General features: G+C 47.0%; 25 protein-coding genes across 34 annotated transcripts; 12 read left to right on the top strand and 13 right to left on the bottom strand.

The window, feature by feature from the left end:
* Positions 1–25,294: 25,294 nt before the first annotated feature.
* Positions 25,295–33,507, top strand: Slc25a42 (solute carrier family 25 member 42). Its single transcript, XM_051178061.1, has 7 exons — positions 25,295–25,417; positions 27,540–27,645; positions 28,741–28,766; positions 29,218–29,384; positions 29,782–29,898; positions 31,072–31,223; positions 32,742–33,507. Exons 1-7 carry the CDS (start codon positions 25,337–25,339, stop codon positions 33,047–33,049), a joined length of 957 nt encoding a protein of 318 aa, XP_051034018.1. The 5' UTR covers positions 25,295–25,336; the 3' UTR covers positions 33,050–33,507.
* A 2,427-nt stretch (positions 33,508–35,934) lies between these two features.
* Positions 35,935–43,229, bottom strand: Tmem161a (transmembrane protein 161A). The gene is made up of 12 exons (XM_051178060.1): positions 43,188–43,229; positions 42,241–42,344; positions 41,544–41,624; positions 41,192–41,289; positions 40,920–41,076; positions 39,534–39,685; positions 38,275–38,335; positions 38,016–38,159; positions 37,812–37,925; positions 37,516–37,690; positions 37,309–37,405; positions 35,935–36,945 (listed from the first exon to the last, which is right to left on the bottom strand). The coding sequence occupies exons 1-12, from the start codon at positions 43,188–43,190 to the stop codon at positions 36,686–36,688; spliced, it is 1,446 nt and encodes a 481-aa protein (XP_051034017.1). The 5' UTR covers positions 43,191–43,229; the 3' UTR covers positions 35,935–36,685.
* A 12,727-nt stretch (positions 43,230–55,956) lies between these two features.
* Mef2b (myocyte enhancer factor 2B) lies at positions 55,957–71,342 on the bottom strand. Its single transcript, XM_051178219.1, has 9 exons — positions 71,291–71,342; positions 58,528–58,608; positions 58,036–58,239; positions 57,621–57,755; positions 57,096–57,225; positions 56,857–56,990; positions 56,656–56,743; positions 56,450–56,537; positions 55,957–56,323 (listed from the first exon to the last, which is right to left on the bottom strand). Exons 2-9 carry the CDS (start codon positions 58,579–58,581, stop codon positions 56,101–56,103), a joined length of 1,056 nt encoding a protein of 351 aa, XP_051034176.1. The 5' UTR covers positions 58,582–58,608; positions 71,291–71,342; the 3' UTR covers positions 55,957–56,100.
* A 6,790-nt stretch (positions 71,343–78,132) lies between these two features.
* Positions 78,133–83,818, bottom strand: Borcs8 (BLOC-1 related complex subunit 8). Its single transcript, XM_051178059.1, has 4 exons — positions 83,667–83,818; positions 81,661–81,773; positions 81,158–81,222; positions 78,133–78,671 (listed from the first exon to the last, which is right to left on the bottom strand). The coding sequence occupies exons 1-4, from the start codon at positions 83,701–83,703 to the stop codon at positions 78,557–78,559; spliced, it is 330 nt and encodes a 109-aa protein (XP_051034016.1). The 5' UTR covers positions 83,704–83,818; the 3' UTR covers positions 78,133–78,556.
* Positions 83,819–84,379: 561 nt separating this feature from the next.
* Positions 84,380–91,191, top strand: Rfxank (regulatory factor X associated ankyrin containing protein). Its single transcript, XM_051178057.1, has 9 exons — positions 84,380–84,550; positions 85,270–85,464; positions 88,402–88,482; positions 88,921–88,986; positions 89,174–89,274; positions 89,403–89,528; positions 89,911–89,977; positions 90,305–90,385; positions 91,049–91,191. The coding sequence occupies exons 2-9, from the start codon at positions 85,278–85,280 to the stop codon at positions 91,117–91,119; spliced, it is 780 nt and encodes a 259-aa protein (XP_051034014.1). The 5' UTR covers positions 84,380–84,550; positions 85,270–85,277; the 3' UTR covers positions 91,120–91,191.
* Nr2c2ap (nuclear receptor 2C2 associated protein) lies at positions 91,165–93,169 on the bottom strand. Its single transcript, XM_051178058.1, has 5 exons — positions 92,960–93,169; positions 92,634–92,724; positions 92,324–92,429; positions 92,185–92,252; positions 91,165–91,422 (listed from the first exon to the last, which is right to left on the bottom strand). The coding sequence occupies exons 1-5, from the start codon at positions 92,995–92,997 to the stop codon at positions 91,303–91,305; spliced, it is 423 nt and encodes a 140-aa protein (XP_051034015.1). The 5' UTR covers positions 92,998–93,169; the 3' UTR covers positions 91,165–91,302.
* Positions 93,170–104,979: 11,810 nt separating this feature from the next.
* Ncan (neurocan) lies at positions 104,980–127,244 on the top strand. Its single transcript, XM_051178056.1, has 14 exons — positions 104,980–105,103; positions 106,318–106,719; positions 108,160–108,334; positions 108,433–108,560; positions 108,857–109,150; positions 110,518–111,093; positions 111,953–113,182; positions 116,384–116,500; positions 117,696–117,809; positions 118,351–118,509; positions 123,274–123,356; positions 125,022–125,166; positions 125,741–125,923; positions 126,974–127,244. Exons 1-14 carry the CDS (start codon positions 104,989–104,991, stop codon positions 127,102–127,104), a joined length of 3,852 nt encoding a protein of 1,283 aa, XP_051034013.1. The 5' UTR covers positions 104,980–104,988; the 3' UTR covers positions 127,105–127,244.
* A 9,401-nt stretch (positions 127,245–136,645) lies between these two features.
* On the bottom strand, positions 136,646–140,110 carry Hapln4 (hyaluronan and proteoglycan link protein 4). Its single transcript, XM_051178055.1, has 4 exons — positions 139,652–140,110; positions 139,093–139,455; positions 138,169–138,492; positions 136,646–137,145 (listed from the first exon to the last, which is right to left on the bottom strand). Exons 1-4 carry the CDS (start codon positions 139,839–139,841, stop codon positions 136,754–136,756), a joined length of 1,269 nt encoding a protein of 422 aa, XP_051034012.1. The 5' UTR covers positions 139,842–140,110; the 3' UTR covers positions 136,646–136,753.
* A 3,217-nt stretch (positions 140,111–143,327) lies between these two features.
* On the bottom strand, positions 143,328–149,789 carry Tm6sf2 (transmembrane 6 superfamily member 2). Its single transcript, XM_051178218.1, has 10 exons — positions 149,652–149,789; positions 148,330–148,433; positions 147,361–147,458; positions 147,165–147,268; positions 146,711–146,793; positions 146,056–146,180; positions 145,612–145,713; positions 145,161–145,253; positions 144,622–144,741; positions 143,328–143,794 (listed from the first exon to the last, which is right to left on the bottom strand). The coding sequence occupies exons 1-10, from the start codon at positions 149,744–149,746 to the stop codon at positions 143,585–143,587; spliced, it is 1,134 nt and encodes a 377-aa protein (XP_051034175.1). The 5' UTR covers positions 149,747–149,789; the 3' UTR covers positions 143,328–143,584.
* A 2,180-nt stretch (positions 149,790–151,969) lies between these two features.
* Positions 151,970–178,742, bottom strand: Sugp1 (SURP and G-patch domain containing 1). Its single transcript, XM_051178053.1, has 14 exons — positions 178,544–178,742; positions 173,109–173,280; positions 171,755–171,855; positions 169,416–169,634; positions 165,795–165,918; positions 165,368–165,468; positions 164,578–164,701; positions 159,114–159,481; positions 154,451–154,557; positions 153,946–154,123; positions 153,620–153,726; positions 152,647–152,792; positions 152,267–152,396; positions 151,970–152,122 (listed from the first exon to the last, which is right to left on the bottom strand). The coding sequence occupies exons 1-14, from the start codon at positions 178,575–178,577 to the stop codon at positions 152,096–152,098; spliced, it is 1,938 nt and encodes a 645-aa protein (XP_051034010.1). The 5' UTR covers positions 178,578–178,742; the 3' UTR covers positions 151,970–152,095.
* A 183-nt stretch (positions 178,743–178,925) lies between these two features.
* On the top strand, positions 178,926–202,332 carry Mau2 (MAU2 sister chromatid cohesion factor). Of its 2 annotated transcripts, none has more exons than XM_051178052.1 (19): positions 178,926–179,222; positions 189,215–189,232; positions 189,735–189,800; positions 191,235–191,330; positions 192,095–192,189; positions 193,742–193,769; positions 194,156–194,311; positions 195,187–195,333; positions 195,401–195,491; positions 196,131–196,234; positions 196,642–196,719; positions 197,004–197,069; positions 199,112–199,195; positions 199,773–199,822; positions 200,356–200,433; positions 200,544–200,655; positions 201,466–201,556; positions 201,954–202,081; positions 202,208–202,332. In XM_051178052.1, the coding sequence occupies exons 1-19, from the start codon at positions 178,941–178,943 to the stop codon at positions 202,280–202,282; spliced, it is 1,845 nt and encodes a 614-aa protein (XP_051034009.1). In that variant the 5' UTR covers positions 178,926–178,940; the 3' UTR covers positions 202,283–202,332. The 2 variants fall into 2 exon arrangements, with proteins under 2 accessions (XP_051034009.1, XP_051034008.1); XM_051178051.1 differs by having other exon boundaries at positions 199,112–199,198.
* A 16,514-nt stretch (positions 202,333–218,846) lies between these two features.
* Positions 218,847–308,648, top strand: Gatad2a (GATA zinc finger domain containing 2A). Of its 9 annotated transcripts, XM_051178042.1 has the most exons (12): positions 218,847–219,199; positions 280,495–280,752; positions 299,996–300,119; positions 300,229–300,360; positions 300,543–300,632; positions 301,451–301,582; positions 301,659–301,853; positions 303,366–303,645; positions 305,039–305,340; positions 305,924–305,998; positions 306,308–306,500; positions 307,788–308,648. In XM_051178042.1, the coding sequence occupies exons 2-12, from the start codon at positions 280,496–280,498 to the stop codon at positions 307,916–307,918; spliced, it is 1,911 nt and encodes a 636-aa protein (XP_051033999.1). In that variant the 5' UTR covers positions 218,847–219,199; position 280,495; the 3' UTR covers positions 307,919–308,648. The 9 variants fall into 9 exon arrangements, with proteins under 9 accessions (XP_051033999.1, XP_051034002.1, XP_051034003.1 ...); XM_051178045.1 differs by lacking the exon at positions 218,847–219,199 and having other exon boundaries at positions 301,689–301,853; XM_051178046.1 differs by lacking the exon at positions 218,847–219,199 and having other exon boundaries at positions 301,686–301,853; positions 305,042–305,340.
* Positions 308,649–312,969: 4,321 nt separating this feature from the next.
* Positions 312,970–314,482, bottom strand: Tssk6 (testis specific serine kinase 6). Its single transcript, XM_051178039.1, has one exon. The coding sequence runs from the start codon at positions 314,181–314,183 to the stop codon at positions 313,362–313,364; it is 822 nt and encodes a 273-aa protein (XP_051033996.1). The 5' UTR covers positions 314,184–314,482; the 3' UTR covers positions 312,970–313,361.
* Positions 314,483–314,849: 367 nt separating this feature from the next.
* On the top strand, positions 314,850–322,285 carry Ndufa13 (NADH:ubiquinone oxidoreductase subunit A13). The gene is made up of 5 exons (XM_051178041.1): positions 314,850–314,993; positions 320,901–320,979; positions 321,809–321,880; positions 321,964–322,033; positions 322,121–322,285. Exons 1-5 carry the CDS (start codon positions 314,900–314,902, stop codon positions 322,238–322,240), a joined length of 435 nt encoding a protein of 144 aa, XP_051033998.1. The 5' UTR covers positions 314,850–314,899; the 3' UTR covers positions 322,241–322,285.
* A 197-nt stretch (positions 322,286–322,482) lies between these two features.
* Yjefn3 (YjeF N-terminal domain containing 3) lies at positions 322,483–328,092 on the top strand. Its single transcript, XM_051178211.1, has 6 exons — positions 322,483–322,547; positions 325,487–325,595; positions 326,615–326,725; positions 326,838–326,951; positions 327,024–327,171; positions 327,887–328,092. Exons 1-6 carry the CDS (start codon positions 322,483–322,485, stop codon positions 328,090–328,092), a joined length of 753 nt encoding a protein of 250 aa, XP_051034168.1.
* Positions 328,093–328,451: 359 nt separating this feature from the next.
* Positions 328,452–334,787, top strand: Cilp2 (cartilage intermediate layer protein 2). Its single transcript, XM_051178038.1, has 8 exons — positions 328,452–328,626; positions 329,212–329,310; positions 329,485–329,757; positions 330,151–330,306; positions 331,106–331,384; positions 331,574–331,682; positions 332,112–332,269; positions 332,359–334,787. Exons 1-8 carry the CDS (start codon positions 328,563–328,565, stop codon positions 334,719–334,721), a joined length of 3,501 nt encoding a protein of 1,166 aa, XP_051033995.1. The 5' UTR covers positions 328,452–328,562; the 3' UTR covers positions 334,722–334,787.
* A 6,147-nt stretch (positions 334,788–340,934) lies between these two features.
* On the bottom strand, positions 340,935–377,806 carry Pbx4 (PBX homeobox 4). Its single transcript, XM_051178037.1, has 8 exons — positions 377,624–377,806; positions 355,942–356,015; positions 348,276–348,517; positions 347,830–348,020; positions 346,085–346,220; positions 343,014–343,167; positions 342,604–342,710; positions 340,935–341,204 (listed from the first exon to the last, which is right to left on the bottom strand). Exons 1-8 carry the CDS (start codon positions 377,764–377,766, stop codon positions 341,127–341,129), a joined length of 1,125 nt encoding a protein of 374 aa, XP_051033994.1. The 5' UTR covers positions 377,767–377,806; the 3' UTR covers positions 340,935–341,126.
* A 4,212-nt stretch (positions 377,807–382,018) lies between these two features.
* On the bottom strand, positions 382,019–386,491 carry Lpar2 (lysophosphatidic acid receptor 2). The gene is made up of 3 exons (XM_051178036.1): positions 386,409–386,491; positions 384,873–385,614; positions 382,019–382,690 (listed from the first exon to the last, which is right to left on the bottom strand). The coding sequence occupies exons 2-3, from the start codon at positions 385,603–385,605 to the stop codon at positions 382,377–382,379; spliced, it is 1,047 nt and encodes a 348-aa protein (XP_051033993.1). The 5' UTR covers positions 385,606–385,614; positions 386,409–386,491; the 3' UTR covers positions 382,019–382,376.
* A 745-nt stretch (positions 386,492–387,236) lies between these two features.
* On the bottom strand, positions 387,237–399,848 carry Gmip (GEM interacting protein). Its single transcript, XM_051178035.1, has 21 exons — positions 399,767–399,848; positions 398,809–398,893; positions 397,960–398,047; positions 397,821–397,878; positions 397,402–397,527; positions 397,244–397,308; positions 397,040–397,147; positions 395,504–395,584; positions 395,241–395,411; positions 395,022–395,159; positions 394,547–394,743; positions 393,427–393,533; positions 393,266–393,355; positions 392,902–392,979; positions 392,667–392,821; positions 392,137–392,319; positions 391,905–392,048; positions 391,611–391,807; positions 390,978–391,353; positions 388,653–388,719; positions 387,237–388,543 (listed from the first exon to the last, which is right to left on the bottom strand). The coding sequence occupies exons 1-21, from the start codon at positions 399,783–399,785 to the stop codon at positions 388,176–388,178; spliced, it is 2,901 nt and encodes a 966-aa protein (XP_051033992.1). The 5' UTR covers positions 399,786–399,848; the 3' UTR covers positions 387,237–388,175.
* Positions 399,849–400,787: 939 nt separating this feature from the next.
* Atp13a1 (ATPase 13A1) lies at positions 400,788–417,938 on the bottom strand. Its single transcript, XM_051178034.1, has 26 exons — positions 417,455–417,938; positions 415,018–415,107; positions 414,740–414,930; positions 412,173–412,245; positions 411,843–411,998; positions 411,675–411,744; positions 411,490–411,596; positions 411,005–411,134; positions 410,850–410,905; positions 410,310–410,436; positions 410,098–410,235; positions 409,886–410,006; positions 409,365–409,522; positions 408,921–409,096; positions 408,737–408,847; positions 407,824–407,949; positions 406,753–406,861; positions 405,119–405,318; positions 404,942–405,038; positions 403,130–403,290; positions 402,945–403,059; positions 402,670–402,866; positions 401,636–401,778; positions 401,411–401,522; positions 401,186–401,329; positions 400,788–401,109 (listed from the first exon to the last, which is right to left on the bottom strand). Exons 1-26 carry the CDS (start codon positions 417,839–417,841, stop codon positions 400,999–401,001), a joined length of 3,606 nt encoding a protein of 1,201 aa, XP_051033991.1. The 5' UTR covers positions 417,842–417,938; the 3' UTR covers positions 400,788–400,998.
* Positions 417,939–430,751: 12,813 nt separating this feature from the next.
* Positions 430,752–445,489, top strand: LOC127217163 (zinc finger protein 709). The gene is made up of 4 exons (XM_051178033.1): positions 430,752–430,809; positions 437,904–438,030; positions 439,135–439,195; positions 439,953–445,489. Exons 1-4 carry the CDS (start codon positions 430,807–430,809, stop codon positions 441,322–441,324), a joined length of 1,563 nt encoding a protein of 520 aa, XP_051033990.1. The 5' UTR covers positions 430,752–430,806; the 3' UTR covers positions 441,325–445,489.
* Positions 442,986–460,502, top strand: LOC127217162 (zinc finger protein 709). The gene is made up of 4 exons (XM_051178031.1): positions 442,986–443,112; positions 458,115–458,241; positions 458,429–458,489; positions 458,878–460,502. The coding sequence occupies exons 1-4, from the start codon at positions 443,053–443,055 to the stop codon at positions 459,836–459,838; spliced, it is 1,209 nt and encodes a 402-aa protein (XP_051033988.1). The 5' UTR covers positions 442,986–443,052; the 3' UTR covers positions 459,839–460,502.
* A 3,116-nt stretch (positions 460,503–463,618) lies between these two features.
* Positions 463,619–476,240, top strand: LOC127217160 (zinc finger protein 14). The gene is made up of 5 exons (XM_051178029.1): positions 463,619–463,688; positions 470,279–470,611; positions 473,227–473,353; positions 473,523–473,583; positions 474,076–476,240. Exons 2-5 carry the CDS (start codon positions 470,573–470,575, stop codon positions 475,445–475,447), a joined length of 1,599 nt encoding a protein of 532 aa, XP_051033986.1. The 5' UTR covers positions 463,619–463,688; positions 470,279–470,572; the 3' UTR covers positions 475,448–476,240.
* LOC127217161 (zinc finger protein 14) lies at positions 463,977–549,441 on the top strand. The gene is made up of 5 exons (XM_051178030.1): positions 463,977–464,196; positions 543,273–543,592; positions 546,490–546,616; positions 546,786–546,846; positions 547,887–549,441. Exons 2-5 carry the CDS (start codon positions 543,554–543,556, stop codon positions 548,926–548,928), a joined length of 1,269 nt encoding a protein of 422 aa, XP_051033987.1. The 5' UTR covers positions 463,977–464,196; positions 543,273–543,553; the 3' UTR covers positions 548,929–549,441.
* On the bottom strand, positions 510,566–514,111 carry LOC127217273 (zinc finger protein 709). Its single transcript, XM_051178210.1, has 4 exons — positions 514,053–514,111; positions 513,175–513,301; positions 512,917–512,977; positions 510,566–511,685 (listed from the first exon to the last, which is right to left on the bottom strand). Exons 2-4 carry the CDS (start codon positions 513,206–513,208, stop codon positions 510,566–510,568), a joined length of 1,215 nt encoding a protein of 404 aa, XP_051034167.1. The 5' UTR covers positions 513,209–513,301; positions 514,053–514,111.
* Positions 549,442–561,438: the final 11,997 nt, after the last annotated feature.

Genomic DNA, 561,438 nt, shown 5'->3' with positions numbered 1-561,438 from the left:
GGTGAGGAGGGAGCCAGGCATCATTGGCTCCAGTACCTGTCACCCCAAGAAGGGTAACATACCAGCCTCACCCTGTCATCCCTCACTGAGTATTAGGCAACCCATTTCTCTCTAAGCCTCAATTTCCCCATGCATGAAATGCATGCTGTTTTCACCATCTCAAATGCCCACACGACTTCCCCAATATTCTGCAGGTCTCTAAGCAGGTGAGATCACAAGTGGAAGTCACAGCATGGTCACCAAATTGCTCCTGAACTTATGTGGCCTATAGGGTTCAGAGTGGCCTCAGAATCTCCTACTCATACCTCATAGACTTCCCTTCCCCCTCATAGCTCTGGACCTAGTGTGCTTTTTCCAGAAGGCTCTTGGTTTCCATGGGAACCAGTCTTTGCTGCTGGCTGCTTTGATGTTGGGGAGAGGGTTATTCTTACTCAGTCACTCAGATGTCCAAGGCTCCCCGACTGGACAGGGAGAGGCCCTGCCAGCACAGACATGAACCTTGGACCAGGTCACCCCGCCCTTCTCCACACTCAGAGGACCTGTCAGGATGTAGGTGAAGGGCCTTAATCCCATTCTGGCTAGATTGGATGATTTAGTGTCTGGGCCGGTGATTTGTGTGGCCTTAGGCAGGCTTTAAACCCAGGGACACTCAAGGACTGGCCCTGTGATGTTCATTCCATCACACTCCCAGTCTAGCCCCTGGCTTCCCTTTGTTGTCCATTCAAAGGGATTTTGCAACCCACAGACCCTCCCCCCCCCACCTCCCACCATTTTCCCCTCAACTTTTTGCTTATTTTCCAGCCACCCCAGGCTCCTTTTGTTGCTTGTGTTTGTTTTGATATTTATGTGTATGTGTCAGGAGGCATGGAGGCCAGAAAAGGGCATTGAATCTCATGTAGCAGGAGGTCAGCTACAAGGAGCAGAGGTCACCTTGCTTGTGACTTCACACATTTGTCTCTCCCACCATCTGTGCATTCCTTGTGGGTGGCTCCTGTCCCCTAAGGAGCTCCAGCCTCCACTGAATGTCACCTAAATTACTTCAGCCTCACACATTCAGCATAGCAGAAAGCAGGAATCCACCCTCAGCTCCATCACTCTCTGGATTGCTAGCTGCACAGAACACTCTCCCTGGAGTGGAGCCGGGAGCTAAGTAACTCTTAGGCCTGGTGGAACCCCACTAAGGGTTGAAGACACCCCCTCCCCATCTCATTGTTCCTGTCTACAGAGGGCCACCTCAGGCCAGTCACTTCCCCTGCCTCAGCTAGATGTGTCACAGTCTCAACTCCCAGTGAATCTAGGAGAATGCCCCACAAGATGTCCCCTCCTTTGAGGTGGGTTCCTTCTGTTCCTTTGCCCTTGATGTCCTTTGTAATAGCATTGGAGAAGTGGGCTGAGGGAATCTACTGCAAGAATCTGTGTGTGTGTGTCTGGCCTGTCTTCTACTGCTATGTGTTTCTGGGTAAGTGAGCTGACTTCTCTGAGACTCATAGAATGAGTGAAATCACCATTATACCAGTCTCAACTCAAAGTCACCTTGACTGTGTTCAGGATGCCTGCAAACAGGGATCCACCTAGGATCCAGGGAATAGAATAGCATCACCAAGTTTGTATGGTTTTATTTCTTTGTATATTGAGACAGTCTCACCATGTAGCCCTGACAGGCTTGAGATTGCTATGTTGACCAGGATAACCCAAAGTCATAGATGTCCACCTACCTCTGAGTCCGCGGTGTGCCATCATGTCCAGCTATTTTTGTTTTGATTTTAAAGCACTTATTATCTTAATTATGTAATATGTGAGCTATGTACATGTGTGTGCAGATGGCTGTGGAGGCCAAGGCATCAGAGCCTCTGTAGCTGGAGATAGTTGGATGTGAGCCAGCTGATGTGGGTCCTTTGGAAGAGTTATATGTGCTCTCAACTACTTAGCCTTTTGTTTTTTTAAGACAGTCTCTCACATAGCAGAGAATAGCCTTGGACTATTAATCCTTCTGCCTCTGCCTCCCCAGTGCTGGAATCCCAGGCATTCTCCACTATGTCCTGCCATTCATACTTTCTCATTGTTTTTAAATCTTTGAGATACCAGAACCCTGAACCCCATTTCCCAGATGATATATATATATATATAGACTTGCGTCCATTCCAGAGGCTACATTGCACTGGGACCCTAGGTCCCTCTCTTGCCCCACCCCTCCTCTTCTTCTTTTATTAATTTTAAATAATTCATTTAGTATAACAACCACAGTTTCCCCTCTACTCTCCTCCTGTTCCCTCTCCCCACCTCCTTCCTACATCCCCATCCAATCCTCAGAAAGGATAAGGCCTCCTGTAGGGTGTCAACAAAGTCTGGAATATCAAGTTGAGGCAGAACTAAGCTACTCTGTCAGTCTAGAGCCCCTCCAGGAGCTCCCACAAGTTTGGGTCAACGGACCCCTCTTCTTTAGTCAACCTTGCCTTCCTTAATTTTGGGCAGATGATTTTTGGCTTTAGTTGACCCTGGGCCCTGGCCAATAGTAGATTAAAGACATGTCCTTGGGATTCCCAGAGGGAGAGGAAACAGGGAAAAGTAAAAACAGTGTCTTGCCTGAGGCCAAGCATTCAGAGAGGCTGCAGTCTCTGCCAAGTGCTCTCCACTTGGAGCCACAATGGAGTGTCAGCTGCTGCTGCCAAACCCAGATTCAGCCTAGTACCTCTGGCACCATTGGCAGAGGCAGTTCAATGCTGAACCACTGCCTGACCCTTGCCTCAGTTGGCATTGTCGGTAGGGAGCTATGAGGCCTTCCAGGAGCTTGCCTGCCTCCCTCCACCCATCCATCCATCCATACTTCCATCCATCTCTCCTTCTGTCCCTCTCTCCCTCTCAAAGCCCTGGTAGGACCAAAGTAAGGCTCTCTATTCTCTGGATGGGAACACCATTCTCTTTGCTTGGCTATTAGAAGGTGTTAGGGTTAAAGCCTGGGCTCTGGTGGCCCTAACAATTCAGGCTCAGTCATTCATCCTCAATGGTCCAATTAAATAGCCAAGTAGGTCTTGGGCTGGGGCTCTGTTGGATAGTGCTCACCTAGCCAGCCTGAGGTCCTGGTTTCCATCCTCAGCACCACATAAGTAGGCATGGTGGTACACACTTGTCATCCCAGCACTGAGGATGTTGAGGCAGGAGAATCAGGAGTTCAAGGTCATCCTTGGCTACAAGTCTGAGTACAGTGTATGCTATATGAGACCCTGTGTCAAAAATTAAACATGGAAGGCATGGCATAGTAGTGCAGGCCTTTAAATCTCAGCACTGGGGAAGCAAAGGCAGGTGGATCTCGAATTTCTGACAACCTGGTCTACATGGTGAGCTCTAGGCCAGCCAGGCCTACATAATGACACCCTGTTACATCAAAGGTACTGAGACAGATGGTTTTGTGGCTAACATAAAATTGTTGGGCATGGCCACAAGTGTTTGTCAGCCCAAGGATGAGCCAAGTGGGCAGAAGTAGGAGGATGTATGGGGCTTGCTGGCTATCAGCCCAGTCTGGAGATCCAGGTTCAGAGAGAGGTGGAGAACAAGTGTACAACCAGTGTACAACAAGACACTGGTTTTCTGCACAAGACTGCACACACTCACAAACAGGCAGTGAATGGCCACACTGCAAAGAGAGGAGCATGTGAAAAGTTCTGCTGATCCCCAAGTCCAGTTTTACCTTCAGAATTAATTTTTATTAATTTGTTTATTTTAATGTATTGTGAGTGTGAATCTCACATGACAGCTCATGTGTAGAGGTCAGAGGACAACTTTCAGGAGTCAGTTCTCTCCTTCCACTGTGTGGGGCCTGGGAACTGAACGCAGGTTGTCAGTCAGTCTTCAAAGACCCTCCACTGGTTGAGCTATCTTCTCAGAAGCCCAAGGTTCATGTTTAAATAGAAGGCAAGAGGTATATGCATAGTTAAATGGTCCTGTTCAGACAACAGTCCTGTGATTGACTCGTGGCTGTCTGAGCTCCATTGGCTCCTGCAAGGTGGTTGGTCTGACAGGAAGTTGGAACTGTGGAGTCTTTTCCAGAGGCAAGTTAACTTCCAGTTTGGCTACACCCCTAATTCAGCCTTCTTCTTGCAGAATGAGAGTCCTGGGGAAGTTTAATGTCTTGGAGTCCCTTGCTTAAATATTCTGATAGACAAGGAAAGGCACAAGTGTCTCTCGTGTGTGTGTGTGTGTGTGTGTGTGTGTGTGTGTTTGTGCGCGTGTGCACACACATGCCTACATGAGTTTACATGTGCTGTGTGTGTACGTATCTCTGGAATCCAGAAGAGGGCATCAGATCCCCTGGAACTGGAGCTACAGGTAGTTGTGCAGTGCCACATGAGTGCTGGGAACTCAGCCCACATCCTCTGCTAGAGCAGACAGTGCTCTTGACTTCTGAACCATCTCTCTGGCTCCCCAAGTGTATCTTTAGAATATCTTCATTCCTAACAGGAAGGCTGCAGTGAATTAATCTGTGGGATGTCCCACGGTGGCAGGCAGACAGTGGCTTCCAAAATGAGAGTCTGCATATTTGAACTTTAGGGATGAAGATTTGGGGAATTTACATAGCTCTGAAACCTGAGCCCTAAGTATTAAGCCTGCTTTATCCCAAAATCCACTGGTGCTGAACTTGATTCCCACTGGCCCTGCCCAAATCTATGGGAAATAAAAATTAATTTCTGGAGCTGGGCAGTGGTGCCACTGCCTTTAATCCCAGTATTTGGGAGGCAGAGGCAGGCAGATCTCTATGAGTTCAAAACCAGACTGGTCTATAGAGTGAGTTCCATGACAACCAGGGCTACACAGAGAAACCCTGTCTCAAGAAAAAGGAAAAGGAAGAAAAGAAAAAAGAAATGCTCCCAGGATGTCAGAGAACAGAGTGGGCTTGCAGATGATCCTGGGGAAAAGGAGAATAGGTTGGTGTATGTCTCTCAGCTGTAAGCACTGTCAAAGCCTGCCTATGACCCTCCACAGAGTCAGGGCCTTGGGCATGTTATGTGCCATGGCACAGGTGTGTGGAGTTCAAAAAACAACTTTTGAGAGTCTGTTCTCTTCACCATGTGGGTCAGGATATTAAATTCAGGTCATTAGGCCTAGTGGCCAGGACAGTGCCTTTACAAAGAACCAGCCTGCTTCCATCTTAGGTTTGAAAGTCATCTAATAGTTAAGATAGACTAGGCTCATTCCTGTTTATGAATAAACTGTTCTCAAGGATTGCCCTATGCCCCACCTGTAACCTTAACTACAAATGGTTCAGTACTGCCTGTTCCAGGAAATGGCAACCAAGTCTTCATTTCAAGTTATGTCCATCTTGTTATGACCACCTTTGCTGTGGGCATCTTGTTAGGACCAGCTTGCTGTGGCCAACTTGCCACCTCAGAACCATGTCTTTGTTTTAGGGGTCATTATAACTAACTTGTTATGCTTATGTTCTGCCAAATCCCCTATTTGGAAATCTCCTACTGAGCTATAAAAACCTTACCTTTCCCATGCCCAATGTTGATTTCTTTTTTTTTTTAAAGTATTATTTATATATATATATATATATATATATATATATATATATATATATATATATAGTATTCTGTTTGCATGTATGCCTGCAAGCCAGAAGAGGGCATCAGATCTCATTATAGATGGTTGTGAGCCACCATGTGGTTGCTGGGAATTGAACTCAGGACCTCTGGAAGAGCAGTCAGTGCTCTTAACCTCTCAGCCATCTCTCCAGCCCTGAACAATGATTTCTTGAAGCCCACTTTAAGGAGAGACAGCCCACACACACACACACACACACACACACACACACACACACACACACACACACACACACACACACGAAGCTTCCTTTAGTTAATTGCTTGCTTTAATTTGGCCATGGTTTGGGTTGGTGATCTTTCTCCTCAGATCTGTGGGATTAACATTTATCCACTGATGGCTTCCTTACACTGTTTTCATATCGGGTGGTCAGGGACAGGATTGAACATCAAGATTGCTCTGCCTAAGGCTTGAACAGAGTTGCTCGGATCACTCTGTTCCCTACTGCCTTACTCCCTTTCCAAGGGGCTGTTTCACATATAAATTGAACAACTAAAGTGCTGTTTAACCTCGGGCAAAGAGCATAACCTCTCTGTTAGTTTCTGTGCTCCCTTTGACCTGTGATTGTGTTTATTGTTCGGTTAATTCACTTAAAGCTTAGCGGGTATAGATCCCACAGGGATGTCATAAGAGCTTGTGACCCAGAGATGTCACTTTCAGAAAGTCAGACAGATTACGTCAGCAGGATTTCAGTCCAGTTTTGATTTTCACATTTGCACAGGAGTTGGAGTTGCAGAGGGAGGCTGAATGATCTGGAGTTTCTGTCCTTTGTGTCATCTGTAGGGGAAGGAGGGGCTGAGAATTAGCAAAACGTCCTTCAACTGTCAAGGTCTAAGTTCAGGAATGAGTAAGACTTCTGCACTGTATGGGAACCTGAGGAGTCAGCGGCCCCGGGTATAGCAGGCCAACCCAGGGCGGAGAGGATCACTACAATCACCGTCTACACAGGCGCGCCCTGTCCCAAGGAGGATGCACTGCCCACGACGGCTGTGATTGGTCAAGGGATGTGTACGTCTTTTGAGTGACGTCCAATCATCGTCGTCCTCCAGGCTACACCCTCCATACAGCCCCGCCCTCGCCCTCGCCCGGGGCCCCAGCTTACTCAAGTCCCAACCTTGCTCTTCAGAGATTGGCCAAAATCGCTGCCCGTTTGATGCTAGGCTTTCACCCTCGCATGCCTATAGGCCCCACCTCTTCCCTTCAGTTATTGGTCAAAAGCGCTGCCCATTTTCTGTAGGCTCCAATCCTTGCTTCTGTCGAACTCAGTAAACAAGAGCCGCCTCTCCACGTAGCCTCGCCCCTTCCGTCGGCGATTGGTTAAAAAGAATGTCCGTTTGCGTCATGCGTCCCAAGTCTCGCCGTCTGCGACGTTGATTGGTTAGAGTCTGGCCAAGGACGGCACAGCCTGGGACCCGCCCGGGCGGCCAGCTGCGGAGAGCGAGAGGCGGGGCTGCGGCGGCTGAGGCGGCTGTGGCAGTGGCAGTGGCGGTGGCGGCGACGCGTCCCAGCAGGTGAGCGCGACCCGAGGAGCGCAGGCGTCACGGGGCGATGAAGGGTGGTGGGGTCCACGCGGCCCGGGCCGGGAGGAAGCGCGGCGCGGGGCGTTTCGTTGTGACAGCAGTGTCGCGAGCGCGGAACATGATAGATTCATTCACGCACACTGTGTGTCGCGCGTCTTCGGGGTCCCTACGGCCAGGCCGAACCCTGATCTCACACCGAGCTGCCCTGTGGGTGACAACCCCGCAGAGACCTTGGAGGCAGCTCACTCACCCCACACCCGTGCTTCAGTGACCCATCCCCTCACCGATCTTCCCCAACCCCGCTGTCGGTCTTCGGAACCTGGGCGCCACCAGGCTGAGGCTGCCCTCTGCTGCACGCGTGCACTTGCTTGCCTTTCCCGGTCCCTGTTGTTCAACCATTGCTTCACTCCCTAAGCGAAGCCCACCTAACTTTTCCCTTGTAGTTAAAAAAAAAAAAAAAAAAAAAAAAAAAAAAGATTTTTCTTTTTTCCTGTGCAATTGTGTGTGGGGTGCTTCGTTTTTGGAGGCAGGATTTCACTGTGTAGAACCTATTGGTCTCCATCCAACTCAGAGACCTCCCTGCCTCCCAAATGCTTTTTGTTTACTTTATTAATTTATTTTTAACAGTGCTTTTTATTTATTTCTACTTTTTCATTTTATTGTATTTATTTATTGACTACTTTCAGGGTCAAGGTCTTGCTCTGTAGCTTGAACTATTATGAAGAGTGCTTGAGGGCAGGCGAGATGGCTCAGCAAGCTCTATCCTCAGTATTCAACCAATGAAAGCAGAGAACTGACTCCCTAAAGTTGTCTACATGGGCTGTATGGCCAGAAACACTCATACACACACCACTTAATAACATTTTTTTTTAAAAAAAAAGACTGTTTGACACACTGTGATGGCACTTATCTGTCATTCCAGCACTAGACAGGTAGATGTAGAGGGATCAGGAGTTCTTGCATAGTGAATTTGAGCCAGCCTGGGATTTTTGAGACTTTGTATCAAAAAAGAAAGAAAAGGAGAAAGAGAGCCATGTACAGACTGGAGCTGAGTCGGTAGAGTGTTAGTCTGAACCCCTGAACTCTATCCCTAGCAACATATAAGCCATAGCAAGCATACACTTGTCATCTCAGCACTTGGCAGCGAAAGCAGGGATATTGAGAGTTCATGTCTAGCCTGTGCTACACAGAGACCCTGTCTCAAAAACAGAAGAGCCAGGGCTTGACAGCTTTCAAGTCATTTCTGGCCTTAGAGTAATGCCATTAGCCTAATACCCAGAATGATCCCCATTTTACCAGGCTCTGCCTGTCCCCCTTGAGCCCTGAACCTACTCTTTGAGCCCACTCCCTGGCAGTGGCTTGTTGCTTGTGTTTATCTCTCTGCAGCTGGTGGAGGAGGGGAACCCCCTTCACACCATTCCCAGGCATTTCTCCCAAGTCGTGACTGATTGGATCCAGAAATGTGCCTTCACTGGAAGGCACAGCCCCTAGGTGGCTGCCTGAGCTTGTGTTTCCAGGCCTTGGCGGGTGTGGAGGTGTGTGTGTGTGTGTGTGTGTGTGTGTGTGTGTGTGTGTGTGTGTGTGTGTAACATCTGGGGTGCTGTTGGCTGTGATCAGACCAGGCCCTCTCTGAAACTTGCCCAAGCTCCTTGACTGCTCAACAGTAAGGAAACACTTCTTAGAGTTGGGAGGCTTTAGTGTTTCAACTGCTTACAGCTTCTCATGAAAAGGTGGGGGCTTGGATCAGAGAAGAAAGATTTTTCTGGAAGTTTTGTAGTTCTTCCAAGTCCAGTCTACATGTGTACAGCAGAGAAGGAGGATGGTGGAAAATCAATAAAGGTCCTATTTCCTGTAAAGGCTGGCCCTGTGCTGTCACTCTCAATGATCTTCCCCTTCACTAAGGACAGTGCCAGGACATTCTTCCTGGTCACATCACCTTCAGATTCTCCTGTGGAAACTGTAGCCTTTGGGACTTTCCATTTGATTTCAGACAAGGCCATCAGGTACAGCTAGTAGTAGAATACTTCTTTGATATTTTCAAAGCCTTTGGGTTTCACCCTCAACCTTAAAAAAAAAGATTATAATAATATGTGTGTGTGTGTGTGTGGTGTATGTACTTATATATAAGGTTGTGTTTGTATTTGTTGTGTACATATGCATGTATACAGATGTTCTTTTGTGTGTGAGTATGGGATATGTGAGATGTTTGCAGGTGTGCATAAACACACAGAGACCAGAGGAGGATGTCTGGTTTTGCTTCAGCAACCATGTCTGGCTTTTTACATGGGTGCTGGGGATTTGGTCTTTCTTTTCTTTTCTTTCTCTGTATTACTTTGGAGCCTGTCCTGGAACTAGCTCTGTAGGCCAGGCTGGCCTCAAACTCACAGAGATTCCTCTGCCTCTGCCTTCCAAGTGCTGGGATTAAAGGTGTGCACCACCCCCACATAGCTCATTCTTTTATACATGTTTATACACAGATATGTAGAATGTACATATAAAATAAAATTTTGATAATGTAAGTGATATATGTAGTTAAAAAATCAGTACATGCTATCAATGGTGTACTTAATTCTAGCCTCTGGAAGGAAACAGAGGCAGGTGGATCTTTGTGAGTTTGAGGCCAGCCTGGTCTACATAGTGAGTTTCAGAGTAGCCAGGGCGACATAGTGAGACTCTGTTTCCAATAAATCAGTATCATCAGGCATGCACAGCATGCCTGTGATCCTAGTTCTAGGGAGGCTGAGGCTAGAGGCTAGTGAGTCCAGCCTAAGATACTTAGCAAGACCCTGTCAGAACAAAAAGCAATTAACAAAGTGATGCTAACCACCTGAGTATAATGGTGAAGGTCTGTAATTCCAGCATGAGGGAACCTGAGACAATATGAAGGCCAGCTTGGACTACTTAGTTAAGACCTTGTTTCAACAAAACCAAACAACTGAAAACCCCAGTAGTGCCATAACCACTACCTCAGCATATTTAGGAGGCAGAGACAGGAGTAGTAGCAGTTCAAGGTCATCTTCAACTACACAGTAAGTTCAAGATCCACTCGGGATACTTGAGACCCTGTGTCAAGTAAAGCATAAAACAGATATCAAATAGCAAGATTATAGCCGACTGTGGGGTCTGCACAGGCTCTTGTTGCACAGGGACCAGTGGGGAATGAGCATGGGTGGGGTCAGCACCCCACTCTCCGTGTATAACCCCTCAGAGTGCCCCATGTTGTGTTTAGGTGCAGCTGTGGGGTGCCAGGTCAAGGGGAATTATTGGGCAATTGTTTTCTGGTGAGAAGGTAGAAGGGCTGACAGCCAGTTCAGACAGAATCGCTTTAAGGGCTCAGGCCTGCCCCTGTGGCAGGTTAGCAGCATTGTAAGAGAGCCTTTGATGTCTTGGCCCAGGAAGCAGGCCTCAAAATGAACTTGGCTCCTCCTCCACACTGAGGTGAAAGGTCAAGTTATATCCCAGTCCCCTCTCTGCAAAAAGCACTAGGAGAAATCTTGCAGGGGAGACAAAATGAGACTTGCCATCCTGGAGTGGGTGTTCGAGATTAACATGGAGGATGGACCCTCTGACCCTGAACAGCTCTCCAACTTGGGTCTTGATGATAGCTTAGGATAAGGCACCCCAAGAAAAACAGTTTTGAGGCAGGGGAGATGGCTGAGTAGTCTTGTACAGCCATGAGGATCTGAGTCCTAGAACCTATCTAAGAAAAGTATGAAATTCCAGAGCAGGAAGATGGAGACCAATGGATCCCTGGGGCCTGCAATCATAACTTGACATGTCAATTCCTAAGCCAATAAGAGGAATAAGTCTCAAGATAAGGTTAGAACAGTGGTTTTCAACCTTCCTGGGGCCCTTTAATACAGTTCCTCATGTTGTGGTGACCCCCCCAACCATAAAATTATGTCATTGCTACTTCATGAATATAATTTTGCTAATGTTATGAATCATAATGTAAAGATCTGACATGGAGCCCCCCAAGGTGTCAAGACCCACAGGTTGAGAACCACTGGGCTAAAGTTCAGCTGTGAAAAGGAACCTGATAAGGACACACATATCTAAGTGCATGCATGTATAGACACAGGCACATTTACACACATGTATGCACACATAGCCCATACATGCATGCATTCTCCTACACATACACACACACACACACACACACACACACACACACACACACACACACACACGAAGAACTAGTCACCTGTTGTTTTGGTGTTGAAATGAAGGCCAAGGGTTCATGGCTGCTAGGCAAGTATTTTACCAGAGAGCTTGGCTCAGACTCATTTGTTGTCTGTCTGTCTATTTATCTATTTGTCTATCTATTATCTATCTATCTATCTATCTATCTATCTATCTATCTATCATTTGTGAAACAGGGTTTCTCTATGGGGCCCTGCCTATCTGGAACTCATTCTGTAGCTCCGGCTGTTATAGAGTTCATAGAGATTTGACTGCCTATGCCTCCCAAGTGCTGAGTTAAAGGCCTGCACTACCATGCCCAGCTATAAAATTTATTTCTTTGAAAGCTGGTGAAGTGAATCAGCAAATGGAGGCGCCTGCAGCGAAATCTGGTGACTTAAGTGTCATTTCAGGACAGGTGTGGAACCACAAGTTGTCCTCTGACCCCCTCCTCCCTAAATACATGGCTTTTTTTTTTTTTTTTTTTTTTTTTTTTGAAACAGTGTTTCTCTATGTATCCCTGGTTGACCTGGAACTAGGTCTGTGGACCAGGCTGGCCTTGAACACACAGAGATCTGCCTGCCTCTGCCTCCCAAGTGCTGGGATTAAAGGTATGTGCCACCATGCCTGGCTATAAATTGCATTAAAAAAAATTTAATGTTTTGGTTTTTCAAGACAGGGTTTCTCTGTAGCTTTGGAGCCTCTCCTGGCACTCACTCTGGAGAATGTCCCTGAACTCACAGAGATCTGCCTGCCTCTGCCTCCCAAGTACTGGGATTAAAGGCGTGCACCACCACTGCCCAGCTATAAACAGCATTTTTAAAAAATGTGTTCAAAGGACTGGAGAGCTGGCTAGGTAGTTAAGAAACCTGACAGCTCTTGGCAAATAACCCAAATTTAGCTCCCAACACCTGAATGGAAGCTCACAGCCATCTGTGACTCCAGTTCCAGAGGATCTGATGTCTTCTTCTGGCCTCCTCCCGTACCTGTACACATGCATGTATATAAAATTTTTAAAAGATAAAAATGAATATTAAAAAGGGAGGTTATTTTAAGAACTGTGTCTCTGGCCAGGTGTGGACCTGGCAGGAATGTAATTGAGTGTGGTCAGGGTATATTGTATGAGATTCCCAATAACTAATAGAAATATTATGTTGGGAAAAAAGAAGAACAAAGGGAAAAATAATCATTTTGCTTTTGGCAAGGTGCATGGTACAGATGTAGGACACTTGCCTGACCCTAGGAAGTCATGGTTTCATTCTCAGCATTTTATTTACTTGTTTGCTTCTTTATCCTTTCTGTATGTGAGTGCATGGATACAGATCATAGTGTATGTCTGGAGATCAGAGGACAATCTTGGGTGTTCCTCCACAGACAGGGTCCCTTGTTCTCAGCTGTATAGGCCAGGCTAACTGGCCTTTGATTTCCAGGGAGTCTTTTGTCTCTACCTCCCATCTCACTGCTGGGATTACAGATGCACCTACCACTATACCTGGCTCCAAGGGGTCCTCAGTGTTCTGTGGCAGATTCTCAGGTTGACAGACTTGTGTGGCAAGCATTTTTTTCTGCTGAACCATCTCTCCAGTACCAGAACTGTGTTTGTGTTTGTATGGTGGTGGCGGATGTCCATGTATGTCTGTATATATCTGTGCCTGTATATGGAGCAGATGTTTGGTGGTGTCTTCTTCAGTCATGATTCCCCTATTCCCTTGAGACAAGGTCTCTTACTAAACCTGAAGCCAGCCATTTTGACTTGGCCAGTTAGGTGGCCAGCAAGCTCCTGGGATTTTCCTGTCTTTACAACCCAGTATTGGAATTATATACATACAATGCCATGCCTGGATTTTCTGTGGGTGCTTGGGATTTGAACTCAGATACTCTTTGAAAAGTTTTAACGTACAAAGTTTTAACATTAAATGTGGGAGAATTGGGGTAGAAGTGATTGGGATGCATGGAACAAGGAGATCAGAGGACTTGTGGAAGTTGGTTGGAAGTGAGCCCCAGAGGTAGAACTTGGGATCAAGATTGGCAACAAACCCCCTTTATCCTATGAGTCCTCTCACACACCTAAAACTCTGCTCCTATTGATTTTACAATAAGTACCCACCAAACCATCTCCCAGAGTCAGAAATGCAGCTCGGAGGGGTTTTTAAACATATTTTTATTTTATGTGTATGAGTTCTTTACCTACATGTATGTCTATGCACCCACATGCATGCCTAGTGCCAGCAAAGGCCAGAAGAGGGTATCATATTTCTTGGAACTGGAGTTACAGGTGGTTGTGAGCAACATGTGGGTGCTGGGAACTGAACTTGGGTCCTCTAAAAAAACAGCCAGTGCTCTTAAACACTGAGGTAGTTCTCCAGCCCCAGAAAGGTATTTTTAATTTTAAATATTAAATGCCTAAAAAGATTCTCTGGCAGTGGTGATGGGTGGTGCATGCCTGTAATTAATTCCAGGCTGTGGTGCAAGAGAATAGAGCATTCCTGGCTTCCTGGGCTAATAGTAAGATCCTGCCAACAAAACAAAACAAAACACTTTAATCCCAGCACTCATGAAACAGGTGGATCTCCATGAGTTTGAGGCCAGCATGGTCTACAGAGTGAGTTCCAGGACAACTAGGGATACACAGAGAAACCCTGTCTTGAAAAAAAAAAAAGAAGAAGAAGAAGAAAGAAAAAATATACCATCTCAAAAGCAGATAGGTGGGAAGATAGATAAAAAGTGTTGTGTGGTGTGAAAAGAAGGTATATATAAAACAGGACTACAGAAATAGAATGCTGTCCCATGTTGACCCTCTGGGTCATTGTGCTTTTTTTATTTTAATGTGTATTGGTGTTTTGCTTGTACATGTGTCTATGGGAGTTACAGACAGTTATGCGCTGCCATGTGGGTCCTGGGTTTTGAACCTGGGTCCTCTGGAAGAGCAGTCAAAGCTCTTGACGGCTGAGCCATCTCTCCAGTTTCATTGTGCTATTTTTAAATGTGCCTGTTGGACATGTGTTTTCTTACTGGGGAACCTTTTTCTGTGACCATCTTGCAGCATGCTCACATCCCAGGGGCTTTTGTTTTGTGAAGGGAGCACCGCCGACGAACGAACACACAGCTTTTACTAAGTCCATTGTTCTGTTTCATTATCGGCTACCAATCTTTCACTGTGAGCCCAGTAAGGTGACACAAGCTAGCACTTGGGAGGCTGAGGCTAGAGTATGCCTGAGTTCAAGGCCAGCCTGGGCTACTATATATTGAGACCTTGTCTCAAATGTAATTCTGCTTGGCGTTAGTAGGCACACCCTTAATCCCAGCTCTTGGGAGGCAGAAGCAGGCAGATCTTTGTGAGTTTGAGGCCAGCCTGGTTTACAGAGCAAGTGCCAGAACAGGCTTCAAAGCCACAGAGAAACCCTGATTTGAAAAACAAACAAAAAAATAATTCCAGGGATGTCCAGAAACTGACACCTGGAGTCCTCTTGAGCAGGGGAGATGACATAGAGACACCTGTTGGGGGAGGACCAGCAGGATATGAGGGGGCCCCTGTAGTGATGGGACCACAAGCCAAAACCCTCCAGGGCAGCCACCAGACCTGAGGCAGATTATTCCCAGAGCCTCCAGAGGAACCTGGCCTTACCAATAACTCCACCAGGCCTCCCACAAAACAGAGGACTCTCTCTGCAGTTCCATATCACCTGAGTCATGGCCATTTGTGACAGCAGCTACAGGGAATGAATCAGGAGGTGTGTGGTGGCTGTTCTGCTGACAGAAGGCCTAGGCTTAGCCAGGCAAGGGGGACAAACATCTGTGACTCCAGCACTGGGGAAGGTAAGCAAGAAGAGGCCAGAGATTCAAGGTCAGCTTGGCCTAATCTGTTTCAAAACATTATGGAAAGCAGCTGGGAATGGTGCTGCCTGCCTATGGCCCAGCACTTAGCATCTCAGCATTGGGAGCAAAGCAGGACAATCAGGAACTCCTTCTTTTCTTTTTTTTTTTTTTTTTTTTTTTTTTTTTTTTTTTTTTTGGTTTTTCAAGACAAGGTTTCTCTGTGTAGCTTTGGAGCCTGTCCTGGAACTTGCTCTGTAAACCAAGCTGACCTCGAACTCACAGAGATCCACCTACCTCTACCTCCCGAGTGCCAGGATTAAAGGTGTGTGCCACCAACGCCCAGCTCGAGGGTCAGGAATTTAAGGTCAGCCTCTACTATGTACCTGGCTGGAGGCCAGCCTGGGCTACTTGATACCCTGTCTCAAACACACACTTAACAAACACACAGAGGTGAATCCAGTCAGATAATGAGCTAGTCATGTCATGCTGACTCCTAAATCCTTGTGTTTAAGTCCCTCACCTCTCTGTCTCTCTTTCTCCTTCCCTCCCTTGTTACTTTCCCCCTTCCTCCCTCCCTTTCTTCTTTCCTTTCTGACAAGGTTCCCACCACATTGGCCAGGCTAGCCTTGAACTTGTCCTCCTGTCTCAATTACAAATGTGTGTTGCCATGACTGGCTTCTTCCATAAACACCTTCCATTTGTTTTGTGGTTCTTGGGGAGGCCCAGGGGCATTGGGCATGTTAAGCAAGTTCTCTCCCATTGAGCTATGTGCTATATTCCCTAGCCATTTTTATCTTTAATTTTCATACAGGGCCTCACAGTCTGACCTTGAACTCTTTGTTTTGTGTGTGTGTGTGTGTGTGTGTGTGTGTGTGTGTGTGTGTATGAATGTTTTGCTTACATGTATGTTTGTGCACTAGCCATATGCCTGGTAACAGCAGAGATCAGAACATGGCATCAGCTCTCCTGGAACTGCAGTTACAGATTGTTGTGAAGCACCATGTGGGTGCTGGGAGCCAAGCCTATGACAACAAGGACAACTAGTGCTCTTAACTTCAGAGCTGTCCCTCCAGTCCCTGGCCTTGATCCTCCTCCCTTAGCCTTCTGAGTAGCTGCACTGCCAGGCCTGAGATCACTAGGTCCTGAGACTTCAGGTCATCTTAGGTCATTTAAAAGCTAAAACAGTATGAGTGCTGTGCAACAGTTGTAACAAGGTATTGTTTAAGGACCTAGGACAAGAAAAACAGCACAGATGACAGCTCACAGTTTGCTCGAGTGTGGCTTTCTTTTCTGTAGAATGGGTGGGCTCAGCAAGCTTAAGGCAGCTCTCAGTAGGAATCCTGCAGCCACCTCATCCTCCTCTGCAATGTGTGGTCCCTCATCCTGTCCTGGGGAAAACAGTCCTGGTGCCCAATTCCCAGCATGGCAGGAGGATGATTTGCTGCCTCTCAAGCCTTTCCCTAGAGAAATGGCACTTAAACATGACAGAGAGCAGCTGAAAGTGTCCTCCTAGCACTCAGGACTTGGAGGCAGAAGGATCTGAGTTCAGGGTCATTCTTGGTTATATAGTTGAGTTCAAGGCCATACATCAGACCCTTTCTCAAACAAGAGTTCAGGTGTGATGGCTCACTCCCATAGTTCCAGCACTGGAGAGACAGAGGAAGGAGGATTTTTGAGTTCAAGGCTAGTCTGGGCTACACAGTATGACCCATCTCACAAACTAACAGAAAGATGGTAGGGGATGCTGAGCTGGGGAATTGATGGTCTATCAGGGACAGGTATATAGAGGTCACATGTCTTGTTATAGCAGCAGTATGATCTGCCCCCATTCAGGGAAGCATCAGCATAATAAAGAGCTGCAATGGGTAGAAGTAGAGATATGCACAGGAGCAGGAACAGTTGGGAAGGCTAAAACATCATGCAGGTGTTGTACATCTGGGCCCTTGCTAGGCCCTGGCCTTCCATGACCCCCAGCTTAGGTGGGAGTCAAGTGGAAAGGGGTAGGGAACTACTTCTTGAATACTCAGGGCACAGGGAGGATGGGATTTTTAGGATGGGTTTCAAAGAAAGCAGAAATTCTTTCTAGCAGAGCAAAGCATAAAAACGTGGAGTGTCCAGGTAATTTATCCACCTGTCCATCAATTAATCGTGATGACTAGCATAGCACTATACTGCACCCCATGTTGAGAACCTGGGCTTTTGGAGGCGAGAAGCAATGACTGAAGGGGCTTGATTGCACATCCAAGGGGCCTGGTGGTAGTGTGGGGTCAGTAAGAACAGAGGACAGTGACTTTTTGAGGCCACTAGCAGGAGTTGGTTCTCACGGTTCACCAAGCAGGTTCTAGAGATGGAACCCTGACCATCAAGTTCAACAGCGAGTCTCTACCTGCTGGAACATCTCACTGGCCCTTTTCTTTCTCTTCTTCCTTCTTTCTCCTTCCTCCTTCTTCTTGTTTTCAGCTCTAGGGATGGAACCCAGAGATAATCAATCTCCCACTGAGCAATATTTATCCCCACTCATCTATGTACCTTGTCATCTTTGAGACAGAGTCTGCTAGGTTGCCTAAGCTGGCCTGGGACTTCCCATGTATCCCATCCAGGCTGGCCTTGTACCTCAGATCCCATGTGCTAGGTTAGCAGGTGTGCCCTATGGCCAGATTTGTCTGGGTCTTTTGAGATATGAATGACTGTGAGGCATGCATAGAGCTCCCTTGCCAGGGTGACAGTCATAGTCCCCAGAACACAGAGTGAGGAGCTTCTGTCTCTCTTTGAGGCTGGCAGGCAGTCAGGGTTAGCAGTCAACAACCACTGTGACAGACACACCAAACTTTATGAACTAAAAAAGAAAACAGCCTTGATCTTTGGCAGACAGATGGTAATTGGCTTCTGATAGCTGTCATAGGATCCACTATAGGCTTGGAAACCCTGTCACTGAACAGTAGCTCCTTCCAGGTATAGGATGGGGCTGGCTGCAACACTGAGGCAGTGGTGCAGGTGGTGGGCCTCCCTGGCCTCAGCCAGAGGTCTGATATTCAAGGATGCTGAGGATGGAACCCAAGTCTCCCACATGCTAAGTGTGTGCTACTCACCTGACCTACCTCACTTGCTGCCTTGGGAGTTGTTACTGCATCATTCCCCATCTACCTCGCTTGTTTGGGCAATAGAGTGATGGCTAGAATAGCTCAATGGCAGAATGTTTGCTGACACCCGTGAGGTCCTAAATTCCATCCCTCTTACTGAAGAGAAGTTAGTTTGAGCCATGTGTGGTAATCACACTTGTCATCGGGAGGTAGAGGCAGAAAAGGGTCAGGACTTTACAGTTGTTTTTAGCTACAGGGCATGTTTTTGCCCAGCCTCAAGGGATAGCACAAGACCTTGTTTGAAAGAGAAAAAGAAATGAGAAAAGGACTATGGATACAGCTCAGTGCTTTAGTGGTTTCTCAGCACCCAGGAAGCCTTGGTTCAACCGCCAGCATGGACAAACAAAATTGACTTTGAACCAGGCATGGTGTACCACATCCAGCACTTCAGAGGATGAGGCAGGAAGACCAGGACTTCAAGCCAGCCTAAGTTACATGAGACCCTGGCTCAAAAACAAAAACAAATCCTAGCACTCAGGAGGTAGGCAGATCTCTGAGTTCCAGAATAGCCTGCTCTACAGAACAAGTGCCAGGACAGCACTTGAGAAACCCTGTCTCAAAAAACAAAACAAAACAAAAACCCAAAACAAACAAGAAAAGCAGGATAGAAAACATATCTATGCCTGTAAACTGGTCTGGGTTGTACAGATCAATATTTCCTCCTGCTCCATAGTTGACACTTCATCTGGCCTAACACATACACCCCACCCCAGAGTAGAGTGATAACAGAAAGCAAAGCACAGAGGTGGTAAAATGGCCACTTGACCAGGAGACACTTAGCTCACCTTACCTTACCTAGGAGGTCCAGGCCTGAGCACTGAGAGAAACCCTGTGCTTTGTCTCACTGTGAGAACACAGCTGACCTGTCCCCATGGCTGTCCCATGGACAGAGGAGACAGGAGGAACATAGATCAGAAAGACAGGATGGGTATTGTTGGGAGCAGTGTGTAACTGTAAATGCTTAACACTGGGGAAGGGCACGAAGGGATAGACCCCAGACAAAACCTGGCACCTGCAGCTGTAGTGACAGGATAACAACACCGCCATCTGCTGTTAGAGGCTTGGTTCTAGTGTTGTCATCTGTGTCCTTCCTCATTGTGTGTTCCTACCCCCAACCCCCTCAGCTGTGGTCCCTCTGTACAGTGGTGCATTGCTTGCTCTGAGTGTGTCCTATCTAGATGACAGAATACAAAATAGAGTACAAATACTGAACAAATAGTTGGCTCACTATATTGTTTAGGAAATAGTGAGCATGCTCAATGCCGATGCTTTGTGTTTGACCTGGTGCCTGCTCAGCAAGCTGCCTACACCTCAGCTTGTGCAGACAATTTCCATGTTTGTTTTTCAAGTCACCATGGGTCACTGTCCACTTGACCTAACTGGCTGCCTCTGGGCAGCAGAGCCTCACAGATGGCCAGGCACATTCTGCAGAGTCCTCACATTCCCACTGTGGTTGCAGGAACCACATCATGTTCTCTTGACCTTACATCTCTAGCCAAACCCCACCTAGCTTTGTCTGGGGACAGGCACACCAGAGCATCAGCTGGCTCATCTACTTCTCTTCGCCTCACTGAAGCCAGAGTAATCATTATTACCTGAGAAAAGTCTTGGTATATAGGACCCTGACCTTGAATTTGACCCTCCTGCAAGAACCTCGCAGTGCAGAGTAACAGGCTGTTTGGCAGCACAGGAAATGGAGGCCAGCATATTGCACCAGCCAGGAAGCCACTAAGCACCATTACCTGCCCCAAGATTTTAAAAGTTACACAGGCCTAATCTCTCAGCCTCTCTCAGACATGTTTTCCTCTGGCTTTTGCCAGGCTTACGAAAGGCTGGGGTAGCCTCATGCCAAGGTTAGGTATCCTGGCTGCCTCAAGTGTGCTTTCCCCTATCCCCTCTTTTATCAGGCTGCCTGTAACATTCACCCACAGCCTGGTAGTCCAGACACTGACTGCTGTCCTCATCCTGGGACATGAGCTCAGAGAGGGGTTCACCGAGTGCTGGAGCCAGCTTCTTGGGCACTGAGCTACTCAGGACACTGCCTGTGACAGGGTTATGTTATGTCTTGGGAATGATGCTTAACCCCACCCTGAGCCTATTCCTCTGGGATACGTGAAGGCTTAATTAAGGAACACATGGTTTTCTAGGACAGCTTTGAGATCTGGGCTCCCTAGGGAAAGGATCTTCTGCAGCTTGGGAGTCCTGTGCTAGGCTTGACTGAGCATCTCCAAAAGATAAGGGAGATTCCTCAATAGAGTGCAAGTGAGCAACCATGTATACGTACGAGTAAACACCTGGAGTTATTGTCACTGTCATCTTTGTGGGCCAACAGGTCACAGCCTCCCCACCTACAGGAAATGGTTTTTTTTGTTTGTTTGTTTGTTTTTGTTTTTTGTAGATTTTAGAGTGCTGGCAGTGGGGTGTTGAGATCAGAGGGCACCCATACATGGTTTAGGATATTACCCCATCACTCCCTTCATTGGAGAATTCTGGGTAGATGCTCTACCATCAAGCCACACCTCCAGCTCCTCACTGGGGGATTTTAGGCATATGCTCTATCAGAGTTTTCTCCCCAACTCCCCACCTGTAAAGCAGACCTAGCCACCTTCAGATCAGACAGATTAGATAGAGCAGGTCAGGCATGTAACATGCAGTAGCTGCTCCTGTGCCATGTTTGAAATATGTGTCTCATATCACCCCTTCCCACCCCTCCACACAGAGGGCAACCTTGGGTAAAGAGTTTCACCAAAGGCCTCAGAAACCCAGTTTGAGGAGAGGGGTTGATGAGGATAAGTGTGCACTCTGCCAGGTCTCCTAGGAAACTGCTAGCACAAAGCCCTGCGGAAGGAAGGATGCATCCCTTAGTGCTCTGCATGTGCCCTGCTGTGACCATACTACCTCAAAGGCACCACTGTCAAGGTGCTGCAAGTGCAGCCAGGTCACCAGACCAGTCACTCGATATCGATAGCCACAAACATCGGAAACTTAGCCCACAGCATTCTTGGCCTGACTCAGAGACTGTCCGTCTTCATTTGCCATTGTTTTTTAGCCTTTATTTCACACATTCATTTTCATTTTATTTATTTATTCATATGAGGCAGCCCAGACTGTCCTTGAACCTGTGATGAACCCCTTGTCTGAGCCTACTGAGTGCTGAGGTGACAGGTATGTATGTCTCACGGCACCTGTTTTTATGTGGCGTTGGGTTTGGAAACCATGGCTTCCTGGCTTCTCTGGGCAAGCACTTTACCAGCAGAGGTATAGCCTAGACCCTAGTTTTAGTCTCTTTTTGATTTTTTAAGACAAGATTTCTCTGTGTAACATCTCTGGCTATCCTGGAATTTGCTTTGTAGATCAGGCTCACCTCAAACTCGGAAATTCACCTGCCTCTGCCACCTGAGTGCTGGGATTAAAGGCATGGACCATCACTTCCCTGCTAGTTTTAGTTTCTTTACTCATGGTAATTTTATTTGCTTTTATTTTTATTTGTATGAGTGTTCTTCTGTGCATCACATGTGTGCAGTGCCTACCAGGACCAGAAATGGGTGTCCAGTCCCCTCAAACAGATGTTTGTGAGCCAACATGTGGCTGCTTGGAAATCGAACTGGGGTCCTCTGCAAGAGCAGTCAGCTAGCACTCTTAGCCACTGAGCCATCTCTCCAGCCCCTTGGTAATTTTGTTTGTTTGGTTTTTTTTGTTTTGTTTTGTTTTGAGACAGGGTTTCTCTACATTGTTTTGGAGCCTGTCCTGGAACAAGCCCTGTAGACCAGGTTGGACTTAAGAACTCACAGACATCTGCCTGCCTCTGCCTCCCAGTGCTGGGATTAAAGGCATGTGCCACCAATGTCCAGTTCCCTGGTAATTTTTTTGAAGGCGCTATAGGTGGAGCTCAGCAAACATTGTCCACTGATCTGCAGTGGCTCCCATCAGTGCCCTGCCCTCCCTAGCCCCTCATATAAGCCCACTTTGCATGTTGGCTGGCTGGTTTATGAGCACAGCATTCTGACAAATCACAGATCCCTGAGAGGTAGCTCAGTTCCATACTGACTTGGAGGAATACTCAACTGAATTTGCAAGTCAACTGTTCTGGAATGAGCCCTGGGTTGCTGGGCTATGTGCTGAGCTTTGGCCTGGCCATTGTCAGGGTAAATATTGACAGAAATAGCTTTCTTTCACTTGTTTTGTTTTTCTGTTTTTGAGACAAGGTCTCACTATGCAGCACAGACTTTTCTGGAGCTTGTGTGATTCTCCTGCCTCGTCCTCTGGAGTACATCAGAAGTAACCCTGGGCTGCTGCCGTTACTCCTGGGAAACTCATGAGCTGAAGAAAGAGGTTGGGCCCTGAGAGGGAGTGCTAATGTCCTGAGGGGCTGTGACTCCAGGATGTGCAAACAGATAGGTGCCCAGGCTAGGTACCACAGACCTGCAGAGTGGGTGATATCACCACCTCATGGGGCTGGTAGTATCATTGGAGTTGGAGACTGGGCTGAGTTTTTAGGATTCTCCTGGCTTTATAAGCAGCATAACTTTCTAACTCATCAACTATGTCTGCCAGGAGCCATCCCCAGTGGTGGACAGGTCCTAGAAGAGGATGTAAGGAGTTGGTGAGGGAAAGAAGTGAGCCAGGCCATGGTAGTCAGGAGAATCTTGCTGCTTGACTGACTAGCAGCCTGAGTGCTTCTTTATTTATACAGAATTCAATAAGCAGGGACACATTCATGTTGTTCCAAAACATAGGTCATATCATTTTTGTTTTTGGACATGTGTTTAACATTTTATCTTATTCATCTTTTAGTCATCATTAATAAACTGTGACAGAACAGAAATGTTATATTCAATCATTTTCCTTCAAGTTTTGATGTCATTGATAAACAGTTATCTTTCATAACCATTTTTACTCAACCCCATAACCCAATTTTTAAGAATCTAGAGACATATGACAGCCTGTTTTCAGGCTGGTAGCTTTTGTGGGTACAAGGACACTAGACCAAAACAATCTTCAAGTCATACTGGGCATACTGCCATGTCCCAAGCAGTGTATTATTAACTCTTAATGGTCAGAGTGCCCAAGAAATATCCGCAGGCAAAAGGTGCTGTAGTTGTTATTCAAATTCTGGCACAATACAATGTTTGCATTTTATATCCTTATAGAATACTTTTATCATCTTTCCACATCATTCTTTGGCCATCTATATAAATTTCTGTGGAGGACACAGCTAATCTAACTTAGTTACTATCTATGCTGCATCATCGCCTAAGTGTATAGGGAAGAGGCTTGCAATCTGAACTGTGGCCAACTTCTTTAGCCCACCGAATCTTGTTGACCTTTTTCAGTTTACTTTGTTTTGATTATCTTGTTCCTGTGTAAGTACAGGGGCACATGATTCAAGAATATCTCATACTTGAAGGAAGACCTTTAAGTAGATGAGCATGTCTCCCTAAAAGTGGGAGGGTGGTGTGTTCAGGACTTTCCTGGGGAAACTTAGAAGCAGTGCTCTTTAGAGAAGGCATAAATGATTCATAAGAAAATTTCCATTAACCCAATATTCCCAAATTGTACAAATACTAAAAGTCTCCCAAGTATGCAGCAGGTGGAGATGAAAACCAAAGATGGTACAGCAGCTACCATGTGTCTGAGCTTTGCTGGGTTTTGTCTAACAGCTGTGCTGACCTCATGACTTTTTCTGTTTTCATCAGATATACCTGTGTCATCAAGTAGAGCTCTGTAGTGGGCTCATCTGGACTCAGGCCAGACTCAACGTTCAGAGTCCTCACTGGGATTCAAAGATAGTGCCTGATCTATTCCCTACCTCCTGACCCCATCCATCTATCCATCCATCCTTCCTTCATTCCTTCCCTTCTCCCTCCTTTCCTTCCTCCCTTCCCCGCCCTCCCTCCTTCCTTCCTTCCTTCTTTCTTCCTCTCTCAGTCTATCACTACATGAAAAGCTCTACCACGGAGGTATACCCCTAAACTCCTGTCTTTTTGTTTTCTTTTTTTAGTTTGTTCAAGACAGGGTGTCACTATGTAGTCGTGGCTGTCCTGGAACTCACTGTGTACACCAGACTGGCATCAAATTCACAGAGATCTGTCTGCCTCTGCCTTTGAGTGCTGGGATTAAAGGAATGCTCTGCTCAGCTTGCTTTCTTATAGCACTCAGGACCATCTGCCTAGGGGCGGTCCCACCCACAGTGGGCTGGCCCTGTTTCTCCTGGACTAAGGCCCACATTGAGGGCAGTGTGGTTTAACAGCCAGTGCTGTTTCCTTACTGCTATGAATTCTGAGACATCAAAAAACAATGGTACATAGCAGCATCTCTATCGTTCCTTCATCCCTGCTTCCCCTTAAGGACCAATGACCTGAGAAGGTAGGGCCTGAGCACAGGTGGTTGCACTGGGCTAGTTCTTCAGGGGAGAATGCAGGGAGCAAGGCCTTCCTTCACCTAACTTCTTTGTGCAGAGAACAGGCAGCTGATGTTGAAGAGAGCCCTTGGCTAGTGATGGGGCTGATACTAGGTGGCTCTGGGCATATAGGTCCCCTGACCTCCATTCCCTGCCATGCTAGTAATGGTCAAAAAGTCCTACTTTTTCCCTCCCCACTGTGTGACCTAAGCCAGCCTCTTACCCTTTTTGATCTGCTAGCACTACTTCAGAAAAACAGGCTGTTTGTGGTAGTCATGTACAAGTAAGTTTGTTATGATGCGTTGGTGGTGCATGCCTTAAGTTCCAGCGCTCAAGAGGCAGAGGCAGGTGGATGTCTGTGAATTTGAGACCAGCCTGGAGCTAGTTCCAGGACAGGCTCTAAAGCTACAGAGAAACTTTGTCTTGAAAAACAACAAACAAACAAACAAAAAATGGAGCCAGGGCACAGTGACCTTAGAATTTGACCAAAGGCATCTTCTTCCTCTTGGGAATAGAAAGTCAAATAAAGTAAAGGCCATTGGAGTTGACCTAGGTGAGCCTCGGAAGTCAACAGCAAGGTACCCTTGATTGGACAGTCACCATCCCACTGAGTCTAGCTCATCTCATCCAGCCCTTCTCATTCCTCAGGACTGAGTCTCCCACTAGCCAGCACACCTGGGATGGGTAATGGTGTGCAGGAAGGCTCTGTGCGCCTGCGTGAAGATGCTGAAACTGTTCTGTCTGGGGCTGTCTCCTCAAAGGCAAGTACTGCATTTACCTCCCTGTGGGACATTGTTTTTCAATCTTTCTATTGCTGCAGTCCTTAAATACAGTTCCTCATGTTGTGGTGAACCCCAACCATAAAATTGTTTTCATTGCACTACTGTTATGAATTATAAATATCTGTGGTTTTTGATGGTCCTAGGTGACCCTTGTGAGAACCATTGCTATAGGACAATCTCTGGGGTCCTCACTGGGTCAGGAGAGCACAGTACGGTCCTTACCATCCTCACACCCCCTGCATAGCATGTATCATTTCTATCTGTGCTTACTGTGAGCAAGGGCCATGAGGTATCACAAGAAGATGCCTGCTGCCTGATGCATCATCAAAGCCTAGTTGATGTATGGATCCAACCAGGCCCAACATCTGGCAAGAGGCCAAAGCCTCATGCATAACTGTGGGAGGCACTGGAGAGTAGGAACAGCAGAACAGTTGAAGTGAGTGCAGCTAGGCATGCTAGAGTGCATCTGTCATCCCAATACTCAGGAGTCTAAGGCCAGAGAATTATTAGTTCCCAGCTCACCTGGGCTGAAAAGCAAAAACCCATCTCAAAAACTTTGACAACAGCAAAACAGTCAGCTTGGGCCACCCTTGTTCCCTGTGGACATTTGCTGCCAGTGGATGTCATACTGAACCCAAAACACAGACTGACACAGCCAGTGGGCATCACTAGGCCTGGCAGGCACTACACCAAGAATCACAAAATCCATGGGGTCTGTATCTGATCTGGCAGTGCCCTGTGGTCCTCCTGACCTTTCCCTGGGTTGTAGGAGGCACTTGGGAAGGGCCAGCTTGGAAGTCACTAATGGGGTACTGAGTCATGGTTCTTAAGAGGCTAGCTGACTGCCTGATAGAATGTAAAGCATTCCAGAAACCCTCGGGGAAGCTTCTGCTCCCCTACCAGGGGCCTACTGAAGGTACCTTTACCAGTAAACTCCCTCAGTCACCACTCACCACCTCCAACATTGCCCCCTGCTGGTCATTGGACCCCCAACATTGTCTTCTGCTGACCCCCAACATTGACCCCTGCTGACCACTGGACTCCCAGTATTACCCTCCCCCCCATCACCTCTGAAGTCTCAACATCACCCCCTGATGGCCACTGAACTCTCAACATCTCTCCCTGTTGGCCACTGAATCCCCAGCATTGCCTGCTAGCCATTGCTTGGTACTGTTCTGCTCTTATGGAGGGGCTAATTACTGGCTGGGCATAGTGTGCACCCTGTGATCTCAGCTCCAAATTTTGTTTCCAGTGCTGGGCAGTGGTGGCATATACATTTAATTCCAGCAGAGGCAGGGAGGCAGGCAGATTGCTTGAGTTCAAGGCCATCCTGGTCTACAGAACTAGTTCCAGGATAGCCAGGGCCACATAGAGAAACCCTATCTCAAAAAAGAAAAGAAAAAAGGGTGTGCTTCAAAATGCCACGCTGCAGTTATACAAACAAGGGTGGAAATGAGGGGCCAGAGATTGCACATGAGAGTTGTGAAAACCAGCAAGTTGGAAGGACAGCTCAGGACAACTTACAGGGGTTAGTTAGCCCCAAGAGGGTAACTACACAAGGCCAAGCAGGGTTTCAAGTGACACTGAGGTGAATGGGGAAAGTAAGAGAGGGGGCAGGGATGGTGATGCACACTTGGGTGGCTGAGGCAGAGGATCGCAAGCTTTAGAACAGTCTGGGCTATGGGGCAAGATCCTGTCTCAAAATGGGGAGGACATGATCACATGCCCTTAATGCTCAGGAGGCAGAAACAGGAGGATCTCTGTCAGTTTGAAGCCAGCCTGGTCTACATAAGCAGGTTCCAGGACAGCCATGATTGCACAGAGGGACTCTGTCTCAAAATAAAACAAAACAAAAAAGGAGGAAGAAAAAAAGGCTGGGGGAGATCGCTCAGTCAGTAAAGAAGTGTTTGTCAAGCATGAAGAACTGACTTCAGACCCCCAGAAACCACATGGAACTGTGATGGCATGTGTCTGTGAGCCTAGGCTAAGGCAGGGAGTTGGTACTTCTTGGGGTCTTGGTCCTCCAGTGAGCAGCCCCTCTAGCCCTGTGAGGCCTTGACCACTTTGCTTTCTGAGCCCATGACCTGATGCTCTGTTTTAGAGAGACCACAGACAAGTGCTCAGCTCCCTGCTGTCCGGAGCCCTGGCTGGTGCACTTGCCAAGACAGCAGTAGCCCCCCTGGACCGAACCAAGATCATCTTCCAAGGTGAGTGTGTCTGTCTTTGTGCAATATGGAAGCAGCCAAGTGGTCTCCTCCCCCCTTCTCCCCACAGCCCCAAGTAACATACTTAGTCTCATACTATAGCCCAGACTGGCTTCAGATTCACTTTGTAGTCCAGGTCAGCCTTGAACTTGTAGCAATTCTTCTGCCTCAGCCTCCTAAGTGCTGGGATCTCATGTGTTTGTTACCACACACAGCCCGCCCCCCCCCCACTCCATCCCCTAGTCACTGTTCAGGGCTAGCTTCCTACACCTTGAGTCTGCCACAGCCACAAAACTTTGTTTCCAAAGCAGTCACCTTCCCAGGGACCTGGCTGAGGATGTCGTTGTAACTTTTGGGGACACAGTCATCCCTGAGTCCATGTCCCTCCCTGGGTACTAAACTGGCTAAGCCTCCTGCTGATAGTCAAGATGGCAGCCTCCCCCAGCTGTTGAGAGAGGGGGTTGTCTGCTACTCACTTAGCTGTGCTAATACTCCCTGAGTCCTCCGGCTGATCAGTAGATGGAAAGGGTGGCTAGAGAAAGGGCAAGCCCTCTGCTGTGACTGTGGTCCCTGTCACCTGCTGTCTGAGCATGGCTGTGGCCCCAGGCAGGGATTTCCTGCTGAGGATGGGAGATATTCTCGGGCTTTACACAGAGGCCTATACTTCTGGACCTTTCCCACAAGTCCTTCTGGCCTACATAGCTTAGCCTCCTGCCCCACATGGTGACTAAAGACATGTAGTGTGGATGAAGGCAGGCCTATGGGGCTATGGAGAGGCAAGGTTGCGCTGCTTTACTGGGGTGGGGCACTTGTTCTGAGGAGACCCAGGTTCAAGGCTGGTGTCAGGGACATGGATTGGGGCCCCTCTCCAGTGTACATCCCCCAGCATAGCCTCACAGCCCCAAGCATTGCCATTCTTAAGCACCCTGCACTGACTCCACTACCCTTCCTGGGGCCTAGGCAGAGCCCCAACCCTAGTCCATTCCTGTCCACCACCCACATCAAGTGAAGGTCAGTGTCAGGGCTGTAGACACAGGGGCCTGACCGAGGAGCTGGACCGTTACATCTCATGGTCTCTTATGCTTTTGTTTGTTCCAGTGTCTTCAAAAAGATTTTCTGCCAAGGTGAGCTACTAGAGGGACTAGGTGGAATGGGTGGTCTGGGAGGGCAGGTTTCCAAGGAGCCCAGTGTACACAGGTCTCCTGGGAAGAGTGGAGGCTGCTGTACTGCCACCTTAACACACCTGTGGGGTGGGACTTGAAGTTTAAAGGTTGACTTACCTTTAAACTAGAACGTTTTTAAAAGCATCACTGTAAGACCAGCTACCATGTGGTGTGTGCTGGGCTCCCAGCCAGCCTTGCAACCCCCAGTTATGTCAATCACCAACATCCAGCATTTGAGGAGGCCTGAAAGTAGGGTGCTGGGAGCCCAGGTGATCACAGCTTAGGCTGCTACTAACTGGGCAGGCCTGGCAAGGGGTGCCATCACCCACCCTTTGCATTTGATGGTGCTGCCTGCAATGTGCCCAGGGCTGGTGATGGCAAAGGAGTGCCAACCCCTCATCTGTCTTCCTAGGAGGCCTTCCGGCTCCTCTACTTCACCTACCTCAATGAGGGCTTCCTCAGCCTATGGCGTGGCAACTCAGCCACTATGGTGCGAGTGATTCCATATGCTGCCATCCAGTTCAGTGCTCACGAGGAGTACAAGCGCATCCTGGGCCGATACTATGGCTTCTGTGGAGAGTAAGGCCCCTCCTCACCTGGCCCCACTCATTACTCCACTTAGGCTCCTCTTTGCCACACCCCTCACTAACCCTTCCTATAGGGCCCCAGCCCTACCCCCACCTTTCACCCCACACTCCATTCCTTTCCCTGTGCTATCTTCTCAACTCTCACTCAAATCTGATTTCCAAAGGTGCAAGGCAGCATGTAGCTCGTAGCTCGTAGCTCCCGTAGCTCCTGCCTTGGGGAAGACACTCCTACAGACAGGGAGACCAGAGGATGCCTTTGACATTGGCCTAAGTGAACCCATAAACTCAACCACTTGGAATCCTCCTGGGTCTCCCCTTCCTCCCTGAAGGCTGAGGTGTGGGCAACTCCTGATGCTACCCAAGTTTCAACTTATTCTGCTTGTCCACAGAGCCCTGCCCCCGTGGCCCCGTCTCCTGGCTGGGGCCCTGGCTGGAACCACAGCTGCCTCCCTCACTTACCCTCTGGACCTGGTCAGAGCGAGGATGGCTGTGACGCCCAAGGAAATGTGAGCTCTGCCATAGGATCTATACTGGTGTTGCTGCTACCAGTAGAGGCTTATGTGGGGTGCTCACTGAGGGTCCCATCAATGAGTGACACTCTGCAGGGTTCTAGAAATCATTATTTATTAACAAAAAATACCTAAGGGTAGCCAATGTGGTGGTGCACTCCTTTAATCCCAGCACTCAGGAGGCAGAGGCGGGTGGATCTCTGTGAGTGTGAGGACAGCCTGGTCTACAGAGTGAGTTCCAGGACAGCCAGGGTTACACAGAGAAACCCTGTCTCTAAAAAAACAAACACAAGGGCCAGCAACCCTTGAAGATGGAGAGAACAGACTCCCAAAAGCTGCCCACTGATTCATTTGTACACAATGCCACTTGTACCCCTTGCTCCACAGTAAATAATTAAATGTTAAAAAAAAAACATCAACCAAAACCATGTTAAGAAACTGGGCACAGAGGGGCACCCCTGTGACCCAGACACTAGGGAGGCTGAGGTAGTAGTATCAGGGTTCCCAATTCAGCCTGGGATACAGATCCAGACCCCTCTCAAGAAACAAGGCAATAAACAAGTACCATAGGAACAATGAAGAGCACTGGCTGCTTACAAAGACCTGGGTCCAATTCCCACCACCCATGTGGTGGCTCACAGCTATCTATAACTTTCTAGCTCCAGGAGATCAGATGCCCCCTTCTGTTATTTTCCAGCACACACACACACACACACACACACACACACACACACACACACACTCATACATGCAGGCAAGACACCCATACACATTAAGAGAGAGAGCCAGTTGTGTATGTGTATGGTGGTGCCACCTATAATTCCAGAAGTATAGGCAGAGTTCTATCAGTTAGAGGCCAGTCTAGTCTACATAGATAAGTCTAGGCCAACCAAGCATGTATAGTGAGGCCCTGTCTCAAAATGAAACAAAAAACCAGAGCTGGAGGGCTGAGTACCAAAGCAGAGAAATGAGAGTCTCTGTGAGTTTGAGGCCAGCCTGGTCTACTTAGCAGCTCAGGGGCAAGGACACTTGCCTGGCACATGCTCGGCATTGGTACCAGCCCCGTATTTGGCAGAGCAGGTAGTACTGTCTCCATGGAGTGCCCTCACTCTCCTAGACAGGGGGAGTGAGTGGGGTGAAGGCACTAACCCTATCACATGGTCCCGGCAGGTACAGCAACATCTTTCACGTCTTCATCCGCATCTCGAGAGAAGAAGGGCTGAAGACCCTCTACTTCGGGTTCACACCCACTGTGCTGGGTGTCATTCCCTATGCAGGACTCAGCTTCTTTACTTACGAGTCACTGAAGAGCCTGCATCGAGGTAAGGAGAGATGGAGAGAAGAGGTGGGATTTCAGGGAGCTGTCCCTGTGGACCCACCTCACCCAGGGCCACACAGGAGGCTAGGCAGGGACCCAGAGCACAATTTAAAGACACCTTGTGTCTGGAATGCAGGAGCTGGATTGTAACCTTTAATGTGTCTGTTCATTCGTATTCAGTTATTTACAAAGGGTCTCACTATGTAACCCAAGCTGGCGTCAAGTTTGCTTTACAGCCAAGAAAGACCTTAAATTCTGCCTCATTCTCCTTCCTCACATCTCTAGCACTGGGGTCACAGGCTGTCTCCCCACACTTATCTTGTGAGGTGCTAGGGATAAAACCAAAACCCCGGGCCTCTTGCATTGAAGGAAACACCCTGCAAATAGGCAGCAGCCCAGTTCCCTGGGTGTTTTTGTTAACTTTTGAGTAATCTGAGTAAGTTGATGCCTCTCATTGGGACTGGGTGACACTCTTAGAATGGCTTCAGAGTCCAGGAGGGTGGGTGCACATGTGATTTGAGCATTCAGGAGAATGAGACATCATTGATGCAAGCTCAGGGCCAGCCTGTGCTACATAACAAGACCCTGTGTTAAAAACTCAATTGGTTGGAAAGATAGCGGCCTATCTGTGGGGTGGTTCTTGGCCCCTCAAGGTTCCCAGTCCATGGTCCCTGTGCCTTTCTGTGCATTGGTGTGGTATTTGTGTAGAGCCTGCACCTCCTCCCACAGCTCACCCATGGCAGCAAGGCAGGCCGCCTGGATGTGGAGATGCTATGTGCACAGCTGTCACACTGCGTTCAGCTGGCAACAATGACAAGAAGAAAGTCTGCACACAGCACAAATACAGGATGTTAAAACCTTTTCAGTCTAGCTGGGTGTGGTGTCTCATGCCTGCCCTCCATTCAGGAGGCTAAGGCAGGAGGATGGCATGAACTACCCAGTGAGACTGTCACAGAACACCATCTGATAATAGAACCTGTCCATTCCACGTTAATTGAGCCTATGCCTACCTGCTGCAGGTGCTTGCTGCCCCTTGGCCCCCATGACCTGATAATCCACAGCAGCACACTTTTATCTTCCTTTCTGTCTTTGTGTGGGCTATGCTAGGCACTTGCTTTATGGAGTGGTCCAGCAGGACACTAGGATGGAGACCACCTTCTCACAGCTGTCCCTGTACATCACTACAGTCCTCATTAGTTCATTAAGTCAGGCAGAGGTATGTCCTCCATTTAGGAGGATGATGTTTGTGCAGCCCTACACTCTTAAGGAAGTCATGGGATGCACCTCCACAGAAGAGAGGGCACTGAAAACTGCAGGATGGGGACCTGTGCCTCATAGATGAGGGGGAACTACATGTAGCCTGGGTGACCACTGTTGAAAACTATGGCTTATGTTAGGCTGGAGTGTGACTCATTGGCAGAACACTGATGCCATTCCCCCACACCAAAACTGAGAAAAGGTGGCCAGGAAGTGGGGCCTTAGGCTCTGCAAGTGTGGCACTCATGTGCCCTCTGCCCTGCAGAGTACAGTGGCCGCCCGCAGCCCTACCCCTTTGAGCGTATGGTCTTCGGGGCCTGTGCCGGCCTTATCGGGCAGTCGGCCTCCTACCCTCTGGACGTGGTGCGGCGGCGCATGCAGACGGCAGGTGTCACAGGCCACCATCATGGCTCCATCCTGAGCACATTGTGCTCCATCGTGCGTGAGGAGGGTGCAGTGCGGGGCCTCTACAAGGGCTTGAGCATGAACTGGCTGAAGGGCCCGATTGCCGTGGGCATCAGCTTTACCACTTTCGACCTCATGCAGATCCTGCTGCACCGGCTGCAGAGCTAGGCCCACACAACAGTGGATGGTGAGCTTGTGGATGGAGGGCATGCAGCTGTATGCTGGTAGCCCTGATGGTACCTTAAGGATGGGCAGGAGGGTGGGACCTGGCTTGGGGCTGCGGGGCCCATAGCAAAGTGCTGGCCCTCATGGTATGACATTGTAATGATGGATCTTGGTTGTGCCCTCCCTTCAGCTCCTTGAGTGGCTGGTGAGTCTCCCAGAGGAGTTACCCAAAGGCCTCTAAGGGGTCAACTGCACTTCCTGGCCCTGCCTCTTCTGACCTGCTACTGATTCTAGTGCCCACTGGCACACTGGGCTCAGAGCCCATCCCTTCTTGCTAAGACTGTGCCTGGCCTGCAGATATGACAGGCCTTCCCTCAAAACCACACCCTGGAGGGTTGCAGCTTGCTCAGTGGTGGCTGTACCTGTGTCCCTCAGTCCTTCACCATGCCTGCCCATCCTCTCCTAGGTGAAAGATGGCTGCTGTTGCCCACATAGCTTTCTCCCCAGAGCACTACACCCATCCCATTCCTAAGGGCTGCTCCTAACCTTTGCCAACTACCTGGCTTGTAACCTTCCCAGGAGGTACCACAACAGGAGGGGCAGGAACAGACCCCCCTGGAAATACCCATGTGGGTCTCCCTCACCTGGGATGTCTTCCAAAGCATGTCACCTGGGCCACTATGCAGGCCCAAAGGCTCTTGTTTGCATAGCACTCTTGGAGATGGGGTGCAAATTCCTGAAACTGCCCAACCCTGAACTCTGGGCCTTCTGTAGGTCCCTGGTTCCCTCTAAGGCTGTCAGTCAGCCCGGCCAAATGAAGGCCCAAAATTGGCCTGTGTGAATGAGCACAATGGTATCTTGGGCACCTGGGTCCACCAGCCAGCTGATCTCAAAGACTCCCCAAGATGTCAGAGCCTTCATGCTTTCCTGAGGTGTGGAGTTCTTGATTTGGGGTCTTTGAGGCAGGCCCCCCACCCTCCAAGTCCTGGCTAGCATGTCCCTCAGTGTGTCGCCTGGGCTAGCTTCCAACTTGCAGCAATCCTCCTGTACCTAGTTTCTAGTTCTCACCTTATCCTGGCCCAGGTTACACACAAAACCTCTGGCTCTGAGGTGAGCTAGGTGTTGCTTCCCACAGCTGGATGGCAGCCATTTCATGTGGAGCCTAAGCAGGGTGACTTGACTCCAGGATTGCAGTCCTTCTCATTATTGTATTTCTTTTTTTTTTTTTTTTTTTTTTTTTTTTTTTTTCCCCTTCCTCTTGACACAGGGTTTCTCTGTGGCTTTTGGAGGCTGTCCTGGAACTCACTTTGTAGACCAGGCCTGCCTCTGCCTCCCAAGTGCTGGGATTAAAGGCGTGTGACAACCCACCCCCACCTCCCGTTATTGTATTTCTTACTTACCTTGTACCTGTGATGCTCGGCCATCTCCCTGCCTCCACAGATGGAAACAGGCCATCCTCAACATGTCCCCAGGCACCCCAACAGCCTGTGGTGGCTGTGAGGGACCATCCCCATCTTGTGAGTATACTGCCTACTCTGTTCCTTGCCTGGCCTGCATACTGGAGGGGAGAAGCTGGGCACCCCACACCAGGAAGTCAAGAGGACAGGAGACACCATGCAGATGGCTGGTCAGAGCCCTGCATTGGGCAGCCAGCTGGGTACGAGAGTATTGGAGTCCCAGATCTGCTTCCCCATGTGCCTCCCAGTAGTCTGGCCTGGGGGCTCTCAACCTCTGTGGCTGTCCTTTCCCATGGTCACTGTCCAGTCTGGAGTTCTATTTTGATGCCATGAAAAATTTTGTTTATATATAATGTTTATATATTTTAAACATTTGTGCCAAGAGAGTATATTTAATAAAAATTTAAATAACTTCTGTTTTTCATCCTCTTCAACTCTGGCCCCTTCCCCCTACTGTGAATTTCAGCCCTGAGACAGGGGTGGGGCTATTTGACACTCTTAAATATTTTGTGTATCGGGGCTTTACCTGCATGTATGTCTACCTGTACATGCCTGGTATCTAAGGAGGCCAGAAGAGGACATCAGATTTCCTGAGACTAGAATCAGATGATCGTGAGCCACCATGTGGTGCTTAGAATTGAACCTGGGTCCTCTGCAAAAGCAGCCAGTGCTGACTGAGTCCATCCCCCTGGTTATCCTTAAGAAAGTTTCCAAGTGTGCATCTTTCTGCTCATAGATGCTTATGTGACACAGGCTGTGTCCCACAGCTCAGCCCCCAGTCAGCCATGTGTCTGGGGTGTGTGCCCTCCACTCTGAAATCACTCTCAAGTCCTACAGAGCAGGGCCCCGGTTTCCCAGCATTGCCTGCTTTCTGCACCCCTGCAGGGCAGACCACCTTGATTTGCCCATTCTTGATTCCCATGGAACTTCACAAGCTCCCACAGTTCCTTGTCAGGGTCAGTTTGAGAATCTGTCCCAAGAGGCAGGAAAACTCCAGAGAGATCAAGGACACCCCATAGTTTCATCCCACCCACACCTCAGCCATGCTTGCTGCAGTTATGAAGACCTGCGTTCATAAGGGGGACAGAGCAGCACAAGCATAATGCCAGCACCCCTATGGCAGGGTGAGAAGTGGACACCAGAGTCCCTGAAGCTTGTTTAACAGCTAACCTGAGGGATTGGGGTGATCTAAAGACCCTGATTCAAGGTAGATTGACAAGGCCTACATACTAAGCCATTCTCTGATCCTATCATCATGGCAACTGTGCGCCTGTGTGCACACAATCACATTCCTAAACCCCTTCCAACAGACACAAGGTGCCTTCTTGCCAGAGGGAGACCTCGGGGCTATGCCTGAGCACTGGCTCCTGAACATGACCATTCTCCAGACCACTGGCAGTATCAGGCAGTACTACAGGAGCCCTCCATTTTTTATTCTCAATATACATTTTGCATATGTAAGAGGGTCAATGACAACCTTGCATGTCTCACAAACACACACATGCACAAACATAGCAATAGGACAACTCTGGAGTTGGTGGTAACCCTCAGTCATCAAGGCCTTGAAATGCATCACAGCAATCATCACAGCTTCCAGGGTGGCAACAATCTCCCCTCCTCTCACTCTCTTTCCAGTTGACATTCCTCTCCCTACCTTTTATTTATTTGTTTGTTTGTTTTAGAGACATGGTGTTGTTACTAGTTTAAGCTAATCCTCCTGCCTCAGTCTCCCCAGTGTCCTGGGAAAATGGACATGGTGACTCTTGTCTCTTTCCCTCCTGGTGGATAGTGACAGACCCCAGGGATATGTGGGTGCTGGGCCTGAGCCCCACCCCTTGCTTTCTCCTAGCCATCTACAACTAACTCCATCTTTCTATTCTTGCCTAGTACCACTTTCTCCTAAAGCCCCTCTTACTGCACAGGTCTTCCCTGCTCATCTCCCCAGCCTTTGGGTATATTCTGTAAAAGTGGCCCACCCCCTTTTTTGAGAGCAGCCTCCCACTGAAACCCTGTTCACACATGCACACATTTGAGGACCATGGCCTCCAGGCCCAGGGGAGCCTGACTCAACAGGTCCATATCTAGGCACTGAGGTGAGAGATAATGGGAGTCCCCACCCTTATCCCTAGGTCATCTAGGGACAGAGGCACACAGGGACAGTCCCAGTCCTGGTGGACAGGGATCAAATGCCAGCTGCCAGGTGCTGGTGGAAATAGAGACCAAAGAGGCTGGAGAGCAGCTGGCAGGCAGCAGTCCACCAGATGAGGTAGGCAAGCACGCCACGGAGGAAGAGGGGTGTGAGGAGGCCACCCAGGACCCCTGCTACCTGGGCCACAGTCTGCTGAGCTTCATCCTCTACAGGGTTCACAGAGATCAAAGTGTCTGAGGACTTGGGTGGAGCCAGTGGGGTTGGAGCAGGGCCCAGGACCCAAGAGTAGCCACCTGCAAGAGGGAAGAAGGGAATTAAGAGCAGAGACAAAATAGTGGGAGCCTAGAGGCTCTGACAACTCTGCTCCCGACTAGGTTATACCCCCGACCTTAGGGGGGCTTCCATCCTCTCCAGTCTGCTAGCCCCACTCACACTACTACCTGCTGGTCCCACCCCCAACCTTGTCTTGTCCCCACAGGACAATAGTCTGTGGTCTTGCCCAAATGCTGCCTTCACTTCTACAGCTGGTCCCATCCTTATCAAGTTATGTCCTTACTCAGAAGCTACTTGAAGCTTTTATCTGAAGACCCCACCTTACCAGGCCTGTCCCCACCCTCCAACTACTGGCCCCCGCCGTCTTCCACCAGCCCCCGTACCCAAGGTCTTGAGCAGAAGTGTGCAGTGCAGAGTGAGGATGAGTGGCGTCAGGTACTGCAGGCTCACCACGGTCACGTAGCAGTAGACCCGGACCACCTGGCAGGGAGGCAGTAGAGGCTGCAGAGGGGGTGGTCTTCCCAGGATAGGGACCCCATGACCAGGCCAGGCCCCCTTAGCCCAGGGACTGTCCTGCCTCTGGTGCATACCCGCTGCTGAATCTCTCTGGCCTCAATGCGGCCGGCCTCCTTGCGAAGCTTCTCCACTTGAGCCTTAGCCAGGCACAGGTAGGCCTGCAGGTGTGGCCGGGTCACAACTAGCCGCAGCAGGCATAGCACCACCAGCACCCAAAGGCGCAGGGAGTCGAAGGCCCCTTCTGATGGCCTGCAACAAGAGCCAAGCAGACAGGGAGTTTGGGTGAGCCCTCCCTCCAGGCTACTACTATCTTTCCAGTTCATTCCCGGTCTCAGATAGCCCAAATCCCTTAGCACCCTGACACACGCACAAAGAAGAGGTCATGTTCTTCCTGGGTGCCTGGCATAGTAAGTCACGGGCGACAGGCTTTGTCCAGAGCCACAGGGTGCACAGGGGCGACAGGAAGCTGGTGTGCAGGAGCAGCCTGGGGAGGGGGGAGCACCACAGTGGGGCCAGGCTCCTGATCCCCAGCCTTTGCCCCAACCCCCACCTTACCCTGGGAGCCCCGCTTAACTGTAGCAGGGGCCGGTCTGCATTTAAGGTCAGCGCATCCTGGTGGGTCTGAGCCAGCCTCAGGCCCGGGAAAATGAGGAAGGCGCCCAACAAGGAGCCTAGCACCACCAGCCCAAGGCGGATGGCCAGCTCGGTCACAGGGAGCCTGGAGAAGAGAGAAGGCCTCAGGGAAGTCATGGCTGCTCAGACCTCAGCCTGGAGGGGGCTCTGGTGCTCCCTCTACCTGTACCTTCCCCCAAGATACAGGTCCCAGGACTCACGCCCAGTCCCACCCCTGCTTCTTCAGAACAGGCTCCAGGTTCTGGATCACGCTGGCCAGACCTAGAGGAAGATCAAGAGTGTGTATTGTTACGATTTCCAAGGTTGGCTGGTCTTCCAGCTCCCAGAATCCACCTGTCTCAGGCCGCCAATTGACATGGTCCAAACTCAGGTCCTTGGGCTTGCAGAGGACCAAGCCCCACTCAGCACTCAACCTATTTTATTTTATCTAATTTCTTTTTGTATATGAATGCTTTGTCTGTATGTATATCTGTTTGCCACATGTGTGCCTGGTGCCAGTTGCAGGTCAGAAGAGGGCATCAGATCCCCTGGAGCTGGAGTTACATTTAGATGCTAGGAATTGAACCTTTCTCTTCTTTGAGAGCAGCCCGTGCTCTTACCACTAAGCCATCTCTCCAGCCCCGCAATCTATTTTAACTGTATTTTCCTGTGCTAGAGTGTAATCCAGATCCTCCACGTGCTGTGCCCTGTCACTGAGCCATACAGAGAACTGCCAGGCCCAGACTGTGTGGGACTCCTCAAGAAATAGAACCTAGGGCAGGAGAGTTGACTCAAAGAAGGCACTGGCTGCTCTTCCAGAGTCCTGAGTTCAACTCCCAGTACCCATTGGTGGCTCATAACCATCTATAATGATATCTGATTCCTTCTGGTATGCTCTCATATACAGAAATAAGTAAACCTTAGAAATAAACAAAAACAGGGAACAGGTAGATGGCTCAGAAGTTACCGGTGCTTGCTACTCTTTCATGGGACCCAGGTTCTCATCCCAAGACCCACACAGTGGCTCACAGCCTAAGTAACTCCAGTTCTGTGGGTCTAGTGCCCTCTTCTGGCCTTTGCAGGTACTTCACAATCCTGATAACACATAGGATGGCAAAGCACCCATACATATGGAATAAAAATAAATCTTTAAAAACAGTAATAACATAAATCTTTTTTAAACTTATGTGCATTGGTGTTTTATCTACATGAAGGTGTTGGGTGTTCTGGAACTGGAGTTACAGACAGCTGTGAGCTGCCATGTGGATGCTAGGAATTGAACACAAGTCCTCAGGATGAACAGCCAGTGCTATTAATTGCTGAGCCATCTTTCCAGCCCCTGTAACAACATATATCTTAATCCCAGTATGCAGGTGGCAGAGGCCGAAGGATCTCTGTAAGTCCAAAGCCAGTCTCAAAAGAGAAGGGAAAAAGACAAACCAGAAAGTGCTCTTTGTCTCAAGCAGGGAAGTACACCTACCTGGCTCCAGACCCAGCTCCAGGGTCTCCTCCCGCACCACCTGCACCATCATGGCCAGGAGGAGGACGAGGAAGGCAAAAGTGAGACACACTGAGCGTTCGCCACCCTCCTTGGCACTGAAGTACAGTCGGGTCACCATGAGGAACACCTTGCTGGGGTTGGGGTTAAGAAAGCAGGGACAGCACTTGGGAGGCAGAGACAGATGGTTCTTTAAGTTTGAGACCAGTCTGGTCTACAAAGCTAGCTCCAGGACAGCCCAGGGCTACACAGAGAAGCCCTGTCTTGAAATGAAAAATGAATCCTGCACTCCAGAGCACACACAAACCTGTAGAAACTGGCCTTGGGTGCTTGGATTTTAAACTTGGTGTGAAGGATCAGGTGAGCTGGGGTGCTGGTGTTTGGTTGGTTGGAGGTGGCCTAATGACTTGTGCCTGATCAGGGATTATTATGTGGGCTGTGCCTAGGGGAGGAGGGGCAGTGAGAAGCCCACACACACAGTGAGAAGCATTTGATGCTATGGAAAACTCAGAAACCATCTCTTAGGAGGACTGTGCTGGGTATGGAAGCCCAGGCTCTCATGGGTGGACCCAGGGGCCTGTTTGTGCATGCTCAGCCAAACCCACCATTCCTTCCTTACCTAGCTCCCCCATACATGTTTTTAGGCAACAGTGTTTAAGAACAAGACACTCATTGCTTTTATTAGTTACCTTGAAACTCTCCTAAGATGCAGCCTCACGTTAGGGGTCAGTTGTGAAATTTCCCCGCAGACCTACACCCTGAGTACTTGGTGGCCAGGTGATCCCCATGGTTCCCCAGCATCCCTGGGCCTCTACTCTCAATGCAGAACAGGTCTTTCCCAGCACCAAGCTGTCCTGGTGACAATTTTTTTAATGCAAAGAATATGCTAGAAGGTTCAGATAAAAAGATAGACCTGGCAGTGGTGATTCACATCTTTAATCCCATAACTTGAGAGGCAGAGGCTGGTAGGTCTGAGTTTGAGGCCAGCCTGGTCTACAGAATAAGTTCCAGGGCAGCCAGGGCTACACAGAAAAACCCTGTCTCAAAAAACCAAACCAAACAAACAAAAGAGATGGGTCAACTGCCAACAAGCTGGTTTTCCCAATTCTATAGACCAAGAGGGACAGGAATCCCCCCAGTGGGGCCAATCCAAGAAAAGCAGACTATATGTAGAGTATGGTGACACACACCTGTAACTCCAGCACTCAGAGGGTGAGCCAGGAGTTTGAGACCGTGCTGGCCTACATACGTCTAACTCTGCGGCAGGTTTGTGGTGTAGTGGGTGACCCAATAGACAACAAATTAGAGGGACAGGGAAGCTCAGCCTGAGTCCCACGCCTCACATGCTGAAACCCAGAGGAAGGATACAGAGAGAAGGCCAATGTGAGCAGGCACCAGAACACAGCGATGTTGGCCTCCTGGACCTGGCCCAGCACCAAATAGTAGGCCTCAGAGAAGAGGTACACACCAACAGAGTACACAGCGAAATCCACGAACCACTGGTATTCCAGAAAGAAGCGCAGGCCTGCGGGACAGGAGCTCAGCCACGCTCCAGGTTTGCCTGTCCCAACTCCACCCCACCCTCCACCCCTGGGCAGGGTGGCCTCAGCAGCCGGGGAGGGGAGTGGGCTGCTCATTACCTAGGGCATCCACAGCAGTGAGGGGACAAGTCGCCATCTGCAAAGGGGCATCTCGAGGCAATGACAATGGCTTCTCATCATGAAGGCCATTTGCCCACCTGAGCATGGGGGACAGTGAAAGGTGAGGTGTAGCTATCTCCTCTGAGCCCACCAGAGAACTCGGTGGTGCTGCCTAGGAAAGACCTTCAGCCACATCAGGTGTAGGGCAGCCTAGGCACAGGGCCAACCCAGAAGAAACAGCCAGGAATACATAATGCTCACTGCAGCTACCTGCATCCAGCACTGCACCTTGGGCAGGTGTGAGGCCTGTTACCCTACCTGGGCCTCGTGGAGTCAAATGGGGACCACTCACCGTTCCTTCCTGCCTCTGGGCCTTGGTTTCCCTGCTAGCACCCTTAGTTCATCCTCAGACGGGCGTATGTATCGGAACAGACTGAGGAGGAAAAAAAGTCAGAAAAGCTTGGCCTGGGGACGAAGAACCCAAATCTGGTCTTGAGGACAGAGCACTGGGCAGCTTTGCCACAGCGGTGGCCCTGTGGGAAGGTGGCCCAGGGTGCTGGGGAACAGCCAGGGGAATTCTGGGGACAAGAGATGGGGGAACTGATCCAGCCTCAGGATACCCTTTAACATGTGATCTGACTCTCCTGGGGCCCATGCATTCTTCTAAGAGCAGAATCCTCAGAAGGGGCCAGACACCAAGCAGTGCAAACAGGAGAGAGCTGCGTTACAAAAAGCCAGGAGGGGAGAGGGGAGATGTGTGGCCCTTTTGTCAAGACAGATCCAAGTTGTACTTTAAAGGGCATGGTGGTACAGACTTTATATCCCAGCACCCGGGAGAAAGAGGCAGGCTCTCAACTGCCTGTCCTTCTAACTCCAATGCCATTGGCCTCCCCAAGCACCTGCACTCAGGTGCACAACCCCACATGTGGAGACATACTCCTACATATAGTTAAAAGTAACAAAAGTCTTAAAAAAAAAAAAAAAAAGGTGGAGGAGGAAGCATACACCAGGAGGGCCTGGGCACCCACAGTCAGTGGGACAGGGCTTACCTGCCATTGCAGAGCAGCCAGCGGGCAAAGGAGAAGTGTGGGGCCAGCCTGTGCATGAGGGTAGCTGTGAACAGGGTCACCACCAGCTGCACTCCCAGGACAGCCTGAGGAAAGTCGAAAGCTCTCAAGCTATTTGTAGGGAAGTAGGTGGACAGAGAGGGGTCCCCCTGGCTCTGGTGGCATCTCTCAGAAGACACCTGGGATGATGCCAGAGTTCATCTTGGAGTCCCACCCACCCTGAGATGACTAGACTTCATCTCTGAGTTTGAGGCCAACCTGGTCTACAGAGTGAGTTTCAGGCCAGCCAAGGCTACATCGTAAGATCCTTCCTAAATAACAATTTTGGGGTTTGTTTGTTTGTTTGTTTGTTTTTTGAGACAGGGTTTCTCTGTGTAGCTCTGGAACTCACTTTGTAGACCAAGTTGGCCTCTACCTCATATATTTGCCTGCCCCTGCCTTCTGAATGCTGGAATTAAAGGCACCACCTTTAATTAAAGGTGCCACCATCACCCATCTAAGAAAGCTTTTTAAACAGGGCCTAAAAAAGGGGGGGGGGACTGGAGAGATGACTCAGTGGTTAAGATCACTGGCTGCTCTTCCAGAGGACAGGGGTTCAATTCCCAGTACCCATTGGGCAGCTAACTCCAGTCCCAGGAAATCCTACAACCTTCTCTGACCTCTAAGGACAGCAGATACTCAAGTGGTGCACAGACATACGTACAAAACATCCACACTTAATAAACAAATATAATAAAATAATGAAAAGAATCTTTTAAAAATAAAAAAACGGAAAACCGTGCATGGTGGCACTCGCCTGTCCTCCCAGCACTCCTTGCTTCACCTCGACATGTCCTCCACCACCGACTACACCCCACTTCCACCCGCCCTCCACCTCCACACCGCAGGACCCCACGCGTCCGGGGTGGGACCCCTCAGGGCCTGCTCACCATGTCAGCTCCCCGAGCGCACCCATGTACAAGGCTGGAGGCGGGGAAGCATCGGGGATCTTGACCAATAGAGACGGAACCCTGTTGATGAGCAGCTTGAGAAGCCAGTCATAGGACTAGGAACGGGGTTCGCTGGGAATTGTAGTTCTAGTTGGAGCAGGCGCTTTTCTGTGCGCTGTCTCGCCTTTCCTTCTTTTTTCTTTCTTATCAACTAAGCAGAAAACCAACCAATCCCTGAGCAGGAAAACGAACCAATCTCAGACAGTCTGAGCTCAAGGGACTGAAATCTGACCAATCTCCACCCTGAAAACTTTCTCCCTGGAAAAAAAAATACAGCCCCTAAGAAACCCTGCTGCACCTGTTCCGTTTGCAGCTGTCTTCTTGTCACAGGCAGCCACTGTCCTAGACTCTTAACTCCCTCCCAATAGATTTCTTTTTTTCTTTCCTTTTTTTTTTTTTTTTTTTTTTTTTTGTTTTTCTCTGTAGCTTTGGAGCCTGTCCTGGCTCTGTTGACCAGGCTGGCCTCGAACTCAGAGATCCACCTGCCTCTGCCCTCCCTAGTGCTAGGACTAAAGGCATGTGCCACCATCGCCTGGCCCCAATAAATCCCTTGAATGAGGTTTGGGTGAGACCTTCCTTTGCCTGAGCAGAGAAGGAGCCTGGGCAGAGTAAAACAGGGAGATAAAGCTTTCACCAGGAAAACCTTTTCTTAGAGGAGTTGTTACACTCCAGGGGACCTGAGAACAACTTCGCTGGAACAGAGCTGATACACGAGGGAAGCCTTTCCCAGGAGCCGTGCTGTAAGCTGCTACACTTACCGTGACTGTGGATTTCCTGGGCTCCTGAGTGCCAGAATACCTTTCCATCCGAGCTTATATGTGTGTAAGATAGAGTCCCTGTGTAACTTTGGCAGTCCTAAAACTCCCTATGTAGACCAGGCTGGCCTTAACTCACACAAGTATGTGGCCTCTGCTTCCCTAGTGTGGAGATTTAAGGTGCACAACACAACGTTGGACACCCCCCCCCTTTTTTTTTTTAATTGTTTTTTAAAAAGCTTCATAGCTGTGGATGGTGGCTGGTTACCCAATAAACCTCGATATTCTGGTGTCCAAACAAGGACAGAAAGGTAATTTTCAAAAACTGTCCTAGCAGAGACAGCCCTTTCTGGGAGAAATTTGAGGTCTCCCTGTTAGGAACTGGCAGCCAGCTGACCCCCACCCTGACGATGGGCGGGATGGGCAGGCCCGTCATGGCGTGTCATCGCTATGGTGTGTCATCGCTACTTCAGCCTTACCTGGCTGCCAGAGGACTCAATTAAGCATAGGCAAGCCCCTTTTTAAAGCAAGCGTGCCAAGTGCCAAGTGTGTCGCTCTTTCTGGTCTCTCTCTGGTTTCTCTCTTGCCCCCTCCTGCTCTCTCTCTCCTGCTTTCCGTTGGCCACCAGCTATCCCCTTTCTCTCCCTTCTCTCAATAAACTCCATGTGGGCGCTGAGTCTCGTGTTTGTGTTTCTTAGGCATTAGCTGCAGCAAAAGAACAACACTCCCTAATCAGTCAGCTACAGCAAGATCTCACCAAGAAGGTTGCTACAGAACCCAAGGAGCCAGAGCCTCACAGGGTGGTGAGTTAAAAAAAAAAAAAAAAAAAAATCCCTAACCTCCACTCAGGGCACTCCAAAAGGTCCCTTCTGCAAGTGTTCCAGAGACACTGCTAAATTGGTGGCTTCTCAGAGTCCTCACCAGCAGAATGCTACTGGTTTACTGGTTCTAAGGACATGAATGTTTTGTTAAGGATGAGTGATTTTTCCTCCCAACCCTTCTTGTATGCTCTCTTTATGTAATTTTTTCTCTTACTAGAAGCCTAACAAAATCTACAATACAACAGGAAGTTGTTCAGACCAATAGCTCAAAAGATGATAGTGACAAATCAGACATAAAAAAAACTTAACCTCAGAAAATAAACCTGTGAGTCAGACTCAAAGACTGACAAAGACAGACTTTGGAGTCTGCTCCCACCCTTAAAAGGTCAGCTCTGCTGCTATTTCACTTGGGGTCTAATAAAGAAACATCAAAACACTACAATCCTAATTCTTTGTTATGTCTAACTAATAATTCAACAAGACCACATGAGAAAGTAAACAAGGGTCAATGAAGTTTGCACACTCTCACAGTTTTACTGACTGGCAGTTCAGGTACTTGCCTGTTCCGAAAGGTTTTCTTGCTGTGACTCACTGGGAACCAAATAGTTAACTTGTTCTAAAGCTCAGAGCATTATTTAAATATGCTGACAAGACTACCTGCGGGCTGTCAAACTCTTTCCTCTGATTTGCAAATTCAAATAGTGATTCCCCAACATTCACACACTACTTCTTTACCTGCTTCTCCTATTTTATACTAAAAATCTGTGTCTCCCTTTACCTTTCTGAATGAGGCTGCCTGAACTTCTGGCTTGTTTACAAAAATTCAAGATCACATAATTAAACTGGGAAGTTCTAGTTATCCCATCTAAAACTTGTCACTGGAGACAAGGCATCCTCTGCATGGTTTGTTAAATATCCCACACTATTTTCCGGTTTGATTGGAAACATCCAAGGCAAGTAGATACGTCTTGTTTTATAACTCTCTATAACTCTCTACATCTCAGTCTGTATGATTCTCTGCACTCTTCCATACCCTCTGTCTGTGTCTCTGCCCCAACCCCCTGCTCCTTAAAAAAAAAAAAAAAAATCCTTAGATTTCATCGACTCCTCCTGAGGCTAACTAACCTGTCCAATTAAAATTAAACATCCTAACATGGGGCTTCACCTTATCTTCATAAACCACCATTTGCCTGTGTGCCTCTGTAAGACCCTCAGAATGAAGAGTCTTCCAGGTTCGGTCGATACCCCAAGAACTCAATGTCCAGTCCAGTTGCTGCAAAACGCAAGAGGCTTTAATGAACAGGAAACGTTTGCGCAAACGGGCTCCTCCAGCACGCAGGCTAGGGAGAAGCCCCCTCCCCCGGCACAGGTGTTTTTAAAGGCAACCCCACAAGCTTAGGGAGGGGGGTGGGACCCTCTGTCCATTGAGTACGTGACCCTTGGAGGCCGGATGGTCTGCTATTAGGGTCAGCAGACCTTAGGGCCTCAGGGTGTGCTAATTAATCTTGTCTGGGCAAACCAGAGTTACAGCTATCTCTTGACCCTGTTTACCACCTGTTGACTCACAGGAAAGGAGGGGCAGTGTGAATTCTTCTTATCTCAGGGCCTTGTGAGAGGAAGCTAGCATATTCCAAGGAACAGATATTGGTTTCTAGGTTAGTCCATCATTAACATTACTTTTTAGGTCTTTCATTCCCCCCTTTTTCTCTTGTCAATAGTTCTAATCTTATAACTATGGAAATTAAGAAGCAGCCTCCTCTTGGCTCCGGAGGCTCCTGTACTGCTATCTAAGCACCATAATCTGGACAGCACTGGTAACAAAAGTCATAACAAAAGTAACAATTTTTCCAATAGTAAGCAACAAGAGAGAAATAAAAATGGGCAGTTGTAAGAGGCTGTCCCTGGATCCTATAACCTGGAGTGGCGTGGGGGTGGGTCCAGAGGAGGAGGACCCAGTCTCAAGGTTTCCTTGTGGTGACATCTAATGTAATCTGGATCACCAACTTGGAAGTGATATGAAACTTCCAAGTCTCCCACCACGTAGGTCTCTCAGAGTTGCTTCCACGCTCACTGTCTCACCCACTCGAGCACCTTAAGCCTAGCAAACAGAGGCTTAAAACAGCACATCAGCACTATGTACAGAGGTAATTTCCACAAGTGGAGGGCCCCCACAGAGCCATTTACAGGGGCTCAGCCCAAACAGTCCAGGGGTGTTTCTAACCCTGAAAAGCATAAAGGGTAGGAGAGCTATCTGATCATTAACGCCAGTCTCCGAGGTCAATTTAGTGAAGGTCTCCTCAATGGTTTTATTTATGCTTTCTACCTGAGCTTTGGGGTCTGTATGCACAATGCAATTTTAATCAATCCCCAATATCTTGGCCAGTGACTGACCTACCTGGGCAACAAAAACTGGACCATTGTCTGATTTTACTACTTTAGGTATTTTAAATCTTCGGAAAATTTTTTTTCAGTCATTTTTTAGCCACACGGTTGAGACAGGCCCATGCACATGAACAGATGAAAAAGCGTAAGTGCTGCCTGTTAATGTTTATGGACTTCTCTTTGTCTAGCAGTACCACCGCCCCAGCCCTTTTTTTTTTTCTTTTTTACCTTTTACAATGTAACAGCTCCCAGCAGTGAACTAACTGGTCAACAGCTCCCCAGCCAGCAGGATGTCCTTAAGAACTTTGCAAACTCCAGTCTCTTTAACCAACAAAAATTGATGGCAGTCAGGAGTCCTTGGTTCACCAGTTTCCTCAGGCAGAAGAGTGGCAGGATGAGGCTGGCTGGTGGAGCGAACACAATCCGCTCAGTCTCTCAGTGAGAAGCAGGCTTTGGTGGTGAGTCACACGGGCGTTGGTCATCATCAGTCGGCGGCTGCCGGACAATGCTCTCCAATGCATGGGGGCTATTATAGTTGCTTTATGCCCCAAAGTCAACTTGTCAGCAGCGATAGCTTTTAGACAGCCAGGCCCTCCCCTGGCTACAGGATCAAGCTTCTTTGGCAGATAAGCCACTGGTCTGTTCCACGGCCCTTAGGGATTTGGTCAAAACTCCCCAGGCAACCCCCTTATGCTTGTCCACATAAAGGGTAAAAAGTTAGTTACATCAAAAGGCTTAGAGCGGGTGCTTTCAACTGGGCCTTCTTAATGGCATCAAATGTCTCCTGATGCTCTGGGGTCCAGGAGAATTTTTCCTTAGTCAGCCTGTAAAACCCAGATGTCCCCCAGAAATTCTCTTACTTCCCTGGCCATTGTTGGGGAATTTTAAACCCTTGGGACAGTCGGATCCAGATGAGCTGCCCAGTTCTGCACGTGTCAGAGTCCTTCCATTCAAAGGCAAAAAGCAGTTGGCTGGTGGGATGTAACCTCGAACAAGTGGGGTACCCGGCCCACGCCAAGGTCCACTGTTCTTCCGGCAGTCCATGAATTACCTTGGGCTCGGGGAGGAGGTCCAAACCCCGTCTCCCTTTAATTTTATCCTTTCTTAGGGATAGGACCTTCGATACCTTGTCTTCTTGGGACAGTCATTTGCCAAGTGTCCTTTTGCTTTACAATATGCACATTGGTCCTCCTTGTCAAGTGGGGTCCTGTTGCCCAGGTTCCCTAGCCTGTTTTAAATTTCCTAACTTTTTGTCTCTCTTTCTCTATTTTTTTCTTTAACCACTGTGGCCAAGATATTTTAGTCAAATTCTTTTCCTGTCTTCTGTCATGCTTTTTCTGCTCTCTGTCTCTCTACTGTCTTTCTTTTCTCTCCTTCTCTTCTCTGTCCCTTTTATACACTTTCTCTATCTCTTAACCCTTCCAGTCTCTGGAGTTTCTTTCTAATATCTGTGGCCCAATTTCCCCATGAAGACCAGAGCCATCGAAGCTCTCTGGGCTTCTGAAGTAGAGTCAAAAAGTGCTCTCTTTACCTTAGCCAAATTGGTGGGCCATCTCGTGGCACCTCGGAGACCTGCCACCAGAGCCTGGCGATAGATTTTTAAGCTCTCCCTACCTTTAGCAGTGTTGAAGTTTCAACTGGGGCGAGTCAAAAGGAATCCCAAGTCAATCTTGTTTTTTTTTTTTCAGCTGCGCTGGCCGCCCATCAGCTCCAGGAATATTTTTCTAGCCTCGAGCAGAAACTGTTGATAATCATCTCAAATAGCCTAGAGAGAGAACATAAGGAACTCCAAAAAGGGGGTGGTTAGTTTTCCAATTACAAAGATCTGGGGAGAAGGGTCAGCCCTGGAGGCTGATGTTGGGAACCAAACATGTGCGGTGGCAGGGTCAGAAGTCATAACCCTGTCCCTCCATTCCGGCATGGCTCTGCCCATGCCGCGCCCGGCCCATGGCTGTCCAACCATTCTGCTGAAGCTCAGCCCCAGCGGCTCTGGCTGCCCTGCCACATTCCTGAGAGCGGGGGACCCAGCTCATAGCTGGGTCTCCGGGCCTGCTCTCCTGTGGATCTAAAGTCAAACTTAGGTGGGGTAGTTAGTTGTTCACGCATGGGGAGAGTGGAAATGGACACAAACAGTAGGAACAGAGGGACACAAAAACACAGAACAATCCGACAAAGAGGGCAAATCCGCACGGTAGACAAACGGCACCCAAACCAAAGTTACAAAGCAGCAGGGAAGCAAGTCCAGAGGCCAGCCGGCCCCTGGAGAAGAGAAACTTCGTCTCCTTCCCTCCTCCAAACAACCCCGGACTTTCGTCCAGGGCGGGACCAAGGGTCTCAGGACACATCTGTCTCCCCCTGTGGTCCTATACAAGTCCTGTGCAGGCCAGGCACAGGCACAGATTCAAATACTCGAGTCAAAAACACATAACATACAAGTTCTGTGCAGGCCAAGCACAGATTTAAGTACTCGAGTCAAAAACACATAACATCAGACGCATCAGACATACATCAAACATATAGGTTGCGAGCTCTTTCTTACCTCCAACTGGCAATGGAATTGAGTCGGGGGGGGGGGGGGTCGACCAAATCCCGGACGAGCCCCCAAAATGTAAGACCCTCAGAATGAAGAGTCTTCCAGGTTCCAGAGTTACAGCTATCTCTTGACCCTGTTTACCACCTGTTGACTCACAGGAAAGGAGGGGCAGTGTGAATTCTTCTTATCTCAGGGCCTTGTGAGAGGAAGCTAGCAAATTCCAAGGAACAGATATTGGTTTCTAGGTTAGTCCATCATTAACACTACTTTTTAGGTCTTTCACCTCATCCGTCTCCTCCCTATCCAGAGGACAAATGCCCCTTCCCACTATCCCTTGTCCGGTCCATTCCCACCCACCCCCACCCGTGCCCCTCCATCTCCTTTACCACAGCATCCCAAGCCCATTCTAACACAGACCTCCCCTTCTCCATCATCCTCTATTGAAAGACAAAAAAGTAAAATTAAGGACAGACTAACCTGGAAAGCTGACCCAGACCAATATCTGTTTCTTAGAATTTGCTAACTTCCCCTCACAAGGTCCTGAGATAACAAGATACCAAGAATTCACACTGCCCCTCCTTTCTTGTGACTAGGGTCCTTAGGAAACAAAGAGATAACTGTACCTCCGGTTTGCCCAGACAAGATTAATTAGCACACCCTGAGGCCCTAAGGTCTGTTGACCCTAATAGGGAGACCATCCAGCCTCAAAGGGTCATGTACTCAATGGACAGAGGGTCCCACCCCCTCCCTAAGCTTGTGGGTTTGCCTTTAAAAACACCTGTGCTGGGAGGGGGGGGGATGGGGCTTCTCTCTAGCGTGCGTGCTGAGGGAGCCCATTTGCGCAAATGTTTCCTGTTCATTAAAGCATCTTGCGTGTTGCAGCAACTGGACTGGACATTGAGTTCTTGGGAGACTCCTCATTCTGAGGGTCTTACACTATCTCCTTTGCCATAGCATCCCAGCCCATTCTAACACAGACCTCTCTTTCTCTGCCTCTTTAAAATCACACCTGTAAAGTCATTTGCTGCTGTTTTCACCTGAGTCAGGAAGCAGCCACTTTAACTTTTCTTCCCCACTTCATAAAGGACCTGTCTGTGGAAACAGGTGTTTGGATGTGGTTTGTGTCTAATTCAGGGTCTGGGAGGAAGCCCTCACTGTGTGTGTATGTGGTAGGAGAGACTGGCCTCAAACTCAAAGATATCTGCCTGCCTCTGCCTCCTGAGTGCTGAGATTAAAGGTATGTGCCAATGTGCCTGGCCTGGTTTTTTTTTTTTATTACATTTATTTATGTGTGTGTGGAGGGCAGAGGACTGAATGACACTCAGAGCATGGACCTTCAGGCTCTGATTCAGGAAAGGCGACACCCCAAATCACTCACGAGAAGCAGTCTTGATGCAAACTGCAAGAGGACTTTTTATCCCAAGTGCACTGGGGTCCACAGTCATGCGCCACACAAGGGTAGAGGACTGAGAACCCTGAGTGCAGAATTGAGACAGATTTTATAGGGTTTACAACAAAGCCTGAGCATCACAAACTAATCATCTCAATGCATCAAGAGGCCACGCAGTGCGGGCCAATCAAATTAAACCATTTTATAGTTTTTAGACCAATCATTTTAAATCATCCAAGCCTGTGCTTTATAGACCAATCAGTTTTCTATAGCCCTGGAGATCTGCATTTGTGTGGGCTCCTACATGGGGTGACAAATGGCAGTTAGGATAGGTCACTGGGGCCAGGGTTTCACAAGCAGTCTACAAAGTCAGGTAAGCGGAAAGGAGTATGACCTTTCACCTATTTACTGGCAGAGGACAGTGTCTGGAGTTTGAGGTTTTTAGGGCTTTTTAGGTAGTATTTCTAAATGTTTAGCTTCCTGGGGTCATTGGAGAGTTAGGCAGTATTTTCCATCCTTTCAGTACAACTTGGTGGAGTTTGATCTCTCCTTCTATTATGTGGGCCCCAGGGATCTAACTCAAGTTGTCTGGCTTCACAGAAAAGGACTTAACCTGCTCAGTGGTCTTGCTGGCTTGTTTGTTTGTAGATGGGGTCTGAACTTCATTATGCATTATGTGGGCAAGGATAACCTTGAAGTTCTGATCCTGCTGCCTCAAGTAACAAGCTTATGCCCAGTCAGTTTTCTCGGTACTGGGGGTGGAGCCCAGATATGTGCGTGACCATCCCAGCTCACTCCAGCACTGCTCCAATTCAGAATGAAGCCTGGATGTCTTCCTGCTGTGGCTTCTCTGAGGCACTATTTCATTAGCCATCCATGTGCGGTGGATCACATGAAGGTATTAGGTTCAAACTGGCTGTGTAGCCAGTTTGAAGCTGCTATAGCCAGTTTGAACCTGCTAGAGCTTCATATAAAGAGACTGTCCCAAGAGACAAAATTTTAAAACCAGGAAGGGATAGCTGGTCAAAGGGGCTTCTCACCCAGCTGAGCACCTGGGTTCCAAGTCCAACACAAACATGCTGGAAGAGACAACCAACTCCTACAAATTGACCTCTGATCTCTACACCACTCAACATACATTACACACTTGTACACAGACATGATACTAGTCATAAATTTTTAAAAGGGGCTACTGCCTGGGCTAGATGGCTCACATCTTCAATTTCTACACTAGCAAGACAGAGCAGGCCCATTTTTAGAGCTAGCCTGGTCTTCATAATGATATCCAGGCCAGTCAGGGAGTTGTGTGGCTCTGGCTCACAAAATAAATCTTCAGACACATGTAATACAAAAAGCAAATGACCCAGAGACTGCTACTCAGGTTCAAACTACAAGCTGAATACCAGAAAAGCAAAGCAGCCAGGCACTAGCTCTTACCTCTAGCTCAGGCTGAAAGGGATGATAAAGGCATACAAGCTCTTCACCAAGTCTCAAACTGCTGCCTCTCCTCAGTGTGTCTGGAGAACAAATGCCCCTCTGATACCTTGCTTCTGCCTTATATACTTCCCTAATGTTGGGATTAGAGGTGTGAGCTGTCATTCTCTTTGACTGATTCACTCTTGTGTAGACCTGGATGGCCTTGCACTCACAGAGATCCCTCTACTCTTACTCCTGAGTCCTAGGATTAAAGGTGTGTGTCACCACCTCCTACCTTGTGGCTGCTGGGATTAAAAGTGTGAGCCTGACTTCTGTGGCTTGTAGTTAACTTTGCTTTCTGAATCTTCAGGCAAGCTTTAATAAATCACAAATAGTTTATCACCACCAACACAAATTCCAAAAGGCTCAAACAACAAAGGGGAAATTTTGGCTCATGTAACAGAAAATGCTAGATGTGGTGGAGCAGACCTGTAATCCAGTTCTTGGGAGGCTGAGGCTGGAGGGTTGTGAATTTGAGACCAGTGAGAGCTGGTGGTCCCAGGCTCTGTAAGAAGACCCTGTTTCACAAACAAAAGCCATAACATACAACAACCTTGGATTCAGACATGGCTTCATCAAGAACTGTGTGGACCTCAGAATCCTATGGCATTTCCCAGGTGGCTTGGAGGGAGGGCTTCTGGCTGAGTGTGAAATCCTGGGCATGACTGGGGGTACATGTCCATAGGCAAGATGTCCACATAGCTGACTGTGTTGTCTCTGTGACCCTGTCATTATTTAAGAGTCTATGTGGATATTTGTGTGAGGCAATTCACAGTGACTTTGGTGCTTTGGGTGGCTGTCCCTGCTTCCTACCACTGATGTACAAACATGAAACACCTGGTCTTTTTGTGAATGTGGGATTCAAACTCACATCATTGTGTTCTAGGAGCAACTACTTTGTTGTCTGAGCCATCTTGGTCTCACTTGTGGTCTGGTCCAGTTTGTTCCAGTGTGCTGGAGTTTTATGTCAGCATTGACACAAGCTAAAATAATCTGAGAGGAGGGAACTTCAACTGAGAAAATGCCTCCATAAAATCAGATTGTAGGCAAGAATGTAGGGCATTTCTTAATTAGTTATTGATGAGAGAGGGCCCAGCACATGGTAGGTGTTGCCATCCCTGGGCTGGTGGTCCTGGGTTCTAGAAGAAAGAAGGCTGAGCAAACTGCTTCTGCATTAGCTTTGGCCTCCAGGTCCTGGTCTGGTTTTGTTCAGACCAGTTTGGTTGTGTTGTCTTTTTCAGATATGGTCTCACTATGTAGTCTGGCTAGCCTGGAAATTTCAATGAACACAAGGCTGCCCTCTAACTCCCAAGTGCTGGAATTAAATAAAGGCTTAAGATTTCACTCCCAGCCTCTCAGGCCTATTTATTTTTCAAAGTCTGCTTATCACCTCCTGACTCAAGGCCTGGGCTGTAGAATCTATCTAGAACCTAGTGGCCTCTCCTTTGGGCTTCAGTCTTGCTCATGTACAGGCCATGCTCATGGATTCTGTTTCATGGTGTGTAGACCTAAGTGACCTAGGCCAATAAGCCAACCCCCTGCCTCCTGCCCTGCATATCCCAGGAGCTAAGCTGGAGGGCAGAGCCAAGAAGGGCAGGTCAGAAGGTCACAGAGGGCCCAGGAGATCCTTCCAGTACCATCCTGCTCCAGGACAAGGTGTCATTACTGAACTGCGGAACTTGAGTGGAAGGGGAGGGCTGAGCTTAGGAACCCATTTTTTAAAACTTTGTTTTTACATTGACTTGTTAGAGGTTCTTAATCTTCCTAATGCTGCAACCCTTATGGCAACCTCCACTATAAAATTTGTTGTTACTTCATATCTGTAATTTTGCTGTTATGAATCATAATATAAATGTCTGTTTTCGGGTAATCTCAGGTGACCCCTGTGATAGGACCCTTTGGCCCCCAAAGGGGTCACCACAGGTTTAAAATTACTGGCTTATGTATGGGGGAGGGAACATGGTGATGGTACCTATGGAAGACAAGTTGTGGGGTCAGTTTTCTCTTCCCACCATGTGAGTTACCTCAGAGTAGCAAGCACCTTTACCCACTGGCTGAGCCATCTTGCCTGCCCTAGGGGACCCCCCCCCTTAATAACTAAAAATGCACGCCTTTAGTCCCAGCACTCAGGAAGTAGAGGCAGCTGGATCTCTGTGAGTTTGAGGCCAGCCTGGTCTACAGAGTGAGTTCCAGGACAGCCAGGACTACACAGAGAAACCCTGCCTCAGAAATAAAACAAAAATACACACAACTAAAAGTTGTGTGTATATAATATTCATATAGGTGCACATGTGTGAGTTCCAGGGTATACTTGCCTGTCCCCTTAAAAAGCCATGAGGACATTAGGTGTCCCCTTTGAGGCCTGAACCCAGGACTGGACTTCTAGGCTGGACTGACTGCCAGGGACCCTCTACCAGAGCTGGATTAATGGGGTGTGCAGGACACATGCTTGCTGCCAGGGTGCTGGAGGCTGAACTCTAGAGTCACAGGACCCATGACCATCATCATGCCCTCTGAGCCATCTCTTCAGCCCAGGTCACATGTGCAGGAGGAGGGTGCAGCCCCGGAGCTCTGCCTTCCCAACTTCTACTTTCTCCCCCTTAATTGTTTTTACATATTTTATGACTGTCTACTTGTGGGATGGTGCCAACCCAACACTGCCAAAGAAGCCAGAGAGAATGGGGGAAGGGGGCGAGTCGTGTGTCTTGCTTTGCCACTGTCCATCTTCTGCTACTAAGCCCCAGCAATCCTGTCTCCATCTTGCTGGAACCCAGACCAACCACATCGGGTCTTTTTTATTCGGGTGCTGAAGATTCGAACTCAGAGCCTAGTACTTACACAGCAGGCTCTCATACCGCTGAACCTTTTCCATCCCTCTCCCCATTTATATATTTTTTCGTTCATCTTGTGAGTGCCTTGTGAATATGTGTGGGTGCCAATGAACAACTTGCAGGCAGTTGGTTCTTTCCTTCCACCAATAGAACTAAGGTCGAAAAGATTGGCAGTAAGTGTCTTTACCTCCTGAGCCATTTTGGGGAGGCCTCCTGCTTACTTTTTAAGCATGCTAGCCTAGAAATCCTGATTACCACAGGCAATGCACTCTCACCAGCATGTGACGCGCTGTGAATTCATTTCAGACCAGAGCAGCTCAGGCCTTCTGGCATGCCCTTGGTGGTGTCCCCCTGTAGCTCCTTCCCCGGTCACATCCTCACCCTACACCTGGCCTTGCTCCTCTCTGGAAGCTGTTTCTACAACGTGCACCCCAAAAACAGTGTGCATAAAGGAGGCCTTTGGAGAGACTGGGTGTGGATACCTCAGGCTGGGGAGTCTGGGGGTGGGGAGGCTTCCCAGCGCCCTGCCCTGCCCTGCCGAGCAAGGGGCTTTATTGATGCAGCAGCCAGCTGCAGGAAGGAACAGTGCCTCACGGGTGATGGGCTGTGCAGGGAACTCGAGACTGTGGGATCTCTGTGGAGGCTGGAGAGGAGTCTTCTGTATTCTACCGTGGCCAGCTGTCGGGGGTCAAGCGGCGGCACAAGGAAGCCGCGGGCCGCAGTGGCTCCGACAAGGGCCTGGCGAGGAGCAGAGGATAGGGAAAGGACCTGGGGAAGTCGCCAGAGGCCCCAGTGGCGGGAGACAGACGCTCAGATTTGATGCTGATCGGGAGCGTCGGAGGGGATGCCACTCGGCTGGGGGGACCCTCCTCACACAGGCTGCGGGCGCTGCTGGAAGGCAGGAAGATGAGAACTTACTGACCACGGGGTTCTGTGGGTCCCCTCTAAATCTCACAGCCCACCCACAACCCGGTCCAGACAAGTATCCCGACCACCAGGGGGCGCCCAACTCACCCTGGCCGGCCCGCGTCCAAGGCGTCCCTCGTCTGGGGCCAGGGCAAAGACTGTAGGGGGAGCGGAGCGGTGTCTCCGGGGGTGCAATCTGCCAAGAGAGGCTGGCTGAGTGGAGCTCCTGTCAGAACCCCGGCCCTCCCCGTGCCGGGACTCAGGGCTGGGGAGAGGGACCCAACGGGCAGGCAAGTCAGACGGGATGGGCGCACCTGCGGAACCTGTTGGCAGGAAGGCAAAGCTCCCCAGAGCCGGGCCCGGGGCAGTGCTGGAGCCCTGCAGGCCGCTGTACAGGTTCCTCTGCCGGGACAGCAAGGACAGAAAACTGAGGCCGGGGTGTGACCACCTACCTCCTCCTTTCCTCTCTCCCTCCTCTTCTTTCCTTCCTTCTCCACCCCCTCTCTCCCTCTCACCGAGGTGCCCAGTCCCCCTCGGGCCCCAACTAGGCCCGCGGGCAGATCTGTCCTCCGCCCATCAGTCGCCAGGTACAGGGGTGGGGGAGTCTTGCCGGCGAGGTGGCTCGGAGAGAAGATGGGGTGTCCCAGGCCTGGGGGAGGGGAGACCCAGGAAAAGAGGGGCGGTAGTGTCACCAGTAAGACTAGAGCCCGGGATCCTTCACCCTCCCCACCATGCTCATGCCCCTAGCGCTCACCCGGGGGTCGAAAGTGGGGAGGGCGGCTATGGACAGATGGTGCCTCCCCCAGCCCGCTGGGGTCGCAGCCAGGAGGGGTATGTGGGACCCGGTATGACAACTCTGAGACCGACATCGCAGGGGCCACCGGCTGTGAACAGAGATGTGGGAGAATGAGGCGGAGGGGCTGTGTGCCCCAGACGTCTTTGAGGATCGCTCTCCATTCAGGCCTAGACTCAAGGCTGGGGTTGCCAGGTTGCTGGTTCAGGGTCCAGGCCTCTCTCTGCGGATGTCGGATCATCCGAGGAATTGTGGCAGTTAGACTTGTTTGTTGAACTCCTACATGTCTTTCAAAGCCCGGGTCATAACGCACATTCCGCAGGGACTGACTTTTCACCCACCCAGTACCCAGACCGGCTACCACACAGGTGGCTTTCCCGCCTGGCCCTTCATACTACTCTCCGGGTTTCAATCTCAGACTCTGAATTGGAAGTGTGTTTGGGGTCGGAGGAATTCAGGGAAGGAACAAGGAAGCTCTCCTCTTACGTAGAGCAGAGGCAGGGGCGAAGCCGAGCTTCTGTCGCCTCCCAGCGTCCTCAGTAGCTTCTCTCTAGGCCCTTCTGGCCCCTCCTCCACCTCCAGCTCAGGCCCATCCAGGCCCATGCCCCTTCTCTTCAGTGTCTGTGGGAACAGCAGATGACAGGATGGGCCTTGCGGTCTTAGGTCTTACCCGACTCCTGGAACTTGGTTCTGGGGTACCTGAGAGAGGAGACCTTCCCCGGGCCAGTCTGCCTGGAGGGATAAACGATAGGTGTGTTCTGCTCCAAGGGGACCCCAGGGACTACAACCACAATAAATTCTCTGAGGTTGGAGTCCCCAGGTGTTTGAGAAAAGGTTTAGGAGATACCGAGGTCCTGTAGCCCGGCTGGACATTCCAGGGCCTGCAGGTGGCTTCAGGTACCTGCAGAATATCCGCGTTGGTGCGACTCTCATGCGGCTCGCTGTACTCAGTGTATTTGAGCAGCACCCGATCCATGTCGCTGCTCGCATACTGGAAGAGGCGCTGTGCGCTGTTGAAGATGATCAGCGCGATGTCGCAGTCACACAACACACTCAGCTCATAAGCCTTCTTCATCAGCCCGAACTTGCGCTTGGTGAATGTCACCTGCACCACAGAGGCAAGACAGGGTGTGGAGGGATAGGGGCATTAAAGGAGGGTGTCCCTAAGGGACTGCAGAGTGAGCTGCTTTCTGGCTTCTCTGCTTCAGTTTCCATATGAATCTGGAAAACCTCTCTGCGTGTTTGCAACTCCACCCAAGTGTCCAGTTCTTTTCTGAGAACACTGGGCCCCAGAAGCATAACCCATGCTTTCTGTCTCAGACTCCCCAAAGTGGCCTTGGTCTGGCTGTGCCCCTGCCACTTCTCCCAGTGGCAATGGGACCCGGGAACTCACCTGCCTGTTCCTTTGGTCTAGAATGCGGGAGATCTGGATTTTTTTCCTCCCCATTGTGCCTGGTTGTTCTGAGTGACTATTCTGTGAGAGAGATGAGTGAATGGAACACAGCCAACAGTACCCAGCTTCTGTCTTTCCCACTTGAAGTCCCTAAACCACAAAGAGGAGAGATGACAAGAAGTAAGGCAGGGCACTTAACCCAGATAGCCCCTACTGGGCATCAGCTGGATATGCTACATGCTCAATAAATGTAGTTACAACTTGGAAATCCATGCACCTCCACAACCCTGCACCCAGGAAGCCTAAGCAGGAGGAAGCTGGGTTCCAGGCCAACCTCAGCTTCACCTGGGAGATGGAGGAGTCCTGGATACACCACATACTCAAATGGAAAGGTCACCAGGATGTGCTTTGAGCAGTGGGCACAGATATGGAGGCTACTCACCGTCTACTGTGTGTTTTCCTCTGTGTGTGTGAGTGTGTGTGTAGGTACAGCCATGAGCATGAGTGAAGGCAGACTCTGTCCACCACATTGACCCTGCAGATGGAAGGCACTTGGGTAGGCAGCAGGTGTCTGCCAGCTGAGCTACCACAGCCACCTTCCTTCTTTAAATTTGTTTGTTGAGACAGGATCTCTCCATGTAGCCCTGGCTGTTCTGGAACTTGCAATGTAGGCCAGGCTGGCCCCAAACTCACAGAGACTCCCCCTACTTCTAACTTCAGAGCACTAGGTTTAAAGGTGTGTGCCACCATACCCAGCTCTTTTCTTTAAGTTAGTGAACTTTGCATAAAACTCGTTATTTTGAAGTACATGATTAAATGACATTTAGTGTGTTTTCCTATACTGTGCAATCATTACCTTAGTTTAATTCCAGAACATTCTATGATCATCAAGGCAGCAGTGTAGCTTCTGCTCCCTTCCCCCTATTCCTTCTGCTTCCTGGCTCTGTGGGATTCCCACATCTCCACACATAGGGTCACACACCATCTGGGCCTGGGGGCTGCCCACATTTTCCATTTTCATTGTGGAACCTGGAGGGAGCGTGTTCTGGGACATGGTTTTGCTAAGTAGTCCAGGCTGCCCCAGAACTCAAAATCCCTGTCTCAGCCTGCAGGGTGCCTGTAGAACAGGTGTGGTCACTATATCCCCCTCAGGAAAAGTGCGTGGCTGTGTTTTTTTCTGCAGAGGCTTGAGGAAAAGTCCCCTGGCAGACCTGGGGACTCCACCAAAGGGTCCACATGGGGACTTGGGAAGCCCTGGCCCCCATGATAGAGACCCTGGGTCTCCCAGGCTTCCAGGGGTTCTAGATAAGTCTGGGTTATGGTGAGAACTTATCTCAAATAAAGAAAACAAGACAGTTTCTAAGCTGGGTGTGGATGGCCAGCCCTCGGGGGTTGAGGCAGGAGCATTGCTGGAGTCTAGGAGTCTCAAAAGCAGGAGGCTCGATAGAAGGCTCAGCTGTGAAAAGCTTGCTGTGTGAATGTGAGGACCTGAGTTCCATCCCCAGCATCACTGGAGAAGACCACAGGTCTGTGGCCCTTGAACTTACTGGAAGGCAGAGGCGGGCAGATGCCAGCTGCAGTCCACCAGTCTGGCCAAAGGAACAAGCTCTGGGGTTAGTGCAGACAATGTCTCAAGGGTATAAAGTGGCTTCTAGGGAGAAGGTCCCAGGGGTAAGAGCTCTGGCTTCACAAGAGTGAGAAATGAGTTTGAATCTCAGACTCATGTGAGTTCTGGGTGCTTAGAATGGGGGCACAGGAGGAGCACTGTGGGTGGGGCTTGGTAGCCATGAGCCTAGATCCAGGTTCAGCTAGAGACCCTGTCTAAAGAGAATAATGTGGGAAGTGATAGAGCGGGACACCCAGTGTCCTCTGCACAACTGCACACACACAGATACACACACACTCAGAACACAGATAGATATACTCACACAGACATGCTTACACACACAAGCACAGAAAGCAATCGACCATGATATTCCGCATCAGCCTCTAGTTTCCAGACGCACACAAAGAGGAAAGAGAAGAGAGCTGGGGGTCCCCACAGGCCTAGGGTGCTACAACCTGCATACACGTCTGGACTCCCAGAGATCCAGACCAGCAGAGAGACTGGAGGGTAGGCCTGGAACGTGTGACTTAGAGACACCGAAGTAACTGGCCATTCTCAGGTAATCTGAGGTTTTTTTGTTTTGTTTTTCTTTTTTAATTTTTTAGGAGACAGGGTCTTTGTAGCCCAGGCTGGCCTCAAACACATTCAAACTGTGTAGCAAAAGTATGCCACTGTTTTGGGGATCAGGTAGCTCTATAGCCCTTTCATAATACAAAGTTATCTGTTGCCCACAGGGAGGATGAGACAGACACTGGGGCCCTTACCCCCTTGGGGACAGTCCCATCTACAACTCTGAAACCATACAACCTCTCTTGCCTCAGGGTCACATGGGCCTGAATTTATCTTCTAGTAGGGATTCGCCTCCCTCAGTCCCCACATTCTGTCCTGAGAGTTGGTGGGTGACAGGTGCCCAGGCACACCAAGCATGTCCAGTGCCACCCTGGGAAGGTAATGAGCTCCTAAGAACATGAGACTGGAGGCTGGAGGTTCTTCACACCTGTGATCCTAGCACTTGGGAGGCTGAGGTAGCAGGATTTCTGAGAGTTCTGGGCCAGCCTGGGCTACAGCGTGAGTTGCTGCCTCAATGAAACAAAGACAAGTGAGGTATTGTGTTTTTGGGCTGGGATTGCTCCCGTGGGTGATACTAGCCCTCCAAAGGCTGAGGCAAGGAATGTCTTTAGCTTTGGAGCTCCCAGCCAGTCAGACCTACATGACCAACATAGAGGAACTCTGTCTTAAAACAAACAAACAAAAAACCCCAGATATGGTGGCACATACCTATCATCTCAGCACTAAGCCTCCATTGAGGCAGAGGATTAGGAGTTCAAGGCCAGGCTCAGCCAAATAGTGAATCTGAAGCTAGCCTGGGCTCCCATAAAAAGAAAAAGTAAGGGTCCATTGAGCTAGCCATGGCTACTCCCTAGTCCCTAATCCAAGTGCCCTGGCTATGGCTCCCATCTTCCTAGGAGTCCTGCATATCTACCAGTGTGGAATACTTTAGTTGGCATAGGTGAGATGCTGTAGGCAAGCCTCCACCTTCTCTGAGCTGGGTTGGGTCTTCCAGTCAAGTCCAAGAAGCAGATCCAGGAACAGCAGGACCTACTCTAGCTTTTCTTGCTAAATTTAACCCCCTCGCTAATTTTACCCTTACCTGGAGTTGGGCCTTTCCCAGGGCTGGAATAGTGGTCAGAACCCAGGCAGGTCCCTGGAGGCTGAAGGAGGGCACTGGACCGGAGGTTTACCAAGATGACTCTGGAAATGTCCCCCCACCCCCTGGGTCCTGTGAGAACTAGGCCAGGCTTCTACCGAGACACGAGGTCTTAGAAAATCTGAGGGCAGCTCCCTCCACCCTTGAGATGTGAGGCAGGGATAATGGTGAGGGGGGACTGCAGGGAGGGGTACAGAAGAAAGGGGCTTTTTTATTTTCATTTCTTAAGACAGGGTCTCACAGCCCAGGCTGGCCTCAAATTCACAGAGACCTGCTTGCCCTGCCTCCTCAGTGCTTGGATTAAAGGCATGTGCTGCCACACCCAGCTATTCTGGGTCTGCTATTCTGTAGCTGAGGATGCCCTTGAATCCTTTGTCTTCCTGCCTCCATTTCCTTGAGTGTTTTGTGTGCTGCTAGGGTTGGAACCCAAGTGTTTACCCAGGTTCTGGGAATTGAACCTGAGTCCTCTAGAATTGCTCTTAACTGAAAAATCTCTTCAACCCCCTAATTTAAATTTTTAAATGTATATTAGTAATTTGGGTTTTAGTGTCAGACGGTGTCACATGCTGACCTTGAACTCACATACAGGTATCCACCTGCCTCTGTCTTCCCAGAGTGGAATTAAAGGCATATGCCACCACCCCTGGTCTGTGCATCAGTACATTTGTCTTCATGTATGTATTCAAAGCACATATGTGCCTGGTACCCTCTGGAGGCAGAGATGGGTGTGGGGTTTCCTTGCATGGCTGTTACAGATGATTGTGAAAGCCAAGTGAGTGCTGGGAATCAAATCAGAGCCTCTGCTAGAGCAGCCAGGGCTTTTAATGTTTGTGCTCTCTCTCCAGCCTCTAAATTTCAAAAGTTACTTATTTTGTGGGGACATGCCTGTCACAGAATGTGGGAGCTCAGAGGACAGCTTGTAGCAGTCAAGTCTCTCCACCACGTGGATCCCAGGGGTTGGACTGAGATCATCAGGATGATGACAAGCATTTTTACCCACTGAATTATCTCTCCAACCCCAATATTAATTGATTAATTAATTCTTTAGTTTTAAGACAAGGTCTCATTTTGTAGCCCTGGCTGGCCTGAAAAAAAAAATTTGCTATGTAGATCAGAATAGCCTGCAATTCAAAGAGATCAGCCTGCCTTTGTCTCCCCAGTGCTGGGGTTAAGGGCACAACTACCATCTCTGCTATTTATTAATTTTTATTTTTTATTTTTTGAGAAAAGGTCCAAGTTGGCTGATCCTCCTGCCTCGGGCTTCAAATGCTGGGATGACATTCAAACTCTCATGGGAAGCAGGAGGCTAGGTATGAGGGCCCAAGGGCTGGAGTTGAAATTCCAGCACCATGTAAAGAATCAAGCCTACACCTTATCTCCCATCTTCCCTGGGGAGGTGGGGGTAAGGCTTACTGCCCTGTAAGGCAGGCTGAATTGATGAGCTCCAGGTTTAGTGAAAGACCTTGTCTCAAATAAGGTGGCACATGCCTTTAATACCAGCACTTGGGAAGCAGTAGCAGGTGGATCTCTAAGTTTGAGAGTGAGTTCCAAGGACAGCCAGGGCTACAGAAAGAAACCCCGTCTCTGAAAAAAAGGAAATGTATGTAGAGTGAGGGAGGGAGGTACCCCATGTTGACCTCTGACCTTCAAACAACACACAAGAAAGAGACTGAGTCCCCAACCCCAGCTTCCCTGCACACTTCCTCTTAGACTTCCCCATTCGACACCCTGCCCAGAAATACATGAGAGAATGCAAATCTCCATTCACTCAGCACGGGCTGGAGACCTGTGTGGCCCAGGTGTGAAGGACCAAGAGGAGTGTGCGGAGGCGGCCACCCCGGCTGGGCAGATCTATTTGTGATCTATTTGTATTTCCATGCAAATTGCCCAGCCACAGACTGACCCCAAAGTCTCTGCTCCAGATGTTGGCATGATCGGAATGTGGGGAGGTGGGGCAGCCCGTTATGAACATGTCCGTTATGAGCATATGGGGAAGAAGCTGAGAACTGGGGAGATGACTTCACACTCAAGTACCTCCTGGTGATGTCTGGCCAGGAAGAAGCTCTTCAGCTGGGCGAGGGATGCACACTGTGTCACCCTAGCACTGACAAGATAGAGTGCAGATGATCAGGAGGCCAAGGTCATCCAAGGCTACATAGGCACTTGTAGGCCAGCCTGGGCTACATTAGACCCTGCCTCAAAGATAAACAAATAATCAATTAATTGATATGAAAAAATAAACTGAAATGCCTGTACTGGCTCATGGCCATCACAGGGACTATGTCCCTCCAGGGCAGAGTGGTATGACAGGGAGAGGTGGGGCCTGGGGGAAATAGCACTGTGCAGTTGTTTGGAGTAGGACTGATGGGGACACCAGGGGCTGGTATATGGTGACACACATGACCTGGGTGGGCCAAGAGCCATAGTCTCAGATCTGACCACTAAGGGGGTGTTGCTGGGGAAATTACAGAGTCTATAACATGCAGGAGGTGAGGCAGGAGGATTGCATTCAGTAGAGCCAGTGCGAAGATCCTGAGGAGGGAAAGCAAGGGGGTACACAGTTGCTGTCCCTGCAGAGTCAGGAGGACACAGTGGCCCAGTGGATGAGAGCATCCAGTGCTGAACCTGAGCAGCTGAGGGTGGACCATGGGATCCACACAGTGCAAGGACTCACTCATGGAGACTGTCCTCTGAGCTCCACACACTGGTTGTTGCATACACACACACACACACACACACACACACATATAAATTAATGATTGTTATTTTTTTTGTTTTAAAGGCAGGGTCTCACTATGTAGCCCTGACTCTTCTGGAACTCATTACATGAACCAGGCTGACCTGAACTCAGAGGTCCACCTTCCTCTACCTCCTTCATGCTGGGATTGAAGGGCTGTGACACCATACCTGGCTACGGAAGTCATTTTTAAAAAAGACATATTTATCTATTGTGTATACAGGGTTCTGCCTGCAGACCAGAAGTGGGTACTAGATGGTTGTGAGCCACCATGTGGCTGCTGGGAATTGAACTCAAACCCTCTAGAAGAGCACCTCTGAGCCATCTCTCCAGCCCCCTATAATTTTTTTTTAATTAAAATAAAATAAAAACATGGCCACAAACACACACAACCTTCTGTCAGATGGGATTTGTGGTTGGAAAGTCAATCAAAAAACTCTCCTGAAGGTCTTACAAATCACAAACTATCACCTCCCTAGCTTGGTGAAGCCTCTGGGTCCCTAGGTGATGGAAATGAGGATGACTAGGAAGGATCCCACCTTCCAGGAATCTTTAAAATGAAGCCTCTCTCAGTCCCCACCCCGCAAATAAAAACAGGTTAGAAACACCGTCTCCTCTCACCGGAGGGCTTTCGATTTGTCTTTCCTTCCCAGAAGCCAAATTTGGACCTCGGGATGTTGTGTGCCAGGCCACGTCCAGCCTCCCACTTGTTCGCCCCGCAATGGGCCAGAGGGCTGCACAGGGCCTCACAGCCCAGCACCAGCAGAGAAAGCAGAAGTGAGTGAGAGGCAGGTGGGAGCCAGGCCCACGGGACAAGCGGCCTCACGCAACCTGGGCTGCGGTTTCATCACCTGCTCCCAGGACTCCTCATTACGAGGACAGGAAGCGCCCCCTGGAAAACCGGGACCCCTCCCCGCCCTCTCCTGGGGGCCGAGCCGCAGAGAGCGACCCCAGCTGCCCTTCTCCCCTCAGCTGCAGCCAGCGACACGCCCCTCCGCACTGGGCGGGGCCTAAAAGTCAGGGGGTGGGGACTCGCCCACCCCGGCTCTGGGAGGAGCACCTGCCTGTCGGAACAGGTGTGTGTGACCAGCACACCACCTCCCACCCCCACCCCCGCCCCCGCAGTAGCCGCAGCTTCATTACCAAAATAGGGTCAATCTGAGCCTCCCGAGGGTGCCTGGTTGTCTAGTTCTTTCAGATGACTTTGAAGTCACCTCTCCTCAGCTTCTGGGCAGGGGACAGACCAGTATAAGGGCCCCAAGTAGTCCCATGCTGAGTGCTGGGCCGCTGGGGGAGCTGGAGAAACACATGTTCATGAGATGGGCAGAATGGGAAGAGACCTCACTCTCACTTGGAGAATACCTCAGACCATGGGCATATAACAATGGAACCCCCAAATACTCCTGATCCCTGCCCACAGTCTTCAAAGGGTGCTGCCTAGTGTGACACCCGTTATCCTGGAGCTCAGGAGGTGAGGCAGGAGGATTACTTTCAGTTTGAAGCCAATTTGGCTAAATAGTGAGTTTCTGGGTAGCCTGGGCTACAGTGAAATACCATCTCACAAAACAAAAACACAGAGATATCCCTAAATCCACACAGCTCTCTAAACATTAACTCCAACGTGAGACTTGCTATGGAACATCCAAGAAGTGTCAATCCTCACATGCATCCACCCTCCACCATCCAGACTGCCGCACACCGAGCCAGTCCCCTCAGACACACAGGGGGACCCCTAAACACTCACATATCCTCCATCAATAGCTGTCACCACCCCTCACATGCAGACCTCTAAGCCCATGCTGGTCCCCATGACATGCATGCACCCCTAGATACAGGTGGTCCTGTCCCTGTGGGGCTCCAGCTCTGCTCCAGCTTCTTTGCTGAGATGGGTACTTAGCATTTAGCATGAGGTGCTAAGAGATCTGAGGGGGTGGGAGAAATATCATTTTCAGAATTCTAGGGAGCATCGCCCCTCCAGGGTCCCTGTGTCCATGGTTCCTCTGGTCTCTGAGGCTCAGCTGGAAACCTCTAGTCTGCTCGAGGAGAGGGCACAGATGGTGAACTCAGTGGGTTCTGGAGCCATGGTGGCCACTAGCTGGATGTCCAGAGCTGGGTCAAGGGCTAACAAATGCTATTCCAAGTTGCTTTTTCCTTTTGGACTGTTGACATGCAGGGTGTGGTATGTGCTAGGCAAGTCCCATGCTGCTGGTCCCATTCCTTGTCCTCAGTCTTCTTTGAAGGACCTCATAGCACACAACACAAACCTGAGACCATAGATGGCCTGTGGTCAACATGAGACCCTGTTCTGCAAGAAATTTTCATCCAGTTTGAGTGTTTTCCCAGCATGCATGAAGCCTGAATTTCATCCCTCTAACCCCAGGGAAGCAGGCATCGTGGTACACACCTGTAATCCCAGCACTAAGAAGTTCAAAGACATCAACTACACAATGAGTTCAAGGCCAGCCTGATCTACATAGTGAATCCAGGCCAGCCAAGGCTACAAAGTAAGACCCTGTCTCAAAACAACAGCAACAACAACAAAAATGAAAAATTGAAAAAAAAAAACCCTACACAAAATAAACAGAGAGAGACACAAGAGGTGTTGGAGGAGAGAGGTGGCTGAGGAGAAGGTTCACTAGGGAAGGTGTTTACTTATGTGGGCCTGAGTTTGATCCCCAGACCCCACACACCAGCCAGGCCAATCCTGAGGACTTGATGGTTAGGTTAGGCAGCCTTGCCAAATGGGAAGTTCCAGGTTCAGGGAGAGACTGTGTCAAAAGGCAAGCAGGCACCCATAGGTGTGATCATCCACCTGATAAGGCCACTGCTCTGAGCCTGATCCTGCTTCCCTATGGCAGGAGCACTCTAGGCCCTCAGATATGTCCCTCGAGCCTCCACAGTGGCTGTAGAGACAGCTCAAGATTTCCTTCTTTGGTCCACAGAAAGGTCTTCCCTCAGGGAATTGGTCCCCAGAGGCCCAGGCCTCCCTGCTTGGGAAATTAATACATCCATCAGCACTGGGTAGAAGGGACTCAAAAGCCCCAAGACTTTCTAGCTGGAAACCTGATATGAGGTGTGGGGACATCCTGTGTCCTGCTCTGTATGGCTAGAATTGTCAGGGACATCCAGGGGAGGAGTGGATAAACAATGGTTCCCCTTTGGCCGTCAATAACAGATACATAACTGTCTCTGAGAGGTCTGTGTGGAAGGAATGGAAATAACAGCTTGGTCTGGTGGCTTGCTCCTGTCATCCAGCAATTTGAGGATGGCCTGGGCTGCCTAAGAGCCTATCTAAAAACGAAAGAAAAATGGGAGACAGAGGCAAGTGACTGTGAGAGTGGCTTTGACAGAGGGTCCAGGAAAGCCATCTGAGGAGGGGCCTTGAGGACAGGCGGATGCCATCCAGGTAAGGACAAAGGTCCTGAAGAGGGAGGCTGATACTGAAGCCTGCTCCTCACTAGGACACCTGGGTGCCTTGCCATGTGCCCTGGGGGAAAGCCCATTCTGTCAGGCTTGGACAGGTGAATGAGGGTTGCAGACAATGAAGAGCAGAGAGCAGAGCACTATGGGATGGGTTAGGTTGATTCAGAGTTCTTGGACTTTAGTGGCTGTGGTGGGAAGAAGGATTTTGGGGCAGGAACCCTGGATGGCACACAACACAAAGCCTAAACCACCAGGGTATCGGGTTGGGAAAGATAAGACAAACTTGAGTCCGCAGCTGAGTCCACACCAGGTCTTAACCACCACTTTTGCCTCCTTCTCATCTCTCACCTTGACCTGGAGTCAACTAAGATCTAAAAGAGGGTGAGTCAGAGGTGAGTGGCCTCTTCCCCACCCTTCTTCTTAGAAACAGTTTACAAGCCGGGCATTGGTGGTGCACAACTTTAATCCCAGCACTTAGGCAGCAGAGGCAGGCAGATCTTTGTGAGTTCGAGGCCAGCCTGGTCTATAGAGCTAGTTCCAGGACAGGCTCCAAAGCAATACAGAGAAACCCTGTCTTGAAAAACAAAAACAAAACAAACAAACAAACAAAACAACAACAAAAAACAGCTTACAATATCTATTGATTGAGCACCTAACATTTACCCAAGCCACTGACACAGGACCCACCTCACACAAACAGCCCAGCTACTGAGAGACAAGGGTCCTCCTAATCAGAGGAAGTGGGCTTCCCCAGGGCTGGATGGCAAGACTCCCAGATTCCCAATTAAGAACAGGCTTGGGTTGAAGCATCAGGTGGCCACACTCCAAACTGGAAAGTGGGCTTGCTATTGTCATCCTGAAACCAAAATCCAGGTCTCAGGACAGATACACATGTTCCTGGCAAAGCCGGGTATGGTGGTATATACCTGTCATCCTAGCTCTGAAATGCAGAAAGATCGAGAGTTTAAGGTCATCCTTAACTAAGCACCAACTTTGAGGCCAGCCTGAGAAACAGGAAGATTGTCTCAAACAAACAAAACAACAAGCCAGGAAGCCAGCCAGGCATTGGTGGCCAATGCCTTTAATTCCAACACTCAGGAGGCAGAAACTGGTAGATTTCTGTGAGCTTGAAGCCAGCCTGGTCTACAGAGTGAGTTCCAGGACAGGCAGGACTGCACAGACAAACCCTGTCTCAGAAAACCAACAAAACCAAACCAAACCCCAAAAAGCCAAGTTTGGGTTTAACTTGCCTTGCTGTGGTCAAATAGGTAGACAGAGCTCAGAGAAGAGCAGCTCCTTACAAGGGTGGGTGACAAAGGCTAGGTCCCCCTGCTATAACTTCTGTTCTCTCAAGGGCCTGGGGATGGCCTTGTGCCCCATCTTTCTCCAGGGGCTTTGAGTGTCCCCACCTGGCCTTAGGATCCTCTCCTCTGAAATCCAGCACCATAAGGTGCCTGGTGTGCACCTGTCACTGAGGAGGTGGGAGCAGAAACATCAGGGGTTCAAGGCTGGCCTGGGCAGGCCATACCATGGCTCAAAGGACAAATTCTTGTGATGAAGAGATACTCTGCAGTTCAGAGTGTTTGCTGCTCTAGCAGAGGGACCAAATTTGGTTCCCAGCACCCACAGCAAGTGGCTCACTCCAGCTTCTGGGGACCCAATCCAGCTGTTCAGAGATATCCTCTCCCTGCCCTATACATAGTAATTAAAAAAGTATAAAAGTAAACCCTTAAAACAACAAAAAGAGAGGAATCCAAACCAGCTTTCAGATGGCCCCCAGCCTTAGGTGTCCCCAAATTCTGTCCCCTTCAGGACAGGTTTTGTTCATCTCTTCAGGGATGTGGGTGAGAGAGCCAGTCTGGAGGGAGCAAGTCCACCTTTTCAGAAGCCCTGCAACCTTCGCAAGCAAACCAATAACACTGATCCTTCTAAATTGAAGTGGGTGCCCTATCCCCATCTCCAATACCTGGGATTGATCTTGCACACGTTCCTGGGTGATCTCAGATCCTCACTGGTGGATTTTAGTCAAGTGTTCTCCCTAGCCCCTGTTCATTGGGGCTCTTTTGAACCTGGGTTTGTTTATATCAACAGTCAGAGTTCCTGACCCCAGTCCCATAGGGTCACAGTCCTCAACTTTCCCAGTAAGGACTCCCAGGCAGGTGGAGGGCCTGTCTGACCTGTCTGCACCTAAGGCTAGGGATGGGGTCACCTAGGGCTAGGGCTAGGAATGGAGACTGAGAAACAGGGAACTGTCTCAGAGGTCTGTGAGTTGTTCCTAATGCAGTTTCCAAGGAAGACACAGGCATGGGTCAGGGGGTGACCCCTTCATCTTGTTTTCTGCGCCCATGTACACTTCTGAAGGAAAAGATGGGCAATGGATGTGTACACCATAGGTCCTGCCGCAGACCTCACCTTCTGTGCCTTTGAGTCCAAGCCTTTACTGCTGCAGCAGCTCTAATCTGTGTTCCCGCCCGGCCTCAGCTCAGAGATAACTCCATCACAGAACCAACCTGAACCAAACTTCAAATACAGCCTCATGTAGGGACACCTCTATGACCTCACATTTTGGAAACTGAAGTAGGAGGACTGATGATAGCTCGAGGCTAGCCTGGGCTACCTCAACCTCTCAATCCCCCTCTACCCAAAACAAAGAAAGTCACAAACACAGCCATCAGTGGGGACACATGTGTGACCGTGGCTCTTGGGAGACCAAAGATGGATTGCAATGACTTCTAGGTCAGCCTGAGATACGGGGTGTTTGTTTGTTTTTTGCCAAGGTCTCACTATATAGCTTTGTCTGGTTTAGGGATTACTATGTAGACCAAGCTGGCCTGGAAAGGTCTGCCTGTTTCTGCCTTACTGGGATTAAATCATGCACCACCAAGCATGGCTACATAGACTTCTAGACCAACCTGGGCTATCGAATGAGTTAATCTCCTAAACACTCAAAGAAATCCTCAAAACAATGGAGTGTGGTCACACTTGAGATTCCAGCATTTGAACACCCAAGGAAGGAAGGTTTCAGGCTGGCCTGAGCTACATTGTGAATTCCAGACTAGCCTGGACTGTAGAGTAAGACCCTGTTTCAAACTCCCTCTCCCTCCAACGCTTGTGATCCCAGCACTCTGGAGACTGAGGCTGGCCCTGGCTAATAATTTTCAGACTAGCTTGGACTAGACCACCGAGACCCTCCTCAACAAACACTCCTGAAGCCCAGGCCCCCTACCCCCTTAGGCAACGCATTCACACACCGCCTTCTGCATCCACCCGCGCTCAGAGTCGTGCACACCTGGGCAGTCCCGGGGTCCGTCCTGCCGCAGACCTCACCTTCTGTGCCTGCGAGTTCAAGCGTGTACTGCTGCAGCAGCTCTGATCTGTGTTCCCGCCCGGCCTCAGACACCTTCCCGCGCAGCCCCGCCCCCGAGAGGTGATTGGATGGAGGTGGGACTCATTTGCATAAAGGCAGATGTTTAGGCGTGTCCTGTCTCCCAAGCCCTCAGAACTCAGTCCAGAGATGAAGTTGGGATCTAAAGTCAGAAAGAATAGGAAAACAGGGCTTGGAGGTGCATGCCTAATATCCCAGTATTCGGGAGGCTAAGGCAGGAGGATTGAAGTCTACAGAGAGTTCCAGGACACCTAGGGCTTTATAGAGAATCCCTGTCTGGAATTAAAACAAACAAACAAAAAACCCCCCAAAAAATCAGAAACAAACAAACAAAAAAACAACAAAAGAAAGAGGAGGTTGGAGAGAAAACTCAGTGGTTGAAAGCAGTTAGTGCTCAATTCCCAGCAACCACATGGCAGCTCACAACTGCTGGCAAAACACAAATGCACATAAAATAAAAATAAAAAAATAATTAAAAATAAAGAAAATGAGGTCGGGGCCCAGTCAAAACCAGTAAACATAATGCAGAGTTGACTCTCCAGTGCTTGAAGGGCGGAAGGGAGGAGTTCCAGTTGTTGTCTGATGTCCCTAGGCCATGGCACACACCCTGCTCCCTACATTCATACAAAAGTAAATATGAGTTTTAAAAATTCAGGCAAGGCTGCATGCAAACAACTGGGTTTCTCCTTGAGGATTCAGTGCTCCTGGACCTCAATGCCACCCTGACATTAATTCGGACATATTACACCTTAATAGGGGTGAAGTAGAGCTACCAGCTGGTTTGGTGACAGCCTGTCCTGCCAGCTACTGCAGCTGGCTGGAATATGATAAGTGTTTGGCCAGTGTGGGATACATACACAGAAATCAAGGACATCCTGGGCAATTCGGAGGATCTACCTCTAAATAAAGAAATAAGTTGGCCTGGGATGGGGTGGGGTGGGGGGCTCAAGTCTGTTACCCCAGGTACTCAGGAGTCTGAGACAGGAGGATGGTGGGTATGGCCAACCTGGATGACTTAACACCCTAGCTCAAAATGAATCTATAAATAAATAAGAGATGAGAATGTGGTAGAGTTCCTGCCTAACATGCAGAAAGTTACCTTTCATTTCCAACCCTGAAAGGAAAAATGCTAATGCAACATTAGGATTAAGGAGAGGCAAGAGGGTTGCTTCAAGTTCCAGAGCAGTCTAGGCTGCTGATTGAGACTGTCCAATATATAAATAAAAGAATTCTTAGAGCCTGATTCTGCTGGCAAACTAGACCAAATCAGCCTTTAATGTTGGCTCAGAGCCTTCTGAAACTGGAACCACTTCTTGGGGGGCTGGGATCCCCAGTGTAGTCCTACCCAGCTGTGCCTCCTGCCAGTATCCTCATATACTTCACTGGGCCCTGCTGACCTTACTCTTTGGTCCTACACCACCATGCCCATCTCAACTCACCTCTGGCTTTGCAGAGGGAAGGTCACAGTGTGGGGCCTTCTAGGACTCCCACCCACCGTCATCATCATCCTGCACAAGGTCAGGGCCAGAAGAAGATCCAAGCCAGGAGCACTTGAGGTGAACATCAAAGGGAAAAGAATTACAGGATCAGAGGTCAGAGGCAAAGCTGGCTGTGGAGAGCCCCCTATATGAAGAATCCCCACTTCCTTCAGCTCTTAGGAGGAAGGGCTGCACCATGGGGGCAATGAGAGGTCAGACCAGAATTGTGGAGGAGGGCAATACCAGTAGGATGAGGGAGTGCTTCCTGGAAACTGGGACATTTGCAGTGGGTTTTCCAGTATGAGGAGTTTGGGGTGTGGAGCAGGAGCACAGCTGACTGGGTGGCCTCTGCCTTCTTCCTCACCTGTGTAATTGGAACCCTGTAGTTTTAGCACAACTCTGCCTACCCCTCAACAGTGTTTCACTCTTGTAACCCAGACTCAGGACATTTCCCTTGCCTCATCCCCTGAGCATTTGGATGATAGCAGTAAACCACTTCCCACAGCTAAAAACTTTCTCTTCAGACTCAAAATTCTAAAGGTTCATGCTGTGCTTAAAGTGGGTCCCCGGCCCTCTCCCGGTTGCTCACTCCACACCCACAGGTGTTCCCAGGACACACCAAGATCCGGGCCCAGCCTGGGGGCTTCTGTCTGGGCTCTGAGACAAGAACATGGCTCTAGTCACAGGAGCCTGGGGAGCCCCGGCCCCCAAGGGACCCGCTGTTTACCTGGCCACCTCCCCCTGGCTCTGATGCAACCCGCAGGCTCTGGTTACGTGAGGGCGAGGGCGTGAGGGCGGCAGCTGCAGCAGGGCCGCTCAGGGGGCACAACCCGCCCACACAAAGCCATATCCCTACACCCACTGAGGCTTGCCCCGCTGCCCTGGATCCTTTCAAATCCCATACTTTCAATGTCCCTGGAGGGACGGACAGTCAAGTCACCACCTCTGCTATTCAGGTGAGGGGATACATGAGTGGCTGAAGCAAGGGATACGGAGGTCTTAAAACCAAGGCTTTTTGCTTCTTGGGTTTTTTTTTTTTTTTTTTTTTTTTTTTTTTTTTTTTTTGAGACAGGGTTTCTCTGTGTAGCTTTGGAACCTTTCCTGGAACTTGCTCTGTAGACCAGGCTGACCTCGAACTCACAGAGATCCACCTGTGTCTGCATCCTGATGGAGGGCTGGGATTAAGGGCGTACACTGTCACTGCCTGGCTGCTTCTTGGGTTTTTTGTTCTTGCTTCCCTCTCCCCCTCTCTCTCCCTCTTCCTTTTTCTCTCCCTCTCCCTCTGTGTGTGTGTCTTTCTGTCTCTGTGACAATACCCTGTAAGGAGCCAAAATTGGCTTCAAACTACTTATATAATAATAACAACCCTGAGCTTGATGTGGTGACAGATGCTTTTAATCCCAGCACTCGGGAGGCAGAGGCAGGTGAATCTCTGAGTTCTAAGGCTGCCTGGTCTACAGAGGAGTTCCAGGACAGCCAGGGCTACACAGAGACCTTGTGTTGGAAACAAAACAAATAACCGAAAGAGGTAATCCTAAACTTCAGATCCTCCTGCCTCAACTGCTAGGATGTCAGGTATGTGCCAGTCTGCCTGGCTGTTTGAGAAGACCCAGCTCTGCAAGTTTGGTTGACTTCACTGAAGCAGTGCTGTGATGACAGGCATCAAGCAGGGCAGGTCTGGAAGCTTTCCAGGGTCCACTTATCCTGTAGTTAGGAAGCTCCACTCCTTGCAGGACTTGCTGTGTGACTGCTGGTCACTTCGCCTCTGTGTCTCTCTGCTAGTAAAAAGTCACAGGTTCTGGGGGAACCATTTCTGGTGTTCTTCCCATCCTCTCTGTTTGAAAACCTCCTCCCCAACTCCATCTACTCAATGCTGGTGGACCAGATTCTACATCCCCCACTGGGGACCCTTTGGAACCAGGTCCAGCATGCTGACACCAAAGACAGTCTGCACAGTCTCTTCAGGACCTACGGACTCCTGAGACAGTCTGTGAAGAGGAGGGGGACAAAGCCACATCTGTTTGTGAATAGAGAAGGTTTCCAAGATGTTAGGGGCTAAAGACAGGGAAAGCAGGAAAGAAAGACTAACTTCAAGCAGGGAGCAGACAGAAAGCCAAAGAGGCTGCAGAATGGACCGGTTTAAGTGTACACTCTATTCCTGCAGAGGGCTGACTTGAGTTCCCTGAACCAACATGGAGGCTCACAACCAACCTTAACCTAACTCTAGTTCCAGGGGATTTCGGCCTCAGTGGATGAATACCCACTAAACTAAAACTAAAAATAAAGTAAATCTCTAAAAAGTATAAAAAGCCTCATTTGTACTTTACAGTGTAATACTAAAAAGCTAGCACAGCTGGGCCTGACAATGCTGGGCTGTAACCTCAGCACTAAGGAGGTACAGGGTCTTAAGCTCATGGCCAGCCTGGGTTACATAGCAAGAACCTGTCTAAAAGGAAATACATTCAAGATCTGTGAGCTGTTCAGTGGGTAAAGGTGATAGCTGCCCAACCACGTGACCTGAGTTTGATCCCCACAGTGGAAGGGCGCCCTGAGCTGTCCTCCTACCTTCTCCACAACTGTGCTACTAATGTACCCCTCCCCAATAAAATAAATATAAAAGAAGTTTTAAAAGTCAGAAGTTCCCTTTTGGCCCTGACAGACCTGGAGCCTATTCCTCACTCAAGGTCAGCCCCTTCCAGGTCACTCCTAGTCCTGTGGCTTCCTTCTTGGATGCCCCATGGCACAGGAAGGGCACCACCTGTCTCCAAGTGACTGAGTAAGGTGAGGAGACCATGAGCTTTGGTTGGAGCAGTGTGGGGACAGAGGTAAGACTTGCTGAGTGCCCTTGTCCCTTGAAGACTCAACTCACTTTCAAAGGAGCAGGAGCCTTTGCCAGGTTTGGGTAGCCAGGACTATGCACATGGACCAATGTTCTGCTCTTGGAGGGAAGGCAAATTAGATGTAAATTAACCATGTCCCTGGGAGGCCTGGGTAACAGGTACTGAGGTGGGGGATAGACCAGTCTTGCTCTGGAACCTCTGAAAGGTGACAGTTGCCAGGTAAGGGGGCACCCAAGGCTGGGGATGTTAAGGAGCCCCGGAAGCACCTTAGGTGCCCAGAGCACCCACTTGTTTCAGTGGCTAAATCCTGGGGTTACCCTATATATTTACCATTTATATGCATATTTCTATGGAAGCAGGTTTGTTGTTGGGGTTACAAGCTTTGTCCGTATGTCTGGCTTTAATAATGTGGGTTCTGGTGGCTGAACTTGGGTCCTCAGAGTTGTGAGGCAAATTCTTAGGTGACTAAGCTGCCCCTAGGCCCTAACATGTCTGACTGTCACATAGCTGGGTTTGGTGACCGCTCCTGTACATGGCTTACCTGGGGTCTTAGGCAGGCTGTGATATACTGTTCTTGCTCCAACAGCTCCAACTGTGGCAATTGTTTTGGTTGGAGTTTGTGGGTTTTGGTTTTGTTTGGTGTATGTGTGAATCTGGGGATGGAACCCAGGGACAATTGTAGGCCAGACATGCACCCTCCCATCATGACCAGGAGATGGGAGCTAGTGGCCAAGCCAGGGTCTCAGGTCCTGCCCTGGATGGAGGTGGGAGACAATTATCTATTGGCTCCTAAGAAATCAGACAGGGAGATAAACAGCACCAAGTCCTGCAACACACCAAGTCCTGTTAGAGGTAGTGTCAGGGTCTAGTCTTCAGCATGAAAGAACAACTTCTGGATATTAAATACATATTTACCAAGATTTTCCTAGGGTGCTACTGGAACAATGATCCTGGTAATGGCCAGGGTGGGGCAATTATGGCTGAGCCAGGATGCACCAGACATTGGCCACCTTGCTAGCTGTTCAGTTCCTGCTGAGTTCTCAGTGTGGTGTCCAAGGGCCTGCTTCTGCAAGGACTGGAGGATGGAGGTGGGGGCAGGGAACTAAGGGTCAGAAGGTCAGGATCCAATCCTGGCAGCTGCAGGCAGGGCAGCAGTTGGGGCAGGCTGTCTCACCACCAAGCTAGTTTCCTCTTCTAGACTGTTGAGAGTCTTGGGTCTAGACAGGCAGTGAGGGTCTAACCCCATGAAGGCCACTGGTGATCTGAGGAGAGTGGCTTTGGGGGACACAAGGGTAGCAATCCCAGGGCACCACAAGATAAACAGAGCAGGAGACACATGAGTGGTACCCAGTAAGTTCTTGCTACACAAGGAGCTTGAGTAATGCTGACTATACAAGTTAGGTGCCTAATTAATACCCGATGACCTCACCACCCAATCAGTGCTCTCTTAATGTACTGTCCAGGAAGTTGCTGCCTCTGGGTTCTGGGGCTGTGAGCCAGTCTCTTTACACCCCCCTCTCCACAGCAGAGGATGGTCAGTACCAGTGGGGTCCATGGATGAGTCCCTTTGCTTGAGGTAGTGAGGGGACCCCAGACACCCCTGTTCTGTAACACAGGAACAGGCCAAGGCCAGAAGAAGCATCCAACTGTGTAAAGCCTAAAGCAGCATCAGGGGCTGGTCAGTTTATAGTATTGTAAAGGGTTAAGGTTTTGGATGTTTCTCTCTTGTATGGACACAGCTGTCACAATGTATAGCTGTCACTGACCACTTGGCCTCAGCTAGATGAGCCATGTTTACATGAGGGAAAAGCTGAAGACCAGAGAAGTGAGGGTGTAGGCTCAAGGTCACACGCAGCTGAGTAGTTAGGGGCATAGGAGGCAGGCCTCCACCTAAGGAGGAAGAGGAGGCAACAAGAGGCCTGAGCAGGAGACATTCAGAGTGGAACCCTCCAAGACAATCCCCCAAGTGACTATCCCAGAAGGGCAGCCAGGAAACCCAACAGTTAATACAGCAGGTCCCTGCAGGGACACAATGAAATGGCTTAGTTCAGCAGAGTGGCAACCTCTGCACTGACCTGGGTGGGGAAGCTGGTGACCCTGAGAGTCTTCTGGGGTCAGGGTCAGGCCACAGGAATGGACAGTTTCTCCTGGCTGGAACAAAACATTTGGAATGTATGAGACTGACACCACAGGTCAGCAGACAACTCAGTTGATATGGTTAGTGGCTGGAGTCACACCCTGATCCCCCTGAGTTCTTGATCTACTCTAAGGGTGGGTTAGCACCTACTCCAGAGGCCAGGCCAGGGTGCCTGGACAGATGGGGTGCTGCAGATGCAGGAGTGGTCTGCAGTGCTTTCTGCTGCTGCTCCTCTCATTCCAGCAACAGACCAGAGTTGGTGGACCCCAGCTAAAGACTGGCTGACGCTGATGCAGGGCAGCTATGTGTTTATTGAGTTATAACCAACACAAAACTTCCGAGGACAGTGGTGCTTTCATTTCACTCCATCAGCTGGAGAAACCACGGCAGGGCAGGGTGGAGAGTACAGTTCCCAGCCAATCTCAACTTCCCACTAAATCATTCCTTTTGCTCCTTTTATGGACGGAGTGCCAACTTGGGGCCTTGCTCTGGTCACATTCCCTAGGGATGCCAGAAGGCTGTTCCTTGCCCATACACGTCCTCTGACCTGTGTTTCTCAGTCACTGTCTCTGTGAGCCTGTCAATCAGGCACCACTGTGTTCCTCACAGGTCACTGAATTATAGGATACTTGTGCCATAGATGCCAAGGAACATCTGGACAGCCCACTGGTTAGGGTAGTGAGACTGGGGTTGGGGTGGGAGCAGGTGGCTGGTGCTACCTGTGGCTCTGGGCGCTGGTGTTCATGTGGTCCCGGATATTGATGGCCTGTTTGAGCAGGCCTTCCACACTATGGAAGTACACACTGCTATCCACCAGGCTCTTCACAGCACTGAAACAGAAGGCAGTGAGGATCAGCAGCAAGGCTGCCAGGAACGTCCCTACTCTGGCCACACCAGCAGCCTGGGATCCCTCAATGAGGAGCTGCAGAGGTGGGCTCAGCCTTTAACATTGTTAACTATTAACAATTAAAAAGGTTTCATGTCACCAGGCAGTGATGGCACTTGAGAGGCAGAGGTAGGCAGATGTCTGTGAGTTCGAGGCCAGCCTGGTCTACAGAGGGAGTTCTAAGACAGCCAAGACTACACAAAGAAACCCTGTCTTGAAACCTCCTCCCCTTCCCCCCAAAAAGAGGAGGTTTCATGTCTGTAAAGGTAGCACTCAGCCTGTCAGCCTGCGAATCCCTCATCCTGAGGGAAAGGACACCTCTCAGCCCAGTGACTGCAGTGGGTGCTGCTTCACAGGGATGGAACTGATCTTTATCCAGTGTTGAAAAGGTGGCTGGATGCATGACTCTGCTTTGAAGATTTGAAGTGTATAGACCAGGCATAGTTGTACATGCCTATCTTCCTAGGACCCAAGGAGGCTGAGGCAGGAGGATCCTGAGTTTGAAGCCAGCCTGGGCTGTAGAGTGAGACTCCGTCTCAAAAATCACACCAATCTTTTTATTTGTTTGGTTTTTTGAGACAGGGTTTCTTTGTGTAGCTTTGAAGCCTATCCTGGAACTAGCTCTTGTAGACCAGGTTAAACTGGAACTCACAGAGATCTGCCTGCCTCTGCCTCCCAAGACTGGGATTAAAGGCACATGCCACCACTGCCTGGCATATTATATGAATCTTAAAAAAACAAACAAACAAAAACATTTATTTGGGGGAGGGGATGCATCTGCAGTGGTGCCCTGTGGAGGTCAGAGGACAACCTGCCAAAGTCAGTTCTCTCTGTCCTTGGCGTAGGCACCTTCACCCAGAGGCCTCTCAGTAGCCCTATATCCTTCCTATGAGCAGAGAGTGAGGGGTTTATTACTCTCATGTAATTAAGCAATTAAGAGGATCAAATCCTCATTAAGAGCTCATGAAAAGCCCAAGCAATTGAGGGTGTGCATATCAAAAACACTGGCTATCTGAATCTGCACTTTATAAAAAAAGTGAGATGGTGGAGTGGTGAATATGCTCAGGGTACACAGTAGGCTGGACACAGGGACAGTGAGGGATGGTGGCTCAAAAGGAGAGCCGACCTGCTACCCAGGAGGCCTAAGAATGAAGAGAAAAGCCAGGTGTGGTGGTGCACACCTTTAATTTCAGCACTTGTGAGTCAAAGGCAGGATGATCTCTGTGAGTTCAAGACCAGCATAGTCTACAGAATGAATTCCAAGACAGCCAGAGTGAGACCAAGACTATAAAATGAGACCCTGTTTCAAAAGGAAGAAAGAGAGAAGGAGAGAGAGGAAGAAAAAAGAATAGAAAAAAAAAGTAGAGTCCTATAGATTCCATAGCCCAGTAGGCACAACAGAGACTCAAGGCCACACTTAGAGTCAAATATGGGCTCCCCAGAACCTGGAGAAGGACCTGAACAAAAAGAACATGAGGGAGCCAGAGATATGGTCAAGGTCCTTGCACCAACACTGATGACCTGAGCTCTATGCCTGGGATCCACACAGTGGAAGGAGAACAGATTCTTGTGAGCTGTCCTCTGATCTCTATATGTGTGCCATGGCACATGTGTGCCTACATACACACACATGCACATTGAATAAAATCTTGTATGTGAGCAGAAGTCATTAGCAGAATGATCTCAGCTCCTAGGAAGGCAGAGGCAGGAGTGCTTAAGCCTGGGTATTCAAGGTTATCCTGGAGATACAACCAAGGCTCAACTCAAAAACAACATGACAAGTAGAAGTGGTAGACTTGTCAGTATCTGCTCTGCACTGGAGGGCACAGCACAGGGTAGAAGGCAACCCTGTCTCCCCTTAACTGTGGTCCAGCCTCAGGCTCTGTGCTACCGCTTAGCTTGGAGGAAGTTGATTTTTGTGTCTGTGTGGTTTATGTGTGAGTATGTGTTTGTGGGTGTTTGCATGTGTGTGTGCACCTGCAAGTGCATGTGTGTGGAGAACAGAGGTCAACACTGGGCATGTTCATCAACTTCTCTCCACCTTATTTTTGAGGCAAGCATTTATGAACTGAGCCCTAGTCCCTAAACTGAGACAGGAATCTCTCACTGAACTAGGAACTCGCTGATGGGACTAGCTGCCTAGGGGAGCTCTAGACATGCTCCTGCCTCCAACCTCAAGGTTGAGCTGGGCTTGTTGGTGCACAGCAACTGTCAATAAGGGTGCTTTGGGGCTTGTGCAGCAAGCACTTTATTCAGTGAGCCACACACTGCCCACCCCAAGTCAAAGGCAAACAGTCGAGTCCCCAACTCCCCAAGAACAACTATAAGGGACCCAACTGAGGTGTCAAGGCTGCACCTCAAGGTGAGGGGACATGGAGATTGGGAATCTGTGCCACTCTGCCCTGTAACAGGTATAGTAGGGTGTCTCACCTGCAAGCGTACTCCACGGTGTATATGGCGCCCTGGCTCTGCTCCTCCCACCTCTGCATGTCAGCCTGCAGAATTGTGGAGCATTAGAAGGGAAGGCTCTATGGAAACCAGTGTTATATGACATAACCCCTCTGAGCTTATCCTCCAAGTTCTACCTGAATCCTCCATTCCCCACAGACGTCTTAGTAGCGCCTCCCTACTCTTTGCTTAAGAGCACAAAGACTTCCTCCTGCAGTCCTCTTCCTGCTTAGGGCTCAAGCCCTTGGCACTGTCTATTTCTTCTACCTGGCATACCCTTCCTTCACCTTGCTGGTCACTAACATAGACATGCTTCAAAAGCCACACAAGGACTGTCCCCACATCGTCCAACCTGATTCAGCTGCCACAGGCCACCTCACCAGCACCTCTGCTTTGCCTTCAGCCCCTCCACACAGCACCCCACATCTGCTCAGGGGCTGTGATTGGACTTGGGGGAGATCTTCTGCATGGTTGGCAGAACTCACCTTGTGCTGGGCCAGCTCCGGCAGTGAGCGGCGCACATGTTCTTGTAGCCGGTACAGGGCCACTGATGGCTCATTGGCCAGGACATAGACACTCTCAGTGAACTTGTCTGTGACTGGGTTTGACATGGTGGGGATGGGAATAAGGGACAAGTATTAGACCCTTGTATTTATTTTGAATCATGTGTGTGTGTATCTATATGTATAAGTACATCTATAAGTGCAATGCCATGGAGGCCAGAAGAGCTGGAGTTACAGGGGGTTGTGAGCTGTACAATGTGAATGCAGGGAACCAAACCTGTCATTCGTACTCCTAACTACCAAGACATCTCTCTAGCTTCTTTAAAAAAAAATTTTTTTTTTTTTTTTTTAGCTAGGGGATCTTGTGTAGCCCAGGTCAGACTTTAGTTTTCTATAACCAAGGATGACTTTGAACTCCCAATCCTCCCAATCCTCCTGCCTCCACCCCCTTTGTGCTGGGATTGTAGATGTGCAACACCACACTTAGTTTATGTGATGCTAGGCATGTAGCTCAGTTTCATGCATGCGAGGCAGGGACTCTACCAGATGAGTACCAGCTCACATTGGACTCTTGATTGTTCAGTCTTTGAGCCCAATCAGGAGAGGAGCTGCCAGGGTACACTCCTGTAACTGTCATCCTCAGGCCCGGGGACAGCTACAGACAGTAACAGCAGGGCCTAAGTCAAGGGCGCATGAGCACATAAGGAACTCACAGGCTCCTCCCACCTTCCCACAACACCCCTTTCAGGGGTTACTGGTGAACAGTACTAATGCCACTAAGACCCCTTACCTCATTCATAATATCATACTAGAAACCAGTAGAGGAACATCCAATAGCTCTGGATTCCCTGTAACTCACTATGTAGAGCAGGCTGTCCTGAAACTCACAGCAATCCTCCTACCTCTGCCTCCCATGTTCTGGGAGAAGTATGTTACCACCATGCCCAGCTGACCAGAGGACGACCACAGAACCCAAAGGTGCCTAAAGTTCACATCCTTGTTTTGCCTCTACTTTGACCAAGACGGGAATGATGTGGAAGCCCACATTCTCTGCTATGTTGGAAAAACTCTAAGATATACCCCATCACAAGCCCTGCCATAGCAGGATGCCTACTGAGGCTACCCTTTACTCAACCCATCCAAGTTCCTGTAAAGCCCACCTGCTTCCTTTTTCCTGGAACTCATGTTTCTTCCACAAGTCCGCTGCACATAAACCATCATCCCAGAGTAGACTTCTAGCAAGGGCTTTCCAATAAGCCAAGTCTCCAACCTTCCTGCTCCATCCATCAAAGATTCTGTTGCTTCCAACTGCACATTTGATCCCTCTCCTGCCTGTACCACACCAACTCTGACAACAGTCCCAATTACAGGCTGCAGATGGCGCCAACTCCCAAGACAAACATGCCATAAATCCTGCTTTCTTATCACCCAGGGCTCCCACCAGCCAAAGAAAATTACCTACTTCTCCGGTCTTTATTTATTTTGCAATGCTGGGGATCAAACCCAGAGCCTTGAACATTCTGGGCAGAGTGCTCACGACTGAGCAACAGCCCCAGCTCGTCTCTCATGTCTCACCAGGATTAAACTGGCCTTCAATCAGTAATCTCGATTCTTGCCTCCCGAGTAAAGATTAGAGTATTACGCCACCAAGCCCGTACACTCGTTTACATGTTCACAGGATAAAAGAACAAATTAAACTGAGTATGGGGTGCACGCTTTTAATTCCAGCTCTCGGGAGGCAGAGGCCAGCCTGGTCTACATAGCGAGTTCCAAGACAGAACTACACACTGAACCCTTGTCTCGAAAAAAAAAAAAAAAAAAAAAAACCAGAAAGAGAGCCTTCCCTTGGCTCGGTTCACTATGGCTGTCACGTCACCTCCCGCCGGGAGACACCGGCCTTCCTTTTCCGCCGAGCCCTGCACTGCCCTCTGCAGGCCGCGACCGGGCGACTCCCCGACCCCTCCAATCTGCCCGGGGTCCCGCAACACCTTTCTTGCCCTTCAGCTGCATCTCTGGTTCTTCCATAGCGAAGGCGGACAGGCAGCAACCCAAAACCGGAACCGGAAGTCGTGAATCTGGGGCGTCTACTTAAACTTTCCGGGTCGAAGCAGGTCGCTGTAAGCCTGCATCCAGTTCAGGTGTCGGGTTCGCTGAGCCTCTTCGCGCCAGCTTCTATTCAGACAAGAGGGAATGAAGGCAACTCGGGCATGCGTGTGATAGCATGGGGATTTCCTGGTGCTCTAGAATACCTAGTCCAGGACGCCCTGCTGCCACCATAACCCTGCACATACTGATAATCCCCTTGGAATTATCAGGGAAAGGAAATGTTAAGGACAAGCGCCAATGATATTCGGTCCCTTTAAATTCGCTAAGTCCCGCCCACGTGTCTCCGCCCCCGTCTGGAGAATGCTCCGCCCTCCCACCCACTAGTGACTCCGATTGGGGAAGACTGTGGTAGCGGGTGGTGGGGAAAACGCAGGAGAGGCCGCACAGGCGCAGTGAAATCCTCAGCCCGTCTGAGTCTCCTTCAGTGCTTTACAAGGAGAACGCACGCACGCGCCGCTGTACTTACGTGCCTCAGCGGAAGCCATGCCCCTCCTTCAGATCTTAAAGGGCTAGAAGCAGCTTCGGTTCTTGGCACTTTTGCTGGGGAGGGGTGCGCAGGCGCACTAGGGGAGTTCTCTAGTCGGAGTAGTCGTCGCGTGTAAGTTGCTGCTCTCAGTCCCGACAGAGGAAGCTAGAGTGCTGAGCGTCCGGTCACCAATTTGCACCTCACTAGATCCACTGGACCAGGAAAGTTTGTGAATAGAGGTTCCCGAGTTTTGGGAGACCCAGGCTTGCAGCGTAGGGGGACGGAGGAGGCTGGAGGGAGGTGAGTGTACCTCCTGAGTCGCATCTATTACTGAGCTCTAAGTCGTTTTGGAGGATCCCGACCCAAATAACCACAGAAGGCCACTAATAAGTTTGGTGCTAGTATCTCTGTGCTGTTTTCTGACACGACCTCTCTGAGGCCTCGTTTTTTCACCTTATTGAGGAGAAAATTAAGGCTCAGCTTAATCATAGCCCAGGTTTTCACAGCTTGTAAGTGAGGGGATTTGAACCCAAACTGTTGTCCGAACTCCAATTTTATTGCCTAGTGCAAGTGCCTAGGATTCTGATGTTATTTGTTGGCAATAGCAGTTATCCAAAGCTTTAAGTTTCCTACCCTCAACAGGCAAGGCTGAGTATGCAGACCATGCCTAGTGTGTGTGTGGATGTATACATATAAATATATGTACACACACTATACATCTATCTATGTTTATCTATTTATATTGAGATAGGGTCTCTCTAACATAACTCTGGCTGTCCTAGAACTTACTATGTAGACTAGACTGGCCTCAAACGGACCTAACCAATATTCTTTTATTTTGGGGGTGGGATGTGGTTTGGAGCTGATGTGGAGGCCAGAGGACAACTTCCTGGAATCAGTTATTTCCCTCTACCATGTGGGTTCCTGGGATCAAACTTAAGTCATCTGGCTTGGTGTCAAGCTGAGCCATCATGGGAGCCCAAGAGCTTCTTATAATTATTGTTCTGTCTTCCCTCCAGCTCCCCCCATGGAACCCACTCAGCTTGCAGGGAACCTTATCCCAAACCAGCAGTCCTCTGTGCCTGACTTTGAGGATCCTGAGGACCCCAGAGAGGAATCCCTGGACAGCTCAGACACTGTGGTCCTCAGTCTGTTCCCCTGCACCCCAGAGGCTGTGAATCCTGAAGCAGATGCTAGTGCATCCTCATTACAGGGTGAGGGAGACTATCATGTTCCACATCAAATCTGTCCTCATGGCTTGGAGACTGGGGCCCACTTTTCCCTGTCTACCCTCCTAGATTATTTTTATTTTAGTGTGTGTGTGTGTGTGTGTGTGTGTGCTTATGTTGCACGTTCCTCAGGATGTGTGCATGTGTTCACAGTACTGCATGTGTGTTGGTGTGCACATGCATGGAGGCAAGGTGTTGACACATCCTATTCTTCAATGACATGTCCACATTATTATTTCTTTAAGCTTTGCTAGGCATGCTTGGCACACATCAGAAACAGGCAGATATTTGTGAGTTCAAGGTCAACCTGGTCTACATAGGGAGTTCCAGGATAGAAAAGGTCATTTAGAGAGACCCTGCCTTAAATCGGTATAGAGAGGATAGGTAGAGAGATAGCTGAATTGTTTGGGCCACTTGGTTTTTCAGAGGATCTGGGTTCAATTCTCAGCACCCACAGAGTGGCTTATAGCCACCTTAACTCCAGCTTCAATTCAAGTTCCCCCAGAACTTCCTCTGGCCTCTGAGGACATCAGACACACACACATCATACACATACATTCATGTAGGCAAAACATACACATAAAATAAGTACATCTAAATTAAGAAGTTTTAAAGGATTTTTAAATGTTTTATGTACTTGAATGTTTTGCCTGCACACATGTGTACCATGAGCATGCAGTGCCTGAGGAAGCCAGAAAAGGGCATCTGAGTCCCTGGAACTGGGATCTGCAGATGCTGCAGGTCAGACCTGGACCTCTTGAAACCCAGAGAGCCATCTCTACAGCCCCTAATTTCTACATTACATTTATTTATTCCATGTATGTATGCGCATGTGAATGAACATGTCATGGCTCACATGAAGAGGGCAGGAGACAATTTTCAGGATAAGTTCTCTCTTTCTGCTGTGGATCCTAGTAATGAAACTCAGGTCCTGAAGCCAAGAACAGGCGCCTTTACCAGCTGAGCCATCTCTCTGGCCTCTATCTTATGTTCAAGACAGAGTCTCAGACCAAACCTGAAGCTCACTGATTAAGCTAGTCAATGAGCTCTGAGGTACTGCCTGTCTTTACCTTGCAGTGCTAGCAAGCAGCCATGACACACGCCTTTGATCCCAGCACCATAGAGGCAGAAGCAAGCAGATCTCTAGTTTGAGGCCAACCTAGTTTACATAGTAAGTTCTAGGCCAGTCAGAGTTACATAGTGAATATCTCAAAAAAAAAAAAAAAAAAAAAAGTGTGTGTGTGTGTGTGTGTGTGTAGAGAGAGAGAGAGAGAGAAGGTCTCTCTATTTGGAGTCCTGGCTCTAATCTGGAACTTGTTATATAGTCCAGGCTGGCCTCAAACATAGAGATGCACCTGCTGCTTCTGCCTCCTGAGTGCTGGAGTCAAATCTGTGCCCCACCACAACTGGCCATTTTGTATATTTTTTTAGTGTGGGAAAATATATACAACATTTACTATTTGGATACAATTGAAGTACAATTTAGTGAACTTTGGCACATTCATTGGTTTGTGCCACCATCATGTTATCTAGTTCCAGAATATTGCCATCACTGCAGTAGAAGACTCCCAGACCCCAGAAGCACTTACTCCTGCTCCCCTCCCTCAGGCCACAGCAACACCGATCTGTCTCCTCCTCTGGTAATTGTTCAAATTGTTCTGGTTGATATATATCCCTGGGATGGCCCAACTCTCATGACTGACCAGAGTCATGGTCATGGTGTGGGTCAGGTCTTCATCGCTCTTTATGATCGCATAATATCCCAGCAAGTGGGTGGACCACAGTCTGTTCATCCGTTTATCTATTGACAAATATTGGGTGGTTTCCTTTTTAAAGTGTGTGTGTGTGTGTGTGTGTGTGTGTGTGTGTGTGTGTGTGTGTTCTCACATGTATGCATTCACTGATGCCCACAGAAACCAGAAGACATTGGCTTTTGTTGGAGCTGGAGTGCCAGTAGCTTTGAGCTGCCAATGTGGATGAACTGAACCCCAGTCCTCTGTAATAAGAATTAGTATTCTTAACTGCCCAGCCAGCTCTCTGCCCCCCCCCCCCAGTTTCTTTTGTGCTGTTGGGAATAGTATTGCTCTGAGTACCAAATTTTCATTTGAACTTGGCTAAGTTGGTGGAAATAGAGAAGATTGGAAATTCAGGGTTATCCTCAGCTACAGAGAGAACCTGGGCTACACAAGACCTTTTCTCAAAAGCCAGGAGGGCTCCCATGGAGATGACTGGGTCGGGTAATGCTGCCCTGGGAACACAGGGACCTGAGTTCAATCCTAAGCATCCAGAAAAAAAGCCAGTGTGGTAAAACACACCTGCAGTGTTCCATTACTGAGGTAGTGGAGACAGGAGGGTCTCAGGACCTGACTGACAGCCAGCCTAGTTCAAATGGTGAGCCCCAAGCATGTCTCAAAAGGCAAGGTAGACAGATCCTGAAGGGTATACTTAAGGTTAACCTTTGCACGCGCACACACACAAGTTGGTCTCTCCTTTCCTCTTCCTCTGTTTCCTTACTTGGAACACTCTAAGCCCAGGCTTCCTTGTAGTCTTCCTGCCTCTGCCTCCTGAGTGCTGGAATCAAAAGTGTGTGCCTCCACCACCCAGCCTCCTTCTATTTCTTTAACATAAGGTTTCATTCTGTAGTCCCAGCTGACCTGTAAATAACTGTATATCCCAGGCTGGCTGCCTTGTGATGCCTGCCCCAGCTTCCTGAGTAGTTGAGAATGTGGGCCTGTACCACTAGACCTTACTCCTTTGTCATTCATTTAAAAAGGTTGTTTTATTTACTATTAGCATCTGTGTGGGTGTTGGCATGCACATGGAGATCATAGGGATGGCCTTTTAAAGATTGGAGCCTGCAGCATATGTCTGGACACTCTGAGACAAACACACCAGGGAAACAGCCCCTTCATCTCCCTGCAGGCAGCTTCTTGAAGCACTCAACAACCCTCACAAACCGGCAACGTGGGAATGAGGTCTCGGCTCTGCCAGCTACCCTTGATTGTGAGTAGGACTCATGGAGGTGGGGGTGGCACTAGAGGATTCCTTACAAGCCTGGCATGGTGCCCCATGGCCCAGCAATTGGGGGTGGAGGTAGAGGGGCTGGTCAGAAGTTCAAGGTCATCCCTGGCTACTACAAGCCAACTGAGACAAAAAAAAAAAAGCTACAAGGAATTGAGGAACTTGGCTCAGATGGTAGACTGTTCACCAACATCCACAGACTTCTGAGTTGATCTCAGGCTCCTCGTAAACTGTCACTCTAGCATTCAAGAGGATCAGCAATTCCAGGTTATCCTTGGCTACATAGCAAGTTGCAGGCCAGCCTGGGCTTCACAATGCCCTCTCAAAAAACAAAAAAATAGAGGATCAATTTTGAACAGGGTAAACAGAGCCCTGGGGAGGGGATGGAAGGGTGAATACTGTGCCTGTCTCTGGCCGCAGCCCTGTCTATCCACCAGCTTGCAGCCCAAGGGGAGCTGAGCCAACTGAAGGGCCATCTGCGGAAGGGTGCGTGTCCTTTGTGTGCTGGCATGCACATGCCCGTCTGGTAGGGAAAAGTGTGTGGGAGTGGCCTGTGTGTGTGTGCTTGTATGCTTTGTGTATGTTCCCCTTCATGTCATTGAATCCTGCCTACCCCACTCACAAGAGCCAGCAATCTTGCTGTCCTCCACCCCATGTCCCTCCCACTTGTCAGGTGACAACCTGATCAACAAGCCAGATGAGCGTGGCTTCACTCCCCTCATCTGGGCCTCAGCCTTTGGAGAGATTGAGACAGTTCGCTTCCTGCTAGACTGGGTATGTCCCGGGGATGCAAGGACAGGCTGGGGTCTCAGCTTCTGCAGCTGCTGCCTTTGAGTTGGGCTGCCCCACCTGGGGACCCTGAGATTTCAAGTATCCCATCACTACCTTTTCTGCTTTCCTAGGGTGCTGACCCCCACATCCTGGCCAAGGAGAGGGAGAGCGCCCTATCACTTGCCAGCATGGGCGGCTACACGGACATTGTGAGGTTGTTGCTTGAACGGGATGTGGACATCAACATCTATGACTGGGTGAGGCACTGCCACCCTCATCTGTCATAGACTCCTGACTTCCATCTCTGCTCTACATGGATGGAGTCCCGTGAGGTGCCAGGCCTGTCCTGGGCTCTGGGAATGCAGGACAACTGTCATCACACCTGATAAGAGTTCCCATTGTCTGGGAGACAGATGCACAAAAAGACATGAGTAGAGGTGTAATGGCAGGCTCACCAGCAGCTGCAAAAGCCCCAAAGAAGCTGAGAAAAGTCAGGGAGGGCTTCTTGGAGGAATGGGTGTCTAAGAAACTTAGAATGGAGAGAGCCATGCAGTAGGCAGGAAGTGGATTGAATTGGCAGCCAGAGGGCAAGGGCAGAGCAGAGACCTAGCACTGGTTTTCACCTAGTCTTATCCACAGAACGGGGGGACACCACTACTCTACGCTGTGCGTGGGAACCACGTCAAGTGTGTGGAAGCCTTACTGGGTGAGTAGGAGCCCATGGGGCCCTGGACTCCAAGGGCAGACAAGAAGAGGCAGGGTAGTGTGTGGGCTTTTGTGCTTGACTGAGTCAGCCATATTGGACTGCCCCCAACCCCCTTACCGCCCACCCCTCCTCCCCCAGAGACTCTAAATCCTGTTCTTGGGGTGGGGGCACTGACATCTTGCCACTGCCCAAGCTCACATGGACAAAGGGCGGCCTGCAGACCTGTAGCTGTCCCATGGTGGGGGTAGCCACTTCCCCAAACCCTGCCATCCATGGGCTCCCAACTCTCAGATGCAGCCCTGTGCCTCTGCTTGTTTTGCTTTGCAGCCCGGGGCGCTGACCTCACCACAGAAGCTGACTCTGGCTATACCCCAATGGACCTCGCCGTGGCCCTGGGATACCGCAAAGGTGGGCTGAGGGGCTGTGTGTGGAGTGGCCACAGAGGGATACACAGGATGTCCCCTCCTTAGCACAGGGAGGCCAGGCACCTCCCCATCCTGGCTCTTGGCACTCTTGGGCTGAGGTAGGGACACCAGTACATGACAAGGACTCTGGGGTACACAAAGACACTCAGAGATACTAATAGCCCCAGCTTATCCCCAGAGTAGGTGTAGATCTTAGTCCCTCTGCCCCAGACACACACCCTGCCTTGTAGTGTTGGGTGAATCACATCGTTGAGGCCACCCCAAACTCTTGACTTCTGTTGCTATAGCAGAATACAGGAGATAGGGTGTTTTTTGGTTTAAAAAAAAGTTTTATTTGGATTTACGGTTCTGGAGGCTGGGAGAGCTACAATTGTGTGGCCATAATGGCTGAGGGTCTGGAATTGCTTTGACTCAGTGGATAGTAAGAGCAGGACAGTGGAGGGGAGCTAGGCAGGCCTTGTCTTAAAACACCCTATTCTCAAGGAAGTCCTGCCCCCCCACACACACACACTGTGAAGGGTCCCAGCCTCCAGACTAGACTGCACGACCTTCTGGGTCTCCCTTCACTCCTGCTCATGGCCTCCTTTTCACATTTGAGGTTGAGCATCATTCCAGTCCCCTCACCTACTCACACCTCCTCCCACAGTGCAACAGGCAATGGAGAGCCACATCCTGAAACTGTTCCAGAGCACTCTGGGGCCTGTGGACCCTGAGTGAAGACAGCCTGGCGGAAACCCAGGCACTCAGGGAACAAACTGGCTTGAGGCAGCCCTTGGACAGTGGTGGGAAAGGGCCCTCCCCACAACAGGAACTAATAAATCTGTGAACGTGAAGGGTTTGTGGGTGTGGGTGTTCGGGGGGGGGGGGGGTCTTCCTGGAAGAGGTGGCCGTCGATAGCTCTCACACTGCTTTCTCACCCAGCACCCGCAGGTGGTAGATGACCACACGGCCAAAAAAGTCGGTGGTGTCCTCAAAGGTCAACTTCACTCGGTCCACCTCCACAGTGGGGAGGGAGAAGGTGTGGCCTTGTGCAGTCAAGGAGGACATGGTGGCTTTGTTTCTGACCCATCAGGCCCACCTTCCCAGTTCAGACACCACCCAAATGGACCAGGTGATTACAGACTCTTGGTGCCTCTCATACCCAGCAAAAAATCAACAGCATTTTCTCTTACCCCTGCCCCCACACCCCAGACCTGTGTAGCCCTGGCTGTCCTAGAACTCACTTTATAGAGCAGACTGGCTGCAAGAGATACACCTGCTTCCCCAGTGCTGGGATCAAAAGCATATACCACAATCGCCAGGCACCTTCTTTTTTTTTTTTTTTTTTTTTTTTTTTTTTTTTTTTTTTTGATACAAGGTCCCAGGTAGCCTGGACTAACCTCAAACTTGTAGCTGAGGATGACCTTGAACCCCTGGCTCTCCTGCTGAAGCCCCATACAATGGCTCCTACTCAGGTGGAGAAGGCCACAGCTTTAATACTTTCTCTCTCTCTCTCTTTTTTTTTTTTTTTTTTTTTTTTTTTTGAGATAGGGTTTCTCTGTATTGCTTTGGCAGTTGTCCTGGAACTCGCTCTATATACCAGTCTGGCCTGGAACTCACAGAGACCCACCTGCCTCTGCCTCCCAAGTGCTGGGATTAAAGGCATGAGCCATGGGACGCCCAGAGCTTTAATTCTCAAAACAGTATGGGTATGTGGCTAGGCTGGCCTGACATTCTAGACTCTTCACCTCAGCCTTCCCAGTGCCTGTACCACACCCTCATACCCCAGGCCAAGCAAGATATTTGAAGGGCGTTTGTGTCCTCAGGGTAAAAGTCCACAATCTTCCTGAGTGTGTTCCCAGACTGTGAACCTGTAGCAGAAAAACACAGGCTGAGAATCAGGGAACTCCTTTGACACCCACCTCTTACAACCTTCCAGTACCTTCCAGGTAGCTGTGGCGACTAGAGAATCCGCCCTGGAACTGCACCTGCAGCTGTGTGATGTGAACACGCTTGGGAAACTCGAGTGTCACCCACTGGGAGGGGCCCTGGAAGCAGATGGGTAAACTGAGGAACTTGGTAATGTCAGGGTAACAGCCCATTATGCTCTGCTCATCTTTCAAGTTCCACTGCCGGAGAAAGTCCAGAAAGTGTGAGCAGGCTGTCCTTTTTAGTCTTCCCAAAGTTCTCAAGGCACCCTGCACCTTGAATCTCTTTCACACTCAGGTTGGAGGGGCGTGGAAGCACCTCACCTGGTCAGAGTTCCAGCATGTCTCCTCATCCTGGTCAAAAAGATGTTTCTTCCCAAATTGCCGGCTGTTTCTATTAAGCACAGAACTCACCCTGCAGGACAGGGGCAGGGCTAGGAGCTTCCCCTTGCAGTGAGCCACACTCCCCAGGCCAACTTGCCCCACCACCAAGAACTCTGCAACAGTCAAGAACAAGGTGGCCCCAGGCAGGAACACAACCGCCTGGCCCCGCCCCCAGTCTTCCCTTAGCCCGCACCCGGCCTCGCCACCGTTGCTCAGATCCCAGTTCATCTGTCCCCACCCCATGTCCCACAGTCCTCGAATCTCACCTGCTCACGGTCTCGGGGCAAACCAAAGACTGGCTCATCTCGGCTCTGCTACGCCTCGCCTAGCGCTCAGTCATTCGAGTTCGAACCTCGGCGCTGCCACTCCCCACTTGACCCAGCTGCGGGCTCCCCGGTTGCCTCTGAGTGACAAAGCGAGCGATTCGGGGACCGGAAAGAGACAGAAGCAGCTTCCTAAACTACAGCCTAGCTCCAGCCGTGCAGTTGTGCGAACCCGACCAAGACCCGGAACCGCGTGCGGATGGCGCACGCTCTGTGCAACACAGACCCAGCCCTATCCGCGGTGCCGGCCTCTTAAAGAGCCCGCACCCTCAGATTCCTGATTCCGTGGAGCTGGAGGGTAAACGCACACCCTACCGCTCGCGAACGTTCTCACAGCCTTCCTGTGATCGTGTCCTCTGTGGAGAATCTCCCTCGCTGTGAATGCAATCCAACCTACCCTATCCGGGTTTGCTTGTTGGGCGCCTACGGTCCCTCAGGAGGCTAGGCAGGAGGACTGCATATTTCACGCCAACATGGACAATTTAGCAAGACCTGTTTTTAAATATATATTCTAGCCGGGCGGTGGTGGCACATGCCTTTAATCCCAGCACTTGGGGGGCAGAGGCAGGTGGATCTGTGATTTCGAGGCCAGCCTGGTTTACAGAGCTAGTTCCAGGACTGCTAAGACTATACAAAGAAACCCTGCCTTTTTTTTTTTTTTTTTTTTTTTTTCTTCTTCTTCTTCTTCTTCTTCGAGACAGGGTTTGTCTGTATTGCTTTGGAGGTTGTCCTGGAACTCGCTCTGGCCTGGAACTCACACAGACGCACCTGCCTCTGCCTCCTGGATGCTGGGATTAAAGGCGTGTGAGCCACCAGGGCCGAGCTCAAAAAAAAAAAAAAACCTTTTTAAAAATGTATAATGAGTGTTTTTCTTGAATGCTTATATACTGTGCGTGTCTGGTACCTGTCCATCCAGAGGACATCCAATCTTCCAGTGTGGGTGCCAGGACTGGACATAGGTCCAGTCTCAGCTCCTAAATATTTAATACATTTATTTGTATAAGTCACAGCATGATGTGTCAGGAGTTGGTTTTCTTCTTACACCATGTAGTTCCTGCGGCAGACTGAGATGAGCAGTCAGGCTCAGCCATCTCCTCAGCCATGGATGTAGTTCAGAGATAGACCGCTGCAAGGTGCTGAGTTCCATTGCCAGCACCAAACCAAGGGATAAGTCTCTTAGCAAATGCTGTCCTAGCAGGTTATGGAAGGCTGTCCAAAGAGTCAGCATGAGGTGGCTTTTGCAGGATGAACAGGAGTCCCAGTGGGAATAAAACAAAACCAAACACCCCAAACTTCATGGGTTCAGGTGTGAACCTCATGGACAAACAGGCTTCCTCAAGGAAGGGCTTTCTGGGAGGGAACATGTCCTGGAAAAGAGCTCCAGGCTGGGGATTAGAAAGTAGAGTAGGTGACAGACCTGTGGAGTCACTTCCCACTGGGCTGGAGCAGTTTTGGGGAGAGGGTGGAACTCCCACCTCTCTGAATGCAAGCTCCCAAGCTAGAGCAGCCCCTTGGGATGAATGGTCTCTGATCTGTCCTATTTCTACTATGGCCAGGACTGCCTGGCATCCATTAACTTCTTCCAAGCCTACCCCAGGAAACGGGCTGGCAGGGCAAGTGGGTCACCATCAGAAGGGCTCCCCTGCTAGCCTGTAAATGCCAGAACTTCCTTGCCAGGACTTCAGTTATGGGTCCCTGCCATCCAGATCCATCTTAGCTGTCCTCCAAGGGCTATGGAGGAATTGTGTGTAGTTAAAAGCTTGGCTGTGTGATGTCAGACATTTGACCTCTGAGCTCAGCTTCCTGCCTGTGAAAAAGCAGGCTGTTAGGGTTGACGCCTGGTAACAATAACTGAGACATTGGGACTCATAGACAAGGTCTGTCTCCAGGCACAGGCTCATCATTATCCTGCCCACGGCTGTCTGGTGTCACCTCTATGGCACTGAATACAAAAATGTGGCCTTGATGCCTGAAGAGGCTGCCTACAATCCCAGCCACTTCCTTCCTATATCAGTCCTGGACCTGGCATGAGGCTGCCTGGCACCCTGGGATATGGCCAGCTCTCTTCCCCCTTCCCGCCCCTCACCCCACTGGTGTCTGGGCATGAAAGAGCCTCCTGTTTCACCAGGGAATTAGTAGTTCTGAGATCCCAGTGCTACAGCCAATAGCCAATGTGGTCTATTCATCCACCTAAATCAGAGAGCCTGTGTATTGCTTCCTTCCCATCACTCACCTGGCCCTGAGTCAGGGAGGGTGCCATAGGGACCAGATTTGTCTGTTCCTTTGCTCTATCCCCCTCTCTCCATTTTTTTTTTTTTTTTTTTTTCCTGCTTGTTTGCTAGTTTGATTCTTTTGAGACATGGTCTCACTATATAGCTCTGGCTGTCCTGTAACTCCCTCTGTAGACCAGGCTGCCTTAGAACTCTGCCTCTGCCTTCCAAGTGCTTATATGCCCCTTTTTTCCTTTCCTTTTTTTTTTTTTTTTTTTTTTTTTTTTTTGTTATTTCTTTTTTGTGTGTGACAGGGTTGTTAGCCTCAAATGTATTATGCAGTAAAATGGCCTTAAACTCCCAGTCCTCCTCAGGTGTTTGGTGGCATTGTGTATGACTGTTCACATATGACCTTGGCCAACAAGAGAGATTCTACCCCAAGACTTGGCTGTCCAGGAGTTTTCTGCACCCATGTGGCCTCTAGGCCACTCATCCCTCCTTCACCCCATCCCCTGATGGCAGCCCCAGGGTACCTGAGACAGAAAAGGCCTTCCAGGCTGGAGGTAGGGACTTTCTAGATCCCATGGGGGGGGTGGCTATAAATAGCTCTTTGAGCCTTATAGATTCCCAGGCAAGGTTCCCTCACTAAAGACCCTGGCAACAGCAGGTCTGGGCCTTGAGCCAGTTCCTCCCTTTTCAGCTCTGGCACCAACTCAGGAATGGGGTTGGTGAGGAGCTGGAGGGCCAGCTTGGCTCTGGGGCTACGGACTAGGTCTGTGCAACTTCAGGCAGAGCATCCCATCTTCTTGAGCCTTAGTCTCCCCTAGCAAACTCCAAAATGAGCAACAAGGAGATGGTAGCCCTGCTGGGTGTGGTAAGTGTGCCTCATCCCAGCCCTCAGAGGCTGGAGGCAGGCAAATCAGGGAACCAAGTTCATCCTCAGCAAACTAAGGTCATCCTCAGGGGACCAAGGTCATTCTCAGCTGACCAAGGTCATCTTCAGCACTTGATGAGATGAAGGCAAGTCTGGGCAGACACCTAGTCTTAAAACTACAAAACAGTAAACATATACACACACTTCCTGTTTCGTTCTCCTAACAATCCATAGAGACTACTCATATTCTCCACTGAGGGGTAAACTGAGGCACGGGAGCATGGCTCAGAGTTGCACCATTATGAATGGTAAAGAAAGCACATCTTTTCCCCCCTCAATCATCTATTCAGCATATCTTTTTGTTTGTTTGTTTTGTTTTCTGAGACAGGGTTTCTCTATGTAGCCCTGGCTGTCCTTGCACTCACTCGGTAGGCCAGGTTGGCCTTGAATTCTCAGAGATCCTCCTGCCTCCCAAGTACTGGGATTAAAGGTGTGCACCACCACACCTTGCCAGTACATCTTTTTTTTTTTTTAAATAATTTAACTTTATTATATTTGCATTGGTATGGAAGTGTCAGACTCCCTGAAACCAGAATTACAGGCAGTTGTGAGCTGCCATGTGGATGCTGGGAATTGAACCTGTATCTTCTGGAAGAGCAGCCAATGCTCTTAACCTCTGAGCCATCTCTCCAGCCTGCCAGTACATCTTTTTAAAGATTTTTTTTTTAATTTTTCTGTTTTATTTTATGTGTGTGTTTTGCCTACAGGTGTGTATATGCCATGTGTATGCTTGGTGCCTTCGGAGGCCAGAGTCCTATGGAACTGGAGTTGTGAGACACCATGTTGATTGCTTGGAACCAAGCTTGGATCTTCTGCAAGGACAGCCAGTGCTCTTAACTGCTGAGATACTTCTCCAACCCAGATCAGCAGGACAGAAATTTTTTGTTTGCTTGTTTGTTTTGTTTTTGTTTTTTGAGACCGGGTTTCTCTATGTAACCTTGGCTGTCCTGGCACTCACCAGGTTGGCCTTAAACTCTCAGAGATTCTCCTGCCTCTGCCTCCCTAGTGCTGGGATCAAAGGTGTGTGCCACCACATCCAACATAAGATGGCAGTTCTTAAACTTTGCTCTAGTACTAAAGATGGAATATAGCCCTTTCCCATGCCATAAAGGCACTCTGCCCCTGAGCTGTGCCTCCAGCCCTTTACTTTTTTTTTTTTTTTTTTTTTTTTTTTTTTTTGCCATGAAGGCTGGACATTAGGTGTGACAGCTCAAGACTGCCATCCTACACTTGACAAGCTAAGGGAGGAGAATTGTCATTGGTTTTAGGACAACCTGGGCTATACAGTAATTTCCAGGCTAGACTCATCTAAAGTCAGACGCAGTCTTAAACAAACAACAGCAAGAAGAAAAAGTTATGTTGGGTGGTGGTGGCAGTGGCACATGCCTTTAATTCCAGCCTTCATGATGATAAAATCAGAAGATATGTAATTTGCTCTGATGGGGATGGCACTGTTGGGGGTGGGGGATGAAAGGGAGAGACAGAATAGTTCATCTTGATTTGATTTCTAGACTCACTAAGAAAATGTTTCCCTAAGAAAACAAACTTTTGGACATGTGGGAATATCTAGATTACTTAATTGGCTGGGAAGACTCACCCTGGATCTGGTTTTATCAGGTATTTTGCCAGAGCTGCCAGACAAGCAGCTAGTGCATTGTGTGGGAGTGTTCAGTGGGCATTGACCACCTCACAGAGCATGCAAAGCACACACTGTATCCAGGGCTGCGTTCATTGGTTAGTCAGTATTGTTATTTATTAGAGGAGGTGTATGTGTGCCTTGATGAGAGTATGGGGGTCAGAGGGCAACCTAAAGGCCATCAGGCTTGGTGCCTTTTCCTTCTTGGTCACCATCTTGGTTTTTAATTTTATTTCATTATTTAAAAAAATCGCTGGGTGGTGGTGGGACATGACTTTAATTCCAGCACTTAGGAGGCAGAGGCAGGTAGATCTATGAGTTAAAGGCCAGCCTGGTCTACAGAGAAAGTTCCAGAAGAGCCAGGGCTACACAAAGAAATTGTATTTTGAAAAACCAAAAATCAATAAATAAGCAATTGTGTGTGTGTGTGTGTGTGCTTGCTCTACATATTCAACCCTGTCTCAAGAGCAAACCAAGTGCTCAACAGGGCTTGCCTGTTCCATCCCCAGCGCTGGAGTGTGTACCTGCAATTCCAGCACTTGGGAACTGAAACAGGAGTTTAAAGTCATCCTGGGAGTTAGAGGCCAGCCTCATTACATGCAAATTCCCGGACTAGGCTGGGGTGTGTGAGACTCTACTTTGTTTTTTAGAGGTGGCAGATGTTGAGACATAGGTAGTCCAAAGCACTTGCTCTTCTTGCAGAGGACTCCAGTCCAGTTACCAGTGTTCTTTCAGCAGCTCAAAACTGTAGGTTCTGCCATGCCAGGGTACTCTGACTCCTGACCTCTGCACTTAAATAGAAATAGATCTGATGACCAACAACAAAACAATAACAAGGCTGGGTATGGTGGTAACATTGTAACCCCATTGCTCTGGAAGCAGACAGAGGATCATTTGAAATTCAAGTCTAGCCTACATCATAACCAGTCCATACCAGCCAGGGTTACAGAGAAAGTCCCTGTCGCAAAGCAAGCAAAGCAAGCAATCAACAAGCAAATGTAGTCTGCAGTGCTTAAGGACAGCTATATTATTGAAGATAGCTGCCTCTTCTCATTCTAACACAGTTTCACTCCTTGAAAGAAAATCACTTCCCCACAAGCAATCATCACAGGCCTGTCTTTGTGGACTGTCCTAGGACCAAATATGATGTGCCCTTTAGAGCCTGCCTGTCCCTGACAACCCAGTATCATTGTTTCCAGATTTATCCCTGTTGTGAAGAATTTTTCACGGCTACATAATATTCTACCACAGAGATCTAGATTTGTTCTAGTTTCTTTGGATAGACAGTATTGTGGGCCAGGCTAAACGTGAACTCAGGATCTCCTGCCTTAGTCTATTGAGTGCTGGTACCACTTGTGTGTACCACCTTGTCTGAGTGAGATCTAAAATTTGTGGGGTAGAGCAAATATCTGTGTGTGCGCCCACATGCACATGTGTGCACAAAGGTACATGTGCATGTGGAGGTCACAGGTTGATATGGACTGTCATCTTCTATCTCTCCAACTTATTTGTTTATTCATTCATTTGTTTTTGAGACATGCTTATCATTTTGGCTAGATCAGTTGGCCAGTAAGACACAGGACTGAGCAGTGATGGCACATGACTTTGGTTCCAGCACTCAGGAAACAGAGGCAGATGGAACTCTGAATTTGAGGCCAGTCTGGTATACAGAGTAAGTTTCAGGACAACCAGGGCTATATAGAGAAACCCTGTCCAAACAAACAAACTAACTAACAAATGGAGCTGGAGAGGTGGCTCAGCAGTTAAGAGCTCTGGCTGTTCAATTCCCAGCACCCACATGGTGGCTCACAAACATCTGTAATGAGATCTGGTGTCCTCTTCTGGTAGGCAGGCATACATACATGCAGGCAGAATATTGTATAAATAAATAAAAAGAATTTAACAATCAAACAAAAACACCTCCCCCCAACAGACAGACAGACAGACACAGGACAGGCACCACCTGCCTTTGTCCTCTGCACTGGGGTTATAGGAATGCCACTGCACATGGGTGCCAGGAGACGCAGGTCCTCATTCGAGCACTTCATCCACTGAGCTATCTCTTTCCTCCAGCCCTAAACCTGTTTTTTAAGGCTAGAATCTCATGTAGCCAGGGTGGTCTCCAACCTGGGATGAACCTTGAACTCCTGACCCTCTTGCCTCTCCTGCCTTTGCCTCTCCTGCCTAAGTGCTTGGTTTAGGGGTGTGCTCCACCATCCCATGCCTGGTTTATGAGCTGCTGGGGATCAAACCAAATCCTACCTACCAACTCAGCCACATTCCCAGCCCCTAAAATCAAATGTTCCAGTCAAGGCTGCACAGATACTTTTGCCCAAAGTAGGAGTGTCCTAAACCCATGGTCCTGGTGTGCACTGTTAAATGACAGGACCAAGTGAGTGAATGATGAGTGAGTGATGATGGTGAGGGAGTGAATGGTGTGGACATGGCTGGGTTGTTGGAGCATTTCTGCAGCTAACAGGCCCAGCCTGTGTGTCTGATGATTTAACATTTATTTTTGTGTGGAGTATGTATCAGAGGCCAAGCTGCAGGGGTCACTCTTCTCCTTCCACTCTATAGGTCTGAAGGACTGAACTCAGGTACTCAGGTTTGGTAGCAAAAACTTTTACTGAGGAAAGATATTGCCTTTATCTCACAGCTGTGTGACCCAGCGGCTCCTCCGGACCCATTTTTGTTGTAGGAATAGTTAATAGTTCTTGGAGCCTTGGACAGTCGGTTGGAACCTCTGCTCTGCCCTTTCTCTCTGCGTGACGTGACATTGGCAAACACTTCTACCTCCCTGAGGCTCAGTTCCTCCACCTATAAATTGGAGTAGGTGGCCTTATGAGGTATACTGGGGCCATTTAATGGGGTTCCTAAGGGGGACAAGAAGAATGGGGGCAGAGTCTGTTGTAGCCAGCCCTTGGACTGTGTTGGAGACGAGAAGGGAATCTCAGGCTGGCAGCCCGTCCCCCTCCCCTCTCGCCCCCACCTCGCAAACCCTCCTGGGGCTGCGCATGCGCACTGCATCCCTGTAGTCCTTTATAAGCGAGGCTGAGCCTGGCGTGCTGAGCACCAGGCGTAGGGGTTGGAGAGCTGGCGGCGCGTGTCCTTTGTGCCCGGGCCGTGGGGATGTGTCCGCGCTAAGGAGCCAGGTGTGGGGGTCCCGCAGAGAGGGGGGCAATGAATCGGACTTGGGGAGGATTGACCAGGATGAAGGCTAAGCCCCTCTCCTGGATGGGAATGGACAAGGGGCGGTGGGGGGAGGGAATCCGAGTTTGGGGGACAGAGCGTATGAGAGGCGGTCTTAGGGGTGTTGGGAAAGGGAGTCTTGAATGAAAAAACAACCCCTCCCCGCTGGGGGAGGGTCCCTGGCTGCAGATAGTTCTCTGGATCAAGCAGGAGGTGCTGGGAGCTAGGACTAGGGGAGGACACCCCGAGTTTGGGAAAAAAAAGACAAGGGCAACCTGCACATGACCCAGGGAATCTTGGGACTGGGTACCCTGGTGACATCCCGGGAATTTGAAGTGGGGACCTCCAATTTACAAGTAAATTGAGGGCTGCGGTGGGGAGGGGGTCCTCAATTCAAGGGTGTCTGCAGCTGAGTCTCCCCGTCCCTGGGAAAGGAACCCAGACACATCTCTGCCCTCTAATTGCATCCTGGGTGGACAGGAGGCCCAGACTGCCCCATCTTGAGGGGATCCTCTGTTTTTCTAACAGATGTGGAGTTGGGGTGTATTCCCTTTTCCCAAAGAGTACGCTAATGCTGGGTATGGGTTCTGGTCTGCCCAACACAGATGTCCAGGACCTGGATGGGCCATTCGGGGAAACAGGGAACCAACCCCCAGATGTTGCACATCTCCACATCATCTCAAACCTCCGCATCATTACTTCACCCCCTGTCTGTGTGTTTGGTGCATTTTAAAAACTGGGTGACTAGGTGCTAGAAGGGAGAGGACCTGGCACTGAGGTATCTGAGTGACTCCCATCCATATACCACAGTTTGGCTTTGTTCGTTCTAAGTGTTTCTGGGAAGAAGCCAGGCTGAGGCTGGCCAGAGTGGGCGATGGCCCAAGATGGGCATTTGGAGATCAGTTAGGAGGGGATGAATGGGTGCACTGTGCCACCCTAGGTCCTGGCAGTCTCAGTGGCCCCTGGCCATCCCCACAGGGAAATAGTGAAGGTTCCCACGCCTTTTGTGGGAGTCTTTGTGTGTCAACAGGCCATGAGGAGAGTCATGTCAGGAGGGTCTGGGGTCCTCTTGTGGCTGATACAACTGCAATTGGCATCTTTTGTTTCAAAACTGTGATGGGGGCCACATTAACAGTGGCCATGTATTGGTCACCAAAGCCACATGCATCCCACTCTGTACTTAGGGCTGGTGTGGCAGACTGTGGGAGGAGCCAGACCTGGTGGTTGATCCATTGGGGGCTTCAGCAGAGGAATCCAGACTGTGGGTGTCTTTGTGTAGAGGCTACCCAACCTACCCAGTAAGCGCCTGAATGGGTTCTCTTTGTTAGTGTCCCTGGTGGAAGTCACTGTATGTGTCTTTCTTAGGGTATGTGTCTGGGATGTGTTTTGTGAATAGGGACAGGTGATCCAGAGCATGGGGGCACAAGGTTGAGGAGTCACAGTGGGAGAGGCCTGGCGGGGTGGGTATCCCCAGCTTGGCTTCTGCTTTCCTCCACAGTATTCTGTGTTCATGCCCATGCACACAAATCCAGTATGAGACTCAAGCCAGGAACCCACAGTGTCTGCAAGTGTATGTATGTGAATGTGTGTGGCCTTTGCCGAGGATCAGAAATCCTCCTGAAGCTCATGTAAATGATGTTCCCATACCACAGGGTGTAGACAGGCATACCCTTGCCCAGATACAGCACCACAGATGTACATGAGGTTGTACCCACCCAGTGACACTAGATGATAAACAACCAACTCCAACACAGTGGAAAGGCACAAGACGGGTTGGGGTGGGTAGAAATGGAACAAGGACACACACACACACAAGCATTTGAATGTGCCTCCCCTTTCCCCTGCAAGCCCCTGCTCAAATATACTTGAGGCTAATGCATCATTCATGAGGAGGCGGGCTCAGACCTCAGGCCAAATACTGCCATTCACCTCTGGCCGCCCAGGGGAGGAAGTATTTTAAGAGAAGAGTGTGGGTGTGTGAGGATGTGAGGGGAAGGGAGAGAGAGGGTGTTTGGGGAGGGAGGAGCATGAGCCTGACATTGTGTCTATCACTGTGTTTGGCTACCTTGGGCTATTTTTAGCATTTTCCAAAGGTTTTGTGTACAAAGAGCTGGGGTTTTTTTGTTTTTTGTTTTGTTTTGTTTTGGTTTTTTGTTTTTGTTTTTGTTTTTTAACTTGATGGTTTTTCAAAGTGTTAGCTCACTCCTTCTAAATAACTTCAGAGGCTTTGGGCTATATGAGACTTATTTTACAGGTGGGGAAACTGAGGTGTGGAGGAATAAGGCCCCTGGTGCAGAGTTGCATGGTGGGTAAGTAGGCAGAGTGTGACTTGAATCTTTTTTTTTTTTTTTAAGACAAGGACATGTCTTCTTGGCTGTCTTGGAAGTCACTTTGTAGACCAGGCTGGCCTCAAACCCAGAGATCTGCTTGCCTCTGCCTCCCAAGTGCTGAGATGATAAAGGCATGTGCCACCACACCCAGACAGATCAATTCTTCCTTTTTTCCTTCCTTTCCTTGTTGAGACTGGGTCTCATATAGTACAGGTTAACTTTAAACTCAAAACGAAGTTCAGGGTGGCCTCCAATCCTTAATCTTCCTGCATCTACCTCCCAAGTGCTGGGATGACAATGCTTGGCCACCAAACACAAGTAAACTCACTTATGTGGAGAGGACTGGGGAGAAAGAGAGAATGAGAGAACACATGTTTTTCTGGCCTTGATCCCTCCTAAGATCCTGATAGGATAATATCAGCCACTAGTGTATTTCACATTGGTTTAGGGTTCCCAGAGGAAGAAATGGGGATGGCCTGGGTTGAAATTAGCCTGTGCTCTGCTGTGCAACCCAAAACTAATAGCTAGCCTTCTCTGGGTGCCAGAGGCAGGCCAGGCTCAGAGCCACTGTGGTACATCTCAGAGTTCAGCACCAAGGACAGGTCCACGACTGGCACAGAAAGGAGCTGTGCTCTTCAAGGCCTCTGGAGACCCCACCACAAGGTCCTGCTCTACTTTGATAGACTGAAGGGCCAGTGGCCCTCTGACTTCCCCTCTCCAGTCCCCTTTGAGCCCCTGTAAGGGGCCTGAGTTGAGAGAGGGGCAAAGTTTTGTTGAAGAATCCCTAGGGAATGAATGTATTTCAGGCACTCAGGGTAGAACTTGCCCACAGGCACTCAATATGCTGGGTGGGACATGGCTCCTCTGGAGGGGATGGCCCTGTGGCAGAGAAAGCTTCTTTTGTGGGGGAAGATTGGGATGGGGGAGGGCCTTGGGACTCATTGCTTCCCTCACGAGCTCCTAATCTGATGGTGACATGAAAAGCATGGTTTCAGACTGGTAGGGTGAAGTTTAATGATAATATTAGCCACAGCTAAAATGTTCTCCTTCAAGCCAAGTTGCTGAAAACGATATGTATAATTTGACTCATCCATCCCTTCCAGCCAGCTGTTATTCTCAAATGACCCACAAGGAAGGGGAAGCAGAGAGAAGCTAAGCTCCTTGCTAAAGTCACACAGCAAGGAAGAAAGAGACAGTCATAGAACTTGTTATGCAGATCACACTGGCCAAAACCTGTGCAGATTCTGTCTCTATCCCTCCAGGGCTGAGGTGTGAGATCATAGGTGTGAGCCACCTCTTCCCCCGTGGTGTGATGTGCAGGACCAGAACCCCAGCCTCACATGTGTTCAGTGGACTAGGGGTCAGAGGCTACAAGTGGGGGCCTCACAGGAGTGTGGTAAGGGCTGGGAAGAGAGCCCAAGGCATATGTGAGCCTGGAAGGTTCTGAGTCAAAACCCAGGCCTTGTGAGATCAGCAAATGTCCCAGCACTAAGCCACACCCACCTCACTGCTTGAATTCTAAAATGAGAAGCCTGGATTCAAATCCTGAGTGGCCTCCTGCTTCCCTTGCTCTGTGACCTTCAGTGACATGCGGGCCTTTCTGAGTTGTGGTTCCTAATCTTGCTGGGGCCATCTGGTTCCTTTGTGTTCAAGGTTGTGGAGGTGTCTATGCCATGACTCGCCCTACCTCCCTCTCCTTTGCTCCTAGCTCCAGTATGGGGACCACATCTGTCTGGGCTTCAGGCTTCCTGGTGCTGAGGCTGCTGCTCCTAGTGGCTGGAGAGCAGGGTGAGTGGGGCCGGCACGGGTGGGGGGGTGGGAGGATGGGGGGGTAGGGGTGGGTAGGGTGAGTCCTGTCACTTAACAGTTAGCCATGGGTCAGCGGGATGGGATAAGGCTTTTTCATCCCAGAACATTCTGCTGGTACTTTAGCTAGGTCTACAAAATAAGTCAAGAATAGCTGAAACCAGTCTTTGAACAGTCAGAAGGGAATAAGACACCTGAAAGGTTATTTTTAGTCATAACCAGCAGAAGCTGGAGGTTCCTGCCTCTCACTGTCTTTTGCTGAAAAGCTCTAAAAAGAAAGGTGGCTGAGAGACTGACAATATAGCACAGGGATTGGTTACTCTCATCTGCCATGGGAGGGACAAGGCAAGGAGGATCTGTGCCTCCCCTGGGATTTCCCCAGTGGTGGTCAAGATCTGGACTTTATGAATCCCTTACTGAATTTCACTGTGGTCACAATCAAGAATATTTATTTGTCTGATTTTTAATTTCCCAATGCCCCTAAAAGAAGACAAGCCATTGCCACCACAGTTTTGGGAATTCAATAACTTGACTGTGCTAGCCTGAAATAGTGGTGTACCCCTGTAATCCCAGGACTTGGCCAATAGAACAGGAAGGTCAGAAGTGCAAGGTCATCCTAGGCTACATAGCAAGTTTGAGGCCAGCCTGAGCTACAGGTGACCCAGTGTGAAACCAGAACAAAAAAGGAAAGAAATTACCCCACAAACACTGCTTTCAATGTCCGCCTCTGGTTTAACTTTCAAAGCTCAGAGATGGAAAGCAACTTTCCAAGGGCTGCACAACAAGCCAATGATAATGACAGCCATAGCTTACCCACATAAGAAGCCTTTGGAGTTCTACTGAAAGAGGCAGAACCATGAGTGGTCCAGCCCAGTAGGCCCTTTTTGCACAGTGACACTGTGTGGGCTACAGATCTCATTACAGTGGGCAGCCTGGCTTCTCTGGCCTAATCTCTCTGTAAGGAAGTGTTAATGAAGCTTAATGTGATGGTGAACATCTTTAATCCCAGCACTGGGGAAGCAGAGACAGTCTTGTCTATGAGGTGAGTTCTAAGCCAACCAAGGTACATGATGGAATACATAGATTGTCTCAAAAAGAGAAACAAAGAGTTAGTGAAAGAAAAAATAACTCTCCAAAGCAAGAAATGTTACTGTCCTGCTGGCCTTGCCTCTGATTCAGGTCCTCTTTCCATCCAGACACACAGGACACCACCACCACCACAGAAAAGGGCCTTTACATGCTGAAGTCGGGGTCAGGACCCATCCGTGCTGCCCTGGCAGAGCTGGTGGCTCTGCCCTGCCTCTTTACCTGGCAGCCACTGCTAGGCACCCTTCGAGACATTCCTCGGATCAAATGGACCAAGGTTTGGACTGCATCAGGCCAGCGACAAGATTTGCCCATTCTGGTGGCCAAGGACAATGTGGTTCGTGTAGCCAAGGGCTGGCAGGGTCGGGTGTCATTGCCTGCTTACCCCCGGCACAGAACCAATGCTACACTCCTGCTGGGGCCGCTTCGGGCCAGTGACTCTGGGCTGTATCGCTGCCAAGTGGTGAGGGGTATTGAGGATGAGCAGGACCTGATAACCCTGGAGGTGACAGGTGAGTTAGCAGCAGGTAATGGGCGTGGCCAAAGGTGAACAGGGAGGGGCCTAGAATGAAGGGGAAGGGTTGAGGCTGGGAAGAGGGGCCAGGAAATCCTAGGAGGAGAGTCAAAGGAAGAAACAGAAGCTGGAAAGAGAGGGTCTGAGGATAGAGAGGAAGGTACCCAGGACAGAAGGGGAGGGTTCAAGGGGGAAGGGGAAGAGGCCAAATATAAAGGAAAGAAACCAAGGATAGAGGGGGGAAGGGTTGGTGTAAAGGGATAGGGAGACAGCAGGGAGGAGCCAAGAAGGCAGAAGGGGAGGAGCTAAGACAGAAGGGGAAGGGCTGAGACCGAAGTGGAAGGGCCAATCATGAAAGAGGTGACCCTGAAGATGAAAGGGGCATTAGGACTGGGAGGAAGGTGCTAGGATGGAATGGGAGTGAGGGTGGAAAGGCAAGTTAGGATAGAAGGGTAGGGGTGACATGGAAGGGGAGGTGGTAAATCGGGAGGAGAGGACCAAGTCTGAGACCGAGACACTGGGGTTCATTTTATGTCATCCTGTGGTTGGTAATCCCATCACTTGGGAGGCAGGTGGATCTCTGTGAGTTCAAGGCCAGCCTGGTCTACAGAGCAAGTTCCATGACAGTCAGGATTACATAGAAAAACCCTGTTTCCAGAAACAAAACAAAAACACTTTTTAATTTTATGTGAATTGTTGCTTTGCATATATATTGTGTACCATGTGTGACCCTGATGCCACAGATAACAGAAGAGGGAGCTGAGTCCCATGGAATTGTACTTATAGGTGGTTGTGAACCACCATCTGAGGGCTGGGAATTGAACTTCAGTCCTCTGGAAGAGCAAAAATACTCTTACCCACAGAGTCATCTCTCCATCCCCCAATACGATTTTTTGGGGAGGCTTTTTTCGAGTCACCGCCACCCAAATAATACAATTAAAAAAATCTTAAGAGCCTATCCTTATAACATCAGTTAACATGTGCTTTAGGGAGAAACTGCCTGAGAATGTCTGCCCAGCTTTCCTGCTAAATTCCAGGGTAGCAGTCTGTGTTTTCCCAACAGATTAAGAAAAACCAAATGGGCTCTGGGCCTGGTGGTGAAGCCAGAAGCAGAGGTGGATGGAGCTTTGTGGGTCTCAAGCCAGCCTGGGCTACATGAGAAAATTTCGTGTGTGTGTGTGTGTGTGTGTGTGTGCGCGCGCGCACGCGCACTTCATTGTTCGTTTTGAGACAGTCTCACTGTGTAGCACTGGCTTTCCTGGAACTCTGTAGCAATCAGGGTGGCCTAGAATTCAGAGATCCACCTGCCCCTGCCTCCCGAGTGGTGGGTTTAAGAGCATGTGCCACCAAGCCCGATGAGACCCTGTCTTTAAAAAAGTCTGCACCGAACAGGTCCGCTCTCTAAGATTCCACCATGACGCTCTCTCCGGCCCCACAGGCGTTGTCTTCCACTACCGGGCAGCCCGGGACCGTTATGCGCTGACCTTCGCTGAGGCACAGGATGCCTGCCGCCTGAGCTCCGCCACCATCGCTGCCCCACGGCACCTGCAGGCTGCATTTGAAGACGGCTTTGACAACTGCGACGCGGGCTGGCTCTCAGACCGCACGGTTCGGTGAGGGGGTGCGCGGAAGACATGGGATTGGGGGTCGCTTCTGGAGGAGGGGGCTCCCTGAGCCATACATCTGATAGCCACTCCCCTCGTACCATCAGGTATCCGATCACTCAGTCGCGTCCTGGTTGCTATGGTGACCGCAGCAGTCTGCCCGGGGTTCGGAGCTATGGCAGACGCGACCCACAGGAACTCTACGATGTCTACTGTTTTGCACGCGAGCTAGGGGGTAAGGCAAGTGCGGCTGGGACCCCATTGCCACCTGTCCTTGAGTGTCAGGTGCTGTCCCAATCCCCGTATTTCCCCAAGCCCACTTGAATCTCTGCAAGTCTCAGTGCCCTCCCTCCAAAGTTGCACACGAATGTCAGATGATCTTCTATCCCCCAATTCCCTCTAAGTTCCCTCAAAGTTCTCCAAAGCTGGAGCCAAGACCTGGGCTATCTGTCCCTTGAGCTTCCCATCCTTACTTCTGAGCATCTCTCTTCCTCCCACCCCTTTCTGACCTCCATCCTGTTCCTCTCCTAGGCGAGGTCTTCTACGTGGGCCCTGCTCGCCGACTGACCCTGGCCGGTGCACGGGCACAATGTCAGCGCCAGGGTGCTGCGTTGGCCTCGGTGGGACAGTTGCACCTGGCCTGGCACGAGGGCCTGGACCAATGCGATCCAGGCTGGTTGGCAGACGGTAGTGTGCGCTACCCAATCCAGACACCTCGCCGGCGTTGTGGGGGCCCTGCCCCGGGTGTGCGCACAGTATACCGCTTCGCTAACCGCACGGGCTTCCCTGCACCCGGATCACGCTTCGATGCTTATTGCTTCAGAGGTGCGTTTCAATATGCCCCCGCCCACCCCGCTCCAGAGGGTGGAGCTGCAGATCATACTCACAAGAGCCATTGTCTGGGGCCACCTTTCATGGATATGAGTCATCCAGACCAGTCTCCAGTTGGGAGTGTCTAAGCCATGCACCAGGTGGTGTCCCTGCCTGACTATACAAACCCAAGACAACATCTGCAGCTCTTTGTTGAGTATCGTTGGTGTGTTCCCTTAGAATGACAGACCCTCCAGCAAAGTTTGGTTATGGCCACATCCCATGGGTTGGTCCCCTCGAGATCACACACACACACACACACACACACACACACACACACACACACACACACACAGAGAGAGAGACCTGAAAGTACATAGTGAAAACCACGCCTCTATAGGTGTGTCCCATCATTTGCATTGGGTGGAACAAACCACATGCCACTAGTATATTTCCTTGAACCCAGTCAGGAGTAGGTGAAGCTCTCAAGTCAGAATCATTGGTGGGGGCCACATCCCATAACCCTACCAGGACTATTGATTATGGACATGCACCATGGCTGTGTCTCCTGCTGAGATGCTTCTAGAGACAGGCTAGTGAAGGTCACACCCCTACCAGCTTTCATTTATTTTTTTGTTTTGTTTTGACTGGCTTGGAACTCCTTATGTAGACCAGGCTTATCTTAAACTCACAGGGATGCACCTGCCTCTGCCCACCCCCACCCCAAGTGCTGGATTCAGTTCTTTGGCCATTATGCCTAGAAGCTTTCCTTTATATTGCTCTTGGGCTGTGGCTGTGGCTCAGCTAAGAGAGTGCTTACCTTGTAAGCACAACACCCTGAATCCTGTCCCCATCAGGCAGGTGTGAGGGCCTGGGATGAAAAGGCAAAAGAATCAGAAATGTTAAGATCATCCTGGGCTACCTAATCAGTTCAAGCCCTGGGCTGCATGAGATCCTGACTCAAAAAGGTAGAAACAAAGTAATAAAATCATTTGCATGCCCACATCTCCATGGAAACCCTGTGACAAGCCACACCCTCTAGGGGAGAGTCTCTGCCTCTGAGATGGGTCTTTCCTCTGATGAGGCTACTGCTGGATTACTGTTGTATCACCCAGCATTTGAAAGGCTGAGACAGGAGGATCTCTGTGAGTTTGAAGCAAGCTTGGGATATAGATTGATTTTCCAGGTTAGCCTGGGCTACAGACAGACAAGAAGACACAGCACTAGTGGGTGGGGCTCTAGAGAAGGTTGTATTCTTCCCATGGGCTCTATTTTCCCAAGACATCTTATGGCTAGAAATCCAGCCTTGGGCCGGGCTTCACACCATAGGCACTTTCCTGGCTGTGCCTGTGCCACTTCAACCACTTTTGCTTTTTCTATAGCTCATCATCTTACACCACAACACAGAGACTCAGAGACCCTCTTTTCTGGAGATGAGGGGGAGATTGTGTCGGCACAAGCCCAAGAACTAAAGCCCAGGCTAGGGGAGGAGAAAGAGGCAGCATCCAACCTTCAGGATCCTCTTGTGTCTAGTGGAGAAGATGAACACCTGGATTCCACATGGACACAAGAGCCTCAGAAGTCCTTTGGCTCTATCCCAGGGGGCCCTACCCTGGCTTCATGGCTGCTTACAGGTGCCACAAGCTCCACAGGTGTCCCCAGCCCCAGGAGCATGGGAGTTGATATGGCAGAGACAATACCCTTGGACACACAGGTAGCCTCTACCCCCACAGCAAGGAGGGGCCGCCTCAAAGGGTTAAATGGTAGACATTTCCAGCAACAAGGGCCAGACAGCCAGTTGCTTGTGACAGCAGAAGCCAGTCCCCAGACTCCCACTCTGGAAGTTACAGCTGACCTCCAGGGGCTTTCTGCAGTCACAGAGGTCTCAGAGAGTGAGCAGAGCCGCAGTCACAGTCCCTGGGCCATTCTCACCAATGAAGTGGACGTGCCAAGGGCAGGTGAGTGACCTAGGGAGAAAGAAAGGTTGAGTACAGACATAACATTGTTGCAGCACCCCCAACCTTGCCTATAGACCTACCTCCAAATCCTCATTGTGTGTGTGTATGTGTGTGTGTGTTTATATAAGTGTGTGTGAAGTGTGAGTGATGTGTGTATATGGTGGAAGTGTGTACAAGTGTGTATTGTGGTATGTGAGTGAGTGTGTGTGTATGGTTTGTGAGTGTATGTGTGTTTGAGTGTGGGTGTGTGCACAGAAGCTAATGGAGATCAGTGGTGAACTTCAAGTGCCTTCCTTTATGGCCTTCCACCTAGTTTTTGAGACAGGGTCTCTCACTAAGCCTGGGCTTCCTCTTTGGGTGTATTGGAAAGCTACCTGTCTCCATTCCCCTTTCCCCTTCCCCTGAATTGGAGTTTAAAGATTAGACTGTGATGTTGAGGATCCGAACTCAGGTGTTCTTGTCTTCATAGCAAACATGTTACATGAGTTTTATGTTTTGAGGCAGAGTCTCACCCTGTATCCAAGGCTGGCCTGGAACTCAAAGTAATCCTCCTGCCTTAGTCTCTCAAGCACTAAGACGACGGGGATGTGCTGATACACTGGCTTTTATTGTTTATTTGCCGGGGAGGAGATGTTAAGACAACTTACATAGCCCAGGCTGGCCTCTAACCTCCATGTATCCAAGGATGACTCTGAAGCCCAGGTCCTTCTGCCTCCTAATTGCATGCAGCAGGCTTGCTTGCCACACCTGCTAAACATGTTTCTGACTGTCCTCACCCTCCTCCCTCAGCCTCCCAAATGCTGAGATCATAAGTGTCCATCACCAGGCCCTGCTAACTGTAACGTTTTTGATGTCACAGGTTCTCTTGGCAGCAGGAGTCCCCCAGAGTCCTGGATGTGGTCCCCGTCTTTCATCTCACCTATCGTCACAAGCCCTGACAGTGTCCCTGGCCTGAAGCCAGGAACAGCTGAAGCCCCCAGTATAAAATCAACCATCCACCACCTTCCCTGGTCTCCCTCAGAGCCCTCTGTTCCTCCCTCCAGGCCCTCAAAGGCCCCAAGTGTTGTCTTCCATGAGGCACCCCCTGGTGACATCTCTCCAGACTTCCCCATTGTAGCCATGCTTCGGGCCCCCAAACTGTGGCTTTTGCCACACTCCACATTCATCCCCAGTGTGATCCCCATTACACCCTCCCCAGCTTCTCCACTCCCTTCCTGGCACCCAGAACAAGATGGAGCTATGACCAGTGCCAGGCCCATCAGCCCTGGAGCAGGAGGCCTTGAAACCCCACCTCAGACCACTATGGATGCCCCAGTTGAAGCCAGCCATAAATCCCCTGCAGCAGATTCTAGAGAAATCAGGGGGGTCAGCTCCGCACAGGCTACCGAGCACCCCAGCTCTGGCCCATGGGAGTCCTTGGACTCCAGTAATGTGACTATCAATCCTGTCACCTCTGATGTTGGCATCCTAGGGACTGACTCTGGGGTCTTGGATGTATCAGGGAGTCCTACATCCAGTGGACAGGCCACTGTGGGCACTTGGATACCGCTGCCCAGCCAAGAACTGGACTCTGGTTCCCAGTCCTCACCATTGGGAGGCCCTGGAGTCACCGTGAGTGTAAAGCCTACAATGGCTTTGGAGGGAGGTGCCACAGAGGACCCTATGAAGGCCACCGTGGAGCTAGTTCCTGGAGATGCTGATGCCACTTGGGGGTCTCAATCCAAAAGTTCTATTTCTAGAATCCATGTGACTGTAAGTCCAAGCATGGGCCAAGAGACCATGGCTGGGGCCCAGGGTGTGTCCATACTGACCTCCACAAGCTCCCAAGACCATCCAGAAGCAGAGGACCAGATGGTGGCCCAGGGGTTACCAGGGCCTCACACCAGCCTGCCCTCTCATCCATGGTCATCCCTGGCCTCAAGCATGGATGAAGTAGCCTCAATTTCCTCAGGGGAGCCCAATGGGCTGTGGGACACCCCCAGCACCCTAATACCTATGTCCTTGGGCTTAGATGAATCAGGCCTGAATGTTGTACCTGGGAGTCCAGAATTGAAGGGCTTCTGGGAAGAGATGGCCAGCGGGCAGGAGGGTAAGTTCTGGCTTCTCCATCTGTCCTAGTGTGTTCAGGACCTTGGAACTGAAGGCTGGGGGGTTCCTAGAGCAGGGAAAATGCCCTGGGGGGATTGGAATTTTCTAACAGAGATTGATGCTAGAGGTCGGGAGGCCTTTCTGGTTGTGTTGTGCTATTGTTTGGACAGGGTCTCTCTATGTAGCACTTGCTTGTATGGAATTGGCTATGTAGCTATGGCCTTGAGCTCACAGAAATGCATCTGCTTCTTCCTCCCCAGTGCTGGGACTAAAAGTATTTTTCATCACCTTGTCTGGCTAACACTGGACACTTGTAACACTCAGAGAATGTGGTTATTGAACAAAGCATGGGCTCTATGAGTCACTGGGGGATTGGATTTGGGGGACTTGGTTTTCCAAATACCCTTGAGGAACAGGGCAGTGTGATGCTGGGGGCCTGCCTTCAGCAATTTTGACGTTAGTGGAAGACAGCTGGATCTGGTTGCAACTCAGGCAGGGTAGAAAGGAGAGGATATGGTTCAAGCAGTACCTAGCATGGGCAGGAATCAGAGCTGGATTGACTCAATCATGGAGATGGTAGGGGTTGGAGCTGTGAAAAGAGCTAGAGGTGGGAGCAGGCTCGTTGACACCAACACTGCCTGCTTTGCCACTGTGAAACCTTGGATGGCCTTGAACTGTTGGCAATTCTCCTGCCTTAGTTTTCTGAATGCTGGAATAGCAGGTGTATGCCATCATATCCAGTGTCTCAGTCACTGTCTTACAGCTGTGAAGGCAACTCATATAAAAGGAAGCATTTGATTGGGCTTGTTTACAGTTTAGGAGAGTTAGTCTGTGATCATCATGGCAGCACAGATAAATGCGGGAGCAGTAACTGTGCTGCATCCTGGTATGCAGGCAGAGAGAAGAGAACTGGGCCTGTGATGGGCATTTTACAACCTCAAAGCCCATCCCCAGGGACACACCTTCTCTTTCTTCTCAAGCAGTGACACTTCCTGGTGACTAAGCATTTAAATCAATGAGCCTAAAGAGGGCCCAGCTTGATTTTTAAAATTCATTTATTTTTATTATGTGCATGCAAATGCACTTGTGTGTATGTACACATATGAACATATGCATGTCCAGAGGCATCTATTCTCAGGCACTGTTCATCTTATTTAATTTTTAATTGCCTTCATTTAATGTGCATGCATGCATGTGAATGAATATATGCATGCTGTGGCACTCTTGTGAAAGGCAGGGGACAATTTTGTGACTGGGTTCCCTCCTTCCACCACGTGGGCTCCAGGAATCAAACTCAGATCATCAGTCTTAGCATTAAGTATCTTCACCTGCTGAACCACAGCTTCTCTTACCGGACTATGAACTTGCCAATCAAGCTAGATTGGCTTGTCAGTGAGCTCTGTCTCCATTTCCCCAGAGCTGAGACAGCGGGCACACACTTATGAGGGTTTTGCCTGCATGTATGTGCACTGAATATGTGCCGATTGCCCATGGGATTCCTTAGAACCAGAGCTCCAATGACTAAGAACTACCATGTGCATACTGGAAATCAGACACCTAAGAAAAGTGAACTGCTCTACCATCTCTCCAGGCACCTCCCACTTTGAGACAGGATCTCACTTTGTAGCACTGGCTGGCCTGGAACTTGCTATGTAGATCAATCAGGTTGGCCTCTAATTCACAGAGATCCCTCTGCCTCTGCTTCCCGAGTGCCTGGATTAAAAACATGTGCTACCTTGCCCAGCCACACCCAGCTTTTTTGAAGTAGATACAGGGTATTGAACTCAGGTCTGAGCCGTATCCCCAGAATACCCTCTTTTGTTTTAGACAGGATCTCACTCTGTAGCCCAGGCTGGCCTAGAGATCTCACCAACCCTTTTGCCTCAGCCTCCTGAATGTGAGGATCACAGGACTGTGTTCCCCCATTTGCAGCTAGATGGGTTCAACTTTGTAACATCTCATGGGACAAGCTCTTATGTGGTTCTCAATTTCTTTGAGGGGAGACTGAGGCATGGGATATCTGAGCACTTAGTGTGTTTACACAGCTGCAGCTGGTGGTGGGACAACTAATCCAAAAACTAGAGTTTGTGAGTTGGGCTTGGCACATATCTGCCATCCCAGGACTGGAAAGATAAAGGCATGGGTCAGAAGTCAGCCTCAGCTGGATACAATGGGTAAGAAGGGAGGCAGGAAGGAGGGAAGGAATAGAGGACGAAAATAAGAGAGGGGAAGGAAGAGGAGCCTTTGTCTCCAGCACTAGCCTGCTAGATGTCGAGTGCAGGTGGTGTGACATGGTGAGTGCAGCCTGGGCTGTCAGAGGCTGTGGGGAGGTGGGTCCCTAAAAAATACACCAGCTCAGCTGAGTCAGTGCCAACCGTGGGCAGGTGCCTGTCAAGTGTTGCATGTCACCCTCTGTCCCAGACAAGCTTGCACAGGACTGGGACTTCAGCAGCACATCACACAGACCAGACCCCCCTATTTCCCATTGTCACTGCCCCAGAGACAGATGTCTCAGCTACATACTGCAGGACAGCTAGCTGCCCCCACTGTTCAGTGAGCCAGCAGTGTTTGTGTACCTGCCGTGTTCTTGGTCTTGCAAGCTCAATTTCTCTGAGTGGTCAAACTGACATGTGGGTCATAGAACTGCATGCATCTTCTCATTCTAATTAATTTAAGCGTGAATGAGGTATGTGCTGCCATATGGAATGTCACTGCTCTCAGAAACAGAGAGAGGCAGAGAGAGAGAGAGAGAGAGAGAGGCAGAGAGAGAAAGAGCCATTGAGAGAGAGAGAGAAAGAGAGAGAGAGAGAACCAGTAAGTACAGAAGTAACCTGGCAGGGCAAGTAAGTGACCAGGGTTAGTGGTAAAGTTGCCTACTGCCAAACCTGAGGATGTGAGTTCAAGCCCCAAGACCCACATGATGACAGAGAATTAACTCCTGTAACTTGTCTTTGGTCCCTGGGTAAACTCATTAGATTGGTGAGTCTAGTATGACCTGAGAGAGGACTTTGCTGTGAGTAGGGCACCCCACAGATGCTGTGATGCAATTCTCAGAAGTGGTAAGATCCCAACGCAAAATGTGTGAGCCATTGTTCATTGGGGAGATAATGGAGGGAACTTCACAGACAAGGACTAATTTCTGGATTCCATGAAAGATGACATGGTGGCCAATCCATCTGAACACTGCTTGTCTATCCCACAGACCCCACAGATCCCTGCGATAACAACCCTTGTCTGCACGGAGGCACCTGTCACACCAATGGCACCATGTATGGCTGTAGCTGTGATCAGGGCTATGGGGGGGAGAATTGTGAGATTGGTGAGTATCTCAGCCCAGAGGACTGTCCTGTCCCTTGTGCTTTGAGTACAGAAGAATCAACCAAAATTAGCTGAGCCCAAACTAGTTAGCTAGGGGGCTGTAGCTCAGGAGAGCCATTTCCCACCATGATCATTACAGGTTAAGAGGGGAAAGCAAAAAGTTAAGATGATCCCCAGCAAACAGAGGCCTCTGGGAGACTACCCTCATCTAGGTGGACAACAGTGTGGGTGTAACTCATATTGCTAAATGTGAGATTACAGCATTAAATATAAATGGTGTCATTTCTTTTTTAAAGATTTATTTAGTGTGTGTGTGTGTGTGTGTGTGTGTGTGTGTGTGTGTGTGTGTTTTGCTTGTATGTATGTCTGTGGCACCATTTGTGTGCATTGCCTGCAGAGGCCAAAAGAAGGCAACTGGACTTAAGATGGTTATGAGCTACCATGTGGGTGCTGGAATTTGATCCCAGGTCCTCTGGAAGAGTAGCCATCTCTTCAGGCCCTATGGTGTAATTCATTGATCACTATGCATCCTTTGCTTGACTTCATAACCACACTAGAAATTATAGAATCATAAAAGAATAATAACTGAAAACACAAATGAGGACCAGACATAGTGGCACACACCTTTAATCCCAGCACTCGGGAGGCAGAGGCATGCAGATCTCTGTGAGTTTAAGGCCAGCCTGGTCTACAGAGAGAGAGTTCCAGGACAACCAAGGCTGCATAGACAGATAGAGAGCCTATTTCTCAAAATAAGTAAGTAAATACTAATAAAAACCAAAATAAATATCTCTTTTAAAATGTTGTTTTTTAAAACTCCAACACTCAAGATGGCCTTGCACAGATATGTGGATTCGGGTGTGTGTGTGTCTGTGTGTGTGTTTGTGTGTGTTAGGTGATACAGGTTAATTTAATTGTCAGGTTCATTGATGCTCGGGGGCCCTTTTCAGTGTGCAAAGGAAACAACTTTAAGGTTGCAGTATCCCTAAATGCACTCTTCTGTCTGGTGACACCTGCTGCTATTCGTACTTGTTAGTGGTCATTCCTCAAAGCCTGTCCTCATGGCTGCAGAGCCATTGTACCATCCCTAAGGGTGTTCTTGGGATTGGCTAGAAGGATCTTGACCCATATTCTACCTGTAGGCTGGGCTGTGATTGGAGGCTGACCTCTGACTTCTATCTGTCCCATTCTTGAAGACATAGATGACTGCCTGTGCAGCCCCTGTGAGAACGGAGGCACATGCATTGATGAGGTGAATGGCTTCGTCTGCCTCTGCCTTCCCAGCTACGCAGGCAGCCTGTGTGAGAAGGGTGAGTTCTTGCCCCTGACACTGAGACCCATAGGGTGTAAATTAGTTTCATCCTATTATTTATTTTATATAGTTAATCATTATAGCTGGGCAGTGGTGGTGTATGCTTTTAATCCCAGCTCTCGGGAGGCAGACAGGTGTATCTCCGTGAGTTCAAGGCCAGCCTGGTCTACAGAGCTACACAGAGAAACCCTGTCTCAAAACCCCCCCCAAAAAATTAAGTTACATTTTAAAAACATGTAATGTGTGTATGTGCATGGTGTAGGACATTTGCATGCCATGCATGTGTGCAGAGGTCAAGAAGACTTCACGGCTTCTCTTCTTTCATCATGATAGTCTGCTCCCCAGACTTGGTAGCAAGCACCCTTGTCTACTGAAGTATCTTGCTGGCCCTATTTTTTTAATTTAAAAATTTTTAAGTAATCTATTTTGTGTGTGTGTGTGTGTGTGTGGTTGTTGTGGCTGCATGTATGTCTGGGCATCATGTGTTTTGTAGCCTAGGGCAGAATCAGTTCTCCTTACATTCCTGTCCCACCTTCCAGACACAGAAGGCTGTGACCATGGCTGGCACAAATTCCAGGGTCACTGCTACCGGTACTTTGCCCGGCGGCGGGCCTGGGAGGATGCAGAAAGAGACTGCAGGCGCCGGGCTGGCCACCTGACAAGTGTTCACTCACCAGAGGAGCACAAGTTCATTAATGGTAGGGACAGTTCCTTGAGCTGTCGGTAGAGCTTGTTTCTTTTTCTTTCTTTCTTTTTTTTTTTTTCAACATTTTCATTTTACATACCACCCCCAATTCCCTGTCCCTTCCCTTCATCTCCTCCCCACACCCTGTCCACTCCTCAGAGCAAGTAAGGCCATCTTTGGGGAGTCAACAAAGTCTGGCATACCAAGTTGAGGCAGGATCAAGCCCCTCCCCTCTGTATCAAGTCTGAGCAAAGTATCCCGCCATAGGGAATGGGCTCCAAAAAGCCAGTTCATGCACTTCAGATAGGTCCTAGTCCCACTGCCAGGGCTCCCTCACAACAGATCAAGCCATATTCAGAGGGTCTAGTTCAGTCCTATGCAGGTTCCCCAACTGTCAGTCCAGAATCAGTGAGCTCCCACTAGCTCAGGTCAGCTGTTTCTGTGGGTTTCCCCATCGTGTTCTTTTTTTTTTTTTAATGCATATAGAGTATTTTTTATTTAATTTTATATAACAAAGTCCAATTAAATGAAAACAAACATTTATACACAATATTTGGGAATTTGGGCGTCGTTCTTTCCAAACTACTTCCTGCTGGTAAGGGGCGCTGTCTTGGGGGATTCGAAGAAGATTCAGATATCCTAGCTGTAGTCTGTAGGGCTGTTTTGTCCAGCTGTTTGGAATGTAGGATCAGCTTGTACTCTGTTTCAGGCGGTCTGGTGTGATCAAACCACATTAGTCTGGAAGGAATCCACATCTTTTCATTTTCTGTGGAAACAAAAATAGAAATACTTTTCCCCAGTAACTTGTTCTTCAACTTAAATTTTGGAGTCAAAGCGTTTTTTTTTTTTTTTTTTTTTTTTATTTTACATGTCGATCCCAGTTCCCTCTCCCTCCCTCCCTCCCTCCCCCCAAGCCCTCCTTCCCTCCTTCCCTCCCTTTTGCCCTCTCTACCCTCTCCCATGCACTCTAAACACCCTCCCCTCCCAACCCCCCACCACAATACAATATGTAGGGGAATGCCATCCAGTTGGGGTCATGTAGATCTGACAGGTCCTGTGAAGTAGGGACTAGGGCTTCTCTCCTATCTCTAGAATAAGGCAGTTATCCCTCCATGGGGGATATGTTTGCAAAGTCCTTTTGTGCACCAGGGATACATCCTGGCTCCACTGTCTGAGGTCTCTTAGGCTGCTCAGACCTTCTGGCTGAGACCCATATTCAGGGGGGTCCGAGTCAGACCCCTGTTGGCTTCCCAGCTATCAGTCTAGTGGCCCTTAGCTCCTCCTTGTTCAGGTAAGCTGTCTCTATGTACTTCTACCGCATGGTCTTGTCCTCTCCATCTGCTTCTGGGTTCTAGTTTGACTCAGTGTTTATGTATGGGTGTTTGCTCCTGTTTTCAACAGGCATTAGTTGAGGACTCCATGGAGAAGTTAGTTGTTGATCTCACTCTCCGGGAAGGGCATTTATGATAGCCTTTCCACGGAAGCTGAGATTGTTAGTTGGGAGCAGTCTTGTAGTTCCCTCGACCTTTCTTTGTGTTCAACTTTATCTTCAAACCAATATTGGCTCCCTCTTTTATGTTCTCTCTCTCTGTCTCTGTCTCTCTCTCTCTTTCCTATTTTCCATTCCTAACCAGGCTCAATCCTCCTGGTCGCACATGCCTTCCTCTCCTCCCTCTCATTTTCTCCTACTTCTCTCTCCATTAGCTGTCCTCCCCCACTATACCTGAGGTCTGGGGGACTTGTCCCTTCCCAGTTCTGTGAGGGACTTTATATGAATCTCTTAGAATACAACTTGTATCCTAGTTCCTCTGGTGATGTGAATTATAGGCTGGTGATCATTTGATCTAGGTCTAAAATCCATATATGAGTGAGTACATACTGTGTTCCTCTTTTTGTGACTGGGTTACCTCATTCAGGATGGTTTCTTCAAGTGCCATCCACTTGCCTGCGAATTTCAAGATACCATTATTTTTTTCTGCAGAGTAGTATTCCATTGTGTAGATGTGCCACATCTTCATTAACCATTCTTCAATTGAAGGGCATCTAGGTTGCTTCCAGGTTCTTGCTATTACAAATAGTGCTGCTATGAACATAGTTGAACAGATGTCTTTGTTGCATTGATGTGAATCCTTTGGGTATATGCCTAAGAGGGGGATTGCCGGGTCCTGTGGTAAACTAATTCCCATTTTCCCGAGGAACCGCCATACTGATCTCCAAAGTGGCTGTATGAGTTTGCACTCCCACCAGCAGTGGAGGAGTGTTCCACTTTCTCCACATCCTCTCCAACATAAGTCATCACTGGTGTTTCTAATTTTAGCCATTCTGGCAGGGGTAAGATGGTATCTCAAAGTTGTTTTGATTTGCATTTCCCTGATAGCTAAGGATGTGGAGCATTTTCTTAAGTGTCTTTCAGCCTTTTTGATTTCCTCCATTGAGAATTCTTTCTTCAGTTCTGTACCCCATTTTTTAATAGGGTTATTTGGTGTTTTGTTGACTAGTTTCTTGAGTTCTTTGTATATTTTGGAGATCAGCCCTTTGTCGGATATAGGATTAGTGAAAATCTTTTCCCAGTCAGTGGGCTGCCGTTTGGTCTTGTCAACTGTGTCCTTTGCCTTACAGAAGCTTCTAAGTTTGAAGAGGTCCCATTTATTAATTGTTTCTTTCAGTGTCTGTGCCCCTGGAGTTATGTTCAAGAAGCGGTCTCCTATACCAATTTGTTCAAGGGTACCTCCTACTTTCTCTTCTAAGAGGTTCAATGTGGCTGGATTGATATTGAGGTCTTTGATCCATTTGGACTTGAGTTTTGTGCATGGCGACAGACATGGGTCTATCTGCAGTCTTCTACACACCCTCATCCAATTGTGCCAGCACCATTTGTTGAAGATGCTGTCTTTGCCCCATTGTATAATTTTAGCTGTTTTGTCGAAAATCAGGTGTTCATAGGTGCGTGGATTAATATCAGGATTTTCAATTCGATTCCATTGGTCTACCTGTCTATTTTTATGCCAATACCAGGCTGTTTTCAGAACTATAGCTCTGTAGTAGAGCTTAAAGTCAGGAATGGTGATGCCTCCTGATGTTCTTTTATTGTATAGGGTTGTTTTGGCTATCCTGGGTCTTTTGTTTTTCCATATAAAGTTGATTATTATCCTTTCAAGGTCGGTGAAGAATTGTGGTGGGATTTTAATGGGGATTGCATTGAATCTGTAGATTGCTTTTGGTAAGATTGCCATTTTTACTATGTTTATCCTACCTATCCAAGAGCATGGGAGGTCTTTCCATTTTCTGGTATCTTCTTTAATTTCTTTCTTTAGAGTCACAAAGTTCTTATTATATAGATCTTTTACTTGTTGTTGCTTTATGTTGCTTGTTCTTGACCTCCCTTGTTCACATGATCCCTCCTTCCACTCTTCAACTGGATTCCTGGAGCTCAGCCCAGTGCTTAGCTGTGGTTCTCTGCATCTGCTCCCATCAGATACTGGGTAAAGGTTCTATGAGGACAATTAGGGTAGTCGCTAAACTGATTAAACTTTTGCTAGGGGTCTTAGCTGGGGGTCACAAAACCAGGCTTGATGGAGCATGCATCTTCATCAATGAGCTACCCGGAAGTCATGGAGACAGGACCTCACAAGCTCACTGGCACTTCCTTGACAGGTCACTTCTGTTGAGTTCTGAGTCACTGCTGCTCCCTGAATGCTATCTGCATACCTGTTGTCTTCCCCACTCTTGTCTGGCCCTGAGAATGCAGTGAGACAAGTGTGTCACTAGAAAGTGACACTCATAAGGGGCTGAGGAGTTTGACCATCGAGCACATGTCTAAGTAATGTGCTTGGATTAATTCTGTGCTTTATTGTATTATTTCATATCATCATTATTATTATTTGTTTTTTTGTGACAGCTCTGCCTGCCTCTGCCTTCCAAGTGCTGGGATTAAAGTAATCTGATGCCACCCCAGCTTTATTTTTAACACTGTAGGAATTGACATATAAAATAGAGCTAGGGGATGGAACTTGGAGACATCTGGGTCACTGCAGAGAGTGGCATGAATTGGAAGTGGCACTCATTATGCATTTCTTCACATGGTGTGTATCTGGCACCTGTGGATTCTCTCCCTGTTCACTGTGTCAGCCCTGTCTCACTGTCTATGGTCTGAACCTGCTTCTGGTTCTGGTTTCTCTCTGCTCTGTCCCTCCTGCCCCAGGGAGCACTGCCCAGTGTTCCCACTCCAGCCTTTCCAGGAAGAGCTGACCTGGGCTGTGCCTGCTCTCTCCTGTGCTACATATGTGCTTTCTAGCTGCCCGGTTCCCCTTCCCTCACATGGCTGCACAAGGCTCTACCCTCTGTAAGGCCCCATTCACTACAGCACTCCAAAGCCCCCCTCCAGGCTAGGGGAAATTGAGGCTTTCCCTTCCACAGCACCCTGAACCCATAGAAACTGCATGTGGCTAGGGATAGGGATATCTGTCCTCTATGACCACCTCCTTCCCACTCATCTCCCTAAGTCTAGAACACCTTCATTCCTCCTAATTCCCTCCCATCCAACCCCCAACTTCTGGTCCTTCCTTCCCAGCCATGCCCCTCACACTCTGGTCTCCAGACTCACCGGCCCAGGCTTCCTTTTCATCTCCTTCCTTGCTGTCCACTGTGTTCTCTCTCACCTGTTCACTCACCCTTCCTGCAGCCTCCTCTAGGCTGGCAAAGAGAAGGCCCCTGGACATCATCTCTTCTCCTTCAACCCTGGGTTGTAGCACACTCTCATAGACTTCCCTTCCAACAGGCTTTGGACATGAGAACTCATGGATTGGCCTGAATGACAGGACAGTGGAGAGGGACTTCCAGTGGACAGACAACACAGGACTGGTGAGTGTCAGGTCCCTGTCCTCAGGCTGCTGAACCTCAGTGACCCTGCCCAATGGCCCCAGTTTATTCTCAGGTGAAGCAACCACTGGTGGGCATCAAATCCTCAGAAGCTCTGGGGTGTGGCTTGGCAGAAGAGTTCTGTCTAGGATCCTCCAGGGACAGGCTGGGGACATGGCTTAGGGGTGGAGCCCCTGCCTAGAATTCCCCCAGTGAGGACCTGGGGGCGTGGCTCAGTCTGGCTTACATCTGGTTCCATCCCAACACTGTAAAATATGAAGGAATGATACCATCGAAGTAATGTGGCTATTGTGCTTGTCTGACACCCCAGCACTTGGGAGGCTGAGGCAGGAGGATCATTGCAAGCTGAAGCTTTAGTCAGGGCTACAAGTGAGTTGTAGACCAGTCACTGTTACACACTTGAGATCCCATCTCAAAGAGCATCAGTAAACTAAGCAACAAGTTAAAGTCATCAATGCCTGACTGCAAAAAGAGCCAGGAAAGGAGGCATGTGTGTGCTGGAACTCTGGCAGTCAGAGCCAGGATTTTTTTTTTTTTTTTCCTTGATTGGTGTAGACTTTTGGTTTGTCGTGATGAAAATTTCTGGAAATAGATGCAGTAGTGATGGTTACACAACACAAAGATGGGAGTAACACCATGAGCCACGGCTTTAAAACAGTTCACCATGGGGTTGGCACAGCAGACAGGAGCTTGTTGCCATGCCAGATAACCTGAGTTTGATCCCTGAAGATCAAAGAAAATAAGAGGCTTCCAAAGGTGTCCTCTGACTTCCAAAGGCACATGCTATGTGTGGCCTCCTCTGAAATAAGTCCGTTTTTGAGTTTTTGAGTATGTATGTATGTGTTGAGTAAGTATGTAACCTAGGATGTCCTGGAACTCTCCTTGTGGACCAGGATGGCCTCAAACTCACTGAGATTTGCCTGCCTCTGCTTCCCGAGTGCTGAGATTTAAAGTGTGTGCTACCATGCCTGGCTCAAGTAAACAAATTCTTGTAAATTTTTATTTCCTTATTTATTTAATGTGTAGGAGTGTTTTACCTGTATGTATGTCTGTGCACCATGTACATGCAGGGCCTCTAGAGGCCAGGAGAAGTGGAGTTACAGAAAGTTTGAGCCACCATGCAGTGCTATAATAAAAATACCTTTAAAACCAAGTTTCATGGCATATATACACTACCACAATTAGTAAAATATCCTTGTCCTTTTGTTGCCCATGAGATCTGGCCTGCCCAGTCTCTGCCAACAAGCAGCCCACCCGACATTGACTGCCCCCTGCCCCTGGGCCTTTGCACATGATGTACCCTGTGCTTGGGACTCTGTTCCCTGCTCTCTGCTTTAGTGCTTCTTGCTGTTCCTGATGGAAGCTCCCCTGTACTTCCAAGCTGGAGTCAGCAGTTTTCAACTCTTTACCTAATGCTGATGCTTATGGGATGTCAGGGGTGGATAAAAGAGGCAGGAAAAATGTAAAGGATGTTGCAGCCTCCCAGATAGAGAAGGGGTGTCCTGGTGATGGTCAGTGCCTGTTGTAGAGAGGGGGGCATCAATTCTCCTGATGGAGGGTCTGGCCACAGGAATCATGCAGGAAGTGCCAGGAGCTGGGACGCTGGCACACAGGCACCAAGGTAACCTCAGCTCTCTTTTTCCAAAGCAATATGAGAACTGGAGGGAGAATCAGCCAGATAATTTCTTTGCTGGCGGAGAGGATTGTGTGGTGATGGTGGCACATGAGAGTGGGCGCTGGAATGATGTCCCCTGCAACTACAACCTCCCCTATGTCTGCAAGAAGGGCACAGGTACTGCACAAAACCCTTCCTTCTTATCCCTCCAGACACTTGTCGTTGCTTTCCTATTTCCCATTAGTGCCTTGGGGTTAGTGATTTCTTTTTCTTTGTTTTTTTAAAATTTTTTATTTGTTTTTTCAAGACAGCATTTCTCTGTGTAGCCCTGGCTGGAACTCACTTTGTAGACCAGGATGGCCTTGTACTCAGAGATCTACCGGCCTCTGCCTCCCAAGTACTGGGATTAAAGGCTTGTGCCACTACCTGTCTAATTTCTAAGAACACTTTACATATGCAGGAAATAATTTGTATGCATTCTGTCCACTTCTCTTTTGTGCTTCAGTTTATTCTTGTGCTTTGTGCCCTAGGAAGTGGGAGTGGGGTATGTCTAGAACCCCCCCCACCCCAGGAGCTCCTGGTTTATATAAAACAGCAAGAGACAGGCACAGTCATATGGCATTCTCTGAGCTCAGAGCTGTGCAGAGGGAGGGAGCTGACAACATGTGACAGGGTTCCCACCTAAAGAGCTGTGTCACTAGCTTATCCTCATCCTTAGCCACTTTCTTAACCAGAGCCCCTCTGTCCCTAGTGCTGTGTGGTCCCCCTCCAGCAGTGGAGAATGCCTCCCTTGTCGGTGTGCGCAAAGCCAAGTACAGTGTCCATGCCACTGTTCGATACCAATGTGATGAAGGGTTCTTCCAGCACCATGTGGCCACTATCCGCTGCCGAAACAATGGAAAGTGGGATCGGCCCCAAATTGTCTGCACCAAACGTAAGTACTATATGCCCAATAATCTGTCCCTGACAAGACTCTAGTTGTTTATAATGTCCTTGCTCCACAACATGGTACGTTATCATCTGTAATCCCAACTGAGGTAGAAAGATTGCAGCTTCGAAGTCAGCCTGGGCTATGGTGTGAGAACCACAGGAGAAAAAAAAGCTAAGCTTAGGATATGACCCAGTGGGTACAGTGCTTGTAGCTCAGTGGTTAGAGCCAGGAGTTCTCCTAGCACTCAGGAGGATGAAGAGCTCAAGGTCATCCTCTGTTACAAAGTAAATTTAAGGCTAGCCTAAACTACAAAAGGCCAGTCTCAAAAAAAAAAAAAAAAAAAAAAAGTCTTCCTGTGGCTGGGCAGTGGTGCCGTTAATCCCAGCACTCAGAGGCAGAGGCAGAGGCAGACCTAGGACATTCTGCTCTACAAATAGAGTTCCAGGATAACCCAGGCTGACACACAGAGTAAACCCTGTCTTGAAAAACAAAACAAACAAAATCTTCCTGGTAATGCAGCCTTACAAATAAGTGAAAACTCACTGCCCATCTAGTGCTTTTGTTTGTATATTTTGGAGACAGATGTCATGTAGCACAGGCTAGCCTCAGAGTTGAGATGTGTAACCAAGACTTGCATCCCACCCTGGAAGTGCTAGGACAACAGATGTACACAGTCCCCACTCCAGCTGATAGGATCCCGTTGTCAGCTACTCCCAGGTTAGTGCAAAGGAGCTGCAGATCCCAGACCAGCCTGGGCTAAAAAGTAGGACCCAAATTAAGCCACATTTCCAGCCCTGACAAGTTGCTTTTTGCTTTATTTTGGTTCTTACTTTTTTGTTTTTGTTTTTCAAGAGAGGGTTTCTCTGTAGCCCTGGCTGTCCTGAAATTCACTTGTAGACCAGGCTGGCCTTGAACTCACAGAGATCTGCCTGCCTCTGCCTTTCAAGGCTACCATACCTGGCCTGCCTGTATTTTTATTCTTTCTATCCTCCTGAGGAGACTAGTGACATCCAACCACCCTAACATCCATCTTTACCCCTTCCCATCCCCCAGCCAGGCGGTCACATCGGATGCGTAGACACCGCCACCACCAGCACCGACATCACAAACCCAGCAAGGAGCACAGAAAACACAAGAGACACCCAGCAGAAAACTGGGAGAAGGACGAAGGGGATTTCTGCTAAAAATCCAGGCTAAGCAAACACACATTCCCATACCTCCTCCAGAGCATTCACCTGGGGAGCCAGAACCCAGTCAGCCTTGAGGAAGAGGGTGGACACTCATGAGATCCACATCCCTGCAGTCCTCTGTACAAAGCTCAGATCTCCCCCTCCTTCCCTCCTGAGGTCCTCCTGACAGGGGTGGCTGGAGTGGTCATGCCATGCCTCTAGGAACATTGCCCCAGCTACGGGAAAGGGGATCCTGAAGTCTGGTTGTTAAGCTTCAGAGGGGTCAACAGTATGTCTGTTTGTGTGCTGGAGTGGCTTTCATCCCAGAGATTCAGGCTTAGTAAACAGTGCACCATCCAAAATCCACTGGATTTGAGAGTGGAAGCTCAGCAGTAGCCCGCAGTGCAAACACTATCTGCTTTGGCTTCATCTGGGATCCCCCAAAGGTAGGCTTGGATTTGTCTGGCTTGCTTTCTTCTTCCTCTCCCACACACCCCATTTTTCCTATCCCCATAGACTAGGCTGGCCTCAAACTCACTATTGTAGCCAAGGATGAGTCTCCTACTGTGCACCACCATGCCTGCCTGGTTCATTTGGTGCTGCAGATGGGACCTAGGGCCCAGCAAGTGCTCACTCTACTAAGCCCCAGCCCTGGTCTTTGGTCTTAGTGCATAAACTTAGTGTGGAACTCTCTGTGTACTGAATTTTAGTGATATCTCTTAGAGCCACTGGCCTCCTCTGCTTCTGGTAGGAGGTTGCTCAGAGCGATGGGTGGGTTAGTATCTTGCTGATTTCCCCAGGTCTAGCACAGTGCTGAGATACAGTGGCCCTGTTTTGAGGCTGCTTTTGTTTTGAAACAAGGCTTCACTGTGTAGCCCTGGCTAGCCTGGAACTTGCTATCAGGCTGGCCTGGAACTCAGTGATTTGCCTGCCTCCATCCACCTCTTGGAATTATCATGTTCAGCCTTCTTTTGTTTATTAACATAGAATTTGGGTTTCAGACCACAGCAGTCCTTTCTCAACCACCTGAGTTCTGGGATGACAGGCATACATCATCATATGTGGCAGTATCATGGGTTTGTGATGACAAATCTCTCACACTCATGTGTATAGAAATGAGATCTCAATGCCACTGCATTCCTCCTCCTCCATCTCTCAGGGAGATAGATAACCTCCTACTTGGACCAAGATGGTGCCACATTTTGTAGCCCAGAGCTTGTCCTTACTAAATCCTTTCAGCAGACCTCAGTAAATCCCCTACCTCAGGCCCCACCCCTTACTGGCTCCACACTCTGCAGGTGGACTGGTAGTGCTTACATCTTGAAGGGACCCCTCCTTGTTGTCCTGATGTAGAGAGAAGAGTGATGTTAGAAGTGACACACACACGCACAAATACACACACACACACACACACACCCTTCTCTCTTAGTTTCACATTCCTAAAATGTGAGAGTCCACTTACACTCTTTTCTCATTTGCACCTGAGAAAAGACTTCCCCAAGTCAGGGACGTGGTCCCTCACCCTCACCCAGAGGGGCCAGAGATTTGTCTCTAGGGCCTATATTCTCTTTCAGCCCCTTCAGGCAGGGTGAAAATCTGAATTTGTGTTAAAACCCCAGTGTGGGGCCTGAGCACAGCGTAGTAGGTAAAGATGATAGCCCAATAAGCCTAAACAAGCTAGGCTAATCTCTAGAACCTATGTTTCAGTACAGAAAAGCCAGGTGGGATGGCATGGAATCCCAGTATTGTAAGACGCGGGATAGGGGAGGAAGCTTGTGAGCCTGGGGGACGTGGTATGGTAGAAACAAGTGGAAGACCAGAGCCAACTTCTAGATTTCCACATTCACACTGCAGCACCAGTGACCCCACCCACACAAACCCAGCCACTCCCACACACTGCACAAGCACAAAATAAATAGTAAGTTTTTCAAAATGTGTGGGAGTTGGTGTGGCAGGGTGGTGGTGGGGCAGCTCACAGATGAGTCCTTAGACCTGCACAAGGCTCTTATTCCATCCCTAGGTCTTCCTAAAGTGTGCCTGTATGGCCTACCCAAAGGGTCAGTAGGAATGGAGCTGAGAGCACTGAGCCTGCATCCCTCAGAGAAGGTAATGAAAGCCTAGGGCAGTTACTGAGTAGAAGCCACCTAAGTCCTTGTGTCAGGCCTTTCAATCCTCTCAGCAGCCCAGGTGGCCCTTAGTCTCCCATTTCATACATGAAGGTAGTGAGGAAGAAAAAGTTACAAACCCTACCCACTGAACTACCACACTCTACCCACTGAGATACCACACTCCATCCACTGAGTTACCACACCCTACCCACTGAGCTACCACACTCTACCCACTGAACTACCACACTCTACCCACTGAGCTACCACACTGTACCCACTGAGCTACCACACCCTACCCACTGAACTACCACACCCTACCCACTGAGATACCACACTCTATCCACTGAGCTACCACACCCTACCCACTGAACTACCACACTCTACCCACTGAGATACCACACTCTATCCACTGAGCTACCACACCCTACCCACTGAACTACCACACCCTACCCACTGAGCTACCATACTCCATCCACTGAGCTACCACACTCTACCCACTGAACTACCACACTCCATCCACTGAGCTACCACACCCTACCCACTGAACTACCACACCCTACCCACTGAGCTACCATACCCTACTCACTGAGCTACCACACCCTACCCACTGAGATACCATACCCTACCCACTGAGCTACCACACCCTACCCACTGAGCTACCACACCCTACCCACTGAGCTACCACACCCTACCCACTGAGCTACCATACCCTACCCACTGAGCTACCATACCCTACCCACTGAGCTACCACACCCTACCCACTGAGCTACCACACTCTATCCACTGAGCTACCATACCCTACCCACTGAGTTACCACACCCTACTCACTGAGATACCATACCCTACCCACTGAGCTACCACACCCTACCCACTGAGCTACCACACCCTACCCACTGAGCTACCATACCCTACCCACTGAGCTACCATACCCTACCCACTGAGCTACCATACCCTACCCAATGAGCTACCACACTCCATCCACTGAGCTATCACACCCTACCCACTGAGCTACCACACTCTATCCACTGAGCTACCACACTCTACCCACTGAGCTACCACACCCTACCCACTGAGCTACCACACTCCATCCACTGAGTTACCACACCCTACCCACTGAGATACCATACCCTACCCACTGAGCTACCACACCCTACCCACTGAGATACCATACCCTACCCACTGAGCTACCACACCCTACCCACTGAGCTACCACACCCTACCCACTGAGCTACCACACCCTACCCACTGAGCTACCACACTCCATCCACTGAGTTACCACACCCTACCCACTGAACTACCACACTCTATCCACTGAGCTACCATACTCCACCCACTGAGCTACCATACCCTACTCACTGAGCTACCACACTCTATCCACTGAGCTACCATACCCTACCCACTGAGTTACCACACCCTACCCACTGAGATACCATACCCTACCCACTGAGCTACCACACCCTACCCAATGAGCTACCACAGTCTACCCACTGAGCTACCACAGTCTACCCACTGAGCTACCACACCCTACCCACTGAGTTACCACACCCTACCCACTGAGCTACCACACCCTACCCACTGAGCTACCACACTCCATCCACTGAGTTACCACACCCTACCCACTGAGATGCCATACTCTACCCACTGAGCTACCACACCCTACCCAATGAGCTACCACACTCCATCCACTGAGCTATCACACCCTACCCACTGAGATGCCATACTCTACCCACTGAGCTACCACACTCTACCACTGAGCTACCACACTCTACCCACTGAGATACCACACTCAACCCACTGAGATACCACACTCTACCCACTGAGCTCCAAGAACTCTACCAGTTAAGTTACAAACACTACCAACTCAGCCCCATTCCCAAACCTTGGTCTTGATTTGTGCTCCAAACTTTGCTTTGCATATGGGGGAAGAGACTGAAATCTCTTTACTTGTGTTTGCGAACAGACACACACACACACACACACACACACACACACACACACACACACACACACACACACACACACACGCCTGGGAAATAGTTGACAAAAGCAAAGTGAAGCTGATATCTTGTGGCCCCTGTTCCAGACAACTGTTGTCTGCTCTGATTGTAACTGGAAAGCTGGGCCCACATCAGTCTTCTTAGTAACATTTCGAGGTTCAGAAGGGAGGAAAACTTTAGCCAGCTCATAGCAATCCCCCAGTGGAGAGGCTGGGCGTGGCCTGCTGGATTGTGGCTGCTGAGGGCTCAGTGACTGCTTCCTGCCCCATTCCTGCTCAGTGAACAGAGGGGCTTTGGGCTTTTCTGGAGTTGAGGTTTGTCTTCAGCTCCCCCAACCCCGTGGGCCGTATGTGTGTGAATGGCTACAGGTTCTGCTGGGTTTTTTTTCTTGGAGCGTCAATGTTCATGGATCTGTGGTATCTGACACTGAGGAAGTTAATGTACTTCTTACACATTTTAATAAAAATTTTTAACAGTTCATCTTGCTGTGGCCCCCTCAGACTGTTTCTCACCCAGTCCAGTCACCTGTCTGATATTATTCACTGATCACCTGTGTTTCTTTGCAGTCATGTAGCTCAGGCTGGCCCAGAATTCCATATGTATTTGAGGATGACCTTGAATTACTGATAGGTTGCTGGTTTTGTTTGTTGTTTTTTTTGTGTGTGTGTGTGTAGGGGGGGTTTGGAAACAGGGTTTCTCTATGTAGATCAGGCTGGCCTTGATCTACAGAGATCCACTTTTCTCTGCCTCCAGAGTGCTAGGATTACAGGCATGTGCTGCCATGTTTGGCTTTGTGAATGTTGGGGAGCACTCTGCCACTTGGGCTACAAGCACTCTACTAGACAGCTACAGCCACTGTGCTGTGTGCAGAAGGAGAGCAGGGAATGCAGAGGAAAGACAAGGAATCTCTTCCTCCTCTTCTATTTATTTATTTATTTAGTTTTTAACAGAGTCTCATTAAGTGTCTTCCTGCACCAGCCTCCCAGGAGTACACCTGCATGCCAGGCAAGGAGGGTGGAATGGACACACAACATGAGCTAGACTTCTGTGTGTGCACGGGGGGGGGGGGGCACAATTTTGGGCAGAGAAGAAAAAGACTAAAGTCATCCTGAAAAAAAAAAAATTTAAAACATCAGTGAGTGTCTGGCAAGATGGCTCTGCTGGTGAAGGTGCGTTCAGTTCAGTTTCCTGGGCCACATAGTAAAAGTAGTGAACCAAAAGGGGACCATGAAGTGAGTCCTCTCCTCCCTGATAAAATAAGAACCGTTACAAACAAACCTAAACCAACATAAAGAAGGGGAAAATGGGCAGTGGCAGTTCCCACTGTGACAGTCTGTATCTTTGAACTGAGAGTCTAAACTACCCTTTCTCCCTTAATTTGCTCTGGCAGCATCTTGTCACAAACAGAAAGGATGTGACCAACACACAGGTTTCTACAGACACCCCTCAACCCAGCACTCTCGAGGTTCAGGCAAGATCAGCCTAGGCCACATATGACCCTGTAAAAAAGAAACGAACACAAGCAGGGAGGGAACAGTACAGCTACACAGCACTGGGGAAGAACAGGTATGGACTGCCTGCCAGAGGCTTGCTATTGACTTGTTGTCTTACTTTGTGACCCAGGCTGACCTGCAGTTCACAGCAATCTCCCCACTTCAGCCTGCTGAGTAGTGGGAATCCAGCCAGGGATACATGGAGAAAAAAACAAAGCAGCTTTAATCCCAGCACTTGGGAGACAGAGGCAGGAGGATCTCTATGAGTTCCAAGCCAGCCTGGTCTAGAGAGCTGTACAGAGAAACTCTGTCTCAAAAAACCAAAAAGTAAAAGACAAAGCAAACAACAAAGAAGTACCCGTAGAAGCCATGGAGCAGAAGTGGAAGTCAGTTCTCTTCCTCCTCCATATGGGTCCCAGGCATCAAACTGTATCCATGGAGCCATCTTGCCAGGCTCTGGGTGGCCATGCAGCAAGACACCGGTGACTGCTGTTAGCTACATAAACCCTCATCTGTTGTGGAGACAGCCATGCACATAGGACAAAGGCATGTGCTCCAGATGGGCCTTAGTGGTGAGGGACATGTTCTGGAGAGGATAATCACAAGGGGGTTTGGTTTAGGGCTTTTGGGGGATGGTTGGTTTATTTTTTGAAAGGGTCTCACTGTATAGCCTTAACTGGCCTGAGATTCACTCTGTAGATCAGTGGTTCTCAACTTCCTAAAGCTTTGACATGTTCCTCATGCTGTGGTGACCCCCCACTATAAAATTATCTTATTACTTCATAACTGTAATTTTACTACTGTTGTGAAACATAATGTAAATACCTGATATGTGATTCCCAAATGGGCTTAGACCTACAGGTTGAGAACCACTGCTACAGACCAAGTCAGCCTTGAACTCAGAGATCTATCCCTCTATCTCCAGAATGCTAGAACTAATGATGTGTGCCACCACACCCAGCTTATTGGGGGGGGTTGTGTTTAGGGGTTTAGGACAGCATTGTCAGAGTGGGATAACTGCTAGATAAATTTTGTCCATCCCTGAAGTGGGTCCAGCTTCTGAGTTTTCTCTTTCATATGTAAAGTTCCCTGTTTTCACTGGGTGGGAGTGAAGGGGTGGAGCCACGCCTTCCAGCTCAGCCAAGAATGGTATGGTCATTTTTCAGAGTAACTCTGATTGGTCCAGGTGTGCATGAATATCAACCACTGAGACCCAGACTGGTCCTCTGACCACACTCCACATACTAAAAATAAGTGAATAAGGGGCTGGAGAGATAGCTCAGCTATTAAGAGCACTGACTGCTTTTCCAGGGTACCCACATGGCAGCTCACAACTGTCTGTACCTCCAGGATCTACCACCCTTACACACACATACATGCAAGCAAAACACCAATGCATACAAAGATAAATAAATTATAAAAATAGTTTAAAATAAATGAATAAAGTTTACAGGTAAAAATTAGGGGACTGGGGAGATGGCTTAGTGAGTAAGAGTGCTGGCTGCTCTTCCAGAGGACTGAAGCTCAAACCACAACCATCCATAACTCTTATTTTAGGGGATCCAGCTTCTTCTTCAGGCCTCCAGGGGCACCATGAACATAAGTAGTGCAGACAAAACACACAAACACTTTAAATAAACACTATAAATAACTACCTTAATGCTACAAACAGATCTCAACTGAACACATTTTTTGTTGTTGTTTGAGACAGGGTTTCTCTGTATTATTTTGGAGCCTGTCCTGGAACTCACTCTGTAGACCAGGTTGGCCTCGAATGCACAGAGATCCACCTGCCTCTGCCTCCTGAGTGCTGGGACTGAACACATTTTTAAAATCACAGAATTATTGTTATATAAGTACACATCCCACAATGCATTCAAGGAGGTCAGAAAGTATCTCATAAGGGCCTGGTCTTAACACCTGGTAAACTGTTCTGCCTTTCTATGTTGAGGTGTGTGTAGGGTGGGGGCAAAGCAGGATGGGACCTGCTTCCCAGCCCAGCCTGATGCCCACTGCACTGAGGACAGAGGAGCATGGTAGCCATGTTTCTCATTCATCAAAAGGAATAAATGTTTATTGAACACAGCTGCAGGTTGCACTGTTGGACCTCAGAACAATCCTGGCCCAAAGAAGAAAATAGCCTAGGCAAATTCTGTCACTTGATCAAACATTTTACAATAAAAGGGGTGGCTTGAGCTCACAGCTTCCAGATTCAAAGGTGGGTTTTGCAGAGATGGACGGGACAGGAAGGAGGGTGCCAACAAGGGCATTTGCTGCTCCAAGAAGCACCTCAGAGCTGGGAGCTCCTGCATCTGGGATGGCTCTGTCAATGGATGTCTTTGGATGCTGCTCCTGACCCTTGAGCCCACATGGGTACTCAGAAACTGTTTGAATTGGTGATTTCAGAAACAGGCCACCCTCCTTGATCTCCAAGGAAGAAAAACTCTGGCCGTGTGCAGTGCTGCAGCCTCAGTTTTTCCACTTTCAGGGTGATAATTTAAAATGTTGGAGGGGAGTGCAGTGGTGACTTGTGCTGAGCTGCTGCCTGACATAGAGTTATCGTGTAAATGAACGCTGGCAGGTAGCTGCTCCAGAAGCAGAGCTCTGTTTGGGTCCATCTGAAGAAGGGACATTCATCAGGCCCCTAGAGAACACAGTAGGCAGCTCCAGTCAGAGTAACTCTCTTCATGGCAAGAAGTTCCTGAGAGCTATAGGTCAGTTGTCAAGGAGACATTGATGGTCTCTATGGTAACAGCTGGGCAGGACAGGACCCTGGAGGAAAAGCCTTGGAGGGACAGGTGTTGTTACCTTGGACACCAGAGTTTGATCTCCATGGTAACAGTTGTGAGATCCAAGCTGTCTGACAGTTGGGCTTAGATATCAGAGAGGAGCTGGAAGTGCACCTTGGGAAAGGAGCAGCTTGTTTCCATGGAGAGGCCTGGAGAAATTAATGCTGGGTCGCCCTGAGGACATTCAGTGGGGAAGACTGTCTCCATAGTGGTCCATCAGGGTAGGTTCACCCAGAAATGGAGTGGTAGGTGTCTGGTCTCTAGGCCAGTGAAAAAGGAAAAGTGTGGTACCCATAGTTACAGAGGAAGGCAGGATGTACCATTTTGGTGGGTTAGATGAGTGAGAGGACAGGTAAAGCTGCACTAGTGGCCTTTGTCACCTCAAGAAGCTGAGCAGCATGTCTCTATTGCAAGTGAGAATTTTAGGGTTTTGGGGTTTGAGGGAATGATCTCTTTGGTGACAGCCTCAAGGAGCCTGGGAAGGGACATTCAGGTGAGTCTACTCTCTGGCAGAGAAATACCTGAGGGGTAGGCATGACCACTGTTTCTGGGAGCCAGCTGGGGACATCCTCCCATGAAGACAGAGGGGTTGGGGCTGTCCTCCATAGTGATTGGGGACAAGGCTTGTTACCTTGGAAACTTAAGACTCTCTGGAAGAGTGGGAATACCTAGTCTCTGGGTCACCTGCCAGCCTGGGGCATAGTCACCTTGTGACCCATAGTTTTCTGTTTCAATGGACAGCTAGCTGACTGTCCAAGACCAGTTTTCCAGCTCCTGGGATATGCAGGGGTTTGTGTAGCAAGTCTCCAGTTAATCCTGGGGGTCCAGCCTCCAGGTGACTGAGGGGGACTGTTTTCCAGGAGGCCACAGAAGGGTGGCTCAGCTTTAGGAAACCGTGGGGGTCCTGCTGGTCTACTGGGGTCCTGGGGGTTACAGGAGAGTGTGGCTCTTCTAGACAAAGTCTGGAAGATGGGACATCCACTATCCAAAGAAGTGGGCTTGGCCACTGTCAGGGTCTCTCAGAAGGCAGCACAGTCAGTGACCAAGGACACAACAGGTTTGTCAGCCTGCAGCGCACTGCAGGGATAACTCATGTATCCAAGAGACCTCAGGGGGTGTGGTCAGTGTCCAAAGACCACAGGTAGCTGAGTTAGCCTGCAACGTACCATAGGGTTGTTTCATATACCCAAGGGATCTCTGGTGAGAAGTCAGATTCCAGGGGGTGTGCAGAGCCCCTGGATCAGCCACCAACATCCACAAACCCCAGTTCTCATGGTCTAGACACGCAGCGGGGTCCAGGCAGCTGGGTCCCTTGATCCTCCTGCCCAGCCTCCTCCGCCAGCCCAGCCCCAGCCCCAGCCTCCTGGAGCCGGGTCTGGGGCACCTGGAGCGCGGTAGCAGTAGACGCCAAAGAGGCGTTGGGAGGCGTCGGGGAAACCGAGACTGCGCACGCCCGGCCGGGGCCCCCCGCAGCGAGTGCGCGGATTCACTATGGGGTAGCGCGCGCTGCCATCAGCCAGCCAGCCTGCAGTGCAACGGTCCAACAGCTGCAGCTTCCACGCGGCAAACAGCTGTCCAACCTTGGCCACCGTCGCACCCCGGGCTGCGCAAGCCCGAGCCGCCCCGGCCAAGGCCACCGGCCGCAGAGGCTTCAGGAAGAACACGCGACCTGCGGGACCCGGGGGCGTGTCAGAATGGGGCAGGGGCTAGGCCCGCCAGACTCCGGAAGCCCGGGACTCTGAGCTCCGGGTCTGTCCCTTCTCTGCCATCGGCTTCTGCCAGTGCGATGCGGGTACCAAGTGGCATTTCAATATCCCCCTGTGGTAGCCCTGGAAAGTCTCTTTCCTAGTAGCGCAGGGTAAGGAGGAGGGGAGCGGGACCTGGTCACTTAGGAGTGGGGCTGATGCTTTTGGAGGCAGGGTCTGTGCTCTTCAGGGAGATCTCTGTTAGGCAGGCCTCCTATTTGGGACGGGACCTATGTTTGGGAGAGTTTTCACCAGCGTACCTAGCCTAAGTCCTTAGGCGGAGGATCTGTGTCCTTAAGGGCTTGAGGGTAGGTTCTACACTCTTGAAGAGGGCTCCCAACCACAAGGTAGGTTTTATACATTTCAGTTACGCCTTCCTCTAGGAGTCAGGGACTATGAACTTGAAATGGGCCTCTCTCCTTGGGGCGGTGTCTATTGTATGTGTGTATGGCGGGGCGCTGTCTTTACTTAAGAACCTATGCCCTTCAGAATGAGGCCCATGCTCTTGTCTATGTTTCTGAAACAAACTTCCCTCCATCTGCCAGGCCCTAAGACTAGGTAGTTAGAGTCAGTTTTCCCCAAGGGGTTGGAGACTATGCACTTGGGGTGGGTTTCCTTCTAGGGGGCGGGACATATGCGCTTGGGGCGGACCTTCTTCTAGGGACTGGGTCTATGCACTCAGGAGTGGGGCCACCCTCCATGGATCAGAGCCCATACTGTGTGGCAGGCCTTCAGGGAGGGGTCATTTGAACTTGAGGGGTGGGCCTCCTTCCAGGCAGAGGGAAGGGTTCCCTTCAGGGGGTAGAGCCTATGTACTAATGGGTGGAGCCTCACTTCAGAGACCTGAGGCCTAGAACCTTGGGGCACGTATCCTTCCAGAGGGCGGGGCTTAAGCGCTAGAGACAATCTTCATCGCTTCTTCTTGGGGGAAAGGACTTAAAACTCACCAGGGAGGTTGGATGTGAAGCAGAAGGCATCATAGCGTTCCTCGGCGTTATGACGATACCCATAGTTGCGCACGCCCCCATTGGTGCCTCCACCAGCCCCAGTGCTCCCAGCGCCGCCACAGGGCTCCCGGGCCTGGCTCACTGGATACTGCACAGAACCATCATGTAGCCATCCAGCATTGCACCAGTCCAGGCCATCGCGCCAGGCCGCATGGAGCTGCTCGGCGGATGCCAGAATGCCATCCTGTTCTGCGCAGGCGCGCTGTGCTTCCACGAAAGTCATCTTGTAGCGGCCTCCACGCGGATGATAGGGAAAGACCACTCCTGGATGAAAACGAATGTCAGTCTGTCTGGTGCCCCAGGTTCTCGTACATCTCACATGAACCAGTTCTTTCCTCTCTGGCCCTCGGACATGACCACACCTCTGGCCAGCTCACACACATTATGTGTCCTTTGATTTACGCTTGGGCTTGTCCCTTCTCCCTAACATACTTTCCTCATATTCTTTCTATTCTTTTCCACTTGCCTAACTGTTATTCTATTCATTCTTCAAAACTCGACTTTTAAAAAAATGTTTATTTATTTGCTTTTTAAGACAGTGTCTCTCTGTGTAGAGAGACTGTACTAGAACTAGCTTGGTAGATCAGGCTGGCCTTGAACTCACAAAGATCTCTTTCAAGGGTGATGAGAGTTTCCCCACATCAACATCAGGCAGTTCACAACCACCTGTAACTCCAGCTCCAGGGATCTAAGGCAAGATGCCTTGACCACATGCACACACATTCAAACATATACATATAAATAAAAGCTGTAACAAGTATTTTTAGACGAACTATCCCCCTACCCAATAATGTCTCTACTGTGCCAACTGATTTGGTTTGTCCCACAATGTCCCCCTATCTCCTCTGCCCATGCTTCGGTTACCTTCCAAGTCCAGGTTGACCATGCCAGCATCATCCTCTAGTTCATTGGTGACCTCGCACTCATAGCGTCCGTAGTCCTGCAGGGTGACATTTCGGAGGACCAGAGAGGCATCCCCGGGCCCGTCGTTCTGCAGCTCCGCCCGCCCTCGGTAAGGGCCAAAGGCTCGATACTGGGAACCCAGAGCCACGAAGACATCGGCGAAAGCCAAAGGGTCTACCACTTTCGTCCACTTGAGGCGGACGCCGTCGTGGCCGTGGGCGGCCGCCTCGTAATGGTAGCGGCAGGGTAAAACGATGGTGCCACCGCGGTGGCTCACTACCTGCCCGGGCGCGGTCTGCACCACCACGGAGCCGGACTCGCCCTCTGCGGGGCGACCAATCAGGTATCAAAGGTGAGTTAGGGGGAGGACCCAGAGAAGGGACGTAGGTCAAGGTTTGGAAAGGAGCTCCACCGCGACCCGCCACCCCACCCGACCCCTGTCGTTCGCTCACAGCCACAGCCGTGGTGGTGGGGGACGGGACGGGACGGGACAGGAACCAGAGCTGCGGACAAGACTCACCCAGCACGTGCACGACTTTCTTCCTGCCACGCTGAGCTCCGGCAGGCACGGGAACCAGCAGCAGGAGTCCCCAGGCAACCGTCCAGAGCGCGCGGGGCCCGAGGGCTGCCGGAGCGCACGCCTGCGGACACAGGAGCTGCATCCAGCTGTACCACCCCGACCCTCTGCAGCTCGTCTTGCCCTCCCCCATGGGGGTCTCAGCCTAGGAGCTGTCCGAGTTTCAGATGACTTCTCTTGCCCTCCCCCACATCCCCGTCCCCGCTACCGGAGCGCAAGGGGGAGGGGGAGCAGCTGCCCGTATCGTGGCCGCAAGGTTATCCGCGCGCCAGGAGACTGCAGCAAGCCTGGCAGAATGAGCGGGGGCTGGAGACAGCGGGACAGGCATGGGAGGAGGGGGGGGATAACATCTGGCTATTGAGCCAGGCCGAGAGAGACAGAGAGGTAGAAACAGAGAGACGCAGAGACAAAGACTCAAAATCGGACACGCAAAGACAGAGACCCAGAGAGAGTCTCGGAGACAGAGATTCAGAGACAGAGACCTAGAGATAGACACAGACAGAGACATAGAGACAGAGACGCAGAAAAAGACCGAGGCTCAGAGGCAGAGAAGGGAGAGGCTGGTGGGGAGAGACAGAGAAAAAAGAAAAAGTAAGCACTCTCTCCCTCCCCCTCAAAATAAGTGGTAGACACTGGGGGGGCAGAGAAGGGGAAAGTACCAAAGAAAGAGAAAGAGGAAGCTAGAGAAAAACAAGAGGAGGAGAGAAACAGAGAGGAGAGAGACAGAGACAAAGACGAGATTGGGAACTCAGCGCAGAACAGCACTCACCATCCTGATTGCGGCCCCCGCCCAGCGGCCCCTGCGCTTCTCGACTGCGCACGCGCACAACGTTTTGACGGTCTGGTCCCTCAGACGGTGCAATCCTGGCGTCTGCCTGCAAGGGGAGGAGGACACGTGGGGCGTTAAAGGGGCAGCGTGGGCTTACAGCACGGAGTGGGGGTGGTGGGGTAGGGGCAGCCCCGGCGCCGCTGAGCTGGGAACACGGCAACCTCGTGACCTCCCAGCCATGAGGACTACTTTAGCCAGCAGAGGAGTCTCACAGGCCTCCATTTGCACTCCACACCTGGTGTGGCTGCAAAGGAGTATGGATGATATAATTACCCATTGAGCAGATGGGTAAACGGAGCCTGGTTGACCAAGCCCTGCCTCCCACTTCTTTTTTGTTTTTTTGTTTTTTCGAGACAGGGTTTCTCTGTGTAACAGCCCTGGCTGTCCTGGAACTCACTTTGTAGACCAGGGCCTCAAACTCACAGAGATCCACCTGCCTCAGCCTTCCTAATGCTGGAATTAAAGGTGTGTGCCACCACTGCCCGCTGGCCAAGTCCCTTAACCAAGTCTCTCAGGTTCTGCCAGCACAGGGAAATCTAAATCCACCACCCTCCTTGCCACCCCATACACACTGTTACCCATGTACTCGGGGGAGGGAGAAGAATCAGCTGTTGGAAGTCATCTTCTGCTACATATCAAGTTTGAGGCCAGCATAGGATGAGAAGGGAAAAAGGGAAGAAGGATGCAGGATTGGAGTCACAGATGGTAATCTCAGCAAGTTTGAGGCTATCCTGGTCATGTATCCGCTAGGGGCTGGAGTTGAGGCTCAGTTGGAGGAGGGTTCACCTTGCATGCATGAGGTCCTGGGTTTTATCCCTATTGCCATATAGCAAGGGTAGTGTTACATACCTGTTATCTCAGCACTGGGAAGGCTGAAGCAGGACGATTAGGAGTTCAAAGTCATTTTGGGCCAGTTGTAGTGGTGCATGTTGATATGATATGCTATAGAGGCAGAGGCAGGAGGATCATGAGTTGGAAGCCAGCCTGAGCTACGCATTTGGTGCTGTTGAGATGGCACACAGTGCTTGGGTTCTCTGTGAGTTGTTAGACCAGCCTGATCAACCAGAACTATATATTGAAACCCTGTTTCAAAAAATCAAATTGGGGGAGAAGTTACCTTAGGCTACATTAGGAATTTAAGGCTTGCTTGGGCTACATAATACCTTGTCTTATATAAAGTGAGTTCCAGGACAGCTACCTTGTCTTATATAAAGTGAGTTCCAGGACAGCCAGGCTGCACAAAGACCTTCTCAAAAACAAAACAAAACAAAAAAACCAAACCAACAAATGCATGGGAAAGCCAGGCATGGTGGCACAGGCTATGTTCCCAGCACTTAGGAGACTGAGGCAGGAAGTTAGCCTGGGCTCCATATCCACACCCTATATCAATTTTCTGAAACGATTGAGCAGAGTAAGCACTGATAAACTCCATGAACTGGCAGGTGTGATGGCTTGTCAAGAGGTTTTGCCTGCCAGCCTGTTTGTCCATGTGCTCACTGGGTAATCATCCTGGAAATTTGGGCTCTAGCAGACACTAGAGATAGGAGTGTTCTCCAAAAATCACATTCCTTCATAGGGTCTCAGAGGGACAGGCCCAAGTTCCACTCTTGTCCTTGCTGGTTGTGTCACTCGGGAAGACCGCTCAGCCTGAGTGGGTCTCCAAGCAAGACAGGGCTAGCATTGATGAGGTTTCCACTACAAGCCTGGCCAGAGAGTGCTGGGCCCCAGCCACTCCTAAGATTCCCCTCTTCACCCAGTTTCTAGACTAAAGAACAGGAAATAGAGAATGCTTTCCAACCATTTGTTGTCTAGCTAGCCTCAGTTGCCCTGGAGAGTGAGTTCAGTCCCTAACTCAGATGTGTCCAAATATAACCTTGGGCTAGAATCTTCACTTCCAGTCTCAGTCTAGAATGTGGAGGCCCAGTGGCAGCAGTCTGTGTGTAATTCCCTGGATGCCTAACAATGCCACCATTTGGTTATGCTGTACTCTGTGTGTGTGTGGTGTATGTTTGTATTGCACCTGTGTGTGAGAGTTCAGGTGTGTGTAGGTCAGAGGTCAAAATTAGGTGTCTTCCTCACTCTCAGACTTACATGTTTGTTTGTCTGGTCTGGAGTTCACTGTATAGATCAGACTGGCCTAGAACTCACAGAGATCCACTTGCCTCTGTCTCCTGAGTGCTGGGTTTAAAGGTGTGTGCCACCACCCCTAGCTTCTACTTGATTTGGGGCAAGGTATCTCACTGAACCTGGAGCTGGCTGGCCAGTGAGCTCTGGGAATTCTCACTTCACTCCCTTATCTCAGTGCTGGCTAGTCCCTTATATGGTTGCCACAGCAGCTGACTTTTACAAGGGTGTTCGGGATTTGAAATAGGTTCTTAATGCACTTTGCTGACTGACATGTTGCTCTTGACCCTTTCTTGTGTGAAGGCATGAGAATGCAGTCCAGGATGTGCTCCTGACCCTCCTCCCTTCACCTCCCCAGTGCTGGGATAGCAGGTGTGCACCACCACACCCAGGGCCCTTATGGATGCAAGCTCCAAGAGCACTTTGCTAATCTTGCACTCACAGCTGCAGCTGTGCAGAACCAGGGACTTCTTCAGTGTGACCTCAACCCTGCTGAATGTCAGTCTTCCCATCTGGAATATGGAGTTGTGCGTCTCACCGAGAGGCTGATTGAGGGTCCTGGCCCCTCTGACTTCATACAGCCACAATGGCTGTGAAGAACCCACTCTCCCCTCATGGGTACATGGGTCTCTTGTGCCAGCTTTCTGAAACACTTGGGCAGTGATGTCCTAGACATCAAAAGTGCTTTTATTAAAAGGATGGGGGGGGGAGTGATGGGTGAATTCCAGGGCAGGGCATTAGGGTCCTTCTGGCTTTTGGGGTACAGTGACATAGCAAGAGCATCTTGTCATGGGTCTCCTACACTTCTTTCTGGCCTGATTGCAAGTCCTCCAGATGTTCATTCAGCTTTGAAAGGGCCAACCCATCTTTGGAGGGCAAGGCCTGCTGCACAGGTCAAGTTTCTAGCAGAGAAGTGCACATGCTCACTGCTGCTTCTTGCCTTGGCCCTCAGAAGTTGAGGGCTGTGCATGCATGAAGAATGCAGGACGCCAGAGGCAGCGTAAAGCCAGCAGGTGTGGACCCAGTGCAAACAGCATGTTGCTGAAAAAGAAGGTGGTCCAGGTGTCCTCGGGCACTCGGTAAGTGAAGGGTGTGCGCAGGTGCATGGAGGCACCCATGTGTGAGAACTGCGCCTGGAGGGACACAGGGAGGATGGCAGGTGAGTCCAGCACCCTCAGGACAATGCCCACTGCCATGTCTTCCTTCTCTAAAACATTCCTGCCTTCAACCTAGATCCCATCCTTTCTCCTCACAAGTATTATGGACCCCCCAGCCTGGACTGAGTCTAGGCCTTTTCTCTTCCTACCAAAACCCCAGAAATAGCTCTGGGCCCTCCAGTGCTTAAGCACTCCCATGATTCCATGCCTCCTCTCACATGCTTAGAGCCCAGAGTTCAAAGTCTTCAACATCCAGCTCCAACTTTTTGGCTCTCTCCTTCCTTGATGTCTTCTTCTCGGCCTTTCTGCGCTGTTTCTGTTCGTGGCTGCCCTTCCCTTCATAGGTCACAATCTTTCCACTCTGCAACCCTTCTCAGCCCCTGTCCCCACTCCCTTCCAGGTTCCTGTCTGTTTGTTAGTTTTTGTTTTTGACTTTTCAAGACAGGGTTTCTCCGTTTAACAGCACTGGCTGTCCTGGCACTAGCTCTGTAGACCAGGCTGGCCTCAAACTCACAGAGCTCCACCTGCCTCTGCCTCCCAAGTGCTGAGATTAAAGGTGTGAGTCACCATTGCCAACTCATTATCTTGTTTGTTTCTGGTGCTGAAGAATGGAAGCTGTGCTCTTGCACATGCTAGATAAGCACTGTACTACAGAGCCATATCCCAGAATGCTTTTTTCTAGCTCTGACTGGGGGCTTGGAGTTACCTGTGGGCTAGGGTTATGTACATATAGCCATCTCCTTCAGGCTAGGGAATTCTGGATCACTGGGCCTATGGTCCATCATCACTACCCCACCCCTTACCTGGCCAATGGCTCCAGCAAACACCAAGGCCCAGTCTGGCAGCCAGGAGCAGCCAGGGAACGTGAGAGCATAGGTAGCCAGGCAATAGAAAGGCAGAGCATAGAACAAGTACATCAGCATCTAGGGGAGACCACAGGCTGTGAAAACACAGGGAGGGGCTCTACACAGGGCTCCCCCTGTCCCCAGTCACACACAATGAATCACACTTAGCTTCTGAGATGGTGCAGGACTCTGGCCTAGCAAATCAGAACACCCTATTTACAATGCTGATATGACTGACAGGGCCATGTGATTCAGGCTGGGCTAATCAGAGCCTCAATGAGGCATGTTCTTAAGTCATAAGGTTTCCAGGGGGTGGATGAACCCTGGAGTGCTTCTGGGATGTGGCAGGGAGCCTTGCTGAGGAAGCACAGCCAAGACAACCTGGGTCCTGCCATACCCAAAGTTTGCATGTGCATCTACCTGGCTGGTGTGGGCTTTAGGCAATTGCTTCAGAGAAGGGCAGCACCATAGCCTTCCCCTCCCACCTGCCCTCTCACCTGCAGCTTTGGGTAGGCCACAGGGTCCCTCAGATATGGCTCATATTGGTAAATATAGATGAAGCAGGCATCTGTGGGGCAGTCAAGTACCACCTAAGGCATACAAATAAGCACCATGCATCTTATGGCTCTCACAAGGCTCCTCCCCACCCCAGCTCTCAAGCCAAGCCCACACCAATCCCCTGGGCCCTCTCAGCCCTCCCTAGCTCTCTCTTTTTGGCTGTTGATTCACAGTAAGAGGGCTGAGAAAAGACTGTGGGGAATAAACATTTGTCATGAAACCTTCAGAATGGACTTGGTGAAGAACTCTCTTGGGTATCAGACAGAAGAGCACTGTTTTTTTTTTTTTTTTTTTTTTTTTTTTGGCAATGAATAAGGAAATAAATTTGGGAGAAGAAGGCTGAGGAGGGACACTGGAGGTCAAGAAGGGAAGTAGCCAAGGCGGACTCACCAGGCCCCGGAAGAGAGCGAAGAATGCAGCAAGGATGAGGTACATGATGAGTGTCAGGTCAACGGGACGCTGTAAGAGGCCTTTCTTCTGCTCCTCCCGTACCTGCTCCATGTTAGAGAAAGCCAGAGCTAGCCAGAGAGGCCTGGGGTATAGCAGATGATCAGTCCTCTTTATTTCTCCCAAGTAGACAATCATTTGCTCTTGAGCTTGTATAGGTTGAGCAAGTGTTCTACCCCTGAGCCATATTCCTAGCCCCTCATGTTGAGCCACATTTGAGTCTTTGGAGTTCTGAGACAGTCTTATCATAGAAACTCATGCTGGCATTGACTCATGGCAATTCTGCCTCAGTATCCCCAGTGCTGGTATGACAGGTGTGGGCTACCATGCCTGGCTTGACACAAAACCTTTGATTCAATGCCATTCATAAGCAGGAGGAACACTCACCATGTCGGGGGTGTAGGAGGTTGGTGTACAGGACTGGCTGAAAATTCTCACACCAGCCCAGCATGGGACCAGCATGTATAGGATGGTGAGGAAGAAGGCAGGTCTGATCTCTGAACTGTATTTACCTGCCAGGATGGGGAGAGCATGTGACATAGGAAGATTTCTAATGGCAGCTGGGCCAAGCAGGAGCCCTGCCTGGACATCTTGAGTTACACTATCTTTGCTCAAGCTCTCCTGTGCTTTGTGGCTTCCCAGTATGCTCCTTGCCCTGACCTGACTGAGTTTACCTTAAATAAAGACCTGACACTTGTGAGGATCTCTTTGTTTCCCACCAAGTAGATCTCCTTGCTTAGCATTTACTGAGCTGTTACAACACTGGGACTTGTCACTCTGCCCTACCTCCAAAGACTTACTTCACAAACTTTCACTCTGCCCTCAGGACCCACCCTAAAACAGCTTTCCTGTGTGAAGAGCATGCTGCAAGACCCTTGACATCATGGCCTAATAGCTTGGAGAGAAAGCAGGATTAATGCCATCTCCCCATCACTTCCATGAGGAAAGAAAGTGGAGGGGGTCTTGGCTTCTGGTCAAGGCCTGAGGCTATTGGGTCTTTATAGGCATGGGGGGGGCAGAGTCTCAGAGGCTGCATCCTTACCGAGGATGTTTCCCGGGAGGAACACCAGGAGGCTCATGGCAAAGGACCCCAGCCAGTAGAGCCCAAGGTTCCGGTACCTTTTCCTGGGAAGTGATAGAGGGGGTAGATGTGGGCCATTAACCCTCAATCTCAAGGCCCTGCAGGGCCTTGGCTCTTCAGCTGGGTTCCTCTTGAGCTTTATTTATTTATGGTAGCTGGAGATGGAATTTGGGTCTTGATTATGCTTAGGATGTGCTAGGATGGCACCTCACATGAGGACAATAAACACTGGGAATGGTACTAGTGGTCCAGAAGATGTGGGTCTCCAGCCAGTCATACCTGTTGACAGTATCTGGAAACATCATCTAGCCATCCATGGGTGATCATACCCTTTCTCAAACACTACTGGCTCCCCAGTGACCTGGAACCCACCCACCTGGAATAACTTCTTCCTGGGTTCCTAGTCTCCCCTCACCTTTTGCGGATGGCACCAGCCATGGCCAGATAGAGCAGGTAGTGCACAGTACCATCCCAGTAGCAGATGAAGATGCCATGTGCTGTACGTAGGTAGGGATCACCCTGTGGGCAGGGCATGCATGATGGGGCCAGGAGCATGCATGATGGGGCCAGAACCACCCCCAGCCACCCTATTCTTGGTATCCACCACTTACCTCCTTGGTGTAGAAATCTATAAAGCCCATCACATAGCCATCTTCTTGAAGTGCAATGATAAGGTCCACCACCGAAGTGAAGGAGAAGATCACAAATACTAGAGGGAGAGTGGGTGGAATTGAGCAGGTGCTTGGGGCTGACATGGGCAGGACTATGGCTAAGTGCAGGTGTGGCTAAAGCCAGCACAGAGGTAGTTTGGGCCAGTGCAACCTCAGGTTCTGTTCTTTTGACATGGGGTGTGAGTCTGTAACACAGGCTGCCCCTGAACAAATGGCAATCCTCCTGCTGCAGCTTCCCAAGTACTAGGATTACAAGCTCACGACACCACACCTATCTCTTAGTTTAACTTAAAACTGGATTCGAAGCCAGGAAGTGGTGGTGCACACTTTTAATCCCAGCACTCAGGAGGCAGAGGCAGGTGGATCTCTGTGAGTTGGAGGGCAGTCTGATTTACAGGGTGAGTTCCAGGACAGGCTCCAAAGCTACAAAGAAACCCTATCTGGGAAAAACAAACAAAAAACTGGACTTGAAACATTAGGTCCAATGTGAGGTGATCAGGCAAGGCTCTAGGTCCAGGCAATACATAGTACACAGTATTCTAAAGGTGTGATGGAGGAAGTACAGTCCCTAGTCTGGCTGAAGCTGGACAAGGTGCTCTTGATATTACAGCACTCAGCACTCAGGGGATGGAGGCAGGAAGATCAGGAGTTCAAGGTCAGTCGGGGCTACATGAGTGCTGGGGAGGGCCTAGTCTGATGGGGGAGACATAATTATTTCTCTCTGAAGTTCCAACTCTGAAAGGGGAAGCCTTTTGAAGTTTTCCAATCTGCTGGTGTTTCAGGCCCTCTGAGTCCCACAGTTTAATGGAAATCCTTCAAAGACTAATGAAGGTCCTTGGCTGGTCCCAAGTCTAGAATGGAGGCCTTTTCCTAGTCAGCCCTGCTTCCCACCACCTCCCAGTGACTTACCAGCATAGAGGGGGTCATAGGTGATCTCCCCATGAGATAGGCTGTAGACCGCCATGAAGAGCAGGCCCAGTATCAGTGCACTCATCAGCACCACGCACAAGGGCCTGGAGGAGGGAGGCACCAAGGGAGGCTGTGCTTGGGTGAGACCTCCTAGAGGAGTTATTCAGGAAGTTCCAGCAAAGAAGAATGAAACTTGCTTTTCCCATGGGTTTCTTGCTTAGGTTTCTACTTGACAAACTTCTACTCATCCTTCAAAGCCCATGTATATAGCTTCCCCTAGAAACCCTCCCTGATTTCCCTATCCCTACTGTTAATTCCAGTAATTCCATTATTAGCTGATACTCATTCACATGGATTTGCTTGGTCAGTCATTGAGCAAGGCTCTCCGCTCATGGTGAGGCTCACCCCTCGTGTGGCCAGGCTCAACACTAATAGGATGAGCCTCCAGTATTCCTTGAGGCTCCCACTTCCACCCTGCTAAAGTCCAACTGTCTTCATCTGCTCCACCCTATTCTTGCCCAGATCTACCCCATCACTCTGATAAGACAGGTCAGCTAGTTGCAAAGATAACAGAAACCAGGTCTCTTGATTCCCCTTAACACAGCTGGACAAACAAAAGAAAATCCAGAGATGGAAATCCACCTGTCTAGTGCCACACAACGAAGTTTTGTCCAATTCTCCTACACCACATAGGCTAACATTTCATGCACCTACCAGCAATGTCAACCAAATACCTAAATTTGATACTGTACAGAATTTGTGATCCTCATCCAAGACTATAGTGAAACCTAGACAGAGGAGGGAACCTAGGCTCCCAGAGTGCACTTGGCTCACTCAGATTCCCAGGAGACAGGTATTGGTACCCCAGGAGTCAGCCCTCTCTATCCCATCCTTTGGGTCTGCTGAGCTTTGGAGTGAGGGGCTTGCTGAACCTTCAGGGTCTATCTAGAGATAGATGACAGGGACAGGGGTGGTCACTGCGTGTAGGACAAACTTACTGTAAGCCTGAGATAGAGGCAATGGAACAAGGCGTGCATGCCAGGGGAGCTGGATCAGTAGGGCTTTATCTCGGGCAAAACTTTGACCCCAGGCGACTTTGGAACCTATGTGGGGTGCATCCCTGGAATACTCATAAACTCCCCAAATACTAAGGCTCCACATTACTTTTTTCCCAGAACCCGATCACGGCATCCCATTGCCTCTGCGCGATGGGAGGGGAGTTCTGCTTGCATGGGCATCCTTCAGGCCCAGCTCGGACCCTCCCGGGCTCCGCCACCCCTCATCCTCCCTCTAGCCCGGTGGTCCTTGAGGACGAAACGCACTGTGAGAGCGCCGAGACGTGGTTGAGCACGTAGGACACTGGCAGGGCGCCGAGCGACATCGCCGCGGTCTTGCCAGCTAGCGGCGGGATGTCCATGACAGCAGCGCCCCGACTCTGGAGCGGCCTCCGGGACACTTGGCTCTGCAACTGCAGCGAGTCTGAGCTCTGGGATTCCAGGGACCTGCCCCGCGCAAAGGTCGCCCCTCGCAGAGCAAAGCCGCCACCCTTAACCGCGCTCCTAAGCGAGGCCCCGCCCCCATGAGATTCCGCCCATAAGCTCCCTCAGACCATAGCTATACTCTGTCCCACTTTCAGCGACTGGACGGCTGTAGACACGCCCCTTACCTCCGCTCAGTTTATAGCTCCGCCCCCATTTCTATTGAACTGTAGCCAAGTCCCTTCACCAGAGTCCACAATAGCAATCCTTTCCCCACCCCCTTTCACAACCTCTCCCTCTACTCTCCTGTGGTCATGCTCCCAGGCCCTACTCACAGCGGATTCAGGACTGTAACCGACTGAAGCCCTGCACAGCCGGGCCCCCAGGCCCCACGCACAACCACTACATAGCTGTGGCCAAGGCCTTTGACACATTTGTACTACTTAGCGGTACCCTTAGCTCCGCCTCGACCTCTCACAGCCCCCAACTCCTGGTTCTTTAGTGCCACACTGCAAGCAGCAGTCTTTCTCTTTGGATTTGTGTGAGGGAGACATTGAGGAAATGTATTGTATGTATGTATGAGCGCATCAGAGGAGCAAGTGTCGGTGGGGTGTCCTGATCACTCTCTTTATTCTTTTGAGACAGGGTGTTTCATTAAACCCGGAGCTATGCTGGCAGCCAGAAAATAGTGATCCTCCCATCTTTGACAGTGTCTGGCTTTTTTCTTGCATAGTGGGAATTTGAACTCAGGTCCTCATGTTTGCACAGAAAGCTTACAGGTGTGGACCACTAGGTCTCCTTTCTACACCTCTGCCTTCCTAAACCTGTCACATTAACACCTGAACATGGAGAGGGACACTCCCTTTTGAATTAAAAATGTCTGTATTTGGGTATCACTCCCCACCTATTCCTTTGAGGTAAAGGTCTCTCAATGAACACAGGGCTTGTTTTCTTGGCTAGGTTGGAAATCAGCAAGTCTCCATGCCTCAGGAGCTGTGTGGCAGATATACTTGGAATATCAGGTTGTGTTCTGGAATCCAAACACCCTCACGCAGCAAATGATCTTAACCACTGAGCTGTCTTTCATGGCTCAGCGACACTTTAAAGGTATGTTTCACATATAAAATTTTTGTGTATTGTCTGCATGGATGTCATACCCCATGGGCCAGTAATGGCCATGAAAGAGGCATCCACTGGGACTGAAGTTAATGATGGTTGTGATCCTCTGTGTGGGTGTTGGGACCTGGAGCCATGGATCTAGCTAAGGTTTTTGTTCATTTCTGAGAAAGGGTTAATTGATTCTAATGGCCTGGGTTTTGAACGCAAAGATCCACCTGCCTACTGAGTACTAGGATTAAGGAAGTACACTACAGTGCCTAGCTAGTCATATCTGGCTTTCTACATTGGGCACTGGGATTAGAAATCATGCTTGAGCATGAAGTACTGTTTCACCATGAAAGGGACCCCACCCAATTTATTTGATATCATAGTATCAGGTAGTGGTGGTACACACCTTTAATCCCAGTCCTCAGGAGGCAGAGCCAACTGGATCTGAGTCTGAGGTCAGCCTGGTCTACAGAGCGAGTTCCAGAACAGCCAAGGCTGTGCTGAGAAACCCTGTCTTGAGGGGAAGAAAGGGGCATCATGGATGTTCACTGAAAGGGGAGCCATGTCTACTTGGATACAACATGAACTTGGATATGAGGGTGAACCCATCACTGGGTGTGAAGCTTTGGGGTGTCATTCCCACAAGGTCCCAAGGCAGTTGTCACAGGCTCAGGAGAGGTGCAGGGCAAATGGAATCCAAGGAATACTACTAGGAAGCCACTTGCTCATCATGACCTTCATCTGGCCTCTTGCTGCTCGGCAGTGAGCACTAGTTTTGGTTTTTCAAAGACCCTTGCACTAGCTTCTGGTATGAGACAGCTCTTTTCCCAGGTCTCTGTCTCCAGACAGCCCCCACCCCAAGCTGTGCCCAGGACACACCAGCCTATGTATATGTTAGGAAGTGTTTGGAGGCCTCTTTTCCCCCCCATGCCTGGGGTAAAGTTCTCACTAATTGGCTGGCCTCCAGTTATTGGGAGATGGATGATGAGTTACACTGGGACTGGAGGAAGGACAAAAGGGGATCTTAGCAACATCAGGAAACAAAATGCTAGGCAGGAGAGCATTGGGACTTTAATACACAGCACAACACTTGTGACAACAGGATGGGCAGAGATGTATGCCACAACATTCCACAGTCCAGGGTGGTTGATCTTAAAGTAGACTTTGTGTTTCCAGAATATTCAGTAGTAGGGCCGTCTGGGGTTGTTCTGTGGGAGGCCAAAAAGATCAAAGTTATAGTGCTAGTGGGAAACTGCAGGTCCTCCCCTCCAGAACCTTCTTAGCAGCAGAGCTAGGGCAGGGCCTTTGCTGTCACCTCCCCAGCACCAGCAGGAAGTCAGGGAGGCACACACCAGAGGGTTGGGCCGGAAGCGGTAGGCTAGCATCATCCTCTTGCGGAAGGCTTCGTACTCGTCGTCCTCCTTGGAGAGCTCAGCTGGCCGGTCGATGCCAAAGCCAGCTCCATCTACTGTGGTGGCACCCCTGTGCAATGCCGGCAGTTGTAAGGAGGGTCCACATGGGACAGATAGGAAAGGACTACAGGGTACTAGAGTAGGGAATAGTGGCAGGGCTCAGTAGCCCTGGGAGGTCCTAGATCCACCCAGTCTTGGGTCAGCCAGCCTTGAGGCCATGCAGCAGTGTGGGGAGCAAGGCTTCACACATGGGACAATTCTCACTAGTTTCTGGAACCTTAAGACTTGGTGCTCCCTGCAAGTCCCCTGACAGCACTCACTTGTTCACTGGGTTCTTGATGCCCTGGCCCTCGGTGCCCAGCCCCTCGCCTTCCTTCCAGCCCATCTTCATGAGCATCTGGTAGCCGATGTTCTCCACTGTCAGCTTAAATTCCTTGTACTCTGAGTAGTCTGGCTCTCGACCCTCCTGCAACAGAAGAGAGGAAGTTGCCAGCCATAGGGACTGCAGCTATCTCTACAGCTGGGCCCCAGCTGTGGTTCCAATGCCTGTCCCACCTGCTCTTCTTAGCCTCACATCAGAAAGGGACCACCCATGTGCCCCACTCCCACCAGTGGCAGACTCCACCGAAACAGATTAAGCTCTTCTGTTATCTCCAAGGGCTGAGCTTCTTGGCAGTTAAGTCAAAAGGGCAAGATGACAACTGACACAGTCCCATTGGGATGTTTATTGACATGTTCTAAAAACAATTTGTTCCAAATACCCAACTTGGGGGTAATCTATCACACTGAATGTTAAACAGAATGGCTATGGGATACAAAGAGAACTCAATTCATGTCTTAGCAGCCCACTGATTCTTGAGACCACTACAGTAGGAGCATCATGCAAGGTGGCACTTGATGGCAGAGGTAGGATAACAAAGGATCAGGGTCAGCCTGGCTTACAAAGCGAGTCAAGACCGAATGGCAAGACCCTGTCTTTTTTTTCCCTCTGTGTAGCCCAGCTGTCATGGAACTCATTCTGCAGACCAGGCTGGCCTCAAACTCAGAGATTTACCTACCTATGCCTCCTGAGTGTTGCAATTAAATAAAGACATGCTTGACAACCACTGGTAAAGACCCTGTCTTGAAAATAAAAAAGAAAGAAAAGCCCTTCTGCTTTGGAGATCCTCCGGAGGTATGATTTTCCATGGCTGGGAAATGCTGCACTGTTTGTTAATTTCCTACCTGTCAACACCTGCCATGGCATGGTGCTTTCCCCATGAGCTTCCCCAGGTCTGACCCCAGGGCGCTCACCTTCAGGGCCTTGAAGGTCTCCATGAACTTCTCCAGCTCATCAGGAGGCAAGAAGTCACCGATGAAGTGCTTGCCCCGACCCATCTGTGTTAGTTGCTCTGCCCATTCTGTACAGAGAAGAGGGAAAGGCAAATGGTGAGGGATGAGGTGGGGGTGATACCAATGTTGCCCTTTCTTGACTTGCAACCTTGCTCAGTGTTCCACATGAAAACCAGGGATTGCTCATGGAGGCTCCCCTCTCCCCCCACTAAGGTAGCATAGGCAGATGTAGTATGTCTGGATCATGTGCCATGGCCAGGTTTTGCCATCTCCCATGCCCCACACACCCCGTGTCTTGTCCATCTCCATGCGTCGCAGCTGGTGCTCCCACGTGCCCAGCTCGCTGTCCACTTCTTCATCACTGTCATAGCCATGCTGGTGTTGCTGTAGTGCCTTCTCCCATAGCAGCTGCATGTCCTGCATGGCACGCTTGTGCTGCATAATCATATCATACATCTGCTGCATCTGTGGAGGTGACAGGAAAGGACTTGGTGAGGAAAGGGACTTGCTCAAGAAAGCAGGGCAGGGCCATGGAGCAACAACAGCAGCAGATTCCTATGGCAAGGCAGGGCTGGGGCCTCTGGGGCTGTGATCCCACATGACCTGCCTAGTAGGACACCCTGTCTTAGACACTAGAGGAAGCTGGGGCAGAATCTCTCTAAGGCCCAGTCCACAGGCCCTGAGGCTGCTTCTGGAGACCTGCCTCCAGGGGTCCGCAGGCAGCACTCACACACGCACACACTAGTGGCTCTTGCCTATGGGGCGAAGCTGAGCCCTCGCCTGCAGCCTTACCTCTTGCTGCTCCTTCAGCTGCTTCTTCTGTGCATCAGACAGCTCTGTGACACCCACCAGGCCAACAGGCTTCCCCTTCTCGTAACCAAGCCCCTTGAGGTCCTGAACTAGAGGCAGAGAACAGACGACAGTGAGAAAGTGGCAATCTTGTGCCAGTGTTTCAGGTACCTTGTGTCAACTCTCCCCACGAAACCCCAGGGAGGGCTCACAGGAGAACAGGCCCTCCTGTCCTAGATCCTGGCCGGAGAGCCTCCACTATGGTAGAAGTTGTCATATGTATTAGTTGTTCATCTCTTCAGGAAGAGGTCTGATACAGGAAGGTTTCACAGTCCCTTAGCCACAAATTTTGACATCAGAGATCAGAGAGGGTCCCACATCCCAGCATAGAAACCTGGCCCCCGAGGCCCCACTCAATACCACACCACTAATGGTTGACAGGGCAGGGGCCTGGGAAGGCAACAGAAAGGAGCTAAGCTCTGTGCATGTCCACTAGTCACACACATGCTAGCTATCTGGATTGGGTCTGATGTTAGTTTCTGTTGTGTGGGAGACAGCCAGCTATCCTCAAAGCTACTGACATTTAATTTAACATTGTCTTAGAACTTGGCTGGAGCTGCATTGATCCATGGTATAGGTGCTGTGATAGCTCATAGAGTTGACAGAAGGCACCAAACACTCCTGGGAAGGGAAACCAGGTCCTTACATGCTTCCACACATACGCAGACCCTCTAAGAAGATGGAAAACACTCAGTCTACAAAGGTCACCAAGGCACCTTCTTGTGGGAATTTCAGCCAATAGTCTTTGAGGTACCTGCCCCTACAGGGTGGGGTTCACAGGCTATGGGTGCCAAATGAGGATGTGTTTAGGCAGTCCTCAGGAACTCAGGATAAAGAGAAGTCAGGTATTTATTGGGGAATCACTCACAAGTGAGAAAACAAGGTAGAGAACTGCTGAGGTCTTCTGCCCTTAGCCGCTGAATGCTGCCACCCACATTTTGACCACAACCGCATTTCAACCACAACTGTAGACAAGGCCAGCGCCTGCTCCCAGCCCATAAGTACCCTCTGAGTTCTGCCCCAAAGGGGCCAGGACCTCAAAGACTATTGGCTGAAAGAAGTCCTACAACAGTACCAGGTATAATAGCACACACCTTTAATCCCAGGCAGATGCAGGTGGATCCCTGTGAATTTGAGGCCAGCCTGGTCTACAAAGAGAGTTCCAGGACAACTAAGGCCATTATAGAGAGAAATCCTGTCTCAAAAAAATCAAGAAAAGGTTATCAGAGCTGGGGCACCAGCCTTTAGAACTGCATACTAGGGATGAATGTGGCACAGTGTTTGTTCAACAAAAATGAAGCTCTGGGTTTCACCCATAGCAACCTGCAAACATGCACATGTGTGTACACACACAATCTACACTTGACTCCTAAGTTACAAGTGCACCCTTGATCTTTGCTTCAGAGTTTGTAGGAGCACACAAGGGTGTGTGGGATACCTATGAGGATGAAAAGAAAAGACCTATTTCTTTGGCCATTCCACCAATGACAGACAGAGACAATACAATATAGAACACTGCGATGTGAACTTCAGCCTATGGTTTGAGCCTGTGCTGCTACTCTGGACCACAGTTTGGGTGCCTTCATCTTCAGGGCTCTGGATTCTCTGTGGCCAGAAGAAGCACTCAACCTTGAGTGACAGGCTAGTTCTAATATAGCTCTCTCCTGGCATTATCCTGTCACTCAGGAGTTTTTCCCCTTGACTTAAGAACTGAAGGCCTTGAACTAGAGACTGGCTCTCAGAGCTAGCCAGGGTGCCCACCCACAGGAGATCAGCCTTTTCTGTGGGCTGTGGTGGCTACAGTCATCTGAAAGGAGGAGACATCAACTGAGAAAATGCCTCCATAGGATCAGGCTGTAGCTGAGTGGTGATGGCACACACCTTCAGCCAGGGCTAACCAGAGAAACCCTATCTCAAAAACAAACGAGAGGGGGGAGGGGAAAGAAAGCCATAAGCAGTATGAACAAGCCTGTAAGCAGCACCCCTCCATGGCCTATGCATCAGCTCCAGCCTGTCCTGTGTGAGTGAGTTCCTGTCCTGACTTTCTTCCATGATGAAAAGTGCTGTGGAAGCAGAAGCCTAGTCAATTCTTTCTTCCCCAAGTTACTTTTGGTCATGGTGCTTCATCACAGCAATAGAAACCCTAACGAACACAGGGGCTATCCTCTTGCCAATGTGAGCCAACTGTGGGAGGGAGTGGTGGTGGGTAGGAGAGGGAGTAAGATGGCAGAAGTTCCTCAGTCATTGACTGTTAACTCAGATGACAGAAGACCACCCCCACACCATGTGGGTTTGTGGCAAGAAATGAGACATGTTGACTGTCTTTCAAACAGCTGTAAGAAGGAAAGGTCAGGGGTGATTGTGCGAATCACAACGGTAGCTGTTGTAGCTTCCCATTTTGTATTTCCTGAACTTTCTATGACAAAAACATAAGCCTTGTGTTTCAAAGCCTAGGACAGAAAATAGTACCATCTGTGTGACCTTGAGTAGAGGCTGACAGCAAATCATGGACACAGACAAGGCAGAAACAGATATACCCAAGAGACAGTAACTGAGAGCCCCGATATGATGCTAGAGCTCTGGATAAGACTTGCTTAGTAAAAAGAGGTCAAGAGACATGCCAAGGAAACATTCCTCACACCAGGTAAGCACGTGGCTCACAGACATGCATGTAAAACTCCACTCACACACACAAAAATAAATAAATAAACAAGTCTCCAAAACACAGTAAGCAAAAAATTGACCAGAAGGGGAAGAGAGAAGCATTCAAGAGTATAGACTTATAACGACTGCAGACAAGCTCTCACTGCTGGGCCACACACCAACCCTGAAAATGGTATATCTAACAATGGGTATAGCACCTACTCAAATCTTCAACAAGAACCTAATGCAAGAGTGGTGGCAGTGGACAGTTGTCCAGTATGCTAGAGAGGAGTCAAGGCAGAGAACATACAGACACACAAATCAAAAAGCCAGAACATGTGTAGGCAGTGGCAAGAGACTGACAGCTTTCCTGGAAAATAGCTGCAGGAAGATGCCTGCCTGCGTCTACCTTTTTTTTTCATTTTTGTTTTTCAAGACAGGGTATCTCTGTGTAGTTCTGGTGTCCTGGAACTCACTCTGTAGACCAGGCTGGCTTTGAACTCACAGAGATCTGCCTGCCTCTGCCTCCTGAATGCTGGGATTAAAGGTGTGTGTCACCACTGGCTCAATTCTACCATTTCTTATGCCACACGGTACACAGGTCCTAACCAGTGATTACTTAAGAAAAAGAAATGGGAGGCAGAGGCAGGCAGATTCTTATGAGTTTGAGGCCAGCCTGGTCTATAAACTGAGTTCCAGGAGAGAAAGAGACAGAGACAGAGAGAAATGGATCCGAACGTCAGAGAGATGTCAAACTTGCCATCTGCAGAAGACAGTCTCACAGACAGAAATCCACTCCAGCTGCAGTGGCAAACACATCATACCAGCACTGGGAGGTGGAGGCAAGAGAATCAGAAGTTCAGTCAGCCATGGTCACACAGTAAAAATTTGAGACTAGCTTTGGTTACATGAGACCCTGTCTCAAAAAAGAATGGAGAGCTGAAAAGACGGCTCAGCAGTTAAAAGCACTGGTTGTTCTTCCAGGACTTGAGTTTGACTCCCAGCACCCCATGGTGGCTCCCTAATACCATTTTCTGGTCTGTGGGTACCATATATATGTAGTGCATAGACATATGTACAGACAAAAAGAATGGGAGCTAGCCATGGTGCTTCACACCTTTCATCTCAGAACTCAGAGGGCTGGGGCTGTAGCTCTGAGTGGTCCAGCATGTTGAAGGCTCTGGGTTTGATACTCAGCATCAAAAATATGTATATATCATTTATCGTCATTAATTTCTTAAGTTCTCTATAAAGTTTTTGTAGTTGTTGTTGGGGAGATATCTTCAGTATGTAAACCTTGCTGGCCTGGATCTCACAATGTAAACCAAACGGGCCTCAAACTCAGAAATTCACCTACCTCTGCTTCATGAATGATGGGATTAAACTATGTACTACCATGCCCAGCCCTTTATAGCCCTCAATCCTATTTCCTCTTCTACCACACACCCACTGGAATAAGGTACTACTTACTATACTCAGCCAAACACGGTAGAATACATTATCCCAGCATCCAGGAGGCAGAGGATATGGGTCCTGGTTACCCTCAGTTACATGAGACTATCTGAAAACACTGTCCCCCAACCAAAAACCACACTGAGACTGTTTCAGACCTACCAGGATGGACATGTATGTATGGATGTATGTATGTGTACATAAATGTTTTGAGACAAGGCTAGCCTGGAACTTGCTCTGATGTAGCTTTCTGACTACTGGGATAACAGGGCTCTATGCCACCAAGCCTTGCTTCTGAGTTATGTCACTATACAAAAGAAGCACCATAGTCACAGGCTTTGGTAATTGTGTGGGTCCTGGACCCAATCCCCACTGGAGACTCAGGGCCAATTCTGGTTGCATGGTGTCTACACACAAATAATCAAGAGTATCTAACCACAGGAGGGAGTGAAATTGTAGGTCATGCTCTGAAATGACCTCTAGAACCAACAGGATAAGGTGGGTAGCACACCTGATAGAGGTGAAGGCGAGGCATCTATGTCCCTCTGTGCTAGTTCAGCTGGTGGCAGCTCCACTTTGTCCTCTTCAGGGCCCCACCGACTCTTCCGCTTCCTCTTCACAGTGGCTGTGGTGGTGGGCTTCCCAGGGATGGATGGAGTGGGGTTGACAACAGGTGCTGGGGCCACTGGAGTAGGGCAGGCAGTAATGGGAGGCACAGCCCCTGACAGGGCTTCGGGGGCAGACTTGTGCCGTAGGCTGGGGTTGGGAGCAGGAGCAGGAGCAGGAAGGAAGCCTGTGGAGCCTGCCTTGGCTTTCTGAAACTCCTCCAGCTTTTGATGGTAGTATTTGTACCCTTGGCTGTTGGGATCATAGAGAAAACTGCAAAGGAAAGGAGGGAGACAACATAGCTGGGTTGAGACCTTGCCTTGCTTACTGGGATTAGAGCAGATCAGGCTATATGCACTCAGGGTGCGGGAGTCACTCTCTAGTCAAGCCTCAGCCAGAGGCTGTAAACTGCAAGCCTGTATTAGGCCCCCTTTAGTCATTAAGGCTTCTGCTGGGATGTGATAGGTACCCTTAGAGCCTTCTCAACCTACAGTGACCTTACATCAGAAAATTCTGAGCTGTTGGAAGACCTTGGGTGGTACTCCTTCAAATCCAGCTGTATCTCCACTGCACCCCCATGGGCTGACAGTACAAGACACAGGTTCTGGGCTCTAACCACCTTGAAGGTAAGTAGCTTGGAAGCAATCATCCCCTGAAAGCTATACGCAGAAAGCTCATCCCCTTTGTCCTAAGCCAGATGGGAATATAGAAGGACCGAGACAACAAAGACTCAGCTCTTCTCCGTTGCCTGATTCTCTGACAGGTCAGAATGGTGGGACTTAGCCCAGTGTTCCTAGTTTCATGTGGCAAATTCCAAGGAAGACTTGGCTATGCATACACACAGAAATGGGACCTGGTCTTAGATTGAGGATCCAGACCTATACCCATGAACCTGGAGGTTGGTCCCAGCAGAGTTGCAACAGATGAGCTGTGGCCTCTGTCCCCTGGGGCTGCCTGAGGTCTGCTGCCATCTAACTCTGTGCTAAGATGCTTAGTCTCTCCTATATGGTGTAGAATTTTCATACAGCTTATACATAACCTCCCTGAGGGCAGAACTCAGCTGTAAGATACTGAGATGGCCTTAAACAATGGCAGTGGAGCTGCCCTGTGCTATTAGGGAAGGACTGCAGTCTGCACACATGGCACTGAGGCAGTCTTTAAATATTTTCACCATGCTTGGTGGTGTACCATAGGACACAGAAAACTGACAGCACAGGGTCAGATGCTGAGGCATCTTTTGCATGAGCAATAACCTCCCACAAAGCCCCACAGACTCAGTCTGTGTGTCCATAGGAGATAGCTAGGAGAAGTCTACTAACACCTACCATCTGGGAAGGGCAGAACAGGAACGCCAGGAAATGGTGGTGTCTCCTTTGTATTCCTGGGTCATAGTATAAACATGACCAAGTAAAGGCCATTAGTAAAAGAGACAAGGGGGCTGAAGAGATGGCTCAGGGGTTAAGAACACTGGCTGCTCTTAAGCCAAGACTAGGGTTCAGTTCCCAGCACCCACATGGCAGCTCACAACAATCTGTAACTCTAGTTTCATGGGATCTGACATTCCCATCTGGCCTCTATCATGTGGTACATGTAGGCAGAACACCCAAAAATTAAAAAAAAAGATTTTTTTGAAGAGACAAAGCTGTGATCCATAAGTCTTATACATGGAAGGCAAATATAGAAGGGTTTCTAAGTCTAAAGTCAGTGGTTCTAGACAAGTCAGATCTACACTGTCTGTCTGTCTGTCTGTCTGTCTGTCTGTCTGTCTGTCTCTCTCTCTCTCTCTCTCTCACACACACACACACACACCCTCTAGCATCCCAGTACCTGAGAGGCTGAGATAGGAAGATGGAGAGTTAAAGGCCAGCCTAAGAAACAGAGGAATCTTCACTCATATAAAAATGTGAAGCCGTATAAAATGCACACACCTTAACTTTGTGTTAGAAAGATGGCTCAGCCATTATGAGCACTGGCTGCTCTTCCAGAGAGCTTGGATTCAGTTCCCAGAACTCATATAATGCCTCACAAGTATTGTAACTCCAGGCCCAGGAGGCTCAACACCCTCTTTAGGCTCTACAGGCACTTGGTATGCAAGGGGTACACATGGTTATCAATATGTGCAAAACACACAAACACATTAAAAACAAGGAAACAAACAAAAACCAAAACACCTAATAGGTCACACACTAAATGGTGGTGCACACCTTTGATCCCATCACTTGGGAGGCAAAGGCAGGTAAATATCTATGAGTTCAAAGCCAGCTTGGCCTACAGTATGAGTCCAGGACAGCCAGTGGCATTACACATAGAAACCCTGTCTCAGCCAGGTGTTGTATGCCTTTAATCTCAGCACTCTGGAGGCAGAGGCAGGCAAATCTCTGTGAGTTGAGGCCAGCTTAGTTTATAAAGCTATACAGAGAAACCTCGTCTTGAAACAAAACAAAACAACAAAAAGAAACCCTGCCTCAAAAACAAAACACCAAACCAACCCAAACCCCAAAGTAACTCCTGCCTTGCATCCTCTTCTTTGGTATTTACTCACACCAAGGACTACAGAATCAAATCTCCTTCTATGAGCCACCAGGCTTAAGGAACACTGACAGCATTCCCAGAAACAGACAGAAACACTATTTCAATATTTGGGGTGTGTTTCTCAAACAAGGCCTCTTGCCCCTAAGAACCCAGTATTTGATCTGGGCATAGTGGCGCATGCTTTTAATCCCAGCACTTAGGAGGCAGGACCAAGTGGATCTCTGTGAGTTTGAGGCCAGCCTGGTCTACAGATGGAGTTCTAGAATAGCAAGGAATACACAGAGAAACCCTGTCACACAAACAAAACACCAAAAAATAAAAAATGAACTAAACATTCCAGGACCTGGCTCACTTGGCAAGAGACTCACTACCTTCCAGCAACTGTGCAGACTGTCCAGTTGAGCCTTGCTATCTAGCCCAGGCTGATTTTGAACTCAACTAATGATCATCCTGCCTCAGCCTTCTACATGCTGTTTTGTTACTGCTATATTGTTACTTTGGATGACACATCTGACATGCTTTCTGGGGCACTGCTTAGCAGTATGTTGGCTTGCCAAAGGAACATGCTTTTGGCTTCCTGACACATGGCTGGCTACAAAGGGGTCTTCCCCTGTTGTTTGAGATAGGGTCTCACTAGCCCTGGTGAGCCTTAAATTCACAGATTCACCTGTCTCCACCTTCCAGAGTGTTGGAAATAAAGGCTTGCACCACGACATCCAACTCTCAGAGCATTTGTTTATCAAGACAGGGTTTCTCTATGCATCCTGGCTGTCCTGAATTCTCTAGACCAGTCTGGTCTTGAATTTTACAGAAATCCGTCTGCCTCTCCTCCAAACTTGTGAGATTAAAGGCATGCCTGGACTTCATGGCTACCTCACATTTAATCCAGTACGATGATTAGTTTTCACTGTCAATTAGACACAGTCTAGAATCATTTGGGAAGAGTCTCAGTGAGGGAGTGTCTGGATCAGGTTGGCCTGTGGGTGTGTCCATGAAGGGTTATCTTGAAGAGCTGCCTAGGGAAGCACCAATCCCTGTACTAAGGTCCAGGGTTGCACAACAGAGTAGAAAAAGTGAGCTGAGCACTGGCAAGCATGCTTTTAGTCTTTGTGCTCTTGACTGTGGCTGTGACTAGCCCCTGTAAGTTACTGCCATCTCCTCCCATAAAAGACTGTAATTTGGAACAGAGAGCCAAAGTAACCCTTTTATCCTCAGTTGTTTGCTTGGGGAACTTTTCCGTGGCAGCTGGAAACAAAGTGAAGAAAGCAAATGAAAGTAAACTATTTCATGTGAATGCCAGATAACAAACACTCCATTCCTTCCCCAGTCTGGCAAGTTAGAGAAATGAGTGTGGGACTAGTCTTGCCAGCACCCCACATTCTAGGTACCCACTCTTGACTCAGTGTCAATAACAGTTATCCAAAGGCAGACAAAGGGCCAGGCAGGAGGCCCGGGGCCACATAAGCCAACCATATCTCACTGAAAAGCTGGGTGGGGCTGGACTTTGACCTCCTAAGAAGCACAGGCTCAGAATAAAGACCCACCACTCTGCCCAGTTGTCGTGTGCCAGACATATCTCCATAGAAAATAGAACATGAAAGTCAAGTTTTCACTGAGATGAGCTCAACAGATAATTCTATAAAAGGTTGTTAGGTTGTGTGTATGGTGGCATACACCTGTCACAGCACACACAATAGTCTGAGGGAGGAGAAGTGGGAGTTCCAGGGTAGTCCTTGCTGCAGTTAAACTCTGCTGACTCCTTCCAGACTCACATCATACTGTCACAGTGAGTCTAAATCTCAGGGTTGTGTATCAGCTCATGGACAGGTCCACTAGTGATCCAGCCCTTTTTGGGACAGGATTGTTTACCACTCCTCACACCCTGAGACACCTGTTACCTACTGTGCCCTGTAGCGGGATATTCACTTTGTCTCCTTCTGTGGTACTGACCACGGCCATTGGGGGGGTAGAGCCAGGGGCAGAAGTGACCTGTAGGAGGTCTGAGGAGGAGCCAGAGAATGCTCTCTGGCTGGCAGGTCGCAGAGAGGAGAGCATCCGATGGAACTTGCTGGTGTTCATCTGTCTAGGTTGTAAGTTTTTTCTCCCTGAATAAATATCTATTCGGCCTATTTGTTTATCCTGATCCTTATTTAACTGCAATAGTGCCCTCATCATAAAAGGCATCCAAAGATCACACCCAATATAAACCTTTGTAAGCTACAAGCCCAGCCTGCCCCCCCCCCCCAGCCAGTAACTGCCATCTGTCACAGAGAACAAGGTAAACACTAGATTGTAAGACACATGGAGAAAGAAACCAGTGTGCCTATTCAGATACTAGTCAAGAATCATCCATGAGCTCTGAATTAAAATTTCCAGATTAGCCTGGTATGGTAGCACTTGCCTTTACTCTCAACATTCAGAAGGCAGAGGCAGGAGGATCTCTTGAGTTTCAGGTCATCCTAGTATACAGAGTGAGTTTTAGGTCAACCAAGGCTACAATAGTAAGACTGTCTCAAATAAAAAACAAAGAGGAAAAAAAAGTAAGCCCTTAACATGGTATTCTATACCTTCACCTGCATGGACCATGGCCAAAGTGAGCCACTGAACACCTGGTCCCTCTATGTGGTGATACTCTGGAAGGAGCCTTCAGGAAGTATTCACCAGAGGCCCTCTGAGGGCCATAGTTTGGCCCTCGATCCAAGTGCTTTCTGCTTCCTGGCCAGTGAAGACACCAGGGCCCTCTGCCTTTCTAGCCACAATGGAGAAGAGCCTTGGAGTCAGGAGTATAAACAAATCCTTCCTTTGTCTGCTGTCTGCATGTGCACGCAGAGCCTTACCTGAAGGCCTGATTCTCGCGGTTGTTCTGGAGGGCGATGGTCTCTACCTCAGGACCCCCGTCTGCTATGAACCTGGCCAACTTTTCTGCAAGGTTCTTGGCCTCTTCATCCTCTGGGGGTGAAACTTTAAGCAGGCTGTCAGTACTGAGCTCAACTCACCACACCCAACAGCCTAATTCCTGCTAAAGAGCCCCGCAGGAGCAAGCGGGGCTTGTCTTAGGAACGGTGCAAAGAGAGACAGGCAAATGGGAATCAGATTACTATGGGGACCAAAACCAGAGAAATATCACAACTATACAATCCCACCCCACCCAGAAAGTACAGAAAGGGGGGCTCACCCTCCTTTCCTGGGAAGGATAAAACAAAAGTCTGCAGTGATTCAAACATGTTTCCACACATCAGACTCCTGTTGCCCACCAGAGCCCTGACCCTGAAACCCATCCCATCCATCTCCTGCTGTTTGTCCCCACCTACTTGGCATCAGACACCACACCAGCCTTGGGCACACATGGAGCTAGAGCTAACCAGCATTTGTCAGAATGACAATGGAATGCTCCCTTGGCCCATTCCCATGTTGTAATGAGCATCTGGACAGACTCTCAGCTCCCAGGAAGCCCCTGACATGTTACAGTCCCACATCCTAGAGCCAATCCTGTTACTCAGAATTCAGTTAGGCCCTGGGGACCTACAGGTGTGCTGCCACATCCCAAGAGCAACTCCCACTGCCCATGGGGCATAGGTTTTGACTGCCACATCCCAGAGTGTTCCTTGTCCTCCTCCAACCACTTACCTTTCAGGGCAGCTGCCTGTGGCTTTTGGGCTTCCTTCCTGATCTCAGCTACCTTCTTTCTGTAGTACAGGAATTCCCTGCTATTCTTATCATGTAAAAATCTGGAAAGGGATTTGGAACATCAGAAATGAGTTTCAGTGGTGTGTGAAGCTGAGGCTCCAATGCAAAACCCTCAGCAGGGCATTTAGAAAGTGTCCAAGGCTGGGTGCACCTCAGTAGCAGCGAGACCCTGGAGTCTACCCCCAGCACTCCCTCCCAAATAACAACAATAATCTCCTTTGGAGCTGGGTATGGCTCAGTAGCAGAGGCTTTGCTTAGCACACAAGTAACCCTGGATTCCATCCTGAGCTTTGGATAGGTTTCCACACTTGTACGTAAGACCACAGCAAACATGTGAGCAGCATGGCACTGGCCCATTGGTACTCACGTGAAGGCAGGGTTATCCTTGTAGTCCTCCATAGCTACTTTCTCTAGCTCAGGGCCTCCTTCCGCCACAAAACGAGCCAGCTTCTCTATCACTCTCCGTGTCTCAGCTCCCTCTGGGGGTGAAACTTTAAGGAGGCTGTCAGTACGGGGCTCCAACTCACATACCCAATAGTCACTAGGTACACTTTCTCTATAGACCGCAACGACAAGGGAAGAAGAGCAGGAGATGCAGGAGGCTGCTGACAGCCATGCACCCTGCTCTGGAGGATGCTTGGTCTCTACCAAGCTGGTAGAGGAAGCTGGTGGGGACAAGCTGTCAGGGCTTCTGGTAGTAAATAACCTGTAGGCTAAAAGAGGCCACTAGGAAGTATATAGAGTCTCTAGTCTGTGTGTGAGTATTAAAAGTATTTTTAAGCATTTATGTATGACTATTTTACCTGCATGAAAGTGCATTCATTACTTGCGTGCAGTATCAATGGAGGCAAGAAAAGGGTATTAGATCCCCTGTAATTGGCATTATAGTTGCGAAATACCATGTATGTCCTGGGAATTGAACCCAGAGCCTCTGTAAGAGCAGTTAGTGCTCTAACCATTGTAATTTCTACAGGCCTATAATTTTTTTAAAAAATAATTTATTTAAATTTATTTAAATTTATTTTATGTGCACTGGTTTGAAGGTGTCAGATTCCCTGAAACCAGTTATAGACAGTTTTAAACTGCCATGTGGGTGCTAGGATTTGAATCTGGGTCCTTTGGATAAGCAGTCAGTGTTCTTTACCTCTGAGATATATCTCCAGCCCCCCAGCCCTATAATTCTTCAGTTTTCAGAATAAAAAAGTATTTGTTCCTTTGCATTCTTGGTCCCTCACCCCTAGGAATGTTTTGTTTTTGTTTTTTGAAACACGGTTTCTCTGTGTAGCTGTGGCTGTCCTAGAAAGATCTGTAGACCAGGCTGGCCTGGAACTCATATATTAGCCTGCCTCTGCTTCTAGAGTGCTGGGATTAAAGGTGCGTGCCATCATGCACAGCAGTTCCTTTTATCTTTTTTCCCCCCCACAGATTTATTTTTAGTTTACAAACATTGGTGTTTTGCCTACCTGTTATGTCTGTGTTGAGGGTGCCAGATGCTCTGGAACTGGAGTTACAGTTAGTTATGAGTTGTCATGTGGGAGCTGGGAATTGAACCTAGGTCCTCTGGAAGAGCAGCCTGTGCTCTTAACTGCTGAGCCAGCTCTCCAGCCCCCAATGCTCCTTTTCACTATCTTAAAAGATGATGAATTCTTTTGTATGTATATGCAGGTGGAGATGTAAACAGGTAGATGTGTGCTGTGTATGGGAAGATGAGGCCAAAGCACAACCTCCAGGGTAATTCCTCAGAACTGTCCACCTTTCTTCTTTCTTTTATCTTTTTAAATTTTTTACTTAATGTTTTGGTTTTCTGGTTTTTTTTTTTTGAGATAGGGTTTCTTCTGTGTAGCCCTGACTGTCCTAGAAATATCTGCAGACCAGGCTGATCTTGAACTCAGAGATATGCCTGCCTCTGCCTCCCCAGTGCTGGGATCACAATCTTGTGTCACCACTGCCCAGCTTTATGTTTCTGAGTGTTTTGTAAACATGCATGTCTGTGTGCTGTGCACACAGCTATTACAAATGGTTGTGAGCCACCATGTGGATACTAGAAACCAAACTTGGGTCCTCCAAAAGAGCAGTACGTGCTCTTAACTGCTGAGCCATCCCCACTTTTTTTTTTTTTTTTTTTTTTTTTTTTAAATTTTTAATTTCTGATTCAGGTCTCTCCTAGAACTTGCCAAATACACTAACCAGGCTGGCTAGGGAGCCCTACCTGTATCCACATCACCAGCACTGGGATTACAACATGTGTCACCACATCCAGCATTTTCTTTTTCTCTACAGTGTGGGATTTTTGACCAAACAAGGTCTCCATGCTTAGGAGCACAAGAACACCATTCACTTTCCTGACTGAGCTATCTTTCCAGCTCTAACAATTCTCCTTTAAAAATTATCACACGCTCTGAACTGAACACTGTGTGGATTTCAGTTCATTGTCTTGAAGCTGGCTCCCACGCACTCTGGACATGATCCCAGGAGTTTCTGATGGACTCCCTAGTGATCTGGTAATCTCTCTCACAACCAGCCATATCTCCAAGTGGTCTGAGATTGTATTGGTGGGAAAGTGTCCTGGCAGCCTGCCTTCTGGGCACCAGGATACCCACTTTTTCAATTCAATCATTTCAGAAATATAATGGTTAGTTTGTTTGTGTGTGTGTGTCACCCCCCTCCTAAACGCCTCATAGGGTTTCTCTATATAGACTTGGCTGTTCTGGAACTTGCTATACAGACCAGGCTGGCTGCCTCTGGCTCCTGAGTGCTGGGATTAAAGTTTTACACCACCACTACTCAGCTGTGTTTTGTTTTTGTTTTTGTTTTTTGAGACATGCATTGCAGGCTGTCATTAGACTAGTTTAAAGCTAGCCTTAAATTCCTGATCCTCCTGCTTCAATCTTTTGAGTGCTAGGATGACAGACATGTATCACCATGCCCAGGTTTATGCAGTGCTGGGAATGAAACCCAAGGAATCTGTACATGCTAGGCAAAGTACTGTACCTATGAGCTACACTCCCAGCCTAAGAATATCTCTTTACAGGTGGGTTAGCTGTCTGTTTGAGCCAGGTGGAACTTGCTTTTGTATTTCTCCCTGGCCTGGTCCTGAGCCTGAGTCTGCTAGTCACTGTATGAACCATGTCCTTTTATGAATGTGACAAGGGAAATAGATGTCAGCTGGAGTCTGGTCATTAGAGTAGATGATGAGTCCATAGCTAATCCTATATTCCTTGTTGCCAGGAAGCGTAAGAGTGGGATGGAGAGGATAAGGGCACATATGACCTAGGGTAGGTCCCAAGAGTCCAGGGGCATCCTATGCTGGATTTTATTCCAGCTTCACCTTCCTCCCACATGCACAGAAGCAAGTGTAGGGCCCCATCAATTGATAACCAAAACACGTGCTAAGGCCTTGAGATGATCTGGGCCCCTTATAGAACATTGGCAAGGACAGAACACCTAAGAAGGTGTGCCTCCAACCTACTCTGGTGACCCTCATTCAGAACAGGGTGATATGACATAACTAAATGATCAGTTTGACCTCTATGTCAGGGTAACAGGGTGTGCAGTCAGTTCTTCACATGGTCCTGCTGTCACAGAGCCTTGTTTTGAGTGATATGGAGTAACTAGAAGAGAATGGCTACTGTCAGCCTGAGACCAGAGAACACCTTCCCCATGTGGGAGCATATCCTCCAATCTTTACATTCTGAATCTCTGGCCCAAAATGTGGACGCAGCCACAGAAGCTCCTGTGTCCTCCTGCCTCAGCTGACACGAGGCCTTGTCCAGGAAGCTTTCTATGATGGACTGTGACAGCAGCTATTGTTCCAGAATGGGGCTAGTATCCTAGGTAGTGCTGTTCCAAGACTTTCCAGGGTGGCTTACTCTGCTCAAAACCCATAGCCTCACTTGGGTAGCTATGGCTGCTGACCCAACCACAGTATCTTGTGCTAGGCTCTGGCCACACCTACCAAGATGGTGGGTAGAAGGAACCCACAACATACCTTTGATCTCCAGCCACTGCTCATAGTCCTCTTCCTCCTCATCATCAGGGGATTGGAAGACACTTGGGCGGTGTGCAACAGGCAGCTGCTTGGCGTGTGAGTAGTTCTTCACAGGGCCCAATGGGTTGCCCAATCCCAGGCCTGTCCGCTTGCTGATTAGGAGGGGTCTCTTCAAGGTGCTGGGTGTCTGCATGCTAGGAGGGGTACTGGGGGGTGGATCTGGGGATGACAAGAGAAAACACACACTGGAGATCTGCAGAGGGCAGTGCTGTGGACACACCTACAAAGTAGTCACAGTTACAATCATCTTCAGGTACAGCATGGTTGTGCAGATGCCCTAGACCTCTAAAGTGCCACCTCTAGGCCAGGGAAAGTGGATTGAGGCACAAGAGAAATGACTTTCTGTGTTCCTATCTGCAAGAGGACATGCCAGGGCTTGGCAGGTGGCAGCTCTTGCTGAATGTGCCTCTGCACACCACACAAATAATGGAAAGCAATCAGCTCCTTGGTGAGACACCAGCCTTCACATTCCAGGTCATAGCCTCCCTTAACTGGCCCTAAGTGTAAAGGACTTAAACAGTGTGTCCTCCTCAGACAAAGGCTGGTTTAAAGTCTCTTTCAGTAACAGTGAGCTCTAACTGGGGTGTGTGGCTTCCCTGTGCCTGGATTTCCACCTACTGGGGAAAGCTGGAAGATATGCTGTGGTACCTCTCCTATGACCCACAGTGGACAGGGCCTGGGGTTGAAGACCTGTAATTCAACTACTCTTGGATACACAGTGAGTTCAAGGTCAGCCTAGGCAACTAAGTTTTGTCTTAAAAACCTAAAACAGGGCTCTTCTGTGTGGTAGAGCACTTGCTGAGCCATGCATGAGAACCCGGGTTTGATTCCTAGCACTGCAAAAATTAATCATCATCATCATCATCATCATCATCATTCCCTGGATACAATTAAGCCATGACCAGCAAGAAACCAAGTTCCCTAGGGAGCAGTGCTTTAGCACAACTGCGCAGGTGGACTACAGCACTAGGGGCTCCACACTCTAGCCTTAATATCCAAAGCCTCAGTTTCTAAGTGTAAATCAGGAGCTCCTGGCTATGTGATGCTTCAGAAGTTGAACTCAGCCTGAGATCTGTAGGTATCCTCTGGGTCTAAGAGAACCCTCTCTCTTGCCAGGCATTGGTGGCACACACCTTTAATCCTAATATTCAGGAGGCAGAGGCAGGCAGGAGGGTCTCTGAGTTCAAGGCCAGTCTGGTCTACAGAATAAGTTCCAAGAGATAAGGGAGGGCTGTTACACAGAGAAACCCTGTCTCAAAGAAAGAAAAGAGAACACCCTCTCACTAAACAGAAACAGTGCCACACTGCTGAGGACAAGATAACCAAGGCTGTCTGACACATTCTGTCAGCAGTGGACTCCTAGGAGATAGGGAATGGGGAGGGGCCAGGCCAGCTGGGCTATATAATGAGACCCTGCCCTTTTTTGTTATTTATTTACTTATCTTAGATTTTTGTATGTTCCAGTGTTTTGCCTGCATGCCTATCATTCCCAAGAAGGAGTGTGTTGGATCCCCTGTACCTAAGTGGTTGTGGGCCACCACGGTGGTACTGGGAAATGAACCCTGGTCCTTTGCAAGGGCAGCAAGTGATCTTAACGGCAAAAAAAACAAAAACATAAGGCAGTGTGGTGGTGGCTCATTTCTTTAACCCCAGCACTTGGGAGGCAGAGGCACTCAGATCTCTGAGTTCAAGGCCAGCCTGGTCTACAGAGTGAGTTCCAGGACAGCCAGGGCTACACAGAGAAACCCTGTCTCAAAAAACAAAAATAAACAAACAAAAACATCAGAAGTAAAAATGATGGGTCATCAAGCCTATGGATTCAAATACAAGGATACATGTTTTGTCAACTTTCAAAAGACAGGTGGCAGCAGGGCTGACAAGATGAGGGAAAGGGCAGGGCAGTGGTCTGTATGGGGCCAAGTGCAGGAAGCACTGGCTAGAGATGGCACTCAATAAACTCCTGCAAGCACCTATCATTAGGTAATTTTGTTATTTCCAGGATGCCTCCCTGTCCTGCACCATCCATAGAAGACCTTAAATGTGTCATCTTCTGACACAACTTAGGCATCTCAAGCATGATGTTGAAGTACAACCCACCTACACCCCACTGGGAATCCTCTGGGCCCATTATGGGATATGCAGAATCTGACTCTTCTGGTGACAGCATGTCTGTCATCTCACAGGAGAACAGTGAGGGCACTTAATAGTGAGACCTGTCACCCAGTGTTCAAGGGAACCTATGGGACAAAGGCTGGGGTGGAAGGTCTGGTTGAACTCACCTGTGTTCGTCTGTGCCTTCTGCAACTTCAGAAATTGCTGTAAGAAGCTACCATCATTGGCGAACTTGTTGGAGATACAGGAATTATGTGCACTGGCAATTCTAGAACCAAAGTATGGGTGAGAGTGAGCTGTAAATGAAGGCAAGAGAGCCAAGGGCTATCGCACTAACATTCTTGGTCCCACACCCATCTTGTGTTCTGCTGAGAGAGCCTGATTGCATCCCCTTAACATGTCAGAGAACAATGGTTAAATGCAGGAAGCACGCCTACATGTAGTAGGCTGACAGCACTTCTGCCTTGGTGAAAATAGCAATGCATATACTTGGGCTACCTCTGCTTGAGTTCCAGCCCTGTGGTCCTAATGGCTCCCATCAATACGGTTCATGCTCTTTTCCTGGACAGCACATGTCTTACTGGTTAAATATGACCTGGCTTATTCTTCATTATGTATTACAGGTATCTCTAAAGCAGAATGTGTGTATGCATCTTGTGACTTTATTTGTTAAATTTTTTTTTGAGACAGGGTCTCTCTGTGTAGCCCTGGCTGTCCTGGAACTCCCTCTGTAGACCCAGCTGGCCTCAAAATCAGAGACGCACTTGCCTCTTGAGTGCTAGGATCAAAGGTGTGCGCTGCTATCATACCCAGCTTTGTGGTTTTATTTTATTTGCTTTGGTGACAGGGTCTTATGTAGTCAAGGCTGGCCTTTAACTTCCGATCTTCCTGGCTGTACCTCCAAATATCAGGATTGCAGGTATGTGCCATTAAACCTGTTTTCTCTCCTCTCTCTTCTCTCCTCCTCTCTCTCTCCCTCTCTGTTTTTCAAGACAGGGTTTCTGTTTTTCAAGACAGGGTTTCTTTGTGTAGCCTTGGCTGTTGTGGAACTCACTCAGTAGACCAGGCTGGCTTTGAACTCACAGAGAACCACCAAGCCTCTGCCTCCCAAGTGCTGGGATTAAAGGCATGTATCACCACCGCCAGCCTGTTTTTCTCTTAAAGTTGTGTCTCACTATTCTGGGCTGTCCTAGAACTCATTACATAGCCCATGCTGGCCATAAAGTTGCAAAGATCTCTTGCCGCATTTTTCTAAGCACTGGGATTTATACAAGTGTCACCATACCTGGCATTAATTCATGTTACCCACATATGCATACACACTCGAAGGGACACCCACAGCAATGCCTGATGAGATCTGAAGGGATCCACTATATATTGCACTGTGTTGGCTTGCTCCTTAACATAAAGCCATGAATGACCTCCAGTTGGGTATGCTCCTGCCTTTAACTTTGGGTTATCACCATCCCGTGTGACAGGCACATTGAGACTCTGCTGCCCTAAGCCTCTGAATCCACTTACTCCCCAGGATGAAGGGGCTGTGGGCTGGCTGCATGACTCTGCCTGGCCTTCTGTTCCATTCTGGCTTCGATCTCTCTCTTCTTCTGAGCGATGAGCTCTTCTTGGTGGAGGATATTCATATTCATCTTTCCAGACTTGGGCTGTGCCATCCCAAACCACCGATTAGCCTTTCCTGTTGAGGGAAAGATGGGGATCAGAAACATCTTTGCTCCATCAGCATGCCTAACAGCAATGATGAGCCAGAAAGCTGTAGATGCTCAGAGGACTCAAATGTCATTTGCTCTTTTCTTCAACAGATGCTTACAGAATATCTACTATGTACATAACATTGTGCTAGTCCAGGTGGGACTCACCTCTGAGAAGGCAAGAGATGTAACATGAAAAATTAGCTGCCATGTTGGTAACAGGCTGAGAAAGGAGGTCAGCTCCTCTACACAGTAAGATCCTGCTGCAAGGCTGGGAAAATAGTTCAGTTGGTGGACTATGTTTATACAAGTGTATAAACCAGGTATGCTGGTACATGTCTATTACCTCAGCACTCAGGAGGTTAAGGCAAGAAGAACAGAAGTTCAAGATTGGGGCTGGAAAGATGACTCAGCAGTTAAGAGCACTGGCTGTTCTTTCAAGGGACCCCGTACCCATATGGAGGCTCACAAACATTTGTAACTCCAGTTCCAGGGAACCTGACATCATCTTTTAGCCTCTGTGGACACTGTAAGCAATAGGTTGCACATACATAAAATACACCCAGGTATTCACACAAATGAAAAAAAGCTCAATGTCATCCTCTTATATACAATGACTTCTAGACTAATGGTATACTCGAGACAAGAAGTTGTTCTATAATTTTGACACTTGCACAGTGGCATACATATCTCACCCACACCCACTATAATAAATGCTAAACTATATTTTATTTTATTTTTTTAGTGTGCAGGGTGGAGATAATATGAAAAGGTCAAACAGAGGACAACACACAGTATTTTCAGGAACCAACTGGGAATTCTGTCAATTTCTAAGTATATCAGTCCCAATTATACATTCTAGGTCTAGGGAAATAACCACAGGACAAATTCAGGGACCCACTGGACCTACTGTGAGTCAGATTTCAGCCAAAACTCTTATTAATCACCTGACCTCCTCCATAAATCCCTACTTTAACCGGAGGGCCACAGTGTTTTCTGGAATCTCCAGGGATCAGCATCAATTCTGAAGAAATAGACCCCAGATAATCCACCTGACCTTGGAAGGTTTGATTGTTTCCTTTCCCCCAGTGTACAGTTACCCTTGTAAAATTCTATAAAAAGGATGGGAGAAAGAATAACAGTAAAACTCAGGTGTTTTATATCAAGGTCCTTCCTCAGGGAAAACTGGCTCAAGCCTGGAAATTGGTTCACTGGCTGAGATTCCCTCTTGCCATGATCCAGTTCTTGCCTTCCACCACATGGGTTCAGGAGTCAAGTTCAGGTCACCATGGTTGGCAGCAGGGAACTTTATCTGCTGAGCCATTTCCCCTAATAAATTAATATATTAAATTAAATTTAAAAAAAAGAGAGAAACTTTAAATTATGATAAGAACTAAGTTAGAAACACAAAGAGATAACAGAACAGTTCCTATCCTGGCAAAACAGTTTAAAAATAACCATTAGAAGAGACACAGTTCAGCTGGGAAAGAATTTATCAGGAACCAGGCTCAGGAAGAACCATGTGAGTGGGTCTCAGGGACAGAAGAAAGATGCAATGTACATCTTAGGACCAAAAATCAAAAGCCAAAAACCATCCGGCAGGGTCAGAGGAACCACTCATGAGTGGGCAGAGGCTAGGTGTGACAAGGGTTGTGAATTTTACTTTTAGGGCTGTGGGAATTCATGAGGTAGTATTTAGTATACAAGTAACAAGATCCAATAAAACTTTGTTTAAAACTTTATGTGTGTGCATAGGCATGTAAGTGTGGGCACATGTTTCACAGCCCCACATATGGTCGGAAAACAATGTGGGGTGGGATGCTAGTTTCTGTCTTCTACCTTGAGACATAGGCTCTTGTTGCTCATAGCTGTGTATTTCAGGTTGGGTACCCTACAAGCTTCCAGGGAGCATCCTGGCTTTGCCTCCTGTCTCCTCTGGTAATATGATTACAGAAGTGTTGTAAGGCACCCAGCTTTTCAGAAGTTCTAGGCATCAAGCTCAGGTCCTCATGCTTGTATAGCAAGCACTTTACCCAGTGATCCTCAGCCCTCCATAGGTCTTTTTTATTTGCATTTATTTATTTAGATCTCTTATAGCCCAGATTTATCTCAAACTTACTGTATCGCCAAGAATGATATTGAACTCCTATCTGTGCCTCCAAAGCACAGACACCTTGTGGGGATAGAACCCTTTCACAGGGGTCACATATCAGATATTTACATTATGATTCATAATAGTAGCAAAATTACAGTTATGAAGTAGCAACTAAATAATTTTATGGTGGGAGTGGTCACAACTGTATTAAAGTGGCACAGTATTAGGAAGGTTGAAAACCACTGCTTTAAAGTGTTTTGATTACAAGTGTGGGTTGCCTCATTCTGACATACAGAAAGTTCAGACTGAAAGATGGCCAAGACAAATCACTGAGTTCAAGCAAAGATGACAGTATCACATGTGGTAGCATACAGCAGTCATCCAGCAGTCAAGAGGCAAAGGCAGGACAATCCTGCTTTATAGACAAGTGTGGGCTTACTGAGACTTTGCCTTATTAAAACAGGGTTGTATCTGTGCATGGTAGCACAGCCTTTAAATCCCAGCATTTGGGAGGCAGAGACAGACAGATCTCTGTGAATTCAAGGCCAGTCAGTTATATGAAGAGACCTCGTCTCAAAACAAAAATGGAGTCGAGGCCAAGGTTTCTCAGGAAAAATTAGTTTTTCCTAATTAACTTTTATATTTATTTATTTTTTGCTGGGTGGTGGTGGCACCCACCTTCAATCCCAGCACTTGGGAGGCAGAGGTAGATAGATCTCTGTGAGTTCAAGGCCACCCTGGGCTACAGAGTTGAGTTCCAGGACAACAGCCAGGGTTGTTACACAAAGAAACCCTGTCTTGAAAAGGCTAAATAAGAGAAAAAAAAAAAAAAAAAAAAAAAGAAAGAAAGAAAGAAAAAAAATTAATTCGAGACCATGTAACGTGTATTGTTTTTCCGCCTGCTGCCTCTGGTCTTGTCCTGCTGCCGCACCAGCCCTAAATAACACACAGAAACTCTGTATTGGTACAATGCTGTTGGCCCTGTTACTTGTTTCTTATCGGTTAGCTCTGCCTTAATTATTAACCCATTTCTGCTGATCTATGTATTTCTCTTACCGGGGAGCCGGCGGCATACTGCTTTCTCCAGACTCTCCATCTTGACCCTCCTTACTACTTCCTATTTCCTCCTTGTCTCCTAGTCCCTCCTATCTTCCTTTCCTACTGGCCAACAGTACTTTATTATTAACCAGTATGAGAAACTTATATACATAATGGCATCTCCCATCAAGACCATCCTGGGACAGCTAGAACTACACAGAGAAATCCTGTCCAAAAAAAAATTTTTTTTTTCTTTTTTAGATGTTTTGTGTATGAATATGCACCACCTGAGTTCCTGAGGATTATGTAACATTGTAAGCCAATATATGGGTGCCAGGAATCAGATCCAGGACCTCTGCAAGAACAATATGCACTTTTTAAGTTTTTCAAGATGGTTTGTGTAGCCTTGGCTGTCCTCACATTAGCTCTATACACCAGGCTGGTCTCAAAGAGATCCATCTGCCTCTGCCTTCCAAGTGGTGGGATTCATGGTATGGGACACTTAACAAGCTTAACAAGCACTCTTACCTGCTGAGCCATCTCACCAGCCCTCTATTTTCTTCCTATGTAGACTAGATTGGCTTCCACTTAAAACTAGTGTGCCTCGCCTCTAACTCCCCAGTGCAGATCAAAGCATGTGCCATCATGTGCATAAGCATTGTGGAAGCCAGAGACTGGTATCTTCTTTTTTCTTGTTTTGCTTTTGGTTTTTTGAGACAGGGTTTCTCTGTGTAGCCCTAACTATCCTGGAACTCACAGAAACCTGCCTGCCTCTTCCTCCTGAATGCTGAAACTAAACATGTGTGCTACTACCAACTGGCCTTTTTGCTTTTTTAAAAGACAGTCTCAATTTGTATAGCCCTGGCTGATCTTGAATTCTTACAGGTGTTGGGATTTAAGGTGCACACCTCTGTTCCTGCTGTGCTCAAAGAATCTTGAGCTCCCTGTTTCAGCTAGACAGCTGCCAATAAACTTCAGGAACCACCTGTCTCCAGGCACAAAACATTGTATATGGATTTTACATGAGTACTGGAGATGGGAAGCCTGGTCCTCATAACTGGACAACAAGCCCTTTAAGTACTGAGATGTCTCATCAGCCCTTAAATTCCACATGTTAAAAGCAACGCTAACTCCCCAGGCAGTATCAGAGCTGGTTTCCCTAATTACCTCTAATTCATTCATGACAATCTCCAAAGGGAAAATCCCAGTCCATTCCAAGACCTATCCAACTTCTATGGGGGAACCTCTGCCTTTCCATAGATGGCACCTACTCATTTCATATGTCTTGTGCTCAAGAAAGGCTTTTCATGGAGTTGGGGAGATGGCCCACAGGTTAAGAGTGATTGATATTCTTGCGGGGTACCCAAGCTGAGATGCCAACAAACATCCAGGTGGCTTACTATAACTACAGTTCCAGGGAACTCGTAATTCTCTCTGGCCTCCGTAGGAACCCACACCCATACTCACAAACATAAATACTTAAGAAATAAAATTTTGAGCCTTCCTTGACCTTCAATATATAAGCAGCATCCAGCCCTGACCTCATTCACCAGAACTAGTTCTTTGCAAAACTTGCTCCCAGGTGTTTGCCCCAGAGGAATTATGGCAGCGTATGGTGAATGGACGAATGCATCCCATTCTGGGTGCATAGCAATAACTAATACCGTGTCAAAGTGGGGTTCAGAAGCCGTGGGAAATCGTGACCTGGCTGCCCCAGTGCAGTTCTGAAACGCAGATTTTTCCTACTCACAAAGCAGGACCCAAGCCAAACCGGGAGCTGCCACCTGCAGGGGACCTGGAGGGGCGGCAAGACAGTCCCCGGGTGGCTGCTATGGGTGGTACCGGCCCGACGGCAGTTCATTGGGAAAGCACGCGCGGGGCCCACCCGGCGCCTAGGTTTTTGGGGAAGACACGGACAGAGTTCTTCTCAGCCCGGGCGGTAGGCAACCCGAGTCTGGGGTCTCGGGACGACAGCGATGCACACGCCGTTACTGTAGGTGGCCGAGGGGCTGAGGAAAGAAGTCCGCGTGTCAGGTCCGCGACAGAAAGGAGGGTGAAGGGGGACGTGCAGTCGCGAGAACCCAGGCAGACGCCGGAGGAAAGGCGGGGGCTGTTACCTGCAACATCCCGGTTGTCCATCTTGAGACTCATTCAATCCCACAATGCTCCGGCGCCACCTGAGAGGAGGGAGAGTGTGTTGTAGTGCGCTTGGTCTGATGGGAAATGTAGTCTTCCTCCGTCAATCACGTCTAACTCTTTTGGGACACCGAGAGTCGTCTCCACAAAAACGCTGGCATCAGTTCATGAAGGTGTGTCACTCCCAGTCACGATGATGCAGAGGCGTCGTCCTCTCCTCAGAGTCTCCCTCAGTCTCAGCCACTGCGATACACACTATAAATCCCAGAAGACCTTGCGCATCAGTTCTCGCGAGAACTGCGGAGACCTCCCCTAGGCCCCGCCCTTCGAAGTGCTTCCGCCTCTCTGTGGAGGCGGCTTGTTGTTGTGCAGGCCAAGATGGCGGCACAGGCGGCGGCGGCGGCGCAGGCGGCGGCGGCAGCGGCTCAGGCAGCACAGGCCGAAGCGGCCGAGTCGTGGTACCTGGCTCTTCTGGGTTTCGCCGAGCACTTCCGCACGTCCAGTCCGCCCAAGATCCGCTTGTGCGTTCACTGCCTGCAGGCTGTGTTTCCCTTCAAGCCGCCTCAGCGGATCGAGGCCCGTACGCACCTGCAGCTCGGCTCCGTGCTTTACCACCACACGAAGAACAGCGAGCAGGCGCGCAGCCACTTGGAGAAGGCGGTGAGCGTGCGGGCTGGCCGGGCGGACCACGGGGTGTTGGGGGCGCGACCCTCTTCGCCTCCATCGCGCTTGAGGCTTCCGAAGGCCTCGCCCTCACCTATGGTGGTGACAGACAAGGCTCCACCACGCCCTCTCACCCAGGAACTGGGAAAGTTGTCCCTTAGCAATAACACGGTTCCTGCATCGGGGAATCTCATGGTCGGATGGTTGTGGGATCATTGCCCAGAGTGTCAGCCTGGGAGCTCCTACCTAAAATGACTGGAGATAAGTAGGAAGAAATTTAGGCTCCCCTTGAGACGTAAAAGTGAGGTCCCAGGAAATCTGGGAGATGCCATTCCTGGTACCTGGACCTGGAATTCTGACATTTAGTTGTCTGGGTCTCGAGTCTCTGTCCTTTTTGCCAGTGTTATTGGGGGAGGTGAGACCCTGAGCCTGGGCTTGAACATTGATGTCTTGTGAGGAAGCGAAGAGGCAATTGCTCCCCCCGGATTTGGAGGTCAGTCTCACCATTGAAGCTGCCTTCCTCCTCCGTGTACTAGTCTATCTTTGAAGGAATCCCCATTCCACTCCAACTTGTCTTGTGACTTTTTGATGCTTCACAGAATTCGACGAGGTAGCTGACATTCCTCCTCTTAATAAATTATGTGGCTGTAGTCTTGTTCTCATGTAGTCTGTGTCCCTTTCACACCTCCTCTTCCTTTTAACCTATTTCTGTTCTGATTGGAACAGTCATCTCAGATGTTTAAATGCACTGACCGGTGGTCAGCCTAAGTAAATTGCCTTCAGGAGGGTTCCAAAACGCTTGTTTCCCAGGGTGTGCAGTTAGCACTTGTAATCCATACTAACTAATAAACTTCCTTAGGGAGGTGAAGTGATTTAGCAAAGATCACTCTGTGAGGTTTTGTTTTTGTCTTGCTTTGTTTTTTGGAGGAAAGTTTTACTGTATAGCACAGAAGGGCCTTAGAATTCCTGACCACCCAAGTACTGGGATTATAGCTATAGTTGCACAGGCCTGTGATGTGAGCATTCATGGTAGAGGAAGGGGATAATAAACACAAGACTAGCCTGGGCTACATAGCAAGTGTGCCTCAAAGAAAGTAAGTAGGCCTGGTTAGAAGACTTAGTGGTTAAAGGCTTTTGCAGCACAAGACTGATAACCTGAGTTCAAGCCTTAGAACCCACAGTGAAAGATGAGAACTGACTCCCAAATGTCTTCTTACCTCAGTGTGCACCTGTACTCACATCTCTCTCTCTCTCTCTCTCTCTCTCACACACACACACACACACACACACACACACACACACACACACGTTAAATTTAAAAATAAAGTGAAGATCGGGTGTGATGGTGGATGCCTCTCCCAACACTCAGGAGGCAGGCATCTTTGTGAGTGTTATAGAACATCCAGGGCTACATAGAAGACTCTGTCTCAAAAAGAACTGATGGTGATAATAAAACAAAGCAATTGGGGGAAAAAAAAAACCAAAAACAAAAACATGAGCTCAAAATCTGTGGATTTTAAAAAAGATTTAAATATTTTTAATTGTGTGTGGGTATATGTACATTAATATTGTGCCCACTGATGTCAAAGACTTTAAGTCCCCTGGAATTAGAGTCTGAGTTCTATGTGAGCTGCCTAGTGGAGGGGCTGGTAACAGAACTCTGGTCCTGTGTAGAGCGGTGTGCTGTTAACTGCTGAGCCATCTCTCTAGCCCCCTCATTTTAATGATCACCAGTTCTCATACTCGAGCATTGTTGTGTTAGTGAAGTTTTTTGTTGTTTTGTTTTGCTTTTTCTTTCATTTATCAAGGAGATACTTGTTCTCCTCCAACCAAGTGTCAATACGGCTATTAGTGTAAGAGTTGTGGATACTGGACCAGGGGAAGGTATAGTGTTGATGTCAGGCTAATTGGAAGAGTGGGGATGAGGGACTCTCTTATTTGTGTGAGTGACATTTGAATGGTGTGAGCTAATGAACCACTCAGGACTTCACCAACAAGGAGTGCCTGTGGCCATCAGTGCATTGGAGATGCCAGGGCAGTAGTGAGTGAGGTGACCCTGCTAAGTGCCGACTTCAGTGTAGGTGCAGGCTGGAGGGCCTGGCTGCTTCTGAAACTCTTCTTTCTTGTTCAGGACAGCTAATCCCACCACCTCCCTCACTCCCTTGTTTCTGTGGGTGTCAGTGTGTCCTCATATTTCATCTGCTCAGCCCTGTGCAATCATGCCTGCAGTTACTCTCTGTTAGCCCTTTGCTTTGAGAACAGTAACTGAAACCCTTAACCCTCGTGAAATATTTTCCCTTAATGTAATAGAAACCTGACTCCTTGAGAGGTCTTCCACAGAACCACATGGTGCCTTTCACAGGTCAGCTCAGTATCTGGAAAACCCTGTTAATCTCAGCTGCTCCTCCATTCAAAATCTGAGTGAGTTTTAGTTAAAGTGGCATGTATAGCCCTTGTTTTTGTTTTTGGAGAGACAGTGTACATAAGCCACTGGCTGCTGCCAAGCTGTATTACTAGCCCCTTCATTTATTCTTATTGCACTTTCCCCCAAAGCACAGCTATGAGCTTTTATTCTTTCCTCTTGGACCCAATGAGTAAAGAATCATAGTATAAATGAGCATAAACCTGTAGTCCCAGCTACTTAGAGTCCTGAAACCTGGATTCAATGAGCCCAGGAATTCCAGGCTAGCCTGAGCCACAGGACAAGATGCTCTTTTCTTTAAGATAGAAAGTGCTGGGATGAGAGATGTGCACCATCACACCTGGCTGGTTGGTTCTTAGATTTGAAATTGTGCATTCTGTTCCCTCCTTCCTGTGCTGGCCTTCATCAGCTTGTCTACACTGTAGATGATGCCACCTGTTAACCCTGTACTGTAAGTCCCCATTAGCAGATGTCTCAGGTATCAACAGCTCTTAAATAGGTGCCTGATGTCTAGTCACAGTCCCTGTGTCATTCATTCACCTTATATAGTATAGCAACTCTTATCATAAGGCAGTGTAAATTCAAAGCAATAAGGTACTTTGAGAAAGAGACCATGATCCCATAATATTTTGTCAGAATTTGATTGGGTATGTGAGAAAGCTGGGTGGGAATATTGGTCTTCCTTTTTTTTTTTTTTTTAATGTGGATTGGTGCTTTTCCTGCATGTATGTATGTCGGTGGGAGGGTGTCAGATCCTCTGGAACTAGAGTTATAGACAGTTGTGGGTGCTGGAAATTGAATCCCAGGTCCTGGAATAGCTGTAAGTGCTCTTAACCACTGAGCCATCTCTCCATCCCTGGGAGTGTTTGTCCTATACTGGCTTCCTAGCAGCACTTGGGGTCTTGGGAAATAAGAGGAGGCCAGAAATTAACCCCTCCCAGGCCTTTGTGTGTGTGTGAGAGAGAGAGAGGAGGGGAGAGAATAGGGGTATAAAGCTGTCCTCTTTAGAATCTTAGTGGGATGTGGACATGTGGGAATTCTCACTGCTCAGAAACACTCCAGCAAGCAACAATGGTCTGAACGCTCATCTTCACAGACGTTATTTTCCTTGACCTGAAAGCTCATGTGTGAGACTGCATTCTGTCACACAGATCCTGCTATTCCTGTGTGGATTTGACCTTCAAAGCCAAAATGTGGCTTCTGTTCATTTTCACACCTAGCCTTCAAGCAGATAGGTTCATTTCAGTGGTCTGCCCATCTGCTGTGGGACTAAAATAAAAGACAGTGAATGGTGCCAGTAGTTTTGTACCTGAGTTTTAAGACAAGAATGGAAACTGAATCTGGAGATCACCAATTGGATAGACTGGCTGTCCAAAAAGCCCAGGAATCTTCGGTTCTCTGCTTTCCAGAGCTGGAGTCACAAGCCTGCATTGTAACACCTTGCTTATGTGGGTGCTGGGCATCAGAATACAGGGAGTACCTGCTGGCTGAGCATCTCCCAGCCTTCTTTTATTTAATTATGGTGCTAGGTATTGAACCTAGGCTCTTGCCACATGCTTGAGCATGCATCCTACCACATACATTCCACTGGCTTTGCCAGCCCCAGACTTTGTTCTTTGGATCTCATACTTGTAAGGAGTTCGGTTTTTCCACCCGCCGCCTGGTATTGTCCTGCTGCCGCGCCAGACCCAAATAACACACAGAGACTCTGTATTCGATACAATACTGTTGGCCCTGTTTACTTGTTTCTTATCGGCTAGCTCTGTCTTAATTATTAACCCATTTCTGCTGATCTATGTATTTCTCTTACCGGGGAGCCGGCGGCATACTGCTTTCTTCAGACTCTCCATCTTGGCTCCCTTTTTACTACTTCCTATTTCCTCCTTGTCTCCTAGTCCCTCCTACCTTCCTATTGGCCAACAATGCTTTATTATTAACCAGTATGAGAAACATATACAGAATGACATCTCCCATCATCTCCTCTTTTCTGTCTAAATAAAAAGGGTTTTAACCTTAACATAGCAAAATATATCACATAACACTTATCCAATAAGAATCACAGTTAACAATATTTAGTCCATTAACATTTAGCAAGATTTGAAGAAAATATTCCATCATCTATTTTATCTTTGTGAGTTAAAGTCCTATATGTAATTTATCTTTAAGCTTAACTAAGGAAAACTATAACCATAACTATCTGTCTTCAACTCCATCAAAGACCACAGAAGGATAGTATATAAACTTTAGAAATGACAGAGACAACTCACTGCCTCATCACCTGAAGTTCTTTTGTAATCTTCCATCTTCAGCCCATAGGCCATAGTGTGTCTGGCAGACTCTTCAGCAATGCAGGAAACTTTAAACTGTCTTCTTGTATTCGCAGTTTATCAGTCACTTTTCTCTGTGTCCTGCATACTGTCTCACAGACTCTTCCATAAAGCAGGATCTCTGTAGCAATGTCCATCTTGAATCAGCAGTCACTTTTCTGTGGGTCCTGCATGTCCAGTTTATACAGCATAAAGTCAAACAGTCCAGACAAGAGCAGTATCTTGTCCACATGGCTAGTCTTGCCATATTGAAAGCAAACTCCATAATGTATTTCTTCGATGTCCATCTTCCATCTTCCTTTCTGGTGCAGGTGGTATTGCCAAGAGCAATTATGTCTCACTGTCACGAAAACCCTAAACCACTTTAAATGCCATATTCTGTAGGTCTTTGAAAGGTTTGAAGAATGTCTATTTATCTCAAATACATCTCTGTGTATCTTGAAAACCTAACTAACTTAACTCTAAGTTTTGACTATCATAGGTAATTATCTATAATCTGTAGTACATTATACAGTATGTTTCTGAATGAACTATATAAACACAATACCTAAACAAAAGGAGAATATACACATCACAAAATTGACCTTAAATTGTATCAATAAATGAAAATCCATTCCAAAACAAAGTATTCATATCTATACCATAATTCCCTTTTTACCTTTAAAAAGAACTGGCTGTGATCATTAACCATTTATACCCAAGTCCATTTAAATGAAAACAAACATTTATAAATAATATTTGGGAATTTGGGCGTCGTTCTTTCCAAACTACTTCCTGCTGACAGGGGGCGCTGTCATGGGGGATCCTGAGAAGAAGCAGAAATCTTGGCTGTAGTCTTCTGCAAGGCTTCTTTGTTCAGCTGTTTTGTATGTAGGATCACCTGGTACTCTGTTTCAGGCAGTCTGGCTTGCTCAAACCACATTAGTCTGGAAGGAATCCACATCTTTTCATTTTCTGTGGAAACAAAAATAGAAATCCTTTTCCCCAGTAACTTGTCCTTGAACTTAAATTTTTGAGTCAAAGCATTTTTAAAATACATAAATTGAATTAATCCAGCAGCATTTCCTTTATCAGTTGTTGTTATTTTCTCAGCAGTCAAACAATGTAGAGACAACACAATAGCATACAGTAACCAGATTCTCTCTGAGCTTTTCATCTTTACGTGTCTTTATTATTACTCTGTTTATTTTACTTTTATTTTTTTATTTTTTGACATAGGGTTTCACTGTGTAACTCTTATCTGTCCTGGAATTTACTCTGCATACCAGGTTTACTTTGCAAATCACAGAGATCTGCTTGCCTCTGTCTCCCAATTGCTGGGATTAAAGGTGTGTGCCACCACACCCAGTTCCTCTTTGTCTATTTAAAACCATTTTATTTTTCATGTCTACGTATATTTTAAAACACACTGTAAACCTTTAGAGGTTTTTTCTTAATATGAATCTGTCTTACTGTAAATCTTTATCTTTTTCTGTCCACGAGTCTTTTATCTGGTAAACAACAACATTGCTGAAATGAAAGTCATAGTTGTTTCTGTCAAGGTTTGCCAAAGATGGCGGCGACTATTTTACCGCCAGCAGTGAAAGCTGTGCTCACTGCCTTGGTCTGCATGCTGCCGGCTTGGAGATGTGAGCACTGCCATTGCCAGCTCTGATACACACCAATAAATTGTTAGCAGAGTTATTTAAAAGCTGTGCGGTTTTTTGCCTTTTATGCTGAGTCAGGAATCTTCCCTTAAAGGAGCTGCGCAAATATCTGCTTGTCTCTAGCAAAGCAGAGTTCAACTGAGAAAAATGCTGCTACCAAGAAACCTTGCTTGTCTCTGTTCTTTTGTTTCTAAAACCCTTTTTTAACTTTTCTTAAATTTTAAGTGGAAGTTCTTAATAGCCACGTGGGCGCCATTTGTAAGGAGTTCGGTTTTTCCACCCGCCGCCTGGTATTGTCCTGCTGCCGCGCCAGACCCAAATAACACACAGAGACTCTGTATTCGATACAATACTGTTGGCCCTGTTTACTTGTTTCTTATCGGCTAGCTCTGTCTTAATTATTAACCCATTTCTGCTGATCTATGTATTTCTCTTACCGGGGAGCCGGCGGCATACTGCTTTCTTCAGACTCTCCATCTTGGCTCCCTTTTTACTACTTCCTATTTCCTCCTTGTCTCCTAGTCCCTCCTACCTTCCTATTGGCCAACAATGCTTTATTATTAACCAGTATGAGAAACATATACAGAATGACATCTCCCATCACATACTCTTTTGTGTTTGGACCTGCAGTGTTTGTTACCATTCTTAAATACTCCCAATTTGAAAGCCACAAAGAAGAAAGGAATTGTTTTCTGCATCTATAGTTTTTCTTTGGCCTGGCTGAGGATACCATAATGATGGCTTGCTTTCTCTAAGTTACTTTGTTAGGTGGGGCTGGCTGGATTGATTGATCTCAAGCTCCTAGGCTTGAGTGACCTTCCCAGGCCTCCATAATGGTCTGCACATGTGTGCTGCACCCACCTTGACTGCTCTGTGATGACAGGTTTGCTCATCTGACCTGGAAAGCAGCTCTTGCTCCACTGGTCAGGCAATGTTATTCTTTGCTTAGCCTGGGAGTCTCTTCCTTTTCTCTTGGTGTCTGAGGCTCAGATGGAGCAACTCTTTCTCCTGGATTTTGACCATGTGCTACTAGATTCCATGCTGTATAGACCTGGAATTGAAACCCATGCTCAGGCTTCGACCAAGGTGCAGAGCAGCTCCATGAACTACACCTATGCTTCTTCCTGTTTTCCTTTGTGCTCTCTCTCCTCTCACTCTATCACCTTTGACTTCAAGAACTAAAGTCAGCTTTGCCTTTCATTCTGACTCACCCCTACTTGCCTCTTCCAGTTCATCCTGTCTTCAAAATACTGTTGTGTTCTTTATGTTTATGTGCCAATGTTGTATTAAGCTTGTCTCAATAGATCCTCAGCAAACCAATGAGATAAAGACCACCTGACTTGCTTTTTCACATTGTTTAGCATGTTCATGTGTGCAGGTTACAGGACAGCTTGTGGGAATCTGCTCTCTCAGGTGCTCAGGCTAGGTGGTATGCACCCACTGAGCCATCTTGTCTACCCCTCCTGATTTCCTTATGCCCACACTCAGGTGTTGGCTGAAAGCTGTTCCAGAGCTTTGGCTGCCCATAGCAGGACATTAGAGAAGCTCCCTCTGTTTCCAGTCATGATTGTGGCAATCAGTAGCTATCTGTACTCAGGTTGGTGAGTTAGGAGACCTGTAGTTTTTTTGGATTTTTTTTGTTTTGTTTTGTTTTTTTGTATTTGTTACTTTGTTTTTTATGAATAAGAAGCCTGTAAACTCTGTGTGCTGTGTGCTGATTTATCCCTATAATCCCTGCACTTTGGAAACTGAGACAGAAAAAAACAAAAATGCTATTAGTTAAAGGCCATCATGACCTTGCCTCAAAAACCAAAAATCATGAAGCTGGGCAAAACTCACTGAGTGAAAACTGTTGCTGCTGAAGAATGAGGACCTGAGTGCAGATCTCACTCAGTCTCTATGTGAAAGATCTGGTCTGTGCACATGGCCCCACTCTGACCCCAGGGCTGTGCCTACTGAGAACTAGAGCTTGCAAGCTGCTATCTTACTCCTGTCTCAAGGGAATAAGGGAGAGAGTGATAGAGCATGATGGAAAGAACTGGCTTCTTGCTGGGCAATGGTAACGCACACCTTGAATCCCAGGACTGGAGAGGCAGAAGCAGGTGGGTCTCAGTGAGTTTGAGGCCAGTCTGGTCTACAAAGAGAGTTCCAGGACAACCTGGATTGTTACATAGAGAAACCCTGTCTTGAAAAAACAAAACAACAATAAAAAGAACGGATTCCCACAAGCTGCCCACTGACCTCCACATTCACACCATGGCCTATTGAATGCATGTGTGCTTGTACATGTGTAACAAATCATATAAATAAATAGATTAAAAAAAATAACCTGGGGAGTACTTTGATCCTTCCCCACTGGGTCAGGCTTCATACCCAAGGGTGGATTCCTAGTCGCCACTGATGCACAGGTGGTGCTAAGCCACCAACCTTGCAGCCTTAGCTAGTCCAGGTGTGATCCCTTTTCTTTCTAGATTTTCTGTGTCTGGAGCATCCTGCTTCCCCTTTCCTACAGAGCCCTGATCTCAGATCCTACTCTAGCCTTCAAAGCCCAGCACTAAGTGCCTCATCTTGTGTAGCCCTTTGACACAGTGGCCCAGTCCACCAGTTTACACACCTGTCAGGCTCCTCAAATGTTAGTATTTGGTTACTGTTTGTTGGACCCTAGGTTGACAGGTCAGTATTAGGTATGTTCTTAGGAAGTCCCTGAACATTTCAATAACTGTGCTTTGCATGACACCTTAGCTAGGAGCCTGTTGGAACATGTAGCTTGAGACACAGTTGTTCCCTAAGTCAAAGCTGACCCACTGAATGCCTTTATTTATTTACTTATTTATTTGGAGACAGAGTTTCACTGTTAGCTTTGGCTAGCTGTGTAGACCAATCTGGCCTCAAACTCATAAAGATTCACCTGCTTCTCCCCCCTCCCCGGTGTGGGATTAAAGGTGTACACTACCATGCTTCTGTTTGTGTGTGCACCTGAATGTAAGTGCCTGTGGAGGCTAAAGGTGTTGAGAAGCTGGAGTTATGGATGGTTGTGAGCTGCCCAGCATGATGGGTTCTGGGAACCAAGCATGAGTCCTCTGCAAGAATAGTAAACACTCATAACCACTGAACCAACTCTCCAGGGGTTTTTGTTGTTTTGATTATGTTTTGGTACACTCTTCTTCTGAGGCTAGCTTTGCCCACTTCAAGCCTCTGTGACATGCTACTTCTTCAGGAGGGACTTGTCCCTATAGAACAACCTCTTCCCCAAGTGTAACTCACTCTTTGGGCAAAGCTTTGTTGAATGTGCCAGACCATTACCAGCACTGCTGAAGTGTGAATATGGCCAAGTTACCCTGGGATTCCCTCCTGGAGTATGTGGGAGCACTGGCTCCTTGTCTGATGTTAGAAGGAGAGGTCCCCTCTTTGTTAGGCATCTACAGCTTCCATTACTCCTGACCAGATTGCAGGAAAAACAAGTGCACACACACTTTCCCACGCTGCTCTTGATGATGGGCACACTGTGCCAGCCCCAGCTTGAACTGCTCATCTAGGTACCAAGCATGTGACTCAAAATTAATTAATTAATCCTTTTTTTTTTCTCTCTTTCAGTGGTTGATATCACAGCAAGTATCCTTTTCTTGTGTTTGTTGGGGGGTGCCCATGCTGGGGATGGAACCCAGGACCTGGAGCATGCTAAGAAAGTGTCCTGTACTGTACTCTTGAGGGAATGTTCTACTTGAATAAAAATCCATGGTAAAAGCTAGAAACATCCCCCTTCCCTGGCATACCATGTGCCCTAGCTGCCCTGGAAGCCATCCACCACTCTGGGCAGCAAGATCCTCATCCTATCCCAAGTTGGCCTTCTCTGCTTGTCCTGCAGCATAAAGCAGGAGGGCTCACTTGGAGTTGTGGCCCTTTTTAAAGAGATGTCTTTGCACTGGGTGGTGGAGCACACCTTTAATCCTAACACTTGGGAGGCAGAGGCAGGTAGACCTCTGTGAGTTCAAGGCCAGCCTGGTCTATGGAGTGAGTTCCAGGACAGCCAGATCTACCCAGAGAAACCCTGTCTCCAAAACACACAAAGAAAAAAATGTCTTTGCATTGTACTTCCTTACCTGGACTTCTTCAGATCCCACAGTTTGAAGATGTTAAATTTGAGGCGGCAAGCCTATTGTCAGAGCTGTATTGTCAAGAGGTGAGAGAACATGTTACTAGTTCTGAAAGCAGAGTATCTCCCTGTCTCCTGGGCCTACCGGGAGATTATGGTTCCCAGTTGGGTAGAAGTTCACAATGTATTTCACCCTCAGAGACCCTAGGAACTCACACCATGATTGTTGCAGACACCAGAACTAGAAGGTGCTCAGCCCTTCTGTGGAGTGCTGCAGCCTTTGTACAGAGCTTGTGCATGGCTCGCTCACATGATCTTATTTCTGATTACTTCAGGGTTAGGGACAACAGCGCCTCACTTGGCTAGACAGACAGTGCCACTGTCTGTCCCTCTGTCCTCCCAGTGTATACTGCCTACTATAATAGAAGTGACTCAGGACCATTGTCCAGTCTTTTTGGTGGGGGGGTGGGGTTCAAGACAGAGTTTCTCTGTATAGCCCTGGCTGTCCTAGAACTCAGCTCTTTAGACCAGGCTGGCCTTGAGATCTGCCTCCCGACTGCTGGTATTAAAGGTGTGTGCCATCCAACGTCCAGTTTGTCCATTATTCTTTAAGGTGTAACTTTTCCTTGTGTCTTTTTTTTTTTTTTTTTTTTGTGGTTCTGGGGCCACCAGGGCCTTATGCCTGCTAAATAGACACCCTCTAGCACCAAACTGTACCTCCACCCTTCAGTTTTACTTATTTGTGTGTGTGTGTGTGTTTTGTGTAATGTGAGTGTACCACATCCTTGCCAGTTGTCTAGAGTTTAGAAGAGGATATGAGATCCCATGGAACTGGAGTGACAAATGGTTGCAAGCTGCCAGTCTCACTATGTATCTACCTCCTACCCCTAGCTGGCCTAGAATTTGCTGTGTAACCTAGACTGGCTTCAAATCTATGTCTCTTGCCTTAGCTTCCTCCTTACTGAGATCCCAGATGATGTTGCCTACCATACCTGTCTGAATGAGAAACTATTATATTTTATATTCTAAACTTTTTGTTTTGGTTTTTTAAGTTTTTGATTTTTCCTTTTTTTTTTTTTTTTTTTTTTTTTTTTTTCTTCAGTTTTTGGGTTTTTTTCTTGTTTTGGTTTGTTTTCTGAGACAGGATCTCTCTACATAGCTCTGGCTGTCCTCCAACTCACTATGTAGATCTGCCTCCCTAATGCTGAAATTAATGGCATGAGCCACCATGCTTGGCTTTTATACTGTAAATTAAAAAAAAAAAAAAGGAACAGTGTAGCTTAGGTTGTAGCTTAGGCTGGCCTTGAAACTCATAAGCAGTCCTGCTTCAGACTCCTAAGCGTTGATAAGACAGGTGTGAGCCAACCTATCAAGAAGTGATTTCAGAAGCCACCTAGATACTCCCTAAGCAGCAAGTACTAGCATTCCCATCTTACCCCATAAAGTGGCAGCTACTGTATCAGTGTTCAGCTGCACTGCCAGCTTGTGCTCCTCCTTGAACTTGAAACTGTTTCCTTTCAGAACTCTGTGGATGCAGCAAAGCCACTGCTGCGGAAAGCCATTCAGATCTCACAACAGACACCATATTGGCATTGCCGCCTGCTCTTCCAGCTAGCCGTGAGTACAGGAGCGAGTGAGACCTTGGGGCATGAACTCAAGTACACAGGCTCCCCTTGGGGGCCTCCTGGCTGCCATACAGGGATAGGTTGCTCCAGTCTGTCAGTCACCTCTTCTGTATCCTGTCTGCATCTTTTTCTCTAGGGCACCTGGATGACCCCTTACTGGTGTTGCCTGCCCTTGACCTGGCCATCTGTCATGTCCCCTGTCTCCTGTGATACAACCCTATTGCCCATATAGCCAAAGATACTAGACTTTAGAACCTTTCCCATGAGATCTCTTTAGGTTTCCATGCTCACATTATCTCCTTGCCCCTCCCATGTGCTGTTGCCAGCAGCTGAGGAAGTGGGCTGGACAGCTGCATGACACTGTGTGCCAGGGAGCTGAGCTCTATAGCAAGGGTATGCATGTGCCCTTCCAGGGATCCACCAGACTTGGTCTCTCTTTCAGTTGTTCAGGCTTCTGGATTTGAAGCATCCTTATTCCCTTGCTCCTGAGGGAGTCCTTCCTAGTAACCCGCCTGGTATGCACTGGGTCTTCCCAAGAGCCTAGACTGCTGATTGAGTGCACCAGTAAGCTGAAGTGACAGCATGAGGCATGTATACTCAGCTGTATACCTCAGCAGTTAGTGTTGGTGGCTGCTTTGGTGCTTGAGCTCCAAACCAACACGGCAGTGACTGTGCTGATGTAGGTGGCTCAGCCACACTGAGGCAAGTTGAGGACAGGCACTGGCAGCCATGGTCATTGCTTTTTCTCATCTTCAGCAACTGCACACACTGGAGAAGGACCTGGTATCAGCCTGTGATCTCCTGGGCGTGGGGGCTGAGTATGCCCGAGTGGTGGGATCTGAATATACACGGTAGGCTCCTCCCATCCCTTTCCTCCTGCCCTCTAACTTAGAAGGAGCTTGGCTGTTCTGCTACTGACTGTAAACATAGCGCCTTACTGTATGAAGGTGGCCTCTGATGTAGTGAGCCATGCAGTTAATCCTAGCAATTGGCCCATCAATTTATGAGACATGAGTGGCTGGCTGGGAAAGCAGGGGCAGTGTCTCATTGGTAGAGTTGAGTTGGTACTGACAATTTTTTCTCTGTTATTTTTGAGACTAGCTATCACTACTATAGCCTGGGATGGCCCCAACTACTTGCTTTAATCTTCCTGCCTCAGCCTTCCCATGGGATGATAGGTTTGCACTTCCACATACAGCTTCCAAATCTCTTGAAATGGAAAACACTGATAGGATTTGTTTAGCCACAGGCTTTATTGCACAGGTGCCTCCTCACCAACCAAGTGTGATTCAGTGTCCACCTGTCTGTATGCTGCACTTGTTGAGAAATGAGGCAAAGTAAAGTGGGCTAACATTGGTATGAGAGGCCAGCTTGCCCTGTTGTGGGAATTCCTGTCCTCAGTCAAGGAAGGGGGCTAGGAGAGGCTATAGAATCATTGGTGAAGGAGGAGAGAGGAGGACATTGACTTGTTCCAAGGTTACAAATCCACGCCCTTAATCCTGAGAGGGACCTGGGTGGGGAGGAAAGCCCAGTTCACAGGTGAGGTGGTGGCCTCCCAAGCCAGTTCCTGCTTCATGCATCCTTTGTGCCAGGCCCACATCTGCTGTGTTGGAGCATTAGGGTGACTTGAGAGTGCTGTCTTCTACTCTGCCCTTTGGTAATGCTCACAGGTGTGTCTGCACCATGTGAAACAGTAGCTACTGAAGCTAGAGTGTGGTAAATGAAGGAGCATCCCAAGTTAAAGGGTGAAGCAAGTAGAGAAGTGGATCAATGGTTAAGAGCAATCCAAACCCAGATCCACTCCTCAGTACCTACATCAGGAAAGTCATGGTTCCCTATAACTCCCAGGCATCTGACAGGCCCTGTGGCTTCCTGGGGCAGCATCTGGGTGCAGGTACACTTGTAAATGTAAGCACACAATAGACATAAACAAAAATAAATTATATATTTGAGACAGGGTTTTTTTTTTTTTTTTTTTTTTTATGTAGGTCTGGCTGTCTAGGAATTCCATTATGTAGACCATTATGGCCTTGAACTCACAGGTCCACCTGTCTCTGCCTCTTGGGTGCTGGGATCAAAGGTGTGCTCTACCATACCCAGTTAATGTTTGTTAAGTTCAAAGTTAAGCTGGGAATATAGTGCAGTAGAGAGTGTAAGACCCTAAGTTCAATTCCCAGCATGTCCACCACCCTGAAAAAATGTTCATGGTCATCCTCAGCTACCTGGACTACATGGGAACCAGCCTCGCGCCCTCCCACCCATGTGTATAAATCAGACCAAAATGCAGCACTCTAAAGAGTTTTGTTATTAACTGCTATTAAGCACACCTTGGGGGGGGGGCAACCTTATTGATCTCCAGGGTTCCTGGTGTCTTTCAAACCTAATGTCTGGTCTCTTTTCCAGGGCACTATTCCTGCTCAGCAAGGGGATGGTAAGTCAAGGCTGGATGGGTGCAGCCATACTGCAATCCACTTAAGCAAGGGTTCTGCACTGGCAGGCTTCATTTGGGGTCCTGAAGTTTCAGGCAGTAGGTGTGCTATTGAGGAAGCCTGCTGTGAAGCCATTTGTACAGTTTCTTTGTTTATCCAGGTTTGTTTATTTGAGAAAGGGTTTTTCTGGCTCTGGCTGTCTTGAAATTCTCTTATCAGGCTGTCCTCAAACTCAACAGAGATTCACCTGCCTCTGCCTCCCAAGTGCTGAGATTAAAAGCAAGCATTGCCATTCCTGATATCACTGCACGAAGTCTTGCCCTGGCCCAGGGGATATCTTCAGCTGTTAGGCTGGTGACAGTGATAGCTCCTTCATCATCCCTTCCAGTTGCTGCTGATGGAGCGCAAACTGCAAGAGGTGCACCCACTGCTCACGCTGTGTGGGCAAATCGTGGAAAACTGGCAGGGCAACCCCATCCAGAAGGAGTCCCTTCGTGTCTTCTTCCTGGTGCTGCAGGTGACCCACTACCTGGATGCTGGGCAGGTATGTGGTCTCTCTGGCAGGGGGAGAGCTTGCTCATGATAGGTCTTATTATTGCATGTTTGTGAGTGCACTAACACAGATGCAGGTGTCCTGCTCCAGCATAGGATCGGTTCCATCACATGTTATGATGTGACAAAGAGGTAGCCTTGCTCAGAGGATGGGTTTATTCTAATGGCCCTGTTCTTATTTGAGTAAGAATGTATGGCTCCACACCCATTAAGTGCACACATGTTTAGAGGTCTCTAGGGCAGCTCATGGAAGCCATGGGAACAAAACAGAGTCGTGCAGCAGGCTCCCTTTCCTTATCTCGCAGGAGGGTCAGTAGGGTAGGTAAGACCCGACACCTGAGTTTATGTGATGGCCTCAGCCTACGATAAATGGGAGCCACCTGGCCTGCCTTGACCTTTGCCTGTTCCTGTGGGCTCACTGGACACACGCCCTACATGGTACTGGGCCAGGGTTAATGAGGACAAGGAAATACTCAGTAAACTATTATTAGTAAGGTCCTTAAGTTCTTGTTGGGCCCAGCTCCTTACACAGCATGGAAAAACATGGCAGTTGTGTGTTGTTCCTGACTGCTGAGAGCCACAACTATCCTGAGAGACTCGGGATGGCAGACAGGAGGGTTTGTAGAAGCTACAATGCCAGCAGGGCTTCTGTTTGTTGGATGCCACTGCTGGACCTCTTCTGGCCTCCTATTGTGAGGCCTGGCTGCTTGGAGGCCAAGTAACTCAGCCAGGATTTTGTTTCCTGCCAAAGAGCTAGCCTAGACCTGGAGAGGTGGGCTCCTCCATTAGGAGGGGAGGCCCCATATAGGAGCAAAGCAAGATTGCTAGACTTCCTGCAGTGTGGTGCAGAGGCATGTTGTGCTGCAGGTGAAGAGTGTCAAGCCATGCTTGAAGCAGCTGCAGCAATGCATCCAGACCATCTCCACACTGCATGATGATGAGATCCTGCCCAGCAACCCTGCTGACCTCTTCCACTGGCTGCCCAAGGAGCACATGTGCGTGCTCGTCTACCTGGTGAGTCCCGCCACCCTGGGCCTGGGATGGGAGAGGGCCCTGTGACCACCACCCACTCTTCTTACAGGTCACAGTGATGCATTCAATGCAGGCTGGCTACCTAGAGAAGGCACAGAAGTACACAGACAAGGCACTCATGCAGTTGGAAAAGCTCAAGAGTAAGTACCATCTGAGCGGGGACCCCAAGCAACCCCAGCAGCTCCAAGTTCAGGACCTAGCTCTCATCGACCTGTTCAAATCCTCCCGTGTATGGATTCTGTGCACACACTTGTCTTTCATGTTTCCTGGGATGCATGTGGCCTTAGTATTGATCTAGATCTCTTTGTCCCTGTGCCCTCCTCAGCACTGCTAAAGGGAGAAGTAAGCTGGGGACAGCAGAGTCTGTGGAACTGCCTCTCATTCCCCTTTTTTTCCACCCACAGAAAGCTATACAGGGCTATCAGGAGCTGTCTGGGGTCCCCATAGCTTGCATCCTGGCCCAGGCATGCACAGTTCAAGACATCTTGAAAAACCCACTCCCCAGGTTCTTGAGTTCTTAGCAGGGGTGGCACAATGCTTAGCCCAGAATATTCTATGGTTTTTAGTACTTGGGATTCAGGCCAGGACCTGTGCTTCCCAAGCCCCTGCTTACCTGAGCACCACCCAGTGAGGATTTCTCTGTCTTGGGGCACTTCACATTGGCCTTGGCTTGAGCTTACATCCTTAGCTAGATGAGAAGAGGTTGTAGCAGGGATGATGTGGGGAGGGCCCTGTGGAACTATGCCTGTGTGCTTACCCCTGCCTCCTGCTGTTCCCAGTGCTGGACTGCAGCCCCATCCTGTCATCTTTCCAAGTAATCCTGCTGGAGCATATCATCATGTGCCGTCTCGTCACAGGTCACAAGGCCACTGCACTACAGGAGGTAGCAAGCACAGAGTGGGACTGTGGGATCCAGCCTGTGTAGGAGCACAAGTCTCAAGAGGGGAGGGTAAAGTGACCTCATTGTCACTGCTCTAGCATAGTGAGCTGTAGAATTTAATGTAAAGCCAATAAACTGGCCCCCTAAAACTGGCTTGCTCAGGGGACATTGTAATGTGACTGGGATCCATGTCACCAAAATGCCCACCTTCCTGAGAACATTGGAAAGGCATTTTATAGCCTGTAACCAAAGGACTCAGTTGAAGCTTGGCCAGTGGTCTGTGTGGGCAAGGAGAAAGGAGGTCAGGGTCAGCTTTCTCCCTGTGGCTGCTCTTTCTCTCAGGACTTTGACCCTAGTATGGCAAGCATGTCTTCCAGCCTTGAGGGCAGTAACCTCCGTTCTCTCCTCAGATTTCTCAGGTCTGCCAGCTGTGCCAGCAGTCCCCCCGGCTCTTCTCCAACCATGCTGCCCAGTTGCACACACTGCTGGTAATTTGCCCTGGGTGCTGGGCCCCACTCTTGCCAGAATCCTGAACCCAGAACATACCTAACAAAGAACATGATCCACCCTGAAAGAACAATTAGTGTCCAAATGTTCCCAGTGATCTGTGTTCTTTTGGGGGGGGGGGGTCGGCCATTCACAATAGTGTAAAGTCCATCCCAGAGGCCCAGATATACATTGTGCTTGTCTAGGGCCACTGTCAGCTGCCCTGGTTCTGACCTGATTCCCTGCAGCCTCGAGAGCTGCCCTACATCTGTCTCTGTCCTTGTAGGGCCTGTACTGTGTCTCCGTGAACTGTATGGACAATGCAGAAGCCCAATTCACCACAGCCTTGAGGGTAAGGCTGACTCCCCGAGTAGCGATGATGTCAAGTTTGCTAACCCCAGGGAAAATGGAGACCAGCTTAGGTCTGCTGCTAGAGCTGTAGGCTTTGAGCCCACAGTCAGCCTGACGTTGACCATGACAGTGACACAGTTCTTGTTGATGTGGGAGCTGGCTGGAGTGAAGGGTTCCTGGGCACCCTAGGCAGATATGAGGGAAGGACATATGTTTCAGGCCATAGGGACACTGGGTGGCTACTTGGATACTTGGTAAGTGCCAGAACACTCTCAGGCTGTGTCAGCCTGGGTTTTGAAGTTTGGTAGAGTCACATTGTGTGGGTGACCAGTGACTGAGATGTGCCCTTATCTTACCTAAGGAGGTAGGTATTCAGAGACAGAGTTTATCTCAGGGAGGGGTTCCCCCACAAGGCATCCACACCTTTAGGCTACTGACCTCCTACAGGCTCCTGCTGTCCCTGAGAAACTGGTCTATTTCTACCAGAGTGGCTCAGATGTCTCTTGGGCCAACTCACCTCCCAGCTCTGCTCACCTGGCCAGCATCAGGGAAGGCTACCTGGCCTTACTGTCCTTGAGAAAAGGGAGGCTACTGACCCATTCCCCAGGAAACCCCCAGTAGAGATTTGGGTGAGCAGGATTCAGTTCTGTGAGCAAGGTGGCTGGGGCGTATCTCTGACTGTAGGATGGGGGTTCCTTCCTTGGTATTCTCCATGTCTGTGGGTACTGGGTGAAGAGCCAACTGTCTGCCAACTCTGCCAGCTCTACCCTTGTCTCCCTGGGCCTCAGGCCATCCTGCTGCAATGCTAGAAACCTCACATTCTTTTTGGTTGTTTTACTTTCTGCATGTGGCTTTGGCTGAGGTCATGTGCTGAGGGGGTCCTATTGGAGAATCCATGGAAGGGGAAGAGCTAGGACAGATACAAACCCCATCCTCAAACACAGGATCCTCCTATTGCCCACAGCTGACAGCCCAGTGCTGTTGTAGTTCAGATCAGAGAAGGGTACTCTGGGATTTTGTGTGCCTGGACAGCCTACTGGCAGACCCTGTACTTCACTGGATATCCCACTACAGAGATCTGGGCTAAAAGGGCCCAGGCTGTTTAGAATTTCATATTCTTTCCTTCTTCCTTCAATCCTGTACTGGAGATTAAACCCAGAATTTCACACATGCCTGGCAAGTGCTATACTGCAGCTTCTGCTCATGGTTTTTAAGAGGATATCTCAGTTGCACAGGCTGGCCTTAAATTCTGATCTTGCCAGGCTGGGTGTGGTAGCACACACATTTAATCACAGCACCTGGGGCGGCAGAAGCAAGTGGACCTCGGAATTCTAGTCCTGGTCTACAAAGCAAGTTCCAAGACAGCCAGGTCTGTTACACAGAAAAACTGTATTGAAGAAACAAAAGAAAAATAAATTTCTGGCCGGCTGTCGGTGGCACATGCTTTTAATCCCAGCATTCGGGAGGTAGAGGCAGGTGGATTTCTGTGAGTTCCGAGGCCAGCCTGGTCTACAGAGTGAGCTCCAGGACAGCTTCCAAAGCTACACAAAGAAACCCTGTCTCAAAAAAAAAAACAAACAAAAAGAATTTTCTGATCTTTCCTCAACCTCCCAAATGCTGGGATGACCAGCCTCTACCACCACAACTGGCAGTTAACTTATTCTCTTAACCATATAATGTCCCACAATCTATAGTTCAATGGTAGAGAACATTCTTCAAGGCTTGGGTATACATCTGTTGGCTTGCAAAGAAAAAACAAGCCAGAGTGGTTGCAAGCCAGTCTGGGCTGTTTGTTAAGACGATGTCTTGTCATTATCCACTAGTGGTCATTGACAGGCTTAGGATAGCTAGCTTTCCTGTTCACTTTCTAAATGTCCCCTGATACAGCTGGTGGAGAAAGAGCTAACCTCCACTTTGTGCTTGGGTTTGGAGTGAGCCAGGAGAGTTAGAAAGGAGCCCTTGAATAGCTCTGTGTCCAGTCAGGTCCCAGCAAGGTGTAGCAGTGGCCAGGCTGGCTTCCTAAATACATGTCTTCCATTCCAGCTTACCAACCACCAGGAGCTATGGGCCTTTATTGTGACCAACCTTGCGAGTGTGTATATACGGGAAGGAAATAGACACCAAGAGGTAGTAGGTGACATGCTTCATGTTCGGTATCTTTTCTCCATCTCTTGCTCAGGGGGCTATGGGTGTCCTGGGCACTCACTCACAAACCTTAGAAAAGCCCACATGTTTAGCTTTTTATGAGGGTGCAGCTTTTGAGGGGTCCGGACAGGGACTGGGGCCTCACTCCTGCAGCCATGTGGCCTCTGTCCCATCATGAGCCACTTAGCTTTTTTTTTTTTTTTTAAAGAAAAAATGTGGTGCTAGGGTACAATCCAGGGCCTCTTCATGGTGCCAAGTGTTCTGACATACAGCCACACCCTAGCCCCAAATCAAGGGGAAGGAGGTCTGCCACCCTGACTGTCAAGGAGCTAAGGCAGAATTCTTGAGTCACAGGGATGCTATCCCTCCTAATGTCCCCACTCTCCTACATGGTTCCCTCAGATGGACAACCCAATCTTGAAGTTATTCTGGGTAGGCATGCTACATATTGTGTTAATCTTCCCACGGAGTCGAGGAAGCCCTATCCCCTGTAGTATGTTCAGGGCCTGACCTCCTTGGGGTGGAACGCAGCCCTGACTGACTGATGTTTCTCTATCAGCTGTACAGTTTGCTTGAAAGGATAAACCCAGACCACAGCTTCCCAGTAAGGTGAGTAGCCTGTGCCCAACACAGACATTCCACACCCCAATTGCTAATGGGTGGTATGTACTCCTGTGGGCCCCGATGAAAAGTTTCTACACCCCACAAGCCTTTTCTGCTGATGCAGCAATCCAAATCAGACCAAATCAAACCGAATTAGAAAAAGCCCACATTTAATGGATGCAATGCTCCCAGGTGGTCTTCCAGTCCCCCCAGAAAGAGATGGGAAAAGAAGACTGGAAAAACCACACACAAGTCTTTCTTTTCTTTTTCTTTTTTTTTTTTTTTCACAAGTCTTTTCTGGGAGGCAGTTTAAATACCCTATGGGAATGGTCTTGAGCATCTCTGGAGGAGTCATTATTTGGTGGGTTTTCTAAGATGCAGCAGGGTTTGGAGAGAGATAGTGGAGGGGGCTTGGGTAACATTCCAGACTGCCACAGGCTCAACATGGCTTGCACCTCATCCTTCAGACAGTCTGCTGGGGCTTCCTTTGGGAGATCTTTCTCCCATCCCCAACTGTGACTCTGCTTCCTCTCCTACAGCTCACACTGCCTGCGAGCAGCAGCTTTCTATGTGCGCGGACTCTTCTCCTTCTTTCAGGGCCGCTACAATGAAGCCAAGTGAGTTTGGGTTGGGACATCATGTATGATGGCCTCTCTTCCCTCAGGCCTCTTCTGCTTCTCTTTGACTGATATGCCTGCAGGGTGTCAGCATCTGTCCCCTTGTGCAGGCGATTTCTTCGAGAAACTCTAAAGATGTCAAATGCAGAGGACCTGAACCGCCTTACAGCCTGCTCCCTTGTATTGCTGGGTCACATCTTCTATGTGCTGGGGAATCACAGGGTAAGTCCCTGCCTGGCCAATGGGCAGGTGGAGGCCTGGGGAGCACCACTGTGGAGCTTGGTACTTCATGTCCTGAAATCCAGGAAAGCATATTGTGGAAAACTACAGTCTACTGACATGCAGGGTATGGAAAGCATGGGAGCCTGAGTGCTGGGATAAAAGGTATGTGCCGCCCACCGCCCATCTTACAGTTCTTTTTTGTTTTATTTGCTTTTGTTTTTTGAGACATAGTTTCTATGTATAACAGCCCTGGCTGTCCTGCAACTCGCTCTGTAGACCAGACTGGCCTGGAACTCACAGAGATCCGCATGCCTCTGCCTCCCAAGTGCTGGGATTAAAGGTGTGTGCCACTACCATCTATTGTTTTTTTTTTTTTTTTTTTTTTTTTTTAATTGTGGTTCCAGAGCTTTCTTTTTGCTCAGGCTGGCAAGAGGCACACTATGGTCCAAACATTGCCTCATGTGCAGAGTAGGGACAAGGATTCTCTTTTCAAGGTGGACAAGAACACTTCAGAGGACCTGGGCAGTGGTGACACACACCTTTAATCCCAGCATTCAGAAGGCAGAGGCAGGCGGATCTCTTGAGTTCAAGGCCATAGCTAGTTGCAGGATAGGTTCCAAAGCTACACAGAGAAACTCTGTCTCAGGAAAATAAAAAAGGGGTGGGGGTGGGGAGTACTTTAGAGGACCATTTTAGGTGGGCTCTGAAGTTAGAGTAGGAATTTAACCAGCAGCAGAACATAAAATGGGCAGGTGGAGTCAAAGCCATGCTTCCAAAGCCACCTATTCAATCTTAGCTTTTGATTGGCAGGAGAGTAACAACATGGTGGTGCCTGCCATGCAGCTGGCCAGCAAGATCCCAGACATGTCTGTGCAGCTGTGGTCATCGGCCCTCCTAAGAGGTAAGAGTGAACAAGGCTACCAGGCATGCTTGTGGAACCGTGATATCAAATGAGCAGGGGTACATCTCCAGGGGATTTTTATTTTTGTTTATTAGGGACAGAGTCTTGTTATGTAGCCCTGGCTGGCCTGGAATTCTATGTAGACAAGGCTGGTCTTGAACTCACAGAGATTTACACTCCTTTGACAAGCCACCATGCCTGGCTTTCCAGGGGACTTTGAAGGACTGTGGCAGGTGGGGCTGGGCTTCTCTGTTTATAGGGTTTTGTGGATGATGCTCCTGGGCTCAGATGAGTTTGGATTCTTGAGGGCAATTCCTGTATGCCCTGGGTGGTATGGGTCTGCCTACCCTGGCGATGAAGTAGACAATGACACCTGCCCCATCTGCCCCATCCTCAGATCTAAACAAGGCATGCGGGAATGCCATGGATGCCCATGAGGCTGCACAGATGCACCAAAACTTCTCACAGCAGCTGCTGCAGGACCACATTGAGGCCTGCAGCCTCCCAGAGCACAACCTCATTACGGTATACAGGGTGGGAAGCAGACATGGGGGTGAGGGACTCCAGCTCCTCAGGTGGAGAGGGCCTATGTCAGTTGTCCCTCTTTCTTGGAAGGGCCACCAGGCTTACCAATGTGTGTTCTCCCCACAGTGGACAGATGGCCCACCCCCTGTGCAGTTCCAAGCTCAGAATGGACCCAACACTAGCCTGGCCAGCCTCCTGTGAGCCCCACATGGCTTGTGTCCCCAAGTTGGACTCAACACTGGAGTTCTTGGGAACAAAACCACCAGGGTATCCACCAGCCCCTCACCATTGTCCAGACCTGAGTCCCAGGAGTACTGTAGCCATCATCTGCCTCTGAGGGTGACAGCCAATCCTGCCTGTACCAGGAATCAGTGCTATCTGTTGGAAGGGACTGATGGCTTAATCTGTGTTTGAGTCTCACCTGTGAGGAACAGGATGACAATCTGTCCAGGGTCTTCATCAGACTGCTCAACCAAGCCTTGGTGCCAACTACCTAAGTGCAACTGCACAAAGTGGCCTCCAGTCCAGGGCAATCTGAGGGGAGAGCAATAGCCCTTAACTTTCCTGCTGTTCTTCCAGTGTCCCTGCACTCAGGGACTTCTGAGGACCTGGAAGTCAGCCTCTCAACAACTGTTCCTGGAAGGGACCCCAGTGCGGGGAAGGAGCCTGGGACAAGGTGTGCATGTGCAGTTGATGTAGCTGAGACCTTGTGTCCCAAAATGCCCTCAGCAAGCTCCTTGCTCATATTCAACATCGCCCCTGCTGGGGCACTAGGCAGAAGTCCCACTGGACCTGAATGACGGCGCTTCCTTCCTGGCAGCTATGTGGCTTTTTCATAGAGGACAGTTATGGGACCACCTCAACTCCTTCTTTTGGCTTGAGGGCTGCACCAAGGGTGCCACAGTGATGTCAAGGGACAATAGTTCTATCAGCTTGTGGTACCTGGGCAGGTGCTCTTTGGTGGCAAAGGTGGTGCTTGGGAGCTGTCACCCAGGCACCACGAAGGCCACTTCTCAGAGCTTTGGAATCCATGATTGATGGGACAAGGCTTCAGGACCTTCGTGGACATCCTCACTGTGCCATGTGGCAGCCACTGCCCACGGCCAGGTGCTCCCAGCCTTTCTGTCTTCCTCCAGCCCCTTGGGTCCCAGGGACCCCCTCAGTGTCTGCATCACAGCCCTTCCTATTTATTTAAGTTTTTTTTTTGTTTGTTTGTTTGTTTTGTTTTATTTTTGCTTCTAGGGCATTTTGTACATAGAGCAATTCAAACAAGAACCTTGCAACTTAACATCTGTCCTGATGCTAGAGTACTTTTAGTGACCATGTCTCAGGCATGTGACACCTAAGGATGGGGTCTTGATAAACCCCACAATCGGTGTTAAGGGTTCCACTAAAGTGAAACCTCCCTGATCCCAGTGCAGTCACCACAGTGTCCACTAAGATTGAGAGAAAAGCCCAAAAGGGCCATCACACATGGATATTATGGCCTCAGAAGTACCAAGAGTCAGCCACAAACCACCCAGGAAGCCAGGCTAGGTGTAGCCCTATAAGTGGCTGTCACCCCTTGAGCCACAGGTGACTGTTGAATGAAGGAAGGCATGTCATGAGTGTGTAGAGAAAAAGTTAACATGGTGGCATTGCCTGGTTTTAGAAGCCTATGCTTTTAATCAAGAACTTAACAATTGTAATGGAAGAGTTGTGAGAAGTCTACATGTATTTGCTGGTCCCTTCCTGTGGGGAGGGCTGCCACTCCTGGTCTTTGCATTTTCCCACCTCCAGCCCTCCCAGCAGCTCCTCTACTGTGGTCTGAAGCCCAGGGACAGAGACACACAACCCCTTTCTGACTTAGTCTAGTGGGAAGATGGTCCACGGCCCTTTTTTCTGTTTGATTTTGGGTGGGTGGTTGATGGGTTTCTTTGTTTTTGCTTGTTTTGAGGGCTCTGCAATGCAGCAATGGCCAGCCTGAGTAACTCAGTTCTCTTGTCTCAGCCGCCCAAGTGCTGGGATTACATGCAGATTTCCACTATGCCTGGCTCTTTCAGTTTGACTATGGGGTTTTGATTGGAAGGGGACAGTGTTTGGAGCTTTTGTGTTTTCAGTCAGAATCTCTTGTTTATGAATGACCCTTAACTCTTGTTCTCCCCACCCCACTAACCTTGTAGGGTTTGATAAACATTTGCTACCATGCCTGTGTTACCTGGTGCTGCTTGGCAGGCAGTCTGCCAGCTGAGCCACAACCATGTCCCGTAGTCCTCTGTCTTGATATATTTGGTTTGGACCCTCTATGAAGGTCATTCCACTCTGCATTTCCAGCCCACAAGCCCCTAGACAGGCTGGCTCCTGTACCTGGGTGTCCCTCTGGTCTCCAAGTTCTTCAAAAGCAGAGGCCAGTTGGACGTGATGACTGACACCTGCCATTTGGAAAGCTGAGGTTGGAGGCTAAGGTGCCAGTCACAGCAACATGGTGAAATATGAATAAACCAGAGTGGGGAAGGCTTTTTGCTTTTGTTTTGTTAGTTGATTTTTTGTTTGTTTGGTTTTTTTGTGACAGGGTTTCTCTTTGGCTTTGGAGCCTGTCTTGGAACTAGCTCTTGTAGATCAGGCTGGTCTTGAACTCACAGATATCTGCCTGCCTCTCCTTCCCAAGTGCTGGGGTGCACCACCACCACCCGGCTGTTAGTTGAATTTTTACCTTTTGAGTTGAAATCCATATAAAATTAGACAGGTTTTGTTGACAGGTTATTTTTTTGTTGTTGTTGACTGATTTTGACAGAATTTTACTGTGTAGTCTTGAACTTGCAGCTGTTCCTCCCCAAATCTCAGCCAAGGGTAAGGTATGAGCCACTACTCATAGTTATAGATTGTTTTGTTTTTGTGGTTTGGTTTCAGGATCTCCACCACTAATCCTAAGACAGGGTTTCTCTGTAGCTTTGAAGCCTGTCCTGGAGCTCACTCTAGACCAGGCTGGCCTCGACGCACAGAGATGCACCTGCCTCTGCCTCAGAATGCCGGGATTAAAGGTGTTCAAGGCATGCGCCATCACCGCCCAGCCTTTTGCCTAGTACATTCTTATGCTTCAACCCTGAATTTCTGAGATAGGTGGCACCCTACTATGCCATCTCTCCAGCCGTTTTTTTTTTTTTTTTTTTTTTTTTTGGTGTGTGTGTTTTTTGCACTTTACCGGGGGTGGAACATGCCTATTACATGCTCAGCATACCTTCTCTATGAGCTGCCTTGCAGCTGCTCCCTGAAGTCACTGTCAAGACCTCTCAAGACCACAAGGACTCAGAGTGCCTCAGGGCGGAAACTCCACTGCCATTGTGCATTCCCAACCACTGTCCTTCCTGAGAGGGTTTGGATCCCAGCTGTGTCCCATTCTCCACAACTGTGCCTAACCTTGATTTCATCAATGTGAAGGTTATATCCTCAGAACAAGCAAACATCCTGGGTCCTACCTCACCAACCAGTATGTGTTTGTGGCCAGTCCACAAAGGAAAAGCTGCCCTATGGCAGCAGGTGTTCGCATCTGGGAGGTTTGAGTTTGTCATCAGCCTGTTCTAAGCTGTTTGAGAAGTTACCCTAGAGGTTAAGGAGTAGCTGCTTATAAGGGTGGCCTTCCATATCCAGTGGCAAAAACCTTACAGCCAGGCAAAGTGATGTATGCCTATGATCCCAGCACTTAAGAGGTAGAGGCAAGAGGAGTTCAAGGTCATTCTTAGGCCAGTCTGGGCTACCAAGACCTGTCTTTAATAAAATGAAACAGGAGCTGGAGAAATTGTTTAGTAGTTAGGTGGATATACTTGCTCATCCAGAGGACTTAAGTTAGTTTCCAGCTTGCATATCAGGCAGCTCACAACCACCTGTAACTCCAGCTCCAGGGGCTCTGGCACCCTCTTCTTGCCACTACAGTTACTTGAACACTTAGAGCAAATACACATAATAAAAGATAAATCTATAAAAAAGACCATAGTCAAGTTATTTATTCCATCCCTAGAAGCCACATTTAAAAAAAAAAAAAATTTGCTCAGAGGGTAATGGCACTTGCTGTCAAACCTGACAACTGAGTTTGTTGCCAAAACAGAACGGGAGAATCAGCTCCCAAAAGTTGTCCTCAGACCTCCACACGTACATCATAGCATGCAGACCCACAATTACACATGTTTAAAAAAACAAGAGACAAACAAAAACCAGACATGGTGGCTTAAGTTTGTAATCCTAGTACTGAGCTCATAAAAACAGGTGAATTCCTGGAGCTCATTGGCCAGCTGACTGAGATTAAGGTTCACCTCTGGCCCTGACATGTGTACACACAAACATGTACCAAAAACCTTGAATGTCTACTAGCTCTACAGACTGCAATCTTCAAGAATACACTGAAGCTAGGTGTTGTGTAAACAGGGTTTTGGCATCAGATATATAAACAGCATGATTGCTACAAGGTGTGGTTGAGAGAGAGGTTTTTGTAGCTATGAGAGTCCAGAGCAGAGAAAGCAGATGGAAAGTGGCCAGCAGACTGAACAGGACCATGAGAGGAGAGATGGAGAGCAAGAGGAGAGAATATTGAGACACAAGACAGGAAAACCAAAGAAACCAGAGTGTGAATATCCAAAGTGACAGGTTTGTAAGAAAATGAGAAGCCCATGAGCTGCGGAAGTTTGAGGTGGGAAGAGCTCCAAGTAGTTCTAAAACTGAGGGAGTCTGGAAGAAGCATATGCTTTGGTATGCTGGGGGTTTTGTTTGTTTTTTGACCTGACAGGCATAGTGGCACTTGCCTTTAATCCCAGCACTCAGAAGGCAGAGGTAGGTGGATCTCTGTGATTTTAAAGCTAGTCTGGTCTACATAGTTCCTGGGTAGCCAGAGCTGTATAGTGAGACCCTGTCTCAAAACCAAAATAGGGTCCATTGCTCTGCATGTCACCCAAGGCTAGGTCCCCACTCTAGTGGCAGTTTAGTGCATCGCTTACATCCAGAGCACACCTTAGAGTTTACATATAGCTCTGGTGACAGGTGTCTTCCCTCATTAAGCCCTAAGGGGTTAAGCACAAACTGTTCTAAAGTGTAGCTGTGACCCGGAAGTGCATCTTTCACTAGTCTCATCTGCTTGTTTGCTCCTGGGGGCAGGGATGTGCTCCTACATTGGCCACCAGAGGTCAGGACAAGCCCAGGAGTCAATACAGCTCAGCATGTGCCTGCCAGGTTGAAGGCAGAAGGGCTGTCTGAGAGTAGAAAGGCAGGAGAAGCAATGGAGATGGAAGAGCACTGGCATTCTTCCAATGGGTTTTCTGGGTGGTGGTGGCGCACACTTTCAGTCCCAGTGCTTGAGAGGCAAAAGCAGATATCTGTGTGAGTTTAGGCCAGCAAGTTCCAGGACATCCAGGGCTAAACAGAGAAACCCTGTCTTGAAAAAACAAAACACCCATGTGGCACCCATGTGGTAACTCAGACCCATTTGTAACTCCAATCCCTGATATTTATGGTGCACAACAAAACACTCAAACAAAGAAGTTAATAAATAATGACACATAAATTGGTTTTTCAAGACAGTTTCTCTGTAGGTCTGGCTGCCCTGGAACTCACTCTGTAGACCAGACTGGCCTCTTAACTCACAGAGATCCACCTGCTTCTGTCTTCCAAGTACTAGGATTAAAGGCCTGTGACACCATCCACAGCTATATGACTTTTTCTTTTCTTTTTTTTTTTTTTTTTTTTTTTTTTTTTTTTTTTTTTTGGCTTTTTGAGACAGGGTTTCTCTGTGTAATAGCCCTGGCTGTCATATAACTTGCTTAGAAGACCAGGCTGGCCTCAAACTCATAGATATCCTCCTGCCTCTGCCTCATGATTGTTGGGATGCACCACCACCACCTGGCAATAATTTTTTTTTTTAATAATAAAAAAGGAGAGTTGGAGAGATTGCTCAGAGGTCCTGAGTTCCATGCCCAGCAGCCACATGTTGGTTCACAACCATTTGTAATGAGATCTGGTGCTCTCTTCTGTCATGCTGGCACATTGTGTAATATACATAATAAATAAATCTTAAAAAAAAAAAAAGGAAAGGAAAGGAAGGAAAAATCTTGGGAACATGAGAAGGGAATGGAACTTGTCACTCTGGAATCTTGAGTGAAGCCTCTTGCCAGTAGGAAATGAAGAATTCCAACCCAATTACTTCCTGCCTTCCCAGCTATATATAACCTGCAATTTCCTCAGGATCTCATTTACATGGAAAGAATTTGTATATGTACTGAACCCTGTGCAGCACTGATGGGCCTGGTTTTTTTTTTTTTTTTTTTTTTTTTTTTTTAATCCGATTATAACTTCATCCAAGGTTTCTGTAGAGCCAGCCACCTCACCCCATCTTTAAGATGAAAAGGAGCCTACAAGATGTTTCAGTAGTTAAAGATTAAAGTACTGACAACTAACCCAGCCCACCTAAATTCAATCTCCAGGACCCACATAGTTAGAGAGGGAACTGCCTCTGCAACTTGTCATCTGACCTCTGTGCACACTGTAGTAGACATACACATATAAATAAATTAGTGAAATGTACAGAGGTTCTGTTTATTAAACAGTCTCACCATGTAGCCCTAGCTGGCCTGGGTCTCACAAGATCCCCCTGGCTCTGTTTCCTGAGAAGGGCGTTAAAGATGTGTGCCATCATTCCTGACATTGAAGGGTTATTTCTATTCTTTCTCTTGCCATGTGAGTGCAGTGCCCCAGAAAGCCAGAAGAAGGCATTAAATTTTTTTTGGAATTGGCGTTCTAGGCCATTGTAAACCAAAATCAAGTGTTCTAGAAAATCCCTATGTGCTTCTAACTGCTGGGTAGTCTCAGCGTAGCACTTGTCAATTTGTAAAAAAGAGAAGAGTTGGGTGTTGGTGACACACAATTGTAATCCCAGCATTCAGGAGGCAGAGGCAGGTGGATCTCTAAATTTGAAACCATCCTGGTCTACAGAGTTAAGACAGCTAGAGCTGTTACATAGAGAAACCCTGTCTCAAAAAACCAGAACACACACAGAGAGAAATAGAGACAGAGAGACAAAGAGAGGAGACAAAAAGATTTCTTAGCAATCTGCAGGAATGGGATATATATGTAATGGTTCATATGACCCTTTGCTCTTCTCTGGCCCCAGAGGGCATGCACATACCCACACAGAGATTTCAAAGACACATAATTTTTGTTATTTTATTTGTTGTCACATGCTGTCCTGAAACTTGCTCTATAGACCAGACTAACCATAAATTCATAGAGATCCCCTGTCTCTTGCCTTTTGAGTCCTGGAATTTATGGTATATGCCATAAAATACATATCTTTATAAAATACATATCTTTATAAAAAGCTTTATTATAAGTACATATCTTTAATAAAATTTCCAACTCTGATTCATAAATGGTTAGTCATGGAATTCTTTTCTTCATCAAAGCCAGAAACCCTAGCCTGTGTGTCAAGATCCCTGAAAGTCCAGGGGGACTTGGGTCCAGCTGATGAGGGTGGCAGTGTGGGACTGTCTCTTTCACCTCACCATAGACATGCCCAGGCTTGAACCTCATCCCACAGGGTTTCTGGCTAACTGTTCCTTTCCAGTCTCTCGGTTCCCTGTGACTTGCCATATCAGCCAAGAACAGGCTCAGGGTTTCTCGGGTGTCAGGATGAAACCACCTCAGTGACTGAACAGTCATTAGAAGAGCAACTCTGTTCTCCTGGCATATGGCTGGGGACTATATAGACTCACCAGGCCACCTCCCTCATTTATGTTGTTACTGAGAAAGTATGTATGTTTGACTGTGGTCAGAGGACAACTCCTAGTTCCTACTCTCTCCTCCCACCTTTACCAGCTGAAGTTCAGGAACCTGAGTGTAAACTCAGGTCCTCAGGCTTGCTCCCAGATGCCTCTGAGCCATCTACTAGCCCCAGAGGGGACATGGAACTCCCAATAATGGGGCCTATCTGTAATAAGAGTCCAAACTGGTATATTGGAACAAACAGGGGACAAATAATGGGTTGAAGAGGATACATCTCTTAGCCAAGCCAGTCATCCTGGCATTGCAGAAGTAGAAACGTGGCCATCGAGAGCTCTTGGAATCTGCAGCTACACAGTGAGTTGAGGTCAACCTGGTTCCTTGATGGGATGGGAAGGAGCTAAAGTGATGGCTCAGCTGTTAAGAGCATTTACTGTTCTTGCAGAAGATTGGAATTTGGATCCTAGCACCCACATGGGTAACTCACAACCACCTGTAACTCTAGCTAAGATACTGTTTTCTGGCCTCCTTGGCCACCTTCAGGCATGTGCACAAATATACACATAAATAAAAATTAAATCTTAATTTTTTTAACATTTGCTCTTGCTTTATATGTATAGGTGTATGTCTGTATGTTTGTCTGTGTACCATGTGTGTGCCTGGTACCCACAGAGGCCAGAAGAGATCATGAGACAGTGGGTACTGATAAACAAACTCAGATCCTCTAGAAAAGCAGCAGTTACTCTTAACTGCAGACCCATCTCTCCATCCCCTTAAAATGTTTTTGAATGTTAAAATGTGAAACAAAAACAAAGTTCCAGATGGGCTGGGGAAATCAAAGCATGAGGTCCTGGAGGGAGGTCTGATTTACAGAACAGTAAAAAATGGGTGGGCATGGTGGCTACCTGCAATCCCAGCATTCAAGGCATAGAACCAGGTGGGTGTGGTGGTGCCTGTAATCCCAGCATTCAGGAGGTAGAGCCAGGAGACCCCCTAAAGCAAGTGGGCAACTAGACTGGCAAATCAAAGAGCTTCTTGCCTAGACTTACAGGGTAGACAGATGAAGGAGACACGTGACATCAACCTTAGGCCTCCACACATGGATGCACACTCGTGTGTACACACACAGGAAGTGTGTATGTGAAGGAAATGGCTCAGGGAGTAAAGGGACTTGACCCTAGGATCAATGTGGAAGGAGAGAACAGACTCCTGTCAGTTGTCCTCTGGTCTCCACATGAGTGCCTGCATCATGGCAAACAGTCACACATGTACACAAATGAATGAAATGTGATAATAATAAGTTCAGTGTGGTGAGACAGGGTCTTTCTTTATTGACCTGGCAGTCCTGGAGCTCACAAAGTAGACAGGCAGAGGCAGGCTTTTGTGAGTTCTAGGTCAGCCTGATCTACATATTGGGCTCAGGACAGCCAAGGCTGTGTAGTGAGACTTTAAAACAATAAATAAAGCAATAAAAGAACAAAAGGATAGCAAGTATACTTTTAAAAACTAAATAAATGTATGGGTCTCAGCCAGAAGGACTGAGTCTAAGGGACCTCAGACAGTGGAGCCAGGATGTACCCCTGGTGCACAAAAGGACCTTGCAAACACATCCCCCATGGAGGGATAACTGCCTTAACCTAGAGACAGGAGAGAAGTCCTAGTCCTTTCTTCAAATGACTTGACAGATCTTTGACAGATCTACATGACCCCACCTGGATGGCAATGCCCTACATGTGGAATTGGGGTGGAGGGATGGGAGGGGAGGGTGGTCAGGGTGCATGTGAGGGTCAGAGAGGGTGAAAGGGAGAGAGCAAGGGGGGAGGGAGGGAGAGGGAACTGGGATCAACATGTAAAATGATAAATTAAATAATAAATAAATAAATAAATGGGGCGGGAGAGATGGCTCAGTAGTTAAGATCACTGGCTGTTCTTCCAGAGGACCCAGGTTAAATTCCCAGTACCCACACGGCAGCTCACAGCTTTCTGTAACTCCAGTTTCAGATGATCTGATACCCTCACATCAACACATATAAAATAAATTGTTTTAAAAAGAAAATAAACTAAGCCCCCCAGTCCTCCAGACTGCCTGGCTGACACTCTTCTGTTTGTCTACTCTGGAGGGGACACCAGGTGGATAGGCTACCAGCCTGGCTCCTGGTGTTTGTGGAAAGTGAAGGTTCCCCATCACTTTGTATATTGTTGACATCTAGAGAGACATCTGAGAGGACAGAGGGCTGGGATAGGGTTAAAGGGGAAAAAAGGAATGTCTGTAATCTCTATCCAGAACCCTTCTGTGCTCTGGTCTTCAGTGCTGCAACCATACCCTGGAAGTGGTGGTTAGGTGGTTCGGAAGGGAACAGAGCTGACTTAGCCCCAACCTCTGGGACATGTGTACTTTCACAGCATGGATCCAGACACCCATAGGGATATGACCTGAACCATTTCCCACCAGGAGCAAATGCAAATGATGCCTCAGAGGAGGGTCCCCAACCCAAGAACCCAGCACCCTGTTCACTGTTTCCATAGCCTTCCCCAGGAAAATAGACTTCATCTCTCCAGGAAGCTCCACCTACTTCCAGAACCTTCCTCTCCAGAACATTCTCTGGCACTGACAGGAAGTCCTTATTGGGCCACACCCCCGTCACTCACATGACTGATTTATCTCACCAAGGAATCCTTCTTAGACTCCAAACTTAGATGACAAAGTATACTTTCCCAGAGCTCAACTGAGGTCATGTCTCAGAATGGGCTTTGGCTACATAAAACTGAGTGGCTTTTGCATACAGACTGACCAGAGACATCATCAATGTGATCCTCTGAGGTGATTTATGGTCCACCTATTTCATCTTTCTAGAATCCTTCAAGGTCTTGCCTTAACATAGCCAGTGGGGACCTCAAGTGCTGGACATACCTCTACCCTAAACTCCTGGGCACAAGCTTTCTTATCGTGCCATCCCCTTAAGAAGCTGGGGCAATGGTGTGCTGTGGATTTGTGGAATTAAAGGCAAGTGTACCGAGGCAGGAGGATCTCAAGCTCCAGGCCATCCTGAGTTACATAGGAAGGTCCTGTTTAGGAGGTGGGGAAACCCTAACATTTGGAAGGCAGAGGTTGGCAGGGAGATAGCTGTAAATAGAGACTGTCTAGAGCTACAAAGCAAGACTTTGTTTCAAATAAACAGTGACTCAGATGTTTAAGTGCTTTTAGTTCTGTTGGAGGGGTGCTTACTTTGTATCCACAAAACCTTGCACCATGTATATTGGAAACTGAATATAGTAGCAGGCTCAGCATTTAGGAAAAGGAGGCAGGAGGATCAAGAGTTCAAGATTAGCTCTGTGATGGTGATGCACATCTTTAATCCTAGCACTTGGCATGCAGAGGTAGCAGGATCTTGGAGTTCAAAGCCAACATGGTCTATAGAGTGAGTTCTGGGACAGCCAGGGCTACACAGAGAAACCCTGTCTGGGAAAAAAAAATAAACAAAGGCATCTTGAGCTTTGTAGAAGTAAGGCCAGCCTGTGCTATAGGAGAGCCCGAACCTGCTGCACCTCTGAAGAGCAAGAGAGTTCAAGGTCATCTTCAGCAACAGAGTGAGCTTTGGCAATCATCCACTAGAAACATCTCTGGGAGAAGCTTCAGGTCCTCTCTTCTGTGTGGCTTTGGAGCCTGTCTTGGCTCACTCTGTAGACCAGGCTGGCCTCAAACTCAGAGATCCACCTGCCTCTGCCTCCCGAGTGCTGGGGTTAAAAGTTGTGCACCACCACCACCTGGCATAGTGAGGGACACTTTTAAACACAAGACCTGCTGCCTCTCAGCATCTGCTTCTAGACAAGGCTCCTGCTGGGAGCAGCCTTCAGTTTCAGAAAGGGTAGGCCTGTTCTTCTGGCCTTGCAGCTGGGCACACTCTTTGCTCCCCAAAGCTCTGGCTTGCTCATGTTCTTTCTCTCAACTTCTGTCTGGGGCTGGAGAGATGGTTCAGCAGTTACAAGCAGTGGCTGTTCTTCCAGAGGGTTGGGGTTCGATTCCAAGCACCCACAGTGGATGCTCACAGCAGCCAGGTAGACAAAGAGCAGAGGCATGGGGCAAGCTGTTTCAGCAGGGACCAGTGTTTCCCAGAAACCTGAGAAGCCCTTGGAGCAGTCATTCTGTGGACTAGGTTACCTGTGAGAGTGAGAGGAAGGAGGGAAGGAAGAGATCACAGACACAGGTGGGATACACATACCCACGCTTAAGAAAGCAGAGAGATGGCCACTTCAAGTCAGGGACAGGGCCAAGAAGTGTCTGAGATGGGGACTTCTGCCTTGTGCTTCAGCTCCCCAGTCAACAGGTATGGGGATACCATTTTAAAACCTAGCAGAAGTTCCTCTGGGTGGCTGTGAGCAAGTTCACTCCCTCCCTCCTTTCTGCCCAGCTCTAGTTTAAGAAGAATGCTTTCTCTTTCTGAAACTGGAAATGCTCTTCCTGTTGGTGGGAAAGTCATTGTAGCTCATTGGTTAAAGCACACTTGGGTTCTACACATGGTGGCACAGGCCTGTCACCCTGGCAGTTGGGAGGTACAGGCAGAAGGGTCAAAAGTTTGTGGTCATCCTCAGCTACATAGAGAATTTCAGTCTAGCCTAGGTTACATGAAACTTGTCTCAAAAAAAAAAAAAAAAAAAAAAAAAAAAAAAAAAAAAAAAAAGAAAGAAAGAAAAAAGAAAAAAATCTTGGAGATGGAGGGGGAACTAAGTTCAGTTGAGTGGCTAACAAACACGTATAACTCCTTCACACACACCTGGATGTACACGCTTAACCCCCCCCATGTGCATCATTAAAAATAAAATAAATATGTAGCTTAGTCCTTTTGTGGGACTCCTAACAATGTGAATAGGGGCTGTCTCCAACTCTTTTATTGACTTTTGGAACCCTATTCCTCATACTGGGTTGCCTTGTCCAGCCTTAATACATAGGGAAGTGCTTAGTTGTACTGCAACTTGATATACCATGTTTTATTGATACTCATGGGAGACTTGTCCTTTCCTAAACAGAAGTGGATTAGGGTAGGAACAAAAGGATGAAGGGACTGGCAGGAGAGGAGGGAGAGGAAACTTTAGCCCAGGTGTAAAATAAATAAGTAAATAAACAAACAAATAAACTCATTAAAAATAAATATGGGTGGTGGTAGTGGCACACACCGTTAATCCCAGCACCTAGGAGGCAGAGGCAGGAGGATCTCTGTGAGTTCAAAGCCAGCCTGGTCTACAGAGCAAGTTCCAGGACAGCCAGGGCTATCTCAAAAAATAAAAACAAAAACTAAACCAAAACAAACAAAATATTTCAGGCAGCAGTTGGGTGTGGTGGCATATATTTGTGATCCCATAGTTAAGAGGCTGAGGCGGGAGGATGAGGGCAGCCTGGGCTACACAGTAAGACCCTATCTACAAAACACTTGGCTGAAGGGCTCCTGAGTCTGGCCTTGGTTCTGTACATTCTAGCCTACAAATATAAATAAAGTCACAATTGGCTTCACCCCAGTTTAGTAGGTGCCTACTCAACTTTCTTTAGGAAAGTACATGAGTGTGTGGGGTAGCCTGTTGGTCAGTTATATCTGATCTTTTTCCCTCTTGAAATAGGGAGTTCATTCCCAGGGAGAATCAGGACCTAGTCCATAGACCCTCAAAAAGATGTTGCTTTCTGTAGGTCAGTGGTTCACACACATGCCCCCCCCACTCTACACTTGCCTACACATCACACACACTCATACACATGCCCACACACACTCTACACATGCCTACACACACTCATACATACATCTCTCACACACACTCATACACATGCCCACACACACACATGCCTACACACACACACACACACACACACATTCACACACACTCAAACAAATACACGTACATGCTCAAAAGAGCTTGGCAAAAACAAAATGATGATGGAGGCCAGGTTGGAGTTCATGGTATTGTGCAGGATGGTGGCTTTGTTCAGGGCAACTCTGTCATTTAGCGACACTATATAACTTTAACCTCATTTCTTTCTTTTTTCTCTCTCTTTTATTTTTGTTTTGTTTTTTGAGATAGGGTTTCTCTGTGTAGCTTTGGAGCCTGTCCTGGAACTCACTTTGTAGACCAGACTGGCCTTGAACTCACAGAGATCCACCTGTCTCTGCTTCCCAAGTACTGGGACTAAAGGCGTGTGCCACCATTACCCAGCTTGCCTCATTTTTCTTTTCTGTTCTGTCCCGGGATTCCATATGTAACTGAAGATAATCCTTAAATTCCTAATCCTCAGGTCTCTACCTTCTCAGTGCTTGTGTGACAGTTGCTGGTCAGGCTACCCAGTTTTCTCTTCCTTTCCTCATGCAGGTGGGTTTGTCAGGGATGGTGCATACCTGCCTTTAATATTAGCATTTGGGAGGCAGTGTCTGGAGGATCTCTGTGATTTTGAGGCCAGCCTGGTCTACACAGTGAGTTCCAGGCCAGCCAAGGCTACACAGAGAATTCCTGTCTCAAAAAACCAAATATATGCATTTAATTTTTATTAATGTATATGGGTATCTGTGTCCATCTGTGCATATATGTGTCATGTGGCTATCCATAGAGGCCAGAGAGGGTATTGGGTGCTTTGGAGCTGAAAATAGAGGTGGCTGTGAGCTACCCCACATGGTTATATGCACTGCCTTCAAGAACAGTGAGCGCTCTTTAGCCCCCAAGCCATCTCTCCAGAGCCCATTCCCTTTTCTCTTCTTTCTGCCTCTTCCCTTACTTTGAAAGCCAGCCTGTCCCCAAACTCAAAGAACCTCCTGTTTTAGCTTCTGAAGTGCTGGGATTACAAAACAGGTCAGGATCCTTCCTGCCTCAGCCTCGTTCGTGCTGGGACAGGCCTGGGCGACTCTTTGTCATCGTCCGTAGCATTACTAGATTCTTCAGTGCTGGTGGAACCGCTTCCTCTGTGTGCAATCTCTCCTTCCGCTGCCAGAGGCTCCGCCTTCCCGACGCCTGTGGGGCGGCCTGGACCAGCTCCCACTTCCCTATATGGGTGTGAATGTCGCTCAGCCTGTTCGCCAACTTGGTTTCCCAGACCCAGGAAGAGCCACGCCTTGGTGAAGAGATGCAATCGCAGGCACCACCAGGGGAAGGAAACTCAAACATCAGTAACAGTCACATGGCGTGCTTTAGTTTTTATTTAAAAAACCAAAACAAAACAAAAAACCCACTAGCTCTATCTAGGTAGTCCAAATCACCGAGATCGGCCTCCCTAGTGGTAGGTAATGACAGTTGTGTCATTACCATGCCTGTCTTGCCAGCTCATTTTGACAGAGATATTTTGGGTGGTTTAGGCCTTGGGCAGGCTGCCACTTGCCCTTGACTCTGAGATTCAGGAATTTCATTAGGACATCTGTCCAGAGTCTTTCTTCAAAGAGAAAGAAAAAGTTCAGGGAAATTTTTTTTCTTAGTCCAGGCTGTCCTTGACTCATGAAGATGAGAATGACTTTAGATGTTTGATTCTCTTGTCTACTTCTTAAATTCTGGGATGACAAGTGTGCACCACCATGCCTAGTTTATATAGTGCTGGGAATGGAACGTAGGACATTGTGCATGCTAGGCAAGCACTTTACCAACTGAGCTGTATTTCTAGTCTAGGGCTCAGGACATTTTGGGTCATTTATTTTAGTAGTACAGGAGTAATTTTTATTTGTTTGTTTGTTTTTGGTTTCTCTGTATTGCTTCAGAACCTGTCCTGGAACTAGCTCTGTAGACCAGGCTGGCCTCGAACTCACAGAGATTCTCCTGCCTCTGCCCGAGTACTGTGATTAAAGGCATGCACCACCAATGCCTGGCTGAGTAGTTTATTTTTTTTTACATTTATTTTGTCTAAAAAATAAACAGGGTGGGCTAGGCAGTTCAAAATGTAAAGGTCCTTGCCACCAAGTATGAGGCCCCGGGTTCGCTCTCTGGGACCCACATAGTGAAAAGAGAGGCTCAGCTTCATCAAGTTGTCCTTTACTTTTAATATGCATACATACTGACACCCATAAATAGAAAAAATGTTTACCTCTGCACCTTGTCCCCCGCCAACAAAATAAAACCGAAAGAACTCAGAAGGCAGAGAGAGGCAGATCTGTGTGAGAGTTGTGAGTTCTACATAGTAAGGCCCTGCATCAAAGAAGGAAAAATGAGATAAAAGTCTACAACTTGAGTTAAGGGGTGAGGGGAATCTAGGGCTGCTCCAGCCGCACATCTCTCCTTTTGTGATGGTAGCATGTGATCTACAGGGATTGGGGTGGGGTTTCCATTCAGACAGTGCATACATCTCAGTAGCGTTCAGGAGATTCAATGAAGCTGAATCCCCCGAAGTATCCTCATCCAGGCAATTCTCAGAAAAGCTGCGGGTAAAGAAGGCCGAGATCGCCGACGGCATCCTCAGAACGGGACCAGCGACGCGAACCTGAAGATTCTCTTCCGAATGGGCAGGGATTGAGGATCGTCCCGAGACTCTCTTCAGAAGGTGGCGGAGTCCCCGACGCCCACGGGAACGAAGCCAAGCCACTAGCCGCCTGAGGTCTACTCAGAGACGCCTGTCCAGGCCCGACAGCCTCCGGTGCATTGTGGGTTGGGCGCCCCTGCTGCGCACTGCAGGGGAACCCTCCGCTCAGTCAGTTGCTGGCCACCGGGCGGCCCAGTCGAACCACCCTCCCGAGTCCGAGCAAGCGGGCCACAAATTGACGTGTCCTCCAAGACCGCACCCCTCACGGCATTCCCGCCCCTAATCTAAAGTCCACTTCGTGGCGACCCGACTGGCCCTGCAACCCGCTCCATTCTACCATTGGATGCTGGCCTGTCAGTCATTCTGCCCCTCCCCCTCAGGCCCGCCCCAGCCACCGGCGCGATCCGGAGGGCCAGCCGGCCAACGCACTCATTGGCTGCTGGAAACTGTCTGTCTTGAGGCTGGCCACACCCATTGTGGGGTGCGGATCCAGAGCGCCCCGGCCAGACTTCATTGGCCTGCGGCGCCGCCACTCGGAGAGACGTGGTTCAACCCGGAAGTATGAGAGGCGAAATCTGCCTAGCAACCGGGGAAGCCGGGCTGTGAAGCGGGCAATTTCAGTGTGAGAAGGAGCTGCTAGACCGAACCGCGGCTCCGAGCGCGCCGAGGCAGCTCCTTCCGCCCAGGGTCAGCGCCCCGGCGCGCGCACGCGCACCCTCGCTGCCTGAGCGCGCCCCGCGCCGCCCGCGCAGTCGGTCGGTCGGTCGTCCGTCGTCCTGTCTCCGCAGCCGCCTCAGGCGCCACCCGAGGAAGTCGTTGCCGTGGGACGTGACCAGACCGGACCCCAGCGTTCTGCCCGAGGCCGGCCCGGGGCCCAGCTGCCCATCGTGCGGAGCCGAGCAACTTCGGTGAGTGCGGGGCCGGCGTCGCTGCCGGGGTCCCCGGCTTCCGGTCCCCGGGGCTCCCCTGGCTTCCGCTTGGCCGGGTTGGTGCGTTTCCCTACTGGACTCTTTAGGGAACCTTGCATCTGAAGGCCCTCTGTCTCTGAAGGCTCCCCTTCTCGTTAGGAAGCCCTCGTGTCTGAGTACCCTTTTTCTGGGGTACCCCTTATTTGAGAGTACCCTTCCTTTAGGGGACTTAATGTCTGAAGGTGCCCTTTATAGCACCTCGCCTCTCTGAGGGCGTTCCTGGAGAACCCGTGTCTTTCCGAGAGTACCCCAGAAAAGGGAATCCTGTGTTTCAGAGTGTCCTCTTAATAGGGGACGCTGCCCCTTCGAGGGGAACACATCTTTTTAAACTCCTTAACTTTTCTGAGGATCTAATCTGAGGGACCCTTGTTTACCCCCTCCCCCCCTGCCCCGCGCGCCCCTGGGAACCCCTTCCTGTGAGGGAGCCCCCTTTTTCGTGAACTCTCAACTCTCAGGGGTTCTCTCTGAGACTCTGCCTTATTGAGAGAAACTCCAACTCAGTCCTTCCGGGTTCCCGAGGCGAGCCCCTATCTCGGAGATTCTTATCCAGCTGTCCTGCCTCGTTAAGGATATGCGGTCATTCTCTGACGGACCCCCCTCTTTTTGGAGAGTCTGGCCTCCAGTCCCATGCTTCTGTAAAAGGTGGCTATTTGTCTGATGAGCGCCCCCTTCCTTCCTTTCTGGGATTCTTGCTTCCCTCAGGAAGAAGGTTCCACTTCCCTTAGGAGACACTTCTTTCTGAGGACCTTTCTATGGAGGATATTTCTGAGATCAACCTGCCTCTCGGCGAACCCCCTCCCACAATTTTCTGAGAAAGTTGTTTCTCTGCACTATTGTCCTTTTTTGTTTGTTTCAAGACAGATTTCCTCTGTGTGTGTCCCTGGCTGTCATGGAACTCGCTCTGTTGAGCAGGATGGCCTAGAACACAAAGATCCAGCTGCCTCTGCCTCTCAAGAGTTGGGATTAAAGTCATAGCCACCTTGCGGGCGTTGTTTCATTTTTTGGCAGATCCCCTCTCTGAAATTATGTCCTTGCTTTTCCATCTCTATTTTGAGTGACTCTTTTTTCAAGTTTCCCCGCCTGAGCAATCTGAAGTGCTCTTTGGAGGTTTCCCCCAGTTTCTAAGCTGTGCCGATTTATTTATTTGTTTATTTATTTATTTATTTATTTATTTATTTATTTTCTAGTCAGGGCTTTGGAGCTTGTCCTAGAACTCGCTCTGTAAACCAGGCTGACCATGAACTCAGAGATATGCCTGCCTTTGCCTTCTGAGTGTGGAGATTAAAGGTGTGCATCCCTCCCCCTCCTTTTTTTTTTTTTTTTTTTTTTTTTTTTTTGTTTTAAGTATTGTTTTTTTGTGACTCAGTCTTGTTATATTGTAGCCCAGGTTGTCATTGAATACCCAGTACACAGGATGCAGAGGCAGGTGATTCTCTGAATTTGAGGCCTGCCTGGCCTGGCCTGGCCTGGCCTGGTCTGGTCTTCTACAGAGCGAGTTCCAGAACAGCCAGGGCCACACACACAAAAAAAAAAAACCTAAAAAACAAAACTAAAAAATAATTCAATTAATAAAAGATTTTCCCCATCTCATCCTATTAAGCAAGTCCTGGGATTACAGGCTGAATGCCACATGCAGGCATATTCTTTTTTTCATTTTTCTGTGTGATCTCTGAGTCCCTCTCCTTCTTTGTTTTTTTTTTTTTTTTTTTTTTTTTTTTCTTTCTAAGACAGGATTCTGTAGCCATGGCTGTCCTGGAACTGGCTCTGTAGACCAGGCTGCCTTTGAACTCAGAGATCCACCTGCCCCTGCCTCCTGAGAGCTAGGATTAAAGGCTTGTGCCACCACCTGGCCCTTCTCTCTTAATATAGCTGGTCTGGAACTTTGCACCCATGGTAACCACAAATTCATGGTCATCTTTCTGCCTCAGTTTCATGAATGATGGTGTTATAGGTATAAGATACTGTGTCTGGCCTTTGTATCCATTTTCCTTATTGTTCAGGTTTTTCTGTCTTTTCTCCCCATCTCCTCTCTGGGGGCTGAAAAATCATCTGGGAGCATTTTACAAATAAACCTTTGAAAAAAGGTTACAACAAAACAAAACAAAAAAATCCTTTTAACTTTTAATTTAGTTTGATTTGGATTACTGAGTTCAAGTAGAAGCTTGATAATCATGGTATAGAAACCTTTCACTTAATGAGACACAATGGATTTCTCATTTTCCTGATGGGTCCTGTAGCATAGCAGTTTCCTACCTAATTGCTTGAGATTTCCTTCCTTAATTTCTGTGGGAGAGACTTATCATTTAACCTTGGAGCTATCATCTTCAAGAATCCCTTTTTTATGTGGTGTATCCAAATCTCTATTGTGAAGGGAAAGACTTAGAAATGTTTTACTTTGTTTAGTTTTCTTTCTTACCAGTCCTTGGGTTTTTCAGTCATCATTGTGCTTTATTTTCTTTTTTTTACACAGGGTTTCTCACTGTGTAGCCCAAGCTGCCTTCAAGTGCTCCATGTATGTAGCCTAGGATGTCCTTGAATCATCATGCTAAGGCTTCCAGAGTGTTGGACTTTTTCATGACTTTTATCTCAATTTTCAGAGGACTGAAATTTTTGTGGTTAGAGGGAAAGTTAGAGGACCTATATGCAAAAAAAAAAAAAAAAAAAAAAAAAACCTAAAAACAAAAAACCCCCAAAACCCAACCCAACCTCTTGATATTTGTTTTTATTTTTACTTTTTAAAAAACTTTTATTTCATGTACATTGGTCTGAAGGTGTCAGATCCCCTGGAACTGAAGATACAGACAGTTGTGAGCTGCCCTGTGGTTGCTGGGAATTGAACTCGGGTGTCCTCTGGAAGAGCAGCCATTGCTCTTAACTGCTGAGCCATCTCTCCAGCCCACCTATTTTTACTTTTTTTTTTTTGAGACAAGGTCTCTATTATGTCTTCTTGATTGGCCTGGAACTCAGAGATCTGCCTGCCTCTGACTTGAAGGCACTGAGATTAAAGTCATGGGCCACCATGCCCAACTTTCTTTTTTGAGACATGGTGTTGTCATTTGTAGTCTTACCTCACACTTTTGCTGAGCCTCTTGGGTGCTGGAATCACAGTTGAGCAGCACCACATGCTGCTCTGGTTACTAATTTTCCTGACCTCATATGCCAGTGTCACAAGACTGGACACTGGGAGACAAGGCAGAAACAGTGTCTCCCTATTATCACAACAAGGTCAAGCCTACAGGACAAATCCACTTCCTGCCCTGTTCCTCAGTCCTTTCTGCAGAGAGGACCTTCCCTTCCTGAGAAAAGAGAAGAAAGTGCTCCTTTGCTCTCTCAGGGCTTCCTGCTGCCTTGAGTCCTTTGATTCACACCTTGATCAAAAGAGGAGACCCAGTTTGTGGCCTTGGTATGAAAGGACAAAAGCAGGAACTAGGTCATTCTAGATCTGGAGAAGGTGCAAAGGGCGCAAGGGACAGACAGGGACTTAACTACATTTCTGTAAATTTTAGGTGACTATGGTCTGGCCCAAAGGAAGGTAGATTTTCCATGGTGTTTACAAATCTCCTGTGTACTTTTTTTAGTGGCCCACTCTAGATTCCAAGTTCACTGCAGTAGCTAATTTTGTCTGCTTTGCCAAAGGTAGAGCTCTCAGGAGCCTAAGGAGATGAATGCTGGCATTGAGAGATGGTCCACAAGACAGAAATGAACTCAGCTTGAAATCTGAGTAAGTTCTAACTGCTTCAAGGCCACAGGCTGGTTTTGAGGCTGGGAACCCAGAGAGCTGGCTTGATGAGAGCACTGAAGGGTGTGAGCCCCTGGGTTAGTATTTCAACAATTTGTAAACCTCTAACTTAGCTCAGCCTGTACTTCTCTTTCTAGTTTGACTTAATGCAGTCTCTCCCCATTCCTTTACATCCGGGCCTTGCTTAATTTGAATTCTTTGTGAAGACTCCTGCCAAGGCTATAATTTGAGTTCTAATTCTGTCCGTGGACCATGTGGACACAAGTTTCAACTCTTTTGAGCTATTTTCTTCTGTGGAGAAACACTTGAAGAGTTTTCTTGGTCCTCAGCTTCTGGGGTAGTCAAGTCCAGACAGGAGGCTGCTGCAGACCTGTTGCCTTTCCACTGCTTCTTGCTGGTCATCTGTAGGTACTGCCCTCAGTGAAGAGGTGGTGAGGAGCTTGGGGGTAAGAGTGGAGTCCTGAGACCAGATGACCTGCATGTATTTGTCATTTGAAAGGAACTCCAGCTCAGAGTATTAAAAGAGAGGTAACTAGAAGGCAGAGGTGGTGGTGCATGTCTTTAATCCCAGCACTCTGGAGGCAGAGGCAGGTAGATCTCTGTGAGTTTGAGGCTAGCCTGGTCTACAGAGTGGAGTTCCAGGACAGCCAGGGCTACACAAAGAACCCCCCCCTCAAAAAACAAAACAAAACAAAACAAACTAACAAAAGAGGTAACTGGTGACTTTGAAGTGAGAATTGTTTCTTGTTTCCTTTGTTACTGTAACAAAATGGCTGAATCAGGCTACTTTATAAAGAGGTTTATTGAATCCTGAGATGGCATAGAATGGTTCATGGCAAGAGACTAGGAGCAGGCTATTGGTGTATGTACAACTGTACATATGCACACAGGCACTCATTTATTTATTTATTTATTCATTCATTCATCCATCCATCCATTCATCCATTTATTTATTTAAGAATCCTGATACTTGTTCTATAGAAGAGACTTGAAGGGGGGGCATTAAGGAGTTCACCAGACCCAAGACAAATAAATAGCTGTTTTAGTGGGGAACAACTTACATAGATAACTAACAGTAAGTAACCGCTGCTGTGTTCCTGCTCCAGAAGATACAGTCTCTGCCCTTCCCATGCTCTCCCTGGCCCAAGAGAGTTTGGGTCAGCAGCTACTCTACCGTAAAGCAATCATGTCCATATCTGAAACCATGCCCAAAGGATGTGGCTGGCTACTTCTTCAGGTTCGCTGGCAAGATGCCACTACAGAGGCTGGCCTCAAACTCAGACATCTGCCTGTCTCTGTTTCCTGAATCCTGGGGATTAAAGTCATGTGCCACTCTTAGCTTTTCTTTCTTTCAAATACTTTATGTTTATATATGTGTGCCATATGTGCATGAAGTAGAGGATATCAGAAGAGGGAGTTGGGTCCTCTGGAACTGTGGGCACTGGGAAATTAACCTGGGTTTTACTGAGGCAGGTAAATCTTTGCGTTCAAGGCTAGCCTGGTCTATAGAGCAAGTTCTAAGACAGATTCCAAGGCTAAACAGAGAAAAACTTTATCAAAAGAAATAAAAAAAAAAAAAAAGTATTCAGATTTAAACAAGGGAGCTCTTTACCCTAAGACACCCTCCATATTGTTGATTAGACACAGGCTCTCATCGACGCTAAGCAAGTGTTTTTGCCATTGAACTGTACTGAGCTGTATCTTCAGTCTTCAAGCATATTTTATTTATTTATTTAATTTATTTATCCAAGACAGGGTTTCTCTGTATTGCTCTGGATCTTGTTCTGTAGACCAGGCTGGCCTCGAACTCAGAGAGATCTGCCTGCCTCTGCCTCTCAAGTGCTGGGATTGAAGGCATATGCCACCAATGCCTAGTTGCATTTTAACTTTTTAATTGTGTGTGTATGGGTGTTTTGTCTGCATGTAAGTCTGTATACCTCATTCATACAGTGTCAAGAGAGGGTTGAATTCCTGGAACTGAACTTATAGGTGGTTGTGAGCTACTTTGTGTGCTGGGAATTGAACCTAGGTTCTCTGGAAGAACAGTCAGTGTTTTTAACTACTGAGACATCTCTTCAGCCCCTCTTCCCCCATTTTTTTGTTTTAATTGTGAGAGCATCTTGATAAGTTGCCTATGCTGAGCTTAAACTCACTGTAGCTCAGGAAGGCCTTTATCTTGGAATCCTTTTGTCTCAGTTTCCTGAGCAAGTAATAGTATAGTTTGTACTACTAAGTCCATACTAGAAGACTAATGTCTACACAGCACATAGCCTGGTTAAATTTCTACCCTCTTTTTGGGACAAGGTCTCATGTAGCTTCTGGAGTCTTGCTTATTACATGACTAAGACTGTCCTCAAACTGCTGATCGCCTCCCATCTCCCCAGACTGCCACACATTTGGCTGTAACTTAATGATAGCACAGTTGTGATTTCTGTGTGGAGATACTTAAACCACACCCACACATAGCAGGGATAGCCCCTCTTTTCTGGAGGCTTCCCTTTTTCTTTCTTTCTTTCTTTTTTTAACGTGATTGGTGTTTTTGCCATGGTATCGGGTCCCTTGGAACTAATAGTTACAGACAGTGTGAGCTGCCATGTGGGTGCTGGGAGTTGAAACTGGGTCCTCTGGAAGAGCAGTCTGTGCTTTTAAGTGTTGAGTGATCTCTACATAGAGCCCCTCTTTTTTAATAATTTATTTTTCTTTTATTTACCTGTATGTCTATGTGAGTGTAACAGATCTTGGAGTTAACAGACAGTTGTGCTGCCATGTGGGTGCTGGTGCTGGGACTTGAACCTGGGTTCCCTGGAAGAGCAGTCAATCCTCTTGACCTCAGTGCTTTTTGTTTGTTTGTTTGGCTTTTTTGGAGACAGGGTTTATCAGTGTAGCTGGTCTGTAGTCCAGGCTGGTCTTGAACTCAGAGATCCGCCTACCTCTGCCTTCTGAGTGGTGGGATTAAAGATGTGCGCCACCAACACCCGGCTTCCTTTTTCATTCTAGATGAGTGGCTTACCAAATTATAGCACAAAAACAGCGTGTTACTAAATATTGGTGTGCACTGATGTGAAGGTGATGGCCCCTGCTTCCAGGAGGTTGCTTAATAAGTGAACCAGAAATAATGGACTAGATGATCAGTATACATTGGTTATGACGCTCATGAGGCTAGGACCCTGGCCTGGACTCCCAGACCAGAAGGGACTTGATATTCTGCCAAGGCTAAATATCCTCAAAGAGATACAAGTGTTGGAAACTTTACAGTTTTTCTGTGTTCTGTTACCAGATGTGAGAAAGATTTGCTGTGTGACATGCACTTGTGTTTGCTTTGGCCTTGGCATCTTTCTCTGTTAAATGGGGTAATTTGTGAGTGAAGGGCAAGTAGAGAGATGGATAACTAATTCGCCTGGAGGCAAAATAGAAGATGATAATGAACTTGAAGAGTTGTGAGAAACTAAAAAGTAGGTGAGTTGCAATCTTAAAAGGTCCTGTCCACATTCTGAAATAGTATAGGATGTGGAACAGTTACATGGTGAGCTTCAGAACCTTGAAATATGAACCTTTTTTCATGGTAATGGATCAGATTTGGAAATAAAAGACTAGGAAAGTGTTGAACAGAGGCATTTAACTACACATAATAATGGTACTTTGAGAAGACCAGCATCCACAGGATTCATCTGAGCTCTGGGACCTAGGTCTAGAGAGTTGTGAAGATGCTAACTCAGTTTCTGGGGCTGAGAGGAGTCTGGAGTAAGGTGGATTGAGAATGAGGGGACAAGACACTTTCATCCCCAACCCCACTGCCTCATTTTGGGGTAGGTTTTTCTATTCAGCTGTGGATATATTCACTATGTAGTCCATACTGGCCTCAGCCTCATGATCCTCTAACTTAGGAACCTCCTGCCTCCCAAGGACTGTGATTACAGACCTGTGCCTCCATGCCCACATAGAATACTTTCATTTTTTTTAGTAAATTTTTTTTCTTAGTAATCAGTGAAAGCCCTATAATCACGGTTCGTGAATAGTGTGGCAACAGATAGATAAAACCCAGGGGTAAAATAATGGATGAAAATCTGAGCCAGGCCCTCCCATGTCAGAAAAAGTTCATAGTCTTTTATTGCCTGGGCTGGTTTTAAACTGCACACCTAGTCTAGAATGGGCTGTATCACTGATCCTATTGCCTTTACTTCTTTAGTTCTGGGATTATAGAATGTGTACCAGTGTGCTTAGTAACTTTGGCCTTTTTTTTTTTTTTTCTTTTTTGAGGCAGCGTCTCACATAAAATTAGGATTGTCTGTCTGTCATGTCTGTCTGTCATCTATCTATGTAAACAGGGTATTACTCTGTAAACCTGACCAGGCTTGAATTTATATTAATCAACCTGTCTCTGCTTCCCCATGTAGGATTAAAAGCTATGTTACTATGCCCACCGATCTTAAACTTTGAAATAGTTTTTGATTTGTATGTGTGTATACACATTAAACTTATTTATGTATTTGTTTTGAGGCACTGGTCACAGTAGGGTAGACTTGGTTGGCCAGTGAGCTCTAGGGAGAGTTGGGCTTATAGGCTCATTACCATGCCTGACATTTCTACCTGGCTTCTGGGGCATGTTTACCAGGCATGCACATTGTGTTTTGAGACAGGGACTTACTGTGTTACCCAGGTTGCAATCAAATGTGGCAATTCTGCTTTAGCCTCACTAGTGCACAATGGATTTTTGGGACAGGGTTTTTCTGTGTAGCACTGACTGTCCTGGAAATAGTTCTGTAGACAAGGCTGGTCTTGAACTCACAAAATCACCTGCCTCTAAAGGCATGTGCCAGTACCACCTGGCTTTTTATTTATTTAATTAAAAAATTTACATTTATATATGTGTATATGTATGTGTCTATGTAAAAAAAAAAAAAAAAAAAATCAACTTAAGAGATTCACTATCCCCCTGAAATTCCATTGTCTCTAGAGCCAAAGAAGTTGCTGGTGGATGGTGCCATCTCTAAACAGGAAAATCTTTGAACTTTTTTTTTCTTTTTAAATTTGAAGGATCTTTATAGCAATAAAAAGCCTTTTGTAATTAGAAAAAGTATTGATCTAGGTACATTAATCAAGCATAATGTAATGTGGTTGGTGTGTATCGTTGAAATGCATGTGGGCCTAAACACTGCCCAGCCAAGGAAGTGTTGATTTATGTAACTGAAATAGCCAGGGAAGTCAGGGTTTCCTTCCTGCTGGAGACAGCACTGGGGGCATTTGGTCCCTGTGAGATGTTAAGGATAAGAAATAAGCAGACTCTTTGGGAACTGGGAAGTAACTACTGCATAGGGTGGTTCCATCTAAATGAATGGAAGTGTTATTTGTAATGCCCAGTGCTCTGGTTTGCTTCTGTTTGCAACCCCACCCTTTGTTGTATTAGATATCTGTTGCTGAGTGGGTAAGTTCTTGTAAACTGGCCTGTAAAGGGTAGATGAGTACTTCAGGAAGTGTTCTAGCCAGGCACATGGTGAACATCAACAATCCCAGTTTTTGGGAGGCTATGACAGGGGGTTGTAAGTTTTAGTCCAGCCTACGCAACATAATTCCCTACTCCTTCACAAAAAAAGAGCTCTGTTTATGGCAGGTTTCCTGTGTGGCCATCAGTAAGGTGGATTTATTTATCTACTTATCTTACATCCATTTATTTATCCAGGGAGGGCATGTGGTCAGAGGACAGCTTTTCACTATGTGGGCTCAAGGGCATAACTTCAGGTTGTCAAGTGAATAAAGTGTTTTTATGTATTATTGAGGTTCTGAGGATGAGAACCTAGGCTCTCAGTCTCACTAGGCAAGCACTCTTACTATTGAACTACCTGGACGGCACCACTTAAAATATTATTATATTGGTTAATTGATTGGTTGATACAGGGTCTTATTGTATAGCCTTAGTTGGCCTCTGCTTCTGGATTGATATATGCCACTGGAAGTTGTACTGCACACATGCCTTTAATCATAGCCCTCAGGAGGCAAAGGCAGACAGATCTCTGAGTTGAGGTCCATCTGATCTGTGGAGTGAGTTCTAGGACAGCCATAGCTGGAGAGAGACCCTGTCTCCAGGTGTGTGCTATTATTATTGGTAGTAGTAATAGTGGTATTGTGGTGCTGGGGAGTCAAATCTTTGCTTTGTGAATGTTTACTAATTTTAAATAAATTTATGTGCATGGGTTGTATTAATGAATCTCTCTCATGAAGGAGTTACAAGCAGTTCAGGTAATCAACAATGGCTGGTGGCTGGCTGTGAACAGAAAGAATCCAGTAGTTGTTCAGTCTACAAGGCTAGATGTCTCAGCTGGTCTTCAGTATATACTGAAGTCTTGAAGAAGTAGGTTCTGATGCCAGGGATGTGCTAGCAAGTTGAGGGCAAGCAGATAAAGCAAAATTTTCCTTCTTCTATGTCCTATTAGATTTCCAGCTGAAGTTGTGGCCCAGATTTAAAGGCGTGTTTTCCCACTTCAAGATCTAGATCAAAAGCATGTGTCTGACATCTCAAAGGTCCATACTAGAAGTGTATTCACCTACTTTAAACCAAGCAAAAGTGTTTCTCACAGGTGTAGCCTCCATTTCTGGATTGTAGTTCATTCTAGATGCAGTCAAGTTGACAACCAAAACATTACATTGGGTGTTGGTTTATATACATGTCTCTGTACTTTATGTGTTCTGATCCCCAAGAAGGTCAAAAGAGCTCTTAAGATCCCCTAATGGAATTACAGATGGTTGTGAGCTGCTGTGTTGGTGCTAGAAGTTGAATCCAGGCTTCTGTAAGAGTTGCCAATGCTCTTTTAAACATTGGGCCATCAACCCCAGACCCATGAATGCTTTAAACTTTTTTTTTTACATTTTTTTTACATATTTTTTTACATATTTGTTTACTTGTTTGTGTATGTGTAATGGGTATTTACTGTGTACCATGGCATGTGTGTGGAGGTCAGAAGGTGACTTTCAAGAGACAGTCCTTTTTTGTCATGTGGATCCAGGGATTGAGCTCAGATCATTAGGCTTGGCAGCAAGCACCTTTACTCATTGAGCCATCTTGCCATCCCTGCCTTTAAAAAATAATTTAGGGAAGATAGTGGTGGTACATACCTTTAATCCCAGCACTCAGGAGGCAGGGGTAAGCTGATCTTGGAGTTAGAGGCAAGCCTGCTCTAGCAAGTGAGTTCCAGGACAGCCAGGGCTACACAGAAAAACCCTATCTCAGACCTCCCCCCCCCCCACCAAAAACAAAAAAAAGACAGACTTTAGGTCTGAGGATGTAACTCAGTTGGTAGAGTACTACAGGGTGTGCACAAAGTCCCTAGAGTCAGTACTCAGCCCAGTATAAGCTCAGCATGACTGGTAGGAGGATCAGTAGTTATTGGCTATATAGGAAGTTTGATATATGAGATACACAGTCTGGGAGACCTTGTCTCAAACAAGTACATAACTTTTTTTAAATTAAAAAATTTGGCAGGTGCAGTGGGAGGGCCCGGAGGACCCAGGGGCCCAGGGGCCCAGGATTAGGAGGCTGTGGTGGCTTCCACGGAGGCTTTGGCAGTGGTCTCAGGGGATGCGGTCGTGGTCGAGGCTGTGGGGCTTGTGGAGATAAAGCCAAAGACAAGGAGTGGGTCCCTGTCACAAAGCTGGGCCGCCTGGTTAAGGACATGAAGATCAAGTCCCTGGAGGAAATCTACCTTTTCTCTCTGCCCATTAAGGAATCCGAGATTATTGACTTTTTCTTGGGAGCATCTCTTAAAAGGATGAGGTTCTAAAGATCATGCCAGTATAGAAACAGACAAGGGCTGGCCAGCGGACCAGGTTCAAGGCTTTTGTCACTATTGGGGACTACAATGGTCATGTTGGTCTTGGTGTTAAGTGCTCCAAGGAGGTAGCCACAGCTATTCGAGGGGCCATCATCTTGGCCAAACTTTCCATTGTCCCTGTGAGGAGAGGCTACTGGGGTAACAAGATTGGCAAGCCCCACACTGTTCCATGCAAAGTGACAGGCCGTTGTGGCTCTGTGTTGGTGTGTCTCATCCCTGCCCCCAGAGGCACTGGCATCGTATCTGCTCCTGTGCCCAAGAAGCTACTGATGATGGCCGATATGACTGCTACACATCAGCCAGGGGCTGCACTGCCACCCTGGGCAACTTTGCCAAGGCCACCTTTGATGCCATCTCTAAGACCTACAGCTACCTGACTCCTGACCTCTGGAAAGAGACTGTGTTCACCAAGTCTCCTTATCAGGAATTCACTGACCATCTTGTGAAAGCCCATACCAGAGTCTCTGTTCAGAGGACCCAGGCTCCAGCTGTTACCACAACATAAGGAGTTTTATACAAGAAAAATAAAGTGAATTAAGTCTGCTTAAAAAAAAAAAAAAAAATTGAAGTTGAGATGGGCGTTGGTGGTGCAGGCCTTTATTCCCAGCACTCCGGAGGCAGAGGCAGGTGGATCTCTGTGAGTCCGAGACCAGCCTGGTCTACAAGAGCTAGTTCCAGGACAGCCTCCAAAGCCACAGAGAAACCCTGTCTCAAGAAAAACAAAAACAAAAAACAAAAAACTTAAGTTGATATTTCTTATGCTAGCAGAAAACAGTGTTTGCCTGTCTGAAGTGAGTGCTGGGTATCACTGGGGAAGTGAGCTGCAGACAAGGAGAGAAGCATGTCTGCCATGGGCTTTCCTGGTGGACATCCCTTGGGGGAGCAGCCAGTCTTATTGGGAGCCTTGGTGTCTTTCTGGAAGATTTCAAAGTGAAAACTTTACCACCTAACTTCCTCACCTAGATCCTGTTTCCCTCCCTGGAGACAGACCAGCAGGCTCTGTGGCACTTGTGAAGTTTATGATGCTGTTGGCAGTAGGTTGATCCATGGCAACCAAGAGCGGAGTACTCAGCTTTTAGTCTCTGGAAACCACCGTGCTGAGTGTTTCTGAAGTCCTGTGGCATTCCCTCATGGCAGGGGTGTTACATATAAGTTAATAGCTAGTAAAACCCTATTGCATGGGAAATAAGATTCTGGGACACAGTATAGGCTGATTGATCATTATTTGGAGAGAAATCACACCAGAAACAGATGACTGTCTCGGAGTTCCCCCTTCAAGGATGCTCCCTTCCCCCCCACCCCCCAAATGCTCTCTGCAACCTGACCAGGAAATAAGAGAGCAAAAAATCCTTCCCATCTTGAAGTTTTTTTTTTTTTTTTTGTGATGTATGGAACCAAGAGAGCTGCTCATGTTAGGCAAGCTGTGAGATATATAGTTACTTACTTTCCTACCTGCACCTCCCACCCGCTTTAACTAATTTTTGGGATAGGGTCTTGCTGTGTTCCCTAGGCTGCCTGGGATGCCATCTTTCTGTCTCTCCCCGCTTTTGGTTATAGGGGTTACAAGGTTTTCCTTTGGTCTCCAAACCCTGGACTCAAAGGATCAGTAGCTGGACTGTAGGACCATCTGGTTTTTTTTTTGTTTTTGTTTTAGTTTTTTTTTTTTTTTTCCCCCTCCCAAAGGCCTTGCTGTGTAGCCTAGGCTAGCTTGGATGGAATTCAAGGATCCTTGAGCACTGCTGGAATGCCAGATGTGTACCACTGTTCCTGGCTGGCTTTTAACTCCCACAATCCTCTTCTCTCACCCATACAGTTCTGGGTACCACCCTATGGGATTCTAAGAAGAAACAACGTTCAGGCTGGAGAGATGGCTCAGTGCTTAAGATTGCTTGCTGCTCTTCCAGAGGATTCAAGCTCAGGTCCTAACATTCAGCTTGCTTATAACTACCTGTTAATTATAGCTTCAGGGGTCCAGCACCCTCTTCTGTCCTCCTTGGGTATCTGCATATATGGAATAGAAATGTAAAAATAATCTTAAAAAAAATTAAGCTACATTTGGTAGGCCATACCTTTAGTCCTGGGACTTGAGAGGCAGAGGCAGGTTGATCTCTGTGAGTTTGAGGCCAGCTGCTCTACAGAATGAGTCCCCAAAAATATTTTTAAAAAATTATTGTGGTGCACGCCTTTAATCCCAGCACTCGGGAGGCAGAGGCATGAGTTCGAGGCCAGCCTGGTCTATAAGAGCTAGTTGCAGGACAGGCTCCAAAGCAATACAGAGTAACCCTGTTTCAAAATAAACCAAAAAACAAAACAAAACAAACAAAAAACAAACGGAAAAAAACAAAAAAAAGAAACGCAGAGACAAGCAGATCTTTGCGTTCAAGACCAACTTGGTCTACAGAGTGAGTTCCAGTATAGCCAGTATAGAGAAACTCTGTCTGGAAAAACAAAACAAAATACAACAATAACAAAAAAGAAATTCAAGCAAGGGCTAGAGAGATGTCTTAGCATTTAAAGCACTGGCTGCTCTTACAGAGGACCAGGATTCAATTCCTAACACCTACATGGTAGCTCATAAGGTCTGATACCCTCAAGATTTGACACAAACCAGCAATGAACATAAAATTAAAATAAATAAATTATGAAAAAATTCAGACAAGGAAGATCCTAGGTGTTTTTTCTTTTTGGACACTGGCTCTCTGGTATCTCAGACTAACCACAAACTCACTAGGGTCCTGGGTGACCTTGAACTTCCAATCTTGTCTCCATCTTCTCAGTTCTGGTATGATAGGCATGTACTACCTCACCAGGTTTATATGGTCCTATATAACCCAAGGCTTTGTGCATACTAGTTGCTGATTGCATGGGGAAGGTGAGCCTTCCAGTAGCTGGCTGACTGTTCTGTCATGTATTACAATGTTAGGAGTGCATAGGATTCCCTTTGCCCTGGTATCCTTGTCTTATATCTGACTAGAAAGGTGCCATTTTGACACTGCTGTATGGGGGTGAGGCTGGAAAGTGTCAGGCTTGATGTTAATCCATTCAGGTCCTTGATTGGACATGGGTTGTGTGTCAGGGCTGTAGTCAGAGAGCAGGTGGGTTTTCATTTAGGGAACAGAAGTGGGGTGCGAGGGGTGGGGACAGGAAGAGGCTCTAAAGGAAAGTTCCTGGTAGTCATTTTTTTTCCCCCTTCCACCCAAATACTGACTTGGGAAATGGAGAGAAAGGCCCAGATTGGAAGTAGCTATGGACAATTAGTGCCACTGTGCTTGTGGTTAGCTCCCGCCTCTGGGCTCCTGTTGTCCCGGAGCAGGGGAAACCTGCTTATTTTCTATTCATTCTCTGAGAACTCTGTTCAGACTTAGTTCTTTCATCCCAATTTGATTACAGAAAACAAGTTTGTGCTCTCCTTTTTTTTTTTTTTTTCCTTTTGCTTTAAATCATAAACTTTGTAAGAGGATCTGGCTGCTGTACCCACAAATTCATGGGGAGGGTGGCCAACTGGAGGGGCTGCCAGGGAGGTGTGAGAAGCAGACATAGGCAGTGTCTCTTAGGGTTTGGCAGTTGTGGAGATGGTTCCTTCCTTGTTTACATTCTGGGATGGAACTCAAGCTGTCTTTTTTTTTTTTTTTTTTATTTAATTTTATATAACAAAGTCCAATTAAATGAAAACAAACATTTATACACAATATTTGGGAATTTGGGTGTCGTTCTTTCCAAACTACTTCCTGCTGGTAAGGGGCGCTGTCTTGGGGGATTCGAAGAAGATTCAGATATCCTAGCTGTAGTCTGTAGGGCTGTTTTGTCCAGCTGTTTGGAATGTAGGATCAGCTTGTACTCTGTTTCAGGCGGTCTGGTGTGATCAAACCACATTAGTCTGGAAGGAATCCACATCTTTTCATTTTCTGTGGAAACAAAAATAGAAATACTTTTCCCCAGTAACTTGTTCTTCAACTTAAATTTTGGAGTCAAAGCGTTTTTTTTTTTTTTTTTTTTTTTAATTTATTATTTTACATGTCTCAAGCTGTCTTTTTTATTGGAGGCTGTCATGTCTTTTTGGTGTATGAATGGACTGTTGGAGGCCATGCTTGCAAGACAAATCTTGCAGCAGTCCTCCATTCCAGACTTGAACTTGAGTGTGGGAAGTGACATCTGCTACCCTGTGACAACAGGAAAGGATACCTCATTACAAGTGGCCTAGTCTTTGATACTGTGTCCTCATTTGCAGGGTGGGTATTGGGTACACAGATGGTGCTCCATTGAGGCAGCTGTTACAAACCTATAGCACAGCTGTCTACTTGAAGTTGGGCAAGCTGCCTATGAAGAAGCTAGTGTCTATTGTGTGTCAAAACTTTTCCTGAGGGGGATGCAACACACATGCCCACTAGTTAGGAAGCCCATGATACAACAAAGTATGAACACCGTAAGTAAAAGTTAAACTTGGTGAGCCAAAGAGTTTTATTGGGGTGACTTACAGGAGCAGAAATGACTCAAAGGCAACTGTATCACCAAAGACCACCACATAATAGGTGACAGCTCCCAAAGCTGTCACATTGCACTGTTTTCAGGCAGCCAAACAGGTTGACGAGTGACCTTTCCAGGTTTCTGTTGGTCTAAACTTTTTCTAGGTAGGTCATATAGTTTCTGCTTCTTCCAGGCAAGCTGGTTTGGTCTCTACTCTTTTAGGAACTTTATTGTGCTTACTCTGGCGGGGAGGTGCCTAGTGAATCTGGTCAGTTTCAGGGACTTTCTGAAGCTGTTTTGAGTTATTTACCTACCTGCCGAGGAGCATCCCTTCAGGATGGAATATTTAAATCTCAGAATAGAGGAGGGAAGGGGAGGGAACTTAGACGATGTATGTGCTGGACCCAGGCAGGGTCTATACCTTGTTGCATGTGGCTGCATGTGCTCTTGTAGAGACCTGGCTTCAATAGTGTGGGCAATACTGATCTTACTTGTTGAGGTTAGAGATGGGGGTGGATCAGGAAGAACAGAAACTGCTACAGCAAGGAGGGGAACATAAGGAGGGTCTGTGTAGTCAAGAAGTTGGGGTTGGGGATTTTTTTTTTTTTGAGACAAACAAGGTTTCTCTGTGTAACAGCCATGGCTGTCCTGGAACTCACTTTGTAGACCAGGCTGGCCTCAAACTCACAATGCCTCTGTCTCCCAAGTGCTGGGATTAAAGTTGTATGCCACCATGCCCAGCTAGAATTTGGGTATTCTAAGGGAGAGGGTATGGGCACAGCAGGGACCTTATGTTGTCCCTTGACATGACTTCTTTGAACTCAACATTCTGGCATAGAAAAGCCCAAAGTTGTTTGCAAATGCAGAAAGTCTGATGAAAAGTGGACAAGTGTGATCCAAGATTGATCACAAGGGAAACCAGGTGGTGGGGATGCCTTCAAGCCTAGTATCCAGGAGAGCTGAGGCTGGAGATCAGTATCAGTTCCAAGATTGCTGGGCCTATCCTTAAAACAAATAAATAAACAGGAAATCTAATTACATAGATTGAATTTAGCCCTGTCAGTCATCTAGATTCCTTATAAGGATCTGAAATCTGTTAGCTGTATCCTGGCATGCTTCTGGACTTCTTGGGGGTGAGAGTTGAGGTAGCCCAGAATCCATTCCACCAACACCCAGAGATTTAGGATTTAGGCTTCATATTTAACCCTTTAAATGCCTCTTTTAGTGGTTACTTTTCTTTCCTTTTTTTTTTTTTTCTTTTTAGATAAAGTCAGACTATGGATCTAGGGTTTGCTTTAGACTATGGATCTAGGGTTTGCTTTAGATGTCTAACTCTTCCTGCTTCTACTTCTGAGTTCTTGGGTTGTATACAGTGAGGGTTAGCTTTTAACATACATGAAGTTGTTCCCCCCTCCCCATAGTGCTGGGAATGGAATCTGTGATCTAGCACATAATTAGCAAGCACTCTGCCCCTGAATTATACCCCAGTCCTCTTTTTACTTGTTTGAATCACCAAGTTCAAGACTGACCTTGAACTCCCTCTGTAGCTTAGGCAGTCCTCCGAGTTTCATTCCCCCTGCCTCAGCCACAGAAGTATCTAGGGTTCCCAGTCCCTGCCAGCAGGTCTGCCTTGAAGTAAAGGCTTCTTATGCTGCAATGTGGGGCTGCTTGATGATGCAGGGAGGTATGGCTGTATGCTTTTAAGGAGAAACTAAAGTGGAAAGAACCCCCACCTCTGTGTAGGGCTGTGTAGGGATGCATTGGGGAGAGTGCATGTACTCTGTTCTGGGTAAGGTTGGGAGATCTGCTATTGAGCAGTTAGGAATGGGATGTGAACTATGGGACAGTTTGGAACTTGTTTGTCTAAATTTATGAGCTAGGGTAGTTTCTTGGCTAGTCAGGTCCATCCAAAGACTAAATGATCTTTGAGCAGGTACCCTAACACTCTGGCAGCGAGGCTAGAAGTCCTCTCTTTTACCTTCCTCTCTCCCTTTTTCTTTCTCTGTCTGTTTTTGTTGTTTTCCTTTAATTTATATAAAACATTTCTTTTATAAACTTTTGGGAGCCTTAATGTTAATAGTAGGTAGACACAAAAGGAATATTCCTTGCCTGCTAGTGACACCTGCAGCCAAGGCAAGAGATGTACTTCACTGTTACAGCAAGACTTTAGAGCAGTTAGTGTTTAACCCTTTAGGGCATTGAGGTTCCTGGAAATCCTGTTGGAAGTGGGAATCCTGTGTGAGCCTGGACAACATCAGGACTACCTGGAGACTTAAAAGCATGTTCTGGAGGCACAGGATGAACTCAGGTGAACTTGGAATTCCATACTGTAAGGAGTAGGACATGGTAGTTCACAACATGTAGATCAACAAGTTGGTATTGGGCGTTGAGTGGATTTCTTTTTTCTTTTTCCTTTTTAATAAAAACAAAAACAAAAAAACCCAACTTATTGCGTATGTACATGTTGTGTGAGAACCTGTGCCATTATTTTCATGTGGAGGTCAAAGGAGGACAACTGTGCAGTGGATTCTCTCCTTTTCATCTTTATATGGCTTCTGAGGTCACCAGGCTTGTGTGGCAAGCATTGGTGCCCACTGAACCATCTGGGCAGTTGTAGTGCTGTTCTTTTTTTTTTTAAAGATTTATCTATTTATTAGGTATACAGTATTTTGCCTGCATATATTCCTGCACCAGATCTCATTATAAATGGTTGTGAACTACCATGTGGTTGCTGGGAATTGAACTTAGGACCTCCAGAAGAGCTGCTGGTGCTCTTAACCCCTGAGTCATCTCTCCAGCTCCTATCTTTCTTTCTTTCTTTCTTTCTCTTTCTCTCTTTCTCTCTCTCTCTCTTTCTTTTTTTAAATAGAGTAAGTTAGAAAAAATAAAATAGAAAAAAGCTATAATTTAGTTTCTTTTGTGTTGCCCAAAATCAAAGATTTTGTGCATTCTAGGTAGTAAGCCTTCCACCGCAGAGCCTTCATCCACGTCCCCAGTGTACTTTCCTTTTCTTTTGTGTCCTGAGACAGGGTCTTTCTGCATCCTAAGCTGGTTTCAGTTTTAAGTAGTTCTCCTTCCTGTATCTCCTGAGTGCTGAGGAGGTATGCCTGCATCACACTTGTCTTGCTTATTCCTTTAGATATTTTCTGAAGAAACAAGTAGGATCCTTGCACAGCTGTTTGATAATAGTAATCTCAAATTGGTCAAAGCCTACAGAATCAGTTCTGCTTTGCTTGGAAATCCACATGGACACTTCATTATGTATGGGTTTTTGCCTCCCCCCCCCCCCCCCCCCAAGACAGGGTTTCTCTGTGTAGCTCTGGAACCTGTCCTGGAACTCACTCTGTAGACCAGGCTGGCCTTGAACTCACAGAGATCCACCTGTCTTTACCTCCCAAGTGCTGGGATTGTTTTTGAGACAGGGTCTTATTGTAACTCAGGCTATCCTGGAACTTACATTGATCCTCCTGCCTCAGCTTTCTAGGGTTAGGTCTGAAGAGAAGGTTCAGCATTTAAGAATTCTTACTGTGGGTCCTGGAGAGATGGTAGATGGTTCAGCAGTTAAGAGCACACTGACTGCTCTTCCAAAGGAGCTGGGTTCCCAGCACCCACATACATGGCAGCTGGAAGCTTTTTGAAACTCTAGTGCCAGGGACCTGGCATTGTCATACAGACATATACATGCAGGACTCCATCCAGTCTACACAGTCACTCAGGACTCCATCTGCTCTCTGCACAGTTATCCATGGCTTCCTCAGCTGCCTACACTAGGGTAGAACCCAGGACCTCATATGATAAGCAAAGCATCTAGCACTAATCTACCTTTATAGTTCTCTTTTACTTTGAAACAGGGTCTGTGTAAATGGAAGACCTTGGAAAAAAGAATGTCTTGGGGGACCTGATGTTGTTTAAGCTGACTCAGTTGGATTTGTAGCTAGGGCTGCCTCAGCCTCTCCGGTAGCAGGGTGGTGGTCCTGTCCTGTCCTGTGTCCCCAGGCCAGATGGCTTCCTTCCTTCCTTCCTTCCTTCCTTCCTTCCTTCCTTCCTTCCTTCCTTAATTTATTTATACAAGCCAGATGGCTGTATGTATGTATGTGTGCTGGTGGGAACATAACCTAGGGCCTTTAACACTGGATTATCTCTTGAGCTGCAGCTGAGTCTAGAATTTCCCTTCTCTCCTCATTTCAGACTGGATCACCTGTAGCTCAGGTTGGCCATGAGCTCCTGCTTCTCTAGTGGTGGATGATAGGTGTCACCTGATTCTTAGGGATGTATTCCATAAACTGGGGTCATTCTGTTGTTCTGTCTTACTGTCAGCTTCTAGAGTGGCCTCTCACCTGTGGAGCTCTCCTAGTTCTTGTCTATCAGGTAGGAATGCATTTTAAGTTTGCATTGAAAGGAATTTTTGCATTGAAAAGTGCAGTGTTGCCTGGTGGTGGTACATGACTTTATTTAAACACTCAGGAGGCAGAAACAGGTGGATCTCTGTGAACTAAGGCCAGCCAGGTCTTCAGAGTGAGTTCCAGGACAGTCAGGGCTACAACAGAGAAAATCCTGTCTCAAAAAAACAAACAAAACAAAACAAGAAACAAAAGTGCAGTGAGATCAGCAGGGGACACTGTACTGCTCCTGTGCTCCTGCACTTGCTGTGGGTCCTTGCTTCTTGCTTTTGCTATAAAAGGAGGATCATGAAATTTAGCCCCCAAGGTTTCTTTTTTTTTTCTTTTTTCTTTTTCTTTTTCCCTTCTCCCCTTCAGTACCTTCATTGTGTAAGAACAGGCTCAGATTTTAGTTTATTTAATAGTGTTTTAAAAGATAATTAGACTTTTTTTTTTTTTTTTTTTCAGTGGTTGGGGTGTAAGGAGACCTGGCTATTATTAGCAAAGTTTTTTTTTTTTTTCTTCTTCTTTTTACTTTTTTCCTCTGCTCTTCCTTGGGGTTTTGGACATGCTGGGTAAGGGTTCCACAGTTGAACTACAGCTCTTGCTAGAGAAGTGTTGTGAAGGTGTTTCACTAACTGTTCTTAGGGCAGGGAGAGCAGAGAAAAACACAGCTGTTAATTAGGGTGTCTGCAGCATGGACAGTTGAGTGAGTAGGTGATTGCCTCATGTGTCATAAGAGCCAACCGAAGGCATCAGGGCAGGGAGACTTCCATCAAGCAGCTAAGCAGAAAAAATGGACTTCCAAAGAGGCCTGCACCTACTGCCACTTCATAATTTGTGCCCCTGGCTCTGTTCTTGTCATAGAAGGAAACGCTATAGTGTTTTACCTTTGCTCTCCACTCAATACTTTCTTGGCTGGAGCAGTCCACCTGTCACCAATCTACAAGGCTATGTCATTAGTATGTTTCAGCTGATACCTCCATTAAACAGGACCGTTTGTTACCTTGATGACTCACAAAGTGCTCAATAGTACAGACTCAGGGATTCTTACCTTGCCCTGGATTTCAGGTCTCCCACTTGACCAAACTAGGTTTTTTTTTTTTTTTTTTTTTTTTTTTGTGGTTAATAATGTTGCCATTAGTAGGAGCCAAGTGAGGTGACATTTTGCTTGTTTAGCGTAAGGCACACCATCTTATTAGTCACTGTGGTGGCCCCAGCAGCTCAGAACTTTGTGTAGTGGGAGCCTTGGGTAGCGCCTAACCATTTTGCACTGGCATGGCTCTGGAGCCTCCTCAAGGACATCTGCTCAAGTTTGAGAGTTTAGAGCTGAAGCATTCTCATGTCTTTCTCACAGTCCTTGCCCATTGGTATTTTGTATCTTTTTTCCAGGTAAAGAATGCTCCTCTCTTGAGGCCTTGCAAGATGTTGCATTAAACTTGAAGGTTTAGGTGTAGGGTGGGAATCAGTGACAAAGTTGCCAATGTGTGTGGAACTCTAGAGAATTCAGAAGAGCTTTAGGAAGGCAGTGTAGAGAATGAACATGTTTGTAAAGCTTGCTCTCTAGGAAGAATTTTTCAAATTTGGGGTGAGATCCACTTAAGAAACACATTGATGTTTTTCTCTACTAAACACAACAGAAGACATCAGATTATGTTTCAGTTGTGCGCTGACATGTTTCAGTTATGTTTGTTACCAAAAAACCACTTAAGAACTTTTCAGGGGTCCGGGTGCCTGTTTCATCACACACGGTTATAAGGCTGGAATAGGAACATGGCAGGAGCCTATTTTAGTGATTCTGATACTGACAACTGCTTTGTGACACTAGGTTTTCTTTTCTTTTTTTCTTCCCTCATCTCAAGACAGGATTTCTCTGTGTAGCCTAGCCTTAGCTGTCCTAGAACTCTATCTCTGTAGACCAGGCTGGTGTTGAACTCAGAGATCCACCTGCTTCAAGGCTTTCTTTTTTTATATATTTAAAAATTTTTATTTGACGTGTATGAGTGTTTTGCCTGCATGTGTGTTCTTGTGCATCAGATATTGCACTTGGTGCTTGGAGGAGTTGGGATGCCTTTATGTGGGTGCTGAGAATAGAACCCAGGTCTTTCACAAGTTTCCTTGAGTCACCTCTCCAGCTCTGGGCTTTCTTTTCTTTTCTTTGTTTGTTTTTTTTTTTTTTTTTTTTTTTTTTTTTTTTGTTTTTTTTTTTTTTTTTTTTTTTTTGAGACTGGGTTTCTCTGTATTGCTTTGGAACATGTCCTGGAATTCCCTCTGTAAACCAGGCTGGCCTCAAATTCACAGAGATCTGCCTGCCTCTGCCTTCTGAGTGCTGGGACTAAAGTCGTGCGCCACCAAAGCCCGGCTTGGGCTTTCTTAAGATTTCTTTATGATTTGTATGAGTGTTTTGTCTGCATGTATGTTTGTGCACTACTATGAGGTCAGAAGAAGGCATACATCCCCTGGAGCTATAATTATGATGATTGTAAGCCACCGTATGGGTGCTAGGGTGTTCCGAAAAAGCAGCCAGTACTCTTAACTGCTGAACCATTATTGCAGATGTGTTTTCTTTTTAAAGTTAACATATTTACTTATAAGTGTATGTTTGTGTCACAGGACAACTTGTGAGGGTGGTACTCGAGGCGTTAGGCTTGGTGGCAAGCCATCTCACTAGTCTCATATAGATTCTCTATGAACTTTGTACTTTCCCTGTTGAAATTGTAAATTGGCTTTAGATGCTTCACCATCTCCCCAAACACAATCCCTTTCTGGTTATATTGTTTTCTCGGTGCTATTGGGCATAGGTTTGTTTTCTTGGGGATTTCGTTTTCCCCAGAAGCACAGGTCAGATGTGGGTGACTGGAGGGGGACAGCGGTCCACCTCCGTGTATGGTATTGGGTAGGCTCTGTGGGGTTGTTTCTTCTAAAGAACTGTCTGCACTCAGGGAGGGAACCACTCAGCCGACAGCACCTTCTCCCAGGAGGTCAACATCCAAGTTTCTGAGAGGGAGCCTCGCGAGGCCCCGGGCGCATGTTTCAGAGTTGCCAGAGGTGGCCGCGCAGGGACCGGGCGAGGTCAGCGTGAGTCAGCCCTGGGCGCGGCCGGGTTGTGCGCACCACGCTGGCCACGGCCCGGGGGGGCGCTCAGCTGCTCGTGGGGAAAACCGGGCAGCCCAGACCTGAGTCGCGGATCTGCGAGTTGGGGAGGGCGGCGCTTCCGGGGAGGCCCGCCCGACCCCGCCCACAAAGAGCCCCTCCCCTCTCAGGGCTCCGCCCATCGGGGCGCGGGCGGGCGGCGTCGCCTTTAAGAGCTCCCCGGTGTTTTGGGGGCCGCGGGCCGGGCGCGCTGACCTGGTGCGCATGTCCCGGGCGGTGACGCCGGCGCCGGGCTCCATGTGTGCGGCCGAGGGGCGCATTATCTGGCCGGCGGCGCGGGCGGGCGGAGCGGGGGAGCGAGCGCCGCGGGCCCGGGCGGCCCCTCAGGCGCATCGAGCACGCGCGGCCGGCGCCCCCCGGGCTCTGTGGACAAGCGCGCTGCCCCCGGGCCCGGTCGGAAAGCAGCCGGGTAAGTTCCCTGCAAACTTGGCCAGGCTGGGCGGGGGCGCGGGAAAGTGGGAGCTCGGTCGAATACAGCGAGCTGCGCTGCGGTTCGCTTTGCTCGCGCCGCGGGAAAGTTCCCCGCCGCCCGCGCACGTGGGTCTGGGGGCCGGGGTCCCGGGAAGTGGCTGAGCCGCCTCCCTGCCTCCTGAGCTTTTCGGGTTGGTAGTTCGTACCGGAGGGGGCGGGGGAGCGCAGCACGTGGGCGAATGGCGTGGGGAGAGGATCCACGCGAGGGTAGGGGGTCCCGGCCCGGCGGCGGCGTTGAATCCGGCGGCGGCAGCGGCGGCGGAGGATCCCGTGTCAGAATAAGAGTCCCCGCGCGCCCACGCCTGCAGGGTTGGCTCCCCCCCCCTCCCGTCCTGTTTGGGCTCGCGCCCTTCCTGCTTGACCCCGGGGAGCCACGGGACCCTTCCCCCTCTCTTGGTTCCTGGCTTACTCATGACTCTCTACTTTAAATTTGCCTACGAGTCTACGAGGTGGCTCTATTATTTTTTTTTTTTTCCACCTGGAACGGGTTGGCATCAGTGACTAGACAGCAGCAGCTGGCCTTTTAAAGGGATTATTGCCAAGAATCGGAATTGATCACTTCAACAAGGAAAGGCTTCTGGGCAGGCCTCAGCCGCAGCCGGACACCGATATGGGTCTGTGCTCACTGAGACCTACAAATGAATGGGGATCCCTTATTAGGACCTGTACAGCAGCCTGGGGTGCGTTTAGCAGAGGCTGCAAGTTTTGTATACCTGACCCACAGCAGGTAGTTTACCATTATCTTTAGGCTTTGGATTCTTTAGGACAAAGTCCGGGTCAGTCTCCTGAGCCTTAAAGTTTCTTCACAGAGTTTACTCGTTTTTGTCTTCTCAGAGTATACAGCGATCCTCACAACCCTGTTAATGTGTGTGTCCATTCACAAAGTGACACCTGGTTGTGGACAGAACCCTGTAGCCTGAGCCTCAGTCTTTATCTGGTCTCATTCTGTCCTTCAGAGATTACAACTTTTTTTTTTTAAAGCAACATTATACCACAGCACTGTTTGAATACCCTTCAGTCTGTAGTTTTGACTTGGCCCTCAGATAAGAGAACCTACTGTGTTGGAGCCCCAAGTTTCCTTTGCAACTATAGCAAGTATCCAAAAAAAAAAAAAAAAAAAAAAAGAAAAAGAAAAAAGAAAAGAAAAAGAAAAAAGAAATCCCTGAGATGTTGGGTGTGTAATACCTACTTTCCAGTTGAGAAGTTGCAGCTTCTGAAGGCCCTGCTTGCTTGTTAGTGTAGAGGTTAAAGATGGGCTTATGGTTCCTCTCAGCGCTAGAGTTGGGGAATGCTGCTGTTTCTAGCCTGTCTGTTAGAATTCCCCCAGCTCTAGAACATAAGGCAAGCTCCCTGTACCTCTACGTGCATGGAGGCGATATAATCTGGTGACAAGAACACCATGCCAGCCTTGCTGTGTCCCTGGAGAATTGAATCCAGCTGGCCTTTGAGGGACACAGCCATCAGGCTGCTGCTGAAGAGTTCTCTAGAGGAAGCAGTTAAGTGTGGGAATTTTGAAGCGGTTCACTAGGCTTTCTTTTTTCAGTACCCATCTCTTAGTCTTTATCTGCTCTCACAAAATCTGAAGTATGTGAAAACGTTTATTTTTTTGTGTGTTTGTGCTTGTAAGTGTGTGGAGTCAGAGGATAACTTTTAGGAGTTACTTCTACCTAATGGGTTCCAGAGAAAGATCTTAGGTGATCAGGCTTGGGGGCAAGTATCTTTCCCAGCTGAACACCCTGCCACAGCCCTCTCTTTAATTCAAGAATTGCCTTTAGCCTTGGAATCAGTATAGTGCAGGAAATGGAAGTATTTGTGCTTTGCTGATTGATCACCATGCCTTGTTAGTTCCACTCTGATGACATTTCTTTAGTGTCATGTCATCTCTATTAATGTGTCATTTGGCAGGTCCTGTGATGAAACATTGTGATGGTGTTGGATCTGTGTAGTGTTTGGGTCCCAGCCTCCTCAGGAAGCTTTCTGGAAGCTGTTGTGTCAGTGTGCTGCCCCATCCTCCCACCAGGAAGGAACTATTTTATGTTTGGTTTTGTTTCTTTGAGGCAGGGCTCACTCCAGCATAGGAGTCACTATTTCCCAGGCAGGCCTCAAACTTGGCATAATTTTCAGCCCTTATTTGAGTGATAAAGCATGTTGTTAAGACTTAGATGCTCAGTTTTCCAGTAGCTGCCTGACTTGTTCTGCATCATTTATTCTGTGAATTTCTGGCGTTGCAAGTAGTGATTTGCAGATTGATTTATTCAGTACATACTGGCGCACATGCTGTGCCTCTGGCTCTACACTAGGAATCCCTTTTCAGAAGAAGTACAGTGAGATGAGTGGGATGGGAGAAGGGCTGTGTGACCTTGTGGCTGGGGCTTTTCCTTTTGGGGTCACAGGATAAGTAGGGGTTGAGTACATTGAGAGAAAAATAGAAAGTTTCTGGGTGGAGAGTGCTTGAGTTGAAGGCAGACTGGATTGTTCAGTGTATGTTGATGTGTGTGGGCCCTCTGCTGGGTGGCTCCCCCTCCATTCTGTGGACAGGATTGGCAGGCTGGCAGCTGGGATTTCCCCTGAGAGCAGTGGGACTCATCAAAGGGGGGGGAACGACAGAGCTCAGGCCAAGACCTTTCTAGGTCTGAACAGACAACTGAAAGGATGTGGGTGGGGAAGCAGCAGCGCCACTCAGCAATGTTAGCATTGTCTGGTATCTGTTCTGGAGAAAAATTAAGATCTTGACTTGGTTTTCAGCCCTTCCAGAGAGTTGGGCTTAAGACCAGCCCAGCCTAGCAGCTTGAGTGTCTGGGTGTTGAGAAAGCTCCTGCCTGGACTCCAGTGTTCCTGTGCCTCACAGGGAACAGCAAGGCCATTTCTCTGCTCTCATAAGTGAAGTAATTTATGCTCAGTGTAAAGAGCTGTGAAGATTATGAAACAGGCTGTAGGTGCAGTCTTACTTAGAGGAGCATGGCTGGGATTTCCTCCTAAGAACCTGAAGGACAAGTTGTCACTGCCACAGTCTGAGGCTGAGTGTGGTCATTGGTTAGCATGGATGCTGCTTCAGGAGATGACACATTGTCAGGTAGCAGGACCAACTTGGTGTGTACAAAGTGGCTTCTTTGAAGATTGAATGAACTAGGAAGTCAGTGATGGTTGAACTGGTCACAGCATAGTAGAAGTTCCCCCCAGACTGGTGTCTCCAGGAAAGGAGAGTGCCCGTTCTGCTGGACACCAGAAGACCCATGCTAATGTGATTCAGGACTTTTTAGTCAGGAGAATCAATCCCCTGTCCCTCCCCCTTGTGGAGCTTTCCATGTTGTATTTGTGACCTCTTTTTGTGTGATAAAAATGTAGGTTAGTCTTCTAGAAGACAAAGGAATTTATTTTACTAAAATACCCTTAAGTATTCTACCTATGGGCAGCCTTAGGTTGAGATTGGGAGCCTTCAGGTTGTCCAGCCAGGGCCTGTTGCCACTTCACTGCACTGCACAGGCCTTCTCTCTTCATCTTCCAAGAAGCACTTGTTTCCCAGGTGAGCTCCTTAGGGACTTGCATTCCATATTCTAGTTTCAGTTTCAGATCAGGGGTTCCTCATTTGTAAGGTCTGGTGATGCCTCTGTCAGAACCCAGAGCACCCATCTGGGTATGGGGTGGGGAATGGAAGTTTGGGGTTGTAGGACTCTGGAGGCTACTTGTTCTCAAAAGATGTTGCTGTGGCTGGGGAGAGGGTAAAGACCACTTTTTTGGAAGGATTTCTTGGTAACTCTTTTGGACTCCCACCTGGCTAGTTTGAATTTTTTTTTTTTTTTTGTTCCTGAGGCCTACCTGAGGTGGTGCTTTTGAGTGCTTTATACTGCTCTGGATGGCCTGACAGCCTGTTCTGCCTGGGTATGAGTCCTGCCTGCCACTTGCTAGTGACTGGCTGCTACTGAACCGCCCTTTTGTCTTCTTTTCTGGTATAAGGGTGGTGCTTTCTATCTGCTTGTGGAGGTTGTGTTGGAATTCAGTGAGATAAGGAATGCTCGAAATCTGTTCATGTCTGGGGTGTGGACATGGGCTTTTGCACAGTGGAGTATGCTCAGGGATGCCAGACCATCGCACACTTCACTCTGGAACACATCCTTAGTGTGTGTGTGTGTGTGTGCGTGTGTATCTTGCCTCAGCTTTGTGTGACAGCCTGGCTTCATGTTCCATCCAGATGAAGGAGGCAAAGTCCAATTCCATGAGGAGGTGCTTGGGAGTGTCACCTTTGGGCCATCCATCCCCCACCTTTTTCACATTTTTTTCTCTGCTAGTCACAGGCCTCTCTGGCAACAAATGGCCAGTTGGCTCTATCCTCAGGAAAGGAGGCAGTTTTCTTATAGAGCCTAGCACCCTAGCGTCAGGGTAGCTTCTCTAGCCATTGCTAGCAGATCTACTATGGGTCCTTTGGGAACTGTGGGTCCTACTCAACTGTCCCTCATTGTCCTTGGAACTCACTCTATAGAGAAGGCTGGCCTTGAATTCACAAGAGATTCACCTGTCTGCATCCTGAGTGCTGGGGTTAAATGTGTGCTTCACTGCATCTACCTGTTTATTGTTTATGCATGATTTGTAATTGTGGGCACATCTGCATGCCTTTAACTGGGTTCTACCTTTAACTGGGTTCCAGAGAATGGACTGCAATTGTCAGGCCTGTAACATGTTAAGTACCTTTATTGTGCTTAGCTGTCTTGCTGGCTATTTTGAACATCTCTTGGTATTAAGTCCTGAGTTTGAATGGCAGTGTGATCATGTTGTTGCATTAGAAATGAAGTGGTTAGGCTGAGGGTACTGCTTCATGGCACTAGCATGCTTGAAGCCCTAGGCCTTGGGTGCTAAGGAGGTAGCTCAGTGGGTAGAGCAGGTGTGAGGACCTGAATTTGGACACCTAGAACCCCTAAGAAAAGATGAACACAGCATGCACCTGTAATCCTATTGTTTTACAGAGTGGGTACAGGAGGATCCTGGGAAGCTCAAGGGTTAGCTAGCCTAGTAAACATAGCAGTGAATACTTGGACAGGTCTCTGTCTCTAGGTGGATGGTGAGGACTGAAACCTAAGGTTGTTCCTTCCACACATACACACTTTGGCATGCACACACCTGTATTTGCACATTAACATGTGCACACATCATACACATACACAGATTTTAAAAAGTAGTTTTTGGGCAGCAGAGAGTTGTAGCATCCCCTATGGGCTTTCCTCTGTGTTCTGCTCTACTGAGCCCCACACAGTGTGAGCCAGGAAATTCTTCATGGTACAAACTGGAAATTAAGACCCCAAAGGTGGTAGGTAGACTTTCCACCACTGACTTGCAGTAGGAAGAAGAGCCTGGCAACTGGCCTCTCATAGAGTACCCTGGTTGCTTTGTCTGGCCTGTCCTTTTACATTAGGTTTTCTTAGGGTTAGTTTTGTTTATATAGGTCCACTGCCTACTTTCCTCCCTCTTGGTCTGTCTGCTTTTGAGCCTGAGGTCACTGTGGGTATCTGCTTAGAGGAAAGGATATGGGGAGGAAGTGATGCAGGGTTGCTTCAGGAATCTCAGGGCTTCCTGTCCCAGAAATCCAGTGGGTGATGGTTGAAAGCTTAAGCATTGCTTTCCTGTCTCATTAAGAAAGTAACTGACTGCAGGCACTCTTGAGGTCCAGAATTGGCCCTGGCAATGGGGAGCCAGCCGCATAGCAGCTCTGACAGGGAGAGAGGCAAGATTGGCAAATCCTGCTTAAGGGTGATAGAGGGCTCAGTGTCTTTCATAATCTCCTGATCCATGCTGGTGTTATAACCATAGTCCTGTCAGGCTACCCTTCTTGCATGGCCTTTATGTCTGGAAAAGACCATTCCAGTTACTGGGGTGTTCTCACAGTGTCACAGGAGAGATGGAGCCTAGGAGGCTCCAGGGGTCAAAGGGAAGCCAGGTTCTTGGCTTTGGGATTGGGTAGATGACTTTTCTGATACTAGAATGTTTAAGGAGTGTGGGGTGTGGGTTCTTTCTCCAGAGATGGAGACAGCAACAAAGATAGGTGGCCCCGGGAAGGAACTTGGTGGAATGAGTGGCCTAGAGGCCACTTCTTGTTGGCAATGATGGGACCTAGCTCCCTGTATGTTGTCATGACTTACGTAGAAGTTGGAAGGAGACTGAACTACTTGTGGGCACTAGTTGGCTGTTTTAAAAAAGTTTTTTTTTTTTTTTTTTTTTTTAACTTGGGGGGAGATGTGGAACCTTGTGCATGTTAGGCAAGTGAATGGGCTTCTACCCCTTTTGAGCTCTTTAAATTCGTTCAGAGGCTGGGAATAAAGCACTTAAACCTAGCCCCGAGGTTCAACATGACAAAAGAAAAAACAAACAAAATCCATGAACATATAAGACCCTAAACTACTGGTACGGTCCTGGAGTACAGTGCAGCTCAGGCTTTTCATCTCCACACTGTGAAGTGACTGGATGGAATAAAATGGGGATTCTCTGAACAGAGCTGCTTAGCTGGCAGGCTGGAATGGATAATAAGAACACAGATGTGACCAAGTGTCCGCAATTGCTGCCCAGCTGACTTTTTGGGCTGTCCGTCACTGTTGAACACTTACACAGAACCTGATGCTTACCTGCACTGTGTGTGTGTGTGTGTGAGAGAGAGAGAGAAGGAGGGAGGGAGAGGAGAGAGAACGTGCACCTGTTTGGGATGGCAGTTCAGTGGAGACTGAAAGGTAATATAGATCCTGAGATTGGGTCCTGAGTTTTAGGGTACAGAATTGGTAGTTAGGCAGGAACCTGGGTCCTGTTAGAGGCGAGATGTGAATGAGATAGCCCATAGCTCTGGGTGGCCTTTTTCTGCTTTGTTGCCCTGAATGGACATGTGAGCTCATGCAACCATTTACACCCTTGTGAACTCGGTGAGTAAGTCTGACCTGGAGGTGGTGTATTTGGAGTCTAGTCTGTTCTGCACTCTTCCACAGATAGTGCTTTGTGCAAGCTGAGAGTGTGGGAATAGTTGAGATAAAACAATGGCAGGCCACTTGCATATGCATGAACAACCTGTTCTGTTTTTTCTGTTAAAGAAATAGTAGGAGGGATAGGTGAATGCAAATTAGGACTCAGACCTTACCTTAGATGGGAAAAGAACTTTCTAGCAATTCTAGAGTCTAGGTAGACAACCCCAAGGGCTGTTTGGGAGTTCATGTGTTCTAACTGCTAAGGATATTCAAGCTTGGAGGATTTAAATTTTTTATTTATGTAATTTATAGCCTGGGACTTGCTATATATAGTCAGGCTAGCCTTGAACTCCAGAGCTCCTGCTTCTACATCTCAGGTGCTGGGTAGGATAACAGGTGTGCATCATCACATCTGATCTGACTTTTTATTTTTGAGAAAGGGTTTCATAAGAGCCACTGTACTTGTCGTCCAGTTTGTGTTTTGAAGTGTTTTCCAGAAAGACTCAGGAAAGGAGCTAGTGCAGTGACTTGGCAGGTGAAGATGCTTGCTGTTAAACCTGGCAGCCTGAATTCCTTGCCTTGGGCCTCCATGGTGGAAGGAGAGAACTGATGGCTGTAAGTTGTTCTCTGACTTGAACTGTGAGCTGTGACAGAAGTGGGGCCAGAGAGATGGCTCAGCTTGCTTTTCTTGCAGTGTACACACATAAGACCTCAGGCACTTAGGATACTCTGGGAGTTGGAGAGATGATTTGTTGGGGAAAGCACTTGCTAAGCAGGCATGAGTTCTCAACAGGAACAATGTCTGTAATCCTAGCATTATACCCCATTACTATGTGCACATACAAGATGTTTCTCTGAAATGTGTTATTCTAACAACTGTTGTAATGGTTTTGGCTCTTCTGAAAGGCTTGAGAGGTAAGATGGGTGTTCCTCCCAGGATACTGGCTTGCAAATGGGGAGAGGATGTGATTGTATGTAGGAGACTTGGGTCAAAATGACTTAGCATGTAAATGATCACCAGGTCCCTGTCAGGGTCCTGCTTGGAGGCTTGGAGGGGTGGGAGTGAAGCTATGCTCTGGTGACCACTTGAGAAATCCTCTGAACACAGCTTTTTCTTTTCTTCTTGTTTTCTTTCTTGAGGCAGGGTCTCCCTGTATAGTTCAGGCCTGTCTCCTGCCTCAATTTCCTACCACTCTGACTACACACATTCTTTGTGTGACTCTAATTGGCTTCTGTGAGCTCTGTGTGTGTATCTGTTGGGGATGAAGGTAAAGATGGCTGTTGACGTTTGAACCAGTCTGGGATTTGTCTGTAAAGTTTTCAAACCCCTTCCCTCTGTTTGTAGGCACTCCGAAGTTAGTTTTTGTTAGCAGAGACTGGTGGTTGTGGTTGACTGTGCTCCTGGGATTCACCAAAGTTTTAATAGAAAAGGTGAAGCTTAATCTGCAGCAGCCCGAGTCTGCCTGGAGATTGTGCAGGTGTGCACCTGGAGTCTCTGGAAGGCTGGGAAAGGGTTAAGTCGATGTGTGTATGTAAGAGAGAACCCTTAGGTCTGATATGCATGTCCTAGTATGGGAATGTTTTCCCAGCTGTGGATCAGTCTACAAGTCTGATTGTCCCTGGTGCTGCAGTGGTTCATATCCATGGCTTGTCCTGGGCTATGAGAGCCTAGGGTCCCATCAGAGTCAGGAACAGAACCCAGGGCTTCACGTGCACTTTCTCTACCACTGTCTACAGCTGAGAGACCCTGGCAGTGGCTTTGAACTCATTGCTTCAGGTTTCTCACCTGTCACGTGGGGTGTCAAGGGAAGTAACTCATGTGAAAGGCTCACAGTGAATGAGGCCTTGTATCTCTTGGGTGTAGTGAGGGTGATGCTGGAAGTTCTTGGCTCTGGTTATGGGGATCAAAAGATATTTATTGGGCATTAAGAAACTAACTTTTAAGTGTTTCAAAAGCTACCAGCATGTGGAACTCCATCACTTGTTCACTACTTTGGGTTGCCAGCCTTGTGAATCCTTGAGGATGGAACTAGAGGTTCCTGAGGTGCAGGTCTGTCCAGCTGTTACAGGTACTAAATCCTGAGAATGAGGAGGTGCTAAGGGCCTTCGTTCCTCCAGAGGTGGTAGGTTAAGAGGAACAATCTTACTTGAGACTGCAGATCTGCCTGTGGGTGTTTCTTTAGACATTTTGTTTGCTTGTTTTAAATAAACTTTTGTGGGACAAGGAGGTGGCTCAGTAGGTAGAGGTGCTTGCTGCCAAGCTTGATGACATGGTGAAAGGAGAGGACCAACTCTAGAGTTGTTCTGTGACCTCCACGTGCATGTCTCCACAGAAATACAATGATTGGGGTGCTAGGCAGCTGGAGGGGTGACTCATTGGTTAAGGACACTGGCTACTCTTACAGAGCACCTGGGTTTGTTTTCCAGCACACACTCACAGCCACCTGTAACTCTATTTTCAGGGGATCTGATATGCCCTCTCAGGCATCTGTGGGCACCAAACACACATGTGGTAAGGACATAAAGGAAAATACCCAAATATATAAAACAAAACAAAAAGCTTGCACTGGGAGGCAGAGGCAGATGGATCTATTAATAGTGAGTTTCAGACCAGATGGGGCTATATAGTGATACCCTGTCTTGAAAATAAATAAATGTACTTTTAAGTAAAGATTGTGTGTGCAGGGAGCAGTTTGTGCATGTACATGGATGCCAGTGCTGATTGTTTTTTAAAATTCTGCCTTGTCTTAGAAATTTCTGGCTGGATGTGAAGGCACGTGCCTTTGATCCAAGAATGCATAAAGCTGAGGCAGACTGGCGGATATGTGACTTCAAGGTCAGCCTGGTCCACAAAGCTACACAGAAACACCCTGTCTCAAAAAACAACAAAACAAAAAAATCTCAGTGAGTCAGCCATGACTATGTCATGAGACTCTGTCTTTAAACAAAATCTTTAAATTAAATATTTATGTATGTGCATAAGTGTATTGCTGCATTTGCACATGTGAAAGGTCACAGGATAACTTGCAGTTCTTCCAACGTGGTTTTGGGGCTTAAGTTCAGGGTGACAGACTTGGCTTCAGAGTCATCTTGTGAATCTTTTGGTTGAGATAGGTTTGCTTGCTGAGCCTGTAGCTCCACTGACTTGGCTGACTGCAGGCTAGTGAGCCTCAAAGAGCTTCTGGTCTCTACCTTTCCAGTGTTAGGTCAACAAGTACCTCACTTGGTTCTATGTGGTTGCTGGGGTTTGAATTGGTGGCTAGTTCACTGATTAAACCATTCATTAAAGGCCCTCCCTCCCTTCTCTGTCCATTTGTCTCTGTCTCTCTTCAGGTTCTCACTGTGTATCTGGCTTGAACTGCCTCTACCTCTTGAGTGCTATGATCAAAGGCCTGTGCCAACACACTCAGCTTTCCTTCTATATTCTCTCTTCCTGTCTCTCTGTCTCTATTTCTGTATCTCTTCTCTCTCTCCCTGTCTCTTTGTCCCTCCCTTCCTTTCTCTCTCATCCCCCAAAGGCTTATGTAGCCCTGTCTGAACCTCCCAGGTATGCACCACTGTACTTGGCTTTATTTATTTATTTTTAATTTGAGATACAGCCTGGAGAGATGGCTTAGCCACTAAGAGCTGTGGCTTTTCTTGGCAGATGATCAGGGTTTGATTCTAGCCAGCATCTACATGGTGGCTCACAACCAAAGTCCCAGACATCTGATTGGTGCCCTCTTTTGACCTCAGGGCACCAGCTATACACATGGCATACAAGCAGGAGGAGAAGAAAAAAAAAAAATTAAAAACAAAACAAAAACTTGAAGGCAAGGTTTCACTTGAGTTTAGGCTGTGTCTTTGAACTTGTGAAGGTCTCTGATGAATGCTGAAGTGGCAGGTAGCATCACTATGCCTGCCCCCACTGGTGTTTCTAATTTTAGCCATTCTGGCAGGGGTAAGATGGTATCTCAAAGTTGTTTTGATTTGCATTTCCCTGATAGCTAAGGATGTGGAGCACTTTCTTAAGTGTCTTTCAGCCTTTTTGATTTCCTCTATTGAGAATTCTTTCTTCAGTTCTGTACCCCATTTTTTTAATAGGGTTATTTGGTGTTTTGTTGACTAGTTTCTTGAGTTCTTTGTATATTTTGGAGATCAGCCCTTTGTCAGATATAGGATTGGTGAAAATCTTTTCCAAGTCTGTGGCTGCCGTTTGGTCTTGTCGACTGTGTCCTTTGCCTTACAGAAGCTTCTAAGTTTGAGGAGGTCCCATTTATTAATTGTTTCTCTCAGTGTCTGTGCCCCTGGAGTTATGTTCAAGAAGCGGTCTCCTATACCAATTTGTTCAAGGGTACCTCCTACTTTCTCTTCTAAGAGGTTCAATGTGGCTGGATTGATGTTGAGGTCTTTGATCCATATATGGATCAAAACTTGAGTTTTGTGCATGGTGACAGACATGGGTCTATCTGCAGTCTTCTACACACCCTCATCCAATTGTGCCAGCACCATTTGTTGAAGATGCTGTCTTCGCCCCATTGTATAATTTTAGCTGTTTTGTTGAAAATCAGGTGTTCATAGGTGTGTGGGTTAATGTCAGGATTTTCAATTCCATTCCATTGGTCTACCTGTCTATTTTTGTGCCAATACCAGGCTGTTTTCAGAACTATAGCTCTGTAGTAGAGCTTAAAGTCAGGAATGGTGATACCTCCTGAAGTTCTTTTATTGTATAGGGTTGTTTTGGCTATCCTGGGTCTTTTGTTTTTCCATATAAAGTTGATTATTATCCTTTCAAGGTCAGTGAAGAATTGTGGGATTTTAATGGGGATTGCATTGAATCTGTAGATTGCTTTTGGCAAGATTGCCATTTTTACTATGTTTATCCAAGAGCATGGGAGATCTTTCCATTTTCTGGTATCTTTAATTTCTTTTTTAGAGCCACAAAGTTCTTATTATATAGGTCTTTTACTTGTTTGGTAAGTGTTACACCAAGATACTTTATGTTGCTTGTGGCTATTGTAAAGGGTGATGTTTCTCTGATTTCTTTCTCTGTCTCTTTGTCTCTGAGAAAAGTAGGCCTACTGATTTTTTTTGAGTTTATCTTGTATCCTGCTAGTTTGCTGAAGGTGTTTATCAGCTGTAGGAGTTCCCTGGTATAGTTTATTGGGTTGATTATGTAAACTATCATACCATCTGCGAATAGAGACAGTTTGACTTCTTTCCAATTTGGATCCCCTTGATCTCCTTTTGTTGTCTTATAGCATTAGCTAGAACTTCTAGTACGATATTGAAGAGATATGGAGAGAGAGGGCAGCCTTGTCTTGTTCCTGATTTTAGAGGAATTGGCTTAAGTTTCTCTCCATTCAGTTTGATGTTGGCAGTTGGTTTGCTGTATATTGCTCTTATTATGTTTAGGTATGTTCCTGTTATCCCTGACCTCTCCAAGACCTTTATCATGAAAGGGTGTTGAATTTTTCAAAGGCTTTTTCAGCATCTAGGGAGATGATCATATGGTTTTTCTTTTTCAGTTTGTTTATATGGTGGATCACATTGATAGATTTTCATATGTTAAACCATCCCTGCATTCCAGGTATGAAGCCTACTTGGTCATGGTGGATGATTTCTCTGATGTACTCTTGAATTCTTTTTGCCAGTATTTTATTGAGTATTTTTGCATCGATGTTCATCAGGGATATTAGTCTGTAGTTTTCTTTCTTAGTTGTGTCTTTGTGAGGCTTGAGTACCAAGGTTATTGTGGCCTCATAAAAAGAGTTTGGCAATGAACCTTCTGTTTCTATTTTGTGGAACAGTTTGAGGAGTAGTGGTATTAGTTCTTCCTTGAATGTCTGGTAGAATTCTGCGCTGAATCCATCTGGCCCTGGACTTTTTTTGGTTGGAAGGCTTTCGATGACTGCTTCTATTTCATCGCGGGTTATGGGTCTATTTAAGTTGTTTGACTGTTCTTGATTTAATTTTGGTAAGTGATAGTTATCCAGAAATTTGTGCATTTCCTTTGAATTTTCAATTTTTGTGGAATACAGATTTTCAAAGTATGACCTGAAAATTGTCTGGATCTCCTCTGTGTCTGTTGTTATGGTCCCCTTTTCGTTTCTGATTTTGTTAATTTGCATGTTCTCTCTCTGCTTTTTCATTAGTTTGTTGATTTTCTCAAAAAACCAACTCTTCGTTGAAATGATTTTTTTTCCCCCCCTGGTTTCTATTTTGTTGATTTCAGCCCTCAAGTGATTATTTCCTGGCGTCTACTCCTACGGGGTGAGTTTGCTTCTCTCTGTTCTAAGGTTTTCAGTTGTGCTGTTAATTCTCTTATGTAACTATCCTCTGTTTTCTTCATATGGGCACTTAGTGCAATGAACTTTCCTATTTCCTAGTAGCACTGCTTTCAAGTTGTCCCATAAGTTCGGGTATGTTGTGTCCTCATTCTCGTTGAGTATTAGAAAGTCCTTAATTTCTTTATTTCTTCTTTGACCCAGGTGTGGTGCAATTGCACATTGTTCAGTTTCCATGAGTTTACATGATTTCTGCTATTTGTGTTGTTGAATTCCAAGTTTAAAGCATGGTGGTCTAAGATACAGGGGACTATTCCTATTCTCTTGTATCTGTTGAGGCTTGTTATGCCACCTAGTATGTGGTCGATTTTAGAGAAGGTTCCATGTGGAGCAGAGAAGAAGGTATATTTTTTTGTGTTTGGATGGAATGTTCTATAGATGTCTGTTAACCCCAGTTGAGACATAACTTCTGTTAGTTCTTTTGTTTCTTTGTTGAGTTTCTGATTTGTGGTCCTGTCTAGTGTTGAGAGTGGTGTATTGAAGTTTCCCACTATAAGTGTGTGAGGTTTTATATGAGCTTTGAGTTTTGGTAGCGTTTCTTTTACGAATGTGGGTGCCTTTGTTTTAGGGGCATAGATGTTCAGAACTGAGACTTTGTGTTGATGGATTTCTCCTGTGATGAATATGAAATGACCGTCTTCATCTCTTTTGATTTTTGTTTGAAGTCTAACTTGTTAGATATTAGGATAGCTACGTCTGCTTGCTTCTTATTTCCATTTGATTGGAAAATCTTTTCCCAACCCTTTACCCTGAGGTAAAGGTACCTTTGAAGCTTAGATGTGTTTCTTGTATGCAGCAGAAGGATGGATTCTGTCTTCGTATCCATTCTAGCCTGTGTCTTTTTATAGGTGAGTTAAGACCATTAATGTTGAGGATGAGTAAGGACCATTGATTGTTGATGCTTGTTTTAGGTTTGTTGTTGGCAGTGGTATTGTGAATACATTAGTTCTGCTTTCCCCTTGTTTCTGGTGTAGTTGGATTATCTGTTGCCTACATTTTTTTTGGGCGTAGTTACCTTCCTTGGGTTGGAGTTTTCCTTCCAATACTTTCTGTAGGGCTGGATTTGTAGATACGTATTGGGAAAATCTGGTTTTGTCATTAAATACCTTGTTTTCTCCATCTATAGTGATTGAGAGTTTTGCTGGATATAGTAGCCTAGGCTGGCATCCGTGTTCTCTTAATACTTTTAGAACATCTATCCAGGACCTTCTGGCCTTGAGGGTTTCCATGGAGAAGTCAGGTGTAATTTTGATAGGTCTGCCTTTATATGTTACCTGTTCTTTTTCCTTCGCTGCTCTTAATATTCTTTCTTTATTCTGTATGCTAGGTGTTTTGATTACTATATGTCAAGGGGTCTTTTTTCTTTGATCCAGCCTATTTGGGGTTCGGTATGCTTCTTGTACTTTCATGGGCATGTCCTTCTTCAGATTTGGAAAGTTTTCCTTGATGATTTTGTTGAATATGTTTTCGGCACCTTTGAGCTGGGTTTCCTCACCTTCCTCTATGTCTATTATTCTTAGGTTTGGCCTTTTCATGGTGTCCCACATTTCCTGGATGTTTTGTGTTAAGGATTTGTTGGATTTATGATTTTCTTTGGTCGATGAATCTTTCTTCTAGTTTATCTTGTGCGCCTGAGATTCTCTCTTCCATCTCTTAATTCTGTTGGTTATGCTTGCGTCTGTAGTTTCTGATTTTTTGCCCAGTTTTTCTATTTCCAGCATTTCTTTGGTTTGTGTTGTCTTTATTTTTTCTATTTAGTTTTTAAGTCTTGAATTTTTGTTTTTAAGTCTTGAACCGTTTCCTTCACCTGCTTAATTGTTTTTTCTTGGCTTTCTGTACTTTCTTTGCTTTCCTTAAGGAATTTGTTCATTTCTTCCACTTTTTTGTTTGTTTTTCCCTCCATTTCTTTAAGGGATTTTCTCACATCTTCTTTGAGGGCCTCTATCATTTTTATGACGGTAATTTTTAAGTCATTCCCTTCTGCTTCCTCTGATTTGTTGTTGTATTCCGTTCTAGTTGGTGTAGATTCCCTAGATTCTGGTGGTGTCATGCTTGTCTTTCTGTTGTTAGGTGTTTTCTTGTATTGCCATCTTCCCATAGCTTTTTCCAGTAGGTGTTGGTGGGGTCTCCCCCTCTCTCTATGGTACTTCCCCGGTGCGCTTGTGTGGGTCAGAGATTCAATATCTGTAGCTCTGGGTGGTCCAAGCTCTGTAGGAGGTCTCTCCAAAGACAGGGACCCAGGGATAGGGTCAGGGCTGAGGATCCAGTAGAAGATGCCAGTAGACAATGGCTCTAGCCAATGGCTGGCAGAAGAGGACAAAGGCTGAGCTGAATCTTGGGAAGTTTCTGCAGGATAGTGTGATCTCACTGGAAACTGGCACTCTCCAGCTGAGGCCTCCTTCTTTAGCAGTGGTCCTGCTCTGGGGGTCAAGGTTCTTGCTGGCAGGAACTCAGAGTGGACCTGCAGAGATAGGCTGATCTCTGGGAGGCGCCTGGGACTGCAGCAGAGGACTGGAGGTGGGGTCAGAGATCAAGCAGGTGGTCCCGTGTGGATAGGCAGGTCTCCTTTGTTCAGAGTTGCTCTGAAAAGTCTCTGAAGTAGGGTGGACTGTTGGCTCCACCCTCTGTCCCAGTGCTCAATCAGAGCAGTGGGACCGTGGGCAGGGTAGGGCACAGGGTGGGGGGGCAGGCTCGCTGTGGGGATGGGTGGGGGTGTATCAGATCTCCAAGGGTGCTCTCGATGGGGACAGGACACAGGAGCAGCAGGATTAGGATCCAACCCAGAGAGGTTGTAGGGGAGAGGCCGCCCCAATTGGGCCCAGACTCACCTCTGGCCAATAGCTGGCGGAAGAGCCAAAAACTGTTTTAAGACCTTGTCCCACAGCTCCTCCTGGTCTGTGAAGGTCAGGCCCTAGCTCAGCATGGTGAGAGCACTGGAAGCAAAGACACAACTGACTTCCTCAGGTGAAGAGCTGAGGTGAAAGCCTGGCTCCAGGAAAAACCTTCCCATATGACTCCCCACCTTTCTTTCTTACAGGGTTTTTCTGTATAAATCATGGCTGTCCTGGAACTTGTTTGTAGAACAGGCTGTCCTCGAACTCACTGAGATCTGCCTCCTGAATGCCAGGAATAAAGGTGTGTGCCACCACACCTTGAACCTTTCTTTCTTGAAAGGACAGGCAAAACCAGTGCTAGCATACAGTGTAGGCTGGGGCCTCTCCAATGGCCATTGAGTGTTGTGTTATCCACACAGCCTTCTTGCTGGACTCTGCTTATGGGATAGGCTGCCTTGGTGCTCAGGCTGGGGATAGGCATTGTGATGTCCCTGTTTTTTCTCTCCCTGTTATTACTTGATGGGGAATCTGTTTGTCTTGTCCCCTTACATGGAGTTGGATGTTCTGGCCCTCTGTCCAGTGCAACATTTTGCACAGAGGCTTCCAGGGGATTTGGGGTGTTCAGGTTTCCATTTAAGGGAATAGTGTGCCCAAGATGAAGTGGCCCTTTCCATCTTCCTGGCTGGTACCCTGCATTTCTCTTGCTTGTGCTGTAAGGTGATGCTGGCACAGGTGTGTCACTAGGGAATTAAGAGTTCTGTGCTGGGCCAGGGCTAGCTAGGCTGGCAAGGTCCAAGGTGCTCAGTTGCTGCTCTTTGGTCACCAGCCATAGACTTTCCTGGGCCCTTTTCTGCCATGTATTTTGCAAGTGGCAGGGACTAGTTGATGCTGGAGCTTGTCTGGGGTTGTGATTTGATAGGAAGCAGGTCCTAGGCCCCCTTTTGTACTCTGACATCCTTGTGCATGCATGGTTCTGGAGGATTCAGTGACATAAGTAGCTCAACTTTGAAATTATGTGCTGATTCCCACCCAGGAGCTCGTTGGAATAAAAGTCCTTGCAGTTGGTATTTTATTACTACTACTACTGCTGCTGCTGCTGCTGCTGCTGCTACTACTACTACTACTACTACTATTTCATGTGTGGGCATGGGGGGAGTTCAGAGGTCATCTTTTCAGGAGTTGTGGGATACAGAGATTGAACTCGGGTTGTCAAGCTTGGCAGTCTTTGCTAAGCCTTCTCACTGACCCATGTAAACATTTTTAATGCTGCTGAACTGTACACTTAGAAATGGTTAAAATAAGCCTGTCTTGGTTACCAGGTGAAACAGGAAAACCTCCATACTGTGGTTTGAAGCCAATCTGGGCTATGGTATGAGACCCTACTCTATCTCCAAAGCAGGGAAAGTTAAGAATTTTACCTTATGTGCATTTACTGCCAGAAAAAAGTGCGAACTCAAATAATCTAACTTTGAGTCTTTCAGTGTTAGTTTAGGAAGATACTACAGCATACATTGGAGGCCTGGCTTGTGTCAGCTACTAGGGTATTTTAAAAAGTGCATATGGTATAGAAGGTTCATTGTGACATCATTTCTGGTGCAGAGTGTTGGAGCATGGAAATTCTTGGGGTTTCTTTAGCTCCTGGAGGGGCAGGACCTGGATACGCTTTCTCCAGCTTGGTAGGGTGACCCTAGAGCTCATGAAACCACCATGAAATATTGGGGGAGTGTCTGAGATCTCTCAGCTGCCCTGCTTTTGGGTTGGGGAGGTATTGATGCTTTTTCTATAGTCAGTGTGCCTGACTATAGAAGTTGGAAGTATGACAGATAATGGTATTTTTTTTGCAGAGGCCAGCCAGGGCAAAGCTGACCCCATATTTCAGGCTGAGTCCTCAGTGACCTCACCAAGTGGCCCTTGAGCAGCACACACCATCCTGTAATTTAGCTCTCTGCTCATAACAGCTCACTGGAGGCAGTGTTAGCTCCCACAGGGCCAAAACTTATTCTCGAGGTTGCTCCCCTCTTCCATTGCCCAGTGGGGCTCTCCTGGGTTTCTGATGACTATCAGTTTAGGTTCCCAGGTCCCTTCCTCCAGCAGGTTGTAGAACTCTGGGACACATTTCCTTGTTGCAGTGTTGAGAAGGAGTTTCAGGACTCACCAGGCAGCCACTCTCCAGGAATTCCCTGTGTCCTGTTGTCTGGAAGCTTCCAGAGTCCTGGGCCTGCGGGTGCTTCTGAAGCCTCGAGACAGGGGCACAATTGTTGGCACTATTGATACTGGGGACCCACTAACTTCTAGCTCTCCTCTCTTTCCTTTCTCACCCACGAACTGAGTGGGCAGCTGACTTATCATTAGCTAGCATGTGAGCTTCCTCCATGATAAGGGAACTTTGGAAATCCTAAGGACTTTGAGAGCTGTGTGCCAGGAAGGGGGTGGGGGAAAGGAATTATCTGGCTGGGTGGGGGGGGGGGCAGTTTCAGATTCTCAGCAGAGAAGCCATTCCCGCTTTTTCTTGTCACACTTCCTTTAGGTGTCTTTGACAAGCTTTTCACATACCAAGCATCTCAGTGTTGAGCACTGGAGACCTTTCTGAGGCCCAGAAACCCTGGGTTCCACACATTCATCATGCAGGTCTCTGCAGTTACCACTTGCTGCTGTGTGGACGTTGGCAGGAACATTCCCGTCCAGATAGGATCGGAGACATTTTGAGGAATGGCTTTAATCACAGTTGATAAAGTAAGAAGTAGTGGTTTCCTGTGGAGGTCCTGCCTGGGGCTGGGACTGCCACTTGATCTGCAGCACAGTCCTGAGGGGGCTCCAGGAGGGAGGTGGACTGAGAGAGGGCTTAGGGTCATCGAGAGCCACAGTTGGCCAGAAGTGCTTTTGAGTCTTCAGGATGACCAGGGAAGGAGGGTGTGTGTGATGAAGCTTCCTGCTTCCTGATCCATGAGATGACATTTGGGGATCCAGGGTGGGACATTATATCTCCACAGTAATAGGGGATGGCTGCTGGTTAGGGTCCCTGTAGGGACCACTTGCCTACTATGCAAAACAGAAAACAGAGGCTCTAGGGTCCATTTCTAGCATTGGTGTGTGTGTGTGGGGGGGAAGTGTGTGTACAGTATGCCAACTACCAATCAGTACTGAGACAGCAATGAGCTCCCAGCAGTCACAGGAAGGAGGCTTTTCTAGACTCAAGACTAGGCTTCTGGAACCTTCAGCTGTGAGAGATGCTGAATGAAGCAACAGCTGCTCTCTGGCTAGTGCTGGGGCTGTTGCCACATGGCTGTATACTAGCCTCGGATTCTAAGGAAGGATAGAGATAGCGTTTATAGCTGTTTTTGTCTCAGGTGTGTGATGGAAACATTGTGGATGCTGACAACATTGTAGGGGGGTCAAGACATCATCTCAACTGTGTTGCCACATTCCAATCTACTTGACCTAGTTGGGGAAAGAGTACTTGATTTGGTGACAGGGACTTGTATCAGAAATGGCAAGGGGGAATGAGTGGGCTTCTTTGCATGGCAGTGGCATGGGCAAAGACTTAACAGTGCAGACAAGTGGGCAGGTAGGTCTGAGGAGTTGGGAAGAGGCAGGCTTACTGGAGCTGTGATGTGGTGTGTGTGAGTTTGTGTACATGCACACATGCAAACCACCATATGGCACTGTGAGGTAGAGGGTGCGCGTGCGTGCATGTCTGTTTTCAGGGGACATTAGGGAGCCTGTGTTGGATCAGGAGAGAAGATCATCCTCTATCAGGGCCTTTGTTAACCATGGGTGAGGAGAGGACAAGGTGAGCCAGCCTCAAGGCATAAACTGGCTGCCAATCCATTGGGTGTCAGCACTTGAGATGGTGGGCAGGACTCTGTGCCATTCTCATCCCTAGTGCCAGTTTGGGTTGCCAGGGGACAGGGTGTACGGCCAGTTTCCCTATTGGCTCCTTTGCTCTCCTGGGGCTGTCTCTAGTCTGCCTAGTCCAACCTGCCCCTGCTCACTGGGGACATGGTAATGAGGTTTTGTGCCTTGGGGAGAGCAGATACTGCCCAGGTTCCCTGGGGGTGCTCTGTGCTATTGTGCCCTTTCCTGAGCAGCTCTGCAGTGCTCAGTGATAGTGGAGGTGAGGTTTTGTCATTACCATTTGAGACAGTATTTTTGGCTTTACTGTTATGTGTCACTACTGTTCAGCTCTGTCATTGTAGGTACACACAGCCAGAGGGAGCATTGGTTGTGGCTGTGTCCCAGGAAAACTATTTGCTTGAATGTGAGTATCAGGCAATAGGGTGCCAACCCCCAGTTTGGAAACCTGAATGTGGACTGGAGCAGAGCTCAGTTGATGGAGCATGTATTTAAGTGTGTATTGCGAGGCAGGGGCAGGTGTAGCTCTTGCTTCAAGTCCATGTGTGGAGGCTATGTTAAAAATTATGAAGCCAGGCCTGGTGGCTCATGCCTTTAATCTCTGCGCTTGGGAAGCAGAGGCAGGTGGATCTCGAGTTCAAGGATAGCTTGGTCTACAGAACAAGTTCAAGACAGCAAACACTACACAGAAAAAACCCTGTCTTAAAAAACAAAGCAGAACAAAAAAGGAATTATGATTCTATCTAGCTGGGTTTGGTGGCATATATTTTAATTCCAGCACTTGAGAGACCATGGCAGGAACTCTTTTGAGTTCCAGGAGAGCCTAGAGTATATAGTGAGGGGGGAAGGGAGGGAAAGAAAAAGGAAGACTGACTTTTTGGCTTGATCTAATCTGTGGTGCCTCCTTCGGTGCTCCACTAGTGCTGTCTTGGTCTCTCCCTTTCGATGTTACGAGTCCTTCTTCTTGATTTTGGTGGTGTGGTTGCTAGGAACATTAGCAGAGGGTCCAGGTGAGCTTTGTGAAGATGCTTGGTTTGTGCAGGGCAGGTGGTCTTGGAGGGGCAGATACAGGAGCAGTGAGAAGTGCTGGGTTCTTGGGCCTGTCAGGATAATACCGGAGGCTAAGGTGGCAAATGTTGGGGTGCAGACTGCTAAGGTGTCAGTGAGAGGTTCTTGGGCCTGTCAGGATAATACCGGAGGCTAAGGTGGCAAATGTTGGGGTGCAGACTGCTAAGGTGTCAGTGAGATCAGGTAGTAGGCAGAGAGTAGATGGGTACACTCATGTAGGGCCAGACCCAAGAGTGTAGTTTCTTTTCCTGTCAAGTGCCAGTGCCTCTAGGGATACCTCCTGTGTTGGCCATGAATGATCTCCATACAGACCTGGGGGCTCTTCTGCCTTGTCTTGGAGTTAAAAGGGAACATCCCCCAAACCTTGCCCCAAAGGAGCAAATGACAACAAAAGATGTTATATTCACAGTGCCATGGCTTGAAATTCATATGCATGACCATGGCTTCTATGGCTGTCTTCCTGTCATTTGTGGTTTTTCTACAATTAGGACATGAGATCAGGGTGGGTTATAGGAAAGGTTATGTGTATGTGAGAGAGGGGAAGGAAGGGAGTAAGAAAAGGAGGAGGACCCAGGTGCAGTGTTAAAGCCAAACCATAATGATTTATCAGGGGAGGTGAAGTCTCTCCCTTGAGCTGGTAATTGTGCACTTAAGGGTTACTTAATATTGTTTTAAATGTATGGGTTTGACATAAAAACAGCAAAGCTTTCTGAACCCAGTTAGTGAGGTGCACGATTCCCTTTAGTTTCGAGAAGTGCTCCTTGTTGTAGGAGTGCTAAGTGGGCTCTGCTGGGTCTACATTCACTCCTTGTGAATTCACATTGCTTGATTGGAGGGGCTGCATCCTGAGCTCCCCAGACTGGCTCCTTCTCCGTCCCAGTCAGATGTTCTAGGTTCCTGAACTGAAGCCAGGCAGAGTCTTGATTGCACAGCCTCCCTCCTGGGTGGGGGTGGAGCAAGGGTGCCTTCCTGGAAAACTCAAGCAGACTGGGCAGGATACAGTGGTGGAAGCATCAGGCAGCTAATGAGTCCAATCACCTCCAGGACAGGAACTCCTGAAGTGTGGCGAGGCCATGTGGGGCAAGTATTTGTTAGGTTTTTAAGTGTCACAGTGGTCTGGTAGTTATGTTTAAGGTCTTTTTCAGTTTAGAATGGAGATTAGAGAATTGCTGTTTGTTTTTATTATTTTGGAGCTAGTATATTGTTTGGTTTCCTTGGCTGTTGGCTGAAACAATCTTGCCTCACCCTCCTGTATACCTGTGACTGGAGGTGCATTGTAGTCATCTCTTCTTTTGGTTTGGGTTTTTTTTTTTTTTTTTTTTTTTTTTTTGGTGTAACAGCCTTGGCTATCCTGGAACTTTGGAGACCAAGCTGGCCTGGGACTCAGAGGTCTGCTTGCCTCTGCCTCCTGAGCACTGGGATCAAAGGTGTGCTCCACCACCACCTGGCAGCATACCCTCCCCCCTTTTTTTTTAAATAATTTATTTTTATGGGCATTATTGTTTTGCCTGCATGCATGTCTATGTAATGGTGCTGGATTCCTGGAACTGTTTTAAGCCACCATGTGGGTGCTGGGAATTGAACCTGGGTCTTCTGGAAGAACAGCCAGTGCTCTTAATGCTGAGCCATCTCTCCAGCCCCATACCTGTCTCTTAATGACCTGGATTTGAAATTCCATCTTTGCAGTTTTGTTTTATATGTGAAATGTCCATGGTGGGAGGGTGCTTGGTATATAAGGTTGGATGGAAGGTTAAAAATGAGGTTCATTTGAGTGGCTCACAGGGCTGGCCTTTGGGGTATATGGAGATGATGGCGCTTCATGTTATACATTGATGCATCTGTGCGTGTAGGCATGTACTCTTGTGCATGTAGACATGTACACTTGTGTGGGTCAACTTGTGAGAACCACCTTTCCTTCTACCATTTGGCTCTCAGGGATTAACTCAGGCAGATCTCTGAGCTCTAGGTCAGCCAGAGTTATATGGTTGGGATCGTGTCTTACAAACCCAAAACTAACTAAATAGATTTTTTTTTTTAATGTGTTTGAGTGGTTTACCTTCATATATGTGCACCATGTATGTGCCTGGTACCCAAGGAGGACAGAAGAAAGTGTCATATCCCCTGGAACAGAAGGTTGTGAGCTGCTATGTGGGTTCTGGGAACCTAACCCTGGTCCTCTACAAGAGTACCCAGTGCTTTTAACTTAAAAACAGACAGATAGACAGACTCCTCCCCCCCAAAAAATTGGTTTCTTATTAGAGATTCCTGTCAGTCATGTGGGTACAACAAAAAGACTACAGAAGTGGTATGGATTCTGGGCATAAAATCCTGAAAGTGGGACCCAGTTTGACACCACAGACTCAGGGGCCTGTCATCGAGCTACTCTCCTGTGATCTTGGACTTTAGTTGCATGTGTCTCATCTGCACAGCAGGCAGTCTCTTCTTCCCAGGACATTTGTTGACCACTGGGGTTGAAGGTAATCATCCTCAGTCCAGAGGTGAGCTTGGCTATCCTGGACACTTGTGCCTCCTTTTCCTTAGGAACAAGCCAATACTTCTTCAATGGTGGTGGGTCATAGGGGGAACCTGGCTGATCTGAGCACTGGGCAGGTTTCCTGAGTATCAGACGTATCAGGTCTCTGTTCTGTTGTCAACGCTTTTGAGAGCTTCAAAGACAGGTCTGTGATGTTGTTCACAGGTTACTTCCTCCATGTCTGCTAGGCCTTAGAAATTGATTTCTTTGTCTGGCCTCTGTTGTGGAAGGCAGCAATGACATATTTCACTTTTACTGTGATTGAAGGCATTTTCTTCTATTGTGGGTGCTTGAGACAGAACCCAGGCCCTTTCTCACATTTGGCAGACTCCCACTGAGCCATACCCTTTCACTGGAGATGTTTGAAATTTCCTGAGTTTCCAACCCTTCTTTAGAACTCAGTGTTTTTCTGTCTTTTGGTTTAGGTTGGCCTGCACATTGAGCCAGCCCATCCACATAAGTTGCCTTTTGACAGAACTGTGGCCATGGCTGTATAGTAGGACCAGCGTCCAGGACTGTGAGGCAGGTGAGTGCTGGGAACTCATGTCTGGAATAGAAAGCTGGCTCAGGCAGCCTCCATACCCCTAATGGAGCCCTGCTTGGGAAGAGAGAAGGCAAGTCATAATAGTGAGATCAGGTATGACCCTTGTCTCAGGGTAAAGACCACAATCATTGGTCACCTGCTCAAGCACCTAAAGAAGGGTGACCAGAGGATAACCTTTGACTTCCAGCTGTGTCTCCTAAAACACACCCCACACCACCACCCCGCACCCCACCAGGTTTTTTGAGATAGGGATTCTCTGTAGCTTTCTCTGTAGATCGGGCTGGCCTCAAACTCACAGAGATACACTTGTCTCTTCCTCCTGAGTGCTGGGACTAAAGGTGTGCACCATCACTGCCTAGCTGCTAGAATTGTTGTATAGTCACAACACAGTACTCCTGTGGAAACTTGAGCTCTGTAGAACACAAAAGGGCTGTACCTCTGTATTTCTGTTGTCATCAGCAGTGGCACTTTGGCTGAAGGCCATGTGTACCTGCAAAAGAAAGAAGAATTGAATGTACCCTAGAGGTAGGACAAGCCTCAAAACCCCTTAGGTTTCAGACTGTAGCATGCAGCTCAAAATAGGCAGGGGTTTGTCAATGGCTCATCTCTACCCTATGGTGTCTGGTTGGCTATGTGAGACTCAGATGTTCCATTAACCCTGCTATGGTGGACACAGGCTGTGACAGTGTTAGGGTTAGAGGCTTATTTTATTTTTAGACGTTTTTTCCCCCTCAGATTAATTTATGTGTGTTACACCTGCATTGTCTGTGTAATAGTTTTATGTCTGATACCTGAGGAAGTATCAGGTTCCCTGGAACTGGAGTTCAGTATGGCTGTGAAACACCATGTGGGTGTTGAGATTTGAACCTGGGCCCACTGCAAAAGCAGAAAGTGCTTTTAGCCTTTGAACCATTTCTCCAGCCCCATATTTTGGTTTTTTTGGACAGGGTATCACCATGTAGTCCAGGCTAGCCTTGAACTCACCTTGATCTTTTGCCTCAGATTCCCAAGTACTCAGATTACAAGTATATATCACTAGCACTGACTTGTTTCTTGATTATTTTATTATGTAGCCCCAGATCCTCCTGCTTCTGCCTCCTAAGTGCTGGCATTGTAGGTTTTAGTTTATATTTTCTGGGTTTTGTCCTGGTTTAATACTAGGCCACTCTCACCTTTTATTGCAGATGAGGCCTCTTTTGATTCCTAGTTGTCAGTGCACTAGGCAACTCCTGCACATTACCAAGGTGTACAGAGACCACATGTGCACCCAAGCAGATCTTTCTGCTTGCTCAGATTCATGGTGTTTGTCCTTGACTCTCTTGCTGCAGGGTTTTGTTTTGAGCTGGGTGTTACAGAGTGGCTTTAGAAAACCATATACTACTGGGGTACTCTGGAGGCAAAGGCAGGTAGATCTCTGTTAGTTCTAGGCCAACCTGATGTATAGAGCTAGTTCCAGAACAGTCAAGGGTTTCACAAAGAAAACCCTCAACCTCCCTGCCCTAAAGAAGGAAAAACATATGCTTTCCAGAGAAGGTAGTGCAGATGGCGGCCCTTGGTCACAGCACGGTCAGCATTATCTTCTTGCTAAGGAGAATTGTGCATGTTGCAGAGTTCCTGAGATGTCTTTGCTGGAAAACACCTACCTGTGTGCTCTGGCTGCTCCTGTGAAGGGGGTCAGACTTTACCTGCATCATAGAGCCACTGTTTGTTTACCCTAGAATCATCTTCCAAAACTATCCTGTGGGTAATGGGAAAAGATTGTGACATGGGAGCTTGTTACTTTGCCAGCACTGGGGTGAAGGAGGTAGAGAGTGGCCCTGTATTCTGTGGTGACAAAATCAGAAGCAGACACACTATTGTCTGGAGCTTCCCTTGTGCATGAGCTCCTGGATTCTGTTGGCTTTAGTCCTACAGAAAGCAACAGCATGAATCTGTTTTCCTAAGGAAAGGTATGCATGTATTTGCTTTTTATCACTTAAAAAATTAATTATTGCATCTTTATGACCGTGTGTGGTTGTAGGGCATATGCATACCATAGCAGGGTTGAGTGTCAAATGTTTTGTTTTCACCTGCATTTTTTATACTAGATGGTAGTTTTTTTTTGTTTTGGTTTGTTTTGGTTTTTTGAGACAGGGTTTCCCTGTGTAGCTTTGGAGGCTGTCCTGAAACTAGCTCTTGTAGACCAGGCTGATCTTGAACTCACAGAGCTCCACCTGCCTCTGCCTCCCAAGCACTGGGACTAGAGGCGTGTGGCACCACCACCCATCTTGATGGCAGTTTTGCAAAGCTGGCTTTGAGGGGTCAAGTTTTTGGTTTTAGGGTAAGAATGTGTGCAATTTTCCCCCCTGTCAGATACTGTAGAAGAAATAAATGTCTCTAAGGACCAAAGGAGAAGCATAGAATTTGAGTCAAACTTGAGATCACTGAATTCTGTATCGGCATTGGGAACATGGCAGTTGTGTCAGAAGGGCCCACACCAGCACCTCAGTGGATGGGTGGTTCCCAGGGAACGAGTGGTGGTAGATAAGAGTGCTAGCCAAGTGAGACCCTGGCTTCATTCCCAGTACCACGTAAAATGAGAAGCAGTTCATGGTGAAGCTAGGTGCCAGATCTCAGCTCCTTGGAAGGCTGAATGAAGCAGGAGGGCCATTGGGCCCAGGAGTTTAGGTCAGGCTGGGCAACAAAGTGAGACCCTGTTTCCAAATAAATTAAAAAGGTGAAAAATCTTTAAGCTCATATTGGTGCTCAAAGAAAAAGAAGCTGATCAGTCCCTGGTTCCCTTTAGAGAATGTTTGGGAGCCAGTGTGGTTTCACATGTGGAGGAGATGAAGGCAGTATATGTACTCTGCTTCTCTAGACTGAACTTGCTAGCAAGGGGAGACTCATCAGTGGACCATAGAACCTGTGTCCCTGTGAGCTGGTTCTTTGTATAGACCTGATTAGTCATGGACATGCGGCATCATGGCATCACTTCTTTGTGGGCATGCTTGAAATTTTCCATAACAAAAAGTTTAGGGTCAGCAAGATGGCACAGGTAAAAGCACTTCACCATAAGCCTGAAGTCAGTGGGCAAGAAGTCTTCATCCTGAGCCTAGCGTATTTCCCCATTCCCCCCAATCTCACAGTGGTCCATCTGTGGGCTGTGAATCCTGAACCTTGTGCCTGAGCCTCATGCTGTACTTTGGATGAGTGTATTGTGAGAGTATCTTCAGTGTCTTTCAGAATTCTTTGATTTTAAAATGGTTAGTGGTGAGAAGGCCACTTCTCAAAAATATGTAGTATAAAATGGTAAGATTATGTTTAGGACTATTTCATACATTGTTGTAACTCAGTTCTAATCCCAAATCAGAAATTCATTTAGTGATATTTATAAAATTCAAACCAGCAATTCAAATACCAGGGTTGTTTTTATTGTTTTATTTTAAGCCAGAGTCCCATTAAGTAATGCTAGCTGGCCTAGAATTAAACTGTGTGGTTCAGGCTGGCCTCAAACTACAGATCCACATGTCTTCTCTATAGTGCTGGGATCAAAAGGTATATGTCACCACTTCCAACTCTTTTCTTTTTTGAGACAGGGTTTCTCTGTATTGCTTTGGAGCCTGTCCTGGAACTATAGTTCTGTAGACCAGCCTGGCCTCAAACTCACAGAGATCCACCTGCCACTGCCTCTGCCTCCCGAGTGCTGGGATTATGTCCAACTCTTGTTTAAGAAAAATGCCCCAGTAGTCTTGCTTATAGGCCAGTCTGGTAGAGGAAAACCCTTTCCCCTCCCTTTTTGGTTTCTCAAGATGGGTTTTTCTGTGTAGACCAGGCTGGCCTGGAACTTGGAGAACCACCTGCCTCTGCCTCTTGAGTGCTGGAATTAAAGGTGTGCACCTCCACTGTCTGGCTATTTTTTTAGCTTTTTGAGACAGGATCTTAAATGTTGGCCTAGAAACTTCAGAGGGCTACAGCCTCCCCCAGCATGGGTGCTTAAGAGTGTGTTGTCCCATGCATGTTCTACAGGCTGTACTCCCAGATATTGCTGGGACAGGCTCATAATCCTGTTTGATTAGTAAACTTCTGGGGCCCTCTGGATCCCCCAGATAGCTGCCATGGCTGGAATGGTGGGTTTGGACTCTAGAGCTTTACTTGATCAAACATCTTTCCTTAAGAAGCAGTTTATGTTACTGCTTACCAGACCCAAACAGCTGCAGCCCTTAGGGTTGAAGTCCTCTAAAACCAAAACACCACCACCAACAATGGCATTATCTAATGACATTAATATATCCATAGTATTTTGTAATTTTCCCTAATTCCAGAACATTTAAAGTTTTTAGTTTTTATTTTTGTATATGTATTTGTGCACACATACTGGGTGGGTGGGTGCTCAAGGTGAGAAGAGGTTAACTCCCTGGAGCTAGTTGACAGGCTTTGTGAGCTGTTGGTTATTTGCAGGACTATAAGAAATATCCAAGTGTTGCTCCCGATTTTTGAATTGACATGTCATTTTGTTTTTCCTTCATGGGGGTGGAGGCTTCTATGACCCCAGACATTCTAAGCAAGCTCCGTTGACTATCCATAGCCATAAGTGATTTCCTCTGTCTGTGAGATGTTCTAGATAACCAGGCTCTCTTGAAGAGACTTTTGTAGTTTTTGGTTTTTTGAGACAGGGTTACTCTGTGTAGTCCTGACTGTCCTGGGTCTCACTCTGTAGACCAGGGTGGACTTGAACTCATTGAGATAAGCTTTCCTTTGTGTCCCAAGCTGGCTGGTAGTAGTTCTTGATGCACACACTTTTAATTGATGTAGACTAAATTATGTTTTAGTGTGTAAGTGTTTGTATATCTGCACCTACATTCATGTTCATGTGTGTGTGGAGGCTAGAGGCTCGGTGCTCCTTAGGTGCCACCCACCTTGTTTGTTGAGGAAAGTCTTCACTGGCCAAGCAGGCGAGTCTCCTGCCCTGTACTTACATTCATGCTATTGCCTTCGATGTTTAAAAATGGGCTTTATGAGAGAAGCAAGACAAGCACTTCTCCCTAGCCCCGGATTAGCCTTTTCCCAAGAGACAGGGCTTCTTTGTGTAGCTCGACTGTCCTGGAACTTGCTCTGTAGACAAAGCTGGCCTTGAGCTCAAGAGATCTGCCTGCCTCTGCCTCCCAAGTGCTGGGATTAAAGGTCTGCACCACCTCCTTTTGGTGAGATATGTGAGAACCTATCGACAACTTCAAGGATAGGAAGTCACCCAAGGTTCTTTTAATAGATACAGGTCTTTAATTCATCTTGAGTGGTTTCTGTTTTTTGTTTTTTGGTGAGATTTTGGGACAGGGTTTCTCTGTAGCCCTGGCTGCCCTCCAACTCACTCTGGAGACCACACTGGCTTCCTATCTGTCCCATGTGCTGGGGTCACAGGTGTGCACTACCACACCTCGCTGTTTCTTTTTCTTTTTTGTGATAGCGCCTCACTCTTTCTAGCCCAGGCTAGATTTGAATACACAGCAACCCTCCTTTTTTTCAGACTCCCACATGCTGGAATTACCTATGTGGTAATACACTATGCCTGGCTTGTGTTTCTAGATGCCTTGCTCTGCTGTTCAGACTACTTGTGGAGAACTGGGCTGCAAAAGTGTTGCATGTCCTGCTGGTTTCTGTGGGTTTCCAATTGTTATCTTCCTTCTTTACATGAAGTCTCTGCTTAGTTTACAGAATGGGAGTGAGTGAAAGAAGCTTGCCTCTAGTTTGTTTAGCGAATGTGTATCCATCTAGTGCCTCTTTTGTGCTGACCATTGTGCCTGCACTGGGCCCTGGTGACAAGGAGGTGTCTCCTGTCCTTGGGAGAGGAGTGGGAGTATATGAACATGAACATATAGATTGAAGCTTCAAGTATCAGCTGAGACCTGGTAGAAGAGCCTGTTGGTAGGGAGCAGGTGTGCAGAGATGGGAGAAGGGCATGCTGGAGTGAGTGGCAGAGGCCACCAGAGACTGGAACCTTTTTTGGCCAAGGCCAGGGCTGCTACTTTTTCCTCAGCATGATCTGACAGAAGATACACTTTTGTTGTTGTTCTTGTTGTATTTTCTTTTGTTTTGGAGACTTTCATTGTCCAGTGACTGACTTCCTTCTGGGACCTTCTTGGGAGTAGAAGCCAGGATGGTTCCTCATGCTTCTGGACACTCCCCCTCCCCCATACCTGATAAACCATTTTAGGGTTTCACTGGTGCACACAGGCCCTCCCTAAGCTTTAGATACCCTGGAGATCTGCCCTGATCCTATAGCACCATCTTCTACAGGACCTCCATGGGCCATAGGCCTCTAGACACTTGGCTGTATAGTAATTCAGGTTCTACTGTCCCCTAAGTCCTCTGAGTCTTCCCTGGAAACCTTGGCTAGGCTTTATACTTGAACCGGGTTAAAGTTTCATGCTTTGCAGCAGTTGAATTTGTAGCATGTCCTTTCCTTGTCTGGGGGACCTCTTTGCCTTTAGAATTCCATGTGTATGAGATTCAGGACAGTTTGAGGCCAACCCTGTAGCTAGCTGCTTGTCTACTCTTTTCAGAGACTTTTAAGCCTTGGGGTCCTGGGTTTAGGTTGAATTTGCTGGTTGCATGTGCTTTGTGAACCCTCTGCTTCTGGGCAGATGTGCTCTGGATGTTTTTGGAAAAGAAGGCTGTTGACCACTGTGTTAGGAACTACTGGAACTGTGCTGCTGTTGCTTTTCTCTGTTTGGTTTTGTCTGGGAGAAGCACTAGCCTAGGTGGGCCCAAGGCTGTGGCCCATCATAGTACAGTTTTATTTGGACATAGCCATGCACACTGGAGTATGTACAGTAAGGACTTCAGGACAGAGTTCTCCCACAGACAACACGAGATTCCAGAAACCAGAGGTGCTAGACTGCTTCCCCTGAAGTCCAGAAAGATTTCAATGAAACTTAACTACAATCACACAGCAAAATGCCACCTGTGCTCATGTCCATCCCCTCCTTGGATCCCACAGCCCACCATGATACAGCATGCTCAGGTCTCCTAAGGCAAGAATTTCATTCCCTGTGACATGGGTGTGGGATTTTGCTCTTGTAGCCTATTTCTCATATTGTTTGGACCCCTCCCCCCCTCGTGTTTTTGTCATTTGAGTGAAATTCTGAAAGGCTGTGTCTTTGGCTCCTTTTGCCCACAGGCCTATGTTTTTCCTGCCTGATTTCATATCATATCATATCATATATCATATCATAGAGGAACACTGCAGTTGTAGGTGTGCTTTCATGCTACTCAGCAGAGTTGAAATGCTTTTGTGTTGTGCATATCTCAATAGAACATGTCCAGCTTGAGAAGCACTCACTCCTAAGGCGTTCCAGGTTCCTGGACCCTGCAGGCGTGATTTGGGAGGTGCTTTCTGTGGAGCTCTGCCTAGAGCAGTGCAGACTGCAGCCCTAACATCCTCCCACTCTCTAGGTGACTCCTACCTCACCTGGCTGAGCCTGTTATTGCCCCTGTAAACTGGGGGCTGGTTTACATTCAACCCTACAAGTAATGGTTGGTGGGCTTGACCTTGGGGATGCTGCTGGGTGTTAGGAGGAAGACCCTACCTTCATGTTCACACAAAAGGAACATGTTTGGGTGGGGCCCAAAGTTCCTGCCAGCCCCAACCCTAACCCACAATTGCTCATTTATTTAGTGCCTGCTGGGGAGGGAGGGAGAGAGTGTGTGTGTCCCTTGGCAAGCTATGGACACACCAAGGACATTGATGAGGTATCCCTAATCTTGAAGAGATAAAAATCATCCTGAGCTGCTGCTGCCTGCCTTCTTATAAATCACCTTTTTGTGAAATCCTTCAGTCACCCTTTGGTGCTGGAGTCTCCCCTGACTCCAGGGGAGTTTTTGTTCTGTTCAGGGTGGCTGCTCCACCTTCCTGGTCTCACATGTATACAAGCGTTCCTGAAGGTGAAAACAGGCAGTGCAGCGGAGGACGATGCTTCAGGTCAGTATTGGAGGAAGGAGAAGGTGGGAACCTGTCACTTTATTGATTGAGAGGATACCTGTCCTCAGCTTGTAACACTCTTGGGTATTTGGCATCTGATGAGCCCTGGCATAAGTGAGGTATTTTGGAAAGGCCATTTGGCAAGGGCCATTGTGGCCCTCCCATTGCAAGTCACCAGGGGCCCTGAAGGAGAGGTTCTGGTCTCAGCATCTCCTCTTCAGGGCTTTGAAAGCCTAGGACAGGCTGTTGGGCTTTTCTGATTTGATTTTACTTACTCGTTTATGTTATGTTGTGTGGGCAAGTGCCATGTTATACATGTATAATTTGGGAGGGTCAATGACTGGGAGCTCAGAGGTTAAGAGCATTTGTTGCTCTTCCAGAAGATCTGAATTCTGTTCATCATACCTATGTGGTGACTCACAACTGCTCTAGATCCCAAGTTCCAAATATCAGGCACCTTCATCTGACTTCCTTGGGCTGACACAATACACATAGAAACATAGAACACTTATATAGGATAAAATAATTTTTCAAAAAAGTACCAGGTATAGTGGCTCATCCCTTTAATCTCAGCACTCTGTGAGCATGGGCAGATTTATTTCTGAGTTCAAGGCCAACCTGGGCTACATAGTTAGACCTTGTCTCAGAAAATAAATGGGTGTATGTAATTCATGGGAACTTTTAGGTTTTTAAGACAGGATTATTTCTCTGTGTAATAGCACTGCTGTCCTGGACCTCAGCTCCAGTTGCTAATAGGGGTGACCTGGCCTCCAGCTTGGGCCACAACTCACTGGAGAATACCAGCTGCAGGCCAGGAGGAGCTGGGCAGCAGGACCTCTCTCTGTGCCTTATGATTGGGTTCCATGTGCCCTTGTCTGATGAGGGCAGCTGCTTTTTCTTTTAATAATTTATTTGACTTTATGTTCCTTGGTATGAAGGTGTCACATCCACTGGAACTGGAGTTAGAGACAGTTGTGAGCTACCATGTGGGACCTCTGGAAGAGCAGCCAGTGTGCTTAACTGCTTTAACTGCTGAGCCATCTTTCCAGCCTCTTCCCCATTCTCAAAGAGTCTATTGCTTGATTAGAACAAAAACAAAACAAAACAAAAAAACCAGAGCAGCCTCCTTCCCCCACTTGTACTTAGTGAAGCTTCAGAGCACACCTTGGAGGGAAGTCTCTGTGCCCTACCTCCCACCAGCCAATTCTGTGCTCCATGTCATCATGTTTCCATGCTGGGGTCCTGTCACCTCCCTCACAGTTCATCTGGGTCATCTCCATCAAGACTGAGTTCAGATGCACTCTTTCCTACCTGTCACCTGACACTCTTGGCCATTTCAGTCCTTGCCCAGCTGTGTATTCCTGTCTACATAGTAATCCTCAGCTCCTCAGACAGCAGCTACCCTGGTAGAGGCCCTGGGCTGCTACTGAGGGAAGGAGTGGGAAGCATTTTGTTTCTTCTCTCTTTCCCTCCCTCTCTCCCTCAGGGCTAAGGTTTCCCCAGGTTACAAACATCATTCCTATATTGCTAACTGAGGTTCAGCCTCCACAGTCAGGACAGCTGAGTCTAACCTGTTGAATGTTAACATGATGCTGTTTCAGCTTGGAGAAGTCCCCTCCCCTTCCCTCCCCTCCACTCCATTCCCCTTCCCTGCCCTTCCTCCCTTTCTTCTTTTTTGGTTTTTCAAGACAGTTTCTCTGTAGCTTTTGGAACCTGTCCTGGAACTTGCTCTGTGGACCGGGCTGGCCTGGAACTCATAGAGATCCATCTGCTTCCTGAGCACTGGGATTAAAGGTGTGTGCCGCCGCTGCCACCACCAGGTTACTTTTCATTCCATTCTTTTCACACACACAAAACTCAGAATGTGCAGCTGCTGACCCCAAAGCCCTTCTTTAGGGAGACTTTACATGGTGTGTTAGTGTGGTAGTTGGACTGTGACTTGTGTCTGTAGGCTAGCTGGGGATGGTCACTGGCCCATTGTACTTGGTCTGTGCTGGGTACCTTGGCTCTAGAGGACTTCTTAGAGGTCCTGGTCCCTGTTGCAGCATTTGGCCTTTGGCACTTGACTTAGAGCTTCGGACCCAAGGTCCTCCCTCTAATTGCATTGTGGCATTTTACTGAAAGGAAGCAGCCTTCAGGTAGCAGTTAATGGAGTTTGTGCTGCCTCAGAGACCCACCTTCCCTGTACCACAAGGACTCAGCCCCTTGGTCCCAGGCTGGCAGAGACACCTATATAGGACTGTTGCTGAGGGAACCCTTTGATGTACGCCATCTTCCCATTAGTCTTCAGGCTCCACTGATTGTTGTTAGGGCTGCTGTACTGTGCAGGTGTGGGCCCCAGCCCTGGATGTTCAGAGAGAGCAGGAACACTCTTGCTCTCGGTGTTCTAGCCCCTCTCCTTGGCCCTTGTGACTTTCATTCACATCTCTACCCTGAAAATTACCATCATTTCCTGTGCTGCTGCCATGCAAGCTGTTGCCTGGTGAGATCCATCCCCCTGAACAGGCCTGTGGTAGTTACTCTAGTGGGGCAGTTTCCTTTTTTCCCCTCTGGGGATTTTTAAGCCCACCCTCATTTGCAAATGAGTGATTCAGCCCCTTTCTCTGCCTCTTACGATGCTTCCTAAGGGAGGCTTTTTTCTACCTGCCTGCTTTGTGCCTGCATGCAGTGGCTGTAAGCACTGGTCCCGGGGCGACTTTGGTCCTGCTGGCCTTGAGGGGGTGTTGGGACTTTTCTTACCACAGAATACCATAGTGGACTCGATTGGTCACTCTTCAAGGGCACATCTGTGCAGGTTCAGGCCCTAGTAGAGAGGGCACAGCCTGCTCGGGACCTCTGTGTGGTGTCTATTCTCCTAACTCTGCTTATCTTTCTTCAGGTGGAGAGGCAAAACCCAGGCACCCCTCCCCTGAGGTTGGCTCAGCTCCTAATACATGCTATTGGGCTTCTGGACCCTGTTTAGTTCTGAACAGATAACTATCCCCATGTGTTTGGTGGGGGGAGATTTGGCAAGGGCTGTCCTAGAGATATAGAGAACAGTTCCCCCAACCCCTCCTTGTTAGACCCTTGCTTTTCCTTAGTCCTTTCATAGCAATAAGGAAGCAAGGCAGAGAAGATAGACCTTAGGCAGGGTCTCTAGTGGATTAATAGGAACTGAGTCAGCTTGAGGCCAAGGCCTGAGGCTACCCTAGGAAAGCCCTGCCTAAGTCCTGCCTGCTTGGCTGCAGCAGAGTTGTGTTGGTAGAGTGTGAGGGTATAGCCAGGCCTAGAGCTTAGCGCTTTTCTTTCTTTCTTTCTCTCTTTCTTTCTTTCTTTCTTTCTTTCTTTCTTTCTTTCTTTCTTTCTTTCTTTCTTTCTTTCTTTCTTTCTTTCTTTCTTGGGAGACAAGGTTTCTCTGTGTAGTCCTAGTGTCCTGGAACTCACTCTGTAGAGCAGGCTGGCCTTGGACTCAGATCCACCTGCCTCTGCTTCCCAGAGTGCTGGGATTAAAAGTGTGCCGCAGCCGCCCAGCAAGCTTCACTCTTGAGAGTCATAATGTTCCTAGTTCCCACATACCCTGCTTGTCAGAGGTCCTGGGCTCCCAACTTTCCCTGTCCAGGCCTGGGTATGCTTGTATCCTGTTTGAGATACTGCCACAGTCTGCCTCATCACTTGTTCTAAACCTCAGAGCAACTCTGCTTCAGGCAGCCTTGACACCCCAGGGCAGTGACTTGTATGCTTTCACAGGGAGGTAAGACAAGAGTGTCAGCAGGTTTGATGGGTGTTTGTGGTCAGTTGTGTTGGAGGAAGAGCAAAGCTTTTGAACTCCAGAGCTGAGAGGTGTTGGAGTGGAGTAGAGGGGTGGGATGGATGCTCTGGTGTCTGAGGGAGGTTGGCATGGTACAGGTTGGAGTGGCAGAAAGATTGGAGGCAGATAATAGGATTTGGGACCCTATCCCGATCCCCTCTGGACCGAATCATATTAGGGTTAAAGCATCAGCCATACCTGGTGGTCACCGACCCAGAAGGCTCCCTGACCCTTCTCAGAAGACTGAGGATCCAGGAGCACTCCTTAGCATCCATCAGGGTGACTGGATGTGGGGAGAGGAGGAGACAACACTCTGATTTGGCTATGGGAGTGCATTCTTGATATAATGTATGCAGTCTCCTGAAGGGGGCTTCCAGAACTAGCTTTGTCTAGGATAGGCCTTTCCTGCCATATTTGCCAGTATGGAAACTGAGGCACCTGGAAGGAGGTACCCTGCCATACCTCTGCAGGGCTATACTCTAGGTGCCAGATGAGCCATGACAAACTATGCCCTGGATCCTGCCAGAACTCAGCCAGATTTTTTACCTGTCCATAGTGAACTCTGGATTCTCTGACTTTCTCTAGTCTGGTGTCCTGTGGGATTCTGAGCGGGCTCCTTTAAGAGCTCCTTGTCCCAGACCCTTGCTGTGGAATGCCAGCAAGCTATCCTCCTGTCTCTGCTAGGGTTAACAACACTTCACTTCAGCTGTGTTGTCTGGAACCGGTTCAGACTGGTTTTCTGGAAAGTGCTTTTGTCTCTCTGACTGAATCCTGGGAAGGGTCATGTGGAGCCCAGTGATGTCATGGGATCAAAAACTGACTCAGCAGTTTTTGATTTTTGTTTTGTTTTTTTTCCTTTTTCTTTAAATCAAGATATATATGTGCCACAGGTACAGGGCCATAGTGGTGGGGCATGATGGGATTGACCAGTTTGTATTTTGCTCAGAGTGTATTTCTGCCAAACAAAAGAGCTTAATGTGACTTCACTTCTGGCTCCCTGGAGGGGAGCAGCAGAGGGGAGCTCAGGCACCACAGGTGCTGTATGCCAGAGCTCCCCTCTGTGCCCCCTTCCCCCATTGCAGTACAGGTGCTCACCTCCTGGGCTAGTTTTCAGGCCCATAGTCAGCACTGTCCCTCCATAGAATGTCCAGTAACAGCTGCCACTACTTTCTTCCCACTAGGATTCCATGGCTTCTCAGAGATGGCCACACCCCAGAGGCCTGTGTACCACCTTCCTGCCCAGCCATCTTGAGGGTGTGAAGAAAGTCTTGGAGGGGCTTCTGTGGTCCAGTCCTTGTCCTTTCTCCAGACTTTAAGAAGAGTCTGCTTCTCCGTGCCTGGTTCAAATGCTGTGTCCTTCCTTTCACATACAGAATGAGCGAAGAAGCATGTCGAACCCGCAGTCAGAAGCGAGCCCTTGACCCTGACCCAACGGAGGATGATGTGGACAGCAAGAAAATGAAAATGGAGAGAGGGTCATTGGAGCTAACTGTAGATGGAGACACCAGGGTGATGCCCGAGCCTGGTGCAGGCCCAGCCCAAGGGTTGCTGAGGACAGCAGAGACCATGGCCTCAGGATCAGACGAAGGGCTGGTAGGGGACGGGCCTGTGGACATGCGCACCTCACACAGGTGAGTGGGAAGAGCCAGTGGGCTGGGCTGAAGCCTAGTAGGGTGTCCTTGAGTCCTAGGCTGAGGCCCTGTCAGTGGCAGGTCCACTGACAGGGCCTCATAGGGAAGGAAGTCCCCTGCTGTCAGTGGGTCTCTGGGGTTATAGGAGGACTGGAACATTACTTTGATAAGTGCCTCAGGGAGGCCAGACTGCCACTCCCTGCCTATGTCACTCCTCAAGGGCAGGGCCTCCCATTGATCTGACAGGCGTCTGCCATCTGCTCTGTAATTTCTCCTGGTCATCACTAATTACTTTAAGGGAACTTTGCTAAGTCTGACTCAGCCTCCCATCAGGTCTTCACTCAGAAACCCCTTTTCCCAGCATCTGTATTACCCTTTCTTTACAACACTCTAGAATGGAGCATTGACCCCAGACTCCACTGAGGGCACAGCCTCCCACTCTGTGATGGGCTGTTTACCTAATGAGGGCCAACACCTGGTGGGGTGCAGGCAGCTGGTTCTCCACATGTTCCCTGAAGTGCACAGGGGTTTCAATCTGTCAGCCTTGTGCAAAGCTGAGGACCCCAATATTGGCTGGTGTAGAATCCTCACTACTTGGAGGTCAGTGGGAAAGTCCAACCTCCCTTCTATTGAGAACACTGTGAATTTGTCATTAGGAAGGCTTTTCTTAATCTGCACAAGTGTGACAGGATGTGCCTGTCATTTTAGGAGGTGCAGACAGGAAGATAAGTTCAAGGTCATTCTCAGCTACATATATTGTTGGAAGCCAGCCTGGGATGCCCAGGACCTGTCTCTATAACAATCATTTTGCTCTCTCAAAAACTTGTCTTCTTCTCTGACTGCCTTTTGCTGCCCCATTCTAAGCCTAAGACTCATTTTGAAATAAGTCAGAGGGACAGAGAGACAGGCTCAGGCTCCTCTCCCTCTCTCTGACTTTCTGGGTCCTCAGCTCTCTGAGACCTCTGATGGATGAGCTCCCAAAGCTGAGGGAGAAGGGAGTAGGTTCTTTGGGGTATGCCAGATCTGTTCTATACTTTGTCTACCGTGCCTGCTACTTTGTGGATGGAAGTCCAAAGTTGAGTATTACGGGGTGAAAGAGCAACCTTTGTGTTGCCGAAGCCTCTGAATGTCTGGGGCCCTCCTCAGCTTCTCTTTCCCCCCTTCCCCCAGCTTTTCAAGATATGGTTTCACTGTGTCATTTTGGAGCCTGTCCTGGAACTTCCTTTGTAGACCAGGCTGGCCTCAAACTCACAGAGATCCACCTTCCTCTGCCTCCTGAGTGCTGGTATTAAAGGTGTGTGCCACCACACCTGGCAGCTTTGGTTTCTAAACTGTCCTTTAGATTTACTGAAGCTGCTTAGGATGCTTTCTTATGACACTTAAGGATGTAGGGGACAGATCACCCAGATAACCCTGGAGTGAGGGTTGCCTGGTGATTAGAGAACCCTGGCTGGTACAGGTATAAGAGTGAAGAAGAAACCCAACTCTGCAGGTCAGTGGACAGAGTGGGGGCTAGGTCTCATGTTCCAGCTTTCCCTGGGCAGAACGAACATCCCAGCCATATTTCTTCCTTGTGAAATATTCACCCTGCCTTGCAGGTTGATGAAGTGACTGAAAATGTGCACAGAGTGGCAACCTGCAGAGCGGGAATAGTCTGAAGGGGAATAGCTCTGGCTTCTGTGTTTGGTCTTCCTTAGGGTGTCTGGCCAGGATCATCTTTAGGGACTTCCCTCCGGCACTGTGTGTTCTGTTGGTGTTAGGTAGGAGTTGGATTCTATGTAGACTCATGTAGTGAGTGCATCTACCCAGAGTAGTGAGGGTGAGATACTCTTCCTTTGGAGAGTGAGGGGATGATTTCGAGGTAGGGTTTCTCTGTGTAGCTCTGGCTATCCTGGAACTCACTCTGTATACCAACCAGGATAGTCTCAAATTCAGAGATCCTCCTGCCTCTGCCTCCTGAATGCTAGGATTAAAGGTGTTCACCACCACTGCCTGGCCATGGAAAGAATATTTTTAAGTTAAACATTTCTAGACCAATATGGCTGTAATTTCCATACAACCTGGTAAGTTGGCACATTTTTCCTAGGTGATAAGACAAAGCTAGTTTCCAAATTTAAATCCTACAAAGGAGGAGGCATATAAGGGGCAGTGTGACCACATCAGTGGCCATGGTTTTCCAGGCTCTGCGGTTAGATGAGCCAAACTGGAGGCATCCATATATTATGTCTACTGTTAATTGTGCTGAAATAAAGTGAAAAATGTTTTTAGTCTTTTTTTTTTCTTCTTCTTCTTCTTCTTCTTCTTCTTCTTCTTCTTCTTCTTCTTCTTCTTCTTCTTTTTTCCTCCTTTCTTTTTCTGATGGGAGATGTGTCTGATGTGTTATTTGGGACTGGTGTGGCTTAGGGACCAGGCTGGCAGGGAAAACAACTCATAACATTTTTCTTTTGAGGCAGTGTCTTACTGGTAGCTCTAGCTGGCTTGGAACTATGCATGTAGACTAGACTAGCCTTTGCTTCCCAACATTTTTGCTGGTTAAAGATGTGTGTCAATGTGACTGGCTCCTTTAAGTTTTTTGTTAACTTGTGGGGCGTGGGAATCTGAGTGCTCATGGAGGCCAGAAGTCAGCCACAGGTATTACTCAGGAGCTGTCTACTTTTTGAGACCCTCTCTCACTGGCCCGAGGCTTGGCAGCTTGGTCTGGCTATTTGGAAAGTGAGCCCCAGAGACCCAACTGTCTCCATGTCACCTATCCTGAGATTACAGGTGCCACAAGTCCTACTATTTATGTGGGTGCTTGGGGTGGAGCCATCTCCCCATTGCCTACTTTGTAAATTTGAAAAGTGTGATACCATGTCTTTGGTCCAAACCAAGAGATGAACGTGGATGGTCCTCTGGGAACATAGTCTCTGCTCTCCAAGGATATGTGGTTTCCTGACTTTGAATAACTTAGCTTCCAGCAGATTAGCTTTGTGTGTACCTGTAGACTTTATGTAGTGTGTGTGTCCTCTTTGTCGCCTGGCTTTCATTTTACACTGTGTCTAAGATTCGTGCACACTGTTTCATAGCACAGGCAGTGCCCTCTGTCCTTATGAGTTCCACACTAATGGTTTCAACCAATCACAGTCGGAAATGATGAGTGGGCTGGGGAGAGTGTAACATAGTAGTACTATCTTTCTCACTGCTATGACAGAATGCCTGACAAAAACTGCTTAAAGAGAAAAAATTTCAGTTGGTTAATATTTGAGGATAAACTCATGGTGGCAGGGAGGGCTGGAGGCCGGAGCATGTGGCAGCTAGTCACCAACAGTGTTCCTGTGGTCAGAAAGCAGAGGATGATGAAAAAAGCTGTTACGCAAATGATTTCTTCCTTTTTGTGCAGAATTGGATCCCAGGCCATGGTGTGGTGCTGCCTTCATTCACCTACATGTGCGTCTTTTTTTTTTTTTTTTTTTTTTTTAGATTGTAAATTCCATCAAGCTGACAGTCAAGATTAACTATGGCAGGTAGAGCATAGGGCCCTGAGTTCAATGCTTAGTAACAAAAAGAAAAGGGTGTAGGATTTATGCTTATGCTAAGTATGTTGAGGACTTTCTGGTTACTAGTCCCTAAGCAGTATGGCATGCCTGTTTGAAGTAAACAGCTGTTTTAATGATGTACAACACAGCATGTGCAGGTTGTTTGCAAAATTATACCATGTTATACCAGAGGCTGGATCATCTCAGAACTGGGGGGGGGGGGCAGAGAAGGCCTGGGATCACTGGCCACTGACCACTACCAAGGGTTTAACTGTATACTTCTGGAATTTCTTTTTTCTTTTTTTTTTTTTTTTTTCTTTGCATGTATGTATGTATGTGTGCCCAAGAAGGGGTGTCAGCTCACTGAAGCTGGAGTTCCAGGCATTTGGGAACTGCCTGATGTGGGTTCTGGGAATTCAACTCCAGTTCTCTGCAAGAGCAGTATGTGCTCTTAACCACTGAGCCATTTCTTCAGCCTGCTTCTAGAATTCTAATTGGCTCTTTTTCAAAACTTCTGTCTCATGCTCTCATTATGGACATTTTGAAGGCTAGGGTAGGCTCTGGTGGTGGCAGAGACATGGGATTTCTGTTTTCTTTGAAGAGGAGCCTGGATTGAAATCACTAAGTGATGTCTCTGTGACTGTGTATATCATTACAGCCAGGTGACTTGGAACATGGGTGGCAGATGTAGCAGTGGGGCCAGCACTCTGTGCCCATATTCCACTCTAAAGTTTTCCTGGCCATCTCCTAGCATGTTTTATATTTGGAATAAATTGAGATTGGAGGGCGGTTGGGGATTATGACTGCAGAAAGCATCAGATCTTCCAAAAGGCAGTGGTGGCACAGTGAGACAGAAACTGCGCTCTTCAGCACCCAGAAATCTACCAGGGAAAGGTGTGGTATATGGCCAGGGACTGCTATATATTCTCCCACTCTTTGGCAGTGTAGGCTGAGGATCAACAGCTTGCTTGGGGTGTGGAGCCCAGGGCAGCACTTTGCCCATCATGGATTTTGGTCAGTGAATCTTGAAAAGATAATAACTATCACTGTCACTGCAGTGCTGTCAGAACCAAGAGTAAAGCATGGCCTGACCTTACATAATGATACCTGTCTCAAACAAGGAAATAACTTTAAAATACAAAGAAGAAAGCAGTGTTTAACATAAAACAAGACAAAGTTGCTGAAGAAAAGAGAACAAGAAAGAAGGCCAGGTGTTTATGCAGAGCAGCCACACCAGTGGGCAGGGAGCATCAGACTCCAGCTCAGACATGCGGTGTCTCATTTAAGTGACCTGACACCCCATAGGTTCAAGGAGAGAGAGATCAAGCAAACAGCAGAGCCCTGGGTGCGTTCATGAATGATGAAGTGGTTTGAAGACAGAAACTGTTATCTCATAGGATTGCCACATGAGAGTGAGAGAGGGACTTTGAGGGTGGGGGCTCTTATTATGTAGTTGAGGCTGACCTACTCTGTTCTGAATGGTAGGATTAAAGATCTATGCCAGCCCAAAGAGGGTTGTTTTCTAAGATAAGAATTCAATCACTAGCACATGCGCACTTAAACAGAGAGCCCTGAGTGCCTAAGGCCTAGACCAGTACAATTCATGTTAGAAATAGATGGTTCAGTGGATAAAAAAAAGCACTTGCCACTCAAGCATCTGCAGAACCCATATAAAGGTGGGAGGAGAGACCCAGCTCCACAAAGCTGCCCACTGCCCTTCACGTGAACATTTTACATGTTGCTTCCCCATCATGCACAAACACAGTGGTGGTAATTTGTAAAGATGTCACAGTTTACTCTTGGTACATGCTAAGGCAACTAGACACAATAAACAAGATTACAGAGGATATAGCCACTGTTGACCCATTGGGCCTGGCTGACATCTGCATAACATAGTACAGCTCAAGTGTGTATTGAACATTCTCTGGGTTAGCTATAATAACGATGACAGACAACAGCAAGCATTAACAATGATGTATAGAAACCAGAGTCTCTGGTATGCCCCTGGTCAGAGTGTAAAGTAGCACAGGCAGACATTTTTCTCCAAATTTAGACATGACTGAGGAAAAAAATGGAATCACTTTCATCACATGGTGCATGCCAGCCCTAGAGGAGATACCCAGGTATCTGTAAAGCAAGTTAATATTGCATTTACAGTACAGAAAGTAGATAGCGTTGTAAAACACAGATGAACCACAGCTGGCCATGCTGAAGGGGCCATAGCAGACCCCAGTGACTGAGCACACATAATTAGAGGACATGGGCAAGGAAAAGATATGTATGAGGCCCTAGGTTCCATCTCCAGCACTGAGGACAAAAGGAGGGAAAGGATTACAGATATAGCTCACAAAGTGGCCCAGTGGATAAAGAAAGGGGCTTGCCACCCAGTCTCATAACCTGTATCTGAGCCCAGGACCTATATGGCAGGAGAAAACTAACCTAGTCACAGGCTGTCATCTCTTATTCCGTGTGCAGGCTGTGTCACATGTGTGCCCTAGACACATAAAACAAAGTTTAAAGTTTAGACTAAGATCTGGAAAGGAAGGGCATGGATAGCTAAGATAGAGAGAGCTATGTGGGGCCAGGCAGTGGGAGAATAGTACAAGGGGACATCTTGGTGAATGTCTCAGCTTTGATAATAAAAGCCACTGAATTGTACTCCTTATCCTCCTGTTCTATCTCCTGAGTGCTAGGATTACAGATAAGTGCCTCCATGCTGAATAGTGCTATTAATGACACCGAGTTCTGCTATGTGCTACCCCTCGTGTGGATGTTCTAGTAATAAGTGGGGTTTAGTAGTCTGGCTCAGTGGTAAAGAACTCCCTTTTCGTGTACAAAGCCATGTGCCCCACTCCTATTATTTATTATAAATAAATAGGAGTTAAAATTCTAGTATTTGTAAACGTATTTGTGGAAACAGAATCCACAGAGGTTACTCCAGGGTTGTGTATCTTGTTCTGCAAGGTCTATCATCTGTAAGATTGTGAGCATGTGCTGTATTTTTTGGCCTAGACCTTTGGCCAAGGCTGAGCTGGTGCAGACAAAGAAGGCTGCTTGCTGCCCCACACTCCACTCCCTTCCCAGTCTGGATCTCACTGCTTAGCTCCAGCTGGCCTTGTACTCCTCACCATCCTTCTTCCTCTCCCTCCCCAGGCATGGAATGATAGGTGGGCCACCATGTGGGACTTGCATGAACCTTTTCTGCGGCATCATCTTCTTGAGTTGCAGGGTGAGTCCTGTGCATGGTGCTGTTCTTGGAGAGGAAGGCATTGTTGACAGTTTGGCCTACTTGAAGGGAATGCCCCAACATGATTGTCTTCATGTCCTCATGAGAGGAGGTTGCAGGGTCTGTGTTTTGTCAAGATGGTCTTGGAGTCCAGCATCTACTTCCAACCCATCTTAGGCAGATGCTAGCACCTGCCCTTTAGGTACTTGTGTCTCTTCCCTTCCTCCTCTTCCTTTGTGTTGGTTTGATCACTGCAGAGTTGAGTGAGCACAGGCTGAGCATACTTTCCTTTCAGCCAGCTTGGGGGCCGTTGAGCTGGTAGAGCCATTTCAGTCTTTGGGTTGTGGACTTTAGATCTCCTGGTGTGGCACTGTATTCTCTAATAAGCCTGGATACCAGAAGGGCACTGGTGGGGGGGGGGGAGTTGGTACCATGTCCTTCATGACATGATCACTAAGAGAGCACTGAAGGGCAATGGCACATTTGTAGAAATCTGTGGCACATCCACCAGTGCTCTGTGTCCTCCACAAAAGCCAGGTGGCTCTAAGAGTGCCAAGGGGAGGGTGGGGTGGGTTGCCTTGCCTTCTCTGCAGAGATGGGTTAGGCCTCAAAGCACATGCATGGTGCCAAGGCCAGCAGGCCAGGTCCTTACTGTAATGCATTTTACTAGTGGCTGCTTGGGACAGAGGTTAAAGGCAACTTTGGACTTGCCACCTCATAAAGACACCATCGATCTGCAATGAGGAAAGGGCCTGGCATGCTGCATGCCTTTAATCTTAGCACTTGATGTAAAGGCAGGTGGATCTGTGAGTTAGAGACCAGGCTGGTCTACATAGCGTGATCCTATCTCAAAAGAAGAAAAGGGAAAAAGGGAAGGTTTAAGGCTAGGGAGATGTCCAATGGATAAATTGCTTGCTGTATAAGCTTGAGGACCAGATTTTGAGTTCCCTAGAACCTATATGAAAGCAGGGCAAGCCAAATGGCTATCTGTAGCGCTCAGGAACCAGAGATGGGACCTCCAGAGCAAACTGGCTATCTAAAATAGTCTAAGTTGGCAGATACGGGTTCAGCAAGACTTCTGCCTCAATGCAGCAAGTGGAGAATTAACAAGAAAGAACACTCTAAGTAAACTCCAGACTTTCACATTCATGTGCATACACACCACAGATGCTTGTACACCATGGGTGAGCATACTCAGAGGAAAGGCTTACTTATGCTCTAGGGATGTGGTTGTGTTCTGGGGCCCAGTGCCTTTGGGCCTGTGGTGAAGCTACATGTGGTGGCAGTGTAGGTAGAGGAAACTGCCCAGCTCCTGGTGGCTGGTGACAGCAGAAACGAGAGAGTCTCGTAGTCGTTTTTGTGGGCACATAACACAAGGCTTCTGTTGAAGCATACTGTCTGAGCAGAGCCTCTCCAATTCTGCTCTGTGATGAGTGAGTTCTGACAGGCACATACATGTGAATTGACAAGGTAAAGCACCTATCACTCAGAGCCTTTGGAAGAGCCTTTCACAGTGCCACACACTTTCTACCCTCCTGTCATCTGCCTTCCTTGCCTCAAAGTTGCTGAGTAGTGTTAGTTGAGTTCAGTAGCACCCCCTCCTTCCTTACATATGGACAGTGACCAACCTTGCTCTTGCTCCATGCTTGCAGTTGATGGCCGGCTCCTGAGGTCTGTGTGTTTCAGTCATCTTAAAGAAGCTGAAGGCTGTCTCCCCCCCCCCCCCAAATGTCCAGGTCTTTAGTATATGTGGCAGTTTATTTCTTATGGACTCTGCTACTAGGTCCGTTGACCTGCATGTATCTTCCAGGTCTTCCTCTGTCACTTTGCTGCTCTAATGGAAGTGCAAGGCCAGGTCTGTGAGAGAAAAGTGACTGCTCATCATAAGCTGCATTTTGGGGTAAACCACACGCATAGGGACAGGTTAGACATCATCTTCCCTAGAATGTAGACTAGGCCTGCCACCCAGTGACCCAAATGTTGGGCTGATACAGCCTCAACATGTACATGTGTTGACTATCACCTCAAATTTTTGGGTTTTTGGGACAGGGTTTTTCTCCATGTATCCCTGGCTGTCTTGAAACTCACTCTATAGATCACCTGCCTCTGCTTTCCAAGTGTGGTATTAAAGGTGTGAGGCACTACCACTGTCTCTTGTAGCCCCTGTCAGGAAGCCTGTGTCCTATACTGTGCTCCTGGTCTGAGGGTAAGTGTTCCTTCTTGGATGGCTCTCAAACATTATCCACCTTGATTGACTTCTCTGCTTATCCACAGCGCCCTTGAATTCTGGTACTTGTTGCCTTTTTCTGTAATTTTGTGCACTACTTGGACTTCAGTGAACACTGGGTGGCTTGAAGGATAGGAATGCCTCCTTAAAGGAAAGACCACAGGCTACCTTGTGTCATAGCTATCAGGTAGGCAAGTTCTGCTTTTCGGAACTTAGATTCATGGCCTTTTACATCTTCTTTCTCAGTTTGTGCCTCTTTTCACTGGGTTTCTTGTTCCTATCTTTTTTTTGTCCTCCCTTCCTCCTCCTCTGTCTCCCCTTTCTTCCTCTCTCTTTCTGACCATCCCAGAACTTAGTCTGTAGATCAGGCTGGCCTCAAACTCAGATCCGCCTGCTTCTCCCTCTTGAGTGCTAGGATTAAACGTGTGCTAACACTGCCCCCCACCCCAGACTTGTTTGCCTGTTTGTATGTGTTCCATGTATATGTGCCTAGTGTCCATAGGGGCCAGAGGAGTATGTCAGATGCCCTGGAACTAGAGATGTATAGGTGATTATTAGCTGTCATGTGGGTACTGGGTACTCAACCCAGATACTCTGGAGGAACATCAAGTACCCCTAACATTTGAACTGTCTCTCTAGCTCCATTTGTTGCTTTTAATTGGTAGCTTTTTTCCTGGCCTGGTGTTCCTTGAGGGAGTCCTGCCTCCTGTCCTGATGGGAGAGCAGAGTGAAGAAGAAGAGTGTTTGGTGTATAGAGCAGGCTTCTTAAGAAGCAAGAGTGGGTACCAGGGCATTATAGGGTTTGGTGGCCCCAGGTACAGCAACAGAAATCACCAGAAGGTGGACTGTGCTAGTCCATGAAAGGGCTCTTTAGGAAAATAATGGCAGGCCTTCTAGGAAGGGTTCTGGGTTGTATGTTGATATTGTCAAGAAGATAAACCAAGGGTGATAGTGTGGAGAGGAAGAGCTGGGAATCCTGCTGTGTTGTGTCTTGGTTCCGCATGGCCTTGGGTGAGCCCTGTTGTCTCTGTGTTGTCTCACAGAATAAGACTTTTCATAGTGCTATAAGGACAAGTGTTTCTGGAAGAAAGACTGGAAAGAGGATGTGCCCCAGATACCTGAGGGATGGAGGACATGCAATGCCAGGGAGATGCTGAGTTCCCTGAGGTTGAGGTTCAGGCAGGTGCCGTGGCAACATAGAAGGCCCTGTACTCCCTCAGGAGTGAGAGATGAGGAAGTGGTGTCTGGTGGCTAGAGAGGTGGGAGACTTGCCAGTAATTGCTGTATGTTCCCATCCTTAATTCCAAGTCATCATAGGGTGTGTGTGTGTGCGCGCATGCTTTCTGTTTGGAACACTTGGTAGGTTTGTGCAGAGAAGCTGCATTAATTAATTAATATCTTTACTGTTCCAGTTTTAGTATAAGTGCTGTCAAAACAAGAACTTGAGACAAGGTTTCATGTAGCCTGGGCTGTAGCTAGGGAAGGCCTTGAACTTCTGATCAGCTTCTACCTACAAAGTGATGGGGTGGCAGACCTATGTCACTACACCAGCGTATAGCTTAAACTTTTTCTTTTTTTTAATGACCATCACTGTGTAGCTATGGCTGGCCTTGAACTCATAGAGATCTGCCTAGTTCTGCCTCCGTAGTATTGGAATAAAAGGTGTGTGCCACCGTGCCTAGAAGTGGCTTACATTTGAAAACACAGCTTTGCAGCCAGAGTAAAAGTCATTACAGATTATGACATGTCGGGATGATAAGACTGGGGAAGCTGGAGACTTGGCAGCTGAGAGCAGTAGTTGCTTCCAGAGGACCCATGATAGGCGGTTCACACCTGCCCCAGGGATCTGATGGCTCCAGGCAACTTGGATTTGTGGAATGACTGTGGATGTCTAATGTAGTAGAAAATTTAAAAATTGTAATTAATTGAATTAAAGATGACTGTAATAAGCCTATGAAGTAGCAGCATACATGGTGTTTTTATGCTCCTTGGCTGGCTGATGGGTTGTGTTTCAACCATATTAAGCTGAAAATTACTGAATCCATCCAACAGAGCAAGGGGTGTTTGCATCTGGGGGCTGTCGATATACTTCCTGATTTTCTGTTACCATAAAGCAAAAATCTTAAGTCAGTGATCACCTCTGTTTAGTAAATCTCTTGGAATAATTTATTGCTGGGCCCTTTCTTTGCTTCTGTGCTTGGTGGTGGCTGTTAGGATGGAGGTATGTGCAAGAGATCATCATTTGCGGAACCAAGGGAGGATGGTAGTCCTGTGGGTGTGTGGAAACCACTGATGGACTCTGAAGTTCAGGCTGTTCTCAGACTCATTGGAATCCTCCTGTCCAAGCTTCTTTCCAATGCTAGGATTACAGGTGTGAATCACTACACCTAACCCCAAAGAAACATTTTTTTTTTCCAATGTAAGTTTTATTTATTTATTTATTTATTTTCTATTTTATGTGTTTTACTGGCATGTATATAATTGCCCCATGTGTGTGCCTGGTGCTAAAGGTCAGAAGACAGCATCAGATGCCTAGAACTGAAGTTAAGTTCTTCTGAGCTGCCACATCCATGTTGGGAACTAAACTTTGGTGCTCTGCAAAACCAGTAAGCACTCTTAACCTTGTTGATCAGTGTTTTTAGCTCCATAGTTTTCCTTGAGTATTAGCAAAGCCTATTTGTGTACTCCATTGTGAATAGATCACTGGGGTCCTTGACACACATAGTGAATCAAGCTTCACAGGTATTCACCATCCCAGTCTCTGTTCTTCTTGCCCCAGGCTCCCAAGTGGTGTTTAGTCTTCACCATACCTTCCACCCCTCAGGGTAGTGTTGAGATGTGCTGACCAGGTGTTCTGTTGCTATCCCTCCATCGGGGTTGGATATTCTGTGGTGGCAGTGAGGCTGGGGTAATCAGAATTGTCAGACTTGCAGGTGGCACCCACCTTGAGCCTCTTGCCTGGTTAGCATGTTGGTTTCTTACCCATGTCCTGTGAAAAAAAGCCACTGTACATCCTGTGCTAGAGTGTGGGGCTCTGGCTGCCGCCTCCTTAAGGAGAGCTGTCTACTCTGATTTTGTAGGATTCTCCTTCTGGGAGTTGAACCTATTCTCCCCAAATGCTCATGAACTTACATGTGCATTGGTAGTGCTGTTGGAATGGTAGAACACTCATTTCTGTAGTGACAGAGAAACTCCAAATGCCCCATCACTGGTGTCTATGGCAGGGCTCCGAACCCCACATAGTCCATGTTTCTAAAACTTTGCTCATCAGAATATTCTACTTAATTGCTAGTCTCAATCAGCACCCGGAATTTTTTGTGATGTTATGGTTTCTGTGTTAATCTTTTTAGGAGAAGTGCCTACAGGTACACAAGTCTTCTTCCCCCTTTTTTCATCCAGGAAACTGCATATGTCACACTACAGGACTGCTTCATCTGTCTGTCCCCTTTGTCACAGAGCATTGAAAGAACACATCTCAGGGCTCCTGTGGTAAATGGATGTTCTGTCCCACAGGTCGGGCCACTAAGCATCATGACATCTGTCCACACACTGACTCATCCTGCCTTGTCTGGGTTGAGTACACCTTGAACCTCAGGTGTCTGAAGGGACATACCAGGCAGCTGTAGTGGTGCCTATACTGGCTCCTTACAGTTTTCCCCAGAATGCAGGCCAGTTTTGCTTTGCTGGCAATTAAGCTGGCCTCTTGTCTGGGAGGTGTGATTACATATATTTGCTATAGGTCCAGCTCCTACTTTGCTGGGACATTGTATGTGTTCCTTCCTGAGGGGTGGTGGTGGATGATTTTGGCCTGGATCTCTCCCTTTGGTTCTGGGTACCACCCCCTAACCAAATTAGCCCAGTACTCTGACAGTCAATTGGTGACTACTGTAGGACAAGTTCCTGTTTAACTGATGAAGTGTGAGGGCTATATCCCTATCCTTACACTATCCCTTTCTTACCTACTTTAAGGTACTGTTATCAATACTGCCCGTGGTCCAGGGCTTTAGCTTATACAGAGGAGTGTAACTACACATATGGGACATGACAGCCTCAGTGACAGTAAGTGTGTGGGACCAGCTTCTCCTTGTGCACATGTTTTCCTGAGCAGCCCATGTGGGCCACCCCACCCCCACAGTGGCATTTTCATCCCTGGGGGTTCCCAAGTTGTTTGCCGGGCAGTGAATAACCCTGAGCAGTCACCTAGCCTTGCCATGACTGGTGTCTTCCCTTGCACACTGGCAGTGCTGCTAATAAGGAATGCCACACTGTGGTTGACATGGGTGGCCACTGTAAAGTGTCAGCAGTTCTGTGGTTGTGGAACTTCCTACTGATGGCTTCTACTGTGTTTCTGAGCCAAGTACATAGGACTTAAGCTTTCCAAGGTACCAGTTGCTCTGGCCTCCTTGGGAACCCATGAGTATACCACTGTGGTCCCCCAGCAGCTTCTACAACCTTTAGCTGCTCTTCACTGCCCTTGCCTGGAAGGAGGCAGCATTGTTGGCTGGGTACCACCTAGCCTTGCTGCTCTGTGATGCAGCCCCACAGGCCATGTGCTCTCTTTCCCTGTATCTCACTAGGTTGGAGCTCCAGAGCAGAAGTCTTTAAGGAGCTAAAGTCTCCAGGAAGAGTGGTGGCTGGCACTCAAAAATCCCAGCGCAACTGCTTACCTCTGTGGTAGAAAGGTGGCACATGTTCTGCATCCCAGCCAGATGTCTGGGTTATAGCTGGATGTTGTGATGATGGATGCTAAGGATTGGCAAGGAGCAAGTGGGCTCTAAAATGCCTATCTGTTCACTGCTCACCCCGAGACAGGCAGCCTGGGCTATTCTTGTTACAAGGGTCCCTGAAGGAGAAAGCAACAGGCAGAGGGTGGGGGGCAGGAGAGAATCCATGTGAGTTGTTCCTGTGCCCACATGGTAAGAAAGGTCATTGAGAGGTGTCTGAATACTCAGCCCAGGGGCTGTTGGGTTATTGTGGGGAACAGTGCCCAGTGTTAAAGGTGCCACACACCTTTAATCCCAGCACTCAGAGGCAGAGGCAGGTGGGTCTCTTGAATTCAAGGCCAGCATGGTCTACAGAGTGAGTTCCAGTACGGCCAGGGCTACATACAGAAACTATTTCAGGGGTGGGAACTCTCTGGTAGGTCTTTCTAGAAGTGGGTTTGTGTTTGGGTAAGTAGTAGTACAGTGAATGTGTAAGTGTTCTTAGCGTCAAGTCAGATGCACTGCAGGTGACCTGTTAAACAGAGGCACCCCAGGCCTCCCATGGACCCTCCAGGTGCAACTCCTTACTCACCCTTTATCCTGCAGCTCTGGTCTGCTGTGTGCTTGACTCAGCCTGTCCTACATGTTGACAAAAGAAGGCTGCCTCCACTGCCCTGTGTGGGGAGCTACTGAGGTGGGACATTTCCTCTCCTGCTTTCCTTCTTGTTCCCTGCTTTGTCCCAGTGACTGTCCTCTGTTGGGGACAGTCTAAGGAAGGAGACATAGGCCACTCTAGTGGTTTGAAGCAGTGCTGTGTTGATGCTTTACTATTTGGCATTGTGTGGGCTTGCTGGTCCCATGTCAGTTATCCTGGGTTTCCATTAGTCACATACAATGGCTGACACGGGCCAAACCCATTTCTGTCCTCCCAGACAGTGGGCTTGTCCTACATCATGTGGCCTGAGCCAGTGTTCTGAAAGCCTGTGTAGAAGCTACCAGGATGCTGAGATCTGGCTCAGGGATTCAGCAGTGCTAAACTCTCCCAGGTGTTTTGGTGTTCAATAGCTGCCCATACATGCAAGATTTTCACTCAGACCCTAGATGTCAGTGGAATCCTAAGTAAACAGATCATGTTTTAAATCACCCAGGGTATAGCAGTGAACCCCATCCTCCTATCCTTCACATCCTTTGTCAGCTTGTAAGCCTGAACAGGTGCCTTCCCACCCACCCCCCTATGGAAAGTCTCAAGAGGGCTCCTCTGTGGTCCAGCTCACAGGGTTACAACCTGTCAGCATAACTGTGGGGAGTCTGGTGTTGCTGAACCTCTAGGACATTGGCCTGTCAGATTTGGAGAAGTAGCCACTGTGGCCTGATATAAGAGGCTACACCAACCTCAGAGTTGGCTTTGAGCATGTAGCCCTACCTTTGTTTTTTTGAGAAAAGGTTTTTGTGTGTGTGTGTGGCCCTGGCTGGGCTGCAACTCACTGTGTAGACCAGACTAGTCTTGAACTCAGATCTGCCTGCCTCTGCTTCTCAAGTGCTGGGACTGAAGATATGTGCCTGGCCAGACAGCCACATCTTGTCAAGGTGGAAACAGGTCCTTTAGGACCAGCAAAGCCACTCCTAGGTGAACATTGGGGAACAGAACAGTCTCATGCTGTCCCATTGCCTTGACAGTGTGACTCCTACTCTGATTGTTGCTGAGACATCTGAGCCTTTGAGACCCTGAGAGAAGTAGAGGATAAGTGGTATCCTTCAAGAAGCAGAAGTCAGGACCACCTGCTGTCTCTTACTGTGTGGGGGCACTCAGCAGCCAGTCCCTTAGTCTCAAACCCACAGCCTTCGTGGGTGCTTCTCTCCACAGGACATTGCTGATGCCTATAGGAGACAGCACTGGGGGACAGTCCCCTGGCTCTGGAAAGAAGCCCCTTGGTCCCTTTCACCCCAGCCTACTCAGTCCTAGTGAGTCTATCGCTCTGGCTCCGGCTCTGGTGGGAGCACTTTATTTAGGATCTGCATAGCTTAGTGCCTTGATCCTCCTGTGCCTTTATTGGGACCTGAGGTTATGTCACCTATGTGAGAGATATAGGTTTAGGGTGGGGAATCCCTCCTGTGAGTCAGAGAAAGATGTGCCACTGAGTGGGAGTTTGAGGGGGAGGGAGGCTGTTGAGGTTTGGGTATAGAAGGGTAGGTGGGTGGATTATGCTTTAGCTGTGCTGGGCCCCAGTGTTGGCCCTGAAGAGGACTTCTGGTCCTGAGTGAGGTGTCTTAGGCTTAGGGCTGTAGGCTCTGGACAGATTCTCACCTTAGGTGATGTGTTGTTTGTGCAGTGTGGGTCTGGATAACCATTATTTGGAAACCTTTTCTTTGACTTTCTGCAGTTTGAGGTGCATAGGAATGCTTTATGTTTAGGGTTTGTAGGACTTCTTGGATAAACTTCCCCATAAATAAATTTAGGGCTTTCTTTTAGTCCTTCCATTCTGTTCCCACCTGTGAACTTGTCTTCTATCCTGTATCCTGTATGCTCCAGTGGGCCATAACTCTAAGGACAGAGCCATATTTGCCATACTTGTACCAAGAAGATGTAGGTTTGGGAGAACCGGGCCCCAGGAAGCCTCATTTGAGAACCACAGAGGTCCAGTTCCCAAAGCCAACTCTGTATTTCCTCCATGAAACTCCTTCCTTACATCAGGTTGAAGGAACATGGATAGGAACTGAGCACCTCCCCTGGCAAGAGGGTAAGAGGTCAGCTACCCTGCAGGACACTGCAGACTCCCTGGTAGGAAATAGAGCTTTTGGTGTTGATGACCAGGCTGGTCTGTTTCCAGGGGTCTTTGCCAGTGACATTGTGCTTCAGTATGTTTTCAACATGGGCAGGCAGGACAAGTTCATACAGCTTCCTAATAAAGCAGTTGACCCAGACTGCCTGGCCATGTGACACAGCCATCTGCACGCCGTTCTTGATGCTCCTCTTGCTGTGTTTTATTCTTTTATTAGAATCTCTCCAGTGCCTATTGCTATTTGATCCATGTGTGACTAACTATTCCTTAATTAAAAGCTGTTTAGAAAAGGACAGAGAATCTTGAAGGAACTTTTATTAAAACCTGAGATTTGAAAAGTTTTTCAGTTTGGAAACAAGCTGGGCTTGTGGTTTCCTCTGTATGTGAGAAATGACCACAGGTGACTGGGTGCCTTGGACACAGGCACAGTCCTCTGGAGGCTGCACAGAAAGGGCCTTAGGGTGAGTGGAGCCTCCATTTTCTGATAGCACCTGAACCCTTACCTCTCTTCTCAAAATGAAGACTGTGTGTCACAAACCGGTTAGAACTGCCCGGTTGCCATGGTTTTCACGTTGGAAGGCACAGTTAAAGGGTCACATGACCAAGGAGGGAAATGCCTTTGTCACATGACCTTTTGGTGGCCTGATTAGCATAGAGGAAGTTCACTGCAGGCTGCCTGTGGCTGGGATGCTGAGTGATCACTGGCAATGACATCACTTCTGAGGTGTATTATTGGTTAGTTTGGGCCCAAGATTGGGTCAGAGATCACAATGGTCAGGGCTGCCTTCCAAGGAGGCCTCAGCCCAGGATGGTCTCCGCTCCAGCCTTACTTTCTTTTCATCCCTGGGGCAAATCTCAAGCTTTATTAGAGGTCTACCTCAGGAAGATAGAAAAGAGGTAACCCCCACTGTTGACTGCTCTTCAGTCTGTGCATGCCCAGGAAGCCCAGTCCTGGTCTGTAATTCAATCCTGGGTACCTCTCAAACCTGGCTGCTCTGTCCAATACCACATCTACAGGGCCAGGCTGGGCCTCTGCTGCTGCAAAGTATGAGGTTGATGGTGTGCACAGCCCATGGGCCTGGAGTTAGAGCTGCCAGGTCATCTTGAAAGCTGGTCTTGCCCAGTGTAGGGCCCATGGGGCCATCATCCAAGAGAGACAGGCCTGGAGTGTTTGAAGAGACCCGAGAGAGCTGCCCAGGGTCTCCAATTTTTTTAAAAATGATTTATTTTATGTGTGTTGGTGTTTCTCCTTGTGTACCTGTGTAAGGGTTTTGGGTCCCCTGGAACTCCAGTTACTGAGAGTTAGGAGCTGTCATGTGGCTGCTAGAAAAAATTGAACCTGCCCTTAACCATGGAGCAATTTCTCCAGCCCCTCCAGGGTCTCTCTTAAATGATCAGTTTCTGGGATACCAAAGCCTGATATTCAACAACCCCCAGACTCTGTAGACCCTAGGCTTGGGTCTTCAGATTTTGTCCTACCTTACCTCTGGCCTGACAACCTGGCAGCCACTGTCAGGGTTTATGTGTAGCTGCCATGAGCCTCTGAGTGGAACCAGGAAGCCAGAGCCACATCTGGCTGGTCAGTCTGCCTCTGACCAGCTTCCTAATGGCTATGGGGGTCCAGAGGCTCTTCAGTAAGTGACTCAACTCACTCTAGTACAAACCTCTGGAACAGCTTTGTGTTGTGACTGCCAATTAACTTTATCCATGTTTGTCTCCTGTGTCACAGTGTCACCTAGTGGACATGTACTGAGCTGCTTTTCTACAAGCTATATGGGAGATGAGTTCTCAAAGGGTGTTGGAGGTACACATCCAGGGGCAGTTTGTAGTGTGCCTTCTATGCACAGTGCCTTTTTAGGATTTGCTGCTCCCACCCCTGTGGTACAACTACAGTACATTTGGTCCTGAGGTTTAAAAACAACAAATGTACGCCCTCTGACACCCTTTACAAAGAGGGAAGTCCAATGTCCTGAGTGCTCCTGTGTGGGTTAACTGACATAGACTGTGCTGGGCCAGCAGCTCAGTGCCTGGCCTTTAGGGAATGTGGAAAGAGTGCTCAGTGTTGTGGAACTATGATAACTGGCAGCTCCTGCCACAACCCAGCTCCTAGGGGACTGTTTGGCTGTTGGTTCACAGGGAAAGTGAGCTTCCTACACACCATGTGTATTAGAAGGTTGGGTGATAGTGGTGGGTGTTGCGTGGTGTGGCTTCCTCTGAAACTTGGAGGAGTATGCAGAGTTGGGGGCAGAGGGCAAAGTGTAGCCAGTAGGACAGCATTGCTATCCTCAGGCAGAGCTGTTCTGACCCTTGAGACAATGGCTCTTTTGAGTTTCAAAGTCACTGCAGCCACTTGCCATGTCTGTCCTAGGTAGGTGCTTCTGCACATGGCCCCAAGTCCCCTTGTAAGGTGAAAAGCAAAGACCAACAGCATGCCACTGAGCTGTTTTGGTTTTCTGGGGCTTTTTTATGGGATTGGATTGAAGGAGGGGTGGGCTTCCTATTGTATGAATCCCGGGGGAGCCCTTGGCTTCAGAGTGTTCACATCCCATCTGCAGCTCGGTATGTTTACCTGCAATCTAGCTCCACAGTAGAGTAAGTAGCACTTTCCACAGTATCCGTGATGCACCAAGCACTCACAGGAAGGCACATGGTCTCAGGCTGACCGCCCCAGTGACTGGTTAGTTGGGATGAGCATGATGTAGGTGGCAAGAGGAGGCAGCTGCTGACAAAGAGCATCTGGGAGAGGCTGGGAGGGGCTGAGTGCTCTGTTAACCCTTACCTCTGTCTGACAGTGACATTAAGAGACCTCCTTCACCTGATGTGATCGTGCTCTCTGACAGCGAGCAGCCATCAAGCCCAAGGGTGAATGGGCTGACCACAGCAGCCTTGAAGGACACCAGCACTGAGGCGCTCCTGGTGAGAATTTGTAGGGCCTGTGCCCATGCATGGGAGTCCGGCCACCCCAGCTTTGCAGAATCTCTTACTAAGTGAGTCTCTCCCCAATTTTATGCTCTTACTCTCATAGAAAAGTAGCCCAGAAGAACGAGAGCGGATGATCAAGCAGTTGAAGGAGGAGTTGAGGCTAGAGGAAGCAAAGCTGGTCCTGTTGAAGAAGCTACGGCAGAGTCAAATACAAAAGGAAGCCACTGTGCAGAAGGTATGTCTTCTGCCTACCTCAGAGCCTTGTCAGAATCTGGGCATCCCAGGATTAGAGGGGTTGCTCCAGGGCAGAGCCCCAACCCACGGGGTACCTGAGTAGTAGGGAGCAAGAGGAGATAATTACAGGGTGGTGTGTGCAAGACTGTCCACATCCTGCTGATGCACTCTGCTGTCTTATAGCCTGCAGCTTCCTCAGGGAGCACCGTGACCACCCCTCCCCCTCTAGTGCGGGGTACCCAGAACATTCCTGCTAGCAAGACATCACTTCAGGTTAGTATGTATCCTTCTGCTTGTTGACTAGCACCACCACTATTTATAGTTAGGCTCCTGAGCAGCTTTGGTCCTGTGGAAGCAAAGGCTGATTATTCCTTCTGAATAAAGTGGCATGGGGCCTCCTTCCAATTGAACAGGCAAGGACTGAAGTGTCATGTGTACCCCAAACTATCCTACCATACCAGGCTACTATCAATGTCACATAATGGTCAGTGGTAATCAACCAGTAAGATTGAAAGTAGCATGGCTAGAGTAGAACAAACAGACACTCTTCAGTGGACTTTATTGAGGCCTCTCAGCTCAGGCCTCTGCCCACAGGCTTTGGAAGCTCTGTTACACCTTCATCTCCTTCCCCTGGGTGCCCATGGCTCTTGGTAGGCCCATGTGTACAACAAATAGGTATTTTGGCTAATACTTGTTTCTTTGTGTGTTGAATAGGTTTTTGTTTTTTTTTATTTGGTGTTTTGGTAAGAGTGGGTTTTTTGAGAGACATTTCTGTGTATTCCTGGCCGTCCTGGAATTACTCACTTTGTAGATAAGCTGGCCACAACTGGCAGAAATCCACCTGCCTCTGCCTCCCCAAGTGCTGGGATTAAACGGCTCGGCTTGTGTGTTGGTTTTTAATTTGTTACCTTAAAACAGTAACCAACCTAGAGCTGTGGCTTCATTGTTAGAGTCCTTGCCTCATGTTAACTAAGCCCTGCCCACCACATAAATTAGTCTAGTGGCTCAAACCTGTCTTCTATGTAAAGATAGAAGGAATTCTAAGAAACAAAGAACAAATACATGATCTTGGGCCTCAATGTCATTGACAGACCTCCTCTGCTCGAATGCCGGGCAGCATCATCCCACCGCCATTGGTCCGAGGTGGCCAGCAGGTGTCTGCTAAGCTGGGACCACAGGCCAGTTCCCAAGTAGTCATGCCGCCGCTTGTCAGAGGGGCCCAGGTGAGTTTGGCGTGTGTGCTGGGATGGGGCCTGGTGTCCAGCCCTTCCATGGCCTGCCAGGGTTGGTTGGTCTCAGTGGCATTTCTTGTCTCCTGTCTCCCAGCAGATTCATAACATTAGACAGCATTCCTCCACGGGGCCACCACCTCTCCTCCTAGCCCCCCGTGCCTCAGTGCCCAGCATGCAAATTCAGGGACAGAGGATCATTCAGCAGGGACTCATCCGTGTCGCCAATGTCCCCAATACCAGTCTGCTTGTCAACATCCCTCAGGTGAGACCGGAACCTAGTAGCAAGGTTGGAGTGGGGTTGCTAGTAGGTCTCAAGGTGTCATTCTGTCCTCTGGGAGTGGACTGGTGTCACTATCCTGACTCTTGAGTCTGTTGGGGTCTTGGACACCCCTGAAGGTGGGACTGGATTCTTTCAAGAGTGAAGATCATGTACAGATCGGCTTCTAGCAAGGTTAGGAAGCTTTGGATAAAGTGTGGGGACATCTTGGAGATACAGGCATGTGGGAGACAGCAGGCTTTAAGTAAAAAAAAAAAAAAAAAATGGGAGACCACTAGAGGGACACTAGAGCCCTCTGGAGCCTGCCACCCTTCCCAGAGCCACTGCTGCAATACCTCCCCCAGCTCCTGCTGTGTCCTCAGGCTGGGAGGAGAGCATGCCACAGATCCTCCCACAGCCCAGTGGACTATTCTTAGCTATGTCCTTTCACCTCTGTACAGAATCTCTGAGGTGGGAAGGGTCTGTCCCCACCCCTGGGTGGCAGGATAGAAAGAAAGGGGCTAGAGTAAGAGTTGTCTGACAGATGAAATTACCCAGTTTGCAGGCCTTTTGCTGACAGTGAGCTCTTTCTTCCCTTGTCACTGCCTGTCTTCCTCAGATAAGACAGGGCTGGACTCTGGACAGCTCTGACAAAGGATCCTTGCCTGTGTTAAAAAGTTCAGTTCCAGTGCATAGACAATGACTATATAGCAAAACAAAAGATTGGGGTATGGAGCAACTCTTCACAGCAGCCCATGTTCCAACTCTGCTATGCTTAGTATGCTACCATATGCTACCAGGGTGATGTGGCCAGGGCCCCTGCCAGTCAGAGGCTGGAAGCCTGAGCTGGATCCCCTTGCTGAGTGAGGAGGCCCCAACATGTAGAGCCCTCACAGAGTGCCTTGGTTATCTGTTCACCCAGGGAAAGAATGCACAATGCCTTGTATTTTGCAGATATTGTTGACAATCCCCCATAACACCCTAGGAGCCGGGACACTGGCATGGTCAACCTGGGATTGGGGAACGCAGCAGTGGGGTGGGTGCAGTCCACCCTAATGGGGACATGAAGTTGGGTGTGGCATGTGCCACGCAGGAGCTATATTTCCCCATGGCCCTGTATATACTCAGAATCAATCGGGAAGCACTACTGTAGGTATAGACCCCAATGCAGCTTCCCAGCTTGGTCTTGCTGGACTCCTGAACATGTAGGGAGTTGGGTATATAGAACCTGGGTATCCTTGCAGCTATGGACTTAGGTGATAACAGGCCACTCAGATTTACTTTTTTTTTTTTTTTTTTTTTTTTTTTTGGATTTGTTTTTGTTTTGAGACAGGGTGTCACTATGTAGCCCAGGGGTCTTGAACTCCAGAGATGTGCCTCCCCTTGCCTCCTGAGAGCTGGGATTAAAGGAGTGGGCCACGATACCTGGCTCAGACTTACTCTTATAAGGACTCGAGTGTGCATCAGACATGGAACCTGCTTTTGGTAGCCTGAGCCTCACCTAGTTGTCTTCCACAGCCCACTGCAGCCTCGCTGAAGGGGACAACAGTTGCCTCTGCTCAGGCCAGCTCCACCCCCACCAGTGTGGCCTCTGTGGTTGCATCTGCTGAGTCTCCAGCTAGTCGGCAGGCTGCTGCCAAGCTAGCACTGCGAAAGCAACTGGAGAAGACCCTGCTTGAGATTCCACCTCCCAAGCCCCCTGCTCCAGAGATGAACTTCCTGCCCAGTGCTGCCAACAATGAGTTCATCTACCTAGTCGGCCTGGAGGAGGTGGTGCAGAACCTGCTGGAGACACAAGGTGGGTGGGTGGCCTTACCTCCTGCTGCAGCCTTCGGCAAGACATTGAGAATTGGGCGTCAGGCAGCCATGTTGCTACAAGTTGTACTGTGAAGTCAGTTCTGGTGTGGTTAGGGGTGAGGTAGAGCATCTGCAGGGATACCTTTGCCTGGGCCAGGTTTATTTCTTTGGGAACAGTGTGGATAGGACATCTGTAGGACCCCATTGAAACAGCATTAGACAAGGAGTTGTTTTATGGCCCAGTTGGCACCCAGATATAGACCAAGGATCTTGATGCTGAGCTGGTGGGCAAGTTAGTGGTGGTCAGCCCCCAACTGACTTTGTCAGATGCCAGGAGAAAAGAAGGTGAATATGACTGAACCCTGCAGACCTTGGCCCCTTGACTGTGGTCATTTTGCTAGCTCTTTGACACAGATGTAAGGGGCAGTGTGCACAGAGAAGGGCTTCCATTTGTCTGCTCCACTGTGCAAAGAGGAAGATGGTTTGAGCATGCAGAGCTGTGCCCATTGCCTCACTGGAGCTGGGTTGTTGAGTGTGTGCTCCAGGTTCCTGGGATCCCTGGCCCCACACACTTGAGTTGGACCACACCTACCAGCAACCCAGAGCACTGGTGGCCAATAGGATCAGAGGTTTATCCAGTTCATACTCCTCAGGTAACTTTTGTAGCACTCCATGAGCACAGAATTGCACTGGTAATAGCCAACAGGCCCCTGTGGCATGGGGTTAGTAATGCATTGCTGGGAAGCCTGGGTGCTGGCACTCTGTAATGAGATGATACTGATAGAATTGCTAGGGAGAGGTGTCCACTCATGCAAGGCTGGCAGGAGTCACCTCTCATCCCATTGTTGGGGTTAGGCTAACTCTTGTTGCTCAGAACCAGAACATTGCCCACCCTCATCCTGTCGGGCCCACTGTCTGAGTGTACAGGTGAGGTAGGTCAGAGCTGTGGACGGCTAGTGCAGGTACTTCCTCTTAGCTCTGGAGCATTCCTAGAATCCTGTGTGCCATGTCCCTCAGTGTGCATTTGTTCCTCTGCCCCTTCCATGCTGTGGCCTGCAGTGAGGCCCAGAGTGCATGTCAGCAACTCAGCAATACAGCTCATCCACAGTGCAACCAGGCTCCTCCTGGAGCCCAGGCTTGGTTCTATTGCCAGCCACACGAAGAGGAAGTGGCTTGTTTCCTGGCCTCAGCCATCTTCATTGTTTGGTAGCATGTTCCGAAGAAGTGGAAGTGGCAAGTAACTGGCAAGGCCAAGCCAGACCTTTGTCACAGGGCCTTTTCATACAGCCTTTCTGAAATTCATCTACCATGTGTGTACCTATGGTAGGTATCTGCCCAGCCCACTGTCCACAGTCATTGAGGTTACTTTGACAAAGTCACCCTGTCTATTACAGCAGGCAGGATCTCTGCCAGCACAGCTGCTGCTGTGTTATCCCGGGAGCCTTACATGTGTGTTCAGTGCAAGACGGACTTCACATGCCGATGGCGGGAGAAGGGTGGAACTGTTATGTGTGAGAACTGCATGACGTCCAACCAAAAGAAGGCCCTGAAGGTGGAACACACCAGTCGGCTGAAGGCTGCCTTTGTGAAGGCACTACAGCAGGAACAGGAGATGGAGCAGCGACTGCTGCAGCAGGGTGTGGGTACCACCAGCACCAAGGCTGAGCCTGCAGCCCCACATCCCACGCTGAAGCAGGTGAGACTGCAGGATGTTCTGAAGCCGTCTCCTTCCGCCCACCTGCTTGGTGGTTAACTGCAGGCTAAATATCACTTAATGGTGGCATTTGTCAGTGAAAACACTAATTTGCAGTTTCTTTAGATTTTTGTAGCTTTCACTCCCAGTTCACTGGCAAGTACTTCTGTCTAAAATGACTGCTGAGAGCCTTGCTGGGTATTAGGAGCACCCTGGCTATCTGAAGGAGAGGAATGGGGTGTGGACCTGAAAATGCAACTATCCGTTCTTATTTTCTTTTTTGAGACAGGGTCTCCCCATTCAGCTCCAGCTGTCCCAGATCTCACTCTGCAGACCAGGTTGGCCTTGAACTCACAAGAGACCTACCTGCTTCTGCCTCCCCAGTGTGCTGTTCTTTTTTTGTGGTTTGTCTGATCGCACTTTGTACCTCACCAGCAACATTTTTCACCATCTCCTACAAGTATCTGGAGCAGGCAGGTGTTGGCACACTGCCATCATGGCCAGGCCTGTCTGATAGGGTACCCTCAGCCACTTTGGGTTAGTCTCACAGTCCTTGCTGACATACCTTTCAATCCCGTTTGTGTAGGTCATAAAGCCCCGACGTAAGTTGGCGTTCCGCTCAGGAGAGGCCCGTGACTGGAGTAACGGGGCTGTGCTACAGGTCAGAACCCAGCCAGGGCCTCGCCCGACTGCAGGCATGACCACAATCACCAGCCTTTGCTGTGCTCGTGCACTCGCTCACTCGCTCTTGTGCACTCTCTCACTCTCTCCTCTGTGCTTTCCTCTCACTGCCCTTCCTTCTCCTACTATCTCCCTTTTCTCCATACCCTGGTGTAAACTCACGTGGCTGTTTTGACTTTAGACTCTAAGACAAGTGGGTGGGAAGAGGTCAGCCAAAGAAAGAAAGGACACTCCAAGAAACCTGGCCAGCCCTGCCCATGCTAAGCCTGTCTCCCTTTGTGTTCCATAGGCTTCCAGTCAGCTGTCCCGGGGCTCCACCACAACACCTCGTGGTGTTCTGCACACATTCAGCCAGTCACCCAAACTGCAGAATGCTGCCTCAGCTACGGCCCTGGTAAGCAGGACTGGCAGACATTCCGAGAGAGCTGTGAGCACCAGCAAGGGCACCACCTCCAACTGGAAAAAGACAACCCTGAGCACAGGTATGCCTCTACCTCTGGGGAGCTTCTGCCTTTCCTTGTTTGTGGGGTGTAGTCTGGCACAGGCTGGTCTGGAACACTCAGACTCACTAGTTCCCCAACAGCATTATCAAAAGTTGTACAGAGGGTGTACATCCCACTTCCTCTTGAGCACACAGCCTCTGCTTTTCTTTTGGGTTACTAACCAGCTCTCAAATCATGACATAGATGACACAGATTTTTTTTTTTTTTTTTTTTTTTTTTTTTTAAGTTATGAATGCACGGCCTAGCTTTTATAGCCTGTTCTCTTTGTCTGTGTTTTGCCTCAAGGCTTCTTATCTTTCTTTGATTCTGTATGTCCTACTCTATGGCTGGGTAGCCCCTGGCATCTCCCCCTCCCATTTATTCTGTCTCCCTGCCAGTCCTGCCTATTCTACTCCTACCTATCTATTGGCCATTCAGCTTTTTATTAGACTAGTCATGCCTTAGGCAAGAAGTTAAAACAGCAATACATCTTTACATAGTTAAACAAATGCAGCATGAACAAATATAACATACCTTTACACTCCTACATTTGATTCTATTGGGCACCTGTGACTACAGGTTCAGAGGATCAAACCTCCAATTCTGGCTCTCATGGCACCTATACATGCATGTGTGCGCACACACACACACACAAGCGCACACGATCAAAAAAAAAGTAGTGTTTTGTGAGCAGGATGGTGGTGGCACATGCCTTTAATCCCAGCACGAGGGAGGCAGAGGCAAGTGAATCTCAGTGATTTTTGAGGGCAGCTTGGTCTACAGAGCAAGTTCCAGGGCAGCCACAGAGAAACCCTGTCTGAAAAAACCAGAAAATAAAATAAAGTAAATCTTTTTGCTTGTTTTGCAAGTCAGGGTTTCTCTGTGTAGCTTTGGCTGAGGTTAAAGGCATGCTCCGCCACCATATAGCCTAAAAATAAATCATGTGAAAAGCCCAAACAGAGCAATTTGGCATCCCATGACCTCAAGTTCTAGGAAGACAGAGGCAGGAGAACTGCTTAAGGCTAGTAATCTGAGGACAGCCTGGCCAGCACAGAGAGCCTTCATCTCACCTGTATATGCTATCATACTGTTCCATGAAGCTCCATTGCATTGATGGGACCTTGTTTGAGGTTTACTTATCTTTTAGCACTACTTAGGTCACCTCAGTTTGGTCTGGGGTTGAGACAGTTGATGACAGAATGTAGGTTCTGTGGGTCATGGTCCTTCTCATGGGTCCTTTGGGTATGCGCTGAGCTCACTGCTGCCTGTCACTGTGTTCTGTTTCAGGTGGGACCCTCGCGTTCGTCAGCCCAAGCTTGGCAGTGCATAAGACTTCCTCAGCTGTGGACCGTCAGCGAGAGTACCTCCTGGACATGATCCCTCCACGCTCCATCCCCCAATCAGCCACGTGGAAATAGTATGAGCCCGGCCCAGCTGCGGACAGGCCCTCTGCTCTCCCGAGGCCCCTGGTCTAGGACACACAGACCACCCTCCTAACCAGTTGCCTGAGACAGCTCAGGCATTGGCTAATTAGCCCTGCGGTGTTCAGAAGAGGGTACCACCCTGGTGCCCGGGATCAGAACCAGGGACCCTCCCCTGCGGGCCTTCTCCTTTCTTTTTGCCTTTAGTTTGCCCGACACCAGCAGAAACTTGGACCTTGGGGCCAGCTCTGCCTGGCCAGCATGGGTGGGAGCTCACCCTGGACACTGTGACATGCCTGGGCCAGGCTGGCACCAGGGGCTCCCAAAGTTGAGCCAGGGTTTTGTTTTCTTTTGGCTTTTCCCGTTTTAGCTCCCCAGTCTCTGCCTCCTCTTGGCCATCTATAGGTTGAAGTTTGGGTTTTTGTTTTTTCTTTTTTAATCACCTCACAATGATGATGGAATTCGAAGTGAACTGTGTAGACCCAGCCAGGGTCCGTGTTACACGCGGTGCAGTCCTGGCAGGCCCGGGGTGGCAGTGCCCAGGGGTGACAGGTGCCACCATGGCTCCAGTCGTGTCTGTTGCTACAGCCCAGACTCTGTCAGACACTCAGGTGCCAGGGGGTGCTGGGCCTGCTGTGCTGGAACCAGAGCTGGCTGCTGGCAGGGAGGATACTGGGTTATTTTTTTGTGGTTTATTTTATTAAAATTGCTTTCCTTTTCCTCTTCATTTTGGTGGACACAAACAAGCTCAAGGTACCCGAGGGGCACCCAAGTAGGCCCAGAGAGAAACCCCCACAGGGGCCTAGGGTTGACAGGGTTTACTTCAATGACTTCTCAGTCCACAGGGATGTCTTTGAAAGGGCCAGGTCTACTTTAGTTTTGTCTCTCCCCCCCCCCCCCCCCAATTCCCCTCTTTAAAAACTGGTTTCATGGTGAATGGCAGAAACAGCACCGTGTCCAACCTGCACAGAGCGGCCTGGCCTGCCACTCGTCTGCAGTGATTGGTCACTGTTGGGTCCCAACCAGCCCTGGCTTCCCTTGACATAATACAGTTAGGGACTTTAATTTAAACCCTTGTTCTGCAGACACACCCTCTGCAGACATGCCCCTGCCTCCTCCTAATAAAGGCTCATTTAATCCCGTACTCACTTGTGTGCAAATCCTCCGTCTCTAGGAATTACTTGGGCATATGGGAGTTCGAGTTTTGGAAAATCTTTTTGTTGTGTGAAACCCAAGTTTTTTCAGTGGTTTTAGGTTTGAGTGTGTCACTTCCCAAGGTGGATTTTGGGGGAATAAATAGAAATTGACCCTTTTGGGGAGAGAAGGGGTGATAAAATTTTATCAATATATGCAAGCATTTCTTACATGAGTATTTGTGTGCTTGGCAAGTCATTTCCTGTCATCTACCCTTCCTGAGTGGCTGGCCTCTGCTCAGTGACATGGGCCAAGATCTTCTGGCTCTATGGAACAGCAACATTAGGCCTCTGCTAGAAGCCATCCCAGCCAATAGTTCTCAGTTCTATTCAGTCATTGGTCAGGCACTGGATGAAGACCTCCATCTGAACTGTCAGGGTCTGACCAGAGGCTTTGTTGGTATACTTGCGACCTCTCTACCCTTCTATCCTTCTAAGTCTGGTGATTGCTCCCTATCCCGACATTCACCTGTCACCTAAGGCTTTGAACCACCGCAGTAGCTTGTGCTCCTCGCAGGGGACAGGCTACAGCAGAGGCCCAGAGTTGCTGGCGCATCATTTCCCAGGGATGACAGTATAAGGAGGAGGGCTGAGAGTGTGAGGTGCCTTAATTTACTTGAAAGTGCTGCCAGTTCCCTTTCCACTACCTGAGCAGCAGGCCCTCATAGTGACATTACAGTTGAGAACTGGGCCAGGAGGACCAGGTATTTAGGGTGCTGTGTCAGCCACAAAGCTGGCTCCATCTCTATCCTGATAAGCTGGATCCTGGGCTCCTTGCAACTTTTAGAGTTCTGCTGTCCTCTGCCTCCTGAATTTTGGGAGTAATGGCTTCCACCTCCATGCCTGACTTTAAAAATTTGTGAAAAGTTAGATGTGGTTGGCATGGCACTTTCATGCCTATACTTCAGAGTTGAAGACAGAGGTGATGGTCCCTATATACTCTGTTGGTTGCCCAGAGGCAATCAAACTTATCAATGGTTCTGGTCAGTGGGGACACAAGTACCTCACTAGTATTTCTACTCATTGCTAGGGACAGATCTGAGGGGGCAGTTGCTTAAGGAAACATCAGGGACCTCTGCCCAACTCCCAAATGTCACTGTTAGCAGCCTCAGGACCTTGACCCCTTACACACACACACACACACACACACACACACACACACACACACACCCCAGGGAAACCAAAGCTTGCCCCAGGCAGAGTACGATGACAGTCCTGGCTGTAACAGCCCCATGCCACATTTAAATGGATGCAGAGAGCCCAGGTGAATACCAGCTTTGAATGGTGTTTAGAGAAGGTGATCCTCACCATTCCAAATCCTGTCAGCCTGAAGACCTTGGACTGTTGCCAAAAAGTGGTTTCTGAATCTTCAATGCGTAACAGTTACACTAGTGCAGGGTATGGGGAGTGAGGACGACAGCTTTCATTTGTATTTGTTGTAACTGAGTCTTTGATAATGTTTTTAAAAAGTTTACCCCCAAACTGGAATTAAATATTCCAATAAACAAGCTGGAATTGGTACCCTCCTTGTATCAGGGAATTCTGAGACACTGAAGGGCAATAAAGAAACAACCAAATGTCACTGTATTGTTCTTTAATTTCCTGAGGGCCCCAGTGTTTTATCCCAGCCTCTGGTGACCTTTCTTAATGGGAGTGGAAGATGGGATGGATGCACATTCCTTTTGAACTTGTCATTGCTCCATCCTGAGCTGTCAGATCCTATTTGATCTCAACAGGCAGGGTTTCAGTAAGAATCCAATTGAGTTCTGCCCACCTGAGGCTATAGGGGCCTGTCTGCTGGAGTAATTTCTTAACCAGCGCCTTGTGGGACTTCACTGTTGGAAGTTCCCAGCATGGGCTCGGCCCACTGCCAGTGTCTGCATGAGCTTGAGATGCCAGTTTCACATTGTGATTTTTGTTTTAAGGCATTATCTGCTGTAAGCTCAGGCCTTCTGTGAACTGATCTTCCTTGTACTTCTCAAGTGTAGGGAAGGCAGGCATCCAGCACCACTAGAAACATACTTAAAAATTGGGGGCTGGAGAGATGGCTCAGCAGTTAAGGGCAGTTTAGTCCTTAGCACCACATAGCAGCTCACAATCATCTAACTCTTTTCAGGGATCCCTTCTGGCCTCCACAGGCTCTGTACACACATAGTGCACGTGCACGGACATGCATGTCAACAAAACACAATAAAATGAAAGACCAAAACAAAACAAAAAAATAGGCCTGGTAGCCCACACTTTTAATTCCAGTACTTGGGAGACAGAGGCAGGCAGATCTCTTGAGTTTGAAGCTGTTGTGGTCTACATAGTGAGACTATTTGGGGGAGAAAAGAAAAAAGGGAAGCTGGGCATTTGGGTTACATAATAAGTAGCCCAGATTGGCCATGTCTCAAAAAACCAAATCTGAGGGTGTGACTCAGCATTACAACCCATGCCTAGAATCCCCCAGAGAGGGTCTGGGGCTTGCTCTGAGGGTGATCAACTCAGAGGGTCTGGGTTCCATCCCCAGCATGAGAGAGGAGCAATGGGAAGCAGGTGGTTTAGTTGAACTTGTGTGAACATATCTGGAAGACACTGTGGACCCCATCTGTGGAGTCTGCTAAACTACACCCTTGCCCAAGTCCCAGGGATTGTGTTCTGCCCAGAGCCTCCCTGTTCCCCAGAGGGTGGGTTGTTTCTGCCTAGGTCTGGCATATTCCAGATAGTACTAGGCCCCTCTCTTGTAGCCTCAGTTTAGAATGAGGGCAGAGCTCACACTGGACCTCCAGAGTACCAGAAACCTGTGGAGAGGGAAGCAGGGATTGAGCATAGCAAGACCCACAGCAGATAGTCCCTCAGACTATTTGGGACAGGAGAGGGTTGAAAATGTTTCCCAGACAGGCTCTGTAAAAATCACCCTTCAGGGTCTTCTCCATTTTCTCATTCCCTTTCCTATTTCAGCCCCAGAAACTCTGTCCTGCGCTTTTTGTTTGTTTTTGGTTTGTGTAGATTTTGGAGACGGTTTCTCTGTGTAGGCTTGACTGTCCTGGAACTCTACATAGATCAGGCTGTCCTCAAACTAAGAGAGATCTACCTGCTTCTGCCTTCCAAGTGCTGGAATTAAAGGCATGCACCATACTCCTGGCATCTTAGGACATTTTTAATGGTTTGGGCACAGCCCCCAAAAAGCTTCACAGTCTCTCTCTCTGGATACCCCTGCCCCACCTAGCATCCCTTATAATTTAAAATTATTTCCACATTTTATCTTAATTTACTTGGCATTGCACTTGCATCCTTGTTGAAGGCAAGGATGGTTCAAACCTCTTGGGAGTCCTAGGTCCTGGCTCAAGACATGCAGAACTGGGCTGCACACCTGACATCCTGAACTTTGAAAGTGTAGGCAGAAAAGTCCAAGTTCCAGACCAGCCTAGCTGCATAGTGAGATATCTGGAGTGAGCAAGCCATGGTCTAACATGAGATATACACAAATCACCATCGCCACTAACAGCAACAAAAATAGGGAGAGTATCACCACCACGACTCTCAGCTTCAAGATCCCTGAATACAAATCATAACTGTCTCTGCACAATTGACACCTGTATCGGCCTCAGTTTCCCCATCTGACAATGCTCAATTTCTGCCGACAGGCAGTCCCTTCATTCATCCACGCTGATACACGCATCATCACATCCCGGGGAACGACTATAGAACCTCTAGAAATTTGGCCAGTTTGGGGAATTAAAAGGTCTGGGTTCGAATGGCACGACTCCCTTTGAGGTCTGACGCTAGAATCTTCACATACATGTCTTTCTCTAAAGTGCTGAGACCTCACCTAACCCATGTTCCGTAACAAGGGCCCACCGCAAAAGCCACTTGCGAGGAAGAGCGAATTTATTGTAGGTTCCAACCTGGAACTTGGAGTGCACGGCTGGCCGGCAGCTTCGCCACGCTGCGACCACCCACCGCGCAGCAGGAGCTCATTCCGCGCAGGCGCAATGCTTCTCTCGCTTCTCTTTGCGCCCCTCCCGGGGCCTTCTTGCCAGAAATCGAGGATGTGCATGCGCCCTCCAGCAATCGTGTTGTGCAGGAGGAACTAGAATCCAACAGCGGGCCTCTGCGGGCCGCCGCCGTGAGGGGAGGGGAAGGGACAGGGCGCGTGCGCAGTGGCGCGCGGCGACTTCGCGGGTTTCCCGAAGCTCTCCCGTCGCGCGTGCGCCGCCCTGGCTTAGGGCCTGGTGCGGCGGGAACAGCGAGAACCCCGGCTCCTAGCCGGAGTCCCCGGCCCGCAGCCAGCCATTGCGCGCCACCTGGCCCGCCGAGGGCCGGGCAGATGGGCTGAACTGTAGCAGCTCGGCGATCAAGGACTTGCATCGTTCCGACAGTTCGAGGCCGTCGGGGTAGAGCACGCCGCGCTTCTGGCGCCGGGGCAGGCCAGCAATGTCCGAGTCATCGAAGGGCATGCACCCGGTGACCATGACGTAGAGTACAACGCCCAGGCTCCATACGTCGTATTTCTTGGGGTCGTAGGGGATGCCGAGGAGCACCTCAGGTGACGCATAGGCGGCCGAACCGCAGTAGGTGGTGCTCAGGTCTGGGTAGCCATGCGCCTGACGGCCGAAACCGAAATCCGTGAGCTTGACGCGGCGCTCGTCAGGGCTCAGCAGCACGTTTTCGCATTTGAGGTCGCGGTGCACCAGGTGGTGGTCGTGCAGGTAGCGCACGGCACCCGCGATCTGCGAGAAGAGTTCGCGCGCCTGCGACCCCGGGATGCGCCCGTTGCGCTGCACTGCCTGCAGCAGGTCCGTGGCTGCTGCCTCCATCACGATGTACAGCTTCCCATTGCACACCTCGATGAACTCGAAGACGTGCACGATGTGCGGGTGCCGTACCCCCCGCAGGATGGATAGCTCTCGAGGCAGGAACTTGTTGACGAAGTCCGGAGGTGCTCGCCGACGGTCCACCACCTTGATGGCCACCGTCCCTTTATACTTCTTGGAGGTGGCCACCTTCACCTTGGAGTAGCTGCCCTCACCTATTGTGCGGCCCAGCTTATAGCCAAGTTCGCTCAGGAGCTTGTCGCCCGACATGGTGGCGCCCGGGGCGCGCGGGGAGCAGGAGGCGGCTGCTGTCGGGGGGGCGGCCGGACTCCGATCTCGGGCCTAACCCATGGTGCTTGGCACCTGCACCCCCGTGCCCCCATGTGCCCACTCCCAAGGCCCTAAAGCCGCGATGACTTTTATTGCCCGGGTAACAATTTCTGCCTTGTGAAGTGACTGCGGGCGTCACTCAGCCTTGGGGTGGGGAGCCCCCTCCCCCGCCCCGCGGGCTCCCTAAACCCTCTTCAGGCTTTGTGACTCAATCGCTCGGAATGGTCTGTTCCTCACGAGAGGGCACTGGTGAGGGGACTGATCACTAGTGTGGAGCAGGATCGGCCCCTGAGATGATGTGCTGTGCTTAGCTGCGTGGTACCCAGCCTGTTGCCTTGGCCCCTGGAGGTGGGGGGTGGAATGAGGCAACCTGTGCAAAACTCGAGGCTGGCCACCATCGCTCAGGAAGAAAAGCAGGTGAACGCCAAGGCTTTTATTGCAAGCTTCAGAGTGCCCAGGAGAGTTCCAGGTGCCATCTATTGAGTCATGCCCTGTCCTGGGGGCAGAGCAAGGAAGGATTTCAGAACCGTAGCAGGACCAGCGGACGCTTCAGAATTGTTATAGAACCACCCGGCCGCCCTAACTTCCGCCACACTCAAAATGGCGACCACACACCTCACTTCCGCTGGTGACCGGAAGTTGGGAATCTCGCAAGTATGGCGGCGTCGAAGGTGAAGCAGGACATGCCCCCACCAGGGGGCTACGGCCCTATCGACTACAAGCGGAACCTGCCTCGCCGGGGACTGTCGGGTCAGTGACCTGCTAGAGGTCGGAGGCCGGGCCTCGGTTATGCGGCTGGGAGGGAGCGGGAGCCCCGAGGCTTCAGTTCACGCCGGGAGGGAGGCAGGGTTGGAGTTCTTTATCGCAACGTCCCGTGCGACCGAACTGTTTGTTTTCCCAATTTTCTTGTTGGCTTCCACAGTTTGGGAAGTTAAACCTGGGAGAAGCCCAAACCCGGAATTTGGAGACTTAGTTTCATTTTGGGCTGATCTTAAACTAATCTCTGCCTCCACTTCCCGAGGCCTTATAGGTATGCACCATTAAGCTCAAGTCTCCCCTCCCGCCCCCCAGTTAGAGCCTTACTTTATATACCAGGCTAGCCTCAAAATCGTGGCAATATTGCCTCTGCCATCCGAGTGCTGGGATGACAGATTGACCCAAAGCAGGAGGTTTAGTGTGTGCTATTGATATCCTAGCAAACTCCAGCCTTCCGAGTTCTGGTTCCTCATTGGCATTTTCTGTTTCGCCCTCCTTCAAGACGCTTTCATGGAGTCCATGCCAATCTGGAACTCCCGATCCCCCTACCTCCGCCTCCGCAGTGTCAGGATGACAGACATGTGCACACCATACTAGGCTGTGTCTTTCAAGTTTTTAAGTGTTTTAAGTTACATGTAGAATTTTATTATTCGTTCAGCAGGAAAAGGATGTGGAGATCATTAAGTGCTCACTGCTCAGAGTTAACAAAAATACAGTAGTTAGGAGTTGGGGGTCGAATTGGTATAGAACCTGCCTAGCATTTCAATGTCCTAGGTCCCACCCCTACCACTGCATAAACAGTACTGAGTGGTGAGCACCGGTCATCCTGACACTTAAGTGGTTGAGGCAGGAGGATCTGGAGTTTAGGGTCATCCTGGGCTGCATGATGCTGCCTTCTGCTAAGCAAAAGAAAAGAATGAACTTAGGAGCTAAGTGGTGGTGCATGCCTTTGATCCCAGCCCTTGGGAGGCAGAGACAGGCGGATGTCTGTGAGTTTGACATCAGCCTGGTCTACAACAGCTAGTTCCAGAACAGCCAGGGCTACACAGAGAAACCCTGTCTTGAAAAACCAAAAAAAGAAAAAAATGAATTTAATTTAGTAACTTGGAGAGATGGCTTAGTGGTTAGGAACACTTGATTCTCTTCCTGAGGGCCTGAGCCACCCTCTACCCATTTATATTTTAATTCATCATACTTTACTGTGCATATTTTGTAAACTGTGCCTTAAGTAAAAACAGAACCATCAGGCCCTACTTGTTGGTTTATCTGTGATCCCAGTACATGAGAAGCAAAGATGGGATCATCACAAATTCAAGATTAGCCTAAACTATGTGGAGAGTTCAGGCCAGCCAGGACTATATTGTGAGACCCTGTTTCAAATTAGTTGGATCTCTGTGATTTCAAGACCAGTTTGGTTTACAGGGTGAGTTCAGGCTCCAAAGCAATACACAGAAATCCTGTCTTGAAAAACAAAAACAAAACAAAACAAAAAAAATTTCAAAAAACCCAGTTCCATATAGAACTTACTCTGTAGTCCAGGGTGGCCCAGAACTCAAAGATCTGTTTGCCTCTGTCTCTTGAGTGCAGGGATTAAAGGTGTATGCCACCACCATGTGACCAGCAATTGCTGTTTAAAGGTGTTTGGTTTTTTTTTTTAAATTATTTTATTTCATGTGTTTTGTGTGTCAGTGTACATTTTTTGTGTATACCCTTGAAGACAAGATGAGGGCTCCAAAAACCCTGCAACTGGAGTTGACAATTATGAGCTGCTATATGGGTACCGGGAACCAAACCTGGGTTCTCTGCAAGTGTTCTTAGCCCCTGAATCCCTTCCCTTGCCCTTCTCTTTTTCTGAAGACTCTCACTCTTACCCAGACTAGATTTGATGCCCTTTCTCTTTTCTTCCTGTTTCAGGCATTGGAGTATTGGGATAATAGGTGTGTGCATCAAATCTGGTCCCTTCCTTCATTTCTTCTTTCCTTCCTCCCTCTTTCTCTCCCTCTCCCCCCCCCAAAAAAAAAAAAACCCACAGGATTCCTCAGTGCATCCCTGGCTGTCCGGTGACCTCAAACTCAGAGATCCACCTGCCTCTGCCTCCTGAGTGCTGGGATCTAAGGCATGCACCACCACTGCCTGGCCTCCAGCTCTATTTTTTAATAATTGTTTTTGTGCGTGGATATGTATGAGGCGGTCCATTTTCTTCTTCTATCTTCATGTGGGTTCCAGGAATGGAACTGAGATCACAGGGTTTCTCCAGCAAACGTGTTTACCAACTGAGGCACTTAGCAGTTCCTTCATTTTTATCTCTTTTTGAGCTATAACACACCTAAGCCTGTGACCCACTCAGACCTGTACCATGCTTACTACGTAGTATGTGCCTATATGCCTAGACTGAGCTGGAGGGTTCCTCAAGCCTGCATGCTTTATTTATTTTTAATCTTTATGTATTTCTACATTTATTTATTTAGAGGCAAGGTCTCATTGTAGCCCTTGAATTCTCTTTGTAGCTAAGTATAATCCTGGGCTGACCCTGTTCCCACCTCCTGAGTGCTGGGATGACTGTGTGTTACTTAGCTTGGTTTCTGTGGTGCTGGCTGTGGAGCCCAGCGCTTGTGCACTCTACCCACTGAGCCACCTGCCCAGCATTTTCTTCTGTTTGGAAATCACCATGTGCTTTCCCCTTCAGATCCTGACAGCCATGCTGGACTTTATTGCTCTGCACCTTTTTTGTTTGTTTTGTTGTTTTGGTTTTAAGATTTATTTATTTAGAGACAGGGTCTGACTGTGTAGCCTTTGCTGGCCTGCTCAACTAATAGTGTCATTTACAAAAACAGTTTCTCTTACTTAAGGAAGCCCTATTTGTGTTCTTCTAGAGTAGATTTATATATTCACAGGGTTTTTTTCCTTGGGGGGGGGGGGTTGTGGGCACCATGCTGTGCACATCTTTGAACCAGGGTCTCACTGCATAGCCCTGGCTGGCCTGGAACTTGCTGTAAACCAGGGAAGCTGCAAACAGTAGCCCTCTCACCCCACCTCCTGAGCACTGGCATTATAACATTGCGTCAGGCACTTGGCCTCTTCTCTTTTCTTTTGGTTTTTCAAGACAGGGTTTTCCTGTAGCCCTGGCTGGCCTGGAAACAACAGGACTAGCCTGAAACTTACAGAGATCCACCTGCCTCTGTCTCCTGAGTGCTGGAGTTAAAGGTGTGAGCCACCACCGCCTGGCCCTTCCCTCCTTCTTTCTTTTAATTTTATTTATTTATTTATTTATTTATTTATTTATTTATTTATTATATAGGGATATAGAGTCTCACTGTTATCCTCGATGGCCTAGAACTCTATGTAGAAAAGTTGGCCTCTAACTCACAGAGATATACCTGCCTCAGGGGTTTTTGATATCACTTCTAGCCTGTTTTTTTTTTTTGTTTTTGTTTTTGTTTTTGTTGTTGCTGGGCTTTTTTTTTTTTTTGTGAGATGGGTTCTGGTGTGGCTTCAGCTGGCCCTAAAGTCCCTATATAGCTATGGGTAACTTTGAACTCTTGATTATTGTCCCTCTACTTCCCAAATGGTGGGATCATAGACATGCACCACCACTCCTGGCTCATGCTGTTAGGGATGGAATCCAGGAGTTCAGCATGTTAGGCAGGCAAACATTCTGCCTATAGAGCTCAGCCCCCAGACTTCCCTAGCTCTAGCTTTTACCTTCAGGCCTCCATTCACTGGGAATTGAGTTCCTTCTCCAGGTGAGCAGGGGCACTGTGCATCTGTGTGGCCAGTGGTCCAGTCCTGAGAGGGCTCCTCTCCCCCATTAAATTATTGTGGCATATTTGTCCAAAGCCAATTGGCCATAAAATTTGAGGGTTTATTTGCGGATTGGCTCTGTCCTGCTGGCCAGTGTGACTGCCCTCATGCTAGCATGTCTTTGTGCATGCACAGCTGCCTGATGCGTTTGGTTGTCATGTTTCCTGAAAGTAGCCCTTGCTGTCCTGGGTCTTGCACATGAATCTCATGACCTGACTATGGGTTTCTGCAAGGGGGGGGGAGGGGTCAGGGCCGTGATGGTGACTGTTTGGTCTGCACACTGTTGGGGAGAATTGCCACTCCAGTGACACAGGGTGACAATGCCTCCTACAGCTTCAGCTACTTGGGGGACTGAAGGGGAAGGTGTGGGTCCTGCTGTCCCTCATGGCACCTCCTGAAATACAGGCCATCTCAGTGTTGAACTGTGTCCACCACAAGGGCCTTTTGTTCTTCTGAGAAATTATGGGGAACACCTCTGGTCAGACTCTGGGGCTGAAGATGAGGTCCCTATGGTCCTTATAGATGTTGAAAATGAGGGTGCAGCATTGGTGCAGATGTCTCCCCATTTGGGTGAGGACTGTAGTCAGCTGGCCAGAGATGGTCTTGAACATCTAGGGCTTCCCTAGCCACCCTAGTGTCCATGACTGGAGAGTTTGTCCTCTGAGCATGAACCTGAAAGTCTAAACTGAGTAGCTGAGGGTCCAGTCAGGCTGCACCCCAGAACCTGTTCTGGCCCCCTGTGGCCCAGCCTTCTCCATACCCTCTCTAGTCATTGGTAGATAAGCCCTGGAGCTTGTCCTGCCAGTCAGGATTGGAGCTGTCCCTGCTGGTCTTCAGTAATTATTTATGGTGGCCCCCTATCTCTCCTGGGCATAGGGCAGGTGGCCTACCCTGCTAGACTGATGGCACCCACACCACCCCTGGAGTCAGGAGCTGGCTGTTTGGGCCCCTGGGGGCTTCCAGCTTCTGGCAGTGCTGTCAGAGCCATACTTTGTGGTGGGGCCCAGGTCTTTGCCATCTGTCCATCTGTTCTTGTTGTTTTATCCTCCCCTCCCCCAAGACAGGGTTTTTCTGTGTAGCCCTGGTTGTCTTAGACCTCTGTAGACCAGGCTGGCCTCTACCTCATAGGGATCTGTCTGCCTCTGCTATGAGTGCTGGGATTAAAGGCATGTGACACTACACTTGGCACCTCAGTCCTTCTAGCACAGTGGTTCTTTTTGTTTTGGTTTTTACTTTTTCCAAGACAGGGTTTCTCTGTGGCTTTGGAGCCTTTCCTGGAATTCACTCTATAGACCAGACTGGTCTCCAGCTCACAGACATCCGCCTGCCTCTGCCTCCCAAGTGCTGGGACTAAAGGTGTGCGCCACCACCACCTGACTAGCCCAGTGGTTAACCTTCCTAATGCTACAACCTTTTAATACAGCTCCTCAGTGTGCAGTGATGGCTCCAGCCTTTAATCCCAACACTCAGGAAGTAGACACAGGTGGGTTTCTGTGAGTTCCAGGACAGCCGGGGTACATAGAGAAACCCTGTCTCGAAAAACAACAATAACAACATAAGAAATACAGTTCCCAGCCATCTGTAATGAGATCTGGTGCCCTCTTCTAGCGTGCAGGTGTACATGCAGACAGAACACTATACACGATAAATAAATCTTAAAAAAGATCTTAAAAATACAGTTCCTCATGTTGTGGTGACCCCAACCTATGGAATTATTTTCATTGCTACTTCATAACTAGTTTTGCTGCTGTTATGAAGTGTAATGTAATATCTGATATGTGTGATATCTGATACGTGGCCCTATGAAAAGGTCGTTTGAACTCCAAAGGAGTCACAACCCATTGGTGAGAAGCCCTGTTCTAGACCCTGGGCTCTCCTGTGCTCCTGCTGGCCTGTACCTTCCAGAAAGTTTGGCAGCCCGTACTGCCTAATATCTTGACACAGAACAGGAATGTCAAGGATTGTTCCGGTGAAGTGGCTGAAAAAGGACAGGCTACCTGTGGAGGAGAAAGAGTCAGCAGACACTTCACAGAGAGCCCAGTATTGCTGGGTGGAGTCCTGAGGGCCCATGCTGAGAAGGAAGCCTCACTTCTCTTGCAGGCTACAGCATGTTTGCTGTGGGCATCGGGACCTTGCTCTTTGGCTACTGGAGAATAATGAAGTGGAACCGTGAGCGCAGGTAGGTTCCTGCTCACCACAAAAGTTCTGTGAGGGTGAAGTGGCTGGCTGGTTGTCCAGGGCCAGGAAGTGTGAATCCTACCCCTCACTTCCTATCCTAAAGTAAAGGGTTGGTGATCAGGCCTTCAACTGTTCCTAGGCTAGGTTAGCGTAAATAGTAAGGCCCCTGGGACTTGGGGTCTCCCAGCTGGTACTGTGTGTGGTCATGAGGCCAGATACAATTGGGGCTTTGGGACATGGAGGCAGGTAGAGCTCTATGAGTTCCAGACCAGCCAGGGCCACACAGTGAAACCTCAACAAAAAAGGAACCAGGCCATGGGAGGCAGGTTCCCTGGAGGCCAGAGAGACTAGGACCATGAGTGTCATAAGTGGGGGTGTCACTAGAAAAAGAACCCCACCAGAGGCCTCTTCCTGACCACATCACTGGGTTCTGTTTCCCAGCTCCTGAAGTTGAGAGGTTCCCGCCTCCTGTAGGGTAATAGTTTCAGGAAGACCTGCAGACCCAGCACCCTGCTATTTTGAGAACAAAGGGAAATTGGTTTTGTAAGGCCCAGAGCCTGGTGATGAGTGTGCCCCCCTCTCCACCCAGATCATCAGACAGGGCTATTTTTAGAATTAAAACAACAACAACAAAAAACTTGAAAGGAAAGTGTGAAACCAACACTTTTGTAGCTGCTGTAGCCTGTGCCAGCTGCAGACTTGCCTTCCTGTTCCAAATCGGATGGCCAGCCTCGCCCCCTTCCCAACAGCACCCTGTGGCCCTGTCATGGCTGTGTCCCACACTCTCTCAGTGGCCGTATTTGACCCCGGGTGGTTGTCGGGTTTCACAGGCGCCTGCAGATCGAGGATTTGGAAGCCCGGATTGCTCTCATGCCACTGTTCCAGGCAGAGAAGGACCGAAGGTAGGTCAGGGTGGGAGGAGGTAGGTCAGGCTGAGAGCAGAGCCCTGGATAGGTCTGCTCTCAGCCCCACCCTGTGGCCACAGGACCCTGCAGATTCTTCGAGAGAACCTGGAGGAGGAGGCCATCATCATGAAAGATGTGCCTGACTGGAAGGTGAGTCTGGGAGGCGGCGGGGGTGGGGAGGGGTGGGGGGGGACGGCTGCGGGAAATGATGAGGACTGACCCTGCCCCTACCCTCAGGTCGGCGAGTCTGTGTTCCACACCACTCGCTGGGTGCCGCCTCTCCCCGCCGAGTTGTATGGGCTACGCTCCAAGGAGGAAATGCACAACGCCAACTTCGGCTTCACCTGGTATACGTAGGTCCCGAGCCGATACACACAATAAAGAATAGTCAAATAAATGCCATCATGTGACTCTGTTGTGGATCCCTGTATATACCAGTCTGCTGCCCGGGCACACCATGGGTTAAATCATCCTGTGCTTTGGCCAATAGCTGTGTGCAGCGCCTCCTGGAGGCCCCTAATTAGCAGGCACTCAATCATAGGGTTCCGCCCACGGGGCTTGCTTAAAAGGCAGTGCAGAGCCAGCTTGCCTGTGTGACCATGAGCGGCAGTGTATCGGTCAACAAGAGCCTGGGAGAGGCATCAGAGGAGAGGCGCTTTCTCAGGTCAGCAGGTGACAGGGGGGCCAGGCTAGAGGCAGGGAATAACTGGGGTGAGCCTTAGGGTCTGCTGGGAGCTTTCAGGTATAGCAGGAGCCAAGTTGCCAGGGAAACTGCATTCCAGGCAAGCCAGTCCTCACAGTTCCCCTCACTGAGGTGTCCTGAGGGACTTGGACTCACACAGAGGCTGCCACTAGAAGGCAAGAAGGCTCAGGGTGGGGGTAATGATGCTGCCTTTATTCAGGGCACAGAGATCATGTGTGCAGGCAACCAAGTGAGCAGCAGTGATGGGGAGAGGTGTTGGGGAGACCACCTAGGATGCCCTGGCTGGAGGGTGCCTTGCCCATCTAGAAGTGATTTGGGGTTGTCAGGCCTAGTTCCCTTTTCACACCTCAACACTCGGCCTGAAAGAAACTGCCCTTGTTGTCCCTGTTCTAGGAGCAGCATTGGAATTGGAAGGGTGGGGTGCAGACCTCCCCCATAACAGCCTCCAAACAGCATAAAGGCTTCCCTACTGGTCCTATGAGCTCTGTCCACCAGGGTTAGCCGGTCGAGTTGCTCCCTGTGATTGCCCACTACCGCCCCTGCAGAGACACCCAGCCAATGGTTGCCAATGGCAACCAGAGGTCCATATCTAGTGTCATCCTTTCTTTCTCTATCTCAGTTTTTGGACACAGAACCTCACTGAACCTAAAGTTGGCTAATTTCTAGACTGGTTGGCCAGTCAGTTCCATACACCTTCCTGTTTGTACTACACCAGCAGTTGGGTCACAAGCATACCTACTGCACCCAGCTAGGTTTTGTTTTTGTTTTTCCTTGGGTTCTGGGAATTAAGGTTATGCTTGCAAGGGAAGCAGTTTACCAATGTGAGGCATGCAGGTGCCTATGGAGGTAAAAGACACTGGATCCCCTGGAACTGGAGTTAGAGGAACTGCCTAGTGTGGGTGCTGGAAGTTGAGCTCAGCCCTTTCAGGGGTTGTACTGACAGTACTGGCTTTTAACCACTGAGCCACCTCTCAGCCCCACAGGCTTGGTTTTGAGACTGTCCTGTCTCACCCTCCAAGTGCTGGGATTCAAGTATGTGCTACCGAGTTGGGGCCTTGCACCCTTACTGAGTGCATGCTGGTTATGCTGCCCCAGAACCTGGGCAGATTGCTCAAGCTGCCTTTATGTAGCCACAGCACCACAACCTCCTTTCAGGGCTGCTGTACCCCTGAGCTCCTGTTCTATTGGCTGCAGTGTCTTACAGTTCGTTCTTTTTTTTTTTTTTAGATTTTTAAATAATTTATTTAAATTTATTTTATGTGCTTTGGTGTGAAGGTGTCAGATCCCCTGGGAGTTACAATTATGAGCTGCCATATGGGTGCTGGGAATTGAACCCAGGTCCTCTAGAAGAGGAGCCAGTGCTCTTAACTAACAACTGAGCCATCTTTCCAGCTCCAGCTTTGTTTCCTTTGTGTGTGTGTGGGGGGGGGGGTTCTCTCCATGTTGCCCAGGCTGTCCTGAAGCTCTCACTCTGTAGACCAGGCTGGCCTCTGCCTCAAAGTGTTGGGATTAAAGGCATGAACCCTGCCTGTCATGCTCCCCACACATCCAGACCTCTTCAGGCTCTCACATCCTGCTTTTATTTTCCTTGGTGCACCTCCCTTCCTGATGGTCCTGCCATGGCAGTGACTGCTGGCCAGTAGGCATCTGCTCCTCAGTTCACAGCTGGAAAAGCAGAGAAGAGGGCAGTTGACACAATGCAGACCTTGTCCTACACCAGCCCTGGTTCTCTAGGGCAGTGTCTGTTTTGCCAGCTCACCTGCTCCCCCCCCCCCCAAGCAAGCGGAGGCCCCCAGCCTCTGCCCTGTTGCATGCTCCGACATGGTTAGAACTTGTCTTTGTTTTCTAAAAATTCTTTTCCCCAGTGCTAGGTGTGGAACTCAGAACCTGACACATGCTTGGCAGGTGTTCACACATGCAACATTAAATTGCTAATGACTTTTAAACACAGACTCATGAATTATGTAATCTATACTTGCTTCAGTTCTGTTAGAGGTAGCTGGAGACAATCCTCAACCATGTAGTGGTAAAGCCATTTGGCCCAGCAGCCACTCTCTCTGGCCACATAATCTTAATTTTCTTTTTTAAGATGGGACCTCATGTCCATCAGTGATGAAACATGCCTTTAATCCCAGCACTCAGGAGGCAGAGGCTGGTGGATCTCTGTGAGTTCAGGGCCAGCCTGGTCTACAGAGCGAGTTACAGGGTAGCCAGGACTACACAGAGAAACCCTATCTCAGGAAAACAAAACAAAACAAAAAACAAGGATAGTCTCATCCTTGTCTGGCCTGAAATGTGCTATGTAGACCAGGCTGGCCTTAAACTCAGACAGATCCAGCCTCTACGTGCTGGAATTAAAGACATGGGCTACAAAGCAATGCTCAGATATCTTAATTTCATTGTCCTTGAGATGGTCTGTGAAGGATTTCATGGTTGAAGGTCCTATTTCCATTTTTCCCGAATAAGCTGCTAAATTCTGCACAAGCCCCACTCCCTATCCCCTCTGGTGCCCTAGACCCTCATTAATCCCTGTGACAGAAATCATCTCACTTCCCATCAAATTCTTAAGGTTTGGGATATGAATCTGAGGGAGAAGAATTAGGAGTTCGATGTGGCTGGGAGAATCAGTCTGCTTTCAGAATCATTTGATGTCTGGGTCGCTCAGCTTTGGGAAAACAAAAACACCGTTGAGTGACGTGTATCTTTAACCACCAGAGGGCGCGCACACCTCAGGCTGCCATTTCAAAGCAAGCTTGTGGGGTGGGGAAACTGGGCAAGAGATGATGTCACGCAGCTCAGGGCCACTGAAGCTCCTGGTGGGTAAGGAGGAGGCCAGAGCCATCCTCGAGTCTCCGACCCCATTCTGCACCTCTGAGCGTGTTGCCCGACTCTGCCCGCAGCACCTCGGAGGCGACTGCCTTGGAGCGGGAGCTGCTGGACGAATACCGCTTTGGGCAGCAGCAGCTGGTGGAGCTATATGGGCATGCCAGTGCCGTGGCTGTGACCAAGGTACCAGCCCCCTTTGCTCGAGGCTACTTCAACCCATTGCTCGGGTAGGGAAACTAAAGCATAAGGTTTCCTTTTCAGGCTCACTGCCAGACAAGGCAAAAGTGGGGTCCCAGAGATTCGGATGGGGCACGGGAACACTTACAGGATAGGGCTTGGACCATTGAAGTGCAGGCCTGGGTCCCTTAGAAGTGTGGCCTACCTGACAGCTATCTGAATAGCCCTAAATGCCCTCATGAGGAAGAAGGTCCAGAGATGGGTAGTGTGGTGAAGACTTAACCTTCACCACAGAAGTGCCTCCAAGAGGTGCTGGCTGTGAGGCCCACTGAGCCTGGGACAATTCAGTTATAAATGCAGAAGCCCAAGAAAGAGCATGTCCTCACTCCACCTGTGTCTCGACTCTTTCTTTAAAAAAAAAAAATCTAATTACATTTATTTTTGCCCCTTGCCAAATCGTGTGAGCACGAGCATGTGGCTAATATTCCAGAAAAAAAACTCGGGTCCTTCCTTTATCTGCTGAGCACGCTCACTGGCCCTCTTCTGTAGCCCAGACTGCCCTCATAGTGCCTCACAACTGCCAACTCGGCTGCTGGAGGCCTGAGGCAGGAGGATTGGTGTAAGTTCAAGACCAGCCTGATCGAGAACCTCTCAAACAATAACAACAAGAAACCCTGTGCAGACTGATGTTCTGAAATACAAGGCAACAGATAGGAAATAGAGAAGGGTAAAGGCAGACAGATGGTCTAGGCACAATGCTTGCCCAGTTGCAGACCTCCCTCCGGGATCATCCACTTTTCACTGTAAATTGGGGGTACCTGTGTAATTAAGTGGGGATGTGTCCGAAGTGTGCATGGAGTAAACAAACCGCATTGGGCCTGGGCACAGAGGTCGGGTTCTCAGTTTGTATGGACAGAGTCAAACCTGCCCTGCTCGAAGACCACTTCTTCGTCCCTCTGCCTCAGTTCTCCCCCGCCTCCCATCCACACACAAACATGGAGCCATCCTGTTGTGCTGTGTCTCAGGCATTCCCTTTGTCCTCGCTGTCGCGCAAGGAGAGGACAATTCTGGTCGTGTGCGGCCCGGAGCAGAATGGCGCTGTGGGGCTGGCATGTGCCCGGCACCTGCGGGTGTTCGTGAGTAACAGGGTCCCTATGGTGGGGAACAGAGCTGGGGCTGTGATTCCGCTGGGGACAGGAGCTGGGGCGGGCTCTCGTTGCCAGCATCACCAGACCCGGGTTCCTCCAGGATTACCAGCCCAGCATCTTCTGCCCTGCACGTTCGGCTGACGCGCTACAACGCGACCTGACCACGCAGTGCGAGAAGATGGACATCCCCTTCCTGTCCTTCCTGCCCGCCGAGGTCAGCTGCGCCCACCCTGACCCCGCCCTGGCGTGTCTGGGATCCCGGCCCCTGACACGGATCATCACACAGGTTCGGCTCATCGATGACGCGTATGGTCTGGTGGTAGACGCTGTGCTTGGCCCTGGAGTGCGACCTCCGGCCGGCGGACCCTGCGCACGCGCGCTGGCCACACTGAAGCGGCTCTCCATCCCGCTCGTGAGCCTGGACGTTCCCTCAGGCACGCCACCCAGGGGCAGCCTGATCACTCCAGCATGTTTCCCCCATCTATCTCTTCCAGCCTCAGTGTCCTTTGTTGGCATGCCCCCTCCCCAAGCCTTGGTTTTCCTCATCCAACTCTTTCAACCTCAGTTTCCATGTCTGCTCTCATCCTGTTTGGCATCCATCCTAAGGATGGGGAAGTTACAAGTGGTTGCCTCAAGTGACCCAGGGTCCTCTTGGTCCGGGTGCCCAGTTAAACCTGCACCGCCCACCGCTGGCCCTGGGCAGGCATGAGCTCACTCAGAGGCCATGCCTACCAGAGACAGCTTCCAGCCCTCTTTAGGGGCTTCGTAGAAGTGTCCCCAGCTAGAGGGCCCCAGGACTATCCCAGATCAAGGCCAAGGCACATCTAGTGTGTGTGTGTGGGGGGGGGGGCAGACTTCAGGTGGACCATGAAAAAGAGACCCTAAAGTTGGAAGCCTCTTGTCAGAGAGAGGAGCAGGGGCTTCCGGCTAGCGCCCAAGGCAGTAGAGGAGTCCCGGGTGCTTGTCCCAGGGTCGACTCAGGAGGCAGAGGCTGGGTCTCGTCAGGTGGGTGGAGGACACTGTGTAATCTGAGGGTGGAGGCGGTTCTGCCGTCAGCAGGTCTCACCACTACCCACGGACCTGGAGGGAGGCGGGGCAGACCCGATCCGGGAGCCGCGGTCCTCTCAGCTCCCCCTCCTCCACCCTCAGGCTGGGACACCGAAGCTGGCGGCGATTCCGAGGACGCCGTAAAGCCCGACGTGCTAGTGTCCTTCGCGGCGCCCAAGAGCTGCGCCGGCCGCTTCTCCGGGCGCCACCACTTTGTGGCCGGCAGGTTCGTGCCTGAAGATGTCCGCCGCAAGTTTGGCCTGCGCCTGCCAAAATATGCCGGCACCGACTGCGTGGCCGCAGTGTAACACGCGCGCCCTGGACCCCACCCCAATAAACATCTTCACCACCTCTCCCTTCGCCTCCTATGTTCGCCAGACTGGGGGGGGGGGGTTGGAGAAGGAACGTCCCTTGGGGCTTGCGTAGTGGAGCTTCCTAGACTACAGGGTAGACCAGGGTGGTATTTCCAGGCTGTCCGGAGTGACCAAGAGTGCTTAAGACCAACGTATACTAAACGGCGATAGAGAACTAGCTGCCGAAGCGCCCAGTAACTTCAAGTTTAAGAATTAAACGGCGCGTCTGACGCGGCGCAGGACCCAGTTGGAGAAGGTTGAGGGGTTGAGGAGGAACGCAGTCTGAGGGCGGAGGCACCGAGGAATGGAAGAAAGGCTTACAGGGGTGTGGCTTGCGGTTGTGTCCCGCCCCCACCAGTGCCTAGCAGCCGCCAGACTCGCCCCAGTCTGATCCGAGCGCGTCGTTGAGCAGCTGCGACCTGGCGATGGCATCACCGCTGCCCTTGCTCTGTCTCTGTATCGCAGCGGCGCACCTAGCGGGAGCACGAGGTGAGATGCCGCGGGACCCCGAGTCTGGTCGCCAAGCACACTGAAAAGGGGGTGGGGGCATCTCACGAGCTTCGTAGAGAGTAGCAGAAAGAGACCTCTTCCTTCCTCTGGATACAGCACCAGGGCAAAGCTTTGAATCCTAAACCACTAGGTGTCCAAACCTAGCGGAGCTGTCCCTCCGCGGGGCAGGTGATTCAGAAAGGAGGACTTCGCCTGAACCTATCACTCCTTCTAGAGCTGGAGGCCAGAGAAGCCAAGGACTTTTCTGTTGGTACCCTGAGCCCCACCTAGAAAGACCTGGGATAGTAGAGGAGGAGGGACTCTCACGCAGAAGTCCGAGGGCAAAGGCACTGCCGAATGCACGCGATTAAACTTGCACAGAGCAGGGCAGTCACCCAACCCGTGGAGAGGCACAATGCTTCAGGGTCCACTGCTAGTAATGGGACTAGCAGCCGAGGGGATAGCGTCGCAGTCCCCAGGGCTAGAGCTGTTTCTTAACCCGTGAAATGCAGTGGTCATGTCCCCCTGTTGCACCAGAAGGGGGTCTCAGCGGCCCCTATCTTGTGCCTCCTCGCACTCCTACAGACGCCACCTCTACCGAGGAGAGCACCACAGCTGCCAGGGGTCTTCTAAGATGGCTGCCAGCCCCTGGCCAGCCCTCGCCAGCCCTGGAGGACTGGGAGGGTGAGTCGCCTCTTCAACGGGCGGTGTAACCTGAGACTGGTGGATTTATGGGGAGGATGGGAAGAGTGAAAAGTCCTTGGACATCGCAGCTCCTGGAAGCCCTGACCCCAGGGCCCCAAGCTGGAGGGACTGGCGGGAGGTGGGGGTCCTGGGCTCAGTACGCGGTGCCCGCAGAGGTCAGCGAGTGGACGTCGTGGTTCAACGTGGACCACCCGGGAGGAGATGGCGACTTCGAGAGCCTAGCCGCCATCCGCTTCTACTACGGTCCCGCGCGCGTGTGCCCACGGCCGCTGGCTCTGGAGGCGCGCACCACAGACTGGGCGCTACCGGCCTCTGTGGGCGAGCGGGTGCACGCCAACCCAGCACGCGGCTTCTGGTGTCTCAATCGGGAGCAGCCGCGAGGCCGCCGCTGCTCCAACTACCACGTGCGCTTCCGCTGCCCACTAGGTAAGAGCTGGACCACAGAAAGTGTGACCCTGGGGAGTAAGGCTTAGTGAAAGCAAGGCCTGGGTGGGACCATGGGCGTGGCTTCGATGAGACACACCCATCACCTGCTGGCACTGATTTGAGTGGAAGAACTGGGCCCAGGTGGTACGTAGCGCACCAGAAAGCCAGGACCCCATCTGCCCATCTTGAACAGCTGGAGGATGGCTTGAACCCCCATCGTGTTCAAGACTAATGGGGAACAGCTGGGCTAATTAGGAGAGCACCTAGCAGGGAGCTGGAAACCGGCAGGCCTGTAACAGGAGGGAGTGGGGAGGGGAGGACGGACCCGCATAATCCAGAGAGCCCGCTGCGGGTGGTGGGCAGCTCAGTATCTTCTCCTTCCTTGCTCCGCAGAGGCCGCATGGGGCGCATGGGGCGCGTGGGGTCTCTGCTCCAAGAGCTGCGGGCCAGGCAGTCGCCTGCGCAGCCGCAGCTGTCAAAGCTCGTCTGGGGACACGTGTCCTGGTAATCCCCAGGAGGTGCAGAAGTGCGTGAGGTCCAGGTGCCCAGGTGAGGGATGGAGCCTGAAGAGGGGACAGTCAGAGGTGGGGCTTGCATAAGGAGAAGCCAAGAGGTCAGGGAGGAGCTTGGGATACATACAGATCAGAGCCTATAAGGGTACAATATTGGCAACCCCTTCCCTCCTTTGCCTGATTGGGTCGTGACTGCACACAATCGATAGCAATTTTACTGGGCATAGACTCCTATGTTCAAGGCAAAGAGACTACACAAAGGTTGTTGGATACCAGGCAGGCACGGGCAGACTTGAGGAATCATTTCCCCTAGTATACACACAGCCCTGTGTGCAGACAGAAGCCTTCTGAGTGCACACATGCAGCATTCAGTCTCTGTCCTGCTCGCCCACGCAGACACGACTGCCCAGGGCCAGCCAAGAGGGACTGGAAATTCCACTCGGGCCTCATAGGGTGGGGGCACAAGGTTGCTGATGGTGGGCACCCCACCCGGCACCTCTGCCCTGAAGTTTCCACTGTAATTTTCCATTTTGTGGAGAGGCAGCAGCATTGGAAGTGAGACCGAACTGCATGACAGCCCCTCCCTACCAGCGCCTGCCTAGGTGTTCCTGTGGATGAATGCTTACCATCTTGTGAATCAGCTTCTTGGGTCCCCTCCTTGGAGTTTCACCCCTGGTCCAACTGTGCCCACTCATCCCTGTCTCCAGATTCACTCCAGTCCAGCCACACTGAAGCTGAGGGGAACTGGTTGGGGGAGGGGGTTTACATATGTTTGTTGATTGAGTACAAGGCTCTCCCCAAGAGTTCTCTGTCCTTGCCACCCCATGTTCCCTCAGGGTGCAGCTCTGACACCTGCAGGTGCCCTGACCACATCCTCTTGGGCTCAGTGGTCACCCCATCTGGGCGACCACTGCCAGGAGCTAGGGTCTTCCTTCAAGCCCGACCTGGCACAGTAGCCACCAGTGACACCCATGGAACCTTCCTGGTGCCTGGAGTCTGTGCTGGCAGCCAGGCCAATGTCAGTGCTCAGATGGATGGCTTCTCCACTGGTACAGGCCAGGCCCATGCCAATAGCTCCAACTCAGCCGTGGTCACCATCATCCTTAAAGAGTTAGGTGAGTGTCCTTGCTGCCAAGAACATGGGGGTGAGTGACAGGGAAGGCCCACTTCCAGGCCAAGGGGGAAAAACCAAGATATGACTCACTTGTTGACAGTACTAGCTGTCCCTAAGAGAATAGGAGAGAAAAAAAGGGGTCTTTGGGGTATAGCAGGGTCATGACCTTGTCCAACTCCTATCCCCTCAGGGAAGCCATACCTGGTAAAGCACCCTGAGTCTCGAGTTCGAGAGGCAGGTCAGAATGTGACCTTCTGCTGCAAGGCTTCGGGGACCCCCATGCCTAAGAAATATTCCTGGTGAGTGTCTACACAAACTCAGGGAGCTGGGCCAGCTTTGGGTTGGTGGGGGTTCCTGTAAACCTGTAGTACCTCTAAAACATAAGGTTCGGTGATGAACACATGATCCCAGCTCTGAGGCAGGATGATTGTTGTAGTTTGCAGTAGTGTGGGCTTCATAGTGGTGGGACCATGTCTCTGAAGAAGGAAAAACAAAGCAGGTCTGGCACACCTTTAGAGATCAAGAATTCAAAGTCATTCTGGGGTACACAGCAGTGTCTCAACAAAACAAGAATCTCTAGGAGAGAATGTCCACCTCAATTTCCACTTTGTTCAGAGTGCAGAGAGGTACAGGGAAAAGGCTGAGCTCCAGGAATCCACCTTCCAGTCCTACTGACAGAGGTAGTCTGCCCACCCTCCCCTAAGGTCCTTACCCACTGCCTTATTCAGGTTCCACAACGGGACCCTGCTGGACTGGCACCAGTATGGGTCTGGGTCACACCTGGAGTTCCAGGGGCTTCGCATGCACCAGGCAGGGGAGTACCACTGCAAGGCATGGAATGAGGCTGGCGCTGTGCGCTCCCGCACCGCCCAGCTCACAGTGCTCGGTGAGCCACCTGGCCCCGCCCTACCTGAGCCCAGCCCTCACCCCCAGGCTCAGGACCCCTCCCTTGACCTGGTTGTATGGACTCCTCAGCTCCCGGCCAGCCGGCCTGCGACCCCCGACCTCAGGAATACTTGATCAAGCTTCCGGACGACTGTAGCAAGCTGGGCGGCGGCCCCGCGTACCTAGACGTGGGCCTGTGCCCGGACACGCGCTGCCCGGGCCCCGTGGGCTCCGGGCCTCGCTGTGGGGACACGGGCTTTCGCTGCTGCTCAGTGCTGCGCCTGGAGAGTAGGGACATCCGCTGCTCTGGCTACGTGCTCCCGGTTAAGGTGGTGGCTGAGTGTGGCTGTCGCAAGTGTCTGCCCCGTCTAGGGCTGGTGAGGGGCCGCGTGGTGGCTGCGGACTCGAGGGAACCCCTGCGCTTCGCCAGCATACTGCTGGGCCGCAAACCCATCGGCTTCACCTCTTATCAGGGCGACTTCACCATCGAGGTACCGCCGGCCACTGACCGCCTCGTGGTGACCTTTGTGGACCCGATGGGTGAGTTCGTGGACAGCGTCCGCGTGCTGCCCTTCGACCCCCGCGGCGCCGGCGTGTACCACGAGGTCCATGCACTGCGCAAGGCAGCTGCAGTGCTGCTGGACGCAGAGCACGGCGGTGCAATCCCGCTGGGTGGGACGGAGGAGGAGGCGACACCAGCGCTAGGCGAACTGATCCTGCCTCCCGGAACCTTCCGTCACCCCGACGGCCGTCCTTACACCGGGCCAGTGGAGGCGCATGTCACCTTCGTGGACCCTCGTGACCTGGCGTCTGCGTCCGCGGCGTCCAGCGACTTGCGTTTCTTGGACAGCTCAGGCGAGCTGGCGCCGCTGCGCACCTACGGCATGTTCGCAGTGGACCTGCACGCGCCTGGCTCCGCCGAGCAGCTGCACGCGGCGCGCGCGGCCGTGCGCGTGGACGCCGAGCACGTGCGCATGCCCGGCCACACCGAAGCCCTGGCCCTCTGGTCACTGGAGCCGGAGAGCGGCCTGTGGGAGGAGGAGGGGGCTGAGCAGGGAGGAGGCGGCTTCCGGCGAGAGGAGGCGGCGGTGCGCGCGCGCAGGGAGGAGCGCGCCTTTCTCGTGGGCGCGCTCACCGTGCGCGAGCGCCGCCTCTTCAACCTGGACGTGCCCGAGCGGCGCCGCTGCTTCGTGAAGGTCCGCGCTTACGGTACGGACCACTTCGCGCCCGCCGAGCAAGTGCAGGGCGTGGTGGTGACTCTGCTCAACCTGGAGCCTGCGCCCGGCTTCACGAGCAACCCGCGCGCGTGGGGCCGCTTTGACAGCGCTGTCACTGGGCCCAACGGTGCGTGCGTGCCCGCCTTCTGCGACGCCGAGCGGCCCGACGCCTACACGGCTTTAGTGACCGCGACTCTGGGCGGCGAGGAGCTGGAGGCCGCGCCATCCCGACCACGTGCGACCGCGGCTGCAGTGGGCGTGGCGCAGCCCTATCTGGAGCGCCTCGGCTACCAGCGCACCGACCACGACGACCCAGCACTCAAGCGCACCGGCTTCCGCGTGAACCTTGCGCGTCCACGCACGGGCCGCGAGTCCGAGGCGCAGGGACCCGTGTATCCGTGGCGCCGCCTGCGCGACTGCGAGGACGCGCCGGTCACAGACAGTCACTTCCGATTCTCGCGCGTGGAGGCGGACAAGTACGAGTACAACGTGGTGCCTTTCCGTGAGGGGGCACCGGCCTCGTGGATCGGAGACCTGCTGGCCTGGTGGCCCAACCCGCAGGAGTTCCGCGCGTGCTTCCTGAAGGTGCGGCTGCAGGGCCCGCAGGAGTATATGGTACGCTCGCACAACGCTGGCGGCACCCACGCGGGCACACGCGGCCGCCTCTATGGCCTTCGTGACACCCGTAGCGTGCGCCACCCCGAGCGCCCCGGCGCCTCGGCCGCCTGCGTGGAATTCAAGTGCGGGGGCATGCTGTTTGACCAGCGCCAGGTGGACAGGACGCTGGTGACTGTGACCCCGCAGGGCAGCTGCCGCAGGGTGGCCGTCAACACCCTCCTTCAGGAATACTTAGCTCGGCACCCGCCCTCTGCTCCCAAGGACGACCCAGCCACCTTCTCTATGCTCGCTCCGCTCGATGCACTAGGCCACAACTATGGCGTCTATACGGTCACCGACCAGAGCCCGCGGCTGGCTAAGGAGATTGCAATCGGCCGCTGCTTCGACGGCTCCTCCGACGGCTTCTCCCGGGAGATGAAGGCAGAGGCGGGCACGGCTGTTACCTTCCAGTGTCGTGAGCCCCGCACCAGACCCAGCCTCTTCCAGCGGCTGCTGGAGAACCCAGAATCTGCACTCGGTGACATCCGTAGGGATATGAGTCAGGTCACCCGCGATTCCCGGGTTGCCCAAACCCAGGCTGGAAATACCGACCCTTTCGGTGTGACTCCCGGACAGTGATCTGGTTCATGACCTTGATCCTCTGCCTCTGGTGTCTTCAGAAAGCCTCGCCCCATTTGTCCTCCCCCCCCCCCGTCACCCTCCCCCCCTTGCCAACAGAGCTGGTGAGAGTTTTGGGCAGGCAGCTGTGGCTCTGTGGTCAGAAAGAATATTCGGTTGTGGTTGAAGCCAGGCCCCAGACATGGTTCTGGCCCTCTCCCATGCCCTGTCCTTGATTTCAAATGCCCTGGGTCATAGCCTATTTGTGAGCTCTATGGAACTCCCAGCTTTGGTTCTGAGGTCATATTTATTGTCCCAGTGGGTGGGTGTGAGTGGAGATCCAGGTTGGCCCCATGGAGTGTGGTGAAAGGGTGCTTTGGGGTCCCATGCGGTGGAAGCTAGGGCTGCAGGGGTGTGATTCCTTGGTGCTTGGTAATGCCCTGGGCTTGGTGCTATGGGGCTCAATTAAAAACGCTATATTCCCAACCTGTCATATCATCGGAAAAGGGAGAGTCTGGGTGAGGCTGAGCTGGCTGTGGTTCCAGCAGTGGGCAGCTGAGGCAAGAGGACTCTAATATCCAGCCTGGGCTACAGAGCCAGTGTGTTTCAGAAAACCAAAACCCACCAAACAAGGCTTGGTGACACAGAGTCTATTGTGTCATCAGGGATTCCCAAGTGGCATGGAACACCTGTGTCAGGTACCTGGCTGCAAACGCTATGGCAAGCCAAGACCCTGAACAGAAAACACAATAACTCCATAACAGCTGCTGGCTGGGCCTGGCTAGTGGCCTAGAGCTGTAGCACAAGGAAGGGACCTGTTGGGGACGCTCCTGGGACAGGTAGTAGCCATTATCACCACTACTGCATTGGACCTCCTTGACATAGGCTACTGTGCTGGCCTGCACACTTTCATGTGGAGGCCCAGCCATATCTTGGCCAGCCATGGCAGCTACAGGCACTGTTGGTGCTCTCCAAGCCTTGGTTGGGGGCACGGCAGAATCTGGACCTGCTCAACTCCTTGGAAGGGCAGGCCACCTCCACAGCACAGGTGTGCTCATCATATGCCCCGTTTCCTGAGAAACTTGTGCCCCTGCAACCCCAGCCTAGAGGCAGTGGGTCCCTCGGAGAGGGCCATTTGAATTCCTGATCTTCTGCCTCCCAGTATTGGGATGACAAGTGGGTACCCAGTTTATGTAGGGCAGGGTTGGAACCCAGGGCTTTGTGTATGCTAAGGCGAGTACTTTACCAAGTGAGCCACATCCCCAGCCTCAAGAAAGAGAGTCCTATGCCTCCCTAAGTTCCTGAAAGCAGGGTCCTTTCAAGTAGTGAGGCCTGGGGTGCCTTGTCACCTAGGGCCTACACAACACCTCCTTTATTACCCCATGCAAGTTTTGGCAGCAGGTCATTAGCAGGTGTCAGCCCATGAGGCATGGCCAACAGCCAAGAACTGACGAACCCCTTGGGGTCAGCTCCTGTGGACCCCAGTTCTCCCCCATGTGACCACCCTGCACGTCTCCCTCTCCATTAATCCCTAGAAGGTGCTTAGCCTTGACCACTCACAAGCATCCTTGAGAAGCAAATGCCTCTGGGTGGGGCCATTTTCAGCCACACCTAAACAACTTCCTTGTACCCTGAGTGATGTGGCTCCTGAAGGGCCAATAAAAAGATGGCAAGTCCAGATTCTGGCCTGCTCTGCTGGAACTGTAGGTGACAGGCAACTTAGAGACCAGGTCATAAAGAGCAGGGGTCAGAGCTGGCTGGGGGAGTCCCAAGAATAACCCACCACAGCAACTCCCCAGCAACAGGAGGGGAGCCTAGCCCCTGATGAGATGTCCCACCCTCTTGCCAAATACCTTTCCTTGAGAAAGTGTTGAGCTTCTCTAGTTGCCAGCTGGATTTTAAGGGGTGACTGGCCTGGCCCTGGTCCCTTTGTAAGTGTGGGTTGGGGTCAATGGAGCCTCTCTCTAGCTGGGCCCAGAGGGTTGTGGACCTCTCCCCTCACTGCCTATCCACTAACAGGACAGTATTCACCAGCTCCAAGAGAAGGGAGAGCTGCCCTGTGCCAGCAGCTGTCTGCCTTCATTCTACCCTGCTGTTCAGACCCAGCCTTCCTCTTGGAACCTTAGCCACAGCTTCTGGTAAATCCATCACCCCATCCAACCCCAGCAAGGCTGCCAGGACACACCCCTTGGCTGCGGGGGGAGGGGAATTAGGGCCAAGACCCTCCAGAGACCCACTCCTGCCACCCTAAGGTCAGCTCCTGGCATAGGCGGCCCAATGTCCAGCCCCCGACATTTTAGATTTTATAATTTTAGAACCAGGAGTTCTTAAAATTCCTCACACTGTGGTGAAGAGAAAAGTCTTGGGCCAGTAAAATACTTAAAACAAGTTTGAAAACATTGGAATCCAAGAGGAGGATGGCAAGACAGACTAGAACCAAGGGCTGCCAGGATGTGGCCCTGGAGACTAAATGTCTTGTTTTAAGGGAGCTTAATGTACCGGTAGTGTATTGGAGTCCCAAGATTTGTTTTTAGGGAGAGTGACTGGTTCCTGTTTCATAACTGAAAGCCTCAGCTAGTGTGAACACTGTGACCTGGGGGATATGGTAACTGGGTGTTTCTATTTGATTTTTACAGACATGGTCTCATGTAGATCAGGCTAACCTCAAATTCACTATGCAGCCAAGGATAGCCTTGAAGTTCTCATCTTCCTGCTTCTACCTCAACACTGCAGAATAGGTGTGAGCTACCATGCCCAGCTAGAACTGGGTCTTGAAGGATGTGTAAGTTTGGCAAAGAGATGAGGTAGGAAGGGCATGGCAGCTGCGGGACAACACTCACAAAGTCTGGAGGGACAGAGAGCAAAAGACCGGGAGGGAGGGAGGGCCACAGTTTCTAGAGCAAGAAACCTCTGGAGCTCTATTTTCTCCTCTCTTCCTCTCCGTCTCTCTCCCTGTCTCCCTCCCTCCCTGTGCATTTTGTGCGCATGTGGGCATGTTTGTATCACAGCAGGAGTATGGAGGTCAGAGGACAACTTTTGTGGAGTTGGTTTTCTCTTTCCTCCTTCATGTGGGCCCCAGAGATTGAACTCAAGTCCTCAGGCACCTTTACCTGCTGAGCCATCTTGCTGGCCCAGCCTAAGTTACATATTTCTCAGGACAGACCCCTATTCCGTGCAGCCCCCATGAGCTCTACTTCTCTTTTAGGACAGGTTGTCTGGGGTCTGTTCTTCCCACATGACCCAGCATTCTCTTTCCACAGTCCAGTCCTGGCAGAACATCTCTCTCTGGCTCTCCTGTAGTGGCCTCGTGGGCCTGTTGCAGCCACCCACCACTCTCCTACTCTTATCAGTCTTAGGGATGGGTCTGTCTTGGTCTCAGACCCTGATGGATGAAGCTGGCCTGGCAGACACTGCTCCAGTTAGTGGGGAATGCAGGGATACTACTTTAGAATGATCTCTTGGGATGGGAACAGAGACCAGATGGGAGCATTAGCAGGTCATCAGGAGGGGACTAGCATGGAAAGAGGGGACTCCCAGCTATTGGACAGAGACATGGGGAGACAGACATGACCTCCCCCAAGGGCACTGTCCAGGCCATAGAGCCAATATGTCAGTCAGAGCCAACATGCCTGACTGTCAACAGGCCTGAGGTCAGGTTTTCTTGACCACACCCGATCTCTGACCCTTAAGTCAGATAATCCATTCTCTGCCCCACCCCACCCCCAGAACCTTCTGGACACCTAACTAGTGTCTATAATCCTAAGACACCTATGGATACACTAGGCAGGATTCTGTCACCTCTGTGGAGCCCATGCCTTGAAGTCACACCAAACCCACCCGTGCCTGTGTCCCACAGTCACCTCAGCTTAGGATGCTGGGGGCTAGTGGCCTCAGGGTCTTTCCTATTATGTCCTACAGAGTCCAGCTGCCTTCAGCTGGGTGCACTGGGCACACCCCACCCTCTTAAAGCCCAAAGACAAAGTGGGCTGGGAACCCCGGGACCTCTAAGATCCCAGCTGCTTTTGCAGTAGAGGCCTGACTCCCTCCCTATGCTGACTCAGCCCTGGAGATGGCAGCACCGCCAAACCTCAGCTATGTCCTCAAAGACTACTTGGCCCCAGACAGTGCTGGAGCACTGCTGAGCCAGGCTGAGGACCAGCCAGGCAGAGGTGAGGCCACAGCTCCTACTCCCTCTTCCTGCCTGAGGCTTTCTGCAGACATGAACTCACAGAGGGCCAGGCTATCCCAGTCTGTTTCATGAAGAGTATAGGTTAGCCCACAGTCTTGTGAAGATCCTGTGCAGAACATAGACATACAAAGGCACACACATAGGGCACACCCTACTTCTGAGATGGCTACATGTAGAGCTGTGCTTAGTTAATGACCCCTAGAAACTGCAGTCAGAGAATCAGGGCAAAACAAGCACAAAAACTCCTTGTAGGGTCAGGGTCTGGAGGGCACTTTTCAATATGGGCTTTCAAGGGTGAATGGGAATTTTCCAGACTAGTTTTGGATTTAGTTTTCCTTTCGCTTGTGAGTGTTTGTGGGAATGGAGGTGAAGTCTGATCCATGACTCTGTAGGTAGGTTCCGCCTCTGCTCCAGGGTCTTCCAATATGGAGCATGAGGCAAAGCCATAGTCAGCAGAAACTGCAGGGGTGCATGTCTGTGTCCTTAGTGCTCCTGCCGGGGCTCCATTGGGTTAGACCTTGCAAACACTTGAACATAAGCTGTTCATTGCCTGCTTGACATCTGCTGGGACAGGGTTTCGTATGGAGCTCAGGCTGTCCTGGAACTTGAGAGCCTCTTGCTTCAGCATCGACAGTGTGGGATTAAAGGTGTGTGTCTGTGTCCTCATGGATCCCTATTCTCAGCTGGGGAACCCAAGGCTGGGACAGCTGGGACACAGAAACAAGTCACAGACAAGTGGGCTTGTCACACACAACCTGGGTCTGCACCTTCATCAGTGGCTACCACTCCATACCAAACTGACTCTAAGGGTTACAAGCCAAGCCCAGCATGTTGGCACACACCTGTCCTCCCAACACTTGAGAGGTGGAGGCAGAAGGATCATGAATTCTCCATCATCCTCGACTATTGTGGTGAGTTCAAGGCCAGTCAGAGCTATATAAAAAGACCCTGTCTCAGAACAAAAATAATAAAGAAAAGGAAATAACAGCTAAGTTGCTATAACAAGGGCTTCTGTGGAAGGAGAGCATGCCTCAGGCTGGGCAGCCAGACCTTCCGGGAGGCCAGGGCCCCGGCCTGGCCCTGCTACTGTCTGGCCAGGCTGACAAACACAAAATGGCTAGCTCTATGGAATCTAGGTTGTGGTCAGGCTGTGGCTGAAGAAACTGTTGGAAAAAACAGTCCTGTGAGGCCAGGCAGGCCCAGCTTATGTTTCATCCGGCAGGAGCTGCTGCCTGGCACTAAGGAATATCTCTGGCAGGCCACCTGCTGCTGGGTGGGGTGGCCACAGCAGGCCTGATACTGGAGACCTGGGTGTCCTGGGAGAACAGGCCGAGCACCCCACTCCCATTCCTGCCCCACCTGCCTGCATCATCCTGCTGCTGAGGGACTCATCCCTTTGCAGTCCTCTTCCCCCAGGAAGTGCTGGCTCGCTGGCCTTAGGGCAGGAAAGGCAGGAAGAGCAGGAAGGGCAGTTAGGCCTCCACACTCCTCTCTCCTGCAATGCCTGGGCCCTCTGCTAGACCCCAGCCCCTTGGGCTCAGCCAACTTTACAGCTATTATCTGTGTGTTGAATGCTGACCTCTCCACACTACAGATAGGGGAACTGAGGCTCCCAGGTTTCCTTCCAGTCTATTTAGATGGTTGGTGGAGTCTGGTGACAGGATTTAAGTTTTTTTTTTTTTTTTTTTTTTTTTGTTTTTATAGATTGACTGCTCCCCCTCGTGGTTAAAGACATAACTGCATCCTGTTTGAGGTTTTCCCCAGGGTGGGGTCAGGGCCACAGGGACATTGGGTGGTAGGTGGCTCCAGAGGCTCAGGCCATATGAAGGCTGAGAGGAGGGCCCCTTTGGCTGCTGCTGGGAGGAAAGAGGAGACAAGGCTTCAAGTGGCAGAGGGTCATGATGGGAACTTGGCATCTCAGCCCCTTTTAGCTGAAACACTGAACCAGTTCTCAATCAGAGCAAGGGCCAGGAGGTGTTAGAGTTGGTGACAGCATCTAGGTTATTACCTGTCACCTAGACAAGCCTGGATTGAAAACACTAGAATGCAGAAAAGTCAAAAACTTTAATAGGTGCTCAGAACAAAGCCTTAGGTGAACAATCCACTGTCAACCAACAATCTGTTGTTTAAAAATCATTCCAAGGCAGGTGAGTAAGTGGCCAGGAAAAGAACATCACCACAGCCGGGTTCCTGAGGTAATTGGCAGGACACAGGACACTCAACCAGGTCCCCAAAACTTAGTTAGACACATCTGAATTAAAGCTGCCAGGGTCTCCAGAAGGTGATGAGGTTGGATGTGAGGTGGTGCTATAGACCTGGAAAGACAGTGTGAGAGTAGGTGACCACCCAGTCCCTGTGTCCCCAGGATACTCAGAACTTTTCAGCAGATGAGTTTCACAAAGAGCTGGCTGAGCAGTGGGGTGAAGGCATTGAGCCTCTCCCCTCCCCTTGGGGTATATGTCAGAACCAAGAGTCTAGCCACAGTGGCCTATGGCAGAGCCATGGCTCACGAGCGACAAGAACCCTTCCTTACAGGGGCAGCCTCCTTCTTGTCTGCAGTGTGCATGGACACAGCTCACAATGGAGCTACTACTCTGCCCATTTGTCTGAGGACAGCTGGACAGATGTGCTGACCTAAGGGAACACTGTCCTCACACATTGTACCAGGCAGAGCAGGGGTGGCAGAGGCTCTGAATGAGGCCATGGCAGGCATGTGCCAAAGCACCCAGGTAGCAGACAGTGGCCATGCTGGCAGAGTGACCTTTAAGAAGAGCCAGGTGAACAAGGGGATGGAAATGTTGGCTTAAAAATCTCAGCCCTCAGGAGGAAGAGGCAGGAGGCCTCTGTGAATTTGAGGCTAGCCTGGTCTACATAGAGAGTTCCAGGACAGCCAAGGCTATGTAGAGACCTTGTCTCAAGCAAGCAAGCAAGCAAGCAAGCAAGCAAGCAAGCAAGCAAGCAAGCAAGCAAGCAAATGGTCTGCTCAGATCACATTTTACTGAAAATTAAAGGAGGTACAGGTGTGGGTACCTGTAGGGCATGGCATCACCCCAGGTCTGACTCTCCCTCTGCTCAGTGCTAGGACTGGCAGGTGTGCTGGTCCAGGGCAGGACAGACTGTTGCTTCCCTCCTTACTCCTGTTGGTTCTGTCCCAGAGCACCTTTTAGCTCCAGGCACACAAGAAGCAGGCCCAAACTGCTTTGCAGCCTTTAGCTTGTTTCGAGCTGGGTCTCACAGTGATGGCAGGCAGGGCCAGAGTGAGCCAGGCCTGCCACTGTCCTGAGCCCCAGAGCTGGTTCAGAGAGAGCTTCTGGAAAGCTCACAGGACTCATGGGACCATGCCAGTGCCACTATGCCAGGCTCCATTCTGTTTACACAGTGCTCTTACAGGTCCTTGAGAGGAGGCTTTGGCCAGACCCTCAGGACAGATTGGGAGGTCATAGGGCCTACAGAGGATTCAGGTGACACCCTGAGAAATCTCTAGAGGCAGCTTGGCTGTTTAGACCCCAGTGACCAAACCCCAGCCTTGCAGCTGCCGCCCTTTCAGAATGAGGCGCCTCCCAGGTCTCCAATCCTCAGTGACAGATGGCTCTGAATCCAGAGGCTAAATGTCCCCACTTTTCCTCAGAGTCTCCTTCCCCAGAGACCCAGCATCAGGGTTCTTCTACTTTCCCATAGCCCTGGAGGGGCCCTGGGTGGCTGCAGTTGACTCACCAGGGGCTGGAGGCAGATTCCTCCAGGTGGGGGCTGGAGGAAGGTCAGGGTCTGAAGGGTGAGAACCATGTCACCTCCACTGGTCAGGGGGAAGGGGCCACAGGAACCTGTGAGAAGCGGGTGGAGTCCGGTCAGCATGGGGGCGGGGTGATGATGAGAGTCACAGCAGAAGCTGAGTCAGCAGTCACAGCAGTCAATTGCCCAGTCCCTCATTAAAAGGGACTCTAGATCTGACTCCCGAAAGCATGCAGCCATCTGCTCTTCCTCCAGCTCTGTGTGGGAGACACTGGCCTGCAAGGCTAAGATGATACTCTTGTCCCTCTGCTGGCCCTGGCTGTCTATAGGGATCAGGTGATAGGAGTCAACCTAACCTCCAAAGCTTACAGTTAAGGAAGCCATGGCCTTGTCACCTGGGCTGGGTGTGGACTGGCAGCTGGTCTGAGCCCCTGAGCCCTGGACCTTGGTGGCTGTAGATGTTTTCTCAGTGTACATGGTGGCCTCTTCCTGGAACTTCCCTGTGTTCTTTTTGTACCGGATCCTTTTGTTGCCGAACCAGTTAGAGACCTGTAGACAGATGTACAGGTAATGGATGTAGTCCTGGTGTGGGTCATGCTCCTGGATGGTGGTGGCACACTCCTTCCAGGCAGAGGCAGGTGGATCTCTGTGAGTTCCCGGCCATGCTAATCTACAGAGTGAGTTCCAGAGAAACCCTGTCTCTGAAAACAAAACAAACAAAAAAGAGGTTGGGGGCTAGGAGGTAAAGGTACTTGCTGCCAAGTCTATGACCTGAATTCAATTCCTAGGAACCACATGGTGGAAGGAGAGAAACAAGTTGTCTTCTGATGTCCACATTCCTGCAGTGACAGGCACCACACATGCAGTGATAGGCACAGGGATTAATGCATGGAGTGTGCACACACACAAAGAAATACGTAAATATAAAACATAAGTACATAACTATAATAGCCACCAGTACAATAAAAGGCACTCTGCTTGATGGCTCACATGTGTTATCCTAGAGTGAGAGAGGCTGAAGCAGGAGTATTCTGTGAACTCAAGGCCATCGTGGGCAACATAGTGAGTTCCTGGTCAGCCTGAGCTAGAGTGACACCTGGCTCAAAACCAAACCTAACCTAACTGAACAAAACAGGAAGAGGGCCCCGAAAACCACATAGCTCTCTGTTCTGTAAGGAGGACGGCCACCTTCCTTGCAGACCTAGATGGTGCTAAGGCTACACCTCTATCAGGTGTGCCTGCCACTCTTTCTTCCTAAGACTATTCCATTTTATGTGCATGGGTGCTTTACCTCTCTCTCTCTGTGTGTGTGTGTGTGTGTGTGTGTGTGTGTGTGTAGCATATGCATATGTGGTGCCCCTAGAGATGGAAGAGAGCACTGGATGCCTGGGCCTAGAGTTAAAGATGGTTGTGAGCTGCCATGTTGGTGCTCTCAATCCTGAGCCATCTCTCCAGCTCCACTTTACTACCGCTACTTTTTATCCCCCCCTTCCTCCTTTCCTTCACTCCTCTTCTTCCTTCTCTTCTTTTTCTAGACAGCGTCTCTCTGTAGCTCTGGCTTCCCTGGAACTCTCTCAGAGATCCCCTTGCCTCTGCTTCCAGAGTGCTTGGGCCCAGTCCCAAGTTCTTTTTTTTTTTAAAATGAGTGTTGCCCAGCTCCACTGGGGTCCCTGGTTCCAGTACTTTTCTGCATAGCCAGGGCACAGGCTACTTCCTGAGCAGAGTTTGTGTGTGGATGAGTCAGGGTCTGGGCAGTGCTAAGGGGGAAGTGAGGACTCAAGGCCTGGCAGGAAACAACTTTCCAAAAAAGATCCCCCACCTCACTGTAGCTGGGGCTCTGGCATCAGTCCTAGGAGTCTTTGTGTAGGGTCTGCTCACTGGGTTCCATCTGGAGTCCCACCCCCATCCTCAGCTCAGCTCCTGTCCCTCTCCTCTTGGGGCTTCCTCAGCCTGACGTGGAGCTGATCCTGTCCCTGGTATCAACAGAAGTACCTCCTACTCTACAGTGTTTCCTTCCTGAAGTTTCCTTCCTGAAGTGCACCCCACAGCCTATTCACCTGCACCCCAGATCAGAACCTCACTTCATTCAACTAATAGTAGGCCACTTTAGTGGTGCTGATGCCTCATGGATGAGACACTGTCAAGTGGATCCTCTAGCCTCAGGGCCCAGGTCACACAAAAGGAGAGCCCCTGGAATGCAGCAAGGCCTTTAAAACTTGTTGACCTTGCTCCCTGAAGGACCTGGCACCAGTAACAGGCCAGGGGTAGGGGTGTGGGGAAATAGGGGTAGGGTGAATCTGCCTTTTCCTCACATTGTCTGTGGCGGTTTGAATACACTCATGTGTTTGAATGCTTAGCCCATAGGGAATGACATTATTAGGAGGAGTGGCCTTGGAGGGAGTGTGTCATTGTGGGTGGCTTTGAGGTCTCAGATGCTCAAGCCAGGCCTAGTGTAGCATTCACTTCTGCTGTCTACAGATCCAGATGTAGAGCTCTCAGCTCCTTCTCCAGCACCATGTCTGCCTGTGTGCCGCCATGCTTCTTGCCATGAAGAATGAGATGGACTAAATCTCTGAACTGTAAGCCAGCCCCAATGAAATGTTTCCCCTTGTAAGAGTTGTAGTAGTCATGGTGTCTCTTCATAGCAATAAAACTCTGAGACACTGTTCCTGGTGCCCAAGCAGCAGCCAGGCTTATACTTCATCCAGAGGTGCAGAGCCTTCCCTCAGCTCTGGCCTTGTTCTGAGGACATCACAGAGCAGCTCCCTAAAGAAGATGAAGTTGTGTCTGGGTCCTCTGCACGACTGGGCTCTGTCACATCGTGAGCAGCCTGGGCTAGGGGCTGAGGATGCTCATAAAAGGGGTACACTGCTTTTCCAACAGTGAAGCAAGGAGGAATGAGACAAGTCACTTATGTGCCTGTGTCCATCATTACTGGTGTGACAGGCAGTGTGACCTGAGACCACAGTCACATTGCCCACACTGCATGCTGAAGTGGTCTGTCCTGTCAAGCCTTCAGGAATGTTCTCTTGGAACTCTGGCCTTTTCTTGCTCTCTCCTTTGCCCTTTGCTTCCAGTTCCAAGAAAACAAAGGTGATCAAGAGCCACGACACAGGATCAGGAGTCTGACACCACCACCACCCCTACCCCCTCCCCCCCGCCAGAGAGCCCTGCTGCCACAAACTCCTACAGTTCACAGCACCGCCCGAGTCTCCATGCTCTCTCATCCTTCTTCCCTTTTGTTTGTTTTGATTCACAGTGCAAGCTGGGATCTGAGCTGTGCCAGCTGACACACCATGGGGCAAGGGCCAAATATTAACTATCTTCCCCAGAAGTCCTCCCTCCACATTAAGCAAATTCCCCAGGAATCCTCCCTCCATACTAATTAACTTCCCCAGGAGTCCTCCCCACACATTTAGTAATGTCCTCAGAAGACTTATACTTTTTCCAGGGTAGGAAGGCTCACCTGGGACACTGTGATACCACCTTTCCTGGCCAGTTCTTCTTTGGTCTCTTCACTGGGATAAGGATTGCTCAAATGGGAATAGAAATACTCGTTCAGCACTTCGGTGGCATGCTTGCTGAAATTCCGCCGCTTCCGCCTGCAGACAGAGACCTTCAGTCTGTGGTGTTCTCATGATGGGACTCTAGTCACAGCTGTCACATCCATACTCTCCTGACAGTCTATGTGCTTGTGCACATGCATGTCAAGGCTAGAGGTTGATGTCCTGTGTCCTCTGCTGTCACTCTCCACTTGTTTCTTTGAGGCAAGATCTCTCACTGAACATGGAGCTTACTGATCTGGCTGGCAGGCCCCAGGGATCTGCCTGTCTCCACATTCCCAGTGCCTGGTCACAGCAGCTTCTGGCGCGCGCGCGCGCGCGTGTGTGTGTGTGTGTGTGTGTGTGTGTGTGTGTGTGTGTGTGTATGTCTGTTTGTCTGCACACACAGGTCAGGAGACAACTTTCTGGCAGTTGGTTCTCTCCATCCATCATGGCTTCTGGTGTGGAGAGTCAGACCAACACAGGACTATCTCAGAGGCCTTGATGAAAGGGCAAAGGGTACAACAGTTCAGTATCCTTGTCCAGGAGTGGACTTGGCAAGGCCAGTCTGATACTGGAGCCAGCCTCAAAGGAGTCAAGGTTGCAACTTCTGGGGACCCGATCCTTCCCCCTCAGCTGTGGTTATCAGTCCTTAAACAGCTGTGTCTGAGATGCCCCATGTCTTTGCCAACATTGTCTGGTTTATCTCTCTGCTAACCCTGGCCGTCCCCCCCCCCCAAGTAGTATACAGGGCACTATACTATTTTTAATAAAATAAATTTTATTAATTTGTTTTTTTTTACATTCCAGCATGCTATATTTCTTAATAAACCACCTTGGCCTAAATCTTCAGCTTATGTAAGGCCTCCTGGTCCCAGCTATTGCTTATTTATCCTCCCCTCCCCTCCCATTGACACCTGACCACTCAGGACCCATATTCCTGCAGGTTCAGGTCATTCTGGGCACCAAATTCAGGTCTCAAGACTTTTGCAACAAGTTCTTTTACCCACTGAGCCATCTTGCTGGCCTATGCCTGCTTTTATGTAGGCACTGGGTATATAAAACCATGTCCTTCTATGTGCATGACAAACATACTGACTGAGCCACCTCTCATTCTGAATTTTCTGTAGTTTTTAAAATAGCAGTTAGGGACTTGAGAGATGCCCCAGGGGGTAATGAACAAGTATGGGGGCCTGATGAGTTTTCTGAACCCATGTAAGAGCCATATATGTCAGTGCATGTCTGTGGTTGAAGTTGCAGTGCTCCTGTGGCAAAATGGGTAGCACACAGGAGAGTCCCCTGCAGCTGGTAGGCATCTAGCCTGGCATATATAGTAAAAAAGCAGCAGAGATCCTGCCTGAAGCAAAGTGGGAGATGAAGACCAATACCCAAGGTTGTCCTCTGACAGCCACATTGTATGCCATGGCACACAGACCGTCAGTCAGTACTTTGGCTCTTCTCCCAGAGAAGCTGCGTGAGGCCTAGCTAGAACCTCTGCATGAACTTAATTTTAAGTTCAGGACAGGGCTGGTGTGTAGGGAGACAGGAGCTTAGTGCAAAGACCCCAGTTTAATCTCTAGCAACACAGAACAGACACCAGAGGTAGCATTGACCCACTTCTATTCCAAAGAGCCAACCCTTGGGGAACCTGGTGGCATGCATCCCTGACCTGGCATCCAGGAGCCGTGAGCGCAGGGTCATGACCACCTCACAAGTGCTCTGCTTCAGCTGTCTCTGGATGGCACTGAACTTGCCATGGATGATGTCCACCATGCGCTCCATCTCCCTGGAGGACACAGGCCTCACCCTACTCTGTTCCCGGAGAAGATTGGTGACATGTGTGGTGAACTCACGACAGGCCTGGGGTGGGAAAAGATGGGCCAGCCTGTGACTAAGCCGCTGTGTGCAGGGCAGTAGGTTTCACACCCCCACAGCTGACACGCAGGTCAGCTTCTGAGGAGGGAAGGAAAAGGGGTTTAAAGTAATCACAGCCAACTCTGCAGTGACTGACTGCAGCAGGCCGTCTCTGCTCTGCCACAGAGGAGAGGGCTATGGTCCACATCCGGCTGTGGCCAGTGCACACACATGAGAAACTCTTGTGTGTAGAAAGATCACCTGTTCATACTTCTCTAGCTCAGAGTGGTAAATCTGTCGGATCTGGGACAGCTTGGCCCTGTAGTCTGAGTGCTCAATGCTATTGTCATTTGGACAGCCACCTGGTGTTGCTGTGGTGCCTGCTGCTGCTCCTAGTCCTCTCTTCTCTGGCCTGGACACACCCTCAGCCAGCAGCATGCTATCCAGCCTCAGGAGCTGAGCGTCGGGAGGGTCCTCCTCCTGATGCTGCCGGATGCTCATAACTAGATAAAAAGAGACAGGCAGACCAGGATGTGTTCTCTGCAGAGAAAAATAGCCAGACCAAGTGACACTGGCACCATAGCTGGGCATTATTTTAAAATTTTTTATTATGTATACATGTGTGTCTGGGTACGGGTGTGTATGTGGTGATATTTTGTTTATGATCTAAGAAATAAAGCTTGTCTGAAGATCAGAGTGCAAAGCTAGCCACAGCCATAGAGGCCAGACAGTGGTGGCACCACACACCTTTAATTTCAGCACTTGGGAGACAGAAGAACATGGATCTCTGTTAGTTCTAGGCTACCTGAGCTACACAAAATGGATTCAGTCCAACAGAGAAACAGAACTCATACACACACAAACAAAGATGATCCCAGCACTTGGGATCCCGTGCCTTTAATCCCAGCACTAGAGAGGAATTTAAACTGGGAGGAGACAGGAGCTCAGGGCAGCCTGAGGCTTTGTAGAAACAGATGTAATCTGGAGATAGTCTAGGATTTGTTTGGTCTGAGCATTAGTAGAGGTGAGAACTTTCTAGTGGCTGGCCACTTTGCTTCTCTGATCTTCACCTTTAACCCTATGTGTCTGTGTGTGTGTGTGTGTCTGTGTGTGTGCGCGCGCGCGTGCGCGCATGCGAGTACGTGTATACATGCATGTGTCCCTGTGTATGTGTGCATGCATGCGTCTGTGTCTCCATGCATGTGTCTGTGTGCATGAGTGTTTGTGTCCATGTGTGTATGGAGGGTAGCACTCCTATAAAGCAGAAAAGAGAATGCTTGATCCAGGTGCTAGTGAGCTGTCTCCTGTCTATAATTCCTGCACTACACATGGTACATACCTCCATCCAGGAAAATACTAATACACATAAAAAATAAGCCAGGCAGTGGTAGCACACATCTTTAATCCCAGAACTCAGAGGCAGAGGCAAGCAGATCTCTGTGATTTTGAGGCCATCCTGGTCTACAGAGGGAGTTCCAGGACATCCAGGACTTGAAAAACAAACAAACAAAGATGACTTAGCTCTTGCAGAGGACCTAGCTTTAGTTCCCAACGTCTGTACTGCAGCTCACAACCATCCAATGCCCTCTTATGGTCCCTTTGAGCACCAGGCATGCACAGACACACATGTAGACAAATGCCTCTCTCAGCTTAGAGACCTGTGTCCTGTGTGTCTCATTATGACATATCCTATCCCTGGCTGGAAGGTCAGCTCCCAGCCAGTGGCTGTGGGCATCAGGTTAGGACTACAGAGAAGACTCTGTGAGTTGAGCCTAGGCCTTTTCCACTGGAGCAGAACTCAGACTCCCTTGCTCTCCTGCTGTCCTCACACTGAAGTCCTGTATCTGGGGCCCATGGTGACCCTAGTTTGCACTTTCCCCTTGCTGTGGCATCATGACTACCCTGGAGTTGTCAACTCACAGGGGGCTTCAACAACTTGCTTTGATTGAGTAAGAACCTTAACTCCACCCTGCTCCATTCTAACAAAAAATGTGCCCCAGTTCAGCTACCTGAGCCGGTGGGTGGAAGGCATGCCCAGCCAGAACATGTGGCTCAGGTTCTTAGCCTGCCACCCCTCCACATGAGCCAGAAGTGCAGGGTACAGAAGGCAGGGTGAAGATAGGGTTACAGTGTTCAAGTGCTCTCATCGGCTTCCATGGGATAGGCCTCAGCTTCACTGAATGTCTCAGACACAAGTGCCCTGCCTGCCGAGACACGCCCAAGCCTGTACTCACGGAGCAAACGGAGCATCAGAATCACAGCCTGTGGAGACGGCAGTCACGAAAATATCTTCTTGTTTCTGGGTCTGGGGATGCTTGCAGAGGGATGAAATAGGGTCTCATTTAGCTCAGGCTCACAAAATAGACTCGGTTGACCTTGAACTCCAAATCTTCCTGCCTCTCCTGTTTTGGGATTAGTCACAAGCCTCCACACTGGCTACTTCTGGATTTTTGAGGCAGGGCCTTGGTTTGTAACCCAGGTCAGTCTTGAACTCTCTTTAAGACAGGGTCTCTCTGTTATGTAGCCCTAGCTGTCCTGGAACTCACCATGTAGACCAGTCTGGCCTCGAACTCACAGAGATCCACCTGCCTTTGCCTCTGCCTTCTGAATGCAGAGACAAAAGGTATGTGCTACCACCCCAGGCTAACCTTGAACCCTTGATCCCCCTGCTTCCTTCTCTTCTTGAGGGCTGGATGACAGTGTGTGCCACCACACATGGCTCATGAGTGCCAGGGAAGCATTCTGCCAGCTGAGCTGATGGGAGATGTCATTCTGTATATGTTTCTCATGTTGGTTAATGAATAAAGCACTGTTGGCCAATAGGAAAGCAAGATAGGTGGTACTAGGAGAGAAGGAAGATTTGGGGATAGGTAGTAGAGATTCAACATGTAGGACTTAGAAAGAGAGCAGAACGCTGGGCCCTCTCTCCAATAAGATAAGACCACGTGGAAATACTTAGATTGGTAGAAATGGGTTAATATTTAAGACAGGGCTAGTCAATAAGTAATGCTAGTAACAGGCCAACAGTATTATATCTAATACAATGTCTTTGTGTATTATTTGGGGCTGATGCAACTCTGGGACCAGGCTGGTGGGAAAACTGCTCGTAACACTGACCAGAAGACTGGTCCACATAGTGAGGTCTATGCTGGCCAGGGCTGTATAAGAAGACCCTGCCTCAAAACAATATTAAAACTAAGAAGTGATGGTGCCTACCTTTAAACCCCAGCACTCAGGAGGTAGAGACCAGTGGATCTCTGAGTTTGAGGCTAGCTTGATCTACAGAGAAGTTTTAGAAAAGCCAGGGCTACACAGAGAAACCCAGTCAATCAATCAACCAAAGAAGCAGCAAGCTCCAAAGGCTACATATCTGAGAACCTTTGGTGACAGAGACAACTTCTTGTGAGCAGTGGGCAGCTCACAAAGGGAGCAGAAAGGCATGGGTGGGGACAGCATGCCTCAGAATGCAGTGTTGACACTGGCTGGTGAAACGGACCAACACTGAGGGGCACGAGGCTGTCAACTGTACCCAGAGGACAGCCAAGTGCAGCCTTTGGGCTCACTTGCATGTGGGGTCACCACACAGAGCACTGAAGCAGCAGTAGGGCAGGGTGATCTGCTGGAAGCCAAGGCACTGTCAATAAACTTGTGTGTTGGAGTCCCTAAGAAAGCCTACCTTCCATGCTCCCATTTGCTGGGAGCCACAGCATCTACTCCTCAGAATTTAAATAAGAAACCAATAGGAGAGGCTGAGGAGATAGCAAGCTGAAAACTGAGGACATGAGTTGGATTACCAACAACTATGTAAGAAGTCAGGTACGGTCCCTGCAATGCCGACACTGGAGAGACAGACAGGAAGGGCCTGCTGGCTAGCCAGTCCAGCTCAGTCAGTGAGTTCCAGTTTCAGAGAGCGTCTGCCTCAAACTACAAAATGGAGAGTAAGAGACAAACACATGTGACATCAACTTTTGGCTTCCACATGTAAGTACATGCACACCCACACACCAGGCAGGAATAAAAGCTTATGTAACATTTACACTGAAAGTGGAGGCTAAGCAGGGTGGTGGTAGGCCCACAAACAGCCCTGAGATCTATGTTCTAACAGTAACACCCCAACAGCAATGGCATGTCAGGGGTGTAACAATCTCACTGCTTCTCGGGCCTCAGGTCCTCTGGACACAGGTGGTACAGCTGGGCTTGGAGGATGTGAGGCAGAGAACCTTCTGGAAGTGCAGAAGAAAGCCTCAGGCATCAGGAGACAGACAGCAGGCCACAGGCCAGCTTTCATGGTCTTACCTTACTGGAGACACCTCGTGCATCCTCTCTTCTCACATGGCGACTGCACCTGCCTATGTTTCCCAGAATTCTCCTCATATTCTAGCCCTGCCTATACTTCCTGTCTGGCCAATCAGTGTTTTATTCATCAACCAATAGGAGAAGAATATATACAGAAGAACAACCCTCATCAGCACACACGTGTAATCCTATCATGATGCAGAAGCAAGACAATCTACAAGTTCTAGGCCAGACTGGTCCACAGAGCAAGTTCCAGAAAAGTCAAGTCTACACAGAGAAACTCTTTCTTGAGAACAAGGAAAACAAAAACAAAACAAAACAAAAAAATTAAAAATTTTAATTAAAAAACTTGAAAAATTAAAAGAAATTGAGAAAACAAATGCAAACCAAGAAAGCTACATGGTGCTGGCGAGCAGACAGAAGTGGCCTTCTCGGTTGGAGCACCTGAGAGACAGCAGGACACAGCAGAGCTGAAGGCTGTGCTGAGAGCAGGGATGCTGTGCCCACTCCAGCCCAGGAAGTGCCATAACAATTAGGTCTATGAATTAATATGGTACCAAAACCCAACTTCCATTTTAGGTGGAGCTGTTTCCCACTTCTCCTTTTATTTTTATTTTATGGGAGAGGGTCTCCCTGTGCAGCCTTAGCAATCTAGATTCATATTATAAACAAAGCTGGTTTTGGACTCACAGAGATCCACCTGTGATCTGCCTCCCAAGTGCTATGACTAAAGGTGGGCAGCTTTATTAATGTTTGGTGGTGTGGTACAGTGTTTATGTAGCCCAGGCTAGACTTAAACTTTGATCCTTCTACCTCTTCCTGAGTATGACAGGCAGACACTACCACAACAAGCTAGGCAGTGTCTTAACTAAGGCAATAATGCAGTTCAGTGGGGGAGAGGAGTTCAATGTCAAACATTCCCTGCAAGCTCATGAGTTTGAAAAATTCTTTTAATTTTTTTCTTCTCTTTTTTTCTCACTTCTTATGCATGTATGTGTGCATGCATGTGTGTGTGTGTGTGTGTGTGTGTGTGTGTGTGTGTGTGTCTGTCCATAGTTGGTTCTCTCTGCCTATCATCTGGGTTCCAGATAACAAACCTCAAACTTTTTCTTTTTCTTTTTTCTTTTTTGTCGAGACAGGGTTTCCCTGTGTAGCTTTGGAGCCTGTCCTTGAACTAGCTCTGTAGACCAGGCTGGACTCAATGAACTCAATTCACAGAGGTCCACCTGCCTCTGCCTCCTGAGTGCTGGGACTAAAGGAGTGTGCCACCAATGCCTGGCTTGATCCAGACTGTTGTGTCTGAGTACAGAGGCCCTGTCTGAGCAGTGCTGACTCAGGAGGTGATAGACACGAGCAACTATTAGTATTGGTTAACTGCTTCTCATTCCCTCTGTACAGCCCAGAGCCGCTGCTGCCATCAAGCTTTCCCACCTTGATAGACTGTTTCCTTAAATCGGGGGCTACACCAAACTCTTCCTCTTCATATTGCTTTAGCCAGGTGTTTTTATCACAGCAGCAAGAGGAGGAACTAAACCTGCACAGCATGTACAAGGGCCTGGGTCCCTCCTGGCACTGCCAAAAAGAAAAAGACAAAAATAAGAAGATCAGGGACTTTGGACAGATTCTATGCATCCCTGGCATCAGCAGCACTGTTCACGGGGGACCATGAACATATACAGGCATAGGCTATATCTCAGTCAGCAGAGCTTACCTGGCACCTGAGGCAGGAGGGTCAGAAGTTCAAGGCCAGCCTTGACTACATAGCTTGAGGCTAGTTGGAGATAAGAGACACTGTCTCAAATAAAAGAAAAAAGAAGCACAAAATAGAACATCATTTGGCCTCTCAATAAGTATGAAATTAGGATAAAGCTACAATAGATATACATGAAGCCTTTCCCCTCTATTAAACAGCTGCAAAAGCACCAGAGTGCACAGCCCTTTGAAGGAAGTGCCTGGAATCATCAGACTGATGGAAGCAGACATCTCAGCACCCACAAGATTGAGGCTGAAGGATCAAATTCTGAGGTTCATGCTGGAGAGATGGCTCAGAGGTGTTCTTCCAGAGGGCCTGGGCTCAATTCTCAACACTCACATGGCAGCTCACAACATCTATAACTCTAAGGTCTGACACCCTCACACAGACATACATGCAGGCAAAATATCAATGCACATAAAAATAAAAATAAAAAAAATAAATTAGCCAGGAAGTGGTGACACTCACCTTTAATCCCAGTACTAGGGAGGCACATCTTGGTGAGTATGAGGCCAGCATCATCTATAGAGTTAGTTCCAGGGCAGCCAAGGCTACACAGAGAAACATGTCTCAAAACAACAACAACAAATATTATTTAAAAAGAGTTTGAGGTTCATGTTTTTGAGACAGGGTCTCACTCTGTCTTACAAGGTGAGAAGGCAGTCCTGGAATATTCACCAGGCTGGCCTTGAACTCAGATCTATGCCTGCTTCTCCTGAGTGCTGGGATAAAAGGTGTCAGTCACCTGCCTGACTTCACAAAGTCTTTCCTTACAAGGTCAGGAAAAGGAAGGCCAGGTCCACCTTGAACTTGGAATCTCATGCCTCAGCTTCTTGAATTTACACAGGACTGTGTCCCCAGGCATGGCTTTTTCTTTGTACTTATGTGTGTGATGTATAATGTATGTGTGTGTGTGTGTGTGTGCGCGCGCGCGCGTGGGCCCACGGTTGGCATGAATACTCTCCTTGATTTATATATGTAGTTTTAACTACATGCATGTTTGTGCACATAAAATGTGCCAGCTTGCAAGGTGAGAAGGCAGCTTCCTATCCCTTGGAACTGAAGTTACAGGTGGCTGTGAGCCATCACATAGGTGCTGGGAATTGAACCTGGGTCTGTAAAAGCAACCAGCACTCTCAACCACTGAGCCATCTCTGCAGCCCTTCCCCCTTACAACTAAGCCATCTCCAGCCCCTGCCCCTTACATACTGAGTTAAGGCCTCTCAATTGAACCCAGAACTCATTGATTTGATTAGTCTAGACAGGATCCTATCTTATTAAGGTTACAAGTTTTTGGCAGCAGTCCAGGCCTGCACATCACCATGGCCCCAGTGGCAGCACAGGACATCCAGATGAGTATGGCGTCAGTGGCATCAAGGCCTTATACACTAACATGGTCTCAGGTATCTGTTCAGCCTTAGCATCTGCACAGCCCTTGGTGGTAACAGGAGCTATGGACGTCAACTCAGACCCTGGCTGAAGCTGGGCCACTGACCCAGACATGGTCCTATGAAGCACCCTGGGCCTAGATGACATCATGGCCCTGTGTATCACCCGCTTCTTTTATTTTTTATTTTTGGTTTTGGTTTTTCTGTGTAGCTTTGGAGCCTGTACTGGAACTCACTCTGTACACCAGGCAGGCATTGAACTCACAGAGACCCACCTCTGCCTCCCAAGTGCTAGGATTAAACGTGTACCATCACCACCTGGCAACCACCCCCACACAAGAGTTTGCAGAGGTAGAAGACTTCCATGGACACTTGAGTTAGAATAAAGTTCTGTTGTTTCAATTTTAAAAGATGGCAGAACCATGTGATGTGAGGGGCCAACAGGTGCACATAAACAAGGCAGGAGCCAGACAGTCTTAGAATTGCCTACCTGTCTTCCCCTTGATCTCGCAGAGCACGCTGAAGAGAGCAGACTTCATCCGATGGCAGTTCAAGGCATGCTTTCTGAAAGAGGCAGCAGAGGTGTGGTGAGAAAGTTAGCTTGTAGGAAACTTCCCAAGAAACCAGGCCCACCCAGCCAACATGACACTGGTCACACCCTGTAAAGACAGAGTGAACTATGCCACATCACTTTGATTCATGCATGCAAAATTAAAACAGGAATGTGCAGTATGTGATGGTGAACTTTGATTATCAACTTGACTGGGTCAAGAAATGTTCCGGGCTGGGCTGGGCATGGTGGCATGAACCTTTAATCCCAGCACTCTTGAGGTTAAGCCTGATAGATCTCCTAGCTCTCAGAATGCCTACTCTAAGTTCCAAGCTAGCCAGGGCTACATAGTGAGACCCCCATCTCAACAACAACAACAACAGAAATGTTAGGAGTAGCTTTCTGAGAGTTTGAGGCCAGTACCGTTGACATAATGAGTTCAGGCAAGCCAGGCTGCATAGCAAGACCTTGTCTCAACAAATAAATTGGAAAGAAATGCCACATTGTACATTGTCATCCCAACGCTTCATAGAGAAGAGGACCAAGAACCACTAATACATTTGAGAACATACTTGGCTCATTACAGTGAGTACCGAGATCTGAATTCAAGTCCTTCTCATGGTTGCTCACTGAGCACTCTTACCCACTGAGCCATCTCTCTAGCCTCATCCACCCTTTTTTGAGACTCATGTAGTTCAGGCTGGCTTCAAACTCTATGTAGCTGAGGATGGCCTTGAATTTCTGATTCCCCCCCCCCTTTACCTCCTGAATTCTGGAATTTCAGGTCTGCGCACCACACTTGTGAAGCATCCTTAATGATGGAGTAATTTCTACAACCCTCTTAGCCTTTTTCCCAAGGCATGGTCTCAAGTACAGGCTAGCTTTCAACTCCCCATGTAAACAAAGATATCCTTGTATTCCCAATCCCTCTGCCTCTATTTGAGTTCTGGGTGAATTTATGAGGTGCTAGGGTAAGTATTCTACCACATGAACTACCAAGCCATCGCTCATCTTCATAGAGTTGGTTTGTTTCCCTTTTTGGTATTATGAGCGATGCAGCTCTAAACTGCACAAGACTGTCACCATCTGCTGCAGGAGAACTACAGATCACACAGTAACATGGTTAACACCATCATATTTTTGGGTTTTTTCTTTCTTTTTCTTGGTATTTCTGAGACAGAGCTTCTTTGTGTATTCCTGGCTGTCCTGAAACTCATTTTGTAGACTAGGCTGGCCAGGAACTTGGACTATTTTTGGTTTTCTGAGGCAGGGTCACAATGTGTAGCCCTGGCTGTTCTAGAGTTTGATAAGTAGACCAGGGTGGCCTTGAACTCACAGAGACCCACCAGTTTCTACCTTCTGAATGCTAGGATTAAAGGAGTGAGCCACTAAGCATGACTAACTTGACTTTAAATTGTACTTTTTTATGTGTGTGTTTTGTCTGCTTGTATGTCTATGCAGCATGCCAGCGTAGTGCCCATGGAAGCCAGAAGAGGGCTTAAAGCTCTTATCCCAATCCTGCAGTGACTTGTAAGTCTGTCGGCTTCGGCTTGCTAGCTATTTGGTTACGGTGAGCACCTCTCTTCCTTTTGGGGGGGTCTTCTTTACTTTCTGAATAGTTTTGATGGTTAATTAATTTATTTAAATACTTGTATGTCTACATATCACCTATGTGCCTGGTGCCTGGGGGACGCTAGAAGAGGATGTTTGCTAGATGTTGTAGGACTAGAGTCACAGACAGTTATGAGCTGTCAAGTGTGAGCTGGAAATGAACCTGGGTCCTCTGGAAGAGCAGCCAGTGCTCTTAACACTGAGCCATCTCTCCAGCTCCTATTTATTTATTTAAATTTTATCATGATTTATGTGTTTGTGTATGGGAAAGTGCAGCTACATGTGTGGACGTCAGAGGACAGCTTTAGGGAGTCCAACACAGCTTTCAGGTGCTGGTATCACAGGACATATATACTACCTTGCCTGGAACCAGAGTTTTCCGTTTAGATGATTGGGGTTTAAGTATTATTTCTTTTGTTGTTTTGCTTTTCTGTTGTCCTGGAATTCACTGTTTAGACCAAGCTGGCCTTGAACCCAGAGATTTGCCTGTCTCTTCCTCCTGAGTGCTGAGAGGCCCAGCTGAGTTTTATTTCTAATAAATCATTGCCTAATTCTAGGTTACGATCAACACTTTCTTCTAAGTGTTTTACAGTAGGCTAGGTGTGGTGGCTCATGGCTGTGGTTCTGGCACTTAGGTGGCAGACAGGCCACTGTAAGTGTCAGGAGAGCCTGAGCTAATATGCTGCTCAAAAAACAAAAGTTATACAAGGTTAGCTCTTATATTTAGACATCTGATGTGTGTGTGTGTGTGTGTGTGTGTGTGTGTGTGTGTGTGTGTGTTGCTGGCATTTGAAGCCAGCTCTCCTATATGCTATGCCAGTACTTTACTGTGGAACCTCGTCCCCAGCCCAGTGTTCCAGCTGAACATGTGGTATGAGATGAGGCGCTGTACCGCCAGTCTTTTGTCCACGTGGTCAGGTTCACATCTTATGAAGAGGATGCCTCCTCCATCAGACCCATCTGGACAGAAGCCTGAAGGGCATTACGACTGGTGTGGTTCAGCCCACTACAGGCGGGTGCCACTCCTGTCCTGCTGTTGTGGGGTTGTTAGAGAAAGCAGGCTAGCCTCTGCTTCAGTTCCTGGCATGACTCCCTTCCATGATTGACTGAGCTGTGAGCTGACCTAAACCTGTCTTCTCCAAGCTGCTTTTTGTCACAGTGTTTATCACCGTGTTTATCACAGCAACAGAAACCCAAGGGGACAGACCCCAGGCCCACTTTTCTGCTTGTATGTATGTTTTCCGGGCCTAGAGTCTTGGTACACTGTCAAACACCACTAACTTGCTGGCGATGCAGCTCAACCAGTAGAGTTTACCTAGTATACATTACCCCAGCACCACCCAGGCCAGGTGGGGGTGTATATCTACAATCCAGAGTTTGGGTGGTGGTGGTAGAAGTAGGAGAATCAGAAGTGAAGGTTACCCTGGGATATGAGGTAACACGAACCCTGTCTCAATTCTATCCCTTTGACCTCTTTGCCTAGCCTTAAATGAAAAGCACTTATTTATTTATTTATTGTTTTCAGATAAGGTCTTGATATGTAGTGTGGGCTGGCCGCAAACTCCCAGGCTTTAAGGGGTTTCCTGGCCTCAGCCCCAAGTAGCTGGAGCTTCGGGTATATGTCATATGCTGAGCTGAAAAGTAATTTCTTTTTAAAATTTTTGATTCTTTTGAGACATGTAGCTCAGGCTAGGCTTGAATTTCCCATTCTTCTGGCTCCTACTCCCGAATGCTTGAATTATAAGCATGAACCACATCAGGCTGTGTAAAATGTTTGTATTTTAATTTAGTGTGTGTGTGTGTGTGTGTGTGTGTGTGTGTGTGTGTGTGTTCTGCAATGAAACCCATGGCCCTCCAACACTGGGCAGACCCCTACAGTGAGCTACATAGGGAATCCATTTTACTTTTTCAGACTGAGACAGCATCTTGCTAAATTGCTCAGGCTGGCCTTGAACTCCTGACTCACCTGTCTCAGTCCCCTACCTGCTAGGGTTACAAGCATGGACAACCACAGCCAGTCTGAAATACATTTTAAAAATGTATTCTGTGGGCTAGATGTGGCAGCACACACCTGTAATCACAGCACTCAGGCAGGATGCAGAGGCAGATGGATCTTTGTGAATTGAAAGCCAGCCTAGTCTATATAGTGAGCCCCAGGACAGCCAGGACTACAGAAAGACCCTGTCTTGGAAAAAAAAAAATAGCAGAGATTGTGCTTTGGAGCTAGACTTCAGGAAGGAAGAGCCAGGGTACCCACTGTGGAGGTCAACAGACCTGAACAGAACTGAGCTGCAGCTAGGTAGGGGCTCAACATAGACACAATAAAAGACATTTATTTTGGGGAGCAGATCTGCAGGATCTTTGTATAAAATGGTGAAAGGTTTGAGGGGAAAATTAAACACCAAGGCAACCAGCATTTTTTGTCTGGCTATGCATGGATACTGGACCTGGACCAGAGACTGCACAGGCTTCATCGGTTCACAGGTGTAGTCCTTGCAGCCATAGGCAGGGCCAGTGATTCTAGGCTGGAGCAACACAAGCACAGGGCTGGGGAGTTACTGGCCAGGAGATCTGAGGAAATCTTGCTGCCAAGAAGAGACAGGGACACAGACTAAAGCTCAGAGACCTTTGAAGGTCACATGGAAGGCAGTGGGACCCAAGTGCTAGTGAGGAGGGACTAAGGAAAAGCATGCCAGGAGAAGGGGAATTCCTAGAGTTCCTGGGTGACTGTGAGGGTGGAGCATGGGGAGAGGGTGAAGGTGTGAAGAAGAAACAGCCATCTTGTCATGAAGTGTGTAGGCAGCTGGGTTTCTATACTGTGGTATGAGGCTTGGCCAAGCTGGAGCCAGCTAACTCCTAAACAGAGCAAAACTACCTTCCACAAGCACATCAGCTACTTCAAATTCCTCCCACAACTCTCATCTGGAATACCACCAAAGCTTTCCCTGCCCTTACTCACCGTGTTCCAGGTCCTAGACAAATGGAGATGCTGCCTATGATCCAGAGCACCTACCTACTTGATCCAGCTCCAGGCTGGCGCAAACTGGCCTGCCCAGCCCATCCAGTTCATTCTGGAGAAAATCCTACCAAAGGTCTGGGTCTCTGCATAGACAGACTCACCTGTGGCCATGGCCATGTATGGTATGGTGTGTCCCTCCTCTTGGGAGCAGTGAGCAAACTTTTCTTTCAAAAGCGCTTGTTTTCACATGTGTCACCCCTGCTATACTTCATCCAAACAAATCTGTTTCATATCTAGTCAGGATGGAGCTGGACCTCTGGGAGCAAAGCACCCAATGTATATACCCCACAGAGACAGGACACACATATGCACATCAATACACAATAAAATAAATCCTTCTCTGTTTTGTAGATAAGGTTTCTCTGTGTAGCCCTGGATATTCTGGAATTCACTCTGTGTATCAGACTGCCTCACAAGTATTGGGATTAAAGGCATTCACCACTACCACTAGGCCTAAAATAAATCTTACTATTCAGCTGGGGGTTGTGGTGCACACCTTTAACCCCAGTACTCAAGAGGCAGAGGCAGGCAGATCTTTGTATTCGTGGCCAGCCTGGTCTACTGAGTGAGTTCCAGGACAATCAGGGCTACACAGAAAGAGTATCTCAAAAGCCAAAACCAAAACAAATCTACATAAGGGCAGTCACAAGTGAAGTGGCTGGTGTTAGTGCTGTGTGTGTGTGTTTGTGTGTGTGTATGCACACGTGTGTACGTGTATACATGTGCAACATATTAAATGTTTAAAGATGGGTTTTTTTTTTTGTTTGTTTGTTTGAGGGCAGGGTCTCTCTGTGTAGCTCGGGTTGTCCTGGAACTCCCTCTGTAGATCAGGCTGGCCTCAAACTCATAGAGATCCACCTGCCTCTGCCACCTGAGTGCTGGGATTAAAGGTGTATACCACTGACAAGATGGTGTGTGTGTGTGTGTGTGTGTGTGTGTGTGTGTGTACACCATGTGCATGCCTGGTGCCCACAGAAGTCAGAAGAGAGTGTCAGATCCCCGGAACTGGAGTTATGGGTGGTTGTGAACCCCCACCCCCACCTCATGTGGATGCTGAGAATTGAATCTGGACCCTCTGCAATAGCAACACACGCTCTCAACTGCTAAGCCAACTCTCCAGCACATCCCCCTATTAAAACAGGGTCTCCTGCAGCCCTCCTGCAGGTTCACCTTGAATACACTCACTAGCTAAGGATGACCTTGAACTTCTGATGCTCAGGCCTCTACAGAATCAAGGACTAAAGCCTAGGCAAGCACTCTATGTTCTCCAGCCTGACTCTAAGATTGTAGGCAGGAACATTACAATTGAGTCATACCTCTATTCTCTCACTGGAGGACTCTGGGAAAGGGCTTATGCCTCTCAGCCATATCCTTGGCCTTTCACTGGGGAATTCTAAGCCTGTGCCTATCATTGGGCCATGTCCCAAGCAACTGCCTACAGATCACTGAACCATAGTCTAGTGAAGTTGAGTCCAGAGTGTTGCCAGATGGGATGACTTCATTTACTTGTCAAACCTAAGGTGCACATGCCTGTGTTACACTCTCTCTTTGATTTCAAATAGAACCTGTGACTCAAGAGGTGGCTATCACCTACTGCTTCACTTAGCTGATGAGAAGCCACAGCAAGGCTCTTTCAAACAAGGGTGGCATGTAGGGTGGAACTAAAAGTTGAGGGTCAGGGACCACAGTAGTAACAGAAGGAAGCTAGATTGCCAATAACTATGAGAGTGTGAGGACAAGATAGGACACCCCAGGCACACCTGGACAGCTTGTGGGATCCTGTGCCCAGACTTCTAACGCAACAAAGCTCTGAGATCACAAATGTATGAGTTACTCTTTTATCACTTATTATTTCATTTTGGAGGGCTGAACGACTGCTCAGAGGTAAGAGCACCAACTGCTCTTCCAAAGGACCCAGATTCCATCCTTAGCAACACACGGTGCTCACAGCCATCTGTGACTCCACTTCCAGGAGATCCACCGGCCTATTCTGGCTTCTGCAGGCACCAGGCACACACGTGCTGCACAGATATGTATGTAGGCGAACACCTATACATATTAAAAAATAAAAATTTAAAGCAGGGTGGTGATGTGCACACCTTTAATCCCAGCACTTGGGAGGAAGAGGCAGGATGATCTCTGTGAGTTCGAGGCCAGCCTGGTTTACAGAGTGAGTCCCAGGACAGTTAGGGCTACACAGAGAAATTTGTCTTGAAAAACAAAAACAAACAAAATTTAAAGAAATTTCATTACTTTTTCTTTTGCTATAGGATATCTCTTTTCATCTCAGGACCTCTGGAACTCATGGCAATCCTTCTGCCTCAACCTCCCAAGTGCTAGGGTAATAGGTGTGGGCCACCACACCTGGCTATTAACTTATTATCATCTTTTTGTAGTACTGGAATATAACTAGGACCTTATGCTTGTTAGGCAAGCACCCTCCCCTTGGCCTGCACTCCACTGTAGTGTAAAATCTATATGGTAAATTTTATGGTAATGGATGTAGATTTTATGATAATATATGTAGATTTTAGATGCTAGTGTTGTTGTGACTTGTCAACAATAACAGAGAGTTGATGTTCCTCAGGCAACTTGAGACTAGTGAGACTGTGGGTGGAAAAGCGGATTGATGCTGAGCCATTTCTCCAACCCTGTGAGTGTGCATGTGTGCGTACATACGTGTGTGTGTGTGTGTGTGTGTATTTACACATGTCCATTCCTCCACAGCATACATAGCATAAATACAGAGGTCAGAGGACAGCTTTGTGAAGTTGGCTCTCTTCTTCTGAGAACTGGACTCATGTCACTAGGCTTGCATTCTTGGGTGCTGTGTGCCCTTACCTGCTGAACTCTCTCTCTGCCCCTCCTTAATTTTTAGGCAGGGTCTCACTATGCATCCCAGAAGAGCCTGGAATTCCAGGTCCTTTGCCTGCATGTGCTAGGTAGGTCAAAAGATATGTACCACCGTATCTGGCATCTTTTATTTATTTTCATCTTTATTTTATAAAACAACCTTTCTAGAAATAATCAACTGATTTCAATTTAGCCACATCTCTGCTCTCTAGGAAGCCTTCCTAAGTACCTCGACCATTCTAAAGTCAGACTCCCACTGACTTAAACAGATCTCCTCCGTGAAAGGAAACTGCCCCACAATTACTTAGGTTTGGAAATTATAGGTAAAATAGGAGCTGTGACATCCAGCTGCTGCAACATGGTTTATGTTTGGTACAGCTCTATCCCTCTGTTCTAAGCAGGAACTCACATGTGGTGTTCCTTCATAAGTCTGTCCCACAGACACTGAGTACATTAGGCTAGAGGGACAAAACATGAACCCTCATTTCTCACCATTGTTTTATGTGAGTCTAAATAGTTTGAATACAGAATTTTGTTTGTTTCTTGGTTTTCAGACAGGGTTTCTCTATGTAGTCCTGACTGTCCTGGAACTCAGAGATCCGCCTGCCTCTGCCTCCAGTTTAAAAAGACTTTTAAAGGCAGTCCAGCATTATTTTAAAAGGATTTTCCTGGTCCTTCACATGTGGAGTTTTATTTGGTCCTTTTGTTTCACAATTCTAATCCTGGGAAGTGATTTGGTTGATATAGTGCCAAGTTGCAAGCTGTAGAAAGATTTATTAAAGCAGATCATAGAGACTCAAACCCAGACAGAGGAATTTAAAGGAGAACCAAGTTCAGCGCTGCATTGTAAAGTTACAGAGGTACAGCCTAAGGTTTTCAGGCAACGAAACTTAATATATCCAGTAACCTTACAGGAACTGCCAAATGATAGAGGCTCTGTAAAAGATAATTGGACTCTTGTACCAATGTTAGATTTAAAGAAATGAAAGGAGACAGTAGTCTCATATGGCATCCATTCATCATTTGTGAAAGATGTTAAACTTGTGGCCAGTTTGTAATAGAATTATCCCTAAATTCTGGCAAATGCTGTCTTAAAGCCTGGTTCATAATTATAATGGGGTACTTAGTTTAGAGAAGAGGTTAAGACTATTGCACAATGGTATAGAGCTAGATGGATGGAAATCTCCCAAGACCAAATTCTCAAAGAAGGGGATTATGCTACTATAGAAAAGCAATCTCTATATGACCATGCCCTGGCTTTATGCCACACAGCAGCTTTGCATGCTTGGGACAAAACTGGAGAAGTACTAAAGTTATACAGGGTCCAAGGGAAGCCTTCATGGACTTCTTACAAAGACTGGTATCAGCAGTAAATAGAATGATATTAGATTCAGAAGTTAGATAAATAATTGAATCTCTGTGTTTTGAAAATGCTAATACCCAATGCAAAAGGATAATTAGGCCTTTAAAGGCAAGATCAGCACCTCTGGAGGAATGGACCCGAGATACAATCAATACTGAAGCTCATGACCATGATGATGCATGGATAGGAAGTTGATTTCAAGAGGTTTGAAGAAAAATCGAAATGTCAAGTGTTTTAGTTGTGACAAACAAGGTCACCTTAAAAGGGACTGTAAACAGAGAATTCCTAGAAATAAATTCCTCTCCCTTCTGGATTATGTAGGTATAGCAAAGGCAGGCACTGGACCAATGAATGTAGATAAACAAGGGACAGTCAAGACAATCCTTTGCTGTTAGGAAACTCCGTGATGGACCTCTCAAAGGCCCCTATGCTAAATTTGGTTCAGTTATTTCCTGTCACTGTGGAAACTCCTTCTCAAAGCAATTAAAGAACCAAATGCCTATTGTAAGAAACCATACTGCTCTTTAGAACTTTAGAGGTAAAACAAAAATTCCAGGAGAAACCATAAATCAAAATTGATAAAGATTAGCTTAGGAACCTCACCAAAGTTAGGGTTGAGGAAGGGTTTTGTTTCTGTCGTTTTAGGAAAATAAAAATAACCATCTTAAAGAACTTAAGACCTTTGTACAAATAAGCATCCAAAGAAGAAGGGAGAACTACCCAGGGGGAAAAAAAAAAAAAATTACAAAGTAAAGAATCTGGTTAGCCAGGCATTGGTGGCACACACCTTTAATCCCAGCACTTGGGAGGCAGAGGTAGGATCTCTGTGGGTTCGAGGCCAGCCTCATCTAAAAAGCTAGTTCAAAGACAACTAGATCTGTTACACAGAGAAACCCGTCTCAAAAAACAGAAACAAAAAGTGACCTAATGTGATCCCGAAGTCTCCAAAAAGAAGATGGAATCCTACAATGTCAACTTCACCAGGTTTATGAAAATACCACTAAGCTGAAAAACACCAACTAAGATCAGCTTTGGACTACAAACTGCTCAGAACAGTTTTGAGGTGGTCAGTTGAGATGATCCAGCCTCACAGACTACTCTAGCCAGGACTTGAGACAAGCCCTACACTTTCCCATTATGCAGAGACTGAACAACAAATAATACAGCTGCCTCTTCCAGGACTTGAACATTAACCCAAGTATTTCTTTTCAGAATCCCCAGACAGCAGGTTGTAACCCACATTCCTAAGAGTTGTGGTTATTTGTAATTATTTAGGGAGGTTGGTTACAAGTTGTTATCGATAACAGTCAGAAAAAAAGTTGGACAAAGGAGATTAGATTCAGGGATCTTATTTTAAAAAGAAAAAAGTGGGGTATAGATACAATAGGATAAAAGGTAGATTACTAAATATACTCTGAAAAGAAAAAAGGGAAGATATAGATATGATAAAATATAAAGGTAGATTATTGAATCTACTTTTAAAAAAGCAACTACTAAACTGGGCAGTGGTGGCTCACACCTTTAATCCCAGCACTCAGGAGGCAGAGGCTGGTGAATCTTTGTGAGTTTGAGGACAGCCTGATCTACAGAGTAAGTGCAAGGACAGGCTCCAAAGCTACAGAGAAATCCTATCTTGAACCTCCTCCCCCAAAAGCAACCTAGTTTTAAATATTTTACAATGGATTGAAAATTGTATGCAAATTTTGTATAGTGTACAAATTTGAGGTTAATTTGTTAAAACGTATTGTACATACATTTCTAATCTTGTTCAAGGTATTGCATCTGCACAACACATTTAACAATGTAATGCTAATTTCTAGTCCTTGAAAGTTATTATTACTCACTATTTAGGGTAAAAAGAAAATGCAGTAATTAGTCATCTATTACAATCAAATTCGTAGTCATATTAGGTATGTTTACAAGGTCAAACAGACTTATATTTTAGAAAGACAGGTTATCTTCAAACAATTCAGAGATCTACAGAATATGACATTTTCTTTTCTTTTTTTAATGACAGTGAGACATATCTGTTCCTGGCTGCATCAGTCTACTTGAGAGAGAGAAGATGATGGGCATCGAAGAAACTCCCTCCACATGAAGTTTACTTTCTTGAGGCAAAAATAAGCCACTGGGCAAAAAACTGCCTTTGCCTTGACTGCTGACAGCATGCTGACCCAACTGGACAAGCAGGACAGAACAGAGAGTGACTGCAGAACCTTGCCAAGACAAGGCAGGACAGTCCTTCAGAAAATCCTGCTTCATAGAAAACATGGGTGAATAGCCCTAAAACTCTACAAAGGAGAACAGAGAGGGTACTACTAGGTGGTGAGGAAGGAGGAAAGGGGTGGCTCAAGAACCTTTGAAGAGTCAGGGGTGAGGAAGCTATGGGGGGAAGCAACCACAGATACATGTTGTTCAAATGTCATTAATATCTAAATATATATATGCTTGTATACAATAAAACTGTAAAAAGGGTCCCCATGAGAAGGAGGATGTGGGCAGGCAAGGCACCAGGAAGCTCTGTGCCCCAGTGCCGACAGGAAGCAGGAAGCAGGGAGCAGGAAGCAACCCTCACTGGCCTGGAATTTGCAGCTGCCTTCTGTGTTGTCAGCCCACATGACACAAGGTGCTCTGTCAAGCAGCTCAGATGGACATGATAAGTTGCCTTTGCCACAGTATGAGGTACAGAGGCCTGTGTCTCCAGATAACCATCAACCATTCTGTTTCCAACAGCCACTAGTCACCCCTTAACAATTCCCAGGCTGTTTCACGAAGCTCCCTGGCTCCTAGCAACTGAGATTACTTTAAAATGTTAAGCCTTCTGGCTGGGCAGTGGTGGCCCATGCATTTAATATCCAGCACTAGGGAGGCAGAGGCAGGCCAGTCAAGTCTACATGTGAGTTCAAGGCCAGCCTGATCTACAGAGTGAATTCCAGGACAGCCATGGCTATACAGAGAAACCCTGTCTCGAAAAACCAAGCCAAAAAAAAATGCAGCCAGCACATATTGTCCATGGGGAGGGCCCAGGACTTTCAACAGATGTTCAGAGGAACTATGACTGACCAAGGACCTGGAGAAGAGAACTCCAGAGTCCTTGCTCCTAAACTGATAACCTTTAGAAACTGTTTATCAGTGAACGGGCGCAGTCAGAACAATAACCTATGGCACACTAAAGAAAGACACTGAGGAAACTAGAAGATAGAAAAACCTCCCCTGTGCTTGGGTCACCGGAGCGCTGTGAAAACAGCTATACTACTAGACACATCTGCAGATTCAGTGCTGTCCCCATCAAAATTGCAGTATCCACAGAAATAGAAAGAGCAATCCTGAACTGTGCAGGCCTGTCTTTGAAGCACTAGGGAGGTGGGGGCATGAGAAGTTCAAGGTTACCCTTGACTACATAGTAAACTAGAGGCCAGACTGGGCTACACCAGACCCCATCTCAAAAACTAATCCTGGGCTGGTGGGATGGTCTCTTTGGTAAAGGAGCCTGTAACAAAGCCTGAGGATCTGAGCTGATTCCCTGTACTCATGTAAGAAAGAAACAACTCATGCAAGGTGTCTTAACTCCCAAAGCAAGTGTGTGCTCAGACACATACACACAATAAATGAATGAATGTAAAAGCAGACAAAGCAACCATATCTGGCCTTGCCCTGGAAGGAAAGAGACCACTTTAAATAAGAGAGGTCCACTTTCCTATCTTTCCCTAGAAACAGCAGCCACGTGTGCCACATGTATCTGGGTCATGAAAACCTGACTGTTCTGTGTTCTACAAATGCCCTTGGAGCTTGTTTGGAGGTTCTAGCAGAGGACGTAGCTATTTGTATGCTGGTGACAGGGGGGAAAGTTCTTCTCCACAGCAGAGTCTTTCCTCTTCCACTGGCACACACTTGGGAGGGGACAACAGCCAAGGCAGCCAGTTGAATTCATTCAGCCAGGGCTATGAATGAGTCACAGTCAGCTAAGGCTCACACCCTATCTCCCTGCTTCCTTCTGTCCTTCCACAAAGTGTAGCTCTCTAGTACTGTATTGTATTGCATGGTATTTATTTTCGGTTTTTTGAGACAGGGTTTTTCTGTGGTTTTGTTCCAGGCTGTCCTGGAACTTGCTCTTTAGACCAAGCTGGTCTTGATCTCACCAACATCTGCCTGCCTCTGCCTCCTGAGCTCTGGGTATGTGCTATCAACGCCTGGCTCAGTATTTTGTTATACACATTGGTACTCATACACAAAGACTAGTGGGAACTTAAAATTCCTTACACATTTACTTGATTTAAAAATGCTTTTGGATTTATTTTTATGTGTATGGGTGTTTTCCCTGTGCATATGTATGCATGCATCCCTAGTGCCCATGGAGGTCAGAGGGTTCTGGCTTCCTTGGAATTGTAGTTTGGATGATTGTGAGTCAGCATGTGGGTGCTGGGAACTGAACCCAGGTCCTGCACAAGAGCAACAAGTGCTCTAAACCCCTGGGTCATCTCTCCAGCCTCATTTTTTAGCTTCATCTTCTAGTAAATAATTAGTTAGCTTCCTTGACTTTTTTAGTTTCTATATTATTACATTTTAAACAATTTTTATTTAGTGCACATGTGTGGAAGTTAGAAGTTAGCCTGGGGGAGTGAGTTCTTTCCTTCAACCAAGTGAGGTCCAAGGATTCAATTCAGGTCATCAGACTTGGCAGCATGTGCCTTTACTTGCTGAGCCATTTCACCAATCCCCATTTTCCTTCCTTTAAACACACCTGATAATAAAAGTGAGAGGCCTCATGTGAGGGATAAACAGTTCTTGATGGATAATCTAGTCAAACTGACCTTGAAGCTATGGTGGAGACAGGCTTGCTCACAGACCACACATGAGCTGGGTCATTAAGCCTTGCAAAGCAAAGCCTGGTCTTGGACTGTCAGGCTGCAGTATTTGTCCCTTAGCATCCAAAAGGCAGAAGCAAGACACTGTAGCATTTGCATATGACCTTCACATGGTCTTCCTTTGTGTGCTCATGCATGCAGGTGCACAGAGGCCAGAAGGGAAACACAGGATCCTTTGAAGGTGGAGGGATGGAGGTGCTTTAAGAAAGTCCGGGATGGGGGTGGGAGGCTCTTGGTCCTGCCTCAAACGATGGGACAGACTTAGTTGACTTCCTAGGGGTGGCCTTACCCTCTCCAAAGAAGGAGGTGGAATGGGGGAGGAGAATAGGGGGAGCAGAAGGAGAGGAGGGAGGGGGAACTAGGATTGGAATATTAAAAAGTAAATAAAAACAAACAAAAAAGAATGACCAAGTCTGGGCTGTGGTGGCATAGACCTTTAATCCCAGCACTCAATAGGTACAGGCAGGCAGATCTATGTGAGTTCAAGGTCAGCCTGGTCTACAGAACTAGTTCCAGGACCGTCAGAGCTACACAGAGAAACCCTGTCTTGAACTCCTCCACATCCCCACCCACCAAAAAAAAAAAAAAAAAAGAACAGCTCACAGCTCAGTGTGGAAACCAAACTACAACAGCAGCCCATCTACAACAGCAGCCAGTGCTCTTAATCACTGAACTATCTCTCCAGCCCTTCCTATATGCTTTAAAAAATATATTATTGTATGTGTACCATGTGCACGCCTGACGCCTGGTGAAGTCAGAAAAGGATATTGGGTTCCCTGGGACTGAGCCATCTTGTGGGTGCTGGGAATCAAACCAATCAAACCTTGGTTCTCTGCAAAATAGCAACAGCTCTTAACCACTGAGCCAACCATCCAGTCCCACTGCCCTGTACTTTCAACCATATCCCAATTATTTATAGTATTTATAGCGTCCAGTGTGCAAATGATACTTTCACAGTTGTTGTATCTGGTGATGTTTTGAGAATTGTCTGGAAAAAAGTATAGGCTCTGTTAGAATATATGAAGTTTTGTTTCTTTTTGGGGTGGGAGGTTAAGATTATGTAGACAGGCTTTCCTGGAATTTTCCATGTAGTTGCCCAGGCTGGCCTGGAATAGCTTATGTAGCTAAGGATGACCTTGAACTTCTGATCCTCTGGCCTCAGCCGCTGGAGTGCTGAGATTACAGCTATGCACCTCTTCATCCAATCTGTCTCTCTGTCTTCTTTTCCCGAGTGTGTGTTTGTTGTTGTTGTTGTTGTTTCTTAAGACAAGTAGTAGTCTGTAGCACAAGTTGTCCTGGAACTCACTCTGCAAAGATTGATGTCATATAGTGATCCCCTTCAATTTATTTCCTTTCTACTATATATGCTGTGTATGGGTGCAAGTGTACAAAGGCATGTGTGAGGAGGTCAGAGGACACTTTGGCACTTTTCTTCTACTGTGTTGGTCCCAAACATTGAACTCAGATTAATCAGACTTGGCAGCAGACAGCCTGACCTACTGTGTCATTTTGCCAGCCCCTTAATAGATTTTCCACCTAAAGTGGATTGAGTCTGTGGAGATAGATTCCCTACAACAGAGGGCTGGCTATACTGTGAGGAAAAGACCCAGCCAAGCTGAGTTGCCACTGGAGTGCAAATACCTAAGGACTGCAGCTTCCTTGGGACTTAGATGATCTTCAGAACCTTGAAGTACAAAGAAGAAAGGGAAGCTAGAAGCTTCTAAAATTTCAAAAGCTACATGAAAAGTGTAAGACACCAGTTTTCACAAGTATTTTAACAGATAAAAAGAAAAACACTTCCCCCTCCAATCTTTTTTTTTTTTTGGATACAGCCTGGCCTTGAACTACACTTTTCCCTGCTCTGGTCTTCATGTCCAGCTCACTGATTAAAAACTGGTAGCGCGCACTTTTAATCCCAGCACTTGGGAGGCAGAAGCAAGCAGATCTCTGTGAGTTTGAGGCCAGCCTGGTCTACAGAATGAGTTCCAGGACAGCCAGGGCTGCACAGAGAAACAAACAAGTGAAAAAATATGACAATATACTATGACAAAGAACTAATAAGTTTTAACATTTTATGTAAAGAGGTGAAGACCAAAATGTGGCAGCCCACACCTTTAATCCTAATACTTGGGAGGCAGAGGCAGGTGAATCTCTGTGAGTTCAAGACCAGTCTGGTCCACACAGGGAATTCTAGATAGGTCAGTGTCATATAGTGGAGTCTGTCTCAAAAAACAAACACACACACACACACACACACACACACACACACACAAAAAAAAAAAAAAAAAAAAAAAAAAACAACAACAACAACAACAAAAAACCAAGGGGGTTGCTGATATGGCTCAGTGTTGAGAGTACTGGCTGTTCTTGCAGAAGATCTAGGCAGTTCCCAGCACCCATATGGTGGCTCACAATCATGTGTAACTCCAGTTCCATGGAATCCAATACCCACTTCTAATTCTGCAAGCATCAGTCATGCATGTGGTACACATAGATACATGCAAACAAAACATATACACAAAGAATAAACATTAGTAAATCTTCAAACAACTACAGTACAAAAGAGGTCAAGAGGTGGCAGAGAGATGGTTCAGTGGGCAAAGGCCCTTTGCCACTGTAAGGATGGAAAAATACAGCCTAACTCTCCAATGACCCCAGGAAACTAGAAGTCTAAGAAAGCCCTAAATACCTTAAATTCCAAACCAGGTCCCCTGGCAGTAAGTAGGCAAAAGGTCACATTCTTTGCTGTTTACGACAGGACCTGTAAGTACTTGAGCTTTGTCACCCTACCAGGAGCCTGCGCAAATGCAGACTTCCAGGACTATAGAAAACTGATTGGTCTATAAAGCCAGGGCTTGGATAGTTTAAATTGATTGGTCAGCACCACCCGGGCTCTGGATGCTATGAGATGATTGGTTTAAGATGCACGGGCTTTGTTGTAACTCTATAAAAGCTGTCTCAATTCTGTACTCAGGGTCCTCAGTCCTCTACCCCTGTGTGGCGCATGACTGTGGACCCCAGTGCACTTGGAATATAAAAGACCTCCTTCTCATGAGTGATTTGGGGTGTCGCCTTTTCCTGAGTGGGAGCGTTCACCACCAAGCTGGATGACCTGAGTTTGAGCCCTAGAAGCCACAAGGCAGAGAAAGAGCTGACTCCTGTAAATTTACTCTGACCTCCATACGTGTGCTGTGCACGTGCCACATGCATGCACGAATAAAATAAAAAAATGTAGCTGAGATTAACTTCTTAGCCTTAAACAGAGACAGGCACCCTGAATACAAGACAAGTGCTTGTATTCCTCCATGAGCACTGACCACTGGGACAGGTCGGAAGCTCACAAGAGTCCAGTCTTGGGGCTACGCTGGGCCCAAGATGCCTGAAGGCCACACGTGAGCAGGGCTCAGCTCTTCAGCAGCCCCCTTTCCAGAAGGAGACATGGGCAGTTCCCCAGGACATCAAATGTCCCTTAAGTGGTGACAGGTCTTGTGTTTCATCTCTTCTCTCTCCCCAGACCTTAATCTTCCAAGACCTATAGTTCTCAACCTTCCTGATGCTTCCACCCTCTCATACGTACAGCTCCTCATGTTGTGTGACCCCCAACCATAAAAAAATTTTATTGCTACTGTTGTGAGTTGTAAATATCCGATATGTATGATATCTGATATCTGACCCTTGCAAAAGGGGTCTCCACCCATAGGTTGAGAACCATTGTTGTAGACTCCCTTCATTGCCATGACAGTTTACTGAGTACTAGGTGTCAGGAGCTTTGATAAATTCAAAGTACAGCAAGCCCTCCCTCTCTCAGGAACTAACTTCTCCTGGTGTGGCTCCAATCTTCTCTATGGAGCAGCTTCTATTCCATATACAGTAGACAGTCTCTCAACTCAGACAAGCACTGGGTCTTCCCCCGATTCCCCAGCACCTGAATGGTGCTCAGAGAACAGGATAAAGGAAGGGTGGGTGCTATGAGGGGAAAGATGCTGGACAGACTACTCACATGCAGGAAAAACCAGTCCGGGGAGTGGAATAATGGCTGGTGAGATGGCTGGAATGTGGTAAAAGTGCTGGCCCCTGCCAGCCTGAAGATCTGAGTTCACTCCTCAGATCTTCACTCACACACCACAGCAGATGTGTGTACACACATACCACACACCCTAATAAAAGATACATTTTAAAAGTGGAAAGGATGGGGTGAGGGGGTGCAATGGAAAGAGCTGGAGGCAGGGTAGCATTCCTAACTTCCCAGAGAGAGACTGTAAAACCAGAGTCAGCATTCCACACAGTATGAGGTAACAGTTTGTGTTTGCCTAGCGGGAGTGCCAAGTTCGGAGCTGTGTCTCAGGCATTTCAGGTTGGCCTCACTATGTAACCAAGGTGAGCTCTACGCACTTGTGAAGAGAAAGCCAGGGCTTCTTGCATGTGTATTGGAGGTAAGTGCTTTATCACCTAAGTGCACTCCTAGCCCTAAGTACTAAGTAGCTTTTGTTCTTAGTAAGCTGATCTCACTGCAGGGCTAGAGTACAAACTGTCAGACCCCAGGGAACCACCCTCACTGCAAAACAGACCCTTTCAATAAACACTCATTCCAGCCCTTTCCTATTCGCTAATCATCCCAGCAGGTGTAAACACAGTAAATTGCTTTGTAAGGCAGATTTCTATAGTCCTGGCTGGCTGACACTGGTGTGAAGATATGTGACAGATGGTCTTAAAACTGCTTTGACTGCACACCTTTAATCCCAGCACTCCCTAAACAGAGGCAGGCAGATCCCTGTGAGTTTGAGACTAACCTGATCTGGGACAGCCAGAGTTGTAACACAGAAAAACCCTATCTCAAAACCAAAAACCAACCAAAAACAAAACAAAAAACCAAAAAACCCTGCTTTGATTTCTTTTTCTTTTTTCCCCCTCTGCTATTGAGACTGGAATGGTGGCTGGAGAGATGACTCTGTGGGGAAGAGCACTGTCTGCTCTTGCAGAGCATCTGGGTTCCATTCTCAACACTCATACGGTACCTCACAACGGTCTATAACTGCAGCTCCAGGGGACACAATGCCCTCTTCTGACTTCTGTGGGTACCAGGCATGTATTTGGTTCACATACATTCGTGCAGGCAAAATACTTCCCCACATGAATTTAAAAATAAATCTTTAGCTAGGCAGTGGTGGTGCACACCTTTAATCCCAGCACTCAGAAAGCAGAGGCAGGCGAATTACTGTGAGTTAGAGGTCAGCTTGGTCTATAGAGTGAGTTCCAGCCAGGGCTACACAGAGAAACCCTGATTGAAAGACAAACAAAAACTTAGAGGAAAAGGAAACTGGAATAAAATCCTAAATCCTTACTGAGAGTTGCAAACTCTGTGTAACTGTGTAAGCAGGCTTCAGTTTTCTTCAAACTTGATTCTCTGAGGCTTCTCCCTTTTTGTTGGGAACATTTTTTCCCTGGCTCCTGGGGTCTTCTAGAGGGGCTGTCACTTCTCCACACAGCTTCACACAGCATACCAGTCCTTTCCTTATAGCTTGGTCACAATTTATCTATGTGTGTATTTTTCCACTTCCTTTCTCTGTCCCAAACCACCAAGCTCCTGAAGGTGGAAGCAAGAACTAACTACTTCAGCCCCAGAGCAGCTCATGCCCTCACACAGTATCCAGTAAGTATGTATCAAGTTCGTTTTAAAAAATGGGTCCTGGGGCTGGCAAGATAGTCAGTGGTTAAGAACATTGGTTATTATTCTTGCTGAAGACCTGGGTTTGGTTTCCAGCAACCACATGGTGACTCACAAAAATTTATAACTCCAGTTCCAAGGACTCTGACCTAGTCCTAGGGCACCAGGCATGTACACTGACACATAAGACATGTAGGCAAGATACTCATGCATTTAAAATAAAACACTCCTTAAATTTTTAAATGAAAAAGTAATAAAAATGGGTTCTGAAGTTAGATGCACACCTTTAATGTCAGCACTTATAGGCAGAGACAGATGGATCTCTGAGTTTGAGGGCAGCCTTGTCTACAGAGTGAGACCCTGCACCCCTTTGCCCCCAGAAGGAGGGGCTTCTTCAAAGACTGGAGAGATGGCTCAGTCAGTAAGGTGCCTGTCTTGCAAGCATTAGAACCTGAGTTCAGATTCCCTAGCACTTAGCTTGGCATGATGGCATCTGCAACCCTAGTGCTGTGGGTGTAGGGGATGTCACACAAAGAAGGATGCCAGGACCTCAGCTCATTTGTCATGTCTGGGCTCAATGAAACTTGTCTTAAAACAAGAAACTTGTCTTAAAAACACAGTAATTGCCGGGCAGTGATGCCACACACCTTTAGTTCCAGCACTTGGGAGGCAGAGGCAGGAGGATCTCTGTGAGTTCAGGGTCAGCTTAGTCTACTACATAGTGAGTTCCAGAACAGCCAGGGCTACACAGAGAAACCTTGTCTCAGAAAACAAAACAAAACAAACAAACAAACAAACAAACAATAAAGGTAATCAAATAACCACTCCTGAGGCTTCCTTTGGGGACCTATCCAAGAACTGAATCCCTTCTGGGCTTCTGCCAAAACTTTTCATCTTTCTGAAACACTGATTCTGCAGTCACTCCAAGTATATAGAAGCCTGAGCCTGGAAGAAGGCTCCATGGGTAAAAGTAATTGTTGCCAAGATCCATAACACAGATTTGACCTCATGAATCACATAGCAGAAGGAAAGAACCAACTTTCCCAAGCCATTCCACAAACAAATAAAAAACAAACAGAACAGAGCACAACAGAGGAAGACAGTTGATACTGACCTCAAACCACACATGCACCATGATTGTGTACTTGTGCACATATACACAAAACTACACCCACACATACAACCACACCCACACATTTTAAAAGCCTCCATGCTGGCTGTGGCTGTGGCCCAGCATGCACAAAGCCCTATTCAACTCTGAGTATCACACAAGCTGGTTTTGGTGGTTCATTCATGTCAGTCATCCTAGTACTCAGGGAAGCTGAGGTAGGAGGGTCAGAAGTTCACAATCATCCTGAGCTATATACTGAGCTATATGTTGAGTTTCAGGCTAGCCTGGGAAACATGAGGTCCTCTTCCAAACAAACAAAAAAGCAAAAGAATCTTTGGGGTGTGGTCATTGGGTGGCACACAGCTTTCATTCCAGCACTCAGGAAGCGAAGGCAGGATGATCAGAAGTTCAAGATTATCTTTTACTATATATCTAGTTTGAGGCCAGCCTGGTAATAAAAGCAGGATGTGTGGAGGGGAGGTGTTAGAGATATAGCTTAGGGATTAAGTACACTCGTTACTATTCCAGAGAAGTTGAGACCCCTACACACACATAACACATATTTAAACAACAGCAACAACACGTTAAAAAAAAAAAAAAAGGGTGCCAGCCAAGTGTGGTGGTGCATACCTTTTACCCAGCACTCAGGGGCAGAGGAAGAGAATCTCTGAATTCAACGCCTGGTCTACAAGAGTGAGTTGTAGGACAGTCAGGACTACAGAGAAATCCTGTCTCCAAAAAAAAAAAAAAAAAAAAAAAAAAGGAGAAGGGGGAGAGGGAAGGAGGAGGAAGAGAAGGAAAAGGAGGAGGACGACTGCCTTCCAAGGTTCACCAGGCTCTCTGTATCCATTTCTGAAAGTTCTTAACAATCACCCTAGTTCAGTTCCGCAGTCGCTTTTCTTCAACTGTGTGCCTTGCAAACTTGCAGTCCTCGCCCGGCCAATAATAGATGACTAGATCACTTATTCTTCCAACGTCTCACCCCCATAAGTCCGACGCCCCCTTTCTTCACGAAGCCATCCTTCACTCCTTCTGGCCACAGGCCACCCCGCCTGTCCATCACTCCAAGCTCTGCCGCAACTGTCCCCATCCTCATCCCGCCTCCGCCCGTTCCCTCCCTGCCTGGGCGCCGCACCTGGCCTGAGCCTCGTCCAAGCTCTGGTCGGTGATGGCCATGATCTGCTGCAGGACGTCACTCGTGTCACGACCCAGTGGAGCTGCGGACGCCGGGCGGCGCGGGGCGGGCTGCGGCGGCACGGGACGCAGCGGGGCGGCCATGGGCGATGGGCCGATCTGCGTTGAGGGTACAGCGGAGGGTACAGAAGCGTCTGTGCTTCAATCAACCGCCTAGACCCAGGCGCCACGCCCCTTTCGCACCCATCAGCCAATCGCCGCTGCGCACCGCCTGCGGAAACGCCCTTCAGGCATCTTTCACCAATCGGAGCGGTGCACGGCTCTCTCACTCGTGTCGGCACCCCAAACAGTCTTTTCAACGGATGCTCAGGAACCGATTGAGGGTTGTCTAGGAAACAGCGATTCTCTTCTGCAAGGTCCCCAGGACACGCCCCTCGGGAACCGTTACCAATCAGCGCCATGCACTGAAACTTGGCTTCTCTACTGCCACCCAGAATCCAGTTGAGGATTGCCATGGTAACGACTACCACCTGAATTTGCTCAAATCTGGTGCACTTTATGACTCCTGGCCCGGCAGAGGCCTACCTTGGGTGTTCCGGCGCTTATGCCTTCTCTCAGGTTCCCGAGTCGGTTCAGGTTCCCACTTCTTCAGGGGCCCAGGTTCTTCGCAGCCGCACACATCACTGAGTTAACTTCCTCAGAAGCCTGCATCCTCACGGTTCTCACTTGCCTCGGAACTTTTCAAAAACTTGTGGCTGGGCATGGTGGCACAGACAGATCTTTGTAAGTTTGAGGCCAACCTCTCTACATAGTGAGTTTCAGTACAGCCTGAGCTATGCAGAAAGACCTGTTCTCAAAAGCAAATAACTTGAGACAGAGTCTCATGTAGCCCAAGATGACCTCAAATTTGTTATGTAATGAAAATTGGCATGTTGAATCAGCAGCTGTGTTCATTCACACATGACCTCACAAGATTGGGCCACTAACATGCTCTTGTATAAGGAGAGGACATATGAGGCCACTGTCTTCATAATGATGAGGGTGGGTGACACACTTCGGTGCTGCAGCTGCCCATGCTCTTTTAACATCAAGACATTTCCTGGTTCATAAAACTGGATTTGAGTAAAATGATTTCTTTGGTCAGGCTACCCTCTTACCAGGGGTGGTTCCCCCCAGAAAGTCACATGACAGGGACATTGAGGCTCTGAGAAAGGTGTGAGTCACAAGAAGAGTGCAGGGGGCCATATCCAACCTGGACCGATAACTATACAACTGTTCCCCACATGTCCTACGGCCCTGTGGGGCCCCTTACTGTGTCTCTCAGGCACAGTGCCTTCTGGCTGGTCCCCAGAACTGCGTTGTTTCCCTGAAGTTCTCTATTTCTATTTCCCTTACAACGCTGAGGGGCCAGATAAAATCTGTATACACGTGTAGATGGTAGGAAGGGAACACTTGTCTCCACTAGAGAAAAAGTCAGCTCTATATGTTATTTTAGCTAAATCCAGTTTAGGAATGACCTCAAGTTGTTTGTTCTTTTCTAAGTATTTTCTCGTGCTGTGTGCTCGTGTGTGTGTGTGTGTGTGTGTGTGTGTGTGTGTGTGTGTGTGTGTGTAGGTCAGAGAATAAATTTCAGGACTGGGTTCTTTTCTACCACATGGGCCCAGAGATTGAACTCCTCTCAGGCTTGGCAGAAAGCTCCTTTGTCTGCTGATCTTAGGCCCACCTGCTTGTTCCTTCCCTCCCCAGTATCCCAGGTCTTGCAAATGATAGCATGTGGCTAAAAAATGAATGCCTACTGTTGGACATACCCTAGGTTAGACAGAACTCTCACTGGCCTTTTGTCTCTTATTTGGGATTCATGACATGACAAAAGGTTCTCAAGCAAAAGAAAAAGGAATGCCAATCCTTCTCCAAAGTCACAGAATCTCCCAGAATCTATTTGCTCTGATATAGGATTCAGATGAAGGCTTGGTGAGGGCTGGGAAGCCCATCTTCGTTGTTACTGAAGAGGATACCCAAGTTACAAGTAGGACAATGGGGAGACCTCAGGGGCACCCAGAAGAAATGTAATTGTATAAGGACAAGGGAACCCTCTCATGAAGGAAACATAGGCTTGGCCCCAGCAACAAGAAGTAATAGAACCTTGAAGTAGGGCTGAGAGTGGTGCACTGTACAAAATGTCAGCCAGGGCACAGCACCACACATGCCTGATTTGGCGGGGAGAGGACTGTAAGTCCCAATGGCCTAAAAAGACAAAAAATTGATGCCACCTGACAGAGGAGAGATCTAGAGGGAAAAGTTAAAGTGCTTGCCACTCAAGTGTGAAGACTAGAACTCAGAACTTCAAAAATCCACATAAATTCAGGTGTGGAATGACCTGACTATAATTCTAGCCTTGGAGGGCAGTGACAAATGGTTCCTCAAAGCAGCTGGTCAGTGAGAAGACTGTTTTGATAAGCTCTGGGTTTGACTGAGACCTTGCTTCATTGTGTGCAGCTGCAGAACCTCCAACCTCCACATACCCACAAAGATGCAGGGGCACTACAATCACGAAAAAATATGCATACAGCTAGGCATGCCCTAACTCCAGCTCTCAGAAGGCAGAAGCAGGTAGATCTCTGAGTTCAGGTCAGCCTGGTCTACAGATGAGAGTTCTAGGACAGCTAGGGCTACACAGAGAAATCCTGTCTAAACAAACAAAAAGAATAAAAACAAACAAAAGACACTTATAAGTGGGAAAGAAAAAAAAAGCTGACAAGACAAATCCCTCAAGGTAACCTGGATATGCTAATGAAGGCAGATCTAAATACAGGTGTGGTAGCTGTCCTCTGAAGGCCTTGGGTGGGTGGGTGGGGTCGCTGATTCAGGTTTTGATTGACTGCCTCAATATACAAAGTGACACAGGTTTAGCAGGTCTGGAGCGCTATGGAAGTAGGGACATCGTCCTTCATGGACACCTGGCAGTTATTGGATTGTCACCTTGGGAGGCTGGCTGTAGGTACACACTGCCCACATTGCATAAAAAAACTACCCAGCCCCACAAGCTCAGTCTTGTGTCCTACAGAGGAAATGGCTCCTGGGACAGAGCTCTGTGGCAGGCGGGGAACTGGCCTAGCATGTGCAGGGGCCCAGCAGTGGGAAAATGAGAGCATTTACTCTAGATGCCTAGGAATTTTCAGCCCTTTGGAAACGGATGCTTTAATGTCTTAAAAATTTGGCCTCAGATAAGACAGAGTTTCAAATTCCTTCTGTTGCTCGGCATGTGGATCTGAAGTGAGAACAGCTGACTCCTTCAGTGAGGTGCAACAGGAAGCCACACTGGCAGCCAGGCTTGTTCATCTCAGGCTGGGCATGGGCATCTCTGAGGCCTTTCTGGGACTGAGGAGTAGAAAGTCCAGGTAAACTTGTGACTTAATTCCAGGCTCCATGGGACACTAAAGCCCCTTCCTCAGGGAGTTTTCTGGTCCCTCCTGGCATGTCTGTGTCATTTCCAAGCTATGTAATTACACACTGGCTACTTCTCAATATGGTGTCTCAGGTTTGTCATCCCAGCACTCAGGCAGGAAGACAGCTGAGAGGTGGAAGTTAGTCTGAGCTACACAGTAAGTTCTAGGATGGCCTGAGATACTGTGTCTAAAACAACAACAACAACAATAACAACAGGGGGGACAGGTAGAAGGAAAAGGTTTATACAACCAGAAATCACCCTAGAAGATAGGCAGACAAATGGCAGAAGGAAACAGACGCAAGGCTCCAGAAAGAGATAGAAGCTGGGAATGGTATCATATAGCTTTAATCCCAACACATAGGATTCAGAGGCAGGAGGAATGTAGCAAGTTCAAGTCTGGCCTAGGCTGCATAAACCCTGTCTCAGGAAGAGAGAGAGAGAGAGAGAGAGAGAGAGAGAGAGAGAGAGAGAGAGAGAGAGAGGGGCTGGAGATTTGGGAGGGAGGGACAACAGGACAGAGGACAGAATAGGAATGAGGTCAGGGCCCAAGAGTCCGTGTTGAAGGATTCTTGCCAACTGTGAGACATGATAGATAACTCTAGGACACAGGGACAAATTGTTTGAATTAACACACACACACACACACACACACACACACAACCCCAACCTGGCAACCTCAGAGTGGAAAGGCTTGCCCTGTATTATGGAGTCCTCCATGCTAAAGGAGGTAGGTGAGCCCTCAAAGGCTGCTCAACACTCCTACGAATCAGCTCCAGCACCAGTACCAGGAAGGTGGAGCCAGGAGGATTAAAAATTCAAGGCCTCCTTAGCTACACAGTGAATTCAAGGCCAGCCTACACTACATGAGATTCTGTCTCAAAAAACCCAAAACAAACTAGCCTCAGGAAGACAGTAAGTACACCTACAGCCTAAACTGTCAGAGTGGGTGGTCTAACCTGGGACAGCTCCCACCTCTTCTACTCTGAACACCTACAGCACCATGTAGGAAGAAAGAATCCACAGGACATACCAGAGACATACAGTAAAACTATGAAAATGTCTGTTAATAAAACCTAAAACCTGAGATGACAGAGATCCAGACTGCCAAGTCCCTTTAGATGCTCTCCTAGGTGCATGGAGATATCCCCAAGTCCCTGTGTCCTGAGGTGGGCAGATCCATGGGTCTAGGGAGTATTAAAAGACCATTCATCTGCTGGGCTGGATTCAGTCAGGGGAACTGCAAGTGGCTGTGGGTACAGACAGATGACACTTTTGCTGCCTGTCTCCTGCCTCAGTCCAAGGAAGCTTAAAGAGTGGAGTCCATCAGAGGGTGGCCATTCTCAGGAAGCATGATTCGGGTGCTGGTGCCAGTACGGGCAGAAGATGAGTAATGGGCAGATTTGTGGTTAGACCAGCGGAGGCATATACAGCATAGGAGGCGGCGGAAGGTTCTGCGCATCTCAGCATCTCGGCAGGAGTACACCACTGCGTTGACCAGTGAGTTGGCCTCAGCCAGTAGTAGGAAGTACTTCTCCACAGCCAGGACATTGCAGGATTTACAGTCCAGACCGTCCAGGAGCAGCACCACCTGGCCCGGTGTCCAGCACACCACGAATGCCCCTGCAGGACAGAGGCAGGGAGGGGGATGGTGGGGTGGGGGTAGGGTTGATGGTGGTGAGTCACCAGGAGACTTGCCCAAACTGCTCTGTACTCAGGCAGTGACCAACTGTGTCCCTGTAGGGACAGAACTGCTTGGAGGGGACAGACACCTTCCTCCAATTTGTCTGCAACAGGGGCACCTTTCCTAACCGGGACAAAGTAGCCCAGGGCCCTGGAATCTTCTACAGGAAGGAGATTTGTTCACTAAAGGATGGGACAGGAGTTCATCATGGAACAGGTTGGTTACAGAGTTAGGAATCACTGGGGAGAATGAATCTTGAGCCAGGAATAGATTCCCTCCTATACTAAGAAGGCCCAAAGAGCCAAGCGGTGGTGGCATACACCTTTAATCCCAGCACTCAGGAGGCAGAGGCACTTGAGTTCGAGGCCAGTCTGATCTACAGAGCTAGTTCCAGGACAGGCTCCAAAGCTACACAGGGAAACCCTGTCTGAAAAAAAAAAAAAAAAAAAAAAAAAAAAAAAAAAAAAAAAAAAGACAAAAAAAAGCCCAAAGAGATACTTATTGCTACAACCAAGGACCCAAATTCCCAGAGAAAATTGGTTCCTAGTTGTCCTCAGACCTCCACAGATGAACTGAAGTACATGAGTACACATATCTGTGCATACATATACAAAATAAATGTAAAAAAACCATTTAATTTATTTACATATGTGTGTATGAGTATAAGCCACATGCATGTGAGTACTTGAGTACTGACCTGTAGGCTAGAAAAGAGCATCAGATCCCTTGGAGCTAGAGTTGGTTATGAGCCACCTAATGTGGTATTGAGAATTGAATTGGGTCTTCTGGAAGAACAGGAAGTGCTCTTAATCACTGAGGCATTTTTCTAGCCACAGAAAAGAATAATTAAACTCCAAAGGGAGGTCAGGTGACACACGCCCATCAACCCAGGGAAATAGAAACAGGAGGGTCAGGGCTTCAAGGTCTGCCTTAGCTACATATGGAGTTTAAGATCAGCCTGGACTTCATGAAACCCTGCATTAAAAAAAATAATCAAAAGCTCAGTGTGGTGGTGCACATTTTTAATCCCAGCACTCAGAAGGCTGAGTCTGGAAGTTTGAGGATAGCCTGATCTATAGAGTCAGTTCCAAGATAGCCAGGGCTAACTGTCTCAAAAAAACAAAACAAAAGAAAACAAAAAACACCCATGAGCCAAGTGTAAGGGAGCACACCCTTCATCTCAGCATTTGGGCAGCAGAGGCAGGTGGATCAATATGAAATCAAGGCTACCCTGGTCTACTTAGCGAGCCCCAGGCTAGCTAAGGCTACACAGTGAGACCTTCAAAAGAAAATCAAAGAAATAAGCAAAACAACAACCAGGGCTGGTTCAATTGTTAAGAGCAGGTACCTAAATCCAGTTCCCAACACCTACATCAGGCAGCTCGAAATGGCCTATAATTTCAGCTCCAAGGACTTAGGTTGCCAGCGGCCTCTACATGCACGGGCACACATTTGCACATGCCCAGACAGTCTCACAGCCACACATGCATACATGCACAAATAAAAATAGATCTTAAAAAAAGAAAAGAAAGAAAGAAAGAAAGGCTGGGTATGTTGTGACCCATTCCCAGCACCCAGGAAGCAGAGACAGGCATATGTCTGTGAGTTTGAGGCCAGCCTGATCTACAGAGTGAGTTCCAGGACAGCAAGGGATACTTTGAGACCCTGCCTTAACAAACAAACAAAAACAACCATACAAACAGGGCTGAGGATATCGATTGGTTGGTAGTGATTGCCTACACATCTACAATCCTAAGACTTGGGAGATGAAGGCAAGAGGATCAGAAGTTCAAGGTCATACTCTATTACTACAAAGAGTGTGAAGCCAGCCTGGGCTATATGAGACCTTGCCTCAAACAGAATCAAACAAACATGACCTCTAAACAGTTTCCTTGGGAACATGAAAACTGGAGGCTGGCCTTTTCTTTTCCTCTTTGGAGGCTCTGCCTGGTCCTGCCCTGGGGATTTCATTTTTTATTCTCTTTTCCTTTTCCCCTGCGTTGAGGGTACCACCTCCCTGGAGAAATCCCCTCCCTTCCTTCGATATCAGGTCACTTCCTCAGATCCCCACGGTTCTATGGAAGTTTGGTCCCTGGAGCTGCAGTCAAAGCGCCCACTCACCCAGGATGATGACAACAGTCTTGACTAGGCTGAGTGTCGTCTCTCGGTATCTGGGATGGCAGCTGACATGCTCTGCCATTCGTTCCACCCGTCTACGCACATAGAAAAAAATGCGTATGTAGACGGCTACCATGAGCAGGAAGACGAGCAGGCTGGACAGGGCCCACACAGCCAGGTATGAGCGGCTGAACAGGGGCACCATTCGTGAGCACCTGTCCAAGTCACACAGACAGTGCCAGAAGTGTGCAGGCAGCAGCCCCAGGCCCAGGGCAGCCACCCACACACCCACAATGAGTGTGACCACACGGCCCCTGGGCAGGCGGCTGTGTAGCTGCACGGCCATCACACTACGGTGCCGCTCTACAGCGATGGCCAGCAGTGTGGCCACCGATGCTGTCAGGCTGGTGTCCAGCAGGCCTTGTCGCAGGAACCAGCCTTTGATGGAGAGCCTGGCAGTTCGTGGGCCAGTATGGAACATGAGGAAGAGGTAGGCCATGCCGGCAAAGAGGTCAGCAGCAGCCAAGTTGCCGAGCAGATAGTATATGGGCTGGTGGAAGCGCCGGTTGGAGGCAATGGCTGCAATGACCAGCAGATTGGTGAGCAACACCAGTACACTGACTATCAGCCCCAGAGCCACCACTACCACATCCTTGGGGCGCCAATGAAAGCTGAGCTCCTTGCCACTGTTATTGTAGAAAAAGCCAATGGTTTCATTGTAGTAGCACTGACCCATGATGACCACCTGTGGATATGGGAGAGAGAGGTCAGTGCAAGTGGCCCCTGATGGAAGGAGGCAATGAACAGGCAGTGGTCAGAGACAAGATTGGGTGAGTGCAAGCCACAGATTCAGAGGCCCTCTGAGTAGGGTATCTGGTGAGTTGCCAGAGTGATCTAAAAAGGACTAGCTGTTTATTTACTCATAAAGCAGGGTTTCAACCTAGAACTCCCTGTTAGGCCAGGCTAGCCTCAAAATCGCTTGCTGAATGCTACCATAATAATTTTCAAAGGGATGTCTGATCGGCGGGGATTTTTGTTTTTTTCTGCTTTTTTAAAATCTGAAGAACCCACAGCAAGTGCATTTGGAGCCTTGTGCCACCAATCTACGACCAGGTTGGACACCTGTGGTTTCTGAGGAGTGTGAAAGGGTTGGCTGGGGCAGCACAAAGGCGGCACAGGTAGACTGAAGATCACACTAGTGCCAGGGTCCTTGCACAGTGCAGAGGCCAGGGGGCACGTGCACACCAGAGCAACGTTCCTAGTCACAGCAACCGGAGGGAAGTGCCAAGGCGTAGAAGTGACTTAGCGTGGGCAGAGGAGACAGAGAGATCGCCCCAGAAGTTGAGTTACAGGCAGGATTCCGCGCAAGGGCTCTGAAGTGAGCCATTCCAGGGTGGGACAGAGGACCAAGAGGCCTCTGGGACAAAAGAGGGAGTTTCAGCGACCCTGGGCTAGAGGAAAGTTTGTGGAGAAGAACGGGAGCACCTCACTCTCTCCATAAGTCTGCACCCACCCTGGTCCAGTTGGTACTTGTTTTACCTGGGCCTCCAGTCAAGCGGCAGATGGGGCGGGCTCGCGGGGGGTTGAGGCAGGACTGAGACCCATGGCCCCTGCGATGGGGCAGCAGTTGCACGCAGCTGTGTCCGTCCGGTGTGTTTAGAGCCCCAGGCCGAGGAGGCGGGAGAGGCGGGGCCCTAAAGCCACGCCCCTACCTGCCCCAGCTCTTGGCCCCTGGGGGGGGGGGCTATCCGGTCTCCTGGAACGTACCACCCCCACGTCGGAAGTATGGTCTCCTGAAACTGCTGCTGTCCCACCATCTTCCCTCAGCCCCGTTTCCCCACGTAGGACATTTCACTCCGTCCTCCGCGCACTTTCACATGCTTGCCCTTTTCACACATTTGAGATTGAGTCACCTGACAATTGGAAAGATCCTCAGGGGTGGCCTCTGGGGCGCCCTCCCTTGCCCCCGCCTCCTGTCCAATCCTGTATCGAGCTGCAATCCCCGCCCCACCCCGTCGTGGTCATGCTTGCAGCTAGGCACCCCCTACACACCCGCCCCACTGCTGCTGCACCACAGGTTCCCTACAGACCCTGTGCGCCAGCCACCCTGGCTTCCCGTGGTCTCCCCTCAGCCTGCTGTTGGCTCTGTCCTGAAGCCTCCTCCCCTGGCCTCCCCCGGTCCGCAGCACACAGCCCCATTGTCCCGATTATCTGCATCGGGTTGTATTTGATTATGTAGAACCGGATCAGGGACATAGAGCTCGGGCAGGGCCCGAGTGACTCATCTGGAGCTCCAGACCCTGTGCTAATTGCCTGTTGGTTTTGTAGGGTGGATTTTAGAAGCCTTGGTTCCTCAGGTCAATGCTCTTACTGGTTGATTTCTTCTTTGTCAGCAGAGACAGATGTGCAAGAACATAACAGGATTTTTACATTTTGTTTGTTTTGTTTTCAAAGTTAGAGTCTCTCTGTGTAGCCCTGACTGTCCTGGAACTAAACTATAGACCAAGAGGCTGTGAACTCAGAGATCCACCTGCCTCTGCCTCCAGTGTGCTGGGATTAAAGGCTAAAGGCGTGCGCCACCGTGCCCAGAGGAATTTTTAAAACTAAAATTTTATTTGTGCATGCTTATGTGCAGCAGTCAGACGATTTGCAGAGATTGGTTCTCTTTTCCAAGTGTGTGTGAAAGATCCAGCTCTGACTGGTCTGGCTTTGCAAACACCATTGTGCTCAGCCATCTCACCAGGGACACGGCATGGGGTTGGTTATTCGAAGGTTATAAGAATCCAAAGTTGGCCAGAACTTGGGAGGCAGAGAACTTCTCTGAGTTCTATGACAACCTGGTTTACACAGAGTTCCAGACCAGCCAGAGCTACATGAGAACCCCCCATCTCAAAGCAAACAAAATGAAAGAAAGGAATAAAAGAAGGTGACACAGGGGGTCCATCAAGAAGGCAAATGGCAGTAGGGCCAGGAGTCATTATGATCAAAGTAGTCAGATAACTGTCTCAGAGATCAGAGATTGGGGTAGACTCCAAGGATTTTCCGGGACCTGTACTGACCATTGAGCATTGATCCTGAATCGCCTGTGCACCTGTGTTTCCTTGCTGTTTTAACTTCCTCTGGCAGGGAGATGTTGACACACCAAGTGTTTTAGTACTTCTTCAAGATGAGTGGTCTTCCTCACCCAACTTTATGGTAATCCTGTCTCTCCCATACCCCACTGAATTGGTTTGGTTACCAGGTAGAACAGGTAGGGAGACATACAGGGCCATCAACTTAGTTCTGGGTCCCCCAGGATTGGAGTAGTCAGAGATGCTCCTCAGATTCCTCAGGCTCAGCGTCAGCCCTGGACACAGCCTCACTGTTCAGCTTGGAGAGTAGCCGAGCTGTCTCCTGGGTGATCTCAAAGTGCTTGGGCAGAGGGTTCCGGCGCAGGGGGCTGCCTTCAGGGGAGGCAGAAGCAGGGCCCAGGCTTCGTACCCTCAAACTACCTCGGTGCACTGTTGAGACAGTGACAGGAGTCTCCTCACACAGCTTGGAAGCCACCAGAGCCAAACTGGACAATTGATGAGTGACTGGCCGTACACCTCCCCGGGAATACTTCACTGGCTGGCGGCTGAAGTGGCCCCGGGACTGTGTTCCCAGGAGCAAGTCCTCAAGGTTTCGGCTGGACCCTGTGGGGTGATGAATGTGAAGCATCCCCAAGGTCTCAGGATATACCCCAAAAGTGACCTGTCAGCCAAGCAACACTGGGACAAAGAGAGAGCTCCCCAGCATACTCACCTTCCCTTGCCCCATCTCTGGTGTCTTCCATCTTTTTCTCACTTTGGTCCCTCTCCAGAGTTTCAATCTGCAGGAAAAAAACCCAGAATGTGACTCCCAACAGTAAAATCCCTGTTTTAGCGTCTGTGTGGTTGGCTCAGTGCAAGCACGAGGACCCAAGTTTGAATTACTGGCATCCTTGTAAAAAGCCAGACATGGCTGGGAGTGCTTTTAACTACTGTAGTATGGGGTGGAGACAGGGGTCCTGGGATCTCATTGGCATGCCAGCCTAACTGAAATAGCAAGCTACAAGTTCAGTGAGTGACCATGTCTCAATATACACTGCCTGCACATTGCCACTGCTCATCTGTTCTCACGATGTGCTTATGACAGCTAGCAGAGTCATCTGGCTAACCTTTTCTAGTGCTGGGAACCAAACCCAAATCATCATACATGCTAGATGCACACTTTGCCCCTGAGATTCACCTGCAGCCTGGTCCTTGCTTCCTTCCTGTTTCCTCATCCACTCACTACAATACAGGACTGCCCACAGCACACACACTCCCACCCCAAGACCTTTGAACCTGTTGTCCCCACTGCCTGGTACACCCTTCCCCAGATCCACCAGGGCCTCTTTGCATCTCTTTCCCATGTCATGCTAGTCTGCTCAAATCCACCTCTCCATAAGGCTTGCCCAAATTATATTCCCTGCTACAAAGTCCTCTAGGCCTCACTTTACTCCACCCTCCTTTTTTTCATAGGACCTTGTAATGTTGCAAGTTTATTTTTGCTTTTTTTCCCTCTTGGATCAGATACCAAGAGGAGGTCTTTGACTATCTGTTTCACTGATACATCGGAAACTCCTGGTGCTTAACACTTTAAAAAAAAAAAAAAAAAAGGTGCTGACTGTGCTCCCATGTTTACCTCTACAGACAGCACAAGGGGGCGGGGGGGGGGGATTTAAAAGGCAGGAGAGTGAAATGGCCCAGTGGGTAAAGTAGTACTCACTGAGCAATCTTGGTAACAATCACAAGCCATGAAGCCAGATGCAAGCCTGAGACAGCTCAGGGGGTGCCAGTAACTGTTACCAGACCAGACAATGAGTTTGATTTCCAGATCCTTCTTGGTAGAAGGAACAAACTGGTTCTTTCCAGTTTTCTTCTGACCTCACACCTATGCCTGTGTGCCTCTCCCACTAAATACATAAAATGTTTTTTTTTTTTTAAACGCTGAATTTTGGGTAAACATCCACAGTACCAATTCTTCTGTGGTGAGATGGGAAGCACCTACTGGTGACCAGGCTGGCCTCGAACTCAAGAGATCTGCCTGCTTCTGCTTCCTGAGTGCTGCAATTGAAGGTGTGCACCACCACCCAGCACAAATGCTTTTCTTTTTTCCTTTTCTTTTTGAGACAGGGTCTCTCTGTTATGTAGCTCTGACTGTCCTTAAACTCGATATGTAGATCAGGCTGGCCAAGAACCCCCAGAAATCTACATGTCTCTGCTTCCTGAATGCTGGTTAAAGGTGTGTACGCCAGCATGGCCCACACTAGTAAGTAAATTTTAAAGAGAAAAGAAGGTGTCCAGGAAGGAGATGATCACCCAACTGCAATTCTGGCATTCAAAGCACAAAAAATACAGGAAGATCACAGAGAAAGACCCTATCTAAAAATTAAATAAGACAATACAATAAAAAGGCGTCAGTGGCTGTTCTTCCCAGCAGGCACATGACAGCTCACAACTGTCTATGACTCCAGTTCCAGGGAATCTGACACCCTCATGGGTCAGTAAACTCAAGGTCACCCTGGCTTACAGCACGAATTCAAGGCCAATCTGGTAATTTAGGGATACTCTGCCACAAAATGAAAACTAAAAGGAGGTTGAGTAGGTATCTGCCACCAAACTTGGCCATTTCAGTTCCCAGGACCTACATGCTAGAGGAGAACAGACTCTCCTACGTTCTCTGAATTCCATGTGAAGCCCCCCACAATAAATAAATAAAATGTAATAAAATAAATTTGGGCTGGGGAGATGTTTCAGTGGGTAAAAATACTTGCCAACAAGCCTAAGAACCAGAATTCTATCCCCAGGATCCATGTGGTAGGAGAACAGATTGTCCTCTGGCCTTCATACTCACACTATGACATATATGTGCCTACACACACTCTCTCTCTAAATAAATGCTTTCAAAAACTGCAAAAGAAACAAAAGAGAGCTGAGCGTGTGACTTGTGGTAAGCATACACCTAACACCCACCAAGCTCTGAATTCAATACCCAGTTATGCAAAAGAAAGGGACTCATACAGACAAGGCCCTCCCCACATCTGTGGGAAAAGCAGGCTCCTACCTCAGGAGGTGTGACCTCAGGGCACTTCTCCAGGGCACTATGGTATCTGGAGTCTGAGGCTATGTTCAGGGGCTGTGTGTCTTGGGCAAGAAGTAGGGCTGGGTGCTGGGGACTGGATTCAAGGAGTGCAGGAACCAGGCCAGTGTCTTGGGTCAGGGGCTCAGAGGCCAGAGGGAGCTCATCCATTCCAAAGATCTGCTCATAGTTCACAATGAAGAACTCAACAAGCTGAGCCTGGTGACCAGAGTCCAGCAGGCAGGCCATAGGGCTGGCACTGGGGGTCCTGAGTCCATCTGGTGGCCGTAGCAGTGTTGGCCCAAATACAATTCCCAAGTTGTTGGCAGACATCTTGTTTTCTTCAAACCGAGCAGCCACCCTGAGGATGGTGTGGGGAGATAGGGTCAAGCATAAAGCTGGAGAACAGCAGGACCCATGGGCTAGCCTGGTGAATTGGCCAGACCACAGGAAAGTAGTCTCTGGTCACTGAGACCAGCTAGTTCCCACAGACAGAGTCAGGGTTAGGTGTGGGTATCCAGGACTCTGAGCTCAGAGGTTAATATGAGCCACATAAGTAAACAGTTATGCATCTAGGGATAGAGGGCCACAATTCAAAGCTTAGGGATCCATGCACACCTGAACAGATGGGCCACCAGGTGCCGCAAGGTACTGTAGTTAGAGTCAGGCAGCTGCACCAAGAGGGTCTTCAGCGAGTGGATAATCTCAGGGCTGGGGCTGGGGGTCCCAGGGTCGTCCCCAGGGTCTGCATGCAGGGTCTTTGCCAGAGAGATGAAGGCGTTGTAGAAGTGGAAGGGGACCACAGGATCAGTGAGCTGGTGGGGACAGGAGTGTGGGTGGGCTGCTGAGGGTCCTGAGCCAGAGGCTGTAGGTGCAGGTTCCTGCCTACCACCTCAGCCCTGAGCCACCTACCTCCTGAAGAAATCGCTTCAGGACACTGGTGATGTCATGAGGAGAGTTTCCCGACAGTTCAACCAGTGCTCGGCCATTCTCAAAGGCCTGGCACAGCCGCTCCACGCGCACCCGAGACCCACTGACCCGATAGATGCCCTGCAGGTAGAGGATAATAGTTTGTAGTCTGGCTATCAGTGGGGACAGATCATTTGTGGGAGCAATCAATAATGAACATGGTGCCTACCTGCAGGCCAAGGGCACGGTGCTCTATCTCAGCTGTGCATCGGGTAACCACAAAGGGCACCTCCTCAGGGAAATCTCTGGGGAGTTGTAGGAAGTCAACCCCAAAGAGAGGCATCCGGGCTGGAAGCCGCTGGTGTCCACAAAGGATGAGGAGCGTCTGCAGGCAGCGCTTGTGACATGTCAAAAAGCACTGGGGGGAGGTCACAGGGTTAGGAGTTTAACTGGGGACAAGAAGGTCATCAGGAGGTCATCAGGAAAGCCAGGGAGAAGGGAATGCTAAGAGGGTTAGACCTGATAGTGCAGCAGGTAAAAGTGCTTGCTGCTAAGTCTGACAATGATCCCCAGGATTCATACACAGGAAGGAGAGAAATGACACCTTTAAATCATCCTCTAACACACACACACACACACACACACACACTGTGACAGAGGTCATCAGACAAAGGTAGGTCCTAGAGCAAAAGGGCTGCAGGGATCTGGGACAGTGTGTTTGGTGAAAGTCAGCAGGGGTCATCAGGTCTCCAGCCTAAGCCACACCTCTTCACACTCTATCCCCCTGACCATGAAGGCTTCGCATTCTCTGCACTTGGCTGGGCCACGCAGTCGACGTAGCCGGTGGGTCTGAGCAGCAGTGGACAGTGTCCACTTCCTGAAGGGACTGCCGAGTCCATTCTCCATCCCATCCCCCAGATCTGCAAGGAAGGAGGTCAGTGCTGTCAGGGCCACCCTGTTGTCTCTGTAAATCCACCTACCCACTTATGTCCAGTCTTACCAGGGTCTCGCTCCTCAAAGTCATCAGAGGATTCAGTGCCTGTAGATGCCGCCTTCACAAGCCTCCGAGTGCCAGCACCTGGGGTCAGAGGGGTATAGAGGTAGGGCCATTATGGCGGTCATGGGACAGGCTAGGTCTAAGGAGAGGGATCTGGTTTTCAGGGCTTCCAAAAACACCCAGAGTCATTCTTGAGAGAAAGAATTAGAGACCAGAGGTTAAGTCCAGGAATGGGCCACTCGAGGATCAGGGTGTAGGATAGATCAGAGGTCAAGAGGTAGGCTGCAGATTAAAGGCACAGGTGGGAGGTGGGAGGTGCAAGGGTAGGGGTGTGCATGGATAGGAAAGGGTCAGGTCCTACCCTCACCTGGGCTGGAAGTAGGGGAATCCAGGGACTGGGATTCATTGCCACCGCCTACACTGTCCACATCACTGCCTGGAGTGGGGCCTGACATCCCTGGGTAAGAATAGGTCAATCAGGCTGGCCCAAATCCAGGCCGTATGCCCACCAAGCCTTTATGAACTTACCCAGGCTGCCTAAGCCAGTATCCTCCCAAGGGCCAGGCTCAGAGGAACCCTCCTCCAGCCTTGCTTGTGGGGGCCCTGAAAACTTCTTTTTTCTATCCTGAGGGGAACTGGGAGAGAGAGAGAGATTTGAGGGCTTGATCCCCAGAAAGCTGGCCTAGATGACAGTAAGTAGGCATAGCATCTGGGTCCCAACTCCAAGTATTTGTAAGCTCTGGTGTTCAGGGCTATCTTATCCCCATAAGGGTCCTAGCCCCACTATTCTAGGACTGGGGTATTTCATCAAAAGTCCCCCCATGATCCTGTAAGTTCCCCTGATGAAAGCCACTGAGCCATTTCAAAGCAAATAAACAACAAACATATGAAGGGCTGGAAAGGTGGCTCAGTGCCTCTGAGTGTTTGGCTGTTCTTCTAGGACCCAAGCTCAGTTCCCAGCACCCACATAAGTAGCTCATAACTCCAGCTCCATAGGATCTGATGCCCCCTTCTTGTCTTTGAGAGTACCTGTACACAGGTGGCATATACACATACATCTAAGTAAAAAGATTTTAACTTTTTTTTTTTTTTCCCTTTTGAGACCGCGTTCCTCTCTGTAACAGTCCTGGCTGTCCTGGAACTCACTTTGTAGACCAGGTTGGCCTTGAATTCACTGAGGTCCTTCTGCCTCTGCCTCCCAAGTGCTAGGATTAAAGGTGTGCACCATCACTGTCTGACAAAAAAAATAACTATTTAAATAAAAAGACACTAAGTGAGTTCCAGGACAGCCAGAGTTACACAGAGAGACCCTGTTTCAAAAATATCCTCGGGCAGTGGTTGTGCACGCTTTTAATCCCAGTACTCAGGAGGCAGAGGCAGGTAGATCTCTGTGTGTTAGAGGGCAGCCTGGTCTACAGAGGGAGTTCTAGGACAGCCAGTGCTGAGAAACCCTGTCTCATAAAACAAACCAAGAATCTCGAAGATATTAAAGAAATGGGGACTAGTTGGGAGCATAAAGAATTCAGTTGGGGTGGGAGAGAGCAAGAGAGGGTAACAGAGGTAAACTTAATCAAAATATATTACATACATATATTAAAACCTAGCATGGGGTTTTTGGGCTTACTCCAAGCCCAGCCCTAGGGCCCACCTGTGCAGCACAGGTGTGAATTCCTGGAAGCAGAAGGTAGGAGATGGCGGTGGTGGGGCCCCAGGCTGCAGTGCCCACACAAACTCCTGGTAGCGCTGCCCAGGCTCAAAGGGAGCACAGCACTCAGCCAGAGCAGAGAAAGCACGAGGTCCTTGCTCTGCCTGTGCCCCTCGGAGCTCAAACAGGCCCAATGTCACCTGCAAAGATGGAGATACATATAATCTAAGAAGACTGTACCTGGATTCCTGGGGTGGGGAGTAGCCTAACCCTTACCAATAACAAGGCTGTATATGAAGAGGAAGGGGCCTATCAATGGTAGGCTGGGGATAAGGGTGTCATTAGGGTATGGGGCCTGCTATAGGGGCCTGCAGTAGACATGGTGTCCTGGGACTTCTGCAATGACTTAGAGACAGAGGAAAGGAGTATTTACCAGTGCCCAAGTATAAAGAACCAAGGGTGATGGTGGGGGCCTTACCCTCCTAAGCACTTCGTCTCCTTGAAACACCAGCTTGCGTACATGCGACACTATCCGCTGCTTGGTGGTCTCCAGATCCTGATGGCGCATATTGGCCTCCCGGACGCAGGCCTGGTATAGACCTTCTGCCTCTTGTGCCTGGGGAAACCAAAGCAGAGATGGCCTGGAGTTGGGGAAATGACAGTAGCCAGACAGAGGTTCTTGGTTCTTGGTATCCACCTTGGCTTGTGCCTCTTCTCGGGAGCGCCTTCTGCGCTCCTGCTGCTTGCTGGATCCAGGAGTGGCCAGGGGTAGAGGGTCCTCAGGGGACCCCTGGGAACGTGCCTGCAGGTCCTCTCTACGTTGAATGTACTGGAGCCTGGAGCGTCGCAGTGCCTGCACCACCTCATTCTTGGGGGCGATAAGAGGACCATAAGCCCTCTGTCTGCGGTCTGCAGAGTCTTCAGTTCTCTGGTGCAGGGCCCACCCATACAGGGCCTTACCATGCGCTTCTGCTCCTTCAGCCACTGCTCCTTGAATTCCTTCCTCCACTTCTCAATTTCCATCCTTTTGGCTGCCAGAGGCTGCAGAGTAGAGGATGGGGATGGGGATGGGGAAGCAATCTCAGTACTACCCATTTGTTGTTTCTCACCCCCTTGCATGGGTTCTACCCTTAGACACCCCTACCCATACATTAGACCCTTTTCTGAACCTGTTGTATCAACCAGGCCTGCTCTAACCTAGGCCCATGTACATGAGCAGAAAGTTGTGTGATCATTCTATCTTTTCTACTGGGCCCGATGTCCTGAGGTCTCATTCTTGAGAAATGCCATCCTGATACCCCATTGGTGTTTTTTGTTAATGAAAACCTCTAGATTTTATTTTAAAATGTGTGTTAAGTGTGCAGGCTTGTGCACATGAGTGTGGGTGCCTATGGAGGCTAGAGGCATCAGATCCCCAGGAAGAGTTACAGGTGGTTATGGACTGTCACTCATGGGTGCTAAGAACCAAACTCAGGTCCTCTGCAAAAGCAGCATGTGCTCTTAACCACTGAGCATCCCTATAGCCCTTTTAAAATTCTTACTTATTTATTTCATGTTTGTATATGTGTAGGGATACATTTATGCCAGCATATGTGACGTCAGAAGATAATCTGTGGGAGTTAGTTTTCTCCTTCTTCTATATGGGTCCCAGGGATTGGTGGCAAGCATCTTTACCTGCTGAGCCAACTTCATGGGTTCCCTCTTTGGTTTTTGCTTTTTTTTTTTTTTTTTTTTTTTGCTACTGGAGATTTGAACAATGGCCTTGAATGTGTTACCTAAATATTCTACTACTGAGCTATATATCTCCAGTCCTTCTTTTTTAAAAATCTATTTATTATTATTATTATGTGTGTATGTGTGCATACATGCCATAGCATGTATGTGGAGGGTAGAGGGTAGCATTGTGAAGTTGGATCTCTTTCCTTCTACCTTTATGTGGGCTTCAGAGACTGAAGTTAGGTCCTTAGGCAGCAAGCACCTTAACTTTCTGTGCCATCCCACGGGCCCTGGTCTTACTACGAGGCCTTGGCTGGCTACCACCTCCGAGACTCTTGCCAGCCTCAGCTTCCCCGGTGCTGAAGTTAAAAGTGTGTGTCACCAGGCCTGGCTTGAAATCAGTATTCTTTTTTTGTTTTGTTTGTGCAAAACAGACTGACATGTAGCTCAGGCTGTCCTAGAACTCATTATGTAAATCAGGTTGGCCTCAAACTCAGAGATCCACCTACCTTTGCCTCTCAAGTGCTAGGGTTAAAGGCATGTGCCACTATGCCCCGGGAAAGCAGCATTTCTAAGGTGAATAATTTTAGGATTTGGTTGGGGAATGTAGCTCTGTTGGTAGAGACTTCCCTAGTGCCCTCACACTTTCAAATGAAAGCACCCTGTGTGTGTCTCACATGACACTTGAATCTCAGTGTAGGAATGTTTGACAAGATCCTGAACATCTCTAGGCTCCTTTCCTCCTGAGGTGTGTGCAAGTGTGTGTGTATGCATACTCACCTGGTAGTAGTCTCTCTTCTGCTGGGCCAGAGTTTCCATGGCCAGGGCTCCCAGGCTGAGGTCATGCTCCAGAAACAAGGTGTAGATGTACTGGAGTGGCATTTGGCTCTGGAGTGGAGTGCAGAGCTGGCTCAGGAACTGAATGGACAGGGATGGAGGATCTGGGGTGAGGGGCAGGTGCTAGGCTCTGGGGAGGGCTGGTACCTGCTGGAGAATGGACACCTTGCCAGCCTCAGCAATCTTCATGACACTCTTAGCAAACTCGAGCTCTAAGGGGAGGAGAGACGGTGAGGGATCTATCCACAGTTGAGGTTTGGGTCTTGCTTGCCATCAGTGGCTAGGCACAAAAAAAGCCTCCTCACCATAGTTGGCTCTCTTGTCTGTCCAGGCCAGCAACTCCTTGGCGTAGCGGCTCCATGCTTTGGCATATTCCAGGACAGCATCCACACCACCTTTGGTCCGAATGAGTCGCAAATCCAGTTCTTCCTCTGAGACAAATAGAGAAACACCTGAGCCCAGCTATCCTGTGGAAGTCTTCCTAGCACCCTGAGACCAGATCCCTGTCTTCTGTTTCACAACTTCATGGGTCCCTAAGGCCCCTTCTGGGATCATTGTCAATACCACAGTTTACAGAGTCTCTACTCAGGACTGGGGAATCCTTTAGGACGGGGGCACTGGGGGCTCTGCCCTGCCCCCTGAACCTGGCACAGAACAGGGTCTGTGATATGAAGGAATGACCTCCTCTATCCTGCCCCCATCCTTGTCTGAAATCCTCGCCTACCTGTGAGGGGTACAGGACCCTCTGAGGATGGATCACTCCAACAGCTGGCTTCACTGCTCTGGGGTAAAGATGAGAGACAGCATTCAGGAGGAGTATGACAGGGGTTTGCCTCACTGAGGACCCTGATCTTTTCCCCTACCTCCTCAGTCACCACTGTGACTGTGGCAGTCTTGTCAGGCTCCAAGTCTTCTCTGAGTACAAGCTCTCCAGCCAAGGGGTCAAAAGCCCTGGGTGGGGAAAATATGGGTATGAGGAAGCCATTTCTGCCTAGACTATCCTTTGTAGGGGAAGTCCTAGGGATGCTAGGACAGTTGGGGTAGAAGGGAAAGATATAGTCTTTGGTATTATCTATGTGATCTAAGGGTTTAAGGGACTCAGGTGAGGCTGTGGTTGGTTTATTTTGAGACAGAAGCTCATGTATCTAGGCAGGTCTTTGGGGGCTGATTCTGTCTCTACTTCTCATGTGTGGGAATTACAAGGATGTACCACCATCCTGGTTGGTTTGCACAGTACTATGGATGGAGTTCAGGCTTTGTGTGTGCCAGACAAGTATTCTATCAATCGAACTCCTTTTCCCTACTTTTCCTTTTGTGGTACAGGCCGGATTAAATGCTGGGTCTTGTGAATGCTATGTACTTGACCTACTTCTCAGCCACATCCCCATCCCTGGGGGAGGTCTTTTCCTAAAAACAAGAAAGGGTTTGGAGGGCCTTAGATAATTTAGAGGTTCACAGAGTGGGATTATAACTATTTCAACCATTTTAAGGGATCATGAGTTGTGTGTGTGTGTGTGTGTGTGTGTGTGTGTGTGGGTTGTCTCAGGACCACTTTTGAGATATACCCAGAACACCTGTGTACCCAGAACACCAGAGGGCACAAGTGTTTGGCAGAGGCCCATCTTAGGCTCAGGAGGCTGGAAGTCAGTATGTCCAGATGTGGGGCAACAGATACAGAGCTTGGCTAGATGTGGTGGCAGGCTGAGACTCACACGTTCCCCAATGATATCTCGAGGTTGTCCAGGCTCTGGAAGATGTCACTGTACCTCTTCCTGCCCTCAGGAGTTGGGGTTACCTCTGGGAGAGGGAAGTGTAAGAAAACATGAGCCAACCACTGTCTTCTTCCACCCGAGGTGGTAGCAAAACAATCTGCATGCACTTCAACCACTTTCAAGCAGAGGTGGGAGGAAGAGAGAGACAGAAACAGAGATAGAGACCTGAGGGAATCTTGGTCCAAGACTAGTGTGAGATGAGACAGTGAGCTTCGGTGGGGTCATCTTGGACCAGACAGATGGACACAGGCAAAATCAGGGAAGTGGTTTCTCATAGTTACAGACACCCACACAGGCACGGACCCATAAGCAAAACAAGAAAACAGATGCAGCTGCCATACAAATGCTCGAACAGAGGGCTGGCTTGACAATGGAGCCACATGGACCCCAGGGCAGACAGATGGAAGTGCACATGGGACGCACAGGCACTTAGCCTGAGGCATAAACACAGGCAAGTGACACAGGCGAGTATGGCTGAAACCACTAGGGACAGAACTGAATGATACTCACACAAAGACAGCTGGATACATAACCTAGCCTAGTCACAATTCTACCGCTGACCCCTGGCCAGATGTCCCTCCGCCCCAACCCCCCCCCAGGGGCGCCCTGCAGGGATCCTGGCCACGACACCCTGCCCCCATCCGTCGTATAATGAGAAGCAGAAGCAGCCACTTCCCCTTCCTGGGCTCCTTTCCCCAGGCATCCGGGGTGCCGGCTCCGCAGGGCAATCAGAAGGTTGGGGGCTGGAGCCATGCGCCCTGTGCACTTAGGAGATCTCCAAGGTGCGCGGACCTTCCCACGCCCTTCCCTTGCCAGTATTTCTTTACCGGCTGTCAGCTCAGGGGTAAGTGGGGCTTCTAACCGCGGCAGAGGGAGGCCCCGGATCCCCACCCCCTACCTGTCTCCGTAGGGTCCATGACGAAGCCCGGGGGCGGGGGTGGAGTGGGATGGGGAACGGGCGGCGGAGATAGGGAATGGGCTGCGCGCCACCCGGGACCAACCCCGATTTCCTGCCTCTGCCGGCCCAGTGGCGCCGCCCCGCCCCACCTCAGCCACGTTCAGAGATGACACGCCCCTCCCGGAAGCCACCATCGGACTTCTGACTAGCCTCCAATGCTCATTTTAGGATCCTCATAGCTAAGCCTCGGTGGATCAGGGATTCCTTCTGCAGATTTTATCACCCCAAAGTCTGGCAGTAGTCCCTTCCAGCAAGCCTGGATTGCCCGCCCCAGAACCTTACCCCGCCCAGAGACTAGACCTAACTCCAGGTCCAGGCTTTCAGATGTAGGGCGCTCCCTGTTTAGAACTGATGTTATGTAGGGAACCTTAAGTCCCCAGTATCTGGTAGCTTTCATGCGTCAGTCCCCCCACCCCCACACACATCCCCCCACCCCCACCCCGCGAGTTAAATGCTGGGATTAAATGTCTGGTTGGGTCAGGATCTTGAGGTGGTTCCCTTTCAGTGCAGTCAGTGTTCTAAGGAGCAGGCAGGGACACAAACACCTTGCTTGCACTGGGACCTCCAAGAAATATCCCAGGCTCAGGAGTCCCCCACCTGTGCGTGTTTTCCTTTGAAAGTAAGGAGACTATCCAGTGGTGGCTGAGGACCCCCACCACTCAGTGATGAGAAGGTGGCTAGGACCCCTAGTGAGGAAATTTTCTGCATCTGTGACAACACCGAGGAAGGTACACTGTTGCCTCTCCCAGGGCCTGACATGTTAAAAGCCCAACAAATACAGCATGGGCATGATATAGAAAACCTGAGGTCCCCAGCTCCAGGTCTACAAAGTACTGAATGCCCATAGAGGATGTCACTCTCCTCCCTCGGGTTGAGGTGATGCCAGGCCTTTCTTTGGTGACCACCTGGCCCTCCAATTCCCTGGGGCCTGTGTGGCACAGAAAAGTGGAGGCAGCTTACATAAAATTGCAGATGTCGATTTATTTGCCAAAGGCCAGGGCAGTTTCCACTAGCCTGGCCAAGGGTTGTCCACAAATGTCCCAGCTCAGTCTTCCAAGGGCGAGGGGCTGCCTCATTGTGGAGATGGGAACAGTATTCCCTCCTGGGGCAATGGGGGCGGTGCTCCTGCCCAGCAGCAACCAGGATAGGTGGTGGATACCAGCACCATCATCTCAGGAAGGCACTTTCAGCTTCGGAGTCCCCAAAAAGAACTGTAGGACACGGTCAGCCAGGAGTGCCAGGCAGAAGTCCAGGGCCAGGACCTGGCCAATGACCAGCTTGAACTGTCAAGGAGGAGGCAGGTGAGCTGGGTCTGGCCAGGCTAGACTGAGCCAGGGGCCACTGCTCAGGGTCACTCACCTCCACAGGGATGTCCACGAGGCCAAACTGGCTGTTGAAATCCGGTGAGGAACCAAGGAGCAAGCCAATGATGGCCAGCAGTGACACTGCCAGACTCCACACCAGGGGCTTGTTCTCAGGCAGGCTCTCCATGAAGGGTGGGCCCTGTAATGAAGAGACAGCTGCCTGGGGAGGGCTGGGCAGTGGGTAGGCCAGGTAAGAATGAGTAGATATGTGGGGCCTCACCTTGTAGTTGATGGCAAAGGTAGCCATCTGCATGGCCATGGCCATGATGTACACAGTGCTGTTGACCAGGCTTGGCTCAAACTCCTTGTATAGATCTACAAATTGTTCCTGCCTGCAGGGAAATGTAGGTGTCAGTACCATTTGCTCAGGCACCTCCTGCGGCTTCCTGCTGACCTGGCAGGCTGCCCCTTCTTCCTCTTCTCCTCCTGGAAGGAAGCCACTTACTTCTCAGGGCTGCGTGCCTGGGCCTCCCGGTACAGGTAGACAAGGCTCAGAAAGTGGACAGAGAACTGCAGCATCACTGTGAGGATGGTGTACAGGTTGAAGATGTTGGGCAAGGGCCGCTCTCGGGAGAGAGTCTTGAGAGGCTGTAGGGCAGGACTGACAGTCAGAGGCAGCTCACTCGACAGGTGATATTCCTGCCTCCTCAGGCAGTTTCATCCTGACCTTGGGGCTGTCTATACCCCAAATAGTTTGTACTCCATGGTAGCAATGGAGATCTCTCAGGTAACAGATTTACTCTCCCTACTCCCGAGATGCAGTCAGAGCCTGGGGGCTAGAGGCATGCCTGGTCCAGCTTGCTAGCTTCCCACCCTATTAAGTGGGATCTGAAATGTCCTCAGAAGACCCAGGGAACATGTTATGATAGGAGATTTGGAAAGTGACTAATCCCTAAGGCTCTGACTCTATTCCCAGACAGACAAAAGCTTAGGTAGAGACAATCCCAAGCCTTCCTCTTTTAGCTGCAGTAAGGTGAGTAGCTCTAAATATGGCCTGAAACTTCTGGAAGCCTAAGCCAAGACAGAACTCTTGTTTCAAGTTGTCCTGCAGTCTTTCCTCAGCTCAATGGCAAGTTGACACATATGCCCTCTGGGCACTGGGCACTATTTCACCACATCAGCCACCAGTGCAGACTCCTGGTTGTGGCAGCACTCTTTTCTCAGGAGGCCTCCCTGCTGTCCCTGAGGCCAGCCCCTGAAGCCTGTGACACATTTTTTTCCCCCTTAGAGCACTGTGTGTCCTCTGTTTGCTGTCATTCATCATTTCCTTTACCTTGGGGGCTGTGACCTGTCTGAACCCCAAGCTCACAGGCAGTAGTATACCCTAAGTGTATCACTGGCAGCCAGCCAGGCCAGATCCCATATGCATGTCCTGTACAGTCTCAGGGACACTCCTGTCTGTAACATGGGGATGAGAATTTCAATCTACAAGTGCTCTTGAAATGCCCTGTATCCAATCCCAGGCAGTCCAGGGCCCACCTTGGAGCGGGAGATGAAGAGGAAGCAACCGGCCAACAGCAGCCCCTGCAGGGTGGCCTGAAAGTCGCTGAACTTGACGCCCTCCAGGTAGAGGACACTTTGGCTATATGCCAGGATGAGGGCATTGAGGGCCAGGATCTTGAACATCTGCATTGTTGTCACCAATGTACAACGGCCCTGCTTGATCACGTGGCAGACTGTGGGGAAGTAGGACATGAGTGAGCAGGGTGCTGGGTAAGCATGGCTCGAGGCAGGGCTCAGTGCTTGGGACTCACTGCATTGGATGGAGGATAGCTTGGAGGTGAAGGGTGCTGCAATGCTGGCATCCCCCAGCTTCACAATGGGGGTGCTCTCGTCCTCCAGGTCTCGTAGCACCTGACTTAGCCGGTCCTATGGAGTGGGAGGCAGGGGTCATGCCTGGCCAGCAAGGGTTATGGGTATTTATAATCTAAACACTCACCCTGTGGGAAGCTGATTGCTCCTCAGGGGACAGGAGTGCAGACCTCTGTTTGGTTGACCTGGAGGAGATTCTGGGGCCACTGTTGCTCAAGACCGGGTTGTCCCTTGGCCGCCGTCGCCGTTCTACAATTCTCTCAGGGGCATTGGCCAGGAGTGCTACACCTGAGAAGGTATTGGGAAGGAGTGATGGAAAGGGGACCAGGGGCAGGCACCAGTGTCCAGCTGCAGAGCTAGGCCCCAGGCTGAGCTACTGCTTACCACCCATCAGTTCCAAGTTCCCCCCCATTTCACCTGTCTACCTTTTGGGGCTCTCAAGGGACTGGCTACCTTATTTTTCAGGAGAATGTCTTGGCACATAAAAGCACCTTCCACACATGCCTGGTACTCGTGTGAATATGAAGAGAATCTTTACAGCTATGTGGTAGCAGGCCTATGCTCCCAGCATGAACATACATCACAACACTAATAAATGTATTTTAAAACACCAAATAAAAAAAGAAAGCAAGACTGGGGATGTCATCCAGTGGTAGAGTACCTGCCTACCCATGCTCAAGTCCCCAAGTTCATTCAGTTCCTTGACAGGGTTTCTTGGTGTAGTCCTGGCTGTCCTGGGACTCACTCTGTACACAATCAGAGAATCTGCCTGCCTCTGCCTCCTGAATGCTAAGATTAAAGATGTGAGCCACCACTGACCAGCCAGAAGCAAAATTTTAAAAAAGCATTACTTACAGTTTGTAAAGAGAGAATGTGAAACTTGTTATTTGACAAAGAAAAAGAAAGTAGAAGCCACAAAAAGTCAAATGGACCCTACTCCAAATGACTTGACAAATTTAGATGACCCCTCCTGGAGGGCATCACCCTACATGTGAAGTGGGGGGTGGGTGGGAGGGGAGGGTGATTGGGGAGCATGAGAGGGTGGGAGAGAGGCAAAGAGGGAGAATTTGGATCGATATGTAAAATAAAAATAAAAGAATAAATTAATAATAATAATAATAATAATAATAATAATAAAAAGCCAAATGGAGAACACACCAATTGAGGTGTGTCAAAATTATGCTGGTGCAGGCATAACTGTTATCCCAACCCTTTGCAAGCTGAGGCAGGAGAGTCTTGAGTTCCAGGCTGGGCACCCAGCAAGATCCAGGCTCAAACAAGCACAAAAATCCCATCACAACCTAAAATGAGCAAATGAAAGTTGCTGACCTCCAAAGAAACTAATTATTTGAGAGGAAAGTCTATGAAGGCGAGAACTGCAAGTCAAATGGAAAAGAGCAAAACTCAGCCTTTGTAGTCCATGTTGTCAACACTTGTCTTAACAGTGGCCTGTGGCAACCATACCTAGTTGTGGGATTTACACAATGCCCAACTACCTCTTCCATCCTATCCTGTTCCACATGCCTGTACCCCTCCCTGACCTTGTAGCCCCCTCAACATTTCTTTTTAAAAGACAGGTTTCATGTAACCAGGCTGGCCTTGGACTTGTTGCAGTCAAGAATGAACTTGAATCCGATTCTCTTGAGCTCTGCCTGGATGAGCACTTCTCAGAGACGGCATTAGTTAAAATTACCTCTTTTCTCAGTGTTTAGGATGAAATCCAGGACTTTGTACGAGGAAGGAAGACCTCTATTGCTGAGCCACACCCCTGGCCCCTCATTGGAGGATTCTATGCAGGAACCCTTCCACAGAGCCATACTTCTAGCTCCTATCTTAAGAATCAAGCACTCCTATGTTTGCTCATGTACAGCTATGAGCAACAGGGCAGGTGAGATGTCCTCATTAGTAATGGTGACAGCTCCCAGCTATCGGCGCTCACCCACATCAGCATGCTTCAGCGCACCCACGTCATTGGTGCCATCTCCACACATGAGGGTCACATAGCCCAGCTCTTTCAGGCTAGTGATGACAAATTCCTGCATGGTAGACATGAAAGAAATGGGGCTGCAGCCATCCCCAAAGCCCCAAGTGCCCAGCCCCAGGGTCCTGCACATACCTTCTGCTTGGGGGCCACACGGGCAAACACCTGCACATGAGGGATGAGGTGGAGCAGCTGCTGGGGGTTCACAGCTTGCAGGTGAGCCAAGCCATCACCTGTGAGGCATAGTGCGTGCTCCAGGGCCAGTGCCTTGGGAGAGCCCAGGGTGAGAGGCAGCACAATACTGCTATCAATGGAGCGCCACTCACACGGTTGGCCTGTGGGTCATATCTACAGTCAAGGTTGGGACTTCAGGGCCAAGACCACAACCTCACCCAGAACCTAGGCCTGCTCTGGGAATTTCACTGGGAACATACACAGGACCCACAAGTATAGATGAGCAAACTGAGGACCGAGGAACCTGAGCCTAATTCTGATAGCTGCATGACTGGGCTAGATGCAAACAGAGGAGGCCTGGTCTCAGAAAGTTACACAATACTACTCCCTCATCTAACAGGTCTCCATACTGTCAGCATGAACTCCAACCTTCTTGGTGCTAAGATCCCTCTCATGCCAAGCATCATGGGACCCACTTTTATTTCTGCAGCTCAAATTCAGGAGAAGGCTGGTGGAGGGGATTCATCAGCATAACCAGCACTGACTTCCCACCCTAGACTGTCTCAGATGGGAGATTCAGTCAATCTGGTTGGCCTGTGCATAAAACAACAGTTATGATCATCACTTTAAGGTCACCTGCCCACAACCCTCAGGTCCAAGAACATAGCACACAGGGCTGGAATGGAGGGAGACTTGGAGCCAACAGTTGAGAGTTATGATTGAGTTCTAGAAGCTTTCCTAACTACATTCTATTCTGCCATCCTGCATTGGGTTACCCACTGTTTCTCATATAGGTCATGCACTAAGTGACATTATGTGACCTGAGCAAGAAGTGGGTTTAAAGTCTGGTCTCCTAAGATATATCTGCAAAGACTGGTTTGAAAGCCACGGTGTAGCCCAGGCTGGCCTGGAACTAACAGCAATCTCCTTGCCTCAAGAGCTGGGCTGAAGCCGAGCGTTGGTGGCACAAGCTTTTAATCCCAGCACTTGGGAGGCAGAGGCAGGTGGATCTCTGTGAGTTCTAGGTCAGCCTGGTCTACAGAGCTAGTTCCAGGACAGGCTCCAAAGCAATACAGAGAAACCCTGTCTCGAAAAACCAAGAGTTGGGCTGAAAGGAGTACACCCTCATACTTAGCTAAGTGGACTTCTTTTGAGTCCCAGCCTCCTTGCTTACAAGCAAGATGCCAATAGCCAGCTTAGAGTTTACCTCCAACCCACAATGTGCATAGAAGCTGCCCTCAGTGCAGGGTAGGGCAGACAGAGGTGCTAAGAATGTGCCATGCTTTTTACCCAGGATCTACCATCCTCAGTGTTGGGCAACTGATGCCCTAATCAGGTGTTAGGGACCTAGAAACCCCTGGGCAATGGCACAGAGTGTCCTGCTCAGCCCAATGTGGGCAAGGCAGTGTGCATGAGTCCTGTTGTAAACAAGAAGGCATACTCATGAAATCAGTGAATGTCCTTATACCACACACCTGCACATCACACTGTGTATGCTTAGGCCTCCTCAAGGTGGGGCTGACATCAATTGTGATCAGCATTAAATAGTGGTAAGGCACTTGTCCTGGACTAGGGCCCCAGTTACCTGGCCTCACCTTTCTCTGAGGGAGGATGCAAGATGAGTGTGTGGGCCTTGTCAATGAAGTGCAGCTCCTGAGCCACATGGCAAGCAGTGAGTGGGTTGTCCCCTGTGATCATGACCACCTAGGGGACAGAGAGCAGGGCTTAGTAGGAAATACTTGCTGGATAGAATTCTTACCTTGGCCTCACAGCTCCTCTAAGGAAGTATGAGGAAAAAGGCTACAACCTGTATGAGACAGAACAGCCTACCAATCCATGGCATGCTATCCAAATGGCAGGGCTGTGCTAGTTCATCAGATACCACATTCCAGGTGCTGAGCTGGCCCCAGGGGTGCTCATACACTAGGCACATACCGAGGAACAGCCTCAGTGTACTACTTCTTAAACTAATTCATATTTTGCTATGTGCTCACAGGAATAGGTGTGTGTGCCTTTGGATATGAAGGTCAGAAGAAATGTCTGATCTCTCACAGGACCAAACAGCAAGTTCTCTTAACTGTAGAGTAACTCTCGGATCCTACTTTTTGCTTTTGGAGACAGGGTCTTACTATGAGGGCCCTGCTGGCCTTGGACTCACTATGCAGACCTCTGCTGACCTCTGTCTTCCTAGTGCTAGGATGATAGGCATGTCACTATGTTAGCTTATTACTTTTACTTAAAACACAAATTAAGAATTAGTCCTTGACTGACAGTGCTCAGGGCCTGGAATCTGCTTGTATAGAAACACTTAAGTGATTGCAAAGGCAGGCAGGCAGGTCATGACCTAGGAGGGTTCATTGAGGACCACCTGTGTTATTTGCCTCTCTGAGACTGTTCACCAGGACAGGTATAGCCTCCAGATCCCTTACCTCCAGCTTCTGCCTCCTTCTTACAGTCACACAAAGTCTGAGGAAGTGATGCATGTGATGCATGTTGTAAGAGGGAGCCATGTTACAGAGCATCCTCTACCCAACCCTGAGAGTGCCAGCCATATCTATGCTCATCTTAAAACCTGTGTGAAGGTCAGAAGAAATGTCTGATCTCTCACAGGACTAAACAGCAAATTTAGTCTCTGCCCCTGTTCCAACTTCTTCCTTTGCTCATACCCGGTGGGATGCATTCTGGATCTCTCGGATCACAGCCTTTGAGTCAGCCTTGAGTGGACAGGAGACCACAATGAAGCCCACGAACTTGAGGCTGCACTCCAGCGCCTCCCGCTTGACCTCTCGGGCCTGTGGACAGATACAGGATACCTTCACCACCTGTCTTTTCCACTAGCCTCTTCAAATCTTCCAGAGTGAGGAACCAAGTCAAGAAAGCAGGTTACAAGTGCCTCAGCAACTAGAGCCACTGTGTATGTGTGTGATCATGCTGGGAAAGAAGACCCAGTCTCCTAAGAGAAATGTCGGAGCCAAGAGGCAAGGTAGGCCCAAGTGGAGCCCAGCTAATGATGATGGGGTCTAGACCCAACTGTGCCTATTCCTAGTGATTGTAGACATAGATACACCACAGAGCCCTCTGTGGCTCAATTCAAAACTGAGACTATACAAGGCCACAACCAGGGAAGGCAGGTGATTAAAAAAAAAAAATCACAGAAGAAAACAGCAGAATAAGAGTGAAGGTGGGGGTCAGGGCGGATAGGACTTGGGGGATAGATACAAAGCAAGAGGACAGAGGCTTTGAGTCTTGTATTGAGTGGGTCTCCACAGTCAGGGAGTCAGCTACATTAATTAAGTTTTAGAGGGATGTTTGGGTATAGGGGAAGGCAGACTGAACCAGGATCAAGAAGCAAGTCAAAAGACAAGTTATACTGCCAGAGGTGGCAAAGAAGGGCAGGGACAGATGGAAGGAAAGAGAGGGAGGGGTATGAATCCACTAAGGCCTTCTGTCTACCAGGTGGCAGGGACAAGAACAGTGGAATCTGAGACACCTTCTAGACTTCCCTGAGGAAGTCTAGAGCAGAGAGGGTAACATGATGTGGCTGGGTAGCAGGGGCTGTTGAGTGTTGCAGGCCCTCACCTGCTGATGCGTGAGATGCCCTAGCTCCTTGTACCCCAGAGCCAGGACACGGGCTCCTTCCCGAGAGATCTCCGTATGGATGTGGTGGTAGTCAGGTGGACACTGGGAAAACTGCATGAAACACAGGGGAACGTCACTGCCTGATCCCTGCCTGCCCCTTAACCCAGGGTTGGGGCTGGCTCACCATGGAGTGCAGGGTTTCAGGGGCCCCCTTCACAGCGGCGATGTAGCAGAGGTCAGTGGAGCCGAGCTTCTCGTAGGAGGCGAGCACGGACATTCGCTTTAGGGCACTGGCAAAATGAAAGCGCTGGTGAATTTTCAGCCCCTGAGTTTTAATACTTCGGGGGAATACTTTCTCATCTGGAAACAAATAAGTACGAGTCCTGAGGGGCTTCGCTCCGGAGCGGTAGCCAAGCCCCCCCCCCCCCCAGCTCTTCAGCCCCAGCATCCCCAGAACCCATATGGTTACAACAGGCACAATGGATCAGCCATGGAAGACTGGACACCGACCCAAAAAGATACCAACATAAGGCTAGCCTGGCACTAGCCTATAGGAATGTCATCATCATGGGCCAGCCTGCCCAGGATAAAGGCCACCCATGCCAGGCCTTGGGTGGTAGTCCCTCACCTTTGGTCAGTGTCCAGTCTACAGCTGTCAGCATGGCCTTCTCCAGGGGGTCACCCACTAGGGTGCCATCATCCAGCTGCATGAGCGAGTGGCAGGAGGCCAGGGCCCGGTGTGTTTCTATGGGAATGCTGGACACTGGGGTCACCTCTTTTCCATCTCTGCAAAGATGGGGACAGTTGGTTACAAGGATAGAGCTGCACCTCTACCAGGGAAGGGACCTGGGAATCTTCAGTGAGTGCTACCAGGGACCACCCTCTGAGCTGCCAATACTTGTGTTGGTCACTAAGGATACCTTGGTGAGGAGAGTGGTCCTTCTGAGACTACCAGCCTCAAGGATGACTCAAGGTTACAAGAGATGAAGCACCAGGTCTGTGCTGGCTATTCAAGCCTGAATCAAACTTCTTACCCCTGATACCACTCATACTGATATCCATATAGAACCCTCTGTAATGGAGGATCAGGTCAAGCTTGGTTCTGTTTGCTGGGAGTAGAGGGATTGGGGAGGGTCCTTTTATGCTCACCTTAGCCCTGCCACACCACGTACCACCAGGCTGTCACTGGTCAAGGTACCCGTCTTGTCAAAGCAGCACACTTCAACCTTGCCAGCAAAGGGGATCCGGAAAGGCTCTGTGCAGTACATGTCTGGGAGGTAGGGGATGGGACTTGGAGTCAGGGGGTCCCTCCAGGCTCCTGCTTGCTCTGTACCTCAACCCACCAAACACGCAGTACTCACAGAGCTTGGCCAGGGCTATGAGGGAGGTGTTGACAGCCAGGGATAGCTCAATGGGCAGTTCAGGGGGTACAACTGAAGTGAGGATGAGGGTACACTCAAGAAAGAGCTTGTAGCGGTTCCGGCTGGGGTCCTTGGTTCCTGTGGAAACAGGGCCTGGCAGCCTGGGGCAGGGATGGGGCCGTGGAGCAGGAGCTATCTATCAGAGTGCTTACCTTCGATCCACACATATGCAGCTGCAGCAATGGCAAACACCAGAAGGAAGAGGATGAAGATGAAAGTCTCCAGATTGTTTGCAGTAACCCTCTTCACCCCAAAGAGAATTGTACGTAGCAGCTTGCCCTGCAGGGAAGGGGGTGGAGGGAACAGCTTTCCTGGGAGGTTTATGGGGGGACAGTGGCCTCCCCTCCCTGAGAGCAAAGAGACTGGCTTCTCTTTCTAGGAAATAGCAATGCCTACCTTAGGCCATGAAGTAGGCAGACAAGAGTCTTAAGTAAGGATGCCAGCCACAGGGCTACAGGGAGGGGTAGAAAGTACAAAGGCAGAACCCTGTAGCATTTACCAGAGCACCTTACTTAAAATCCCTTTCTTAGGACAGTAACAGCCAGACTGCCTTGGGCACACCCACTGTTAGCTCAGGCCAGGAAAAGTAGGCCAGTACTAGGATGGCAAGGCCTGTACTAGTCTTAGGATGAATGTTTTGGAAGGATCCATCACACACTTTGGGCCCTCCTAGATGTGATCAAAGACCATACCTGGGAAGTGTTGAATCCAGTCCTCAGGACATAGGCCACACATCCATTGTCAACCGCTAAGGAGACAAGCAGAGGCATGTGTCATTGACAACCCTATTTCACCTTCTTCATGCTAACAGAAGCTTGAACACCCAGGACACCCTCGAGGCACCTACACTTCAGGCCAGAGGTTGCCTTCTGTGGAGGGATGTGTTGTACCACCTTGGTGCCCCCAAAGATGACATGCAGCCGGGCATCAGCCTGCAGGTCTAGGACACGATCTGGGCTCAGGTCTTCAATGGGCTCCTGAGAAAGGAAAGTGGATGGTGGCCTTACTTCAAGCCTTCCAGGGCTGAGGCATTAGTAGGCTGCATCTCTGGAGCACTGGCCCCCAGGGACTTATCCAACTCCCATGAGGGTTCCTGCCTAAATCAGCAAATCCTGGGCTCCTTGGCTGGTACCTCCTCACGAAAAGACTTGTGGAGTTAATGCTTTGTGATCTGCATTAGACCTTGGTGATACCACCCATCCCAACTGGATATCCTTGTTTCTCTCTACCTGGCTCACCCACATCGATGGTAGTGACTCTAGCCCACTGGCCTCTCCTGCCCTATGTCTTTCTTCATGAACTGGTTAGTGAACTATGGATCCCACCCATCACCTTCATTTGTGGCACCGATTCCCCAGTGAGCATTGCCTCATCCACAATGCAGCGGCCCCGAAGCAGCAGCACATCGCAAGGTACCAGGTTCTCCTGGGGGGATCGGCCTGCAACATGCAGGCAGGAGGATCAGCCACAGACTAAGGTAAGGGTTTCTGTCTGGAAGGAGAGAAATCCTGCCTCACCTATAGACACAATGTCCCCAGGAACAATCTCATCACTGGCCACAGGCCTCCACTTTCGGCTGCGGTAGACCTGGGAGTATGAGTAGGGGAAGTGTGTCAACATAGAATATACATGGTGCTCACCCAGAGTTAGGCAGGGTTATCATCCACCTGTCCCATCAGTCACACCTGTATCATGTGGGGCTTGTTTCCCATCTTGCGGATCTCTGACATGTTCCTCATCTGCTGCTGCACTAGGGAGGCCTCGAAAGCCACCAGCATAGACAGAGTGAAGACACTGTAGTACCAATACTCATCCAGGCACCAGAGCCCAACGCAGAACACCTGTGAATCAGCAGCCTGTCAGGCCCTGTCCACCTGTCCTGTATCCAAAAACCCCAGCAAACACCAATGATTCTTGAGGGCAGGGAGAAGCTCTGAGGTTTGCAAGGGAAGCCAGGCTCACTCTGGCTGAGACAGACCCAAAGAAAGAGCTGGTACAGGGATCAAAGTTGTTACCTGAAACACGAAGAAAGGGGCTGTGGCTCTCTCCTTGAAAAGCTCAGAGAAGTCAGGCACAACCATTTCAGCCCTGTAAGAAACCACACCCATTAAACTCTTCAAATTCCTGGTTGAGGCTGAAGAAGAGGCAGCCCTGGCCTTGCTACCTCTTACTGGGGACTTCTGCAGGTTTCTAAACACATAGGCTATTCAAGATGGGAGTTCCTTCTTGCTTACTTGCAAGTCAGGCAGACTGGCTGACAACATGCTCTCCTTACCCACTGAGCCCCTTGCTCTGCTAAACCCTGTGACAGGCTCTTCCAATACTATCCACCCCAGGGCAAGATGAGAGTATCTGGTCAGTGACACAGGCAGCAGTGCAGGAGTGTCTGGAAGAAGAGGAACCCTGGTGACAGAGGGTAATCCCCATGAGGACTGGATATTCTTTTACTGAGACAGGTTCTCATGTAACCCAGGCTCTCTTCAAACTCCTTATAGGGCCAAGGAGGAGGTCTGAACTTCTGATATCCCTGCCTCCATTTTTTGAGTGCTGGGATGACAGGAGTATGCCACCATGAACAGTTAGTTTATGCGGTGGTGGTGACAGAACTCTGAACCTTGTACCTGTTAGGTGAACTCCAGCCCCCACCCCTAAAACTGGGATTCCTCCCGCCCCTCTTTTCTCTTCTTTTTTTCTGAACAGGTTCCCACTATGTAGTCTTGGCTGGCCTAGAATTCACAGAAATCCAACTGTTTCTGCCTCCTGAGTACTGGGATTAATGATGTACGCTACAATGGATGGTCATTTAAAAAGATTTTATTTTACTCTTTTGTATGAAGAGGGAGAGGTGACATGCATGGGACACAGTGTGTGTGACAGTCAAAGGACAACTTGCAGAAGTTAGTGCTCTCCTTACAACTCAGGTGGTCAGGCTTGGTGCTAAGGGCCCATAGCCACTGAACCACCTTGCTGGCCTTGGGATTTTGTAGTATTTTCCTGAATAAGATCTAGGGTTCAAGAAGCTTGTTCCTGAGGAGTCTCCTACAGCAGCATGTGGTCACCCAGTCTGACTTGGGTCTCCTTTGCTCTGCTCTCAAAATACAAGGGTACTCATAGACTTCCCCAGACATGGGGGGATTTGAGAAGTAGAAACTGCAGAATGATCCCATAGATAAAAACAAAACACCCACAGTGACAGAATAAAATGTGTCCCAGGCCATTAATGTGCCCAACACCAGGGTTGTAGAGACCAACAATGAGTCTTGGCACTGGATGAGGCAACTGAGCCATGAAAGAGCTTCATGAGCAGTGAGGGTTGTGGCTTAGTGGCAGGACTTCTGGCTAGCATGTGCCAGGTACCAGATTCCATGTACAGTACCACAGAAGGAAAAACAATCTCTGACAACTGCACAGGTTCTCTGACTAAGCACCACAATCAGAGTGAATAACGTGGTGCTGTGATGCCATACGATGATGCTTGGTACCCAGCTTTGGGCTGTCCTCTTCCAGATGCATATTAGAAATTTAGTTTTAATAAAAGATAAAAGAAGAAAGTCTACATGGAATATCTGTCATCCTATCCAATATCAAAGAGGCATCAATGTGTTTTGTTTTGTTTTGTTTTCCTTTTGCAGTGTTGGAGGCAGAATGCAGTCTAGCTCATTAGGCAAGTATTCAACTACTGAGCTGCACTCCAATCCTGAGGGTGCGTCATCACTATTTCTAGTGTGTTGAGATGCCTATGAGCATAAGTAGTTGAACAGAAATCTTAAAACAGAATCTAATTTCATGCTGGGCAATAGTACACACACCTTTAATCCCAGCAGTTGGGAGGCAGAGGCAGGTGGATTTCTGTGAGTTTAAGCCAGCTTGGTCTACACAGAGAGTTTCAGGACAGCTAGGGCCTACACAAAGAAACCCTGTAGAGAGGGCAAAAAAAAAAAAAAAAAAAAAAAAAAATCTACCTCCATGTTTGTGGGAGAGGGCATGCCAAAGAGATGGTTTATGTGATAAAGTGTTTACCTTATAAGCACAAGGACCTAAGTTCAAGTTCCAGACTCCATATGGAAAAACAAACAAGTGTAGTGATATGAAGTTATTTTCACAACACTGGGGAGGTAGAGACAAGAGGACTGCTGGTGTTGCTACTCAGTAAGCCTATTTAGTAAGCTTCAATTCAGACACCCTGTCTTAAAAAACAAGGTGAATGTTTTTGGGATGACACCTGAAGCTAATCTCCAGCCTCTATATTTGCACATATATACCCACCCACCCCCACAGAAAATCAAGAGAGGAATTACAAGAGTCATAAAACAGACAAGTGGAGAATGGTCACTGAGGACAGGACAACTCTCCCAAACCAAGGTCTCACACCACAAAGCAAAGGCTCCTGGCCCTCTTAGGGTCTTGTTGGCAGACAAGTTTGGAATAAACTAGAGGTGAGCAAGTTTCTCAAATGGGGCTGCTGTCATCCAGCATTTTTGGCTTAAAAGCAAAGCTTTCCACCCTATTACCAAGGCTCCTTGACCAGGAGCAGAGTAGGGCAGCAGTGCACAGGGGCTCATGGGGGAAAACAAGGACTTACTTGTTGCTCCCAAACTTCTTCTCTGCAGCTCGGATCTCTGAATCTTCCTGGAAGCCTCTGTTACTCTGATAGTAGGAGAAGGCATTCCCCACTGGGAAGGCCACTGGGAGGAACTGCTTTCTCTCCAGAGCATCATAGGAATATTTGATCTTTTGGAACTCAAATGACAGCACCTCCAGCCCATCTTCACCCTGGAGGAGGGGGGAAATGAGACATCAGTGCTCAGAAATACCACACAAATGCCTATTCCAATTACCCTGTAGGATATCCCAACATACTTTGTCACGGTGCAGGGCCACCAGCTCAGTGGAGCCATTGTTGGGGGTTGGTACCACCTTCACAAAGGTTGCTCTGCTGGGATCATACTCCTGTTAAAAGCCAAAGATTGTTGTTATTGAGCCTTTAACCCACAAGTGTATGCCCTCATAGGGGCAGAGGAGTGTGGGCATGTTATGAATGTTATAACTCTAGTGCTAGTTTGGACATATTCTACTTGATCACTGGTCCTAGATTAGAAAGCTGAGGTCACAAGCACACTCATTATTCAGATTCTGGACATGAACTCAAATCCATATGTAACATCTAGTTTGTTGTCCATTCACTCGTCCCAAGTCTTGCCACAGCCCACTTGCTGCCACACTGGCTCTCTCTGGCTTGCTTACCAATCCCTAATTCACTGGACATGCAGGCTTGCCTGTGTCTAAGCTAAGTAAGAGTCTTGGTATCCACACATGTCCATGTACAGCCTTGGGCACATTCAGCTAAAGACAGCTATGAATGACACAAAACCATAAACATACCTAAAATACCATTTTTTTTCTCCTCAGTAACTTAGTTGTGAGATTCCCTAGAATAATTATGTTGATGACTACACTGTGCTGTGAAGTGAAGAGGTTGGCCATGCTTCCTTCCTTTACAAATTCATCTCCCCCCCCCCCCCCCGACAGGGTTTCTTTGTATTGCTTTGGAGCCTGTCTTGGAACTTGAGCTGTAGGCCAGGCTGGCCTCAAATTCACAGAGATCTGGCTGTCTCTGCCTTCCGGGTGCTGGGATTAAAGGCATTCACCACTTATGCCCTGCCTTTACAACATCTTTTCAGGTAGCCGACATGCTGAGACAGCTTGTTGCCCATATTCATTCAGAACTTTGCTTAAATGTCACCTAGACTGGAGCCCGGCCCAGGTGGTCCAATCTAAAGTTAGCGTTATCTGAGACTCCTGTTAGTGTTATCTGTCTTCTGCAATAACAAATGAGTCCACCTTCTTCCCCAATGGTTTTCTCCATGTTGTTTTCCTGACACAAGAACTACTTTCCCGTGAGCTGTTTTGCTAGACCTGCAATGATTGGAGGAGAAAGAGGGGCACACAGTGGTGACCCTGAAGGAATGCCACTGGAGGGACTGCATGGCCCTGGAACCATAGAGAAAACAGAAACAAACACACAATGCTGAGCTTCTGTAACACAGGGGGCAAGCACAAGATGCTATGTAGTGTTGGCCCTGAGGTAGGCACTTTACATATCATCTTAGCTTCCCTCAGTGGAGGGTGAAACTGAAACCCAGGGAGAAGCAAACCCTGCTCTCTCTTCTCACCCCAAGGCTGCTTAGCTCCTCCCACTCACTTCTGCATCCTGGGAGAGGAAGTTCTCTGCTACAATTGTTTAGCTAGAGTCCAAAAGGTCAATGCACTGCTGGGGGTTCAGTGTCCCACAATTCTACCACCTACCCTCAATGCCAAGCTCAGAAAGTTAGGCCCATTGAAGGATAAGTGAAGGAAATGACAGGGTGCCTGTGGATTCAATGCACACAGAGCCAGGGAGGGTACTTAAGGGTATTCTGGATTTTCCTGCAGGACCAACCCAGAGCTAGGGTTAGAGGAAACTGGCTTGAGCAGATTATCAGTGCCCCAGGCTTCAAATTTAGTGTTATGTGTAGTATGGTCATTGGGTGTTACTTGCCAACTTAGAGCACCTTTTAGTCACTGCTTCCTGTAGTGGCACTGTATTTAGAATTCTGAACTTGATCACTGTATCTTGCTGTATACCCACCCTGACAAGCCCTCAAAGAATTAGCCACCCTTATCTTATCGCCAGATACCATGAGACTCTAAACCCTTAAGTCACTTACAACTAGCTCCTGCTCATCTTAAGCACTAGGATGAACCACACACTCCTTTGGGTCTAGCAAGGGACAGAGGCTGAACACAGATTACGGAAATCACTCAACAGGTCTAGCCTCACACTTGGGCTGGGGTAGGAACCAGCAATGGTAGCACAGGCTTTTAATCCCAGCGTGCTGGAAACAGGGACAGATATCTCTGAGTTCCAAACGAGCCAAGGTTGCATAGTGAGACCTTGTCTCATTAAAAACAAAGAAAAGAAAACCAAGATACAGACAACGGAAAAGGAAGGTATAGGATCGTCCCAAAACACCATGCCATATAGGAGCTAAGACAACAATTTACACAAAGAGTAGCATAGGGTTCTGCGGTAATTCTGTTTGATGAGTTTCTTGTGAATCAAAATGACCGCACACAGTCGCATGGCGGGGTCAGAATTAGGCCTAAACCGCAAGGCAGAGGGCGCCTCTGGATACTCGGGCATTGCAAATGCAAGGCTGTAGACGGGACTGGGGATACGCAAGACCGCTGCAGCCCGGAACTCTTGCTAGGCTCCATCGTGCCTGGGTCCCTGTCGGGGTCGTGCGCGCGCACTTACCGGGGTGCAGGTGAGAGCACAGTGCGCGTGCACAGACCAATGTCCTGACAAGACAGTGAGTGCGTGCGCGAAGCAGATGGTGGCGAGTGCCAGCAGAGCGGCCTCGGGGATCTGGGTCCAGTTGCTGCCCCATCCCCAGCAACCGCTGGCGGCGGCGCACAGCCAGGCTGGGTACAGCAGCCCGGCGAACGGCAGCACGGTGAGGCGCCGCAGAAGTGACAGCCGCCGGTATGGCCACACAGCGGCCACCAGTTCATCGCCACTCGCTACAAGCGCTGGTCCGGCAGCTAGCAACGGCCGCGGTCGCCGCCCTGGCTGGGGAGGCCTGCTGCCCCCAGTTCCACCAGGCCGGGCCCCGCCTGGAACCGCGTTGCCCACTGCCGCCATCTTTCCCAGTGCTGCGCTGGCTTCCGGCAGAAGCACCGCCTTACTTCCTGTAAATTACTTCCGGCCATGCCTGACAGCCACCATGAATAGCTTTAGAACTAGGAAGCGCCTATGGAAAGCGCTAGATGGGTCAGAAAGTGTCTGCTCGGAGAGCTGCCAAGACAGACTGTGGCTGGAAGGAGAATAAGGAATCAAAGAGCCAATCAGCTTGCTAAGGGCTGCCACGCCGGTGTAAGACCGGAAAAGATAAGGCAGGCAGGGAGGGCTTGACGGTAACAAGAGACCTGAAAGGGAAGAGCCAACAACGTGGGGCGGAGCCTCCACACGTGAAGGAGAAAGCCAATCGAAGATAAGGGCTTTAGGAGGTGGGGCCTTTTTAGGGCGGGGCCTGTTAGGAGGACTGAGCTTTCGAAAGGTAGCCCTAAGAGTGGCTTTTCCAGGCAAGCAATACTATTGCACAAAATGGCTACATTAACATAAGAAATGGAGAATTTGATATTTATATGAAATGTATTTTACTGTTACCTATTCTGTACAAATGCTGTTATTTGAACACACCATAATAGATTTTTTTGGAGATTTAGAAAAACTATAATACAACAGGATAACTAATATTCAACAGGCTAACTCACTACATGACTGATAAGAGAGCTCCATCTGGAAAGGCCGTGGAGTCACTTCATCTCTTTCATAAGAATTTCTTCGAGTGATTCCCACTGCTTGTGTTTATCTCATGAAAATATTCCATCTACTGGGTACATATATCTGTGGGAAGTCAGGAGGGTGGTTTCATTTGACAGTATAATTTTGATACATAGAATATATACTGGGTGCCCAGAGAAAGGAATTCATTCTCACTCAGGCTTTGAAAGACCCACAAAGCGCAGATCTTCACGTTCCCACTCAGGAAAGGCGCCTCCCCCCCCCCCCCAATCACTCACGAAAAGTGGTCTTGATGTAAAAGCATGAGGTCTTTTATATTCCAAGTGCACTGGGATCCAGAGTCATGTGCCATGCAGCGCCAGAGGACTAAGGACCACAAGGGTGGAAGTAAGATAGCTTTGTAAGACCCTCTCAATGAGGAGTCTTCCAGTTTCGGTCAGTACTCCAAGAATTCAATGTCCAGTCAAGTTGCTGCAACATGCAAGAGGCTTTAATGAACAGGAAACATTTGCACAAACGGCTCCTCCAGCACGCAGGCTAGAGAGGAGCCCCCTCCCCCCAGGCCCAGGTGTTTTTAAAGGCAAACCCACAAGCTTAGGGAGGGGGTGGGACCCTCTGTCCATTGAGTATGTGACCCTTTGAGGCCGGATGGTCTCACTATTAGGATCAACAGACCTTAGGGCCTCAGGGTGTGCTAATTAATCTTGTCTGGGTGAACAGGAGTTGCAGCTATCTCTTTGTTTCCTAAGGACTCTATTCACCACCTGCTGACTCACAGCAAAGGAGGGGCAGTTTGAATTCTGTTATCTCAGGGCCTTGTGAGAAGAAGTTAGCAAATTCCAAGGAACAGATACTGGTTTCCACGTTAGTCTTTCATTAACTTCACCTTTTTTGTCTTTCAGCTTTTATAGGATTACAACAAAGCCTGCGCATTTTAAACCAATCATCTCATAGCATCCAGAGCCCCCATGGTGCAGACCAATGAATTTAAACCATCAAAGCCCGCTTTATAGACCAACCAGTTTCCTATAGTTCCCCCCCCCTTTGCATTCCTGCGGGTTCCTGCAACAAAGATCACATACTCATAGCAAAGAATGTGACCTTTAGTTTATTTACTACCTGAGGGCAGGGTCTGGAATTTAAGGTTTAAACTTCTAGCTTCCTGGGGTCATTGGAGAGTTAGGCTGTATTTTTCCATTCTTACAGCATAAGAATGCCCCCACTGCTTACCTTCAGGCTAGAAGCAGCAGCCTCTGGATCTTATACTAGATAGCACTGAGAAGTCCCCTTTAATCAGCTAACAATTATGAAAATGCTAATGTGAACCAAATGCACAAAGCTGTGTTCCCACAGCCTCAAAAGCAAAAGCCAGTGCATAGAAAGCACAGAGCTAGTGTCTCTTCCTTTCCTCTCTACATTTATCAACTACAAACTTCTAGCTTAACTAACCACACAACTGTAGTTTTCTGTACTAATAATACCCCTTCTCCCTTCTTAGAAAACTTAGCCCCTTACCCTCTATGCCAGACGTTTTACAAGTTAAATCCCCTTGGAGACTTAAGGCACAGATTTATCTGTTTTCTTGACCCTGAGGGATGCATGCCCCCTGTCCTTGGTATTGCCAGACAATTGCTAATTGTGTCTGTGTGGGTATGTAAACTGGAAACCTTGTGGGATCAAGAACTTTGAAGAGAACAACTTTTTTTTTTTTTTTTTTTTTTTTTGAGTAAAGAACCATGAGAAAGATATATGTTTGAGATCATTTGTTTCCTTCACCCTCAGACCCTTTTAGTCAGCTCTATCCACTGTAAGGATGGAAAAATTTAGCCTAATTTTCCCTAGACTCTGCCCCCTAGCAGTGAGTAGGCAAAAGGTCATTCTTGACTGTTTACAACAGGGCGGTTTACGACAACACCTGTAAGTGAATGAACACAGGAAATGAGCCTTGCCACACTACCCAGAAGCCCTAGTGAAAGCAGACTTCCTGGACTAAGTGTGGGCTTGGATAGTTCAAATTGATTGGTCCGCACTGGATGCTATGAGATGATTGGTTTGTGATGCGAGGGCTTTGTTGCAACCCTATAAAAGCTGTCTGAACCCTGTACCCTGGTTTCCCAGTCCTCTACCCCACGTGGGGTATGGCTGTGGACCCCAGTGCACTGGAATATAAAAGACCTCATGCTTTTGCATCAAGACTGCTTCTCATGAGTGACTTGAGGGGGGTCACCTTTCCTGAGATGGGCCTGAGGGTCCAAAGCCCTCCGCGGGTAGACCCTTTTAGTCAGCTCTACCCACTTGAGCTGTGAGCATCCAAACTGGACCCTGAGGCTGGAACTGGGAGGTTCTGGATATGTATTTGTTATCTCTCTCTCTCTCTCTCTCTCTCTCTCTCTCTCTCTCTGTGTGTGTGTGTGTGTGTGTGTGTAGCTCCCACAGGGGGTCCTAAGAGAGTGTCTGAACACTGGAGTTGGCCTTACAGTTAGTTGTTAATTGCCATAGTTGGGTTCTGGGAACCAAACTCTGGTCTTCTGAAAGAGTAGCAGGCATTCTGAACCACTGAACCCCTTCTCTAGCACCCATAATAGGAATTTCAAATATTGCTAATTATGCAATAACTAGTATATGTGAGAAAATATTTCTAAAATGTATTTTATTTATTTTTGTGTGTGTCACACATTTGGAAGTCAGATAGCTCACTGTAATCATTTCTCTCATTCTATTAGATGGGTCATTAGGATTGATGGCAAGTGCCTTTACACCCTGAGCCATGCTATTGTGCCACACTATTTTATTTGAACACTTTCAGTCATTATGTTTTGTTTTTGAGGCAAGGTCTCATGGAGCCCAAGCTTGCTTCAAACTCACTATGTGGTGGGCACTGGCCACTTACCTCAATTCCTACACTGAGATTACAGGTGTTGGCTACTACATAGAGGGTCCTATGAGCTTTTTCCAGTTCTTTATTGCATAATAAAATTTTTGTTTTTTGTTTTGAGACAAGATTTCTCTATATTTCTTTAGAGCCTATCCTGGAACTAGCTCTGTAGACCAGGCTGACCTCAAAGTCACAGAGATCTGCCTGCCGCTGCCTCCCAAGTGCTGGGATTAAAGGTGTGTGCCACCAATGCCTAGCTTGCATAATTAAATTTTGTAGATTATATTTTTGCATATTCTTTTTCTGCGTATCTGTCCATCAGATCATGTAGTGCCTACAGAAGCTGGAAGGGCTGTCAGATCCTTTGTAATTGAAACTACATATAGTAGGTGTTAGTCACTATGTGTGCACTACGAACCAAACCTGCTTTGTCTTAAAAGTGTCCTTTTTTTAAAAAAAGATTTATTTCTTTGTTTGTTTGTTTATCTGTTATGTATACAGTGCTCTGCCTGCATGCCAGAAGAGAGCAGCAGATCTGCAGCAGTGGTTCCTGGGAATTGAACTCAGGAAATCTGGAAGAGCAGCCAGTGCTCTTAAACTTTGAGCTATCTCTCCAGTCCTTTCTTAACCATGGGACCATTGCTCTAGCCCCATGTCCTTATGGAACACAAAGATAAGACTTAATAAAAGGAAAAATAGCCTGACAGTGGTGGTATCTACATTTAATCCCAGCACTCTGAAGGCAGAGGTAGGTGGATCTCAAGGCCAGCCTGGTCTACAAAGTAAGTTCCAGAACAGCCAGGACTGTCATACAGAGAAGCCCTGTCTTGAAAAACCCAAACCCAAACCAACCAAACAACTCCCCCAACAAAAATTAAAAATAAATGCAGTAAGACTTTGTAATCATCATCATATTTGATAAACTAATAAAATTAATATATTTGGACAGATCATGGTATCACAGGCTTTTATTTCCATCACCCAGGAGGAATAAGTGGGATGTCTGTGAGTCTGAAAACTGTGAGTCTTTATAGCAAGTTCCAAACCAGCCAGGATTACATTATGAGACCCTTTAAAAAAAAAAAAAAAAAAGACATGTGGGTTTCTGCCCCATTTACAACATAGATTCTTCTTCTTTGTCAATATTGCTTTGCTTTGTAGAGCATGCCTGTCATCCCATGTATGATTGAAACTTAAGTAGAAAGATGACAAATTGACAAATTCAAACTCATCCTGGACATTTAATGAGACTTTCTCTAAACTTAAAAAAGTAATAAAAGTATTGGCTAGTTCAGTGTTAGAATGATTACCTAGCATTCTTGAAAATTTGGGTTTGAGCCTCAGTGATATAAACCAGCTAACAAAAAGAAACCCTTGGCTGTGTAGCCTGCTGTTGCATAGCAATTTTCTCTGTTGAAACAACTGGAGGAAACCTTGGTAAGAATACTAAGGAAGTTCTAAACACCTCTTTCCTCTACCCTGTCCCAGGGAATCAATCCCCAGTACTTGGGCTTGGCAGAAAATGCTCTTGCCTGCTGAGTCACCTCACTGCCTGACTCTAAGACTGAGGACATAAGAATTCAAAGTCTGAGGAAGTTCCTGAAACTTACCAAGTACACAAGGCTTATTCCTTCCCAAGGCTGTATATAATCAGTTAAGTTGCTTGCATGTCATTCAGAGAACTCCAGGTTTGCAACTTGGAGTCATCACCTATTTGGGGGTGGGCTTTCAATGATACATTTTCTTTTGAGTCCTTTGTCTTTTTAAGCAACCTTACTCCAATAAATGAGATTCACCAAGTTGAACTTCCGTGTTTCCATTCACCTCATTTATTCCTTCTCTAGAGTGAGTTGATATTGGTTTGTATCTCTGTAAGAATAGTGTCTCACCACGTAAATGTGAATGCACAAATGGGCTGACAGAAGCAAAGATGGGAAGGAATAAGTGCATTGTCTCTGCAGTGGGTGCTGAGACATACACATGAGGCTGATTTATGTGAGGGAAAACATCTGTAGGGGGATCCCAATATGGCTCCCTTTCCCTTATGGTGGATAATCATATGCCTCCCTGATAGTGGTAGTTTCATGCTCCCCGGAGCAGACAATAAGACAAGCAATCACATCTGAGCTGTCTGAGAATGAAACATCTGTTGGGGGAATTCCAGGACACTCCTCTACTTGGCATGAGGTGTCCTGTCTCCTTGAAGAATAAGATTTATTTCATGTGTATTACAACTCTGAAAGCTGAGATTGTCCTATGATCTCCATACACATGTGGACGCATCCATTTGTGGACACATATTTTGAAATATACATGAACTTATACATACAAACACAAAAAACCAAAATATTAAAATAGGATGTATTAGTTACTTTTCTATTGTCGACCAGGCAACTTAAAATATAATGTACGTATTTGAATCTATGGTTTCACAGAGTTAGGGTCCATGGTGATGGAGTAACAGCCAAGAGCTCCTATCTTGATCCACACGTAAAAGACAGAGAGAGAACACTGGATATCTCATAAGTCTTTTGAAATCTCAAGGCACCCCTCCACTAGAACACATCCTCCAACAAGATCACCTCTCCTAATTCATCCCAAACAGTTCCACCAACTGACGATCAAATATTGGAGCATTTGAACTTATGGGGGCCATTATCATTCAAACAGCCACATAGGGAAAAGAGAGATGTCTCAGTAGTTAAGAGCATATGCTGCTCATGCAGATGACCTGGATTCAGCTTCCAGTTTGGGGTAGGCAGTTCACAGCCTCCTGTAACTATAACTCAAGTGAATCTGACACACTCTCAGACATTCACGAACACCTGCATGGATGTGGTGCATTTGATATAAAAGTGATTAAGTATTTTGAACATTGAAGAGTTGAAGCCAGGCAGTGATGACACACATGTTTAATCTCAGCACTCAAGAGGCAAAGGCAGGTGGGTCTCTGTGAGTTCTATGTCACGCTGGTCTGCAGAGCAAGTTCCAGGATAGCCAGGGCTACATGGGGAAACCCTGTAAAAACAAACAAATAAATAAAAATAAAGGATTGAATCCACATCAATAATCCATACATTGAAAACATGATGGAACAATGTTAGGTGACCTGTCTGTGGTGATGTATTATTTATGATTTATTAAAGCTTGCCTGAGGATTCAGAAAGCAAAGCCAGCCACAAACCTTAGAAGCCAGGCACACACCTTTCATTCCAGCAGCCAGAAGCTAGGATTAAAGGTGGTACACACCTTTAATTCTAGGACTCAGGATTAAGAGTTAGACAGATCTCTGTGAGTCCAAGGCCACCCAGACCTACACAAGATTGATCCAGTCCTAAAGAGGAACAGCTCACACAAAGATGATCTTAGCATCTGGGATCACACACTTTTAATCCCAGTGCCAGATGGGTATAGAAGATAGGAACAGGGTCTTCAGTAGTCAGTATCAGATATTCATCCTCCAGCCACATTGAGGATAGGAAGACATTAAAGTCTCAGTATTCTCCAGCCACGTTGAGGAGAGGCCTCAGTTTGAGATTTGGTGGAGCCTGGCTCCTACTTCATTCTGAGATAGAGTAAGAGATAGTGAACAGCTGCTTTGCTTTTCTGATCTTCAGCTTGAAGCTTGAACCCCAATAGACTCTGGGTCTATTAATTTTTGTGTTACACCTGTCCACATCTTGATGATTTAAAATTCTTCTCTGTTGGAGGTCCTAGGTCAACGTCATTGCTTCTTGGATTTTATTTTCTTTTTTGAGACAGGGTCTTACTATATAGACACAGTTGTCCATGAACTCACTCTGTAGACCAGGCTGACCTTGAACTCAGAAGAAATTTGCCTGCTTCTGCCTCTGAATGCTGGGATTAAAGGTGTGTGTCATCACACCTGGGTGCTACTTAAGATTTTTTTTTCAAAGGATCATTTTAAAATGTGTTGCATGTACATCTGTCTGTGTATATTTGCACAAAAGTGCAGGTGTCTGTTGAGGCCAAAAAGGGGTTTCAGCTCTGAAGTTGTGTAGATGGAGGTTCTGTTCCACCTGCGCCTGCTCCTTTCAGTCCCAAATAAATACACAGTGGCTTACATAATTTATAAACTGTTTGGCTGATGGCTCAAGCTTCTTACTGGCTAGCTCTCTCTTAATTATTAACTCATAACTATTAATCTATGTATTTCTACATGGATTTATCTTACCAGAGAACACCTGGGGTATCATATCTTCTCGGTCTCTACATGGAGTCCCCCTCTGCTTCTTCTCTCTGCCTCCTCTCCCCAGAATTCTTGTCTGGTAGCTCCACCTATACTTTCTTCCTAGCCACTGACCAATCAGTGTTTTATTCATCAACCAATGAGAGAAATGTATATACAGAAGGGCATCCACCATCAGAGCTGAAGTTACAGCTCTATGCTGTGACTTCATCCATGCTGTGAGCCTAGCTCAGACCCTCTGCAAGAGCAGAACAGGCTCTTAGAAGCTGAGTTGTCTCCAGCCTTAAAGAGTCTCCTTTAAACACTTTAACTCCTTAGTTTTAGAAGCCTTTGAGAGGTACATAGTGTTCCATTTCGGCATTACTGGCCAAGAGAACAAATGATTCTGGAAAATGAACTTACCCAGAAAAGGCAGGAGAGGAAATACACAAAGAGCCAAGCATGTTTGTATATCAATTTTGTAATTGCAATTCTGGATATAGAAGGCATCTGCTCTCCTGAAGAACAGGTGAGCTACTGAACAACTGCTTTTTCTGTGAGGAAATGGAAAGAAAATCTAGGGGTGGTAGCACAGTGACACTTGCTTCATATGCATGAAAACCTGAGTTTAAATTCCAGTACACATACAGTAGTATGCAAGTTATCCCTTTCCCCACAAAATAACTTTGAATGTAGTAAACATATAATAATGAAAAGCCAGATGCAGCTGAACAAGCACATGTGACCCCAGTGGTGTGAGAGGCAGAGCCAGTGGGATCACTGATGCTGGATGGCATTTCTGGCTCCAGATTCAGTGAGAGAGCCACTCTCAAAGGAATGGGGTGGAATACACACACTAGTAATGTATTCATCCCTAAAATGCAAGGTTAAATATTTTTCTTATTACTCTGCAGTAGGGTTCTCCTCCCCCCTTTTTTGAGTTTAGGAAAGGGATTTATTAAAAGGGATTTATTATAAGATTATGGGTAGACTCTTAAGAGAAACAAAAAAAGACAGAAAGAGCTCTTATATAGTAGGAGCAGGTACCAGTAATGGAGGACTTTTCCTCCTTTTTTAACCTAAAATATTGTTTTATGAGCTGGAGATATTGCTTAGCAGTTAGGAGCTCTTGCTACTGCCACAGAGGACCTGACTTTACTTCACAGCACCCACACAGTAACTCAAAACCATCTGTAACTCCAGTTCCATGGGATCCAATGCCCCCTCTGACCTCTACAGGTACTAAGGATACATGTGATGCACAGACATACATGAGAGCAAAATACTCATACACATTAAATACAAAAAACAAATCTGTTTTAGAAAAGATTTAAAATTATATTATTTATTTTGTGTACGTGTGTTTGTGCCATGTGCATGTGGGTAGTAAGGATGTTGGGACAATCTTAGAGAACTAGTTTTCTCCTTCTACCTTGTTTAGGAAGGATCTCCCTTGTTTTTGTACTCTAAATATTCCAGGCTAACTGGTTCAGGAGCTTCCAGGTGATTATCCTATTGCTGCATCCCAACACTCTGTAGGATTCTGGGATTACAGATGTGAGTCACAGGGATCAAATTTAGCTTTCAGGGATAAATTTGACTGACTGCATCAAGTTCTTATATTTTGAGTTATCTCTCTGACCAAATCCTTCAGGCTTTCTCCTTATCTTTCCTTTTTCTTTTTTTCCTTATATGTCTTAGCACCATGTGCATACCTAGTGCCCATGGAAGTCAGAAGAGTGTACCAGGCTTTTTGTTTTGGGCCACCAACTAGCTCCCAAATCATAACATGGAGACTTATTATTAGTTATGAATGATTGGCTTAGCTTAGGCTCATTTCTGGCTAGATCTTTTAGCTTAAATTAATCTGTTTAAAGTGTTAATTTAATTAATCTTTATCAATAAAAAATTGGAAGTCAGATATTGGAGTAAGAGCCTGAAAGATCAGAGAAGCAGGGAGCAGCCACCAGCTCCTTCCTAACTCTACCATTCCTCCATCCAAAATGGCCCAGATCCTCTTTCAGCCCCGCCTTACCATTTCCTGTCTCTTTCCTGACTACAATCATCCAAACCTCTGTGGTTAATTTTGGTCAGCTAGTGACTGGGAAGCGTTATTTGTCAGAACACAATAACACAATCAAAACATTGCACAACACCTGTTTCTCTTTATCTACTTTTTGCCTCAGGATTTTTTTTTTTTTTTTGAGACAGGGTTCCCCTGTGTAGTTTTGGAGCCTATCCTGGCACTCACTCTGTAGACCTCAAACTCACAGAAATTCACCTGCCTCTGCCTTCCTGATGCTGGGATTAAAGGTGTGACTCACCAATCCCCATCGCCTGGGACTTTTTACCTTTTCTTTCTGCATATCCTACTTTTCCACATCTGGCTGGCTGGCCCCAGGCTTTTCTGTATTGAGATATTTACTCTACCCTCACCTGTTGCACTGACCACGCCCATTTGGGTGATGCATAAAATACTGTTTTATTCATCAACCAATAAGAGAAACATGTATAGAAGGACATCCCCCACTAGTTACATCATTAAAAAAAATGCAGCATCAATAAACAAATGTAACACATCTTTGCACAGTTAATATTCCACAACAGAAGAGATTATTGAGACACCTGGGGCTGGAATTATAGATGCTCTTGCTTAGGACTCAGGTGTATTTCCAGAACCCATGTGGCAGCTTACAAACATGTATAACTCCAGTTACAGGAAATCTGACACCCTCTTCTAGGCTCCTTAGGTACTAGACATGCATATGGTGCAATACAAACATGGAGTCAAAACATTCACATACTTAAAATAAACAATAAATAAATTATATACACTATTTTGAACATAGAACAAAATTTTATTTTACCATACAAATTTCTTTCCATAACAAATACAGGTAAAGAAGGGCAGAGTCTGGGAGATGCCATCCAGCTTCCAAAGGAGAAAGAAGTATGAACATCACTATTATCAGTAATCCACGGCCATATTGTGATATATAGAATAGTAGAAATGGGTTAACTTAAGTTGTAAGAGCTAGTTAATAATAAGCCTGAGCAATAGAGCCACACAATTATAATTAATAAGCCTCTGAGTGATTATTTTATGTGGCTGCAGGACTGGGTAGGACACATAAAAGCCTTCAGCTACATGTTAGAGCTACCATAGAATAAATAATCACTAATGACAGCATCAGGTGTAGAGTAGAGCTGGCCTGAGTCTAGGAGGCAAGCAACATGTGCCGTGTGTGGCAGAGTCAGATAAGTTGCTGAGGCCCTTTGGAGCCCAAAACACTGAGTTTCAGATATTAAGCATTGGAGTTTTTGCATTGTTTAATTTTGGTTTGACTTTATTAGGCTTGTAACTGTGTCCTGGTCTTACCTCTTGAAGTAAGCTTTTTTTTTTTTTTTAATTTTACAGACGCCCACAATTATGAGACCTTGGATATTTTAAAGAGACTTTATCTTTTAAAGAGACAATAGGTATTATTTTATTTTATTTTTTTAATTTATTTTTCTTATTTTACATATTGACATTAGGTATTTTAAAGAGGCTTAATTTAAAAAATTAAAGTTCTAAAAATTTCTTTTATGTATACTGGTATGAGGGTGTTGGATCCTTGGGAACTGGAGTTAACAATTAACAATTGTGAGCTGCCATGTGGTGCTTGGAACTGAACCTGGATCTTTTGAAGAGCAGCCAGTGCTCCCAACTGCTGAGCCATCCCTCCAGCCCTCACAGCTGAACTTTTAAATTTAAATTTTATTTTTATTTTATGTGTATTACTGTTTTGCCTACATGTATACATCTATACATCATGTGTGTGCCTGGTGCCTATAGAAGTCAGAAGAGAGGGTTTCGGAGTCCTTGGAACAGAAGTGACAGATGGTTGTGAGTTGTCATGTGGATTCAGAGAATCAAATCTGTGTCCTCTGGGATAGCAGTTAGTGCTCTTGACTCCTGGGCCAAACAGATTGGTTTCTAGACTGTTTGAATTTTTAAAGACTGTGGGAATTTAAAAATTAGAATGTTTGGCCAGTGGTGGCACATGCCTTTAATTCCAGCAGAGACATCTTTGTGAGTTCAAGGTCAGCCTGGTCTACAAAGTGAGTTCTAGGACAGGCTCCAAAGTTACACAGAGGAACCCTGTCTCAAACAAGCAAACAAACAAAGATTGGCCTATTGGCAAGCCTGTGGGGGCATTTTCTTAATGATAGATGTGAGATTTCCCAGGCCCGGGGGTGGGGGGGAGCAATGCCACCACTGGACAGGTTGTCACTAGGTGACAAAGTAAAATGAACAAACTAGGGGAATCAAGCTAGTGCATGAGCAGCACTGCTGCGTGGTTCCTGCCTCCATATTCCTGCCTTGCTTCCCTCAGTAATATGAGATGTAAGCCAAATGAACACTTCCCTCCCAGAAGCTGCTTTCGGCCCTGGTGCTTTATCAAAGCAACAGAAATCCTAAGGCAGATTGGCCTCACATTCCTTCCACCATGTCTTCCCCATCTTCTGGAACTTTAAACAAAAATAAACAATTCTTTTCCTAAGTTGCTTTTCGATAGAAGAGTCTATCACAGAAATAGAGATATACCCCCATCCATCCTTGTTCTTCCACTGCTCCAGGCTAACCTCGAAGTCATAGAGATCCACCTGCCTCTGCCTCCCAAGTGCTGGTATTAAAGGCGTGCACCACCATCAATGCCTGGCAGGAGCATAAGTGTGCTATGAAAATACTTGTGGTAATGTATACCCGAGAAAGATGAACAACGGGAGATGTTCTGACCCCTGAAGACCCCTGTTCCTGGGCGTCTTTCTACTTGTGAGGCAGCAGGGTTACTGCAATGAACGCTTAGTGTGCATAGTGGCGACTCGGTGTCCAGGAGGAAGTATTGGAAGTGCTATCAGGACAGCAGGGTTGGGGTTGCGGTTGTTGGGGTTAGGGTTGTGGGGCTGGGGGCTGGGGAGTTGGGGTTGAATGGAGGCCTGACTTAGGAGGGCGAGCTGTGGTTGCCTTTTGAGTTCCACATCTCGGCCTTTGGAAGCAGTTGTCGCTCAAGCTTTGCTAGCCAATCAAGATCTGGGAGCGCTCCGTCTAATCAGGAGAGCCGATGGGCGGCGATAGGCGGGCTCCTTTCGGCCGCCATACTGTGGGCTTGGCGCCGGGGCCGAGGGAGGTGTATTGTGCTGCCCCGTCGCTATCAGCTGTGAGGAGATCGCGGCGTCTCCGGAAGCCACGCCATGGTGAGCGTGCGAGGGCTGCCGTCCCTGCCGGCTGTGCCCGATTCACCGCGGGGCTCGGGCGGGCCGGCAGCGCTGTCCTGTGTTTTGTGATGCCGGGCCCTCTGTCCTCGGCCCCCGAGTCCCGCGTCTGCGCAGTGCGCCGAGCATAGCAGCGGGAGGCCCCGCCTTGCACCGGGGACTGTCGCTGTACTGGGTGGTGCTGGCGCGTAGGTCCTGCTTTGGGTGTCTCATCAGAAGGCAGTAAAACTTCACGTCCTCCAGTTCCTGTTACTTTCTAGGAGTTCTGAATTTTACATTTAACATTTAGGTCAAGCGTTCAACTTGAGTTACTACTGTGAAATTTTAAACTTTTTAAAAATTACTTTTATTTTATGTGCACTGGTGTTTTGTCTGTGTGTGTCTAGACAATTGTGAGCTTCCGTGAAGGTGTTGGGAATTGAACCCGGGTCCTCTGGAAGAGAAGCTTTCAACTGCTGAGTCATCACTCCTGCCCCAACGCTGTGAAATTTAAAGCGTTTATTCTATTCATTTCTTTGTCTATCAACACATTGGTTCTGCCAATAACATTTTATCGGTAGTTGAATTTCTTTGCTTTTTTTGTCAAAAGAAAGTTCTATTTGTGTGTGTGTGTGTGTGTATGATTTTATTTCTGGGTTTTCTATTTTGTTGATTTGTTTATTCTTTCCCAAATACTATCCTATCTTGATTATTGTAGTATTATTGGTAGTCTTAAACTGTGGATCTGTGTTCTGATGCATCGGAATTGTGTGGACCATTTTGAGTTATTTTCCCTCCATATATACTTGATAACCTTGATAACCAATTTATTAGTTTTTTTGTTTTGTTTTTAGTAAATTGTTAGGATTTTTATTGCCATTGTTGAATTTATAGTGCAGATTGAGGACACCTGACATTTTAATACTGAAGCTTCCTGCTCATAAACATGGACTATATGGATTTTTTTTTTTTTTTTTTTTTTTGGTTCAAAACCTATAGTCCTGGATGGATTGTTTGTTTTTTTTTTTTTTTTTTTTTTTTTTTTTGTTTATTGTTTTTTGAGTTTGAGTTTCTCTATGTAGCTTTGGGTATTGGTACACTTTTAATTCCAGCACTTGGAAGGAAGAGGCAGGCTTGGTTTACATAGCTAGGGAGTTCCAGGTTATCCAGGGCTACATAGTGAGACCCTGTCTCAAAGAGATGAGGGGTGGATGGCCTGGGATGATGGCTGCTTATCTCAGACAGTGCTGCTCTTATAAAGGATCCACCTCAGGTCGCTCACAACCACTTGTAACTCCAGTCCCAGAGTATCCAGTGCCCTCTCCTGGCCTCTTGAGGGGCTGGAGAGTTAGTTTAGCAGTTAAGAGCACTTGTTGCTCTTTCATAGGTTCAATTCCCAGCACCCACATGGCAGCTCACAGCCTTCTGTAACTAGTCTTGGGATCCAGGCCTCCTCTGGATCCACAGGTGCCAGGCACCCATTTATATGCAGGCAGAACACTGATGTACATAACATAATAAGTCTGAAAATAAAGTAGAAGTGTTATTTCACTCAGAGAAGCCCAGTGTCTCTCTTGGTATATGTCTGAACTTGTACTTTTTTTGTTCTTAAAACTTTTTGATGGTTTAAAAAAAAATCTTTTTAAGAATAAAGTAGTTTTGTCTAAAGGACTTTATATATATATTTTATATATATACATATATATAAGGACACTGGGCCTTATACTCATTTTTCAACATTTGATGTTTTAGCCATATAGTTCTGTGAGTTTATGTTGATTCTTAGAATTTATCGTGAAAAAAGACAGTCTCTTCTTTTCAATGCTATCCTTTTTTTTTTGCTTATGCACATGTGCGGGAGTGTGTGTCTGTGTGTATGTGTGTGTGTGTGTGTGCTTTTTAAAAGAAACCCATCTCAAGATGGCTGCTGGTGGTTCACACCTTAATCCCAGCACTTGGGAGGCAGAGGCAGGCAGATCCCGAGTTTGAGGCAGCCTGGTCTACAGAGTGAGTGCCAGGACAGCCAGGGCTACACAGAGAGACCCTGTCTCAAAATACCAAAAAAGAAAAAATATTCTTTTTTTTTTTTTAGGGGTGGCAGAGTGTCTTTTTCTTTGAGGCAAGGTCTTGTTATGTAGGTTTGAGTGGCCTGGAACTTGCTATGTAGATGAGGCTAGCTTCAAACTCAGAGATCTGCCTGTCTCTGCCTCTGTAGTGCTGGGATTAAAGGTATCTGACATTATCCCTGTTCTTCTACGCCACCCCTCCCCCATTTTAAAGATACTTTCTCTTTTATGTAGCCCTGGCTGTCCTGGACCTCACTCTGTAGACCAGGCTGTCTTCGTCCTCAAACTCTCAGAGATCTGCTACCCCTGCCTCCCAGATACTGGGATTAAAGGCGCTGACACACTATTCTTGACCCTCAAACCATGCACTTTTAAAAGGGCTAATTTCTTTTTAAAAGATTTATTTCATGTATATGAATATTTTGCCTGCATGTAAGTGTGTATACCTGGTGCCTGTGGAGACCAGAAGGATGTGCTGGCCCCCATGAACCCGGAGTTACTGTTGGTTGTAAGAGGCTATCTGGATGCTCTCTGCAAGAGCAGCAAGTGCTCTTCTGTACCATCCCCACCTCCTCCTGTCATATATATTCCCAATTATTGGCATAATCATATTTTTCCTATTTCCCTTGTTGATGGTGTAATACATTAAATTAGGATTTTTGGGAGGGGTCTGGGAGTTGAGTCCAGGCTTTTATACATTCAAGCCTATGGCTTAGCATTTGAGGTTTACTCAACTCAGCTTCAGTTACAAATTTTTTAATATTATTTATTTATGTGTATTTGTCTATAGAGGTTAGAGGGGTGTCAGACACCCTGGGGCTGGGGCTATAGGTTGTTGTGAGCTCCCTGGTGTAGGTGCTGGGGATCAGTCGGCTTCTTTTTAAGAACTAATGCTCTTAACTGCCGAGCCGCCTTGCCAGCCCTCACAGCTTCAGTTTTAAACACTAACACATGTGTCATTTTGTGCCCCATGCTGGTCTGTAGGTCATGGCATTATCACTGCCTCATACTCCTGAATCCAGTTCTGAGATTGCAGATGTGGGCTGCTGTGCCATTTTCTAATGGTTTTGAGAATTTGTTTTTTTTTTTTTCTCCAACTTACTGTTTTTGTGTAGGATAATATTGTCATAGTTTTAAATTAGGAAATGTTTTATTTATTTTTGTTTGTTTATTTTAAGACAGGATTTCACTACGTAGACCAGGCTATCCTTGAACTCATAGAGATCCTCTGCCTCCTGAGTGCTGGGACTCAAGGTGTGTGCCACCACGCCCAGCATTTGTTTGTAATTCTTTTCTTTTAGAGTTTCAGTTTTTATTTTTTTTGATATTCAGACTATTATCAGTCTTTGTGTGTCTCTTGATATATTTCCTTTGTTGTTGTTGTTTTTTGAACCAGAGTTTCTCTCTGTAGCCCTGGTTGTCTTGTAACTCATTATGTAGATCAGGTTGCCTCTGCCTCTGCCTCCTGAATGCTAAAGTCATCATAACCTTGCAAAACAGCACCACCAGCTGGTGGAGAAATGTTCACACATGAGCCTATTGAAGGATGGGGGGGGGGATATATCACACATAAAGGACAAATGTTGCAATCCCATGGTCAAAAATTTAGTAACTTAGATGAAATGAAATTTTTAGAAATTAAAAATAAGCTGGGCAGTGGTGGCATATGACTTTAATCCTAGCACTCGGGAGGCAGAGGCAGGTGGATCTCTGTGAATTTGAGGCCAGCCTGGTCTACAGAGTGAGTTCCAGGACAGCCTGGCCTATACAGTGAGACCCTATTTTGGGGGAGGGGGGTGCGAGGTGACAACAAAAAAGTGAAAATTTGAGGCTGGTTAGATGGGTCAGTGTTTAAAAGCATGTGCTGCTCTTTTAGAGTTAAGAATAAAGCTGGGTGTGGTGGCTCGGTTTTTAGTAACTAGCACTAAAGGATCTTCTGACTTCCATGGACATCTGGAACACATGTGATATGTACATAACACTTAAACATACACTTGAGTAAAAATAAAATAAAATCTTGAAAAAAATTTTATGACAACTTCTAACTATATCACTAGTTAGCTAAAAATAAAATTCTCAAAACAAAACCACACATACACACAAACACAAACACACACACAGTCTTAGCATTTGAGACTAGTTATGGTAGCACATAGCACTGGGGAGGCAGAGGCAGGTAGAGGCCAGCATGATCAGCCCAGCTATTGCTACAAAGTGAGACCTTGTCACTAAGACTGTTCCCTCCTGCTAGAAATTTCTGTGTTTTCCAGGGTTTGCTATCACTTTGTTGAGGGCTCAGTTTGCCATTTGTTAATGTTACCAAATTATTTGTTACCAAAATTCTTCTACCTCTATGTTGGCAGTCTGCCTCCAGAGTATACTTTATATATATATTTACAGTCTTTGAATGTCAAAAGTTAAAAATCAAGGCTGAAAAAGACTTCCTGTGAGAGGATTATGGATGGCTGAGTTGGGGACCTTCTTTTAAGAGAGCTAGCCTTTGTCCTGCTGAATCCAGCCTAGAGAGAAGTCAGGGCTCAAGATGAGAGCCTTCTCAGATGTTTTCTGAAAGTGTCTTTCAACATGCCATGATATACCTGTGTGCTTTTGAAGACCTCAGTTCCTAAGAGAGAGTATGTTTTAAAATTTGCCTTTTGTGTCAACTTTATAGATTTTATATTCTGGAACATAGATAAGCCCCCACTATTGTTGGCAATATCTGACATGTGCTCGTCACCTTATTCCTTGTCACCTTAGAAAAAAAATTTTGGTTGACTACAAAAAACAAAAACAAACAAACAAAATTCTGTGAGAGTTATGGGATTTTTATAAAAGTATAATTAGGAAGAAGTGAATGTTGGTGTTACTGCACCTCTGCCAGCCTTCTTTCCCCAGACATGGACATGTCACTGTTTGACATAGTCTGGCCCAGATTTCTGGAATCAGGTGATCTTTCTGTCTCTTTCCCGAAGCAGCTACAACTGCTACATTGAGTTTTTTCCTAAAAAGATAGGTCATCCAGAGCCTCAGTTGCCTAATGGATAAGGCATTAGCCTCCTAAAAGATAGGTCATCCTTCACTTAATTCTTAATTCTCTTTTTTGGCAGGATTGGGGCCAGGGAGCGGGGAGGCTTAAACAAAGGTTTCTCTTAGTAGACCTGACCAGGCTGGCCTTAAACTCAGAGAGATCCACCTGCCTCTGCTTCCCGAGTGCTGGGGTGGTGAAAGGCGTATGTCACTACTACCTATTTATTTATTTATTTATTTATTTATTTATTTAGTCTTTAGATTTACTTGCTATTCTTTTTTTTTTTTTTTTGTATGAGTGTTTTGCCTACATGTACTTTTGTGCATCGTGTGTGCTTCCTGTCTGCAGAGGTAAGTAAGAAGAGGTGCTGCATCTTTGGAACTGGAATCACAGATGGGTGAGAGATGCCATGTGGGTCCTGGGAACTGAACCTGAGTCCTTTGCAAGAGCAACAAGTACTCTTAAGCACTGAACCATATCTCCAGCCCCTATTTATTTATTTAGGCAGGCTCTCACTCTATCCTTGCTGTCCTGGAACTCCCTATGTGGACTAGGCTGGCCTCCAACTCACAGAGATCTACTGGTCTTTTCCTCTTCAAATATTGATCATGTAGTATTTATATTTCTTATTTATTTGTGATACAGGGGAAATTGGTCACCCTTTGGGTTCTTTGTCTTATTAATGAAAGAATTTCAGAGACTGCACCTGTGGAAACACAAGGCCAATTTTATTATAGTTTAAAAGAGAACTGTGCAGGCTGGGTGAACTGCCTGGAGGGGAAGGTGGGAAGCCATTGAAGCTGCTGGCATGGAAGTAGATGCATTGCTAACAATAACGATGTGGTGGTGGGGGAAGCTTTAGAGAAGGAGTTAAGAAAAAAGTTGTGGGGCAGAGTTAAGGTATGCTTGGAAAAGAGATAAAAAGAAGAGAAAAACTGAGAAAAGTGGGCAGACTTAACAACAGTACATGACTGTAGTAGACCAGGGATTCTAGGAAGTGAAAGAAAGTGACTTATTGAAGAACTAATGACACAGCTGTCTCTTTAGCGTGGTTTATGGTGAGCCTGCTTTTCTAGGGATGGTTCCTTGACTGAATCAGCCAAGCTGGAATATTATTAGATTTCAACCCAGGCCTGAAAGACTATTCTCATGATTTGGAGCTTTTTCAACCCTAACATTTGAATTGGAGTAAGTTGCATTCAGGAATCTTAATGATTTCTTTTCCTGTTAGCACATAGGATGGGCTCATTTCCCTGTTTAAGTGGTGACAGCATGTGGAAGCTCTTCGCACACATTGTCCATTATCTTTGGTGGGGATGTTTCTGATGGCTCTAGGTTTTTCTGAGTTTGTAGCAGACGAATTCACTCTTAGAAGGAAAATGGCTCTGAATTGCCACAGTATTTTTATAATGCATTATGCTGAATGATTATTTTCTCATTCTTTATGTTCATTCATGAGCTCTCTCCATTATCTTGTTCTCTTCACCAAACAAAGCTTAAACTCTGTACACATAGATGTTTAAAGACAGACAGCTCTATTCTGGGTACAGGTGGTGGGACTTTCTATGAACGAGAATTGGGTGGAGCTGCAGGATATCCTGATCCCCAGGCCACACAGCGAGAGGACTGTTGTTAACCTTGATGTTCCTACTCACAGTTGTTCAGTGTTTGCATTAGGCCTCCTCAGTCATGGAGTACATGTATATGTGGAGACTGCAGAAATACATGAACATTTTATCAGTTGAGCATACATTTGCAGTCCTGTCAGTTCTTTTTTAAATTAATTGATTTTTATTTTATGTATATTGGTGTTTTGCCTGCATGTTTGTCTTTTTGAGGATATCAGATCCTGGAGTTAAAGACACTTGTGAGCTGCCATGTGGGTCTTGAGACTTGAACTGTGGTCCTCTGGAAGAGCCATCTAATACTGAGCCATCTTCCCCCTCACCCCCCATCCCCCAACCCCCATCAGTTCTTTTATATATGTGTGTGGGATGTTTTAGGATCTAGTGAGCTTTGAGGACGTGGCTGTGCACTTCACTCAGGAAGAGTGGGCTTTGCTGGATCCTTCCCAAAAGAGTCTGTACAGAGATGTGATGCAGGAAACCTTCAGGAACTTCGCTGCGATAGGTGAGACTTGTATTTCTTTCCCTTGGTTAGAGAGCAAGTGTTTTCCTGTTAGAAATGGTCTTCTGTGGTTTGGGTGCAGGTGAGATGGCTCAGGAAGTTAAAGGTTCTCACTCTGCAAGCCTGGTGGAACAATGTGGGGGGAAGGTCAAACAGCCCCCAAAGTTACCCTCTCATCTGTATGTGTGCTCTGTGACATACACACCCACAAACCATATACACACATACACACACAAAAAAATCCTCTATCATAGAGCTATGTTTTAAGAAAAAGGAGACATGATTGCATTGAGACTAGAAATTACTTTCCAGTGATTTTTTTTTTCCTCAGTAATTTTATCACTTTTATGTGTGTATGCACCTTTGTGAGTATATGTGTACCATATGTGTGTAGGAGCCCATAGAGGCCAGAATAGGGCATTAGATTATCTGGAACTGGAGTTATAGGTGATTTTTATCTGCCGTATGGGTGCTGGGAACCAAACCTCATTCCTCTCCAAGAGCAGCAAGCACTCTTTTTTGTTTGCTTGTTTGTTTTGAGACAGGGTTTCTCTGTGTAACAGCCCTGGCTGTCCTGGAACTTCTTCTATAGACCAGGCTGGCCTTGAATTTAGAGAGATTCGCCTGTCTCTGTCTCTGAGTGCTGAGATTAAAGGCGTTTGTGTACTACCACTGCCTGGCAGCAGTAAGCACTCTTAACACCTGAGCCATATCTCCAGCCTGTCTTCTCTTCTTTTTCTTTAATTTTAAATTATGTGTATAAGGGGGCTGGGGGTATTTGTGTGTGTATGAGTACAGGAGCAGAAGCTTTAGATTCCTATGGTGGTTGTATGAGCTGCCCAGTGTGGGTAATGGTAACCAAAGTTGTGTCCCTGCAAGAACAGTAAGTACTCTTTACCAGGGAGCTTCATCTCCAGCTCTGGGTTTTCAGAAGTTTCTGATCTTTTTTCCAAAATAGAGTCTCACTATTTAGAGATTGGCCTTGACCTCACAAAGACTACCTGCCTCTGCCTTCTGAGTGTTAAGGGTAAAGTATTTGCCACCATATCCAGCTTTGTTTTCATTAATTTTTAATAATTTATCATAAATTTTGGTACTGTATTTTAGGATATATATGGGAAGAACAGAATATTGAAGATGAATGCAAAAATTTTGGAAGATATCAAAGGTAATTTGCATGTATAACTGGAAGCAAATGTCTCTTGTAGAAACTTTAATGTGCCATATAAATTTAACAATGATCAAAAGAAATAACCTTTAATTTATCATTAGAAAAATATGTACCTCAGTGTAAGAATGTTACTCAGTTCGCAACATAATTTTCTTAGACCCAGTGTCAATGAATGTCACTGTTTAATTATAGCTCTGTGGGAGGCATATTTTAGAACCATCAGTCTGTTTAGTTTCACACCATTCAGATAGGGTGCAGAGAGAATACAGTGAAAGCAGTGTCTGACCTAGATATTAATAATAAGCAGTTGTCTTTGTTTTGTTTTTTTTTTGAGACAGGATCTCTCTGTGCAATCCTAGAACTGGCTCTGTAGACCAGGCTGGCCTCAAACTCACAGAGATCTACCTGCCTCTGCCTCCTGAGTACACTACCACTGCCCAGCATCTTCTGTTTTTGAGACAGGGTCTCACCATGTAATTCTGGCTGGCTTGGAACTCATTATGTAGATCGGATTAGCCTCTAGCTCACAGAGGCCCATGTGCCTCTTGAGGGATTAAAGACATGCACCACCAAGCCTAGCTGCTTGCCATTTTTCACAGAAGTTGTATGTTAGAAAGTAAAGAGGATAGTCAGGGTGACAAAAGCCTGAACCCTTGTTCTGAACCTCAGTATGAGCAGAAAGCTTCCCATTGAAGTTCAGCTCTGTGAATATCATGTCTGTGAAAAGGTTCATGTGTCCTTCATCCTTTAATAGGTACATCAGATCTCACTCTGAATACACTCCATATGAGCATGAGGAATATGGAAACACACCATATGATTCCAGTTCTCTCACAAGTATTCAAGGATACATGGGTGCTCACACTGTGAATGAACCTTGTCAATGTGAGGTATGTTTAAAATCCTTTGGTTTTTCAAGTACACTTGGAATATATCACCAAACTCACAGTGGAGAAAACTTCTATGACTACAAGGAATGTGGAAAGGCTTCTGTTTATCATAGTTCACTTTATACACATGGAGGAACTCACACTGTAAGAAAATGTTACGAATGTAACCAGTGTGGGAAAGTTCTGAGTTCTTCCAGTTCCCTTCAAAGGCATGAGAGAATTCACACAGGAGAAAGACCCTATAAATGTAACCAGTGTGGGAAAGCTCTGAGTTCTTCTACTTCACTTCAAAGACATGAGAGAATTCACACAGGAGAAAGACCTTATAAATGTAACCAGTGTGGGAAAGCCTTTAGATGTCACAGTGCCCTTCAGTTACATGAAAGAATTCATACTGGTGAAAAACCCTATGAGTGTCAGCAGTGTGGGAAAGCCTTTACATGTCACAGTTACCTTCGATTACATGAAAGGACTCACACCGGAGAGAAACCCTATGAATGTAAACAGTGTGGGAAAGCCTTCAGATGTCAAACTTCCTATCATAGACATAAAATTATTCATGGTGGAGAAACATTCTATGAATGTAAACAATGTAGTAGGCTCTTCATTTACCCTTCTTTACTTCAAATGCATGAAAGAACTCACACTAGTGAAAGACCATATAAATGTAAGCAGTGTGGTAAGTCATTCCTTTATCCCTCTTTACTTCAAATGCATGAAAGAACTCATACTGGTGAAAAGCCCTATGAATGTAAACAATGTGGTACAGCCTTTAGACATCACTCTTCCCTTCGACTACATGAAAGAACTCATACAGGAGAAAAGCCCTATGAATGTCAACAGTGTGGTAAAGCCTTTACTCGTCATACTTCCCTTCGATTACATGAAATAACTCATACTGGAGAGAAACCTTATAAATGTAAAGAATGTGGTAAAGCCTTTAGACATCATTCTTCCCTTCGATTGCATGGAAGAATTCATAGTGGAGAGAAACCCTATGAATGTAAACAATGTGATAAAGCCTTTATACGTTACAGTTACCTCCGATTACATGAAAGAACACACACAGGAGAAAAACCTTATGAATGCAAACAATGTGGGAAAGCCTTCAGCCGTCACAGTTCCTTTCAGAGACATAAATCTATTCATGCTGTGGAAAACCCCTTTGAATGTCAGCAGTATCTAATTCCTTTATCCATGTTTCCTCCAAATACATCAGGCAACTCATATTGGTGAAAAACACTATCAATGTGAACAATGTTTATCCTTGTTCACATGTAAGAACTGACGATGTCATGTGATAGGTCTTGTCCATATGAATGATATGGTTTAGACTTCAAATTCTTGAAGGAATTCATGCTGGGCAGTTTCTACAAGTGTAAGCAATGTGTGCTAAGTTCTTTGCTGGTCACTCTTCTTTCACAGAAACCAGTTAATTCATGCTGGGGAAATGTCTTATGAATGTAAACAATGTAGTCAGTCTTTTATTCCTATTTGCTTCAAGCAAATGAAAGAATTTACAGTGCAAAATGTTGTGTCAGCAGTGTGCTGGAGCCTTCAGGGGATGATGCAGGCTCTTTTGGTAACATGAAAGACATTTTACTGGAGGAAAAACCCATGATGTTTAGATGCTATTGCTTCCATAGATTCTGTGAATGGACTACTGCAAACAGTTCTGTGAGTGGAAACAAAGTTGTGACACCTTCAAGTTCACAGTCCCTTTCAAAGATGTATAATGATTGATGATGGGACAAAGCCTTATTATACATGTAAAGAATGTGGTAAGTTTTTGGATGCCAGGAAATGGATATATGTTTTTAATCAGTAGTGTAGGCTCCCTGTAAGTTGCCAGTGCTCAGTAAGTCTAATTACATTCAGTGTCTCCCCAGGCTGCACTTGGGTGGAATCATTTCTTTCCTTCTATCCTCAGCGCCCTATCTGGGGTGAATAGACACTTGTTCAACATGTGGTCAGGAAATGTTCACATAACACTTGGTGTCCAAATGTGGGAAACAACAGAACCAAAGACGAGTTTGAGGAGAGCACTTGCCTTGTCTCTGCTGTGGGTGATGAGATATGCCACTGAAAGGAAGCTTTCTGTGGGTGGACCATCTGCGGTGTTAATTCTGAAACGGCAGTACTTCCAGTATGCCATGGAAGAGTGTGCCTTGTTGTGCAGTTCCAGTTGTATTGTCTGTGCCATGCAACTCTTACATAGTATCAAGTGGCCCACTTCTGTGACAAATGAACCCACTCCCCTTGTATAGGTGGAACAAGATTAAGTAGGCAGTCAGGTGCACAGCCCGTGCTTTGGCTATTAAGACATGCAAATAAGGCTTAGCTGCCTACTAGCATTAACTTGTCCCTCTAGTGGAGGAGTTACTTTGAGGAAAAAACATGCAGATCCTGTCCACTGTATTGGCTTCCAAATTGGCAGGAGGACTAGGGAAGGATTATGGGAGGGAGGATGGGAATGAATGAGCTGCAGTTGCTGGCTTCCAGTTTCTTACAACTGGAGATGGCATAAGGGGAACAAATTAAAGTCATATCTTCTAAGTAGTCCCTCTGGGATCCTAAAAGTTGAAGCCTCTGTAAAGCCTTGAACAGTAAGGATGCTTCATTCAAAGGGAGTGAAGGAGTGATAATGTTCCCCTTAGGCCTAACCTTTAATACAGAAGAATAGGAAATTGGTAGTACAGCATGTGAGTAGAGGTCTAAATAGTAGCCCAGTAGAGGAAGTTGTGATAGTCAGTAAATATTCTGTCTTTGGGAGGCTGTAGAACTTGAGGGAAAAGAAACATCAATGAAGGAAGATCTGATAAAGTAGTGCAGCTGAGAAGTCTACACTTTCCCTGGAGTCATTTCCCCAGGATGAGGTGGGGAAAGGATGCTTGTGTGTCACTTGTTTGTTCAGTCTAGGGCCCTCTCAGCAGCCAGGGATGTACGTCCACCGAAGAGGCAGCAATGTGCTACAGCTTGAGCCCAGAGGCTGTAAGACCCAGGGAGTCCATGGGGATACAGCAGGTGAGCATGTCTGGGTTTCCCTGTGGCCCCCTATACCAATTAGAGAACAAGAGCCAGCTCCTTCTCCACCAAGGCTGCACTCAAGGTGAGGGTGCAGATGGCTCAATAAGAATGACTAGTTGGTACAGGGTAGGGTTCGACCTCCCATCTACACCACTGTATCCAATATTGGTTTTGATTTACTTTTTGTTTTCTTGAGGCAAGTTCTTAGGTAGCCCATGCTGGTCTCAAATTCACTATATAGTCGAGGATGATCTTGGAATTCCTGATCCTCTTACCTCCTGATGCCTCCTCTTACCAAATACTGGGGTTGCATGTTTGAGTCACCCCATCTCTTTTCCTTTGCTTCGAGACAAATCCAGGCTTCATGTATGCACTCTCAGCTTTGCTATGTCCTCAGGTTAGCATTGAGGAAACACTTGGTACAAATGATAGATCCTCATACTGTTGGGTCTTCTTAATTTATTGCCTTCTAGTTCCTGAGTTCAGCTGGCACTTGTTAGGGATTGTGGCTTCAGTGATCCTGAGATCCCTGTGTAAAAAGGTGTCACTTCACCACTGACATAACGACAACCTCTGTGTGTTCCACAGAGTTAGAAAAGCATCCGTGTGAGATGGAAGAGTGACTACCAGAAGGGAGGTACACATGTGCACAGAGCAGGCACATGGGAAATTCTTGGGACATTATAGTTGGGTGAGACACAGGTGAGCCAAAACAAGGTGAATGAGGGGAAACCTTTATAGCGAGTGGCTAACATTAAACATTAAAAGAATAGTTGAGAACCTTGAATGAAGGCACCCTGTGCATGCGGGCAAACATAGGCTCTTTAGTGAAGATGCAGTGTCAGGGGTGGGCTACTTTTCCAGGAGGTGTTGGCCATAGATACCCCGGAAGTCCCCAGATGGTGTTGGCTATTGCCAGTGCTATTAGTTGTCTCTAGCACTAGTGTTAAAGAGTGTTCCTGAAGACACCACATGCTTTGGTTGCTGAATGTGGAAAAAAATGAACTGCAACAGCTGGAAGCTTCCTCTTTGCTGGCCAACATTCATAGGACCTGTAGGTGCAGGCTACTGTGCAGCACTGCTCAGCTCTGGACCTGTGTGTTACTAAATTGTCAAGCAAGATGTGCCTGCTAGGGCTGGTGAGATGGTCCAGCTGGCGAAGGTGCTTGTTGCCAAGGCTGTCAACTTGAGTTAGCTCTCAGAACCCATGTGATGGAAAGAAAAATAAACCCTTCAAGTTGTCTTCTGATTTCTTCATTCATGCTATGGCATGCATCTTCCCTGAACAATAGAGAAATAAATGTAATATAGTCTCTAGGACTTAATGAGAGTGACCGACTGCTTTCTGGTTGGGTAGGTTTGTGCTGCAGGGGTCAATTCACATCTCTTGGAACCTATCCACAGCCTATGGCTTGACAGTCATAGGGTAATGCTATTGGCATTTTGCTAAATGGGTATATTTCTGTGAAATGACTGTTTCAAGTTCTATGTTTATGCCTGTGGAGTACTGTTCCACTCATTTTTTAAAAAGAAAAATTCCTTTTTGCTTTGGCAGTAGTTACTGATGAGACTTATTACTTCCTCCTAGGCTTGGCAAATTTCTAGAAAAGGGAGCACCAGAGGAAGGGGTGACATGTTTTGGAATGCTGTCCTTTGAGCATGCCATTGCCAGTGTTGAAATTCCAGTACCTATGAAGACCTGTAGGGGGCCTGCACAAGATTGAGGCCTTTTGTATTTATGCAGAGGGATGGGCATGGAGCCCTGGCACCTTCCCTGATGATTTACAGGCAGTTAATATTCATTGCAGGCAGGGATCAAGAGACCTTAGCTTCTCCCTGAGTATATGTTTTTGTTTTGATATTTCAAGACAGGGTTTCTTTGAGTAGTCCTGGTTGTCCTGTAATTTACTATATAGAGCAAGCCAGTTTTGAACTCACAGAGATCTGCCTCCCAAGTGCTGAGATTAAAGGTGCCACTATGCCCAGCATACCTCTGAATATTTTTTGTTGTTTTTCGAGACAGGTTTCTCTGTGTAGCCCTAGCTGTCCTGGAACTCACTCTATAGACCAGGCTGGCATTGAACTCACACAGATCTTCCTGCTTCTGCCTCCCAAGTGCTGGGATTAAAAGCAAGCACCACCACGGACCAGCCCATCCCTGCATATTTTTAGGCAGTTAATGGTACTTAGACAGGACAGTCTCACAAGACCTCCCACCTCCTTTGGATATGAAAGCAGATAATTGTTGTTGGTAAAGGGAAAAACTCTTTCTTCAGTGGAATGCCTACTCAGAAGTTTCCCATGTTCCTGCCACTAACCCTTTAAAGACCCATGTTTATGTAAGTAACCCTAATTAAAATAATTGGTTCATCAAGCTGCACTTGTGTCAAATCTTTTCCTTGTGTCTGTGTTTGCTACCCTTGTCTGAGGTGAACAGACAGACCTCAGAAAAAGTTCACACTGTTGTAATATGCATTCTGTTGACAAGCTGTCATGTTGCTTAGGTTTGCAGATTTTGGGAGGGACATACTCTCCCATTTTCCATATTCAAACATGTTTATCTCAAGTTTTCTCTATTACTTCCAGTCCTAGAATGTGCTGGCCTGTGACAGGGAGAAGGTTGTTCAGCAGTAGTTACTGATATTAAAAAGCATGGTTGTGCTGGGTGGTGGTGGCACACACCTTTAATCCCAGCACTCAGGAGGCAGAGGCAGGTATATCTCTGAGTTTGAGGCTAGCCTGGTCTACACAGAGAAACCCTGTTTCCAAAACAAATAGTACCATTTCAAGATTGCAGTGGAAATAAAAAGCCAGATGCTGATGGCCTCAACAATGCTTCCCTAGTGTGTTTCTGCTGGATTTTCTAAGCCTCACTTGTTTGCTTTTTTTTTTTTCTAATCATTTTTATTTTATACATTTGAGTGTTTTGCTTATTGTAGAGGACTATGCATCACATGTGTGCTTGGTGCCCAGGGAGGCCAGAAGAGGGTAGTGGATTTGCTGGAAGTGGAATTATGGATGGTTGTGAGTTGCCTTGTGTGTGCTGGGAATCTAACCCAAAGCAGTGATTTGCCTTAAGCTCTGAAACATTTCTCCATCCCCTGTCCACCCTCGTCCCCCAATTTGCTTCTTGACTGTACTGCTCCAGTCTTCTGGATGTTGTCATTGTCTCAGAATGCTTTGCAGTCCACCTACAAATTCTACCTGCTACTTGCTGTTTATTCTTGTTGGTTTATTTGAGACATCATTTCACCTCTTTATGTGGCCCTGGCTGGCATAGAACTCACTATGTACATCAGTTCAGGCTGAAACTCACAAACATCCATCTGCCTGTGCCTGGCTTCTTTTACTTTTTTTGTTAAATTTTAATTTTGTGTAGGTATGTTTGTGTGTATGTTAGTGTACAGAGGTCATGTAGGTTCTGGGGGCCAAACTTGGGCCACCAGTATTGGGGACAGACTTTGTGCCATTTTATCAGCCCTTATTGCTTTAATGTTCTTGTTATATACTTAATAAATACATAAATATAAATTATATCTATATTTAATAAATATGTATGCTTAGAGTATGGTATTGTTACTCATAGTCCAGACTGTACTAGAATAAATGTGAGAGTTGGATGAAGGTGACACATTTATCTACATCTATTTCCTATGTCTGAAGGGTCTTGAAATATCTGGTGAAGTGGCAGAGGGGCAGTTCTTTTTGAAAACAAAAAACTCCTGCTGGAGGGAAATATGAACATTATGAAAAATTCAAACTTTCTAATTATCTTAAAATGTACGGGAAAACTCATGGGTGAAATTTTGATGAATATAGATTCAGTGACCATCAAAGAATGAATATAAAAGCCTTTGCAGGTTTTTGTTTGTGTTTTTTTTTTTTTTTTTTTTTTTGACATGAAAGGACTTACCTTGAAGAAAATTCCCGATGTATATAATAATTGAGTAAACACCTTAAGTATTCCTTATATTTTTAAAGACAGGATCTCTACTGTGTAGCTCTGGCTGTCCTGGAACTTGTTTTTTTTTTTTTTTTTTTTTTTTTTTTTTAATTTAATTTATTATTATACATGTCGGTCCCAATCCCCGCTCCCTCCCTCCCTCCCTTTTACCCTCCCTACCCCCTCATATGCACCCTGACCACCCTCCCCTCCCATCCCCCAACCCCAATTCCACATGTAGGGCAATGCCATCCGGGTGGGGTCATGTAGGTCTGTCAGGTCATTTGAAGTAGGGACTAGGACTTCTCTCCTGTCTCTAGGTTAAGGTAGTATCCCTCCATGGGGGATGTGTCCACAAGGTCCTTTTGTGCACCAGGGATACATCCTGGTTCCACTGTCGGAGGTCCCTTAGACTGTTCAGTCCTTCTGGCTGAGACCCATATTCAGATTTGCCTGAGTCCGTCCCATGCTGGATTCCCAGCTATCAGTCTGGATGCCCATTAGCTCCTCCTTGTTCAGGACAGCTGTCTCTATGTGTTTCTGCAACCTGGTCTTGTCTTCTCTGTCTGCATCTGGATTCTAGTTTGACTCAGTGTTTAGGTATGGGTGTTTGCTTCTGTTTCCAACAGGTATTAGTTGAGGGCTCCATGGATGAGTTAGTTGTTGATCTCACTATCCGGGAAGGGCATTTATGGTAGCCTTTCCATGGTTGCTCAAATTGTTAGTTGGAGTCAGTCTTGTAGGTCTCTAGACCTTTCTTTAGGTTCAGTTTTCTCTTCAAACCAATAATGGCTCCCTCTTTTATGTTCTTTCTTTCTCTCTTCTGTCTTCTAATCCTCCCCTGACTCAATCTCCCTAGTCGCACATGCTTTCCTCTCCTCCTCCTCGTTTTCTCCTACTTCTCTCTCCATTTACTGCCCCCCCCAACTTTCCCTGTGCTCTGGGGGACTTGTCCCTTCCCCCTTCTGTGAGGGACTTTATATGAATACACCTTGTATCCTAGTTCCTCTGGTGGTGTGAATTATAGGCTGGTGATCCTTTGCTCCAGGTATAAAATCCATATATGAGTGAGTACATACCATGTTCCTCTTTTTGTGACTGGGTTACCTCGTTCAGGATGGTTTCTTCAAGTGCCATCCACTTGCCTGCTGATTTCAAGATTCCATTATTTTTTTCTGCTGAGTAGTATTCCATTGTGTAGATGTGCCACATCTTCTTTATCCATTCTTCAGTTGAGGGGCATCTTGAGGTTCTTGCTATTACAAATAGTGCTGTTATGAACATAGTTGAGCAGATGTCTTTGTTGCATGGATGTGGATCATTTGGGTATATGCCTAAGAGGGGGATTGCCGGGTCCTGTGGTAAACTAATTCCCATTTTCCTGAGGAATCGCCATACTGATCTCCAAAATGGCTGTATGAGTTTGCACTCCCACCAGCAGTGGAGGAGTGTTCCCCTTTCTCCACAACCTCTCCAGCATGAGTTGTCATTGGTGTTCTAGAACTTGTTTTGTAAGCTAGGATGGCATCCAATTTATAGAGATCCACCTGCCTTTGTGTCCTAGGTGCTTGGATTGAAGGTGTGTGCTCCCATACTCAAATGGTGCTTTTAACTACCATGTAATATTTAGATAAAGCTTGGTCATACAACAACACCTCCCCCCAACCCCCACACAACAGGCTAGTAGCCAAGATCGTGACATACCTACATGGTTATTTTTGCTTATGTTAAACTTAGCTTCATGGTAAAACGAGCCCATGCCCCATGAGATTCGGCATCTTACAGATTAAATGTGGACAGTCACCTCTTTCCTTTAAAAGGGTATCTGAATTAGGTCAGCATAAATATAGGTGATGGTCTATATGGGTTAAGCATGTAGGTCCCCAAATAGTAAAGCAATAGGAAGGAATACCATGATCTCAATGCAATGTGAGTCCATATATCCCACCACACAAAGTATAAGGTGTAGTTTGACTGGTATTGCATTGAGTTCATAGTTGCTTATGGTAGGGTGGCCATTTTGACAGTACTATTTCTTTTTTTAGAGCTTAAATTAGGAGTTTATTTAGGAAGGGGAGTGAGGGAGAAGGGAAGAGATATAGAGGTACCTGGAACAGGAGAGAGGGGAAGGGTGGCATCTGGTGGCCAACAGCAGGAGAGAGAAAGCAAAAGAGCGACAGTACTATTTCTTGTAATACATGATCATGGGAGGTCTTTCCAAATCTACTGTCTTCTATCTTTCTTTCTTTCTTCCTTTCGTTCTTTCTTTCTTTCTTTCTTTTTTCTTTCTTCCTTTCTTTCTTTTTTTTTGTTTGTGTGTGTCTTGACGATTTCATTATAGAAGAATTTTGTTTTCTTTTGTTAGGTTTGTTGTTCATGTTATAAATGGATTTTTTTTTTCAGAAGGCTGCTGATTTTCGTGCATTGAATTTGTACTTTGCCCCCTTGCTCAACATGTTTATGAGCTCAGAGTTTTGTTTTGGAGTGTAGGGTTAGGTAAGAACCATAGGGATATTTATTTCTTTTCCTCTTTGTACCCCTTTCATTTCCTCCTCTTGGTGCTCTATTAAAATGTCAAACATTCTGTTTAGTAGGAGTGGAGAAATGGACACTTGTCTTTCCCCTGACCCTGATTTTAGTGGGAATGCTTTAAGTTATTCTCTATTTGGCATGATTTATTTTGAATTTAGATTTATGCTTACCCAGTAACAACCCTTCTGTTTAGCTTGTCAGTTCTGTGTGTGTCATCAGTACTGCCATTTGGGGGCCTGCTTTGGACTTAACAATAAGAACTTGCTGCTCTTTTGAAGAACCTGGGTTCACGCCGCCAGGTGATGGTAGCACACACCTTTAATCCCAGTACTGGAAGGTAGAGGCAGGCATGTTTTTATGAAGCCAGTCTTGTCTCTAAAGAGCAAGTTCCAGGACAGACATGGGTACACAGAGAAACTGGTCTTGAAAACAAATCTGGGTTCATTTGCCAGCACCTGCCACACCCATGTGACCAGAGTACCCAGCTGGCAGAAGATGTCAGGATTGAAGCACTCAACAGACCACCATGAGAAGTGAAGAAGCTCTTTATTACAGAGAGTAATCGGCTTATATATCCAAGTCAGGGAATGGGCTAATCATAGGAGGAAGTCATGTGCCACCCATACCCAGGGTCAAGGCACAGGCACTGCATACTGGGAAGTTCTGAAAACAACCTTGTTTGCTTAACCTTGAGAGTACGGAAGTTCTACAGTGGGGTGGGGAGGAAGAGAGCTGTAAGGAACAAGTACTTACATTTCCCAACAAGCACCTATGGGAGCTCACTATCATCTGTAATCCCAGTTTCAGGGGATACAGCTCCCTTTTCTGACTTGACATGCTCTCGGTATACATGTGGTACATATACATACATATAGGCAAAAATACACATAGATAAATAAATTAAAAATTAAGTCTAAATTCTCTTTAAAAATCCAGTCTTACCTTTAATCCCAGCACTTGGGAGACAGAGGAAGGTGGATCTCAGTGAGTTTGAGGGCAGTCTGGTCTATAGATTGATAGAGTTTCAGGACAGCCTCCAAAGGTACAACCCTGTCTTGAAAAACAAAAGCAAACAAAAAAAATTCAATGTCTTGGCCTGGAAAGATGGCTCAGCCGTTAAGAGCAGTAACCACTGTTCCAGAGGGCCTGGGTAAATGTGGCCTGCTACATGGCAGCTCACAATTGTATGAAACTCTAGTTCCAGAGTAGCCAACACCTACATACAGACATACATGCAGGCAAAATGTAAACAGAAAGTTAAAAAAAATCCAAAGTCTTGGCCTAGATGTCATGGCTCACACTTTAAATCCCAGCCCTCTGAAGGCAGAGGCAGGTGAACCTCTGGTCGGTGAATCAAGTTCAAGAAAGAGAGGAAAAAAGGGGTTTCTAGATGGGCTTGGTGGTACATTTTAGCATATGGTTGAGGCCAGAGGGTTTAAGTTCTAGGCGAGCCTAGCTACTTAGAGGCTTTTTTTTTTTTTTTTTTTTTTTAGTTTTTTGAGACAGGATTTCTCTGTGGTTTTGGAGGATGTCCTGGAACTAGCTCTTGTAGACCTGGCTGGTCTTGAAATCACAGAGTTCAAGACCTGCCTCTGCCTCCCGCATGCTGGGATTAAAGGTGTGCACCACCATCACCTGGCAGGCTTTGAGATTTCAAAAGAGTCATTCCCAGTGTTCCCTGTCTTCTTCTTTTTTGAAGGTGAAGATGTTAAGTCTCATCCACTGTTGTACCCCTACTCCTCCACCCAAATCACCATGCCCTTGCTCCACTGTCATAGATTGTAACCCTCTGTAGTTCTAAGCCCAATTATAATTATAAACTCTTTTTATCATAGGCTGCCTTGGTCATAGTGTTTTGTCTCAGTAATGTAAAAATAAGTGAAGTTTGGTATCAGGACTACTGTGACCTTGTTGAGTTTTGGAGGAATATGGAAGACTTTTGGACTTTGGAGTAGGAAAGTGGTACATTGTAAACAGGGCTCAACAGAAGCAGCTTGCAAAGCAGCAGTGCTGAGAGCTCCACAGATTGTAGAGGCACAACTCTAGTGGTTTCAGGAAGGAACAATATTGGCAACTGGGCTAGAATCCATTCTTAGTGATATTTTAGCACAGAGTGTTCTGCTCTTGTCCTAAGACTTTTCCTGAGACTACATTTAAAACTAAATGAATCTTGTTGGTAGAGGAGGTTTCAAGATATTCTAATACTTTGTTATGTGGTTATTAGATCCTCTGCAGAACTATATGAAAAAGGTTTTTTGTTGTGTGTATGTGTGTTTGTTTGTTTGTTTGTTTGTTTGTTTTTTCCTGTATAGCCCTTGCTGGTGTGGAACTCAGAGATCCACCTGCTTCTGCTTCCCAAGTTCTGGAATGTGACACCATGCCTGGTGCAAAAAGGTAATATTGACTCTGTTGTGTGGTTATTAGTGATCACTCTTATACAGAAAAAGCAAGTAGGGAAAAAAAATTAAAAATACACAGTTTTAAGAGAAGAGCACCAAAAATTTTAATAATTTAATTTTTCTTTCAAGATAGGGTTTCTCTGGGTAGCTGGGGCTGCCCTGAAACTCACTCTCACTACTCACTCTGTAGAACAGGCTGCCTTTGCCTCCCTAGTGCTGGGATTAAAGGTGCGTACTACCTGGCAGGAAATTTAATTTTTAAGTGCTGAAAGAAAAGGAGACCAGGCTGGGGAGATGGTCCTGTGGTTAAGACCATTGACTGCTCTTACAGAAGACTTGGGTTTGTGTTGTGTGGCCCCCCCCCCCCCCCCCCCAATTCTCAGCCTCTCTCAATCCTGCAGCAATCCTGCAGCTTCCATGGTGCCAAAACTAACACCACATAGGAGATTTACACATTACCAAATTCAGCTCACAACCTTCTGTTATTCCAGTTCCAGGGAATCCGATGCCCTCTTCTGGCTTCACGAGACACATCTAAGATGTCTGTGTACACATGTGGTACACAGAGAAAGATACAGGCGACACTCATATACATAAAATAAAAATAAATCCTTAAAAAGAGAGAAGCTGGGCAGCAGTGATGTACACCTTTAATCCCAGCATTCAGGAGGCAGAGGCAGGTGGGTTTCTGTTCTAAGGCCAGTCTGGTCTACGAGTGAGTTCCAGACAGCCAGGGCTATATAAGAAAAACAAGAGGGAGTTGGGGCAGGGGAAATCAAGTCAAGGCCTGATTTGTTTTGGGATAAACACCTCATTATTAGTTAATGGCTTCCTGTAGTTCAGAGAGTTAGAGTCCATTGATCATTGTGACAAGCATGGCAACATTCAGCTTTGGTGCTGGAGCAGTATCTGAGAACATTTATCTTGTCTGAGATTGAGAGGGAGATGGGAGAGGGGCCTGGTGTGAACTTTTGAAAGCCCAAAGTCCACCCCTAGTGACACACCTCCTCCAAAAAGGCCACAACAAAGAGTTCATCAACTTTGAACCAAATATTCAATTATATGAGTATGTTGGGGCCTATTTCCTTCACACTCCCCAAGTTCCTTCAGGACAAGACCCTGCCTAGCTAAGCTTCCTAACATGGATAAAGGAAGAGTCTTAGGCATTTTCTACTCCTAAAATGCAACAACAAAGGAAAGCTGCTGCAAACATGATTCATGGCTCAGAACTTGGCCATGTTGTCCATTGTCTTTGTAGTTCTGGCTTTAGAGACATGATGGAAACATTGGTAAAGCGGTCATGGAATCTTCCTCAGTAGTTATGGAGAGCCACTGAGGCCAGTTGTGTAGCAGGTGAGTCACCAAATGGAGGCACTGAGAAGCCTTTGGGAGATGTTGTGAAAGTGAAGCCTGCATTTTAGTAGAGTCCCTGAGTCGTGGGACATCTTCTAAGGAAAGATAGGAAGTGCAACCAGCCCAAGAGAGAGAAGGGTGTTGTGGGCCACAGAGCAAGAAAGGTGGAATCACTTAAGCCCTGACACTGGACACGGAGGTATAGGGTTTGGGGCTTGCTCTGCTAGGTTTTGTTCTTGGTTTGGTTCAGCATTTCCTAACTATGCCCCCTTTCCTCCCTTTTGGAATAATAGTTAATATTCTGTGCCATTGTATGTTGGAAGCACGTAATTTGCTTTTTTATAGGGGTTAGTTATGAGATTGTCATGAGTCTTAGAAGAGATTTGGACCTTTAAATAGTGTTGATACTGTGAAAGTCTATGGGGACTTGAAGTTGGACTAAGTGCATTTTGCATTATAGAATGCCAGGGAGTGGAATGTGGTGGTTTGAATGAGGATGGCTCCCATAGAACGTTTGAATTTTTGGTCCCTAATGGTGGAACTATTTGGGGAAAACTGGGTATGGCCTTGTTGGAGGAGCTCTGTCATGAGGGTGGTCTTTGAGGTTTAAAAAAGATTTGTACCATTCACACTGTGCTCTCTGCCTCCTACTTGTGCATCAAGGTTTGAGTTCTCAGCTCCTGCTCCAGGTGCTTATGGCCTAGCCTTCAAAGGTGGGTTGCATTCTTTTTTTAATTTGCTTGATCATGATGTTTTGTCAAGGCAATAGGAAAGTAACTGACAAACAGCAAGCACTCAGCCACTGAGCCATCTCTCCAGCCCATATTTTAATTTTTAAAAAATTTTTAAACTATTTTATGTGCATTGGTGTCAGATTCCCCAGGAACTGAAGATACAGACAATTGTGAGCTGCCATGTGGGTACTGGGAATAAAACCCAGATCCTCTGGAAGAGCAGCCATGCTCTTAACCACTGAGCCATCTCTCTAGCCCCTATTTTTATCATTTTTAATTATATGTAGGTGTATGTGTCGCCATATGTGTATGTGCATGTGTAGTGACTAGTTTTATGTCAACTTGACACAAGCTAGAGTCATCAGAGAGGAGGGATCCTCAATTGAGAAAAGGTGACTTGAGATTGGGCTTTAGGCAAGCCTGTGGGGGTCTTTCCTTTCCTTTTCCTTCCTTCCTTTCTTTGTTTTTGCTTTTAGAGACAGGGTTTCAGTTGTGTAGCCTTGACTGTAGACCAGGCTGGCCTTGAACTCAGAGATCCACCTGACTCTGCCTCCTGAGTACCACTATTGCCTGGCTGTATTTTCTTAATTAGTGATTCATGGGGGAGAGTCCAGCCTATTGTAGGTGGGTCCACCCCTGGTCTGGTGCTTCTGGGTCCTAAAATAAAGCAGGCTGAGAAAGCAACGGGAAGCAAGCTAGTAAGCAGCACCCCTCCTTGTCCGCTGCATCAGCTCCTGCCTCCAGGTTTCCTGTCCTGTTTGAGTTCCCTCCTAATTTCCCTCAGTGGATTGTGATTCTGCAGATGGAAACCAAAAAAACCCTTTCCCCCCAGTTGCTTTGGTCATAGCAACTCTAACTAGGACAACATGGAATACAGGCCAGAAGAGAACTTGGAGCTGTAGTTGCAGAGTTGGGAGACACCTCATGTGGGTTCTGGAAACTGAACTTGGTTCTCTGAAGAGCTCCCTCTCCAGCTACCTCCAATACCAACTGGAATTAGTGTGGGCTGAATGCCCTCGTAGGTCTGAGGCACGGGAGGCAATTATATTGAACACTGTACAAGAACCATCTGGTGCTTGCTGCGCTAGCTCACCAAGACAGCAGGGCCAAGTGTGTGCAGAAGCAAAAGGCAGTCCAGGGCAGGGACTGCTAGTTCATCTCTTTAGCTCCTTCTGTCACTCAGGAGATGCCCAGCGGCCCGAGCCAATCAGAGCCTCGGAGCTCACACCGTTCAATGACAAGCGTGCCTGGCAGGCGGGAGGCGGGTTCTGTCTGGCCGCCATGCTGTGGACTGAGCTCTGCGGTTGAGGGAAGCCCCATGGACGCTTGTGCTGCACTATGAGCTCCGGCTCGGAAGCCGTGACATGGTGAGCGAGGGTTGCTGTCCTCAGACGGGAAGGAGTAGCAGCTTTGGTGGTTCCTCCCGTGTGAGTAGCTGGGCTCCAGCAGGGACAGCTACCGCTGTGCAGCCCCGACCCTCGTTTGTGTCTGCGCACAACGCTGGGCGCCGCAGGGGAGGCTCCTCCCTCCGTGTTGGTGACGTCACTCACAAGGCGTGGTTTTGGTACCTGGACATGGCTTGCTAAACTCAAGGTCCCGCGGATTCCCTAAATTATGTTTACAATTAGGTGGAGAGTCCACTTTGAGTTAATTTTGTGGAAGTTGTAAACTCAAATTGTTTGCTTATGGATGCGCAGGTTGTCCTGTAATATAATATCTGAGAAGAGCATAATATTGAATTTCATTTGCTCTTTTAAAAAAATTTACTATATCCTGTGTTTGGTTTTTTTGTACTCTTTTGCACATAGATTTATTTCCAAATATTCGTACACTACATGATTATTAAATTTTTTTCGAAAGATAAAGTCAGTGTTATTTTTTTTGTACTGTTTCTTCAGATTTTGTTGAACATTGAGTTTTCCCCCTTAACATAAAACTTTTAGAATAGCTTTTATACAAGATGTTCTGCTATTACACAAGATGTTGCAATTATGTTGAATTTATGGTTTTAACTGAGAAAAGTGATATTTTAAAAAATCTTTTATGCGTGTGGTCGTTTTGCCTGCATGTATGTCTGTGAGCCACATACATACAGCTCCGCCAGAGGCTAGAAGAGGCCTTTAGGTTGCCCTATGACTATTACAGACGATTGTTAGCCATCATTTGGGTGCTGGAATTGAAGCCAGATCCTCTGGAAGAACAATAAGTACTCTTAACCCCTGAGCTACCTCTCTGGCCCCTGGAAAGTGACATCTTGATGTTTTTATTTACCAGGACCATTGCATATCTCATGATATTTTGACTTACTTGAGTCCCACCCCTCCCACCTCCCACCCCCCGGAGACAGGGTTTCTCTGTAGCTTTGGCACCTGTCCTGAAACTTCCTGTGGAGACCAAACTAGCCTCTAACTCACAGATATCCTCCTGCCTCTGCCTTCTGAGTGCTGGTATTAAGGACTTGACTATTTTTTGAAAAAGCAATTTATCCTCATCCATAGATCTTTGTTAAATTTATTATGCTGGGTGGTGGTGGCATTGGCAAGTGTTTAATCCCAACACTTGGGAGGCAGAAACACAGGTTTCAGTGAGTTTGAGGCCAGCCTGGTCTACAGAGTGAGTTCCAGGACTGTTACACAGAGAAACCCTGTCTTCAAAATCAAAACCAAAACCAAAAATTACATGTTTTTCTTTGTGTCCTTTGATCTGTGGTGCAGTGTGAATTTGTTAATCATTTGATCGTTCATAGCTGTTATACTGGAAAATGATGAACTTCATGCATTAATCTTGTATTCCAAAAGTTTGCTGTAGTATCTTATTATTTCCTTGAGTTTTCGTTGATCTAGGAATCTTCTATTTGGAAAAACTTGTATTTTATTTATTGTTTTTTTTTAAAGATACTTTTGAGATTATAATACAATTACAACATTTATTCCCTTTCCTCCCTCTAAACCTTCTCCAGTATATCCCTTCCTCTTCTCCTTCAAATTCATGGCCCTTTATTTTATTGTTATTGCATGCATATGACATATATTTTTCTAAATATAACCTGTTCCGTCCATGTAATGTTACTTGTGCATGTGTTTTCAGGGCTGACCATTTGGCACTGGACAACCACTTGGTGTTCTCTTCCCCAGGGAAGACTACCTGTTCCATTCCCAGCTTTCCTCAGTTACCTATAGTTCTTTGAGTAAGGTTGAAGCTTCATGGGCTTTAGCTCCACTTTGGTGTGCCCATTGGTGTATCTTTGTTTACCTCATGTTTGAGTAATGTTGGTGAGACTTTATGAGTGAGGATTCTGATATTACTAGGAGACACAATCTTACAGCACACTACCTCTAGTTATTACAGTCTTTCCACTCAAGATTTTTACTTCAGTCATTCATTCATTCATTCATTTTGTTTTTCAAGACAGGGTTTCTCTGTGTCACTCTGGAACTCACTCTGTAGATTGGCCACAAACTCAGAAATCTATGCATACCTCTGCCTTCTTAGTGCGGAGATTAAGGGCATGTGCCACCACCCAATCTCCTTTACCTGTCTAACTGTTGTGGAAGCACCTGTGAAGTAGTGCCCACTAGAGAGGCTCATTAGACTCAATAACCATTGCTTTCTTCCCAAAGGCTAATGGGAGTTTAGGAAGTGCCATATTATTTACATAAATCATTTATGTTGAGAGGTTGGTCCTTTATATTCATGTGAACTCTTATCAAAATACTAAGTTCCCTCATGCCATCAAAATTTAAACATTGCTATAAGGATTTCTAAGAACAAGCAGATGCTTGCATGCTAATGTTAACACTGTTCTATCAGGTGGGAGGGCTCTGAGACAGGAAGTAGAAATGCACTGTAGGAAGAGAATTGGGGCAGAGCAGCAGCACATCCTAAGCCCTGGGCCCAGTAATGAGAGGAGTGCTACTACAGGGCTGCTTCCTTCCACATTCCTCAGTGTTTGCATACAACTTCTGTGTCATGGAAGAGATGTGTGGATCCCACAGTGTGGAGTGAACCTATTGTCAATCAAGAATGTGCAATGTTTAGGCCTCAGTGAGCTTTGAGGACGTGGCTGTGCACTTCACCCAGGAAGAATGGGCTTTGCTGGATCCTTCCCAGAAGAGTCTGTATAGAGATGTGATGCTGGAAACCTGCAGGAACCTCGCTTCGATAGGTGAGGACATCATCTTACCATCACTCTGTAAATTAGGGAGCATCTGGGATTTGGACTATTGAAAGGGAGGAATGTGGTGGGGAAAGAAAAAAAAACAAACATTGTTACTGTGGACACTGAAGTTAGAAACTAATTTTTCCAGTGATTTCTAATAATTTATCCTAAATTTTCTGGGATTACCTTTTAGGAAACAAATGGGAAGAGGAGAATGTTGGAGACTGTTATAGAATTCCTGGAAGAAATCTAAGGTAATTTGTATCAAAAGTTGAAACAAATGTACTTGAAGGAATTTTAATGTCCCATGAAAATTTAAAAAAACAAAAACAGCTTTAAGTGTGTCATCATTAGAAAAAGTACACCTAAATTATGGGCACCTAAATGTGTGCTGAACGTCAAAGTGCCAATTAGTGTTTGCAGAGTGTTTTCTCACAACTAGAACTTGCATCAGTGAATGCTATTGTTCTGGTATAGCTCTGTAGGAGTCACATTATGGAACCAGAAATCCATTTAGTTTCACAAGGTTCAGATGTGTTAGAAAGCACATACTTTACCTTATTTCAGGAGCAGTGTATAACAGAAAACTAGTAAGCAACTGTTAGTAAAGCAGCTCTTGCTAACATACTTGTCCTTTTTCAGAAGTTCGGTGTTAGAGACCCCCCATGAGAGTACAGAAGATGGTCAGGATGAAGAAGCCATTATGTGGGTAGCAAATCTCCATACCAGCATGTCAGTTTTTCCTGGACTAGCACCATGTAAACCCAAAGTGTGTGGAAAGGGTTCCATGTGTTCTTCATCCTCTAGTAGACATAACACATCTCACCCTCATTATAACCCACTTGAGCATGAGGAATGTGGAGCCCAGCAATATGACTTGAACTCTCTCACCAGCTTTCAAAGGTGTATGGGAGCTCACACTGGGAATGGACCTTGTGAATCTGAGGTATGTTTAAAAGCTTTCTGTTTTCCACATTCATTAGGAATACATCAAGAAACTCACAATGGAAAAACACCTTATCAGTACAAGGAATGTGAAAAGGCCTCTTTTTATACACACAGAGAAACCCATACTATGGGAAAGCTTTATGAATGTAATATATGTGGTAAAACCTTGAGTTCTTCTACTTCCCTTCAAAGACATGAAATAATTCACACTGAAAGACTCTATGAATGTACACATTGTGGTAAAGCTTTTAGATATTCCAAGTATCTTCGATTACATGAAAGAATTCATACTGGAGAGAAACCTTATGAATGTAAACAGTGTGGTAAATCCTTTAGATTTCCTGGTGCCTTGCCGCTACATGAAAAAATTCATACTGGAGAGAAACCCTATGAATGTAAACAGTGTGGTAAAGCCTTTAGATTTCCTGGTTCCTTGCCATTACATGAAAAAATTCATACTGGGGAAAAGCCTTATGAATGTAAACAATGTGGTAAAGCTTTTAGGCGTCACTATCATCTTCAGTTACATGAAAAAATTCATACTGGTGAAAAACCCTATGAATGTAAACAGTGTGGGAAAGCCTTCAGACGGCATAGTCATCTTCAGAGACATGAAAGGACTCATGCTGGAGAGAAACCCTATGAATGTAAATAACATACTAAAGCTTTTATACTTCACAGTTATATTCTGTCACATGAAAGAATTCATACTGGAGAAGACAAATGCTGTGGGTGTAAACAATGTTGGGAAATCTTTAGGTTTCCTGGGTCCTTGCAATTATATGAAATCAATCATATTAGATGCAAACCCTATGAAGTAAATAAACACTGTGGTGAAGCCCTTAGTCACCTTCAATTTTGTAAAGAACCTGTATACTGAACAGGGCATTGGTGGCACACTACTTTAGTCCTAGCACTCAGGAAGCAGAGGCAGGTGGATCTCTGTGAGTTTCAGGCCAGCCTGGTCTACAGAGCCAGTTCCAGGACAGGCTCCAAGACAATACAGAGAAACCCTGTCTCAAAAAGCCAAAAAAAAAAAAAAAAAAAAAGAGAAACTGGAAAAAGCTATGTGACTGAATAGTGTGCTGAGGCTTTTAGATGTTATACTTGGCGGTTACAAAAAAGAACTTATTCTGGAAGGACATCCTCTGAATGTAAATAGTATAGCCAGAATGTCACATATCACAGTGTTCTTTAGACATGGGTTTTTCATATATAACCCATGTGTGACCCTATAAATGTAAAATATATCCATATGTAAAAAAAACAACAGATCTCTTCAGTCCCTTCATACTCAATAAAAGCTCTAAGGATGTGAACCATGTGGTAAAGGCATCCATCGTCTGTCACAGTTTCAGAGACTGTTGTGTTGGGTGATGTGAAAAAATTACTTATCTCTGGTGGAAAGCAAAAGTAATTCTTCCAGAGCACAACTTGGTGAGCCAGTAATTTTATTGGGGTAACTTATGGGAAGGATCATGGACAACTCTCAAGCAGATGCAGCATCAAACCACCCATGCCAGTTTGAGTGTTGACTCAACCCTATAAACCTGCACAACTGCTTAGAGAGTCTTTTATCTTGGCATGTTTTAAGCTTTGGCTTTCTGGGACTTACAGGTTAATTTGTATATTTCCTGAATCCAGGGCTTCCTTTTCTCTTCTGAGAGAATGTTTCAATTCAGAGGATATGGCGCAAGCCACCCCTTCCTGTGACTCTTTTTTTTTTTTTTTTTTTTTTTTTTTGAGGCAAAACATTGCTTGGAAGCCTGTCCTGGAACTAGCTCTGTAGACCATACTGGCCTCAAAGTCACAGAGATCCACCTGTCTCTGCCTCCCGAGTGCTTGGGACCCTTAACTTTTTCTTAAATTACTTTTAAAGGGGTGATATCGATGTCAGAAATGTTTGCTCCCAGGATGAACTGCAGATAACAATAACAGTGGTCCATGTGTGAATCATTAAAACAGTAGCAGTTAAGCCAGGCAGTAGTGGCGCTTGCCTTTAATCCCAGCACTTGGGAGGCAGAGGCAGGTGTATCTCTGTGAGTTTGAGACCAACCTGGTCTACAAGAGCTAGAACTAGTTCCAGGACAGCCTCCAAGCCACAGAGAGACTCTGTCTCAAAACACCAAAAAAAAAAAAAAAAAAAAAAAAAAAAGTATGGTATTGACATTGCTATTGGATTGCAGACAACTTGTACCTGTACAGCTATTAGCCTTTGTGCCTTTGTTTTATGAAATTAAACAGCTGGTGTTTGGTGCATGTGTAGCATCTTAGTTATTTCCTGAGATACTGTTCTCTATAATCACCACAATATGGCTGTCTTTATCTTCTAAAGAATTGTTCTTCAAAGCCTTTCATCACACATCGTGCCTCAAACACCGTGCCTCCACCCAATGCCCATCGTTTAGTTACTTCTTAACATTTGCTTTTTTTTTTTTTTTTTTTTTTTTTTTTTTTTTTTGTGGCCTGCTAGCTTACTTTCCACCAGTTGGTTTCTCTGTCAAGAATTACAGAATGAGAAATTTGCAGTCTACCACACATAAGATTTATTGCTCCAAGCCAGACAAGGATACATAGTGACACCTTGTCTAAAAATGAACAAAACAAAACCCAAAATCTGCCCTTAAAATGCACACATGTACACCTGCACACACATGCCCAAAGCCTGAGCCCTGCTGCAGAACACAGGTGAGTGTGGTGTACAGACAGGGAACACTGTGCTGCCTGGTGAATCCTTATATTTCATGCGAGTGTTTTGCCTACATGTATATATGTATGTTCACAGTGTGCATGGAGGTCAAGGAGGATTTTGGATCCCCTAGGGCTAGAGTTACAGACTGTGAGCCACTCTGTGGTGGCTGGGAATCAAACCCAGATGCTGGAAGAGCAGACAGTGCTCTTAACCACTAAGCTATGTCTCCAGCCACCTCTCCCATGTAACATTTTACTCATAAACATAGGTTGTGGAGCAAAGTTTAATTCCATTTCTTTTCAGAGTGGACCAGGCAGCATGCATTTAGTTGATTGGGTCATTTTAAATGGTAACAAGAATCTGACTAAGACATGAATGAAACCCATGGAGAAGAAAGCCCTCAGAACCCTCTTTGCCTTGTTATTAGTGGCCTACAGTGTAGCAGGCAGGAGGAGGGAGTTAGATCAGCCACAGCCACCAACTAGGCTTTGTGTGGCCCTCAGTGGAATGGGGTTGAGGGGTGTGTGGCTAACATCTGCTGCTAGGCATTAGCCCATTGGGTGCCAGAAATGAAAAAGCCTCAGCAAAGACGGGGTTTCTCTTTGATAAGTCTGCAGTAAGCCCTTGGATACAAAGTGGAGGCACTCTGAGTCAGTTCAATTTGGTTCATGACCGCACTCCTTAGCTATTTAAGAGTGAATTACTATCTCCCGTCTTTCTCACTATTCTATTGTGGTTTAGTTATTCTGGTGACCTCATGGATGTGTGTATCTTCAGTGTGTAAGGCTCCTTCAAACACCTTCTTTTCTGGCAAAGTGGTCTGGATTTCGTTCAGTTTGTGTATGTTACGAGAAGTTTTTCCCTTTTACGCCTGAAGTATATGCGTAATTTCTGTTTCTTTTGCTTCCACTCCCTGGTGTTGAGATTGATTGCAGGAAAAGCAACACTACATTTGGCTTGGAATGTATGTGTGCTTTCTTCTTCTTCTCCCCCCCCCCCCCCCCCCCCGGTTAAAAGGAGAATGTGCAACTTGTTAAAGTTTGAGAAAACTTTGGTGTGCCTTCCTGAAATTCCTGATCCCTGGAGGACTTCAAATCCGGTTCCAGTTTGATCGGGGAGAGTTGGGCGCTAGTCTAGCTGTGAGGCAAAGGTATCTTATTTCACTGGGCACTGTGTAATGGACAGTTCACACAAGCAAGCCTATGTCCAAGAGCAAGAACGCACTGAGTGCGAGAAGACAGCAGTGACAATTCTGGGAGGCAAAAGCAAGTTCTGCTTCCATGCAGATCTTGAGCCTTGAGCCAGGAAAGGCTGTGTGGTCCACGTCTTTTAATTTCAGCTCATCCACCTAAGAGAGCAGATCCTGTCATTCAGGTCTCAGCAGTCAATCAGGCCCTGGGGCAGGCCATTCATTCACAAGTGCCAAAGGAAGCTGCTCCTGTCACTCAGGCCCTCGTGGGGAGTGGTAGCTAATCAACCTCTGGGCCTGGCCACTCAAGTGCCTAAAGAACTGCCTCGTCATGCAGGCTACATTAGCCAATTAGGGCAATGGAGACGGGTTGTTCATGCAGTAGTATCCAGAGAACTCTTGTCAATCAAGCTTGTGGTGCATATCTGGCCAATCAGGACTTCGGAAGAGGCGGTCCAATCAAGAGCATCAGCGGGAGGCGGAAGGTGGGTTCTTTCCCGCCGCCATGCTGTGTGTTCTGCTCCGTGTCCTAAGCAGGCATCGCGTTGTCCCGTGTGCTGCGCTGTGAGCGCCACTGCGGGGAGCTGTGAGGCGAGCGCGGTCGAGCTCAGCAGCCGCGCCATGGTGAGCGCGGGGCCGCTGTCCCCAGACAGGGAAGAGCGGCCGGCTGAGCCGGGGGAGCCGGTGTGCTGGGCCCTCCCCGGGCTGGGGGAGGGGTGGGACCGGCCGGCGGACCGGGCACCCTATTAGGTTCATGCGGCAACCTTAGGCCCATCTTCAGCTAGGCCCTGCTCGGAGGATTCTGGTCACTTCCGCCTTTCCGGCCATGTCTGCTCAGAGCGCGGGGAGCAGAAGGCTCCGCCCTTTGCGGGGTAGCTTCCGGGTTGGTGACGTCACCGACCGGCGCTGGCTCCCTGTTTGTGCTTTTGGTGTCGCACTTAACTGCTGTGTTCTCTGCACTGTAGTGTAGACGTTCTGGACTTTGTATTTCACATTTGGGTCTAGTATCAACTCTGAGTTAATTTTGTGAAATTTTCTGAGTCTTTGTCCAAAGTATTTCTTAAGAATGGTGTCCCAGAAACAGTTCTAGAAAAGACTGCTGAGTGGATTTCCTTTGCTACTTTTATCAAAGGTTAGTTTGTTTCCTTATTTTTTTAGTTGGTTTGTGGGTCTTTTTATTCTACCTAAATAGTGCGTTGTCTTGTGTATTTGTTTGGGAATGTTAATTGTGTGCTGTGGGTTCATCTGTATTGTGCTGACCTTTTATTTAAAAAAATTTGTATATAATCTTTAGTAATAGTTTTCTGTTACTTATAAGGAATTATAAACATTTTTGTGGGTATTATTTAAATCTATAATTGAAACTGGGAACTGCATTTTAGGCTTGTGGCTGTCATGTGCCAAAAACATAGACAAATACATTTGCATCTTTCTACAATGTCAGCATTTATTGAATAGAAATTTAAAAGGTGTCATGCTTCCAATGATAATCTGGTTGAGGCTAAGGCAGGTTCTTTTTTTTTTTTTTTTTTTTTTGCAAATTGTAATTACTAATATTAATTTCATAACGCAGTAAATATATATGTATGTAAATGTGCTGTTTACAAATGCATTTAAGATAAAGAGGCTGCAGAAGAGTTCAGAGGATTCTAGAAGTTGGCTGAGAGAAATGTAAATAGTGTTTCAGTTGATGAGATGAATTAGAACTCATGATCAATGAGCCCCAGAAGGGAACTTTAAGTCTGGGAAAGAGTCAGGTTTGAAACTGTTGTTATGATGTTCCAGCTGTAAGATGAAAGGCACACTAGGGTCTGAGGTGAGCTCCTGGTCTCAGTGGACAAATAGAGACTCCGTTGAGCTGAAGCTGTAGGGACAATCAGGTATCAGATAATAGGTTGGGTTCAGGCCAGGTGTCTATCACTTTCTGAGGCTAAGCAAGAGAGGTGCATCCTTGTCTAAAACATTTTAAACATACACACACTACACACACCACACACACACACGAGAAATTCACCTGCCTTTATCAAGTGCTGGGATAAAAGGGATATGCCTTTATGCCTAAGGTTTTTTTTTTTTTGAGATACAGTCTTACTGGCTGCCTTGGAACTTTCAGTGTGCTGGCCTTGAATTTACAGAAACTCATTTGTCTCTGCCTTCCAAGTACTGGGATTAAATGAATGATAGGATTTTAATATGCCCACCTTCCCTGTAGTTTCAACACACCCTGACCATTTTCTACTTTTCTAATCCCAGGAATAATCTGTTTTCTAGTCTGTGCTGCATGGGCAATCAGATATCCTAGTTTTTAGATCTGCCCAGGGGCTGTAGGCAGTTCCCTTCCCTCAAAATGGATTCAGAAGCTGCTTTAAAATGTTGTCTCTCAGGGCAAGTCAGCCTGACAAACTTTTCCAGTGTTGAATGACATCAAGCAAGGCATGGCCTGAGCTCAAATGTCTATCTGCAATTTGGCAGTAATTCTCCCATTAGTAAGGTGATTATTAGAAATTTGCAATTAGCTGGGCGATAGTGGTGTACACCTTTAAAGGAAGCAGTAGGGAAGCAGAGGCAATTGGAGACAGCCAGGTCTACAGAGGGAGCTCCAGGATAGCCAGGGCTACACAGAGAAACCCCATTTCAAAAAGAAAAAATAAAATTAAATAAGGTTAAAAATTAATATAGAATTTTTTAAATTGCAAAAATTGTAGCTGGAGAGCTGGCTGAGTTAAGAGCACTGGCTACTCTTTCAAAGGACCCAAGTTCAATTCCAAGTACCCCTATGGTAGATCACAACCATCTATAGCTTCATACAACACCCTGTTCTGTCCTCCTTGGACACCTGGCTCACAGATGGTATATGGACATACTGACAGGCAAAACACTCATACAAATAATGTAGAAAATAAAAACAGTCAAAAATAATTACAAATAAAAACAAACCTAAAGCTATTGTATCATGGTCAAGTGGAAGTTAAGGCAGGTATGTAGGACCAACAGAAACCTGAGGCTGTTATTGCATCTCACTGGTAGAGCACATGCTAATTTCCACATTCAAAAAGGAAAAATTAACAGCCAATGTAATCCAGTATATACACAATTAAGAAAAATTTTATGATCATGCCAAGTCTTTAGGATGGGGGACAACAAAACTATGTCATATATCAAGAAAAGGTCAGAAAGCTATTGAGACTTAGAAGATATTATTATGCACAGAAAAGCCCAAGAACTAACAGGAACTCAAGGAATTAGTATCTGAAGGATACAGGATTAGTAGGCAAAATTCTGTTTTCCTGTATGTCAGCAAAAAACAATAGGTTGTGAAAATAAAAAACATTGCACTGCTTATATAATACCACCAAGGAGAAAGACAGAAATGCATGCAAATATAGCAAAGAACTACAGACATTAACTACAATTTTTTTTTTTTTTTTTTTTTTTTTTTTTGGAGACAGGGCTCCAAACAGTGGATGTCCTGGAAACTGCTCTCTACAGAGGCCAGAATGGCCTCAACTCAGATTAAAAGCTGCAGCACCACTGTGTGGCAACTTTTATATGTATGAATGTTTTGCTTGCATATATGTCTGTATACCGCTTACATGCCTAGTGCCTGCAGAGGCTACCAGAGGGCATCAGATCTCCTGAAAATTGTAGTTGCAGATGGTTTTGAACTGTCCTGTGTGCTGGAAATTGAACCCAGGTCTTGTGTGAAAGAACAGCTGTGTTCTAAACCACTGAGCCACCTCTTACTTTTCTATTAATTAATTAGCATGTATTTTTTGAGATAGGATCTTGTGTAGGCAAGAATGACCCTGAACTCCTGATTCTCCTGCCTCTATTTCTATATATATTTATATGTATTTCTTTCTTTGTCTTTCTCATTGGTGGTATATAAGCAGTGTAATGTTTTTATTTTCACAACCTGTTGTTTATTGCTGACATACATGAAAATGGAATTTTGTCTACTAATCCTGTTTCCTATAAGTTTGCTGTAGCATCTTATTAATGCCTTGACTTTTTGTTAGTTCTTGGGATTTTCTATGGATAATAACAGGCATGCATCAGGACATGATTGAATAATGTCATTATGTATGAAGAATGTTCTGATTATTGTCATGTCCTGTTCCCTAATTTCCCTTTCATCCTCTTTAGTCAACTCTTGCTTACAATTCCCTTTGAAATACTCATGTTCTCCCCCCTCCCCCTTTTTGTTTTGAGGCCCACAGTTTTAACCAGGATCATCTGTGTGACCATGGGTAAACCTACCATTGGAGCTTGGTGGGCACCTCAGTGGGTACACAATTGAAGATTGACTTTCCTCCAGAATCCCTCGGTAATCATACTTCAAGGAGGGGTGATCGATTCAGGATTGGCAGTTTCATTGCAGAAACTCATGGCTTTTGTCGTCAAGTTGGAATGGTATTAGCTCTGCCATGCTCAGAAATCAGCATTTTACATCCCATCCTGCTATCTTCTTGGCCTTTGTTTGTGTCTTTTTGAGACAGGTGTAGTCCAGACTGGCCTTGTACTCAAAAAGATTCACCTGCCTATGCCTCCTCAGTGCTGGGATCAAAGGTGTGGGCCACCAGCGCCCTGCTGGGCCTTTCATTCTTTATGCCCCTTCTACAGTGATCTCTGAGCCTTAGAAGTGGTGGTATCAATTTCCTGTTTGTGGCTGAGTACTCTGGTGTCCACTTACTCTCAGCACCTTGAGTGGCTGTGCATCTCTGCAATCTCTGCAGAGAGAGGCTTCTCTGATTTAGACTGGGAGTAGCATTTGTCTGTGGGTATAAACAGTATTTAGATGGTAACTGGGTGCTAGGACAATTTAGCTAAACAGTAGTGCTGAGTTCATCCCTCCTGTCTCAGACATGGGGTTTTGGCTACATTAACTGCCTGCATGGCTTCTCTTACGAAGTGAACCTCATATCCAATTAGAGAGCAGTCTGATTGTCCTTGGAATGATTATACCACTACTGCACAGGTGGGTAAGAAGATTCCTCTCTAGCAGCCTGCATTGCACCTTCGGGAACTGACAGCCAACCAGCAGGGAGGAAGCTTTCAGCTCATTTCCAGTTTGATTTCTCACTGCATTGTAATAGTATGTATGTTGTCTCCAGCAATAGCAACCAACTCTGGTGGGCAGCCAAGAGGAGCAGAAGAGGGTGTGTTATTTGGGAGACATCTGGGGCTTCTCTGATTAATAGCTAATAAAATAAGGAAGCAACTCACTCCTGTACTGGAGTTACGGCTTAACATTGGCTTTTAGAAGCATCATTTATGTAGGGTCTTTCCCTTGTAACTTACACATGACCTAGCTATCAGCATTCCTGGACAAATGATCAAAGAACTCCATATTCTTCTACAGTAGGTACTTGCACAGCCATGTTCATTGTCACCCTTACCTGTAATAACTGGTGAGTGGATAATAAAAATTGTGCATACATAATTGGCTTTTGTGAAGAAGAAATTCTGAAATGTGCAGGCTAGTGGATGAAACTGGATAAAAATACGAATGAACTGATAACCCCAGGCTGGGAGAATAAACACCTGGCGTTCTTTCCCATGGGTGCTGGCTTTATACCCTTAGGTTGGTGTGTCATCACTTGTAGGAAAAAGGGCCTCAAGGGAAGCAAAGGCAGGACCCAGGACCTGGGGAGTGAAGCAGAGGCCCTGGAGGAGTGCTCTATACTGCATTTCTTTTCTGACTTGCTTAGCTGCACAGGGGCCACAGCTGGTTGGAAATTCAGCAGCAATCACTGACCAAGATTTGTGAACAGTCCATTCCGATGGAGTCAGTTTCTCAGTTGAGGTTACTGCTTCCTAGGTGACTCAAGTTGATGTCAAGTGGACAAAAATTAATCACACTTTTAAAAGAGTTGGGTATATAGACCTAGTAGTATATAGCAAGCTTCTATCCAAGTATATGATTGTTCTTTTTTTTATTTTTAATGTTGAGAACATCTCACTTATTTCCATACAGGTTGCAGCAGTTTCCATTCTCAACAGCAGTGAATAAGGCCCCTTTGCCTGCATCCTCACCAGCATTTGTTGTTACTTATTTTCTGGCTGGTGTGACAGTCTTAAAATAGTTTAATTAACATTTCCCTAATAGCTAAGGGCATTGATTTTGTTTTGTGAACAGCACAGCTCTTCCATGAGGCGCTTTTGCTCTTTTGTCTAAAATTGGGTCTATTTGTTTAAAAAAAATATTTATTATGTATACAGTGTTCTACCTGTATAATTGCCTACACACCAGAAGAGGGCACCAAATTTCATTACAGATGGCTGTGAGCCACCATGTGGCTGCTGGGAATTGAACTCAGGACCACTTAGCCTCTGGAGCCACCTCTCCAGCCCCAAATTGGGTCTATTTTTGTGGGTTTGTTTCTGGATTTTCTGCTTCAGTGTTCGTTGCTTAAGTTAAGTGCACGGTCATGATTGTGGTAGTTTTATAGGACATCTTTAGTCAGATAGTATCAATGTGTGTACTCTTCAGAGTTGTGTTGAACATTTTTTTTTCCTGCTCGCCCTTTCCATGTAACCTGTAGAATCGGTTCTGGTTATAACATAATCTGGTTCTGAATGTTATGAGGAGGGTGATTATAGTGAAGAAACATAATGTCTTAACAATGTTGAGACTTCCTGTTCTCTGTGATGGTGACTTTTGGTTTTCCTTCATTAGAAATGTTTGGTTCTTGTCCAAAGGCTTGTCTCTTATCTACCCTTTTTTCTAAGGTGCTGTACATGTGATGTAGAATTGATATTTGTATATACAGTTATTTACTGCTATTATTGGAAAATGATGGTCTTTTGTATATTCATGTCTCAAAAGTTTTCAGTTCCTCAGGTTTTTGTGGATTTCCTGTATGGAAATTTTTTTTCTTCTCAATCTCAGTGTCTTTGCATTTATTTCCCATGTCCCTCCTCATGGTAGTTGATATCATATGACTTTTTGGGATTTAACCTGTTGATTTGTTACATTTCACTGATTAGAGAGTTTTTCTCTTGGAGTTCTGGGGATTAAGTTAAGGCTTAAAAGCATGGACAATATTAAGATAAAGGTGGAGCACAGTCACTAGCCTTCAGAGGGTTCCTAGAAAGGTGCATGTAATAAAGTATTGCTGAAAAGCTGAGAACAGTAAAAACAGAGCTAACCACTTCAAAATCTTGGAAACTTTTACCATATGTAATCAACTAAGAGGCCTGTCTCTGTGCAGGTCTGTCAGGGAAGTTCAGGAATGATGAACTGAGTCAAGAAGACCCTGTTGTATAGTGGGTGGTACTTTATGAAAAGTCCAAAGAAGCAGTGTTGCTTTCCTGCCTTCCTTCTCTTCTTGCTGGTGAGTGCATCTGTCCCACTGCCACCGCTGCCGCCACCACCATCCTTCACTGACATTGGAACCCTGCTTCTTGGGGACTGAAGACCAGAAGCTTTCCAGGTGTGTTCTAGGCCTTTGGCACCAGATTGAAGCACTTGAGGCTTCCTGCCTTGTGCACAGAGCCTCTGCATCATGGAGACAGCCATTGTTGGACTATCCAGGCCGGATCAGGTAATCCAATATAATATATATCTTACTAATTCTTCCAGTCTTACTCTGCTAGAGAATCCTGATTTGTTCAATGGCCACCTATGTCCTCCTCTGCTTATGAGTGCACCTGAAATACTACTTTTAAATAGCCATTTTCTATTTTATAGTTTGTACATGTAAGCCATATAAGAATAAGACATTTTTTCCATTTTCTTCACCAGTCAATGGCCTAAAATAATGACTAGAACAGCATGCTTAGCAACAACAAGTAATGCCACAGTCATTAGATGTTACCAGGAAAATTGGGGTCTTTTTTGGGGTTGTTGAGCCTCATTGAGCAAGAATAAGACCATTACCACTTTTTTTTTTTTTTTTTTTTTTTTTTTTTTTAGCCAAATTTGAAGCAAACTTTGTTAAATACTAGCCAGGGTGAAGGACACTAGCCAGGTTCGTACCCAGGATTCCCAGAGAATGGGACTTATAAAGGCAAAACTCACAAGGCTGCCTACTTCCTGCCTTTGTCCAATGGGGGCAAGCATACATCCTGACATGCTTCCTGCCTATGTACCTCTCTCCTGTGTGGGATCAAGCACATCCTGTGCAGCTGGGGCAACCAACATTATTCACAGAAGTGAAAACACATGACTTGTCATTTTATGTGAAAAACAACTCAGTATTCTAGTAAGCAATCTGTCCTTGGGCAAGTGGGGCTTATAGGTCAGAGGCATTTGTTTTATAGTTTTCCACCCTCTTTTCCACCCACTTTCCCTCCCTCTCTCCTCTCCCTACCTCCCCTTTCATTTTTCCAGATGATTTTTCTTTGTGTAGCCCTCACTGTCCTGGGGCTCTGTAGACCAGGTTGGCCTCAGACTCACAGAGATCCTTCTGTCTCTGTCTCCCACCACTGGCCATTGTTTTATAACTCTTTTAAGCACAGAAGTTTAAACTTAAAACATAACTTTAGTCCTCATAGGGTTTTTAGTTACATTAATAAGAGAATTTAAGAATGAGCCCAAAGGAAAGCTTGAGGAAATTTTATTAAGAGTTTAAAGGAAAAATCCCAAGGCAGGAAGGCTTAAATCTTGACATCTGCTAGGAAAAGGGTGATGAAGAGGAAGAGAAAAATCCATGCCATTTGAGTTAAGCCACCTCAGATGTTAGCTACAGGGCAGACAGGCATTCACATGGCCTTTGGAGAACAATGGAAACAACTCAAGTACCAGAAAAACCATTCTTTTATGCTCTGGCCTGCGTCAAAAGAAAAGGAACAGAGAGTGCAAGAGAAAGGGCAAGCTTCATCTTGAGTATTCAGAAAGGCAGACAGACCCAGGAGACCCTAAAGCTGCTTAGAGGGAAATGAACATTATCTCATTAATGGGATAATTATTCCTCCCATCCCTTTAGCTTACCTTACAGCTAGTCAGCCCTCCCTGGAGTTTGTCCCTTAGCTCAACTGTTGACCAGCTCAATTGTATCACCTTTTTTTTTTTTTTTCCTTCTCTGAGACAGAGTTTCTATGTATAGCTTTAGATGTCCTGGAACTTGCTCTGGTTGCCAACCTGGCCACAAACTCAGAGACCCACCTGCTTTTGCCTCCTAAGTGCTGGGACTAAAGGCCTGCACCACCACCTTCCGGTTCTGTATTAACTCTTAAGGGCAGACACAAAGCATTTCTCCACCCAGACTTACTTGACTAGAAGGAACCAGCTTTTTCTTAATGGCATCTTCAGTTCATGCTCAAGGGCACAGATAAGGCTCTCATCACTAAACTGCCTGTACCGTTTCTTTGTCTCTTGTTCCCCTCCTTCCTCTCCTGAAGAGGTAGCCCTAATTATCATCTAGAGATTTGGGACAACAGTTTATCTGGCTTCTTTGAGGTTGTCTAAAGTGAGGTCCAGTGTAACAGTTGGTGTATCCTTCCTTGGGCCTTTCTAGGGAACCTCAAATCTGCATTAATGGTTACATTTGTATGGCAACCAGGTGTATTGAGGAAAAGAAGAAATGAGCTTGGAATAAGACTGAGTGGAGACAAATAAAAGTGAAGTTGGAATAGTTTGAGCAGAGGATGGAGTGTATCCCTTGCCTGGGGCAGTCATCATTTTGATACAGAAGCTTAATATTGGGAGATCTGGGCAGAAAAGCTGTTGTCACATAGTCCATAGTCACTTTTGAGAGGCTGATCCTCGAGATGTCTCTTGAGTTTGGAAGTGATTAATAGACTGTCAAAAGAGAAACAGGAGTGTTCAGAGTTGCCATGCTGAGTCATTTACCCTTATCATTTATGTCCAAGTGCAGTCTCTTAGAGAGGATGTTAATCCTCAGGCCAGCAGAGGCTAAACACTGAGCATGACTTACAAGGACAGACAGCCTCCTGAGCCCTAATGTTAATGCTGTTGTATGTATCAGATGATAGGGTGTGCCTGGGACAAGATCTAGGGATGGATGGAGAAAGAGAATGGGGTGGGGAAGCAGCACATCTCCTCCTGGGTGCAGTAACGAGGAGAGCAATCTGTCTGCTGTCTCTGAACATCACTCAGTGCTTTTACTAAACCACTCAGTTATGCTGTCATACTGTCAGATGTGGACAGATGTTTGTTCTCACCTCCTCTTTCATATACAAATATGGAATGTTCTAGGATCTAGTGAGCTTTGAGGATCTGGCTGTGAACTTCACCCAGGAAGAGTGGGATTTGCTGGATTCTTCTCAGAAGATTCTCTATGGGGATGTGATGCTGGAAACCTTCAGGAACTTCACTGCTATAGGTGAGGGCATCATATAACCTTCATTCCATAAATTAGAGAACAAATGTTCCTGGTTATTGATGGTCGCTGTAGTTTGGATGCGGAAAGGGAAGAATGTGGTGAAGAAATTAGAAATAGTTGTAACTGTGCGTTGTGATAATTTATCACATTTTCCGTGACTGTGTTTCAGGGTACGAATGGGAAGACCAGACAATTGAAGAACATTATGAAGAACCTGAAATAAATCTAAGGTAATCTGTATGCCAAGGGGAAGTAAATGTCCCTCAGAGAAATTTAATGTGCCATGAAAATTTAAGAACAAATTAACAAATGAGCCCAACTTTAAATTTACTCATCAGTAGAAAATTTTTACCTCAAATGTGTACCTTCATCTAAGTTTAGATTTTGCATAGTGTTTCAGAACCAGTTCTGTGACCCTCCATTGACAAATGCTACTATTTTGGTCTTAGGCCTATGGGAACCATGTTTTAGAGCCATCAGTCCATTTATTTTCAGATCTTTCGTATGAAGGCACGCATTTTGCTTGTTTTGGGTAATAGATGGTCTAATAAGCAAACAGTAGTAAAAGAACAGTCACTAATGTGCTTGTCATCTCTCACAGAAGATACTCTGGTAATGAATGAAGCAGGTGCTCAGGGTGGAGCAACCTTATCCATATACCAATCTTAGTATGAGCAGCAATGCAGGTGGAGACATTTTCATGTGTCATTCATTTTTAATAGGCACATCGTCTCTCACTCTGAGTGTACGCAGTATGAACGTGAGGAATATGAACAGAAGCCACAGGATTCTAATTTTCTTACAAGGGTTGAAGGATACACAGAAACTCAGACTTCGAGTGGACCTTCTGTATGTGAGGTATGTTTAAAGACCTTTGGACTATATCACCTGACTTACAATGGACATCATAACTATGACTACAAGGAAGTTGGAGGAAGCCAGACCGATGAAAATGATTATGATGGCAATCAGTGTGATAAAACTTCCAGTTCCCTTCAAAAACAAGAAAAAAATCATACTGGAAAAAAACTCTATGTGTGTCAAGAGTGTGGTAAAGCCTTTAGGTATCCCAGTGCCCTCCAGTTACATGAAAGAATTCATACTGGAGAAAAACCCTATGAGTGTAAAGACTGTGGGAAGGCATTTAGAGGTCTCAGCGCCCTTCATTTGCACGAAAGAATTCATACTGGAGAAAAACCCTATGAATGTAAACAGTGTGGCAGAGCCTTCACATATCTCAGTGCCCTTCAATTACATGAAAGAATTCATACTGAGGAAAGACCCTGTGAGTGTAAACAATGTGGTAAAACCTTCAGATATAGCAGGGCCCTAAAGTTACATGAAAGAATTCATACTGGAGAAAAGCCCTATGAATGTAAACAATGTGGTAAATTCTTTAGAAGTCACAGGACTCTTAAGTTACATAAAAGAATTCATACCGGAGAAAAACCCTATGAGTGTAAAGAATGCGGGAAAGCTTTTAGATGGCTTACTTCTCTGAAGTTACATGAAAAAATTCATACAGGAGAAAAACCCTATGAATGTCAAGAGTGTGGGAAAGCCTTCAGATGTCAGGCTTCTTATCATAGACATAAAATTACTCATGGTGGAGAAACATTGTATGAGTGTAAAGAGTGTGGTAAGTCCTTCATTTACCCTTCTTTACTTCAAGTACATGAAAGAACTCACACAGGCGAAAAGCCCTATCAGTGTAAGCTGTGTGGGAAAGCTTTTAGATGCCAGTCTTCGCTTCGATTGCATGAAAGAACGCACACCGGAGAAAAACCCTATGAATGTAAACACTGTGGCAAAGCCTTTTCAAGTTACAATTATCTTCGATTTCATGAAAGAAGCCACACTGGAGAGAAACCCTATGAATGTAAAGAATGTGGTAAAACCTTCACACATCGCTCTTACCTTCGATCACATGAAAGACGACATACTGGAGAGAAACCGTATCAGTGTGTTCAGTGTGGTAGATCCTTCAGTCGGCATAGTTCCTTTAAAAGACATCAGTCTGTTCATGGCGTGGAAAACCCATATGAATGTCAACAATATCTAATTCCTTTATCCCCATTTCCTTCAAATGAATGAAACAGATATTGGCAACAAACCCTTTGAATGTAAACGATGTTACAAAATGTCCCCATCCACATAAAACAGTTGGGAACTCAAGACAGGGATGAACCTTTTATATGTAAACTGTGACATAGCCTTTCAGGGGTCAGGATGTCCTTCAGATCCATGAAGGAATTCATGCTGGGCAAAGTTTATATTTGTTACCAATGTGGTGTCACTTGTCATACTTCTTTTCAGAGAAGTAAGTTAATTCATGCTGGTCAGATGCCCTATGAGTGTACAAGATGTGGTTAATTTTTCATTTCTTCCTGTTTGCCTTAAAATCATGAAAGAACTCAGTGGTGAAAAAAATCACATGAATATAAGCAATGTGGAAAAGACTTCAGGTGTCACAGGTCCTTTCAGTAGCACGAATGAAATCTCATGATGGAGAGATTATGTGAGTGTAAGATGTGTTAAAACCTTTAGATATTGTTGCTTCCTTAGATTCCATGAATGAACTCATACTGGAAATAGTTTCCATGTAACAATAAAAGCTGTGAGGCCTTCAAGGTTATAGTTCTTTCAGAAACCTGTGATGGATGGTGGGCAGTTCTGTAAGTGTAAGAAGTGTGGGAGCTTAATGGTTGCTGAGAGATGGATTTCCATTATAGTGGCTGCCCATTGATTTGCCTGGGTTCTGGTAAATACCCCCAGTTAAACTTGGTGGTTCCTCAAGCCACACTTGGGTACAATCATTCTTTGTCCCTGTCTTTGGTATCCTGTCTGGGACAAATAAACCATCATAATGTCTTCAAAGTTCACACTATAGGGACTTTTAAAGTTGGGCTGTATTTGCATCAGTGTGAAACATTGATAAGGAAGGGAGGCTGTGGCTAAAAATGCTGTTTCTGTGTTGGGATTGTGGTTTGCTTCATTTGTCAACTTGTTACAATCTGGAACTACCTGGGAAAGGATCTCAATGCTGAATTATCTAGGTTAGGTTAGCTTTGGGCCCAGCTGTCAGGGGTTTCCTTCCTTGGGTTAATTGAGGTAGGAAGAATGTTAAATGCTGTACTCAGAAGGAGCTGAGTACAGGCATTCTTTGCTGTCTGCCTTGGGACTATGGATACAATGTGACCTGCTATGTCATTTCCTGATACCATGACTGGTCCACAGTAATGGATTGTAACCTGGAACTGTGAGCTGAAATAAACCCTTTCTTTCCTAAATTGCTTTTGTCAGGGTATTTTATGCCAGACACAGGAATGAAGCTAAGATTGCCTGGACCTATGGCACAGGAGAACACTTGCCTTGGCTGTGATGTGAGTGGTCACAGCACTGGAGGGTACTTTTTGAGGATGCTGCCTCCAAAGCAGTAAGCCCAACCAACTTATCTATTCCAAAGTGCCATGGAAGGGTATGCTCTCCTGCTGCCTTGCCAGCTTCACAACCCCCTCTGCAACTTGGGTGTAGTGCAGCACATCTTTATGAAAGATGAGGTTGGCCACATATGGGGATGATCCCGTGTGGCTGCAAGGTGCGTCTTTGGGACATACAGCCATCAGATGCATGCTCCTTGGTGCAGGCAGTGGGGCATGTAGCAGGCTCAGGTGTTAGCTCAGCAGGAGCTTATCCAAATGTGCAGCCATTAAAACAGGAAAGATATGCAGGTAGTCTGCTGTGTTAGCTGCATATTGGCAGAGAAAAGAAATGAGATGGAAGAGATGAACAATTACACAAACAAACACCCAATTCTTCTTGAGCTCCCAAACCCATGGGAAGAATTAAAACAGCAAAGAGTAAGAGTGAGGTTTAACCTTACTAGGAATAAAAAGCTCAGAATAGAGCATGGAGATGGAGGCCTGAATACTAGCCCCATCCAGGAGACCAATAGCAAATGGCCTGCCTTGGGAGATTTCAAGCTTGAGCAAATGTTTAATAGGGCTGGGTAGTTGAGAAAGTCTTAAGTTTTCAAGAGGTGGCCAGTTATGCCCTTATAAGGCATGTGTGATTGTTAGCCCAGCACTGTTGGTGGCTGGAGGTGAAGTAGCAACAGCCTGTGGTACATCTTGCTTCCAGAAGCCAGGGAGGTAGGTTTGCATGCCTGTGCTCTAGGCCAGTTAGGACCAGAACCAGCTTTTTCCCCACAATCCTGATAAGAAGGTATGCAGCAGGCTTGTGGCAGCATTGTAGAGAATGACTGAACTGTGTAGGGCTGAGCTAGTACTTTCTGCATAGTTTTTCTTGAGGTAGGGTGTCACGTAGCTGAGGGAGGTTTCATTTTGTGCTGGGTATGGAATTCAGGCCCACTCTGGCTTAGTAAGCTAGCAGCTGAGCTGCATTCTCAGCTCAGCATCCATCATTGAAGAAACAGTACAAGTTGAAAGACCCCAGCAGACCCCAAGAGTTTGGAGTCTGTCAGGGGGGAAGGCCCTTGCCCCCAAGAGACGAGATCAGACCAACTGGATGCAAGTGCAAGAAGTTATTTATTGTTTACACAGGTACCTGTGGACGCTTCAGTCTTTCAGGGGACTGAGCATGCTGAGGTTAAAACTCAGGCAGTTTATATAGGGTTGGGGTGGCAAGAAGCAGGCTTACAGAAGCAGAAGCATGGTTACGGGGATTTCATTGCTTCATCTAAATGTAGCAGTTGTAGCTAACCAAGGACAGTTGGTTATTCGGGTTGGGCACAAAGAATACAAAGAATTCAGTTATGACTCTCTCAGCATCCCGGATACCGTCCTGCTGACCTTGCTTTGGTTCAAGTTGCAGACCACAGATATCTGGTTGGCGTTGGATGAGAGCCGCACCTGGTTCCCTCCTGTGCTTTTCTCATAACTTGACCTTGGCAAATTAGCAAGAGCAATTCAAACAGGCAATAAGCATAGTGGCGGGGGGGGGGGGGGCTTTCAAAGTGAGTTATGGGGAAACACTTGGTACTGGTGACAGAATCTTCATGCTGTTGGGTCTTGCTAATATTTATTGACTTTTGCTCCTGACTGTTCAGCTGGCACTTGTTTGGGATGGTGGCTTGTGGGCCCTCAGTGATCCTGAGACCCCTGTGTATAAAGGTATCACTTCACCGCTTACATACTAGTCTCTGTGTGTTTCACAGAGTTAGAAAAGCATCCGTGTGAGCTGAGTGACTACCAGAAGGGAGGTACACATGTGCACAGGGCTGGCACATGGGAAATTCCTGGAATTAGTCTGTTCTGTTTTTTGAAGAGACTATGACCATGACAACTCTATGAAAGAAACCATTTAATTGGGGGTCACTTACTGACTTACAGTTTCAGAGGTTTATTAAGTCCGTTATCATCATGACCAGGGGTATGGCAGCATACAGGCAGACATGGAAAATTAGCTGAGAGTTCTACATCTTGATCCACATGTAGCAGGACAGACACTGGGCCTGGCCTAGGCTTTTGAAACCTAAAAGCCCACCCCACTGACATAGTTGCTCCAACAAGGCCAGACCTAATCATTCTAATTCTCAAGCTACACCCTGATGCCTAAGTATTCAGATGTGTGAGCCTGTGGTGGCCATTTTTATTCAAACTTACAACACAAGTGATGTAAAGTAAATGAGAAAAATCCTCAACACTAGACTAGAGAGATGGCTTAGCAGTCCAGAGCACCTATTGCTCTTGCAGAGGACCCTAGTTTGGCTCCCAGCACTCAAGTCAGTTGGCACAAAAGTGCTCCAGACAGAGCACATAACCCCACTCAAGACACAAGCATACATGTAATTTAAGTGAAAAAAAAAAAAAATCCCAATAGCCTGTACCAATAGATGTTAAAACAATGGTTGAAGTTTGAATGAAGGTACCCTGTGTGTATGGGAAGTGTTTACAGGTGGGCTGCCTTTCTTGGAGCTGCTTGTGGAGAACAGCCCCCAAACAACACATGTTGTTGCCAATGCTGTTAGTTGCACATCAGAACTAGATAGTAAGACTCTGTTGCTGAAGACACTGCATGCTGTGCTTGGTGGCTGTGGAAAAAAAAAAGCTGAGACTGAGCTGGGAGGTTCATGGGTGACTATAGCGGCTGTGCAGGGTAAAGGGGAGAAGTACTATCCACGGCATTGCTCAGCTTGGGACTCTCATACCACATTAGCAAACTGGTAGGCATCTTTTTGCAGGCAGCAGTTAGGGCTGATACGCATGGGCTGTTTGGGGAGTCAGAGATTAAGTGGCTGTTCATGCTTATCCCTAAATAAGACAGTGTTCATGGACACATGCACACATACCTGTGCACGTGTGCGCGCACGCACGCGCGCACACACACACACACAGACACACGGCACTGGTAGAGTGGATAGAAACAGTGGAAAGCTACAGGAACAAGTCCAGTGTTGCTGAGTTTGGCATCACCATTTTCCTCTTGAAATCCCAGCACCTGTGATGACCTCCCGGAGACCAGACAGAATTGAGCCTTTTGTTTCATGCCCAGGGGTGCTCAAGAGGCCCTGCCAGCCTCCCAAGGATTTATAGACAGTTAATATTAACTAGGTGGTGGATTGTTAGCCAGAGACAAGCCATTTGTATAGCTCCTCCACTGGTTGAACTAGTAATTCACATAACTATGATAAATTCCTAGTTTTGAAGTAACTCAATTTTTCTTTTTCTTTTTTTATACATATTTATTACCTTTTTATTTTCCATATCGACCCCAGTTCCCCCTCCCTCCATCCCATGCTACCTGACCCCCTCTCTGGTCCCATTCCCCAGTCAATCCACAGTGAGGGTGATGCCTTCCAAAAGGGATCATCAAAAGCTGTCAAGTCATTTGGAGTAGGGACTAGGCCCTCCATCCTGTCTCTAGACTAAGGGAGTATCCCTCCAAGGGGAATGTGCTCCCAAAGTCCTTTTGTGCAACAGGGTTACATCCTGGTTCCACTGTCAGAGGTCCCTTAGTCTGGCCAGGCCTTCTAACAGACCCACATTCAGGGGGTCTGAGTCTGACCAGTGCTGGTTTCCCATGAGCTCCCCCTTGTTTAGGTCAGCTGTCTCTGGGTTTCTGTAGCCTGGTCTTGACCCCATTTTCTTATCACTCTTCCCTCTCTGCATCTGGATTCCAGGAGTTTGGCTCAGTGTTTAACTGTGTGTGTCTGCTCCTGTTTCCATCAGCTACTAGATGAGGGCTCTGTGATGGTAGATAAGTTAGTTATCAATCTCATTATCAGGTAAGGGCATTTAAGGTAGCCTCTTTGCGGTTGCTCAGACTGTTAGTTGGGGTCATCCTTGTAGGTCTCTGGACATTTCTCTAGAGTCAATTTTCACTTCAAAGTTTCCCTCTATTATGGTATCTCCTTTTTTAGTTTTATTTATTTATTTATTTATTTATTTATTTATTTATTTATTTATTTATTTATTGCTCTCTTCTCAATCTTACTGGTCCCGCATACTCTCTTTTTCCTAGCTCCGTCTCCACTCACTGGCCCCCCACTTCCAATATGCTCAGGAGATCTTGTTCATTCCCCTTCTGTGAGGGACCTTGTATGAATCTCTTAGATTCCGCCTTGTATCCTAGTTTCTGTGGTGGTATGAATTATAGGCTGGAGATCCTTTGCTCCATGTCTAAAATCCATATATGAGTGAGTACATACCATGTTCCTCTTTTTGTGACTAGGTTACCTCAATCAGAATGGTTTCTTCAAGTTCTGTCCATTTACCTGCGAATTTCAAGATTCCATTGTTTTTTTTCTGCTGAGTAGTATTCCATTGTGTAAATGTGCCATATCTTCTTTATTTATTCTTCAGTTGAGGGGATCTAGGTTGCTTCCAGCTTCTTGCTATTACAAATAATGCTGCTATGAACATAGTCTTTGTTGCATGGATGTGGATCATTTGGGAATATGTCTAAGAGTAGAATTGCTGGGTCCTTTGATAGACTAATTCCCATTTTCCTGAAGAACAGCCATACTGATCTCCAAAATGGCTGTATGAGTTTGCACTCCCACCATCAGTGGAGGAGTGTTCCCCTTTCTCCACATCCTCTCCAGCATAAGCTGTTATTGATGTTTCTGAATTTAGGCATTCTGACAGGAGTATCTCAGAGTTTTGATTTGCATTTCCCTGATGGCTAAGGATGTTGAGTTCTTTCAGCCATTTTGGATTCCTCTATTGAGAATTCTGTATTTAGTTCTGTACCCCACCTTTTAATTGGATTATTTGGTGTTTTGGTGACTAGTTTTTTTAGTTCTTTGTATATTTTGAAGATCAGCCCTCTGTTGGATGTGGGGTTGGTGAAGATCATTTCCCAGTCTGTGGGCTGACTTTTGGTCTTGTTAACGGTGTCCTTTGCCTTACAGAAGTTTCTCAGTTTGAGGAGGTCCCATATATTAATTGTTGATCTCAGTGTTTGTGCTACTGATGTTATGTTCAGGAAGCAGTTCCCTGTACCAATTCCTTCAAGGGTACCTCCCACTCTCTCTTCTAAGATATTCAGTGTGGCTGGATTTATATTGAGGTCTTTGATCCATTTGGTCTTGAGTTTTGTGCATGGTGATAGACACAGGTCTATCTGCAGTCTTCTACACATCATCATCCAGTTGTGCTAGCACCATTTGTTAAAGATGCTTTCTTCCATTGTATAATTTTAGTTGTTTGTCAAAAATCAGGTGTTTGTAGGTGTTTGTATTAGTATCAGGATTTTCAATTTGATTCCATTGGTCTACCTGTCTGTTTTTGTGCCAGTATAAAGCTGTTTTCAGGACTATAGCTCTACAGTAGAGCTTGAAATTGGGGATGGTGATGCCTCCTGAAGTTCCTTTATTGTACAAGGTTGTTTTGGCTACCCTGGGTCTTTTGTTTTTCCATATAAAGTTGAGTATTAATCTTTCAAGTTCAGTGAAGAATTGTACTGGGATTTTGATGGGAATTGCATTGGAATCTGTAAATTGCTTTTGGCAACATTGCCATTTTTACTGTGTTTATCCTACCTATCCAAGAACATGGGAGATCTTTTCATTTTCTGGTATTTTCTTTAATTCCTTTCTTTAAAGACACAAAGTTCTTGCTATATAGGTCTTTCACTTGTTTGGTAAGTGTTACCCCAAGATACTTTATGTTTTTTTTGTGGCTATTTTGTTCTCTGATTTCTTTTTCAGCCCCTTTATTGTCTGTATATAGTAGGCTACTGATTTTTTTGAGTTAATCTTGTATCCTGCTAATTTGCTGAATGTGTTTATCAGCTGTAGGAGTTCCCTGGTAGAGTTTTTTGAGTCACTTATGTAAACTATCATATCATTTGCGAATAGTGACAGTTTGACTTCTTTTCCAATTTGTATCCCCTTGATCTCCTTTTGTTGTCTCATTGCTCTAGCTAGAACTTCAAGAACAATATTGAAGAGATTTGGAGAGAATGAGTAGCCTTATCTTATTCACCTTAAGTTTCTTTCCATTCAGTTTGATGTTGGCTGTTGGTTTACTGTATATTGCTCTTATTATGTTTAGGTATGTTCCTGTTATCCCTGATCTCTCCGAAGAACTTTATCATGAAAGGGTGTTGGGTTTTGTCAAAGGCTTTTTCTAGTGAGATGTTCATATGATTTTTCTTTTTCAGTTTGTTTATATTGTGGATCGCATTGATAGATTTTTGTATGTTTAATCATCCCTGCATCCCTGGGATGAAGCTTACTAGGTCATGGTGGATGATTTTTCTGATGTGTTCTTGGATTCGATTTCCCAGTATTTTATTGAGTATTTTTGCATCAGTGTTTATGAGGGTTTTCTTTCTTAGTTGTGTCTTTATGTGACTTGGGTACCAAGGTAATTGCGGCCTCGTAAAAAGAATTTGGTAATGAACCTTCTGCTTCTATTGTGTGGAACAATTTGAGGAGTATTGGTATTATCTGCTCTTTGAACTTCTGGTAGAATTCTGCACTTAAGCTATCTGGCCCTGGTTCTTTTCTTTTCTTTTCTTTTCTTTTTTTTTTTTTTTTTTTTTTTTGGTTGAGAGGCTTTTGATAACTGCTTCTTTCATTAGGGGTTATACTTCTATTTAAATTGCTTATCTGTTGTTCTTGATTTAATTTTGGTGAGTTATACTTATTCAAAAATGTGTCCATTTCTGTTAAATTTTCGAATTTTGTGAAGTACATGACCTGGAATGTCCTGGAAATTCTCTGGATTTTCCTCAGCATCAATTATTTCTCCCTTTTCATTTCTGATTTTGGTAATTTGCATGTTTTCTCTCGGCTTTTTGGTTAGTTTGGATAAAGTTTTGTATATATTGTTGACTTTCTCAAAGAACCAACTCTTTGTTACATTGATTTTTTTTTTTTTGTATTGTTTTCATAGTTTTTGCTTTGGTTTCAGCCCTCAATTTGATTATTTCCTGGCATCTACTCCTCTGGGGTGAGTTTGCTTCTTATTGTTGTAGGGCTTTCAGTTAATGCTGTTAAAAGGACCTTGTGAACACATTCCCTATAGAGGGATACTGCCTTAACCTAGAGGCAGGAGAGAAATCCTAGTCCCTACTTCAAATGACCTGGCGGATCTACATGACCCCACCTGGATGACATTGCCCTACATGTGGAATTGGGGCAGGGGAGGGTGGTCAGGGTGCATGTGAGAGGGCAGAGAGGATAAAAGGGAGGGAGGGGGAGAGGGAACTGGGATCAACATGTAAAATAATAAATTAAATAAAAATAAAATTAAAAAAAATTCTCTAATGTGACTATCCTCTGTTTTCTTCATATGGGCACTTAGTGCAATGAAGTTTCTGCTTAGCACTGCTTTCATAGTGTCCCATAAGTTTGAATATGTTATGTCTTCATTCTCATTGAATTCTAGGAAATCTTAAATTAAATCTTAAATCTTTCTCTATTTCTTCCTTGATCCAGGATTGGTGCAATTGCACATTGTTTAATTTCTATGAGTTTGTAGGGTTTCTGCAATTTGTGTCGTTGTTGACTTTAAAGCTATTCCTTTTTTTTTTTTTTTTTTATCTATTGAGGTTTGTTATGCAACGAGTATGCGGTTGATTTTAGAGAAGATTCCATGTGGAGCTGAGAAGGTATTGTGAGGGAAAATTAATAACTAATAGACACGGGACTCATGGCAAGAAGGGAAAACCAGAAAGAACAAGTGATTCTGTCAATAGATGTAGATAACTCCCTGACTGGAGGGTACATTCTCCCTGCCCCCCATTATCTTAAGGACAAGGCCACTGAGCCCGCTGGTCCTAGAGAAAGAAAACCCCCTAACCTTGCAGGTACGCTGAACAATTCCACCTTGTAAAAACTTTGTACTCAGTGAAATCTCTGTAACTTGGAAACCTTATGGGCTGAGACAAGCAGTCTCAAACCTCCCTTTCTCTTTAAAAACGCTTCGCAATTGTAAGCGGGCACCTTATTCTTCTGATAGAGTGAGGTCCCAGCTGGTTCGGTTCTTAGCAATAAAAACCTTTTGCTTTTGCAGTTGGGAGTCACTTCCTTATAGGTTGAGGAAACCTGGTAGGCACAGCAGTATATTCTTTTGTGTTTCTATGGAATATTCTATAAATGTCTGTTAAACCCAATTGGGACATAACTTCTGTTAGTTCTTTTGTTTGTTGAGTTTATGTCTGGTGGTCCTGTCTAGTGGTGAGAGTGGGTTGTTGAGGTTTCCCACTATGAGTGTGTGAGGTTTTATATGAGCTTTGAGTTTTAGTGGCATTTCTTTTACTATTTGGGGCATAGATGTTCAGTATTGAGATTTTGTACGGATGGATTTCTCCTGTGATGAATAAGAAATGACCTTTTTCATCTCTTTTGATTGATATTGGTTTGCAGTCTATCTTGTTAGATGTTAGGATAGGTACACCTACGTGCTTCTTGGGTCCATTTGATTGGTGTTATGCTTTGGTGTGTTCAAGTCTAGTTGGTGTAAAGTCCCTAGGTTATGGTGTTTTCATACTGGTTTTTAAAATGTTCGGTGTTTTCTTGTATTGCCATCTTCCCATTGTTTCTTCCAGTGGGTGAAGGTGGAATCTCTCTCTTTCTCTCCCCTGATCTTCCAGTGGGTGTAGGTGGGTCAGGAGTTTGATGTCTGTAACTCTGGATTATCCAAGCTCTCTTGGAGGTCTCTGGCAGAGGGCAGGCGATTGGGCCTCTAAGATCAGGTGAGTGCAGGCTCAGGGTGATCCTTCGTGGATAGGTGGGTCTAGTATGCTAGGAGCCGATCCAGGAAGTTCCAAGGAGGTGGAGAGGTGTTGGACCTACACTCTGCTCTAATGTTCACCTGGAGCAGTAGGCCCAGCGCATCTAAGAGTGATGGGAAGGCAGGCTGTGGGTGGTGTATGGTCCAGTGTACCAGAACTGTATCACTCAGGGCAATGTTATAGGGGGGAGTGAGATTCGGAGCTAACCCAGGAGTTCCCATTGGATGAGGGGGCCTATACTGATCCCAGATTCACCTCTGACAGAGGGTACACAATGGGGCCCAAAGATCAGGTGTGTGCAGGCTCAGGGTGGTTCCAGTGTGCTCAGAGCTGATCCAGGAGGTTCCAAGGAGGTAGAGGGGGTGTTGGATCTGCACTCTGGCCCAATGCTCACCCGGAGCAGTGGGCCCAGCAGGACCAAGTGTAACTCAGTTTTTTTAGATGCTTGAATTCATTTACCTGAGTAGCACCCAGTAGCTCAGCCAGGAGACTTGTTGATTGACCTAACAATGACTACTCACTAGTTACCGCAGGGTCAACTGTGAAAGTGTCAGATGGAAGCAACACCTTCCTTTTCTGCCCCTCCTGGCTGTAACTACATTTCTCATGACAGAGACAGTCTTTGTAAGTGTATTGTCTCCTCAGTATAGGCCTGCATTGCCTTGTCTTTCCACCCATGATAGTTTGACCAAAAATGGCCCTGTAGGCTCATATATTTGAGTGCTTAGTCATCAGGGACTGGGATTCTTTCAAAGGGTTAGAAGGATTAAGAGCTGTTGTCTTGTTGGAGGAAGCATGCCCCTGGAGGTGCACTTTGGAGTTTCAAGACCATGCCAAGCCTAACCTCTCTCTGCTTGCTGTCTGTTGATCAGGATGTAGCTGTCAGCTACCTCTTTGGAGCCATGTGTACCAACCATGTTCCCTCTGTAACCATAAACCATCCCCAAAGTAAATATTTTCCTTTGTAAGAGTTGTAACACCAACTCTCACAGTAGTAGAACACCAACAGTATTTGGTGGCCAGTAAGGGGAGTTGGTTTGCAGACTCCCCTACCCCCACACTCTTGGTAGCTCTGGTCCCCTAGAGTGATACCGCCCAAGGCCATCTCCCCACTGCTCTCCTGGATGTACACTGTTGAGTCAGCCTCAGGTGAATGTGGCAATGCTTCCCCTTCTCTGGAAGCTTCCTTTTTGTCCATTCACCAGACACCTGTCAAAAACCCTCGGTGTTGGGTGGGGAAATAATTCTTGACCATTAATCTCTGCAGTGCATTCATCTCTGCTCTTGAGCACCCTCTTCCTGGACAGGGCAGTTGGTTGAGCCCTTTTCATTTGGCCTGTGTTTTTGCGAGACAGTTTCTCTGTACAACCCTGGCTGTCCTGGAGTTCACTCTGTGGATCAGGCTGGCCTCAAACTCAGATCTGCCTGCCTTTGCCTCATGAGTGCTGGGATTAAAATTCATGTACCACCATTGTCTGGCCCCTGTTCTTCTTGCCATGGGCCAGCAACCCTTTATGTACCTACAGCCTCCTCAAAACCATACTCTGATGTCACACAGAGTGGCCATAGTATTCTTTGACAATCCCTTGACAATGGCTACCACTGTCCAGAGGGCAACACTTTGTTTTTTTATTTGTTTATTTAATGTTATGTGCATTGTTGTTTTGCCTGTGGGAGGGTGTTACAGGCAGTTGTGAGCTACCTTGTAGGTACTGGGAATTGAACCCATGTCCTCTGAAAGAGAAGCCAGTTCCCTAACTGCTGAGCCCTTTCTCCAGTCCTGGCTTCCTTATTCTAAAGGCCCTTATGGTGTCAATTTGGTGTCCTTATAGAATAGACACTCCCTGTGTGCAAGCATTTATCTGTCTATTCCTCCATTCCCTGACATTCCCGTTTCTGTTCAGTTTCTCTATTACAGTCGTCCCTGCCCAGTTCTGAATCTTACCCCCTCCTGATATGCGTTGTTCCTTCCATGCCACAGAAACAGACGTGGCTTTCTTTGCCTACTTTATGCTCATTTCCAGAACTGGTTAACAGTGTTCTCCAGCACAGTCTCTGGCTGAGGAGCAGCTAGCTGCCTTTTACTTCCTAGGGAAAGATGCTTCCAAACCTAGCTCCAGCTCTAGTCCCCCATGACAGCCATGTTCTCTTTCTTGTACTGTGTCTGCTTTTCCTGATCTAACACATGGGCCATATGACTGCTACTCTCTGCTCTGAGAAGCCCTGTGGTCACAACCACTCAGATAGCTGTTCTGTTCCCTTCCTGTGTGCTGTCTGGCCCACCCCCACCCCCAAGGATCTGTGGAGGAGGAAACTCACTACAAATCCATTTAAAAAAGCCAAAGAGCTTTTTAAAAGTTCTTATTTTTTTCCAGTTTAAGCTAAACAAAATATGTATGTGGCTAGGTTTATACATGTTTACATGTGCTTGTGTGTTTGTAGTTATATGGGATCAAAATGGCATAATTTATCATTATTTCTCATTCGTAATATGAAGTTAAAGTATAGCAGGACCAGCAGCCCAGTGTCATTTGGTTAAGTATTGTCTCTGCTCTAATCCAATATGTATTCTAAAAACATCCCTATTGCCTGGAAAAAAAAACTCTCAGGATACATGATGGCTTCTGCCTCCATGGTACAACTTCACCCTCATGGTTTACAAAATACTCACCTGGGAGGTGATCCTTCTAGGCGTTGCTATTACTAGAATGGGGGGGGAGAGAGAGAGAGAGAGAGAGAGAGAGGAAGAGAGAAGGCTCAACCCTATGCTTTCATCTTTCTTGCAAAGTAATTGGAATTTCTACCTCATATCAGCTTTCTGAATAAAAACTTAATCTTCAATCAGGTTCATTTAAAAATCCATCTCTGCCAAGCTTTAACTATCATGTAACCATTAAATTTTAAAGTGTTTTTCAATACTGGCGCAGCTAATTTTCTGTGTGTTCAGTGATCATTCTTGGAGACCTATACCAATGTGGTCAGAGGGCTTAAATGGGACAGTATTTCACCCTTTATCCTTCAAGGTCAACAATTCCTAGGGGACTACAGGGCATCTCTCAAAAAGTCCTACAGCTATGGTGAGTCACCCATGCCACAAAGGACTTGGCCAGGGTACACTATAGAAGTGAGTCAACAGGGGCACGTTCCTGGTGCTTTCAAGGAAGCCATTCTCAAGAGTTCTCAGTATGTTGGGCAGCTGGTAAAAGAATAACTAAAGGAGCCTTCCTAAGCCAAGGGACCACTGCGGAACTGACCCTCAATTTGCCTTTAGAAAGTAAAATCAGAGTGAGAGTTTGGCTACTTGCACAGTGTTAACACCAGGCAGAAAAGTGAAATCGAAGTTAAAGCATTGATGACAGTAGAAAAACAGCGAGTCAGGCATCCCAGGCCTCTAGATGGGCGACTAGTTACCTGATGGAGTGGTACTCACAGCTATCCCACTAAATTAAATTAAAGGACTTCCATGCTTTCCCTGGCCACAAATGCACTGCTGTTTGCACAGGATAATTCTCCTCATGGCTCTTTTACTCTACAAGGGCCACAATAATTAGACTAAGACCTTGGCAGACACCACCATCCTATTAATGAACAGTTTTCAAATGGCACCTTTAGGTCATAGTAGTAAAAACTGGGCTAAATTTATTACAATAGCCATGACTTTCATCCCAGCCTTGTCTACAGAGAGTGCCAGGACTATACTGAGAAAACCTGTCCTGCCAAACAAATATACAAAAACCAAACAAACCAATCTTGGTAGTGATGCTATTAATCTTGACCTTCTATAGTCAACTTGATTTTATCTAGTTTACACTCATCCAGGCTTAGATGATCCTGTCATATCTAACTTCAACTACCCATGTCTCCTTATTACCTTCCAATGCTTGAAAGTAGAAAGCCTTCTTTGCTCCCAATATCAGTGTAGAGCTTAAATCCTAAACCCATTGTATCCCCAGTGTCAACTTGAAGCAGCCAGTTTAACTTGGCATCCACCTCCAAAATGATTATATATCTCAACTCTTGAGGGGAGAATATTGGGTAGCTAGATGTTAGCAGGCTTGAAGGCCATTGAGGAAGGATCACAGTCCCGCCTCAACACACACACACACACACACACACATACACACACACACAGACTTCTTCCAAAATTTCTGATACCAGCAGCTCCTCAAAATCTCCTAACGAGGGATGGGTGTGTTGGCATACACTTTTAATCCCAGCACTTGAGAGGCAGAGCCTGTTAATGGGGATGCTACATTTTCCTGCAGAAAAGTTGTAAGGACAAAAACTGTGCCTCACTTTTCACCTATCTAGCAAAGGAATGCTAGTCTGGGCTCTGCCATTTTGTGTAGTTTCTCCATTTGGGTTGAACTGGGAAGCAATTTGCTTCCCAGAAGTAAAAGAACTTATGTGTGTAGCTCCTTGACTCTCTTGCTCTGTAGGACACAGGAGTCCTGACCACCCAGGGAAGATATTTATCCATTACCTATTGGCCTTAATTGAACTCACAGGTTACCCCAAACAGTGGTCAACTGCAGCCCCCCCAAAGGAATCCTTTCAAACTCCCTCCTGAACTCCACTCCCTTTCTGCAGTGTAACTAATAGCTTGTAAGTGGACCATTGGGCTCTTGAATCTTTTTTTTTTAATGATTTATTTATTATTTTTTCATGTGCATTGGTGTTTGGCCTGCATCTATGTCTGTGTGAGGGTGTTGGAGCCCCTAGAACTGGGGTTACAGACAGTTGTGAGCTGTCATATGGGTGCTGGGAATTGAACCCAGATCACTGGAAGAGCAGCTGGTACTCTAACAGCCGAGCCATCTCTTCAGCCTCTGGGCTCTTGATTCTTACACAGATCCTTCTGCAGCTCCTACTCCCCTATCCCCAACAGACCCACATTGTCCTGCATTGTTTGTCTTCCCTTCTTGCTCACTTTTTAGGATTCATGAGGCTCTTGCCCCACAGTTAATGGTGCTTAAAAGACAATATGGTTCCTTGTCTGTGACAGAGAGAAAGGATCCAAAGCATTTATGGGTAATAAAAACATCATGACTGTTGACAGCTAGAAAGAAAACCATTTCCAGGAGACATTACCATTGTTTAGTTTTGTAAAGATGCTTGTAGTTTCAACAAAAGCCAGATACTGAAGGCTTCAGTGTTACTTCCCCAATGGATTTCTGCTGCCTGTTGTAAGGTCTTATTTCATGGTGTTAGCTTTGTTAGGTCTAAGAGAAGCCCAGGACAGTGGCTACTTGAGGTGTATATTAGCATATCAAAGTGGACACTGGACTGCTTTTCCAGCATCATGCAGTACCTATGGGTCGTCCCTGCACTTCTCACCCCTCCCCTCTTATTTCTCCATCCCTGTGGCTGGACTTCTCTTCCCTATATTACTCAATCATTTTAGTTATACACCCTCTTTGTCCACATGCTCTTTTGGTCCCTTGGTCTTTGGCTCCCCACCATGGTCCAGTTTAGGCAACTGGCCTGGTTCAGCCTGTACCCATCCAGATGCCTCTGGCTGTTTTCTCCCTCCTGTCTACAGTAAAACCTCCTCAACCACACCTAGGAGCAATCATGTCCTTATTTTTCATTCATGTGGTGCTGAAACCCTGGAGTAGCATATATGAGCTCCCTTCCAAGGGACTCACCCTCTCCAAGTCAAACTGTTGACCTGACTCGTTTCTGCTGACTTCTGCCACTTACTATATTTGACTTCAAAATCGAGAGTCTGATTCTTTAGCCTCTTCCTTGTATTTACTCTAACCACATGCTTCTCCTTAACTACTTGGTAAGTGTTTACTCTCTAACAAAATAAACTTACAAATTTTAAAGTAGAGGATGTTCACATAAACCAAGTCTGAAAATTTTTGGCTGTTCTGCTTCCTTTTTTTTTTTTTTTTTGGTCTCCCTGTCACTTTGTCAGGGGCTCAGACTGGCAGAGAAACATAGAGGAAATCTTTAAATAAGCATGCTGAGTCTATCAAAGGAAGATCCATAATCTAGCTCGAGCCAGCTTTCAAATAAAGAACAGCGTAACAGAGGTAAATTGTGAGCCTTGGCCATAAATGTAGCCACAGCAGGGGTGGGTGGTGACTGGCTGATGTCAGCAAACTATCCAAAGCATTTTTGTTTCAGCTCCATGCTTTCAGCAAAGCTTACAAATACACAGACAAAACTTTTTAACAAGATGAATACTTTTCAAACCTAATATGACCAAATAACTTTAAATTTGCATCAATTTATTGAAACCTGTACCAGCATGAAGCATCTGGGACTAGCAATTTTTTTTCTTAACCAATAATAAGTTCTAACCAACCTCTTTAAATGATGACAGATATTTATAATCTTTGGAACTGAATGACCAAAGGAACACTGGAGGAGGGAAGTCTGGCTAGAGCATCACAACATGACCACCACTGAGAGCCAAACCTTGGCCTGGTTTGGACAGAAGTCAGAGGTGGGCAGCCCCCAGAGCAGGCCGTGGGAACCCCATCCACTAACATGGGAGGGAATGGTTCGCAGGATGGGGTAAAAGATTAACTTCTGCAGCCATAGCAATTGACCCCAGATTCTCTGTTCAGCATTTGAAAACCTTTTGAGGCACAGCCTCTTTAAAGCTGTGGTGTGGAGTCTTGTTATATTGTCACAACAAGGTTGCATAGCCCATCCACCCCATCCACACAAGTGTGCTGCTCTGTAGCCCATGTTTTGAATCTGTTCCATATCATCAGCATCAGTCTTATAAATCAGAAAAAGGACAGAAAAAAAAAAAAAGACAAAAACAACCGTATATAGAACAATACAGAGTCCTCCTGGTACCCAAAGACAAAACTGAACCAGAGATTATGGCCTCTAGCTGTTTTGTGGGTGGCATTTACTTTGTATTTTTACAGAGACCAGAGGGATTAGATTCCATACAGAAGGGCCTGTGGATCCAAATTGATCAGAAGGATCCATTCCTGTACAGATGAGCCCCACAACATCTTCTCAACACCACCTGTGGTCCTCCAGCATGTCCACTTAGAGCATCTACAGGCACTTACAGATTTTGGGCCTATTTAACAGAAGGATATCCAAAAGGAAGCCACAAAACACAGAAAGCTTACTGGCCATAGTCCAGATAGGCTTGGGGGATCCCAGACAAACTCCCAGATGTTATGCCCAGATCATGTAGTTTCCCTAAAACCAACAAGGAGATGGAATCCTATTATGTAAAAGCAGAGAGTCTTTATTCAAGCTTGAGCTTGACTAAGCAGAGTGTCCTGTTCCCATCCTAGGTGGGGTAGGGTTTTTTCCCCCTTAGTAGAGGTTGGGGGTGAGGGGTTTTTCAGGGTTTAAACCTGGTGAAAGGGGATCTAAGCGACATTAGGTGATCATATCTACAATGGTTGGAATATTGGGAATTTCCTTTGATAATTTTCCCTTGGATGGTTCATTCCTGGGTGGTGCATGGGTGGTCTCAGTGTGTGGTCTTTTTCTGAGTCAGGTGTTGCTTTGGGGTAAACTGAAAACTCAGGCCTATTGAGCCTTGCCATGGCAGTAATGTAGCAAAGCAGCTGGTGTGTACTAAGTTGCCCTGGGTCCTACAAAAGCACTATCATAGTCAAATACTCAAAATTGTAACTTTCATTTCCTTTGTTTTTCCAGACAGGCTTTCTCTGTGTAGCCCTGGCTGTCCTGGAACTCATTCTGTAGACCAGGCTGCCTCTGACTCCCTGCTGCTGGGATTAAAGGCATGAACCACCACCACCTGGCTGGTCTTCTAATTATAGGCTTAAAAGTGCTTCTCATTGTGCTAAAAACATCTCTCTGTCCAATCTACATATCCAGCCCTCTGGAAAGAGTATTTATACTTTTAACCTAGAAGAAGGATTAGACTCAAAGGCATGAGTCTAATCCTTCTTCTACAATGTGTATTTCAGGATAGATTAAAAACAATGGTGATGATAACATGTTAAAAATTTTTTTTGTTTGTTTTTCAAGACAGGGTTTCTCTGTTCTGGAACTAACTCTATAGATCAGGCTGGCCTCAAACAGAGATCCACTTTCCTCTGCCTCCTGAGTTCTGGGATTAGAGCATCATCATTGGCCAGCATATTTCCAAAACATTTATCTCTTTTTATAAACTTAAAAAAATACAATGTAACCTTCAGGGAGGTGTGACTTGGATCCACCTCACACAGATCAAACAGACTCCTGATCTTGCCAATTAACAGCCTAAGTTTCCCACTTACCAATTCCTGAGAGTGGAATCTCTCTCCCTCTCTGGTCTTGGGACTCCTCTCCCCCAACTAATAGGACCATGGGCCTGGAAGTTTCAAATGTACTCTCAAAATTTCCCTATAGTCTTTTTTTTTTTTTTTTAAATTCAAAGTAATATCCATAACTGGATATTTCATTGTTTTTTATTTGATTGTTTCATATTTTTTCTTATTTTTCATATCAACCCCAGTTCCCTCTCCCTTCCACCCTCCCATATCCCACCCAGGCCTCCCTCCAAGTCCCATTTCCCATTCACTACCTGGGGAGTGTGATGCCTTCCAGGAGGGATCACCAAAATCTATCAGTCATTTGGAGTAGGGCGTAGTCCTCCCTCCTGTCTCTAGATTAAGGGAGTATCCCTCCATGGGGGATGCGCTCCTAAAGTCCTTTTCTGCACCAAGGATACATCTTGGTTCCACTGTCAGAGGTTCCATATGTTCAGAGGGTCTGAGTCGGTCCAATGCTGGATTCCATTAGCTTCCCCTTGTTCAGGTCAGATGTGGTCTTGGATTCAATTTGCCAGTATTTTTGCATCAATGTTCATGAGGGATATTGGTCTGTAGTTCTCTTTCTTAGTTGTGTCTTTGTGTGGCTGGGGTACCACGGTAGTTGTAACCTTGTGAAAAACCATTTGGTAATGAACCTTCAGCTTCTGTTTTGTACAACAATTTGAGGAGTATTGGTATTAGCTGTTCTTGGAATTGCTGGTAGAATTCTGCACTGAAGCCATCTGGCCCTGGGCTTTTTTTTTTTTTTTTTTTGTTTGGAGGCTTTTGATGACTGCTTCTATTTCATTAGGGGTTATAGGTCTATTTAAGCTGCTTTTCTGTTCTTGATCTAATTTTATTTATTTATTTATTTTTATTTGATTTATTATTTTACATGTCGATCCAAGTTCCCTCTCCCTCCCTTTTACCCTCTCTGCCCCCTCATATGCACCCTGACCACCCTCCCCTCCCATCCCCCCCACCCCAATTCCACATTAGGGCAATGCCATCTGGGTGGGGTCATGTAGATCTGTCAGGTCATTTGAAGTAGGGACTAGGACTTCTCTGCTGTCTCTAGGTTAAGGCAGTATCCCTCCATGGGGGATGTGTCCACAAGGTCCTTTTGTGCACCAGGGATACATTCTGGTTCCACTGTCTGAGGTCCCTTAGACTGCTCAGTCCTTCTGGCTGAGACCCATATTCAGGGGTGCCTGAGTCCATCCCATGCTGGCTTCCCAGCTATCAGTCTGGATGCCCGTTAGCTCCTGCTTGTTCAGGACAGCTGTCTCTTATGTGTTTCTGCAACCTAGTCTTGTCCTCTCTGTCTGCATCTGGATTCCAGTTTGACTCAGTGTTTAGGTATGGGTGTTTGCTTCTGTTTCCAACAGGTATTAGATGAGTGCTCCATGTATAAGTTAGTTGTTGATCTCACTACCCAGGAGTGAGATCAACACTCCTTTCCACGGTTGCTCAAATTGTTAGTTGGAGGCAGTCTTGTAGGTCTCTAGACCTTTCTTTAGATTCAGTTTTCTCTTCAAACCAGTATTGGTTGCCTCTTTAATGTACTCTCTCTCTCTCTCTCTCTCTCTCTCTCTCTCTCTCTCTCTCTCTCTGTGTGTGTGTGTGTGTGTGTTCTGGTTTCTTTCCAACCCTTTCCAACTCAATCTTCCTAGTCACATGTGTTTTCCTCTCCTCCCCTTCTCTTTCTCCTACTTCTCTCTCCATTCACTGCCCCCCACCACTTCCCCTGTGCTCTGGGGGACTTGTCCCTTCCCCCTTCTCTGAGGGACTTTATATGAATCTCTTAGAATACACCTTGTATCCTAGTGTGAATTATAGGCTGGTGATCCTTTGCTCTAGGTCTAAAATCCATATATGAGCGAGTACATACCATGTTCCTCTTTTTGTGACTGGGTTACCTCATTCAGGATGGTTTCTTCAAGTGCCATCCACTTGCCTGCGAATTTCAAGATTCCATTATTTTTTTTCTGCTGAGTAGTATTCCAATGTGTAGATGTGCCACATCTTCTTTATCCATTCTTCAGTTGAGGGCATCTAGGTTGCTTCCAGGTTCTTGCTATTACAAATAGTGCTGCTATGAATATAGTTGAACGGATGTCTTTGTTGCATGGGTGTGGATCATTTGGGTATATGCCTAAGAGGGGGATTGCCAGGTCCTGTGGTAAACCAATTCCCATTTTCCTGAGGAACTGCCATACCGATCTCCAAAATGGCTGTATGAGTTTGCACTCCCACCATCAGTGGAGGAGTGTTCCCCTTTCTCCACATCCTCTCCAGCATAAGTTGTCATTGGTGTTTCTAAATTTAGCCATTCTGGCAGGAGTATGATGGTATCTCAAAGTTGTTTTGATTTGCATTTCCCTGATAGCTAAGGATGTGGAGCACTTTCTTAAGTGTCTTTCAGCCTTTTTGATTTCCTCTATTAATAATTCTTTCTTCAGTTCTGTACCCCATTTTTTAATAGGGTTATTTGGTGTTTTGTTGACTAGTTTCTTGAGTTCTTTGTATATTTTGGAGATCAGCCCTTTGTCAGATATAGGATTGGTGAAAATCTTTTCCCAGTCTGTGGGCTGCCATCTGGTCTTGTCCACTGTGTCCTTTGCCTTACAGAAGCTTCTAAGTTTGAAGAGGTCCCGTTTATTAATTCTTTCTTTCAGTGTCTGTGCAACTGGGGTTATGTTCAAGAAGCGGTCTCCTATACCAATTTGTTCAAGGGTACCTCCTAATTTCTCTTCTAAGAGGTTCAATGTGGCTGGATTGATGTTGAGGTCTTTGATCCATTTGGACTTGAGTTTTGTGCATGGCGACAGACATGGGTCTATCTGCAGTCTTCTACACACCCTCATCCAATTGTGCCAGCACCATTTGTTGAAGATGCTGTCCTCATCCCATTGTATTCTTTTAGCTGCTTTGTCGAAAATCAGGTGTTCATAGGTGTGTGGGTTAATATCAAGATTTTCAATTCGATTCCATTGGTCTACCTGTCTATTTTTGTGCCAATACCAGGCTGTTTTCAGAACTATAGCTCTGTAGTAGAGCTTAAAGTCAGGAATGGTGATGCCTCCTGAAGTTCTTTTATTGTATAGGGTTGTTTTGGCTATCCTGGGTCTTTTGTTTTTCCATATAAAGCTGATTATTACCCTTTCAAGGTCAGTGAAGAATTGTGGTGGGATTTTAATGGGGATTGCATTGAATCTGTAGATTGCTTTTGGCACGATTGCCATTTTTACTATGTTTATCCTACCTATCCAAGAGCATGGGAGATCTATTTTCTGGTATCTTGTTTAATTTCTTTCTTTAGAGCCACAAAGTTCTTATTATATAGGTATTTCACTTGTTTGGTAAGCATTACCCCAAGATACTTTATGTTGCTTGTGGCTATTGTAAAGGGTGATGTTTTTCTGATTTCTTTCTCCGCCCTTTTGTCGTCTGAATAAAGAAGGTCTACTGATTTTTTTTGAATTTATCCTGTATCCTGATATTTTGCTGAAGGTGTTTATCAGCTGTAGGAGTTCTCTGGTATAGTTTATTGGGTCACTTATGTAAACTATCATATAATCTGCAAATAGAGACAGTTTGATTTCTTCCTTTCCAATTTGGATCCCCTTGATCTTCTTTTGTTGTCTTATAGCTTTAGCTAGAACTTCCAGTACAATATTGAAGAGATATGGAGAGAGAGGACAGCCTTGTCTTTTTCCTTATTTTAGAGGAATCACCTTAAGTTTCTCTCCATTCAGTTTGATGTTGGCAGTTGGTTTGCTGTATATTGCTCTTATTATGTTTAGGTATGTTCCTGTTACCCCTGATCTCTCCAAGACCTTTATCATGAAAGGGTGTTGAATTTTTCAAAGGCTTTTTCAGCATCTAGGGAGATGATCATATGGTTTTTCTTTTTCAGTTCATTTATATGGTGGATCATGTTGATAGATTTTCGTATGTTAAACCATCCCTGCAATCCAGGGATGAAGCCTACTTGGCGATGGTAATAAATTCGGATTGGGAAGGTAAGTTCTGATTTCTTGCCTATCTAGTAAAGTTTTCATCTTTTTGGCACTCAGATGAGTCAGTTTATGGAGGTGGTCTATCAATATTCATGCCATTTTTGTAGGCAGCACAGTCTTTTCTTGGTAGGCCCAGCACTGTCGATTGGGTTCATAATCTGCACCCAGTTTCTGAAAAATGTCCAAATCCGTTTCATCATAGTCCCAATCTGGAGCCTTAGCTGTTTCCTTTTTAGTCAATATGGTTATAGTCAATAATTGGGGGCCCAGGGCTGCTTGTTTGGCTGCTTCATCAGCCAGGTGATTATTTTCTTTTGCCTCTAGGCTTTCCCCATTTTGATGTCCAGGGCAATACATTATGCTCAATTTCTTGGGAAGGAACAGGGCCTTTAATAATGTCAAGATTTTATTTTTAGGTTTAATTTCTTTGCCTTCTGATGTTGAAAGGCCCCTTCTCCTATAAAATTCCCCATGGACATAGGCAGTGGCAAAGGCATATCGGCTATCAGTGTATACATTAAGATTCTTACCTGCTGCCATCTGGAGAGCCTGAGTCAGAGCAATGAGTTCGGCTCGCTGAGCAGAGGTACCCCCGGGGAGTGCAGTGGCCCATATGACCTTTGTAGCATCCGTCAAGGCAGCCCCTGCCCGTCTCTCACCATTTAGCAAGTAGCTGCTGCCATCCGTGAGCCAGGTGTAGTCCACATCCTTCAAGGGCTGATCGGTCAGATCAGGCCACATTACATGCATCTCTGCAAGGATCTGCTGACAGTCATGGGATGCTGGTCCCTCCGGCAGTGGTTGCAAGGTGGCTGGGTTCAGGGTTATTATTAGGGGTGGCTGTTATATGGCCATTCCTTCCTGCTGCTCAGGAGGCTTTTTTAAAAAGTCTATATTTATTTTATAATTGTAAAGTCAATATATGAAGACTTTAGCACCTGATCCTTCAAAATGGATCTGGGCTTTTAATTTAGTCAGTAGATCTCGACCCAGTAATGGATATGGACAGTCTGGCACATGCAAAAAGGAATGTGAGACTTTACCTGATGCGAGATGAACTTTTCTCTCCATGGTCCATTGGTGTTGTTTTCCTCCGGTGGCTCCTTGTACCCAAGCTGTTTTGGTACTCAGTGGCCCGTTCGATTCGGTGAGAACTGAATGTTGGGCTCTAGTGTCCACCAGGAAGGTGACTGGTTGCCCCCCGACTCTTAAGGTTAGCCTGGGCTCGGGGGGGGGGGGGCTCCTGGTCCCGACTGCCCTAGTCTTCATCTAGGGCTAGAAGCTGAGTTGGTCTTTGGGGCCCGTCCCCTCGCCTCTGATTTTTAGGTCTCTTAGGGCAATCTTTGACCCAGTGGCCTTTTTCTTTGCAGTAGGCACATTGGTCTCGATCTACCCGGGACCTCCTTCCTTCTCCCTTCCTCTCCTGACTTCCTGCATCATGATTATTCTGAGCTACAGTGGCCAGGATTTTGCTTAATTCTCTCCGGTTCCTATGATCTTTCTCTCTCTCTCTCCTCTTGCTCCTTCTTTAACTTGTCCTCTTTTTACTCCTGCAACTTTCTAAGTCTTCTTTTTCTTTAGGTGTCTTTCTCTTATTAAAGATCTTTTCTGCTTACTGCAGCTAGGATATCTGAATCTTCTTCGAATCCCCCAAGACAGCGCCCCTTACCAGCAGGAAGTAGTTTGGAAAGAGCGACGCCCAAATTCCCAAATGTTGTGTATAAATGTTTGTTTTCATTTAATTGGACTTTGTTATATAAAATTAAATAAAAAAAAAAAGATCTTTTCTGCTTCCTTTATGAGATCCTGCAGGCTATAATTTTGTAAATTATCTAGTCTCTGTAACTTAGTCCTAATATCTGGAGCTGACTGCCAAATGAAAGCCATAGAAACATTGCCCCTTTGTTCATTACTATCAGGATCAAAGGGTGTATACATACATACAATAGGCTTCCTTTAGCCTCTCCAAAAATGCAGTCGGAGTTTCCTCAGGTCCCTGGATTATCTGTATTACCTGAGCCAAATTCGTGGGGTTGCGTCCCGCACCGCGGAGGCCCGCTATGAGTAACTGGCGATAAAGGTGTAGGTGTCCCCTACCTGCAGTGGTGTTAAAGTCCCAGTAGGGACGATTTAGGGGAAAACTTCCTCAATTTTATTAGGCAACTGAGTGGGTCTCCCGTCGTCCTCTAAGACGTTCTTAGATGCGTTGTTTTTCTTCAGAGGTTAGGAGGATCTGCAAAAGCTGTATTCAATTAGGTTAGAGAGAGCTACAGGGTCTTTAGAGAAGGAGGGGTTGTTAGATTTTCAATTATAAAGGTTGGACACTGAGAAAGGCCAGTATTGAAATTGGCCTCCTAATCCGGCAGCCTGGTGCAGGGGAAAGGCTCGGGAGGTTCCTTCTGTGGCTGGTTCCCTTTGACTATGGAGTCAGCCGGCTACCGGGGAGTCTGATGTAGTTTTTTTTTTTCTTCCCCATATCAACCGACTGATTGTGAGCGTGACTCTGTACCTCATTCCAATGATCTAAAATTAAACTTAAGGGGGTGGTTAAAGATTGTCCCATATTTTCTTCGAAATAAAGAATCAGACAGATAAACAGAACAGACAAAACACATAGACAGCCGGCACAAAGATGCACTGCACGTTTTCGGTGTAAAACCGAAACCAGACACTGAGATGGAGGCACGGAGGGTTTTAAGCCCCCTGTCCCCAACAAAACAACGAATCCCTCCGATTCATTGCGAGCCCCAAAAAATCAGGCTTCCTCAAATCCCTGGGACATCTCCCAGGGTGGCGGGGGAGAAGTCTGAGCCATCAGCTCCTTCTCAAGCTGCCTATAGATATAGGCCTATAGATCGGTTACCGATCGCTGCGCAACAAGTAAGACATACAAAGAACAGAAATTAAACGCTGGCCAGCTTACCTCCCGGTGGGTGTCAGTCTCCAGGGAAGGGTCTCCAATCTCGGTGGAACCTCCAATGAAAGACCCCAAAGGTTTGGAGTCTGGCAGGAGAGGCCCTTGCCCCAAGAGACGAGACCAGACCACTGGATGCAAGTGCAAGAGGCTGTTTATTGCTCACACAGGTACCTGTGGACGCTTCAGTCTTTTGGGGGACTGAGCATGCTGAGGTTAAAACTCAGGCAGTTTATATAGGGTTGGGGTGGCAAGAAGCAGGCTTACAGAAGCAGAAGCATGGTTACAGGGATTTCATTGGTCCATTCAATTAAGGCAATTGGAGTCAACCAAGGACAGAGTTGCTTATTTGGGTTGGACACAAAGAATTCAGTTATGACTATCTCAGCACTCTGGTGGTCTTGATAGAATGCTCCCAGGACCTTCTTTTCCTAGATATTGTCCTGCTGACCTTGCTTTGGTCCAAGCTGCAGACCACAGATATCTGGTTGGCGTCAGAGGAGAGGAACATCTGGTTCCCTCCTGTACTTTCCCATAACTTGACCTTGGCAAGTTAGCAAGAGCAGCTCACACAGGCAATATGCATAATGGGGGTCTTTCAGTAGCACTGCTTTCAAGGTGTCCCATAAGTTCGGGTATGTTGTGTCCTCATTCTCATTGAATATTAGAAAGTCCTTAATTTCTTTCTTTATTTCTCCTTTGGCCAGGTGTGGTGCAATTGCACATTGTTCAGTTTCCATGAGTTTGCAGGTTTTCTGCGATTTGTGTTGTTGTTGAATTCCAATTTTAAAGCATGGTGGTCTGATAAGATACAGGGGACTATTCCTATTCTCTTGTATCTGTTGAGGTTTGTTATGCCACCTAGTATGTGGTTGATTTTAGAGAAGGTTCCATGTGGAGCAGAGAAGAAGGTATCTGTATTGGGAAAATCTGGTTTTGTCATTAAATATCTTGTTTTCTCCATCCATAGTGATTGAGAGTTTTGCATCCAAGGTCTCTTAGTACTTGTAAAATATCTATCCAGGACTTTCATGGAGAAGTCAGGTGTGATTTTTCCTGTTCTTTTTCCTTCGCTGCTCTTAATATTCTTTCTTTATTCTGTATGCTAGGTGTTTTGATTATTATATGTCAAGAGGTCTTTTTTCTTTGGTCCAGCCTATTTGGTGTTCGGTTTGCTTCTTGTACTTTCATGGGCATGTCCTTCTTCAGGTTGAGAAAGTTTTCCTTGATGATTTTGTTGAATATGTTTTCGGCACCTTTGAGCTGGGCTTCCTCACCTTCCTCTATGCCTATTATTCTTAGGTTTGGCCTTTTCATGGTGTCCCACATTTCCTGGATGTTTTGTGTTAAGGACTTGTTGGATTTATGATTTTCTTTGGTTAATGAATCTATTTCTTCTAGTTTATCTTCTGAGCCTGAGATTCTCTCTTTCATCTCTTGAATTCTGTTGGTTATGCTTGTGTCTGTAGTTGCCGATTTTTTGCCCAGCTTTTCTATTTCCAGCATTCCTTCGGTTTGTGTTGCCTTTATTTTCTCTATTTCAGTTTTCAAGTCTTGAACCATTTCCTTCACCTGCTTAATTGTTTTTTCTTGGCTTTCTGTACTTTCCTTAAGGAATTTGTTCATTTCTTCCACTTTTTTGTTTGTTTTTTCCTCCATTTCTTTAAGGGATTTTCTCACATCTTCTTTGAGGGTCTCTATCATTTTTATGATGATAATTTTTAAGTCGTACCCTTCTGCTTCCTGTGCTTTGTTGTTGTGTTCCATTCTAGTTGTTGTAGATTCCCTAGATTCTGGTGGTGTCATGCTTGTCTTTCTTTGTTAGGTGTTTTCTTGTATTGCCTTCTTCCCATAGCTTCTTCCAGTAGGTGTTGGTGGGGTCTCCCCCTCTCTCTATGGTACTTCCCTGATGGGCTTATGTGGGTCTGAGATTCAATATCTGTAGCTCTGTGTGGTCCAAGCTCTCTACGCGGTTTCTCTGCAGACAGGGACCCAGGGACGGGGTCAAGGGTGAGGATCCAGTAGAATATGCCAGCAGGTACTCACAGTAGTCCTGCAGAGATAGGCGGATCTCTGGGAGGGGCCCGGGACTCAAGCAGAGGACTGGAGGTGGGGTCAGAGACCAAGCAGGTGGAATTTACGGGTGGTCCCACGTGGATAGTCAGGTCTCCTTTGTTCAGAGTTGCTTCGAGAAGTCTCCGAAGTAGGGTGGACTGTTGGCTCCACCCTCTGTCCCAGTGCTCAACCAGAGTGGCAGGACCATGGGTAGGGTAGGGCACAGGGTAGGGGCGGTAGGCTGGCAGTGGGGATGGGTGGGGGTGTATCAGAACTCCAAGGGTGCTCTCGATGGGGAATGGAGACAGGAGCAGCAGGATCAGGGGCCAACCCAGGGAGTTCGGGCGGGGGGAGGGGGGAAGAGGTTGTAGGGGACAGGCAGCCCTGATTGGGCCCAGACTCACCTCTGGCCAATAGCTGGCAGAAGAGGACAAAGGCTGAGCTGAAACTTGGGAAGGTTTTGCAGGATAGTCGGATCTCACTGGAAACTGGAACTTTCCAGCTGAGGCCTCTTTCTTTAGCAGAGTCCCTGATTTGTGGGTCAAGGATCTTGCCCACAGGAACTCAGAGTGAACCCGCAGAGATAGGCGGATCTCTGGGAGGGGCCCGGGACTCCAGCAGAGGACTGGAGGTGGGGTCAGAGACCAAGCAGGTGGAAATTATGGGTGGTCCTGCGTGGATAGTCAGGACTCCTTTGTTCAGAGTTGCTCTGAGAAGTCTAAGTAGGGTGGACTGTTGGCTCCACCCTCTGTCCCAGTGCTCAACCGGAGCGGCTGGACCGTGGGTAGGGTAGGGCACAGGGTAGGGGGGTAGGCTGGCAGTGGGGATGGGTGGGGGTGTATCAGAGCTCCAAGGGTGCTCTCGATGGGGACCGGAGACAGAAGCCCTGCTCCGGGTTCTTGTCATGAAATTTGACTTCCAATGTTTATTGATTAAGATTAATTAGATTAATGCTTCACATCTCCATAAAGCAAAGCACCTGGTGCTGGAAAGTCCCCCCCCCCCCCCCATCTCTTTGGGTTTTTCGAGACAGGGTTTCCCTGTGTAGCTTTGGAGCCTGTCCTGGAACTAGCTCTAGTAGACCAGGCTGGCCTCAAACTCACAGAGATCTGCCTGCCTCTGCCTCCCAAGTGCTGGGATTAAAGGCTTATGACACCACCGCCCGTGTGGCAAATCTTTTTAGGCTTGTCAGGTGTTAACTCAAAGAAGATAACCACACTTTTCTTTCAATTTTCAACATGATTCTGGAGCTCAGTATCTGCATGAAAATACATACAGGTGGCTGCCAGGAGGGTCTTCCAGAAGACCCAAGTAAGTCTAAGCACTTGTGTCATGCAGCTCCCAACCCATATAGGCCCACAGGTGGCATTATTAGGAGGTGTGTTGGAGTAAGTGTGACAATTTTGGAGGAAGTGTGTCACTGGGGGTGGGCTTTGGGGTGTCAGAACCTCAAGCCACACCCAGTGTCACTGTCACTTCCTGCTGCCAGATCCAGATGTAAGACTCTCAACTCCTCCAGCACCATGTCTGCCTTCATGCTGCCATACTCCCCATTGTGATGTTCCTGGACTAAACCCCTGAACTGTAAGTAAGCCTCAATTTTCTTTACAAGACTTGCCTTTTGTCATGGTGTCTCTTCCAGCAATAGAAACCATAACTAAGACAGTGTCCATGATCTGTACTGCTGCTGGAGATCATGTTGAGGTCCGTAGTCCATCCTGAACATGTGGCCATGTGGAAGTCTGTGACCTGGCTGTGGCTGACTAGAAAAGGCAAGGAAGCTTCTTTTGCAGTAATATCCATGACTGCAGACTCAGTTAAGAATGAGAAGCCTTCTGTTACAACCCCCGACCCTGAAATAAAAAAACAGTATAGACAGGAAGCCACTTAAGAAAAACTCTTAAAAACTGTGTTAGAGATGCTGAAATGTAGTTCTTCATGGTGGCAAATGGCTCAGTTCCTTTAAGGGGCTGGCCACTGGGAGTTTGACCATTCTCAGCTTGCTTGCATGCTGCCATTCTCCCACCATGACGATAACGGACTAAACTTCTGAAATGGTAAGCCAGCCCCATTTAAATGCTTTCCTTTATAAGAGTTGGTGTGGTTATGGTGTCTTTTCACAGAAATGGAACACTGATTAAGACAAAGCATTATAGAAATCAGAAGAGAAAAGAACAAAGGATATGGTCTTTGATTAAAATAGCTTTCCTCACTTATTACCAAATAAGTAATTCATTTCCATAAGTCCTCCACCTCTAACATAATCTTCATGTGGTCCCCACTTGTCCCATAGACTGAAGTTTATTGCACAGAGGTCTGGGTGCCTGTTACTCACATGGGCATTGTACCATGGTTACACTGGCTCATGAGATAGCACTGTGTGAGTGCATGGAGGAACAGATAGCAATTCAATTACTACTGGTGTGCAGTTGTTAGAATCCATGTTTGAATTTCTCCAGTGTGTATTTTTGTGTACATCATATTTTGAGAATTAAGGTCATCTGAGAGATTGGCCTGCTGATACTTGCATTCCCATATACATTCTAACAGGATATAATACTTTGACATTTCCCTCAGACATGGGGGATTACTGAAAGCATATTATTGGGTTGTGATCTTATGTATCCCTCAAGACATAGCATCATACATGTATGATGTTCATTCTTTTCACTGTCTGTTATTTTAAACAAAATCCCAATTATTCAATTTTGCAAATAAAAACTTAGAATCCAGATGCTAGGGTGAAAATCTGCTAGGTCAGGGAGGCAGAGCCTCCACAGCAGAGGTCCCAGAAGCCTCTCCTGTCTCCTACCTTTTAAAACAAGTCTCCAAATTAGTGTTTCTCCCTTCCAGTTCCCACGTGTCTCTATCCATCCTCCTGACTCCTATGTTGACTTCCTGTTAACTGGTTGTAGGCTTTGCCTCTTGACCTATGGCTGACCTTATTTAATCCTGTTTATAATATCCAAACTGAAATCTCTTGGATTAAAGTTGTGTGCCATGCAGAGACTGAAGCAGCAATCATGAAGACTGCATGGGCCTGTGCTAGGTCCTTTCTATATATGTTATGGTCATGTAGCTTGGTGTTCTTTTAGGACTGCTAACAGTGGGAGTGGGGAATGTCTTTGACTTCTTTCCCTGCTTTTGGGACCCCCCCCTTTTTGCCTACTGGGTTGACTCATCCAGCCTTGATATAAGTGTTTGTTATACTGCATGTTGTCATGCTGTGTTCGCTTGATATTCTTGTGAGGACTACTCTTTTCCGAAGGGAAACAGAGGAGGAATGGACAGGGGGGGGGGCGGGGAAGGTGAGGGAGGACTGAGAGGAGTGGAAGAACAGGAAATGGAGGTCAGTTAGGATGTAATGTATGAGAGAAGGAACATAAATAAATACATCTTAACAATAACAATAACAAAAAAGATTGTGCTAGGATTGAGCCATGCCATGACTAGAAATAATGGAATCTCAGTGTTCATAATCTGATTAAATATCCTGCAACAACTGTCAGTGTGACTGAAATTTGGAATCACTCATTGACACCACTGAGTGTATATGTGGATACTGTAAGGGGCAACATTCACCATGAATATCAGCAGTGTGATCCTGTAAGCTTGGGTCCAAGATTCCTATATGATTGAGATCCAGGTGAAATAAAAACAGAAGAAAGGAAGAAGCCGGCTGAATGGAAATAGTTCTTTCAAAAGTATATTTAGCTCCGTGCATCACATCTTCTTTTGAGACAATTGCCATATTTAGTGTTCTGTCTTGATCACATTAGGTGGTTCCCCAGTTAGTAGTCCTGTTTGGGAAAGTTTGGGAGATGTGACCTTGCTGGAGGAAGTTCATCACTGGTAACACACTAAGAGGTTAAAGCCTCATGCCGCTGAGAGTTAGCTCTCTGTGCTTCCTGCTTGCCATGGAGATGCAAGCTCCCAGCTCCTGTCACCATGCCTTCCAGACGGTGCCATGGCTCCCCATCATCACCCACAATGATTCTTAACATTCTGGAACCATAGCCCAAATTATCTCTTCTTTCTCTAAATACCTGGACCATGATGTTTTATCACAGCAATAGAACAGTAACTAACCGAAGAGCCAAAGAGAAATCCATTGTTTAGCACAAGAAGGTGGTTCCTGTCCTTGCTGTGCATGCTGGGATGTCTTGTGCAGTGAGATGACTGCTTCACTTCATTTCCTACTCACCATGTACTGGAATTTTAAGTCAACAAGGTGATGATATAGAAATTTATGCATGTCATAATCTCTGTAACAAGCTGTAACTCCTTATTTACAAGAAAATTTAGACTTGATAATGATGGGAAGGACAGGACTTAACAACTTACAGGTAACAAGCCTATAGAAATAATTGCACCACTAAATACAATGCAGGTTGATTTGTTCCATGCTGATAAAAACTTGACAACTAATGTGTGTTACTCATTATCCTAAAGATTCCTTTTTATGATTTGCTGAAGAAACCTAATAGGTATTAGCTAAAATTACATCTAATTAATACTTTTAATGTTTTTAGCTCCTCAAAAGGTCAAGGAGCACATGTTTATAAACAAATTCTGCATGCTCCACAAAAATGATTGTTCCCACCGCTGGATATCCAGTTCAGCAGTCTGAACTGATGGCAATGAATCAGCTTTTATTAGATGTTCTAGCCACTGAACATTTTAAGTGATTCTGCACATTGACTGATTACATTGAAATGGTTTCCTACAACTTGAGTTCCTCTATCTGCACAAAGTGAACTAGGATAAGCCCCTGTCCTTGGACTTTCCATATATTGGCAGGGATTTTTCTCACTGTGAGATTTTTACATATCCCTAACAACCTGGGAAAACCAAAATACTGTAACCAAGTAACAGCTGCTTCACTACTTTACCAGAATGGGTCACACACTGCTCCCCAAATCCAGCAGAGCACGTCTTCTCCCACATTTGAATGATTTGAACTTTATTTAGATTTTCAAATTAGAACCACTGGGTGGTGGTTCTAAATGTGGCTCCCACAGAGCTAGAAGCAAAAAGTAACACTTGCTAACTTTAATGATATCCTTATTTCGAAGCGAAAGTTCTGCAAGCACTAAACAGTACCTTATGCTTATTATTGTGGTTGTGGTGACATTATCTAAGAATGAAAAATTTAAGTTGTGCTTGTTTTGTTTGTTTTTTCTTAAAATTTTCATGGTACCGTAAAATTCCTTCAAAGGACTTCTGCTTTTACTTTTGCATGAAAATCACCTTAGACTTTTTCAGGGATTTTTGTGAGAGTCGTCAATATTCTCCACTTCCCATTTGTTTCCTAAGATGTCGTCCCACATAATATATAACAAGTGATTAAAAAGTTCTGATATGGAGGTTAGTAAGTTCAATGTGAACTATAACTTGGCTCAATTTATTCACCGCCCTCTTCCATCTATATCACAGAAGAGCATTGATCCAAATAAACACTTTCCTCTAGTTGAATAAGTGACTGATATTCTTACCTATCACATCAGTGACAGACAGTACCCTTAGTTATTCACAGTGAAGTCCCGGCAGGTTTCCAGCATCACATCTCTGTACAGACTCTTCTGGGAGGATCCAGCAAAGCCCACTCTTCCTGCGTGAAGTGCACAGTCACATCCTCAAAGCTTATTGAGACCTAAACAATGCACATACTTGATGGCAGTAGGTTCACTCCACACTGTGGGATCCACACATCTCTTTCAGGACATGAAAGTAACATTCCATATACTAATTACTAATACAGTTAGCCAGAAGGGGAAATACAGAAGTCAAAAAAGCAAGATTAATTATTTAGAGACTTCCCTAAAGCTATGGACTTTGATGGATTAGGCCTTTGCTTTTGTTTTTGCAGGTGGTTTATGTCTATGTGCTGAGTTTTACGGCCTGAGCAGCACTTCCATCATGGAGTCAGTTGTGCTATGTCTGGGAGCCTGTTACAAACAGAAGTATGCAAAATGTCTTTTTCAGGCACACAGTCCTCTGTTGACAAAGCCTAATGATGAGATTCTTGGGAAAATAATTTTTGGGGATGACTGTTTCTAACAGTAGAAGGGAATGTGTTTTCATCCCTGATAGGATGGTTACTATAAAAGACCAGGAACAGAATGGGTCCCCTTTAGGGGATTTTCACAAGCTTCCTCTAGAAATCCCAAACTGAAAAAAAAAAAATCTGTCTGCCTAACTCTGCCTTCCAAGTGCTGATACTATAAGGCATATGTCACCACACCTAGCCACATCACTAGTTGTTAAGTGGAAGGAGACAGGGAGTGGAGTGTCCCCACATAACACCTGACTAAATCTAGGGAGTGTCCCAGTCTCAGACTGGGGAGCCTTCTGTCCATGAAGCTCCTTCCTATCTCAGTAACATACTGATAGTCCAGAAGCTGTTCTTTCAAGGACTCCAGAACATGAAACTATACACTAGAAGCTGTGCTGCCTGTTGTCACAGAAGAAAATGGGGGCAGAAACAGGAGTTGAATTAAGTTTCTCTTGATTTTGAGACCAGCCACTTGAGAAAGCAGCTGCTAACAATTGGCAAACAAGGCTCCTCATCTCCAGCCAGGCAGTCAGTCTTCTGAAATGACTGTTCATTCAGACTCCAGTTTCTTTGATTTTCCAATGCAGCTTATGGATAAAAAGACTATGAGCTATTTGAAGGTGGCTCTGTTGGCTAAAGAGTCACCCAGAAATGGACTGGTGCAGATTCCGTCCCCTTTCTGGGACAACCCTGAAGGACAATAAAGGAAATTTTCACAGTGAGTAAAAATTTGGCCAGTGTACTTCATACTATATTTTCATTAGGACTATTGGACACTTGTATGATCATATATTGGTGTTCATATAGAGTGGCAAAAGTAGTCATTAATGCCAATGTACAGAGCCCATATAACAGCAGCCAGCAGCAGTGGTACTTCACCTGACTTATAAACCCACGGCAGTTATTAAAATAGCAGCTAAAGTGTTTAAGTAACAAAAGCATTCTGAGTGGGGAGGACACTCCTAGTGGCTACTAAATAAAGATCCCAGTGCCAGGTATGGGATACCTGCTGGAATTTGTTGGCCAAGGAGGCACCTGAGATACCACAAACCTTAAGGGTTACTGTCACTGCTCCTAGTTCTATGCCAGAACTAGATGGTAAGACCTTAGTGTTGAAGAGTCCATAGCCACTGGTGAAGCTGCTAAGTGGGGGCTGCTGTGATATAGGATTGCAATGCTCAGTTACAGATGGCCCCACCAAGGCTCAAAATCATTTTAAAAAATGTAAAAGCTACAAAGACTACTAACAATTTCCTTTGCATTGAAACACAGCCTAAAAGAGGGAGGCTGGAGGTGCATACCTTTGATCCCATCACCTGGGAGGCAGGTGGATCTCTGTGAGTTTGAGGCCAGCCTGGTCTACAGAGGGAGTTCCAAGGCAGAAATAGGGAGAAATAAAGAAATGTCTAAAAAAAAAAAAAAAAAAAAAAAAAAAAAAAAAGGAGGCTGGAGACTTGGTAAGTAAACAACTATCAAATTACAGAAAACTAAGCCTTCAAAGATATACAAGGTTATAAAAGCAGCAGTAAACAGCTGCAGAGAGAAGAGACTTTCTGGTAAGTTGAGCTGCCTGCAAAACTGCAGAGCTCTCCAGAGTGGTAGCTCCTGTGATTCAGGCTGGAGGAGCATTTTGAAGATGCAGTTGTCCATGAGTTATCCATGTTTCTAGAAGTAATCCTAATACAACCTAGCTGGACTTTGGTAGAATTATTATTTTCTGGGGCATGTAGACATTTGTTTGTGAGTCCTTTCATGTCTGAAGGCTTTCCCACTTTGTTTACATCCATAAGGTTTTTCTCTAGTATGGGTTGTTTCATGCCTCTGACCATGACAAATAAAGGCTTTACTACATTCTTTACATACAAAGGGTCTGTCTCCAGTATGAATTTTTTCATGTAACTCAAGATTATTGTAACATTCAAAAGATCGGCCACACTGTTTGCATATAAAGGTTCTGTCTTCAGTATGAGTTTGTTCATGTCTCTGCTGATGGCTATTAAGTCTAAAAGCTCTACCACACTGTTTGCATACATAGGGTTTTTCTCCAGTGTGAATTTTTTCATGTACTTGAAGGTCACTATGACGTCTAAAGGCTTTACCACATCGTTTACATTCATGACATTTTTCTTCAGTATGAATTTTTTCATGTACTTGCAAAGCACCAGGAAATATAAATGCTTTCCCACACTGTTTACATTCATAGGGTTTTTCACCAGTATGAATTCTTTCATGTAAGTGAAGGTAACTGTGGTATCTAAAGGCTTTCCCACATTGTTTGCATTTATAGGGTTTTTTCTCAGCATGAATTCTTTCATGTCTTCTAAGTGAACTGTAAGAACTCAGAGCTTTACCACACTGATTACATTCATAACATTTTCCTACAGTGTTAGTGCCTCCATGTGTGCATAGTGAGCTAATATTAATAGAGGTCTTTCCACATTCCTTGTATTGATATAGACTTTTCCCACTATTAGTTTCCTGATGCATTCCCAGTATATTTGGAAAAACAAAATATTTTAAACATATCTCACATTCACATGGCCCATTCACAACATGGGTTCTCATGTACCTTTGGAAGTTTATCAGAGAATCAGAGTTACATTGATTAGTCATGTATTCTTCATGTTCATGTGGATTATATTGAGAGTGAGATGTGGCATGTCTACTAGAGGATGAATGATACCAGGAAGTCTTCCCCCATACACTGTGATCACATGGTGTTAGGCCAGTGGAACTTTTCATGCTCATACTGAGATTTGGTTTCCAAGTCAACTTTTCTCTGTGAGGGTCACCACCTTCATCCTCACAGAAGGTCTGTAACATGTAACTTCTGTAAAGAAAACACAAACCACAACAGAAGACAGGCAATTTAATAATAGTTTTTTTTAACTACTGACTGCTTATTATGTCTCATTTAAAATTCCAAAGATCAGATGAGGTTTATGTCTTTTGCCTGATCTGAGTGGCCAGAGACTAAATGAACTGATGTTCTACATGCTGTCTCTGACGGAGCTTTGATCAAAAGAGTGATATTCATTAGTTCAAGATCGTATAATGTTTCCAAGTGAAACACTCTGTTAACATTAATCAGCATGCTCTCATTTTAGTGCCTATTAACTGTAATTTTGGTAAAAATATTTGAATGGAAAAATTCACACTGTGCCTATTTGTTTAGTTTGCTTATTTGCAAATTTTTGTAGCATATCAAAATTCCTTTAACGACTTCCTGTCGTGGTCATCACTGAAGAACAACAGAATTCTTCAAAACAAATGGCCATGTGTAGGGAGTGAAGGAAGCCCTGAGTGAGTGAAGTGTTGAGTAAATGTGTATTTTGACATTGGCATGGTCTGTTGAGGACTCCAAGACTAATTGGCTCATGGTAAACTGGCAAAGCCATATGGCCCACACTTAAAAAGGATGGTAAAGTTTTCTTTAGGAGCTTGAGTCTGACTGTTTATGAACAACCGATCAATGTGTGTAAAGACTAGCAAGTACAGCTTCCATTTCCCAGGAATTTATAGCCTAAGACCATCCACCTACAGAGATCTCCTGCCCATACTAGCTAACTCTCCCTGTGCTTTAAGAAAGATGTCGAAGTTCCAGGTTGCAGCAATAGCAGAGGCAGAAGCAGTTAGAGAATCCCATCTGATCCCAGCTTCATTGTTATGTGTCTCTGTTCTTTCTTCATTCCTTCTTCACCCCATCCTGAACCCAAGCCACTAGGACTCAGGAGCCATGGGCCACAAAGTTATTAACAACATGAGCAAGCTGAAGCACAGCTGGCTCCAAACATACCAAGTTCATGTGTCCCGATCAGAACACATGGGGCTTTGTGTCCTATGAACAGTAATTCATGGACCTGTTTAAGGTCTCCAGGGATAAGAAAATACTCAAATTCATTATGAAGAGGATGGGTAGACCATCCACACCATACCAAGGCAAAGCCAGAAAAATTCAGTAGCATACTAGCAGCTAGAAAGAAAGCCCGGGCAAGAGAAGCCTGCCCTCTCTCAATATACTTTTATACCTTTAAAAAAGATTCCTTCTGCATGCACATTACCTTAGATTTCTCCCAGGACTTTTATAATGGTCTTCAATGTTCTGGTCTTCCCATTTGTATCCTAAAAGGTAGCCCCAGAAGATTTAAGGTAAGTTAGAAATTACTAAAAAATTAGTTTCTTGCTCTGGCTAACATTGAAACCTTGTCTGATATATTTAACATAATCTGCCTTTTACTAGTCCAAACCACAGAAGAGCATTGATACCAAGAGACACTTGCTCCCTAATTTACAGAGTGATGGTAAGATGATGTCCTCACCTATCGAAGCGAGGTTCCTGCAGGTTTCCAGCATCACATCTCTGTACAGACTCTTCTAGGAAGGATCCAGCAAAGCCCACTCTTCCTGGGTGAAGTGCACAGCCACATCCTCAAAGCTCACTGAGGCCTAAACATTGCACATTCTTGATTGACAATAGGTTCACTCCACACTGTGGGATCCACACATCTCTTCCATGACACAGAAGTTGTATGCAAACACTGAGGAATGTGGAAGGAAGCAGCCCTGTAGTAGCACTCCTTTCATTACTGGGCCCAGGGCTTAGAATGTGCTGCTGCTCTGCCCCAATTCTCTTCCTACAGTGCATTTCTACTTCCTGTCTCAGAGCCCTCCCACCTGATAGAACAGTGTTAACATTAGCATGCAAGCATCTGCTTGTTCTTAGAAATCCCTGGTAGCAATGTTTAAATTAAAAAATATATTTTTTTTCCTGCTCCACGTTTCTCCGTCCTATCCAACCCTGGGGCGGTCCCTCTCCCAGAACAATCACAGGCTCACTCTGAAGCACACATGCAGCGTTGCGGGTACATTAGATGCAAGCTGTCACAGTCCACACTCAGAGAAACGCGCAAGGCCCAAGGACGGGTATCCGCAGACAGACTCAGGCAGGCGCCTCATGGGGTCAGCGATTCCGCTCAGACTGGTGTTCTCGGTTCCCCAGAGCGCGGCCCTCCCGTCACCGGCCCTCCCGTCACCTGCCCGGGGCTTGCGACTTTGCCTTTTTAACGCCGTGAAGCCCAACTTTCCAGGACGTTGGTCCTTCCACTCCCCCAGCCCTGGGAGGGCCCAGCACACCGGCTCCTGCGGCTCAGCCAGTCGCTTCTCGCTGCCATCTGGGGGACCCTGGCCTTGCGCTCACCATGGCACAGCTGCCAAGCTCGCCTCACAGCTCGGAGGAAGGAGCTCACAGTGAAGAGCTTTGAACCCTCTGCACCTCCCTCCCCTGCTCACCCCAAAGCACATCTAGACTGCTGGAAGGAGCCCGCCTCCCGTCGCTCCTGATTGGACGGTCCTTCTGGAGGTCCTGATTGGTAGCTCCGTATAGAGAGTGACAGGCTGGGTGACAAAAGAGGATCCCACAATAGGAGCCACACTGAATTGAGACAAACAACATAGCCTTTCCAGGACCATTTTGTGTCCTAGGAGACCTAGCTCAGCCCAGGAAAGATTTGCAGTTGGGATCATGTAGATCTGACAGATCATGTGAAGTAGGGACTAGGGCTTCTCTCCTGTCTCTAGATTAAGGCAGTTATCCCTCATGGGGGATGTGGCCGCAAGGTCCTTTTGTGCACCAGGGATACATCCTGGCTCCACTGTCTGAGGTCCCTTAGACTGTTCAGGACTTCTGGCTGAGACCCATATTCAGGGGGGCCTGAGTCTGTCCCATGCTGGCTTCCCAGCTATCCGTCTGGTGGCCCGTTAGCTCCTCCTTGTTTAGGTCAGCTTTCTATGTGTTTCTGCGACCTGGTCTTGTCCTCTCTCTCTGCATCTGGATTCTAGTTCAACTCAAAGTATTTAGTTATGGGTGTTTGCTTCGGTTTCCAACAGGTATTAGATGAGGGCTCCATGATGGTGGATAAGTTAGTTGTTGATCTCATTATCAGGGAAGGGCATTTATGGTAGACTTTCCACTGTTGCTCAAAATGTTAGTTGGAGTCAGTCTTGTAGGTCTCTAGACCTTTCTTTAGGTTCAAATGGCTCCCTCTTTTATGTTCTCTCTCTCTTTCTATCTCTCTCTTCTATTCCTATCCTGACTCAATCTTCCTAGTCGCACGTGCTTTCCTCTCCTCCACTTCTCTTTCTCCTACTTCTCTCTCCATTCACTACCTCCCCCCACCTCCCATGTGCTCTGGGGGACTTGTTCCTTCCCCCTTCTGTGAGGGACTTTATGTGAATCTATTAGAATACACCTTGTATCCTAGTGTGAATTATAGGCTGGTGATCCTTTGCTCTAGGTCTAAAATCCATATATAAGCGAGTACATACCATGTTCCTCTTTTTGTGACTGGGTTACCTCATTCAGGATGGTTTCTTCAAGTGCCATCCACTTGCCTGCGAATTTCAAGATTCCATTATTTTTTTTCTGCTGAGTAGTATTCCAATGTGTAGATGTGCCACATCTTCTTTATCCATTCTTCAGTTGAGGGCATCTAGGTTGCTTCCAGGTTCTTGCTATTACAAATAGTGCTGCTATGAATATAGTTGAACGGATGTCTTTGTTGCATGGGTGTGGATCATTTGGGTATATGCCTAAGAGGGGGATTGCCAGGTCCTGTGGTAAACTAATTCCCATTTTACCGAGGAACCGCCTTACTTTTCTCCAAAATGGCTGTATGAGTTTGCACTCCCACCATCAGTGGAGGAGTGTTCCCCTTTCTCCACATCCTCTCCAGCATAAGTTGTCATTGGTGTTTCTAAATTTAGCCATTCTGGCAGGAGTATGATGGTATCTCAAAGTTGTTTTGATTGGCATTTCCCTGATAGCTAAGGATGTTGAGCACTTTCTTAAGTGTCGTTCAGTCTTTTTGGTTTCCTCTATTGATAATTCTTTCTTCAGTTCTGTACCCCATTTTTAATAGGGTTATTTGGTGTTTTGTTGACTAGTTTCTTGAGTTCTTTGTATATTTTGGAGATCAGCCCTTTGTCAGATATAGGATTGGTGAAAATCTTTTCCCAGTCTGTGGGCTGCCATCTGGTTTTGTCAACTGTGTCCTTTGCCTTACAGAAGCTTCTAAGTTTGAGGAGGTCCCATTTATTAATTGTTGATCTCAGTGTCTGTGATACTGGAGTTATGCTCAGGAACCAGTCTCCTATACCAATTTGTTCAAGGGTACCTCCCACTTTCTCTTCTAAGAGGTTTAGTGTGGCTGGAATGATGTTGAGGTCTTTGATCCATTTGGACTTGAGTTTTGTGCATGGCGACAGACGTGGGTCTATCTGCAGTCTTCTACACACCCTCATCCAATTGTGCCAGCACCATTTGTTGAAGATGCTGTCCTCATCCCATTGTATTCTTTTAGCTGCTTTGTCGAAAATCAGGTGTTCATAGGTGTGTGGGTTAATATCAGGATTTTCGATTCAATTCCATTGGTCTACCTGTCTATTTTTGTGCCAATACCAGGCTGTTTTCAGAACTATAGCTCTGTAGTAGAGCTTAAAGTCAGGGATGGTTGTTGTTCTTTTGCTATCGTTTTGCCTAAGAAACACAAACATGAGACTCAGCGCCCACGTGGAGTTTATTGAGGGAAGGGAGAGAAAGGGGTGTAGCTGGTGGCCAAGTGAAAGCAGGGGAGAGAGAGAGTGTGTAGAGAGAAAAAGCAAGAGAGAGGGGGCCATAGAGCAAGAGAGGGGGGGCGCGCTTGCTTTAAAAGGGGGATTGTGCATGTGTTACTGAGTCCTCTGTCAGCCAGGTAAAGCTTGAGCAGCCAGGTAAGGCCTGACATAGTGATGACATGGCCATGAGCATCCCACCCATCATCGGGGGCAGGGTCAGCAGGCTGCTGGTTCCCAACAATGGTGATGCCTCCTGAAGTTCTTTTATTGTACAGGGTTGTTTTGGCTATCCTGGTTCTTTCTGTAGGGCTGGATTTGTAGATAGTTATTGTGAAAATCTGGCCGTGTCATTAAATATCTTGTTTTTCCATCTATAGTGATTGAGAGTTTTGGTGGGTATAGTAGCCTGTGCTGGTATCTGTGGACTTTAGTAGTTGTAGAACATCTATCCAGGACCTTCTGGCCTTAAGCCTTAAGAGTTTCCATGGAGAAGTCAGGTGTAATTTTGATAGGTCTACCTTTATATGTTACCTGTCCTTTTTCCTTCACTGCTCTTAATATTCCTTCTTTATTCTGTATGTTAGGTGTTTTGATTATTATGTGTGAAGGGGTCTTTTTTCTTTGATCCAGTCTATTTGGTGTTCAGTATGCTTCTTGTACTTTCATGGGCATGTCCTTCTTCAGATTGGGAAAGTTTTCCTCAATGATTGTGTTGAATATATTTTCAGCACCTTTGCGCTGGGCTTCCTCACCTTCCTCTATGCATATTATTCTTACGTTTGGTCTTTTCACGGTGTCCCACATTTCCTGGATTTTTTTTTTTGCATTTCATTAACTTTTTTAAAATTTATTATTTTACATGTCGATTCCAGTTCCCTTTCCCTCCCTCCCTTCCTCCCTCCCTTTAACCCTCTGCCCCCTCACATGCACCCTGACCACCTTCCCCTCCCATCCCCCACCCCAATTCCACATGTAGGGGAATGCCATCCAGGTGGGTTCATGTAGATCTGTCAAGTCATTTGAAGTAGGGACTAGGGCTTCTCTCCTGTCTCTAGGTTAAGGCAGTTATCCCTCATGGGGGATGTGTTCGCAAGGTCCCTTTGTGCACCAGGGATACATCCTGGTTCCATTGTCTGAGGTCCCTTAGACTGTTCAGTCCTTCTGGCTGAGACCCATATTCAGGGGGGCCTGAGTCCGTCCCATGCTGGCTTCCCAACTATCAGTCTGGATGCCCGTTAGCTCCTCCTTGTTCAGGTCAGCTGTCTCTATGTGTTTCTGCAACCTGGTCTTATCCTCTCCATCTGCATCTGGGTTCTAGTTCGACTCAGTGTTTAGGTATGGGTGTTTGCTTCTGTTTCCAACAGGTATTAGATGAGGGCTCTATGTATAAGTTAGTTGTTGATCTCACTATCCGGGAAGGGCATTTATGGTAGCCTTTCCAGGGATGCTCAAATTGTTTCCTGCATGTTTTGTGTTAAGGATTTGTTGGATTTATGATTTTCTTTGGTTAATAAATCTATTTCCTCTAGTTTATCTTCCTTACCTGAGATTCTCTCTTCCATCTCTTGAATTCTGTTGGTTATGCTTGTGTCTGTAGTTCCCGATCTTTTGCCCAGGTTTTTTATTTCCAGCATTCCTTCGGTTTGTGTTTTCTTTATTGTCTCTATTTTAGTTTTCAAGACTTGAACTGTTTCCTTCATCTGTTTGTTTTTTCTTGGCTTTCTGTACTTTCTTTACTTTCCTTAAGAAATTTGTTCATTTCTTCCCATTTTTTTGTTTGTTTTTTCTTCCATTTCTTTAAGGGATTTTCTCACATCTTCTTTGAGGGCCTCTATCATTTTTTTGATGAGAATTTTTAAGTGGTTCTCTTCTGCTTCATCTGCTTTGGTGTGTTCCGGTCTAGTTGGTGTAGATCCCCTAGATTGTGGTGGTGTCATGCTTGTCTTTCTGTTGTTAGGTGTTTTCTTGTATTGCCGTCTTCCCATAGCATCTTCCAGTAGGTGTTGGTGGGGTCTCTCCCTCTCTCTATGGTACTACCCGGTGTGCTTAGGTGGGTCAGAGGTTTGATGTCTGTAGCTCTGGGTGGTTCAAGCTCTCTAGGAGGTCTCTCCACAGGCACTGGCCTGGCCATGAGTGTCAAAGTTCAGGCTCCCGCAGAAGACTGGCAATGGGAGTCAAAGATCTTGAAGGCTGGGACTCAGGATGTTCCTTAAGCTGATAGACAGATATAGCCTGGGCCTGGCACTCTCCAGCTGAGGCCTTTTTGGCAGAGGCCCTGCTATGAGGGTCAAGGATCCAGTCTGCAGGAATTCAGAGTGGCCCTGAATAGGCAGATCTCTTGGAGGGGCCTGGGACTCCAGTAGAGGACCAGCGGTGGCGGCCAGAGACCAGGCAGGTGGAATTACGGGTGGTCCCACGTGGATAGGCAGGTTTAGTGTGCTCAGAGCAGCTCCAAGAAGTTCCCTGAAGGTGACTGGATTGTTGGCTCCACCCTCTGTCCCAGTGCTCAACCAGAGCAGTGGACAGTGCACAGGGTAGGCCACAGGGTCTGGCATGGCAGAGATGTATTTGAGATGAATAGGCATTCTTCAAATATTTCAAAGACCTACAGAATATGACATTTAAAATGGTTTAGGTTTTTTTTTGATAGTGAGACATAACTGCTCCTGGCAATACTACTTGGGTCAGAAAGGAAGATGGACATTCAAGAAACATGTTCTGGAATTTGCTTTCAATATGGCAAGACTAGCCATTTGGGCAAGATACTGCTCTTGTCTGGACTGTTCGACTTCATGCTATATAAACTGAACATGCAGGAGCCACAGGAAAGTGACTGCTGATACATGGTGGACATTGCTATAGGGTTACTACTTCATGGAAGAGTCTGCCAGACAGTCTGCAGGACACATAAAAGTGACTGACAAACTGTCAAATCAGGTGGATAGTTTAAAGTTTCTTGCTTTGCTGAGTAGTCTGCCAGACACACTATGGCCTATAGGCTGAAGATGGAACATTACAGAAGAACTTTGGGTGACTGACCAGGCAGTGAATTGTGTCTGTCATTTCTAGAGTTATATATTACCCTTCTGTGGCCTTTGATGGAGTTGAAGACAGATAGTTATGGTTATAGTTTTCCTTAGTTAGGCTTAAATATAAGTTACATATAGGACTTTAGACTCACAAAGATAGGATAGATGATAGAATATTTTCTTTAAGTCTAACTAAATGTTAATGGACTAAATATTGTTAAGTGTGATTCTTATTTGATAAGTGTTGTGTTATATATTTTGCTTTGTTAAGGTTAAAACCTTTCTTTATATGTTAGACAGAAAAGAGGAGATGATGGTAGATGTCATTCTGTAAATATGTTTCTCTTACAACAAAGCACTGGTGGCCAATAGGAAAGGAAGATAGGTGGGACTAGGAGACAAGGAGGATTCTGGAAGTAGTAGGGAGGAGATCCAAGATGGAGGATGGAGAGAGAAGAATGCCAGACCCTCTCTCCGGTAAGATAAGACCACGGGGTAGTACTTAGATGAATAGAAATGGGTTAATATTTAAGACAGAGCTAGCCGATAAGAAACAAGTAACTGGCCTATGCTTTATATCTAATATAATGCCTCTGTGTATTATTTGGGGCTGGTATGGTGGTGGGACCTGAATGGCAGGGAAAAATACTCATAATATTGGGCATCACTACACTTCCTGGTCTACTGCCCACAATTCACATAGCTTGTCTTTTGGGCCAAATTCACTCCAGGTCTTTCCTTTGCAGGCATCACACAGTTCTTGCAGCAGAAAACATAATGGGGTTTTCTCTGAAATTAGGTTTCACCTTCACAGTTTCATTCTGTGTCCTCTTAGGGCCTCGATTTAGGGAATCCAATTGTGAATCTCATTTCTGGAACCTTGCTAAAAGACTCTACAACTCAATAACTCTTGTATTTTGCATGCCTACAAACCCAGAACAATGTTGTCAAGTTCTGATGCCAGCTTGAGACATAATGCAGCCATCTTGATCAGCAATATTTACAATACCACTTTCTCTTAAGGCTGTCCTTTTTTTGAGAAAGATTTTTTAAAAATTTGTTATTGTGTGGGGTCTTGTGTTCAGGGTACCTTTCTATTGCCATAATGCAGAAAACTAAGTTACTTTGTAATGATGACAACATCCTTGACAATTACAGCTGTTGTCTTGGCAGTTGCTGTGCTTTCAAGCTCAGATTCACCTCTTCCCCAAATGGTACACATTGCCATGTCTTTCTGCTCCCTTTGGTACTTTCTCACTATAAAACTGAAAATAAGAAAATTGACAAGAGTGGACTGGAAAGATGGCTCAGTGGTTAAGAGCACTGGCTGCTCTTTCAGAGGACCTTGATTCAAATTCCCACAGCCACATGGTGGCTTATAACCATCTATTAATTGGGTCTGATGCCTTCTTCTGGCATGTAGGCATATATGCAGATAGAGTACTCATACATAAAATGCACAAATAAATAAATCTTAAAAAAAATAAAAATGCCTGAAGCCTGTAAGGTGTATGGTTTTTCTGCCCGCCGCTGGTCTTGTCCCGCTGCCATGCCAGCCCCAAATAACGCACAGAGACTCTGTATTTGATACAATGCTGTTGGCCCGGTTACATGTTTCTTATCGGCTAGCTCTGCCTTAATTATTAACCCATTTCTACGTATTTCCACGTGGTCTTACCAGCAAGAGGCGGCTGGCGGTTCTAGTCTCTCCAGACTCTCCATCTTGACTCCTGTTTACCACTTCCTATTTCCTTCTTGTCTCCTAGTCCCTCTTATCTTCCTTTCCTATTGGCCAACAGTGCTTTATTATTAACAAGTATGAGAAACATATACAGAATGACATCTCCCATCATCTCCTCTTTTCTGTTTAAATAAAAGGAAGGGTTTTAACCTTAACATAGCAAAATATATCACACAACAGTTATCAAATAAGAATCACAGGGAATACTATTTTGTCCGTTAACATTTATCAAGATTTAAGAAAATATTTTATCATCTATTTTATCTTTGTGAGTCTAAATCCTATATGTAACTTATCTTTAATCCTAACTAAGGAAAACTATAACCATAACTATTTGTCTTCAACTCCTTCAAAGACCATAGAAGGATAGTATATAAACTCTAGAAATGACTGAGACAACTCACTGCCTAGTCACCCGAAGTTTTTTTATAATCTTCCATCTTCAGCCCATAGGCCATAGTGTGTTTGGCAGACTCTTCAGCAAAGCAGGAAAGTTTAAACTGTCTTCTTGTATTGGCAGTTTGTCAGTCACTTTTTTTTGTGTCCTGCAGACTGTCTCGCAGACTCTTCTATGAAGCAGGATCTCTGTAGCAATGTCCATCTTGAATCAGCAGTCACTTTTCGTTGGGTCCTGCATGTTCAGTTTATACAGCATAAAGTCAAGCAGTCCAGAGAAGAGCAGTATCTTGTCCAAATGGCTAGTCTTGCCATATTGGAAGCAAACTCCAAAACGAGTTTCTTCAATGTCCATCTTCCTTTCTGGTGCAGGTGGTATTGCCAAGAGCAATTATGTCTCACTGTCACAAAAAACCCTAAACCATTTTTAATGCCATATTCTGTAGGTCTTTGAAATATTTGAAGAATGCCTATTTATCTCAAATACATGTCTGTATATCTAGAAATCTTAACTAACTTAACTATAAGATTTGACTATCATAGGTACTATCTAAAATCTATACTAAATTATACATTACATTTTTAAATGAGCTATATAAACAAGAAGAGAAATATACATATCACAACATTGACCTTAAATTGTATCAATAAATGAAAATCCATTCCAAAACAAAGTATTCATATCTATACCATAATCCCCTTTTTAACTTTAAAAAGAGATTGGTTGTGGTCATTAACCATTTATAACCAACCCCATTTAAATGAAAACAAACATTTATAAACAATATTTGGGAATTTGGGCGTAGTTCTTTCCCTTTTTTAAGCTTTTGTTAAATTTTAAGTGTAAGTTCTTACTAGCCACTTGGGCGCCATTTGTAAGGTGTATGGTTTTTCTGCCCGCCGCTGGTCTTGTCCCGCCGCCATGCCAGCCCCAAATAACGCACAGAGACTCTGTATTTGATACAATGCTGTTGGCCCGGTTACATGTTTCTTATCGGCTAGCTCTGCCTTAATTATTAACCCATTTCTATGTATTTCCATGTGGTCTTACCAGCGAGAGGCAGCTGGCGGTTCTAGTCTCTCCAGGATCTCCATCTTGACTCCTGTTTACCACTTCCTATTTCCTCCTTGTCTCCTAGTCCCTCCTATCTTCCTTTCCTATTGGTCAACAGTGATTTATTATTAACCAGTATGAGAAACATATACAGAATGACATCTCCCATCAGAGGCCTGTCCAGAATCTGCCAGCATCCTGGTCCCACTTCCAAGGAGGTAAGTTTGGGCTTGTTTTTGGCTGGACTTTCGGGGCCCTGCTTGGAGCCTTCTGATTGTGGCTGAAGGCTCTGCCCCCCCATGTAAGAATAAGAGATATGAAACTTTTATGATGCGTAAGAAAGAGTACCTTACTGAATTGTAGCTGGTGTGGGATGCTATTTCCAGTGGACGGGTGGATGAAATTGGACTTTTGGTTCGGAATCAGGATCCCCAAGCATCTCTGGCCACCCGCCAGCAGGAAGTGGGGGAATTTTCGAGGAGAGCCTGACTGAGTTTGAACATCCCAACACAGATGAAGCAGAAGAGAATGACTCTAAAAACAACTTCAGGAAGATGATAGGAACCAAGAAAGAGGAAATGAGAAGAGGGGGGGGGGTGTTCCATGTGAGGGTACCAAGGTAAGGATCATGTGGGAGAGCATAGCAGGTTCCATAGCAGGTGAGGGTGACCAAGGCAGAGGGAATAACATGCCAGGCAGACAGAAGTTGAGTGAGAAGTTTATTTAGAAAATGGAGTGAGGGGGAAGGGGAAAGAGAAATAAAGACACCGGGAACAGAAAAGAAGAAGGGAGAGAGAGAGAGAGAGAGAGAGAGAGAGAGAGAGAGAGAGAGAGAGAGGAGGAGGAGGAGAGCAAGAGCAAAAGAGAGCATAAGTGGGCGGGGTCTGTCTTTTAAAGGGGCCCTTTACACCTGCCTGCATACTAGTACTCATGGAACCCTGGGATAACCAGAGCACTGCCTGAGTGCATTCTTGAATCCTTACACTGGGGACTACATGCAGGGGAGCCTGTCCTGGCTGACCAGCCTATCCAGAGTCTGCTAGTGCCCTAGTCCCAATTTCACCCACTGGAAGAGAAGAGCCATCAGAGTTTGGACCTGCTTGCACCCACCGCCAGATAATGTTGGTCCCATACCCACCAGGAGAGGGAAAGACCCCCACCGGAATGCACTGAAAGAAGGAATGGGTAGACTAAAGTATAAGAACACAGTCAACAACAGAAAGATCATTATGACACCCTGAGACACCAGCAAGATTTGAACATCCCAACACAAACGAAGCAGAAGAAAAGACAAACCAAAAATTGCAAGAAATAATTCAAACAGTGCAAGGTTTGAATGTTGGAATAGAGACAAAAACAAACAAACAAACAAATGAACAAACAAACCACAGTCTGAGGGAATGCTGGAAATAGAAAAGCTGGGTAAACAATCTGGAACTACAGATGCAAGCATAACCAACAGAATACAAGAGATGGAAGAGAGAATCTCAGGTGTTGAAGATACACTAGGAGAAATAGATTCACTGACCAAAGAAAATCTTAAGTCCAACAAATTCCTGACACAAAATATCCAGGAAAATGGGACGCTGTGAAAAGGTCAAAAGGAAGAATAATTGGATAGAAGAAGGTAAAGAAACCCAACTCAAAGGTTCAGAAAATATATTCAACAAAATCATAGAAGAAAACTTTCCCAATCTAAAGAAAGACATGCCAATGAAAGTAAAAGAAGCTTACAGAACATCAAATAGAGTGGACCACGAAAAAGTCCCCTTGCCACATAATAATAATAAAAACACCAAACATGCAGAATAAAGAAAGAATATTAAGAGCAGCAAAGGAAAAAAAGTACAAGTAACATATGAAGGCAAACATATCAGAATTACACCTGATGTCTCAATATTAATGGTCTTAACTCACCTATAAAAAGACACACACTCACAGAATGGATACAAAGACAGAATCTATCCTTCTGCTACAAACAAGAAACACACCTCAACGTCAAAGACAGATGTTACCTCAGGGTTAAGGGATGGTAAAAGATTTTCCATTCAAATAGACCCAAGAAACAAGCAGGTATAGCAATCCTAATATCTAACAAATTAGACTTTAAAATCAATCAAAAGAGATGAAGAAGGTCTTTCTTAATCATCATAGGAGAAATCCATCAAGATGAAATGTCAATTCTGAATGTCTATAACTCAAATACAAAGGCACCCAAATTTGTAAAAGAAACATTACTAAAACTTCACTCACTTATAGTCTGAGATTTCAACACCCTACTCTTAACACTAGACAGGTCCACCAGTGAGAAACTTAACAAAGAAACAAAGGAACTAATAGAAGTTATGATCCAATGGAGTTTAACTGATATTTATAGAACATTCCATCCAAACACAAAAGAATATACCTTCCTCTCATCTCCACATGGAACCTTCTCTAAAATCGACCACATACTCCATAATATAGCAAACCTCAATAGGTACAAAAAAATTTTAATAACACCCTGTGCCTTAAAGGTAGAATTCAACAACAACACAAATTGCAGAAACCCTACAAACTCATGGAAATTAAACCATGACTAAGTAGGCTTCATCCCAGGATGCAGGAATAGTTCAACATACTAAAGTCTATCAATGTGATCTACCATACTGAAAAAGAAAAATTATATAATCATCTCATTAGATGCTGAAAAAGCCTTGGACAAAATCCAACACCTTTTATGATAAAGGTCTTGGGAGAGATCAAGGATAACAGGAACATAACAACATAATAAAAGCAATATATAGCAAACCAACAGCCAATATCAAGCTTAAGGCAATTCCTCTAAAATCAGGAATAAGGCAAGGCTACCTACTCTCTCCTTATCTCTTCAATGTTGTACTTGAAGTTCTAGCTAGACCAATAAAACAACAAAGGGAGATCAAGGGGTACAAATTGGAAAGGAAGAAATCAAATTGTCACTATTTTCAGATGATATGATAGTTTATATAAGTGACCTGAAACTCTATCGGGGAACCCCTACAGCTACTAAACACATTCAGCAAACAATTTAAACTTGAAAAATATCAGTAGCTCTATTATATACAGATGGATAAAGGGGCTGAGAAAAAAATTAGAGAAACATCACCCTTTACAATAGCCACAAACAACATAAAGTGTCTTGGGGTAATGCTAACCAAACAAGTGAAAGACTGTGTCTTTAAAGAAAGAAATAAAGAAGATACCAGAAAAATGGAAAGATCTCCCATGCTTCTGGATAGGTAGGATAAATATAGTAAAAATGGCAAATTTGCCAAAAGCAATTTACAGATTCAATGCAATCCCCATCAAAATCTCAGCACAATTCTTCACTGACCTTGAAAGGTCAACTTTAAATGGAAAAACAAAAGACCCAGGATAGCCAAATCAACCCCATACAATAAAAGAACTTCAAGAGGCATAACCATCCTAGACTTCAAGCTCTACTATAGAGCTATATTCCTGAAAACAGCTTGGTATTGGCACAAAAATAGACAGGCTCTAGCCAATGAAACATGAACACAAGACTCAACACGTCCACATGGAGTTTATTGGTGGAGAGAAGAGATGGGGGGTAGCTGGTGGCCAACTGAAGGCAGGAGAGAAAGAGAGATAGAGAAAGAGAGAGAGAAGGAGAGGGAGAGAGAGAGGTGTAGGGTGCTTTTTTAAAAAGAGAAACCCACCCATGCATAACTGAGTCCCTACGCAGCCCTGTACCAAGTGACATAGCGATTACGTGGCCATTCGTGTCCCACCCATCGTTAGAGGGCAGGGTCAGCAGAAAGCCAGTTCCCAACACCTAGGAACACTTGATTTTTGACAAAACAGCTAAAATTATACAATGGAAGTAGGAAAGCATCTTCAATAAATGGTGCTGGCACAACTGGATGATGGTGTGTAGCAGACTGCAGATAGACTGATGTCTGTGGTAATGCACAAAACTCAAGTCCAAATGGATCAAAGACCTCAACATAAATCTTGCCACACTGACCCTCTTAGAAGAGAAAGTGGGAGGTATCCTTGAACATATTGGTACAGGAGACCGCTTTCTGAACATAACTCCAGTAGCACAGACACTGAGATTGACAATTAATAAATGGGACCTGCTCAAACTGAGAAGCTTCAGTAAGGCACACAATTAACAAGACCAAACAGCTGCCCACAGACTGGGCAAAGATCTTCACCAATCCTACATCTGACAGAGGGCTGATTTCCAAAATATACAGAGAACTCAAGAAACTAGTCACCAAAACACCAAATAACCCTATTAAAAAATGGGGGTACAGAACTAAAGAGAGAATTCTCAATAGAGGAATCCAAAATGGCTGAAAGATACTTAAGAAAGTGCCATGAGAGAAATGCAAATCAAGGTAACGCTGAGATACCATCTTACTCCTGTCGGAATGGCTAAAATTAAAAATACCAATGACAGTTTATCCTGGAGAGGATGTGGAAAAAGGAGAACACTCTACTGCTGGTGGGAGTGCAAACTTGTATAGCCATTTTGGAGATCAGTATGGCGGTTCTTCAGGAACATAGGAGTCAGTATACCACAGGACCAGGCAATTCCACTCTTAGGCATATACCAAATGATACACATCCATGCAACGGAGACATATCTGTTCAACTATGTTCATAGCAGCATTATTTGTAATAGCAAGAACTTGGAAGCAACCTAGATGCCCCTCAGCTGAAGAATGGATAAAGAAGATGTCATACATTTACACAATAGAATACTACTCAGTGGAAAAAAACCAATGGAATCTTGAAATTCCTAGGCAAATGGATGGAACTTGAAGAAATCATTCTGATTGAGGTAACCCAGTCACAGTCACAAAAAGAGGAACATGGTATGTACTCACTCGTATATGTATTTTAGACATAGAACAAAGGATCACTGGCCTATAATTCACACTGCCAGAGAAACTAGGATACAAGGAGGAATCTACGAGATTCATACAAGGTCCTTTACAGAAGGAGAAAGAAACAAGGTCTCCTGAGCAATTGGAAGCAGGGTTGGAGTAGTGAGTGGAGAGGGACTTAGGAGAAAGAGAACGGGAGGAGAGGAGAATATGTGGAACCAAAAATATCGAGTTGAGGGATGAATAGAGGAGATCAAAAAATGATATACCATAATAGAGGGAGTCATTATAGGTTTGAAGAGAAAACTCACTCTAGAAAAATGTTCAGAGACCTACAAGGATGACTTCAACTAACAGTCTGAACAACAGTGGAAAGACTACCTTAAATGCCCTTCCCTGATAATGAGATTGATGACTAACTTATATGCCATCATAGAGCCTTCATCTAGTAGCTGATGGAAACAGGGGCAGACACCCACAACTAAACCCTGAGCCAAACTCCTGGAATCTATTTACAGAGAGGGAGAAGTGATAAGAAAAGGGGTCAAGACCAGGCTACAGAAACCCACAGAGACAGCTGGCCTGAACAAGGGGGGAGCTCATGGACCCCCAGACTGATAGCTGGGAAACCAGCATTGGACCGATTCAGACCCCCTGAATGTGGGTCAGATAGAAGGCCTGGGCAGTCTAAGGGACCTCTGACAGTGGAACCAGGATGTATCCCAGGTGCACAAAAGGACTTTGGGAGCACATTCCCCATGAAGGGATACTCCCTTAGCCTAGAGGCAGGAGGGAGTGCCTAGACCCTTCTTCAAATGACTTGACAGATTTTGGTGATCCCTCCAGGAGGAGGGCATCACCCTCTCTGTGAAGTGTGAGGGGAAAGGGTGGGGAAGGGGGTGGTGTTGGTGGCATTGGAGGATGGGGGAGGGAGATGTGATCGATATGTAAAATAAGAAAAATTATATATCTACACACACACACACACACACACACACACACACACACACACACACACACGTATAGGCAAGTTCAATCCAAGAACACAGAGAAATCATTCACCATGACTAAGTAGCCTTCTTCCCAGGGATGCAGGGATGCTTCAACATCCGAAAATTCATCAATGTAATCCACCATATAAACAAACTAAAAACAAAAACAAAAAAACCCACATGATCATTTCACTAGATGCTGAAAAAGGTTTTGACAAAATCCAACACCCCTTCATGATAAAGATCTTGGAGAGATCAGGGATAACAGGAACATACCTAAACATAATAAAAACACATATAGCAAACAACAGCCAACATCAAACTAAATGGAGAGAAACTCAATGTGATTCTTCTAAAAGTAGGAACAAGACAAGCTGTTCACTCTCTCCATATCTCTTTGATATTGTACTGAAGTTCTAGCTAAAGTAATAAGAAAACAGAAGGAGATCAAGGAGATACAAATTGGAAAGGAAGAATTTAAATGTTCACTATTTTCAGATGATATGATACTTTACATAAGTGACCTGAAAAACTCTACCAGGGAAGTCCAATGGCTGATAAACACCTTCAGCAAACTAGCAGGATACAAGATAAACTCAAAAAAAAAAATCAGGATCCCTCTGTATATATAAGATAAAGGAGCTGAGAAAGAAATCAGAGAAACATCACCCTTTTTGATAGCCACAAATAATATAAAATATCTTGAGGTGACACTTACCAAACAAGTGAAAGACCTTTATAATAAGAACTTTGAGTCTTTAAAGAAAGAAATTAAAGAAGATACCAGAAAATGGAAAGATCTCCCATGGTCCTGGATAGGTAGGATCAACATGGTAAAAATGGCAGTCTTGCCAAAAGCAATACCCATTAAAATCCCAGCACAATTCTTTATAGACTTGAAAGAATAATATTCAACCTTATTTGGAACAACAAAAGATCTAGGATAGCCAAAACAACCCTCCACAATAAAGTAACTTCTGAAGGCATTACCATCTCTAATTTCAGGCTCTATTATAGAGCTATAGTCCTGAAAACAGCTTGGTCTTGGCACAAAAATAGACAGGAGGATCAATTGAATTGAATAAAACCCTGACATTAACCAACACACCTACAAACACCTGATTTTTGACAAAGAAGCTAATATTATACAAAGAAAAGAGGAAATCATTGTCAAGAAATGGTGCTGGCATAATTGGTGATGACTGCAGATATATTCATATCTATTGCCACACACAAAACTTAAGTCCAAATGGATCAAAGACCTCTACATAAATCAAGCCACACTGAACCTCTTAGAAGAGAAAGTGGGAGGTACCCTTGAATGAATTGGTACATGAGACTGCTTCCTGAAATTAACACCACTAGCACAGAACCTGAGACCAAGTTTAATTAATGGGATTTCCTGAAATTGAAAAGCTACAATAAGGAAAAAAGAAACAGCCAAGACAAAATGGCAGCCCACAGAATGTAAAGATATTCACCAAACCCAAATATGACAGAGGGCTGATCTTCAAAATATACAGAGAACTCAAGAAGCTAGTCACCAAAATGCCAAATCATCCAATTAAAAAGTGGGGTACAGAACTAAATACAGAATTCTCAACAGATAAATGTAAAATTGCTGAAAGACACTTAAGAAAATGTTTGGCATCCTTAGCCATTAGGGAAAAGCAAATCAAAACAACTCTGAGATACCTTCTTTCTCCTGACAGAATGGCTAAAACCAAAAAACACCAAAACCAGTTTATGATGGAGAGGATGTGGAGAAAGGGGAACATTCTTCCACTGCTGGTGGGAGTGCAAACTCATACAGCCATATGGAAATCAGTATGGCAGTTCCTCACGAAAATGAGAATAAGTCTACCACAAGATCCTGCAATTCCACTCTTAGGCATACACCCAAAAGATGCACATCCATACAACAAGGACATCTATTCAACGATGTTCATAGCAGCATTATTTGTAATAGCAAGAACCTGGAAGCAACCTAAAGGCCCCTCAACTGAAGAATGGATGGAGAAAATGTGGTGTACTGATGGGAGATGTCATTCTGTATATGTTTCTCATACTGGTTTAATGAATAAAGCACTGTTGGCCAATAGGAAAGCAAGATAGGCGGGACTAGGAGACAAGGAGGAAAGAGGAAGTAGTAAGAAGGAGTCAGGATGGAGAGCCTGGAGAGAACAGAACCGCCATTCCTCCGCTCTCAGTAAGACCACGTGGAAATACATAGAAATGGGTTAATAATTAAGACAGAGCTAGCCGATAAGAAACTAGCACCTGGCCAACAGCATAATATCAAATACAGAGTCTCTGTGTGTTAATTGGGGCTGGCGCGGCGGCAGGACAAGACCAGGCTGCGGGTGGAAAAACCGTACTTCTTACAGAGTACGACTCAGCAGAAAAAAAAAGCAATGAATATTGAAATTCCCAAGCAAATGGATGGAACTAGAAGAAACCATCCTGAGTGAGATAACCCAGTTACAAAAAGACAAACATGGTATGTACCTACTCATATATGGATTTTGGACATGGAGCAAAAGATTACCAGCCTACAATTCACATCTCCAGAAAAGCTAGGATATAAGGAGGAACCTAATGAACAAGGGGGAGCTCAGGGACCCCAGTCTGATAGCTGGGAAACCAGGACTGACCCAGACCCCCTGAATGTTTGTGTTAATTAGGAGGACTGGGCAGTCTAAGGGGCCTCTGGTAATGGATCAGTATTTATTTCTATTATACAAATGGACTTTGGGAGCCCATTCTTCCTAAGCCTGCGGGGAGGGCCTAGGCCCTGCTCCAAATGATATGACAGACTTTGAAGATCCCCCATGGAAGGCCTCACCCTCCTTGGGGACCAGGAAGGGGATGGGGTGGGGGTTAGGAAGGGAACAGGGGAGGAGTGCAGGGTGAGGGGACTGGGGTTGATATGTTGCCAATTTAAATAAAAAATTATCAAAGAAAAAAATCTACAAGAGCCACTAATAGTGACAAAGAATATCATTCTGCCTGCACATTTCTTCCACTGAAAATGAATGCAATATTTTTAACATTCAGTCCCACTCAAACTCTCCCAGTACAGGCTGAGTGTACCAGGAAGTTTTCCTCAAAATGTTCCATGCTACAGAATGTTACCTACTCAAATTTGATAAAGAACTGCAATAATCCACGTCCTTGGGCTGAACAAGAGCCAATAACTCTTGATACCATAACAAAGCAGGGTATGGTTTTTAAAGTCAAAAGTCACCTTCACATCACATGAGCCATAGTCTGAGGAAGTTTATATAGTGCAACTTTTGGTCCTGTAAACCATCCAGAGGAACCATTCATACACATTGGGAGCCTGTATCAGCAAGAAACTAGGGACCTTTTGGTATTTTGAACACCATGAAAAGAAGTGTGAAGACATTTGTTTACCAGCAAATGTGCCTCCAGACAGGAGAAAGTTCAGGATCAGGGCACCTGACCTTTTCTAAACCATTTCAGGAACTGTTTCTTCATGAAATCACATTTGTTATAAATCTCATACTCACTTTATCAATATATTCTGGTCCCATTGGGACTGCTCCATAAACTCTGATTACAGCACTGTAGGCTTTTCTTTCTTCAAATTTTTTTATTATTTATTTATTTATTTTATATAACCAAGTCCATTTAAATGAAAAAAACATTTATAGACAATATTTGGGAATTTGGGCATTGTTCTTTCCAAACTACTTCCTGCTGGTAAGGGGCGCTGTCATGGGTGATTCGAAGAAGATTCAGAAATCCTGGCTGTAGTCTGTCAGGCTGCTTTGTCCAGCTGTTTTGAATGTAGGATCACCTGGTACTCTGTTTCAGGCGGTCTGGCTTGACCAAACCACATTAGTCTGGAAGGAATCCACATCTTTTCATTTTCTGTGGAAACAAAAATAGAAATCCTTTTCCCTAGTAACTTGTCCTTGAACTTAAATTTTGGAGTCAAAGCATTTTTTAAAATTTATTATTTTACATATCGATCCCAGTTCCCTCTCCCTCCCTCTTTCCCTCCCTTTTACCCTCTCTGCCCTCTCACATGCACTCTAACCACCCTCCCATCCCCCCCACCCCAATTCCATATGTAGGGGAATGTCATCCAGTAGGGGTCATGTAGGTCTGACAGGTCATGTGAAGTACGGACTAGGGCTTCTCTCCTGTCTCTAGATTAAGGCAGTTATCCCTCCATGGGGGATGTGTTCACAAAGTCCTTTTGTACTCCTCTTTCTTCAAATTTTAAGCTTGTTCAAATTCCTTCAAAGGGGTTGGAAGAGTTGGTTCAGTTAGTAGAACTTGCTAATCTTCCAGGGGATCTAAATTCAGCTTCCAGCACCTATATTCGGATGCTAACAACTACCTGGAACTCCAGCTTTGGAGAAATCTGACTCCGTCTTCCAGTTTCTGAAGGCACCCACAGACATGTTGTGTTTGTGAACACACACACATTTAAAAATGCAGAATGACCACCAGCTAGGGCTGGATAACATGGAGGGATGTATCGAGGGTCTCTGGAAGGCTGTTTATTCTGAATTGGTGTCCATTATAGGGTACTTCTATTTGTGTTGATCAGGATTCAAGTGGTGGAAATAGGAATGGCCCACTTACCATTGCCATTAATGACTATTCTTTTTCCTTTGATTTCATGCTCTAATACCCTAGAAATCTTGGTTACAAAAGGCAGATGTTGTCTACAAGGAGACAAAGGCAACATTTCATTGACCTAGAAGCTAATATTTCCCACTTCTGCCTTTGGGGTCCTGATGCTCTGATGTTACAGTGTTATCAGGGTTGACTGACATCCAGATTTTCAATGTATGCTGTTTATTACTTCTTCCAACTCTCCCCCAGCATCCTCCAGGCTCCCCATCATGTCTCTATCCACTTTATGTTCTGTCATTTTAATTTTCTCCCCGAGTCCAGTTAATACTGTTTGTTGAAATGCTCACTGATCTTGTTGGCTTGATCATATGCATGTGACCATAGTTGGAGTGGGTCCATGAATGCACTCTCCATGACTTTTGCAGCCATTCTTCTCATCCTTAAACTATTACATTCTTTCCTCCCCTTCTTCCATGATGTTTTCTGAGCCTTGCAGGTAGGCGGTTCAACTAGAGGTCCCGTTTAGGGTTAAGCAATCAGTAGTCACATATTCTCAGCACTTTAAACAGTTACAAGTATCTGCACTGACCACTGCTGGGGGAAGCATCTCTGGCTAAGGCTGAGAAAAGTTCCAATGCATGTATATATTCATAAATATATAGAAGGCAGTGTGACAATGTGTCCCTTTAGCAAGACAATAGTAGTATGTTCCTGGTAGGAACCTGCTGAGCTCCTGCACACTGTGCAGTGTGCTCCAGGCTCCCAGTTTTGTGAGTGTCACCCATGCAAGGGGGGATGGTTGGTGATGCAGCTGTCTGAGTCATTTCTGCTGTAAGTGACCCCAAGTTGGACTCTGGTGGTGTCCATACTTTGGTGTGTCATGGGCTCCCTATTTAGTGTGAGTTGTGTCTCTCTAGGAGAAGTTATAGGAGACTCAGTCTTTCTCTTTTGCAGCTTTCACCATTGCTTCTTTGCTCGAGTGTTTGTGTGTTATTTGTTTGTGACGAGGGGAGGCTCTGGTTTGTCTGTGTAGCGTTGTAACTACAGATATCTACATTGGCAACTCTGGAGGATTTCCTTTTATAATTATAATTCTTGCGAAAAGATTTTGTCTTTAGAATGAAATTATTCCCCTTCTTTTGTGCTGTTGCAGAGCAGTTTCCTCTGAATGGAAACATTCCATCCAGGAGGGAGGGGAAGGTTCATGTGGCTCTAAGGATAACAAATACTATGTGTCTGGTCTACTGGGTGGTTTTGTGTGTCAACTTGACACAAGCTAGAGTCATCTGAGGAATGAGTATCAGCTGAGTAAATGCCTCCATGAGATCCAGCTGTAAGGCATTTTTTTTCATATAGTAATCAATGGAGGAGGCCCAGACCGTGGTGGGTGGTGCTGGTACTAGTACTGCTGTGGAATAATCCTTCTGTACTCAGTGAATATGTTAATAAAGAAACTGGCAGGAGTAGTCAGGCAGGACATATAGGCTGGACAGTCAGAAACAGAGAACTCTGGGAAGAAGGCAGAGTAAGAGACATCAGCTAGCCACTGAGCAAGCAGGATGTGTAGAAAATGAGGCAACAAGCCATGAGCCATGTGGCAAAGCATAAACAGGAATATGGGTTAATTTAACTGTAAGCGTTAGCTAGTAAGCCAGGCAGTGGTGGAGCATACCTTTAATCTCAGCACCCAGGAGGCAGAGACAGGTAGATCTCTGTGAGTTCGAGACCAGCCTGGTCTATAAGAGCTAGTTCCAGGACAGCCTCCAAAAGTAAAAAAAAAAAAAAAAAAAAAAAAAAAAAAAGAGTTAGCTAGTAGCAAGCCCAAGCTATCAGCCAAGCATTAATAATTCATATTGGGCCTCTGAGTTGGTTATTTGGCATGGGGTGGTCAGGACAGAAAATATCCATGTCTATAATAAAGCAGGCTAGTCATGGGAAGCAAGCCAGTAAGTAACTCCCCTCCATGGCCTCTGCATCAGCTACTGCTTCCAGGATCCTGCCTGTCCTGACTGCTTTCAATAATGAACAGCAATGTTGAAATGTAAACTGAATGAATCCTTTCCTCCCCAGTTACTTTTTGGTCATGGTGTTTCATCATAGCAATAGAAGCCCTAAGTGGACATTTGCAAGATTCTTGAAGTCCTTTCCCAGATTTATAGAATATGGAAAGCAATGCCAGGGGAGGAGACCCTGGCCCACAAAACTGCAAAGATGACAGACTCTAAGACTGTCAAGCTGGCTGCAACTGTGTAGGGAACTCTGTGGATGCAGCTTTTGTAAGTTATTTCAGGAGTTGCTGTTTTGAGTCATTCTTACTCCTGTTACCAACCCCTCACTGGCACTCCTGTTAATGACAAATGGACCCTCACTGGTCCACTAAGTTGGACTTCTTCTATCTTCTATGACTCCCGTCTGGTGAGGAGTGTTAGTGTTGTGCTTCTCTGGGAATTCTCACTGGTAAGTGCTTACTATTTTATTTGTATCCTTGTTGGATTGTTCCTATTTTTCCACTTTGTTTTTAAGCTCAGATATTCAGTTTTCTCCTCAATCTATTCTATTCATGAGACTATCCATAGTTCTTTTTATTTGACAATGTTTTTTTCTTTAGTTCCGAATTTAAGATTGGTTTTTATATCTCGTTGTTGAGTTCCTCTTTCATATTATCTACCACCTTCTTTACTCTGTTCTGTTGTTTGTATCTTTGAAAAATACTTATACTCATTTTTTTGATTCTCATTCTGGGATTTCATCTAACTCACTCTCACTAGACACCATTACTGTAGGGTTCATGTTTCAATATTTATTTATTTTATATGTAATATGTATAGCCCGTGTGAATATATGTGTAGCATGTTTGTACCATTCTGTGCACTGAACCATTCAATGATGGACACCTATTTTGGCTATAGTATCCCTATAGACCAGGCTGGCCTGGATACCACAGAGATCTGTTTGCCCCTGCCTCTGGATTTGCTGTGATTGAAGGCTTTCATCACCATGCTCAGTTGTTTTTGGTTTGTTTTTTGAGGGGGGGGCATGCAGCAGAGGCTGTCCTCAACACTACTACATAGTGGAGAATGGCCTCGAACTTCTTAGTTACGGACAAACACCATCTTAGTTTATGTGGTTTTGAGGTTTGAACCCAGGGCCTCCTGTATTTTATGCAACAGAAAACCACATTCTTAGATATTCTATCAATTTAAAAATATTTATTTTTATTTTATGTGTACTGATGATTTACCTGCATGTTTGTGTACCACATGTGTGCTTGGCCCATGGAGGCCAGAAGAAGGCACTGGATTCCTTGGAACTGGAGTTACAGGTTGTGAGCCTCTATGTGGGTGCTGTCAATGGAATTTGAGTCCTCTGGAAGAGCAGCCAGGGCTCTTAACTGCTGAGCCATCTCTCCAGCCCCTCAATAACATACTCCTAGTTTTTTCTTCAGTTTTACACATGAAGGAGAAAACTACACTAGCACAGTCCAGAAGTTACAAGTTCTCTGGTTTAAGAAAAAAAATTACGGCTAGGCGTGTTGGCTCAGGATTTAGCAGATTGAAACAGGATGATTAAAAGTTTGAGGCATGGGTGGACTATACAGAAAGACTCTCACCAAAAATATTCTGGAGAAGACGTGGCACAGTGCCCTCCTGAACTAACGGTACAGAACAGTAAGTAGCTTGTTTCAGTGGACTTGTTCCTAGGTATCTCAGAGTCACAAAATTGACTACACTTTCAACTATTTTTATCATTGGCCAGGGTCATTTAGCAGGGTACACGCACAAGTACATAAGAGCCATGAGCCTATGTTGCCACCTGCTGGCTACCACTACACTAGACAATGTTTTCAAAGCTCGCAGCCTAAGGAGCGGCTAGAGCATCTGCTCCTGTCACTCAACCCACGCGGAACAATTCTATCCAATCAGAGCCTCCAGGCAGGATGTCCAATCAGAACCTTCTGGGAGGCGTGGGTGGAGGGTGGAGGGTTGGGGTGGGGTGGGGTGGTGGTGGTGTGTTCTTTCCGGCCGCCATTCTAGCTAAGGGTTCTTCACCAGGGTTGAATGAGGCTGTTGTATATGTTGCTGCCCCGAGCTGTGAGGAAAACATGGGGAGCTCAGCAGCGGCGCCATGGTGAGCGCGGGGCCGCTGTCCCCAGACGGGAAGGAGCGGCCGGTTGAGCCGCGGGAGCCGGTGTGGTGGGTCCTCCCCGGGCTTGGGGAGCGAGCACGGGGACATGGCGTCTGTCTGCCCAGGGCCTTGGGTCCTGGCCGCGGCCTGTGGTACTTCCACCTTGATGGCCTCTTCAGGAGCGCTGGGCAGGAGCCCCGCCTTGTGGGGGAAGCCTGCGCGTGGGTGACGTCACGATCGAGCACGCCATACTTTTTGGTGCCCCGCTGGAAGGCGGTTTGCTGGACTAAGGTTCTTTGTGGTGTCTTCAAGAAGTTCTTAACTTTGCACTCCACATGTAGATATAGAATCCATCTTGGGTTAATTTTGCGACATTCGTAAAGTCTGTGTCCAATCGTGTCTTTGCAGAGGTGTTCAGAAACAGCTCTGGAAAAGACTTCTCAATGATTTTGTTGTTTGTTCTTCTATCATACTTTGATTATATTTTTGTCTAAGTGTTTGTTAATCCCCCCCCCAAATATTGCATTGTCTTGAACCCTGAAGTTTGATGGGAAGTGTTATAGTCAGCAAGCATTGCAGTTGGTTCTTCTGTATTGTATTCCATTCATTTTCTTCATTTTCACACAACCTTTATAGTTCATTTTCTGTTATGACAAATATGTCTTTAGGAGTTTTATTGGAAGTACATTGAGCTAGTTTAAACTGAAAACTGACATTTTTCTGAGGCTTCTTGAGTGTGCTATGCTAGAAATATAGATGAACACATTTGTATCTTTCCATAGTGTCAGAATGTCTTTGAATAACATTAAGTTAAAAAGGAACAATGGTTTTGAAGGTAGTAATTTGTCAGGTAATTCCAGCTACCATATTAATTCTCTTATCACACAACACAGCACAACTATGCATATGTGTAGTTTATAAGATGAATACAAGTGAAACAAGAGGCACAGAAGTGGCCTGAGAAATGCAGGTGGAGCCTCCATTGATACGATAAGGAACTCTATAAACTATGTGCTGCAGGGAGGGAACCTTTGATGGAAACAGGGAGTACTGAGTTTGTCAGCCATGCTTCAAAGTTCTGTCTCTGGGTCTTTTATTTGTTGTGTTACAACACATCCTGCATATGAATGTCCAGGATCCTGCAGTAACACTTCCTTTATTAAACTGATTGTTTTCATTAGAGAACTGGAGTTCCACTCCCAGTGACCACATGGTATCTTACATGTATCTGTCACTCCAATCTGAGTGGGTCTGAATCTCTTTTCTGGCCTTCATGGGCACCAGGCACGAATGTGGAGCAAGCAAAACACCTATATAAATATATATATTAAAAAAATTGTAGTTAATGTCTGCAGACTTTCCCTCACCCTTTTGTTTTCTTTCTTTTTTTTTTTTTTTGGTCTCATTGTGTGACCTGTCTGACCTGGAACCCTGGGACTTCATAAACCAGTCTGTCCTTTAGTTCAAAGCAGTCTGCCTGTAGTTCAAAGCAGTCTGCCTGCCTTTGCCTTCCAAGTGTGTGGTGCACAGCACCATACACATCATGTCTGCAGTTCATTGTTACAATTGTGTGTATTTCTTTCTGTTGTCTTTTATCTTTACTGGTACACAAGCAGTATAATGTTTTTATTTTCACAACCTATTGCTCATTGCCAAGGCACAGGGAATAGGATGGCAATATGTATCCTACATGTTTGCTATAGTATCTCACTAGTTTCTTGAATTTTTATTGCTTTTTTGAGATTTTTTTTTCTTTTTTCTGAAAAAGCTCCTTTCCCCCTTTGATGACATGCACCTCCTGTCCAAGTATTTGTATGATCATATGATTTAAAATTATTTTTATATTTTTATTTATTTGCCTGCACTTATGTCTGTGTACCATGTACTTGCTTGGTGCCTGTGGAGGACAGAAGAGTTGTGTGGGATAATCTTTTTGTACATTATGAATATGTGTCTCTGGCTGAGGTGCCTTCTGGTTGATTTAATAAAGAGCTGAACGGCCAATAGATGGGCAGGACAGAGTAGGTGGAGCTTCTGGGGAGAAAGAGTGACTTGGGAAGAATCTGAGGGGCTTGGGATTAAGCCAGTGAGACGCAGAGGGAGTCAGGTGTACAGTATAGAGGAGAGATAACAAGCCATGTGGCAGAATTTATAAGAGCTAGTCAGGAACAGTCCTAAGCTAATGCCAAGCTTTCCTAATGAATAAGAAATTTCCGTGTTATTATTTGGGAACTAGTGGAATAAAGAAATGCTGACTACAGAGGAGGGCGTTTTATCTCCTGGAACTGGAGTTACAAATGGTTGAGAGCCACTGTGGTGCTGGGAGTTGAACCTGGATCTTTTGGAAGAGCAGTCAGTGCTTTTAACCTCTGAGCCATCTCTCCAGCCTGATCATATAAGTTTTGTTATTTACTTGTTGATGCTAGATTACATTGATTTTTAAGTTGTTTTGGGGGATGGGTTGGGTGTTGGGAATTGAACTTTGTTCCTTGAGTGCTGTATCATCGAGCTTCATTCACAACCTGAATTTTGAAGTTTTAATTGATTTTGCATAACTGTCTTAATTCCAACTTGGTTGTGGTAAGTTTTTGATTTGGTTTAGTTAATTTCTTTATTATGCTGAGGTGGGTTTGTGGGTAGGTTAGGATGACTTTCTTCTTGCTTCTTCCTGCTGCCTCCAAAGTGCCGGGATAGTAAGTATGGACCATGATGCTTTCTTTTTCAAGATTTTTACAAATTTTCCCTTTAACAATTTCATGAATGTCTAAAATGCATGCTGTGGCCCTTGTCCTCTAACATCCTCACACCCCTAGTGTCGCTTACTGCTCACTCATATCTCCATTCTTAAATTTTGTCTTGGAAACACTGTTAAGCCAGGACCATCATTGAGTTTGGAACTATTCATGGGAGCTTGGTGGGTACCTGAGTGGGTAAAAAACTAAAGACAGTGTTTTCTTTCTCCAGCATCAGTGGCCAGTAATTCAAGGAAGAGTAGAGCACTGTATACCTCTCCCTGACCTGTAATTGACTAGTGATAGGTGAAGTCATGACTGCATTGGCTCTACTATGCCCAGAAGTTAGCATTTTACAGCCATTCCTCCTCTCTTTGGCTGTCACATTTTTACCCCCTTCTCTGTGACCCTTAATAGGTAGTGGGATAAATGTCCTATTTAGGGCTGGAGAAATGACTCAATTTATGAGCACTGGCTACTCTTTCAAAGGACCAGAGTTCAATTCCCAGCACCTGCATGGTGGCTTACAACCATCTGTAACTTCAGTTTCTCTTTTGGCCTCCTTACCTTAGGTACTGTGTGAACATGTTGCACAGAAATACATGAAGGAGCTGGGCAGTGGTGTCACACACACACCTTTAATCTCAGCACTCAGGAGGCAGAGGCAGGCAGATCTCTCAGTTTGAGGCCAGCCTGGCCTACAGAGTTCCAGGACAGCCAGGGTTACACAGAGAAACCCTGTCTCAAAAATCCACAAACAAACAAATAAACAAAAAGGAAAAACCAAAACACCATGAAGACATAACATCCATACACATAAAATAAAAATAAAGTTCCATAAGTAAAATTAAAAAAAAAAAAAAAAAAAAAAGAAACCAAAAACTTAAAAATGTTTAATTTAGGGTTGAGCACTTAACTGTAACATATTCTCAGCACTTTAAGCACCTATGCATCCTATATTCACTGATATTCACTGCAAAGGGAGGAACATAATTTCATATGTTTATGGGTATGAGCATAAATATTTAGAAAGTAGCCTGGCTTCAGGACAGTTTAGCTAAACATTGTTAGTAAATTTATTCCTAGAGGCTAAGGCCAGATTTACAGTGCCAAGTATACATTCCCTCTTGTGAAGCAAGCCTCAAATCCAGAGAGCGGTGGGTTAGTCACTTAAGAGTTTCTTTTAAAATCTATATACAATCCATTGTCTTAGTGGTTGCTCTATTGCTGCGAAACAACTCCATGACCATGGAACTCTTATAATGGAAAACATTTAATTGGGAATTTCTTAGAGTTTCAGAGAGGTTTAGTTTATTATCATGTCAGAGAGCCTGGTGTCATGTAGGGAGACATGGTGCTGGAGAAGTAGCTGAGAGTTCTATGTTTGGATCTGGAAGAAAGAGACACTGGATCTGGTTTGGGCTTTCGAAACCTCAAAGCCCATCCCCAATGACACACATCCTCCAACAAGGCCACACTTCCTAATCCTTCTCAAGCAGTGCTACTCCCTGATGACAAAGCATTGAATATATGAGCCCATCAGGGCCATTCTTATTCAAGCTGCCACACCCATCTATAACATTCCTGAGCATATACTCACAAGACTCTTACTACAGATATACTTGCTCAACCATGTTTATCATTGCTCTATTCAAAATATCTAGGAAATGAGAACTGCCTAGATGTTTATAATTGATGAATGGGTAATGAAAATGTGGTATATACACGTAATGGGGGTGTGTGTTTGCACTCATGCACATACCTAATTTATGTTGTGGTAGGATGATGGTAATATAGTTTAAATTCAGAAGTGTTTGCTTTTCGGAACACATTGTACAAGTTTAAATTTGTTTTTCTATTTTAAAGACAGGTCACAATTAAACTCACACTGTAGATCAGGCTAGCTGAACTCTCCTGCCTGCCTCTCCAGTGACAGGATTAAAGATGTGCACCACAGTATTTCACTTGGTGTGAAGTCTTAACTGTTTGGATCCTCCTTATTATTTTCTTCCCATTTCATTTTATCAGAGTTTTCTCCATGTCATTTTACTTCTTGATTTTTATAGCTGTATTATTAGGTTTAAAACACTGAACTGTATGGCCAGAATACAGTGAAAACATGGACAATGTAAAGATAAAGGTGGAACATAGTCATTTACCTTCAGAGGGCTTCTAGAAAGATGCACATTCCTGATGATACACACAATGAAGTCATTGCTGGAAAGCTGAGAACAGTAAAAACACACTAAACAACTGGGCATGTTGGTGCACATCTGTAACCCCAGCATTTGCGGGCAGAGGCAGGTTGACATCTGAGTTTAAGGCCAGTCTGGTCTTCAGAGCGAGTTCTATGACAGCGAGGACTATACCGAGAAACTCTGTCTTGAAAAACCATAATCAAAACAAGCCCCCCCCAAACGCCCCCAAAACAAAACCAAAAACCTAGAGCTAACCACTTCTAGACCTCAGATTGGAAACTTTTTTTTAAAGATTTGTTTATTATGTATACATTGTCCTTTTTTTTTTTTTTTAAATGGTTTATTTATTTTTATTGGTATTTTGCCTATGTGTATGTCTGTGCAAGGGTGTCAGATCCCCTGTAGGTGGAGTTACAAGCAGTCATAGGCTGCCATGTGGTTGCTGGGAATTGAACTGAGGTCCTCTGGAAGAACAGCCAGTGCTTTTAACCACTGAGCCATCTCTTCAGCCCATATACAGTGTTCTGTCTGCATGCCAGAAGAGGTACCAGATCTTATTACATATGGTTGTGAGCCACCATGTGGTTGCTGGCAAGTGAACTCAGGACCTCTGGAAGAGCAGTCAGTGCTCTTAACTGCTGAGCCTTCTCTCCAGCAGGTTGGAAACTTTTTACCTTATGTGGCTTTAGTAAGCTTGGGCCTCAGTCATAGGAGCCCCACTCAGAAGCGACCTCCTTCCTGAGCCCAAGGGCTTTAGCAGAGTTCACAGCAGGCTGTGTGCTAGGGTTTGGCTAGCAGAGTGGTAGGTAAGAAATTGTAGGTTGCTGATGATGGAGCTCGAGATACATTTAGTCACAGGTAAGACTAGTCTGAGAGGAGCCTGTGAATGGAGACCAATAGACTTGGAGGTTGTGAGGGTGGAGTGTGAAAAGACATACTCAGTGGGAGCACAGGTCCTGAATATTGCTGGTTGCTTGTGTGATAGCTGATTCTTCAGTTGACTTGATTGGCTCTGGAATCAACTAAGAGGCCTGTCTCTGTGCAGGTCTGCCAGGGAAGTTCAGGAATGATTAACTGAGTCAAGAAGACCCTATTGTATAGTAGGTAGTCCAAAGAAGAAGCAGTGTTGCTTTCCTGCCTGCCTTCTCTTGCTGGTGAGTGCATCTGTCCCACTGCCACCGCTGCCGCCACCACCATCCTTCACTGACATTGGAACCCTGCTTCTTGGGGACTGAAGACCAGAAGCTTTCCAGATGTGCTCTGGGCCTTTGGCACCAGATTGAGGCTCCTGAGGCTTCTAGTCTTCTTGGATGGAGCCTCTGCATCATGGAGACAGCCATTGTTGGACTATCCAGGCCAGATCAGGTAATCTGCAGATTAGATAAGGTAATCTAATAAATTCCCCTTGTTATATGTTCTTTTAGTTCTATTCTCAAGAGAACCCTGATTTAGATAGCTACCTATGTCCTTCTGTTTTTCTTATACATTCCTTAAATATTATTTTAAGTCATCATTCTCTATTTAATTTGTACACACACACACGCACACACACACACAAACACACATTTTTGTTTTTGTTTTTTGAGACAGGGCTTCTCTGTATAACAGTTCTGGCTATCCTACATCTGGCTGTCCAGGCTGGCCCAAAACACACAGAGATCCGCCTGCCTCTGCTTCCCTGAGTGCTGGGATTAAAGGCATGAGCCATCACTGCCCAGCTTAATTTGTATATATTTTTAATTTTTAAAAGTTAATTTTTTTTAAATTTCATGTACATTGGTGTTTTGCCTGCATTTATATCTATGTGAGGGTGTCAAATCCCCTGGAACTGGAGTTACAGACAGCTGTGAGCTGCCATGTGGGTGCTGGGAATTGAACCCTGGTCCTCTGGAAGAGCAGCCAGTGTTCTTAAATGCTGAGTCATCTCTCCAGCCCTGATCATTCTCTATTTAGAGTTGACATGTTACTGCTGAAAAAGATGCTTTTTCTTTTCATCATTGAAGGCCAAAAATAATCACTCAAATCAGCATGCTTCATATCAACAAGTCATGGTATGGGAGTTTTGGGGGCTCTGTTAGAGTTGCACATGGGAGATTCATGGGGTTCTTAGTCTTATTACTAAAAAGGGGAGGGTTGGGAGATGGCTCAGCAGTTAATAGCAGTTACTGTTCTTGCAGAGGACTTAGGTTCAGTTCCTAGCACCTACATAGTGGCTCACAACTGTTGTAACTATTATTCCAGGGGATCCAATGCCCTCTTATGCATATGGTGCATACTTGCACGTACACACACACATTTTTTAAAAAAGAATTTAAGAGCTGCCTCAAAAGGAAGCTTAAGGACAGTTTTGAGTTGACAGCAAACCATCAGTACTGACAAGCTATAAGCTTTCAAAGCTGCCAGGAATGGGAGATTGATAAGGGAGAAGAAAGCGGTGCTACATGAGATAAATTGGTGTACTGGTCAGTTGCGTGGCAGATAGGGCCAAAGTACCAGAAAAACATTTAGGCTCTAGCCAGCTACCTAAAGAGAAGGGCAAAAGAGAAGAAAAAGGAAAGTTACTCAGGAGATCTCATGGCAACTGCTAGCAATTACACAGAGAACCCTTGTCCTGTTTACAACTATTGAATACTGATTTAATTTCTTTCCTACATGTGCATGTACATAGTTATATTGTTTAATCTCTTTTTTTGGTGGAGTCTTCAAATAATTTGTCCATTGCATCTAAGATGTTCCATTTGTAGTCCAGTAATTTTCTTCATTTATGATTTTCATTATTCGAATGTGACATTGCCCCTCTAGGTTCATGTGTAGGACACTTGATCTCTAGCTGGTGGCACTGTTTAGATTGTGTGGTTACTGATAATTCTCAGAGATGACTTATATTAAATAATTTTTTCCCCATTCCATTTGTCACATTTGTGTTTATCAATATCTTTTCTGCAATTTTTGGTTGTTAAAGGTAAACATTGCTGGGGTTGATGGTACATCACTTGGGATGCTGAGGCAGGTTGATTTTTATGAGTTTGAGGCCAGCCTGGTCTACATAGCAAGCTCTAGGCCAGAAAGCAAGGCTATATAATGAGGCCCTGTCTCAAAAAAACAAAAATGAGTAAGCATTTGTAATTTTTTTTTTTTAATTCTTTTGCCACCACCCAAATCACACACAGAGGCTTATTCTTTCTTATGAATGCTGATTTAGGTTGGCTTATTTCTAGCCAGCTTTTCTTAAATTAACCTTTTGCCTCTGGGCTGTTTCCTTTCTCTATTTCTGTGTATCTTTCTTTTTCTTCTTATTCTTTGTCTGGCCCCTTCTTTTTCTCAATCCTTGATACCTCTTCCCATACTTCTATTTATCCTTTCTGCCTGCCAGCCCTGCCCATCCTTTCTCCTGCCTTGCTATTGCCGTTCATCTTTTTATTAGACCAATCAGGTGTTTTAGGCAGGCAAAGTAACACAGCTTCACAGAGTTAAACAAATGCAACATAAAAGAATGCAACACATCTTTGCATCATTAAATAAATATTCCACAGCATAAACAAATTAACACATCTTAAAATAATATTCACAACATATTTGGTTCAACAGGTTAACACAACTGTCACTAAGACTGGTAACCTGAGTGTAATCCCTGGGGCACACATGGTAGAAGGAGCAAACTGACTCCCACACTTACAGTGGCTTGTGTGGTCATGGGAATAAATGCACACACTAAATACTTGTCTTAAAGAGTGTATATGATTATGGAGTACTTAAGAAAACCAGTTCTCTCTTCTCCAGGGTTTGCTCTTTCTGTTTGTTGTTGGGTACAGTTTGCCATATGCTTAAGAACATTTCCCAAGTACTTGTCCCAGAGATTCTATTACTTGTATGCACTCACTGAACTCCATGGTTTTTCTTTTTTCTTAACCTTGTTTTCAGAAATTTCTTTGAATGTCAGGAATATGGAGGAAAAAACTTAAACACTGAGCATGACTTGCAAGGACAGACAGCTTCCTGAGCCCTAATGTTAATGCTGTTGTATGTATCAGATGATAGGGTGTGCCTGGGACAAGATCTAGGGATGGATGGAGAAAGAGAATGGGGTGGGGAAGCAGCACATCTCCTCCTGGGTGCAGTAACGAGGAGAGCAATCTGTCTGCTGTCTCTGAACATCACTCAGTGCTTTTACTAAACCACTCAGTTATGCTGTCATACTGTCAGATGTGGACAGATGTGTTGTTCTCACCCCCTCTTTCATATACAAATATGGAATGTTATAGGATCTGGTGAGCTTTGAGGATCTGGCTGTGAACTTCACCCAGGAAGAGTGGGATTTGCTGGATTCTTCTCAGAAGATTCTCTATGGGGATGTGATGCTGGAAACCTTCAGGAACTTCACTGCTATAGGTGAGGGCATCATATAACCTTCATTCCATAAATTAGAGAACAAATGTTCCTGGTTATTGATGGTCGCTGTAGTTTGGATGCGGAAAGGGAAGAATGTGGTGAAGAAATTAGATATAGTTGTAACTGTGCATTGTGATAATTTATCACATTTTCTGTGACTGTGTTTCAGGGTACGAATGGGAAGACCAGACAATTGAAGAACATTATGAAGAACCTGAAATAAATCTAAGGTAATCTGCATGAACAAGGGGAAGTAAATGTCCCTCAGAGAAATTTTAATGTGCCATGAAAATTTTGTTTTTAAGATTTATTTTTTTATATTTATTTTTTGGTTCTTTTTTTTTCTTTTCTTCCTCCACTTCGTCCTCCTTCAAGACAGAGACAGGATTTCTCTGTGTTTAGCTCCACCTGTCCTGAAACTAGCTCTGTAGACCAGGCTGGCCTTGAACTCACGGAGATCAGCCTGCCTCTGCCTCCCAAGTGCTGTCATTAAAGGCGTGTACCAGCACTGCCTGGCTTTTTTTTTTTTTTTTTTTTTTTTTTTTTTTTTTTGGTTACAGGGTATCTCTGTCTAGCCCTGGCTGTTCTGAAATTCACTTTGTAGTCCATACTGGCCTTGACCCCACAGAGATCTACCTGTTGGGCATGCACCACTACTGCCTGACAAGATTTATTTATCTTCATTTATATGGGTGTTTTGTTTGTGTGTATGTCTGTATACTACATGCATCAGATCCTTTGGAATTGGACTTATAGCTTGTTATCCACCATGTGGGTGCTAGGGATTGAACCAGGGTTCTCTGGAAGAACAGCCAGTGCTCATAATCACTGAACCTTCAGCTGCTGTGCCATAAAAATTTAACAAGTTAAGAAAACAAATGAGCCCAACTTTAAATTCATTTGTTTGCAGAAAATTTTCACCCAAAATATTTTTTTTTTTAGTTTTTCACCTAGAATCTGTTCTGGGACCCTCCATTGACAAATGCTACTATTTTGGTCCTAGGCCTGTGGGAACCATGCTGTGGAGCCATCCATTTATTTTCATCTTTCATATGAAGGCACACATTTTGCTTGTTTTGGGTAATAGATGGTCTAATAAGCAAACAGTAGTAAAAGAACAGTCACTAATGTGCTTGTCATCTCTCACAGAAGATACTCTGGTAATGAATGAAGCAGGTGCTCAGGGTGGAGCAACCTTATCCATATACCAATCTCAGTATGAGCAGCAATGCAGGTGGAGACATTTTCATGTGTCATTCATTTTTAATAGGCACATCGTCTCTCACTCTGAGTGTACACAGTATGAACGTGAGGAATATGAACAGAAGCCACAGGATTCTAATTTTCTTACAAGGGTTGAAGGATACACAGAAACTCAGACTGTGACTGGACCTTCTGAGTGTGAGGTATGTCTAAAATCCTATGGACTATATCACCTGACTTACAATGGACATCACAACTATGAATACAAGGAAGTTGGAGGAACCACAGCTGTACGAAAATGTTATGAATGTAACCAGTGTGGTAAAACTTTGAGTTCTTTCAATTCTCTTCAAAGACATCAGAAAATTCATATTGAAGAAAGACCATATAAGTGTCAGCAGTGTAGTAAGGCCTTTAGATGTCTCAATGCCCTTCAGTCACATGAAAGAATTCATACTGGAGAAAAACCTTATGAATGTAAACATTGTGGCACAGCTTTTAGCAGACTTACTCACCTTCGATTACATGAAAAAGTTCATACTGGAGAAAAACACTATGAATGTAAGCAATGTGATATAGTTTTCAAATCTCAGAGTTCCTATCATAGACATAAGATAATGCATGGAGAAACATTCTATAATTGTAAGCAGTGTGGTAAGTCTTTCATTTACCCCTCTTTACTTCAAATGCATGAAAGAACTCATACAGGTGAAAAGCCCTATGAATGTAAACTCTGTGGGAAAGCTTTTAGATATCATTCTTCCATACGATTACATGAAAGAACTCATACGGGAGAAAAACCTTATGAATGTAAACATTGTGGTAAAGCCTTTACACGTCAGAGTTATCTTCAATTTCATGAAAGAAGCCACACTGGAGAGAAACCCTATGAATGTAAAGAATGTGGTAAAGCCTTTAGGCATCACTCTTACCTTCGATTACATGAAAGAAGACATACAGGAGAGAAACCGTATCAGTGTGTTCAGTGTGGTAGATCCTTTAGTCGGCAGAGTTCCTTTAAGAGACATCAGTCCGTTCATGCTGTGGAAAACCCTTATAAATGTCAACAATATCTAATTCCTTTATCCCTGCTTCCTTCAAATGCATGAAAGAACTTACACCAGCACCAAACTTATGCATGCGAACTGTGTGAGAAAATGCTTATCTTAATTCACAAAAAAACACATGTAAGAACTCAAAATAGTGATGAGTCTTCAAACAATGTAGTATAACCTTCAGGGTTATAGGGACTATAGAACCCCACAACCTGGAAGCAGTTGCCAAAGATATCTCCTGCCCTTCAGCCTCCCATAAAAGTTTGTGGAGATCATGTATCTCAGGGAAAAGTAAAGCAAGGAGAAGGCCAGAAAAGAATGACTGTGAGCTACAGTGAAAGGCTAGCACTTGGACTTTGGGAACCATTTTGAAGTTATAGAACTCTTCCAGCAAATGTAAGAAATCATTCCCTATAATCACTAGAAGATAGGTCTGCCTTCTTTCATTTTTAATGAAAACTCATGTGTTCAGTTACTGAGACACACTCTTGAGTCCACTCCTATTCTGTGGAATGTATTCTATGCTGTTATTCTCAAGTTCAATAAATCTGTATACTCTCAGTATAACTGCTTTGTGTCTTACTCATTCTTTGAAATAACCTGTATATCACATCCTGGATACCTACCAACCCTGGACAGAACAGAAGGGTGTTTGTAGTTAATTCGAAGGCCTTTAAATACATTTATCATTTATTGTTTGAGAATTTCAAACACACAATGTGTTTTGATTAAATCCTATCAGTCCTATCCCCACTCTGTTCTATCTAATGCTTCCTATTCTCCCTGTCTCTTTCTGTCTCTGTCTCTTTCTCCTCCCCCCCCCCCTCGGCCTGTGACTCACTATGTAGAACATGTTGGCTTTGAATTTAACAGAGATTTACTTGCTTCTGCCTACCTAGTGTTGAGATTAAAGGTATGTGCCACCAGACTGATCAGTGTACTATTTTTTGTTTGTTTGTTTGTTTTTGGTCCACTGTGTGTGTTTATTTCTGTGCCATAGTACCCAACCCAAAGTAACAAATACATCCTTATTTCTACACCTTGCTACCAGTATTGGCATTTCTACTCCTCTCAGAAGGTGTTAATTCCATGTGGACTAAGAAAGTTGCAAAGATGTTTCTTAAAGAAAATGCCAGGTAAGAAAATGCTGATAGAAACTCAAGCCTCACCAAGACCCCAGAGTGTAGGTACGCATTGTAATCTATGTGGTCTTAAAGACTTGGGTTTTCTGATTTATACAAAGAGATGCATTTTGCATGTGTATAGATATGAATATTGGTGTGTTATAATGGTGGGAGAAATAAAAACTAGACCAGACTGAACTAGGGCAGAAATCTTTGGCTTAAGCTGGCCAGTGGTGGTTCACGCCTTTAATCCCAGCATTCAGGAGGCAGAGGAAGGTGAATCTCTGTGAGTTCCAGACCAGCCTGGTCTACAGAGTGAATTCAAGGAGAGGCTCCAAAGCCACACAGAGAAACCCTGTTTCGAAAAACCAAAAAAAAAAAAAAAAAAAAAAAAAAAAAAATTGCTAAGCTTATATATTCAAAAGGTACAAGTAAGTGTGCTATAGAGATGGCTCAGTGGCTAAGAGTACTTACTGTTCTTTCAGAGAACCTGGGTTCAGCTCCCAGTCCCCAAGTGGCAGCTTACGATTGCCTCCAATTCCAGGGCTCTAATACCTGTTAGGAGCAGTTTTTCCTGCCGGTCTGGTTCCACCACCGCACCAGACCCAAATAACACACAGAGACGCTGTATTAGATATAATTCTGTTGGCCTGCTACTAGCATTTCTCATTGGCTAGCTCTGTCTTAAATATTAACCCATTTCTATTAATCTAAGTATTTTCACATGGTCTTATCGGAGAGAGAGAGCCCGACGTTCTACTCTCTCTGTCCTCCATGTTGAATCCTCTCCCTACTCATTCCCGCATCCTCCTTGTCCCCTGGTCTCCTATCTTGTTTTTCTATTGGCCAACAGTGTTTTATTCATTAACCAATAAGAGAAACATATTTACAGAATGACATCTCCCATCAAATACCATCTTCTGTCCTCAAAATGCACCTCCATATGTGGAGGCAAACACAAAACTTTCTTTTAAAGTCAGTTTATTTGATTTCTGGGTCAAAAGATTGCCTTCTTAACCCCTGATAAATCAAAAATTAATATTGATGAAGAAACTCACAGACTCAAATTGGTGTAATTTACCATGTAAAGCATATTTTTAATGTTCAGGTTGAGAAAAGTGCCTTTCACTTGTAGTGCAAGAGACAGATGTCAGGAACATCAGTGACTAGCTCAGTCATTGGCCATTTGCATGCCAGGCCTTACAGTAGCAGATGGAGCAGCTCAGTTTAAAACATGAATTCAGTGGGTTTAATGGGTTACTAGAACAACAGGTGTCAAGTGTAAATATTAAATTGCAAATGGCAAAGTGAGTGTCAAGATTGGCAAAGCAGTGTTCACAATTGTTTTACTTATATAGAACTGAAGTGCAGGCACATTGTCAAAGTGACCCCAGAAATGAAATAGGAAGCCCAGTAAGTTTTTGTCTGAACTATTCCAGTACATGTATTGGAATTCCAGAGCAAATGAACTACTGTTTATTTGAACTACTCAGTCTCTTGACTGAGACTTGACTGAGGCAGGAGCACAGGTCCTGTGGGTCCCCTGATATTTTAGTCTAACAGTTACTCTTTCTAAATTTCTGTGTATGTGCACATGAATGAGCACCTCCACAGAAGCTAGAAAAAGGTATTAGAATCATCAGACTTGGAGTTACAGTAGGTTCTGAGCCAGCCAGTGTGGATTCTGAGGACCAAACTCAGGTTCTTTGGAAGAAGTGCTCATACCTGCTGAACCATCTCTCCAGCCCCCTGTTAATCTCAGATTCTTCCCCATAGGGACCTTTAGTTCTGTACCTGGGGTAGCTAGCTGTTCCTTATATAATATACCATAACTACATCCAACAGGACCTCTTTGAAATAATTGGTGTTGTATCTTATACTCATGAAAAACCTTAAACCATTTTAAATGACATATTGTGTAGGTCTTTGAAAAAGGTTTGAAGAATATCCATTTGAAATATATCTCTGTATATCTAGAAAACTTTGCTAGCATAACTATTAAGTTTTGACTATTATAGGTGACTACAATCTGTATTTAATTATACATTATATTTTTAAATGAGATGTATAACCAAATAATCCAATTAAAAAGTGGGGTACAGAACTAAACAGAATTATCAATAGGGGAATATAAAATGGCTGAAAGACACTTAAGAAAGTATTCAAAATCCTTATCCATCAGGGAAATGCAAATCAAAACAACTCTGAGATATCATCCTACTCCTGTCAGAATGGCTAAAATAAAAAACACCAATGACAGTTTATGCTGGAGAGGATGTGGTTGGGAGTGCAAACTTGTACAGCCACTTTGGAAATCAGTATGGCAGTTCCTCAGGAAAATAGGAATCAGTCCACCCAGGGTCCAGCGATTCTACTCTTAGGCATCTACCCAAAAGTTGCACATTCATGCAACAAGGACATCTGTTCAACTATGTTCACAGCAGCATTATTTGTAATAGCGAGAACCTGGGAGCAACCTAGATGCCCCTCACCTCAAGAATGGATAAAGAAAATGTGGCACATTTACACACAAAATGGAGTACTAGTCAATGGGGAAAACACAATGGAATCTTGAAATTTGCAGGCAAATTGATGGAACTACAAGAAACCATCCTGAGTGAGGTAACCTAGTCACAAGAAGATGAAAATGGTATGTACTCATATATGGATTTTAGACATAGAGCATAGTATTACCAGCCTACATTCCACACCACCAGAAAAGCTAGGAAACAAGGAGGACCCTAAGAAAGACATACATGATCCCCCACAGAAGGGGAAAGGGACAAGATCTCCTGAGCAAACGGAGCAGTAGGGGAGGAACAGGAAGTTAGGAGAAAGAGAAGGGGAGGGGAGAAGAGAACATGAGGGAACAGGAAGACTGTGTCAGGTGAAGAATAGGAGAACAAGAAAAGAAATACCATAATGGAACCTTTATAGGTTTAAAGAGATATCTGGGACAAGGGAAATGTCCAGAGATCTACAAGAATGACCCCAACTAACAATGTAAGCAATAGTGGAGAATCTATCTTAAATGACCTTCCCTGATAATGAGATTGATGACTACCTTATATGCCATCCTAGAGCCTTCATTCAGTAGTGATGGAAACAGAAGCAGACAACCACAGCTAAACACTGAGCTGAATTCCTGGAAACCACTTGCAGAGAGGGAGGAGTGATGAGCAAAGGGGTCAAGACCAGGCTGCAGAAACCCACAGAGACCTGAATAAGGGGGAGCTCATGGACCCCAGACTGATCGCTGGGAAACCAGCATAGGATTGACCAAGAACTGAACATGGGTGTCAGTCTGACAATGGAACCAGGATGTATCCCTGGTGCACCAGTGGACTTTGGGAATCCATTCTCCATGGGGCGATACTCCCTTAGCCTAGAGACACAGGGGAGGGCCTAGGCCCTAATTCAAATAACTTGACAGATTTTGATGATCCCTCATGGAAGGCATCACCTTTCCTGGGGGAGTGGATAGGGGTGGGAAGGGGGTTGTGTTGATGGGGGTTATTTTACATATAAATCCTAGTTCCCTCATCCTCCCTCTCATATCTCCCAAATGAGCACCTTCCCATCTCATCCCCTTCCCCCCACTCCACAGGGAGGATGATGCCTTCCAGGAGAGATCATCAAAATCTGTGAGTCATTTGGAGTAGGGTCTAGGCCCTCCCTTCTGCCTCTAGGCTAAGGGAGTATCCCTCCATATGGAACATGATCCCAAAGTCCTTTTGTGCACTAAAGATACATCCGGGTTCCACTGTCAGAGGTCCTTTAGACTGCCCAGGCCTTCTGAGACCCACATTCAGGTGATCTGAGTCGATCCAATGTTGGTTTCCCAGCTATCAGTCTGGGGGTCCATGACTTTCCCCTTGTTCAGGTCAGGTGTCTCTGTGGGTTTCTATAGCCTGGTCTTGACCATTTTTCTTATTACTTCTCCCTATCTGCAACTGGATTCCAAGAGTTCAGCTCAGTGTTTAGCTGTGGGTGTCTGTTTCTGTTTCCAACAGCTACTAGATGAGGGTTCTATGATGGCTGGCATATAAGTTAGTTATCAATCTCATTATCAGGGAAGGGCATTTAAGGTAGCCTTTCCACTGTTGCTCAGATTGTTAATTGGGGTCATTCTTGTTGGTCTCTGGACAGTTCTCTAGAGTCAGCTTTTTCTTCAAACCTATAATGGATCCCTCTTTTTTGGTATCTCTCTCTTGTAAAGAGTACGGATTTTTCCACCCACCGCCCGGTCTTGTCCCGCCACCACACCAGCCCTAAATAACACACTGAGACTCTGTATTTGATATAATTCTTTTGGCCAGGTACTTGTTTCTTATCTGCTATCTCTGTCTTAAGTATTAACCCATTTCTGTTAATCTAATATTTCCACGTGGTCTTCTTACCGAGGAAAGGGGCCAGCGTCTCTTCTCCCCAGTCTCTCCATCTTGGCTCCTCCTTACTCCTCCCTATTTCCTCCTTGTCTCCTAGTCCCTCCTATCTTCCTTTCCTATTGGCCAACAGTGCTTTATTCATTAACCAGTATGAGAAACATATACAGAATGACATCTCCCATCACTCTGTCTCTCTCTCTCTTTTTTTTTTTTTTTGCTTGCATCTTTTCGTCCCCTGACTCAAATTCCTAGTCCCACATGTTCTCCTCTCCTCTCCTTCTCTTTCTCATAACTTTCTCTCCACTCACTGCCTCCTCCCCCACTCCCAATATACTCAGGAAATCTTGTTACTTTCTTCTTCTGTGAGGGACCTTGTGTGAATCTCTTAGGTTTCTCCTTGTTCAGGAAGTAGTTTCCTATACCAATTTATTCAAGGATACCTCCTACTTTCTCTTCTAAGAGGTTCAGTGTGGCTGGATTTATATTGAGATCTTTGATCCATTTGGACTTGAGTTTTGTGCATGACGATAGACATGGGTCTATCTGCACATCATCATCTAGTTGTGCCAGCACCATTTATTGAAGATGCGTTCCTCCTTCCATTGTATACTTTTAGCTGTTTTGTCAAAAATCAGGGTTCGTAGGTGTGTAGGTTAATATCAGGATTTTTGATTTGATTCCATTGGTCTACCTGTCTATTTTTGTGCCAATACCAAGCTGTTTTCAAGACTATAGCTTTGTAGTAGAGCTTGAAGTGTATGTGTGTGTGTGGGGGGGGGGGGATTTTGATGCCTCTTGCAGTTCCTTTATTGTGCAGGGTTGTTTTGGCTACCCTGGGTCTTTTGTTTTTCCATATAAAGTTGAGTATTAATCTTTCAAGGTCAGTGAAGAATTGTGCTGGGATTTTGATGGTTGCATTGAATCTGTAGATTGCTTTTTGTCAAGATTGCCATTATTACTATGTTTATCCTACCTAGCCAAGAGCATGGGAGATCTTTACACTGTCAGAGGTCCCTTAGACTGCCAAGGCCTTCTAACTGAGACCCATGCTCAGGGGTCTGAGTTGGTTCAATGCTGGTTTTGCAGCTATCAGTCTGTGGGTCTATGAGCTCCCCTTTGTTCAGGTCAGCTGTCTCTGTAGCCTGGTCTTGTGCCCACATCTTCTTTATCCATTATTCAGTTGAGGGTCATCTAGGTTGCTTCCAGGTTCTTGCTATTACAAATAATGCTGCTATGAACATAGTTGAACACATGTCTTTGTTGCACGGATGTGGATCATTTGTGTATATGCCTAAGAGGGGGATTGCCGGGTCCTGTGGTAAACTAATTCCCATTTTCCTGAGGAACTGCCATATTGATCTCCAAAATGGCTGTACGAGTTTGCGATCTCCTATACCAATTTGTTCAAGGGTACCTCCTACTTTCTCTTCTTAGAGGTTCAGTGTGGCTGGATTTATATTGAGGTCTTTGATCCATTTGGACTTGAGTTTTGTGCATGGCAATAGACATGGGTCTATCTGCACTCTTCTACACACCATCATTCAGTTGTGCCAGCACCATTTGTTGAAGATGCTTTCCTCACCCCATTGTATAATTTTAGCTGTTTTGTCAAAACTCAGGTGTTCCTAGGTGAGTGGGTTAATATCAGGAGTTTGATTCATCGAATCCATTGGTCTACCTGTCTGTTTTGTGCCAATACCAGGCTATTTTCAGGACTAGAGCTTGAAGTGTGTATGGGGGGTGGTTGATGCCTCTTGCAGTTCCTTTATTGCACAGGGTTGTTTTGGCTATCCTGGGTATTTTTTTCTCCATATAAAGTTGAGTATTAATCTTTCAAGGTCAGTGAAAAATTGTGCTGGGATTTTGATGGGGATTGCATTGAATCTGTAAATTGCTTTTGGTAAGATTGCCACTTTTACTATGTTTATCGTACCTATTCAAGAGCATGGGAGATCTTTCCATTTTCTGGTATCTTCTTTAATTTCTTTCTTTGAAGTCACAAATTTCTTTATTATATAGGTCTTTCACTTGTTTGGTGAGTGTTACCCCAAGATAGTTTATGTTGTTCGTGGCTATTGAGAAGGGCGATGTTTCTCTGATTTCTTTCTCAGCCTCTTCATAGTCTTTATATAGTAAGGCTACTGATATATTTTTTAAACTTTTATCTTGTATCCTGCTAGTTTGCTGAAGGTGTTTATCACCTGTAAGAGTTCCCTGGTAGAGTTTATTGGGTCGCTTATGTAAACTATCATATCATCTGCAAATAGTGACAGTTTCAGTTCTTCCTTTCCAATTTGTGTTGCCTTGATCTCCTTTTGTTGTCTCATTGCTTTAGCTAAAAATTTGAGGACAATATGGAGTGGGAATTCTTTTCTTGTTCCTGATTTTAGAGGAATCACCTTAAGCTTCTCTCCATTCAGTTTGATATTGGTTATTATTTCACTGTATATTGCTTTTATTATGTTTAGGTGTGTTCCTGTTGTCCCTGATCTCTCCCAGATCTTTAACATGAAAGGGTGTTGAATTTTGTCAAAGGTCATCTAGTGAGATGACCATGTGGCTTTTCATTTTCAGTTTGTTTACATGGTGGATCACATTGATAGATTTTCATATGTTGAACCATCCCTGCAACCCAGCGATGGAGCCTATTTGGTCATGGTGGATGATTTCTCTGATGTGGTCTTGGATTCGATTTGCCAGTATTTTTGTATCAATGTTCATGAGGGATATTGGTCTGTAGTTCTCTTTCTTAGTTGTGCCTTTGTGTGTCTTGGGTTCCAAGGTAATTGTAGCCTCATTTGATTGGAAGATCTTTTCCCAATCCTTTACCCTGAGGTAAATGTCTGTCTTTGAAGATTAGAAGTGTTTCTTGTGTGCAGTAGAAAGATGGATTCTATCTTCGTATCCATTCTGTATCTTTTTTTTTTTTTTACATTTTAGTCTATTGTCTTCTATTTTATTATTATTTTTTCTTATTTTACATATTGATCCCAGTTCCCTTTTCCTCCCTCCCTCCCCTCACTCCCATGCGCCCCTCCCCACCCAACCATCCTCCCATCCCATTCCATCCATGCCTTCTAGGAGGGAACAACAAAATCAAGTCATTTGGAGTAGGGACTATGCCCTCCCTTTTGCCTCTAGGTTAGGGGAGTATCCATCTAAGGGGAATGTGCTCCCAAAGTCCTTTTGTGCACCAGGGATACCTCCTGGTTCCACTGTCAAAGGACCATCCCTGCAACCCAGTGATAAAGCCTACTTGGTCATGGTGGATGATTTCTCTAATGTGTTCTTGGATTCAATTTGCCAGTATTTTATTGAGTATTTTTATATTAATGTTCATTTATATAAATGTTAATGAACATTTCTAATGTGTGGAACAATTTGAGGAGTATTGGTATTAGTTCTTCCTTGAATTTCTGGTAGAATTTTGCACTGAAGCAATCTGGCCCTGGGCTTTTTTTGGTTGGAAGGCTTTCGATGACTGCTTCTATTTCATTGCAGATTATAGGTCTATTTAAATTGTTTGTCTGTTTCCAGAAATTTGTCCATTTCCTTTGAATTTTCAATTTTTGTGGAATACAGGTTTTCAAAGTATGACCTGAAAGTTGTCTGGATTTCCTCTGTGTCCGTTGTTATGTTCCCCTTTTCGTTTCTGATTTTATTAATTTGCATGTTCTCTCTCTGCTTTTTCATTAGTTTGGATAAAGGTTTGTCTATCTTGTTGATTTTTCTCAAAAAACCAACTCTTTGTTGCATTGATTTTTTTTTTTTTTTGTATTGTTTTCCCTGTTTCTATTTTGTCGATTTTAGCCCTCAAGTTGATTATTTCCTGGAGTCTACTCCTCTGGGGTGAGTTTGCTTCTTTTTGTTCTAAGGCTTTCAGTTGTGATGTTAATTCTATAATGTGACTAATCTCTGTTTTTTTTTTTTTTTTTTTTTTTTTTTTTAATATGGGCTCTTAGTTCAATGAACTTCCCTTGTAAAACTGCTTTCAAGGTGTCCCATAAGTTTGGGTATGTTGTGTCCTCATTCTCATTGAATTTTAGAAAGTCCTTAATTTCTTTCTTTATTTCTTTTTTGACCCAGATGTGATGCAATTGCACATTGTTCAGTTTCCATGAGTTTGCAGGTTTTCTGTGATTTGTGTTGTTGTTGAATTCCAATTTTAAAGGCATGGTGGTCCGATAAGATACAGGGGACTATTCCAATTCTCTTGTATCTGTTGAGGTTTGTTATGCCACCTAGTATGTGGTCGATTTTAGAGAAGGATCCAGAAAAGGGAGCAGAGAAGAAGGTATATATTTTTTTTTTTTTTGGTCTTTGGATGGAATGTTCTATAGATGTCTGTTAAACCCTGTTGAGACATAACTTCTTTTAGTTCTTTTGTTTCTTTGTTGAGTTTCTGATTGGTGGTCCTGTCTAGTGTTGAGAGTTGTGTGTTGAAGTCTCCCACATAAGTGTGTGAGTTTTTATGTGATGTTTGAGTTTTAGTAGCGTGTTTTATGAATGTGGGTGCCTTTGTATTTGTGGCATAGATGTTCAGAATTGAGACTTTGTGTTGACAGAGATCTCCTGCGATGAATACAAAATGACTGTCTTCATCTCTTTTGATTAATTTTGGTTTGAAGTCTAACTTGTTAGATATTAGGATAGACACACCTGCTTGCTTCTCGTGTCTATTTGGTTGGAAGATCTTTTCCCAGCTCTTCACCCTGAGGTGAAGCTTAGATGTGTTTTCTGTATGCAGCAGAAGGATGGATTCTGTCTTCATACCTATTCTGTTAGCCTGTGTCTTTTTATAGGCAAGTTAAGACCATTAATGCTGAGGGTGAGTAAGGACCATTGATTGTTGATGCTTGTTTGTTTTAGATTTGTTGTTGGCAGTGGTATTGTGAATATATTTGTCCTGCTTTATCCTTGGTTTCTGGTATAGTGAGATTATCTGTTGTCTACATCTTTGTGGGTGTTGTTAACTTCCTTGGGTTGGAGTTTTCCTTCCAAACTTTCTGTAGGGCTGGACTTGTAGATAGGTATTGTGAAAATCTGGCTTTGTCATTAAATATCTTGGTTTCTCCATCTATAGTGATTGAGAGTTTTGCTGGCATCCGAGATCTCTTAGTACTTGTAGAACATCTATCCAGGACCTTCTGGCCTTGTGAGTTTCCATGGAGAAGTCAGGTGTAATTTGACAGGTCTGCCTTTAAATGTTACCTGTCCTTTTTTCTTCACTGCTTTTAATATTCTTTCTTTTTTCTGTATGTTAGGTGTTTTGATTATTATGTGTTGAGGGGTCTTTTTTCTTTGGTCCAGTCTATTTGGTGTTCGGTATGCTTCTTGTATTTTCATAGGCATGTCCTTGTTCAGATTGGGAAAGTTTTCTTCAATGGTTTTGTTGAATATGGTTTCTGCTCTTTTGAGCTGGGCTTCTTTGCCTTCTTATATGCATATTATTGTTAGGTTTGGTCTTTTCATGGTGTCCCACACTTCCTGGGTATTTTGTGTTAAGGATTTGTTAGATTTAAGATTTTCTTTGGTTGATGAAGCTATTTCCTTTTGTATCTTCAGCGCTGAGATTCTCTTTTGGATCTCTTGTATTCTGTTGGTTATGCTGATCATTTTCCCAGTTTTTTTATTTCCAGCATTCCTTCATTTTGTGTTTTCTGTATTGTCTCTATTTCAGTTTTCAAGTCTTGAACTATTTCCTTCATCTGTTTGACTGTTTTTTCCCCTTGGCTTTCCTTACTTTCTTTAAGAGATTTTTTCCCCATTTCTTTCAATTTTTTATTTGTTTTTTGTTCCCTTTCTTTCTTTCTTTCTTTCTTTCTTTCTTTTATATAACCAAGTTCATTTAAATGAAAACAAACATTTATAGACAATATTTGGGAATTTGGGCATCGTTCTTTCCAAACTACTTCCTGCTGGTAAGGAATCAGAAATCCTGGTTGTAGTTTGTAAGGCTGCTTTGTCCAGCTGTTTTGAATGTAGGATCACCTGGTACTCTGTTTCAGGTGGTCTGGCTTGATCAAACCACATTAGTCTGGAAGGAATCCACATCTTTTCATTTTCTGTGGAAACAAAAATAGAAATCCTTTTCCCCAGTAACTTGTCCTTGAACTTAAATTTTGGACTCAAAGCATTTTTTTAAAATTTAATTTATTATTTTACATGTCGATCCCAGTTCCCTCTTCCTCCCTCCCTTTCTCCCTCCTTCCCTCCCTCCTTCCCTTCCTCCCTCCCTCCTTTTCTTCTTCCCTCCCTTTTACCCTCTCTGCCCTCTTACATGCACTCTAACCACCCTCCACTTCCATCCCCCCACCACAATTCCATATGTAGGGGAATGCCATGCAGTTGGGGTCATGTAGATCTGACAGGTCATGTGAAGTAGGGACTAGGGCTTCTCTCCTGTCTCAGAATTAAGGCAGTTATCCCTCCATAGGGGATGTGTTAGCAAGGTCCTTTTGTGCACCAGGATACATCCTGGCTCCACTGTCTGAGGGCCCATAGACTGCTCAGTCTTTCTGGCTGATACCCATATTCAGGGGGGCCTGAGTCAGTCCCATGCTGGATTCCCAGCTATCAGTCTGGTGGACCGTTAGCTTCTCCTTGTTCAGGTAAGGTGTCTCTATGTGTTTCTGCTGCCTGGTCTTGTCCTCTCCATCTGCATCTGGGTTCTACTTTGATTCCGTGTTTATGTATGGGTGTTTGCTCCTGTTTCCAAGAGACATTAGTTGAGGGCTCCATGGATAAGTTAGTTGTTGATCTCACTATCCGGGAAGGGCATTTATGGTAGCCTTTCCACGGAAGCTGAGATTGTTAGTTGGCAGCAGTCTTGTAGTTCTCTAGACCTTTCTTTGTGTTCAATTTTATCTTCAAACCAATATTGGCTCCCTCTTTTATGTTCTCTCTCTCTCGCTCTCTCTTTCTCTTGTCTTCTATTCCTAACCAGGCTCAATCTTCCTAGTCGGACGTGTTTTCCTTTCCTCCCCCTCGTTTTCTCCTACTTCTTTCTCCATTTGCTGCCCCCCCCACTTCCTCTGTGCTCTGGGGGACTT

The sequence above is a fragment of the Phodopus roborovskii genome, unplaced genomic scaffold (assembly GCF_943737965.1).
Source record: "Phodopus roborovskii unplaced genomic scaffold, PHOROB, whole genome shotgun sequence".
NCBI classification, from domain to species: domain Eukaryota; kingdom Metazoa; phylum Chordata; class Mammalia; order Rodentia; family Cricetidae; genus Phodopus; species Phodopus roborovskii.
This window is presented reverse-complemented; position numbering and strand designations above follow the sequence as displayed.

What these genes read in the sequence shown, in the direction of transcription:
- Hapln4 (XM_051178055.1), bottom strand. Translation starts at nt 139,841, where the DNA reads ATGGGGGAGGGCAAGACGAGCTGCAGAGGGTCGGGGTGGTACAGCTGG. An exon ending in GAAAGTCGTGCACGTGCTGG is followed by an intron (nt 139,456 to 139,651) that starts GTGAGTCTTGTC and finishes GTCGCCCCGCAG; the next exon opens with AGGGCGAGTCCGGCTCCGTG. An exon ending in CTTCACATCCAACCTCCCTG is followed by an intron (nt 137,146 to 138,168) that starts GTGAGTTTTAAG and finishes CGGGTCCCGCAG; the next exon opens with GTCGCGTGTTCTTCCTGAAG.
- Atp13a1 (XM_051178034.1), bottom strand. Translation starts at nt 417,841, where the DNA reads ATGGCGGCAGTGGGCAACGCGGTTCCAGGCGGGGCCCGGCCTGGTGGA. An exon ending in CTGGATTCAACACTTCCCAG is followed by an intron (nt 410,437 to 410,849) that starts GTATGGTCTTTG and finishes CCTTCCCTGCAG; the next exon opens with GGCAAGCTGCTACGTACAAT. An exon ending in TCGTGGACATCCCTGTGGAG is followed by an intron (nt 401,110 to 401,185) that starts GTGAGTGACCCT and finishes CCTCCTTGACAG; the next exon opens with TTCAAGCTGGTCATTGGCCA.
- LOC127217163 (XM_051178033.1), top strand. An exon ending in CAGGAACTTCGCTGCGATAG is followed by an intron (nt 438,031 to 439,134) that starts GTGAGACTTGTA and finishes ACTGTATTTTAG; the next exon opens with GATATATATGGGAAGAACAG. An exon ending in AATTTTGGAAGATATCAAAG is followed by an intron (nt 439,196 to 439,952) that starts GTAATTTGCATG and finishes ATCCTTTAATAG; the next exon opens with GTACATCAGATCTCACTCTG.
- Gmip (XM_051178035.1), bottom strand. An exon ending in AGGTGTCCATTCTCCAGCAG is followed by an intron (nt 397,148 to 397,243) that starts GTACCAGCCCTC and finishes ACTCCACTCCAG; the next exon opens with AGCCAAATGCCACTCCAGTA. An exon ending in CAGAGATGGGGCAAGGGAAG is followed by an intron (nt 388,544 to 388,652) that starts GTGAGTATGCTG and finishes ATCACCCCACAG; the next exon opens with GGTCCAGCCGAAACCTTGAG.
- Tm6sf2 (XM_051178218.1), bottom strand. Translation starts at nt 149,746, where the DNA reads ATGGACATCCCGCCGCTAGCTGGCAAGACCGCGGCGATGTCGCTCGGC. An exon ending in CACGTCTCGGCGCTCTCACA is followed by an intron (nt 148,434 to 149,651) that starts GTGCGTTTCGTC and finishes TCCCTCCTCCAG; the next exon opens with GCCCTTGTGCGTGGTGCTGA. An exon ending in TTGCTGGAGCCATTGGCCAG is followed by an intron (nt 143,795 to 144,621) that starts GTAAGGGGTGGG and finishes GTGTCCCTCCAG; the next exon opens with GCGCAGTTCTCACACATGGG.
- Tmem161a (XM_051178060.1), bottom strand. An exon ending in CTCACATTGGCCTTCTCTCT is followed by an intron (nt 39,686 to 40,919) that starts GTATCCTTCCTC and finishes CCCCAACCCCAG; the next exon opens with CAAGGTGTTCCTCATGGTGA. An exon ending in AAGCAGGGGTGGGACTGGGC is followed by an intron (nt 38,160 to 38,274) that starts GTGAGTCCTGGG and finishes TCTCTTCTCCAG; the next exon opens with GCTCCCTGTGACCGAGCTGG.
- LOC127217273 (XM_051178210.1), bottom strand. Translation starts at nt 513,208, where the DNA reads ATGCTGGAAACCTGCAGGAACCTCGCTTCGATAG. An exon ending in CAGGAACCTCGCTTCGATAG is followed by an intron (nt 512,978 to 513,174) that starts GTGAGGACATCA and finishes GCTACCTTTTAG; the next exon opens with GATACAAATGGGAAGACCAG. An exon ending in AGTCCTGGGAGAAATCTAAG is followed by an intron (nt 511,686 to 512,916) that starts GTAATGTGCATG and finishes TTTTCTTTACAG; the next exon opens with AAGTTACATGTTACAGACCT.
- Mau2 (XM_051178051.1), top strand. Translation starts at nt 178,941, where the DNA reads ATGGCGGCACAGGCGGCGGCGGCGGCGCAGGCGGCGGCGGCAGCGGCT. An exon ending in GTGGGATCTGAATATACACG is followed by an intron (nt 192,190 to 193,741) that starts GTAGGCTCCTCC and finishes TCTCTTTTCCAG; the next exon opens with GGCACTATTCCTGCTCAGCA. An exon ending in AATTCACCACAGCCTTGAGG is followed by an intron (nt 197,070 to 199,111) that starts GTAAGGCTGACT and finishes CTTCCATTCCAG; the next exon opens with CTTACCAACCACCAGGAGCT.
- Pbx4 (XM_051178037.1), bottom strand. Translation starts at nt 377,766, where the DNA reads ATGGCCGCCCCGCTGCGTCCCGTGCCGCCGCAGCCCGCCCCGCGCCGC. An exon ending in TTGGACGAGGCTCAGGCCAG is followed by an intron (nt 356,016 to 377,623) that starts GTGCGGCGCCCA and finishes TGCCTCTTTCAG; the next exon opens with AAAGCATGCCTTGAACTGCC. An exon ending in GTGGTATCACAGTGTCCCAG is followed by an intron (nt 343,168 to 346,084) that starts GTGAGCCTTCCT and finishes ATCTGTCTACAG; the next exon opens with GTCTCTAACTGGTTCGGCAA.
- Slc25a42 (XM_051178061.1), top strand. Translation starts at nt 25,337, where the DNA reads ATGGGTAATGGTGTGCAGGAAGGCTCTGTGCGCCTGCGTGAAGATGCT. An exon ending in CAAAAAGATTTTCTGCCAAG is followed by an intron (nt 28,767 to 29,217) that starts GTGAGCTACTAG and finishes CTGTCTTCCTAG; the next exon opens with GAGGCCTTCCGGCTCCTCTA. An exon ending in ACTGAAGAGCCTGCATCGAG is followed by an intron (nt 31,224 to 32,741) that starts GTAAGGAGAGAT and finishes TCTGCCCTGCAG; the next exon opens with AGTACAGTGGCCGCCCGCAG.
- Lpar2 (XM_051178036.1), bottom strand. Translation starts at nt 385,605, where the DNA reads ATGGGTCAGTGCTACTACAATGAAACCATTGGCTTTTTCTACAATAAC. An exon ending in GACTGTTGTCATCATCCTGG is followed by an intron (nt 382,691 to 384,872) that starts GTGAGTGGGCGC and finishes TCTGTCCTGCAG; the next exon opens with GGGCATTCGTGGTGTGCTGG.
- Borcs8 (XM_051178059.1), bottom strand. Translation starts at nt 83,703, where the DNA reads ATGGAAGAACCAGAGATGCAGCTGAAGGGCAAGAAAG. An exon ending in GCAGCTGAAGGGCAAGAAAG is followed by an intron (nt 81,774 to 83,666) that starts GTGTTGCGGGAC and finishes TGTCAAACCCAG; the next exon opens with TCACAGACAAGTTCACTGAG. An exon ending in ACCGTGGAGTACGCTTGCAG is followed by an intron (nt 78,672 to 81,157) that starts GTGAGACACCCT and finishes CTTCTGTTTCAG; the next exon opens with TGCTGTGAAGAGCCTGGTGG.
- Mef2b (XM_051178219.1), bottom strand. Translation starts at nt 58,581, where the DNA reads ATGGGGAGGAAAAAAATCCAGATCTCCCGCATTCTAGACCAAAGGAAC. An exon ending in CGCCCCTGCCTCTGCTCTAC is followed by an intron (nt 57,226 to 57,620) that starts GTAAGAGGAGAG and finishes CTCTGTTCACAG; the next exon opens with CCGGTGGCCCCTGCGATGTC. An exon ending in TTGGACGCGGGCCGGCCAGG is followed by an intron (nt 56,324 to 56,449) that starts GTGAGTTGGGCG and finishes GCCTTCCAGCAG; the next exon opens with CGCCCGCAGCCTGTGTGAGG.
- Rfxank (XM_051178057.1), top strand. Translation starts at nt 85,278, where the DNA reads ATGGAACCCACTCAGCTTGCAGGGAACCTTATCCCAAACCAGCAGTCC. An exon ending in GAAGGGCCATCTGCGGAAGG is followed by an intron (nt 88,987 to 89,173) that starts GTGCGTGTCCTT and finishes CCCACTTGTCAG; the next exon opens with GTGACAACCTGATCAACAAG. An exon ending in ACATCAACATCTATGACTGG is followed by an intron (nt 89,529 to 89,910) that starts GTGAGGCACTGC and finishes TCTTATCCACAG; the next exon opens with AACGGGGGGACACCACTACT.
- Ndufa13 (XM_051178041.1), top strand. Translation starts at nt 314,900, where the DNA reads ATGGCGGCGTCGAAGGTGAAGCAGGACATGCCCCCACCAGGGGGCTAC. An exon ending in GCCTCGCCGGGGACTGTCGG is followed by an intron (nt 314,994 to 320,900) that starts GTCAGTGACCTG and finishes CTTCTCTTGCAG; the next exon opens with GCTACAGCATGTTTGCTGTG. An exon ending in AAGTGGAACCGTGAGCGCAG is followed by an intron (nt 320,980 to 321,808) that starts GTAGGTTCCTGC and finishes CGGGTTTCACAG; the next exon opens with GCGCCTGCAGATCGAGGATT.
- LOC127217160 (XM_051178029.1), top strand. Translation starts at nt 470,573, where the DNA reads ATGGAGACAGCCATTGTTGGACTATCCAGGCCGGATCAG. An exon ending in GACTATCCAGGCCGGATCAG is followed by an intron (nt 470,612 to 473,226) that starts GTAATCCAATAT and finishes GGAATGTTCTAG; the next exon opens with GATCTAGTGAGCTTTGAGGA. An exon ending in GAACCTGAAATAAATCTAAG is followed by an intron (nt 473,584 to 474,075) that starts GTAATCTGTATG and finishes CATTTTTAATAG; the next exon opens with GCACATCGTCTCTCACTCTG.
- Tssk6 (XM_051178039.1), bottom strand. Translation starts at nt 314,183, where the DNA reads ATGTCGGGCGACAAGCTCCTGAGCGAACTTGGCTATAAGCTGGGCCGC.
- Gatad2a (XM_051178042.1), top strand. Translation starts at nt 280,496, where the DNA reads ATGAGCGAAGAAGCATGTCGAACCCGCAGTCAGAAGCGAGCCCTTGAC. An exon ending in AGGAAGCCACTGTGCAGAAG is followed by an intron (nt 300,361 to 300,542) that starts GTATGTCTTCTG and finishes GCTGTCTTATAG; the next exon opens with CCTGCAGCTTCCTCAGGGAG. An exon ending in GAACCTGCTGGAGACACAAG is followed by an intron (nt 303,646 to 305,038) that starts GTGGGTGGGTGG and finishes TGTCTATTACAG; the next exon opens with CAGGCAGGATCTCTGCCAGC.
- Yjefn3 (XM_051178211.1), top strand. Translation starts at nt 322,483, where the DNA reads ATGAGCGGCAGTGTATCGGTCAACAAGAGCCTGGGAGAGGCATCAGAG. An exon ending in GAGGAGAGGCGCTTTCTCAG is followed by an intron (nt 322,548 to 325,486) that starts GTCAGCAGGTGA and finishes CTCTGCCCGCAG; the next exon opens with CACCTCGGAGGCGACTGCCT. An exon ending in GTGCCGTGGCTGTGACCAAG is followed by an intron (nt 325,596 to 326,614) that starts GTACCAGCCCCC and finishes GCTGTGTCTCAG; the next exon opens with GCATTCCCTTTGTCCTCGCT.
- Nr2c2ap (XM_051178058.1), bottom strand. Translation starts at nt 92,997, where the DNA reads ATGAGCCAGTCTTTGGTTTGCCCCGAGACCGTGAGCAG. An exon ending in CATGCTGGAACTCTGACCAG is followed by an intron (nt 92,430 to 92,633) that starts GTGAGGTGCTTC and finishes ATCTGCTTCCAG; the next exon opens with GGCCCCTCCCAGTGGGTGAC. An exon ending in TCGCCACAGCTACCTGGAAG is followed by an intron (nt 92,253 to 92,323) that starts GTACTGGAAGGT and finishes TTTCTGCTACAG; the next exon opens with GTTCACAGTCTGGGAACACA.
- Sugp1 (XM_051178053.1), bottom strand. Translation starts at nt 178,577, where the DNA reads ATGAGTCTCAAGATGGACAACCGGGATGTTGCAG. An exon ending in CGCGAGAATCAGGCCTTCAG is followed by an intron (nt 159,482 to 164,577) that starts GTAAGGCTCTGC and finishes TTTCCTTTGCAG; the next exon opens with TTTTCTCTATGATCCCAACA. An exon ending in CTCGCCTTCACCTCTATCAG is followed by an intron (nt 154,558 to 159,113) that starts GTGTGCTACCCA and finishes CTCTGCCTCTAG; the next exon opens with TTCAGGACCTCAAGGGGCTT.
- LOC127217162 (XM_051178031.1), top strand. Translation starts at nt 443,053, where the DNA reads ATGTGCTACAGCTTGAGCCCAGAGGCTGTAAGACCCAGGGAGTCCATG. An exon ending in AGTCCATGGGGATACAGCAG is followed by an intron (nt 443,113 to 458,114) that starts GTGAGCATGTCT and finishes TGCAATGTTTAG; the next exon opens with GCCTCAGTGAGCTTTGAGGA. An exon ending in ATTCCTGGAAGAAATCTAAG is followed by an intron (nt 458,490 to 458,877) that starts GTAATTTGTATC and finishes GTCCTTTTTCAG; the next exon opens with AAGTTCGGTGTTAGAGACCC.
- Cilp2 (XM_051178038.1), top strand. Translation starts at nt 328,563, where the DNA reads ATGGCATCACCGCTGCCCTTGCTCTGTCTCTGTATCGCAGCGGCGCAC. An exon ending in GCGCTTCCGCTGCCCACTAG is followed by an intron (nt 329,758 to 330,150) that starts GTAAGAGCTGGA and finishes CTTGCTCCGCAG; the next exon opens with AGGCCGCATGGGGCGCATGG. An exon ending in CGCCCAGCTCACAGTGCTCG is followed by an intron (nt 332,270 to 332,358) that starts GTGAGCCACCTG and finishes TGGACTCCTCAG; the next exon opens with CTCCCGGCCAGCCGGCCTGC.
- Ncan (XM_051178056.1), top strand. Translation starts at nt 104,989, where the DNA reads ATGACTCGCCCTACCTCCCTCTCCTTTGCTCCTAGCTCCAGTATGGGG. An exon ending in CTCTCAGACCGCACGGTTCG is followed by an intron (nt 108,335 to 108,432) that starts GTGAGGGGGTGC and finishes TCGTACCATCAG; the next exon opens with GTATCCGATCACTCAGTCGC. An exon ending in GATGGCCAGCGGGCAGGAGG is followed by an intron (nt 113,183 to 116,383) that starts GTAAGTTCTGGC and finishes TCTATCCCACAG; the next exon opens with ACCCCACAGATCCCTGCGAT.
- LOC127217161 (XM_051178030.1), top strand. Translation starts at nt 543,554, where the DNA reads ATGGAGACAGCCATTGTTGGACTATCCAGGCCAGATCAG. An exon ending in GACTATCCAGGCCAGATCAG is followed by an intron (nt 543,593 to 546,489) that starts GTAATCTGCAGA and finishes GGAATGTTATAG; the next exon opens with GATCTGGTGAGCTTTGAGGA. An exon ending in CAGGAACTTCACTGCTATAG is followed by an intron (nt 546,617 to 546,785) that starts GTGAGGGCATCA and finishes ACTGTGTTTCAG; the next exon opens with GGTACGAATGGGAAGACCAG.